The sequence below is a fragment of the Netta rufina genome (genome assembly GCF_964035555.1).
Source record: "Netta rufina genome assembly, chromosome: 3".
NCBI lineage: Eukaryota > Metazoa > Chordata > Aves > Anseriformes > Anatidae > Netta > Netta rufina.
In genome coordinates this window covers 61,145,461-61,681,265 of record NC_140125.1, presented here as the reverse complement: position 1 = coordinate 61,681,265, position 535,805 = coordinate 61,145,461, and the positions used below count along the sequence as shown (strand labels likewise).

The window sequence follows — 535,805 nt, the reverse complement described above, 5'->3', positions numbered from 1 at the left end:
CAGTAAAAATGATAATTAGTATTTGGTGCAATCTGAGAGCAAAATGCCCTACTGCAACAGAGAGGCAGAGTTCCTGAACCACAGCCATTAATAACATCAATACCAATTAGGCTCTCTAGGGGACGGTCTGATATAGGTATCATAAGTAATAGCTGTGGAGAGAAAACAAGACTGGTAATGCAATTACTGCTCAGATACGCAGTAAATGCTTTGCAATTTTCTAAATTCTGTAGGGCTTAAATACACCCTGAAGATCAGAATTAAGTGTTGGGGAGAGAAAAGCTGCAGAGCAGGGGGGGAGCAAAGGCACAGTGTGTCGTTAAACAGCGGTTAGAGTATTAAAAACAGACGAGCTGCTTTCCCTGCAGCTCTCAGAGCTTAGAAAAGCATCTAGTGAATCACATTGTAGCTGATCAGGATGCAGATCAAAAAGCTGCATATCATGTAGGGGATGAAAGGGAATTTGATTTGTAGGATCCTTCACAAGGGGAAGATGAAGATGAAATTGCAGTGAGTATTTGGGTGTGTCAGTAAATGTGGCAGGCACTCACAGGTACGCAGTGCTGTAGACAGCCCCTAACATTGGCACAGTTGTAGGAAGCCTCTGTGTGAAAGCCTTCAGATGAAGATCTCATGTGAGGCTCAGATTTTCTCCATAGACATAGGAGGTTTGAAAGCACAAGCTCTCTGCTCACTCTGTGTACGTAAAAAAAAAAAAAAAAAAAAAGATAGAAGGAAAGAAACAAATAAACAAACAACAGAAATAAGTTTTCAGCTGGCATAAAGTTTTCATTATTGTTTTTTTAAATAAAAGTAAAACGAGAGAATGTAAAATGTTATCTACTAAATTTAAACATTTTCAAGTGTATGAGCCTGGAGATCTCACACCAAAGATCTGGAAAGAAATATACAAGGAGATCTTGTAACCACATTGAAATATATCAATGTATTCACTTGTAATATTAAAACAAGGGGAATATGTATATGTGACAAACAAAGGATTTGTTCTAACGTTTACAAATGGAAGATCCAGTCACTGAAGAAGAAGAAAAAAGTCTATTTCTGTACATTTCCAGTATGCTGGAAGTGAACAAATCCAAGGAGAAGGAAGTGGAAAAGGGAAGCAAGGGGGAGGAGAGAAATCACAGTGCTTGACCACCTCAGCAGCTGCAAACAAGAGAAGTGGTTGTCATGCACCCTGGGGTGGAGGTGTTCTGAGAGTGCAGAAGCAAACCTGCCCCACCAGCACTATATCTGAGAGAGCTCCTGCACTGCACAGCCCTTGAGAAGAGACCCAGAAATCATCCAGAGGTTAGGAAAAATCCTATAGGCAGAGGAAGCTGGGAGGTGGCTTGATAACCTCCCATGGAGAAGCTGTTTAACCACTGGGGTGGTTTCATCCTTGTAAATAAGAGCAAAATGTGGTCTAGGAATTATGAACTGAGCTTAGATAAAATTAATCTTACAGAAAGAGAACAGGATGATTAAACACTTTACCCAGGAAAGTAACAGAGGCTGTTCATGTGCTTTTATGTGAGTTATCTCTATCCCACCTGGGGGTACAGTAGAGAAAACTCAATGTGCATGTGCCTGTGTATGCATGCATGTTTGAAATCAGGAGCACACCCCACACATCCACTGGGGGGCTTCTATACAGAAAAGGAAACTTGCTGTTGTGCTCTTAATGCTTATAAATTATGCAGCTCTGCAACGGGACAATGATTATAATCAAATCTCATGCTTCAAGGCTTCAAGGTCAGGAAAAAAATAACACCCTTCACACCACCAACAGCACATGCTCCAAATCCCTCTAGTACCCCATGGGCAACACTTTTCATTTTCCACATGCTCAGACATTCTGGGGATCTTGGGAACTTCCTACCTGCCTATGCCTGTGGTCATATGAGCCTACCCCCAGTGGTGATAAGTTTTGGAAAACTGGTAACATTCATCTAGTCTAAAAGGCATTAGTTTGATATTTGGTGTCCTGGGATCTGCAGGAAGGCAGAAGAATTTATCTGTTGCTCTGCTTTGGGTTTAACTTCTGTAAAGGTGATGATAGAAAATAAATTCCAAGTGGAAGTTGAAAATGTTCTGCCATGTTTGTATGAAATTAATTCAGAGGGGGTCATTGGTAATGCAGAAAAGCAAACCAAAACTAAACAAACAGAAGACTGAATGGCTAAAACAAATGGAAGGACAGATAAAGTTCAGAAAGAGCTATAAAATAAAATTGCTGTTATATTATGAAACAATCAGAAAGAAGGAATGCAAATGTCTGTTTAATTCCAGGAGATTTGTGGCCAGTCCACTTATCTCAGCTCTCCTTTCTGTTTTCCTGTAGTTAGCTGACAAGCAACATTTCTCTCTGTTGGTCTGTAATGGAGAAATGTACTTTAAGGAAGAAAATATATTACTATGAATTACAGAAATCTTATGAGCATGGAGTACTGCTGGTATTTGGACGTTTTGCAGTAGCCATGTATGACCAGTAGCAAATACACTAGAAGAAGGATACCCAGAACATCTTACTTTGTGCAAAGTGAGAGAAGAAGCTGTGATATCTGACCTTGAATATTAGTTTATCTATCTTAACATACAATTTATAAACCTTCTTAAATGGATACTAGTGTTAGTCAAAAGGCTTGAGACTACATCAGCTTTGCTACCACTGCCTGGTCAAAGGAAACTGATGTCAAGGATAGGACATGTCTAACCAGCAAGAGATATTATTAGCCCTGATTTATTTAACTAGACAAAACTTCTCAAAGGTCTTAAGGATCTGAGTTTCTGTTTGTAAAATAAATTTGCACATCCTGTTCCCATATCCATGTAGTAATTTCCCTTTCTTAGTCCCAGAAACAATAATTCACTCAAGCAATATTCATCAAGTAAAATGAAATGGAAATGTAATGAAAGGAAAGCAGTCCTGTCAGATGAAATACTGCACATCAGAGACAGGGATTATGAAAGCAGAATCACAGAGTCACAAAATGGCCAAGGCGGAAAGGGGCCTCAGAATATCACCTAGTCCAACCCTCCTGCCAAACAGGATCACCTAGAGCACGTTGTGCAGGCGGGGTTTGGATATCTCCAGAGAAGGAGACTCCACAGTCTCTCTGGGCAGCGTGTCCCAGTGCTCTGTCACCCTCACAGTAAAGAAATGCCCTCTCATATATGGCCAATGTGCAAACTTTCCAACCTTTGTTTTTAACTGAGGATATGTGAAACTTCACTTCAATATGTGAATTTAAGTTTGCAAAGAGTTGTAGACCTGAATCAAAACACAGAAAGTATGACTGAGGATAAATTCCTATCTCTAAGAACCAGAAATGAACCTACAGTGTTGGTACAGCAGGTTGCTATTTCATCTTAGTCTCCTTTTCCTGTTTTCAAAATAAATGACCTGTTTCAGAAAGGAGAGAGGCCTGACTGGACTTCTGTAAAGCATTTAATAAGCCCTCCAGAAGGAACAAGTGTTAGCTAAACTGTACAAGACAGGTACGGTGAAGGGAGTTTCAAGGTAGCCATACCTTGAGGGGGAGGAAAGGAAAAAGAGGGATGAGAGAATAACAGAACTGTGCTTGCAGGTGAGCTAAGGATCTGAAGAAGGGTGCCCTGAGAAGTGCTGGACAAGACAACAGGTAATAGTGTGAAATTTGAGGTCATGAAGTGAGAAGGGCCCTGATATCTCAATGCGGGGTCCATGTTGCCTGTTTTTTAGCCTCCCTGTTATGCTGATCACAAACAATGGCAGAAGCCTCCAGAACTACTGCCTACACCACTGCCAGACCCATCGCCCCTTCTCAAGAGATCCCATCCCCTCACTTCTGCCCACTTAACAATTAATTAACAATGATTGATTTGGAGTGAATTAAGAAAAAAATAGTTGTGAATCTCAGAAAGGCTACCTGATTTTTTGGGGGGGGGATATGCAGAATCTTGTCTCAGAAGGGTTTGTGACCTTGCTAGCCCCTCATGATGGACTTGTTTGCTGGAGCTACCCCTGGGCTCAGCAGCAAGCCAGCAGCCTCAGCCGGGCTGCTCCAGCAGCAAGAAGCTCTGCTCGTGGTTGTTTGGTGCCATCTATGGCCAGATACTGAAACTCGTTCACATATCCTGGGATCATTTGAGGAAGGCAAGCATACAGATCTGTTTTAATGAGATCAGCAACTACACTGATATACAATATAGAAGTGGATATAATATGAAAATATATGCAGATAATCATCCATCACTTTTTTGGTAGCTGTTGTACATCACTAACAAGGTCTTAGAGGCTACTAGTATTTTCTGAATTTACTAAATATTTTTCAGATTGGTCTTTGTAGCCAAAGCACAGTATATTCATTTGAGGTATGAAAACAGAACACTTTACTGAAGAAAAGGAAACATTGCGAAGGGTGAAAATACACCATTTGTTTTTCTACATGAATGATGTTTTAATTACAGACATCAGTTGCTATGACATTCCCATTTCTACCTTCCTTGAATCCTCAAGGACTGGCACCAGTCAGTGCCACTGCCAGAAATCATCCTGTTGGTTCAGAGGGATGCGCTCTGCCCATGCCCCTGCCTTCACAAGGCCGTCTTTCAGACTTCAAAACTATCAAGTGGCTAAGCAGAGGCCCTGGCAGTGGTGTTTATCCTCAGCCTTGTCCAGCATGTCTATGTTTCCAAGTGATCTTGGTGCTGCTGCCCGCTGAACCCATCCCAGCAGCAGCTCTGGTGGAGAAGGCAGCTGGTGGCACCAGCAAGGGCAGGCATATGTACCCATTGCTGCCTGTAAGGCTTTCCCATCCCCAGACAGAAGTCTGTGTCTCCTTTCTCCTCCCTTTCAGCTCAGTCCCGCTGTTTGTCTCTGGGTTTATGGGTGGCTTTGAGGCCTCCCGAAATATTGCTGGAGAAACTTAGAGCACAAGGACCAGTTCTGGGTAAGCATAAACGGCCTCTTGAAATGAGTATCTCTGAGACAACCTGTGGGGAAGGATGCAAACACCTGCACTTAGGTGTCTCTATGCCTAGGCCTATACACGGGCCAAGCATCCAAACTCCCACTGCCACTGAGAGAGAGCAGGAGTGGGATGCAGTGCCCACCTGCAGGCCATCCACGATTACCTCTTGTATCTGACTCATCCACCTCAGGACCTGCAGGAGACCCAGCCCCTTCTGCAACAGGAGCTGGTGGCCCACCACGACATCCAAGAAATGTTCAAAAAGCTCTAGAAACCAGCATATGGGCAATGGTAGACACTTAAATTCAGGTGTGCTGACCTGGAATTGAATCCCACTGACTGTACTGTTGTCTTTTCAGAACTACTGACAACATGAGACCATCTGCCGTGGTCTCTGTATAAAACAGACCTCAGAATTTCCTCCAATTACTCATAATATTGCACCAATAATTTCTACTGGCATAACTAGTGGCTGCAGAACCAATTAGTCAGTTTAGGATGTGGGGTTTAAGTTTAAGAGAAGAAAGATAAGTGGATATTTTAATAGCCAAGTGACGATTAAATTGCCCACATATCCATACCTCTAGTTCCAGCCATCTTATGTTTACTCATGCAGTGCATCTCCTGACAACTTCAGGCAGATTTCCTGTGCAATACTTGAGTGATGAAGTTGTGCGTACTTGTGTGTCTCTGTGAGCCAGAAAAAGGGGATGGGAGGTACATTCCCATGCTTTGACTAGGATCAACTGTCTTACATTGATAATAACGTTACTATAGGCTATATAAGAGACATAATTTTATTAATCAGGATTTTGAAGGCACAGAAGTTGAAAGACACTCTCTATTTGTGATGTTTACTTCACCAGTTGGACATAAATTTCTTTCTTATATTATTTTAGAAAATAATAATAACTAGAAAGAGATATGGCTACCAATAATTCAAGAGATATTACCACCAAGAATTCCAGCATCTGTAGGAACCAAATGTAATGGAATAATGCTAATTATCTAAGCTTTTTGAGAGATATATATAACAGAAAGGGATATATGGTGCTGGTGAGAAAAAAAAAAAGGGGGGGGGAGGACAGACGAGTAACCTCGGCATACAAAATTTTAAAGAATATTGAACAGGAAATAAAACCAACTCTGAATATATCAAAAGTGGGAGCAAGAAGATCAGTGGAAGAAAGGGTTTAGTGTGATTAAGCTGTCAAATGACAGAAATATTGTAGCACTTTGACCTTTTCTTCTCAAGGTGAGTAAATGAAACATTACGGCAGTACTTATACAGAGTTTTGATGTCTTTTCTAATATTGAAAGTACAGGAAATAGGCTTGCATATGGCACTGTCAAGAGTGTCTGAATTTTGTCAGTAATAGTAAAACTATCCCCTATTATTCTAATAGTCATAGCAATTTCTGAAGAGAACTTATACTCAAGTATCCTCTTATTTTCCAATTTACGCTGGAGGCAGAAGGCTGGACTGAGATCTTTCTGACATGCTATTATTTTCCTCCTGCCTGACAAAAAGAAAAAAGAAAAAGAAAAAGAAGGAAAAAAAAAAAAAAGGAAAAAAAGAGCAATGAACTTCAGCAGTGCATATGACTGTGTTGGTATGGGGGAACTGGCATTGTCTTTGCCTTAGGAATGGTGTATAAAAATGTTGAAGAAACATCTGGCTTTGGAAAATCAAGCTGATCAGTAGATAGTCAAAGAAATAATGTTTTAAACTTTACAATTGTAATTACTTTAAAGGCAATAAACAGTCAACCTCATCAACTCACACTCTGAAATGATGTTTTTAGTCTTCTCCAGATGACAGGGTTCTAATAGTTAGTGCTGACAAGTACATTTATTTCAACGGGATGGAAAATCTTCTTTGTTTTTGAATAAAGAGATGTAGTGGTTTTACCGTGCTAGGCAGCTAAACACCACAACATCTCTCTCACTCCCCCTTCTTAGATAAGGAGGGGAAGAAGTAAAGCAAAGAACAACTCACAGGTTGAGATAAGGATAATTTAATTAAAGGGAAATAAGAATAATAATTAAAGAAAGATTATTATGAACTAAACAATTTAACTAAAGGGGAAAAAAAAAGGGAAAGGGGAAAAGGGAGGGGGAAAGGAAAAAAAGGGTGGAAAACAAACAAACAAACAAAAGGCTATGTGGAAGTGCAGAGGAAAGAAATTGCTCTCTACTTCCCACAAATGAGCGATGCTTGACCACGTCCTTGAAGCAGGACCTCAACGCACGTAGCCGGTGTTCGGGAGGAGTACCAATGTTTTCACGAGAGCCCACCCCTCCCCTCTTCTTCCTGTTTCCACCTTTTATTGCTGAGTGTGACATCATATGGTATGGAATGGTTGGTTTAGGTCAGCTGCCCTGGTGATGTTTCTCTTCTTACTTTTTGCCCACCCCCTAGGAGGGTTAGAGAGAGTCCCGATGCTGTGCCAGCACTGCTCAGCAGCAGACACAACACTGGTGTGATAACACTGCTGTTCCAGCTACAAGTGCAGAGCATAGCACTATATGGGCTGCTGCAGGGAAAGTTAACATCCCAGCCAGACCCAGTACAGGAGATGAAGAGACATTGAGACCAGGTGAATCCTTCAGATCATAAATTATGGCAGAAACAGTCAAAAAGAGTTTATAATTTGTTTTTGAACAAGGGTATCCAATGTGGGATCTGTAGCTCTAGTGGAGACTCAGTAGGTTGTACAATGATGTAATGTCCTTAGCACTTTCACAGTATTGCTTTTAATGTAGCTTTTAATGTACCCTCATTTTTGCCTTTTTCACACAAGAGAACTATACGAAGAGGAAGGAAGGGTTTTCATGTCTGGCTGTCTAGTCTTCCTAAACTCTTTCTCTGTTTAGCTGAATTAGAGTCCTGCATAGGTCATCCCTGAAGAGAAGACGAACTTAGATGCTGTGGACCATCTTCTAATGGCTCCTGTCTCCCTAGAAAGACCAATGGGACCAAGTTCTGTGTTTAGATGGTTAAGACAGAGGGGCATTCATAAGCTCTGTTCCAGAATCAGGTTGTTAAAAATTCAGTTTGGAATTTAAAGGATTTTCTGAACAAGAATGGCATGTGCCAGGAAGGATTGACTAATCTGGAACCCACTCATTCATGATTTTTTTTTTTCTCTCTCCATGCTCACATAAGGAACTGGTATTTTCAAAGAGCTGAAATATAAAACCGATCATTATTGTTTTGCTCTTCTAATGGCTTTATTGTACTTATTTTCTATCAAAGATATTTTAAATATTTGATGTTAAAATCCCTTTGGAGGATACTTTACTTCATGGACTTTCTAATCAATCGTACATTTGTGGTTTTGCCTGTGGGTGCAGGTTCACTTATGATATTCTATTGCATCATGTTTGTACCTTAGCTGGACTGCTTGCATTTCATGATAAGATGCCTCAAAATGCAAATCTAAATGAAAACAGGAAAATTAAAATTATGCTTTCAATAACTGTAGTCTTATCAGAGGATTTGCTGCACTTGACCTTTAAACCCAGAATGTCAGTTATTATAGCAAACGTTCAAACTCTTCTTAAACATGAAAGAGGTTAAATAGCTGATCAGCCTTTTGTGTACAGGGTATACTGCAGAGATAGAAAGGAAAAACATTTGCAGATTTGTACATTTGAACATGTCTTTATTAAAAGAAACTAGCACATAGCCAGCAGCTTCACTTCTGGCAAGGCATTTAAATGCAGCTTTTCAAATAAGCCAGTTTCTGAAGTTGAAGCAATAGACAACCCCGCTGAAGCAGAAGAATCTATCTTTTCACTTGGCTCATTGACAGAGATACAGTCATCTCCGAAACCCAGAATTATCCACTGCTGTTAGTCCTGCTTCCCTTCACTGAGAACGCAGATGACCTTCAATTTGCCCCATCTCTGACAACTTTTTTTGCCTTCAATTACCAAAATTGCATCCATTCCTTCAGTGAAATCTGGATCACTAGGATCTCCCCTCTCATCTGCTGCTTTGCAAAGCCTGTGATACAGCCCTGGTTCATGCTGTACCCAGGGTTACATCCCAGAAGTGGTCTATTATTAGAACTGACCACACAGATGTGCTTCAGCTGCAATTCACTATGCAGCTGAAATGCAGAAAATACTCATACTAAAAAGAAAAATGTTTTCAGTTTACTTCATTTCTGCTTCCTCTTGGCAGCTTTACTCCACAGTATTGCACATCACTCTGCCTCCGTTCATTTGAGCAGAGGTAATTAATACCTTTTTCATTATTAAAGCCTTGGGAACAGAAGATGGAATCCTGTCTTTATTGAAGTCAATGGCATAACTCCCCTGAACTTCAGTTCCCTGAGTATCAGGCCAAAAGGGATCATTAGATAGTCCTGTATATTGTTGATATTGATGTTGTGTTGGACTACTGCCTATCCTCCAGATGGCATCCAAGCTGTGAATCCAAAGGGACAGAAAATCCACCACTGTCCTTGGTGGTGATATGTTCCCATGATCTGTTATGATCCCCCTAAAAAATCCTACATTTTATCCTATTAAGCTTGCCCAGTTTGAAATTCCAGACACTGATTTTCTGTTATAGCTTTCCTTTTCACATTAAAAAGACTTATCCTACCTATCCTGTTTGTTCAAGAAGATGCTGATTCACTGTAATTAAATCTCTTTTAAAAACTCTTCAACTACTCCAAATAATTATGACAATTTCTGACCCTTTGCTAGAAATTATTCTGTTTCTGTGTCTTTTGCCTGCATTTTATTTTATTTTATTTTAATTCTCCAATATCATGCAAAAGTGTTTACAAAGGACTCTGGGTTGTATTTAAATATTCATCTCACCAGCTACACCTACAGCATTCTCTTCCCACACTTGTTACAACCCCATCCGAGCATACCACATGTGGTGTTGACTTCTCATGTTTAGTTTCTTGTCTGCTTTGGTCTTTTCTTCCATTCCTGAACACATCTCCCTTGTTTAGAGGGAGTTTGAATATTTTGTTCTCAGACGTATATGACTATGGCTGTATTAAAATACATTTTGGTGCAGTTAACCAAATATTTCAGGTCACTGTGTATGACAACCCAATCATTATTTACTATATGGTCAGTCCTTGTCCTCTGCAGACCAGGGGTGGCACAGGTTAGTTGCAGGTGCAAGGGAGTATTGCATATCCTGCAGCCATGCATCCCATGTAGAAACTCGTTAGAAACACTCACATTTGATAGCAATCCCTGAGGACAACAATTCTGAAATGCTCCATTTATCTTGTTCTCATTCTTGTTTAAATATTCTTTATTGGTATTCCATGCTGCTTAAATATACTCAGAAAGCCAGCCAAATGCCCTTACAAAAGCCAGCCAACCAGTCAAATGTCCTTACAAGGGTGGCAATCACATAGCTATATTTATCAACAAGTTACAGTTCCACAGAAAAACTGGATATATGGGGTCATGATCCTGTATGCAAAGCTCCTATGGGACTGATGAAGCTAAGGCTATAGAATGAAATGGAAAAGGTAAAGAATTTGCAAGAAGCAGGATGTTAAATACATAAAAGTATAGCAAAATGTTATTTTGACTCAGAGTCATCCCAGTCAAAAGCAAAAGTTTCTCAGTATTCTGGATAAATACAATTCTGAAGCCAGGAAGTGATGCTGGATGTTAGCCATCAGAGCTTTGATACTTCATTGTCATGGCCAGGTTAAGGAGAAATAATATTAATAAAGATAAGTAGTATAACAGGCAAAGAATTTATAAAGACTTATCTCTTAATAAAATTATACCATAATTTGTATCTCATAACATCACTTTGTTTCACACGTCTACTGCAACATGCTATTGCATAATGCTTCATACTTTCATATCACATTCCACCTGAGAATCTGATGCTCTACCAAGCTTAATGAGTTGAAATTCACAAAAGTGCCCTGAAGCAGACCTTGTACTAGTCCCAAACTTGAGATGATGAAAAGGAACAACAGAAAGGATAGGGAGTGCCCAAGGTCACTAAGAAAGTCTACAGCAGAACTGATTCTGGAACTAAATTTTCTACTTCCTTGCCTTGGGTTTTCACCAGAAGACTGTTCCTATCCAGAGCATAACTCTGAAAGTTAAAAAAAGAAAAAAAAAAAAAAAAAAAAAAAGAAAAAAAAAAGCAAGAAAGGAAGATTACACATTTTAAGAAGAAATAATTTCAATATTGTGCATAGAGGTGCCCCAAGGTTTTAGTGCACTGACATAATAGAGTAGGCTTGGGCAGCATAAAGTAGAAGAGACTGCAAAGCCAGGCTCTCGATTGTTGGGAAATGCTAGAATGAAAGTTTACATGTATTATGCTATTTTTACGAAGATCATACTTTCTGTGCACTGATCAACTGGAAATAACTGTTGAAAAAATCATATGCAGTCATGTAATTAAAGTGTGTTTCAGCGTCATGTAGCCGGGAGAGCTATTGTCAGTGTGACTCCTGCTTTACTCCACAAGTTACACAGTGTGCACTGATTGAGGCAGGGGACTGCCGGCAACTGAATGCTGCCCTGGAGAGACTGAGTCTATCCCTGCCACCGTCATTTTTCATTTTCTTATGGCCCAATGGGAGACATCTGGGTCTCAATTTAGAATAGGACTGAGCATGCACAGCTGCACTTAAAATTACTAGCTGTAATTTGAACATGTGAAAAAGAAAAGCAAACCACACACACATCAGGCTCTAAGCTTCTAAAATTGGGCTCTGATATTTAGGCAATACTTGATAATTCTGGGTTTAACATCTGCTCTTCAGGTTTCCCTGTCTCAGCTCCCCATGCATAAATTGAGGGAATAATAACCTCAAAAAATAACTGTAGGGATAAATTAATCAATGTGGGTAAACAGTGATAATATTGCAAAGAGATCATCATAGTAAATCCCATGAGGAGATTAATAATTCAATAGAGAATTTGAATAATTGTGCTAATAACATGTAAGTAAGGCTTGAGCCCACTGAATTTGGAATATTTGATTAGCTTGCTGCTGAGTGATGACTGCCCATCCTCCAGATGAAGTGAGGCAAGAGTGCACTGGAAAAAAGATGTGACTGTGTCATTAAGTATGGCATTGCTCACTGCAATCACAGCTGAGCTGCATGCATGTCTCTCCTAATTCTGGAACTTTCTAACTTTTAAGAGGTTGAATAGCTCTTTTAAAGCATTGACATTCTTTTACTACTGGTCTCTGCATACTTAGTCCTATGTATACTATTTTTTCAGCTGACTTGTACACCCAATGGCAAATAGCAGTTCTCATGAACTTGTCATTTATATGGAAAAAAAGACCGAATTATGTATATGGGAGGCAAGTCAGCCTGCTGTTACAAACAGATTGAAACATCAGGTATAGATAATAATGAATAATGCCCCTTTGGTTTAAATACGTACTGTTTGTGCTGCGTTCCTCTTCTCAGGCTCATTTACTATGAAAAATCACCTGGCAAAGTGCCACCAGCAGGGTTGGGCTGGCAGAGGTGACCAGGGGTGGTGAGCACGGTGGCAAACACCACTGCTGTGCTGCCTGAAACTTGTCCTCTGTGGGGCTCTGCCACCATTTCCTTCATTTTGCCTCTCCCACAGGCCCTCAATGTCACCAGGGGGAATTCCCCAGTAGTTTAGGGATGCAAAATCCCCATCCCATTGCCAGAGCTGACAGCAGCTGGCAATTCCAAAATGGGCATTGTTTTACTCATAGCCATTACTTATGGCATCTCCCTCAAGCTGGTTCTGGGAAGCCAGGCAGAGCAGAGCTGTGGCCACAGCAGGCCGCGGGGTAATATTTTGAAGTGACAATGTGGCTCAACAGAGTGTCACATTTCCATTTGATCTTCTCTCTGGATGATAAAATAATACAAGCTCCAGTCGATCCTTCTGATGCCACCAGCTGTCTCTCTTAAATTGCTTCCAGGTATCCACAGCGTCGCTTCTAGCTTGGGGCCAGATCTTGCAGACTGACTTCCACATCACTAGGAAATTGTTCCAATACCTTTACTAATTTTACTGACAAGAACAAGATTTTATGCTTTAGAAAATCTGTTTTAACCCTATGAAAAATTATGCAACAACAACTAGAACATTGCTATCTAGTCTAACACCAAAGCAGACACATAATACAGTTTAATTATGATGCCAGCTTGTAGTGAAGTAAGCTGGTTTGTATTATTTCTGATCTAACTTCATACAACAGATTTTAGTAGTTTTTTTGTTTGTTTGTTTTACAGTATGTTTTAATTTGGAGAGGAAGAACTTCTTTTCTTTTCTTTTTTTTTTCCCCCTAGCTTTAGAGAACTTTGAAGGCAGCCAGCCAACACAGAAGGTGTATTTGGAAACTTTCCCTCAGTTCAATTAAGATTGCTGGGAGCCATCCAGATTCGATGCAATGCTTTCTTTAACCAGCTCTCCTCAAATTTATTATTATTATTTTAGTCTAGCTTCAAGTAAAACTGATGAGAATATTAAGCTCTGAAAAAAGGCATTCTGACTTCTTCTCAAACAGCAAGAGAGACAAGGTTAAAACTGTCACTATTAGGAGACTCCTGTAATGATAAAGAAGCACAATTAGAGCAAGCTAAAAACGGTATTTTAGTATTAACTGAAATTTTTGTGTGTGTTTTCAGATTTATTACAGAACCAACTCCTACTTATTTTAGGTGACTAATCTCATTGCAATGTAGTAACTTGCATAAGTAAGGCAAATAGGCCTTTACTGTCTGTTAGCCTGCTGAATTAAATTATAGTTTATTTTAATGACTTTAAATATATATGCCTTTATCTCAACAACTGCACTGATCTATATTTTCGGTATTTGATTCTACCAATGACAGAATGAGTTGGGTTTTAGAAGCAAAAATCAGTAAGAACAACTATGTAAATTATGTTAAACCAGCATTGCTTGGAATGCTCAGAGAATTGCCATCAAAACTGAGCCAGAAAAGAACGTGTAAAATCAATCTCATGTTTAACTTGTTTCTTGTCCTTATGGATTTTTAATTAAAAAAAAAAAAAAAAAAAGAAAAAGATTAGTATCTACCACATGTTCACAAATTGGGCTGAGTTCAGGGCTTGCATTCAGGAATTGCTTCATAATGTTTTTTTGATAATAGAATAAGTGTAAAATAGAAGTGTGACTTTAAAACCTACAGTAAGAATGTTGGCTAGCTGTTGACCAAACACCAGTTTATTTTCTTGCAGAAACAGGACACAGTAATCTGGAATGAAATATGTACTCTGTCAGTCACCTGTCAGTAGGGAAAAAAAAAAAAGATTTTTCAGAAGGTAGAATGATATTTAACAAACTTTTCTTCCCAGAAGTGAAAACATTGCTTTTATAAATTAAAGGAAAAAATATAGCTATATCCGTATCAGTCAAAAATCAAATACATCTTCAAGTCATAGAAGGTATTGAATTGTAGAGAGAAACATTAAATGAAATGAAGACTGTCTTCAGCTCTGAAAGATTATGCTTTAGCTATTTGTTGCAAGAATATCTGTGCAGTGTATATTGTGATGATCTATGTCTTCTACTTTTATGCAAGTTCAAAAACTGGGAAAAGGAAATCTAAGGACATTCAGGGTATTCTGTTAGGTTCAAGTTGTAAAACTTTTATTCACATCAAAGAATAACTTGTTTCCTTTGTAGTCCTGTAATTATCGCGTCTCCCTACACAGTGAGGGACTTCACTGGAGATACACACCACTACCTGCATCTTCTCTGCCGCTTACGTATCAGCCAATTCAATTCTATTCTTCAAAGAAGGATTGTTTCTCCAAGTGTGTATGAGCACAGTAAAAGCACTGAGGGCTGCCATGCAGTACATCTTCATATGCTTCCCATACAGCTCCTATATACTGCCCATGAGATGTGGTGACTAGATTGATGCAAACCTGCGCAACAACCTGCAATGGGGATTTTGTGCACATGCACACACACACAGTCCATCACTAAATTTTCTTCTGCTAGCTAAAAGACACCAGAGCTACCAGGGGGTCTAAGGGTCACTGAACTAGGACAGCAGCTTCATTAAAAAATTTAAAAAATAATAATAAAAAACAAAAACAAACAAACAAACAAAAAAAACACAGACAGCTGCTTCTCCTAGGATAAAATAACTCTTAATAGCATCCTGCTGATTTACACCAGGTGAAGACCTTCATGTTGCATTTCTAGTGAAGTATGTAACTTTGAAGTCTACTTCCTGAGGGAATGGGATGGTATTATTAAGGCAAAATTCTTCTGCCGATCCTATGTAGCTATGTATCCTATGGACAGGGTGGGGTGAGATGCCTGAGCAATGGGAGAGGGGAGTCTCAGAAGCAGGTATGTAGGCAGCTGACTAAATCAGAGCAGCTTTCTCTGCTCTGCTATTACTGGGTCATGTAAATAGCAGGAGATAAAAGGACGTGGCACAAATAGGTCAGAAACCTTCCTGACAGTCTATTCCAGGGAAGTGGCCATTATTGCAGCCTACTGCAGGAACAGATGTCCTGTTTCTCCTCCATCTGCCTCTGCAAAACACAGGGAATTTCCTTCACTTCTCTTTCCTTGTCTCTCCCACTCACTTCCAAGGATGAATATTCAAAGTCCATTTACTCAAAATTTGTGGAGAACTATAATTCCTCCCCCACCCCTAAAATCTATTTTCCTTTTAAAGGGGACTGAAAAGAAGATATTCTGAAGTATTTTCAGCAGCTCAGCAGTTGTCATGTTCCATGACCTCTGACACAGCCTGAAGCCTTTATAACTGCTGAAGACCAGGGGCTCATCTTGCACTTCATAGGCCTCTGAACTTGTGAGCTATGAAGAACTGGGTACACTCTTGAAATCCCTGGTGGAAGCACACAAAGACATTAGAAGTGTTCCCCCTGTGTCATGATCTTTCCAGAGCTAATACTTGTCAAGTGCCCCAAAGTGCTGTACAGGTCCCATCCCATCCTCTCTGCTGCACATCATTCATTCAGGGATAATAATGGTGTTAACAGGGAAGTAAAGTCCACAGGGATTTAATTACACTGGTTAACTGGGACTGAGAGTCATCTTAGGTCACTTTAGATGTCCACACCATGGATATTTGTGTGTGAGCTGGTTACCCAGCTTTCCTTTATTGTCAAGGGGGGGAAATGAGTAGTATTCATCTGATCTTTGTGAAGACATCTACGTTATGGTAAGATGGATTGCACCCCAGAAGTGTCATTTCCTGGCTAAAAAGCATATAAATAGCTCAGATAGATGTCCACATTTCAACAAATGAATCAATTTTATAGAGCTGTAAACTTTGAAGACATTTATAGAATATAGAAACAGACAAAGACAAGGACACCACCCTTTTGATGACTGGAGAGTAATGTTTCTGCAATGATCTTATGTTCCCCATTTACAAGTGTCTCACTTCTTTTCATTTTTTACCCATTTTTCCCAGTTATTATTTTCTAAGAATATTTCATATTCTTTACTCTTTTTAAGACATATCACAAGTTAGGTACTGGAAAAAGCAATATGAAAGTCTTCATGGTTTAGGCAACCTCCTCTCAAGAAACTATCCCCAAAGTATCCTCAACTAATTTCAAGTTGAGTATGACTCAACTTGGCTTTTTTAGATCACTAAATGTTAAGTAGACATTTTTGTTTATTTGTCCCATGAGTGGGTGCTTGAAGGAAGTTCAGTGCAAATTTTATTTTTGTTTAATGAACACCCTGCTTGATTTTCTCTTTTCATAATTTAGTATTGTTCTTTGGGGAGAACAGTAATCTAATGACCTGAGTCACCCAAAAACATTAACTAATTCTTTATTTGCTATGTTTATTATATGGAGAAGAAATGCTTAGCTATCCTTGGTCAAAAAAAAAAAAAAAAAAAAAAAAAAAAAGCATATGCGCTTGAACTGTTATATGCTATCTCAGATATTTATTTTTGCCCTAAAATATTAGAAGAAGTTCCTTGATGCTGTGGATTGAACATGAGCCAAAATCAAGTTTATGAACAAAAAGTGCTTAGCAATGTAAGGAATCCATCTCATCCACTTGCTCCAAATCAGAAAACTTTAATGCAAAACTTAAAGATGGCTCAGGGAGTTTCAGACAGAATTTTTATTGTTCCATGATTTTAAGTGTCAGGTTTGATAGCAAAGGTTGTAACTAATCCTTACTTCCAGATCTGAAAAGAGAGAAATTTCTGAAAGTTTTGTTAAACTCTGCAGCAAAGTGAATGACATAACTGTAATAAAAACATTCTTGTATCTGGGTTCCTTGCATTCCTGCATTTATATGGGGTTTGGCATCATAAAGAGAATATGCTAGATTCTCATGAAGATTTCTGCCTTCCTTAACCCAACCTTGTCTCAGATTAATTTCCTAGAGCTAGAGTTTCATGCTAGGTCTTGCACCTATTGTCATTCAGATTTCTGATTGTAAATCAAGTCCATTGGACCAAGGGTCTTGTTTTAAACTTGCATTGAATACACACAGAAAATCTGCCAAACTTTAACATTTTATGTTCTATATATTTATATATATTTATATGTATTATGTTCTTTATATTTATACACCCTCTTCTTACTTTCCGTGCTTTCATAAAGCATCTCCATGAAATTTTTCTGCACGAATACTGGGCCAAAACATGGCTGAACTATAAAACTATATAATCAGACATTATCCCTCCCGGGTAACTACTGCGGAGAATTTTAAGCATGCAAGAGATGCACAGACGAGGCTCCCTGTATCTGATTTATTTGGATAAATAGCCATTACCTCACAATCTTTTCCTGCCAGTGCACAGTAGAAAAGCAAACTTGAAGAGTTCTGGTTCTGTTTTTCACTTTTTTTTTTTTTTTTTTTTTAAGCAGTTTTATAACATCTCAGGCATGTCTGAATGCAGTAAAGAACAAATACACTAAAGATCAGAGCACACAGTGGCATTCCTGTGTTGTCTTATATCATCATCCAAGCAGTTCAAATGCTATGGTTGTCTCTAATAGTTCGAATTAACTCTACAAACTGTTCTGAAATTTTAAATAAAGGCTTACCACATAATTTAGGCCTAGCTTCATAAATACAGCTGAGCTATGGTCTCTTTGGTGCATTGCAATGACCACTAAATTATCTTTGGTGCCTGATATATATTAGAAAAACCATGATGAGGGGCTGCAGTGCCTCCATCACTGCCATTCATGGTTGACATCAGACATCATTCCCACCCGAGGGCTGGTAAAAGACAGTGTGCCATCCCTGTATTATTTTTATGCCAGTAGAAATACTTGTGGGATGATCTTGTTAGGCTTCCAGATCCTTGATGTGACAGAAGCAGCATGAAAGTGTGGCTGCAGACTGGAAATCCAGCCCCACTATTCTGCTTAGTTCTTTGTTTGCCAACATAGATCGTAAACAGATACTTTTAATCTTCAAATATGGGTGTTCTAAATTAATAATGATGTTGACAAGATGAAATCTAAATGAGTTATTCCACTTCATTACATCTATTCCAAAGTCATTATTGGAGATCAGAATGACTACCAAGCATTCTGGATATCAAACTTTCATGATGGATGCAGTGAGCTCTCCAAGAAAGAAAAAGAACAGTTCATCCCTATCAAAAACTAAAAGCAAACAAACAAACAAACAAAAACCATAATAATAATAAATAAAAATAAATAATAATAAAATCTTGATGATACTACTAGTAATGTACAAAAAATACACATATTCGAGGTATAAGAGAATGATGTATGATTCCTTAATGAGAAGCAGTTTTTTCCTAGTAGAAAAGAAAGTCCAGGAGACTAAGTTAGTCAAGCTTGGCCACATTATCATTAGCGACACCATTAAAACCACCATTAATCAAGAGTATTAAAGTACATTGTTACTGCAGAGGTACAGTATTGGTCTCCCTTCCTAGTGGAAACAAGCTCAATGCACTTACTCCAGATACATATTCCTTTGGTTACTGCAAAAAAACAGGTAGTATATACCATATGCACCCACCAGCATGTTCTGTTGCCTTTCCTTTTGTGTGCTGTGCTCCACAAATTCCTAAATAAATAAATAAATAAAATAAATCAGAGATGTCCTTTACTAACTATGTTGAGACATCAAATAATATTGCCACTTGGAAACAATAAGTACACTTACTACGTTCTGTCTTTTTGATAAGAATTTATCAGATAGTTTTATAATCCCAGTGAAATTAAGTGTAACTAAAAACCAATGTCTAATCCTGCATGTTATACTGAAAAGGCTGTTTATTCCTATGAATGTTTATTAGAAAGACATAAATGCATATCATTAATTATTTAAAAGACATAAAAATATAAGGTTGTTAGCATTATGCAGCCGGTTAGACTCCCTCTATAGCAGTCCTGTTCATCCAGATGAAACACCCACAAATACTGAGTGTTCTGTCCTGATCTGCCAAGCCTGACACTATAAAGCCAAGAAAGATGCAGAAGGATAAACTTCCACATTCTCCACTGTTCAAGTACAGCAGTAAGACTTATTAGTTGCTATTTACACAGCTGAAAGCCACATACAGGTGGCCTTGTGGCTATTAATACTGTTTGCACACAAAAATATAACTGGAGTATAGTATTACATACATATTCTCTCTATGACATCTTTTTTTTTTTTTTTTTTTTTTTTTCTCCCACTGATCTGCATTATCCTGCCTGTTTTTAAACTAACTGCCTAGAGGTTTACTAGCAGAATTATTTCACACTGAATAAAGATAACCCTTTATTACTTTTGCTCCTTGGGTAAGCCAGGCACCATAAACAACTTATTCTGTGAGGTCTCTAACAGTGCCAGCAATGTGGTAAGCGCTTCCTCGACATAAAGAGAAGGCAGTCCCTGGGGCTAATAATACTTACCTTCCACACAGTGCAGTCGGGAGGGTGAATTAGCATTTGTGAAGTACCTGGAGTTCTTTGAATGGAGGACGGCATGGAAATAAAAGAGAAAGCAAAGTACATTGTGAAGCAAAAATGTCAACAATCAATACTATTCAATAATGGCCATGATTTTTCTATTAGTAACATGTGGAAATGAGACATGCTGGATCTGGATCAGTTGTTTTTTCAGTCTTCCATATAGGCACTTAATTATGCACCCAGACATACAGATAATTGGCCAGTTAACATGGTCATTTAGGCATTCTCTGTCTACATCTTGGGTTTGATCTGTATTTGCTTCTAGAGGCTGTTCCTCTCTTTCAAGCATAAGTATTTGTAATAATTTTTAGCCAACTCTTGCTGGCCCTGCTATGATTTCTTTTATGAGACCTCACTCTGGGAGTATCTGATTATTAAGCCACTTCCCTCCTAGAGATCATTTTGCTATTCTACTTATTGGAACCAGCATTTATTGATCAAAACACACATGCTATATATTTAAGTGTTCATTCTTAATAGCATCATATTTTCAATTTCTAGCCCTGAATTCCCTGCTTCACCCCAAATTTTGATCAATATTAGCTCTCACATATGTCATTTCCAATCTGATACAGGGTCAATAACTTTAACTAATACATTTTATAAAACCAATAACAAAACAAAAAACCTGCACTTCCCAGAACTGCAAAATACTTAGAATACTACCACTTTCCAGGAGAGAGTTGGCATTTGGCACTTCTAGAAAATAGTCTGCCTCATCAAATAACTAAACAATGTTTAAAAATCTCAGTAATGTTGGCCTTTTTCTTCTCATAGGCTGAACTCAACATGGCTTCAGGAAATGTTTGGCTCTTTTTCTCAACACAAAGTAATTAACAGGTAATTATTTTCCTCCTAAAGCAGCAGTCTAAACACTGTTTGGCTTAGTTAAGGATGATGTTTAAACACCCTCTATTATATTCTGTATATTTTTGTATATTTTCAGCTGTCGACATTGTGCTTTCCCAAATGGACTAAATTCAGGGAGAAATTAACTTTGATATGTTTTCTTTAAGTAATATTTTAGTTTACTAACTTAATTATTTCCTGCTGTGGAAATTATGCCTTCTCATGATAGCCTAACAGAGTAGCCTGCAAGGAACCACTCCTACTATTGTCTTATGAATAACATAAACTAATCTGTCTACTCAGTGCCAAATCCATGACTGCTTTTGTAGTCTTGATTTTTAAGTAGAGGACTGGTTTTCTGGATTTCTGTTCAAGCACAAGCAGTTTTGATGAAACAAGAAAATCACCCTATATCCAAAGGATACAAGAAGAGAAATGGGAAATGCTCCACAGGCAAGCAAGCATGGCCCCATTATGTGCACTGGATTGAGGTGCTGGATGAAGAGCAGCAGTCAGCTTCGGGGCTCCACTGGGCAATACCCATGCCAAACACTCACCGACATGGTGTGTGTGTAGATAAGACTGGTCTTTTTTTCCTTCTGCACAGGAATATAAAGTTTTTCCAAGTAAGTGGTCATTAAAAGACTGCATGGTGAGGCTGATATTAGTCACTGTGCATTACAGGGCTGGAGACTGCGAACAAGGCTGAGTACAATCCTGCCACTCTGAAAGCTGATGGAAAACCTCTCTTTTGGCTCAGAGGCAGCTTTAACCAGCCATCCTATGTGAAAGGGTGTACTGATGAAGAAAAGTGATAATATCCCTCCTTGGGTCTGAACCATGAGATGCCGCGTGTACTCCGCACACCAGTGCTTCACAGTATGGAAGGGTTGGGAAAACAAAATCTTCCTCTAAAGGCAGAATAGGGTGTGCTTGGCAAAGGAGCAGTCAGTTCATGACAATAAATGAGCTCAAGGGTCCAAGAGCCCGCAAAGAAGAGTCTATAGTATTATCCATAAGTGTATTGATAGTACTGCCACATCTACAGCTGAGCAGAAAAGAACAACAACAAACATTAAATAAAAGCCTACCTTTTTCAGATGCTCCTGACAATAAAATGATTTGTCCTTGTCCTTCTCTGCTTCCTCTTTTAGCAATTGATTTATCAAATTTGGAGGAATATAAAAATTCTTTCCCTTTATGGAAAGCAGCCTGTGGCCCTGGTCCATATGTCTATCATGAGGCATCAGCTGAAGAGGACAGCAAGAGCCTTCTAACTCTTTCATCCCTTTTAAAAAAACTTTTAGAAGAGGATATGGAAATTGGGATTTATGTCTTATTTATGCCTACTATTTTTGTAGTACCAGTGTCATCTATGTCATACAAAGAGATGAAAATTACTCCCCAGTCCTGTTGTTGGTATCTGATTATAAAGATGTAAGTCTGACCAGGTCTATCCACACAGCATCACACTGGAAGTTCAGATATGTTGTTTGCCTGCTATGACCCCTAATCCTTTTTCAGAGTAAAAGCATTCCAGCAAGTAATCTCATAGGATTTGCTTCCAGATATATGCACTTGACTGTATTAAAGTGTTGGTAACGATCCCAGTTTACCATGCAATCCAAAATCAGAAGGGCTTAGTCTTTTGTATGGTTGTGGCAGTCAACATCATGCAAGACCAGTTAAAGTGGAATGTATCAAGTCAAGAAGGTGTTGACTGATCACATTCCACCACCAGAACAGTCCTTAGGTTGCCCCTGGAAGCCAGTATAATCAAAAGTGTCTTCCTGTGGGTGGACTGATAAGGTTAAAGAGCAACCTCAGGTTTAGAAAGTCACGTTAACGGTTCAGAAGCATAGCTGAAGAACTAGGCTGAGCTTTATGCTCAGAGGCCTTAGCAAAATTATAATGTGCATTGAAAACCATATACACCAGAACTATTAAAAGATTAAGTATAGTTAAAAATGTATGAAAAATTTACTATTACATACATATCTGCATATGTAAGTTTTAGCATTCATTCAAGTATCTAATTGCCTAATTTGGCTTTTTATTATTATTATTATTTTTTTGAGTTAACAGGGGTGAGATTTGGTCAAAAAGTATTACAAATTATACAGATTATAATTTCCTTCCTGCTTAAATACATGTGCTTTTTTTTTTTTTTTCTTAAAATTTCCTCTACCCTTTGGGCTGAAAACTGTACTTTTATTTGACATGGGTCTGACATCTATTCAACTTCTACTGAACAAATGTGTCACTGAAATTATAACTTCAGAAATTTCTTAGCAGACTGACAATACTTTGCTGTCGTAGTACTTACAGCTGTGTATGTCTGAACACAGAGCAGCAGCAGATGGGGTGCACATGGTCAAAAGCTTAGTCCAGAGGTTTAAGTGTTATTAAACATCCACTGACTATGAGGAAAATGCGTTATAATGAACCCCATTAATTTCCTACTTGTAGATCAGTTTCTTTCTATCATACATCAAGTTCTTATTTGGTTTAAAGCCCACTTCTACAATGCATAAAAGCTTGATAAGCAGTGTATGTCACCTGCCAGAGCTCATTGTTGCCTCTCCAGCAGTTGGTGTGTTGCTCTTGTCTGAAAGCTCACTTTCTAAATAGTTTTTTTGCCTACTACCCTCTGTAATTCAGCTGCTACACACACTGACAGCACACAAAATAAAAACGTGCTGCAAATACATGCAATTTACAGGAAAACAATTAGGACATTACAGTTATTGTTTAGCAGCATTCCCCCTTTTGCAGACATGGACAGTTTGCCACCTCCATTTGCTGTCAAGAGCCTGACAGTCAGCGAGAGACCAGGCTTAGCTTTCAGGACCTCAGCTATGCTTTACTTATTTAGCACAGCAAAGAAATGAAATTGCCTTCTCTTGACAGGCTCTTCTTTTTTTCTAAGAGTATAGAAAATCTTTCTCCTTTGCAAGTCTTTGCTAATTTGATCCAGAGGAATCATACACTGCAGCTTTGCTCATGTAAATCCCTTGGGGATTTATCTCATTATTTGGGGCAACACTGGCTTTGATGGTGTCTCTGAGAAAGGGTGAAAATAGGAAGAAGAGATAGAGAGAAGGAAAATGGTCAAAGAGAAAAAGGGTCTTGTGTGTCTGGATGCTACCTTTGTTCCTTCTCAGCCATGGTTTCAGCCACTTGTGCCACTTACTCACAGCGCAAGCTACAGCAGCTCAGACCTTGCGCTAGTGGGGCAGGCAGAAGCCAAGGGACAGTCAATCAAACATCCCTAGTGCTATACACGATGGCCCTAGCCAGAATTCATCTGCAGTTGCATTAACGTACAATTGTTACAAATATTAATACAACAGCAATTCCCCACTGGAAGAAAAGTGATGACACTTTGTTAGTGTGAATAACAAAATAATGTACCTTTACCAAAGGAGACGAACTATTTTTGCTTGAACAGGAAAACTTCCTGCTTACAAAGCCAAGGTAGGTAAAAAGTCTGTTCTCTGTTCCAAAGATCACAAATTCTTGTTAAATACGGCGTGTAGACAAATGAAATTTGAATTTGAGTTCAGGTAGCATCCTTCCCTCTTGGAGGAAATGATGCGGCTTTGATCAATTTCTTCAGAGTTACTTTGTGTTCAGAGACAGAGCTGTCAATTAGTCAATGAGTAATAAATTTTAAAAGTCAATTAGTAGGAAATTATCTGTTTCTGTATACTACTGCAAATCCATCTCATGCTAGTATCTGTGAAACCTAGCATGACTTACCTAAATTATCTGACAGATGTTCCCCTTCCCACTATCAGCAGCTTCAATGGAATACTAAATATTTGTATTCAAGCTGACCTGTGGACTTCCTTAAACTAATTCTCACATCTGTCTAATGTCAATGCAAAGCTGCAATTTCTATTGAATATATTAGAATACACACCACCTAATGAAGCAGCAAGCCAGGTAATTTTTGGTACACAGACTTGTTTAAATAAATCTGTAGAATAAGATTAATGTTAGGTATAAGGGAAAAGGCTATATGTGTGTGTGTGTGTGTATTTGTTTAAGCCTGGTTTGAATCTGTTGCATGGAAGTGCAATATGACTCCTTAAATCCAGACTTTTATCTGTCACTTTGGAGTAGTGACAGAGAATATGAAATTAAATGAGGGAAACAATAAATAGTGAGGAGTTTCATAGGCACTGAGTTTCACAATGACTGGACTTCTGTCCCATTTCTGGTCTCTCCTGTTTCTCATCTATTAACCTGTGTTTTATTGCCAGGCCTGATCCAAAAACAACTCCAGCAGCAGAAACTGTCCTTGTGATGTGGGTGGCCATGTCCACTAATGCATCAGTCAATAGTGACCTCTAATATTAGACAGATTTTAAGGTTGTCCTTGTGGGCACCAGCATACTGGATAAGTCTGATATTCATGCATAGGAGAAATAATTCAAATTTAATGAACAGTCTGCTCTGGACATATGAATGTATCCAAGCTGCATACTTCTTGGCCTATCATTCAGACTGGAAAACTGACAACCTGCTTTAATTTCTCATTGGTGCTTACTGCCACAGCTATCAGTTACTACTGTGACAGCTGCCCTAATGAGAGGAAATACAAAGGCTGAGTGAATTGTCATGGACAGAAGCTGCACAAGACCAAGAGATGAGGTTATATTGAGCAGCAGAGCACAGAAACTCCTGGGCATTTCATGGTTTTGGCATCTATTGGTACTGGTGGTTTGCAACTTCTGCTGCAGGTAAGAGGGAGAGCACTGCTATATACCTGGCTCCATTTACCTGGCACAAAGTCAGGAGGATGTACTTCCTTTGAAAAGTCCTTTTCTCCCCCTTACCACAGCTACACAGATCTTTTCAGGTCCGCTACTGTCACTATGGTTACAGTCAGCCTCTCCAGGAGCTCTTGTTTTGTACCACTGGCCATAAAAGCAGCAGCAAAGCAACAGCGCTGGGCATGCCACTGGCATGTGCATTGGTAGGATGGAGCCTGAACCTCTGCCTGGCTGCAAAGGCAAGAGGAAGGGGCAGCAGAGCTACATGGAGAACTGGAAGACCCAAGAGTAAAAAATAGGAAACAGGAGATCAGATGGTAAGCAAAATCTAATGCAGAAATAGAGTCATAGAACTGTCTAGGTTGGAAAAGAACTTCAAGACCATCAACCACCAACCTGACCTACTGATCCCCATCATTTAACCATGTCCTCTACTGCCACATCCACATGTCTCTTATATACCTCTAGGGATGGGGACTCCACCACCACTGCCCCAGGCAGCCCACTACAGCACTTGACCACCCACTTTGTGAAGAAATTCTTCCTGATGCCCAATCTAAATCTCCTGTGGTGCAACTTGAGGATGTTTCCTTGTGTGCCCTATCACTTGTCACCTGAGAAAAGAGACTGAGACCCTTCTCATAGCAGCCTCCTTCCAGGCAGTGGTAGAAAGTAATAAGGTCTCCCCTCAGCCTCCTCTTCTCCAGACTAAACAGCCCCAGTTCCCTCAGCTCCTCCTCATAACTCTTGTTTTCCAGTCCCTTCACCAGCTCTGTTGCTCTTCCCTGCACATGTTCAAGCAGCTCAATATCTTTCTTGTAGTGAGGGGCCCAAAATGAACACAATATTTAAGGAAATAACTCAAAATGCATGAAATAGAGAGTCCTACATGCATCATCAAAGACATTGGCATCTCTGGTTCATAATGCAGCTGCTGGGTGAGATGAATCAGCCTCTAGACATGCCTTCTCTCCATGTAGATGCCTGAAGGTGAGATTAACACAGACCAACTCTCTCTAGTTATTTCCAAATCTGCTAAGAATAATTTTTGAGCATTTGTCTCAAAAAGGATATTCATCTTTGTAGTCATCTGTATATCTTCTCCTTTAGGGTCTTCATTATGAAGTTGAAAGCACAGTTACAAAGAGTCAAGAAATAAAACACAACTCTGGGTTATTCTTAACAGTAAGAAGCCCTCCCAGCTGCCTACATAGCCCTCAGCTAGACCTCCTTGTGCATCCCATCAGCTGGGCCCTGACCTGGGCTTCATAGAACCAGCTCACCAGGGGACTTCTCAGCACCTGAGGTAGAGCTATCTGGTCAAATGGCAACCCCAAACCTAGATCTATGTAGGCCTGGGCAGCTCCCCCCATGGTCTCACCTTATACAAAATGGTTCCTATTTCCTATGCTTTTTATCACAAATGTATTTTTGGCATGTGTGTTGCTTATGTGTGCGTGTTAAAATCCAAAAGCAGTATAGCTCCAGGAGGTCATATAGTAGGTCATACCACTTTACTCTGAATTTTAAAACTATTGATGTGCTCTACTTGTCTCACCCTTTTAAAGCATCTTAGCTTTTTAGAAAAATCATCATGCTCAAGAAGTTCAGGCAAACTGCTAGATGAGGATGAGATTTGTTTGAAATACCTCTCAAACCTCTCAGGGTCAAGTGTTCCCAGCTTTACTCAAGAAAATCTTTGTATGGAGTGGTCACTGGAAGTCCATCTGCTGACTGTAACAAGAGGAACAGAGGAGCCTCATGTAGAACTGTACTGACCAAACATGATGCAGATGTAAATATGACATGCTTTCATAGTTGTTTGTATTCGTGGCACACCTTATTTGTTGCTGAATGTACAAGTAATGGGAGATGAACTAATTTAACATCTTAAAAATGCTTCTGCATTTAACAAATCTTGCAACGTTTTCCTTTTGCATACTCCAGCTCATGACTTAGCAACATGGCAATTTATAACAAGAATTTTGGAGGATCTTTTCAGTCCTTTCTTTTAACCTCAATTTGCAATACATAAATTTTATGGTAATAGTGCAAAATGTCCAACTTATCTTTTACTTAAATATTTTTTTCAATGCAAAAATATAAAATGAGCTGAATATTAACAATCATGGGTTTTGGTGGTACAGCCGAGACTCTCAGTGATTGACAATAAGGACAGATTCAGAAAGTGTCCAGGCTTTCACATTAAGCTTGGTTCAGAATATGTACCTTAATAGAAAGTTACATCACTAACTAAAGTTATACCTATATCACTAACTAAATTATATCACTAACTAAATACTTTCTCTACTGCAAAGCTGAAAACTACTTTACTTGCAGCAAGTGAAGCTATTCTAAATTTCTGCTGAGAGAAATCAGCAAACTCTGAAACATTTTTTTTTCTTCTATAGTTTAATAGTTGAAAAGAAACCTCACATCTTTTTTAAAGTCAAGACATTTACACTCTTGTCAGTGCTACCAAGAAGAGTTCAGAGTCATTCTTAATGCCAGTAGTGGATCATGAAGTATCCGTAGCTCCCAGCTGTTTCTTTCTTCTGGTATCAATTGGCACTACAACATAAATAACTGACTGTGAAGTACACAGGGAAAACTATGTGTATGCCTGCACAAATACATGCTTCTAGCTCCCCCATAGCACTCCACTAATGCTGAATTTCTATGAATGGAAATTAACACTTCTAGGGTAAATGAAACGTTACTAAAATTTGTCTGTATAGTAATAGTATGCTATCATAATGCTAAAGATGATGAATAGAGCTAGCAGACAAACATGGACGTTGTGGTTATAGCCATTCTCCCTGTTGGAATATGAGACTCAAGGCTCAAATTCTCAAATATGAGAATATTCAAATTTTTCAGGCACCTAATGCTTCTGGTCAGCAGTCAGTATCATACACATTACGTGTTTCTCCAAATGAAATCCCTGTCCATATTCAAACACTGCATATGAGAAAGCATTTGAATCTGGAAATCCAAATGTTTGTATCTGCTCTGCAAAAATGAAGGAGATTTAGTAAATATTGAAAGCCTGAGAATACAAACATTTTTCCTCAGTGGATACAGGCACCATTTGAACAGTTATTTAGGAAGAGATTTTCCATAGAAAAAGGAAATTGAACTTTTGAGCATTGCTATAACAGGAATCCCAAGCTTTCAGGCTACCTATGACTTTAAAACCTCTGGGTTGTTATGTTAAAAGAAAAAAAAAAAAAAAGAAAAAAAAAAAAAAGGAGTAGTAAAAAAGCTGCTGTTTCATACTGTCACAGAGCATAGTCCCTAGGCAGTATTGTGTTCCTGGTGCGATAAATGAAAATGGTGCAGTGTGTCTTTGCATGCCACACGACTCGGTTATCACTTCCCATGCACAGATCTTTGCACCGAGTGTACATACCGGGTTTTTCGGCTGATTAATAACACGCACGTCGTCTTCTTGGATTTGTTCTAACAGCAGCTTGAAGTAATTGCTACCAGCACCATTTCACTCAGGCCCCACCCACCTAAATCACTTCACTCCCAAACTAAGTTCAGACGATTTATGTTAATATATGTACGCCACATTTCCGAAGACTCGGCAGATCACTGGCAAGCTTCAATGACACGGCACAAGCCCCGGGCTGCTGCTGCTGGGGGCGATGCGCCCTACGTCCCCTGCCTAGCGTGGCACGGCGTTGTGGCCGGGATCTTTGGGGTATCAAACAGAAAACCCTTCAGGGGGCATCTTTAGGACAGCTTCGATCAAATCATTAACACCCAGTTCGCGTGCAGTTTGGGGAAAACCTCGGCGAATCCTTTCCAGACTTATCCACAGCACCGTACCGCAGACAGAGGCAGCATCAGCGGCTCCGCCGGACTTCCCCATCTGTGCAAGGTGCTTTGCATTCGTCGTTTTTATTTTTTTTTCTTATTTTGTGATTTTTATTTGTTTGTTTGTTTTTTCTTTTTGTTTTTCTTGATGTTTTTCTTTTTTATTATTATTATTATTATTTATTTTTATTTCTATTTCTATTATTATTTGTATTTTTTATTATTTGTATTTTTTATTATTTGTATTTTTTATTATTTTTATTTATTATTATTTTAATTTTCGCGAGGGATGATTCTCACCGGGCCAGCTCTAGAGGACAGCCCGGGTCCCACCGCATCCCCCTCCACCCTCCACCCTCACCCCACCGCCTTTAGGGACCCCCAGACCTCCCTTTACCCCTTCCCCCGTCCCCGGGGCTCCCCTTTAAGATGGGCGGGGGGCACGCCGGGCTGCCACCGGACTGCCACCGGGCTGCCACCGGGCTGTCACCTGACTGCGCCGGGCCACCGCCGGGCTCCGTTCCGCCCCCTGCACCGGGCTCGGGGGCGGCGCTGCTGCGGCAGTACGCGGGGATTAGGCTGCGGGGAGGATTAGGCTGGAAATAGAAGCAGCAGCAGCAGCAGCGGCGGCGGCGGCGGCGGCGGCTGCCGGGCGTGGACGCCCAGCGCATCCCCGGTGGCGGCGGGAGGGGGCAGCGGGCAGCCCGCCCCGCACCGCCCCGCACCGCCCCGCAGCGCTCCGCACCGCGCCGGGGGGGCTCTCGGGGCCGGGCCGGGAGCGGCGGCAGGAGGACGGGAGGGAAGGACGCACGGACACACGGACAGGTCGGTGCTGGAGCCCGCCGGGATGCTGCATGGCGACCCACACCTTTGGCTTTGGAGGGAGGGGGGTAAACGGGGACGGGGGGGCGGAACATGGCGTGCCGAGCCGTGCCGAGCCGTGCCGAGCCCCCGCCCGGGAGGCTGCGGGCAGGTGATGGAGGAGGAGGAGGGGGGGGGGGTCGATTTCCTCCCCCCCCCTCTCCGTCTCATCGCTGTTTGTGCTCCATCTCGGGCTTATCGTTATCCCCCCCCTCCCTCCTCTCCCTGCGGTGTCTAAAATGCCATTTATTTTATTTATTTTTTTTTTGCCCCAGAAAGGCTTACACAACGGGGCGGCAGGGCCGGGGGGGGGCGGGTGGGAGGGATGCCGAGGGAGCTTTGTGCGGCCGCGGGCCCCCCGCCGCCCCCCGGCCCTACAGCCGGCCTAGCCCCTTCCCCTCCCGTGTTTTCCGCCTCTGCAGAGCAGGCAGCAGCGAGAACCGAAGATGTCGGGTCAGACGCTGACGGATCGCATCGCAGCTGCTCAGTACAGCGTTACGGGATCAGCCGTAGCCAGAGCCGTCTGCAAAGCCACCACGCATGAAGTGATGGGGCCCAAGAAGAAGCACCTGGACTGTAAGCATCCCTCTGCCTAGCCGCAGCGGAGGCCCCGGGCTGAGGAGGCTGCCTGCGGGGCTCCGTAACGGGGCTGTGAGCCTTTTGGCTGCCGTGCTTGCTGTAATCCAGCTCGCGGATCGAAAGGGTTACGAGAAATCTCCAGGAGAGGATGAGTTGTTATTGCATTTCTCCTCACATTGCATAATACCGCTCTTTCAGCCATTTTTATTTTTTTTTTCCCTCTTGACCTTTTAGCCAGGAAGGCAGCGCAAAGCGTGCCTCCCAGCACTGAGCCCCTTCAGGGAGCGGAGGGGATCAGAGCCATGGCAAAATGGGCACACGCTTGTCACTGCCTCCCTCAGCCTCCCCAGCGATGGATGGTGCTGGGCAGGGACAGCGACACTGTGCCAGGAGCTGGCCAAGCACTGACAAGAGCGAGGCCATCTCCATTAGGTGGTGGCACATTGAAATGGTCAGGGAGTCTTATAGCACTGCGCTGTGGGTTGGAACAGCCTCTGGAGAGTTTAGGGGCTGTTGTTGAGGTCCCAGATATCTGAGAGCAACTTCATGGTCAGTCTTCATGGTTTCTACCATCTCTTATTGAAGATGGCTGGTGGCTTTGTCTCACAGACTTTTAATTTATTCTGGACTTGCATGAGCTAGTTAATGCATGAGACAAGGTTGAAGTCAAAATGTTTCTTATAAAGCGATGAGCTAGTAATGCTTTGTCTTGACAATTCTCTTTCTTTGCAACCCACTCACTGTCAGCCCCTTCTTGGAGACACCAAGGAGTTAGGATGGTGAAAGTACTTAATTGCATGGTGTTAATTGGTTTTGTTTACCAGTAGTAACTCTCTCTTGCTTTGGACTCAATATAGAAACAGCAGGTTTTAATGTTGCCTAAAACTAAGTGTTTTTTCCTTTTTTTTTTTTTTTTTTTTTTTTTGAAATGCTAGGGACACATGGTAAGAAATGCTTTCAAGTAAAGATAAGCAGGGTTTTTTTTTTACCATGAAGTCTCTTGGCTGCTGTCCATTACAAAGTAATGCTGGTGCAGGTGCATGTAAATACAATTCTGATGATGCTGTGTTTCTTCAAAGGAGGTAGTATTACTTCTAGAAAATAACTCCAGATCTTGGTGTGAATGGCTTCAGAGCTAACCCTTAAGTGACATCCCACATGTCAGCCTTCAGGCTGATGTACTCTTTCTATATGGCGATGAGATGCTGATGTAAGCAGCATTGACTGAGGACTGATTTGAGCATAAACTGTTGTTAAAATAGATCAGCTGTCTTAATATCATATAGTCTCACTTTTTTTTTTGTATATTAAAAAATATCCTTTGACTAGTGTAGATAAGCCACTGAATATAAACTTCTTGGTTATTGATATCTCCTGTGTTGATGTTTGGTAGCTGTCGACACTTCTCAATCTGTAGGCTGTGTATGGACAGTCCTACTGTATCTGTTACTAGAAGCTTTAGTTTTTTTTTAAAGAAGCTTAGTTCTTGTAATTAAAGCAATGCCATGTCTATGTAATATTAATATATACACATATTTTACACACCTAAAAATAAAAGTACTATCTGGAACGGGCAGGATTAAAGTGAGGCAGAAATAGTTTACAAGTGCCATATTAGGGTCTGGAAAGGGATTGTGCTTGGATATTGGTGCTAATATGACTACTTCAGAAAATGAGACTGGGGGAGATTGAAGCCTGTCATATTCTATGCAATTTCATACCCACCTACATGTAAGATGCATGGGAGGAAGAGAAAGGATCATTTCCTGGGAAGATACATCCTTGTCTGTGTTATCGTCTGTTTTCCAAGCTGTATGCAAGAGTTGAGCATTTAACTATCCGGTATCGTTAAAGACAAAATTGTGTCAGTGGGAGATATACACGTTCAAAACTGTGGGCTATAAATGAAGAATCAAGTCCATTTTTAGAAGAGAAAATATTCTCAGGCTCTGAGACCTGAGGCATCTCCTTAGAATTGTGAATTGTTAAACAGTTCCTTGAACTCTGATGTATATCTTGTGAACAAGTGTGAAAATGGGCCTTACATTGTAATGAGAGCATAAATTAAAAGTTCATCCTCTGAAAGAGCAATACCTCAGTGCATGCAGGAGGTACTGCTAGATGGAGGTCGGGCTCCGAGTCACGTGGCTGGCTGCATTTCCAGTTGGTTAAGTAGCGTATGAAAATGTGGAGAAGGGAATGCAAGGTAAGACTTGCCAGTGCCTTAAGATAAGTTTTGAGTTGAGGTGTGAAGGATTGCAGTGACTAAGACTAGATACTAGAGAAGATAGCTGTGCTCCAATCACCTTGTGCTTTATTAAAAGCTACGATTCTACTGTCAGCGTGGCGGTACCATGCCCTTAGGGATCTCTGTAATTTTATTTGGCGTCTTAGGTTGTGTGACATGACACCAGGCCACCATCTTCCAGTGTCCTGCTTAGCAGCTGGGCTTTGTAAATTAAATGGAAAGATCAACAATTTAACATGAATTAGATAATCCTATGAGGGTGGGACACGATGCCTGTCCTCATAACTTTTCTACAGAATGTATTAGTTCAGTAGATTTTTAGAAAGGTGGCAGATGACAAGGTGTTTTTGTGTGTGTGTGAGTAGAACTTAAATAGAGGCAACTTGCTCTGACAAGTAAACAGCACAATTTGAGCGTGAGTGCATGTGTGTTGAGAAGAGAATGAAGTGTCTTCTATGAACAAAAGCTGAGCTGCTGAGCGTTTGCCTTTGTGTGACTTTTTGTACTTGTGCAGCTTACAAGTCCAGGCTTTAATATGGATGCTGCTGTCTTTTGGCATGGACTCTGGATGCTGCACAGACTTGTTATGTAATGCAGAAGTACTAAAGTATGGTTAGGTCACTAATATTCATTACTAAGATTTACCACTTTCTTGAATTCCAACTCTCATAGTAGTTAATTTTCAGCAAGTGCTGGAAGTAGTGCTAGGTAGCATTGAATAAATTCCCAAGTCTCTGTGGGGAGAAGAGGAGCATAAATCTAGGATGCTGTGAAGGATTGGGGCAAGGTGCTGCAATTAGCACAACACAGCTCTGATCCTTGTGGACCTACCAAACTGTTATCACCCCTGCCACAGTTTCTTTATTCCAACAGAGGTCTTAAAGTTAGCACAATGATATTGATTCATCTCCCTCAGCTAATCGTGTTGTGTTTAATAAATTACAATGAGATACAGCAAGCGAGGGAAGTGTTTACATGGTGAAATGGGGATTAGCAACTTGATTTTTCTGGAAGCAGTGAAAAGGGCCATTGTGGAATGGGTGGGTGAGGTATATATGGGCTGTGTTAAGGATATATGAGTTCTGGTGATTCAGCTGGGAGGGCAAGCCTAGAGCCTGACACAGAAGTTTCCTTCTCAGAATTGCTCTGAAATACGTGTTAATGCTTTACTGAGAGTTTGATTGTGTGGGGCAAGCAAAAGCTAGCTTCTGGACTTGGATATAGTGGCTCTGATGCTATCAACAGGGAGAAGCTTTCAGAGAAAGGACGTAACTTAACTTTTAAATGTTAAAACACATGATAGATCAGAAAAAAATAAGTAAATCTGAACAGAGCTCCTTTTATAAAGGTTTTAGCTCAGAAACAGACCAGTGATTTTTCTTTTAGGGAAGTGAAGTGGAAACCAGTGAGGCTGTTGCATGTGTAGTTAGTTGTAACAAGTTCCTGATTCTGAGAAGGATCAAAATGGCTGGGATTTTCCTTGACTATGTTTTTTCAAATGAATTGTTTTGCAGCAGGAGGAAGTTCTGGAGTGTGTAGTCTAAAAAGACCATGTAATGCCTCCTTACTTCCTTAAAGTAATTCTTGTAAGGTAGAAGGCCCTTTCAGAGGCCTGATCAAAAGCCAGAAGACTTTTATGAAATGTGAAAACAAAGCAGATGAAGACCAGGACTGAATTTTCAGTGGCTATGGAGTTGACCTGGGTGTATATTGCAGGAGCAGTAATGTATTGAAGGTTGGGCCAGATGATCTTGGAGGTCTTCTCCAACCTAAATGATTCTATGACTTTATGATTCTATCTATTTCCATCTCAAGTCTGATTTAGCATACTTGTCTGTGGCTGACAAAGGCTCTAAAAAGAGATTTATAGTTTAATTCACACTGGCAACTGAAATGCAGGGCTGCCGTCAGTATTTTCCTGATACAGGTACTTGTCCTTGCAGTGTTTTGCCTTTATCCTTCAAACTGTGTGAATGACCTTAAGGAATTTAAATTATTGTGGTCTACAGCATTGAAACAGAAATGTTGATTGTTCAGAAGCAAAGAGTTAAGCTTTCTTCCTGTGCTCAGTAAATATAAACTCCCACAGGTTAGTCTTAGAAACCTCTGTCTCATTACTGTGTGTGATTACAAAATTACATATTGCTGGCTGGCTTTTGGGAAAGGTGGAAGCCAGCAGAGCTATCTTCAGTCACTCAGCAAAGGTGCCTGTTAACATTTACTTGAGTGTGTCTTTCAGAAGTTGTTTGCTATTGTGGTGATTTGGAGAGCATTCCAGGTCTGTTGGCTCTTGTGGCCCTTTTCTGAAGGGAGTAGCACATTCAAGTACTGCAATGCTCTGCAGTCTGGTTGATGCTTTGTCTTGATCGCTGTGGATTATCTTTAAAAAAAAAAAAAAAAAAAGAACTGAATCTCTATACAAACTGTATTTGATCCTCCACATTTTGCTAATGAAACTACTAAAGTACATAGAGATATACAAAAATAATTTGTCATAGTTTCCATGTATGAGAGAACTGGCTTTGGAAAATTATCATTGAAGATCAGTTGTAGTACAGTGTCTTGTTTTTGTTGTCACAGCTGGGTTGCACTCTGCATTGGGAATTCTTTCTGGACATCCTAGTGAATCTCTCTTTTTTTCACACTGGGAAAGAAAAATTCCAAGCAAGCAGTTATTTACTTAAGTAATCCATTCAGTAATGGGTAATGGATTAGCACTATTAGCACTTTTTATTTTTTTATTTTTTTTTTCCTGAAAGGAGTTGTCATCACTCTCCATGTTGCATACCACTCTGTTTCTGTGGACCTCTCTCATTTCCTTTCTCAAAACAGTATTGAAGACTTCCATCATTTGGAGATGGGTAGATCCCTAAGTAGGAATACAAATATCTGTCATGGGTAAGGAGAGCTAACATGGAGGTTTTTTAGAGTAGTTGTTCTTGAATATTTCTGTGACATTAGCTCTTAGTTCCCATCCTTGTCCCACTTAAATACTGTTTTTAAGGCATCACCATCAGAAGGCTGCCCTTTTAATCAAGCTAAGACTTGGCCAAATAATACTTTTTTAAAAATATGTTTGAAGCTGGGTGGAAGCCCTGATGTCGTGCTGATGACAGATTTTAGGATTCAGGGATTCAGAGGCTGAAACTTGGGTGGGATTCCTTGATCTTGCACATCAAAACTGTACTGTCTTTTCATGGTATAATGCTTAAGGAAAGAGAGGATAGGAAACAGAAGAGTGGGTAAATAGTGTAATATTAAACTTTCTTTTATCTAAACAGTGTAACTTGATAAAGCTAGATTGTTAAGTCCTACTCTCCTTCCCTCAGCTGAAGACATATTCATAGTCTGTTTTCAACAGCCATCAAAATCTTTCAGTTAAAAGTGCTTTGCCAAGGTTGTAAATGACCAGTCTGGGGACAAATAAAGCATTTCTGCTGTAATGACTTCTTTTAGTAGACCTTGATAATGGAGTAACCATGCCTTTTCTGCTTTCTTTGCAGTCCTTTGTTCATGAAACGGTCAGTATGACATGTGGCTACTTTTCTTTTACATAAATGCAGTCTTGCATTTTCTAGTTCTGCACAAATGAAAAAAAGATGTGTGATTTTTTTTTTCTTCTCCTGAAAGACCAGAGTGATAATACAGTGACTAGTCCCTGGTTTTCATCGCTTCTATTTAGTAGTTGAATATGTCTCATCACAGCATAGTAGTATTTACTCCGCTAGATTCTGGGCAGCAGTGATTGAATGTCTTTTTCTTTTTCTTTTTTTTTTTTTTTTTAATAATTTAAAAAAATCTGTACTCTTATTTCCTGTGGTTTGATTTGATCTGTGCATCTGACTTCCTGATCTGGCTATTAAACCTTCTGTCTTCTGTATGCACCTTACCTGGGCCTGTCCAACTAGTGAGGACTTCTGTGTAGACTCCAAGGAAGTACTCTGTTGGACCAGTTGGGACATCCACCTATGTCTCTGTTTCTTGAAAGATCCTCTGAAGTGCTTAAAAGTAGACAGCAGCCAGGATAACGCTGCATTTTGGATGCTATTAATCTTTAGTGCTTTTTGCTGCATGGAGAAAACGGCAGCAGTGGGTGATACTTCCCCCCAGCCCCTTGGAGTCCTCTGCTACCTTGAGGCCCACTTGTGATCCGAGAAGCTGCTCTACTGGGAACAGTCTTTGAATTGAGAGGATATTGTAACCAATAAGAGAATTGTTGCCCCACTGGTCTCCTCTTCTGAAGAAATAGTAATATAGCAGAGGCACACCTGCATCTGTTATTTTTCTGTGTGTTTTCAAAATACTTGAAGCTGCTGACACTCTCCCTACCTTACTTATGTTTCCCCCAGCACTGGGTGCCCATGGCAAAGTGTTGGCAGCAGGGGTCTGCAGGGTGGCTGCTGTCAGAAGAGGCTACTCTTGTCCAGACACAGCCAGCTCCACTTCAGACCTGTGTGGTGGTTTTATTCTGCTGGGCAGCTGAGCTACACCACAACAGCTCTCTCAATCCCCCTCCTCAAAGGGAAAGGGAGAGAAAATACAATAGAAAGGTCTCAAGGACTAAGATAAGGACAAGGAGATCACTTGACAATTGTCATTGGTAAAACAGACTCATAGTAGAAAATTAATATAATTTATTGCCTATCAGTAGTGGACTAGACCAGTGAAACTAAAAACACTTTCCCCCCCATCCACCCTCTTCCACTGCTTCCACCTGAGCAGTGCAGGTGAACGGGGAATGGGGGTGCGGCCAGTCCCCAATGCTTTGTCCCCGCTGCTCCCTCACAGTCACTCTCTGCCCCTGCTCCCCATGGGGTCACTCCCATGGGATGCCATCCTTCCTGAACTGAGCCTGTGGGGCCTGCCCACAGGCAGCAGCTCTTCAAGAACTGCTCCCACACAGCTCCGTACCATGGGGTCCATCCGTCAGGGGCAAACTGTTCCAGCACGGGGCCCCGTGCAGGAGTTTTCTCGCTCCTCTCTCTCAGGTGCTGTCACACAGCAGTTTTTTTTTTTTTTACCCTCCTTCAATCTTCTCTCCAAGAAGCCTACCCAGTATTGCTCCCTGGCTTCGCTCTGGCCAGCAGCAGGTCCCTTTTGGAGCCCCCTGAAGCTGGCTCTGATCTGACCTGGGGCAGCTGCTGGGCTCTGCTCACAGAGACCACACTTGCAGCCCCCATGCTACCAAAACTCTGGCACATCAACCCAATACACTATCTTAGAACACAGCTGAGCTGGTGGCACTTCTGGGGAAACATATTTAAGAAAAGTCAGACACTACTGCCCAGGCAGTAAAGAAGAGGTGAGAAAAAAAGTGAGAAAAAACAGAGGGAACACCAAGGTCAGAGGTGGAACAGGAGGCACTCTGGCATTATAGCAGATATCCCCCGCACATAGCCTGTGAAAGTGACCACTCAGTGCTCACACAGGTTGCCACTACAGCACCCCCACTACCAAAACTGTGCCACGTACACCCCCTATCCCTGAAGGGGAGAAAGTAAAAAAAAAAAAAAAAAAAAAGGAAAGCCCTCCTGCAGTCAGCTGCAGACATATGGTGTTGCTGAACAAGCTGGCTCCAATCTTTTCGGGAATGGAGGGAAGGCATTATATCCTTTCCCTTAGTCTTACTATAGTCTGAAGATGAGTCAATTGTTCCAAACAGTATCATTAACTTCATCTGTGCTGTTCCTTTTTGGAGCTTATTTTCAAGGCACAGATCAGAATGTTGGCTAGGTTGGAAAAGGACAAATTCTGTTATGTGCATAGGGAAAATACCAAAGGCGTAAAATCAGTTGCACCAATGAGTATCCGATGAAACTTGAAGTGCCATACTTCAATATATACAATACAGATTAGGAATAATATTCTGCCTGGTTTGGAGAGATGGGTTTCAAATACCTTGAAAATTGAACGGCAAGGAATAAAGCAATCTGGGAAATTGGGGTTGAAATCTCAGCATGGGACTTCCAGTGTGCTAAAAGAATGGGTAATCTAGCACTAGTTTGAACCCTGAACTGAAACTAAATGATATGATATAAGAAGCCTTGCTATGAGCTTTACAGGCTCTGATCATTAGCACAGGGTTTGCAGCAGTATCTGTGTTCCCTGAGTCAGAAGTACCAGTAGGTTTGCAGTGTGAAGCTTCATTGGTGAGTTGATGCTAGAGTATCCCACTCCATCAGACTCAGCATGGTTGGTTAGCTTCCCTACTGGCCAAAATTTTGCTTGGATAAGAGCTTGATGGCTTGAATAAAACAGATGTTGGCAATTGCTGGAAGGCAATCAGAATACTTGGCAGAGGCTAGCTTGTCACTTTGCAGAGTATGGTTGTCTGCTTTTTCTGGAGCCTTGCAAACCACATGCTAGACCCTTAAAATTGTTTTTAATACTTCTAATTTTGCTATTTTGATCATATTTACTTCTCTCTGGAAAACAATTTGAAGTAAGTTTTGCAAGGTTGGGTTCACAGCTAGTAGTCAGTAAACTCCTTGTGCTCATAAAAAATCATCTCTTCAGGTTGTTGAAATTGAACATTTGAACATTTGTTGAAACAGTTGACAGTTCTAGTGCACTAGAGAGGGAGTATACCAGCAGCCTGGACTAGTGCCACAAATGGTATTGGACATCAGCCTTGGAAGACTTGGCCATATCACCATGAATGTACATGGAATACTAGAACAGTGTTTTCTATGCTGCTGGAAAATTCACGATGCCTCTGAGGTTTGCAATTTATTCCTAGGCATTGTATATAGCAAATGGCATCAATATTACCACTGACTCCCAGACTAACCAAGCCTAAATACCCTCTTGCTTCTCCTCCCTGTCCAGAGTAATGTGATTTCATGCTTTGTTTTAGATTGTATCTGTATCTCAACTTAGTTTAATGAGAGGAATTGGATGCTGAAAAGCCCTGATGTCATACTAATGTTGTATATTTGTGTAATCTGTACTCTGCCCATTTGTGCTGAGACAGTATGTCAGTTGGGTTGCTGGAGTCTCTCTTTTTTTTTTTTTCTTTTTTTTTCTAGCTATTGATAAAAATCAAAGGTCTATGATATTTGCAGAGGGGATAGTGTGAGTACACAGGTGTGGCCATGCTTGAAGGCCACCAGGAAAGTACGCCCTGCCCCTAATGTGTACTGAGAACTGCAAGTTGCTGACAGGATGCGTCTGCAGCTTCAGTCTGATTCGTGACAGTCAACTTTTCTTTGGTCATAAGCCAATATGCAAAATTACCACAGGTAGAAAGCAAGTTGGCAGGAACTCCTGATGCTGTAGCTGGGTCACAGACAGTTGAGCTGTGTACTTTGCCAAGGTGGTTTTACTTTTTCTTTACTTTCTTAAGGAAGGGGTGAAAAAGAAAGCAGTGTTTTTTTGTTTGTTTGTTTGGTTGGTTGGTTTTGTTTTTGGTTTTGGTTTTAGCTTTGTTTTTTCCCTATAGGTGTTTAGGATACTATGTTATGGTTGAGATGTGAAACACGGGTAAGGCTAGATTCAGAGGTTGGTGTCCATTTGAGCTAAGATTGTTCTATCATCTACTTAAAGGACCAAAGAGCATGCCCTTTCAAGAAAGTGCCTTAAACTTTGCTAAAGAGGTGGGATAAGACCACGGCATGACAACTGACAGTGTACTTGATCACTTCAAACTGAATCTTGGCTTGGCACAAGCGTGGATGACACAATGGCAGCGGATGCTTCCATAGCAGATGGTCAGCTGTTAGCCTGCAGAGACTGGCAGGCTCTTGTGGCTCTGGCATAGTTTCTTTACATCACTTAAGTCTATCTGATAGTTTACAGAATGTTCTAAAATGGTACTCCACAGAAACGAGAGGAAGACACGACTGCTCAAAGCATGAATAAAACATACTGACTTGTCGCCCACACCCTTAAAATTTATGCAAGTCAACAAGTTTCTGGGGAGGTCCTCAAAATGAGGCAGTGATCTTGCCATAGTGCAGGACTTCACTAGCTAGAGCATGCATCTTTACACATAATTAAAGAGCTCACATAGATACACTTAAATGGGAGTTCAAACTGTTTTTAAAAGGATTCTTCCTTTCACTTCTCATTTGGAGAGTGTAGGACTTATATGAAAGGGGGAAGCCAGCTGGCCTGTTTCCTGACTCTGAAGGCTGCTGTTTCTCATTATATAGAGGTTGAATATAGACACAAGCTTTAACAAATCATTGCATCGGTTCTTTAGCAACCCTGGAGTTTTAAAACCCAACCTTTTCAAATGGAGGCTTGGGTTTGGAGCTTACTGCATGATTCTGGAATCCAAAGTACAGTAATTGTGCCTATAGCTCTTAATCCAACTTTTATAGCTTCATTTAAACCCATTTATAGGAGAATGTACATTCTGCTAAGGGGCAGCAAGCCAGAGGAAGTCAGCATATCTAGTGTGCCAGTATTTTGAAAACATGTACAATTTATCATGAGTGATGCCTAGTTTCTGGCTCCTAAAACAGAAAACTATTTTCATATGTGAGCCTTGCCTATGACTTTCTGATGTGTTTCTTCATTCTAAGCCACGTTGAGTCTTTCTGGCTTTGCTAAGCTTTATTCAAATGTTGAATTGTTCTGCTATTTGTGAATGGCAAGAGTACTAACAGGCAAAAGTTACAATGTTTACAGTAGGTGATCTTAAAGAACTTCCTCCTGTTTACCCTGAGGCTGGAAAACGTTTAGGCAGTATTATGAAAAGTTACCTTTCAAAACTCACCTCCGTCATGTGCTTAGGAGTATAATTGACACTTCTTGGTATTCCAGTCTAGAGATGTGACTCTGCACGAAGCTTTGCTGACTGGATTTAAGCCTGCCTGACAGGTTCCACCTTCCCCACTCATCAGTAGCTTGATATGAGATTTCCACTGCCAGTCGCAAATGCATCTTCCAGATGCAGTGGTGGCTTTGAGCTGTTAGATAGCAACTTACTATTGTCAGTTTCTTTTGAATGTTAGTAATCCTAACTGCATCTTCCAGATCTCAGGTGGATATTTCATTGAGTTTATTAGCAGATTTTTTTTTTCAACACTGAGATATCTGCAGTATGTGAAAGGCTGCAGGTTCACGTTGAAGTGTACAGTCTGCTGCTAGTTTGTTTCTCAACATTTCTGAGACTTAAACTCCCCTGTCTGTCTGGCAGAAGGTGAGCATTCTTGTTTAACTCGTGTAGTGTAAGAAATTGATCATCAAGGAATTGTGTGTTTAGTTTCATCCTGTAGTATTTGTTCTTTTAGCACAGAGAAGGTGCTCCTTCTAACCCCGAAGGATGTCAGTCAGCTTTGTAAAACCTGTTTTAAGGTGCAGCGTTCACATCTGAGGCAGCCTTCTGCTTTTAGGAACTCTTACTGTCTGTTTATTAGTTGCCTTACAGATAAGGGACAAAATGGATCGAAATGTTTACATCCATGTTATAAAGTATTTGCTAATGCAACTATGCTTCAATACACCTCAAGGAGAATATAAAGTAACACTGTTGCACTGACTACATGGACAAGTTTGCATTACACTTGGTATTCTTTTCGTGTAGGTGTATACATTTTTTTCAGTGGGACTGTCTACATAGCTGTGCACATTTCATTCACAATTAAGAATTTCAGCCCATTCTCAGCATGTGGTGCTTGCCAGCTCAATGGAGCACAGGCACATTGGTCGTTTTGGGTTATTTCTCAGGCTGTCTATACTGAAAGTTATATCATGTGACGTTCACTGACAAAATATCTGGACTCTTAAAAGAATCGTGCTGAAGCAGCTGCAAAAGTGTGGCACCCTATTTGTCTATTGGAAGTTAGATCTGTCAGCCACTGGGGCTGCCTACTCAGCTGACCTGTTTCTATCAGGCAGGCAGTAGCTAATTAACATACCACTGAAGTTGCTTGCACATTCTCATCCCCACCCTCATTTTTTTCTATGTATTCAGTGTGTAACAGCTAAGCAATGGAGCTAAAACATCAGGCTGCTTCCAATATATTTTCAGTCTAATTCAGACTTGCAGTGAATTACAAACTGCTGTTCTGGGCAGGGTTGATAGGCTAGTGAAAATTTTGCTTCTGGACGTTTATTAAAAGGAAATTTTTTCTCAGGAAAGTAGATCTTCTTGGGGGTGGAAAGCACTAAACAGAGTTTATTCTTCTCAGAATAAAAATGATGGCAGCACGGTAACTCAAATAGCTTGTGCACCATGCCTCCATTGATTACCACTTTCCTGCCAGATATGGTTGGAGTATATGATCGGCACAACATGTAAAGGCTAATTAGAAAATGCTCTAGGGCAGAGATTACAGTAAATGACCCCATACCGCTGTGGCAAACACAGAATCCTTCTTTTTCCAGTGTAGCTGTGCTGTTCTGGATAAAAGCTGCAGCTGGTGGTTATTGATAGTTCAGTAAACAGCCAAATAATAAGAGTTACGAATTGATATAGCCAACAGGTAATGTTAGGTGTTGTTCACCCTCATGGAAGGATATTCACAGCTGGAATTCTGGTATTCAGTTACAGCAGTAACTGTACTAGGCCTTATTAGCTTCTATACTTCTAAGAAATAATCTTGCAAAAATATATCCCCATTAAACTTGTGGTTGTGAATGTGTGTTGTGGTTGTGACTGTGGTAAATGAATACGTGTTTTAGTAAAGGCTTCTAGGCCTGAACAGATGAAGGAGCTGGCTTGTAGAATGAGGTATGAGACTTGCCATGATGGACAAAAGTTATTTTTTTTTATGCAAAAAGTTACTTAGCAAAAAATGGTTAACACAAGGCTTTCTACTTCTAAGAGTACTAGTGTTTTTTGTTTGTTTGTTTATTTGTTTGTTTTGGTTCATATTTTTTTTCCTCCTCTGAGATGTTGTATTAAGATAGGATGGGGAATGGCATTTCGCCAAAGCAATTGCTTTTATGAACTAACCTTATCACTTGGTGTCGACCAAATACAAGTGGCATTTTTGTATATCTTAAGCTGTTGAGAGTTGTCCAAGACATGTCCAAGAGATGTCCAAGAAATCCAAAGGCGATATGTTGCTCAGCTGCTATTTGAAGTAAACCAGTAAAACAGAGCAGTGGTACTTTCAGCTCCAGAATAACTTGGTATTTCTTGTTGGCACAAGGAAAATTGCTCATTACTTGTATTTTTCTACTAAAGACACGTATCTCTTGAAATAGTTGTGGACAGGATTTGTGTGAAGGGAAGCACTGAAATGGAAATTCTGGAAGGCAAGAAGGAAACATAAAAGCAGAGATTTCTCCTCTTTCCCGTTCTTTGCTGAATCTGCATTCTTGCCTGAGACAAATTCTTTGGTATTCAAAGTAAGTGAATTCTGTACAAGGGAGGTTCAAGAGTAAACTTCTTACTTCTTTGGACAGGGGAAAAGATTCCATTCTTAATCATTAAGGCTATTCCCACTGTGAAGTCACTTGACAAAGCTGTTGCAGTGTGGTCTGGTCGGAATGTCATCTTTCAGTTGCACTAATTTCAAGGAGGGAATTCAAATATAAACATTAAAGGTGAAACATTCTTCTGCTGTCAGTGCTGCTATAAGTTCGGGAAATTTTTCTTTTAAACAGGAAGTATTTGTAATTCATGGAACATTAGGTTGATTATTGCAAGAATTTTTAACACAGTTTTATCACACCTTTTCCCCATTTTTAGTACGTAAGGTAGCTAAGCAACTTAGGGTTACACCCTTTCAGATCTGGTAGAAAATTACCTGACATTTGGCTTTTAATTTCGCTTTCCAAGAGAATTGCACCTGAACCTCTCAGGAGGAAAAGCCCTATGTATATCATTGAGAATTGAAAGGGACAAAAGTCCAATGTAGCTGATTTAATGCTGTTAATGAGTTAGGGTGGATTTTTCCCAAATAACTTACAGCCTTGTTATGCTGGGGAAGGAAAGGTACAGACTGTATGAAAGTGCCTTGGAATAAGATGCAGCAATGTATACGGGCAGTAGATTTTTCAGCCTTGTTTTCAAAATCAAGTTTTTGTGATATAGAAAGTGGTGCTCTTCTGTATTTGAAAAGGAATAGTAGGATAAGAAGATGATTCTAAGGCTAATTAAACTCTTAATTTGAGAAATAATTGGAGGAAGCTCTGAAGGAAGTTTTCTGGTGCTCTGTCATCTACTCTGTCTCTCTGCAGACTCTTCATATGATAAATAGGGAAGACAAAACTGTTTCTCTAGTGCTAAACTCTTAATACTATGAGTAGTATGAGCATGCCTATGAGGAGGCAGAGAGAAAGAATTTGGATAACAGTTGTCTTGGCAAAGGATGAATTTGGCTGTTAGCATGCTAGGAAAGGAGGTCTGTGAGGTAAGGCTGGAGAGAGGAGGTAGTAGGCTCCTGAGATATTTGTAGTCATATGGACTACAGCTGTATTACAGGGAAAGTCTTTATAATATCTGGAGAACACATTCTTTGTGGAAGATTGAAGTATATAGAGTTGGCATAGGCACGAAAAAGTATAGACAATCTCTGGAAGCTGATGGACTTCAATAATGGGTAGGCGTGCTGGGCTGAAGGTGAGATGCACTTAACTCTTGAGGCATACTTCTGGAGAGGAAGGAGGAAATAGCATGATTTGCAGTTCTTCATAGGGCCATATTATGATGTATGTTTGGAGATAGGGCAAGCTGGGGCTGAAAAGAGTAATAGATGCTAAACTCTATGCCCAGAGATAACTTTCTGACTCTCATTTTTGGGATTGCTTGATAGTTGGAGCTAACAATATTAAAATCATTTCAAGTTCTCATGAGCAGTTTCTGGAGAAACAGAAGCCAATAAATTTGTTCTGCTTTTGGTGCTGTTTTGTGGCCAGCCTTCTGTAGACCTGGAAGTTCAGCTCTTGCATTGGCTGACACAACAGTGTAGTAGCTTCCTGATACAGTTTAATGTCTTGCAAGGGAGTACTTCTACAGTTACTTGGCCACTTAGCTTTTTTGTTGAGGCTTTTAAACTCTTTCTTTAAGCCACTTCTTTCCATTATTTGCTAGCCCCGATTTTGAGCAATCCTTCATTTCCTTTTCTGTATACTCAATGTGTTTAAATTCTTATAAGAAAAAAAAAATCACTTGGGAAAACTATTGTAGTGTTCAATGGAATGGTAAGAAAGGTTGAAGGGGAGAGGGGTAGGGTTACTGTCAGAGAGATTCAACAAAATTTAGGAACTGAATGTGGGACACAGCTCAGATGTAGAGGCAGCTTGCAAGTTCATTCAACCTGGAATTGGTAGCTCTTGCTATGCTGGCACCAACATCCCCCTGAACAGTGTTCTTGTGCTACAGTTCTGTTTCACTATATACTGGAATGTAAATTCTGAATAATTTACTTAGCACTGGAAATCCCAAGTCTGCTATTATTGAAAGTTAAAAAAAAAAAAAAATAAATTAAAATTGAAGATTAAGAATGCAATCTGAAAATGTAAAGGAATGAGGAAGGTTTTTTTAAGGTATTGTAGATTCTTCGTCATTCCAAAAACAATAACAAAACAAAGCAAAGGCATTAAAATCAGGAAGCAGTTTTTAATGAGATTGAAGTCTGAAATTCTGAATACAGTGAGTCTTTTTGTTATTCTCTCTCTCTCTCTCTTTTTTTTTTTTCCCCAGACATTTAACAAACACCAAAATTAGTCACATCTTTCACAGGTCATGAGGAGCTAACTTGTCTTAACTTCCATCTTTGTCAGTGAACTCTCCCTACCTTCCTCAAGTTGGAAGAATAGTCGTGGTATTAATGAAGGTGTTGATCATACTCTAGTCTTGCTTCTCTTCCCTGATTAAATTGCAGATATCTCAAGACAGGGTTAAAAAGTTGGCTAGTCAAGGAGTTTAAAGGCTGGTGTTTAGATTTAAGTTAATGTCAAAGAATTGACATCCTTTTTTTTTTTTTTTATTTTTGTTACACATCAGTTTTTCATCTGAAAGTCTAAATTATACATATAATTTAAACAAGGATCTCTAGACTGAGTATTCAAAATAGCAAGATGTGAAAAGAAGAAGCAGAAGTCATGTGCCACGATTTGGCAATTTGTACCAAAAATTTGGCAAAACATATTCCTGCAGTAAACGAATTAATTCAAGGGAAGGGTGTAGGTCTTTACTTTCCAACAACTACACTTGTTTGAAAGTAGCACTGAAAACACTTGCTGCTATTGCTGTAGAATTCCCAGACTCTTACTCTGTCTGTAACTTGTATCCAAACTCAGTTTCTGGGCTTAGTTATTAGCTGTCAGATATGGATATTTGTGGTATTAGAAAGTTCATGAGGAAGTTTCCTTTAATCCTTGTTCATGCTATTCCTGTGTATCCCAGCCAGAATCAACCTTGTGAGACTGTTTAATAGGGCTGCCAATGGGCTGTTCTTCATCCACTAATTTTTAGTATTACCTCTTTCATATTAACAAGGCCACCTGTGACTTGCTTAGAAGACTCTGAATTCATTTCCGCTTTTGAAAACTAAGATTGTGTGCTGACAGTAAATGTCTGAATAAACATATCTAATGAAAATGTAGTTTCTAGATTTTTTTCTTTTTCCTCATATCTATTCTTCATTGTCACATTGAAAACAAGTAAATTTTGCTGACCCTTATCTTAAAATTCCATTTAGCCACCATACAAACTCTGCTCAGAATTCAGTAAGTTTAGCTATGCTTGTCAGTAGCTCTGGATACTGACAATTGCTAATTAAGAGAAGCTTTGCAGTGTTGTAGAAAGAAAACTCGGAAACTTGAATTCCTTAACTCTGCATGATGACTGAACAGAATTAACTAGCTAACTTACTCATTTATTTATTCCCACACACACACACTTTAGATGATAAGTAAAATCTTCATGTGTGGTTTATTTCTTTTTTCGTTTGCTCACTGAAAGTAGTACACTTAAATTTAATCATACCTCCCTCCTCGGCATACTATAATTACTCATGTCCTAAAACATTTTGAGCTGCAGACTCAGATGCCATACCCTCCAGCGATTCAGAGTGGATCAGAAATGACTGAGTGCTTTTATAAGCAGTGCTGCAGCAGTGTATATGAATCGTGCTTTCCAGCCTGCCATGCCAGCATTACTGTGGGTTGACTGCTCTTAGGTTTCATTATCTAACACCCACAGACAGAATATACAACTTATACCACCTCTTTTCTGTAGTGAGCTATGTACTGCAACTTAAGACTGAGAGCTTGCAAATTTGATGCATTTTTCCCTTACACTAAGAGCAAAAGCTATTTTCTGAAGCAAAACCTCTGAAAGTGGTAAAGAGCTAGCAAGCTGCTTTTGGTTTATATCAAGGCTTTTACTGATGGAAATCTTCTATAATTCATTAATCAGCATTGCAGAATAAAAGATTTTCCTGTTTTTACAGCAAGATCAAGGAGAATTGTTAGAACTCTGTGAGCTTGAATTGCTGTCATTCAATAGTATGACTTTACTACTGCAATACTTAGTCTGCAGAACAGCTTCCTTCAAGGGTAGTATTGCTGAGACTACAGAAGTTAACCACGCATTTCAGAAGGTGTTCCAAACAAACAAAAAACACCAAAAAAAAAAAAAAAAAGGAAACACTTAAAAATTAAACTTGGTTTCTCTGTAGCTCTAAACAGGTCATTCCACTGACAGCAGGAAACTGAAGACAACTTGCAACTTTTATGCCCATTCAAAAAGACGATTTTAAACACAAGTACTATGGTTTTCCTAGGCTTCTGACTGAGCTATAAGTTTCTACTATCTAAAGGAGTCTGTTTAACAGAAGTTAAAAAAAAAAATCATTTGCCAAAGCTTCAAGAAGAATTACTAAACTTCTGAATGTTTCTAGTACTGCAGAGTGGGTATTGGATCACAAAAGGTGGTTCTCAATAGCTGACACAACTCAGTCTGTTTTGGCTGAAGTGTCCTCTGGACTTTTCTTGCCTTGCAGAAGCAGTTTTGTTAGTTTCACAGCAGCCTGAACCTTGGCGTTCTGCTCTTAGCAGCATTAATGTCCTCTGTTATATAAGGTTGTGCTCGGGAGGGAAAGCAAGTGGAAACCCTGCTGACCTGGTGAACTGAACTACTATAGTGTTTGCATCAAGTGCACATAGTTTAGGTGTACAAGGATCAGTCACAGAATAGCACGCCTACCTTTAGGGTATCTGTTGTTACTGAATTACTTGAATAGTGAAATGAACATTTCTAGTCGGGGGCAGGGGAGGGAGAAATATGTGGGAGATTATTAACAGTGGTTACTCAGGAAAATCAAAAGATGACCATTTTCATTAGTAACAGAGATACGGATTAGTCTAGGAGTCAAACTTTTTAATTTTTAACTTCTTTTACTTAGGTCTTCAAAGGTTAAGTTTCAGCTCTACAATTAGGTCTTTGTTTTGTGCCGTTTGTGTTGCATGAAGTCAGGGCTGTGTATGGTATCACAGAGGTTTTAGTCATGCAGTTGTGGTATGCAGTTTCCAACTTCATCACAAAATCTAGGTAATAGTTTGTAGGAAGTCATTGCCAGATACCTATCAAGTATCTGTATGTAATAGGTGTAGTAAATTAAAGGTCCTTTCAGTAGAGGTGGGATAGTGGCTCTACTACTATTGTTAAAGTATTTATCTTAATTTCAGGACTCATGCTTCAGTAGAAGCTAATGTCTATCTTTCCTTCCTTTCCTAAAGTTGAAGAGGTATTAATGCACTCCTGAATGCACTCTTCTGCTCTCTAGTTCTGTAAAGACTCTAGGAGGTGTGCTGTAGCATGTTGATGAAACTCTAACCTCTGAGATGGCTAGAGTTTCAGTTTCTGGTGATACATCTTTTTCCTAATGGGTCTGGGTTTAGTGAGCTTGCTGTACTGTCTGTAAGTGAAGAATTTGATAATACTTATTAATCTAATCCAGAGACAATGAACTGTCACAATTAACTTGAAAATCTGCAAGCAGTAGTCACATGGCATCGCGTACTCTACAGTCACCTGGGCTGAAGATGGAGAAGGGTTAGGGCATAGCTCAGGAAAGAATTGTTGGAAAGCTAGTATTTTTGGGTAGGAGAGATCAGTGTTTTTGTCAGCATGTACTGCTATAACTTCAGAGATGTATATAATATATATTTTAAATGTAGAGCTTAAGTGCTGAACTTGCTATTCATCACAACTATGACCTGTAGCCTTGTAGGCTGAGATGCTGGGCATGCTGCAGACTTTTTTGTCATATTTGTAGCACCTAAAACCTTCCTTTTGTCTCTCCTACAGACTTGATCCAAGCAACTAATGAAACAAATGTGAATATTCCTCAGATGGCTGATACGCTTTTTGAGCGAGCAACAAATAGTAGCTGGGTGGTTGTATTCAAAGCCTTAGTTACCACACATCATCTAATGGTTCATGGCAATGAGGTAAGCATAAAGCTGAAAATGTTTGTAGTGCAAAGGCATCTCTCTGAACCAGTAAGGACCTGAGAGAAAAAAAAAAAAAAAAAAAAAAAAAAAAAAAAAAAAAGAGCAAGAATTATTATTTATGAGAAACAAACTTCCAAACTTACTTTTAGCAGCCGCTGATTATCTGTATCTTTTTTTATATTACATATACTGTTAAGAGCAAGCAGCAGCCTCTTTCAATATGGTCACAGAATTTGTGGACTATCTGAAGAAAGGGTGATGCAGCATTAAAGAGTACTTGAGACTTCTGTCAGTGATGAACAAAATCTAAAGAGAAGCTCTGAGAGTTTTAGCATCCTTGATGGCCCATCTCACTCTGTACATTGAATGTGCATGGTGACTGGTTATGATATTAATGGCGTTTTGTGGCTTTGAAGACATTAAGCTAGAGAGTCAAAATTGTTGTTTGATGATACCACCACAGTGCTCTAGTATGACCGTAAAACATTTCCTCCCTAGCAATATATAAAACATTTGTTGCAATGAACTTCTCTGATGCTGCAGCGTAAGCTTTTTCCCATCCTGTTTTTATGTTCCAACTTTGAGCCAACACTCTGATTTGTGTTCAATGATCATTTCAGTCTGTTAGTCCTGGTATTCAATGTGGGGCCTACTAGTTATTAAAATCAGTTTCTGCCAAGCTGAGGGCCTAAGCCTGGTGGATCAATAAGTCTGGGACTCGCCTGAATATGCTGCTTTGCAAGCAAATAAATCTTATGCTTTCTCAAATCTCTGAGAATTAGCTGGTCTTACTGCTCCTTCATTCTGATCAATATTTTGTACAGAATTTGTTTTTATGTGTGCATTAAGATATTTAGAAGAGATTTAGGCTAAACATAATTAATCTGAATGGATGAAAAAGGTTTTGAGGAAAGTATAGTAGGCTGTGAAAAAAATCTGGGTTTTCATGTGTGTATACTGGAGCTAGACAAGTAGTCTTCTTGCTAGGAGGTACAAAATCTTCAGATATAGCCTGTGATAAGAAATAACTTTGTGTTGCAGAGATTCATTCAGTATCTGGCATCTAGAAACACATTGTTCAACCTCAGCAATTTTCTGGACAAAAGTGGATCTCATGGTAAGCCTACTCATGCCTATTACCTTAGTAAGATCCTAAATAAGATACTATTGTTAATTTGCTTCTCCATTCATAAGAAGTTAATAATATAAAAATGATTCAGTAGCACATTTTTATAACTACTTAATACAGGATCTCAAGTGAAATGGGAACTCCTGGATACTTTCACAACAATGTTTCTCAGTTCCTGCAAAATGAAAGGTGTATTAGTGAAATCTTCTAGTGGGCAAAATAAAGTAATGCCATGTTACTTCATCTCTTGTTGGAGGCATGTGAAACCAAAAAGACTTAAGTGTCTTTTAGAAATAGTTACATAGGGCAGGAAGAAATCCCCCATAATATTAAACCTCTGTTTCTCCAAGCAAAACATGATTTGCATGTTCAAAAATACTGGTATTTGGCAAATGTGAATTCTGTTCCATGCATGCTTTTGTGTACTTTGCTGATCTCTCTAAACTTACATTAGTTTTGTAGATAACAGATCAGTGTCATAGATAATGAATCATCAGAAGATGGTAGTAATAAGCCTGAGTTGGCAGTAATGCTTAGCATAGAGAGATATTAAGGAAAAATACAGTTGATGACTAAGTTGAGGGACGTGGATTTTAAGGAAGGTAGCAAAAAAGGACCCATAACAAAGAGGATAATCAGTTGCATTCTGCATACATTTCAGTAACTTAGAAGAAGCAGCACTGAATGAAAAAAACAGAGTGTAATTCTAACTGTTCAGAAATTTTATAGACTTAAAGACTATTGAAGTTCGAGGCTGCTTGCCTTGAATATCTCTGGTGTAACAACTTCACCAATATTTGTGAATGCTGACATAATTTCTTTCTTCTAGTAAATCTAGTTGGGGGAATTTTGAGGGTCCATGTAAGAACTTGCGGGACTGATGTATGTAGAAAAATGGCAGTTGTAATTTGAAATCAATCATAGAAGCCATATAACAGTTAAGTATATTCTTTCTGTTAAATTGGCATTTTTCATGTTTACAGAGAGGGGTAACTAATTTCACCATCAATCCACGTTACCATGTAACTCTGTAGGAGCCACTAGTAGGTTTCCACAGGAATCCTGCCATTGGTGCATTGGATACAACTGTTGGTAGTAAAGAGCAGTAGTAGATTGATTCAATGCTGCACTGCCGTATTTTTTTCAGAGGCAGAAAGATGTCTTCTGATGCCAGTTCTGTATGTGGAGTTGTATATTGTAGGGTATGCTGACTGTATGTTACTGTTTACTAAAGAACCTCCAAACAAGCATACAAATTAAATGTAAAACACGTACCTGTTTTTTTTTTTTTGTTTTTTGTTTTTTTTCAGGTTATGACATGTCCACCTTTATAAGGCGATATAGCAGATACTTGAATGAAAAAGCATTTTCCTACAGACAAATGGCATTTGATTTTGCAAGAGTGAAGAAAGGGTAAGCAAAGTTTAGAGATGTAGACTGATTGGGTTGCCAGACCCATAAAAAAAACTATTTATGGCATTATTCTTAATTTTATTTTCTTAATGACAATTCTTTTATTAGCCACAATGAAACACCAAAACAGTTGGATTTCTTAGGTATTTATAATTGGTTAAAATTACACAAGATGAAGAGGAAAGACTGTGGGTACTAAGCCAAATATTGAAGACTAATTTAAGGTGCCTTGAAGAACAGGAGCTTTTAGTTCTAGGTATTAAATCTGACTCTTAATGAATTGTGTTGCAAGGAAGCTGTGTTTTAGAATTTGTGGAAGGAAATGCTCTTAATCTATATTTAGGATGTTTCATTACTCCAAACACTTTCCATAACAAAGATGTCAAATTATGAGGGAAAATCAAGTGAACACCTGAAGTTCTTAGGAGGCAACTTAGCAAACAGTTATAAAGTGAACAGAACAAAGCTGTAAACTTGTGTGTTTTTTTTTTTTTTGCCACAAAGGTTGTGTTTAAAAAAAAAAAAAAAAATTAACTGTGCTCATAATAGCATCTTGGTATTTCTCAGAACATTTTTTGGTCTCAACTGGGTCTTCCATAGCACTAGATTATCTCTTGAAGCATTAACTATACTGTAGTATCGACTGTACTATAACGATAGTATAACTATACTGACTTCAACTGATTATCTGTTGAAGCATTAACTATACTGTAAGTGGCTTAACACCCACTGAAGGTATAGTTGCTATATAGTGACTGCATGTTAAAGTTGTCCTTTCTAATGATGAGTTACATATGAGATCGTTCTGGCAGTTTTGGTATATTCTGCAGCTTTGTATTCTGCTTTGGATTCTGCTAACACAGACATCAATTCTAGGTTTTCATCTCTGGCTATCTCAAACTGCTAGACAATGTAGGGCCTACTGTAACAGTTTTGTAGTGTAGCTGGATGCTATTCCAGTAACAGGAATCAGAGTAATCCTTTGATTCCGTCTGGAATATGAATCACTTATAAGTTTTTGACATAAAGTTAGTAGCTAGATGGATTGATATTCCAGGAAGGCTTTGATCCAGCAGAGCGCAGTTGTCCTACATCTTAAGTTCCCTTTGTCACATGGTGCCTTCAAACACTTTAAGTTATATAAATGTAAGTTTGGGTTGCTGGGCTTCCTTCAATTTCTGCCTTGCTATGTGTTGCTGCAAAGCCCTTCTGTACACATTATTTCTGATTCTCAAAATAAAGTGCCTAAGAGTATAGCATAAAATAAGTGTAAACAGTGGTATGCCTACCTGAATAGGAGATACCATACCTGTCAGTGGCCAGAATGGGTCAATATATGATGACTGTTGAGTGGGTTTGTGATATTCAGAGAGAAAAATGGTTATGCATGAAAACTACTGTGGGCTGCAAATAAGAAACGCTACATGTCCATAACTACTAGATGATCCCATTGGAATAAAGGTCAGGACTGTTAAGGCAGTTCAAAGTCAGTGATAGCATTATGAAGAAATAATGGAATTAATTAGTACCCAAGAACAGAGAGGAAAGTGTCCTATGGTAAGAAGCTCTTAGCAAAGGCTGCCCTGATTTAAGGTATTGACATGCATATATTGTGGCACTTTATGGAAAAAAAAGGAAACCACCCACAATCTATAGAGTTGTCTTTTTTTTTTTTTTTTGTCTTCAGTGACCATAGACATGTCATTAAAAAACACTCTCAGCAATGAGTTGTCATTAGTTATTCATAACAAAGTTAATGTACAAAGACTCTAAGCCCTTCTGCAATAGTATTTCTTGTCAAGTTATTCAAACTCTCTGTCTTCTTTCCACAAAAAGATCAATCTCTCGCATTCATCACTGACATAAAAACTCTTCTTCACCTGCTGTCAGGGGTGGTGGCTGGATGAAGTGCTTTCCATGCCAGCTCTTGTGATATTGAGGGAGGCAGGAGAATCAGTCAGTACTCCAACAATTTGAAATGGGTTAAGCTTAAATTTAGATAGTAAATCAGTTTGGGGGGAGAGAGAGAGAGAGAATGCCATGGCTTCTGATCTGTATTCCCTCTTGCAGAGCTGATGGGGTAATGAGGACAATGGCTCCTGAAAAGCTACTGAAGAGTATGCCAATACTACAGGAACAAATTGATGCACTACTTGAATTTGATGTATGTATTGAAGCTGACCCAGCATTAACACTAAGCAGTGATTTAAAATGCTGCACTGTAAATAACATATTTCACCTTATAGGTAATATTTTACAGATCTTCCCATTATTTGGAAAAACGTTCATTTTTTGGTGTCTCACTGAGGTATAGTGCGGTAAAAGATGGCACTTTTCTGTATGTATGAAATGCGCAAATGTGGATTTTCTTGTAGGGTAACAGAATGGGAAATGAGGGCTGTTGAGGAAGGTTGACTCAGAGCATGGAGTGATGCATGTTTTCCATCGATGAGAGGAAAAAGTGGAACAAAATGAGATTAAAGAATCTTTTTTTTTTTTTTTTCTGTCTTTTGGTAACCAGCTTCTTTTTAAGGGGACGCCCTTTAAACTCCTCAAGTATTGTTTTGCTTCCTTAAAACTTTCACCTTGTTTTCAGCTCTATGTGAATTGACTAAACTTTAATCTAGTCTATTCATAGCAACGTGTCTTCAATTTATCTATAATGTTATTAATGTTGGTGGTATTATTTATCTGCTTTAAGGATAAAAATCATTTGGATCAGTTGGAAGTACAGAGTAATATTGCAAAGACATCTTTGAAGAATCAGTCTTGAATTTTTTCTGTTCTTGATGGGTGGAAGGACTCATTCCTAGATGGAAGACAGGGCCCACTACAGCTTTCAGGGGAAAGCCTTTAGTAGCACATGGTTTGACTAATGTGTTTTTGTTACTTAAATGGCTTAGGAATTGTGATAATTGTCTTGGAAGACTTTTTTCCCTCTACTTTTCCTTCTTTTTAACAAAAGAGATCTTTTAATAAACAAGCAATTTTCTGCCCAAGTTAACCTGAGAACTGGAAGAGTCTTCACTTCATTAACCTAACAGTATTACCTACTAGGCCACTGAGGCTTTTTTTAAACAATGCTATGAACTCACTCCTTTTGTCCAGCTTTATTAAAGCTTTGTTAAGTGTCCTTGCTTTCCACCTCTTTGTGAAGAAATCAAGACTAAGACATTTACTGTTGTTGGGGATACTCTTCTGCTGTAGTGGTTTGTTCTGGAGTAGTTGGAAATAAAAAAGCAAACTGTCATCTCCTAACTGAAACAGAAAAAGACTTTGTTTATTGTGTGTTTGTGTGTGTGTGTGTGTGTGCATGTGTGAAAATTTGTATTCAGTACTTGATTCCATCAATAACAGCACCAGGTAGCTGGTATAAAGTAAAGCTGCTGATTGCATTCGATAAATTTGTTGTAACTAATTGGTATTTTATTTGTAGGTTCATCCAAATGAACTGACAAATGGTGTCATAAATGCTGCATTCATGCTTCTGTTTAAAGATCTTATCAAACTTTTTGCTTGCTACAATGATGGGGTTATTAACTTATTAGGTAAGTAAACCAGTGTCTATATTTCACATACCACGAGCAAGTGAAAAAGGAGTTTTAGATCTGCTTCACTTTTTTCCTTTTTTTTTTTTTTTTTTTTCTTCTTTGTGGTGTGTGTATGTGTAACTTTCATATAGACAATACATTGTTTTTGACTATTCTATTCTGAAGTGAGAAGTGAGACAAGACTTTAAGCCTTAACCTCATACATTAGTGTTCATCTGAGGCTGGATTTCCATATGTTCTTAAAATTTTATGGTTTAAAGATACTGATCACTAAGCACTATGCTTAAAGAAACATACAGTGCTGTGTGAACCTGCGTAATATGTCCAACAAGTTTAGCAAAGCAGCTTTTGCTGTTTGATTTCTTTAAAAATGTCCAGATTCATCTTTCTGTTAAATATGTTATGTAAATATGCTATATGCCTTATATGAAGTAATATGTTCCTGAATAAGATTCTGATGGCCAAAGCTGGGTCTTATCCCAGAAACTTCCTTACAGCCAACCTGCAATGTTTGTGCAAGGCTGCAAGCATGTTCTGAAGCTCAGAAAACTAGGCGTGATCAATAACATAACACACCTTAAGCAATCTCCGCAGGTGGCTTTGTTATGAATCCCCAAACCAGGAGCTGCCTTATACTATAGAAAATAGAACTGACCTTGTAGAAAATAAGGTTCAACTACTAAAACCTTTGAGCACTTCAGCTGGTCTATAAAGATAGAAACTCTGCTTACTTGGCCATCATGACTGTCCTAAAAGTCTGGCTGAAACTAGAAAAGGAGGAAAATAAGTTGCAAAGACTGAAAAAGCAAACAGATGAAGCTCAAATGCTGGTCTTGTATCCTTGTTGTAATGTTATTTCATAATGATACATCATAAAAGTAAGTCCCAGGTATTTTGATTGAAACTATAGGCATGGAAAGCTGATGGAGCAGATACAAATGTGTTGGGCATAACGATTGAATTGAGATTTCAGTGTCTACTGCTACTTAAAGTGTGAGTTCAGGTTGAAATATGTGGCAGTTGTGCTTGTTAACAGACACTAACCAACTTAAGGGAATTACTTGAGTAGGAAAATGTACTGTTCTATGGTGGAATGAAGACAGCTTGGGAGAGGAAATATATTAATATATGTTTAAGTATCTTTAAATACTTTTAATTTTAAGGTTGGTAGCTACTTTGTATGTTCATTATTTGTCTTTAAAAACCTGGTTTACATCTCACACAATGTTGTGGCTGCTTGAGGTGCAGTTTTCCAGTCTATATAATTCTTAGGCTTCCCAGCAGGTCCAACTTCTGAGTTCTACTAAGGACTAGGAACGCCACTAGATTGATGTCCAGGTAGAGAAATGTTAATGAAGTGCAATATTCTTGAAATATGGTTTTCCTGAAAACTAGAGTTGCTGATGAATACAGACCTAATGTAAGATACCTTAACTGAAATTTGCCAAATTATTTCTCTAGAGAAATTTTTTGAAATGAAAAAGGGACAATGTAAAGATGCTCTTGAAATCTACAAACGATTTCTTACTCGAATGACCAGAGTATCAGAGTTTCTTAAAGTTGCAGAGGTAAGTGACTTCCAGTCTTCTGGAGTCTGGCACTTTAGTATTTCGTGAATATTTTAGCATCAATATAAAATATTAATTGTACTTGTTAAGCAACTGACTCACTGTACATAAATGTGAGGCAGTATAGAAATGATTGGATCTGCTTATTCAGCTCTTCTTGAACTAGTAAGCCCTGTGTAGGCTTTCCATATGTCTCTACTGTGCAGCCAGCCTCAACTTTCCTGGTAATGTAATGGATGACATGACTGCAACCACAGCAGTATTTCATGGAAGTGCAAAATCTATGTTTCTAGGGCAGGCTTGAACATAAGAATAAGAATAAAAAATTTATAAGTCTCCTTGTTAAGCCTTTGCAGCCAACTATAAGTTACTGCAAAGTGAAAATTTCCTGATTTTCATTCTAGTTATCATTCTCTTCTGTGGATAATACAAATATTACATGGTTAGTTAACTCTTTTGCTGGGTTCTTATTTGTTGTAGTTGGCTCCTTGGCACAAGATGCACACTTTCCTTGTTTCATGCTTCATTATAAAGGGCAGAAGTAATGAGTTGAATAAAATATTTGTTTCTTTGCTAGTTTAACTATTTATGAAGGAGCCTGCTAGACTGCTGAGTGGCATGTAATGTCTGATGTCACTGTGGAGAGAGTGGTGGCACGAAGACTTCAGATCTTTGAGAAGTACTTCAAGCACCTGTAGGTCAGCTTTACACGACAGGGATTACATTGCCTGTACTTCAGGATTAGTAGCTGCAGTGAAGCTTGCTCTTTTGCAAAACCTAAACCAACAGGCACTTTGAAGAGCCATATTTAAACAACAGGATGACTAACAAAAGATTGCAGACTGACACCTCATCTTGCTTTGAAACACTAGGAGAGAAGGGTAGAAAAACAGCATTAACATTTTGTAAGCAGTGTCTTGTAGGACCTTCTCATTGGATGAATTTCAGAAGAAAACTTTGTTAGGATAGTCAAGTATCTTTTGAGTAATACATGTTTGGCAGTTCATTGATGCTGCCCTCTGAGACAAGGATACATGTCTGGAAAGCCCTACCTGATTTGCAGTAGGGGGTATGAACTTTACCAGGGCAGAAGAAAGAGACTGCTGCAAGTTGTTGAAGGTAATGGAATAGCTACTGGAAAAAAGTGGGCATCTGCACATACTAGCTTTGTAGTCTTTTTTTTAAAGACAAAAAACATTGTAGGTTGATGAGTGTGCCACTGTTGTAGTCAAAATGAATGCCTGCTGCCATGGAACAATATGCTTACATTCTACCTCCTTTCTTAAAAATCCACAGCAAGTTGGAATTGACAAAGGTGATATCCCTGATCTTACACAGGTAAGCCTCAAGCCTCTTTTGTAGTCTTTTTGGATCTGTGTAATAAATGTTTAGTAATTAATAAGTATACCAGGAGTCTAAATGTTTGTAGAAATTCACACCACAAAATATTTTAAAGCCCTCCCAATTTGTAAATAAGACAAGAACTGCCAGAAGCTCTTTATGAATACTGATATAACTAGATTAATGTCTTTCATGATGGCTTCCAACCTGCAGCTGGAGGGTGAACTGTGATGCTCTTTCCTTGCTAAAGAACAGACTCTCACTGCCTGTAGAGCAATTTTGTCTTTGACAACAGACAGCATAGATATTGTGTTGTGACTTGCTTCATAATCTCATCCTGACACTATCTTGGACCAGAGATGAAATTCAGAGCAGTGATAGCACTACTGTGTTGGTCTAGGTACATTAAACTCTAAGTTTAAATGCAGAAGTCATGATTTGATTGCTGAATTGTGTCCGTATGTAATAAAACTTGAACATTGAAATTCACCAGTGCTGCTATTGCTTAAAACCTATTGTGCTGGCACTTTTACAATATACTTTGCAAACAGGCTTGAGTGCCTGGCTCTGTGTTTAATGTGAAAAGGATATTTACTTGGAGGAGAGGATTCATACAGAAGACTTTGGACTTGTGGTAGTTTCAATGCCAATAAAATAGGAACAGAAGAGCAACCCAAAGCAGTTTAGCAGTTGTAAATCTTAAGTGATAATAACCTATGACTATGAAGTTTTGTAAAGCCTCTTGAAAACCTGGTATAAATCAGCATCAGAGTGTTGGTTCTCTTGGTTAGAAGAGCCAGATAATAAGTCTGAAACTCAGACATGATATGAATATGGAGACTGTTAATGTTTATAGCCCTGTAGCATCTGAAATCCATAAATTCTGCTCAAAGTTTTCGGCTGAGGAAACAGAATTGTAGTAGTGTATGGAATACCATACTCTGTTCTGAAGTAACTGAAGTAGGACATTCAGCCAACTTGGTGCTTAATGGGTTCTCTTGGAAAAGACCTCTAAGGTCATCTAGTCAAACCTTAACTCAACTGCTACATGTGATATCTGATAGCAAACCTAAATCTCAAATAGTCCAGCATAACTGTTCTTCCACAGGCTGCTGTTTGGGACTTACTTGCTGAAGCTAATCCGCAACATTCTCTAGAGATTGTGAACAAGATCTAGGCAGTGTATTTCAGTGAGAAATAAAAAAAGATGAATTTCAACATCTAATATATAATTATATGTAATAATAATTTCAGGTAACAAAGCTAAAATATCAATGATATACCTAAATTCCTAATACAAGCAATAGTCAGTATTATTCCACAAGAAGCTGTCTGTGTTGACATTTGATGTGTGTGCATCTATTTAAATCCAAGCAAGCAGTCACAGTACTGAAATAGAAGTTGATAGCTGTCGTCTTTGAACTTTCTGGTTTGGCTGCAAGGTTTTGGAAGCTGAGAAAGCATCTTGGCAGCTAGGGAGATTGGCTCATTTACAGTTATTAGCAAATCTTAAAACATGTCAGTCTTCCCCCAGATAGCTAGTGGAGAACCCATATCCCCCATGATGCAGAGCAATAGATTAATCTAACAGAAGCAGTATCTAGAAGAAATTAAGCAATGTTCAGAGTCACAAATTGGATACCAGATGATATTTAATTTCCAAAGTGTTGCATCTGGTTAGAAATTTTCTAAAGCTGCTTCTGTGAATTCTGCTTCCCAGATGAGTTTCATGTTTTCTTGTTGCGTTTTCAGAAACCTGTGAATAATGTATTTGAAGGATAATTAAATTGTGTAGAGCTGCAGTTCATTAGAGGAAATAATTGTGTTTTAATTTAATTTAATTTTATTTTTTTGAAACATAGCTTTCCGTTTACATGCTTGCCTAGACACAACTTGTTTCTTACGCTATAGCCTTTTTGAATACATGGAAGTCTGAATCTGTTCTTCAGTGAAGGAGACACTTGTTGCTAAGTATTCTTCAGCAGCAAGAAAAAGATGAACAAAGTCATTTGTTTTTAGCCAAAATATTTCTTGTGCTTATGCTATTTAAAAACAAATAAACATAGTTCTGTAATAGCAGTAAATGTTAATATGTTTCTGCTTTGTGTATGTACATGAGACATATTTAAATTCAAGCCCTCAGTTAAGAATTTTTTGAGCACTTAACACATGCAGAAAATTTTACCTTACTGCTCAGTTTAATGTTAAAATTAATAGGCAGATGTTATAAGTACACATAGCTGTGTGTTACTACTAGCAGGTACTAAGCATCCTGAAGCCAGAAAACTGTTTTTAGGGTAATGTAAATATGGGCAGTGGAAAGTCTGTTTTCAAGCATGGCAAACTAACTTTTTTTGATTCATTCATATATACTGAAATTAAAGACAATATTTATGAAAAATACCATAGGTATTGCTGTCAGGAATTCTGGTTGATCTGAAAGACACTGATAAAGAGAAATCCCCTTTTAAAGACTGTACCAATGATCAAATGGTAACCCTGATGAAATACCTTACTATTACATGCTACTGTATCTTTCAAGTGTTTCCTCCTTGCTTGTTGATCTTGTAGGATTCTACTTATCTGACATTATTTTTATACTGAAGTAGCTAAGCACACTGTCGTTTGCATTTGACTACTTTTCTTAACTCCCATTGTAACAGCAAATGCATGCCTGGGGGTATTGCCAAAAAATGTTGCTTAAAATTAAACCTGAGATCAGAGAGGCTTGAAAAAGTTTATGTTTGTCAATATCTAAAATGGTAATCTTTCTGAAATTTTCATTACCTGTTGAGCTTGGTAACTTCTGCATAGTTTTGAGAAAACTTAGCTAAAAGGTGGAATTGTGATTTTTGAGAGTCTTGAATCAAAGGTAACTGCTTTCATGGGCATTGGAACAGACTTTTAGTTAGTTCTGATTAGATATACAAATATTATGCAACCCTTTGGTCATAAATTACATGCTGTATATCTGGCTAAAAGTAGAACTAAAAAGAACCTGTTACTATTAAAATTGACTCTGTGGATGCCTGTGCTGTTGTCAATGTCTAAAACTGACTCAAAGCATGATGAGCACATCCTGGATGTAAGTTTCAGGCTCTGTTTAGCAGAGGTAAATGTTTTCTCTTTGTGAATTTGAACACATCTTTCAAAAGCTCTCTTTGCTTGAATACTTCTAGCATGGAAATCCACTATTTTCAGTGTTGCAAATAAGGTAACAGCATGAGTGTGCACATGGTGGACCTAAGGGACTTTTGTGCTAGGTTTTTAGTACTGTTATGTCAATGTAACGTGTTTAGAAGTTTATCTTTCTCTGTTTTCAAGGCTCCTAGCAGTCTTATGGAGACCCTTGAGCAACACCTAAACTCCCTGGAAGGAAAAAAACCTGGCAACAAGTAGGTATATATTTTGAGAAATGTAGCAAGGCAAAACTAAAAATTTGAGACTAGATGATATTTAGGTTTGCCTCCCCCAGTCTCCTTTAGTCACTTAGTTGGAAAAAAAGCTGTGGTGACTATGCTTTTACTTTCCCTTGCAAAATTATCTTAATAGCAACTATTTATCTTACTGGGGTGTGGGAGAGACACTGAATAAGTGGACACTTTCCTAACAAAGTAAAATTAACTATGGAGCAGTCCTGGAAGGAACTATTTTTCCCCACTGCTAAGGCTTTTATTGTCAAAAATGTTTTGTTTTCTAATGGCTTTGCATCTTCTTACTAGATACTTGTCATGGCTAACTCTAGGAAGAATTAAGCTAAAATTATGTTTTCTCTTTTGCTGTTGCTTCCCTTGCAATTTAGTGAAGGGTAAGTATATATGTTTACATATCACTTGCATGCAGATGTGGTTATGGTTCTGTTTGGTATGTTTGTTTGTTTTTTAAGATGTCTTGAACTGTTAGAAACAGATATCTTATTTAAATTGTACCTAAACTGTTGCTTGCTATTGTACATAGCTACTAAGTTACTTGTAGTCATTTCTATCTTAATTCCAGATCTTCTAATCAGTTCTACAGCTCCTAGGACTTATTCAATTGATTCAACCTAATAGGATGGATGCTAGTTCAGTACTAGTTCAAGTTTTAACTTCAACTCCTCTTTTCATTATCAATGTCATTGTAATTTTTCATCTCTTAGATCAAAGCAGCTTTAAAAATAAGTAGCAGTATTTTCATACCCCATAATAATGAAAGTAAACAAACGCACTGACGTGTTCTAACTTACGATTAAGGCTGCATAGATTAACATTGGTGTGATTTGTCTTGCATGTGGGAGAATCTTCAGCTTGGGACTTCACAACTAATTTTTTCCCTACTTTAAAATATTATTTTAAAGTGATCCTGACTTTCTTTAAAAGAACGGTAGACTGGTAGGAAATTGGTTTATATGTTCTCAGAAGACTAGTATTAGATAACTGCTTTTCTATTGGTCTTACTTTGCTACCCTTGTAGGATTTTATAATACGGCTGTGTTTTGCCCCAATAATTATTTCCTGCTGGCTTCTGTATGCCCTAAAGCAAGACATTTGCATGCATCTTTGCCTTTCCTCCATTCCGTAGAGCTTATTTAAAAGGCAGAATAATTCTGTGATACTAATTAGCTAAAAAGATTAATTTATGCTTTGAAGTAACAATTTGCATTACTTCTCTAAAGTGACACATAGAAGTTTGAAAAAGGGGAGGGTGTGCAGTTGTAGAGATCAAGACAGTTGTGATGCTTTATTTTTGGTCTTTTGGCATGTGTTGTGGTGACCAGAAACATAGTTTACAGAAATGTACTTATCTCAAAACTCCCTTTTCTTCTTGTAGATCTGGGGCTCCTTCTCCTCTGAGCAAGGTAAATACTGCCAGGTGCTGTACTAGTTAATTCTTGTTCAGGTGATATGCTTTAGAACATAAAGGCATAAAAAATTAAGTTTCCATCTTCTGATTTGTTTTTTTAGACTGTGCCACCTAGGCCTTACCCGAATGACGAAGTTGCATCTTTAAATGGCCTTGTAAATACAGCTTTATAAAAACACTTTGCTGATCTGAAGTGCCGTACTGCTACCAATGCAGGATGCTAAGCAGCTTTGCTAGGAATTGATGGTCATGCTTTGAGAAAGCATAAGACACTCATATCTTTGTCTCAATATCTTTTTTAATCTTCCTGTCAGTGAGAGAGTTGCTATGTACTCTTTCTTCTCCAGATTCTTCACTCCATTTTCAGCTTTTTATTTGAAAATGCTGACTCTTTTTCTTCCTAAACATGAATATAGTTTTAAACTTTAATCTGATATACCTAGTTTCAGAATTGACCTTCATTAGTGAGACTGCTCACCTTAATCCAAAGCAAGAGTTGCCAGTGAAAACAGCTTGGTTAGAGTGTCAGATAAACTAATGAGCTTTATGATGTTAGTAATACTGGTTCCTGCTGCACCTGAAACATTATCACACCATAGCTGTATGGTCAGTAACAAGTGTTGTACAGGAAGAACTGAATGAAAACTTCTGAATCTGAGGGAGACTGTTTAATACTTCATTCTACAGCAAGCTCTAACATTTCTTCCCCAAAACCCCAAAAGTTGTTTTTAAAAATGCTTTTTTTTTTTTTTTCTTTTTTTTCCTAACACTGTAGCAGTAAGCAAGAACTATATAATGACTCAGGAAGTGTTCTTACAACTTTAGGTGAAGCCCTTCTCGCCCATTTATGTGAAGAATTTGGACCAATCTAGTCTCAGACCTTAGTAAAGTCTTGAGGAGTGTCTAGAATCAGAGAATCACAGAATAGTTTGGGTTGGAAGGGACCTTAGAGCTCATCCTGTTCCAGCCTCCCTACGATTGGCAGGAACATCTCACACTAGACTAGGTTGCTCAAAGCCTCATCCAGCCTGGCCTTGAACACTTCCAGGGATGGGGCAGCATACAATTGCTGAGGAGCACACAATTGTCTTGGAACTTACTGAGAAGCCTTTGATACATATGCACTGTTAGTTGTCCTGGTTGGGATTTGAAAAGGCAGGTAATACAACCCCAGAGCACGAGTCTGAGTAAGTTACATAGACACTGAGCAAGTATGAAACCCAAGAGACTAAAGCTAACGTGAAGCTTGCTGCTGGTGTCTCTGCATGCACTCAGAGCACCTGCAGTAGGCATTTCCTCTCAAGCCAGGCATCTCAAGGAGGAGTCTCCTTGCAGTTCCTCATCTCAGCCACCATTCTGGGGAGGTCTTGCTTTGCTCCCCTTGGAACAAGAAAAGATTTACACTTGGAAGAGATGGGTATCACAAGCACAAGGGACCTGTGTGTGGTTAGGTAGAGAGGAACAGGAAGGGCTGTTTTATGTTTGTTTAGGCATGTATCCCATGACCATACAACATACTCATGACTTCTAGTGAGAAAATAAAATATTCAGGTTTTGTGAATTGCTAGCCCTCTGAAAACATAGCCCAGTCTTCCTTAAATTCTCTTAAAAGGAAGAACAACTCACAATGAAAGGACCTGATGTGTAAATTGGGCTTTTTAAGTATGTGAATCTGTGAATAAGTTGTTTGTAGAAAAATACTGGTATATTGAATGTGTGTTTAAAATATTTCTCCAGTCTTCTCCAGCTACAACTGTTACATCTCCCAATTCTACTCCAGCAAAAAGTATCGATACATCTCCTCCAGTTGATCTTTTTGCAACTTCATCTACAGCTGCTCCAGTCAGGTAAATTGAAAAGGATATTTGAGTTACTGCACTTGATGTAGGTGCCAAAGTCACACTTGTAACAGGAGACTTGCCTGCAAGATTTTGCTTACTTTACAACAATATTGAATGTAGCAGATAATTCTGGCAGTCTAGGTCACAAATGAACTCAAACAAACAAAAGCCAAATAAACAAAAATCATGCCGAGTTTGTGTCTACTCTTATTTGCTTTCAGTATAGTAGTGATGTTGTATAATTCTTAATATAACAACATAAAATCGTAATCAAATAAACTGAAGTAATATACAAATTCAAAGGGGTCTTTGATCTTCAGTACTGTTTCTAAAATTGCTGAATTAAGATTTCTTTTTCTTTCTGTTCAAATTAGTTAATAAAACACATAAAAATGAAATGAATTTTGAGAGGCTGAAATCAGAAATCAACATTCAAGTTTGGTCAAAGATTTGGTCAAAGAAAATTCTGACCTATACTTTCAAGTTTGTTCAAGTCAGAACAAACCACTACTGTTCATTGTAATGAGCACAAAAGAAAGAACTCTAAACATGTAAAAGTTGTAAGCCCGAACCAAAAGTATGAAGATGTGACTAACTTGATTTAAATGTCAAGTTGAAATGCTTCATTGAAGAAAGAGATTCTACAGTTTATTATTTAAATGTTTTAACTAAAAAGACCTTGTTTCCTAAGGAAATATCCAGCTGGCTTAAGCCACTAAAGTCTTACCAAATTCATTCTACCTGATGTTTATTTATTGTCTGGAAATGCAGGTGTCTTGTTTTCTGACATGTCATGGTGAAGTATTGAAGTAGAATAGAGCTATTTTAAATTGCAGCAATTACTTCCCGTGTAGAAGAATAGAATTATAGAATCATTATGGTTGGAAAAGCCCTCTAAGATCATCTATTTCAGCTGTTCACCTACCACCAATGTTGCCCACTAAATCATGTCCCTAAATACTACATCTATCCTTTCCTTAAACACCTCCAGGGATGGTGACTCCACCGCTTCCCTGGGCAACCTATTCCAATATCTAACCACTCTTTCTGAGAAGAATTTTTTCATAATATCCAACTTAAAATGTCCATACTTAGGAAACACCTGGAATTTTGTGAGCATGTCTTTCTGATGATGTGCTTGTTTTCTAGGATTGTCACAGTTTAGTGGTATCTAATAAATCAGAATGTCATTATCAAGTAATGTAAATAACTTACGATCCTATCTGAAGATGTAATGTGTTCTTTGGCAGTTATTGTAGTGCACATGTTCATGACCACTGCTCTGATGCCGTGAAATATATATATATATATATATATATATATGTATCTTAATGGTTCTGTTGGTCATCCAATCTAAGAATGGCTTTAAACAATCTAATTCCTGAATTCTAAGATTCCTAAAATCTAGTCATGATTTTCTTTTTTAAACTTGATTGTAATAGAAAAATTATGCCAGTATTTAATATCTCTTCCTTTCTTGGCAGCTCTTCCAAACCATCCAGTGATCTCCTGGATCTTCAGCCAGATTTTGCCGCTGCTGGGCAAGCGGCTCCAGCAGCCCCTGCTGGAGCAACTTCATGGGGAGGTAGAGAAAACTGGCTATCAGCAACTCTTTTTGCTATCTCCCTTTTCTTGCTTGGCTGGCTGAACTGAAACCTATCCCTTTCTGTACTAGCACAGGATGTTCCCAGCTCACTCTCTGGGTTCTGCTGACCTGACAGGCAGGCATTCCTTTGCGGAACAGGACTACTCCTTTTTCTAGGGATATGCATAATAGTATAAGCTGCTTATGAAGACCTGACTGCAAAGCTGGGGGGAGGGCAGGATTATGTAGCTAAACGTGAGCAGGAAGGGAATGGCTGAAGGTGAACAGGTAGGGTAGACACTTTAAAATAATCGGGGAAGTAGAATTAGAACTGTTCACGTGCCTATTGGCAAAGTGTGGGCAGACATCAGCTCTTCCATTCATAAAGCAAAGCCCACAGACCAGTAAGGGAAGAACCAAAAATATCTTTTAAAGCAAAAATGTGTCTAACAGGCTGTGCATGCCAACAGTGGTAAATGATTCTGCTGCAAGTGCGGTTACCTCTGACATCGCTTAATATAGACATCCCTTCAATTGAACTTCAATTTTCAACAATTGAAAAACTTCATTTTCTGTTTAGAGCTATAAAATGAAAATAGAAGTAGAGGGCTAACTGTCTTCAAATTGGAACCAGTTTTCTGGAATCTAAACTCTGTGGTGCAGCGCACACAGAACTGTGTCTGTTCTAGACAACATTACCAGCTGATGCAGTGAAGAGGACCACAATAAATGTAGGCAATGTTCACTTCTCTCCTATGAGGACAAGGAATCAGGCCAATTAATGATGATTTAAGTAGTATAGTTGTAAACCCATGGTGGTGCAGTCTTAGATCTTCTCTTGTGTGGCAGCTTAATGAACTCATTAGCCTTCTTACGGTAGGAGTGCTACACTGAGTCATGCTGATTCCATTATGAATGCTAATGCTGGGTACTAGTGACTTCTGCATACCCTGTTTCTGTTCTCATCTTTAGCTCATTAAAAATGACATTGTCTCTCAGCAACCTCATTATGAAAGTGTAGTGATGGTTGTCATGTAGACCATGATTTGCATATTCATATTTAATCTGTTGATTTTTTTTTTCTCAGAAGTGTCAGTTTTATTAACTGAAATGTAATCTTATACAGAAAACAAGACCACAGGGTCACCTCTCCTAGGAGGTCTGGGACTAATTATTCCATGATTTTTGGTAGCATCCTACTTATTTTCTCTGTAGTTATGCCTTAGCAGCTGGTAGTTACCACTGTTGTCCTTCTCTGACATCCCCAGGTACAGGAACACAAGCTTTTCTGAGCCATTTCAGAAGAACTCAGGTTTCTTGGCTAACACTTTTTTTTTTTTTTTTTTTTTTTTTTTTTTTTTTTATACTTCCAAGCAGTTGCTCATTCAGAATAAGTATCCATTAACATTTTAAAATATTGATTCACATTACAATTGACAGCTGACAATCTGTTTCATGTTTCTGGACAAAACACCTAGACTTTGGAGAGTAGATATATTTAGAAGAAGTGTTGTATGTGTATTCTTTTGAACTACTGAAAACTTTAAAATTGCTCAGTAATACGTCTAGTTGTCTTATTGCACAACAGAAAAGGGCAGCATTTTTTTTTTCCTTTGGCCAGGATTATTACTAACCTCATCAAGTATACTTCAGACTTATTTTTCAGCATTTTGGTTACTTAGTAAGCTTCAAATCTGTCTGCTTTGCTGATGGCAGGAGTCCAGTTATGGATGACCTGTTACCACACTGGAATCTTGCTTAAAAAAAACAAAAACAAAAACACACACACACAAAAAAAAAACTTTCTAAATAATTGCCAAAGACTGTGTCAGACAAGAATAAATTGAGATTTGGAATTGATTTGTTGTGAAAATACAAAAACTTCCATTCGTATTTTATTTGATAATGAGGAAACCTTTGAGCCTAAGAGGTTTTATTTATTCATTTGTTCAAAATGGTACACTCTCGTAAGTATTACAGAACCTTCTAATTAGTGCAGGTGAAGCCACATCTGGAATACTGTGTCCAGTTTTGAACTCTTGCAGTCAAGGGAGACTTGAAAAACTGTGGAGGGTCTTGGTAGGGGGCTATCCAGAGATGTAAAACAAAGAATTTTTTCTCCTCACAGAGAAGAGAGGCTGAGGGAGCTGGGCCTCTGTGGTCCAGCAAAGAGGAGGTTAAAGAGGATTTATGACAGTGGCCTACAACTACTTGAAGGGAACTTACAAAGTGGAGCCAGAGTTTTCTTAGCAATGATAATTGATTATAATGAGGGGTAACAGCAACACATTGCAGTTTCAGAGTCGGTTGGCTGGTTCTTCCTTCCTCTGAGCAGGAGGCTGGACTAGGCGACCTCATGTTCACTTCCACGCAGGATATTTGTGAGGAAGTGTAACAGTAGGTTCCTTGGTACCTTAGCTTCTTCCTTATCTGCAAAACTGTTCACACACAGAAAGTTAATGTGGGAACTTGTGAGACAGTAGTAGTAAGAGGAGGAAGCTAGAAAAATCGCTGTAGTTCAGAATAGCTAGGAGGATATAAATATCAAATATTTCAAGAGGCAGCATCAAACTGGCACTTTGAATATCACATAAGCCTCAGAAATTCAGGTTGTCCCTAATAAACAATCCTTCTTTCTCAATCTTAGTCTCAGTGTAGGTTCATATTTACTAGTATATACAGTACACTGTATATTCTGTTGTATACCCTGTATATTTCTGAGTACAACACAAGTTGTCTAGCAAATAAGCTGCAACTTGTGAAACCTACACTTCCGTGGTAACAGTAGAAGATCAAGGTAGGGTAATAAGCTGCTTGCAGCATACTGCAAGGTAAGCATTTGGCAGGCAGGTTAGGCTGTGGTATTACAGAATTCAACCTGCTGTACTTTTTGTACCCTTGCAAGATGTCTCTCAGATATAAAAGCAAATTGACTTGAACTACTTTGAACTACCTTGCAGTTTATCTTAGAACATGGATTTGATAGCAGTATTCTTACTTTAATATTAACTACACAATAAAACATAGGTTTTAGTTCTTCCCATATTAAGAGTAACTACACGTTGTTGTGCTGGATAATTGTAATTTCACTTCATTATGATCTATAACATAACTGGGTAACAAAAATATGTTGAAGAGTAAGCTATTGAAAGGTAGAAGTTTGCCAACAGCTGTTTATTTCAAGTCTAGCTGTGAGGCGTCCACCTGGTGTGCAGTAATGAGATACCAGAGTGCTGCTGCATTTTTAATATACTGTTGCACTCTTTTAGAATGGTATTTTGATGTAGCTTACCTTGTGAAGTAAGTCTCAAATATAGCTTTCTCAAAGAACCAATTACTAAAATGCATGCATGTGGTTTCTTGGTCCCTTTTTAACAAGTACTGTAAAATAAAGACAAATTTACGAAGATTAACCTCTTCTTGCTCAAAGCATTTTGCTTCCTACATAAACATCTAGACTGTGCGCTGGCTGTTCAGTATGGATCAGATGAACCCATGACCCTGTTAGATGTACAGTGAGTCTAGGAGCAATTTTGAGCTAGTGGTTAGTAAACAGGGACAAACTGCCAAGTTTTCTCACATTTTTACAGCATGTAGGGTTTTCTTGGTTGTTTTTATGTGTGTGTGTTCTGGTTTTGGTTTTGTTTTATAGGCAAAATTTCCTATGCTTGCCTTTGGGCTCAATAATCTGACTGGTCTTAGAGGACTTTAAATTATAGAAGTCTATTACCAAAGATGCTCATTGGCTTCTGTAAAGTTGATTAAGGAACCAAAGTTGGGACACAGCTAGCCTGATTATGCTGTCAGTAACTCATAGTCCTCATAGCAAGTGTTAACAAGGGTGGTTGTTTGTGCATAATATGCTTCTTCCATCACAAACGTAGGAAAAACCCTCAAAGAGTAGCTGCTCTTCTATACCATGACTTTTTTTTTATTTTTCCCACAAGTCAGTCAAGTACAAGAACCTCAACCAGTCTGCCTTTCAGAATATACTTTTGAGCAGTAGGGATACAATGATTTGTTTCCTGAAGTAACTTGAGACTGTATTTACCAACTGTTACCTGTCCAAATGCAATGATCTTGGTGCCAGGTTTGTGAAGGGTTTGAGTGCTGATATGTGGGTCAAAACAATAAGCCAGATTTTATTTCTAATAACTAACATTAACTTTGACTGCTAACTGATTACTCTGATCTAGCAAATACTTACAACTAAACAGAATTGTCTTGTGATTCTCTGGTATCTAAGTTTATTTTGCTAATAGCATAATAGTTTGTTTGTTTGTTTGTTTGTTTACTGATTTCTATTGAATTCAATTACTTCTGATGGTTTATTATACTTAATATGAGCACTGGGGTTCACTGGGCCTTGCTGTTCCCAAATAAACTTTTATTTGGTGAGAATCTTGAATCTGTGTTTAGTTAGGCCAGTGGGCTTGCATTTAAAATTGTCATTGCTCTTCTGGGATGTTAGCTACTTATAAACTTTAAAGAAGCCTGTCAACTTCTGGTGCTACTCTTGCACCGCTAAGCCAAACACAAGTTTGAGGAGAGGAGAAGGGGAGAACTTGTATAGTGTTGAACTGAGCGCTCTAAAGAATGGGGTTTTTGCTCTGCCCTGGCATAGTGAAAGGTAAGAGACCTTCCTGTCAGCTCTTATAGGTTACTACTTGGTCCACTCTGTTGCAGGGTAAAATACAGAAAATCAGCTGTAATGAAACAGTGAAAAATGCTACTTGTATGTGAATAACTTGGTAATTAGATATGAATTTATCGAATACATGGAATTTATGCACCAGTTCTGATATGGACAGAGATATTAAACAGAAAGAACTTTGTCATGTAACAATAATTTTGAAAAACTTTGAATGTTAGAAAATCAAGTGCATTTGTGAAACTGTTTAAACTAGACATATCACTTAGAGAATAAACTTATGACTAATGAACATCTTCAGTCTGGCAGTTCTACTAATTGGTCTGTTTCTTTATACTGCTGTCATTTTAATGGACAATCGCTAGATCTCTTGGGAGAGGGTGAGTAGTATTTTTTATTTCTAAGACTTCTGAATGTTAAGACTCCTTATTTGGAGCTCTGACTTATTTTTTTGCAGTTGAGTGTTTGTGGTCTCTCTCCCTCTTCCGCTTACTTTTCCTGTTTGATCTTCATTATGTGGTTGCATATAGATAATCTGGCTGCACTTTCCGGTGTTACCTCTGAGCCACAGATTTCAGATCCATTTGCCCCAGAGCCTAGTGCAACTACTGCTGCAACTACTGATACTACAACTACTTCAGCTGCTGCTGCTACAACTACAACTATTACTGCTGCCACTGCTGAAGTGGATCTCTTTGGAGGTTAGTTTGGTTGCTCTAGTACTCTGCACCAACTCATGAGGTAGATGAACCAAGATGAGTTCAGCTATTTGAAACAAGGCCTCTGATTTAACTCTACCAGAGATGCATGCATGTTGGCTACTAGATGGAACTGGAAATGTTAACTACCTTTTGGTTTGCTGTGATATTAGCTAGTAGAGTCCTTTGCATATGCCCAACTGTCTGGAAATGGAAAAATGTATACACTTAAGACTAAGGTATCTTATGGTGAACAGCTAAGAACATTAGCTTGCAGGTCTGTGCAGGGTTAAACAGGTATTTTTTCCACATTATTCAGTAACTATGATTTCTGGAAAAATAGCTATTGCACTGCAGAAGGTGGACGTGGCAGCTTCCTGCATCTTTATTACATACCATGCTTGAGCTCTTATTTCATTAGGATTTTTCCTGTAAATATAATACTGAACCAGATGAAATTACTCTATTTCTGTACTCTTGAATCTGTGTTTTTAGTTTGCACAGCATAACAGTAAATTGAAGTGGTAATGAACTTGTACTAAATACTAACTATAAGACTTATGTATAGGAAACATTTTCCTTTGTTTTTGATATGCTCTTTTAGTCTCTAATGATAGCTGCTAAACTCAAGTAAGAATAAGGATCATCACACTCCCCCATACATTGTCAGCTTTCTTGTCTAATGAAGCAGGAGTTTTCTCAATGGCAAGTCAAAAATTACTGTTTCTTTTCAACATGGTACCAGCCCAGGTTAATGGAAAAATCTTCCAAATTACAAACTACTAACATATTTAAGATCACCCAGTAACCCTGTATTTTTCTACTTGTCTCTTCCTGTGAAGTGTACTTCCCATGGGACAGTGTATGTAAGAATTAGTAATAACTTACTTGGTATCAGAACTTCATTCCAGAAATTTACTGTATGTTCTCTGTGTGGGTGTGTTTACCTATTGTTTCCAGTGACAGGAGTGCTGGAGAGGTCTCATATACAAACTGTCTTACAGCAAAGGTATTTCCTAAAGACTAGTAGTTCGTAGTTAAAAGTTTTGTTTAGGTTTGGCATCAACAGATGCCTTCAGGATACATCCAGTAAAATTGCTGAGAAGCTGTGAGGAAGGAGTAGAACTGTTACTGAATACCTTGTTTTAAAAGGATGGAAAAGAATCCAATGCCACAGAATCAGGCAGTTCAAAAGCAATTTTAACCTAGGCAGCAGTTCAGGACACTGCTAAGAACAAGATTGAATCTGGCATTGGTTACTCACAGAAATCAAGGCTTGTACTCATGAGCACCCACTCAGATGCATAGTGTGTGGTGCATACTTCTGTTCTGTAGACTGTGGGGGGTAAGCCAGTCTTAGATACTACACTTTCAAATTGTATTGTTAATTTAGAATAGATTTATATGACCTTAAAAATAAATAATCTGTAGTTAAATAGCTAGAAATCAGTGTAAACTTGCAACTGGATTAGAATTATGATTAAATGAATACTGACTCTTTCCTGGAACACTACAGGAAAAAGTAAAGTTTTTATTATTCACAATAGCATCAAATTTCTAGATTTGGAAACTTCTAGAAACTTCTAAATCTTTCAAAGGAAGATTTGAGTATGCTCAGCAGTGAAGATTCTTACGCAGTACCTTCGAGACACTCACAGGACTGAACCTTTTAAAATCATGGAGTCCATATTGGGCTTCCATTTCTCTACTCATGTTTTCTGTTTGTTTGTTTTTCATCCCTGAAGGTTCCTGTGCTGTAAGTAATGCCCAATACTAACATTCCTTGTTACTTTAAGACTACTAATCACAAGAAGTGGCACTTCTTGGGCAGACACTTTTGCTGTCTTGGGACATTCATTCTTAACCTTGATAAACAGGTATTTGACCTGCAAGGTCTGACAGAAGCTGGAGATGTAGTCGCCAGGTGATTTTAACTTTTTGTGGCTTGACAGTTTTTAGTTGCTTTACACTCAGTGGTGAGGTGCAGTACAGGAAGGATCAAGAACAGTGATCTCAGGTGAAAAAATGTAGAGTCTGCAAGGAGCGACAAGGGAAGAAAAAGAAACTGAAAGATACAGAAAAAAAAAAAAAAAAGAAAAAAAAAAGCAGCAAATAAGCTGGAAGTATCAAAAGAGAAGACTGCAGGAATTAATGTTGACTGTTTTTCTCTTGCATGTTATCACTGATGCTTTAGCTGGTAGGTAGCCTGTATGCTACCTGTGGCTGGACTTTGACTTTAGGAAGAACAGAAGTTCAACATTACATCTTCACCTAACATAGACTTGTAAAGTAGATGAGAAATGCAGGATTAATTCAGCGTAGCTTTTTGCAAAAGTCAGTCTGAACAATGGGCAAGCTTTCAGTTAACATGTCCAATGTGAAGAATTCCTGGTCTACAGGCAGTTTTCAAAGTGCAAGTGGAATCATTCCTGAGAGGGAGAAGTCTAAAGATAAAAGAAATGTCTTGATATGCCCTGTATTTCAATAGTAGAATTCAGACACAGTATTTTTGGACACTGTTGATGTGCTTCATCCATCTCTGTGATATGTTATATGCATCATGATGTGTTGTATCCATCTCTGCATGTGGTGCCAGACTTTTACAGAAAATATCTGTGCAGGTACAGCAGAATTTTTCAAAAGGCTATAAAGGTCTCAATAAGCATTAACTCTACAGCATATTTTGGGAGGCACATATCTAAAACCTTTTGTTTTAACTGTGCTTTGTAGTGCCACCTATTCAGGTTGTGCTGCCATTCAGAGAGACCTTGACTGGCTGGAGGGATGGGCCAAGAGGAACCTCATTAAGTTCAACAAGAGCAAGTGCAGGGTCCTGCACCTAGGGAGAAATAACCCCAAGCACCAGTACAGGCTGGGGCTGACCTGCTGGAGAACAGCTCTGCAGAGAGGGACCTGGGAGTCTGGGTCCATGAGCCAGCAATGTGCACTTGTGGCCAAGAAGGCCAACGGTATTCTGGGCTGCATTCAGAAGAGTGTTGCCAGCAGGCCAAGAGAGGTGCTCCTGCCCCTCTGCTAAGCCCTGCTGAGGCCACACCTGGAGCATTGTGTCTAGTTCTGGGCTCCCCAGTACCAGAAGGACATGGAGCTACTGGAGCGAGTCCAGAGGAGGGGTATGACATTGATGAGAAGACTAGAGCACCTGTTGTATGAGGACAGGCTGAGAGAGCAGGGCCTGTTTAGCCTGGAAAAGAGAAGACTGAGGGGAGACCTCAGCAATGTGTATAAATATCTGAGGGGAGGGTGTTGAGAGGATGGAGCCAGTCTTTTTTAGTTGTGCTCAGGGACAAAACGAGAGTCAATGGGCCCCAACTGAAGCACAGGAGGTTCCATCTGGATATGTGAAGGCACTTCTTTGGTGTGAGGGTGACAGGGCACTGGGTCAGGTTGCCCAGAGAGGTTGTGGAGTCTCCCTCTCTGGAGATACCCAAACCCTGCCTGGATGCCATCCTGTGCAACATGCTCTAGGAGATCCTGTTCAGCAGGGGCATTGGAGTAGATGATCTTCAGAGGTCCCTTCCCACCTCTGCCATTCTGTGATTGTGTAATTCTGTGATCTGTCTCTACACTCAGAAGTCCCCTGAACTTCTCAGTGTAACTAACATTTGAAGTTCCTAATATGCAGTTTTTCTTTTAAATTCCATTATGAGCTTCTGGTGTTTTCACCACCTGCCATTTAACCCCAGTGCAATGATAAATAAAATAATACTGTAACCCTATTAAGAACTAGCAATAGATAGTAAAGCCTGTATCAGGTTAGCTGTTCCTTTCTGTCTGTGAGCTGGGAGCAATTCATGTGTATCTGAATTGTTGAGGATATTGCACATGGAACTTTAGTCTACATTGTGCCAGGAACAGGTGTTGATCTGAGGCTGAAGTCATCCCACCATCGAAGTTGTTACTACCTCTGTGCATTCTGAAATCCCTCTTCATAGAAAATACTGAGTCTGTTCCCTCATGCTGGGAAATAATTAACTACTGTCTACTGACTTCTGTGTTGTTGGTCTACAGGCATGTGTAGCTAGAATTATGTTCTTTTGAAAGAACCCAGGGTGATGTTCCATGTGAAAGCTACCAGGGTAGAATAAACACACAACTACTATCAAATTCTGAAGTTGTACAATTCAAAACTCTTCAGTCCAATTCTGTGTTGAATTTCTTCTATGGGGTATGTGCTAGTGCCTGGTATGCATACAACAAGGTGACTTTTGGCTAATTATTTTTACTTGGACAACTGCCATCCAGTTTTGTTATTGAACCCTGATACCTGAAAAATAGAATTGTATTTGAAATGGCTTATTAGCAGGCCTCTTTTTTTTTTTTTTTTTGCTACTAACTCATTTCAATTCTATTGTACAAGAATAGTTGGCTTTGATCTCTTCTGTTGAAGTTCCAGTGCATGTTCTTTTGAGCTTTTTAGATTAACTGGCGCAAACTAGTTTTTAAAATGTTTGTTTTCATTTTAAAATTGATACTCCAGTTAAAGCATGTTAAGCTTTTTCCTATGCTAGTTTGATACTGCAATTGCAGTATTCCCCAACATATTTTTTTTAACTTGCTAACTTTGTAGCAGTAGAAAAACGGCCTTTATGAGAGCATCTTAAACCATTTAATCTTAATTGTACCATCTTGTTTGTGAAGAAAGTGCTTGTTTACAAGGATAGTCCAAATGGAAGTGCCCATTAGGACTACTCCATGGAATTAAGAGCTACAGATGGTGGTTTAAACCCAGGAATAATGTTGTAAAAGTTCAGAGCTTGAAGTTTAAGCATTCCGATTAGCAACTGGCATACAAAAAGTAAGTCAAACAAAACTTGAGCAAGTCATTCCAAAACCCCAAAGTAGTTGTTTTCCCTGACTTGACTGGGCTGGTTGGCCTTAGATCCTCAAAGAAGGAGAGACTAAGTATGGCTAGCCAGTAGTGAAGATGAAATTCTGGGTCTGTCAGAAGCAAGCTGAGTAAATATAACCTATGAATCAGTCTTTCTGACTTCAGAAAGATCCTATTGCAATACTGTTAAGAAAAAAGTAAGTTCAATTTTTCAGATGTTGCATGACTGACTTGACTTAAAAGTCAGAAATGTTAGCCACAGATCTCTTCCAATATAATTGGATTGTTATTCATAACAGCGCTGAAGTGTGCAGAGCACTATGCAAGTAAATTTCAGCACAGATTAACCACACATACTGTGGGCTTTGAGCATGAAATTTCAGTGTTGTTATTAACACTAACTTACTGCCATACCTCTGCTCTTTCTTCGTTAGTTAATTTTGTGTAGTCCATGACCATGATGCTCTGAACCCTTATACAATGAGAATAATGTCTTTTACACTTGCTGTACTTCAGGCAACAGAGAAGTTCCTTCTTCAAACCCTGTCTAGAACCTGCTTGTGTGGGGTTAGGGGAGAAAAAGCATATGTGCTGCATGACTTGCCTTGCTGTCAGAGTAACATTCATGTTGTATAAGGGGATCTACCTGTGCAATTTAACTTGGTTCTTTTACTATATTTTTCTTCTCTTTATCCTTTTTTCTTTTAATTTCTGTCCTAAAACTGCACCCAAGATGCCTTTGCAGCTTCTCCTGGGGAAGCCCCTGCAGCAACAGAAGGGGCAGCAGCACCAGCTACCCCAACCCCTGTAGCAGCAGCTCTTGATGCATGTTCAGGAAATGGTGGGTTTTATGTCATTAGATGGTCTCTTGCTTTGCTGTCTTGGTTTTGTTTTGTTTTGTTTTCCTTAAACTACATGGCAGTGTGTTTTTCTGAAATTTTTTTAGTGCTTGCAATTGGTCAAAAAATAAACTTAGACTGAAGAGCATGCTTACCAAAATGGCCTGTTTCTGAGTTCCAATACCTTTGTGCTTGTTCAGTAGTGCTAATAAATTATTCTGGCAGTGCTGACTTTTGTGAGCAGTAACCTGTTAAACTAGATGTACTTTCATCATCTTTCTGTTTTGGCCTTGTCAAACAGCCTTTGAAAGTTCTGCCCTTTAGTAACTAGACTGCTCAGCCTTTCAGATGGTCTTTATTTTGGAAAAACATAAGTAACGCGTTTGGATAAGTAGGCTAGATGTTAGAGCAACCTCATCTGTGTGCGTGAGTGTATTTGCAGTATGTGCGTAGCTGATAGTTGCTTTGATTTTGACTTCCTCCCTCACTAATCCTAAGTATGCATACACATATATTTCCCCTCTCCTTTTTACAAGACCCCTTTGCCCCATCCGAAGGTAGTGCAGAGGCTGCTCCCGAGCTGGACCTCTTTGCTATGAAGCCAACAGAGACTGCTGTTCCTGTAGTTACCCCTACAACTAGTGCAGCCACTCCAGCTCCTGCAACAACTCCTTCTCCAGCTGCTGCTGTTGCTGCTGCCGCTACTGCTACTACAGCTACTGCCACTACCACTACTGCCACCACCTCTGCTACCGCCACCACCTCCGCTCCTCCTGCTCTAGATATCTTTGGTGGTAATATTGTTTTTAACTCTTTGGTGGATTAATCTGTCAGGAGTATTGAACTAACAAATTGTTGCGTGCATGCATGTGCTAGGCTTTCAAACCAGAGAGCCTATTAACTCCAAAGATGCTGTGCAAAATTTGAAAGTTCACTTTCAGTCCTGCCTTTCAAAAATGAGTTAAAGACGTGTTATGTTCTTGGTCTTAGATTTATTTGAGTCTGTCCCTGATGCACCTGCAGCACCTAAACCAGATGCTACTCCTAGCATAGATCTCTTTGGTACAGGTAAAGAGAGAAATCTTCAAATACCCTGCTGCTTTGATGCCTTGTAATAGTGTAAACTGATTGAATGATACTTAACTTCTTCTTGTTTTTTCTTTCATTTCTGGAAGATGCTTTTTCATCTCCACCGCATGGAGCTTCTCCTGTGCCTGAGAGTTCTCTCACTGCTGATCTCTTATCTGGTGAGTGCTTGTTTTCACAGGCTTATGGTTTTGATTTTTTTTTCCCCTCAAGAGTGAAAAATAAGACTTATTGTCAATTTACATCTTTAAGCTAAAAAACTAAGTTGTGGGTTTGTTGACACTTTCGTCACACGATTAGCACTTGTTAAAGATGTGGATCATGAAGTAGCTGACACTTATGTCAAGTAAGTGATGTGGCTGTTGAGAGAGTATATCCTCCTGTAGGAATAAGAAAGTTAGTAATAAACAACTCTTTAAAGTACTCTAGTGTTCAGTTGCTGTGTGAGAAACTTTGCAGTTCTGCAGACCGTTACCTGAATTTATGTATCCCATGATTCTCTCTGATAAAGCCCACGTGGCTTTGAAATATTTAGCTATCATTGTTGCCTTGCTGATACTAAATATTATTTATCCTGTGCTTACTGCAGTGGATGCATTTGCAGCCCCCTCTCCTCTACCCACTGCCTCTCCAGCAAAGGTGGATTCTTCAGGTGTGATTGACCTATTTGGTGGTGGGTATTTTTCTTTCCTCACCACTTCAGAGTTGAATCACTTCATCTCAATTACCTTTGCGCTTTTCTAAAGCTGCAGTTTTCCCTTCTTACAGCTTTTCTGTCTGGCATTACAGCTAAGAATAACATGTCCAGTTCTTCGTATTGCAAAATAATGAACTGCAAATGAGCTGTCATTGTTGCCATTTTGTTGTTCTTAAGTTTGCCAGTTTGTCTGCAGTCAATGCATGTATGACACTTCTCCTCAGAGGTCTGATGAAAGTATGTTATGTGTTTTGTTTTTTCTTCCTTGTTCTTTGGAGCTCTGCACTTTCACATTGTTTTCTGTCAGTTCCGTTTCTCAAAGCAGCTAAAGATTTAAGGGTGACTTGTCTCAAACCAGAGAGCCGAATTACAGGATCTTTTTTAGATTTGACAAGGTGGAAATTAGGATGAGCACAACCAGCTTTAGAAGTGCTGTAGAAAATGAATGTTACTTACAAGTGTTGAATTTCTAAACATTAGTGAAATATCCATCTGAAAAGACTTAATGTTAGTCAGTAAATTCTGTCTGGAATTACTCCAAACTCTGGAGGTGAACGCGTCAGATCAGAGGTTAACCCTCTAGCCTAGAATGCTGTTTTTATGGGTTTTCTGAGAAGATGCCTAAATAAAAGGACTTACAAGCTTCTCTGACCTAATATCTCATCCTCTTTAGTGCTATTCTTCCCTATAGAAAAAACAGCTATTTTTGAAGCACTACTTTGTTGCATCTCCTTTTTTCCACCTGAGCTTTGCTTCCATGATACTGCTCTGCAATAAAGATGGTCAAGCGCTTTCATTTTCTTCTTCTGATGAATGAAATGGTTATCCTATGTCATCTCTTGTTTAAAATAAGTGACGAATTTATGCATTTAATTTTGAACTCTTTGCCTTTTGGAATTTCTTTTAGATGCTTTTGGAAGTAGTACTCCTGAACCCCAGCCTGCAGCCCAGGCCACTTCTAGTTCCTCAGCTTCTGCAGACCTACTGGCTGGTAATAAAGAACTTTTTTTTTTTTTTTTTTTTCATTAAAAACAGAACAAAACACTTTATTGTCATGCAAAATCTAAGAAACTGTCTTTGTGATATCTTCTGTGTTCATTGGGTGTAAATGGGCTTTCGCACTCAAATAAAATAGTTTTTCATAAGATTTCTTAATACTTTAGATTTCTTAAAATTACTTTGATTTGTAATGGCAAATCAAAGGCATTATACCAAAGTACAGATTAGCTTCCTTGATTATGTTCTTTCCCTACTCTTCGTTTTCTGCTTCCTACACAAGCTTTATTTTTCTTTAACATTTACTGAATAGTAGTGGTTCCATAATGTTTCACTGACTGACTGTAGCAGTACTTGAATTAAACAGTGTTGGAGGCTATGCTCTTTATCTATCACTTCTAACCCATCTTTATTTCTTGCTTGGTGTAATTCAGATGGTTTACTGACATAAAGGTTAGAAAATTGAATGATTTAGAAACAGTCATGGATTTAGCCAAAGAGAGTGGGGTGATGGGGGACAGCCTTTTTGAGTGCAAAAGCCTAGAATTGTTGGAGACCGTCTCCTTACAGTGGATAGGATAAGGCTCATGCTAGTGCTGAATGTGGCATCAGACTCTCATGCCTGTTTAGGAGATTGAATAACTGTGAAATTCTTGTCTGCATCCTACAGCTTAAGCCACTTCAGCTGAATTGTTTCTACCATTCTCCAAAATTCCTGCTACACCATGTATTTTAGTTGATATAGTAATTGTGTTAAACAGTCATGACTCTTCCCCATGTTAATTTGAAGTTTACAGAAAGCAAGATCCCAGCATGTTTTTTCTTGGGATTTGAGAAAACATCTGTTTTGAAGGAGGTCTTGAGTCATTTTTCCTCATGTTTCTGAAAGGGGAATTTGTCAGGAGGTTACCCTTAGCAAATGTATATGATTGCTAGCTTCATGTTGTACTTCTGTCTTCATTTCTGAGCCAGAAAGGAAGTTTGCCCTTTATGCAACAGCTAATCATTCTAGGCACGATGGGCCCTGTTGTCATTGCTGTCTGAAGGTTTCCCATGTCGACTTACATGGGGCTTGGTTTCTCATATAGAGTATATTCTTGTGTTTGCATGCTCATGAGAGATTCCCCACTGTGTGAGAAACCTGTAACACAAATGAGATATCTGAGTATGTGATCTGCTGTAAGTGCTCAGAGTTCTTATAAATGGGTGCTTACATTCTGAAGCCACCTTAGAAGGTGGCAAACTGCTAGTACCTGCTGTATGTGTAGGTATCTCCTAGCTAGGCATCAAGAAAGTAGAAGTGTTCTAGAGAATAATGTGTGTGTTCTGAATCTGTTCCAGTGCTGCCAAGCTGGCTACTTGGTGGCTTACACAGTGTAAATTCATGGTACATCTTAGTACCAGCAGTTCCAGGATTTTAAGTTAGAAGACTTCCTTTGGTTTTAATACTGGTTCCATTATTCTCTGTATTAGTTAAACAGCCTGTGGATGGCTTTAAAATGGAGATTATGCTTTAGCCAGTAGGTCCTGAAACATACCGGTAATTTTACAAGGAAAAAAGATTACAAAAAGAAGAGCTGCTGTCCTTAGTTGTGTGCATTATTTGTGATCTGGGTGCAAAGATGTTGTCAGGAAGAAGCTAATCCTGCTTATGCAAATGTTAGAAAATATTTTCTGTCTTTATCTATAACTAAGCTTAAATTATAGTAAGAACTATGCTCCAGATGGTTTAAGCTTCATCGATGTGCTCTCTGAATCTGAGTCACATTAAATCAAAACCTAAATTATAAAATGGATGTCATAAGCCTGAATGCTCAAGCAGACCTGAAGCTGTTTGGGTGAATAGATTTTTTTGTTGTTTACATAAATTCAAAATACTCCAAGTTATATGTGAATCTCTGCTTGGCAGATACAGAGGGTATGTAAACATCACAGCATATTGCTAAGCATTTGTTCACCCTAGATAATGGCAGATGTATAGCCTGCAGTGCAATCCAGTTTTATATTTAAGATTGTCTAGATTTCATGTGGTGGTAGAAGGTTTGTCCTTCATGGTTTATGAATGTTTAGTTGTACTAAGTGTTTATATGCACGGTATTACAAGTATACTTACCATGCATCATTGTCTTAAGTGTTCTGTTGTCAGGTAAGTACCTAGATACTTGGCTTACTTAGAAAAGGTGATAGATTTTTTTTTTTTCTTCATACTCTAAGCTTCTCAGCAAACAAAAATAGAACTGTGCCAATAAATGCAATAGTCTAGCCTTTTTCCCTTCTAGATATTTCTATCCAATTAAGGTGCATGCATATGCATCTCAGTGTGTAGTCTAAAGGCATGCTTTTTTAAGAAATTTTACATGACTGTGTAATTAAAAACAAGTTCAAAATCAGACAGCTGGGGATGTCCAGACAATGTATCTCAGTACAGCTCAGCAACAGCTGCTGGTGTTTCTGCAGACTCACTCTGGGTCTTGTGCAAGTACTAGATGACTAAGATTTTAATCTGTTAAAGCATATCTATGTCTTCTGTGCCCAATATTGCTGTTAGATTGTACAAGTGGCTAAAAGCTATGGAACTAAGACCAATTGTCATGCAAATTTCACCTGAAGCTGGGGAGGACTCAGTTCTGTAGCTGGAGAAACAGGCACTTTGCAGGGCTGTGCAAAAGCTTAGTCATTTATAAAATTCTGCTTAGAAAGTGATGTATGATGTCATTACATTGCTGCCAAATTCCTTGTGGAGGTGGAATGGGTCTAACCGAGCACAGTATCTTTAGGGGGTTCTGGTGCTGTAGGGATTGCTGGAGTCAGATGCCTCAGTCAGCCACATACCTTGTCACCCTGCTTCTGGTCTCATTCTTTAGTGCTAAGTATATTTTTTGCAGATAGTTGAGCGCATAAAGCTTGGCCTTGAGACAGATGATGAACCAGGAGGAGCCTGTAGGTAAGGATCAGAGGACAGGCCAGTGTTGGTGATGTTATAGGAGGTGTCTGCTACTGATCATCTGATCAAGAAGAGGCAGTAGAAAAAGTCTCAGGCAGCCTTAAGGCAACTGTAGAAAGCTTTGCTATTGCAGGTTTTTGCACTCACGAGCAGCTTAAGTCACCATAATATGTGCTGGAAGGGCAACATGGCTGGGCATGAGTAAACCAGGGGACTTCTGGAATGTATTAAAGAGAATCTCTTGAAATAGGTGATCAACACATACCAGGGTGAGTTCATGGAAGGCTGCCAAAATGGTGACTCATGCACATGACATATCAGGAGAGGCTAAGAAATGGCCCATTCAGCCTTAAGGTCCATTCACCCTTAAGAAGAGAAGGCAAATGACAGTTTATAGCTGTCTAGAACTACCTCCTTGGAGGATACAGAAAAGACTAGCCATGTTCCTCTTGGAGGTGCACAGCAACATAAAAAAGGACAATGTGGGAAATTCCAGTTAAGTGTTGGAAACATGCGTGTATTTATTGCCACCAGGATGGTCAAATATTAGAACAGGCTGCCCACAGAGGTGGTAGAATTTAAGAATCCTGTGAAAGTGCTCAAAAAAAACTCCTTGAGCCACCTGATTTGATGAGACCTGCTTTTACCAGGGACTGGGACTGGGTGGTCTCCAGATAGCACTTCCAACCTAAATTACCCAGAGACAAATCTGCTTCATGCACAGACCCTGGAGAGCTGAGCTGAGGGTAGTTCTCTGATCCAGTATGTCTGCCCAGATTCTGATTTAGCAGCTGTGAACATGTGGCTTGCCACAGAGTAGGATTTGGGTAATAAGGTTTTCTTGGTGCCAGAACGCTGAAGTGGGCCTAATAAGCCCAGGGAAGCTCATGGAGGCATGTGAAATGCTCTTTACTTCAGGCTGCAGAAAACAGGCTGCTCTGTGTCTTGCTCTTGCTTCCCTGCCTCCATCCAGTGCAATAGATTAGGGACTACTCTAAAGGGACTAGTTTAAGTCACCTAGTCATCTAGTTTAAATTATGATCAAAGTGTCACTGCCTGCAATCTGGCAAACTTTAGCTGAAGGATGATGTTCTTTGAGGTCTTTCTAATCAGGTTGTGCTCTCCTGGGCCAGCAGTGCACAGTTGGATTTGCTGAACTTTCCCAGGTGTGTCCAGGGCCAGTGTAGTTGTTAGCATAGCTCTACAATTAAAGTCTTTCTTCTGATGGTACAGCAAGCTGCTGGAATATGGCCAGGACCAAGTGATGGCACAGCACTCGTTTCCCTGCTGAGGATTTTGTTTTGAACAGGATTAGCTATTCTAGATATCCTTTCTCTTCTAAAATATGAATCTGCCTGTAAGTAGGGCTGGTTCATCAGGTGCATATATAAACTTTTTTTTCCTGTCCTTTCTACATTTGTTAAATGTTTGGTGTTTAGTTTTCAATCTCTGAGAAACCAGAATTTGGGGGGAGATTATTTAAGGTATCACAGTGACATTTGATATAATTGATATTCACAATTTGAGCATAAATCCTCTACATTGAGTGCTAACCTGTCTTGTAGCTAAATGTCTGTGAGGTGCTTGGTTTCATAGATGGGAAATGTGCTATTGTCACAGCTTGTGAGATGTCTGCATAATATGCTGTAGTTAATAGACCCTGTGATCACGGAAAGAGGTTTTTGATAAAAACTAACAAGGGGTTAGAAACTCTTCAGTGCTTTCTTCCCCACTGAACTGGTGTTTGGTTACCACTAAATGTAAGTTGAAGAAAGATGAGGAAGAAAGGAATTAGCTGACTGCTTAAGTGAGTGATACTAACTATTTAAGTAAAAAGTCAAAGCAGCATTAGAAGATAAATGTAATTAGATAATCCCTTCTAAACTGATGTCTTTATGGTATTTAATTTCAACAATAGGATTGTTGAAATAGCATCCTTAATTTATGAGATTCCACACACATGAAAAAAGCTGTATTTGTCAGATGAGAACTTAAAATGGTCTCTGCATATTAGAGAAAATGATCTGAAGAAGGATTTTCAAATGGGTAAACATGCAAGCTTCTGGTTTGGGGCAATGATGATTAACTGAGGAAATGACAGTAGACTGCAAAGGCAGGAATGTCCCTGAAAAGAAGCTACAGGCAGTGGTAGAGCACTGGCATGTCACCATCTTATGTTCAGCTGTGGGAAAATAATATGCTTCCTACTCTGATATAGGGGGAAAATTACAGCCTGTAGAATGTGCAGTGGTCTGCTTCATGTATTATCATAGTTTCAGTTGGAGTGGTGAGCTCAGAACTGATCCACCTAATGCGAGGGCAGCAGGGCAGCTGGGAAAAAGCAAGGCTGAGAGACTGAAGGAGTATGGAGGTCTCAGGAATCAGTCAATAAAAGATTGAATAAGAAAGAGGACTGGCCGGTAGACTAAAGAGAATTGAGGAGGTGTCATATGTCATATGTCTGTTGTTTTGTTTTTGTTTTTGTTTGATTTTGTTCTTGGTCGTTTTGTTGTTGTTGTTTTTTTTTTTTTTTTTTTTTTTTACAGTCTTTGCATATTTAAACAGTTTCTAGAGTCTGTAGATAATACAAATAAGCTTAAATTGCAAGGGAGATCAAATTTTATAGTGGACAAAGGAGGGAATTTAAGAATAGTAAAGCAAGGGAATAAATTGCTAAAGGCTGGAGAATCTGAATGATTAGGATTTATTTATTTTGTGTATACTCTTGATCCTGCTTTGGGAGGAGGAGGGAGTGGTAGATGGCAGTGTGAAGACATCTTCAGGCAGACCAGTATGTTTTAAGATAGTGAGAGGCTAAACTGGATGATTAAAACACTGCCTTCTGAACTGGGATTCCAAAGTAGTTGTGTCCATTAAACTGTGATCATATGTTCTTCTCAGGCTACTCCTCTGTTTCTCTTTCCTTTCTGAACTAATTCTTTTTTGTTGCTTTCTACCTGAGAGTTTACTTAATTAAAACTGTAGCATATAGTACTAGAAGAACTGTGTACTCTGTCTGCCTCTGCAGATACCTAAACAATGGACATTAAAATTTTTACTGGTAACTCCTGAAAAAAGCATACATTTCTTGGATCATATCTGGCATACAAAGGATGCTTGTGTAGTAGCGAGCTGTTCGCAATGGTCTAGTAAGCACTGCTTTTATAATTCTGCCTTCTACAGGTTGAGCTTTTGTTAAACACAGACCATCAAAACTGATTCTAATGTCCACATCTCTCTTATGTAACTTTTTCAAGGCTTTGGAGGGTCTTTTATTGCTCCTTCTCCATCACCATCCCCGGTCACTCCAGCTCAAACAAGCTTACTACAGCCTAACTTTGACGCAGCTTTTGGAACAACAGCTCCAACGACTGGCAGTTCATTTGATGCATCAGGTGAGCTGAAGGTTTTCTTCCTGTTAATTTCCTAATGTGTTTTGTGTGTTAGATGAGTTAATGACACCATATTTAGGTTCTGAATGCAAACAATAAAAACAATTTCCCTCTTCCTTCTCTGCTGGAAGAACTCAAGGTTGTGTTTAGACAAGTGTGTGCCCAAGAGCTCTCTGTACCCATCTTTTATTCTACCATGACAATACAAACCAAACTAGTGTGAACATCATCCTTGCATGCGCTTCATGGCACAAATCAGGAATTACTCAAGGACAATACTTTTCTGTAAATCAATTATATAGCCAAGTCATCTTGCTGTTGCTGCTGAAACTGTTCTTAAGCTTGCATGGCACCTGAAGTTACACAAAACTGAGACCAAGGTCATGTTCTTTGCCTGACTATAAGCTTAAACTTTCATCACTGCTATCATTTTGTTTGTATCTCTTCCATTCTGTACTTTCCATGCTGGGTCCTTGCTACAAACTTAAAATTGGTGAGTTCTGCAACTTTACAAGAAAAAGGTCAAAGTAGTACTGCTGCGTGGTTGGTTATTTGGTTGCTTGCCAGTGCACATGCTACCCCTTTCTGTTGACTTAACGTTAGCATGTACCTCAAATAGAGATCAGAAGATAATGCTGGCATGAGATGTACCAGGCTGTTTGACTTCAAGAGATCTAAAAAATTAGTTTCAGAGATAGATAGATGGACTAAGGAGACTAGCTCTGTCAGTGTGGATGGTTCTCATTCCTTCTGATCTTATGAGATGTTAGTAGGCTTTCCTAACTCCCCTCTGCTTGCAAGTGAATAGTAATATCCTGAGACTGTTTTAATCCTGTTGCCATAAAATGTCAAGGTATAAGACTGCCTTTGCCATAAATCTGACTGGTGTCTGTGGCAAGATGTTCATTTTAAAAGACTTTAAATGAATATCTCCTGACAAATGTGTGTGCATCTGACATCTCTCTAAGGATGTCTGTAAGAAAAATAGTGTTATGTGGAAGCAGTGCTGTATCTTTGTAGATTCAGCTCTCCAATTAAAGTGCTTTCAGGCATGTCCTGTCATATTAGTTTTCATTGGTATAGCTCTTTCAGGGTTACTGTACATTCAGTGTATAGTAAAATGACATGCATGCCCTTGTTGGCATTACTTTTAATGTCAAACTATGTTTTGGTAAGACTTGTGACATTGTTGTCTGTACTACATTTGTTGGACCAACATCAAAGTGGCTGGTAGTGTTTTTCTTACCAGAGCTGCTATTCTTTAACAACTCTCCTTTCCCTTCCAGTGTTTGATGGCTTAGGTGATCTTCTTATGCCAACTATGGTTCCTTCTGGTCAGTCTATAGCTCCTGCAGCTACAGCAACAGTCACTCCTTCAGCAGCAAGCAAAGGACTCGGAAGTGATCTTGATTCATCTCTTGCAAACTTAGTAGGCAGTAAGTGACACATTTCTGTTTTAAGTGATGTGGCATACAATGATAGTTTTTGTTTGTAGATCCAAACAGCTGTCCATTTTATCTTTCTTCTACCAATGCCCTTTTATTTCCGCAGGGAGATCAGGGCAGCTATAGGCAGAAGTAGGGCCTGATTCAGGTAGCTGGGGTCATAGCTTGTCCCTCATTGTCTCCAGAATCTGAGCCAAATAGCAGGATCTATTTACTAAGTATGATTGGTAACATGTGAGCATCCTGGGACACTAATGGGCACATCAGACTCTTGATGGGTGGGCCCCCAAGTAATAACAGCTGGAATGGTGAAAACTGTCCAAAGCATCTGGTAGCACTATGGAATTTAGTCAGAAAAGTTCATGAAGACAATAGCTGACTTGTTGCTTAGTGAGAACAGAAGTAGCAGTGGGGTGAAGTGAGAACAATAGCCAAGAACAGATGGTCTCTCAGACAGTGAACTTCCCAAAAAATGTTCTTGAAATGCTAAACAACAACAGGTTCTTTCCTATAACAGAGATAACCTTTATAACTATAGATCAGTAGCACCAGCACCTGTACAAACCTAACGTAGACCCACCTAGGCTAAGTTACAATAGTACTGAAGTTGTAGTAGCAATACTGTGTAAAAAGAATATTCTGTTCCTATATGTAAACACAGCAAAGATATAACTGATCTGAAGATGCATACTATTTTTCTTGGTGTGGAGAGAAATAACTGTGTTTAGAAGTCAGCAAGAGTTTTAATCACTTGAAAAATCTTCTGCACATCATTTGGTATATCCTGGTTTGGGGGAGTAAATAATTGCACTTAGCAATTTGACTTTTTGCAGGACTCATACCGATCATGTGAGAAGAGAGTTTTTTTAAAACTTAGCCTAAAACTTCTTTCAGAGAGTAATTAAGGAAACTACTTGGAGTGCACGTGCATGATAAAACAGATAAAACTGTAGAGCTTCCAAATAACACTGAGTTTTATCTGTATGAGTAAAATAATTTAATAGTTCAGCATATAACATGAAGAACAGAAACTAATGCTACCATTCATGGTAAATAGTTTTGGTGCTCTTAAATAACATTTTGTAGACCTAAATACATTGTCACTTTGGTTTGCTTATAGAGCAAAAATGGCTTCTTCAAGTATAAGACACCCATAGGGTTCCTCATAAGATTGTCCTGTAGCTATGTCTTATGCTGTGCTAGTGCTGTCTAAATGGAGACAGCCAGAACGCCATTATTCTGTATAAGCCCATGTACAATGAAACGTGAGCTATTACTTTAATGCACTTTAATTTATTAGACATGTGACTTTCCTTTTTTTCTTATAACTTTCAGATCTTGGAATTTCTGGCACCACTTCAAAAAAGTAAGTTCAACATTTAATTAAATATATATATATGTTTATATATATATATATATAAAAAAAAAAAAAAAAGATGTTCAAGTCTGTTTTGTAGTCTTACATTGATTTCCATGTTTATTAGGATCTATGAATCGGTCACATCCCAGTACCCCCCTCCTAGCCTCCTTAACCGAAACTGAGCACTTCATAAAAATTCTGGGAAGTGTATTCTGTTCTGTACAGATTCAATGAATAATTAATATTAATTGTTCCTGATATAGCTTTTAAACTTGCTGGCTTTAATCTGAGTTTCTAAAAATATATATGTATATATAAATCACTGTCTTCATATTGGGTAGCTGATTTCCAAATGAATTGTCCAGATAATAAATTGAATAGCTCTCCTCATTATTTAGGCTAATATGTAATAGTTTTGTTATCTTTTTACAGACGCTGGATGTGCTTATCGTGTAGGCATTGGAATATTTGTAAAATAGAAAAGAAGTTGATTCCATGCAGTGAAAAGCTTCTTTTTGCAAGAAGAAATATTGAAAACATTACACTGTTTTTGATTGTCTTAAGCTAACCAATTGCTTACTTCTGTGCTGAGTCTTCCTCTGTATCCAAGACTATTTTATGATGTGTGTACTTCAAGATGTCTTGCACCTCTGCAGAGATGATAGGAGGGAAATAAGTAAACACATCATAAAGTTTATTCCCCATACTTAGCTTCCCTCAGTCTACTTCATTCTAAGAGTGTAGCTTATTCCGGATAAAGCAGCCTCTAGCAAAACCCAGTTTTGAAACAGACCTTTTATTCTGTTAATGATTTGTTTTTCTTGTATCTATCAACTTTTTTCAGAACTGAATGCTTTCTTCCTTCTTCTGTCTGAGCAAGATTTCCAGCAATGAAATGACCTTTCAAAGACTTCTATCAGGCAGCTCTACTGCCTGGCCCCAGTAGAATAGGCAGTAGCAGTCCCTCTTCCTACTTCCTACAAGGGTATATGCAATAATATGTTACGTTCAATCAATACTAAGTAAAACAACTCTTTAATTCTCACCACAAAGGCCATAACCATGTAACTGACTTCAGTGTAGAATGTAGTGGTGTTTACCACTAACAATCCTTGAAACTGCGTACTAAAAGTGTATCTTTCTGTTAATAACTTAAACTGCATATACCATAAACTAATGTAGCTGCAGGCTTAAAGTTAACGTACACTGCAATTGATTTTCATTTTCACTGTGAGGGTATGCAAAGAATAGCTCTGTCTCTCTCCCTCTCTACTAGGGGAGATCTTCAGTGGAATGCTGGAGAGAAAAAGCTAACAGGAGGAGCCAACTGGCAACCAAAGGTAGCACCTGCAACATGGTCAACTGGCGGCGTCCCAAGTGGTCCATTGGTAGGTGTTTAATCCATCAATACCACCAGTATGAAACCTCACTATTTTAAGACTATTTTTTTTAAGAATTTTTATGTGTTTGTAGATACTACTCCTGTTTGTTTCAGCTAAAGAGTTTGCTTTGTTATAAATTATATGGTTGTGTCAAGAAACGTTTTTAAGACCAGATTGACTTGAACCCAGTGACAACTGGCTGTAAATAAAGACTGCTTTTTTGTGTGTCTTCCAAAACAAACAAACAAACAAAAAATGACTTTACATATACTCTTAATGTCTGTGGACATTTCTAAGAACAGTGTGTGGTTACCCCTATAGGTCTTGACCAGCACCAGGTCCAGGTAGACTGTCCAAGGCACAATGATATTTATCCAAAGCTGAAGTACTGGAAGGAGAGAAGTTTTTTTCTCAAGCTTGTTCTTGATTCAAGCTTTCCTGAATGAAGTAGATCAAAAGACTACATGGTATTCAGACTAACCAGATGTTTTTTGTTAGAGTAGTAGAAGGGTGTAGCTTCTTTCGCCCAGTAAAAGCAGTCTTTTGGAAAGGTTAAGATTTCCCTGCAGAATATACCCGAAGACACTAACTTGGCTCAAGAGCAACTTATCATGAGTGATCTACAGAGGTAATCTAAAGAAAGGTCATACGTCATCAAAGCTATGCAGGGCATAAAACAGCCTCTGTTGGAAAAAAGTGGGGTGGAGGTGAAAGGAGAGGACTGTCAGGGCGAGCATGACTGGCTCAGTTCCTGCTGACACATTCAAAGGTTAATGTAACTTTAAGCATGTTCCAGTTTGTTCCTTGACCTAACGGAAGGTGCAAGAATTCCCTGAGGTTGATACTTCATTGAATGTATTAGTTGTAATGTTAACTTTTTTTCTTAATAGAGAGGCTGGACAATACTGTACAGTGTAAGTGAAAAATTTTTTTGATCGCTTTTTATACTTGCTAAACATGAAGATACTAACAGCAGCTCACCAGCACTGCAGTTATTACAGCTGGCTTAAAACTATCTAGAAGCTACCTAACACAGCTCTTTTTGGATTGTCCATCCAGCAGACAGTCCTCAAGCAATGTATGGTACTAGTGGGTGCTTAACTGTTCACGCTTAGTAATCTCAAAAACAATGGCTTCAAACTATCTGTGCTATACTTAGATGTGAATGATCAGGTGACTTGTACTATCTGAACTTTCTAACTCCTGTAATATCAGTCTCAGCTGGTAGTAGTTTTACCATCTGATAGGTAACTATCCTTTCTGGAATGCTGGTTTTGATAGTATTTTGAGAAATTTGCGTGTTACATGCATTTCTTCTACATCTGCACCTAGGTGTTTTTGAAAACCACAGGAAAAAGTAAATATTAAGACCAAAATGAATCATTCCTTCACATCATAGTTGAACCTTGAATTTGAGACACTTGAATTTTGGTCACTTCTTCCCTTCCTTATGACCTTTCAGCTTCTGGATTAAAATCAGCAGAATTTCACAAAAGCCCATTCCCTTGAATGACCTGAGCACTTTGATGCAAAAGCATGTTCAGTTTGTGTCTCGGCATGTGATGGACTGAATTCTGAACTAAGATGTGGTTCTTTGGCTGGACTCAGATAGCTTTAGGGTGCTTATCTGATGTCATTAGCCCATGTCTTTCTATTCCTTGCTTCCCATAGCCAAATGTCCAGATCTTTTTCTTAGCTTGAGGACAGCTGAACTGATAGTGCAATAATTGAAGTGCTCACAGTAAAACTGGAAAAAGGTTCATAAGCATTCAACCCTTTCTTGCCAATTACTATTGTTCAATAAATCTGGAATGGGTTATCCTGACTAGTCTAATGTTTCCTAAGAAACTGGTATATTTTAGTCTTGAAGCAAGGATCAGGGAAGGGCACTAAATGCAGCCTTTGTAGAAGTGGATTGTGTAGTGAATAATTCTTGCATATATCCAGAGATGTTTCTGTGCTGTCAACTGTAAGCATGCTGACAGCTCTGCAAGCATGGTGGGACATAACTGACTCAAGATAGGCATTCAGGATTTAAAGGCTCAGTCATGGCATTATGACTTCTGTAATAGCTTGGGAAATTGTGCCAATATACTTAGGCTGCATGGTAGCAGTAATGAGGTTCCTAAAAATCCTACCACCATCTTTAAATCCCTTCTTTGAATGTTTCCTGCCTCTCTTTAAAGTTCTTAGCAAGAGTTTAAGCACTGTTTGTATTGAATATACTTCTGCAAAAAGGAGAGACTTGCCTGCTTTCCAGGCCATAGGGAGACTGTGCATGGGAAATTACAGGCAAGGGAACCAAAAGGGATGATGTATAGGTTCTGCTAGGTAACTGAGGTGGCCAAGTACAAAGGTACTGTTTTAATTGTGCTGTATGTCCACTACTAAACTAACATTTCTCTCCTCCTGAATCCTGGTAAAATATTGCTTTTCTGCGCTTATGTTTTATTTGAAAATCCATTGTATAACAAGTTCAACTTCCCTTTGTAAAGTTTGTAACAGTTGTGATTCTGGTTTAAGTGTGCGAATTTAGTTTTTGACTAAATGAATCTCACTGCATAAAAATACTATTCTTTTTTACTGGAAACTAATAACTATAGCAATTACTTCATTTAACTTTACACTCTGCTTAAGCTAGGCATTGCTAGCTTAAAGTTATATTAAAATCAGTGCTATAGCAAGTGCAATGCTGTGTTGGCTATCAATTACAAAATCGGTATGCTTTTTACCTTGTGTAGAAGAAGGAGAAAAGTATGAATTTTCTTGGGTCTATTTTGAGTTGCATTCAGAAAATGAACTCCATTCATTAAGAGAATTGAGACTGTCACATTGGCTTTCTTATGACGAAGAAAACTGAACATCAGTGTAAGGACTGATTCAATTCTCTCATTCTTCAGAAGCATCATGGTTTTGAGATTAGGTATTATGTGTTACAGACATTCTTACCTTCTTTTTTTTTTAAGCTGTTTTTTTTTTTTTTTTTTTTTTTTGTTTGTTTTTTTTTAATTTTTATTTTTAGACAGGAGCCGTGCCTCCAGCAAGTGGTGTTCCTCCCACAGGAGGTGCTCCACCTGTCGCACAGCCAGGAGCAGCATTTGGGATGGTGAGTCTCTTTCTTTTGTTACATGGCTCTCCCTTCTTAATCCAGAAACCTAATCACACTGCTTTAATTTACAGCCCCCAGCAGGAGCGGGCGTACCCATGATGCCCCAGCAGCCAGTTATGTATGGGCAACCTATGATGAGGCCACCATTTGGAGCTGCCGCTGGCCCTGGTGTACAAGTGAGTGTTAGTGTTAGATGAACTGTTAGCCGTATCGCTAGAAGGGAATTGTGTGTACATTATCTCAGTTCAAATTCTAGCTGTAGGTTTGTAAATGGGATTTCTTGCAGTGTCAGCTGCCTGACTTGCAATTGATCACATGAACTACCTTGATTTTTTTTTTTCTTTTGTTCATTTGCCTTTTACGAGACCAATGGAACAGGTTCAGAAAGTCTCCTGCACCTAACTACACCAAGATGTCTTTGGGTGGGAGGGGGAGTGGGAGGCTGAGTAAACTTGAAAGTGGAGCTGTTTGACAATTGTATTCTGTACAGAGCTTGACAAAGTTTACTAGAGTTGTGCTCTGCATCTTCCCTCCGAGCCCACCAAGAGGATTCTACAGAAAACTGACCTGCTTATGAGCAAGCTGAGGTCTCAAGTTCTTTGACAGCTGTTCCTTAGTAAATGCAAGTTGAACTGCTTTAGGCTAGTAGCATGCTGGGTTTATTTCACTGCAAAATGACTGCATTAAAATATGAATTACCATAGTGTACATAAAATTGGAGAGTTCAGAGCAGGTTTTTCACTGCAGTGTGCAAATTTAAATAATTTGGGGTAGAATTTTTCCTGTAACCTAGACTAATGTGGAAGAATGTGAATGAAAGGTTTTGAACTTCAGTTACTCTTTTTTTTTTTTTTTAAGTGAGAGATACATGGCAATGCTTCATTTTTCATGTACTTAAAGTATGTGCTTTATCTAGTCTGACACTGTGACTATCACATATTTAGATATACAGGGGACATAAACTTGGACGCACACAACCAAAGCAAACCTGTTCTTAGAGAACTAGCATAGTAATTAAACTATGTGTTGGGTCTCTAAATTGCTTGACAGATGGAGAATCTTTAGCATAAATTTCTGTGCATGAGAATTCTCTGGTATTTGATGTGTGCAGGGAGTTCCTTATTCATTTAATGAGACTGTCTTTGCTTAGCAGCAATTCTGCATGAATCACAGAATAGCTGAAGCTTGAAGGACCCTGTGGAAGTCTTCTTGTCCAATTCCTCTGCTCAATCAGGCTTCTCAGGACCATGTGTAGACCACTTTTTGTCTAAGGACAAAGACTCCACAAGCTCTCTGGTCAATCTGTGCCAGTGCTCCATCACCTGCACAGTAAATAAGTGCTTCCTCATGCTTAGGAGGAACCTCCTGTGTTTCAGATTGTTCCCATTGCCTCTTTTTCTGTCACCTATCCTGTTTTACGCTTGATCAATATATGTAGAAGTTACCTCTGGATATTATCCTGCAGATTTGTATGTACTGATACTTTAAAGCAGAACAACATAATCTGAGAAGATGATTATTAATAAGGAGGTAAAAAATAGTGAATGACTGCAGAGTGGTCTCTAGCTCCCAAAACAAGGTAGAGAACTGCTGTAGTACTCTCACATTACATTTGTCACTTAGAAAACCATCTGTTCCAGCCTGTTCCACGTCATGCAGCTGCCTATTTACCATGCTGCCACCAAAGAGTACAATCTTAGCAGGCTTAAAAATGGATCAAAAAAAAAAAATAAATTTATGGTAATCTTTAAGAGCGGATTGTAGTAACTGTGTGATTGCCCTTATCAAAATGCATTAGGCTAGTAACAAGGAAACACAGACTTATCAGCTGCCAGGGTCCTTCATTAATATAACAAAAAAATAATGGAGTAATTAATGATGAAGTAGGTTGAGTGAATGGAGACATGACATCCATCCTGTTGAACCAAGGATTCCCTCTAACTGGAAGCTAATGAGATTGGAAATGTAGCACTCAGTATCCACTCTGACGCAAAGTTTTTAGCTGATGGATGGCCGCTAGGTGATGCAACATAAGCCATGATAGTTGTTCCAGGCTATTTCTCCAAAGTAGAGTTTAGTTTGTTGTAACTCTGAAAAGGAAAGGCCCTTTCCAGAGTGGAGGCAGGGACCAAATTATTTGCAGTACTTTGCTTCTGGGCAAGTCAGAAGTCCATCTTATCTTTGAAATGAGGTAGGAGGTAGAAGTTCATGCTCTGGCTCTAAAATATAATTTTTAACACTTAAAATTACTCAACCTTCTTTTTTTTTTTTTTTTTTTTTTTTTCTTCTTTTTTTTTTTTCCAAACCTTAAATCAAACAATCATCCTGTAGCAAACTACGCTCCTTAAGTAAGGAAACACATTCCTGTTTAAGTATCTCCAGGTTTTCTTTGTAGACGTGGGAAGAACTTGAAACTGCTCTAATTGAGAAGTTGTAGGTATTAAAGCTATGCCTTTCATGTACTTGGTCATTTCCTGCCGCCTTAAACTGTCTGTTCACATAGATATCAAGAATAGTATTATGGAAGACACAATTTTTTCTCAGAGTAGGGTGGTAATCAAGGTGCCTAGTGTCCTGGGTAAGGTGGCGGTGGTGGGGAGTAAGGTCAGGATGAGAGAACTATTTGGCTCACTAGTGAAAAGGATTGCAAGGAACATGAAAAACAGATACTTTCTATGGAATAATTGATTTTATGACCACAAAAGGTGGAATCAAGTATACATATAGTTACATGTGCAGCACTCTTTGAGCTTTTATTCATATTACCAATGTAGAACAAGTTGTATTTAAATGCCAGTTGCTGGGATTTTCAGATGTACTCTGCTGCACACATTCAGCTTATTCTGGGCCTTGGTGTTTAATATCTAACAATTGCTTAACCTCTGTCTGGGTTGATAATCCTAACAGTGTTCTTTCTTACAGGCTGAGAGTGATTTACAGCTGTGCTGACTAGTATATGCAATGTCTTTGGCCTTGTGCATTACATCAGCCAAGCATTGTTAGCTCTGTAGTAAGGACAGAGATTAAACAATGCTTGGGAAAAATGGCAACACGCTGAGTTTAGCAATAACATAGAGCTTCATGTGCTTGCAGTGTGTTTGTGTGAGACCCAGCTATACTTACCTAATGACTGTGTATCCTTGTCTGCTTTGTTTTTTTTCTGCCTTCCCGTCTGGCATCTGTTAGCTTTCTCCAAGCCCAACTCCTGCTACTCAGAGTCCCAAGAAACCTCCAACAAAGGACCCATTAGCGGATCTTAACATCAAGGATTTCTTGTAAACGATAAGGTATTCTGTGACTGCCTGCATGTTACGCTGTAGTACATATCTGGCACACAGATGTTGATTAGTCTGGTAGGTTAAACATGGCTGATAGAATTGTAGCTTCAGAGATGGGCAGGAACACACACTGGTAGTGTGGTGACTTAAGCAGAAAACTGAATTATGTCTGTATTTTTAATTTTAGCCTGAAAGCTTGACTTTTGACTACTTTTTTTTTTTTTTTCTTTTCTGAAAGTTGCTGACCAGAAAAGTTATCTTCAGTCTATGATTTCCATTTTGCCCTGCTTCTACTCAATCTGAGGGTTTGCTTTTTTTCATGAAACTAATGTTGAAAGAAATAGAATCATAATAGCATACAAATACTAGGGGCAAAACCGTGCCAGAGAGGCTTGTTTCCATGGTGTTACAGGAGCTGTAGATTGTTTTTGAGAGCTCTTGGTAAATTGTGATAGATCTTATATCAGGTCTCACGTGTGTGGAAACAAATTTTGTATCATAGGTGTGGAGAGATCAAAAAACAAAAAAATAGGGCTAGAAAGAAACATCAGATCAGATTGAACACTTCTGCATTTTATTTTTCAATTGGCTGAAGTAAGGTAGGCATTTTGTAAGTAAGCCTAGAATAATTTGCCATGTGAGGAGAAGACAATAATTGCATATCTTTGAGGCCTTCTTTATAAGTCCCTTTTCTTTCTACCCATAACTTAATTTTAAGGCTTGTTCTAGGCTTCTTCTATGCTTGAATTAGCAGCAGCAGAAGGGATCAAGCTAATCTTAGCAAATACCACCTGGTTCCACTTTGTCCATGTCACCAAATCCCAAAACTGAAGGTGTACCTGGGGCTTTGTGGAGACTTCCAGAAGTGGAGATGCATTTTTATTGCTGGGATTCACTGCTTTCAGCTTGAATTTATAGTAGATTGATTCATAAATGTCTATGGGACAACAACTGCTTTACTGAAAGCTGGTAACCTCTCTGAGGTGCAATGAAGTGTGTATCTGGTGTTTTCGCCTTAATTTTTCTAGAGCATGCTTTATTTGATTCATTATTTCAGTTTTCATCTAACTCTTTGTTTTCACAGCTGCAGTTTTTCTGACTGGATGACAAAAATGTGAGTCTGGAGTCTGCAAATCGATGTTCAGAGTTTTGAAGTGAGCCACCAGTACCAAACCCAGCGCTTACTCAGACTTTCTCTTACTCCTGAAACGTGTAGCACAGCTGTGAAAGTGAACATTAGGAATGTGTACTACCTTAGCTGTTATCCCTACTCTCTCTAAATTTGTGTACTTGGGTTATTTGTGTTTTACAATTTAAACAATGGATGTATGTTTCTGATGCCTTCTAGTGCTTTTCTGAACCTATCCCACAGGGGCAGATTATGCAGCTGTTGTTTGGTGAGCCATTTGGAGCGATGTCTGTGTTTTTTGAAGGTTTCAATGTATATAACTTTTTGAGGACACCTAAAATTTCCCTAAGATTCAATTTCTCCTTTATCTGTTACAAAATATAGTGTGATAATACCAGATAGTAAGGAAAACACTTATGAAATTGTGTGGAATACATTTTTTTTCCAGTCACAGGAATCTCAATTGTCGTGAAAAAATGTTTTATTTTTGTGGCACTGTATATGTTAAGATAATTTAAAGTAATATAAAGGTAAACTTCCATAACAAATACTTTTTCAATGATTTTCCAAGAATGAAAGATCATATCTGAAAGAAATATCATATTTATTGCCATTTTGGTTTTAAAATATATTTTAATTATTTAAGTTTTTGCATTTTAAATTGGCATATTTATCTTTCAGTTCTTGCTAAATGCACTGAAAATAAGTAAAGGGTCAGTTTCTCTCAATGTAGTTGAAAAAAAAAAAGCAGCCATAGTTGTGTTGGCATTAAGGGATTTCGAATCTGAGAGCACTCTTTGGTATATCTGTAGTCAAAACATTGCAATTGATGTTACTCACCTCTGTTTAGTTCTTATGTACATCTCTTAATTTAGTGCTTACCTGTGTATGCCATAGGCTAGTGTTTTCTCCATTTCCCCAATTGCGCTGTGAGTAGCTTTTGTACTATTGGTGATTAGATTTAATTCTGATCCAGAGATCCATGCCCTTTACTGTACATAATGTGTTTCTTTAATTTTTATTTGTTCTCATACTGTTTCTGCTGATGGCTTGGCTTAAGATCTTGACTCTTAAATGAGGTCACTGTTGATCAGTGTTACAAGTGGCTTGGCAGTTCTCTGTAAAAGCATACTGGGTTGGAAAGATCTTCACCTGAAGTCTTTCAAATTAACTATTTAATCAATGTATGGTACCATTAAAAGTGGTTGTATCTGAATTTACTGTGGGGATAACATACACCGTAATGGGAAAGTTCTATAAAAAGCTAATTTCAAAATGGCTCTTCTTTCTTTGTATTTCAGTTTAAAAAAATAAAAAAATGGAAAAGAAAGAAAAAAAAAAGAAAAAAAAAAAAAAGAAAACCCCAGTGCATGTGTGCCCTCTGAGATGCAATAAACACCTTGATCAAAGTAAATACCTTGTTGCTGTTTTTCTGATTATTCAGACGTTGATCATAATAATATACTTTGAGGGGGATAAAAGTATTGAGAAGGTCCTTGTGAGAGGGAGAGGTGAATTCTCTAGTTTGATCTTTAACACCTAGGAAGGCTTCACTAGATGTTCATCTCCTTAAATCAGAATATTAGTGGAATAGTTGTGGCTGTGAGAGCTTATAATACTGGTCCTGATTTCTTTCCCAGGAGGTATCATTATATGGCTTATTGAGAGCTAGCACAGCTGCGATGGCATAGGAATTGCTTGTGCTAAGGTTCATCTTACAGTAGGATGAAAAGAGGAGAAAATGTTTCATACAATTTAGCTATATTAAGGTCTTTCTGATACTATTCACCTAACAAGCAACTTCTTGCTTTAGTACCACGATGAAGTGATGAAGCAGTACTGAAGGCTGCTTTAAAGCAATTTATAAAGAACAAAATACTGAAACAACCTGATCATCTCTGGTAAGGTCTGAATTTTGAAATTTTGAACTGGGTTTCAAATAAATTTCCAAGTTATGCAACCAGTAAGGGAGTGCCATTGCTTAAGAGTTTTTTTTTTTGTTTGTTTTTTTGTTTGTTTCCCTCTTATTTGCTGCTAACATTGGTATTATGAGTCTGTCAAATTTGTTTATTGAAAAGTTGTTTTTATGCACATACCCTATGGATTCAGACCGGTCTGGATTATGAGCCTGTAAGGCTCTACAGGTCCCTGGTTTTTCTCAGTATTTGAGCAATAGGACCTAAACAAGTTCTGTAAATGTACGTCCAGAAAGGCTGACAGTGCTCTCAGGCTCTAGCCAGTTGGTTTTCTTTGCTCATCCTTCTTATGTGCTCTGCGTTGCCTTAATTCAGGGAGCAATGAATCTCTGACCACCATATTGTGCATCCTTTCTCAAAGCAAGCATACTTTTTTCAGAGGACAGTCATAACCAAGCACTGCATACAAGATGTCTTCAGACCAGTTCATTGGTGTGTTGTTCTAATTAAGGTGATGCCAAACTAGTTGTGTGCACTTTGATGCCAATAAATGTATATCAGGGAGGTCTAAAGCAATAAAAAGGTAACTGGAAGGAAAAACAAATTGCTTTAGTAATATGGAGTATTATTGGTGAATGACAGCATTTGTGGCATGAAATGGCCACTAGCCATAGCTGACTTTGTTTTCTTTTTCTGGTATGGCTATTTGTTCCTGCTCCTCCTTTCCAGTCCCTCAGACTAAAATGAGACCTGACTTGTTAGAGTCTTTTTTTTCCCTGAAGAATAACAGCAGTGCAGACCTACAAACTCTTAATGCTCAGAAAAGCCAACCGAAACTTCCTATGATAGAAACAGTGGCAGCGACACAAAGATGATGCACCAATTTACTGATCCATCTGTTCCAGAACATATAATATATCAGAAACTTTATTAAAAGAAAAACCCTTTTTCCTACATGTTGTGTATTGCTAGTACTGTGAGCAATGTGGGAAGTGGCAGACACTGAGTGGTAATGAAAGAACTAAACAAGAATTTTAGAGAAGAGATTACAGAAGGAGAGTGGGCTATACATATTTTAAAGCAGGTAGCACTGCATTTTTCTCTGTTCTACATCGCTGCTACTAAAGCTTCAACTCCTTTTTGCTTCCCCTTAATTAAACTCTGCAAACCACATGGGAAGGAAAAGCCTGGTGTTTGCTCTTTTGCACAAGGTATCTGTTAATGCAGTTATAGATGTAAGAAGTTACCGAAGGTAGTAGTAAAAAGGAACTGAAAAGAGTGAAGAAATATGTGTGTAGGGGAAGGGGGTGACATCCACATCGAGGACTAAGGAGAGCACACTTCTTCTCTAGGTGTGTAGGGGACCCTAAGAAGGGTATGATGAATATCTACCCTGCTGGAGTGGAGTAAAGCACGTACATCCAAGTGTTCAGGGTTGAACGTGATGAAGTTTGCTCCATATTTCTGAAATACAGCTGTCTCCTAGTTTAGTATGATGTAAGAGACTGTCAATTTACCTCAACGTCATAAATGCCTGAAGTAGCCATCTATTTCAAAGGTCTTGCCAGAGCACCAGCTCACTCTGATGGAAGCAGAAATTTAATACCTCTAAGCAACAGCGGGTGCATGGAAGCTACATGAAGGGCTCCCTCTACTGTAAACTGCCTTTCTAGATGCAAAGATCCAAGGAACCACAAACTCTGATTGGATGGAAAACTGTGTCAGTCTTTCAGGGCTAAATGGAGGCAGGTAAGAAGGAGGAAGCCTTCTCTGCCTTCCTGAGAACTTCACATTGCTCCTCATCGTCCTTGTCTGTACTTTTACCCATGTTCTTGGCATGTTCTCAGGTCTTTGTTTGAGGGAGGGAGCAGGTGATTGAGTGGTGAGAGGATGTAGTGACCCCATCTTGCTGCCGTCAGCTTCATAAGCTGGGGAAGGAGAATTGCTGCAGGTGTGCAGTTTGGGGGCTGGATCTCATCAAACACTTTTGTGCACAAGCACAAGACACAGGTGCAAACAGGCACCAGACTTTAAAAGCAGCAGTAATTCATACCATGTATGTCTGTACATAAATAAAGTGGGTTTTGTGAAACACCATTTAGATCCAAGAGCAGAAAAAATGAATTCTTCGTGTATCTATAACACATCTATAATTGTACCCAATCAATCTGTCCTAGAGAGTTTTTAGATATTTTTCCTTACAGGAACACACTGCTTCCAGCTGACTTAACAGTTTGAAAACCCTGAAGTTTGGCTTTATTTTGAAAAAGCAAGGAGCAGAATCGATCACTTTTGACAGGTGGAAAGACCAAGTTAAATAGATAAGCAAAGCTGTTACATCTGGGTTAAAAATGGGGAGATATTTGTAATATTGAGACCATACTGTATAAATGGAATTGTTACCCTACACAAATACTGATTCAGATATTTGAGTATCTTTGAACCAACTGATGTCTTTTGAACCTTGACACAAACCAGCTTCTGCTGTTCACATGGCTTCAGATGCTTTGAGGTTTTCCTATTTACATTTTTATAGGAGAATTTCATTTTAAGAGCTGTATCTGTTCTATTTCTGTGGGCTCACCATTGGGCTTGTGGACATAGAGCACACCCTTCTTTCCATACTTGGAAGAACAGGTTTTCATGGACATACTAAACTCACTGGTTCCCTGCTTGCCTCCACCCCACCGTTAAAATATCTAGTATCTGTTTGCCTTTGAACCTGCTGCTCATAGATGAACAAACACACCAGGTCCTGCTCAGCCCTGCACTTCACAGGATGTGAGCTGGTCTGATTTTAAACATATATTTTAATATATATATATATCAATATATGTATATATATAAAATTTGCTGGCAGCTTGTGACATGGCCTTGCTGCCTGGATCCCATGCTGCCAGCATCACTGTTCACTTTATGATTCTTCCTGCAGCCCTTCGCAGCAGTGTGACTGAAATGCTGTTCTGTAGCTAGATGCAATGCTCTCATTGCAAAAATGGTATCAATGGATAACAAGTTGCTGTCTTGAAGATCTGGTCATGCAGAATTTTTTTATAGAGTTCTTGGCTCCTGGCAGTGATGCCATGGCTGGAAACTTGAGCTGGCAAGCCCAGTTTTTCAATAGATGTGTCAGAGATAGAGGAGAAATGCGACTAAAATGAAAACATTCTTCCATAGCCAAACTGAAGACCTAATCTGATCCAGTCTCTGCTGTCCTGCAACAGACCATTTCATGAAATACAATAATGTTTACTCTTGGTCAATGCATTTTATTGCAAATATAAGCACTGTGTATAGCTGTGCATGCTGTTTCACTTAAAACTTGGCTCTCTGCTACAGATAAACAAGACTGACAAGACTAATGCAGCTCCTCTGCAAAGGCAATGCATTCAGAGAATGTGAGGTTTCCATTTAAGACTGTTGGGCAGGATTGTAACAGAGAATCTCAGAAAATAAAGGGCTACCTACTCTAGTCCGCTGCCCTAAAGCCCAAACTGTATAATTTCCAGCAGATTTTGTAAAGAACCTCCATCCATCATGATGCCACAGCCTCTCCAAACACCACTCAAGGGCATCACTGCCAGCACCCTGAGCATGCTGCTGCTCCTGCATTACCTGGTGCTTCATTGCTACAGTTTGAGCTATTATTTCCTCCACCTGTGGGGATGCTGCCTTTCCTTTGCCTTTTCAGCAGCAAAGATGATGGTATTTTGAAGACAGTTAGCATGGTCGTTCTTCTCTTTTATGCTTTCTTCCTTAAATATTTCCTTGTTAGTCAGAATTTCTAGAGAGCTGATCAGTCTTTTTATTCTCGGCACTCTCTTCCACTGATCCTCACCTCCTGTGAAGTGCAGCACCCTGAGCAGGACACAGTGCTGAGTGAAAGCTTGTCCCTGCTGCCGGGTTCCTATTTACAGAGCCAGCTGGGGCAGCTGCCTTATCCCCAGTGTGATTGCATTGTTGGGCCATGGTCTGCCTATGTTCCTCTCATCTCTGAAAGCCCTTCCTGAAGATCTGTAGTTTAAGCAATTGTTTTTCAGTGGACATTTATGTATAATGTGTAGCCATTTGGGAATAAAAGATGAAAAAAAAAAAGGGAGGGGGGGAGAAGTTTGACAGTTCAAAGAATTTCATTATTGAGCATTACTCTTTCACTCTTGGTGACATTGCCAAGCCTCAGCACACTGCTAAATCTTTTCAGCAAGGGGAGAAGTTTAGAGAGGATGAAGGAGCCCATGGGCTGACTGTCTCTCCATTCCCTTTTTCAGCTATTTTGACTTCTGTGGTCATGGGGCACTGTCCCAGGAGAATTCATCGTATGGCAAAGATTGGCTCTGTAGGTGATGGGACTGATTCTAAGCCTGAGTGCAGGGTCCTCAGGCTTCACTTCTCCCACATGATGCTTGCTTGGGCACAGACCAGAAGGCACAGCAGGTCCCTGACAGGTGAAGGGTGAGGTGAGAAAGGAGGCAGGGCAGTGCTTGGGCACAAGACTGGCATCTCAGGCACCAAGACAGTGTCTCATCTCCTCTTCAGATACCGAGTACCACATCTGCAATCATGCTACAATGTACGTAGTGTACATATCCCTAATTATAATGTGTTCACTGATGTACTATATATTATAGCATACAAGGGTCTGAACTACCCTGCTCTCATGGAAAGTCTTGTGGGTTTAATGGCCATGTTGGCTGGATGTTGTCTAGATATCTGTGGAAAGACCCTGTCACCAGGAGCAGACAGACTAAGCATCATCTCCGCCACTGCTGATTTTGGTTTCCCCCAGGGCACGCAGCACTGCCAGCTGGTCTCTCAGTCTGTGACTAGGGGCTGCCCAAAAAGCCCTCTGCTGAGAGAGCATCATGATATTTGCATCCCACTGACATAAAGACAACACCCCTAACTGCTTGAAAGTTTTATTTCTGTGGACTTAGTTAAAACACAGTAGGAAAAAAAAAAATCAGGTCATCTTTTTAAGAATGGCTGTATGTTGTGCCCTTATGTTGGCAATTATGTGTTTCAGAGACCACCTTGGCTTCTACCAGGCTGGTGTCTCTAAGCTGTAGCTTTATCATGTTTCTACTTGGATATACTTGGTTCCATGATGGTGTTGCTGGACAGGCCCAAAAATTTACAGTTTGCTTTAAAATTAGGGGGCAGGCTTCTAGATCTAGAAATGTGTCTTTATAGGTATATAAAAATACTCACCTTGAAGTTTGGCATTTACCAAATAAAGCAAGTTTCAATACAGCCTGAAAAAGGGAGGTGTGTGCTTGCAGCCCCCCTGACCCCAAAGTGTGTCATTTCGGTTCTGTGCCCCAGGCTCTGCCTGAGGTGGTTGGGGACAAGCACACGGGGCCACATGGGCTTGCCAAAGGATCTGTGCTTGCAGCCCAAGCATCACCATGCACAATAAAATATGGGATGGTTCGAGGACACGTGTTGGTTTTCCCCCGTGCACTTTAACAAATATGGGATGATTCGAGGAGAAATGTTGTTTTAAGGATACAGCGAAGCAAGGAGGGAGAGCTGTGCCTCTTGAAACTTTTCCCTTCCAGACATATCTCCTCCAGTTTTACAAACTTTACGGCTTCCCCCTGTAGACTTGGATGTGCTCTGCTTGGCTCTGCTGCCTCTGGGCAGCTTTTGGTGCCCCTGGCCGCATCCAGTGCTGCTGCCAGGGATCAGCTGAGTGGAGCTGAGGAACTGGCTGGGAAACTTGGGGGCAATGCATGAAAAGGGACTGGGGAGAATATTTGGGATCAGCTGGGAGAACTCTGGGTGGCTTTCCTAAGTCCTTTTCAGTATTTACAATGTTTTAAATTTACTTTGTGTGAGTATGGAGGGAGTAAAAAAGATTGGCGATCTTCACTGTACTTCCTCCTGGAGCAGGAAAGCTTTATCCCACCTATAGAGATGCAATTGCCTGTTTTGCAAATGATACTTAGAGAAACACAGCAGATAAGGCCCATCTACACCATCTACAGCCTGGCTTTCCAGGCTTAGCGCCTGGATTAGCCCTGTCAGGCTGCAGAGCTGCAAGGGGACACGTCTGGCTGGCTTGTTTATTTCAGCAGCAGGCTTAAATAAGGGCTGAGAGAAACCTCACCACTGCTGGATATCCAGAGAGGTCCGTGTCCATCTGGCAGCGTGCTGGGCAGATGTGTGGGTGCTAGCCAGATGTGGAGCCCAGCACCAGCACCAGGCACCCCACCAGGATCAGCCTGGCCCCACTGTTAGCCCCGTTCATGTCCTGAGGCTGTGCGAGCTGTCTGCAGTCTGGTTAGGGTAATCTGATTAATAGCATCCAATTATCATCATTTTTGCAGTCTGTTAAATCAGGGAAATTAAATAAAGCTTCCCTGGGGACCCTAGGGAAGAGGATGTGTGTAGGAGATTAAGCCCCATGATGGCTGCTAGAGTCTGGCCCTTGCCTTGCTTCGTGAGATGCTTCAGCTCAGGGTGCCCCCACCCCACAAATTGAAACATCTGAGCCCGTACAACCATGATGGGGACACTGGAAGGACGAGGTCCAGGCCTGCCCCAGCTGTACATCCTCCAAGGTCTCCGCAGAAGAGCAGGAGTTGCCTTCCCCAAAACATCCCTCAGCTCTGTGCACACCCAGTGTAAAGCTGGTAGGGAAACAAGGGAAGCAGAGCCCAGCGGTGAACAGGGAATCACTGGAGTTTGCCACCTGCAGGACTGAGGCACATGTTTCACAGCAAACCACCTGGGGAGCAGCAGCACCACAGCCATACATTGCTGGAGCTGGACTTGGCCTGGCTATAAAAATCATTGCCATAGTTAAGGGTGATAAGAGTCGAAGGCACAAAAACCTATTCCAGGGCATAGGATCAAGGTGAAAAAGCACATCGACAAATTCAGGAGTTGACTACGTGTAAGATATACTACTTTTTCAGATGTACACAAGCAGAGAAAAGATGCCTTGTTAGCTGAATGACACATGGGTAGAGAATGGGCTGGGGCAAAGCTGGGGTTGTTAAGTGTGAAGGATGCAAAGGTCCACACAGACACAGGATCGCAGCTGGTCTGGGCTAATGCAGTCCCTGAGGTTCCTTCCAGCTGAGGAGGAGTTTAAAATGGCTTTTTTTAAGCACTAACCTCAAATTGGTTAATGTACTGAGGCCAGGTTTTATTTAACCCCAGCCATTAAGGAAAAAGTCAATAAGCAATAAGTGAAGGACACAAGCCCTTCGGTCATACCAGCCACATTAATTGATCACATATTACTGGTGCACCAGGTAAATTCACAAGCAATGAAGTACCATATCCAAACTGGACACTAACAAAACTACTTTTTCTTTTGAATATTCACTTCTTTTCACTTTTTTTTTCTTCTTCTTTTTTTTTTTTTTTTTTCTTTTTAAGGAATAACCATGTTTACAGAGCATAAATCCTTAGCATGTAGCGCTCTATAAAATGTAAATACATATAATATGCAGCAGGTCAAACTCCTCTGTATGTATGGTATATTTTACCTAAACAAAAATAGGGTTCGTATCTTAGAGATGACTTTTCATATATATATACTTTTCATTCATATTACTTGGAAATCCCCTTTGAAATAACCCTGCATCCTCTTTTTTCCTTTGTTAGGGTGGGGAAGCCCTTGCTGGCATCCTGCACCTCCACCCCAGAGCAGCTTTTTTTGCTCCTGTAGGAGCATCAGCACTGGTTAGCTGATGAGTTAATCATTGAAGAGAAGGCAAAGGAATGGAAAAAAAATGGGGTTTTCCATTTACTGTAAGAAAAATAGAAATCCTGTTTTGTTTTCCATTCCACAAGGCACTGTGGGTTTTTGCTGTTGATCGTGCTCTTGATCTCTTTTATGTTTGGAGCCCACCCGGCTTCAACACGCATCCTGAAAAGGTCCTTCGCTGCTCTGCTGCCTCGCAGCTGCTTTCATCTCTGATTAAGCAAAGCTGAAACCAGAATTTAATCCACAAAACTGGAAATTACATGGGAGGGGAGGAGCAGGAGAGTGCTGCAACTGTAGCCAAAGGGCAGCTGAGTAATTTGTCTGAAAAACCGCCCGACTTGGTTTAATCCAATGTTTTCCAGCTCTTTCACGTGGAAACGTAGAGCCATAGCAACCCCAATAAATATGGTGAGCATATAATTGCCAAGAGGCACAATGTTTATCAAATGCATGTGTAGGTTTTCCAGTATATCTGATCCTCTTTCTTAACAACAGCCATTGTCAAGGCTCAAGGTTGTGTTACTCCAAGTGAGAGGGATGGGCGGCTCATCGGGAGTACTGTTCATAACCCATATAAGACAAAATTTATCTGGTGGGCTTGAGATTGCAGTGGCTGCTAGTATTTGCTCAAGTCCTTTTGAGTATTTGTTAAAGATGCTGGTACTGGAAGCGGGACATAAAAATGCTAGCACAAGGAACTGAGCCATGCTGGAACATTTTCAGAATGAGCTGGTACTGGATAGGCTGCCACGGTGGCATTGTGGAAATGTGTGACCCACAGCGTGTCCCATAGGAGCAACTAACCCCGGTCAGGAACCTGGGAGTGGCCTGCAGAGCTCATGGATTTCAGCTCTGGGTCTGTCCCTGAGGAGGGGCAGAGGAATATTTCTCAGGCACCAAGACGTTCTTCATTGGCAGACTCAGAAACAGGACTGAGACACTGCTCCCAGCCCCAGAAGGACTTTTGGTGCAGGTGAGGAACATCTCAGTCCTGGTTATTCCCACATGGTCCCCATGCAAGGACCACTGGAGCTCGTTTGGGAGCCCTCGCCAGACCCCTGTTAAACATTGCTTGTATTGGACACGCTGGTAATCACTGCGGTAATCATTTCTAAACTTTCCATTTAATATTTCCAGCAGCTCTCATCCTTGCCAAAAATCTCTCACTTTACTGCCAGTGGTCAAACTGCCACCAATTTCAAGGGAACGGAGATAAGAGAATGCTGAGAACCAACACTGTAATATTTTATGCATTTCTGATGTGGCCTGGTTCAACAGCTCTCCAAGGTAGAAAGCACAACAGTTGCTAACAGCAGAAACACAGCTAATTACTTATTTCAGAATTAATAAGTTGTGGCACAGTCTGTGAGTCATTTCCTTGTTGAACCAATTTTCTTACTCATCAAATTTGCTCACAGAATAGCTATCTTGAAGAAAGGATTAGACAGGGAAATTTTCCTGATAATAAATTTAAAGAGTCATCAGCATTTTGTAAGACCATGTCCCATATGATTCAATGACAAGCAGTTAAAGGCATTTGCAGAATTGAGTTTGTGCAATAACAACATACCTAAAAAATTACATCATGAAAGAGGAAAAGAAAAACAATAGAAAATATTTATTGACATAGCATGTGCATTGTATAACATCTTAATATAGTGATGGTTTGCATTTATTTTCCCAAATGAGCTGTAATTTTGTGCAGCTTAAAATATAAAAACACTTTTTTTTTTTTTGAAGTTTGCTGTCACTCTTTAAAAAACTAAGAACATTAAAGAATCATAAAAGCTACCTCTTAAGGTTTTTAACCTAAATACTAACTCACACTTGGAGCAAAAGGCTGGTGCAAATAAAAATGAAAACCAGGGACTCAAATGTGCTTCCAAATCCTTTGAGGTTATTGTGCAATTTTAAGCTTTCAATCTAATAATATATATATATTTTTCTTTTTATTCCTTAGTCCAGTAGATTATAGGTGGAAGTATCTGCAGTATGCTGTGCTTTAAAACTAGAAAGAATTGACTACATTTCTACAAAGCTACCAAACATATTAAAGGTATTTAAAAAAATATTGGCTAGGCTTTGTAGATACATGCAAAATGTAGAACCAATGATTAAACACTTCAAGTTTGGGATTGGGATTCAAACAGGGAACAGCCTTGGCAGAAAACCCACCAAATTGTCAGGTTTGGAAATGTTCACATGGAAGAAATTGGCATCACTTACCACCCTCTCGGTGACGTGGTGTGCCAGGAGGTTTGTGCCACTGACCCTTTTGGCTCTGTTGCTTCCCAAGGACCCTGACGTACCGAGCACAAGCAAAATCCCTGCGACTTTGGGCAAGGACTGTAGGTCAGGGTCCACAACAGCTGCCTGTCAATGGTCTCTGCCAGAACCTGAACCCTCCCTCTCACAGCCCTTTCCTTCGTGCTTTTAGCTGGGAAGAACAGCCCCATGCTTAACAGTGAGAGGAGATGTCCATGTAACTTATGACTTTTACATCTTAACGTATACTGTTGTGCCTTTCCCACCTGCCAACTCTTTCTTACAGTAGGTCCTTCTGCTACCTCACGGCCATTTACTTTTCACTTTCTTTATCCTTCGTACACCACCTCTTTCTTCCTGGTCTTCTGTAACATCAACTTCTTTTGCTGCCTCTTTCTGTAGTAATTGCTGCTTGCAGCAAGCTGATCCCTTATCAGCAGAGTAGGAGGAAGACCCCAGCTGCTTCTTTCCTCCACTTTTAGATGAATTATTTTCCTACTTGGCCATATTCTGGGTTGATTCATACTCTATACAGACTCATAAATCTGTAGAATTTGTATGGGTAAGTTATGAAGTGAGTCAAGGAGAAGCTTTAAGCAATTTTGAAAGCATTGGGTACCGCATACCTCACACAACAGAAATAAATTTTGTTACCTAACATTGTGTCTTTCTTTTGTAAGATAACACAGACTTAATTTTTCACATCCCAGAGAACCTGCTTGGCTTCCATTATACTTCTCAGAGCCCAAAACTAAACACATGCACAAGTGTCTTGCAGAAGCTGGTCTGGGTGTGTTAATGGTTTGTATGTGAGGCATATCCTTGGCCTGGGGAAAGCTTACAAATCGCCAGTAGCTCCTTAGCAGAAAAGGGATTTGTCTGAGCTTTTTTTTTTTTTTTTTTTTTTTTTTTCCCCCTAATGCCAGAAAAGCAGTTAAAGGAAAAGCTCAACTCTTATGGAAAAGCATTAGTACTGAGGAAAACAAACAATGCCTACTCCAGTACTCCTTACTAGGAACACCCCCTCCTCTATTTTCCCATAGATAACAAGATACCAACTACAGTTCTTTGAAGGCAATCTGAGATTTTGACAGCTCAAAAGTTCTTGTCCCACTTGCAGTGGCTGGTACCAATAGCCTAATGCAGGCCTCTGGGGCTGCACGCACCAGTACTTAAATACCTGATTTATGAACTATTTAGGAAGTTCCTGTAGTAAGCAGTAACAACACCTACAGAAAGCATTTCCTTCTTTATTAGGCTAAGCAGCAGATTGAAATGTTGCCTGGCATTAGGATATGACAGGCATGAACATTTTGGCCACTCATGTCTTCCACTTGCCTGAAGGTGCTGGCCCAGACAAAAGAGTGGGTGCTTTCCAAGGCCATGCTTGCATGTGTCTCTGCATGTGCACTCAGACACAGAGGCTTGAATATGTATATATATAGTTGTGATTAATTCTTATGTTGCGCTGCCCAGCCTCTTCAATCTCTTAGTACCTTAAATAAGGCACTGGACATCCTCTGAGGATAAACATTTGTTACCAGCCTAGTATGAGAATTTCAGGTTGTGGCTGAGGTATTTAAAGCAGATGAGTATTAGAACAAGACCATTTGAAAGTTGGTATCAACATTTTTCATTCCTACCTTGTCCCTGATTCCCAAACTAATAAAGAAATCATGGTATTTCCTTTCCTATATGAGCACACCTAAAGAAGACTCCCCAACCAATGGATTTACTAAGCTACTTTATCTTGATCTGTTTTGGACCCGAATTGATGTTGAGGATAAAACTGTAACAAAATCCAAGGAGCTATGCTGACTTATATTGATTAACCATATGGTACCTTATTTGTTTCAGTAACTATGGAAAAAGGCACGTAAGAAACACATTATAGAGCCACCTAAGGAATATTGTAGGCCTGCTGCATAGAGCAAGAACATTAAATATTCGACTGAGGTGATTTAAAATTAGTCAGTGAAGCTGTATGTCTTCATAGAGATGTTAACAACAACAAAAAATATAATTAACTTTAAAACCTTAGACATTAATTTCTAAACTTTAAAAAATATTAGTTTTCTGCAAACAATCATACAAGTTTTTTTTTTTTTAAAAAAAAAAAAAAAAAAGGTAAATGTTGCCTGGAAAGGCTAAAGTTGAAAGAAATAATTTCTTTTAAAGTGAGACTTCTTCCAATCAATGAAATATTGCTAGAGTTATGGTATGGAAACAACTGTTCAATTTTGATCCTTTGGTAATAATATGTGAAAGAAAGTTGCCTGCACATTCAAAGTGTCAGGTTTTATATTTTCAATCATCTACAAAAAAGTGGGTTACTAACAATGATCATATTTCATTGAAAAATGTTACAAGCAAATTTCAAATATACCAAGAAACAAATCATATTTTAAAATCTTGTTGTTTTTTTTGTTGTTGTTTGTTTTGTTTGTTTGTTTGTTTGTTTGTTTGTTTTTCTTCTGCATAGGAAGAAAATTAATTTTGGTCAGTATAAACCTAATCATCAAAAAATTAAGTATTGCAATGGTGAACAATTATAAAAGTAACGAAACCCAATGGATGTGATCTGAAATAGAATGGATGTGATTTGAAATATTATTTTATATTAGATTAACATAGCACCATAACAATCCTGTGCGCTTCAAAATCTTGATACAAAATACAAGATTAAGACTTGCGTGGCAATCAACAGCATCCAATTTTTTAAAAAGGCAATTCACGCGTCAAAGTCAAGCTCTCTTGTTTCATTAACTGTGTGGTTCAGCAATCATATTGAACCAAAGTTTTTGATACCTACTGCTGCTACTGAGCAAGATACCTGTTATCATCTACAGGGTAGTTCTTCCACCATTCAGAAGGTGGTATAATGTGGTTGGGAGAATTTTTTAGTTTAATCCTGTGACTTATGTTGAGGTGGAGCCTGAACATGACATGATTAAAACTTTGTAAAACCATATAGACATGCCAAAATGTTGCTTTCCAACTCCCAGTCTAATACCCAGAGTATCCTATCTATGCAGCTGAATTCTTATAAACTAATTTTAAGAACCTGCAAAAATGGTTAGCACCCAACAAAACTCTCATCTGTGGCTTTGAAGTGAAGCTCCAAATGATTGTCAAACAGCCACTTCTGAAGTCAGTGACCTTGCCTAATGGGAAAGATAAACGTTTGAAAAGAAGCTAAAGCTACAGTTTTCCAAATACTAATTAGAAAACAAATGCATATAATTAAGACTTGTATTGCTTCTCAAAGAAGGTATAAAAAAGCATTAAGTTATGCTCAGATGTTTCTTCTTCTCCCAAACATGGAAACTTCTATGTTCTTTAATTTCTCTTTGTTGTTTCTACTGAGCAATGAAGTGAAAACTTGCCCTTTAGGTCTAGTCATCAGCTACAAAAATTTGGGGTTTCCATGGGAGTGTTCCTCCAGCAACCAGATTAGGAAACTTTCCAAAATAACAAGCACAAACTAGATTGCTGTTTTTCAGCATGAAGCTGTGGTCTTCAGAAAATGCCAGAATAATTTCTTGATCTCATGCAGTACTCTGGATCATTCTGCACAGACGGTAAAGTGATGTACACAAAACTTGAATTTGAAGAATTGGAACTGAACCCTGAGAAAAGAAAATCCATTGAAAAAACATATATTGTTGGATACCAGTTTGAGAAGCTTCAATCCTTCCCTTGGGGAAAAAAAAATGACATACAAGTGTAGTCATTTTTTTTTCTGACATGAACGATTTGAATTTATCACAATTGCGGATATAAATATAGTTTGGGCTTTTAAGTGCAGATCTAGGGTTGATTACAATTAAAAATACTTTGTTTGACAACTCTACCCGCTCCCCAACCATTCAGCATTACTCAAGTCACCGTAACATTACTTGCAAGCTTTGAGTTCAAAAGCATCCTGACGTAGAGTGATGTTCTTTCGGTAACTGCTGGCAGAAGATTTTCACTCTATTATAATTTGGGTGCTAGGCAAGTTAATTTCAGCTCTCTTCAGCCTTGTGTGCAATTCTCGTCATTCCCATGTATCCAGAAACAAATCTGGGCATATTTAAGAGGAGTAATTCTTACTGCTACATTATAATCCTGCTGTTCCCCATTGACATCCACCCACTGATGGCCCGAATAAACAGCAATGATCTTGCGTTTCCACTTCTTTTTGTTTGGCTCCTTAAGACGGAGATAGATGCCAGATCCAGTGGAGCCGGGCTCAGCATCACAATACTGATAAAAGAGATCATTGGACTCATCAGAAATGCTACAAAATCTGTAGACCAGCTGCCCAGATCGGTCGTTGTCAAAACCTGAGAAGTGGATCATGCTCCCAGGCATCATTTTGATGGTTGGGCTGATTCCTAGTTCCATGTATTTCCTTTTGTGGGGACGCTTGAGCTCAAGAACAGCATAATCGTAATCCAGGGCAATATCCCCAGAGACACCCTTAAACCAGCCTTTTGGGATGTGGGTACTCTTCACTCTGGTCCACTGGAAGGAGGGCATGCCATCCGAGGTCTCCTGCTTTCTCCCAGATCTCCTCTGCTTTCTCCCACCACCTTTGGATCGCCGCCTCAGTCCTGTGTCAACTTTAGGATCCTCTTGGGCCTCAGAAGCTTCTCTCCTACTTCTCTTAGCTCCTTTGCGTCTCCTGCCATCACCTCTGGACTTTGTTTTCATCAGGCCCACCCTCAGTCTTTTGCTGCCTTTAACATAATCCTTGCCGTTATGCAGGCAGTGGGCAGCTGTTAGCACGTGCTTGGGGGAAATGAGAATGCCACTACAGCCAGTGGAGACCTTCACAGCTGTGTTGAAGGGAAAGTTGGTCATAAAGCGTTTGTCGTAGATGCTGAACCTACTGTCTGTTCCATATATCTGCCTTTTCTTCCTCAATGACTTATGTGTAGTTGTGTTTCCAGCTGAAACAGGTGTTAGTCCAAGGACATTCACTTCAGTCAGGGTCCGCGTGCCATTCTCGAAAACAGTCTCATAGGATAAGAGGTTCTTCAAGTCAGACAAACTGGGCACTGGCAATTTTCTTTGACACTCAATTCCACATACGCTGTTCAGCTCTAAGTTGGGTTTTGCTTCGAATTTAGGGCTGTCAAGGGAGAAAGTTCTTTCACTCACAATTTGAGGAATCTTCTTTAAGTGCCAAGTAAAATCTTGTTCAGTTTCTGTTCCATTAGCAAGACCCAATGTAGGCAAGAAAAATATGAAGAGCAGTAACATGTGCTCCATTTTGTCTATTTTTTTCTAAAACAAGACAGAGAGATTTGAAAATATGCAGTTGAAATACATGCAGTTATCTCAGTATCTTAAAAACATAATCATGCAATATATACACACAGGAAAGCCCAGCCAAGTAGGAGGGAGAAGTCTGCTGACTCATGGCATGCCTTTTTCCTGCAGGATCCCACAAAGTCTGCAGAAAATCTACTGTCTGTGTCTTATGGTCACATGTGGATAGGCCCACCTAGATAGGGTGACACACCACACAAAGAGCTAACACTTTAAATCAGAAAGACAAAAACAAAACAAAACAAAACAAAACATATTATACTCATCCGTAGCTGGGAAACATGCAGAAAGAATGTGAAATTGCTAGAAGTCTGTGGCAGAGCCAGAAACCGAACTCAGAACTCTTGATTTTGAGCTCAAAACATTACTGAAAATACCATTTTTCTCCTTTGGCTGCAGTGCTATCAGTGGCATTAACCAGCTACTAACCGCTGCCATCAGGAAAGCTGCACTCCATTCTCATATCCTTTATTCCAATTACATGGAAACCTCAGCTGTGTAGAAAGAAAGAGCCTATGATTAAACTTTAAAAGCCAAGCAATTCAAGGGTATGTATGTGGTTAAGCTTTCTGGTTTGCATTGTGATGGGAGTATAAATCAGGGCAAAGACAACCTCTTGCATTTTCTTGAGCTTTGTTTAGAATGAGTAGCCCCACACAGTGAAATAACCTGGTTACAGGCTAGCTAAAGATACAGCATGAAAAAAACAGAGGAGCATGTGTGTAACATGGAAAAAAAAGTGGTAACATCACTTTAAAAGCCAAACAATGGACCAACAACTATAATTTTGAGGCATCTACACCATGTAGACATAGTTCTTGCCTGTGAGAGGTAACAGCTATCACTTTTTAGCTAACTATGCACTATGGCTCAAATGCAGCTTGTTGATTCTAAAGCCAAATTCAGAGGGCAGTTTTGTGTTGGTGTAGCTTTTGATACTTTTCACCTTAACCTGCATGGAACACTGACTTTGGCCTGGAGTTTACTTACTTGGATATACTTGAAACACAGTTTACAATACCATATATATAATTACCCTGGCTTTAAAGTAGCTAACTCAGGTTTTGGAGAAGATGTGTGAACTTTTGTAAGACATCTGGAAATTACAGTGACTCACAGGCCTAAGCTCTGGGGTGCATGTAATCATACTGAAAGATATTTGAGGATTTTGAAAGCAGAGCAGTCATCCCAGTAGCAAGATTTTGCAGGGAGACAGCACTTGGCCATACCAGTCTAGTTTATTGGTATTGCAAAAATGCACATATGTAAGCACTAAGTTTTATATGCAGCATTACTTTCAAAGTATTGTTTTATTATTGCTTAATTAGTACTAAATTTGAAGAGGAATTCTAATTTTACATATTTATAGATAAATAATAAGGTGTCAAAATAAATTCTCTATGATAAGAACGTAGGAATGGTTTTCCTGGCCTGATCATAGGTCCATCTAGCCTAACATCTTGTTTCTGATGCTGGCCAAATGCGGATGCCTACCACAAAGCACATGAATAGAGCAACCAGGTATGGCCCTTCTCCCTCATATTCTCTTCACTTAAAACCACTTGCACCTCATGGAATTTAAGCCAGAGGTAGTTTCTGTAGTGTGAGTAAACCTCAGTGGATTTCTCTTCCATAGGTTACCCAGTCTTCCCTTGAACCCCCACAAAATCTTGTATCCACAATTTTCTCCATCGAAGGTTTCCACTGCTTAACTACTTACATTAGAAAGCATCTCCTTTTTTTCACATTGAGCCTGTCAGAGGCTAACATGACTTGATGGTAAATCATGTGATATTAATGTGGAAATTCTGATTTTAATATGCTTTGTCCTAACATAGCTGTTGAAGAGATACAAGGTATGAAGAAACTCGCTGCTTCCATCAGGCTTGAGAATGCCTTTTCTAGGTTCTCTTCCTAAAATGCTCCTCCCGTTCTTGGCTCTTCTTCAGGCTCTGGGTGTTTGATAGTTTTCTGTAGCTGAATTTTGTGAGCACTAAGGAAAGTTAATTCACTAACTGCTAGTTCATATAGAAAGTCTTAGAAGTGCCTCGGTTGATGTCATTCCACTGAGATGGCTGAAGCCTTCCCAGCTGGATTCATAACGAAATTTGCTTTGCACAGAGACATCCTACAAGCAAATGGGTAAGTACCCTGCCTCCTTTCAGCCACTCTTTAAAAAGAATAAAACAAAACAAAACACACAACCCTGAATAGATGCATCAGAGCCTCCTGTTTGAAACACTATACTCAAGTGCTCAGTACTTATAAAGACAGTCTTGGACACCATGGTTTCCATCATTTATAATGAGCTACTTGTTTTTTGTAATGAACTAAATGGGCAACTATGCTTCAGTAGAACTGGAAGAAGCCCAAGCCAAGGAGCTTGATGAAAATGGTAATTTTCATTACAGGGCAGAGTGGTCCCAGTAGGCAGCATTGTCATTTACAGCCAGGCACTCAAGGTCTGTTTACTAACCAGAACTTTACTGCTTAAGCTAGGACAACATCAAGCACAGGAAAAGACAACAGTTGCTATGGCCAGCACAGGCTGTTGGCACAGGGGGGAACGCAGGGATTTCTCTTGCCAGGTAGCAAGGATGGAATTGTGTAGATGGCTGCAAAGACATGACTGCATGGTGAGAGAAGGGGAGAAGGAATAAGGCTATAAGCTGGGAGGACAAAAAGATCCCCAAAATCTTACTCTCACTTTCTGCCACGCTGTTCTTTGCTCTTCCTCCAAACCCCAGGCTCTGCCCTCTCTTTTTCTTTGCTCTTTTCCCATATAAATTTTGGGTTGGCTTACAGTAATTAGAAGCCTTCAGTCAGCTCTGCCTTTATGACAGGATGAATTGCTTCAGAGAAGACAGAAGAAGATAAAAACCAGAAAATGAAAGAGAGTCTTGGTGTTGTGAAAATTTTGATACTTTCCCCCTGATTACCAAGCCCAGTGGATAAGTGCAAGGACTCTGTCCTCATTCCAGCTGCCATGCATGTAAAGGCATTTTCAGCTCTTCTCACGTCCTGTTTCTATCATTAACTGTTTCTGCACTTATGAAACATACCTGTGTTCTGCCTCTTCAGGATATCATTTAAATATCGTCAGTATGACCTATATAACTCCGGAAGAATGCACTTCAAATGATCAGAAGGTTTGTAGACTAGCAGTCCTGGACTATGCTTCCCTTCAGGCTACCCCAGGCTGAATTTATTTGTCAGTGTAGCTCAAACAGAAGAAAAGTTTTGTCCTACTGCCTCATGGTGTTTTATCTTGGTTTGTTCAGAGCAGCCTGGGCTTGTAGGAAAGTCAGCACAATTCACATTAGACTTGCAAAAATTCAGATGCAGTTCTCAGACCACAAAATATGATAAGCTGAAACACTACCCAGCTCCTTAACTGCTTTTGGCCTTGTTCTTTAAATGGTCTGAAAGCTGGAATTGACAGTTGTGCACTGACAAAGCAAAAGGGAGGACATTTTTGGAAATCTCATACTTCCTGCAAGAAGCCATCACCCTAACCCTATCCACCACTGCTCCCTTCACTCCTCTGGATGTCAGTGCACAGATTTCATCCTGCACTCCCGCTTATGGAGAAAAAATAAAAAATAAAAAAAACACAGCGACTCCTGGCTCTTACAAAATTTAAGCTGCTTCAGTAGGCATAAGAAGAACAAATTTTACAAGGCTTTTTGAAAACTCTTGTGGGTTCCTGAAATTACACCCCAAAAAAAAAAAAAAAAAAAAAAGGAAATTAAAATAATAAAAAAGAAACAAAATAAAAGAAAATAAATGGAAAAAAAAAATAAAGAACGAAAAATGATCTCTGTTTCCCCACGGGGGCAGGGAGAACCCCCGGCCACCCTGTGTCGGCAGCCGCTGGGTGGCGCGCCCGGACAGCGGCACGGCTCAGCACGGCTCGGCACGGCTCGGACCGGCTCAGCACAGCACGACTCGGCTGGGCTCAAACCGGCACGGCACGGCTCGGTACTTCTTGGACGGGCACAGCTCGGTTGGGCTGGGCTCAGACCGGCACGGGACAGCTCGGCTCGGCACGGCTCAGACCGGCACGGCTCCTTTCGGGGCCAAGAGGCAGAGCACGAGCGCTTTGCAACTTTCTTTGCAACCCTGCTCAGCCCTCTCCGGGAGCCTCTCCCAGCCCCGGGGCTCGCCACCAGGCAGCCCCCGCTCCTCTCTGCCCGGGGCTGCGCCCTCCTCCCCTGCCAGGTTTGGGGAGGGGGCCGAAGAGGGAAAATCCCCAACCCCACAGCCCCATCCCGCTGCGGTCCGGGACGAGCTGAGCGGCTGCCGGGTCTGAACTTGCCCTGGGTCCCCGTCCCCGGCGGCTCTGCCCGAGCCTGATGCCCTGGGGGGACATCAGCAGAGAAACAGAGATTGAGGGGGAAAAAAAAATTGGGTCTTTGCTTTTTCATCACCCGCTCCGCTTCTGCTCACCGTTTGTGTGCATCAAGCGCTTGGAAGTCCGGTGTTTTCCTGGGAGAAGCCGAGGATCTGGAGGGGAAGGCTCCCACTCGCTAAAGCTCCTTAGCCATCCTCTGGTCCTGCTTTCAGGCGTGACCGCGGGAGGCTCTGCCTTGCTGTGGCTGATCCAAAGGAGTTCCCTCTCTCCCGAGCCTGAAAGTTAAATACCTTGGCACAGCTCTCTTGCGATTCCGAGATAAATCTGCTCCCAGCGGTGACGAATCTGGATAAAATTAGTGTCAATTCCAAAAAAGAGAGCAGGAATGGTACCACAAATACTGCGGGGGTGAATCAGAATTAAAGGAGAGGTTGTTTTGAAATGCGAAGAGGCTCCCTCCGTGCCTACAGCCGAAGCTGTACAGAGGCAAAACCTCCTGAAAGGGGAATAAGTGTGCCCCTCTCGTCTGTCCTGCTAGTCGCCCGTGTTTAAAAAAGAAAAGAAAAAAAAAAGGGGGGGGGGGGGTGGAGAGGGTCAGAGCAACGTGTCGCTTTTCAGTCCTATCAAAACTGCATCCCTCAGGCTAACGCGGCAGGGGCTTTACACCAAATCCTGCACAAGCCCCAGGCACCGACACCCCTCAGCCCCCCCAAATTTTGCCCGGTGGCAAGGACGCGGCCACCCCCAGCCCTCCTCCTGCCCCGCTCCCCGGCGGCTGCCGCCCCGGCCAGGTGCGGGCAGCCTCCCCCCGGGCCGTACCTGGCTCCGACGGAGCCCAGGGGAGGGGAAGCGGCCACCTCCAGGCTGTGAGAGACCCCCTGCCCTGTCCTGCCCTGTCCTGCCCTGCCCTGCCCCGCCGCCCCCGGTCCCGGCACCCGCCGCCGCCGAGGACCCGCGGCTACTGAGGACGGGGCGGGGGGGAGCTGCCGGGTCTTCCCGGGCGGGGGAGGGGATGGAAAAAGGGAAGAAAAAAAAAAAATTGCAAGGGAGGACGGCAGGGAGAGAAGGGGAGGGCTGAGAGGAGATCCCCTCGGGTGGGATGAAGGCACGGGGCGGGGAGGCGCAGCGCCGTGGAGAGACGGGGTGATACCAGCTGGGGCCGGGCCGGGTCTCCCCGCCCTTCCCTCGGGGTCCCGCAGCGCCTTCCCCGCCCGGGCCATGCTGGGTCCGCTCCTCAGGAGCCTCAGCCCCTCTCGTCAGGGCCCCAGCCCTCCCAGCACCTCCCTCCTCTTCTCCCCTCTCTTCCTCCCACTCTGTCTAATGCCTCTGTCTTCCCCTGCCCAGGCTCCCGGAGCCCGTGTGGTTGTAGACAGGCAGAAAACCCAGCACTGGAGCTGAGCTTTGGTGCCTTTTCTTCACCCTTGCCAAGGCAGAGACCTTTGGTTGGGGGTCCGTGGGTCCTGTACCATTGCAGGCCCCCATGGAGGAACCAGGAGTCCCAGCTGGTGTCCCACAGCCCCCTGCCCTACAACACAGTTCTTCCTGTGCTGTGCAGGTGCACCACATGAAAAAATTCACTCATTAAAGACTTTTGCAAGAGTCAACCAGACTCTTAACCAGAGTCAATTCAGTGAGTTCTTCTACTGAAATCAGCTCGCGCTAGACGATGGCCCTCTTGATTTGCCAAAACCGGCAGGAAATTTGTGGCATTGCTAGAGATCAAGTTGAGATCTCCAGAGTGCTATTTTGTTGCCGTAATCATAAGAATATCCTTCCTTTCGAAGACTTAACTTTTGAAATTTAGTGGAACTAATTATATAAGTAGGTTGGAAACAAGGCATTGGCCAGGAACTGCAGCCTAAAGTTTCATTTAAAATCTTTGAGTTGATTTCTTCAAAATGTTAATTTTCTTGCAGGTCTGCTTTTGTTGCTGCTTGTGTGTACAACTTAAAAGTGTAATACTAATTATTTATGTACCTGAGAAAATGAGCTGAAGGGTTCCCAGTTTAGCTGACAAGGGAGGATAGAAATTAATGTTACCAGGTAGTTATGTTTTACAAGCAATTTCTTGAACATAATCACTTTCACACTGGGTCAGGCCAAAGGCTTTTCTAGACCAAAAGGCTCTGAAAGAGAATTAGTATAGGGCAAGATCAAGCTCTATATCAAGTAGTCCCTTTGAGCACTTTCCCTACCACTAATATTTTAAACTCAGAGATTTCCTGTGGCAGATGTAGTTTCTACTCACCTAATAACCTTTGCTGGGATTCTTTATCAGGCACTTGGCCATCTTTCCTTAAACCTAGGTAGGCCTTTAGCATTCACAGCTGCCTGTGGTGGCAAGTTTCACAGGTCAACCAAGTGTTGTCCACTACAACTGCTCTCTCACTCCCCCTCCTCAAAGGGAAAGGGGGAGAAAATACAATGGAAAGGGCTCAAGGGTTGAGATAAGGACAGGGAGATCACTCAACAGTTATCATCATGGGCAAAACAAACTCAGCATTGGGAAATTCATATAATTTATTGGGGTTCCTTCCATGGGATGCCAACCTTCCCAAACTGAGCCTGCAGTGGCTGCCCACAGGCAGCAGCTCCTCAAGCACTGCTCCCACACGGCTCCGTCCCACGGGGTCCATCCCCCAGGAGCAAACTGCTCCAGCACGGGGCCCCCACGGCTGGGAGGCAGCTCCCCCCAGACCCCCTGCTCCTGCATGGGCTCCTCTCCACGGGCTGCAGCTCTGGCCCGGGGCCTGCTCCTGCGGGGTCTCTCCATGGGCCCCAGCCTCCTCCACGCCACATCCACCTGCTCCCCCGGGGGCTCCTCCACCCATGGGGGGGCTGCAGCGTGGAGATCTGCTCCATGTGGGACCCATGGGCTGCAGGGGGACAGCCTGCTCCATCAGGGGCCTCTCTACAGGCTGCAGGGGAACTGCTGCTCCAGCACCTGGAGTAACTCCTCCAACTCCTTCTGCACTGACTTGGTTGTCTGCAGGGCTGTTTCTCACTGCTCTCTCTCTCCCAGCTACTATTTCAGCATTTTTTTCCTTCCTTTCTTAAATATGCCCTTACGGAGGTGCAAAAAACATTGCTTATTGGCTCAGCTCTGGGCAGCAGTGGGCCCCTGGTCTAACATGGGGCAGCTACTGGCTTCTTCTCACAGAAGCCACCCCTATGGTCCCCCACTACCATGTCACATAAACCCACTGAGATCTCCCTGGAGTCTTCTCCAGGCTCAATATCCCCAGCTCTCTCATCCTTTCTTCATAGGAGAGGTGCTCCAGCCTTCTGATCATCTTTGTAGCCCACCTCTGGACTCACTCTAGCTGATCCATATTCTTGTGCTGGGGGCCCCAGACTTCAATGCAGCACTCAGAGTGGGGCCTCATGAGGGCAGAGCAGAGGGGGACAATCACCTCGTTTGACTTGCTGGTCACATCTCTTGATGCAGGCCAGGAGCAGTTGGCCTTCTGGGCTGCTAGCACATGCTGCTAGCTCATGTTGAGCCTTTCGTCCACCAAAATCCCCAAGTCTCTCTCCACAGGGCTGCTCTCAATGAGATCTTCTCCCAGTCTGTCCTCACGTCTGGGATTGCCCCAACTCAGGTGCAGTACCTTGCACTCAGTCTTGTTGAACTTCATGCAGTTCACATGGTCCCGTTTCTCCAGCCTGTCCAGGTCCCTTTAAATGACCTCTCCCTTCTGTTGTACCAACTGTACCACTCAGATTGGTACATGGTTTCTGTCCATGGCAGTTTCCAACAGTCAGCTAGACAAAGCCACAGCTGACCTGATCTGACTATCTAGGCAATAGCACTGCTTCAGGTGGAAGGCTGGCCTGCGTGGCCTGTAGAGGTCCCTCTCAACCAATAGTTAGTTCTATGATTCTTTACCTCAAGATGCGAGCAAAATACGATTTCTGTGGCAGTACTGTGATGTTCTCTGTTTTGTTCTCTATTGATTTCCTGAACCTTTGTAGCAATTTTTTTATTTATTTATTTTGACAGATGTTGATCGCTAAGCTGGTGCTCCTATGGAACCATTTCCAAAACTCCAGAACTTTCTCTCCTGAGAAGCAGCAATCATATGTGAAGTAAGGATCATTTTTCCCCATGTGGGCCATTTTGCATTTATCTACATTAAAATACATCTGCCTTCTTATTTCTCAGTCATTCCCCTTCACCAACTTTTTCTGCAGTTCTTCAAGATCAGCTCTTTGTCTTTATTAACCTCAACAACTTGGTAACCTCACCAGGCTTTGTGATCCAACTACTCATCCCTTCCAGATCATGTATGATTATGCTGAATAGTGCAGGGCACAGCAGGTTGTTATTGGTACTTCTCACCTCTACAAGAATTGGCCGCTTAGTACTACATTTCCTATTTTTCAGAAGATTTGGCTATCAAATGTTTGTTTCTGTTTAGTGAACTCAGGGTAATGGGACCAGTGTGCTTCTGCTGTATCGCTCCACTCTCTTTTGCTTTCTGAATTTGCTGTAGGTTATTTTGTGCTTTCCAGTAAAAACTGGAAGAAACAGCTAATGATAATTGATTTGACTCTTGCTTTCACACTCCTATCTCATATCAGGACATTCCTATCTCATATCTGACACTCACTGAAAGCTCTCAAGATAAATGAAAAGTCTGTAAAAGTTATTTTGGAAAAAATAGACTATGTTAATGAACATAAGATATATATATATATTTTGTTTGTTTTTTTTTAACCTTGTTCTTGAATCCAGTTTCATTACTAATATTTTCTTTCTTGAAATAATGAGATTTTGGATAATTTTTAGTTCAAATTTAGAGATTTCGGGGGGGGGGGGGTTAATTCTCATATTAAAAATTACCTCAAAATAACTATTTTGAAACAAAGAATATATATTTCAAGTAATGGTTCTTTAGAAGCATACTGTATAATATATATGGTAGGGCTGTAAAAATATAATTGTTGGAAAAGTTCCAACATGCTAATTTTATCCTTCAGAAGTAATTTTATCTCATTAGAAGATTGGTGAGCCCTTATGGTATTTATACATGTTCCAAAAATAAGTTTGACATCATATACCAACTGAGAGACATTCGGCTGGAACTGAGCTTTGGAAGACTGATATCTAAAAAAGAAACAAGAGAAAGTGAAAAGAAAATGAGCATTAACAACAAGATTCTACTGACTTCTATCAAAATTCATCCCTGTATATCTATGAAGAAAATAAAACAAGTTTTTACCACCAGGTTTGTACCTTGCATTTGAGTGCATTTACAGAACTGCAATATTCTTAGCTTAAAGTAGATAATCCTCCAAATGAGCTACAAAGTGTTTCCAAATAAGATTTTCCTGGAATTTTTTGCATGTAGAAATCTGAGATAGGAGCTTCAACTTTCCATTTGGGCAGCATACACAGGGCGTGGATGTACCGGCTGGGCAGCCACTCCTGGAATGCAGTCTGGCCTTATGACACTGGACTAACATTCTGCTCTCATGCGGGTCTTGCACACATGCGAATAATTTTTGATCATAACAAGAAAATGCCTTGTCCACTATCTCAGAATTGTATTCCATGTAGTGCGTTATGCCTCAGCAGAAATACCTACCCACGAAATACTCTTTCACATATGAACAGTGAGAAAAGAAAACAGGCAAGTGCAACTCAGGAGAAAAAAAAAAAAGGTCGGGGGAGGGTGGTTCATGGAGGTCAAAAAGAATGCAAATGCCTATAGCCAAATTGAAAGTTCAATGCATAGTCCCTAGCCATATTCGATGAGTAGGGAATAAGTCAGCTTTACTCTCTGTTCCTTTCTTTTTTTCAGTCCCTCCGGTACTGATGAGTATACATTATTCCAAAGCAAGTGATTACGTGGATAGTGCAGGTAAATCCCTTTTTTTCACACTTCAGTTCTCAAACTTCATCTGGGTACTCTTCCAGTTCAGCTGATAGCATATGTTTCAGTTCCTTACTACTTTTCTTGACCCAAGAAAACAATTTTTTTATGAGCTTTAACACTTTTCCAGTCCCCCAACACTACACTTGGGATAACTCATTGGCTCATGATGAATGGTTGTGAGATAATTCCTACTGCTTTCCGAACAAAGGGATGTGAAATACAATAGATCTTTCTTACACGATCAAGAATGGTCTCCATGGCAGTGTCTCTTCTGTGGGAGCTTGTTGCCACAGAAGCCCTTTTGTTATGTGGACCAGTTGGGGTTGGTTATTGTGCTGCTCAGAGGTTCCTGTGACACAATACTGACCGGTTAGACTAAGACACGGAATGAAACAGACCTCTGTTAGAGACCCTGGCATTGAGGACCTGAAAAATACACAAGAACCACAATAAACTGCATCATTTTTAAAGAGTGTGCACAGAAAGGAGAAAGAAGACGACAACAGTATTGCTAGCTGAGGAGGATTCTGTATAGACCAATGGACTATCACAGTGCAGGCTGGCAAGATAGTTCTTACTTTTAAATTGGTTATAGGTATACAAGGGAGTATGGCGCCAGAAACAAGAATAAGAGCAATGGATGCGATGTCATCAACGCAGGAACTTAAAGATGAAAACGAAAGGTGGGATGTGAAACTCAGGACATCTGTTTGTAACCTGATTCTCACAATGTGAGTCTATGAACTAGATTTATGTTTAAATAATAGACCAGGAGGGGAAAAAAAAAAAAAAAAAAAAAAAAAGTCCTGCCTTTCCTAGTCTTTACTCCCCTTAGGAACAGCAGCTAAAAAGGACGCTGGTCAGGCTCGTTGTGCTGAGATTCATATGTTTAATAGAAGAGCACAGTTGGTTGCTCACTCATCATTGCTAGAAGAGCAGAACCTAAAGGTCTTACCCAATATGTAGCATCATGAAGATTATATACATATATACATATATAAACACTTGTAAATATACATATATACATTTTCCTTATGGAAAAGTTCCACAAGGAGAGGTATTTCTGGAGATGTGTCAGATGGCAAATATTTTTATACTCATAATGTGTTGGCAAGTTGCAGCCAGGTACAGTTGGGCTGGGAGGGGGAGGGGGGAACCACCACCAACAAAAATCCCACAATTTTTGTGAGTTTACTACTTCAAAACAAATGGTTTCCTCTAATTGACATTCCCACTGTATTCAGAACACCAGATTTACTGGAAAGTACAGTGAACTGTAGATTGTATACAGAGTACGACGATATGCATCAATGACGTTTTGATGTGAGGAGAAAAGTACATGACCAGAGACTCGAAGAAGCTTTGGAAAAAGGACTGACTTTGCCTGGATAAAGCCAAATACTCATTCCCTCTGCAAGCCTTTAGATTGCTATAATGGAAACAACATACCACAGAGGAAAATTAATAAAGTGATGTTGACATGTTAGATAAAATAAGATTTTTAGCTACCATCAGTGTGATTGACCCAACAGAGGAGAAAGGGATTCCAGGGAAAGAGGAATTAGCGAGGGACATTGTGCCTAATCTCACTATTCAAATTAGCAGAGGGTCAGCAAGAGTGAAATGCACATCTTAAAAAGTCTGAGAAATCAGAAGAATCAACAGCAACTTGAGAAAAAGTGACATTCAGCATAAAACTGAGTGTCCATGCTACTTGCAAACAGGATATTGAAGCACTCTTCCTCTGGAAGTATGGTCAAAGTAGGAAAAGGAGAACTTACAGAAATTACATCTTCAAGAACTCCAGGAAAAAAAAATAAAAATCTCTCTCTCTATATATATATATAAATAGAGATGTTGGCCTTGATCTATGGGTAGTAAAGAATATTGTCTTTACTTATATGAGGCCAGTGTTAACTGAAGGTGACCATAAACCATTTACTGACATCACAAAGATGCCTTGGAGAGTAAAAGATTAATTTCTCAGCTATCGCTGCATGATTTATAGACTGAATACAAACCTGAGAGAAAAACCATACCCTAAAAGAGCCATTTACTTAACCACATTCCAGAATAGTATTGCATCAAAAGGCAGTTCTGTCTGTTTATTCTTAGTAAACTGCAGTATGAAGTAAGAGTCAAAGATAAGAGTCAAAGAAAACCTGGTGATACTATTTTCAAATTCCATTCACAACCCTAAAATAGCCGCATGTTTCTGCTAAAATTATTAACAGTTTAATAGCTAGTAATGCCGAAATTTATAAGGTTTCATTTTAGACTTTGAGCTTAATATTCCACTGAAATGAACACAGGCATTTTATACCTCTCAGAGCTGTAATTACTATCTGCAGGCTAGGAAAACAACACTGGATTTATTGCCAAAACCCATGGTGAACACAGACTCAGGTTTGCCAAGGATGCCTCATTGCAATCCAGAGCGTGTTAAGCGGACATTATCTTTGGGTCTCTGAAGTTGGCAGGAGAATCTAGGGCCAAACAACAACCAGGACGTATTTTTAACACTTCCATCTTCTGTTTCGCATCCCACATAGTTCTCTCCTGTCCATATATATTGTCACTCACCTCCACTGAGTTGGACAAGACTCAGTCATGCTAGTAACTGAGGGGAAGTACAGCTGCAGCAACGTAATAGGGAATCTTTTCTGTGGGTGATACTATGCAGGAGACTGAAGTAAACACTCATTACTGTCCTTCATGGCTCTAAAATCTCTGCATATTTCTAATAGTTGTAAAGCCATCTGTAGGTTTTCAGCTTGCTGCTGGAATCATTTCCACATGCTAACAACTTAGTGAATGGTTCAACAAGGAAAGGGAAGGCAGAAATGCTTTGCCCTGATCAGAGACCCCTTTGCACTTTCTCTGTGTTGCCTTCTGCAGGACTATTTACAGAGAATCACATCTCCTGTCTGTCATTCTGGCCATGCTATTGCTCTAAGGATTTCCAAAGGTCCAGTGTCATTCCCAAGATGTTACAGGCCGAAGTGTCTTCAAAGGCAATCCATAATAAACATGAATAGATATTGAGGGACAGCTTAGTTTTTTTTTTGTTTTTTTTTTTTTTTTTAAAGTCTGACCTGAATTTGACCTTTTTCTTAGTCAAAACGAGTCTTCCTAAGACTGTCCTGCAAACCATCCTCTTTCACTGTCACTTGTTACACTGCCAGCTTCAGGCAAGGTGCATCCTTATGCAGCCACAAAGAGACTGACCGGTGCCTTTCTCAGAGGAGTGGCAAAGTGACAAAGACAAGACAGAAAGGGGGCAAGCTACAGCATGTATTTTTTCCACATGTGACAGGCAAAGAACTAACAATATATGTTAATTGCCCTGACAAAAAAAAAAAAAAAAAAAAAAAAAAAAAAGTATAAAACTAATTTTGTCTTGTTTAGAAGCTGCTTGTGAAAACTGTAAATCTGGGGTAAGTCTGGAGGCTAGTTGGAAAAACAAGAGCTGAGTTAACCATGGCATGAGCTGAATTTTTTTGAGAGAATGTTCTGCTTTTGTTCATTCCTGTCTCAAAACTCTCTAGCAGGTTGTCAAGCTATAATGCTTGCAACGAAACATGCAATGCAAGCAGGGGAGTGTGGAATGCTAATGACAGCTGGAAGCTGCTTCTATCAGATCAGTGTTTTCAGAGGTGTTATTTGTACCATACCAAATCAATAGTAGTTTATTGGAATCCTTATTATCCCAGAACACCCACACTTTTTGTTTTGAATGACTTTGTGAATTAACTGTACTACAGAATCCATCCTTGGTGGCAACTTCCATAACCCTATGGATTATTTCATACCAATGTAATATTCATCCCCATTGATTTATTTGGTCTACTTGGTGGTGCAACTGATAAGGTATGAGAAACAAACCCAAAGCCCAAGCAAGATAGTGCGAGGGCTTTTTTCATTTCATGGGCCTTTTTATCTGTTCTCAAGAGAGAAATATGAAAATTTTGGTGGAAATTGAATAACCACATAGGTTCTCTTCCTCTACCCATTACACCCATTACAAGTTTTTGCTTCTGATTATCTCTGTAGCTCCTAGTCTACTTGCATACTTTATCCGTATTAAAGCAAAACAGATGCGAGAAGATTGACTTTAGAATGAATTTCATGCAAGTTAAAATAAACGGAAAATTATAGCCCCAACTTGTAATGGAAAACTGATACTCATCTTAAGAATTATCACTCATCCACATACCTCTGCTCGGCCAAGATTTTTAAACTAACAACTGCACATGACTCAGTTACCAAATCCTCATTAACAGTATGTATAGCCAAAACTCCTTGAGACAGGGTTTGTCTGCCTCTTGTGTTTGTACGGATCACACCTCATTTTCAGCAGAGGCCAACACTTATACATGTTCAGATTATTACCAGAAGTTGTGGGACTACTCACTGGATAATCCTTCTCTATCACAGCAAGCGTAAGCTTTTTGTCTTCATCTGTAGCATGTCCCCATTTCACTTTCATGAAGATGCTGATCATTATTATAGTGCTGACTCCTCTCTCTGCTTGTAATATCATCTGGTATCTTTTGCTCATTGTATGTTTGAGCAATGTTCACTTGGTTTTGGTGTTGTCTCTCATCTCTCACTTTGAAAAGAGTTTATCTTTTAATTTATATGCCCCTTCGAATCCTTCCTCAAAGCTCTGCCTTTCAGTGACACCTAGAGAATATTTATCACACTTAGGCTATCAACGGGCTGGAACTAAGCACAGTGACCATTATCACTATATCCATAGTGTCCATTTTGCCCATATCCCATGAAAGATATGTACCAGCAGATGACTGTAGAGTCCTGGTTTAGGAAGGAGATTCTATAAGCAATAATAACACAAATAAATAATTTTTTGCAACAGGTGATGAAATATAGATATGTATATACATTATTTCAGTTGCCACGATATTGGTTTTGGGAAAGATTTAAATATATGTAGCTATTCTGTTTGTGCTGGTACCTCTTCTGTTTTAATCATAATTACTGACACCACACTGCTGCAGAAACAGCTGTGCATTTCTACGTGAAAATCTCAATTTTAGTAATTCAGGAACTGCATGGAAAATACATCTTTTGTTCAAAATTGGCACTCAAGCTACAGTCTAGAAACAGTTCCTGTTTAAACCTATTTTGTTACTTCAGAAATGTTATCTAAGAACACAAAAGATACCATTGCTGTTCCAGAAGGCATACGTTCATTTTTCCATGTTCAGCACTGCCTTTGATGACATTGTTCTGTATTTCAATTATCTATAATATGAACTTTAAAAAATATAATTAACTTACTGTGTATCAGCTTTGTACTTCCTTGCCCTTTGATAGTTACTGCCGAGTAGCAGTAGGAAGCCTGCAGTCACATAGATTAGAGAAAGAACTATAGAATGCCAAAAAGCATATGGAAATGCCTATTTCTTTGATTTACATTGGCAGATACATGTTGATATCTATATGACTAATTTACTGACTCACACCAGAAGAAAATGGCTTTTGCCTTGCAAGTTAAATAATCACCCAGCCAGGAGAAAGGCTTCCCAGTTTCTAACAGAATAAACAAAACAGAGTCTTCCATGAGATTGTAAAACTCCCCCAGAGAGTGAGGTTCCCAAGTCAGTGAGCTCCTCTCTCAGCTCATTTGTAATTCCCCCTTCAAGTCTATTTCCTTTTTTCTCCACCCTGGGAGAGCCTTCCAGTCTGTAGACTTTTACTCTAGCCTGTCTTGGGCTGTACAACCTTCGCAGCAGCTAAGCAAAGCTACAGATCTCTGGGTCTCAATCAGCTCTTCTGCAATTTTTCTGCCAGATCTGTCAAATCACAGGAGTTAAAAAACAAAGGCCCAGGCTGGTTAGCTTGACTTGGATATAGCACATGATCAGAGACTGCCAGATGCCAAATTTTTCCACACTTGGAGACATATGGCTGAGGACTAATGCATGTTCTTCGCTACCTGGAACCTACTGAAAATTTGAGTGGGGATGCAGCAGCTAGCAACATTTAGAAAGGGAGCATATACCTTCTGTAAACATCATAAGCTTAATACCCATTGGAGATCAAGCAGCAAGTTATTCAAAATTCCCAAGCTGTGTGATTACACAGGCCTAGAACATGATAATCATTGTCCACATTCTGGCATAAGTATACACATAAATAGAGCTTTGTACATGATACGTATGTGTACATTTTCAAAGACCAAATAATTCAGGCACGTCTGTAATATTGCTAAATGCTTAATTTAACTAATTCATTTGATGAACTTGAGTGTCCTGTGACACAAAAGTGCACTGCATATTCCACATGAGTGATCTGAAACTAAAGAAGAAAATGTAATGGGTCAAATTTTCAGAGAAAATTCACAACCTTCTAATTATTTTCAAATTATATGTACAAGCAGAGCCTATCACAAATGCAATTATATGTGCAAACTCTTTGAGTGGAGGTCACACCATCTTCTGCATAGGAAAACTCCCCTAGGGCAGTAGACTGCTCATCCAGATTTTTCACAGGGCTACTGAAAGCGAAGCTTTTTAAAGATGACCAGATTCAGAAAGGAGGCAATCAAACCATGAAAGTTAAAGGAACAAATAATTATTCCTTATTAACCTTTATGAGAAGATCAAAGAAAATGATGTTGGTTTAATCTAAACCTTCTCCTTCATCTTTCATTCCCAGCTAAAATATCTTGCACAGTGCAGTGAAATAGCTGCCCACGTTGATTTTAGGTCTAAGTTACAGATACTAACTGAAGTGGTAAAATCAATTTAAATAGTCTTTAAACAGCACAATAATTTTAAAAATTATTCTCATGCACCTTGCAGGGCTGGAACCTCCAATGAAGCATATCAGGCTTTCAGCCTGCATGACCAAAGGCTTCTCTTCGTCCTTCCCAGGTGCTTTACTTGATGGATCTTGTATTGTACATGACAAAAAGTGAGTGTGTTTCAGATGCTGCTGATCAGTAGAGATTCAGCTCTTTATTTAAAGGCAAAATCCTATCTGACAGGCCAGCTACAGATGGTCACTTCTCATGGAGATACACAAGTAGCTACAGGAAGCCCTGTTCAGGATGACTTCTGGGGAAACTTCACTGCTGCAATCATATGGTTAGACACATGAAGAAAAAGGAGAAAGAGTGAACATAGAGCTGCCTTTACAGAAAGAGGCCTCTTATTTTCAACTAATTATTGACAGCCCTATAATCCACGTTGTGCATTTGTCTATTTTGGCCTTCACAAGCTCACAGAAATAGCTGCAAGAATCTATGCAAGTCTTTAATTCCCCCCAAAAAATATTTTATGTTCTCTGAACGTACTGGAAAACAGCTGAACAAATCCACTATCAGTTGCCCCGTTGCAGCACCAGGCATAACAACTAAGGGAAAATGTATGGAGCCTCATGAATTTTTACACAGTATGGTTCATACCCAATGAACAAGAAAGAACTAATAGCAGAGATCTGCTTTTACATTTTATCAACATAAGCTCCATATTATATAAAGTCATCAAAACACGTGCCAAGGAAAAATTCTCATTTGAGCTATTTCTCTCATAGTGTGTTGTTATCGTAGCTGTCAGTTTTCCAGTGCATTCTTTAGAAATGAAATTGCCCATGGATTGAAATCATAGTGGTTTAAGCATCAAAGAATAAGAAGCTATATTATTTATAGAGCTACAGTTCATCATAAACCACAGTTCACATGAAAACATTAAAATAACCAATCCAATGCCATCAAAATGAGGTTCTTAAAATAAATTGCATGCAGTGGCCTTTAAAAACTAATGACAGATATCTCTTCCTATTTTGACGACTGCTTTCTTACAACTTTAATGTGCTTAGTGTATCAAAATCAGTGTAGGCAAATGCACTACCAGCATAAGACTTCTCACTGGTATTTATCATTCCAGTCATTGTTCCCAGTCAACTGTTTCCTTACAAACTAAAACTTAAACCTAATACACATCTTTTTTATCTATGTATTCCAGCTAACACAGGGCCACAGTACAAGCAAGTACAAAGCCTTTTCATCGGTATATTTCCAGGTATTCCATTTAATTAATTAATTAATTTATTTATTCATTTTGAGAGAGAGATAGACATAACCTACGTCAAGATTGTTAACACCTCCAACACAAACTTTCTGTATTTTTCATCAAATTGATCAAATTTCTCTGGATTTTCTTCAGAAAAGGTATTTAGCAATGGAAGGAAAAAAAAAAAAGTGACTCAAATTACAAGCTCACAATATTCTGTAACTTTGTCTACTCTATCTGCTTTATGGTGAGAGGGGTGCCCACCTTTTCTCTCATCAAAGGAACCTTTATTGATGAGGATGGCTAGTGGGACATACGTCACAAAGGAGAGAGGTATTTACTAAGGCTCCTAAGGGTCAATGCAGAGCAATAGGCTTTGGGGCTCTGAATCTGTAAAAGCTGCAAGGGGAGCTTAAAAAGATTAGCTTGAATGGCTAAAGGGACCTTTAAAGTAGAATCTCTCCATGACTTTTATGTGAAGACTGGATCCACATTGATCTATCTTTTACAATCTTTGCTACATATTTTGAATCTTGAGACTAAGTCTGTGTGTATAAATTTACCTAAAACACTTTCATTCTGATTTCCCGTTACATTGGCCTTCCCTTTCTTTTCTTAGTAAAAAGGAGATAATAAAGAGCAGAAAAATCCCAGTACTTAAGAAGTGCTTGTTTACACAAATTCCATTCTCCACTGTATCAATTACAGAGAAAAGTGAAATGTCAGTGTTCTGTGCTGCCATACTCCTTATCAAGCCATGTATCCAAATTTATTGCGAGTGCATTGAATTTTGAACTTTCATATTTGAGAGCTCAAAAAGAAAAAGTATTCGAAAGCTCAAGTAGATCAGCAGAAATGGCAGGATTTATTTCTTTCCACTTTTTTCTCCCAATATTTCCCATGTTAGTTTTGTATTTCTTTTGCTTCCTTCTGTTTCACACTGTTCTGGAATTCCAGTACAAGATAATCCTATGCACAAAAGAAAAACAAAAGAAAGACCGCATATGATATTGTAACTTTTACAGATGTTATACTGTGAACTGTGAAAGCTTTATGTAAACCTCAGAAATGTCCTAACATCCAGCTGCTAACAAAATGAAAATTAAATGGCAATCTTTGTTTTATAGACCTGTCCGGTCCTCTTGTGATTTCGGAGAATGCAAAAAATCCACATGTCATTCATGTTTGACCTGTTCTTACAGAAACAAATAGTAGAAGGACAAAATAAAGAAATCTGCAAAATATTCTACCTTAGCCTGTACCAAGGCAGAATATTCCTTCTTGCCTTTTCACCATTACAAGCTAAGGTTTGACTTGTTCACAAATAACCTGTCAGATCTTCATGTTATAGCAACAGATACTCCATAGATGAAAACAAGACAAAATATGTATGTTCAGGGATTTTCATAAGCTATTTTAACCATCTATGTGCTTTACAAAGTAACTAATCCTTTAGTTGTTTGTGTTATTAAGTACCTACAGTCAAAACTAGAACTGTTAAGTTCAGGTTTCAAATGAAAACAGCATTGGTTTTGATCTGAATTTGGAACATCTTCATATTCTTACTGTATCAAACTCCTTCTCACAATAACATAGGATTTGGAATTATATTAAAATATTTTCATAATTAAGGGCAGAAGTAGAATGCCATTTATAACATTTCAACAATTTTAATTTTAATGGACTAACTAATTGTAATTCTGTTAATAGCTATAGAAATAGCTCTCTGGCAGAGATGTCAATGTTAGGAAAAAAGTACAGTGATTATATAGACAAATTACATCAGCAGATTAAGACCCTTTACAGGTTTGCCAAATAAAACTGTGGCTAGTGAAATGAGATACTGGATCAAGCACTGAATGCTGCAGAGCCTGGTGCAAGGGAGCCAGAGAAAACTGAGTCTGGGAATCTGTGCCTGAGGATATGGACAGGATTAGTAAAGGCTGATGAGGAGAACACATACCTGCTTGAGACGAAGAGGTAGGAAATTCCCTCTTGGCTCCTCTCCCCCAGAAAAAAGAGGCCTGCTGGTAGTGTAAATCTTAGTCATATTGTTTTGGGTTAGAGGTTGCAGGACTCTATGGATAATAGATGAAGAGGTGCGAGGAATTAGCTTCTCTGTATATGGCCAGTATTAAATCTGTGCCACAAGGGAAAGGCCTGGGTGGTTTTTGCAGAGGGTAAGCAGGGAGATAGGCAACCTGAGTGACTGAAGGGAAAGAGCACTCCAGCAGCATGGTGCCTGGTTGTGAGAGGGTGTCATTCAGTAAAAAAATAGCCAAATTCCCACTTAATACACCAAGAACAAGTTTTACTATATTACTTTTGCCTTTAGCTGTCTGCTTATCTACCTTGAATGTTGCATGTTGCATTCTCCAGTCCAGGCATCTGGAAAAATAAATGATTTGTTTTCACAGAGAATTTTTCTGAAGTTAGATCATAAACTTCTCTGGCAATTTAGCTCATGAAGATGATATATGAAGACTGATGTGTTAGGTCTCTCTGACTGGAGAAGAGATCCGATTACCTAGGGAAGAAATGGGAAAGGTTACCCCTGGTACCTAAGCAACCCTCTCTGTCTTCCATTTCTAAAAGTAGTAGAGTCTAGTGTGGAAGAGGAAGAAAGGGGGAGGAAGAGGTTTTTTTTGAACACTGCCAGAACATTTTTATTTCGAACTCTTGCAAAATAAGCTAAGTCCAAGAAGGGTCTTCAGGAACAAATTAGGTACCACAGAATGTTTGCAGGGATACTAAAGGTAGTCACTGAGTAAATTAAAGATGAGGACCACCGTGAAGAGCTGCAAAAGGATATAAAAAGTGTGATGGGTAATAAAATAGATGATAAAATCCAGTAGAGATTACTATAAGGTGATGTGTAGGGGAAGAAACAATTTCAGTGATGGACCCCAAGTTGACTATTACCATTTTTGTTTGAAATCATGCCATAAACACAGTTACTTGTAGGAAAATATCTTCTCAGTGTTGAGCAGCTGTTAAAGCAGACAGAAAGTTAGGAATTGTCATGAAAGAATAAAAAATGAAAAATGGTAACATGCCACAATAAAATCAAGATGTCTGCACATCTTCTGCAATTCTCTTCATCTGTCTCAGAAATGATAGAATAAAAAATGGAAATAGCAACCAAGAGGATGTAAAGTATCAAACAGATTCCATATGAGAAAATGGACAACTTGTATTGGAAGATCTAGAAGAACAAGAGAAGGTTTTATAAAATCTTGAGTGGCTAGGAGATAGGATATAGAGGATAGGGATTGATTTTTCTGTCTTTTCCAACAGGAGAAACTGTAAATGAAATGAGCAGGTGACAGGTTCAAACTAAACAGAAGAAAGTACTTTTACATGCACACATATTTAACCTGTGAACCACCTTTCCGCATAATGTTGTAGATGCTGAAAGTTCACATAAATCAAAAGAGGTTTGGACAAATTCTTGCAAGCAAAATCTGTTCCAGGCTTTTAATGTAAACAGATGACCTCTAACTCAAATGCAACACCCCTAAACTAAATGCATCACCTCTAACTCAGCTGGCTCCTGAGCCAGAATTCACTCAGAAGAGTACTCTGGGAAATGTCAGTACACATTTTGCTAAAAGCCACTGCTTTTTTTTTTTTTTTTTCTTTTTTTAATCTGGATTGACTTTTACTGGCAGCAGAAGAAATAGAGAGCACAGTTTTCCTTACAGTAAATGTGTATCAATGTATTTTATACATGAAAACACCTCACTCAGTGGAGACATGAGAATCAATACAAATGATCTCAGTGAGCTTTGTCATGGTGGAACAAACTGTGTAGCAAGACCAGCTCTGGGCACTATGGAAGGAGAAGCCATATCGTTTTTCTGCAGAGGGCACATTAGGTGATGAGGTCTCATGAATCTTGAAGATGCAGCTCCAACAGAAGCTACCATTTGTCATATTTCTTTAAATGTGAAAACACCCTGTATTTCTTCACCATGAATAAATGAACTCTTGGGGAATTGCCTCCACAGCAGTTAGAGGCAGTTGGCTCTTTGCCATTAGTAATCAGAAACTATGCTTCTCTGAGGGGTACAGGATAAGATTTCAGTTGAACACTAGTGCTTGTTTCTTGTGCTTCCTATTGTTCACCTTCATAAACTGCAGGAAGTCATCTCTGCTCTTCAAATATTTAATGTACTCAATATGCACATTTGAAGAGTATATTTGGAGCTAAGTGGGTCCTTGATCTGACCCTGTTCTGATGATCTAATACTTTCGTTTGTCTAAGTGCTTTCCTGTGTGATAGAGTCCAGAGACAAACTAAAGTCTGCTTTGCTCCTTATGGAGTTCCACTCCAACTTATAAAAACCTTGCAAGCTCATCCAATTTTTGGAGTACATTTGGGTCAAGCTGCAGATAGAAGAATCCTGCTCACTTATTGTCAACTTGAGCCTTCTCCTGAGGTACCTGAACTTGAAAGAACACAAAAGTACTCATTGCCTTCCCCAAGCTCTGTCCCAGCTAGTTAAGTACTCTTTCGAGACATGGAAGATGTGAAAGATGTCACGGAGCCATCCAGCCATACCAGGCTGCAGAGCCCAAGGCTCCCAGTTACTTGGTATCTGCTGTAACCACAAGGATGCTAGTGTTTACTATTCACTTCTGCTTTTGACAATGAGCCTTTGTGTAGCTCAAGCCCTCCATCATTTTATCTTTGTAAATAATAAGAATTATAAAGCAAAGATTAGGGAAATAAATAAATATACATACCTTAGAGGAAGTTGCCTGACCAGCCTCTTGATACATTCTTAGCTGTGTGCTGCTCTTTTAACAAAAGAATTTCTACTCCTCTCTGGAAGCACAGCTCCCAGCAGAGTCAAAGACTGAAAAGGGAAGCGTTACCTTCTTTAGAGTCAGAGCAAGTACCATCATCAAGCCTCAATGTCTGCAAGGAGAAGCAGGGATTCAGACCCTGTGTCTGCAGGGTACCTCGCTCAATGAGACCAAGAGCAGTGAAGGGATTGCCTGTGTGGTTTCTATAAGACGTTTTGTTCATTTTTCAGATGAGCTGGAGTCTTCATATACTGATGCTGCTTGTCTCATAATCTGCATATCTTTCCCATCCATTGAAGAGATACTGGAAGAAATCCCAGATATAGGGGTTACCTATATCAGTCTCTGTGTTGAAGAAGTCAATGATAAAGCTGTATTGCCCTTAATGAAAGCTAGAAATGATCCAATATTTTGGGTGGTAAGGTTTATTATTATTTTTTTTTTGTCTTTGTCTTCCCACTTCATTGTGGCCAGCAGCCAAGCAAAACCTTTTCTTCAAAGTTTGGAAATTTAACTAAAATGCTTAGGGCTGCCAAAATATACAGAACACAAAAAATTAATAACTATCTAAGATGTGTAATAAATATGGAATATCTGAACACTTCATATATAAATCTTACATATCAGAAATAAATCTGAATAATTAAGCTTTTAAAAATAATTTCTTTATATTTGCAATACTGCACATTTTGCTGTTGATCCTGTTGAATGCTGTTGACAAAGCAATATAATTATCAAGTTAAAAACAGTCAGCAAGTGGCTTAAATCACCAACCAGTAGGTGTTTCCTACACAAATGTGAAATGACAAACATTGCCAATATAAACAAATTGAGAAAGTGTAGTATTTTAAAAAACTAGATGTCAAAATTATTGCAGTACTATTGACATTAAAATGGAAAATACAAAAGCTTGGCATTTCCAACACACCAGTTTCGAACCATCAATTAATTCCTTAATTCACTCCTATGTAATGTGGCAAAGCAATAGTCAAGATAGGATTAATGCTTATGGCATCAAACACTTCACTTCCTGATTAACTTCAGAACCTCTTTTTCTATTGCAAAGGCTTTTTGTCAAAAAGCTGTGAGAATTAAAAATGACCTCTTCATCTTTATGACTAATTTTGTTCTAAAAACATTTATTGAGGAAATTTATTGAGGAAGCATTTTGCTGAATGAAGGCTTTTCACTTTAAGCACCTTAAGGTAAGGAATGCATCACGTTTTGCCCTCTCCACCCCCAAAAAAGCATTAAATATTGTCAAGGATTTTGGCCACTATTGTAACACAAATGAATTACAACCCCTTGTGCAAAACCCAGGCTAAAGACCACTAAAGCATGCTCTAACCCATAAGTATGGCATGTGCCTATATCTCCCCTACCTGCTGGTTCCTCAGACCGCTGTCACTACTGGGTCTGTCACATGAAGGATTCAGCGTAACTTCAGAGTAGTATGGAAGTCTGCCCTTGCACCCCTAGTGAGCTAGATCTTAGCTATACCTCCTGCCATTGTTGTTATAATTCTTAAACCACTTTATTTCTTCAGTGCTGCTACAAAATATGTTACAGTTCAGGTGCTGTTATGTTCTGAAGTGGTTTTGTAAGTAGCTTTACAATCATTTGTCAAGTAAATGAACCTGGCACATTCCTTAATGCCTGTATTACTTTTTTTTTTTTTTTTTTTTTTTTCTTTAAACTAACTGTAAATCATTCTTCATCAGTTAAAAGTAATTATTAATGCCCTGTTGGACTTTAATCAAATATTATAACTAGTGATACTGAACCTACAGTAGGATTTCAAATCACTACAGTTTATGGGGACCATATTGCAAAGGCTTTCTTGTCATGGGCACAAAGATTATCCTTACAAAATGTCTACTTACTTGCTCTGTACCTTATCTTCCAACTGGATAACCAAACCCAAACCATATATCTTTGAACTATTGCACTTATACATAAGGATAAAGGAGTCAGTGTGTACAAATATGATTACAAATGTCTCAGAAAGGAAAGAGTTACTCATCAGAACTACCAAAGTCACTTCATGCAGCATCTAGAGTTGCCTCAGAGCTGTTGCTTTTCCAAATACTCAGCAGACCTCACCCTACCCAGGCAGATCTAAAAACAACTGGTAGGTGCAGCATTGCCAGACTTCATTTGTTATCGGATGCAAATAAATTTGGACTTGCTAATAACACGTTGAACCAGGAAAATGCAAGAGGTCACAGGAAAATTGAAAGGAAAGGAGGGATTAGCTGGGTGGGAGGCAAGTACCATCACTTCAGGATAATTAGCAAATAACCTATGCAACCTCTTGCACATCATTTCCTAAGAAACACAGGTACAGCTCCATATTCTGCCTTAAAAATTTCAGTGCTTTTTGAATGTTCCTGATTTCCAATCCAGCTCCTCGTGTGTGTCCAGCTTTCCTCACTCTGGTACTTTGCAGAATTAAGAAATGTGTGTTTGCAACATGCTGTACATCAAGGGCTTTTCAGATAAACAAGTGGGGCAGCAAGGAGCTGAACGACTGCTCATGTCCACAGGCAAGTTTGGTGGTGGAAGTTCAATTCCTTTTCAGGGTGTGAACTGCAAAGCTCTTCTGCCTCAAAATGGTCCTTTTAATATTTAATTTTCCAGTACTACCACTAAATTAAATTATTGCTGGCTTTCCCCCTAGCCTTTCTGCATCACTTACACATGCTGGTATACAAGCAAGCTGTTCAGGTCAGCACTGCTGCACATTGAAACACAGCTTTGGTTCCTGTAAGCTAGCGCACACTGCTTTGTGCCCATCTTTGTTATTTAAGCATATGCTAGTGATATTAGCATGTACTTACAGAAATGGATAACTTCTGGAGATTATCAGCAGGATGTAACATTCACTCCCTCTCTCAGGGCTAGAGAAAGGACAAGCGTGGTTTGTCCTGTAGGAACAAGTTACAAGACAGCACAGCTGTGGAAAATGAATTAATTCTCTTGAGAGCAGCAACAGTAATGCAATGGGTGCTAGAGTGAAAGCCAGGAATTTCTGGTCCTCCGCAGAAAAGAGCTTTGAGATCCTGGCTCCAAAGGAGAGCAGAGGGAAGACGAGAGGCTCGCTCCTCTTTGTCTTTGCATCTTGTCTGAAATGGCTCAGGCTTTCAACCTTTACTTCAGTTGGCTGAAGTAAGGCATGCCTTGTGCATTAGGTAAGGTGGGGGTGGGATTTGGAAATAATATATTAACATTTAAAAAAGAAGGTCACCCTTAAAATTATTTTTCCTTTTTCACAACAAGATGCATTAGAAAAGTGTTTGAGCGTCAGTAATGTTATTAAACCTTTTCCTCGCCTGAAAGGCTGTCCCCCTCCAATGCATAGACATGGCAAAGTTCTTCTTTTCTTTAATGGGACAGGACACAGCTTTAGTTGTTCCAGTAAAACAAAACATAGCTTAGAGAAACACAGCTACTTCAGGCTAACTGCAGCTGCTATGCCACACTGTAAGTGCATGCAACTGCACCGACTCCAGTAGAGTTAATGCAAATTACACGGGAAGGTGGAGCTTTGATTATAAAACTTCTGTAGAGTATTGTTGTGTACAGCCTGTACTGCTGTGCTTTGAAACAAGGTGTAGCCAATTTGCACATTTGAAATTTTTTGTCCCTCTCCTTCTCTCAATTCACTGATAAGGTTACTGTGTGAATCCTTATCTTCCCAGAAAATGTTTGCTTTTTGTTGTTACTGTAGTAACTATGTATGTGAACCAAGTTTCTTATTATCTTTCTGTGTAGCCCATATGCCTCTATGTTCTTAATTCAAAAGTAATTTAGAATTTATTAGCTAGGTTTTTAGCATACTGGACAAATTCCCAGTTCATTATTGCTTGATAAAAAATAATAAAGTTAAAATGTGGTCTATATACGGTTAGATTATTATTAATTTATTTATATTACTAATTTAAATTTTATGCAGATATATGGAGTTTATCATAATCTTAGCATAATTACTGAGCAATGCAGATGGGATATTGTCAATTTGCTAATTTCAGAGTCCCCCAGTTTGGTGTAATCACCTCTGTCTTGACAGATAAATGCACCAGGAAGAACAGATAACTCCTTGATTTGGGATCCATCCTCTGACAGGAGCAAAGGACAAATGATCCTTCTTGGAGCAGATCTTTATCCTGAAAAGTGCTAGACACTGATCTTCATCCAGCAGCAAAGCATCCAAAGACTGTAATGAATGATGTCTGGAGAGCTCAGCACCTAGCAGGAGGGAGCTTATAGTGAGCAGGAGACAAGATCACGGCTGCTAGAAATGAGCAGGCTGTTACACTGCATGGTTCAGTTAAGAGGGGAAAAACAAGGCTGAGAAGAAAGGCAGATTTTAAGCCTTTACTTCATGCAGAGTCTTTTAAATATATCTTGGACTAAATTTACAGTGTCTTGGAAACTGTATTACCAGCACATTTGAGAGAAATTATTTTGAGATGTCAGATATTTTCAGAAAGCACAGGGAAGGCTCGTCATGCTACAAACTGGTACGAATGCCACCTATGGGTGTAAAGGAGAAGATTCAGAAGCTACACCTGTAGACATGCTGTACCTGAACCCCAAATGAAATACTATACCTGTCACAGACTATTGAGGAGTTTGGAGTGCAAAGGGAGAGCATTAGGAGTCCCTGCAAAGCTGGCAAGAGCAGTAGAGCCAGTTTAGGGGTTAAGACAACTGATAATAGCTTTAGGACGTAAATATACTTAACACACTAAAGCTACACCACCACAGTATGATGAGATTTATGAGTCATCAGAAAGAAATAGTACAGAAACGTGAGATTTACAGATGTAGAGTGGAACCATGAGATCAGGTAAAGGATATATAGCTCATTCGTGATGTTTTTCATATATAAAACATGACATAGTTTCTTAAAAAATACATTCCAGTAGTTTCCATGGAAAAAAAATGTGGCCAAAGGAAACAAAGTAGAAACTGAAGTGATAGCTGAGACAGCATTTCCATTTTCATTATTTTGAACTTCAAAAATAAATTCTAGCATTGTCTCATGATTGTTAGATCAGAAAATCATTTACTTTCTTTTGAAAGCCATAACTGAATACAAAAAGTGTTCCTGAATATTAAAGAAAGTGAGTTACTGCTTTCTGTATTCAGATACATTCAAATCATTTGGCTTTCCAAACTCTAAACATGTCTCATTGTATATAACCCTCGGCAAAGAATGTGCGCTTTGGTGCATATGAAAATATTGGTTGAGACACAAAGGCGTTTGATATACTGCACATGCACCATTCATTTATTTTCCCTGACAATTTGCATGCATAGCTTTTGGGTTATCCAAATATAAACTTGCACATACCCTGAGAGTTTGGAAGGTTCACACCCTTTTTTATAATCCAGGCAACCTTTCTTCCCTGCACATTCCCATTAGGCCTCTGTACAGTGCTTGCCAGAAGACTGAAGCTCAGCAGGTGTGGTCTTTCTGTAATTTTTTCCCAGTGGAAGTCTAATGGGAACCTCTTGCACGTATAAAATTATAATACTCACCCAAATGTTGGCTAGACTGGGACCTTGCTTTGAAAACTGTGGGGTGGGGACTATGTCTTTTAGTTTACACCAGCATGTCCTGACTCCAGATCACAGTCCTACATGCCCCAAAACCAAACAAAGACAACAATAACAAACAAACAAAAAAATGAATAGTCATCAAAATATTCCCTGCAAAAGCTGCTAGATCATTTAAAAGCCCAGTTCTAGAAGGGACTGTTTTTTAAAACAGGAGAAATTCTTGGTGCTCAGCACTTTGTATGATGGGCAGTTTTTTATTTGACATATTGTTTTGCAAAGTGACAGTAGAAATGTGCAGCTACAAGTTTCCAGATAGATGACATAAAGGTTGTTCACTTGGTCTTTACAAAGTACTTTGGAGATTAAAAGTTACGCAAAGGCTATCTGTTACTGAAACGTGCTTTCATTGCATCTTTGTCTTGTCAGATTCATTATGACATATAAGTTGCAGTGGTGCTCTCACGATATGGAGATTAAGCTTCTGACAGCTTCTGTTTCTGACCCAGCCGCAAAATATTCTTATGGATGTTACTCAGTATACAAAAACATCTGCTGAGAGCAAACACTTTAAACCATTTGAATTCTTTGTAAGAGAAACTGTTTAAAGAGGAATTAACATCTCATGATGTGGGGAAGATACGCCCCTTCCATATGGATGAACAGCTTTCTCAAAGCCTTAAGTCTAGACTTAGTGCATGGCCAAAAAAATTGTTCTTATAACAAACAATTCCTTTCTGGATCCAGCTCTAAAGCATGCACAGTGTTCTGACTCAGTCAGGACAAATATATTTCTCACAACTCACTTTTGAGGCACACATGATCAGAGAAGTTAAAGCAAGTATGTATGTAGCCTAACTTCATTTATAGTTACACTGTAGGAAAAGTTCATAATCAAATAGAATTGTAAGAATTACAGAGAAAGATGCTGCCTACTCTGTTACCTCTTTTATGAATGCACTGTGAAGACCCTGACTTTCTGCCTTCTGCAGAACTCCTTTCCAGACAACCTAAATTTCACCAGCTAACCTGTCTGCATTGCACAGTGAAAAACAAACAAACAAAATAATGCCTTTAGGAGCCTGTTTTAGGGGGCAAGATTTCTCTTTAACATATGTTAGTGGTACCACCTATATCGCTTTTTGGTGTCCACATGTCCAAATCCACCACCTGGACTTTGCAGTACAAAGGGCAAGTACATACTAAACCTTATATGTCTACATTAATATTTTTCAGCATCTCAGATATCCCATGATTTCTCGGAACATGGCCCACATTTATTTTGCCATATTAACTGGAATTGCTTTAGGACCGGTATGCACTGCAGGAACTCCTCTGGCCTTCCTCATCCATTATGTAGCTGTAATTTAATACATTTGTAAAAACCCTTTGTGTTACACTTTTTTATTTGATTCTTTCCATTTCTGCTAAGGTATAAACCAGCAAACTCTGTTATGAGCTCCTTCTACTTAAGCAGAATACAGCAGGATCACTTTGTTATGCTGACTTGTTGATTTGTAAGGGCCTGAGCAGCATTTATTGCAGAGGTAAATTGCCACTGTGCTCCAAATTATAGCTATGGACATGTAACTTACATACATCTTCTGCAATCCAGTTTAGTGTTGGCCAATCAATCACCAAAACAGTTGTGGCAACAGAGGTTTTGTGGTTTGACCAGAGGTAGTGGGCATCAAAAGTACGATGATTTCTGGATGTCAGAGGATGGGGAGCTCACACTTTGTAGGGAACAACAGTAATGCTCGTACCCATTGTTCAAGTACCACAAATAATGTCACCTGCAGCATTTTTTTTTTTTGCCATCAGGGCAAGTTCACAAGAACTGTTCCAAGAACTACTGAAAAGATGCATGATGTCAGGATTAGGAGAAAAATCTTGTCTTTTCTACTCACAAAGCTATGTCCTTATGGTCAGAGAGCTTGGCAAAAGAGAGTCTATGCTCACAGCTACAGGAGGGGGGTGGAGTGAGATTCAATTTCAAAAGTCTTCGCAATACCAAGTGACTGGGTAATGAAATGGCAGATTAAATAGTTAATCCCAGTATTATACATACAAACAATGCATTATTCTAATTTACTTAAGACCACTTAGGAAAGAGGCCACAGAGTCACCACAGATTGGCACAGACTTTTAGAGCCAGTAAGAAAAGCAAATAGAGTTTCAGAAATTACCTATGCATAAAACCTGGAAAATAAAGAGAGAATATCAATGTGATATTAAGTCATACATAGTACACTTACATTTTGGATACTGTCTGCATTATTGATCATCTCAACCCCAAAGATTTTTAGCATAGGTAACAGGTATTGATTATTTATCATTTCTCATACTACTGAAGTAGGAGTTAAAAAAATAAGCCTGGCGAGAGCTGAGAAGCTACAACGTTTTCAAACAATACATTGTTAATTATGAAATACAGCTCACCAGGATATTGTATAAACCAAAGCACAGGGATTCAAAAAAGAATCAGACAAAATTTTTGGCTGTTAGTTGTAGTAGTGTGCTGGTAAACTCTGGCTCAGGAAGTCCTCAGTCCCCATAATTTATTGACACAAACTTCAGCACTACTTCTGCTGTTCTCTTTCCCCATGCAGTGCCTTCCTTCTGAAAAATGCTGCAGGTCCTCAAGGGTTATATGGAGGTGGAATTTACTGAAGATAAATAGCATTCTGTTTTTAAGGGGGATTTAGAGGTTTTGAGTAGTGACATATGTGAAATCCGTGGTGTGAACATTCCCTAAGAATTATGAGAACTCTACAACAAGTAATAGTAGGATAGGGTAACAAGTAGTGGTATGTAGCTTTATTTAGACATACTGTTCTCTCCTGCTAGGATTAAACCATTGTAGGTTTAATTATAGGGCTGTTTATTTATTTATTATTGATTTTTTAACATGAACAGTCCTAGACACGTAATGTTTTTCCTGGAGAAGTCTCTTCTTGCTTCTTACGAGTACAAATCAATAAACACAAACTTAAGCAAAAAGATATCTGATTATTTTCCAGGCAAGATATCTGGTGCTGCACAGTGAAGTTATTATCAGTCCATTCCATGTACTCTACCTAGAATTTCCCATTGACTCATATTTCTCCCTAGGGCTCGTTTATAGCACAAATTTATTTAATTTTTTCAGTAATGTTTCCTGAAATAAATAAACTGTACCCTTCAACTGTTCCTTGCAGTTAATTATGTTAACTGGGACAGCTATTCTTCAGACATTTTATAAAACACTGAAACTCTCATCTGAACTAGGCCACTAACTAATTGCTATGCACAGGCAACAACACCACATTATTTCTGAAACCCTGTCATCATTGTCCTGTAACTGAAAACCCACAGTAATGGTGAATTATCTCATGCAGGACTAGTTTAAATCACAAAAATTGCTGCTTAAACTAATTCTCTGTTATTTCCTTCCTTTGTCATGTCAGAAAGTAATACTAGATGTTTTACAAATTAAGTTTCAGCAGAAGTAGTCTTAACATTTTAAAAGGACATAATGCTATTTGGAAAATAGTGTCAATACTCAAAATGACCAAGCTAGTAAATCTTCAAAATATTTTCTTAGAAATATTGCATACTTTTGGATTTTTAGTATGGCAAGTTACTGCTTTATGTGGAGTAATATAGATTGGTTTATCCCTGTTAGAAACTTGTTGGCTCCATATTAAGAATTTAGGGTATGTGTAACCATCTAACTTTTAGTTAGAGCATCCATACCTCTGAGGGTCTGCATTGCTCTATGGAATGGCTCTTTGGAGACAAGGTGAGCAGGTCTATCAGTGAAAAAAATCATGAGCCATTGACTGCTACCACCTGAGTAACCATGAGGCAGAGAATGACACCAAAAGTGATTTGATAGAAATGATCCTCTATATCCTTTGGTGAAGTGGAAACTGAAAAAAGTCATCTCAGAAGCCTACTTACGAGACTTTACTCAAATGTTCCCTTCTAGGTGCTAAGCTTGGTAAAATTATAAAAAATATTATTTTTCCCTTCTGCTTTATACTCTTGCTGAAGGTGTCTAGGCCTTTCACGGCTATTAACAAACCAGGCATCATAGACAGAGATGTCCAGGATTCCCTTGAACCTGGTCTAGGGATTCTTTGCACCAGAAGGTAGCAGTTCATTACCTCAAAAACTTTTGCCTCTTTCTTCTTCCCTGCTGATTTAGCAGATTTTAACTTTTAATTGGTCTTGTCTAAAGTATTTGTATATGAAAAACCTAAGCACAGTTGGAATCTCATACACTGAACCTCCAGTGCTTTGGCAAGTGAACTGCATGTAATGGACCCCACACAGCTTTCCTTGCTCAGGGAAGGGTTACTGATGAACCAGGAATTGTGCTTGAGCCTATGCCAACATTTTTGTGAGAAGGTTTGTTTTTAACATTGCTAATGATTTGGAAAACAAAATGGACTTTGTGGGACAATCTCTCAAATACTTATGGTAATTAGGACATATGGAAGAGAAAAAGCCTTTAACAGGCTCACCAAATCATCTGACTTCACACAGGAGATGAAGTAGTTAAAAGAAGAAAATATCTAAGCATGCTTTGTCAGTTGCTAAACCATTAAAATTACTGTGCCAGGCAGTAATGGCAAAAATGGGAGCAAATGGGAGCAAACAACAGAAATGCACTCACTAATAATATTCCAAAATTATCCTAAAGGTGTTAAAGTTATTTGGAATTATGCTTGTAATTGGCAGAGCTGAAAGAATTCACCATATTCTTATAAACAGTGGATGGAGACTCAGAGTTACCACTCTTATTGCTGGAACATACATCTGATACAGTAATTTAAGTAAAAATGCTGTTTGGGGCCTTTTTCTAAATCCTATTATTCCTAGCAAGACAGTGAACTCCCAGTATTAAGATACAAATCATACCATAAAGTCATAGCAATTTCATTTTGGCATTGAATAATCCTCAGCTCCAAATTCATTGTTAGTGCAGCTAAAATGAGGCCAAGAAAAATTTGTTCCAGGCCACTTAACAAAACAGTTGATTTTTATTTTTTAATTCTAGAAATCTGAAATGTTCTTCCATATTATCTCTAAAATATCTGAGATGGAAATATGTGTGCACGCTTAAGTTTCTAAAGCTATGTGAAGTGTAAAATGAAGGCATTTGTGTTAGTGATGAAGATAGTACTAACAAGATCTCACATCTTTTAAATAAGTGGACTTAGTATTCTAGAAATAGTTGACATTCCTCTTCACCAGCCAATTCAGGAAATTAATTTAAAAAGGATATTTCAAGGAAGATTTGCTTCAATCTCTTCTGCACAGTTTGAAAAGAAGGGACTTTATTTTCCACTTTGCGTAGGTCATTTAAGCCACTCCAGAGTGTCTGTACAATCAAAATAGAAGCATTTTACATCAACTTTGAAAATCTAGATTTGTTCACATTAGATCTGCTCATGGGTGACTGAATGACAACTAAAGCAATGAATAGTTAAGTATCTACGGCTTGAATAAAAAATAATAATATTTTTTTTTTAAAAAAAAGAAATGCTATTAAAAAGAATAGATTTTTTTTTTTTTTTTTTTAGGAAATTCTGCACTATTTGTTTAAATACTGAAAAAAGTTTGGATGTTTACTTTGTTTGTACTTTGTTTTACTTTATTTAATCTCCTTGGATTGCAAAGTGGGCCAGAATACCTTCTGAGAATATGCTGCCCTGAAGCACATATATTTTATTTGCTTTGTGCTAGATTTATTATGAGTATAATAAGAAGGATGTGGCCTATAAGTCAGAAGAATAACACAGAATTCAATTCTCATTCTGCCACAAATGCGGCACAAATGAATGGCTATACAGGCATGAAACTACATACACTTGTCTTTCTCCCTGCCTCACAGTGGTCTTGAGAGCTGATGGAACTTGCAATTTGTACTACATCTTAAGTTGGAAAATCTCTCACAGTGCTTCAGCACAACCAACATGTGTTGGACAGGTATGACTTCTTTTCTGCAATGCCTGGACTATGCAATATCAACTAATAAAATGTACAATGGACATTTTTACAGTTTTATTATAATTATATATAATTTAGTTACATATTATAGTGAAATAATTTTAGTATTTACGTGATTCCAGCATCAGCTTCCAAAATTACAGAGTCTTAAGATATTTATCACCAGCTGTTGAAGTTAAACAGTTCGGTTAGATTAAAGACACATCAGATAAAATTCCTACAAGAAAGGAGTAAAGTGATACAAAGACAATTCTTCTGGGTAAAAGTCCTCCTGGCCAAGAAGAGACAGACAGAAATAGAGGAGCAAAATCACAGAAACTTGAATTCATGAGGAGGAGAAGCTTTTAGTGGCCATGATGCAGTTCCTGTAGATATTGCTTTATATTCATAGAATTTGTTGTACTACCCAGAGAATCCCATAAAAGTCCAGGTTGGAAAGGACATCTGAAGGTCATCCAGTCCAACCTCCTGTTGAAAACCAGCCTAACTTCAAAGCATCATGATGTTGCTCAGGGCCTTGTCTCATCAAGTTTTGAAAATCTCCAGGGACAAAATTACTTGGCCTCTCTAGGCAGCCTGCTCCAGCACTCCGCAAACTTCTGGTGGAAAATGTGCTTAAGCTCAATTGGAGGTTCTCCAGGTGCCCCTTGCTTCTCCTCCTTGTTGTCATCACACTCCACATCTCCAAGAAGAGCCTGGCTCTTCCTTCTTGGCAACTGTCCATCGTGTCAGGGTGTAGTGGGGCCAGTGCCCCCCTTGGGACCCCTGGGGTGCTCCCTGTGTGAGCTGGCACAGCAGGGTCTCAACAGTGGGCACCCATTCTATCACTCTCAGTGAGGAAGCAGGGCAGGTTGGGGGCAACCTGTGGCAGTCCCCTGTCCGGGTCCATCCGAGGCTAGTCTGAGGTCATGCTTGGAACACAAGCCAGGGTCAGGCCCGGTGAGGGTAGCCGGGGTCAGATACAACCCCGTGATTGCTGAATGAGACCATGGTGACGAGGCTGGTCTGAGGTCACGCTATGAAGTCAGCAAACAGGGCCGATGGCCAGACACAGGCAGAGCTGTGCCAGGCTGGTGAACCAGGACAGGGACTGATAGCCCTGATGGGCTGATGTGGGGTCCTGGGCTGTGGGGTAGGTGGGGGGAACCACAGGGGAACTGGGCAGGGCCACCAAGACCTATTAGGGTCCTCAGAGTGCTGGCACCTCAGGCATTTCAAAACTACCATTAGAGTCTCCTCTCAACCTCAAGAGTGTGTTACCTAGTTTAAAGTAAAATTAAAAAAAAAAAATCAACTTTGTATTACAAACACTTTCAGTTTATAAAAATATATTAAAATTAAACAATAATGTTGTATTGCTTATGCTGTTTAATTTTTACTTCTCTTTCAGCTTAACTAACTAAAAATATGCTTCCTAGTGATCAAAAAATGAATTTCCTTTTCAAATTACGGAGTATAAGTTTGGCTTGCTAATGCTGCTGTGAAATGTTTACATAATAGAAACTTTACAAATGCTTCAGTCCTATTCTTAAAACATTAAACAATTCCTCTTTTTTAAAGTTAGCCTTGTATTTCTGCCAAATTGGACTTGATACTGCCAACTCATTCAGACTGCATCCCTGCAGGAAAGGACATAGGGTTATATCGGCCCACAAACTGAACATGAGTTGATGGTGTTGTGCTATTGCAAAAAAAAGCAAACATTTTACTGAGAAGTATAAATAGAATTGCCATTGGTAAAACACGTGAAGTAAACCTCACAGTTGATTCAGGACTGGTGAGGTCTCAGCTGGAGTAACGTAACCTGTACTGAGCATTAAACAGCACTTTCAGAGCATGATTAGGATGGGAAGAGGCAGAAAATGTGACTGAGGAGGAACAACTTGAAATAATTTTGGCTTGGGTATGAATATATTATGGAATTCAGGGAGAAAAATCTTCTAAAACATTTCTTTCCTGCAATGAGGAAGAAACTTTTTACATTTATTTCTATGTCAGTTGGTAATAGACTGACTAAAGACCTTGATTTGGGCAAGTTAGACATAAAATACAAGTACAGTCCTAAAAAAACCTCAACTTAGTTAATGTGATGCTTTCATCAGCGTGTAGGACTTCCCTTTTTCTTCTTCCAAACCAGTAGCCCTGGAAGCTAACATTTCCCCAGTGCCATAGCAGCACTGCAGGAGACAGAGATCCAAGACTCTGCCACTGTTCAAACAATGGGCTGACAGGGTCCAAATCCCCCGAGCAGTTACAGCTTGACACAAGGACATTTCCCAAGTTCCAGTCTTAGATGTTTAAACTGAGCCAGCCACCTTAACCACTTCAGAAACAGGGAAATCTTTCCTTTCCTGTACAGTCTCCTCATTGTTGGATTGCCAAAGAGGGTTGTAACTCATACACTGGTGTTTTCTAACAATAGTTTCAGACATGAAGGCAAATGAGATGACATTCAATGCTCCTTCTGGTAGATTTTTCTAGGACTGTTTCAAGTAGAGTTTTTCATATATCCATAATAATGGATAATACATCTAATACATCTAGGGAGATCTGACAGATCCAACAGAAAAAATCATTAAACAATAGCATATAGGGGTGGGAGGAAATCATAAGCACAGCTACTCTTGAAAAATCTTGAGTAGGAGTTTTAAAACTGTGCCATATGAAAACAATCTGGGAAATAGGATTAGGCACCTGTCAGGAGAGAGGGCAAAGCCACTGTATTTTCTGTCAGAAACACCTTGACAATGTAAGACCCTTACTAATTTATTTAAATGGGGGTTAACTCTTGCAAAAATACCTGTATCTCATATGCAACCATAAAAAAAATAATAAAAATAATTAAAAAAAAATCTGTCACATTATTTATACTATTGCAACTATAGATTTATTGTGTAATGCATCCTTCTGGAGTAACCTTTAACTACAGATGTAACTTGAACATTATTCCTTTGACCTATTTTAAACTGTTTTTCTGGTTCAAATACTATGGAGTCCTGGTTATGGTCACTTAAGAATCACTCTAAAACTCTGTACTGACAGAGATAATAATCAAAAGCTTACTAGCAATCAGATCTTTGTTCTTACATGAACAGGATTAGAACCACATCTTCCATACACTCTGAGGTGTTGCACATTAAAGTGCTACTTTTATGTCTTGGTCAAGGATACTCTGCAATGATGCATGACAAAATTAATGCAAATGCATGACAAAATTAACAGACGGTTATAAACTCTAGCAAGCAAATAATTAGCGGCAGACAGGAAAATAAATCCCTTCTAACTTTATCTAATGCCAAAATGCTCCAGGCCTCAAGTTGAAGACTTTTACAGGTGACAGGAGAGAACACTTTTTCCTGTTTCTTTGCATTCCTTTTGAGCTGAAAAGGTCTGTTCCCAATGCAGAGCTGTTCTTGCAACTCAGGGACACATTTATCATAAGAGATTCACAACCAGCTTAGGAACCTGAAGGTGCACAAGTCCATGGGACCTGATGAGATAAAGCTGCAGGTCCTGAAGGAACTGGTGGATGTAGTTGCTAAGCCACTGTCCACCATATCTGAGAAGCCATGGCAGTACCATGAAACTCCTGTTGACTGAAAGAGGGGAAACAACCCCCACTTTCAAAAAGGGTAAAAAGGAAGACCCAGGGAACTGGGACTGGAAGAAAGATAGCTGAGGCAAGTCAGTTTCACCTCTGTGGCTGGCAAAATCATGGAGCAGATCCTCTTGGAGGATCTTCTAAGGCATGTGGAAAATAAGGAGGTGATTGGTGACAGCCAATGTGACTTTGCTAAAGGCAGATTGCACCTGACAAATCTGGTGGCCTTCTGCAATGGGGTTACAGCATTAGTGGGTAGAGGAAGAGCAACTAACATCATCTACCTGGACTTGTGCAAAGCATGTGACACTGCCCCCCATGATATCTTTGTCTCTAAATTGGAGAGATGTGATTAATTGGATTTGATGGATGGGCCACTCGGTGGACAAGGAACTGGCTGGATGGCCACACTCACCAGCTCAATGTCCAGGTGGAAATCAGTAACAAGTGGTCTCCCTCAGGGGTCTGTCTTGGGACTTGTGCTGTTTAACATCTTTGTCGGTGACACAGACAGTGGGATTGGGTGCACCCTCTGCAAGTTTGCCAATGACACCAAGCTGTGTGGTGCTGTCGACACTCAGGAGGGAAGGGATTCTCAAACCCCTGGACAGGTTTGAAAAGTAGGCCCATGTGAACCTCATTAAGTTCAACAAGGCCTAGTGCAAGGTTCTGCATCTCGCCCAGGGCAATCTCAAGCACAAATATAGTTTGGGAAGGAAATGGGTTGAGAGCAGCCTTGAGGAGAGGGACCTGAGGGTCTTGGTTGACAAGAATCGTGACATGAGCTGGCAAGGTGATCTTGCTTCTCAGAAAGCCAAGCGTATCCTGGGCTGCATCAAAAGCAGGTGGCCAGCAGATTGAGGGAGGTTATTCTCCCCCTCTGCTCTACTTTCATAAGACTCTACCTGGAGCACTGTGTTCAGCTCTGGGGCCCCCAGCACACGAAGGACATGGACCTATTAGAACGAGTCCAGAGGAGGGCCACAAAGATGATCAAGGGGCTGGAGCACCTCTCCTACAAAGATAGGCTGAGGGTGTTGGGGTTGTTCAGCCTGGAGAAGAGAAGGCTTCATGGAGACCTTACAGTCTCCAGTACCTTACATGTCTCACAGTATCTAAAGAGGGCCTACAGGAAAGCTGGAGAGGGGCTCTTTGTCAGGGAGTGTAGGGATAGGATGAGGAGTAATGGTTTAAACTAAAATAGAGTAGGCTTACATTAGATATATGGAGGAAATTATTAACTCAGAGGGTGGTGAGGCCCTGACACAGGCTGCCCAGAGAAGCTGTGGATGCCCCGTCCCTGGAGGTGCTCAAGGCCAGGCTGGATGGGGCTTTGGGCAACCTGGTCTGGTGGGAGGTGTCCCTGCCCATGGCAGGGGGGTGGAACTGGATGGTCTTTAAGATCCCTTCCAACCCAAACTGTTCTGTGATATGGTGTGAGTTTGTTTTCAATAGTGTTTGAACATAATGAACAGAAATAAATTCTATTTCAAGGAAAACATAGAGGAATAAATTTGTATGGAAAACACTGTAGAAAACTGTTTCTAAAGTCTGATTACATAAAAGAAAGAACAGCCACACTAACTTCACCTGAATTAGCTGCTTCATTACATGCCTTTAATAGCAGGTGCAAGGTGAGTCAGGACAAGTCCTTAGCAGGGGTCAGACCTCTGAACAGGTACACATAGCTGTTACAGTGACTTTTGGCAGATTTTTTTTTTATAGCTAGTGTTGCAACACTAAGATAAAAATTACATTAGTACACATGGCTCTCTCTTGGACAAAACTATGGCACTTAGGTTACCATTCTATCAGAATAGTTTCAGTGTACCTACAAAGAAAGGAAAGAAGGAAGTTGCCATGTTGATTTTTATTTTTATCATGACTAAGAAAGACCTGAAATGTGAGCTTGGTATGCCTGATATACCTATTTAAGGTAAAATTTGGGACTTGGATAGGTATTCAGCCATCTGGACAAACCTCAGGAAGGGCAGATCATTAGCAACAGAGACTCAGGTTTTAAAGTTTGTTCAAAATGTTTTATTAACATTGCTTTTCATAATACTTTCTGAGATGGTAGAGGCAGGGAGAGGTTTATTTACTGATCTTTCTGCTTACTTGCTAATCAAGTTTCTAGAAACAGAAGTTGGAAGCCTTTCAAATTTTCTTTGTTAATTAACCCTAAACAATTCTTTTGGAGCTAATTAACAGGAAATTCAGGAAAGGACAGATTCTGAGGAAGCCTTTTTTTAATAGAATAGGAAGTAGTAGAATTGATACGTAGCCTACAGCTTAAACGCAAGGAGATAGATTTAACATAGCTACAAAATTTTTATGTTTGTTGCTACTTGACATTTAATTCATCTGCAACACGTGAGTAATAGCAAAAACCTCAGTCCCAGACTTAGGTTTAAAGCTGTGTAATTCCTTTAGCATGGCTACAGTATCTGTATGAAAGTCACTTCTGTTTATATACATGAATTTAGGAGAATGAAGCCAGAGTCTTCCAGCACACAGGTGTTGTATACAAACAATTTTAGGACGTGCTGCCTCGAAATGCTACAGAGTGGCACAGATCAGCCCAACACCTGCTGTGTGTGTGCTCTGCAATGCTCCCCATCCCTCCCAGACATTGCCCCGAATAGCACAGCTTAAACCAGCGCACAACCCCACCCCCAAGAGCTAATCACATCACACCCGGGCTAAGGACTGCGTGCAGCTGATCCCCTTTGGGGAAGCTTAGATTTCACACTCGTTTAATAACATAATGAAAGCGAAACTTCGCTCCCGGTACCAGGGGCACCGGCTCTGTGCCTGGCCGAGGCCGGGGGACTGGTCTCCAGCTCGGGGTCCCACCTGAGCCCTCAGAGGTCCGGACACGTTACACAGCCGTGCTCCGGGGGCAGCTTAACACCAGGCCCTGCGTGAAATAAATAATCAAACAAAAAGCGTGATGACAGAGAAGCGCTGCCCCCGTCTTTCCCGAGCAGCTTGCTGAAGAGTTGCTAGCGGGACCGGGGCGACCCGGAGGGGCCGCCAGGGAGCGAGGGCCAAACGCGGAGGCCGAGGCCTTCCCTGGCTCGGCCCGAGGACCGCGGAGAGCCGCAGCCCGGCTCGGGGCGAAGCGGGCGGGGGTCCGGGGGTGGGCTCCGGGCGGCTCCGACCCCGCCACCGCCGCCCCTCGCCCCTCGGGGCCGGCCGCGGGCGGGGGTGCGCGGGGCCGGCGGTGACTCAGCGGCGGCGCCCCGCTGCCCCCCGCCTGGCGGCGGCGCCTTGCCGCGGCTCTGCCCCCTCCCTCCCTCTCTCCCTCCTTCTCTCCTCCCTCCCTGCCTGCCGCAGGATCATCCCACCCCGCCGGGCCGTCACCTCGGCAGGAGGAGCCGCCGCCGCCGCCACCGTCGCTTCGCCTCCGCTCCCGCTCCCGCCGCGACCTGCCGGCAGCGCTCCCCCGCCATGCACGGAGCAGGGAAGGCAGCCCAGAGCCGCGACGCCGCCCGGCCCCTGCAGCTCACCATGAAGAGGGGCTACGAGGTGCTCCGCGACCCTCACCTCAACAAGGTAGGGGCAGGGGCGCCGGGCTGACAGACCCCTGCCCTGCCCTGCCCTGCCTTGCTCAGCGCTTCCCGCTGCGGCGCCCGGCGGCCTCCCCCCGCCACCTGTCGCCGAACCGGGCTCTTCCTCCTCTTCCTCGGAGGCTGTGGGGGCCCTGCGGCGGCCCCCCCCCGCTTTGTTTTCCCCGAGCAGAGCGGCGGCAGCCCGGGGATGCTGCAGAGGCAAGTTCCCCTGCAGGTGGGCTGCTCATTGCCGCTGCTCTGCCTGGCTTCTCCTGCTGCCCAGCCGCCTCTTCCAGCCCTTATCTCCCCTCCCGGTGTGTGTGGGTGCTGTGTGTTACCCCCGGCAGGTGGAAGAGGCGTTTTGTCACCGTTTTCTTTCCACCTGACGCTGTCAAGTCCAACCCCAGCTCCCCCCTGCCCTGCATCAGTGAGTGCAGTCTGCGCCTGAGGGATGCAGCAGCACAGCAAAACCCCCTTATCGCATCCCTAATTCACTTAGGGCTCGCTCAGTTTGATAAAACTCTGACACAGGAAAACAAAACAGGTGAGTATGGAAGTATTTGCACAGCTCTGACTCAGCTGCTGAGTTCAGATTGTAAAATTCCTTATTGCCTCGACGGGCCCTGGATTTGCTGCCCGGATGAACCATGGGTGAAGTCAAAGGTAGATGATAAACCTCACGTAGCACATGAAACCTCGGTGAAGTCCTTAGTCCCGGCTTTGTTCTTGCACGTTATTTTTACTGGTTGGCTTGTGTTTGTGCCCTGACTGGTACTACTGCGTTCAAATGCACGTATAGCCATTTTACTTATTGCCAAGTTGTATGAATTGACAAAAACTGTGTCTAGTTTTACCGGGTAGGTTGACTCATCCATAAAAACTCCATGTATTAGTTAGATGAATAGCGCTTTTATTAGTGTGGGTGTTTGAATACAAATTTTCCTCAGAGGGTGTCTTGTGTTTGTGTGTGTGCAGGCCCGAGAAGGTCTCTTGAGGTCAGGTGAAATGAAAACTAACCAAAACGTTAAAATCCCAGAAGGAACGAATGAGAGGCTGTTTCACTTGGGATTGCTTCTAAGCAATTGCAACATTCATGGAAAATACTGGTTCAGAATAACCAAGGAAAGCCAACCAAAAAAAAAAAAATTGTTTTAAGACATAAAACAGGGCTTACTCTAAAATGTAGTCTGTAAAGAGCAGAGACCGAGCAGGCTCATTGCTACCTGTATCCCTCAAATATCACACATCTTGCCCTTGAACAGCATAGCTGGAGACTAGATGCTGAAGATGAAGGCTCTTGTTTGATTTCTTGGCTTAGGCTTTATTCTTCCCTCCCCCCTCAGCTGTGCTATGGCACATGTGCACTGTACAGCAGAGAAGCCAGGCAAAGTATTTGTTCGTTACCAGCCACATCTACCCAGCTAATGAGTGGTTTTGAGTGGCGTAGGAAAGGTCAGCTGAAATCCCTGGGCTTGCTGTAAGAAAAGTGGGGCTGGTCAAGAATGAGCAAGCAGTTTTGATTGAGACAGGTGATTCGTGGTGAGTATAGATGCTCTATACCCCCCAAGTTACATAATGGCAATAAAATTAAAAAAAAAAAAAAAAAAGCTGAGAACTGCTAACATGGTTGCCTTTTTAATAGTTTGTGATGTGCCTGCAAGCATGGGAGCTGGTACTCCCAGTTCACTTTCTGTTGCCAAGGCTGTTAAACAAGCATCAGATTGTACAGATCTCAATTTTAAGTCGACAAAATATCTCCTTTAACGATTCTAAAGTACAAGAATTGTTTGCGGTACTGAAGAAGTGCCAGAAATTTCTGCTATCTCACGGCTGTAAGAGCTGCAATTGCTTGGTATCAGCACTTTCTTTTAGATACTGCGCCAGCTCTAATAGTCCTATTTGCATACGCTTGGCAAAAGTAGGCTGTAAGTACCAAATAGTGGTATCTAGCTGCAACCTGTAGAAAAACAAGACAAGTCGTGTTTTAGGTACTACCTGAATCTTGTCTGATACTTGTAACCTTGTTTCTCTTCCATAAGTAAAATTTAGTTTTTGTAACTTACACTGCAAATTTCTTCAGCCAAGACAATTGGTCTGGCAAGCAGGTGAAGCTCAAATGTGCATACAACATGTGGAAGCTCGTGGTTTGTGTCCTCAAATAATAAAATCCTTGTAAAAAATTTTCCATTCAACCTGTCTGAGAAAAGGAATTTATTTGAGGGCTGTGGGAATGTCAGGGTAAACACCTGAATTTCTCCTTTTCCCTTCTCTCTTTCCTTCTACCTTGACAACATTTCTAGGCAAAAAGAAGCACGCTTACCACTGATGTGTGTTGAAGTTCTAGGCAATATAGTTCTAAAATCTTTTATGCTTCACTCTGTATAGTTCACAAATGTATGGACATCACTGAGGAAAAGCTTGATGGAAAAGCTTAATGCCTTTTTTCCCCCCCATTGAGGTATTTTGCCTGCACTTGAAGCCATTGCTTCTTTTACAAGATCACTGAGCAGTTTGCCCTACCTTAGCAGTGGTGTGATGCATCAAAAATCATGTGGGACAGTGGACCTTAACACACTGAGTCTAATTACATGAGGACACACGTTCAAGTCTACAAACAATAATCATGATTTAATTTATCATCTGAGGTCCACAGAGTTTAAAACTGTCATTACAGCCTTCTCAGTAATTTTTTTTCCCCCTCTTGCGCAACTAAACACATTGTGAGTAGGAATTACAAGGAAAACAAACACAGTTTCACTTCTTTTCATTGAAATAGATTGCATTAGGAACTTTTGGCAGTGAGTCGTACGCTCTTTAAGCTGATGAGTTACAGCAGTGTGAAAGCAATTGGCTCTCTCCTACTGTAAATCTTTTCATTTATACTTTACTCAATGTATGAATGCTATTTTTAAGCCCACAAATCATAAGGACACTTTATGCTAAACTTTCTTTTCATCTTTAATTTCTTACCTTTTAATATTATTTAAACAAGTAAGTTTCCCCTAAGCTGCTTATTTTTAGAATCTTGATGTGAAGGTACGCAAACACAAATTTCAATATCAAGCTTTTCAGATAGCATTTCCCCTAGTTGCCAAGTCTAAATGCTTGCCTAATGGAGAAAGTGTGCCACTGGGGGGGGGGGGGGGGGACAGTGCTTGCTTCTAGGCTGCTTTCATACTCTAGCAGAGCGGTTCACAGAGCAGAATATAAGTGATTCAATTAAATCTTAATTCTGGAGGACTCTGTCCCCTCCCCAGATGCTTTATTGTTACCACCATCCTCTGACTGACCACTGTCACCATTGCTAAGTGTTAACATGCTTGTGAATTATTGCTCCACATTCTGTCTTTCCATTTATTCAAATTGCACTAAAACAGTGGAGAATTTCAGAACAGTCCATCTGATGGGGCTGCTGAACACCTGGGAGTCCCAGATCTCAGTCCCACCTGCAAGGGCAGTGGTGTTTTGTCCTTACCACCTCCTGTAAGTAAAGCTTTTAGATCTTAGTGGGTCCTCAGCATATTTTTACTAAGCATTTGTTAATTGTTGGTTCAAGTTGGCTGCAAGTCTGTTGACTTGCTACAGAAATTGATATACAACAGCCATTCTGAAACAGACTGAAGGGCCATTTATCCCAATATTGTATTTCTGACAGTGTCCAAAATGGACCTCTCAGGAAAAGTGAAAGAATAAATAGAAGAGAATAATTAGTTCAGCTGGAAGGGACCTTCAAAATCATCTAGTCCAACTTACGACAGGAGCTTGTAGTGATGTTTTCTCAGAATAATCAATTTCAGGCTGAGAGAATGAGTAGTTTATGATGGGGTTATTAAGATACGAATGCTTTGTTTTTGCTACCAGATTACACAGACTATATGTACTAATTTATTGAAAATATCATAAACTTTTTTTTTAAGTTTAAGTGAAATCATTATCTGAGGTAAACAGAAGCATTTACTTCCTGCTTTTCTTCCACATTTCAGACAGTGGGAGGAGCATGCTTGTGAAATACAGATATATTCTGCTCTGCATTACTTTGCTAAAACCTATTTAGGTTTTGAGAAACTAAAGCACCATGCATCGTGTAATTGGTGCAGGCAACATATGAAAGAGGTCTTGTAACTGACATTTGTTGGTGACACTGTAATAGGACTTAGAAAACTCAGACCTCCCTAAGAAAAATCAAAAACATTCCAGTGAGGTTTATCTGGCTGTTGGGTGAAGGAGATTAAACGTATAAGAAGCTCCTCTAAATAAATCTATGCCTGAATCAAATACCGAACAGTAGAGTTTTTTTCCTTCCACTGGTAATGTTCATATCTTCACTTAAACATGTGAGCGCTTTGCCTGGGTCGTGTACAGTGGTCACTGCTCACTTTTTGCCTTAACTGATATTCTGAGAAGAAAACTGATAAATCTTGAGGTAAAAGAAGAAAACACTCTCTAAAATGGCATGTTAGAAGTGTCTGTATTAACTTGCAAAATAGGTTTTTTGGAGATTACTTAATACTAGGATGATTTCATGTTATGTGCTGGTAGGCATGACCCTGTTTGAGGAATTATTATTATTTTTTTTTCCTCTCTAACTGCTGATCAGTCTCACTGTCCTCTTTTTCTCCAATAATCATTTTTTCCCTTTACACCATTGTAGTTTTTAAAACTAATGTTTCCTGAGCACCTAGCAGAGCAGTTCTGGTCTGTATAGGGATAAGCACATGCTATTTTTCTGTCTTTGACAAGAGTAAATGATACAGTGGCTGTGCTAGCACAGAAAGCTGGATCAATACGATCTTTGTCTGGAACCTTTCAGAGTGAACTTGTATCGATTCTGCCTTTGTGTTATGCAAGTATTGCACTTTTGATCTATGACAAGGGTCTGTAAAACAGAAGTTACTGTTCTGTGGGATGGCAACCTGAAATAGGAGGTTCTCCAGGTGGGTGTTTAGTTCATACCAGAGCCATTTGCTTTTTAACAGGCATGGCTGTAAGTTGTAGGCTGGCAGAACTGCGACTACCTTGTACACTTGGCTTTTGAGTAAGGGTGGGAGCTCAGTGGTAGCCCACCACGAGGTGCCATAGGGTTGGGTGAAGAGGTTAGGACATTACCAATGTATGATTAACACGATTAACCATGATTAACATGCCCTCATTTTTGTTGGTTTTTCACTGCCTTCTCTTGCTGCGGTTAGGAAAAACTAAAAACTGCTGAATTTTGTGGGGTATGAGGGAGCAGTCATGATGCAGGACCACTTTTGTATGAGCCCCTTTATTTACAGTATGTGTGGAAGGAGTTTAAAAATGAATTCTGTGCTTTGTTCTACCTCTCTTGCTCTCTTATTTTAAGACAGGTTTGTCCTGCACAAACAACCTTTTATGCATTCAAATACGGGTAACTTCCCATCGCTGCCATTACACCCTGCAGTACTACACTATAATTTTGGGGCAGGGACAGCTTGTGGTGGCTGCCTTACCCGAGTTACAAGGAGATCCTCCCCATCTGAGCAGAACAACTCGGCGTGCGAGAGACAGCCCCTCTGCTGGGACACAGGGAGGGTGGTCTGGGAGCGAGGGATGGTTGAGACCTAGGGGAATTTTTCTTTCTTAAATTCTGAGGGAAAGAAGAAACATAATTTCCTAGGTCACATATTGGTAGGGTGTGCTGAGGAAGGAAAACTGAAAACATACCCCATCCTTTCATTCTTTAGGCCACTGTTGAAGGAGGATGCTGTGGAGAAGAGCCTTCCATTCTGTTTTGGGCTTTGCAAGGGCGAGCTCTGCATAAGAAGAGTGAGCTGGCTGTGTGATGCCTCCTTCTCTCTCACCCTGTCTTTCCTTCTGCAGCCGAATGGAGCTGCGTGGAGGGCTCTTTGAGCAGCTGTAGCAGCCCTGAGGGAGACCAGGCTTACCTGCCAGAGCAAGCTGCCAACCAGGGCCAGAGGTGCAGTTCTTCAGGATGAACCTAGAGACTAGAAATACTAAGGCAGAAGCCCTGCTAGCATTTGAAGTGCTTTTTCCCACCATAGCTTCTGCTTTAAAGAGTCTGTGCTAGAAGGTGAGATAGCACAGACAGCTGAGCAGGACAGAGCCTGGCCCTTTTTTGCTGGAGATTGCTTTTGGGAGGAGAAAGGTCAATAGATGTTACCAAATGAGAGGTAAGGAGTTGGTGAATGTAAGGGTACAAAGAAGTCTTTGAAAGGTGCGCATGTGTAAGTGTGACATGTGTTACATTAAAAAAAAAAAAAAAAAGGAAAAGAGGGGTAGGGTAGCTTTGGGGTAACTCCAGAAAGCTTCATAAAATCTGTTCAAGTACATATACTTTGTCCTAATAGTCAGTTTAGATAAATAGTCAATTCAGTTGATAGATATTTAATACAGCCAAGGCTTTTCACAATGCCCTTTGTAGTACACTTTGCTGGTTTGCACTAGAGTATTTCATTCAAGGGGAAGTTAGGTGCCTACAGTAGACAGAGAACAATCTGTTAATAAGGAAGAAGTCTTTGGGGAAAAGCAGAAAGTATTTCAGTCAGATTATTTTTCCATCATATTCTATTTTATGTGTACACCCTACAGTATTCATTGCTTCCTAGTGTTTTTGCTCCTGACTAAGTAGGTAAGTTGCTGTGGTTAGTATTGTATCCTCTTCTTTCTGTTGGCCTTGGTTCTTTGCTTGCATTTATGGAAAAGAATGCTGAGGCAGCGTGGTGGGAACAAAGTTCTGTGACTTGAATTAAAAGCAAATAAAATAAATGAGAAGCTTCTATGTAGTAAACTATATAGCAGTAAGCTGCTAGTGACTGAAAGCTGGTATGAGTAGTCACAGAAACACAGAATTGCTTTGCTGTGAAGCTGTTTCAGGCATTAAACATACTTTTTGGTTGTATACTTTTCCTGTAAAGTTTAGTAATTGAAAACAAGCAAACAAATTCAACCTTTTTTCTTTAGACTTCTTGAGTAGAAGCAATCTTGGCATAAAGCACCTTACAAACAGGATTTATATATTTAAAACAGGTTAAATGTGGTTTTCTATACTAGGTTTTGATTTAATTGTTGAATGCTTATAATAAGTAGGATAAGAGCTTGCTGAGAAATTGTACTTTTGTCTAGGTAAAATACCTTGAAAAGATTATTTGTGCTTTCTGGAGAAAGCATGTCTCAGGGTATATAAGTACTTATTTTGCATTTTTCACTCTATGTATTAATTTCTGCTGTGTCAGTCATTCATACTGAGCTGTCTCTGAGAAAGGCAGAATTTACAGCTGTGGTAGGCACAAACTTCTCTCCTCCTGCCCTGCTTCCCTCTCTGAGGGGAGAAGGAAGTGAAACGCGTGTGATGGCGATGCTTTTTGTTAACCTGTGACCCCAAGTTAAAAAGCACTTGGTGGTTCAGTACCCATGCATGTGCATTCTTTGCTGTGTCATACCTTTCCCTTTCCTCCTTTGCCTGCTCAGTGGTTCAGAAGTAAGCTGTGCATTTGGTGCATGACTTGTTCGTGGTGGCTGCAGCCCAGGCCTGTAGCAGTTGATTTAATGCTGAAGGTCTCCTTGCTCCTGGTTCTGATACCTAAGTGGCAGGGGCTGTCTGCTGTAGTGCTATGTTATTGATGACGGTGCAGAACAGAGTATTGATACCCTTCAAATAGGTCTGTTTTGTAGGATTTTCCAGCTCATTTGAGAACTTTATGGTGGAATAGTTCTTTCGAAGAAGTTTCAAAAGAGGTATTTGCTGGAAAACATGATTCTGAGATTGCATCCACAGTAGCACGTGGCTTTATGCTCCCTGCAAACCTGAAGAGCTCTTGTAAGGTGTCCTTTGTGCTTCCCAGTCTGAACCAAATGTACGCTGGTCCCAGAGAGGCCTGTGGCTGGAGGAGTAGCATAAAAAGGAGGAAAAGGGGAGAGAACAGAAAGAAGAGCACTGCTGGTTTTGTGTGCCTGTGTGCACAGGATGGTCTCTGCACTGCAACAAATAAATTGTGTTTTGTATGCGTTCGTGGGAGTTAAACATTTAGCCTGTGCTGAAACCTGTGGGGTTTTCTCTTTTAATTTTGTTAGACTGTAGCGTTGGGCAGGGTTGGGCAGCTTTTAAAGAAAATGAGCAGGCTGGTTGCATTCCCTCTGCTCAGGTGTAGTGTCAGGAAGGAACTGACATCTGGTAAATGTCAGCTGGTGAATAATGGGCATCCATTTGTGTTCATGTATCCGTCCTCGTCACTCAGCACTGAGTTAGATCTGCCCCATTGGGACAAGTACCTGTGAACTTCTGACCCAGAGATGTGCCTACGTGCCTGTCAACAAGGCTTGAGTACATGGAGCCAAATATGAAGTGCTGTGTGTATTTTTCATCCTGTGTTTGCAGTGGTGTCATAGTTGTACTGAGACATCTCAAGCATCAGATATATTGTAAATGGACATAAATTAAGCTGGATCCCTTAACTTCCATAAACACTGGTTTATTTGATTACAGTAGTGTATATATATACCTGATGTTTGTTTAAAAGATGTTGATTTATGAACTTCTTTTAAATAAAAGACTCTTCCAGTCAAGTTACCAAGGCCATCACTGGAAAGCTCAGTCCTACAGCTTCTGAACATAAATACTTGTCAGTCTTTAGCAGAAAGCTTTATGAAATCCAAAGCTATCATATCGGTAAGAAAGACACGGATTTGAGAAGATGCCCTGTGACCACCCACAGAGTTAGCTTACGTAGAAGTGGGCATACAGGCTTCATCTCTGCTGGCATAAACCAGATGCCCTCAGGAGAGGCTCTGAGGCCAAGTGGCAGCACAGGACACCCCCCTCTGCACAGGGCAGGGCGGCTTTGTGCCCTCTGCCTGTGTGAACAGACCTTGTTCTCGCTCCAGATCAGTGCTGGGGCTGTGCAGACACCCTGCTAGTATCAGCAGTTGCAGCCCAGTGCTTAGGGTAATTTTGAGCACTGATGTACTGGAATAAATGTAGGAGGGGATCCGGGGTATAGCGCATTGTCAGCAGCACTGCTTCCTAGCAGGGTTTACAGACATGAGAAACTGACCTTATCCCATCGATGCTTTAAGGCATGGTATTTGTTGTGGGTGTCCTATATCCATTGACTTGTGCTTCTGGAACTGCTACTGCACAAGCTCCATGTGGAACATGCTGTGAATCTTTTCACTTAAAAAAGGAACAACAAACAAACAACAAACTAAGTCATGTATGAAGTCAAGAAAGGTACAAGAAACCATCTGTTACTTCAAAAAAGTGTCAAACTATTGTTGAATCATTTTTGTTATTCATCCTATTTAGCTGTCACAGATTGAACTTTTATGTCAGTCACTCCTTTCTTTGCCTTTCCCTTCCTCTCCCTTAATACCAGTTTTATAACTAGCATTATACCTTTAATTCAGAAGTAAATGGTGGTTGTATCAACCATATTAAAACTTCACGAATTTACGGTTCAAGTTAATAGAAAACCCCTGAACTGTATGCATAACAAAACAAGTTTTGGTCTTATCAAAGTTTAAGCTTTGCTAATGTAATGTGTTGCATAATTCAGGAAGCAAAAATCCTGACTTAGAAGAAGGAGGAGGTCACAGGGCACCCTGAAGACATTTCTTGCAAGCACTGCGTACTTTCTGTTGAAATCAGTATCTGCAGTTTACTTGGATACTGTTAGTGCCTATTCCTGTGTGAAACACAATACTCCTGGAGGTTGTTTACAATGTAGAGGAAGCAGAGGAAGTGCAGAGTAAACACTTTCTATATGCATAAGGAATACATAATGTAGCACTGAAAAATCCATCATAATTGTCTTACGATTTGAATAGTTGTGACTTTTGGAAGTATGTCAGGACATGCTTGTCTGTTATGTAAGTTCAGAAAGCTAACTCATCACTGGTTTGCTCTTAAAATATAAGAGGGATAGAGCAGCAAATGAATTTTATCATTGTATGCTTATGCTTAGGTTTTGCTTACTTTATTGTTCAAGTAGCAGCCAGTACCTGTTTCTAGCTTATAAAAACTGTTTATTCTCTAATAATAAAGTTATTATTAAAGCTGTAGTCACTAATCTGCCTCTTTTCTCTTGTGTAGTCATAAAATAAATGTCCCTAAAAGTGATCTGAAAAATTACAAACACCTTTGGTTCAACTTTGTTTAAATGCACTCAGTCTTCAGTTCTGAATTTGTATTTTAGATCCATTTGTCTTATTCATGGCTACTGCATATCTTTGTAATGGAGTACATGCTGTGATTTTCGCACCTGGTTCAGATGAGATACCACAGATTAGCTTTCTTCCTCTTATCCCCTGTGAGTGATACATTTTCAAGTTTGCTTTTGGTGTGGAGATATGATAGTATAGCATCACTGCTTTCTTCAGGAGAAGAACAATAATTGTTATGAACTATGTCATTCCCCTTTCTACTAAGGCAAAAAAATAATTTTGGCTCTCACTAATGACTTTTTAAAAAGTCTTTGCCTTAAATCCATACTGGTGGTAAGTGCATAGTTGTGATGACGAAGTATATTGTAATATTTTCAGTAATAACCTCTATCTGACTTACTGGATTTCTTTCTGCAGGTATCTGACCTTAGACAGCAGATTTGTGTGTGGAGGTGTATTTACAAAAGAGGCAGTAAAACGTCTTTATCTAAGAAGTACAAATGAGCTCAGTAGTTACAGCTAGAAGTCAAAATGGGAGAATACTGTAGTGCTAAAGTCATACAGACCTGAATCTTCAAGGCACTGAAAGTTGATCTGCCTTGAATCTCTTCAAGTCCTATAAAATGTTTTTTTGGAGAGGTTGGGCAGGAGAGGTGCACCTGATTCAGGGAAAGTCTCTTTATGTTAGTACCTTTGTAAAGGTATTGCATCTTTTTTCCTTACACACACACACACTTCTCCACTCTGTCTCTCCTTAATATCTGGAGAGAATACTATCTAGGTAATAAACGTAGGTTAAAAATATGAGGTGTTAAAATGCAGTATTTTACTGCAAAGGAACCTAATAAGAAAGCTGTTATATAGTTTGTGAGCACCTATAGGCAAGTTATTACTGTCTTCAGTTAGAGACATTAGTAATTTTTTTTGCCACCCTCCCACCAAAATAGTTGCTCTAGGTGATACTTCTTCCATTTGAAGACATGAGAATGATTAGAATAAGCCTCTAGAAAGACGTGGTTAGCTTATTTTCTTGTCCCCGTTCAGCCTTGAATGGAAATGAGAGAGTAGGGGTGTTTTAAAGAAATGCTGCTTTGTCTTCCAAAAAAAAAAAAAAAAAGTTTTTTTTTTTTTTTCTCCTCTCAGGAGTGTATTGTCAGTATATTTCAAGGAAGAATATGTCAGAAGTTTTTGATCATATAGGACGTGATAGCGAACATGATTTTTGATTTTTAATGGGTAAACCCGTTCACAAGCCCAACTGGGAAAGAACTTTAAACTGAAACTCCACTTTTCCAGACTTTGCATTTTCTATGTTTCAGTTTGCAGAAGCACATTACAGCTCTTTATTGTTGCATTTGTGATAGAATTAGACATAAATTTCTTAAGTTCTAAGAAAATAGAGCTAAAATGCGCAAATAACGATACAGTAGTTTCTTAGCACAAGATTTCAGAAGCATGGAAGTAAATAAAAACTGTTGTATGTACCTATAAAATATGCTGTGACAAAGGTCAGGCATTAATTTGTATTTTGGAATGCTTAGCACAGGTTGTGAACATTCACTTTTGCTTTGCCTTTTCTAACTCTATTTTTCTCCTCAGAAAAATCTGAGGGGAAAGTACACCACAATACATGGGGGCTAGTAACAAGTAGATCTGCTTTAGCAGAAGAAATTTAATTTCTTTCAGAGATTTTTCTCATGATGTCTATGAAGAATTGGTATATCTAATGTACTTTTCATGTCTTTTTTTTTTTTTTGAATGCTAAAGAACTGAAGATAATTGCTGATTTAGTGTATGGTTCTTAAATAAAAGTTCCAAGACTTTGCAGTTCTTTTTTGCCATTATTAAAGTTGTTGAAATTACAACTGAGTTTCTTTATATAAAGTAAAAGAGTAATTTATTAGCTGAAAAAAGACGTTTTAAGATTCATTCAAGTACAAAATATGGAATACTAATGCTGGCAAGTCCGTGATAAATCCATGGAATAAAATCCTTGTTGGATTTCATGATGCCGGCTATTGGAATATAAATTTATCTGTTGCTATTTATACACAAACTGAAGTTGTTATGAAAATACATTTCAAACTCATGATTATGTGTTTCAGCAGTAGTTGGAGTAATTCCTTAAAGACACTAGGATTATGTAGCTTTGGTGTTACGCAGGTATAAGGAATTGTTAAAAGTCTCTCACATATCCATGGTCTTAAAGGAGCAAGTGCGCAGGGAGGAACAGCCTTCTGCCAGTCCTGGGATTCAGGTTCTTGGACCCCTTCTTCAGAACTGAGTCTTGCAACTGTGCATTCCTCCTTCCACCCAGGCTTTTCATTCTTTTTGAGATGTTACATTTTAGGTGACTGCTTGAAATCTTCATTCCCAGTCTTTCTTGGAAATTCTTACCTTGTTTTTGTCTTGATTCCAACAGGACATCAGTCTAATTCTAGCACAACTCTGTTCTTGGGATGTTGAGGGTCGCAGCTATCAAAAGAGGACTTCAAAGCTCAGCGGTGCCCCCTTTGCAGCATCTGCTTACCAGAGTCCTTGTTTTTGTGTGGCTGCCAAATGTAGGTGTCATTTTACAGGCTTCCTCTAAAACTTCTGGGCCTGGTGAAGGAGAGCTGGTGTCCTGCTGTTATTTGGCTTTGGCTTCACCTCTGCACAGTGCATTCAAGTTCTTCACATAAACCTACTAGAGTTTGTGTGTAACAAACATCTGTTCATGAAGTCAGTGAACTTGGGTTTATTATTTTTATACATAACTTGCATATAAGAAAAAGCTCAAGGTAGTACAATTTTTAACAGAGTTCTAGACATGAAGACGTCTGCTGTTTTTCTTCTTTAAGGAATACAATTCATATAGACTTAGGACAGAATGAAAGCAATGTGGTTCATCTTTTTTTTTTCGTGTTGCTTTTTGTTAAGACAAGGTTACATATGAAATTCTCTGAGGATGAAGTTTATCAGCTGCATTGCCTTCTCTAAGCAGAAGCCGGATAAAGCCTCTTCTTGCTCATGTGACAGTGGATTTGTAATGGTCGTCTATTTAGTAGGTCATTCAAGGGTCAACTATAGAAATAAGGAATACGCCTTAAAATAGCTTGATAATTCTGAAATATCTTTTACTTTGCTTACAGCACACAAATTCTTTCTTAGATTTAAAACTTTGCAGTGGAAGAGCTAAATACATCGATTGGAGATGAGAATAAATATATTCATTGCCTCTGTATATACAGGTATTAGAAAGGGTAACTTACCTGCTGTACTGCTTTTTTTCTGCTTTGAAGGCAGCTTTCACCACACACCCTCAGCAGCTGCTTGAAAGCAACACTTTATCTAAGCTCAAGAAAAGTAGAACATCTCATTTTGCATCTCACCTGGGGAAACAACCAGCCCTACTTTGCCTCGTGGCCACTAGCATTGGGCTTGCCAGCAGAACAAAAGTGTTCCAGGTCAGGAGTCTGCATGAAACTGGAGCCTCGGCTCTTCTGCCAGGCTGCAGACGAACACTGAAGTACCAAGCTCTAGGGCTTCTTAGAATAAATGGGTAAACTCAAAATAGAAAGTGAAAAGTGAGTGTGTCCTTCTAAGGTGTAATTCTTACCAAAAAAAATTATCTGTAGGGTAAAGATATATACCCTTTGAACTAAGGCTATTTCCTAAACTACTTCCTCCCATGTAGTTTGTCTCCGAGTCCTCTATTATTCTGCAGTGAAGATGTAGCAGATAAACATGTAAGAATAGATGAATATGAGAAAGTAAGTTTGTCATAATGTTGCTTCCACCAGCAGTTCAAACAGAGTGTGTGACTAACAGTGTGGTTTGCTTTGAGGTGTGTTTCACGAATCTTTCAGCGTATGATTGAAGATTTCTTTGTCATACTTCACAAAGTTCAGGGCTATTTAATGAGTATGGGCATGTACATTTCTTCCTCTTTAATTAGTGAGATCTGCTTCTGCAAGAGAGACAAAATATTGTAGTAGGTTGGGCACTGAACTGGAAACTAGGTCAGTAATTCAGTTTTCTCATCTGAAAAGGCAAGCAGCATTTGAGAAATTTTGAGAATGAATAGCAGTATGAAGTACTTGGTATTGTGAGGTAAAGCTTGTATTGAAATCATCATCTTCCTGGGAGTTCCACTGTTCTCATACCTTCTCGTGCTATTGTAGGAAAAACCTTTTTCTTATCCCAGCCTCAAAAAGTACATGAAAACACCATGCTTCATTCTCCTGTTTGTTAATGTCTTATAACTAAGCATGTTGTATGTTTTTATAATCTTTTTGTTCTCTGCTGCACAAATGATTTTATTTATATTTTAACAAATGCAAAGAATCCCAAAATATGCTAAAATAACTTTTGGTTTAAAGAAGAGAAAGTCCAAACTGTTTATAATCAGTCTTCTTAGATAATGCTTAGTCACGTGGTCTTGTGTAATATTATACTCTAGCTTCTATTTACAACGTTATTTTTCTTTTATAGAATAAATTGTCTTATAATTTCAGCCAGAAGGCTGCTTTTTTTTTTTTTTTTTTTTAAAGTCATATCTAAGTAGATCCATGTCTAATCTGTATAGTTCAGATATATTTTGTCTGTGTCCTTCTACCTACTGCCGTGTTGCAGTTACACAGAGGATGTATTAGTGGATGTGCAGTCTGCTGCAAATACAGTTTGCTAGATCCATGGAAATTTATTAAATAGGACTGCAAATCATGGCCAATCCTGAATGCTCAAAGGAAACAGGAAGATCTGAATAGGCAAGAAAAAAATCATCCGTCTGTGTAGCTAAACCTGCTCCTGGCTTCAGGCCAGGCTGTGCCACATACAGATTAGTTCCAATTAAATGAAGTGCTAGCTGACCCTTGGCTGCCTTCTCTGAGCCTTCTGGTCCTGGGCAATGCTGGTAAGGGTTGCATCCATTCCAGTTGAGTTGGGGGACGATGTGAGAAACTATTCAGTATTTATGAGCTGAATGCACGAGTAAGCACAGATCAATATAGACAGCTAACGACTACTTGGTAGTTTCTAACTCAGGGGAAATTAATTTCTTCAAGAAGCTAGAATTCATGTTTCTAGGACTTAAATTCATGTGATTATGAAATATATTTTTTTACTTTCTTTCCTTTTTTCAAATGTGCTGAAACAATGCAATATGTGTGTGTCATCTGAACAGAAGGAGCTACACTTTCTTTTTATATGTTTGTGATGACATTCTCAGAAATTATGGTTCTGGAGAGTAAATATTTGACAAAATAAGATTTTCTTTAAAAGATAACTTGATCAGGGTCTTAATCCTTGCATATTTTGTAATAACCTGTTATTTTAAAACAGATTCCTTTTTTCTGTTCCAGGATTTCATCAGTGACCAGAGAGTGCACTTGATCAATTATCTGTGAACCTAATACTAAAAATACTTAGTTACATAAGTATCTACAGAAAGGTGCTTGTCTTGCTGTGCTCCAAATTGCCAGCAATGAAACTCTCAAAGTATACAATTATAGCATTTTTTGACACTGGAAATACATACTTGCATCTTTTTACTTAAATACAAAGAAATGACCCCTCAGATACTATGAGGAAATGTGACACATACATTAAAAACAAAAGAAAAAACAACAACAAAACACACTACCACCACCAAAAAAAAACCACACCTGCATTTATTTTGTACTTGCATTTTTACTTACACTTTATTACTTCATAAATGTGAAGCTGCTATGTGGAGAACAGCAATAATGCAGTAGTCACCCATATGGCTGTAGAAAACTGAAGCTGGATCTCCTATGCTGATTCTGATCTGCATTCTGTGAATGTGTTATCCACAGTAAATCTTGTAACTAAAAGATAAATCTTGTTAATCTCATTTTGGTCCCATGGGTGTTGGAGTCTAAGTACTAGCACTGTGAGAAATTCAATTTGGGTTGGAGGTTGTGTGACTAACACTAGTTTCCCTACCTGCCTTGACCTTTTTTCTGTTGACGATACACATTATAGGCAAATGAATTTTGGTTTGCAACACCAAATATGTGTTTGCATGAGCAGAATCTGTACTGGCTACAAACTTCTTTTGAATCATGGTGTGAAGAGAGCCTCAGCCTTTCTATATCATGTACGCTGCTTTTCCATTCTATGCGTGGAAATGAATAGTTAAAGGAAAGGCAAGTTAACAATTGAGAGGTTTTGTCAGATGCAGCATATGGGACAGAAGTACTCTAATCACAAGAGCATGTCATGGGTTTTAAAAGAATGCCTTCTAAACAAAATTACTCCTTCTGCTTTAGTTTTCCACGCTAAGGGACTTGCAAAGAGTCATGCATTTTATAAGCTTTTGCCATGACTGAAACTACCCATTTTAGTCTGCGTTCTGACATTTTATCTGTCTAGTAAGTTTTGTCAAAGCATGTTAGTTTGATTTTGTGGAAGAATTGTTTGTGTATGTTTATTGCACTGCAATTGGCCTATGTCAATAAGCTTTTCCAATGCTTTGGCCCGGATTCAGCTGGCTTACACAGATGTGTGAAACCAACTTCAGTGTGTATTCATTTTTTTCCCTTGCCTGACTCAAAGAGTAATATTAGCAACAATAATAACACAAACCATTTGAAATGAAAGTAACTGCTACTCCAAAGCATTAGTTATTTATTTACGATGGCTGTGGTGCTAAATACTATAATGCTTCTTGAAGTTATGCGTTTTTTTTTTTTTTCTAAAGCTATGAAGAGGGCTATCTGAATGGCTGTCTGAGGGCTACTTAGAAGATGGAGCTTGTAATAGCATCACTGGGAATGTGAGTGGAATATTATTTTAAAACCATAGGGTAAGAGCTGTCAGAAGGGACCTCAGAAGGTCTGTAGTCTGATCCAGGCGAGTCAGCTGTGGAGTCAGAACAGATTGCTCAGGGTCATGTTGTGTCCTGTCTTGAAAACCTGTAAGGATGGAGACTGCGAAACTGCTCTGGGAAACCTGTGTGTTTGTGCTCGTGGGGAACTTTTTTCCTTACATCCAGTCTGAGCCTCTCTTGTTTCATCTTATGCCTGTTGTCTCTTGTTCCACTGCTGTGGACAGCCAAGCTCTGTGTTCTTGATAGCCTCCTCAGTGTTACTGGAAGGTTGCTGTTAGGTCCCCCTTCTCCAGGCTGAACAAGCCCAGTTCCTTTACAGGGGAAGTGCTGCAGTCTCTTATCGTCTTGGTGGTCCTTTACTGAAGACCCTCCAGTTTATTGATGCCTTTTTTTGCATTGGGGACCAAAAGCTGGATTCTATGGATGCAATTGTATTGGGTTTATGTGGCAAGGTTTTGGTAGCAGTGGACTGCAGGGATGGCCTCTGTGAGACGAATTCAGAAGCTGCCCCATGTTAGATAAGGGCCAGTTTCAGCCAGCCCAAAGGGACCTGCTGCTGACCAGAGGTGGGTCAGCAGTGATGTTGTTTGTGCCTCTGTGAGAGCACATTTAAGAAAGGGAAAAAAAACAAAAACAAACAAAAAAACCCACACTGCTGCAGAACAGCATCTGGGAGAGTGAGGAGTGAGAAGCAGCCCTGCAGCCCCCAAGGTCAGTGCAGCAGGAGGGCAGGAAGTGCTCCAGGCAGGCAGCAGCAATTCCCCTGCATGGAGAGGCCCCTGGTGGAGCAGGCTGTCCCCCTGCAGCCCATGGGTCCCACACGGAGCAGATCTCCACGCTGCAGCCCCCCCATGGGTGGAGGAGCCCCCGGTGGAGCAGGTGGATGTGGCCTGGAGGAGGTTTGCTCCTGGGGGATGGACCCCGTGGTACAGAGCCGTGGCATCCCATGGGAGGGACACCAAGGGGAGCAGGGGCAGAGAGTGACCATGAGGGAGTGGTGGAGACAAAGCGTCAGGGACTAACCGCAGCCCCCATTACCCTGCACTGCTTGAGGGGAGGAGGTAGAAGAGGGTGGATGGGGGGGAGGAGGGTGTAGTTTTTTTTAGTTTCTTTCCTTTGTTTCTCACTTCTCTAGCTTGTTAGTAGTAGGTAATGATTTCTCTAATCTCCCTATGCTATCTGTTTTGCCTGTGACAATAATTGCTGAGTGATCCCTTTGTCCTTATCTCAACCCTTGAGCCCTTCTTACTGTATTTCCTCCCCCTTTCCCTTTGAGGAGGGGGATTGAGAGAGAAGTTGTGGAGCTCAGCTGCCTACCTGAGTAAAACCATCACAGCAGTCTAATGAGTGTCAGGTAAAGTAGGATGATCACTCCCTTCCATCTGTGCTCCTATTAGTACGGTATGCTCCTGTTAATATAGCACAGTTGGCCTTCCTTGCTGCCTGAGCACACTAGTGGCTTGTTTTCAGCTTCATGTCTACTAAGGCCACCAGGTCCTTTTCAACAGAGCTGCTCCTTGACCAGCCAGCCAGTCACCAGCTTGTGCCATTGCAGCCTGTACTTTTTTTTTTTTTTTTTTTTTTTTTCCAGGTTGCAGCACTTCACATTTATCCTTGTTGAATTTCATAATGTTCCTGTCAGCCCATTCCTCCAGGCTAAGATCCTTTGGATGGCAGCCTTGCTCTTGACTGTATCCATGGTTCCCACTATTTTGCATCATCTGCAAACTTGATGAGAGTGCCTGCCATTGCCTTCTCCAGGTCACTAACAAAGATGTTAAACAAGACAGGTCTCATTGCAGACTCCTGCAGTGCTCCATTTGTTAATGGCCTCCAGGAGGAGTATAACCCTTACCTGCTTCCCTCAGAGCTCCACCATGCAACAGCAAATTTTAATCTACCCAGTTGTCCACTTACCTAGACTGTAATACAAGAATTTTGGGACTTGAATAAAAGGGTTTTTTGGGTGCCAGTTTTGAAAACCTTGCTTAAGATGAGGGAAATGAGCCAGCTCTGCATCACCCCTGGCTGGCTCACCCAGTATCTATGTATTATCACTGACACTCTCCAGGAATCTCCTGGCTTGTTCACGTCATGCCATGTTGCCCTTTGAGTAGAAGCCAAGGAGGTTAAAGTCTACCATAAGAATATGGGCCTGTGATCTGGGGACTTACGTTGTAGATACTCAAAGAACAAGGATGATTATCAGCCTGATAACTTGGTTACTATCATTGGTATCTACTGCAATAAAAATTTTCTGTCTGTTATTCAGCTAACCATTTATATTCTCCATATGCAAATAACAGGAGGAAGAAGAAATATCTGCATAGAAAAAGCACGTGCACAACCTCACAAGCTATCGAATACTAGTCTTTTGGCAATATTGTACAAGTTTTGAAGTACTGTTTAAAACAAAACTTTTATCTCTTATTTCTCTATGGCTATCTGGAATTTTCAAAGAGCTATCAATCCGTCTGTAAAGAAAATACAGTACAACCAGAGCAGCTCTTTGAGAAACTGGGAAATATTTTGGCAGGTTAACCAAAAGCAATTGGTTTAAAAAGTTAGAAACCTCCTAGTTGGGTCTACCGGGCAAATTACTGTGCCAATTTTTTTCCATACCCCTGTTGTTTTCCCTTTTCTTGTGGTGGTTCAGGTCTCCCAGATGTTTCGGCTCATGGAAACTAAACTGGAAACCACAAGCAAGTGTGCTGTAGAGGAGACATGTAGGTGAAAGGTTTGAAAAGCCTCCACACCAACTGATCGAAGATGTCAACTGTTCCAGGTGAATGAATTGGTAATGTTAGGTCCCACATCTGTTACTAAATAAACCAGTATGAAAGCTAACAAAAGATACTTAAAACATGATTAGTTAGCTGCCTGCAGATAGGTTGCTGCAGGTGGGATTTCCAGCCAGGTAAAAGGGTAGGTCTGCCTTGCTGTCATAACTGATTTCTCTCACTTGGAAAAGGGAACTTAGTTTGTGTTCATCTTGCTAGATTTCTGTGTCTGGTTTCTGGAATCATTTGTTCTCCTATTTTCCCATCTGTTTTTAGCTTCTTTTAAAGATACTCTGCAGCTTTAATGCCCTCATAGAAGCCTGGAAACTAAGGCACATTTTCACAGCATAATTTAGGTTGGAAGAGACCCTTGGTACTTTTCTGATCCAGCTTTCTGCTCAAAGCAGGGACAACTTCAAAATACTGCAATTTGTATGAATGGAATGAAACCAGATAAAATGAAGTTTGGATGTCTAGCTGGCATGACATGGATGCCTATGTGCTTTTACTTCTGGATTCCTGAGGAAAGCATGTCCTACTGCACTGAAACTTTGCCAAATGTGCCATCGACTTCAAAGAAGGTTTAAAGCAATCTCCATGGCATTGACTCACTTTCCCTGCTGTGCTCTTGGCCTGCTCAAGTTGTCTGGAGCTCTACAGTCTCAGACACCTCAGTGAATGAAGAAGAAACTCGTATTCTCTAGCTAACTAGCTATGGAGTTTGCAAGAGATAGGAATGAATATGGAAGCCTTAAAGTTTGGCTAATGATAAAGAAAGTATATTGGGGATGCACTTGACCTAACCAAATATAATAGAGTAGAAATAGCACAAGGCATCTTGGTAATTCAGAATCTCCACTGACCAGGAACCTTTTTTTAGGGAGAAAACCAGAATCTGCTGCTGTTTCTGCCCTGGGAATTATAGGCTGTTTTTTCAATTTGCAGTTGTTCTGAGTCATGTGTAATTCTTTATGACTGCACAATTCAGAATAATTTAATCATATTATTCTTGCTGATGTTAATGTGTCAGTAGAAATATAACAAGTATAACATAAAAAAGAATGACATTTTTCTCTGCTGTATTCTTTTGAAGAGAAAAGCAGAGCACTTGCAGTACCCCATGCTCATGTTGGAATAGTTTCGAATCCAATCTCTTATATCTTTAGTGTGCTTACATAAATAGATTTGCAAATTTTAAGCAAGTAATAAACACTTTGCCCTCTATGACCTGTATTTTCAATAGCAAACAGTGCTAATCTGTCAACCAGATGACCACAGTATACAACTTAAAGTGGTTTTTAGAAGAGTTGAGCTTGGAGTTCTTTTAAGCTGTATTATATTTTGTGTGTGTTTGCTGTTTTTTATTTTTTTATTTTTATTTTTTTTGAGGTTTTTGGTCTCGCTTGTCTATGTTTGTTTCTTTCTTTGATGGGAATGGAGAGATTTGGATATTTTTGTTTGCTTGTTTTCCTAATTTTTGACTAACTGTAGCTTGATCTTTTGGTCTAAATGCCTGCTAACAGCTGGGGCATATTAGGTGAACTCCTGGAACGTATCTTCTAATTACTTTTTATCCAAAAAGAATTCAGTTCAAATGCTCTGAGACTGTTCCATAATATGAGCCAAATACAGAAAGTGGGGACAATAAAGAAACTTGATTCAAAAGCATGCATCCCATTACAAACAAAAATCCTAAAGTGCATGCAACTTAAATATATAATTAAAGAAACAAGGGCCCATAGTTATCTGTGCTGAAGCACTTCTATACATCCCATCAGCCTTGATTGCAGTAAAAATGTTTCATAGGATGTTTTAAGTGCATATAGATAAACGCTGTGCTTTAAATCCATGCAAGAGATTTTGGTGTAGAAACGTTACTTATAGAATCTAATAGTGAAAGAGTTAAAAAATGGCATGTAGACCAGCCTATGTACAGCCTATGTTATTCTGTCTTCTCCACTTATGCACAGAAGTATTTCAGGGATCTTGGATGGTTGGGAGCAGTGCTTACTGGATGTGTGTGGACATGAAGGCAGGGTCCAGTTCTTCATAGCCAGGAAAATGTTTTGTCCTCTGATTTTGACTGATGAAAATGTTTCTTCTGCACTCGGTTTACCTAATTTTCTGAAAATCAAGTGTGGTTCAATGCATAGTTGCTTTGAATCCTGAGACTTCAGGACAGGCTTAGAGTTTGGTGCTGCCAGCAATCACTCATTTGTTTCTTTTCAGCTTCAAGAAAAGCAGAGTTGGCTGTTCTGTTTCCTTCCTGAGACTTCTTGTGTTGTGTGAGTGTGTGTGTGTACAGTATGTATTAAACCCTTAGCAAGCATATTTTCAGCTTCATTTCCTTGTCTCTTATCTAATCACTTTGGATAGATAATCTTTGGGTCAATGCATTTCTGCGTGTTTACTCCAAACTCTGAAAGAAAAAAAAAAAGAAGAGCTTTTATGGAGCAGGTAACATACAGTCACAAGGTCTAATGCTGAAATTCCCATGGCTGTTCATACTGTCGGATGCCTACTGCTATATTCTTATGTAGTCTTACTAAGGTACTATTTTATATCCAAAATTAAAAGGAATAATTTAACTAACTGCCTTTATGCTGTTAGCTACTAGTAGCACCTTATAAAGTCTCTCTCAGTACTGTTTAATGTGGAATAAGATGCAAGCAGTGGAATCTGAGCTAATGCTCATATGGGGCAGAATGGGCCTTCCCCATTGCTGAACTGCTGGAAGGATGTGATTCATGCTGCAGCTCCTCATGCTGACAGGCACATGCATCACTGACATTCCCTGATTTCACTATCTTTGAAAGATGTTCTCAGCTCTTATAAATTTATGCCTGTTTCTGTATATGTGTTCAAGGCACAAAACCCATAAAACAAACAAACAAGTCATTAAAGCTTCTTTCAGCACAATGTAGCAATGGAAAGAAAAGAACCAGCTTTTTAGGTAAAGCATCTTCTGTTAACCCATGAGACCATCCATAGGACAGCTTTTCTGTGAATTGTCCTAGAAAGTATTGGAAAAGAACACAGGATACTATTTTTATTTATTTACATCCGTGACATTTCCCCCAATTGTTGTTACAGTTCACTGATGTGTGTGTACCTTGGAAGAAACTCCTTATACGGTTAAACTTTTGTTTGGGTGTCACCTGGAAAAATGTCTTTGGACAGTTACGTAAATCTTTCTGATGGCTTGACAGAATTAAAAAGGTTAATTTGTAGGATACAGAGCAGGTCTTGTTAGGGATTTTGAGGCAGATTTTGAAAGCAAGGCAGAACAAGAACAGTATGCTTTAGCATTCCTAGTATGTCAGAGCCTGGGAGGATTCCAGAAAGCTTTCTTATTGAAAAAGTAGTTATGTTTTCTCTTGAATTTCTACATTCTACAGTTGATGAAGTGCATGTGAGAATCACCTCATTCAAGGAACTGGAACGGTTCAGTTTTTGTAAATATGTTCTACTTGGAAAGTAGCCGGACTGATTACTCTTTTCCCTTTCCCCGCTTCAGAAATGACCCGTGTGCCCTTGCTATCTGCTCTTGCTCAGGAAGGGGAATAACATTCCACTTTTAATTTCAGCCCTGGTGCTATATTAACCAGAGTTATGTCTTAGTTTCCATTTTATTGGGTACAAAACTTGTCACAAATGAACGACCAGACTGAAACAGTTTTCAGTGTGTGCATGTTTTTAAAGAACTGCTTGCATGCGCTGTTCAACATAAACAAGATAGATTTACTGAAATTATTTAACCAGGCATACTTTTTTATGGCAATGATGTGCAGAATTGCTGTTGCACGTTTTCTCAGGGAGAGCTGGCTGGTGATTACACGTAGGGCTGCAGCAGAGCCTCTGCTGTTGCAGCTGTGCCTGCAGAGCCCTCGCATGGAGCTGGGACGCATGCCTGCAGGAGGAATTTGTTGGTCAGCAGAGCTTTGCTACTGTCTTATACAACGTGAACTAATCTACCAAAAGCATCTTTCTGCTGCACGTACATCGGTGTGGTTGCTCACGTAACTATCTGGCCAGGGTTTGTGTCTTCCTCTGCTTGAGCCGGGCTGACACAACTTTCTCTGTTGCTTTACTGAGACTGGTCCTGTGTTGGACAAGGCTCTGTTTTGTTGGGTCAGGTGCTAGTGATCACTTTTTAGAGCATGTATAGACATCTTCCAGATCTTGGTGTGTGAAGAGCTCAAGCTGAAATACAACATGAGAGAGAAGGTTCTCTCCTTCCCCACCATTGCTGTAACTTTTTAACATCTGCAGTGTTTAAAAAATAAATAAATTTGATTCTGAATAACTTTTTTGTGTGCCAGTGAAAATGATCCCTTATGGAATTAATCTTTTTGGTGTACATTAGAAACCTATTAATCAATTGACAAACACTCTGGGGAGAATTGCTGAACTGCAAAAAATCCATCTGTTTAACAACAGAATATTTGCATTTTGATGAGCCTCATAGAATCAGTACACATAGAAGTTGCTGCAATGTCCACTGGCTTTTTTTTTTTTTTTAATTAAGAAACGTCCAAGGTGAAAAATGAACCCTCTAGCAATGTCTTTCTTGAAAAGGCTGGAGTTTAAACTATTTCTAAATGGCCAAATAGTGTAGGATGAGTAAACACACTAGAAATAATAAAGAAAAATATTTGTCTGTCTCTAATTATCTGTGCAATGCTGAAAGAAAAAAAAAATCTTATTGGTACTATAAATATTTCTATGATCTAAGTTAGAAACAATATTAACTGTATTTAGGACAGTTCAAAGAAAAAGAGATGATCTTTCAGACATTGGTCATTTATATTAAGCCATGAATTAAATGAGGTTGTTAATTAGAGAAAGTGAGGTTAGATTAATCTTTCTACTTTTCATAAACTTGTCTGAAAGGTTCCCATAGAACACCAGTGGATGCTGCTATAAAAAATGGTCTTAAAATGAAAAAGTTCAGTTCAAGTAAAAACAGAAAAGCTGCCAGTACCACATTAGCAGATATTTGTTATATTTCCTTTTGTTGCAAAGCATATTCACCCCTTGAGCAGAGAAACAAATGAGCTGTTAGATTCTGTCCAGAAAATGATGTGGTTAGAAGAGGAAGCATTTGTTAGAGCCTCTTGCTCGTTTTCCAAGATGAAAATGTGAAAATAAATGCTTCCAACTGTCTTTGGAGAAATGTTTCTACATCTTTTGTGTTTGTGTGTCTTTTTGAAGAATTATTGCAGACTGATCCTTTCACTTTCTAAAAACCTGTATTTAGAAAAAAAAAAAAGTCCAAATTCAGCAGTTTCTGTTAAGGACCACAGGGTAGCAGAGGTAAGAAGTGCAGACTAAGTCCAGGGGAGATAAGAGAAAACCAATCTCAAGAAAGTGGGAAAAGCCTACAAAGAGAGAAGGGAAATTGTTCCTTTTCTCATTTGTGACTAGAGGAAAATATGCAGCAAAGAAAAACAAACACAACAACAGTTTGGGTGACTAGCAGATTTTGAGAAACTGAAAGAACACTCAAAATCCAAATTAAAAAGGAGGATGGTTTCTAACTGATAAAATTATACTAGGCTGTGATCCTGCAACCCTGCATATTGCAGGGGAGCAATTTACCTCTGGCTTGTTTTGACTTCTGCTTGTGTGAGAACAGTGTTGAGAGGTATTTGGTTCAGACCAATACTTTTATGCTCTACTTAAATTGATGTTTCTTGTTCCACTGGGAAGGAGAACAAAGCTAAAAAGTAGAACAAAGCTAAATTAATATTATGGTTAAAACATGGTGAGTTGAACAATTTAGCATCTTTATGAATAAGCTGTGTGATTAAGCAAGCATATTGCTTAATAAGCTATCTTGATTAATAAGCTGCACCATCAGCAAGCTGGAGGACTATATACATTAGAGGGCAGGCTGCTATTCAAACTGATGTAGAAAGGCTGGAAAAATGGGCTGCCAGGAACTTCATGAAGCTCAGCAAAGGCAAGTGAACAGCCCTGCAATTAGGGTGGAATAACTGATGCAGTGTACAGGCTGGGAAGCACTTGGAGAGAAAGCTCTGCAGAACGGCACGGTGAAGTTAAATGCGAGTTACCAGTGTGTTCTTGCAGCAAAGAAGGTCAACTGCAAAGGGGGCTGGCTAGTTGGAGTGTAGCTAGGTCAAGGGATGTGATTCTTCCCCTCCACATGGCACCTGTGAAGCTACACCTGGAGTACAGCATCCATCTTGGGACTCCCCACCACAAGATGTGGGTTTGCTGGAGCTAGTCCAGTGGAGGGCCACCAGGATGGCTGGGGGCTGGAGCACAAGGTGTGTTAGGAGGGGCTGATGAAAAAGGGTTTGTTCAGACAAGAGAGGACCTCGCTGCTATCCACAAGTACGTGATGGGATGGTGTAGCTGTAGGTTCATGGTGGCATGGTCAGAAGCAAGGCAGACAAGTTGGAATGTGGGAAATCCCAAACAGATATGAAGAAAAAAAATTTACCATGAAGATGGTCAGAGTGGTAGGTTGCCTGTAGAGAAGTGGAATCTCCATACTTGGAGAGCTGGATGGAGATGGCCCTGCTCAGTTAGGGGTTAGGCCGGGAAACCTCCCAAAGTCCTTTCCCTCCTGCATAATTCCATTTTATTTGTGGTTATCATGAACTATATGCATATAGTAGAGGCTTGGATTTAATGCTAACTAAATTATATATATATTTTTTTCATCTCTTAAAACAATATCTAAATCTTTTTCCTGTAGTTTTTAAAAAAGTTTTGCTCAAATTGGCTTATACTTAAAAATAGTGACACTTGACTTCTAGGAAGCTATGAAAACTGACTTAATAAGCTAAGAATCATTTGGACTGTTGGATATGCACTTGCTGGTTTTATGCATGAGAACACAGTATGACAGATGATCTGATTAAAAGCAACCGCTCTGTTTTTGCTTCAATACAGCCAAAGTGCTGTGTATATGCAGGGGTACAGGGGTAGATGCTATGAGGGAAAATGAACCCCAGCAATTCAATCCCTTTTTTCTCATAGCTACCCTGCCTTTCATCATCTGACATGATAGCGTATTTCTGCCTGTTTTTACAAGTGCTGTCTAAAGACTAGTTTAAAGTTTTGTCATCCATGGTTTTATGTCTCTCATGCACCTTTTATCAGCTTGAGGACAAAAGGATTTTCTAGATCAAACAGTTCAGAAATGAAGCTTATAATTACTTTCCCGTGGACTTAAACTGCCAAGAAAAAAATTAATGACAGTTCACTACAAATACAAAATTGTAAATGAAAGGGTTTTCTGAGTGCTCTTGTCAGAGGGGAGAAGAACATTTAAATATTTTTCAGTTAACATATATGACTGTAAGAACGGGTGTATATAAGGCAAAAGGACTGTTGGTCCTTGAAAGTGTCTTTTGTTAACGTGGGCTTTTTGGCACCCAGTTCTGAAAAAACAACTACAATAAATAAATAAATAAAATAGAAACCAGTCTAGACCTGCTCCATCTCCAGTGGTAATTACCTAGCAAATACTGTCAGCCTAAGTAGATATTACCAATGGCTGGTCTGACATTTTAGAGCCCAGTATGTGGTTGGGATTGTGGGGGTGGTAGGGAGGAGAGGAGTTTAATAATCGTGTTTTCTGTTACTTGGATACTGTTTTACCCAAGCTGACTGCAGTATTATTTATGGAATTGACAAATCCATTTTTTGAAAAATTCCTAATCTTAAATCATACATCTGAAATCAGTACAAATTGTTGTGAAGTTTGAGAGCAGAAGGAAATAAGCATTATTTTTTTAACCAAATATGCAAATGGTGATTTGTGTAAAACTGTTGTGGATTTACTAGAAGGGAAGTGTATGTGAAGATACCTAATTCTTTAGGTATATGTTTTACTTGAATGGGTTAGAAAGTATGATGAAATCTTTGGGGTGTTGTTATCTGAAACAATCAAACAAAAGCTTTATTTTTGAAAGAAGGATTGTGAATTTCGTCTGAAAGAGAATTCCTCGTAGAAGGAGATAAGTTGATTTGCTTTTGATTTTTAGTGGGCAGACTTCCTTAAGAGTGTAATTAAAGCAAAGAGTGAAAGGGCATTCAGATTTAACATTTATAAACACAAGATCCACCGGGAAAAGAAATGGGAAGAGAAGTGGTAGCACTATGTGAATCCAGCCAGAAGGTTCTGGTGACCCACTTTTGGGTAACAGATCTTGAATACAGCTGTCACTGACAGCAGAAATGACAGATAGTAGACACCATAGTATCGTCATAGGTAATAACCCTATAGGTATTACGCATAGGTAATAACAAAAGCTGTGGAACCTAGTTACTTTGCAGTCTAAATAACTGCAATTTGCTTTTGGTGTTTGCAGTAGATTTTTTTTCTTTGATAAATCTTGTAAGTATGTGTGGTGGTTTTACTCGGGTGGGTAGCCAGTCTCCACCACAGCCACTCACTCAAAGGGAAAGGGGGAGAAAATATGAAGCAAAGGCCTCAAGGGTTGAGACAAAGACAGTGAGATTACTCAGCAGTTATCGTCACAGGCAAAACAGACTCAGAGCAGGGAGACCAGTAAAATATATTGTCTATCACTAGCAGACTAGAGCAGTGAGAAACTAAAAGCAAACGAAAGCCACCGTCCCCCCATTCACCACCCTCTTCCACTTCCTCCCCTCAAGCAGCGCAGGGGAACAAGGATTGGGGCTGCGGTCAGTCCCTAACTCTTTGTCCTCGCCGCTCCCTCACGGTCCCTCTCTGCCCCTGCTCCCCATGGGGTCCCTCCCACGGGATGCCATCCTTTCCAAACTGAGCCTGCGGGGGCTGCCCACAGGCAGCAGATCCTCAAGCACTGCTCCCACACAGCTCCGTCCCACGGGGTCCATCCCCCAGGAGCAAACTGCTCCAGCACGGGGCCCCCACGGCTGGGCGGCAGCTCCCCCCAGATCCCATGCTCCTGCGTGGGCTCCTCTCCACGGGCTGCAGCTCCGGCCCGGGGCCTGCTCCTGTGGGGGCTCTCCATGGGCTGCAGCCTCCTCCAGGCCACATCCACCTGCTCCACCGGGGGCTTCTTCACCCATGGGGGGGCTGCAGCGTGGAGATCTGCTCCATGTGGGACCCATGGGCTGCAGGGGGACAGCCTGCTCCACCAGGGGCCTCTCCCTGCACAGGCTGCAGGGGAACTGCTGCTGCCTGCCTGGAGCACCTCCTGCCCTCCTGCTACACTCACCTGGGGGTCTTCAGGGCTGGTTCTCACTCTCTCTCCCAGATGCTGTTGTGCAGTTTTTTCCCCATCCTTCAATCTGCTCTCCCAGAGGTGCAAAAAGCATCACTTACTGGCTCAGCTCTGGCCAGCAGCGGGGCCCTTATCATGGGGGAGCTTCTATATTCTTCTCACAGAAGCCACCCCGTGGCCCCTCGCTACCAAAACCTCGCCATGTAAACCCACTGCAGTCTGTGGAAGAAGTTGTCTAGTTCATCAAGAATACGTTTATATGTGCAACACGGTAAATGTTGTGGATTCTGTGCATGAAAATCAAGACTTCTGTAATTTAGCCATGAGTATTGGAGTTTTGTATGTACCTTTTGTAACTTGTGTTCCTACTTTAAAATATGAAGGGTTATGAATCTTTAAATGTTGCTCATCTCATTCTCCCACATGTGGGAAATGTTAGAGTATCTAGAAGGTTTATTTATTTATTTATTTTTATAACTACTACTAATAATAGACTTGCTTAAGCCTTTAAACAAAAGCATTCATTTTGTAGAGGGCTGTTAAATAGTTATGGTTCAACGCAGTAATTTAAGGATTCCAGCTTTAAAAACTTGCCAAGCTGGGAGATTTTTTCCAGTGGATGATGTGTTTCAAGTACCTGCTTTGTTCAAGGCACCCTCATATTCCCCCAAGTTTGTGATTTGTAATTCCTTCTGAAGGCAGACTGGGACTTGGGGTTCACCCTTGTGAACTTTCACTGGGATAGTGAAACACATAAGAATAGTTTCTAAGGTGCCTTTTGCAGAAAGTAATTGCTTTTGCCAAGTTGAATATCAGAGGTGCTGCCTTTGGGCCTGGAGCCGATAGAGCTCTTGAGATCATGATTAGTTTGGTAAGCATCACAGAATCACAGTCATAACTTGGCCAAGGCCGTTAGTTCCAGCATTAGTGAATGTCTGTAGCAAGGTGTAATCAATACCAGCCCCTCATTCACCAGGCTGCAGTTTTTCAGCATTGCTGGAGAGCCCGGCCTCATTTGCCAGTACAGTCCCCATCTCTTCCACTATTGAGGCTGCCCTTTGCTGCCTGGCAAAGATGTTACCTTTAGCGGTGCAATTTAAGCTTTTTATTTTATTTATTTTTTTTTAGGAGCAAACAGCAAAGTAAAGTGCCTTGTATGTGTGTCTGCTGTGCATGAAATAGGTTACAGCAGCCCAAAGCCTTTTTGGCACAATTACTCACAGCACCCGTTTTTCATTCTTGTATTCTTTTGAGCTCATTTTCTTCAGCCTTCACATTTGCATTCATGCCTGTTCGCTTGATTTTGGTGTTTCCGTGCACGGGATGCACTTCCTCGACATTGTGCATGACTCCTACCTTTGAGCTCTCAGTTATCCATAGAAAATAAATCCTGTCACTGTTTCACTTCCTTAGTTTGCTTTTCATTCTTCATCTGCTTGGGCCTTCTGCTGAACTATTCCACTTCCATTGCTTTTAATCACATCATTTCTCTTTCCTTCTGCACTCTTTCTCTACTTTGCTTTCTGTGGTGCCCTTACAGCAGCTCCTTATTGTGCCTTTCCTGTTTTTACTTCTTTCTAGAAAAGTCAGCTACTTCTTTTGGTTCCTGTGAGAAGCAGAAGGCCATAGCTACACTGGGGCAGTGTCCCCAAGAAGGCTAGTGACTTTGCAGTATTCAGGTTTGTTTCCTGCGAGCATTGAGAAGAGTTTTTTTTTCCTATAAGGAAAACAGTTTTTCTCATGAATCTTGTAAATGGATCCTGAAGTTCTATCTATGTAAATCACATTTCCTCCTAGAAAAATAAACTGCCATTGGAAAGTTTTGCATATTATAGCTTAGACATATGGTCTTATTTTGAGTGCCAGTACTGATGAAAGAAATCTGTTCTTTCTAAGGATTGCATTGCTGTGCTGGAAGACTTAAAGTTGACACTGATGTGCGGTACCAGAAACTGCTTTGAGACCAATAGTTTTGCAGCAAAAGAGCCAGAGTAGCCCCTCTAGAAAAGAGCCATGCTGATTTAGAAGATTTCCGTCTCTGCTTCTCGCAGCAATAGTGGTGGGTTTGGCAAAACAGTCAGGGACAATGGGGAACTAACAAAGGTTTTAGTTTCCCATCAGGCTCCAGAAACCAAGTCATCAAGAGTAACTGTGAATGTTTGAATGTTCCTATACATTTATGTGAAGAGGTCTGAATAGTATCTGCAATATTATTACAGTATAGGTAGTCAAGATACAGACAACCGCTGTGAATTTGGTCCACTGTTCCATTTAAAATTTCTGTTATAAGCTGTTTAAAATCCCCCAAAGATAGCTTGCCTGACAAGCTAAGTAGCAGTCTGATGAGCTTGTTAAAACACTTTTGGCTCAATTTGTTCTGCTGTTTGAGTTAAGGAAGTATATGTATTTTGCTGTTTAATTTTTAGAGACATTTTGTGGGGAATCTCTCATCCTTTAGAGAAAAAGCTTAACACTTAGAAAAAGTGTTCAAATCTGGGTAAAAATAGTGCAAGTAATAAACCAAAGTATTTATTTGTGGCTTCAATTACACAGCTTACAGTAGATGAGCTACAAGTGCAATGCGTGTTTATACTCTGCTTTCCTTTTCCTCCTCAGCTAGGCTTCTAGCCATCCAGCAGCCTGTGAGCATCAAACTTCATTTAATAACAGCAAAGAAAGAGCTATACTATCACATAACCCCCAAAATGTAGTGTTGCATAACAACGTCCAAAAATGTAATACGCAGTAAAGGAAGCTTTTCTTTGGGTTTTCAGGAAGGGTAAGGCTAGAAATGATGGTTGCTCAACACCCACTCTGTCAAGATCCACTCCAGTCAAGACACACTGCGTCACGGGTTTCAGCGAGGACTTGGAATATAACAGAACAGAACACAATAGTTCAGTCAGAAGGACCTACACAGACCATCAAGTCCAACCGTGTGACCGCTTCAGGGCTAACCAAGAGTTACAGCGTGTTAATGAGGGCATTGTCCAAGTGCCTCTTGAGCACTGACAGGCCTGGGGCATCAACCATCCGTCTGAGAAGTCTGTTCCAGTGTTTGACCGCCCTCATGGTAACAAAATGTTTCCTAATGTCTGGTCCAAACCTCCCCTAGCACAGCTTTGTGCTGTTCCCTCATGTCCTGCCTCAGTCCCTAGGGAGTAGAGACCGGCACCTCCCTCTTCTTCCCCTGCTCAGGAGGTTGCAGAGAGCTGCGAGGTTGCCTCTCAGCCGCCTTTTCTCCAGTCTGGACAACCCAAGTGTCCTCAGCATGTGCCTTCCAGCCCTTGTACTAGTTTTGAGCCCTCCACTGGGTGCTTTCAAGAACCTTAACATCCGTTTTTTATCTGGGAATCCAAAACTGCACACAATATTCAAGGTTAGGCCGCACCAACACTAAATATGGCAGAAGAATCATCTCTTTTGACTGGGTGGCTGCACTGTGGTTAATGCACCCCATGATACAGTTTGTCCCGTGGCTGCCAGGGCACACTGCTGGCTCACACCAAGCCTGCTGCCGACCAGCTCCCCCAGGCCCCTTTCTGCAGGACTGCTCCAGCCACGCGGCTCCCAGTCTGCGCTGTGTCTGGCATTGCTCTGTCCCATGTGCAGTGCCTGGCATTTTCCTTTGCTGCTCTTCGTGCTGTTACTAATTGCCCAGTGCTCCACTCTATGTAAGATGCCTCTCATGCCTCTAGGGAGACTTTGGTGGAGACTCTTTTTTTTTATGTGGCTTCTTTATTTGAGGGCCTCTTTGTATGTTTCCATCTTCAGGCAAATGAGTAATGAGAATATGCCATTTGAGACTTAGGAAATAATAAAGTAAGTTCAGCGCTGATTTGTGTTATGGAGATTAATAAACAACTAGAACACAACCGTCCTGGGTTGGTTTCTCCACGGTATTTTTTTTTTTTTAATTTTGATTGCAATTGACTTGATTTTGGTGTTAGTGGTCTGACTCAAGTTACTGTGGACTGTTGAAATATTTCAAGAGTTGGACAGACGTTTTCATACTTAACTGGTTATGAAACTGATGAAAACTGATGATCTTTCATCATTCGTAGTCTGAGTAGATCTCATACTGTTGCCTAAAATATGTCTCAAATATGTCTTTTAAGCCTAAGGACCCAACAGCCTGTTAGGAAAATTTCTTTAGATTTGTCACAGTCTTCGTTGCATATTTTTTTTCTTTTTTGGAAACATTTTAGCTGTTAGCCCCTGAATGTTGTAGGTAGTTTATCTCAAACCCATTTCCATTTCTCTGTTACTGAGGGTGCTGCTCGATGCTGTGTAGATGTGGTGTTTACAGGTCTGCCAGCTTGCTGAGTTCACAGCAGTCTTGCACCAAGGGCAGTGCTGAATGCCAGCTCCAGATTAATCGGGTTTAAACAAGATATTTGTTCTCATTTTGTATGAGTGATGGATACGGCACAATAGTTCCCTCTGTGGCAGTTACATAGCTAGAAAAAGCTTTTAATGGGGCTGGATAATTAGACACAAGAAAATGTGAAAGGTGGGAACAGAGTGGCAACATTTCCTTCAAGTTCAATCAAGTACACTCGTGTTTAATGTTTAATGCTGGGATGTGTTTTTCAGAGTCAGTGCAGGAGAAGTTTTGCCTAAGACCATTTGTGTTTTGTTTTGCTCTTTTGTTTTCATGATTTTTGGACAAGGATTTCTGTGAGTGGCACAGATAGACAAAAGGGCGAGTAAATCCATGGTTTGCTTTGAAAACGGTAGCAACTTGGAAAGAATCAGGCCTACTGGGAGGGGATTCTTGGCATTTTTTCACCTTCACAGATTTTCTATCAGGTAGAAGTCTTGTGTGTCTGATAGCAAATTCAGATGTTTTTATATTGGCTGGTTTCCTTAACTACCATTCAGATTTTATTTCCATAATGTTCACTTTTTCTTTAATCTTGTATTTGCTTTTGATGAGTCTAGCTTTTCTGGAGTCCAGTCAAATGTAAATAAAAGTTATATACCACATTTTGTCAAAGTTTTTCCATGACATTTTTCAATCTGATCTTTTCTCTGTATCTATCCTGCACTAAGCAGATACAGCTGATATGCAGGTTGTATTCTGGCAAAAGCAGAGCTGTATGTATCCACTGGGTATATCTGTTTTAAATTGAATTATTCTATCATCTGTAAAATCTTCCTTTGATCAGTTAAATTTTTCCATATTCTGTTGCATAACTTTGCTTTATCTGTATAGTGAATTAAATGATACTGTGAGTTCTGATTTTGTTATCTAAAGCTAAGATCCTGGACTCAGTGCATCCTATTTGTCCCATTGACTTTGCATTTTAAGAGTTTGCCTTCTTAGTCAATCTAGTCCTTGATATTTTTTTCCTCCTGTGTTAAGTGATAGAAACAAATACAATCAGTATTTGGGCTCTGTAGCAAAGTTCAGATAAGCTTATCATATTTTATATAAATATTGACTTTACGACAAAGTTATATGCACTCTTATCCCTGAACTGCTGTTGCCTGATGCTGACATAATCTTTGCCTGCGGTGCTAGTAATGACAATGGCTACTGGTGGCTACACTGAGCATTTAAGAACTCAAAATGAGAAAACAGACCCTGTCATGGAACAGGTGCTTCACAGCTACGTACTTAACAAAACTGAAAGACAATATACGTGAGGAAAAGAAAACTATTGACTATGTGTATGTTTGTTCACTAATTTTTGGTATTACTGAGAATGAAGTATGGAAATGTGCTCCCAACTGCTTCAAGAAATTATTAAAATAGAGAGGTTTTGAATACATTTATATTGGCTATATGTATATAATAAGAAGAAAGGCTTGCTTCCAAACAAGACTGTTTCATTAGTGAATGCTTTGATATATGCATGCTAAGAATCCTGTGGGGCCCATTATGTTACACCCTTTCAGAGGTATTAGGGGTGGGTCCATTACCTGAATTTTTTTTCTTAATATTTGAATTCTTGACTACAATGGCCATGTGCTTTTATACTTATACTATATTCTACTTAGTAAAGGAAAAAGAGTGGTACGATAGTACTCAAAATTTAATGAAACTTCCAAGGATTCAGTATTTGGCAAAGGCTTACAGCAAAGTTTAGGTTTCTTTTTGCATTAAGCTTGATAAAAACATTCACAATTAATATCTGCATAGATTTCTTTTCTACATTCTTGAACAACCATCTGACATAGCCTGGAAAATAGGAGTCGAGGCCATGGAAATGAAACGATAATTCAGGTAATATAAGTCTGTCTAGCGTAGTTTATCAGATAATAAAGTATAATGACAGAGCAATATAATATTTCACTGTATTTTTTATTAATTCTGTATAAGCCAATTAAGATGTCTAAAATTTCTACTTACTAATGAAGAAAGCAGTGCAATTTACTGTTAGGAGTTATTGGTTATGTGATACTACATTTAAGAAGAGAGAAACTAATGACTTCTAGTGCTGATCCAAAAATAACTGGGTAGGTTCTGCAGGTTGCAGGGCCTGGCTGCTTGCTTGGACTTGGGATGTCAGTGTGGTAGAAGGCAGCTGTTAGCAGAGTGATTTACTACTGCTGTTGCATACTATATAATCTCTTGCAGTTTTTTTCCAAGATTATTCAGTGTATCATGATATGCTTGTCTTTCATTTCTGTATGCATATAATTAGAAGTTTTGTTTCTGTCTTCACAGTTACAATACAGACCTTATTCATCTTGGGGAGGCCTGAGAATGAGGGCAAAAATGTTGCTTTTCAGTGCAACAAATTCTGTCAACACTGAACAGGAAAACAAAATACTGGTGATTATCGTTTCAAGGCAAGATCTGCAATCCTGCATATGCAGTTTTCTACTTTCTTTGAGTAGAAACTGAAATGTCCTTGATAGATAGCCCTGTCAACTTTCCAGTACTGATAAATACACAGTGTCAGTAAGGGCAGTGCTGATGTCCATAGCTGGTTCCTTTGAAGATGAGGATACTTTGGTTACTTAAGAGCTATTCCCTCTTGCTCCTAGTCTACAAGGCTGCACTGCTCACTTTTACTTTGCTTGCATTTTTATGGTAACTGATCTTCTGCTGAAATTTACGCAACAAATCAGTTGTACATAAACTTTATTAGTTTATGGTATTTGATGTTAACTGTCCATATGTATGGCACCGGTGCCACCTATTTCTGATAATAAGTTGCACAGCCTGGATGTGTCTTGGAAACATCTTTCAAATGAGGGAAGTTTCAACAGGAAAAAGTCTTCATTGTACCCTGTTTGGTCCAATTCAATACTGACAGTAGTAAAACAATTTATCTGGGCTATATAGAAAACAAATCTTCCTTTAAGAGGCTAGATAACAGTTTGAAAGACATGCTAGCTTCTTTTAAACTTAGCTCATTAGGAAACAGGTACAGAGTCAAAATGGGCAGTATCCCACAAAAGGGGTGTATTAGTTGTTAATCTGGTACTGATCATATATCTTAACATTGGTGTTGTCCTGCCTGATCAGCCTTATTCTAGATAACCTGTGTTCCCCAGTTCATTCCAATCCCATTGAGGAGCTGCAAGGGGAAGGAGTGCTACTTGCCTCACCTCTCTGCTCAGGCACTGGGAAGCAGGAAGGTCTGGAGAGCTGTTGCCAGACAGAAGTCTTCCCTTTTAAGCTAATGCTGAAGAAATTAATTACACATTAGTCCTAGTCACAGGAGAAAATACCAAGTTCAACTGTACAGCTTTTTTGTAGTAGTTACGACAGTTTTGTTGAAGCCAGCTCATTTAACTGCATTACTTTGACACAAATTGAAACACTGAGAAATCAAGTAAGGAAAATAAATATATAGACATTATCATCTCATTAAAAAGACCTTTCTGTCAATGGTTTATAGTGGCTACTTCTGAGTAATTCTTCTATTTCAACATGGAAGTCTAAATTCAGGTTTGGCCAAGAGGTATAAAGCAGATGCAGAGGGGATATTTGCATGTGCCATATGCCACCATGCTCTTGCAAAATGTCAAGGCACATTAAAGAAAGATATTAACTTGGCTTAAAGGCTGGCACACTTTCTTCAAAATAAAATGAGTTTTCAGTAAGGAGGGAATGATTTTTACTTAAAAGCAAATATTACAAGTAGAATAGTGATTTTTTTGGCAAAAAAAAGGACAAATTAACTACCTGCTGGATTAAGGCTGTGCTTGTAAAGCAGGTGTCCTCAAATAGTAAGTTTGGTTTCAATGTACTGCTGGATTCTGAGAACAAGTGCCAAGATTGGATGAAGCAAGCTCCCCAGACAAAGGGCCCGGGTAGTATTTGCTATTTTCATTAATTTATCTATTTCCAGCTCTTAGACTGGGCAGATAAAATGAAAAATAAGTTGTGATCTGCAGAATGGAAAAATGACTGATATGCATGCAATGTACACTTTGACTGCATCTGACCAAAAAGACTTACAGGTGATAGACCGTGGTAATAGAAATCCTAGGTTACCTATGGCGCTGGAAAGTATTTAGTCTGAAACAGTTATTTATATTTCTTTTAGTCCAAAAAAGAGAGACGGGTACCTCCTAGAGGTCAATTCAGTCTTTCTCCATGGTCTATTTATGGTGCCCAAAGGATTAGAGTAGAGACAGTGTGCTGCACATTAGTCATCTAAGAATCTACACTGGTTAGGTTCAGCACATTTGGTTCCCTCAGTTTTGGGTCAAATCTCTTTAGGTCTTCAGGCTGTCGGGTCTTTGGTCTTCCTCACTTCTTGCTTCTTTTTGAGTTGCCATAATGAGGAAGATGCTTACAAAGCGTAATTTTGAATTGCCAGCTAACCCAACATCAGGTTTGTGCCTCCTCTGCATTTGTTTCTTCCTGCTTTCTTCCTTTTGCATCACATTATTTTAGACTGTTCCTCTAGATTTCAATTTTACTGTTGTGGTAACTCTGTACTATAATTAAAATATTTATTCGCATTAATTGTTGTTTATGCTGCTAAAGAGAACCTTGTTACTTAGCCCTGTGAGAAGCACAGAATACAGTAGTTGGTAATCTGTTTAGTCTCTGAAAGGCAACAATAAAGTCTGCTAAGCATATCAGTTTTATCAAATCCCCTCAGGATTTCAGGGCTTACTAACCTGTATTTGGATAAGTGGATATTTTAAACAGATGGAATTGTTGGCAGTCACTGAAATTCCTCATCTACCTACCTGGAAATCTGACTGCCTCTCAAATAATATCTGATTTTGCACTTGTAAATATTCCATACTGGGGACTGCACACTTGGAGATTGTCCTTTATTAGTAAAAATTAGTACATTTAAAGACCTTTATTTGGCATTGCGTTTGAAGTCATTCTGGTTAGTAATACATGTCACATGTCTGCTGATGTTATCTAAAGTCCCTTCATAAATAAAGATACCTTGTTAGTTATTCCACTGATAACATTGCAGGCATCCTTGATTACAATTATACTGGTACTGGCTTACAGCATCTACTGTACAAGGGAATTAATTTTTAAGTAGAATGAGAATTTCAGATAAGGTCTGGTAAAAATTAGTATCATCTTTATTTAGAAAACACTATCGTGCATTAAATTTTAATTCTATAGCTATAAATTATCTAAATTTACAACTATACAGTGATGCATCTGTAGAATATAGACAATATTGACAAAAGTAGTAATTAAGAAGATTCATTTATACCAAGGGGATCAGAGCTCTGAAGTTGCCTACAACCAGTGTTTATAATCTATAGTGTAGGCAAACTGTGTTGAAAATTATCATCTGTGGTAAGAACACGCTCAACAAGTTTTCAGGTGGTATTACAAGGCCTTGCTTTCTTTTTTTCCAGAATGGTTCCAATATGCAGAGCTTTTTTTAACAAGGCATTGATCCATCTTTGAGGGTAGATATATCTGAGTGAGTTTTAAACTAACAAAAGTGGCTCAGAAATAGACAAGGACAAAAAAAAATAAAAAAAGTTGTTTGTGCTGAAATGTAATTACTCTGTAGCAATGTGCTAAACTGCAGCATTCGCATTCTGACATTAAAAGTAGGAGGGTAGGTATATCTGCAGGTCTTACTCTAACACAACTGTCCCTTAACATTTAATTATCTCAGCTGCAGGTGCTGGAGGAATGCTGTGCAGGTCTGTGGGTTTGGGAGGTGGGGAGCTGGGGGTTTCTGTTCCCTTGTCTGGTACCTTTTGTAAGTGAGCTTTTGGCTTTAAAATTATGTGAAATCTGCTTTTAGGGCACCCAGCTCTGATTGAAAGCATACAAATCCAGCCCTAGCAAATTTTGTGTTTCTTTGAGTTTAAAAGTTCCTATAATAAAACGAAGGATTTAGAGTAAGGTGATTTTAGTGCAACACATGGACCGAGGAGTCAACAGGGTATTTGGGGCTTGGTGTAGTGGCCCACATGCAGGCAACTAGTTCCACTTGAGATATGCAGGAGTGTTATTCCTGGTGTTGTGTCTGGCTTTTTCCTGTTGCTGTACAAGTCTCCCAGTCTCCTATGCAGTTGATTTATAGCTGATATCATTGCCATAATGAGTTATCCTGTGTTGATTTCTCCAATATGTCATAGCCTCTCAGATTCTAGGGTGAGCTGGATCATTCTTTAACCAGTACTATATATCCTATTCACATAATAATTCAACTGCATGAAGTTCAACAAGGCCAAGTGCCGGGTCCTGCACCTGGGGCGCAATAACCCCAAGCAAAGCTACAGGCTGGGAGATGAGTGGTTGGAGAGCTGCCAGGCAGAGAAGGACCTGGGAGTGATGGTGGATAGTCGGCTGAATATGAGCCAGCAGTGTGCTCAGGTGGCCAAGAAGGCCAACGACATCCTGGCTTGTATCAGGAACAGTGTGACCAGCAGGGCTAGGGAGGTGATAGTCCCCCTGTACTCAGCTCTGGTGAGGCCGCACCTCGAGTACTGTGTTCAGTTTTGGGCCCCTCGCTACAAGAAGGACATCGAGGTGCTTGAGCGGGTGCAGAGAAGGGCGACGAAGCTGGTGAGGGGCCTGGAGAACAAGTCCTACGAGGAGCGGCTGAGGGAGCTGGGCTTGTTCAGCCTGGAGAAGAGGAGGCTCAGGGGCGACCTTATCGCTCTCTATAGGTACCTCAAGGGAGGCTGTAGCGAGGTGGGGGTTGGTCTGTTCTTCCACGTGCCTGGTGACAGGACGAGGGGGAATGGGCTTAAGTTGAGCCAGGGGAGTTTTAGGTTAGGTGTTAGGAAGAACTTCTTTACTGAAAGGGTTGTGAGGCATTGGAACAGGCTGCCCAGGGAAGTGGTAGAGTCACCATCCCTGGAAGTCTTCAAAAGACGTTTAGATGTAGAGCTTAGGGATATGGTTTAGTGGGGACTGTTAGCGTTAGGTCAGAGGTTGGACTCGATGATCTTGAGGTGTCTTCCAACCTAGAAATTCTGTGATTCTGTGATTCTGTGATAATGAGGGGATAGGTACCTAGCTTGCATATGAACATCTAAATTTGGTGTCTAACTCAGTCCCATCCTGTATTATACCACAGCAGGCTACGTATGTTTTTATACCGTATTAACCTGATGACTTGTTTTGCTGTTCAGCTTATTATTGTCTGCCGTTTGTGTAATGCAGCCATCGCAAACTTAAGGTGAGGAGAGATTATGCAATGCAAAAAGATGTTACTGCGTATGTATGTGTGTAATAAAACAAGTACACACAAACTTTCTTAAAATAGTTCTGCTTCCTTACTTTCAGATAATTGTTTACAACAGACTGAAGGAAGATTGCCAGAGTAAGAATGCCATGATGTGTCATTTCTAATGTGTTGGGCTGAATCATGCTCGGATGCAATCACCATTATCAGCTCCCTGCCAAGCTGCCCACACATTCCCATGATGAGTTTGCCAAGAGTCTGATCTTCTTCTGGCCATCTGCACTTGTTTTGAGTCATAAGTCCCTGGGTGTGTTTATTAGCTACTGTATTTTTTGCATGCTTTGAAAGCTGTTGGAAGCTGTTTGTGACTTTTGTTTCAGTTTCCCGTGGTGACTTGATTTTTTAAATTTGCTTTTGAAAATCCTGGGGACATAGAATTGGAATGTGAATGTACTTCAGGTTTCCCAGCTTTCCTTAAATCCTTAACAATTAAGAAACTGACAATGCCCTGGTGGGGATCTGTGCATAGTTTTGGGAGAAGATAGCTGCATTTTTCTGAAAGATAGCAGTTGTATCTTGTTAGCGTCTTTCCTACCTGCAGTTTAATACTAGCTTAGATATTGGTGCATTACAAATGCTTACAGACCTTTTTTTCTGAAAATTTATCAAGCTTTTTTCTGTCTGGGTTATCTGAGGGCCATGACCCAGAGTTTCTATTTTCATGGTCAGCATTCATGTCTGAGCTCCATGCTGCACATCTTCAAGCTATGGTAAGTTTCTGCTGGTGAGCAGATCCTTTCCTCTTAGCAGCTTGCCTTCATTAGAACCATCTCAAAGGATTATTTTTATTCACTAAGAATTTAGTAATTCTGAATTTCCTTTATCAAAATTGGATACTGCTATTGAAGCCCTTCTTTTGCATGTATTTTTAACAACAATTCCAAAAAGAAATGTAGATCTCAAAGTGAATATAAATGGATATTTAGCAAGGGCATTTTTTTTTTTTTTTTCCTGGAGGTCTAAAAGAAGATCCCAGATGACAGAAAACATGCTTGAATTTGCAGCATTAGAAAGACTTTTCCCTTTCTTTAGCTACAAGGACACTTCACAACCAGTTTGGCCTCAACCTCTGTTTGGAGGAGTTGACTCAGGTATCTGCAGTAGTTGCCTGTGCTTGTAACGTTTTCTGGCAATCATGATAAGAATGGTGATTGAAGCTAGCAGGAACATCTTCAGCCATACGTGATGATCAGACCCAACTGCCTTGCCACGAACCACATTTGTTTTTAGCAGAATGAGTTTATTACTCTGCATACCCAGAGTAATTATTCTGCTTCTTGGAGTGTTGTGCCTTTAAATAGGTGTTAGACACGAAGGATTTAGAGTATTTATCTTTTTTTCTCTAAGTGCAAAGTAGAGGGGGAAAGCATGTAAAATTGCATTTTTATCTGCTCGTAGGGTATTTTTTTTAATGCAAATAATATGAAATATCTCAAAGGGATTTGCAGATCGTTATACTCTTAAATGTAGCTTTAAACGCTTGAAAATTCACGTGCGCCATATTTTTATGAATATTTTAATAATCCTTTCTTTGAACATATACAATTTTTCAGAATGTTTTTTTTTTTTTTTTTTTTTTTAATGCTCTCATTTTAAAGTGGCTTATAATATTTTATGTGCCCATGAAAGTTCTCATGTAGCCCATACCTAGCAGGACTATACGTACGTTTTGCTGCTTTCTCAGCCTAAGAAGTCTTCCTTAAAATAGAGCAAAATAAAATTGCTTTATTTGCTTTGACTTGGATTCCTCCCTAACAGCACTAGAGTAGTACAAGGAGCCAAAGTTATGAAAGGCAAAAGCCTGAAGAGCAAAAAGGTTTCCTTGCAAGCAGTTATACGTACCAAAGATCACATTTTCCTAAGGACTGCATCGCATTCTGTTGAACTTCTCCTGGAGGCAAGCTTGTGTATAAAATGGTGTGAGCAGTGTGGGATGGTGGGGGACTGGCAACCAATAGAGCATACCTGGGAAATCTTGACGCAAAAACACTCTTCTCAAAAACGTTCTCTCTCTCTTTTTTTTTTTTTTTTTCTAGAGAATATGGAATTACAGGGTTCTGTAAGCCTATTTGTTCAAAGAAGTGATTCAGATCTTTTCGCAGACTTGTATTTCACGCAGCTGTGGGCTTTCTCTGTGCTTTCTCTGCCAGAGCGCTTGTGCTCTGCTCAGTTACCAGCTCTCCAGCGGGAGGCTGCAAGAGGTGGCTTGGAGCCAGCTCTTGTCCTCAAGCCACAGCCACACAGCTACAGATGTTGTGCATATCCGTGTCCCTCAGATTTGGGTGGTTCTTTCCAGATATTGTTGAAATCAGTTCACTCTTATGGTTTAGATGTACAGAATAAGCTTTTAATGGAGTGGTTTTTTACTTTTTGGTGAGCTCTGAGACAATGATGAACCTCATTGTCTGGTGTCAGCAAAATATTTTAGACACTGATATTTCTCTGGTAGTATTTTAGATCAGCAATCTAGGCTTTTTTCTTCTAGAACAGATGGTACTTCCAGATACACTTTCTTCCCATACCTTCTTGCCTTCTTCATTTCTTCTTCCCCTCCTGCACAGATCCATTCTGCTCAAATATCCATGCTGGCACTTGAGTTTGGATGCTGGTGTTGCAGGTTGTTTTCTGAGGCCCAGGGATGACTTGAAGTCTTACTGGGCTTGGTCTTCTCCTACCAGAAGCTGAGGAGAGTCACTGAATATGGAAATCTTGGATGTGAACATGGTTTTGTCTTCTAAGACAGCGTTCCCCTGTGTACTCGCATGCCAGGAACTGTGTGGCAACGTGCTGTGTGGCCTACAAAAGGAGAAAAGCTTTTTTTCTGAATGAGTACCGTTTCCTAAACGTGGACATTTTGGCCTATTAAAACAAAAGTGGGATAGGTCTTAAAAGAAATTGAATTAGGATCCCCACAGCGAACGTTGTGTGGAGATGGTTCTGGCTACCCTTTAGTGAAGCTGAATCTCATTAGCTCATAGACGGCATGCACACATAGCTTTGGTGCACTGTCTTTTTCTTAAGAGGTTTATATAATCTTTGCAATATAATTTGTATGGAGAGAGAATTTGTCTCGTTGCTGGCAATGAACTGGGACTGAGCTAGCTCTTGAAATATTCTGAATGTGCTCTCTGTCTTCTCAAGAATGTCTTGAGAGTTCAGTTGAAAGCCAGTGCAAAACGCTATCCAATATAAAATGGTGTTTTGCTGTTTGCCCCATTTTATGGCTTTCCAGAAGTGCAGTTGAACAAGAGGATTGACGTGTGTGTAATTGCACTAAAATAACCTTGTAATGGGGGGTTTCAGAGGGAAAGGAGAGAGGCTGGGCAGAGGACATCGTGTTCAAGAGATAGGTTAATAAACTAATAAAGATTAAATAACAAAAGAATACCGAACAATGTGTAGTAACATAAATCACTGCTGCAAGTACATAGCTTCACAACATTGCAAATGGAGAGATGAATTCAGAATTAAATGTATTTGCAGTGAGTGGAACTTCTTGAAAATGAGAGAAAGACTCAGAAAGCTTTCTCTACAGTTGAGAACAGGAGTAGGAAGTTGTGTTTAAGGAGCAGTAAGTTTTTTTAAAAAGCCCAGTTTTACCAAATGGTTAGTGAGAAAGGCAGATAATTAGGTGGTTGAAGAACAACTTATGGTGTTACCAAAACCAGTACATATAAAGATGTGTATGAAACAAAACCCTTTATAAGACTTGAAAACTCTTACTTGGGAGACTTAAACTGCTTTTGATCACTATGTTATCTTTTGAAGGCATGAAGCAATTAATGCAAGCAGCACAGTTTTGTAAAGGTTAATGGTTAGAGATGGAATTTCTCGATCTTGTGTTGCTTTTAGATTGTCAAGCTGTCATTCTTCTTGGACAAATTATTTTGTAATACAGAGTGCAAAATAAAAATGTCCCTATCTTTAATTATAGTTGAGCTTTAGAAGATGGAAGTCTGCCCTATCCAGGTGTGTGGAAGATAGCTTGCTGGAAGCCGATGAAACACGTAAACCAAGCTGAACTTAGAGCACTCTCTGCTGGATGGCTGGAAAACAACACTTTAATCATTAAAAAACAATTCTGAGATAGAAAAGTGAATGAGAAAAGCTAGTGCAAGAAATCTAGTCATAAACCACAAAATTTGTGTAGTCTAGTTCTTCCTATTATAGGCAGATGAAATACTGCACATTTGTTGCATGAAATGGTTTTCTCATTAAATCATCATGCAGTGTGTTTCAATCAAAATTATTTTCATATGAGCATATATAGTATCTGAGAAAAAAGGAACTAATATTCCATCTTATGAATTTGAAAATTTTATAATGTCTGTGCCAGAGAAGGGTATGTAAATAAAGAGTTTTAAAACGATGTATAGCAGAGTAGGTGTAGATGGGTGTTGTGTTTTTGCAGTACTGCCCAAAATAAATTAACACTTACTGTAGAAGCTGTAGCAACATGTGGAAAATATGATATTTCAGGACAAAATATGTTTTTAAAAAGTGCACTTGGCAAGATGCAGTAACTTTTCTTGTGTCTGTATTAAAATAAGATACAGCAGGACCACAAATCCTATTGTAGTAATTAAAGTCCATATCAGATTCCTAACAGTGAAGGCAAACACAAGCTTTCTGAAATTTTCTTTCAGAAAACTTCTCTTTCAGAAATAGGGGAGAGGAGGGATGCAGAGAATAATTGGCTTGCTGCTTTTTTGTCAACAGTAATCTACTGAAACCATGCAGCTCTTTAAAGTCCAACCATTTGGAACTGACGCTGAAGTGTGTGTGTGCATGAGCACACATGCACAGCTTTTATGTCTTTATGGGGTTAAAGAAGTCTACTGGGGATAGAAGGATCAGCTTTGAAACTTTGAAACTCTTGAAGAGTGTTGACTCACTTCTTTGTTGGTCTTTAAAAATGCAGTAGCAGCTGAAGACACATACAGGACCATGGAAAATTCATGTAGGGTCAAGAAAAAACAAGGCTTGTGCACACTTTTGAAGCCTTTGAAATCCTGCATGCATGGAAAACCATATGAAAACTATCATTGGCCTTTATTAAACTTGGTTTCATTCCATTTCTGTGTGTGGAAGGAGCATGTTTAATACATCCAGAATTGTTTGGTGTTTATCATTAATTTTTTCTTTCCTTTTTTTGAGGCCATTTCACTTAGGGGTAACAACTTGGTTAATGGCATTTTAGTGCAGACAGTATGGTAAGATTGTTCTAGTTTTTTCTTTTTCTTTTTCTTTTTTTTTTTTTTTCAAGCACCAATGACAATTGCTTAATCATAGAATCACTGAATATCCCGAGTTGGAAGGTACGTACAGGGATCCTCGAGTCCAACTCCTGCTTGTCAATGAAAATTAGTGTAAGAAGAGTAGGGTAGTAGGTCTGTAAGTACTTCTGAAAATTATAGCGTCTGTCTAACCAAACTATCCAGTATCAACATATTGCGATGTATCACAAGCTGTTGTGCAACAGGTGGTGATGGCATTGTGTAAAGGGCTGTGAATTTGTTGTCTTGAAACAACATGGTGCAAAGGTACACTGAAAGACGCCTTTCGTATTTGTGCTCATCTTACCTGTTTTTTTTCATCATTTGTTGACCTGGTTAATTCTAAGAATGAAATGAACAAGTAAATTTTAAAAGTATATTTATATAGGTAGATATGAAGGTATCATAGTATCGTTTATTTTCCACAGGAGAGTGAATGCAGTAACATTACATTGCCATTTTCCCCTCTTTTGTCCAATGAACGAACCTAAGGTGTTTTCTCAAATATTTTTTTTCATAAGAAACTAAGTATGTATTGTGTAGAAGACGTGTAGAAGATTAGGCAACTGTCTAATGGCTTGTTTACTTTTATATGCATATACATGTATATCCTCTTGGCAGAGTAATAAATGCTGTCCAACTTCTTGTACATTAACTTTTGAATGCATTTAAGTTGCGTAAGAATATTACAGAGACTACATTATAGGTATTTTTGGTGCTAACCTAGAAGGGACTCAAAGTCACCTGCAGAACTGCTAGTCCTGGTTCAGTTATGCCAGCAGTGCAGGCACAACATTAAGGGAATTGGGCAACATGTTGGTGCAGACACACATAGTGTGAAACAATTGCATAGATTTGATAGGTCATGTATGGAAGAAAGTCCTCTCACATTCCTTTTTATCCCCTAAAACTATCAAAAACTTGATTTCATCCAACAGTCCTGACTGGCTGCGGTTACCATAGCAAAGTAAAACCTCAGCAGTTAGGATGCTTGGTACTGGTGTACTGCACTCATTATCATGTTTCTGCTATAAAGACATTCTGTTTCTTTCAGTAGCTTGAGTAATTTCTGAAGATGTTTTAGAAAAACAGACCTCATTAAAAAGCAGATTTTTGGCAGCTCTTTGGCAGTATACCAATCTGCAATCTGGATATAAGTGTTTAAGTGTTTTTATGACTGTCCTCTTAGTGTGCTGAGTACTTGTAAATGTCTTTTCTGGTTGCTACGAAGAAATGCACTGAGTCTGTACCAAGATATTTCTTGCTGTAACTGAATGTGAATCTGAAAAACAAAACAGAATTGATTCAGAATTTACATTGAACTCACTATGGCCATGTTTCTGTTGACTGACTTCACTAGGTGCTGGATCAGCCTCTGACTAAAAACTGGTAGTGATGACTTTTACTGTACTACAACATTCTGTTATAAAAAAAATCACACGAGCATCTGACATAACCCAGATCTTGAAAAAATTTCAGATATTAAGAGCTTAATGCTTATACTGAAATGAACATTATCCATGTTCTGTATTTAGAAGACAACCAAACAAAAGAGTGTTTGAGAACATTTATTCACCTTTCAAAGCCCATGGTCTGCAACCTCGCTACTTCAACCGTATCTTAATTACTTTGCAGGGAATACTGTTGCGGTGTTGGGAGATCTTAACTAATTCTGTGCTGGGATGGAGATATTGCACCTTACAGGACTGTTCTCTTGTCCTGAATTAAAACTTCCCCCAATATCATTTCATGATGTTTAATTATGTTTAGTATTAAACAGTTCATTTTTTTCTGATGCTGACTTCACCTGTGTTACATTTTGCTGAGGAATTGAATAGTATATTATATAGATATATATCTTTCCTTATATATATATATATGTATTTATTGCAGGGAATGGCTTTTACCTTGGAGGAGAGGCAACAACTGAATATTCATGGACTATTGCCACCTTGCTTTCTCGGTCAAGATGTCCAGGTTTTTAGTATTCTTAAGAATTTTGAAAGACTGACATCCGACCTAGACAGGTAAAATCAAACCATGACTCCCTTTTTTAATTTCTTTGATGATAGATCAGTTAAATTTTTTTTTTAGAGCTGTAATTGGTGACAATTGAGAATCATTAAGTTAAATACATAATGCATAATACATACAGCTTGGTTCTTAGCTTTTTTAGAATGCTTTCTTCAAAAAATCAACTCCTCATTTTAAGTTTAATATTCTGGTGTTGTTTACATTAATTTATTATTTCTATAAACAAATGTCAGCCAAGGTCAACAGAAGGAAATGAATTGACATAAAACTAAGAACTCAGTAATGTACTTACACGAATATAGATAGATAAACATTAAAATATATAAAATACATGAAACGTTACAGAATTATTGTGTAATACAGATTTTTAAAGTAAAAGGCTGGGGGAGACTTAATATTTATGAATACTTACATGGTTTTATTTCTAAATACTATATAGGCTATAGAAGAAAGCAGTATTCTTATTTTTTTTTAAATTTTTTTTTTCTTTTTCCCCTGTGCCTTGGTTTTTCTCTGCTGTGGCTTGTCTTGCTATCTATACGTAACAAATGGCTTTTAGATACCTGTCTGTTGGTGCCAAGGCTTTCTTATCATTTCAAGTTCCAACAACCTTTGTTTTTCACAGTCGGGATATTAGCACAGCCCTCTTTATAAGTGAAGAGTTCCTGGTTTTGGAAGCTCTCCCTTCTGTCCCCATCTCCTCTGTAACTCTGCCATGAAGAAGTCTCTTAATTCCAGGACAATACATTTAAGACTTTATGACTGTTTCAGCTGTTTGTTTCTGCTAGAATTGCTGTATTTTCTATTCACCTGTAACTTAAAAGGAGGGAGAAAAGCCTTTTGTGCCATTTCTGCATGTGTTTCTTAAGCTGCAAGGAACTTTCGCTCGTAGTTCAGGTCACAGGAAAAAATTGCTTGTCCTCAAATCATCACAGACTGAATGTCACAAATCTAACAATGTGGAATTCAAGAGGAGATTAGCAGTATATGCAAATCTTAATTCTGTTTTCCAGCCCAAAATTTTGTGTATTTAAATGGCTCTTTGCCAAAATGCAAAAATTCTGTGGGAAAAAGAAAAAAAAAAACAAATCACTTTTAAATGCTAGATAAATGGACATTTAAATACTGTGCCATTTGAAGCACAGTAAAACACAATATACTAAACTTTTGATTGCAGTGGGATTCATCAGAAAAAAAAAAAAAAGGCATCTCCCATGATTGTAGGAATACTTTGCTGAAAGCTTGCTTTATAACGCTAAAACAGGAAAGAAAAATCTGTTTGACTTGGGGTAGGAGAGGGAAGATGTATTTTCTAAAAACTACACTTAATCCACGTACATTGTACACCAACAATACACAAGTTTATTTAAATACAAGTATATTTAGAAATAAATAAAAGTATTTAAGTCCTTACAGTATTTATTAAGTATTTAAGTCTTTAGAGAAGCCATTTGCTTCAAAGATTTTTTCCAAATTTATCTTTATAAGCTTAATGCCTGTATATAATTAATTAAACAATAATTCAATATCATTATTTCCCACCTTTGAGTCTTTTGCAGTTTCTCTTTCTGAAGTAAGTACTTGGGTAAGGAAGATGCTTCTTTCCTGGCCCTGTCACCAGAGAAGCACAAACCTTACAAGGTTACATCCATGTGAACTGAGGATTACATTGTAGCTTGCCTTTTTTTTTTTTTTTTTTTTTTTTTCATTATGAAGCCATTTTTTAGTGTAAAACCTCTTTTTTTTTGGTATAAAGGGTATATTGTACTCTGTGACTTTGAAATACAAATTTATTGTCTTTAATAGGATTTTAGCAAAATGCTTCAGCTGAGAAAACTAATAAGTCTTACTGTTCATAAAAAATAACGTCAGAGTATTAAATACCAGGCTTTTTTTTCCCTCATTAATGTGATTACTAGTCAAAATACTTTAATAAAGACTTCAGTAATTAACATTAAAAAAAAAAAAAAAAAGTTGTCTTATTCTATAGCACATGTTAGTGGCATTTTCTCAACCGTGATTTTTGATCGAGGTATTTGTGTCTTCCCACTATAGCCTGAAGAAGCACTGTGGCCACATTTATACTGGTAGATAAACAGGGTTGGGGGCTGCTTGATGCCACATAAATACTTGAAATTCCATTTAAACACAAGAAGAATCACCGTTTTTTCACTGTAAGGGTGGCCAAATGTGCGAACCGTGAGATTGTGGAGTCTCTATCCTTGGAGACCATCAGAACCCAAGTGGACGCAGCCCAGGGCAAGCTGCTCTCACTGGCACTGCTTGGACCACTGTTTGGCAGTCTCCAGAGGTGCTTTGTTGCCTCAGCCATTCATTTTATAACACAGATCCGTAGCACTTAAGTAATAAGCATTTGAGGGTGATTTTGGATCAATATATATTTGTGTAAATTTAATCAAGTTGGCCCTAAAGCACTTCAAATTCTCAATCCAGAAGTCACCCCAAAATGAAATTGTTTCTTTAAGACATATTTGTATTGTTTGTGAAAGAAATATTTTATTATTTATATTGTTTTGTTGTTTTCTCCATTTTTTAAGCAAAATAAAATCAGTTGTGTGTTACATGTGTAGGTGTACATTTAAGACAACTGATTGACAGACGTGGTAACATCTGCATGCAGGAGACACTTCCTTTAAAGATTATTAACTGTGACATCTTGGGCTCCTTTTCAGAGCTAGAATGCTTGTGTGAATTGAGTGTGAAAAACTTGTGCATGCAAAATGTGATTTGCAGCTGTGTTTATAAGTCAAGTGTCTGAAAAAATTTATGGGAGTGTGTCAGTAGACACCCTGCTCTACTAACATGTGCACTACATGTGTATGAGCTCAGAGTCATTTTTCGAATTAAAAAAAATACCGTCCTTCAAGGCTGTATGTGAACTCTGGTCTCCTGTACTCACACTCGTGTTGAAATATTTTAAAGGGGGAAAGGAATGTGATCCTGCTCCTGTTACTGCTTGAATCCTCTCACTGATGGAGACTGTCAGGGGACGTTGACTATTTTAACTGGAAATTGAAAGAAAATCTCAGCGTTCCCTAGGCAGGAAGGTGCTCAAGGACAATCTTGTGTAAGAGCATGCACCTGCTGCCTTCTAGAAAGAAATATTCTCATTCTAGAAAGAAATATTCCTTTCAACAAGCATCTAGTCTTCCTTCCCATAAGAGCAGTGACTGAAAAGAAAGAAGGGGAAGCTGTTGTTCTCCTGCTAGAACTGGGATTTGGTAGTGGGTGTGTATCAGTGTGTTATATGTCCCAAAGATTAAGTATGAGCATTTGGAAACAGCATAGATGAGGCTACCAAGTACCTTAGAAGGGTATCTATCATCTGATGAGATATTGGTGCTGGGTAGGACAGCACTGTACACCAGCAGGATTGTAGCTTGCCCTGGCATTGATTGGAAAGGGGATGTGTGCAAGTTCGTAAAGCAGAGCTTATAGTACCATGGCATTGCATATACTGGCATGGCTGAAACTTCTTTACTGACTTGCAGTGTGGAACTGCTATGCTCTGAAATACCACAAGTTCATACACAAAATGAATGTGAAACAGCAGCAAATATATTGCCTGGTATGCTTGGCAAAAAGGACGCCAATAACAGAAAATAATTCTGTTCCTCTAACTTAATTTGGAAAAGCTGCAACGAATTCTGCAAGTAATTTGATTTTTTTCCCCCCGTATGTTCCTAATTGTCTTTAGTTTTTCTCTGTATTGACTCTGAAGTCTTTGCCCCTCAAACAGATGCCTCTTCTATCGGAGTTTTTCTTTCTCCAAACAGTTACATTGGTAAAATGTTTTACTGACAGGTGAACGTCTGAGAGGTGCCATGAGATCATTTTTTCCTGAGAATACTCTGTTACTTTCTTTTTTTTTCTTTAAAAAAGAAAGTTACTTTCTTTTTTTTTTTTTTTGTTGCTCTTTCAAATCTTTCTCTATAGACACTGAATATTCAAAGTAACGGATGTGCCTTATACAAGCTATACAAGTTTTACAAGCTGTTATTAAAAATAATAGCATTTCTTTCATTTCCTCTCATGTCTTGCAAGACAAGAGCAAACAAATGCTGGTTGTTTTTGTTTTTACCATTCCATTTTCCCATGTAAAATGCAGGTCAGGAGGGCAAGTGTAGGGAGAATTACCCTAAGAAATTATTTGTAATTTTCCAGTAGTTATATTGGTTTTCTTTTTGGATAATATTTGTTTTTTATCCTGCTGTTGCTACTGTAATTAATCTAATAGCAGTCTAACATTAAAAGTTCTTAGGTGAAGGAAAGGCAAGGGGGCAAAGTGACATACTGAGATTTGAATGCCTGGCAGTCCCTACTGTCTTACTCACCAATTCTTGGTTTTCCTCTTCTGAACATTTTCTCTGAAATCTTCATTCAAGACTCCTAGTCTGAGAACAGATAATATTTTTCTCCCTTTTTATAGCACAAATTATTGTTCTCAGTGTTTTATTGCTTGTTTTCACTGCTTTCAATTAAATGTGGGCTTTAGTAGAAGATTCCACAAAATGCTGCATTTTAAATGTATCTTTTTAAAAACACAATGCTGAAAACTACTTCATGGTTTTAATTCTGTAGATTACTTGGCTGCTGCTACAGGATGCATAGTTGTTGTCTAATGCCTTATAACCAACACCACATTGGGGTCAAGGGATCTTTCTTCTCAAGAAGGAATTTTTCAGAAAGCTGATAGTCCTAAGAAAGGCTTGAATGAGTTGGAGAAGTATTTTATACCTGCCATTAAAAATTAGCCTTTTGATCAGAATTACTATTCTCTATAAATATTTGTCATCTTATATTAATATGTCTTATGCTGATTTGGAAATGGCCAAATATTTAATATTTTAAAATATGTTGACAGTTATTATACCATTGTTATCTTCACAAATCTTTTACTATATCCTGAGTCTAAACATGCCATGACAAATATCAATATGAAAATAAAAATCCAATTTAATGCTTAAAGACAGTAAAACCAAAATGGAGAGTTTTAGCAAATAGGTTTTCGAGTTGAAGCCCTCGAAGAAGCTTTTTTTAACTTTTAATTTCTTCTCTCAAAGATTTCTGTACAATTTAAAGTTGCACTTGCAAATCAGGATTGCTCTGAGTAATAAGAAAGGATAATGAAAAGGTATTTTAAAGTTTTAAATAGCTGCTTCTCATTTTAAGTAGAAGTAGTAAAAAGGAGAGAAAATATATTGGCAACTGCTTCAAAACCTAATCACCTGGTTTGCCTGAGTGCTTGCAGTCTCTGGTATAGAGCGGTCCTGAATATGCTTGATAGTGTCTAAAACCACTTTTGAGATCCTCTAGAAACAAAATGAATGCCCTCAAATGTATTTACAATTATATGTGAAGAAGCTTGTGTTTCAAGGAAAATGCTGGGATAATCATTCTCAGTTGAAAGGTTTTAATAAAGAAAAATGCTCCAGGATAACAAGGGTATTGAAAGACACGCTGTATCACGACAAAGCGCTAGGAAAATTAAAGGCTGTATGGAAATGTAATAATTCAAGGGAAAATTGCTCTATATGTATTTGCAGCTGAGAACTGCAAGTGCAGGGTACAATTTAACCTTGGAGAGCATTCAAAACTTACATGTGTAAGGGAAGGTGGCTCAGGATGTCTCACGATGCTGATATTTAGAGTATATGATCAACTCTTTGGTTTCAAAATCTTTATCTGTGTAGGGGCTAAGGTACCCTTAAAGGCACCCTGAGTAATCCAGGGGAGGGACACTGGTTTGCCTCACTCCTGCCACCTCGTTGCAGTCTCTGGTTGCCGAAGGGGCTGTGCAGCCATTTCATATGGGACTGGTTAAAGGCTTCTCTAGCTAAGCATGAACTTTTTTCACTCTCATTTTTCTGATGATTTTTTGCATTTATTTTTTTTGAAAATAAATACAAAATTTCTTCAAATGCAATCCAGAATTGATTTCTGCTAGGTCATAAAACAATGCAAATTTCATTACAAGCATAAACATCAGCATTAAAAGACATATGTGTCTGCTTTGTTTTTGAAAGCTTTGTCTTGCAGCATTCTGGTAAAATATTTATTTGAAGTATTCAGCTGGGTTTGGAAGAAATTTCTCTTAAAGCCAGTGTAGAAAAAGCTAAAATTTCTAGTTTGAATTTTTTGGGCAAGAGAGTAAGTTTGTTTAATTTTTATTTTAATGCCTATTTCATTTCAGGTGGAACTATTTACGTGTGGTTTAGGTTCTGGCAGACCAAGTATTCTCTTGCAGCATAATCTTTTATACCTATATCAGCTCAGGATCAGCTTCCTGAGTGTGTAGAGTATGTCGGCTTTGTGATGGATTCATCTTTTCTCTGTCTCAACCAGTTTATTATCCTTTATGTCTAAAACAGTTGTGCTATTAAGATAAGAAGGGATTTAAATACAGGAGGCTAAGAAAGAGGCTGTTGTAGAACAAGCATAGCTTTAATTTATTTTCTAAACACAATTTCTAAATTTACTTTATATATTCACTTGATGCCTATCTAATTATATTTAATTCTCCACAGATACATTCTACTAATGAGTCTTCAGGATCGAAATGAAAAGCTCTTCTATAAAGTGCTGACTTCTGACATAGAAAGGTTCATGCCTATTGTTTATACTCCCACTGTGGGACTGGCTTGCCAGCAATATGGTTTAGCATTTCGGAGGCCAAGGTATGTAAGTTTATACTTCAAATAAAAGTAATTGTATCTTATTTTCTTCTTGGCGGATTTCTGCAGGGAGGTCCTAACATAGCTGAATGTAAGCCAAAACTGTAATAATTGAGATAAATCAAACTACACTGTCAGTCTACGTTAAACAATAATTTGTGTTACATTAAGAAGGTAAATGCTTGTTTTAATTATGTTAGAACAAGGGTATGTTTTTAATCTCATTCACTGAATTTGGCTTTCTTGGAATCCTAGCTGCATGTTACTACACCATAAAATAATGGGTCCTGAATCTTAAATTTGTTTTAGCATTATTAAAAGCATTGGCTTTTACATATATATTTGTATTATAGATGTTTTATGCACATATATGAATAGTATGATACAATAGGATGCATTATGTGTGTACCTAAAGACATCTTAGGAAAAATCAATAATAATTAAGGCACTTGTCTCACTGCTTAATAAGTTGTGCTTTCCTAGGCTATGGGAGAGCTTTTATTCTGTACACAGTATCTGTATTTGTAGAGTGACATGGAAGTAGTGTGAAAGAGGGGCAGATGTAACTTCTGTCTGCTTCTGTTTCATGCCTCTTGAACATCAGCCCACAGAGTTTGAGATTTATAGTGGTTGCTATTTGAGAATCTTGTGTATATGGGACAAAGCACTCAGACTTTAGGGCTCATAGAAGCTGGTAATCTCTGTAGTGAAGGCAATATTTTTGCTTCAATATGAAACAGTTCCTGAGGCTTGTGTGAACGATGCTGTGTCTTTGCTCCAAATGCAAAATGTAACAACACTTTGGAGTATTCTGTGCTATTTTCTGACAAAGGAAGAGATATATGAGCTGTATGTGCATAGCTCTGTTAACAGAAATAGGCTTCTTTACATTCAAAGCTTTGATCAAAATTAAGAGATTTGCAGTATTAAAGGGAACAAACGGCTGCTAACAATGTCTTCAGGAGGAGATATTTGAGGAACAAGACTTATGGCTTCAAGGTTTTCTTGTTGTTAATGTAAAAATCATTTTGGCCTTGTGATTGAGTGAGTCAGGACCATCTGGCCAATTACAGAAAACAAAAAATCCTACTTCTGTAGACATAAAGAAGTTCAAAAAGACCTCAGGAATGCTTGCTTAAACCTGTTTAACAATCTGTGGCTTTTAGGTGCCTCCCCTAGCAAGAGAAGTCATCTTCCTTTTTTCCCCTCAGTATTATCACCATGGTGATTTTATTGTCCTTCCAGGGAGTCCTAAACTTGTCTGTAAATTAAACTTTGCCTAAGCTGGTCTCATTGTTCCTTGTTTTGATATCTATTGCCATATAGGATATTGCACAAGAAGTACCTCTGCTCATGCTGGATCACAGAGACAAACATTGTACTCTGCACTTTCTTCCCAGATGCATGGAGCATCTTTGTAGAAAAAGTGAACAAGAAAAAACACAAAACAATTAGACAGTAGTTCTGCTGGGTGGCAGTCAGAACTGGTGAGGAACAGATTGCTACAGCAATTAAAACAGCCCATCAGCTCTTTAACTCCATTCTCTGGTAGGATACTAAGTACACTCAAGACACAGGAAAGAGTGATATGAGGGGTAGAGGTGGGGAGAGGAAATATTTCAACTTTTTTTGTTGTTGTTGTTATTTTTCCTTTGGTGGAATTTTTGTGTGCAGAGGACTTAGAGAGATGGTCTAAGTCTTTTAATACATTATGTATTAAAACTAAACTCCTAGACCATAGAATCATAGAATAACTAATGTTGAAATATCATCTGGTCCAACCATCACCCTACCACCAATGTCCCCTAAGCCATGTCCCTATGCACCAGGTCCTTGAACACCCCCAGGGACAGTGACCACTTCCCTGGGCAACCCCTTCCAATGCCTGACTGCTCTATCATGTCACTCTATCACTAATACATTTATGGATTTGAACAGTTGGAAACAAGTTATACTACAGACGTGCAGTTTGCACAAATATACTGGGAAACAAGAACTTCAGAGTTCTCCACTACGCAACTAAGCCATTCACTAGCCTACCGTGTAATGAAAATTGAGTAGGACTGTAAAACCTCATGTTTTTTTTTTTACGTATATATATACATAGATAATGTATGTCACAACAAGCTTTTTTTTTCCATTTAGTTTCAAACAGAATATAGAAGGCTTTCAAAAATGCTTCCAAAAGCATGGCATAATAGCAGTTGTACATTTATTGTGCAATCTTGGGAACAGCAAGCTAAATTCTCTCAACCCAGCAAATAAATGCAGTATAAAACTACCAGTGCATATAACATTGTGTTAAGTTTCTATATTCCCCATGGATTTTCCTGTGTTCTGCTTAAAAAAATGCATTAAACTGTTGTAAGGGTAGTGAACTTCCATTCTGATACTGTATTTAGGCATTCTAAACAGTAACAATGACAATCTGATGAAAGAGAAAGGTACAAGTGCTATTTGAGCATCCTGATTGTATGTTCTTAAAAGTATGACTTTCTTTACCAACACTGGAATGAAGTCTGATATTTTTCTTTAAAAAAAGGGCTTATTTCCTTAGTGAAAATAAACAAATTCAGGACATACTAGACTACTTACATAACATTTCCTTTATCTTTTAGCCTTAAAAATGTATGGGTTTATAGGACATTCCATTATTTGGTATTTGACACTTTTTTCACTTCAGTTCAGCTGCTAATGAATGCATTATGTTTAAAATAATATTAAGTAATGTTTTAAGTGACGTATCTTTTGGTATTCAGTTTTATTCTTGAGCTACTGAAATCAGTCTTGGCTGTATTCTGCTGTCTGCAGCTTCCTCAACTACATGTCAGCTTTATATTCATGACTGACTGGCTTTGGAGACGTGTAAGATATTTATAAAAGTCTTGTTTTATTTCTAGTCCTGCTAGATTGCCTCATCACTTTCAAATAAGTTTTTTAATGACTCACTTAAGTAAAGATGTCTGAAAAAACATCTAGTCTTCTTCTGCCGCATAAGAATCTCTTTTTTTTTTTTAATTTTTATTTTTTTAAGAAGAAAGATCATCAGCCAAGTTGTTTGTTTACTGTACTGAAAATTTCCAATAGCTGGTGTCTTGGTGTCATGGTGTCTTATGCTTGGTCTCTCATTTTCCCCAACCACTTAGCTTATTCCAGTGTTCATGAGAGGTCTCAGAAGGAAGGTCTATAAAGAGTGTCCCCTTTGACAGATTCTTCACTACTTAGGAAATACCTGTACTTTGTCATCTTCCACTGCATTCTGCTACAGAAATCATTTTTTTTCCTAAGGAAAACCTTTTGTAAATTATTCTAAAACCAACTGTGCAAAGCAGTCAACTTCATTTGTTTTGAAACTATATTCTAGATTGACTCATATAGTATTAAGCAGTATATACTGGCATCCCTCGTAAACAGCACCCTCTGTGAGCTGAACTTGCAAAGAAGAAAAAAAAAACATTTCAGCATGCAAAATTAAGAGTACAAAAACACAGTTCAGTCCATTTTAGACATTCTTATAACAACGAAAGTTGAAATGCAATGTCTCATTATGCAGTTTACATCTGAAAGGTTTTTTAATATTCAGTCAGATCTGTGTATGTTGTGAAGCGAATTTAAACTCTCTGGTTTATAGTTATATATTCAGACAAGGACTTAATGAAAATTAATGTGAAGTTAAAAGATACGTGTCTAGTGAGGTCATTAAATGAGATCATCATCTGCACCTCCTGTTCATGTTTTTAGAAGACTATAACGGCTCATATGATGTACTTAGAGTTATAGAAGGACACTGTGGCTAACAAGAGATGTTTTTCATCCTGAATCAGTATTTTGCAATTATAGAACGAACATTCTTGGCCGATCAGCTGATATGTGATTAAGCAACATTTCTCAAGAGAACCAGCTGCAAAATAACTTGACTCTCTGGTTTAAAACTCATCTGGGTAATTGACATTTGTTTGTAACATTAAAACTCAACTCAGGATTGCATTACTCACTGTGAATATTCAGCTTAAAATCCATCAGTTTTAATGAATAAGAGTCTTACATTCTAGAAATAGATAATACAGGTCTGATAGCAGATGTGGTAGCTGATCTGTAACAACTAATTGAGGAGGATGAGGGAACAAAGAGGCTCCTCTAGAGGTAGATCAGAGAAGGAATTCAGACTTCTGTAAGGATTCCTCTCACTCTACTTCTGGACTGTCTGTAGGCATATCCAGGGATTTAAAAAATGTACAGATAAAAGTTTTAGAGGCTTATGATGGGAATGTAGTGGAGTTCTGGCTTTATTGCAGCAATCACGCTACCATTAAGAACATTATCTCAGAATCCCTAGGAGATATCTTCCTGGTGAAGAGTTTCTACATATCACTTTATTAAAAAAAAAAAAAAAATGTTAAAAAAAAAATCTTTAATTGCAGAAAGCTTGCACATACACATGAAAACTTTTGATGACTTAACAAGAAACAATCTATTCCTATAAATGGATTTCTAAAATATAACAGTTCTTTCAGTTGCTTTATTCATCCAAAAAGTATAAATATGGGAAAGTTCAATGGGAATTTTCTCTAAGAATCCAAAATCAACTTTTTACGTCATATAGAGAACACCCAGAAGTTTCAGGTTCTTGTGTAAATTCAGCTTTCAGAGAGGGGAGGAAAAATTGACAAGTATAGCTATGCTGAAAACTTTGGATGTCGGTAAAATGTTAGGTGTCTGTTTATGTATTTCCATTCCTAGAAGGAAAACCCATTTCAAAGAGAATATGGAAAGAGCAAGCCCTAGTAACTATTGCAGCCACACAGGCATGTCAGAGCTCCTCTGAAATAACTTACTGATGCAGTCACTTGCTGTCAGTCTGACTGGGAACCATCTTAAAAGTAGCTAAGTTGAAATTGATGCTCAATATTGAAGATTCAGATGAAGTCACATAAGAGGCAAAGCATGTCAGCCTTAGTTTTACATTTTTTAAAAAATGTTTTTCCCTTATTTTTTTCTTACATATAGAATTGGATCTTCCCCAGCTTCTAGATACTTGTCAGTAAAGTCTTCTCACAGAAGTTTTCTTCTCTAATAAATCATTTGACTTTGTCGTTTTTTCTCATTTTCCTTCATCACAAATGACTATAAAATGCAAATCTAGAGTTCTCTTTTCTCCTGAAGTCCAAGCAGGATTGCATTTTGAATTGACTTTTAATAAATGTTGTAAAGTTTTAGCTCTTTCAGTAATTTTTAAGAACTCTTAAAATGTTATTGGTGGTTGTTAGTGCCCATGTTTCAGAGGGCAATTTATCGTGCCAAATACTCAGTTTGTAAGTGCTGATATTGTACCAGATTGCCACCGTACTGAAGTGTGTGACTGCGTCATCACATACAAACTTGAGAGGGGTTCCTCTCCTCATATTTCTCAAAGGGATCACATCTATTTACATTTATTGCATGAGTTTACAGATGCAATGTATTGAATGCAAGGGCTGCAAGTGTGAGTTCTTTTATTGTTGACATGCTGTTTACCACGCATACCAAGACTGTCAGCTGCAAGATAGTGTAACTTTTTAATAAGGAAATGGAATTAGAGGAGAGAAATATTTGTCTCCTGTGACAGAACTTACAGAATTGCAGAACTTGGCGGCAGGAGCTGCGGTCTGTTTGCCAGCACAAGGTTGATTCCTGCAGCGCATTTAATAATTTTTATCGTGGGTTTTAATGAGGTTTTCAGTGGAGACTGGATTTTTCTTTTTGTTAATTCCACTGGATGCCTTTGACATCCAAGTCTCTTCAGAAAACAGATTGAGCTTCCAGGAGGCCAGAGACTTGTCAAGTCCTTGTGGATCACGACAGCCAGTAAAGTTCAGTTCCTGGTGCTGCTTCTTTGTGAATGCCTGTTTAATGCACAGATCTGTGGTATTTTCCTGATTGATACCAGAAGATCTGGATTCATTTAACCTAACATCTTCACCAGTGTAACTGTCATATAGATTTATTTTTTTTAGAGAATCTAGTTTTTTCTCCAGGCAAAGCAGTTTTATTTTTTAGAGCCATTATTAATCTGATTATTACTGTGAATAGTTGTCTTAGTAGTATCCTCATTTAGTTAACTGATAATTTTATAGCATAAAATCATGTTAAACAGCCTATCCAGTGATTTCAAGTTCTATGACATTTAATGATACCCTGTGGTTCTACTCTTTGGCAGGGTTCTGGTGTGCTCCTTACCTTCCTCAAACTAAAATTTAGCGTAGCGTGCTGTTGCTTTCTCAGCTTAAAAGTAAGGCTATTAGGTTTTCCTTGTGTGATATTTTGCCATACTCTGAAAAGCTGGAAAAAGAGAATTGGCACACCGTGAGAATTTTGAATTCCTCTCTTCTCCTAGACAGTCTTCTAGAAACCAGTAATGCTGCAGTGAAAGATGTGAGAATCTTGCACAGATGTCAGTTGGCCTCATTTTGGTCTTAGAGTGCTCTGTAAATATTAAGTAAATTTCTAAGTCGAAGAAGCAGATGAATGAAAAAAGTCATACCTTGATTTTGAAAACATTAGGATATTCTTTAGGTTATATGTATGTAGTCATCCGGTCTCTCTTCAGTTATGTTAAATTCATGGCTTTTGGTAATATGTTGACAGTAGGTTATGCCATTTGGTTACATTGTGATTTTTTTTTTCTTTTTATTAAACTTGCACCTTAAAATAGAAACATGAATTAGCTTATGATAAATTGAAAATATATAGTCCTGATCTAACATAATGAAATATAATGTCCTCCACGTGGTGCTGTCTTTTGTACGTGCTTTGTGCTTGCACGCAGGTTTTACCTACAGCAATAACGGAAGGATAGGATTTACTAAGTCATTCTGGAAGTCATACATTGAGGTAGTCTTTCATTTAATCTTTTAGAGTTGGAACATTACTTGTGTTAGCTTCTTCCTACTCTCACAAGCTGCATAGATGATTTCTTATGCAGGTAATCTAGGAATCCAGGTCGTAAAAGCTTTGTCCTAAAACACATCATGAGCATGGAATTTCTGGCTTTCAGTCCCAAGTTTGTACCTCTCAATGGTGTCTTGCTCTGTTTTTTCTGGAGGGAGTATATCTGTACAGTGTGGGGGAGGAAATGAGGCCATCCACACTCAAAACATGACTCTCCGAATATTTGGCAGCAATCACTGTTTGGTCATTTTCCTTCTCTTTGCACAGACTTCTGAGAAAACCTCAAGGCCCTTCTACAACATCCTTGGTGGTTTCTGTGCAAGAGTGCCAGAACTAACGTCCTGGCCATGCCCATGTTTCCCTGTCTCCTTCTTTCACACCATCCTGGATATTTCCAGGGGATCCCTGTTCTCATTTGATTTGTGCTGTTATTTTTTAATTTTCCACCATCTCCTGTGTGAAATTAGAGTAGAACGTTCCTTCTCCTCCGTAAATTTGGAGGACTCGAATCTATCTTTTCTAGGGTATCTGAACTCCGAGACAGTGTAAATTAAAACTTCTCCGGATTTTGGCATATGACAATTATCTTCCTTCCTATATGTCCTATTAGAAGATTCCTCTGAAACAAAGAATTTTCGTACTGATTTTCTTACTGACAGTTATTAATGCAGTGGTTGTTAGACCCTTCTCATCTGGGTTGTTAAAGCAGTCATTTTGTAAGTCTGCGTGCAGGAGAGTGGACAGAAAGTACATGATTGCAAGTTAAATGTCTTTACTCTGACTAGTCTTTTCTCTCTAGTGCCAATACCATATGAAAAGGCAGGCTATATTGTTTTCAACAAATGAGCCATAGACATATCAGTACCTTTTTTAAATAGTGATACTCTTTTGGCAGATTATAGTTTCCTATTAATAATTAGGACTTGAACCAATATATTACCATGTTACTCTTCAATGTCTTCCTTTTTTCCTGAATTTTTAGAGAGATATTGACTTTGTGCCAGCCTTCTGGTTACAAGCTTCCAGATTTCCCAGAGTAGTATGTTCCTTAATAAAATGTGCTTTAAGGGCAGTAATTTTATTTAATTTTCACACCTCGACTTGGCCAAAGTCTTGTGAGCAACACTAAAGAATCAGGTAATACTGTAAGGGAGAAGTCTACTTACTGGCTGTGTCCTACTCTGTTCAAAAATATTTATCTACCACATTTTTTCTCCTTGTAAAACAGCTTCTGTCAACCTGCCAGATTTATACAGCCCCCTAACTGTCAACATCACTTGGCCCTAAAGCAAACCTTTCAAGAGCCACTTGCTTCAATAAGAGAGACATAACTTTCCTTAGTTCAACACCTTTTCAAAGACAGACTATCAAACATTACCAAACACGTCAGTCGGACATCTCATGTAGGTTTTTGACATTGTTCTTTGGGACTGTGTAATTTATTTTTATTTTTTTAATTATTTTTATTCAGAATTGCCACCTCCCACGGTTCCTTTTCTGTCCCTTCTTAGGGACCCTTTTTATAGATTTTTTCAGGAAGAAGTACAAAAGTAGTTGGAAGTTTAGTAATAATTGGTCATTAGATCATATGGTTATAAATATTTTCATAGTTATATTTATTTTTTGATTTTATAGTTATCATTTTAGTTATAAAAAAAAGTTAACCTAAGTATAGACTTTGACATTTAAGTGGTCTTAATCTATTCAAAAATACAGATTCAGTTCTAGTGCTGTTGATTTGTTTAGTTCACAAGGAAGACAGATGCATGATTCTGGGTCTGCTCTTTTTTGCTAAGTGTTCCTATAGTAGACACCTGTGCTAATGACTATTTAACATTTTTGTTGAACTTGCTGTTGCTGGGGAGTTACAGAGTTGTTTGAATTTTGGATGGCAGACCGCTGTTTTTATAAAAGTGCGTACTCTGAAACCCTCTTGAACACATTGCAAGGAACTGCTTATCAGGGTACATTTATGTTTGGAAAATCGCTTAAAGGACAACAATGTACTAATTTTCTTTGGCTGTTTTTGGAGATCTGAAGTGCGTTTTCTCACCTGTCCATATGTGTTGTGTCTAAACTTGCAATTCATTGCTTGAGAAGTACTGAGAAAAAGGTATGTGCTTCTTTCTTCCTTTCTAGGACTACGTTGTAGAAGAGAAAGGGCATACTTCTAGCTATCAGTGGGATAAAAAAGAAATGGTGTTAGCTGCATATGTTTACAAATAGGTATCATCACCAGTAGTGAAGTATGTGTAAGCAACATGAGCATGTAGCAAAGAATTATTAGAGGTGGTTGATAAGCATTTAATATGTTATTTTATATTGAGAGCTTTGCAGAGGTAGAGGAATCCCACTCTCCGCCTCAATGCAGATAGCTTTATCCAAGTCCCCAGTAATTCCCATTGCTGTCTTGTTGCAGACTGAGGTGCCAGTAGTATTTCAGATGAGACAACACCAGTGACTCAGAAACATTACAATGCTTTTATTAGCTCATTCTGAATATATCCCATCCCTTGTCCAGAGGATGTTTTCCTTCAGGATATGCTTACACTGGATTTTCTCCAGCTCTAGTTTTCTGTACATTTGCTGCACGTCCTTCAGCACCACCCAAATCCCCTGCTTACCTACTCAGCAGCTTCTCTGTTCAAAATGCTCTCATTACTCAGCAGTCCAGCATCGTCCCATTGTTGCATTTCTAATACAAGATACAGTAGGTTTAAAAAAGAAGTCCTGTATTTGATGAAGTGAAAAATAGAAAGTTAAAAACCCCAACGAAATCTCTCTAACTTTGCCATAGCTTAGATATTCTAAAATCATAGTTTTCTGTCTCTGTCCAGAAGCTTTCTAAATAGTCAGGTCTTTAAATGGACTCTTTAAAGTGAAGAGAAGTCATGAAGATTGTGAGCCTTCATGAGCTCAACAATGGAATTACTGTGTGTTTTAATGTATCTTGTCTTTCTCTATATTTATGGTTATCAGTTCTGAGGATTTTTGCACACAGTTTTTGAGACAGCCATATGCCTGTGCTGTTAAGGAGCTTCTGGAAAAGGCAAGAGATGAAAGTTTTGAGGTAGAATTAAATCCTGTAATTTCTTGCATGGCATTTCCATTCTTTTTGGCAAAGTTCTACAGCTTTATACAACTGTTTTCTTATGTGTGCTGTTTGGTAAAAAAGTGCCCCCGGTGTGCATTTTACGTAAGCTTAAAATAAACATTAAAAGTCCAGGTAATAATAACTTAACAAAATGTATAGCAGAAGTGGCATTAATGTACTGCGATCTGCAGTTGAGTGGAAGAAGCTGGGTGAGGCTTCTGGCATCCCAACCACTGGACTCACACTTCAGTGATGGCATTGCAAGTGAGTTCTGCTTCATATTCTTTTGCTAGTGAGTATTAAGAGATAAATCATACGCAGGAAAATAATATATATATATATATATATATTTAGAGAGAAGCTGTAGGTGTATGAGAGACTGTTAGGAGCAAATAAACAAAACTGTAAGAATGCACATAAACCAAACAAATCAAGTAGCTCTTGTAAGAAAAGCAAGTGGTGGCTGAAATTGATCTGAAATAAGTATTTCTGACATAATGATGTTCAAAAGCCATTTCTTATTTTTGCCTCTTTATTCCCAAAATAGCTATGTTTGACTTTAATTTCTGTTTAGTGTCTCAAGGAAAAAAAAAAAAAAAAAAAAAAAAAAAGGAGTTCTGGAGATGTCATAACTTTATGTAGGTGTACTCTAGAGTAAGACGGTTAACAATTATGTTGGGCTTTCTGGTGACGGAGTGTCACCAGAAAGTCAGGTCTAGGGGACTGGCTTCCTATTGGCAAGATGAAGCTGCAGTGTGGCTTGCAGAGCCATAGCACCATGTTTCCACTTACAGAAGTTCACCATTTTCTGTCAGCATTCTTATGTGAGAGGGCATTACTTGTTTAGTTGGAGTTGTTTTTTAGATTTAACTTAAGCACATATGAGTGATTGGATTTGTTGCCGTGTATGTCAAGTGGCAAGTTCGTGCTGCCAGTCCAGGAAAGAGTATGTCTTTGACTGTTTTCCTCAGCCATCTGGAACGAGTTCCTTCAACGTGACATGGAGATATTTGCTTCTGAAAATGATAACACAGAACACTGCTTTCTCTTTATTTGATCAATAGTTTATTCACAGATAACTAGAATATGGGCATGTGGGATTTGTTTTTCCCAGGTAGATAGAATACATAAGAAAATTCAATTCTTCCCTATTTCTATTTGCTCCTGGCAATGTACCTATCCCTGTTTTCAGTTTGACACTTCACACAGAATGTGGAAATACGACAGTGCACACTGTGCTGGACTTGAAATGAAATTCTTCTTGAGGATGGTTGTAACCTCGGTTATGTGATGTATGGTTTACATTGCATTCAGGGTTTACAAAAGTCTGTCTTTGAAAGATATTTGAGTGTAAGGCATGTAGACTTTCAATGATTTTTTCCCATGTTAAAAGCTGTTGGACACAGTCATAAAATTTTTGTCTGGCTCATATATTCATGCATGTTGTAAATTTAATAGGAAATAAGACCAGAACCAGTTCTGGTCAGGTTGTTTGCATTTTACTGTTTTTAAAGTTTATGTTTTTGATAGTGGAAAATACAGACATAAAATGACAGAAATTATTGTAGCTAGGCTATCAGTGCAATGATTTCAACAAATCACCTAAAATTGAGAGACTAAAAGAAAACAATAAAAACTGGATGCAAAACTGCTTGATGGATGCACAACTGAATCTTTTGTATGCCAAGGGCGTGCTTACTAGAGCACTTTTTTGGATTTAAACTAAAATTATCTTTATTTTGACCTGTTGTTGTAACATTCCATTCAATTCTAAAACATTTTAGATTAAGATCTGTGTTTAAAAATTATTCAGATTTTAACTAAGAGTCAAACCTAGGAGACTTCAGTTGCTATACCCTTTTTAAAGATGAGTGTTTAAATAAAAGTCAAACACTCTTGTTTGTTTTGGAGTGTAGACAGCCACAGTTGTGATTTTTAGACAGTTATTTTTGGTATGTATAGGCAGTCAGTAGCCTAAATAAAACATCGTTAAAGCTACTTCAGTTTGTAAGTTTCATAAGAAAAATTTTAAAATGATGTTATCTGGTTGTTGAGTGATCCCAAACACTCAATAAAATAACAACAGAGAGGAAATCAACCAAATACCAACAAAAATGCATAATGACTAACTTTTTATGGTGAGAATATATTGGAATTTAACTTTCATACAAAACTAGTGACACTGTCACCAGACAATAATCTATATATTCCCTGTGTCAATTTATAAGCATCAATCATTCATTTTCATGTGGGAAAACAAATGACTCATCTGAGAAGTCAGTTCTGTGATAGGATCAATGGTCAGGAGAGAAACGCTGTGTTACTGTAAAGCACTGACTCGGTGCCCTGAAATTCCTCGTCCTCTATGAAGGCTTCTTGTGTTTCCCAGTGGCTGTCAAAGCCTGGCTCCGTGGTCGTGAGGGCAGAACAAAGTCTGTTTTCATGCAGAAGTGGAATGGAGCAGTGTTCCGGGATTTCAAACTATGCTTTCGCCTCTGCAGAAACCAAATATTTTACAGTCTCTCAAAGTAAGAGGTAAAAATCTAGACTGCTGACTGAAAGGCCTTGCCACTGAGGAATTTGTGGTTTCTGTTTGTGCAGTATGTGAAACGTGGAGCAACAGTTGCAAAAGCATTGTCTTTATATCGACTGTATTTTGGAAGCAAGGATGTCTTCATGTGGTTTTTGTAGTTAAATCCTTATTTTCTTGAGGACAAGATATGGACAATGTCCAAGTAGGTCTGATGAAAATGTAAGCAGGGAGCAGGTGTGAGGATGCATATGGCCTCCTACCACTCAAAATGGATGCACATGTGTTTGTGTGCGTGCTTGCACTTTCTGGAAGTGGTGAGCTGAGAGAACTAACATCCAGAACTCCCTTCTCTCCTGAAAACTCCATTTTTCAGTATTTCATAGGTTTCCAGGCTATTCAGCAGTGGTCCTGTCCAGGAAAGCTGAGGCCACGATCTTATATGAGGATGTGGTGGAGGCCCCAAACTCAATAGGGGCAGAAGAGGTTAGCATGTAATGACTTTGCTGTGACCTTTCCACTGTGTTCCTGGCACCTGATCCTGCAAGCAGGGCTGCACTTCAGGCAGCTTGGTTGGCTCGGTGAATTAATTTGTTGAAAATAATTGATTTCAGCATGAGTTGGTTGTTGAACATCAGGTCAGGAATGCTTTGGTGCCTCCTGCTGCTGCTCTCTCTGGGGAGTCTCTCTGGGGAGACCCACCTCTCCTGTGGGTCTCTTTGGGCAGTGCTTGTCCTTACCTGGTGTATCGGTGACCTGAGGCCTGTGTCGGTAAGCCCTACTAACCACTGCAACAAACAACTTTGAGGAATGTTGAAAACAGTGTGCATGTTAGCAAGATTTAAGCTTCTTTCTCTGATGATGCTCTAATAAATTACTGATTCACTGTGAAAGCCCAAGGAAGAAATTTTATGCTCTAACAGGCAATAAATGCAAGTCCATCCTTTTTTTTTTTTTCAGTTTGAATCAGAAGTCTGTAACTGATATTAGTCAAATATTAAAACTAAAATTTAAGCAGAAAAATATTTGAATGTAATTTCTGTGAATTATAGGAAAATAGTCTCATAAATAACCGAGGGTAATTGTTTACTTTTCAATTCAAGTTGCATTATTTAAAATGTGCAAGTAGTAAATTGAAATCTTTACTTTCCTAGTGTCTGATGTCCATCTTTGTGCTAAAACGCAGGAGACCTATTCTCTGTAGCTATCTTCTGATGCAATTTCCACTGAAGGCAGGAATAGATTTCTGTATATGTTGCAGTGGAGCACAGCCCAAGAAGTCTTAGGAGCAGCAAACTCTACTAGAATGGGTATTTTCTTTCTCCTGCTAACAGTTGCTAAAAACTGGGGAAAATTCATGGCCTATACCAAATTTTTACCTTAGAGGAAGCCAAGGCAAAATAGCTGCTCTAGCTGACCATGCTTGGGAAAGAGGGTTTGGACCCTTCCAACCTCAGTGATGCTGCAATTCTGTGATCTCTGTGCCCTACGGATGTGGGTCTTGGAGATGTCACCAAACGTGATATGCAGGCAGCTCAATCATGGATAAACCAGCTCTATTCTGTGCCTGGCAGCTCACTGTCAGTCTCGTACAAGTTTAACCCATGTGCTTTCTACATTAGCCTGCCTTCCTTTCTGACTTTTGCTTCTTAGCACTACAGCGCCTTTCATGGAGAGCTGTTGTATCACTGGTACATGAACATAGCAGTGCTCTTGGTTCCTTTTTAGCTGCTGAGGTCAGCTTTACAAATGGGAGATGGTGTCTGTTTTCAGAGGTGACTTCTTCATTAAAGTGGAAGTTGAGTAGGATATGTCATAATAGAAGCCTTTTTAACAAGTCTTCACTTTCGTCCTTTTTAATGGTTATTGAGAGCAAATGATGGTGATTTAAAGGTCAATGAAAACTGGCTTAAAGGATGCTATTGTCTAAAGACTGGAAATTCTCCATGTTCCAATGAGCTGGGACAGTAGAAATTGTTGAAGCACATAGAAGGACAGTGATCTTACTTGTTTGAGTACTTCACAGTTTAAATAACATTTTAAAGTTTTTTTGAAAACATCATTAACTTTGCAAGATTCCTAGTAAATACATGGCTGATGCTGTGTTGAGGGTTCTTTACACAGTTAATATCAGCATAAAATAAAATAAACAAGATAGCTATTGAAGCAGAACAGTGGGTTATTTTTTTTTGTCTTAAAAATGAATGTGTCTGGCTCTGGTAAACCATTCTCATTCACAATCTTCAAATAGTTCTATTTGTGTCTATTAGGGTGTAAGTAATTAAGTTATTTATTGAGCAACTGTCAGAAGAATTTAAGTAGCTTCTGGAGCATAACAGCTCTGGCTCTTAAAACACAATATTTTTCAAAGTCTGCCTTCTCCTTTTCAAACAGACACATCCCATTTAATTGCCATTATGCTGCTGTGGTTCAGCAAGAGTATGTCTAAACTTGTTTTCTTGACACATGAGATTTTTGGAATAGATCTAAATCAGCAAAATTGTATTTTAAGAAATGAATATTAAGGAGATATAATTTTATCTACTCTGTTGTTATATGGAAAGGAAGCATCATTACAGTCATTCCATTCCTTCCATTTATACATCATTACATTCCATTTAATGGAATACTTAGATCATGAAGTGTTGTGCTGTTGATTTTGTAAATAAAGGAGGTGAGACAGTAATTAAAAAAAGCTTTATCTAGATAAGCAATAATGTTTATTTTATATGATTGAAAAATTAAAAATATATATATGATTAAAAAACCTGCAGTGACAAAGTCTATGAAGCTATTGCTTTTACTGTGACAAAATCTTAATTTTCATTGGAAATAGCCAGAGGTACACATTATGGTTTTGTGTACTTGCTCTGGGTGTACTACATAAGAGTCTTGCTTTAAATTTTTTGCCGTGTAAAGCTTGTAATGCTTTATTCTGATTGTATTAATAATCTTCTTTTTTTTTTTTTTTTTTTTTGCGTTAAGAGCAGTTGAGGAATTAATTCATCATGTTGCTTTTCATTCCACTAAGGTCTGACTTTGCACAGTTACGGAGCCAGAGTTTACTCCAATGGCATTCTGAAAAAGTGAAAGCAGTATGTTTCAAGCAAAATGTGCTTGAAGCCTTTTTCAGATGCTCAAGGGTGGTTGAGGCAATGCTTGTGTCATTGATCTCCTCCCTACATGTGGATGGCTTGCTGTGTTGCAAGTTCTTGAAGAGTAGCCTGTGGTTCCCCTCTTCCCTAGTCCCACATGGGCTGGAAAAGGGGGTGAGCTGTGACCTGAAGTCAGCTCTCTTGGCAGCATTGACTGTATTTGAAAATGCATTCACAAATTTCAGTCCAGCTGGGTTGTGACATTTTTTCCACCAAGTAGCTACTTAACCCACTTGACTTTATTATTATTACCATCATAATTATTTATATTTAAATATTGTTTTAATCTCTATATTGAAAAATCCCACGGCATCTGTGTCTCTACAGTTTTGTGCCTTTTCTTCCTCCAAACTTTTCTGAAACCTCGTTCCCCTGAGGTCATATTTTCAGCTGACAGACTTAGAGCTACTGTCTTATGGGTGTTTTTTTACGCTTTTATACTTTTCAGGCTTTATTTGTATTGCAGACTGTCATGTTCTTTAAATGCCTTGAACTTTCATCTCTGCTACGTAGATGTTATTTTTAACTGAAGTAACTGTCTAAAGCAGTCCACATACTAACAGGGATTGATAAATAGCTTTGATGGATCTGGGCCCTTGAAAGAGTGCTACACAGGCTGCCAGCAGCACTATTAAATAGAGCCATGAGGCAGTGTTGTCGAAAGGGAGTCTTGAAATGAGACTGAATTCTGATCTGCTCCTGTAGCTAAAGAGTGAACAGTCAGATCCCTTGACATAAGCACTTACACTGATATATTTTTCTTTAGTTATCTCCCTACACTCCTACACAAATAAGGTTTTTGAATCTCTATAAAGTTTATAATGACGCTTCTGTTTTTCTTCTAAGTTTAGCTAATTGGAGTTGGCAGATGTTATCTTCTGTCTTCCAGAATACTTGAAGCCAGCTTCTTCACAAAATAACGATTTATAAACAATCATTTAGGATTGTTTATCCATATGCCAAACATTAAAACACATGTATTATTTACAAGCTGTTATGTCTTTCCCAGGTTAATATCTTATTCTCCATCGTCTTTCACATACTGTTACTATTTAACCTGCTTTCTGAACTACTATACAAGTCCACGTTTTCAGGGTTGTTAAGAGTATGTGCTGTTCTCTTAATGCTGCTATTCCCATTTTTTATGTCGTTTTGGATGTAGTCTTTGTTTTGCTCCCTACAAGTGTTTATGTTTAAATATGGTTTGCATATGCAGTGTCTAGACAATCTAAAGCCTGGGTTTCTTTATACTGATGAATTCAGGATGAAGCTCAGTAGCAGCTGAAATTTCAGTGGCAACCACTTTATTTATTGGAAGAAATACTCATGCATTGTAAAGTAATGAAGTTCACTCCTCTACGGAGGGAAAGGTTGAAAAAAATAAAAATATGTGAACGGCTTCATTTCTTTAATCAGCCCAAATAGTACTTACTAGGCCACAGAGGTCTTGGGAGGAGCATTGCTACGAAAAGGACCCTAGAACACTAAGATGTAATTAAAAGTTTGGGAACATTTTGTCTGATGACAGGAGACCATACTGAACAGTTACAATGGGAAATATTATTATCTCAGGGTGAAAAAAAGTGTAAACTATTCTTTTGTGGGGATTTAGGTAGTCTTAGTTTCCAGTACAACGTTTATGTAAAGGAATTTTAACAGAGGAACCAGGGAAGTAGCTTGCCTCTTTCTTGCAAAGTGCAGGAGTTTGGGAAAGTGCAGGCTCAGAAAGAAACTGAAGCTGCTCCCTGAGACTTTATTATTTTTATTATTATTATTATGATTAAGCTTGTTGATTTAGGCAGCATGGGAAAGTGAAGCCACCTCTATAATAATTCTATATACAGTTCATAATTCAAATAACAGTTATGAACATGAAGGGTTGTGAGAAAAGTTTGAACTTTTTTCATTAAAAAATGTTTGGCATTTTCTGAGACGTGTTAGAATACCTCCTGTTATTATAAGCAGAGGGAAGAAAGGATTGTTTTGTTACTCTGACACATTTCCCTGAACTATGCTTTAATAGAAAATAGACAAATACATTGCTGGTGGAACATTATTTCCTTGAAGCATAACAAAAGATAGCCTGTTTAATTCTGTTTACTTTGTTCTAATAGCTCAGAGTTCTAGTAAAATAAAACAAAGCCAAATTAGATGATGCCGAATGACCTCCGCATAATATACTACAGTATGGTGAACTCAGTGAGTGTCCCCAAACCCTTTTGTGAGTGGATCCCAATATCCTGGCATCACTTTTTTGGGCTGTGGGCTTACTGGTGTTGTGACAAATAAGGGAGCACAGTTACTTCTTTGCATAACTTTTCCTGGACTTTAGCTTCATGTATTTTCTGTGTATTCGAAATGGGCACGAGTAGAGGTGATCCCTTTGGCTGGAGTGGCAGGAACCAGTGCTGAACTGCAGTCTAACTGGGGCCAGAAGAAGTAAAGGTGGGTCTTGGTGCCTGTGTGCAACTTGTTGAATGTGTAGCATGTTTGAACATGTTTTCCAAAACATGTGTGTAGATCTACGTTGTGCCTCTTTATTTGTTCATCTGCAGAAGCAGCCCATCCTGAAGTACCGAGTCAAACCCATGGACAAAACTTATGGTTATTAATGCCATACACATAGGGACAATACTGTATTATTTCCGCACTGAAATACATAGAGCTTATCAATAAATTAATCCCACTTAAACTGTGTAGCTTCCAGCCTACAGTGTTTTGTGGGAAGAAATTGCTGCCACTCTCTTTTCCCGATTCCTCACATGGCTGTGCTGTGACAGCCAAAACATAACTATCGTGTCTGCTGGCTGGCTGCCTCAACACTTCGTGTCACCCTTATAGTAACTGTCTGCAGCTGGTGCTGTTTCTGGCTATAGCAAGGTCTCATGGAAAAGAAAAAATACGTGGCACTGCCTTTCAGTGGTTGCAGGTAGCGTTGCCAGCAAGTTCAGTGGCTGAATGCTCTCATGGTGGGCAGCGCTGCAACCTGGCAGCATAGCTTCTTGCAGAGGAAACCTTAAAGGAAAAAAGTACTTTAACTGAAGAAATGAAGGATGAGGGCAACAGATCCAGATAGAAGAAGAAGAGATTCCTATCGCTTTCCATATTCTTGCAGAATAAGGGCACTGTGTCCTTAAAATCAGCAGCATCCTCTCTGTCAGGACAATGTGTCCAGAAACGTGTTACTAACATAGAGAAGAATGGAGAGAAAGGGGGAAGGAGGGGAACAAAATGCTTTTGACACGACTCTGTTTACACTTCACCCCTATTTTGCATTGTTGTTTGAATGTGATCCTGCCTGGACAGATTTCTGAAACAGGCTCTGAATACTTATTCAAAGATCCTTACAAATATCCTGACAAAGTTCCTCCTGGAGCTGCCGTCCAGCATTTGTTTTCCTCCACTGTGGAATTTACTCCGTGGAGACCTTTCTCCCTGCTTTGCAAGAAAGAGGTCACTTAACCACACTGGGCTGGACTCGGGTGCTTTAGAAAATCCATCCAAAATCTCGCTTCATTTAACACTGGGCTATGAGGTCCATGTAAAGCGGAGGGCGGGGAGAAGCAAAAGGGTGATGTCTCGGGTAGCTTTCCTCCCGTGCTCTTCATTTTCTTTATCATGCTCATTGTCTCCACATTGGCTCTTTCTGAGGCTAGCAATTTTGAAAAATTCTGTTTGATGCTTCATATAACCAGTTTACACAACATTTTATAAAACTTCTTATTATACAGCACATCAGGGAGGAAACATCAGCATTTATTTTGCATTGCTTCTTTACAGCATTTCAGTTAGTGCTCTCTGTTTCAGGTACCTGAGTTGCAAATAGAAATGCTTGCGTACTGTAAACTCTATAGCTTCTTAAAAGTGCTTTAAATATTAACTCTTGGACCCCTGCAGACTCTAGCTTCCTCTGAGCTGGGGCAATTGATCTGTTGGCTGGCATTACTGCTAAGAAATGGGGACAGACATCGGCCAGCTTGCTGCATTCGGGCTGAGCCTGGGGCAGGGGGAAGGAAACAGGAGTGCCAGGGACAGATAATTCCCAATTCTAGGGGAAAATACATAAAATGAAAGTTAAACAGTTAAAATTATGATCCTCGTGGGTCCCTTCCAACTTGGGATATTCTATGATGCTATGAAATGTTTAACCACAAATGGTTGTTTATACAGTGCATACTCCTTTATGCAATGCGTATGTATTTTTCTTGAAGAACATCACAATTTTTATCCTGCTTAGTTAGCTGTGTGAGGTTGTTGTTTCTGTTTCAGTATAATTAAGATTAGGAAGGTTAATTGCAATGTATCTTACACTGTCTTTTGTTCCAAAGAATAGAGTTTGACTGTATATTTTTTACATTGTATATCAGGGAGGTGAAGACAGTTAAATATGAAATTAAATATAAAAATATAAATATATATTACACAATAGTATTTCAATATTATATAAATAACCCAGTATGTATTTATTATATAAACACATAACTGTAGGTATATTAATTAATTAATATATTTTTTAAGTTCCGACCTTTGGTTTCTTGACTATACTTTTAAACACTGCAGGAAATTTTTTTGCTTGACTTGCAATACTCACAGTCCTATCTGACCAGCGTTTCCCTCAATTACTAGTTTTATTTAGACCCACATGTACCCAATATTACAAATATGCCAAGATGAATGGAGATATTGTACTAGACTTAGATTTAAATTCTTTTTTGTACTTTTCTCTTAATTTTTACTTTATAATTTTCATCTTGAAATAGGTGGATGAAATGCTTTAGAAGAATGTTAGAAGACAACTCCTTATGCTTATTATTGCAAAGTTTATTTAAAAGAAGGCATCCTTGGCATTTACTTGTTCATTTTTGCTTTCTCCATGGTTTTTGAAGAGATTGACTTCAGTGGGGAATTTTTTCTGCCATCTCACATGAGAAATGTAGATAAGAAGGGAAATTAAATTAAGTCTAAGTGGATTTGGCTATATATCTGCATGTCAAGTGAAATAGATGAAGACTAAGGGGCTGAAGAGTAGGATAAGACACTATGTTGATTTTTTTTCTATAATAGAAAATGAAATTAGAATTAAATTATTTTTTTTTCCTGACAGTTTGCTTTAAACTCTTAGGTATTAATGGAACTAAAGGGCAATTTAGAAACAGTCTTCTAAGTAAAAATTCGGTATGGTCAGCACTATAGGGAGTACTTTGTACTTTCCAAACAAAGAGATTTTCATTAGATTATTTCCCACTTGTATTTATGTCAATGAGGAGAATCTAATGAAATAGGCAGACTGTTCTCAAAGTACATCACTGAATGCTCCTGAGGTATTCTATATAATAATAATATATGACATTTCAGTTTTCATTCATGGATTACAACTTTGACCTATTTGTACCTATAAATGTTAGGACTGCGTAAGCATTAGTGATCACTGTTATAAAATGGATGTGTTTTGTGGTCTGGGATAATTCATGAATACATTTGAACATATCTAGTACTTGGGGAGCTTTAAAATCAAACTTACTAATTTGCAGAAATAATTCCTGCAGGTTATGAATATTTGAGCAGTTACGTTTTCTCTCAGTTACATTTTCTCTGACTCTACTAAATGCAGATATTTAATTCACTCGTTCCTACAAAACTGAGCACTTACTGAACTGAATCCATGTATGCTGGAAATGTGTTTGCATAGAGTTATTTTATTATTTAATTTATTTACACTGAAATATTTAATTGCTTGTTTATATGAAAAGTATTACTTTCTTTACAGAGGACTTTTTATTACTATCCATGACCGGGGACACATCGCTACAATGCTCAAGTCCTGGCCAGAAAATGTCATCAAGGTAACTTCAGTTTAGTTTGTTTGACAAAGCTGACACCATTTTGCACCTGAGTTGACTTGGTTAAGATATTTTGATGATCTTTTTCTAGTGAAATATATTATTCAGATTAGATGGCATATTATCAGTTAGATTTCAATTGTTTCTCAGCTTTTTTTTTTTTTAATAAATAGAAACAATGATGTTACAGCTATAGTTTGAAGCTTTTCCATCCTTACTTGTTTACCTATTCGTATCCTTTATTGTATTATTGATTAATTGGCCAATTACACTGAAAGTTATACGTTTTAAAAAAAAAAAAAATCTGAATTCTTTTTCTGCATTTCACAGAATCACCAAATGGTTGAGGTTAGTAGGGACCTTTTGAGATCATCTGCTCCAACTTCCCTGCTCAAGAAGGGACACCTGGAGATGGTTTCTCAGGGCTATGTCCAGTTTGGTTTTGAAGATCTCCAGTGGTGGAGACTCCACAGCCTCTCTGGGCAATCAGTTCCCATGTCTGGGTTAATCCAGCATAACTACTAAATTTTCAGCTAAAGTTGTTTGTCACAGAATGTGACAAGGGAATTACTACATTGTCAGATGTTTCCCGTACTGAGCTTGAAGCTGAATGTCTGGTTGCTGACTCATGTAAACCAGACGAGCACTCATAACATTCAGGGCTAAGAAATAATCATTGCTGTAAATAATGATTGTCATTATCAGTTCTATACATTTAGCTTCTTGTTTGCATAGTGTGAGTCTGGGCAGTCCTGAGTTTTTTATTTTGATGAGATTACAATCCCTTTCCTCTTTTGGTATCAAGAAGTCACTGGCGGTGTTGAAATTTTGGACAAGAGGGTTATGGACGTGGCGCTCTCCCTCCCAGCTCCCTGGCTGATCTGATCTTGGAGGGGTGGCACCACTGTCTTCATAAAAGCGGCTTGAAATTTGTGGGTCATGCTCAGAAAGAGATCCTTTACTGCATTCTTTTATTTCTTCCAGAGTGTAATTTATATTTTAGCCAACTTCATTTATTCAAGATTTGGAAGTTGTACATAGGGATATTCACAATTCTTTCTTTAAAAAAAATAATTCAATTGTAACCAGAAAATGTATGGAATTTTGATATATATATATATATATATAATTTTGTAATATCCAAAACTCCACCAAATTAGAAAAGAAAAATCATGCATTGTATTTACGATAGATGTCATTGTTGGCAGTAGGCATTGTAAAATTTTTTAACAGCTTCTGCTAGGCCTCAAGGTCTTTGCTGTAGTAGTTGTACTTCATTGCTCTTGCTACAACAACATTTTTGTAGTGCTACCTGCTTCATTGTGATTGAAATGCTAACACAAGGGTTTGACAATTTGTCTGCAGCTACAGCTGTGGCTTTTTATGCATTTTTAAAATTTTATCTTGTATAAAGCTGTTTAAGGTTATGGTTAGGTTGTCTCTAACTGTAGACTCGTGCTCATTATGAATACACAGGTTATGATGTTTCTGTTCTTTATTGTGAAAAGTCTTCCTTGTTAGTGCAGGCAATTTTGTGGGTTTCACTGAGTTCCTGTATTTCTATCAATGGAAAAACATGCTGCCTCATATGTATAAATACCACAGAGTGTATTATTTGCTTAAAGGAAAAAAAGAAACACTTTCAAAGGTTAAGAACCCTGTAGACAGCCCAGTGAAAGACCAGCAGGAGAAGCTGCTGGCCCTGTTTCTCCTGCAAACAGTTACAGCAGAACCCAGGAGTCCAGGGTTCATCTTTTTGTGGATAACTACCTTTCCTTTCCTATTGTGTTTTGATACTGTTGACAGAAAAAATGTAAGAGTCAATGCCAGTTCCCTTGTAATGTAATACTAAATACCTCTCTTGCGTATTCCTAAAAACTTTATAGTAAAGTTCTCCATTTACATTGAAGCAAGAGTCTAAAAAAGTGTAACAATCACACAGTGAAATACAAAAAAGCAATTCATGGCCTTTGTTGTACTATTGATTTATTTGTACCTGTTGCAATTTTAAAGTGAAAATTAAAAGACCATTGTAAGATGATAACAGAATACTTAGTATGCTCAGTACCGTATGAGAAAGAAGTGATGATTACAGTGCTTTTATTTTTTCCTCCAGGCTATTGTGGTGACAGATGGAGAACGTATTCTTGGTCTTGGAGACCTCGGCTGCTATGGCATGGGCATCCCAGTTGGTAAACTGGCACTTTATACTGCATGCGGAGGAGTGAAACCTCACGAGTGCCTACCAGTGATGTTGGATGTGGGAACAGAAAATGAGGTAAGTCCTTCCCTGAGGTGTAATACTAACAGTTTCAAGGGAACTGTATAAAAATTGAATTGTGAAAAGTTGGTTTTCCTTGTTATGATACAGTTTTCGATTATGTGGAACCTAAGAAGTCTTATGGAAAAAGTTTCATCCTAATGCACTGTGTAGATGTTTTGTAAGGCTCGAGTAGGTAAGGAAGATGTTGTCTGTAAAATCATACTGGGTACATTACAGAATCACAGAATCACAGAATTTTCTAGGTTGGAAGAGACCTCAAGGTCATCGAGTCCAACCTCCAACCTAACGCTAACAGCCCTCCACTAAACCATATCCCTAAGCTCTACATCTAAACGTCTTTTGAAGACTTCCAGGGATAGTGACTCCACCACTTCCCTGGGCAGCCTGTTCCAGTGCCTCACAACCCTTTCAGTGAAGAAGTTCTTCCTAACATCTAACCTAAAACTCCCCTGGCTCAACTTAAGCCCATTCCCCCTCGCTCTGGTGAGGCCGCACCTCGAGTACTGTGTTCAGTTTTGGGCCCCTCGCTACAAGAAGGACATGGAGGTGCTTGAGCGGGTGCAGAGAAGGGCGACGAAGCTGGTGAGGGGCCTGGAGAACAAGTCCTACGAGGAGCGGCTGAGGGAGCTGGGCTTGTTCAGCCTGGAGAAGAGGAGGCTCAGGGGTGACCTTATCGCTCTCTATAGGTACCTCAAGGGAGGCTGTAGCGAGGTGGGGGTTGGCCTGTTCTCCCACGTGCCTGTTGTAAATGTTAGAAAGTGGCATGGGAAATTAGATCTCGAGGGGGACGACAGAGTTAAAATTATGATGCAAGGCAGCATTCTGTCTCTACTTCTGCTGCAGAATTCTTCTGCAGTGATTTCCGATGTGAATTCATTTTGGGGGAACAGCTTGAAAGAATAGCCTGGTATATGTTAGGAGTGCACATCTATGTACTTCAGCTGTACGTTGACTTCAACTATAGAAAGCTCTATAATCCAGTGAATTTTCCTCAAATGAAGTCCCAGTGCTTCAAGTAAGTGGACTTTACCCTCTTTTACTTGGCTTCCAGTTTGTATGAAGTGGAGAGATTTAAAGGCAGCTAGTTGCTGAAAACTGGCTTTGTTATTTCCAGGCCTCCCAGGATTACTAGTTAATTACTTGGCCCCTGTTGTTTCTCTTTTTTGCTGAAAGAACATTTGAATTATTGACTCTGAATGATGTCAAATATCATCAGCTATATCATTATGCTTTAGCAGAAATTACAGTACAAATGATGCAAGCATTAAACTTTGTGCATGATAAATGCATCAGAGATTTATGAGTATTAAAGCTAAATAAAGCATCTCCATACCAGTGAATTCAGCTGGGATTTCTAGATTGTTGGGCTGGGTGTGTGCAACTTCAGCTTTATGCACACACCTCCACTCCTTCCCCACTGGGATAGTTTAGACAATGCATCATGAAAGCATTACTGAACTGGGGAATAGTCTGCTACTCTCTCTCTATCCCCCAAGAACCTTCTCCTGAAAGTGGACGGATTTATTTGTAAAATGCATCTGAACGCTGTAGCACATAGCTATACCAAATCACATACAAGTCTCATTAGCTATATTTTTTGTTTGAGCAGCTGGGCCAGTTATTTATTATTGAATGTTTCTAGGCAGTAAATTACATCAGCTACTTATGATACTGCATTTTGCTTTAATGCCTGAATTTCACCATCATTTTCAGTTTTTCATGGGGTATTATTTTCTTGAAATATATCAAACATACATGTATAATGTATACCTACAAATAGCAAAAAAAAAAAAAAAAAAAAAAAAAAAGTATACACATACCAGTACCTCCACTTTTATGTCACTCTTCTTGTGACCAAACAATGAGTTCAATCAAGGTGTCCAGAAGGGTGGCCAACCTGAAGCATTACAAGATGCATACAAATGGTGTGAGCTGGGGTTTGTTGGTGCTCTGGCATACTCACATTCTTATCAGGAGGATGTTTTTTGTTGTTGCTTTTGTTTTTTTCACTTGGATAGTTACTTTAGGGCCATATTGTGGACTGCTTCAATTTAGTTGTACAGTCTACTTAATCGTAGCAGCTTGGCATGTTTCAGTCCCCAGCCAGCACTGTGGTTAGCAGTGCAGGAAAGAACTGATTCTGCTGGCATGCTTTTCATTCCTGCCCAAGCATACATGAAGCTCAGATGTGCACCCACTGCTCAACAGTCTAAAAGCCCCAACAGAATTCTAAATTTACTGCTGCAAGAGACCTTAAACTTAACTTGAATGAAAGGGAGGCTGGGTAAAGAGTTGGTTTTTTGTTTGTTTGTTTTTTTCCTTACTGCAGTAGTAGTTACAAGAAATTATTATATTAGCTTACGACTCAGTACTATTTGTATTCATCTGGGTTTTTGCAGGGGTGAGGAGAAGCCAACAGCATGTGAGAAATGAAGGCTCTGAATCACAGCTGGGTTAGGGTCTGCTCTGGAGGCAGCACTACTGCTCTTTTGGGGTTGTGTTATATTGCACTTCAAAGAGTAGATCATTGTTTTTTTCCAGCTGGGATTGGGTGCTCAGATGTTTAAGCATTTATCTTAAAGGTTTAACTGGGAGTGAGACTCCTGAATTCTGCTGGAGGACTATGAGCAAGCTGGGCTCTGCTGTCATGCCTCCTGACTGAAGAGCCCTCATGGGCCTGCTCCTACTCCTCATTCAGTTGGCTCTTGGCTCTAGTTCCCTGGCTACTTCAGTCACAGTCAGTGATGCTGGGGCACCAGCACCCTTAATCTCTTCCCTCTCATACCCTGCCTCTGCCCCGGCAGCTCCTGTTCCCTCCCCACTGTCAGTGTTTGTGTCACCACTTCAGGGAACCAAAGTGACCAAAAAGTGATCACGTTTTGCTGGCTAACCTGGTTATATTAGTTCAAACTGCTGCCAATTCTTTATTTTAAAATCTAAATCTTTTGGAAAAATAACTGTATCTTTATGCTATATTCTCTTGCCCAAGCCAGAATTTTCTATAATGAGACACAATAGAAATCACTCTCATAACTTGAGCATATATAAATAATAATTATGCTGAACATGTTTTTTGAAACGTGCAGATGTTTTCCATTTAGATTAGCTCCTTCTCCCTTTCTGTGGGGGCCTCAGTGCTTTAAAATAAGTTTCAAAATATGTTTTTTTGGCAACTATAACCCTGTTTTGCACAACCTGCAAATTCTCCAGAAAGATTAAATCTTACTTTAAAGCAGATTGCAAGAAAAAATTCACAAATTCTTATCCTGTGTTGTTTTGTTGTGCATAGGACAAAAAACGGGAACTCTATGCAGCAACTCACTTAATTTCTGATAATTATTAAGTGCTTTACTACAGTTAGTTTTAGCAGAGGTATTTTAGCTATGGTATTACCATGCTACTCACAAAGGTAGGGATTAAGAAGATAAGCAAATTTGTATACAATTGCCCAAATAATAAGCGAGAGAAATGGAAACTACTTGCTTAATAGTAAAAATTGACCTAGTAGAAAGACTTGCTTGACTGAAGTAGTAAATTACTCTGTGTAATCAATGCAGGACTGAGCATCTAAAAGGAGTGGTGTTGACCACTGCCCCAAACAGTATGCCTGTTTTGTAAGTCATTGACAAATTGGAGGCAAACAGTTGCTGTTGGGACATTTTAATCCAAAACATTTTAAAACAGTATATGTAGTACTATTAGTTATTTACAAGAGACCATGAAAGTCTCCCTGAAAGTTGTGTCTTATGCAGTAGTCATTTGTTTGTAGGGTGTGAAGATGGTACTTCTCAGGTGGGATTGCAATCCAAATAAAACATACTCATGCTCAGTACTCAGTACTGAAAGCATTGCTGGGAGAGCTGAGGTGATGTGATTTCTGCATTCTGGGCATTCATCAAACATATTACAGAAGTATATGTTAATTGCCTTGCAATGGTTACAGAAACAGCTTGCAAAGAAAAACAAATGGATATCAAGGCACCAGCAAGTGCAACTCATTGGAGACCTATCTGAAATGTGTGTACTCACCTCTATAAGTGGGACGATTTCAGGGTGATGGAAATAATCAATTTGAATCAAGGGAAAACATCTCAACATTAAAATATGAATGATTGTTTGCTACTTGAAACTGTTATTAAACTCACAAAATAAACGGCATTGAGGCAAACCTGTTGGTTAAAAACAGAACACAAAGAAACTATCAAAGACTGAGTTAACAGACAATTGAAAAGCAAAATACACTAAAAAAAAGTAACTTTATCCATACTAATTATGAAGAGCAAGAATGAGTTTTTCTGTTGTTCCTGAAACTTCACCTTGGTGGTACTTGTAGAAGTGTTCATTGTCAATATAAATGTGGTAGATGGTTTTTAAATGACAGTTTTATCTCTCAGTGAGAAGTCTTAGTTTGCATTGTGTTAACAGGGAATTAATATGTTAAAAATCCTTAACAATATGTCAAAGTCCTTAAATCAGGATGTCCAAATAATGCCAGTTATGATATAAAACAAACAAAAAACCCTGTGGTACAAACACTCTGGAACTTGCTTGCTGGAAAGCAAGCTGAGCTGAGTGGGGAGGAAGTATTGTCTGGTTTAATTGTATCTGGGAAAAATTGAGAAGTTCAGGAAGATGGAATTACAGCTAAGGCTTTTATTTAAAATAAAATGGTTCTGGTTGTGGTCCTGGTTATATAGCCTGACACAGAGCTTTAGTAAAATTAGAAAGATTGACTAATCAAGCAATAAGAGTAAAATAACTATTCCCGATTAGCATGTTATTAAAACCAGATTTAATTTAGCGTTAAAATGAATTTACGGGTTTTTGGTCGGCTCTTATTTTTACCTTCAGTAACACATTTGAATTCATACTGTTCTATTTAAGAAACAGGACCAATGAAAAAACAATCCAGACCTGCATTACTACATAAAACACTATTTAAAACATATTTCTGTGAGGAACAATAAAATAGTTTTGGTTTTGTGGTATTTCAGAGTTTATTTTCGGTTCTGAAAGGTTTAATATCTTTATCGATGGCTTGGAGGTAGTATTTTAGTATCCAAGGGTCATAGATAAGCCGTGGTTTGGTAGTGTTATCCAGCCAGAGCAGGAATAAAATCTAGGCAGGCTGTCAGCTTGTGTTACACAGAAGTCAAATCAACGGTGAAAAGGTTTCTTCTGACTGTAAAAATCTTAACCTAATAATGCATACTTAATAGAGAAATCAGCAATCTGTTTATCAGGTATTTTAGAAGAAAAGCTATAGCAATTTCTGGGCTGGCAGAGCAGTCCCGTCCTCAGGGGGCAGATTGCCAGTGTGAATTCGGTACTGGGAATGGCCAGTGGTGGGAGCTTTGGAAGGATGAGTTGTGTATTAGCATTTACCATAAATTTCTTTGTAGGTAGAAAACATTCAATTCTTTTAAATGGTACTTTCCCACAGTGCAGAAAAGTCAAGTGGCGTTGTAGGAACTTGTTAGGTGGGGAGTTTCTAGCAGCAAGCCTCTGGGTCCTGGAGCCAGCTATCAAGATTGCTCTGTGGACTCAGTAGATCATGTTGGTGGTTGGGCTTGGTGATTGTGAAGGTCTTTCCCAACCCAGATGATTCAATGATTCAAGCTGCATCCAGGATGGCTTCAAGAAAGCTGGGCATGCAAACCTTTTATTGCACTGGGTAGACACAGTTAAATAGCTGGCTGGTCCTATACACCATCATGCAGATGAATCATGACTGTCAGTTCACTTTGTGCAAATGCCTATCTGAAGTTGTTCCTTTACTCATAAAACTATCAAATATATAGATGTAAGTACCAAACAGCACACATGAGAGAGAAATGTGCAGCTGCTCGAGCAGCTACTGCTCGCTTGTCTGCCACACTGTGGGACTGTAAGGAACCATGGGCTGTTGTCTCAAGCTATTTCCTGCATGCTTGCTTTGGAATATTTTTCCCTTAACTTGCTGCAAATATTTAAATGCAGGAATGTGGCAGCTCGCACAGTTGTCCTAAATAGGTCAATGAGCATTACTGGGCTGGCAGTTCAGACGCTTCTGGAGGAATGACAGGCATCCATCGTAGAAGACTGAATCCAGAAAAGCAGAGGTGCAAATGCAAGCTCAGTTCTTCAACATGGTGCTGCAGTTAGCTTTCTGCATTTCCCCAATTTGCTTCCAAGTGTCAGAAGTACTGGTACCAGCCTTTCAGGTTTCATATTCCTCCAAAATCTCTCTCTATGAATGTGAAAAAGGAAGCTGCTGATAAAACACAGAGACAAACCTGCTTCTATTATTTGTATTCCAACCAAAATAGAAACTTGGACAGAGGAAAGCTGACTGTAGCAGAAAACTGTAATTTCTAATCTTATCAAACTAAAGATATAAACATATCAAACAAATCATGTACATTGTGTACAGCTGTAAGAATTTCTAAATAAGTTAGTCACAATTGGCATTCATTGTGGTTTTGCACTGTATTTTGTGTAGTTAATGTATTATAAAGTGGTTGTGGTCTCTGAATTTAAAGAGCTCATATTCCTCTTGCCTTGCCCTTGAATTATGGCTGTTAGAAGTAGAGCCAGCACTTCAGTGATAGTGTTACTGCAAAATAATAATGGCACTTCCTGAGCTTCACGAATAGAGGTTGCTCCTGTCTGTATAGAAGGGAGCTACTTTTGTAGCCGGGGCTATGGGGGTCTCATTTCTAGGTTATTTTCTGCACTGTGTTTGCTAGTAGTTTTGAGCATTTCTGACATGCAAATGACGCTGCGTGTGATGCAGCTGGAGGTTTCTGGATACACAGCTTCTCGTGTAGCTGTGTTGAATCTGATATCCTGGCTGGCTGAGGTAGACAGATTCATTTCCCTGTCCACAGAGCAGCAAGGGCAGACCAGGTGCTCAAAGGTAATGCTGTGGCACAATTGTGCTTTACTCCAGACATTAAGGTTTGTAAAACTATTGCTGGAGTAAATAAATATATATATAGGCCTTTTCAGGAGTTTTTCTTGCTGGCTGTGCTCTCTTTCACAAATTCAGTGCTATTTTTACAAGTGGAATATTTCCCCTTAGATCTTACTGTAAGATCCTTCCCTGATAGCACACTGCCAGCACTTCAACAAATGAGAAAATACATAAATATTCCTCTTTCCTCCCCTTTCTCCCTGCCACTTGGCAAGAAAATATTGTGGTGGGGTATAACTTTCCCTAGAGTCAATCAGGAGTCATTTTTTCTTTTCACTGCTCAGAAGTACTGAAAAGTCAAGTCAGTTCTGAATTACGGTTCTGTCCGGCCCATTGTGCAGAAGAAAAAAAATATTTTGCAGACATTGGTAGTCTCCTTTTAAATCTATTCAGTTATTTGGAGTGGACATAGTCTGCGTTAGAGAAGGGAGAGGACAAGTACAAGCTGTTTTTATTGATGGTTCTTCTAAAATTAAGGGGCTTGGGTACAGTGGAAAAGATAAAGAATTTAATTAATGTGTCTAACTGTCTAAAGGCTGAAGAGAGAGTTAAAAAAAGGATTAAGGGTTTTTCGAGTCTGGATTTTATGGGCTGTAGTGGGAAGAAAATGGAAAGTCTGAATCTGAGTATATCTGGCATCTCCCAAAAATGCAGAAAGGGATATGGATGCTGCTGGTTGATCTGAAATTGTCCTTCAAACCATGATTTCAATGAAAGAGAGATTTAGGTAGGATAAGGATTTTTGCATTGATGGTGATATGAAGCTTAAATGGGACAGAACAGTAACATACAGAGTGTGTTTACTTCAGTATAGAATATTTTTTCTCCATTGTGTTCCAGAAGATTTCACTTCTAAAATAAATATGACATTGCCCATCACCCCTAAACATGCTTTATTAAAACAACAGGAATACCCAAAACTGTGCCAACATCCATAGTATATTTGCAGACCTAAAGGGTGAGTTGGGGAAAGGATACAACTTACAACAGCCACCACTTGCCCCTTATTGCAAGGTCCTTTGAACAACTTTCTTGATTTTATTACCAGTATCTGGTAGATATTTTTCATCACTTTTTGAAGAGCTTTCCTTTTCTTACTCTTTAGTGTGCTCTTATGGAACAGTTCTGGTAATACATTTAGGAACATTCACAACTTGAAAATTTTGAAAGTTATTTTGACTTTAACTCTGAAGTGTCAAAAATTCATAAGTGTAATAATAAATCTAGATTTACCATTTGAATATGTTTCTGACATATGCTGCTGATCTGTTATTGACACATGTAGAACTGAAATAGTCTTTTGACTAACCTGCAGCTATTTCTGTAAAATATTATTTTCCAACAGCCAGTTCTGTGAATTCATAGCTTTATATTTCTCAGATTTTGAGACTTGTGACCAAGTGAGGTTGGATTGTCAGGATAGCACATGGAAAATAATGAAACAGAAGAGGAAGAACAAATGATATCACAGCTTTAGGCAACAGACAAGAAATTACGTTAAGTAAGCTCAGTTTAAATGAAACTTGAAGTGAATGGAAAATTAAAGGTTTATATCTGTTGTCTTGTGAACAGTATATCCAAATCAATAGCCTGACAAGGCGAGTCTGCTCTCAGAAGGAAATATTGACCTAAATTGTTAAATGCATCAGAGCTAGAGGATAACTTGTAGCAGTTTTTACACACGTAATTTTAAAACAAATGTAATATAGTGACAAAAAATATTTACTATTTATCATGAAGTATCCACTTTTTAACCTAAAAGTTCAATTGCTGCCAAAAATGCTCTGCATTCCGGGTTATAGTTTTTAGGTGACATACTCAGCAAAGGACATAGTCAATCATGTAGTCATACATGATTTTCACATACTGGAAAAGTAATTCTTGATATTGAATTGAAGGACTACATCTATATTGTTATTAAATATTCAAGTAGAGTGGCATTTTTAGTTAAATCACAGAGCAGTTTCAGCTAGATATTTCTGTTCTTCTGTTTGCTTGTTAGAAGCATATCAGTGGCAAATGCCAATGTCTCTCAGGCCTTCTTTGGGCTTTTATACACATCATCTTCCCTGTGTTTTCTTCAGGTTTATTAACATTTTCATGTTATTCTTAGTGAGTCATATCTTATCACTGCTATTTCTTTCTCATTAATATTTTCGTAGCAGCTTTCTGTTTGTTACAGACATGAAATGAGTCCTTCAAATGATGCAATAAACTCTATTTTTTCATTAAAGAAAGATATCAAGTACATTTCCGTTGTTACAATCCACTTCAAACTTGAATATAAACCTCCTTTACTCCAAGGAGTCACATGTACATGAAGTTCTTAAAACACTGATAAATTGTGATAGACTAGTTTGGGGGGTTACTTTAAATTTTTGGTGGAGGGGGAGCATCATTTAAATTCCAAAGCTAATTCCAAAACTTCATTTGGATTTCCCATGCCTCATTATTTTTTCTCTGTAGATCAGGCGTTTCAGCCTGATGCAGTTTCCTGAGAAGCTTCTTGGCTCCCATGTGCCTGAGCTAGTGAGATACTCCCTGGAATATGTCCACTGGCACAGAGCTTTACATACAGATCAGAGAAGTGAGTGAGCTGGGGATATTTAACATATAGGGCTGATTACGATTTTTCCACAGAATTTATTTGGAAAATTAGTATTTCAAAGTACATGACTTTCTGTTAACTAAAGTAAGAAACAAACCACCATGCAAATGTCCATCAAAAATTCAGAATGTTGCCTCATTTTCTGTGAATAAGTAGGGCTGTGTGGGGACAGTTTGGTAACTATTACTGACATTGGAATTACTTGATATTGAAATTCTTATAATGATGGTAGCAATGGGTTTGGTTAAGTTAGGACTTATCAAAAGTCATCTTCTGTAGCTTAGAATTCTTGCTTTGTGCTTTCTTGTATCTACTGACTTTCCTGGACTTTATTCAGAGAATAGGGAAGGAACTGTAATTCTTTATGTGCTCTTCTGAATCTTGTGGAAAAAAAAATAAACATAAATTTTGATATATGTGACTTTTATTCTAATACAGACATTTCCATTATTATAAATAATGAGTCAAATAAGAGTCTCCAAATGTCTCTCTAATCAGACATCAGCCCAAATTGTTAGTAATATTTGGTTTCAATATATTTCATCACACAAAGTTAGGTACTATTTCTTGATAACTTTGTGTTTTTCACATGATATTCGGAAGTAATATAGAGTTCTGCTATTTTTTAAATTCCAGTAATCATAGTATACACTAGTTTTTTCTATCTCAATCTAACTATAGGTGCATGTTCAGACTTCACATTCATTTATGTGGAAGTGTTTTGTGCTCATGCAGACGTGTCCATTAAATCATACACAGAGTTAATATGTGTGGGATGTTAGAAAATTCCATATTTTCACATGGCCCTGTCATCAACAGAAATGGTAAATTGTTACTTAACACGGAGGTCTCTGTTGCACAGAATATTCTGCATTTTGGAATACTATGTTTTATTTGGAAACCACATTTCCTCTTTTAATCTCGTTAAATATGTCAGACTGCATGGTAGTTTGCATCTGACTTTTGTCCATTTCTTTTATTTTTTTTTCCATATGTTTCTATGTTCCAGATTTACTCTGAGAACTATAATCAATTTTCATAGACTCTTTTCTTGCAAACATATCCAGTGTGATGTGTGCAGGCAGGCTTACTGATGAGATGCATCAGGCAACTGTCAAAAAGTTGCTGTCTTTATCCTTAGGAATGGAAAATGGCTCATTCTTCAGTCCAGGCTTTTTTCAGTGACCCAATTCTTTTAATTACTATTATTTCTATGTGCTTAGGTGTTTTCTTGTTTGCATTAAACCTTCTAATTCTTCAGTTGGTAGAAGACTGTGTACAAATGGCTTGTGCTTCCTAAGGGATTCACTAAGTGTGCATTAGGAGAGCTGAACAAGAAAACATTGCTTAGCCCTGTTATGAACTAATTGTGTACAAAGGGGAAGAGCATTTCCTCACCATATTTAGAGCTGTTAATTGTTTTGACTCATTTGCAAATGGAGAATATCATGTGCTATTCTTTACCACTGCATTCCCAGAGGAATATGTTACATCACCTCCCTTGTTTTCATTTAGATGCTTTTCTCAAATTTTGTTAGGCACTGCTTAGTAGATATGAGTATTGGCAGATTTATCAATAAAACTCAAATTTAAACAGGCTTGGTTTTTAAGCATTTATTCTGTTTAAGTATTTTTCTAACTTAATTTCATAATAGGTATACTAACAACATTTTGATTACCTGTGTATTCACTTGTAATGGGCTTCTTTCTTAACAGTGGAAAGACATTCTGTGTTAAAATTTTCTGTTATAATGCTTGTCACTTTTTGTCCTAATATAAGTATAAAACCTATCCTGATCTACATTTTGTAGCAAAAATGCTTACAGTCCTTTTTAAATAATAACAAAACAACATCAACAACAACAAAACAAACAACAACAACAACAACAACAACAAACAAATGTAAAGGCTTAATTTTCTTCACCTGGGGTTTACTGTTGTCATTTTACAACAAAAAGGTTACTACAGTCTCTAAAACACATACAAATGTTCTAGTACAATTAAATTAAAGGCAACTTTCAAGTAAACCTTCTATTTTTAGTATTCATATTGTGCAAAATAATATATTATTATATATTTCAAAACCAGAGTTAACTTCACCCTTGTCCTGTATTTCCTGTGCTTAAAGACTTACACTGCCATAAAATACTGAAGATCAGTATTCACAGTCTCCTTGTAACCATTCAGACTTCTTACATTGTATGGGTACTAGACCCAAATCTAGACTTTTCTAGTATACCCACATAGCCAGCCACATTTTTGCCTCTTCTCTTTTATCTTTCCCATACTTACGATTCAACAGAATGAGCAATTATAATCTCATATTTGAATGATTCATCTTAATAACCTGGGCCCCCACTGCTGAACTCAATAAACCTCAAATGGCTGGGCAAGAGATGAGTAGCTTGAAAGTCATCGAAAACTGAACTAATTATCAGAGGCTAATTTTATGAAGAAAAGTGAACACTTTTTGTAGCTGTCTCAAATTGGTTTAATGAATTGTATCTTAAAACTACATATTTTTGTTGAATGGCTTAGACAAGAGCTTAGACAACCTTAGATGTTGAAATATCCAATACGGGTTCTTAATTTAGATAACGTGAATTCATACCTGATTTGCACTTCACTTTCCTCTCTACTCATACATGTGGTTGCTGCATTTCACAGAAGGCTTCTAAAAAGGTTAAAACTTTTTTTTTTTTTTCTTCAACATATTTCAACCTCTTATTAAACAAAAAATTTGTATCATTAAGAAATGCTATTCTACTGCTTAGTGTGTGAGAAGACCTCACCAGTTGTCTCTCACTGTTGTTCCATTGTCATCCTTTGAACTTTGCCATTTTGGCTAGGAGAGTGTGGTATTCTTTTTCTGAGACTGTTAATTTATTTTTATGAAATATGCTATTTATGAATATTTCTTTTGTGAAATATTTTACTTCATTAGACCATGGAAAATGTGATGAAGCCAGATGGTGTTTTGGATTGTCATATTTACCAAACAGCATATCTGCAGGGATTTTTAGGACACGAGAAGAAGCTGAGGAGGAAAGGGCATTAGCAAGAAATAACATAAATGCTGGCACAGGATTTAAGTCTCGGTTTCAGCTCATATTAAAAAAGCATGAGCTGTATACTGATGTTAACAGCAATTCTGTCAGTCCATTTCATTTCTTTTCACTCTACTTTTCAGCAAAGGGGATCTATAAAAGAGGGCAGAAATGAATATCTGGAAATGCTTATTTTGGATAGTATGCATGAATATCCATAGACCAAACTGATGGCAAACTTTATTTCAAGATATATCAAACATATCCAACTCTTCAAACTCAGAAGACAGCAACAGATAGTGTTTGTTTTTGTTGGCTTGTATTCTTTCTGAAACAGTAAATGCTAGATATCTGCTTCTTCAGCAATTTGACAAGCAATGGAGAAGACGAGAGGGAAGGTGCCATAAATACAGCTATTAGTACAAAATGTGAGATAAGATGCATAATTTGTGCTTTCGTGGAAATAGGCCTAGTGTCTGGGACAAAACGTCACCAGCTAACGGGAAGGGTGCTCCTACAACTGTTGAGCCTTGCAGGAGGAGTTCTACTTTGTGCACAGAACTGCTTCTGCCTTTTTTGTTCCTGTTAGGATAGACAAAGTCAACAGCTGAAAAGTCAGTGTCGAAAGAATGTCACCAGACTTGATTAATAATTTCCCATCAGTCAAAGGGACATTGTTAATGTGACTTGTTTATATGTAGGAAGAGACCCAGCCCATTTAGTTCCAGTGAAGATCATGGCTGAGCGTCAGCACAGGACAGAGAGATGTCAGGGTCAAAGATATTTTGGTGAATATGACCACATTTTTTTTGGTGAATGGCCACCATAGGTTTAGTAGAACTGAGAAGACAAGAATACAACAAATGATGGAGACTAATAGTTACACGTGAAAGAAGCTCAAAACGAAATATCAGAACTGTTGATACAGAAACAAGATGTGCTGATAACATGGAATAAGATTTTCAATTTTATAAGCAATACATTTGCGGATATGTTAAAATTCTGTTCAGTTAACTATGTGGTGGACTTGAGTCAGAATTTGTGTGCTGTCAAACTGTGAGTTGAAAAAAAAATAAAATGCCGCCAATTTCTAGAAAAAAATTCACTGAGGCTAGACTTGTTGTTCAGGGTACTATGTAGGTTACTCTGAATACTATTCTAACCTTTCTTAAACCTTCTTAAATATTGTTGTTTGAATGCCTTCTGTAATTTATTATCAGCATTTACTGTGGCACCCACAAGTCCATAATATTCTTTCAGCATTTTTGGGTGGGGGTTCATATCTTCCTTCACGTTTTTAAGAACAATAAACTTTTAAAGTTTGGTGGTGCTAATCTATCTCTGTAGCTTGTTCCCATTCTCCATCAGATATATTTCAAATTATGAAGGATATTGTTAAATGTTTTGGGGTGTGTGACAGCACATACAGATTGAGATATTAGCTGTTTAGTTGATGAGGTTCATGAAGAAGAAATGATGGTCATTGGCTGTATGGGGGCTGCTGACAACCAGTTGTGTAGAGAGCTTGTTAGTCTGAGCTTTTTTGGGAATTCACTAAAAGCTTTTATATAAAATAGATGTCAGTGGTTGTAGGAGATGTCTTGCTAGGTGGTCTGATAATTACATGTATTAAATGCAAGAGATTTATCAGATTTCTTTGCTTTCTGATTATTATCTCTATTTTAAAAGATTTATTATATGCAGCATAATCTACTGAAGTCCTAAACAATGTAAAATTCTTCAGGACTATTGTTTTCTCAGTAGTAAAGAGATTAAGATTTTCAAGAAATGCCACTGGCATGCAGACAACCATTTGTTTTCAGTTTTACTGTATAAAAGAGTTATGCATCCTGAAATTGCGTCTGATGAAATCTTGCTCCAAAACCGTGGTTCTGAGCGTCTTCCAAATTCCAACTCAAATTACAGGCATTTGTGGAGTTGGCATCATCCCTATCCCTGCAGACAGATGTTAACATTAGGAGATTTCTCCGAAATTGTTAAACATAATGCAGTGTCTTTATCTTGCTGTATATTTTTTTGTGTATCCTAAAATACACAATGAATTAGGCCTCTCTGATCTCATTACCAACTCTGCTAGACGCAGTTCTGGCAGCATATGATATGGAGCATGCTAGCCTGAAGTAGTGCAGCAGTACTAGATATCTTAGTACCTTAGATATTGGGGTGATGCTGTTCTGTTACCAAAATCATTTGCGACCTCTTAAGAGGAAGAGACAGAAAGAAATATTAAATGGGGACTAATATGTTGTATCTAAGGAAGAGAGAAAAATTCACAGGGAGAGGAGCAGGCTGTTGTCTGAGCTCCATTACCAGAAAGCTGAACTTCCCATGGCCTTATAGGAATTGTCCAGTATTGAGTTTTAAAATACATAGTTGGGAAATTCTTCCTTTTAAGGATCCTACCTTAACCCTAACCCTAACCCTGGGGCTTCCTTCAGCCACTCTTGACTTTTCCCTGTTACATGAAAGATGAGTTTAGTTTTTTCTTTTGTTTCTATTTCATTTACAAAACTCTTTAGAAAGGTGATCGTCAAGATGAGGAACTGGAAGAGGTTTTTTTTAGAATAGTAACACAACCAAGAGATATGTATCGAAGTAATACCTGCAGTTTATTTGCCTGTTTATGTGCCATCGTATTTCTGTCTATGGAGAAAAAGACAGCATATGGTCAGATGAGGAGGAGGGAGAAGAGTTAGAAAACCTCTGCTAAAATTTACTTTAATTTATCTAGGATCCTTAAAACAATAAATACGGATAAAGTAAAAAAAAAAAAAAAATGGGAGGTTTTTTCCTACTCCTGCCAAATTTTAGGGCATCTGTTGGGAGATATAAATTCAGCATTTTACAAGAGTTTTCCAGTAAAGAGCAAATGAAATGATCACTGAAGTGTGTTACTGCAGATACGTTTCTTGTCTCCTCATAGTGTTCATCCCAGGAATACAGCTGCCTCTGTGTTCTACCCACATGTGCCCTTTGTACAAAGCTTGCCTTTATTTTTGGATTGGCACAAGGCACACAGCAAATAGATCATTCTAGATTTTATGTTGCATAAATTAAGGAAATTCTAAAATTAGAAATTGCCCATCCTCCTAACAATGTGATGTCTTAGTAATGAGCACCTTGGCATAGTTGCCGTTTAGTGGAGAAGTTAAATGTAGATCTGAAAAATGGACTCAATGCATCTGGATGGTGGAGGCACAAAAACACATATCAGGAAAAAGAATTCTACAGCTAATCAAGTGAATGTGGTATAAGGATCAAAAGTGAGATCTATAAAGGATTTAATGAGTTTTAGAGTTTCAAAGCTAACTTTCAGTTAACAGAAGATGTTGGAGCAACTGTATTTGCATTTCCTTGGAGATCACTCATAGTTTTTTATTTTTCTAATACGCAGATTTGACAAACTAACTTGATAGCTTTGAAGGAGTTTTTTTTTTTTTTTTCTCTCCTCTAGTTACAGTACTTTCATAAATAACATCTAATCCAGCCCAGAAGACAACATCTGCTTTTCTCCTTAGGAACAATGCACAGCTTGTACTGCAAAGTCAGTGATGGCAGTTCTATGATATTTGCTTCTTATTGTTTTGAGACGATAGATTCTGTGTTTGAAAAGAGGCAATGTAAGCTGTTTCACCAGAAGAACTTCCAGTGGCATTTAAATTTCCAGGAAAAAAGCTTTTTTTTTTTACTTCATCTGTTGTATGACAATTATGTACTCTGGAGTATTCTTCAGTCATCTCTTATAGCTCATCTTCAGTCATCTCATATAGCTCATCTCTTGAGCTATACTTGCAGCTCTTCTCTAACTGGAAGCTGCTGTAGTGTACAGAGTGGTTTAAACTGGATTCTGCAATTAATTTTACTTCAAGAAATTTTTAGTAGTAATGGAAGTTTACTGGAATAGCTGTATCTTTTTTTGTTAGTGAATCTCTTTCACAGTATATTGGAAATGTGAGCAGGTAGAGCAAAAACCTAACTGTTCCAAAAAAATGTATCATTCTCTTGATGTATTATTGCCTTTTAAAAAAATTCATTTTTAGTATTCAGTATAAAGGATGGCAACATATACAGTTAGTGTAGCTGCAGTGTGTTGCTTGTAATGTTAGAGGCAATCCAGAAAGAAGTTCAAGGGTCCATGTGAATTCCATGTTTTTGGGAATGGGAAAGTCAGTCTTGGAAGGAACTTCCTAAGGCAAATGCATCACTGATTGGCACCTGGCTGCAACCAGCACTGTGAGATTCAAGGTGCTCAGATATCTTGAATTACACCTGAAAATGGTGAGGTGAGCTTTTTCTTTCTGAAGCGTATCTTCTCCTTCCCAGTATTTTAGAAGTAAGCTCAGAGTGACTCAGCCTTGCAGGCTCAAACCAGAGAGCAACACCACAGCCCCCGGCACCCCAACAACCCTCTGAGCTTTTCACAGCTCGCCTGATTCCCCCAGCTGACTCTCAAACAAAACCACCACGTATTGCCTGACAAAGAGCTGACAGCACAACAAAAACAGTTTTACCTCATGGCTGCAGCACCTTTTCTCTTTGCATTTCGTGCTTCATGGGCCACTCACATAGGTTGTGACATTTTTTTGGCATGGTAAATTTTAGCCTTGTGGGCTTTGGCTTCACAGGAGAGCTTTTTGGGAGCTACACATTGCATGACCAGGAGAGGAGGGTGGTGGGCAGGCTGTGGATGGAGCCACCCATTAGACATCACGGCTGCAGGCCTCGCACACTGGGCCCTTTATCCCGTGCCACACGCATGCGCCGGAAGCCGGCCACAGAATGTCCTTGGCACGGTCTGGTCTTGTACAGCCTCTTGCTCTGGGACAGGCTGTGGTAATTTCATAGCGTGTTACAAGATTCCTCCATGAAGCATTTTTTCCAGTCATTATAGTCTTGCTTTTTTTTTTTTTTTTTTAATTAAAGTTCACTGGAACTGACAATTTTTCAGCTGGGCAAAGCTGTCTGCGTGTGTGGGAGCTAGCTCTACAGTACAAGCAATGGGCTTAAGTGCTTGTGCGAGTCAAAGCTTTGACTGCTAATTCCTCTTCAGGTTAAGAAATTAATAACCTTTGTGAGCAGAAGGCAAGCAAAGGATGCAGAGGTCAAGCTGTAGATAAACAGCCTTGTTAAAAGAAAGAGCAAGTTGGGCTGGCTGAATCAAGACTCTCTTCATGGAAAAATAACTGAAAAAGCCTAGTTTAGCTGTGCAAAATGATAGTATCATTATGCACATATGGAAGAGGACATACTCTCCATACCTTTTAACACAACCTTAAAATATTTTAAACAAAATTTGAAGTACTGTAACTTCTTTTCTGTTACGTTAGTATATTGCTCCATCATAATATTAATAAATATTTCTATTTCAAACTCTCAAATGTGCATAATATCCTTGCTATAAATGTTTTTCCACAGAAATTCTTCCCCTGAAAAATTGTGTTATGGATTGATGTCAAAGGAACATTATGAATGTATCATCTTTTAAATTCTGGACTGCCATAGGTCTGCCAATGGGCAGTTTTCATTGCTACGGGTGGGGGTTTATTATTTATTTATTATTTTAGTTCGACTGTACTATAGGTAGTATCTGTCTGTTGGACATGTCCACCAGCATGCAGCTGATGTTAACTCGTCTCAAATATGACATCTCCTTCTTTTGGGAAGAAACAGAGGATAAGGACCCTTTTTCGTTCTGCAAGAGTTCCCTTGTGGTTTGCAACTGTGTTGATAAAGGTCTTGTGTTTAGATAAGAAGGGCCGTGGTGTCTTCTTAGTAAATATGTAAGGAGGAAAGTGTAGTTCAAAGAAAAAAAAAGTAGTTACCTGATTATGAAACTTCTTTTTACAAAGCATTCTACACCCTCAAACCCAATTAATGTCCATGTTAGTTGCAGGATTTGGTGCATCCGAAATTCAGTCAGCATTTGGAAACGCATAATCTGTTTGTTTTAAGGGCATAATCCTGTATTTCAGACTTCAAAAAAAAGCTCGTTTAAAGAGAAAAAGCTTCCTAGTCTAATAGGAAACGAAATCTTATATGTTCTTCCTAATGCCATAAAAAACACTTTGCAGCTGTAAGCAGTTCTTGCAGGGCAGAAAATCATGATTCAGCATGTTAGTGCTTGCAAACCCCATGTTTAAATGAATGCAGATTGATTACTACACAATTAATTTTGATAGAAGTGAGTGGTAAGTCCAAAACTTAGACATTATTTTTTACTGATGAACTCTTTTATTGGAAGACGTTTCACATAGAGTGAAATTTCAGTCTAGTGGAAACAAAAAAGAAGTCTGAAGCGTCCAACTTTTCTGGAGAACAGAAATTCCACTGTGCTCATCAGCCCTTCCCCAATCTGTGAAAACTGAGACAAAAAGAACTTTACAGGAAGAATCTGGGGTGTTTTAATGTAAGAAAATATGAAAAGTTGAAAAGGCATCGGCATTCCTCCATTTTTCTAGGTTATTATGTGTCTCACTGGACCAAATGAAATGCTTTTCATTTCTGGGAAGAGGCATGTCTTTGTCACAGAGTTTCTGATGTTCCCTACAACTGTCATTCCCCTTCAGTTTTATAATTGTGGCTCCATGCACATCATTTCCCATTTGTAGAAATGGAGAGGTTGGACATTTTTAATGTCATGGGAAAAATTTCTGCTCTGAAGCATTACTGTACACCAAATACTTTCTAGGTGGCATTGAGAGGTCTGGCTGCTCTTTGCTGACATCTTTGTGAGTGGGAAGGCTCAGTGTCTTGCTGCTCTGGGTTCTTCACCTCCAATTTTCCATGAAGCTACACACTAAAATATGTATCTGTTCCAAAGAACTTCTTGGTGCCAAGTTTGAGAATAGATGACATTTCCGCATGTTTGTTCTCTCCTGATGAAATATGTGTGTGCAATTTTCTGTTTCTCGCTGCTTTGGCTTTTGTAGATAAATTAAAGCCAGGTGCACAGCTCAAGCCTTGCTTGAACTTTGATGGTTTGCTGATCTCTTTACTGTAAGTGTGCACAAGTAAGATGGTATAAACGACCTGCCTTTTTCTTAAAGCCCCAAAGGTCATTATGGTTTTAATATGCTCAGGTGGTGCTTCAAAGGACTCTGTTATTTTAAACACCTAAAGATCTAAATAGATCTATATGATCTTTCTAGTACCAGAGCGTCAATTAAGCCCTTTCTTCTTGTAAACTCCTATTTCTATTAAAGCTTCAATGTGCTACACTGCTAAACCTTAATGTTTTAGGACTTTTTTCTTAGCCTTAGAATAAGCGTGCCTAAAAATAAGCTTGTGCCAGTTTTTCCAGTGTCACTTAATATGCATAACAAACCCACTAACCAGCAAAAGCAGAGTTATGTTTGGATGGAGATTAGGTTTCCAAAAGAACAAAACAAAGTTTAAGCTTTGACAACAAGTTGGGGAACAAAAGAAACCCAAGTCATTGAGGAAAAGTACCTAATCATCATGTCAGCTTGACACACTTGATTGTGGTATAGAACTTTCTCTCCAGTGATCTGTTTTGAAAGCCATGAAATAGTCAATAGTAAATGTTAATCTCTCAAGATGTGTGAACACTCTAAAAAAAAAAAAAACAAACAACAAAAAACCACACCAAACAACCAGGGACCCAGTTTGCATGGTGTTGACCTGAATAACAGGATAATGTGCTTAAGCAGCTTATTCATTCTTCAGCGCCTTTTAGAAATAGAGAAGCTCCACAATGGTTTGCCACTCGGAGCTCAGAAATGACCACTGTTCTTTTCACTTGTCAAATGTTTAATTCTTTTGTCTGCGCCCTGGGTTTCTTCATAGGTTGTTCCAAACAGGACTATAAAGGAACTTTTGGGCTATTTCTTGTCAAACTGTAACGTTTGTGAAGTAGAAGGCACTGAGCTGTAAAGGAATTTCAGGCTCTTGGTATATAGCTGGCCAACCTTTTCATCAGCGATGTGTTGCTGAATTAATTGTTTGCACTTGTGAGACTTCCCAGGCTGGAAGTTTAAACATACCCCAGAAACACTGAGTTAAATGTTTTGTTTTGTTTTGTTTTGTTTTCAGTATTCTACATGAAAAGATAGGTTAATACATTTATATAGTGGTCTTTATAAATGGAGCTGTTTTGGAGTTCTGTGTTTTAGTATTAGCTATAGATTTAAATGCCTACATATATTTAAGATGAAAAAAGAGGTATAAGAGAGATAAGAGCCTATGTTTCAAGGCAGATCTGTGGCTTATTTAGCACCTTTTAAAGACAGCATAAATGTGAACACATATTTCTCTTGAACTTTTACAGAATTACTGCCCAGCATAAGCTGCCTTCATGATGCAATCAGTATGACTCAGTCTGGCTGTGAAGTTTCTGAAACATCTTGAGAATTTTAAAAATAAAGGGGGCAAAGATATATGTTTTGTTTCTTTTTTCTTCCCTCCTTCCCTCCTTCCTTCCCTTTCCTCCTTTCCTCCTCTTTGGGTATTGTTTTGCAAATGAGAACACAGACTGATTGTTTGATAAAAGTGTTGCAGCAGTGTGTTAAAGAAAATAAATAAAAATCAATTTGCCTCTTAGGAAAAAACAATTTGCCTTAATCTAGATTGGATCAGGGAGCATGCGATGTGCTTGCAAAGGACACAGAGCAGCAGACACCTAGTAGCTAGGAAAGCTGTAGCAGTGGGATTTTGCTTGTTGTCTCTCAGCTCCCCTGTGATGCTCTTGACAGAGATGCCCAGCAGGGAGGCTCCTGCTGCTTGGCAGTTCTGCTTTCCAGCCTTGCTTGCTCCGTCTGGTGGGAAGCACGATGCAGCTCGCACAGGGTTTCCAAACTCATCTTAAGGTCTCACAATGATTAAAAAAAAAAAAAAAAAAAGTTAATTTGCATTTCCTATGAATTTATCTCCCAGAGAAATAAAATTATCCCTGATATGTCAGATTTTCCAGAGGTTATTTGAAATAGCTAGGGAAACTCAAAATGGGAATGAAAAACTCATTCCAGAAATAGTTCTTAACTGCAAAATTGGAAACGATTGTATAAAAACAGAAGAGCATGCAACAGAGAAAATTACTTTAGAAGGTACCCAGCATCCAGCTCTTGACGGATTTTCCTGCAGTATCTGGGATAGATACGTAATTGTGATTTTGGTTTTACTGCTAGAACGCCTAGAATAGTGTAAAAAAAGAGGTAAAATTATTTTAGCCAAAGAATATGCTCTTCAAACATGAATGCTACATAGAATTGGTGAAGGAAAGAATGAAAATAATTATGAATATATAGTGATATTACCTTCACTTACAAATTCATTTTAGTTCTAACCTTTATGTGTTCTTCAGTTTAATCAGTTGAGCTAATGATGTATATCTTCTGAAAGTCTATAAGTAATGCATTAGAAATTGTTTTGAAATGGTGATGTGTTCAGCAACTTTTTTTAAAAAAAAAAACATATTTTAATCTTTTTTTTTTAACATTGTAAGTGATATCTTTTATGTTTTTTATTGAAGTGGAAAGAAAAGTGAGGTAGAAACAAATATCACTATCTGTAGACCAGCACAGTAGTTTGTTACTTATCAGTCTTCAGCTGAGGTTTGTGAACCAAGGGTTTTTCAGATCTACTACATAAAAGAACTGTAAAAAGAATTTAGGCGCTTCTCTAAAATATTCTGTGGTGGTTTTGCCCTGCTGAACAGCTAAATTCCATAGTAGCCACTCTTTTACTCCCCCTCCTCAAAGGAAAAGGGGGAGAAAGTATGATGAAAAGACCCCATGGGTTGAGATAAGGACAGGCAGATCACTCACTGATTATCATCACAGGCAAAAGAGACTCAACATAGGGAGACAAACACAATTTATTGACTGGCACTAGCAGGCTAGGACAGTGAGAAACTAAAAGCAAACTAAAACCACCTTCCCCCCCATCCACCCTCTTCCACCTCCTCCCTTGAGCAGTACAGGGGAACAGGGAAAGGGGGCTACGGTCAGTCCCTGATGCTTCATCCTCTCCACAGGATGCCGTCCTTCCCCAGCTGAGCCTGCGTGGGCTGCCCACAGGCAGCCGCTCCTCAAGCACTGCTCCCACACGGCTCCGTCCCACAGGGTCCATCCCCCAGGAGCAAACTGCTCCAGCACGGGGCCCCCACGGCTGGGCGGCAGCTCCCCCCAGACCCCCTGCTCCTGCGGGGGCTCCTCTCCACGGGCTGCAGCTCCGGCCCGGGGCCTGCTTCTGCAGGGGCTCTCCATGGGCCGCAGCCTCCTCCAGGCCACCTCCACCTGCTCCACCGGGGGCTCCTCCACCCATGGGGGGGCTGCAGCGTGGAGATCTGCTCCATGCGGGACCCATGGGCTGCAGGGGGACAGCCTGCTCCACCAGGGGCCTCTCCACAGACCACAGGGGAACTGCTGCTCCAGGGCCTGGAGAACCTCCTGCCCCTAATTCTTCACCGACCTTGGTGTCTGCCAGGCTGTTTCTCACTCCCCTCTCTCCCAGCTGCTGTTGCCCAGCTGTTTTTTTCTCCCTTCCTTCAATCTGCTCTCCCAGAGGCCCACCCAGCGTCTCTCCCTGGCCCAGCTCTGGCCAGCAGCGGGTCCCTTTTGGAGCTGGCTCTGCTCTGACATGGAGCAGCCGCTGGGTGCTTCTCGCAGAGGCCACCCCTGCACCCCCCCCCACTACCAAAACCTCACCATGTTAACCCAATACAACTTTGTGTTGCTCACTGAAGGCTGTCCTGCAATGAGAGGCGGTCTGTATTTTTCTTTATGATGTCTTCTTAATTGAAGTTGGTGTACAGGTTTCTGCAGCAGTGTTGGGTTTGGAAATTGTTTTCAGATGACAAGTGCTTAGTCAAGCTACTGGCTGATTCTGCAAGCTGTTTGGCCACATGTGGAAGGATTATATACTAGATACAACAGATAAATTATCTTATTCATTTTTAGAGGTCTGTAAAATGTAATAGCAGAGAGTGTCTTTGGGTGTGTGATCCTGGGAGAGCCACTGAATGTGTTGAGCCGGGGAACTGCTGGAGTAAATTGTCAGAAGGAATTGCAGAACACTTTGAATGCATTTAGTAAGTTTCTAAATTTTTACATGGAAACAAATCAAGCCAAGATAAAACTGTCCAGTAGTGAAGACATGGAGTAAAATGGGCTTGGTGTTTTTGTGGTCCTGGAGCAAAGTTTGGATCAGAGTCCTCAAAGAAGAAAAACTGCAAGTTTTAAGCATAGAAAAATTCAGAACCGTATGCAAATGATGGACATGGATAACTGAAATGAAGAATGCTATAGTCTAAACTGATACTTTAGAAAGCTGTAAGGATAAGATCAATGACTTGTTTATGTTTTCGCATATTGAATTTTAGAAAGCAGCACATTATCTGAATATCAGCTTGTCAACACAGCTGAAATGATGGACAAAGTGTTCTTTGGAAGGCATTTGTGAAACATGAAGATAAAAGTAAAGAATACAGCTTTTTTAATGTCAGAGTGCTGTCAGGATGTAATGGAAAAAGAGAAAAGAACTAACTAAAGCTTTTTAAAAGATACTTTTGAAACCTGACTTCCTAGATTAAACTTTTACTTTTTCACTTGGAAACAATACCCTTCCTTTGATACTAGAGTATCCATTTTCCTTGATACAAAAGGCTGTTTCTTTAATCTCTTTGTTGCAGTTCTTCAGTCTTTATATAGAGGTGGATAAATGGATATGTACTTCATATGCTTGGGTTAATCTTCAAACACTGTATTGTTGTCCCCCTTCTTATTAATGTAGAATGTACTAGTGTAACTTGTTCATCTAGTAGTTCAAACATTTTTTTAACAGGCACTGCTGAAAGATCCTTTGTATATTGGGCTGAGACACAAGAGAATCAGAGGTCAAGCCTATGATGATCTCCTTGATGAATTCATGGAAGCTGTGACTTCAAGGTATGTGATATATTTGTGTTATTCCTTGGAGAATTCCACTGTGAACTTCATCTTGGGAGAAATAAATGTCCTTAACTATGAAAGGAAGAAAGAACGATGACAACAGAGTTGCTAGGTTCCTGATCTTTTTATTTTGAGCATTGTATTTTATAAGCTGTCTCTAACTTGCCTTAAATATTGCATTTTTATGAATTCTCTGCATGGGTGGTAAAATTCATCTTGAGATGAGTGAACTAGTTTTTCAAACTATTTTATGAGATTTGGACTGTATTTACCTAATAATTTTCTATGCCCAGTGCAGTGCCTGCATGTTTTTCTCTGTATCCCCAACTTTGTGTGTGAGATGCCAGCAGTCTGAAAGAAGCAATCGTACCTGGCAAAGGCTGTTTCTGCTGCCTGCTTGCAGTTGTGATTAAGTCTTCATGTTCTTTTCCCCTAGGTTTTAGGGTTACATTCGCTCTGTACTGACTATCCCTCTCCCTAATTAAAAATAAATAAATAAATAAATAAGATGACCAACCCCTGCTTGTGCCCTGATCCAAACTGAAACAGGACTAAGCTTCTAGTATTTTGGTTTTAAATGCCGTGGTAAAAACCTATGCTAAATCATCTCTTTTTCTTGCCTCTTTTTCTCCTGTACAGAAAGTAGTTAAATTTATTATTAGAACATGATGCATAAAATATTACATTTCATGTCAAATAACATATTTGCTCACATTTTCCTTGTTCATTAAGGTATTTGGAGTTCTAGACCTGCATACCTAAAATAGCCTAAATAGCAGGATCCTTAACAAAACATGATCTCTATCTGTGTCTGAAGTGAACTCTAAAGCCAGGACTGAGGTGTGGGACCTGGAAATACCTTCCGGGTCCTTGATTTCAACTTATGCCCCTTCAATGTTTTGACTCCATGCTGGGACCTTCTCTGGATATGCACAACCTCTGTTCTTCTTGCCCTAGTTCCTGTGTAAAAGAAACTTGGGCAAGTGGGGAGTATTAATTCCCATGCTTGAAGCACAGATTCCTCCACATATTACTGTACTCTTCCCCATCACCCTCAGTTGGCTAAGAATCCCTTGCTCTTGATCTATGGTTTGCTGGTTTGGCTCTGCCCTGTAATGCATCTGCTCCTCTTTTGAGTATTCTCTTTCAGATAAAAATGGTGTATTTCCACCTCCTTCATGGAAGGTTTGGACCATTACAAATTTCTCTGTGGACCGAGTTTTGAGAATTTCTATCTTAAAGCATTTCCTAACTCACCCTTTGTTTTTAAAATCAAACATAGTTCATTTTAAATCATCTAAATCATACACTGAAGGAAATCATCAGGGTCAAGCATAGTATTATCTCAGTAATGTCTGAAGGTCTGGTTGACTTGTTCTTTTTACTTAAACATCTTTGAAACTATTATTTTGAGTAATTTTTAGCAATTTATGTTAGCTTGACCTTCTGAAAGATCACTTTGTTCTCAACTAAATCTGTCGTGGTCTACAGTGGTGTCCTTTATTTTATGTTTGAAGTGGAGCATTTATAATTCAAACTTTGTATGTTTTACTTGTAAGTTGTTTTGGCTGTAGTACAACATCCAAATTGATTATGATACTCTTTTGATAAGATGAAGGGAAAAGTGATGCAGCTAAGACAAAATCAAGTCCATTTGTTCAAATTTCCTATGAAATTTGTTCGATTTCATATGCTCCTACATGAAAATTTCTACTTGGTTTGTCACTAGGAAACTCAGTGTTTCCAGTTAGTTCTGGTATGATGGGTCTGACTGTTAAAGGTGCAGGCTGTGATTTGATTTATTGTGCATTATTTTCTCTTGCCAGCTATTGCAGTGATTTAGGTAATTGTATACTTTGCCTGAATGCTGCTTATCTTTTCCTTGTGAAAGTTTCTCTGAGGTTTTTCCTCTTTTCACTTTCCCTAGCCTTTTGGTGGCTCTTTCACAGAGGAGTATTTTCTTTACAAGTCATGTTTGGTCAGTTACAATTTAGGTTAGCTTTATTCCTTGGCAGTTATTGCCATGGTACTCCAGAACAAGCTTTCTTATTTTATATTGCCTAATCAATTCAGAGGATGGGAGAAGTTCTGGGGCAACCAGCATGTTTTCAGAACCATGGAGTATTCACCTCTAAGACATACATAACCATGAACATTACAAAGCACAAAGTTGTCACATCTTTGTAATAAGACAGATTTAAAGACAAACTTTAAAGGTGAGGACAAATATATTAAAGAGAAAAGACTGCAAGTTGGAATACTATAATAAATACCTATTTTGGATCTTTCTTATGCACATAATTCTCCAGAGAAGCCAAATGCTATTACAACCAGGAGTAAGGTTTCAGCCACTTTGCTGGGAACGTGTGGAAGTAGCCAGCTGTACAGGGTAGTGCACTTTATACAGGCTTCTTACTGGCTTCCAGGGGAATTTTCCTAGATGTGTATCACCTTGATTGGTTGTTAAACCTTGAAAATCTACATTTTTATAAGATGGTGCAACGTCATTTATGGTGTATCATGGTGAAACACCACCTTTATAGAGAACATGTTATGGTACATAATAAAGTACTTTATCAAAAAGCACGTCATATGAAGGTATAATTTCATGAACTATAATACTTTCCCCTTCTTGCCTTCACTGCTATTCACCTCCAAAAAACTCTTCTTATAAATCAAAATTATTTATGAAAGAGTTAGCATTAAAAATCAAACAAGACTTAAAACATCCATTGCTAAAAGATTTTGGTACAGTATCCAGTGTATTATCTTGGCAGAATGAAACTAGTACAATGTGTTTTTTCCCAGATGTGAGAAGGCAGAAACATATGGAAAGTATCTGGATTTCTGCTGGCTTAAAGCCAGTGAACAGCTTTTATTTATTTACCTATATCTGTATCTGTCTGCTTATTTATTACTAGTGCCAGCAGCTGCCCTTTCTGTGGGCAGGTGCTAGAATGTCTGAGGATGTTACCAGGTGTTTCTTGCTTTTGTGTTGGTGCAGTAATTTAGGGGAATAACAATATTCTAAATGGAAGGAATAGGTTTTATAACATGAGAAAAAACAGACAGATATTTTCATCACTGAATAACGTAAATCAAACTGTAAAACCTATTCAGAAATGTTTGTTATGTTCTACCCTATGGAGAAATGTGTGATAAAACATTTTATACAGAAGTGAATTTTTCCAAATGAGAAGTTGTTCTTAAATATTTGTGTTTACAAAAAAAAAAATAAATAAATGAGAGGAAGGTTTTCTAAACAGTACTTTGGTAGCTGGGGTTGATGCACCAAGACTTCCTGTATAACCAGAAGAAATAACTCAATCTTTTTATTCCACTTTCTATTTCTTCCCTACTTGCCTGCAATGATGCAAAGAGAAATATATCAATGGCTAAGAGGTATTCATATGCAACAGTGAAGGGATTATGGAAACACTTGAGAGGAAAATATGTAGACTAGAGATGGAACAAGAAATGAGGGGAGAGGACAAAAGCACCTTTTTAATAACAGGGACTTTCCTCATCTGATGCAAAAAGTGGATTTAAAGGCTCTGGAAAATTTTTCCCTTTTTCTGAAGGAGACTTCCTTTTCACACATCTGGTAAAGATAACTCTATCTTGAACTCCTCTGAAAAAAAGCCAGAGTAGGGAAGAATAGTGTTCTAGCAGCTTGCTTTCTGCTACAGATCATGCCCAATGGAAGCCACTGTGCAATGGGGAGGGAAATGTCCACTACTGGGAGGGACAATACTGACTTGTACCTCTGGCCTGTGAACAGACAAGAAACTTTAAGGAAATAGAAAGTACTATCATGTAATCCTGGTAGGTTGTTTCCTTTCAGAGCTACCACAACCCCAAAGAGTTGCATAGAACTCTTTATTCTATTATAAGCTAAAACCTGTGGATTTGTGATGCATACTGAAATATCGCTGAAATTATCTTTTTGTATGCATGTGATGGTGACGGTTTTCAGTTTCACTTCAAGGTGCAATAATAGTGGATCCTTGAAAACTAATATTGTGGGTCATATCTGTTCCATTGCGTAGTTGGATTTTAATTAAACCCTTCTCCATGCCTTTTATATGCTGTGCTTTTATTAAGCTTGTGATCTATAAATCAAGCTGATGACAATTGTAATTCAGTATGTTCTGTCCTAAATTACCATGATGTAGTCATTATTCCTCATTTGCCTGATTACATTATTCACAGATGGTAGCGGTGTTTCATTTCACATCATGTGTTACTTTAAAACAGTCTTTTATGGTAAGTAAGGTTTATCTAACTTTGAAAACAACTGTAAGAGTTATAAATCAACAAGAGAAAAATACACAAATATTTTAATGTTTTCATTTGGTAGATTACATTGGAATATAATTCAATTTGTAAATAATTAATTCTAAACAGACCTTACTTCTGGCAAGAGAATGTACTGGCAAGACATCAACATAAAAGGTAATTAGAACTGTGCATCATGAAGGAGGTGGTTGGACCACACAGTGCTTCTGACAATATATTCAGGCACAGATTGTGAGTACAAGGACATCGGTGCCTCTGTCCTCTTGTGAATTGTGGTGGTGCAAGACCAAGACTTGCATTGTGCCTCTATGTTCCCATATAGTTCAAGTGAAAGTGACGTTCAGAGAGCACAGAAGGAAATACTGCTGCAACAACTCCCTCCTATGGCAGACTTGGTGAAGATCTGTCTTTTCTTTTTTTTTTTCTGAGATTTTGTTCTTCCGTGGGACTCAGGCTCATTGAGTCAATGTTTCAAGTTCATGGCTACCTTTTCTTTCCACAATTCTGTAAACATTACTGTCCTTGTGAAGATCACCGTGGACAGCAGGATAGGAGAAAGGTAGATGCTTAAGCAGAACCCTATCACTGCCTTGACCGCAGTTAAAATTGCTCTTTGAACATATCTTCCATTTCATTTCCAGTCATTGATGTGTTTGTGTTCTTCCTGAAATTGCCTATGCTCTAGATACTTCACCATCTTTGTAGCCCTCCTAGTTGTAGCACCTGCACTGGTTTGCCTGAGGAAAATCTTATTTTTTTTTGTGATTAATCATGATTTGTAGTTGTTACCACTTGCAACATTTAAATTCTCAATAGATGATGCCACTGCTAGGAAGTTTGTTAAGGAGCCCTGAACCCTTCCCCAAGCAGTGGTGCTTGCTGAGGTCCACTGTTTGGAGACAACTGGGTTTGCCTATGTCAGAGAAAAAGAGAAACAACTTGCCTCCGCTTTGTTGTTTTTTGTTTGTTTGTTTGTTTTTTATTTTGAGATGAGATGTTCATTTACTGTTTCTTCTATTGTCAAATCCAGGGGACTCTGGGATTGGAAAAGAAGGCCGGGTAGGAGGCCTCTACTTCTGCATATCCCATTGAGCAATGGGGAACAGATTAATTAGTGCTTCCCCCCCCCCCCCCCCCCCCCAGTATGAATATCCTTACAAACAATCCAACACAAAAAGAATGTAGACAGTCAATTCTTTTTGTTGTTTGCTGCCTTGTAGCCATCTTCCCTTTCTTTCCTGCTAGTTCTTTTGGTGGGACAGTTTCCCAGGCTGGATTGCTGGGTGATAGTTGGCTGACACTCAGGGACAGGACCAACCCGCTCTGACCTTTCACAGCAGAACATCTGAATTCTGCTTCCTCCTTCTAAAATCCCACTTTAAACCCATTCTCTCTTACACTGTAATCTACATCACAAGGTTTTGTCCCGCCTTCTCTAATGCCAAAACCAACCATGAAATCTTGTCCTTTTTCTTCTTTCTGGACTTAGAAATGTGAAAATATTTGATTTGTGATACTTACTAGGTTATCCAGCTTCTCATTTTTCTTTAAAAATCATTTGTGCTTTCATGAACTGGAACCTGAAAGCAGATCGCAGGTGTTGCTGGATTGATTACTGCCTCAGCTAACTAGGAAAATGTGTATATGTTACTTCCAAAATGATGTTTTCTATCCATCCTTCTCAGTAGCTTTTGTTTCTGTTGTATCTCCGGGCCTGTCACTTTTATAGCTTAACATAATGGAGCTGAGCTCAATTAAGACTTTTGTTTGGCTCTGTTCTATAAATAGCCAATAACAATGTGTCTCTGCTAAAAATAAGATCCTCTCTCTCTCTTGTCACTAGAGAAACAGTCGTCATTTCCCAAACACCAGTGTTTTGTGCAGAAGTTGAGTCCTCTTCCATCAATGTCCTTGGCAAGGGAAGGGCCTCGGCCTTGTCACCAAAAACCACAATCAGCTTTCACAGCGATATAAACTGTTCTGACTCATCATTTCCTTTCTCCTGCATGCTCTTAAAAAATGTTGACGGCTTGCCAGAGCAGTAAAAAGTAAATATAAATATTCCATAATCAGGGTTTAGGTGACAGTCAAAACAGCAGTGAGAAGCAGGATGCGCTGCCTTACTGTGGAGCTGCAAAGGCCTTGATAGCCATTTTGTTTCCTTAAGGGTCACCCCATGGCAAAATGAAGGCTAAATCAGACTAGGTTTTTCATTTCATGTGTAGAGTTAATCTGAATCTCCTCTAACACAATTATAAAGTCTTTCTAGATCTCCTGCAATGCGTTTTGCTGCCAAATAATCTGGTTAGTTGCTCACAAGAGATAAGTCTGTACAGTACTGCCTAATGCCCAAGCTTCAAGCCCTTGGCAATGGAAGCTCAGGGAGATTTGCACGTGCAAGTATTACTTTCTTTTTTTTTCCAGGTTTTTTTTTTGGCCTTTAAATAAATTGAAATTAAAGTAGTACTATGCTAATGAATCCTATTCCAGTTCTAAAATCCAGCTTGGAAAAGATAGGAAATCTAAATCATAAACCAGTGCTATTCCTTGTGTATGTACTATTCCTTCTTTTGAGGCATGACCTTTTACTAAGCTTTTCCTAGAACCTTGCTTTACTCAGTTTGCAGAACAGGCAAGAGCCAAGGAGCAGAGATTGCATTGACAACTGTGCCTCTGGCATACAATCTCTTGGGGATTTTGTCATTGGTAACTTTTGACAGCTGTAAAGACTTCTACATATTCATTTTGTGATTTTTTACTGCAAACTAAATTGTATCTGATTGCTGGAAATGACACAAATATATGCTTTACAACCTTTTCAAACCCAGTAAGTGGCATAAGGAAAAATGAATCTGTCAGTGTAGTGAAATCATAGCAGGATAGACAGACTCTACTCACATCAAGTTTATTTGTAGAAAGAGTGTTATTATTTATTGTTTATAATGCTAGACCACAGAGAAATTCTTAGCAAAGATCAGCAGAGGAGTCTTGAAGAAATAAAACCTCATTCATTGCTCATCCCTTAAAAAAAAATAAAATAGTAAGATTGTCAGACTGTTCAGGGGGGAAGGATATTGTTTTTTCTTTATTGTTTTTTCTTTTTTTTTTTTTTTGTGGGACAAGATAGAGCAGGGGAGTATTTTTAGTATATTTAATATGCCTCTTGTACCCAAACTGATTTTTGAGCTCACAATGGGATATATCCATGTTCTAATAATGCTCAGCTATGTCCCAGACTCACTGCAGTCAAAAAAAAAACAACAAGAGAAGAACACACTGTTCTCAGGCTTTTCTTCTCCAAACTATTTTAAGAAGAGATTTTTAAAGTGGAAAAGGCCTGGGTAATCTCAATTACGTTCCTTCCCCTTTTATAGCTGTAGAAAATGGTGTCCAGGATTCTCAAGTAGAAGTTAGCTGGTGCAACTGTATGGTAAATGGGGTGAATGTTGATTTATTTGAATGATTTGTGCAAATGTAATATTTTAACACAGTTTATATTGTTGTTACAGAAGTATAGGAGTTTTCCAGGCTGTCAAAAGCAGCAGTTTCCTTTTTCAGTTTTTCCCCCTTTGGAAACTCTACTGAAGTTAAATATCAAGTTTTTGACTTAAATTCACATCAGAATGTAATGAGATATCTGTCCCTCTTATCCCATCACTGTCTCTCTCCTACTAAATGCTAAGAATTATTTCTATCTAGATTTCAACTCTTAAGAGAACCTTCTTTCACTGTCAGTCTAGCTAATGGGATTAGGTACTTCAGGACTTCATCCCTCCCCGGCCCTATAGCGCTGCTAGACCATGAAACTGCATGATTTATTCAGCATATTCCATTTCAACTGCCCTTGCTTCCACCTAAATTTCCTGATGTACTGCAGTGAATTGTCTCTGCAGCTCACCAGCGTGGCCTGCAGGATGCAAACAGCAGCAGGACTTCGGTAGTGTGAGGTTTGCTGGTAAAATAATGCCCTGCTGTGGGAGGGCAGGAGGCAGAAGATGCTGCTGAGGTCAAAGTTTCATCTTGGACTGAATTGGATGTTCTACGCTGACCAACCCAGTGCTGCCGTTCATGAGAGGACCTGGACCCACAGAGGGCCATGGTTAACATAGGACTTGTTAACTACCTTGGGTCAATGACGTAGATCAGGTAGTACTAGTACTTGTAGTTTGCCCAAGTACAACTTTCAGAGTTACTCATTGACAGTAACAGGCAGATTTATATATCACAGGGATAAGAAGAAAGCTTGGAAATTGCAAATTGGAAATACCTGCCCTTTCTCCTGAAACTGCAGGTATTTTTCTCCATTGTGCTTCATGATAGAAAAATGATTAAGGCAGTGCAGTTTCTGCAAAGTGAGGTTAATGTCAGTGTGTTGACCAGTTCTCCATTTAAAGTAAACTGCATTTCTCAGATGAAATGTGGAATACAAAACATTTACGAACATATAGAGGGTACAGAAGAGATGCTGTTTCAGGCCTGGTGGGACCATGGCTTTTTAGTTAATCATAACTAAATCATAATCAGTCACCATCCGTGGAGGTCTTTAAAAGATGTTTAGATGTAGAACTTAGTGATATGGTTTAGTGGAGGACTTGTTAGTGTTAGGTCAGAGGTTGGACTCGATGATCTTGAGGTCTCTTCCAACCTTGAAATTCTGTGATTCTGTGATTCTGTGATAATTAATCCATTTCTCAGGAGGGCACATGGCTTAACCAGATCCACAACATCTAAGAACTTCCCTATGACTTCGGTGGTATTTAACACCTAAGTGTCAGTCATTGTCTGGAGCAATGCCATTGTGGCTTATATTTGAAGAATAATTCCTTCTTTTTATGTCTACCAAGGTCTGTAAACATTGCTGCTGCCCAATTGCCTGTAAATAATACTCCAATAATAAATATCACTGGCATAATCACATTCATCATTTGGATGTTACTAACTTGTTTTGCCACTGGCAGAAATTGCAGTGCAAACTTCAGTGCATCCTAGAACCTGCAGCAGTAACTTCCATAGCAACATAACTGACTGAAGCTTGCAAATGATATGGCACTTGTAAAATAGAAGTATTTAACCTTCCTGAGATTATGGCCATATCAGTCTTTCAGCTGTGCAAATCCTATGATAAGAACTGTCTGCCAGGGATTTGGGACTAGGATCAGAAAGCATGTCAGAAATGAATCGTTGAGTTGAATACATTGTCAGTATCCGTATGTATGATCCTTTTAAAAATAATGTAGAGTACCTTAAATTAAGTCTTTTCTATATTAAGAACATCCTGCTTACAGACTTTTTTTCAATCTTATAAATATCTCCAGTATGGCCGCCATCAAATCTGCCTAACCACTTTGCGGTCTGGCCTTCTTATAGTCACACTGCCTTTAAAACTGTTGCAGAGTAATACTTTTTCCCTTTTATAGGTGGGAACTGGAGCATTAAATGACAAAATTGGAATTAGATGTCGTCTTGGGCACAATCCAGTTGCCTAAACATAAGTGTCCAGTGTTGTACCCTTTCAGGCATCCAGCTACTGGTCCAGGTACTTTAGTTGTCCCACACGCTCTCAGTCACATCTGCGAACTCTGTGCAGGTGCTGTGGATACCCAAGCATGTCTCAGACTGCACTGTCTTTAGACATCTATATCAAGCCCTGACATCTATTCTATCTCTAGGTGCCTGAAGGCTTTCAAACACTGGCTCTGAGTAACCTTCCTACTGTTGCATGACAGGACTGTTGGCAAATAGAGGAGAACCCTAACTATCCTTTGGGGTAGCCTTCCACCTATACAACTATACCTAACAAACATTTGGTTATAGTTTTGCTAAAGTTAGGGGTTGCGTGCAGATTTTGCACGTGGCTTGTTTTGAATGCTTAGAGCTACCTCTCTCCTAATTCCGCAGTCTCTCTACACTGCTTTCCTGACAACAAGGCATACTGAGAGCTTGCTAAAAAGAAGGCAAATAAAGATTGCTGCTTTGAGCTGCAAGATAGTGCAATTTATTTATTTTTCTGTTTCATTGTCTTTTTATTTAACGTAGAGGTAATGAGACAGTATTTAGTGTCTGCTGTATTTTTGACACTTTTTGGAAATTCCAGATGCACATCTTATTTCTGCATTAGCAATCACTAGTGTTTATACTCCACTGTAAAAAATATTAGCCTGGAAATGGCTAAAAAATGAAATAGGACACTTCAGACCCACTACCATATGTAAGTGCAGTTAACTGACACTTCATTGACGCCCACGGTGGTGCCAGTGCTAACAAAGCCTGAATAAATGATGGAATATGTTTAGCTCATGCGTTTAATTACCTAATTACAAAAGTTCTTTGTAATTTTAGAGGAATGTGTATGAATAACTGGATTACTGGAATTGCAGAGTTGCTGATTGTGTCCCAGGAAGCAGATAAGAGTTAACTGGTAGGTTATCTTTATATAACTGGGGGTGTACATTAGAGAAAAAAAGGAAAATGTTTTGAAAAACGTACTAGGGTTTCTATAATTCAGATTTTTTTTTTTCCTTCTAGTCCCTTACTCATTTAGATTTTTCTAAGGTTTGAATAATTAGGGGTGAGAATTTCTACTGCTGTCCCTGCATTGGCTCATGCAGGAGGAAATTCTTTACAATTTTATCTCCGGCACAGCGTTACTTTGATACTTCTCCTTCTAAAAATGGGATTTAGCTTAGTACAAAACCAGAAAGTTATCTGTTTCAAACATTACACTTTGGAAACTGCAAGAGAAGTATCACTTAATTGGCTAACTTTATTTCAGAATTTGGTGGATTTTAACATCAAAGTTAATTCATCTAGTTGCTGCTTTATATCAAGCCTAAATGGCTACTGGAAGGAGAGTGCTGGCAGGGTTAGATGAAAATGAACTATGCAGATTTTTAATAAAAAATGGAGTTAAACCTAAATACACTACTAGAACTAGCTAAGCCTTTTTTCCAGAAGATACTCTTTTTAAAAATATTTACTTAAATGATAGTATAAATTTTATTATAACTGCTTTGTAATTAATTTGTACTATTAAAAGTCAATTACTTCTTTTTGTTTCTCTTTATTTTAAAGACCTTAATGTCATAGACACTTGGCATCACTGCTCCTGCTCAGGATAGACCTCTGGTCCAGAAAACACGCCCAGGAGTTATTTTGCCTTTTAAAAACATACGGATAGGAGCCTGCTTATTAGTGCCTGTTAGTTAAACTGAAAGGTTGTAATGACAGTTGTTGATATCAGGAGAGTCTACAAATCTGAAAGCATATTAAGAAAAAATCAGGAAAAATACTCTTTTAATAAGTGATCAACTGCTACATATAATCAAATTTCTGTTAACTTCAGGTTCTGTACAAGTTTTGAGTGTGTTTAGCCAGCATATTTTTTCCTACTTGTCATCTGGGTTTATTGTTCTGTACTTAAGGACAGACAACATTTGTGGTGCAAGTCTGTGAAATCCTACAATTCTCACAGTAATCTCATATCTCACACATTTTACCAAACTATGAAACTATCCTAGTTTAGCGATATTTTTAAGTCCAGTTGTTTACATATATTTTTGTCATGCAACATTATAATTGTTTTTTGTTGTTGTTGTTTGTTTGTTTGTTTTTTAGCTTATTTTAGTAGAAAGCCCATCTTGTTAGAGGTTTTGCATTTGTCTGCCATGGAGTCAACTAAAGACCTATGGAGTCCATTTTTGTGGCTGGAAATAATAGTCCAGACATTTAGAGATATTTTTACAGTATTGAATTTTTATTAAAAAGGCTTTGATTAATCTTCTCTTCTGAAAAATTGATTATGATCTGAGCATATGTGTGACTTCTGGAAAACTACATATCTTCAGCTGTCTGACTGCAGTCACTCCACAGGATTATACTAAAAAAAAAAAAAAAAAAAAAAAAAAAAAAAAAAAGCTAATTAAATCATTGATCCTTCACATTTATACCAGCCGATTTAAGAATGTCACAGCAGCTACAAAGAAGTGTTCTATTAAATTGGTTAATGATTCTAAAATTGTTTAAACAAAAACGATTTTTCAACGTAAGCCAGACTACACAGTGTTAGGGTTTGTTTTCTTTTCTTTGCCAGAAAAGTACAGAAGCTGTAAATTATATATGGAAAATATTTTTAAAGAACAGCATTTTCAGGATAAGAGAACTGAGTGCAGCTGGTTTGGTATATTTTCCAAATCAGATTTCAAAATGGGAACCAGCTGCTCACATGTTGCTCTTAGCTAAAATGCCAGCATAGGCTGATTGTCATAAGATGGCCATTTAAAAAATGATATACTTGGGGAATAATGGATGTGATCCCGATGTCGGATTCAGCTGCCAAGTACTATCACAGTAATTGCACCACCTTCAGATGCTGTCAGCCTCTATCCTAAAGACATCTGAGTGACTTGTTTGCAAAAAATCCAAAATAAAATTAAAGGGGGAATCATAGAGTAGACCATTCACTGTGCATTTTCAACAAGCTTCCACCTGAATTAATCAACCTGCAGCTGTGCTGTTTGATCACACCTGCGATTACCACCGTGTGAGCAGACAGCTCCTGTTTGCTCATCTCTGAAAACAAGAACTTGCATCACTTTGATTTTGTCCTAGATGCCTTCAAAAGAAGCAGCTTCAAAAGAAGCTATAGACAGGTACGCTTTGGTGCAGGAATGAAAACTGAGGTGGAATGTGGTAAGAGGTGGGAGATGTGATTTTGTCGTTATTTTTAATTCATCGTGAGTGTAGGGTATGTGTTAAATAAGGCTTGACTTTATAGCTAGTGTGATGATAAATTAGGAAATCTAGACAGGACTGTTCAAAGAAGCTAAACATACAGATACAGGGAGCAGTTATACTTCTGATTTAAACAATTGAGGCTAAGCTTGCTATGTCAGAATGCCATTTGCATGCTTAGTAAGTATTGCAAATAGTGCTTGATAGTTTTTTCTGTAGTTTTAAACACAAACTTCAATAAATTAAGAAATTTTAAAAGGTAAATTTAATCAACAACAAGTTCTATTGTGGCATTGTTTACTTGTTTTATTTGCAAAAGATCTGTTGAATGTTATGGAGACAGATGAAATTTTGTACATGAACAAGAGCAATATTGCACCAGATAAAAAAGTGATTTGCTTAAAATCACTTTGACTTTACCCTCACTTCATAACAAAAAAATTTGTCATGCTTTCTTTCAAGTCATTCCCTGTACGCTCTCATTGAATTCAAGGCATCTAATGCAAATATTCAGTACTGCTGGAAAGTGTGGTCTCCCAAAGGTAGTGGTGTAGCGCCCATTCTAATTCTCTGAGCTTTTATTGTATTACAAAATATCAGAAGAGCAGAGTTTGCAATAGCAGCTATTGGTGTAAGAGCGTGTTACAGAGAAAACATGAGAGTTGCAGACAAGAAAATGGCTGTTCCGTAGGACTCAAGTTTTTGCACAATATGCTTTTGTTTCATAATTTGGTGTTAAACATTTTTTTCTAGACTATATTTGGAAGAAGGGGATCAGATTGTTGAGAATGAGGAGTTAATATGCACTGAAGAAGTAGGAAAGGTTTCTGGGACTGTAGTGTTTTCTCATTTGAGGCTTGTTGGCAGCAGGTTTAGCTTAAAGAGCAGAGGCAATGTCAAATAACCACTTCACAGAACACAGGACAACATGAATTCTTGACAAAGAACAGTCTTGGCTCCAAAGGAAACCACTGTGCTGGTTTCAGCTTCAGTAACTACTGTGACACTGTACAGTATAAAAGTTTTTGAATGTCATCATTTTTTTGTCATCTTGCCTTCTTTCTCAATTAGAAATCTTGCTGCGATTGGTAAAGAAGAGAAAGTCGAACTAAGGGACTCTTTTTGGCTGATACACATAGTGATACATTTCTTGGGTGTTGGGATTTCAAGAAACGTGCTATGCCTTAGCATTTCTACCATTGGAGCTGTTGCTTGCATGTAGGTGTTTTAATGGGATTTCAGGTACATAATTGAACTGAGCTGATCTACACCAAGATGATAAATTCATAGAATTTAGAATGATGGCCCGGTTCTATAGAGTTAAACTTAAAAACAAGCAATAATTAAACTAGATAGGCTTGAGGTGTTTTTTTAACTTTATCCGGCAGTATGGTAAGCCTTTGGGCTTTATTAGTATAAACTTCCATTTAATTTCTTCTCTTGAGTTACAGAAGTGACTTTGTAGCTACTTAATCTAATCTTAATTCTAAGAGAAATACCCAAGGCTGACTTCTGATTATTCCCAAAGAAACAAGTGCTTATTGTAGGAGACTTCAAACTGTACTCTTGTGTCCAATTTTAGAAGTCAAATGTGAATGTATAGTTGTTTTTAACATAGACACAAAGAAGGTGAATCATCAGTGTTTTTACAAAAATTTGAAAATACCTCTGTTGCAGAAGAATGTCTGAAGAATGGAAAGCAATTCCATTTTTTTTTGTAATATTTTCATCCAAAATTGTCATTCTCTTGATTTTAGTGTTTCACGTAGTACATTGTTGCAAAAATAATAGGAACTTTGTTTTCATTAAAAAGTTGGGAGACCTAGGAGGCAGAACAGGTTCTAGCATGCTACTCGCTTGTCAGATACGTGGCAAACAGTAAATAGCTGTACACTAACTTTGCAATTCTGAACAGTGCTGACACCAGAATAGAGCTGGCACAGATTGCTTTTGTCATAGTGAAAAGTCACAGATCACAGCAGCCATAAGCTTAACCACCATCCATGCTAGGGACACTCTTCATTTACAGTGGCTGGCTCTTGGATTCAGACTGTGCCTGTGGTTGGAGGCTGTGTTTAAGGATCATCGCATTTTCAGCAACCTGTGTTCCTTCATTTACAATAAACTTGGTTTCTTTTTTTGCTCATCATCGAGCTATTAGGTAGCTAAGTTAGTCCAGTACTTTTCTGCTGAGAAGTGTCACTTCAAGGCCTTAATGCAGCACGACGTATATCCTCAAAACAAGGATGTAACAGTGAAGGAGCTGGTCCCCTGTTGGGCAAACCCCCATGTTTCCTTTTTCTATGCTTTGCTCTGCTACATGCTGTGTGAGAGGACAACCAGTGGGTTGTATTTCTGTCGGCTATTAAACAATAGCTGAGTTTCCTGACTGTAAGGAACACTGTGAATGACTGAACTGTGGCCCTACTAAGTGACTGCAACTTCTATCACAGCAGTGCTTGGGATTAAAAATAATGAAGGCCTCCAAAAAAAAAAAAAAAAAAAAAAAAAAAAAAAAAAAAAAAAGTTAAATTGCCAGATTTGGTGGATTTGTGCATGCCTGATCCAGCAACTGATGTCAGAATGACCAATTGCAAATTTTTTTCCCTTTAACGAGGTATAGGCCTTAGCTAAGTTTTAAATGTCATGGCGCAATTATTTGTGGTCTGCTGAAGTTTTTCCTTCCTGGAGGGGTAAAAGCTATTAAAGACAATAACCTTGTCTGCTCTGATGTGGCTTGGCCATTCATTGCTTAACACAGCAGCATCCCACCTCAGCAGCCCATGAGCACGGGAACCATCACGCTGTCTATGCCGCAGACCAGCTACAGCAGCTCGCTAGCATGAGGCTACGTGCTAGCAGTCTGAGCAGTGCCCAAGTTTTATGTCATCGTGGAAATGAGACCTAAATGTTCTGAAACACTCGTTTCCTTGCACTAACTCATTGACTCACTCATTCCACAGTTTTCTCCGTTATATTTCTGGTTTTGCTTACCTCCTGTAGCTGCTGCCTTCTTGTGGTATCTCATCCTGTTGCCTTTTCTTGCCCCTGGACTTTTGTAAGTTCCATCTCTGCCTCTTCCTTTGCTGTCCACTTTTCTCTGGAGAGATGTGTTTAGTCCTACTCCTACCAGTGCTCCTACCCGTTATTGTATCTACCTAAAATTATCTCTAATTCTTTTGTGTCATAACTGTTCCCTCTTCTATATGCTTCTGGTTTGTTGATTCATGATTCTGTTTTTCCAGAAGCATTGGTTTTGCTATTTAATCACTTCACTTCACGATCTCCATGACTTCTGCTGCCTCTGTCATGCTCTTGCTGGCTGAAACCATAGCACCAAAGTGCTTCCTGGCATGTCCCACAGCCAGGGCTCCCTGGCTGGCTCTGTTGGAGCAGAGCACAGGTCCCACCATCACCAGGCCTAGGTTTCTAGCAGAAATTAAGGCTAAGGGAGCAGAAACCACACATTAAGATCACATCCTACCATGGCCTACAGGCAATGAAATCACAGTAAGTATATTTAGGGACAAGAACTGTGGTGTACATTGCAGCACAGGTTTGCCTTGTGGCATTAAGGAGTAGTAAAATCTCTAATGATCTTTCTTTAGAAGAATTTTAAGGCTTTTGTTTGAACTGTTATCTTCTTTTTTGTTTTTATTAGTTATAATTAATTGACTTTTTTACACCTGTGGTGATCTTCCTCTATTACGGTTCTGTCATTTGACATCTCTTGCTCTTTCAGTGTCTGCCTTAGGGGTACAACTGTCTCCTATCTCTACAAACATCTTCAAAACTTTGTTTTCACTGCCTGTAGCTTTCCTTTGTATACAGAGGCTTCCCTCCAATGCTAACTTTCAAGCTTCTTGCAATTTAATTTTCACAAACTGAGTAGAGACCAAAATGTTGTCATCCCTGTTTCACAGGTGGAGAAGTAAATGCCCTAAGAGCCGTCAGGTTTCCTGTGGTACTAAGGAAGTTATGAAATTCAATTTCAGAGCCTAAGGCTGTAGGCTGCAGCTCTGTCAGTAGACCAAAGAGGGTTCATGATGACAGCCTCCCTTTTCAGTCATGAGCTATTACTCTTTGTCCAATCTAGTATCTCTGTGGGTATCCAGGATGTATTGACCAGGATGCAACATAGCTACCTTTTAATTTCTTCCACTAGTCCTGCTACTTCTAGAAAGCTATTTTGATTGGCATTTCTGACCGTGTCCCCTTCTCTTTCCGTGTAAACATAACCTGTCATCCTGTATTTCTCAGGTACCTGACCCCTTAGGCCCTCTCTATTTACCTGACCTAGTAACTTTGTTGTAGTGCAGACACCTGTGCCTCCAGCTGATGGCACGATGTGTCACCTTTACAGCTAAAGACATTTACACTTCTTTTACTTGCATTTTTCATGTGCAGAAATTCAACAGCTGTCTTATTGCCATTTGAATTTTTTTGAAACCTCTCCTCTAATATAAAGCCTAAAAAAAAACCCCATCTCTTCATAAGGGATAATCATAGAATCAGAAAATGGCTTGGGTTGGAAAGGACCTCAAAGATTATCTAGTTCCAACCCCCCTGCCACAGGCAGGGACATCTCCCACTAGATCAGGTTGCCCAGGGCCTCATCTAACCTGGCCTTGAACACCTCCAGGGGTAAGGCATCTACAACCTCTCTGGACAACCTGTTCCCATGCCAAAAACAGATAAGCAGTTTTTTATTTATCATCTGTTTATTATCATAAACAGATAATAAACAATAACTGCTGCTTTTTAACTTCTTTACTACTTACTTGCTATCACTGTTCACACTAAAAATAAGAAAGGAATGTCACACGTATGTGAATTGTGTTCATTCTTACTCAAACTAATTGTGTTTATTCCAGTCTCAGGAAGGGCACCAGGTAGTTTCATTTCTGTAGACCCTTAGCCCGTGAAAGCAGAGATTTTCTTCTGCCACCATCCAGCCTGATGGGGCATCAGTCCTTTGGTAAGCCCATGGAGTATAAATATCTAAATAGTTTTTATAATTGTTTTTATAGGTTGCTGATCATCTCAAATTTTTCTTCCTAAGCTTTGTCCCAAAAGGGATGTAAGTGAAGAGTTTGGTAACCTTGCTAAGTAATAAGGACTCAGCAAGATATTATCTTTATAGTCTTATTTTAGAGTGATTAATATGTTGCATGTAAGAAAGAGGAGACAGAGTTTCTTCCCTCAAACATCTGTTTATGATTTAAACTCTACAAAATATCCAGAAAAAGATTGTGTGGTGAACACTGACTTAGGACTTTCGCCACGTATCCTACTGTCCCAAGGACTGCTCCTACACTACTATTAATTTTGCTGGTACAATTCCAAATCTGTCATACTTACTTTAAAATTGTAGTTGCATATTCTATTACTAAACAAAAAAATAAAAAGTGAAAACCTGGTGAGCGTTTGTGTAGTTGATTTATAATATTACTTGAAATTATGGCCGAAAGCACATGCTCATTATCAGCAAGGTATGCTGTAAATAGACGTGAATGTATTTGATAAAGTGCCTTTTTTGTGTTTTTGTATGTGTAGCTGTTCCTGTCCAGGGGTAGATCTCACTTGTTCCATGTATCAAACATTTTGTCTTTATACCTGGGTTGTAGCCACCTTTTTCACAGCTTGCTACGTCTCTCCCAGTGAAGTTTGCTCTGGTCAAGTAATGGCATCCAAAGCTGGTGTTGAATTTAAAGTGATCCAGCTGAACATTACATTTGTGGAGGTTTATTCCAGCTCTAACATGCTTCATGCTCTTTCCTAGCCGTTGCCTTGGCCCAGATAGGAACACATTAGGTGATCTTTCTCTTTGATGAGAGAAATACATACTTCCCAATTTGTATGGTGTGATATGGTGTTGTTCTCAATGTTCATGTAAATGTAAATTATATAGTTTTTTAATGTTGCAGTTTGAAAAATTGTACTTTATTGTATGCAGGTTTTTCAGACATCAGGTATGATCCAGATAGTGCTGGTTAGGGTATAGCCTGTATCTTTATGACAGCAAGTTGTCAATACTTTATTGATGTTCAAATCTGAGCAAACACAGCAAGAATCTCAGGAAAAATATGACTCCAGCATCTAAAAAATATTTTAAGCTATTGAGAAAATCTTTGAAGTACTTTGAAACTACAAAAAGGTCAGCAGAGATTTTCTTGGACTAGAGACAAAAGCTGAGAGCTAGTGAGGTGACTTTGGTACTACAGTGAAAGCCACCACAGTGTCCCTTTTCCTCTTGCAAAGGAGTTTCCTTGGAGCTCAGGTCGTGACATTCATGTCTGATTTAAGAATTCTTCTAGGATTTTTGCTGGAAACTCAAGCCAGACTTTGAAAATGTTTAGCTGCCAAGTGCTGCACTTAAGAGCCCAACTCTGGGCACGTTGAGGTAGTGCATGTTAGTTTTCACAGTGCTTCTCTGCTGATGCTTGAAGGATGAGAAACAACATCTGGACGTCAACAAATGGACTTCCAGAGCTGTTATTTGTAGGGTTTCTCTGTGTGGAGATCATTAGTCTTTATGTTCTGCAGTAGCTCCTATCTGCTAGCCATTGTCCACTGGCTTGGAGTACACAAGCTGGGTTCTCTTCCCTGTGTTTGAACGGGGTAACCATTTGCACAACACTGCCCACATGCTTAAGCTTCTCTTCCCAGAACCTCATGGGCCCCTGAGATAGTCCTTTCTCAATCTTCTGAATTCTGAATCAATCCCAGAACTGATATAATATTTATGAATTTACAAAATCTTAATGCTTTTTTTTTTTTTTTTCTTTTTTAATAGCTTGAACAAAGGGAGAGAAGCTGAAAGTATTTTGGATGCATCTATACTCTAAGCCTTTGGAAATGGGTGGAGATGATTATTTAGCTGAATCTTGTCAAGATTTGAAGCACTAGCTGTCTACATTGAATGCCAGGAAAAGTAGACATTTTAAAAGATACATGTGTGTATATTATATATGTATACATTTATAAAACAATAATAGTTCCAGAAGTATAAAATTGGCTGTTGTCCTAGTTTTTTAGTTAAAAATAATAGTACTGGAGATGTTGAATGGAATCTCATGCCATTAAAACTGTTTTACCAGATCATTGCTAGATGCTTTTCTTATTTAGTAGACTTCAAGCATTTCCAAGAGCTCATTATTCCCATCTCTAGGGAAGAGACTTTGCAGACAGCTACAGTTATTGTACATCTTTCCTGGCCTTCTTTGGGGAAGCTGGGGGAGAGCAGCAGTGTAATGGGTATATGTTTCCTGACCAAAAATCCATCCTAGTGTCAGTGTCTTTTGAGCATTTGGATGAGAAACTGAATGAATTCATCAAAAAACCTGATTACAGTAGCTAATGGCTTAGTCCATATGACCTAGCTTCCTAAATCCTATAGGAGAGAGACGTAGGATGAGGGGAGACTTGCTTGTGCTAGTGGTGTCAAACTGTGAGAAGTTTACAGAGCTAATCTCAGTTCACCATCTGATCCTAATTTTCAGTGAAGTTAAGTTTATTGTTGCCTGACAGAGCTCTGAGACAAATTAAAACAAAAACGAATTGGCCGTGTTTCTGGTAAGAGGAAATTTTCCTAAATTCTGGAGGATTTTCCTTCATAACTTTGAAGGAAGGAGGATATTCAATAGCAATGTAAGCTACTACTGAGAGCAGTGATTGTGCCCTCACTAATAGGCTAGGGGCACATGGCAGCTTTTCCAAAGCTGTTGAAAACTACTTCTTGCAATTTGACCTTTTCATTAAATAAACTGCATAAATCATATCTTTTGCCAATTGTTAAAGCTCACAAAAACAAATAGTGAGAGTGCATGATACCCTAATAGCAGAGAAGATGGACAGTCTGGTATTCCCATTTGCTCCTTTATGAGCTTCCCTTTTCATCTGTTGAAATGAATGTTGTCATTGTAAGCAAATATTCAGTTTCAAAGCATAATGCGTGTTCTCTCTTGTGCCATTCTTATTCTTTATTTAGCCTCTCCTTTTGTAGCTTTTTGGAAGCAACAGTCTCTTCATTATTTTCTCTTTGCTTGAGCATGAATGAATACGATACATGGTTTTGAAACAGTTGTTTATTGGCAATTAGAAGAGGCATTTGCTATTTAATTTTTTTTTTATTTTAATATACAGAGGATCTTGTCAGTATGTGTAAATCTCATGGTATAATCACTCTGACCCTTTTTTATGTTTTTAGCTACTAAAGCCTACCAAGTAATAAAAATGCTAATCAAGCCAACTTTTAGATCAGACTTTAACTCAGAAAGATAAGGAATTTGGAGACATAGTGGCCATGGAGAAATATAGATGTCAGTCTTGTGAAACGAAAGAATAAATCAGTAAGTGAGCTTCTTGGATAGTACATGCTGGTCTGTGTGAAAGGAGCAGAATTTGATAGCATAATTCTGATGATACTTAGTATGTTACAGATCATATGCATCCATGGAACTGCAACCAGAGAGTGAGGGCAGGATTTTGGGGCCACCTCAGAAGACACAGTGAATGTTTAAAGGGAGCCTTTAGATATCTGCCTGATACTCTGTAAGCTGGAGACGTTATTAATTTTGTTATAACTCACATTTCTACATGAAATTTCTTTCCATGTAAACATTTCTTCCCAGAATGGTAACACGCATACATATATTTGCTTCTTAATGACTAGAAGAAAAATTACTGTAGCATCTTCCATCTACTTCCTCCTTGAATTTACGCAAAAATATGTATTTTGAGAGCTATCAAAGATGGAGGAGGGTGTGCAGGTTCACTGGCTTACAGGCTCTCATTAGGCTCACAGTGCTTATGTGGGGTGTTCTGAGCTCAGGGTTATCCAAACATGCAGTAGGTTGATAGCCTTGGAAAAAAAAATGTGCATGTATATTCTTCAAAGCCTTTATGCTACAGTCATATCCAAGGATTCTGGTATATATGTATCACTGGTTTCTGAATAGCTCAGGGAAAAAAAATCAGAGAAAAAAATGCATCTTGTTGATGTGAGGCCTCTAAAATCTAAATTAACATGTTTAATATAAGTACTTGCTTACTTCACTCTATACCAGAAACTGGGAGACCACTTAGTACATGTCTGAGGTTCCCTGATGAAGACTGAAAAACACTGTGGAAAGGATAGCGTTAGGCTTAGCAGAGGGTTATAAACAGATCTGAGGAGTGTGTGCAACCACTTCCTTTTCTCACCTAGTCCCCAGTTATAAGAGCTGTAATTTCATGCATTACTCTTTTGAGATCCTTGGTATAATCCCCAGGATCTTGATCCAGGAGGAACCATCTAAAACACCTAACCACCTGTTTAATATGTTAAAATGGAGTAGGAGCTCTTCTGGGACCTTAATTTAGTCTCCAATTAACCTTTTTTTCCAGTCATTGTTAATAAATATTCAAATAGAAGTTTACCAGTGAGACAGTTTGGACTGAAAAGTTTGAGCTTGCTTCAAAGGCTATTTTTCAAAAACCTAAATTCATGATGATAAAAGACAACCATAGCCACTAGCCCAGGCTGCAGTAATATGTCCGGTGTAGGTCAGCTGAAAGTGTTGCCAGTTTTTCAATGTAAAATGCAATGTACATACTTTCACTTTCTCTCTAGGGATTTCAGAGAGCTCCTGTTTCTGCAATGAAAGCAAGAGAGGCCATTATTTCTTTATGATGACTTCTGGAAAAAACATTATTCTTATAAATATACCATTTTATTGAGCTTGAGTATTCCACTTTTATGGCAAAGTTTATAAACATTCCTCTAACTTTTCCCAAGTATAAATCCAATTAGGGATGATTTTTAACTTAATATATGAAGACTTGACTTCATTTAAATATTAATAGTGGTTGCAACTTTTGTAGTATCAAAGAGCCACAAAAAGGGTTTTTGCTAGTTTTTGAAGGTTACTTTGTGTGAAATTTTGAATATTGTGATGCATATAAATAGTTGTATTAAAGTTGTAGAAAAATAAGTTGAGCTGGTAGTAATAAGATGGGAGTTTAGGTTAAACTCTGACGAATATTTTCAAAACAGTGAATTACTTAAGCACTTCAGAAAAGTATTCTCTCTGTGTTGTTTTCCCTTACTTTTGCATGTGCAATACTGAATCTCTTCAGTAAAAAGTTTTATTTAGTTAATAGACCTATCACAAATCTTTAATTTTCCATGGCTATTGGTGTAACAGTATTTTTTTCATGAATCTCTCTTTCCTGGTCCGGAAGAACTGGAGACTTGTCTGTCATAGGTAAAATCGGACAGCAGCCAAGCAGTTGCAACCCAGTTTTATAATGATGGTGTGATTGCTCAGAATGCCATGTATGCCAGTGGAGCTGCAAAACACTTCATATATAGTGTGAAGTGCTCAGGTTTTAGCCCAGCTGTTACAAGTCAAGGAGAATTTTTCTTAGAGGCAACTACACAGAGACCATGGAACCCTTCTGAACTGTTAATTTCTGTCATCTTCCACAAGATACTGACACTTTAGCTTCCTGGTGCCAACTGCTGCAGTTTAAATGTAAATTTATTAACTTGCATTGCTATTTCACTTAAAAAGCTTATTGGAAAAGCTTTTTATTAATACAGAATGGTAATCTTCTGACCCAAAAGTAAGTGGCACATTTATTTTTCTTGAGAATCTCTGATCCCCTTACATTAAGGCATGGTTTGGAAGCTGTTACCTATGTTATTACTGCTCTGTGTAACTGCCCAAGGAACGGCAGGTCATCATGCCCAGGAGCCAAAGAATTGGGCTGAATACACACATACACGTGTTTATATAATATTTTCTCATTTGGGGTAGCTTCTGTGTGATGTGTACTGGTCATTACCTAATTCTGTTGTTTAATTTCTGCTGACCCATCAGTTGTTTTCCTAGCATAGTTTTGGAAAAATAAATTGCACAAACCATGCAAACAAAACCCATTCAACTTCTGTAAGGGAAGTAATTGTGCTTTCCATCTCACCAGGATGTGTGAGGTGACTAATGTCTTTCCCTGGACATGACTCTTCTCTATGCTTATCCTTTATTAGGAAAGATTTCAACGCATTTCAGTCTTGCATAATATCCTCCTTGGATTACAGTAATTTCTGGCCTTCTTGGTGCACACCTGGTTTCCTTCCAGGTCATCCAAATGCTGCTGCCAATCTTGTCTTCCTCTCCTTCACTTCATTCACACTTATTCTTTATTCAAGTCTCCTCACTGGCTGTGCATTGCTTTACTACACCAAAATAGTTTTTGTTCTTTCACGGTTCTGCTCAGCTTTATGTCCACCTCTATCTAATCTCTGCTTTAGTTACTCAGCTCTGCTACTCACCATGTCGTTTTTTTTTTTTTTTCTTCTCAAGAGAATGTTTTTAATCTTCAGTGAGGAGTGCCTTCCCATCTTCTGAAACACATTTTTTCACTTTTTTTTCAATTTTCAGATGTCTATTCAAAATCTACCTTGTGTACGTCCTTTCTACCATTCCACAGTGCACTGAGTGTGTACATATAATTAAATTGTATTTTTTTGGAAATGAGTGTGAGATTTGTAGCATATTATTTAAGCATTGTGCTGACCATTTGTACTGCAAGTTTATAAAGGCAGAAAATGTTTTTGTAAGCTAGTCTGACCTCTTGCATAAAATTGGTGCTTTTGGTTACAGTCAATTGGTTCTGATGTTAAATTCTTTAATTATAGACATCGGATATGGTCAAAGAATTATAGCATTGGTTGTACTATACCAAATTCAAAGGTAAGATTAGTCCATCCATATTTGATATTCCCTCTATCTGTGGTCACTTTGGCTGTGACATTTGTGGAACAACGCTATATGCTGTTGCCTATAGCTTTCTTTAAAATATAACTTTCCACAGTCAAGTTCTTCACTTTTGGAACTTGCTTTATAAATTTACATTTGGCCACGTTGAATTAAGTATATTTACATCTTTACCCAGGCTCAGCAACCTATTTCTTAATTCATGACAAACCCATTTTTGTCATGTATAAACTTTCATAATAATTGTTTATTTTTTCCCAACTCACTACTGTTCTTAAAATACTTAATAACTTTGTGTCTAAGCATGAATTCTTGTAGGCCACACCAGAGGGATAAATGGTGCATGCTTTTTTCTTCTTCCATCCCATTTCCTTTCCATTAGTTGCCTTTGTACCCATCTTCCTGTGATATTTATATTGTATGTAATGGAGAGTAGACAGTCATATAGCTTAGTTATCTGAATGACTTACAAAGATAAATAGAGTGGAATGGAAAAAATAAATGCTTAGGGTATATTGAAGAAAAACATCCTAGGGCCCGTGTAGATGGTGTTCTTGCAAGGGAGTCAAAAGAGCAACTGGAAGTTTGATGACCTTTGTTTCTATACCTGACACAATATTTAGATAACCGAAGAGCTGTGGAACAGTGGTCTGGTGGTTTTCAGCGTAACTCCATCCCTTAAGACAGTGAGGTTGACTTCAGGCAGTTGGAGATATCAAGGTTATTTCTTCATATGTAAAAAAAATCTCAGACCAGAGTGATGGCAGAAACTGTATCATCACAGCATGATTATAAAGAATCTGTCACAGATAATAAGTTCAGATTTTGTCTGGGAAAATTTATTTTCCTAATGCAGTGCTAGGCATAAAACCCACAAGTGATCTCGATTCCAACTTAGTGGACGTGCTGTGCTTCTTCTTCTCCTTTGAGTCAGTAGAACTGAAGAGAGTTGCTTGCAATTGGTCATCTTCTCTCCATCTCTAGAATAAGAAAATGTCTAAGGTTCAGTGCTCTCGAGGACACAGAACATACTGACTTTCTCAGAAGAAAAGTCAGAAAGCCTTGAATCCCATGGTTCCTGGCTGTAGTCTTTGAGACTGCATCTGGCCTGCCTACTGGGGAAACTGGTAAACCACAGACGCAGAGATTTTGCCAGTTTCCTGAGATGTGGCCCTTCAGTGTCAGCTCTAAGCCCAGGTGACTTTAAGCTGAGATTCCTCTTCCTTGTAAGCCCCTGAGAGGGTAGTTTACTGACCAGGCTTCCTATAGATTGACTGTGGAAGGAAGCTGTGTCACAAGAGAGCATAGATATTTCTGTCCAAAATGCAGAACTCCATATAACCACTATTAACATTTAATTGCTGTATTTCTCTCTTTGTGGATAGTACCCTGGCTTGCAGAGGCATTCAATCCACAGTGCCTAAGACTGTGGTGTACACCCAAAGCATAAGATGCAATTCTGTCCCTCTCTTCAAGAGAAGAGATTTCTTTACAGCTCCTATCTTCTACTGAAATGCCACTTAGATCTCAACGCATGCATTTACCTATCTAGCGAAATTATTTCATATGACAGAGCCTCTTTTCATGAGTCTGCAGTATTGGCTTTGACTGATGGGATTCCAAATTAAATTTGAGCTGTTCTACTTCCCTGATTTTGAAATGGATGCATGCTAAAACAGTTTCTTGGTTAAACTATCATTGCTATAATATATTGGCTACCAGTGGCTGGTGGGATGTAATACAGAATTCATCAGTTGCTGTAGCACTCAAAAATCCCATCTCTTTTTCCTAGATGCTTGGAATAAATTTATGTTATACGCCTCCCTCCCCTTCAAAAATATGCTTGAGGAAAATAGGGTTTGACTTAAGAAATATACCATTTTATTCAGCTAGGGACATGGAATACTTTTCACATTGGTAGATGATGATCAGTTGATCTTATTATGAGATATTTTGGAAAGAATCTCTGATGTGTCCAAGGTGGACTGCAAGTTCTCATGTTTTTAGTTATAGAAACCTGAAGTTAAAATCAGTAATTGTAAAACCTACAAAAACATTCTGTTGCAACCTACTTTCCCCATCTCAGGGGAGTTAGAGGAGAGAATTAAAGAACTGGTTTCTTTACCATCAAGTACCACGAGAGTATGCAGTCCCAAACAACTTCTTAAATATCCTTCCTAAAGTCCCAGGATTTTGTCTGATCCTGGCAATTCTCCATTGAAGCTGATCTTGGAATAAAGGTAATAAAGTCGAATCTTTTCTACACCATAGAATAATAGCTCCATTATGAAGTTCTGGGGTTTCCTGTTTGAGGTATTGAGATTACAGTGGAAAGGCAGCACAGCTTGCAGAGTTCATTATAAAACAACTGGAGGACAACGGTGGAAGAATGAAGTCTGTTCTTAAGGTCCAACCCTGTGACACGTCAGGTACCTCTGACTTGAGGCATCTTTGAGATTTAAAAGTGCTCAACAGCTCAGTGTGGCAGTGAGGTCCTAATTCAAACAGGATGAAAGCTGAAGCCGTGTAATCATTCTGCATTTTGTGTATGCAGAAGAAACCCTTTCTCCCATTAAATTAGAAATGTCAAGTGAAATCTAGGCTTAATGGACTTACTGATATTGTGTATGGTATTTTCTTCATAACTGTAGTTTGGATTACCTAAATTTAGTTCTAAAGATGTTAGAGTAAATGCAAATGCTTAGGACAGTGAAAAAAAGTCAAATTCTATCCTATCTTCATTTTTACTAGGTTTCAATACATAATTTGTCACACTGCAAATATTTGCATTGCCTAATAGAAGAAATTGGTCTTTGTATTTTGTCAAATAATTAATGCCCTACTCATTACAGAGTTAGTTAGATTTTATCATCCATTTTCTGAGACCACACCTGGAGTACTGTGTCCAGTTTTGGGCTCCCTAGTTCAAGAGAGACATGGACAGAGTGGATAGAGTCCAGCAAAGATGATGAAGGGACTGGAGCTTCTCTGCTGTCAGGAGAGGCTGAGGGAGCTGGGGCTGCTCAGCCTGGAGCAGAGGAGGCTTGGAGGAATCTTACCAATGTCTGTAAATACCTGGAGGGAGGGTGTGACTTTTTTTCAAGTGTAATTTGTGTTGCAGGTAGATAGGACACTTTGCTTTAAAAACACTATCAAGGATTTGGGGAGTGTGTGGTTTGTTTCATAAATGATCAGACAGTACACAGATTGTGGAGTGTATTTAATCTTCTGGAAACACATTAAGAATTCCTATCATCAACCTTTCAGACATATCTGAAAGGCCATTGCTTTTTGCATTTTAACATTCAAGGTGAAAGCTGCCAGTAATGGAAGTGATTTCCGTCTGATCATTATACCTTAAGTAGCAGCTGAAAAGAACAGATGTACTGCCCCAGGCTTTGTACTAATTTTGCTATGCGGTTGCATCTTTTATGTTAGAGAAAATAATTATAAACTCATACAAATATAATCAAATATGTAAATAAATGCAGACATCTTGTTTTAACCTCCTAAAGCTACTTAGCAATCTTTAGGATCTGACAGAAGATATGATGTCATTTCCAAAAGGCATTGCATTTGCTCTAAATCACTCAGGTCTGATTCGGTAAGGCATCAAAGCATTAAGTTAAAGCAAAGGAATGATCCAAGCTGGAATCCTTAGGTGTTTAAGAATCTTAATAAACTAATCTTTATTGAAAAAGTACTTTTAAATACTACTAGATACAGACACATAAATACAGTTTAAAAAAAAAAAAAAAAAAAAAAAAAAAAGAAGAAACATTCTGATGTAAAATTATCAGCCAAGAATCCCTTTTTATTTTTGTTGTTTATAGTCCAAACTCTCTCCCCTTTTTTTGGAAAGTGGAGAAAATGAGGATCTGGGCAGTGAACATTTGAAGGTTTATTCTCAAGAGAAGAGAATGAAAAACTTTTATAAGCAAATCTAGTTTTTATGCACTACGTTGCAAAATTCCATCTTAAAACACACACAGTGAATGCAAATTTAATTTGTGCAAATGAATGGGAACCTCTGCCTTTTCCAAGTGCAGCTCTCAATTTAATACAGCAATCTGAGGACTTGCCCAGAGAAACATTTCGTGTCCAGATTTAGGAATCTGGACTTCTCAGAATATATGGTTCTCCTAATCACAGTAATTGTTAATTGTTATATATATATAATACCACATTTTTCATCCTGGGAGATCTATGTAGGGCTTCCCTGTGACATTCCTATGTTATTGCTGACCACCATTCAAGAGCTGCTGTACTTTTTTTTTTTAATATTTTTGGCCAAAATTTAGAACATTAAAAATTTTTTATTTGCAAAGTGTGTTGGCTTGCATTTGTGCAGGGAAAAGCCTAGAACTGAGACTTTCTGGTTCCTTTCTTGGAAAACTAAAATTTCTTGATAATCTGAGCAAGTCAGTAGTTATCACTGAATTTTTAAGAATTGTTTAAAGATTGCAGTCATGAAGTGAGCAGCAAACACACCCATTTGAAATCAGATGCAAATGGTTGAAGCCGGACAGGGTGCCTTATTGTACAGCGTAATGGATTTCATATGCTCTTTTTTGATAACAGATCCTTCTTGGTTTAGTGTAAAGCCATTTAATTAAGACTACTCATTATATTTTGAAAGCTTGAAGGGCTTAGTGAGGACCACTCTGTATTTTGAGACGGCAAGTTGTGACTTGCACCTTTAGCTACAGCTGAGGATTCAGGAGGGATAAAGCTACTCACTCTTTCCAGATGAGGTGGATTTTTCTCTTGGTTCTCTGTTTTTCTGATTTAGTCTGCCCAGAAACTTGACCAATCCAGTTGTTCAGTACCCTTCCCTCTCTCTGCCAAGGTGGGACAGTGCCAAGTCTCTAAAGAAGAGCTGAAGAGACTGAAGAAAAAATAAAACAAAATCTCAGATCATCTGTCTCAAATCTACACTCATCTCTTTTAAGTAAATATAAAACTGAAGGTAATTTGAGCTTGATGGTTGGTGTAAGTCACAGTTAAAGCAGCTAGAGCAGTATCACTGGAAGAAGAATAGCTAGGAGACGTAGAATTACATTTTCAGGTTCAAAGAGTTTTACTTTTGACTTAGGTGGGCTCAGTATCAGGTAACAAGTGAACCAATGCAAAATCTTGAGAAAACATCGCTGTAGTTGACTGATTCATTCAAGTCCATAAGGAATGTTGGTATTTTTTTATTATTTGTTTAAGGAGAAAAACTGTCAACATTTATAATGCAGTTTTTGTTTGTTTGTTTTCCCTCTGATTTAACACAAGCGTTAGCCATGCCTGCAGACTTCTGCATTTGTGGAAGTTTCTCTGTGGTATGTTTTTTCATGGTAATGATCTAGTCTGTTAGTGCTGGTTTATGTATGTCAAGAATAGAGTGTAAGAGTTTGGCTCATGTAATGAAATTTCAGAAGTGTAAATTACTTGTATAACAAGCGTCAGACTGTCTCATTACTGTATCGTGCAGACACCCTCCTCCTGCTGAAGGGACCTGAATAATTTTCACAGCAGAGAGGAGGCAGATTGATGAAGTCTGCCCATATGAAATGACTTCGACAACACTTAGTACATGGTTATGTGGAAGACGGAGCTATTTTCACATTACAAAATCTCTAAACAAGTTGGTAGCACTCACTCAGTCTCATACCTGCTTACTCACAAGCCTCGGGATGTATACGTGCAGATAGTCTTGCCAGGATTGCTCCTGTGCATTACTAGAGGCAAAAGGGCCTTGGCTGTCAAATCTGCAGTGGGTTCCATGTGGCTGAATATGACAGACTTGATTTAGTACAGGTCATCTATACCTTTAGGATCCAACAGCTATATGAGCGTCGTTCTGTTTGCCACAGGGTTTTGCTTATTTCAGTCTCCAGAATTATTAGACGAATTTGCTGCCCTCGCTTTATGTCTCACACTGTCTTTGTGTCCTCACTTTGAACTTTGAAATATTAATATTTTTGTTACAAGAAGAAATAAAACATATTTACAACAATCTTATTTATTTAATAGACTTTATATTTTACAGCCCTGAAACATCTGATAGCTAATTCAATGAGCTATTGAAGTAGAGGAAACCTACCTCAGGTTCTCTATTGACCATTAATATTATTCCTTTAATAACACTTAATACACACACACACAAATAGGATATCTTTATAAGTGTTTTCAATGTAATATTTCAGTAGGATGGACTCCTAAGTCTTCAATTTAAAGAGCAATTAGTAGACTCTTCAAAAATTAGTTAAATTCGGAGAAGTGCTAGCATGGATGCAGGATGAAATGAAGTTAAAAATCCAGGAAGAGAAGGTACCCAGGTTGGAAGAGCTGTTGGGCAGGAAAGTGGGAAGGCATCCCTTCCTGAAAGCCTTGGGACAAGAAGGAGACCGTAGCAGTGTCGTGCTTTAAATCTGTTTTGAGCAGTGGGATATATGGAAACTAACAAGCTTAAAGCACTTGGAGGAATGAGTTGGTTTCCACATTGTCCTGGTGCACTATAAATGGTTCTGGCTGGCAGAGGGGCTGAGTGACGCACAAGGAAAGGGAGAGAATGCCAACATTGCTATCATTTTGGTTTTGCTCCTTAGGAGTGGGTGTCAGCAACCACTTCTGATGGATTTTAAGGCTTTTCCAGTTCCAGACCCACATGAACAAAGAAAATAGTTAAATAGGATTCCGAAAGCTCTAAAAGCCTGAAAAGCAACCACTTGTTCCTTTAGGAAGCTTTCCAAAACAATGGCTGGCAGTAAGAACAAATGATCCAAATATATTTCCAGAGAAATTTCTTCACTGTAGAAGTTAGCATGGATTTTACTGATCATATGGTTTGAATTCAAAATGATGCCCGAACTTTTATAGCTCCCTTTGGATTCTTGAGGGTTTTCCTTGTTTGAGGCTCTTAAGAACGTAGGGTTGCCAAAATGCTAGCATGATGTGTTTAGTGGAGTTAAGGAGCTGGGGACATTATTCTCCAGACTGTTACATAAAAATATAATCCATAGAAATATTTTGAAAAGTTAACATCATTATCACAGACAATTCAATAAAAAATTATAAACAAAATTGCACAAACTAAGGTAAGGCTGTTACCCAACATAGGTTTTTAATAGGGAGTGGTATTAGTGTTTTCCATCAGCCACACATTATTCTAGTGGGTTGGTTGTTTTTCACCCATTGTCCAGTGTTTGCCTCCAGTGCTCAATGACAAACCTAAAGTTGCATGTCACTGCTCTTGACTGTGTTTTCTGTCCTGAAAAAGGAAAGATGGCTTTGAATTTCTGCCCAGCTGCATTGGGATTCAGACTGCCTGTGTGACTTCAAGCAGGAGACTAAGATCTGAGTACACAAAAAGATGTGGGTGACAAAACAGGATTTACAAGGGAGAATACCGGTCTGGATTATCGCCTTCTAGGGATGATTTATGTGTGTTTAATCAGCTACTGCAGTGACACATCCCAAGCAGGCGGAAGAGAGGAATTCACAGCTACAAACCACTTGCGGCAGGAATCCAGCAGTCCTAGCCAGACTGCTGAAGCCAGGCTATTGCTATCAGAGAAGTGTGTTCTTGGAGAGCAAGAAAATAGTTAAGAATTTTGTAAGACAATTATTCTGGTTGCACTGAGGAAGAATATCTTCCTGATATTTATTTATTTCCTGGGCGTTGGTAGCCAGGGCCTAGGCCTGTCATTTCTTCAAGTGTTCTGTTAAGGTGGTTGATGACCACTGGGTAGGTTCTCTCTGGTTTATTTGTATCACCTTTCAGTATGAAACTGCATGGCAGTTATGTGGCTCTCCATTTCCCCAATACCTGCTATCTGTTCCTGGGTCAGGTGTAGTGGTAGCTGCAGAAACATTGTCTTTGTTTTGGGCAAGTGATGAGGTGAGATATGTTAAATGTGACTCATGCTTGTAGCATTATAACCACATACTATGTCTGCTTGCTTCCATGGCTGGTTTTGGGGACACGTTCAAAATAAAAGGGTATTAGGTTACGTTTTAAATTGTGTCTTAAAATAGCAAATAGGAAGATGAAATCCTCCTAAGGAATGTGATGATCAAGTTTAGCTATTTAGATAGGCAGTACACGGGTTAACACCTTTAGTTCACACTATGGCACTACGGAGTCCACTACTTTTAAAATACAGAGAAGTATCTCAGAGTTTTTTCTATCATGACAGTTTCTTATTTGAAGGTCTTTGCCTCCTAAGCTTCTTGTCCTGTTTAGAGCTGCGCGCACTCAGCTCCAGGCCTTTTCTCTTTAACATATCCCATGTAAGGTCAACAACAACCATTTAATGGTGAGGGGTTTTTGTTTGTTTGTTTATTTTTTTGTTGTTTTAAATCTGATTATTTTGTTTGTAGCAGACCTCAGTTACTTCCTTCTGGACCTACCTGAGTCGTCATCTGAGTGAGGTCAATCTGTGCCATATCTGTATAAAGCATCAATGAACAGATGTTAAGATTGCCATGTCTTAGGAAGTTGCACGCTTTGTTTTTTCTTTTCATAATGTTTGAAAGATGATATGAATTACGGCGCTGTAGTGGCCCACAGTTTCTGGAATGTCTGTGGTTTGGAAGGCACAACAGGATTTGATGACTTAACATGGGCAAGCCATAAAGCGTTTGGTTCCCTTCTCATCCAGCAGTCATTTATCTACCATACCCACCTATGAAGAGGTACATCTCCAGACTGAAAATCTGTGATGAAAGTATAGCATCATGTAGGAAGAAAAAAAAAAAAAGAAAGAGAGAGAGAAAAGAAAAAAAAAAAAAAAAGAATTGTTCTGTTTTTGTGAGGGTTGATTCAAACAGTTTGCATTTATAGTGGAGAAATCACAAGCTAACACCATCCATCCTTCAGAATGCTATGGAAGCTGCAGAGGGACACGGAAAGGGAAGTGGAACTGAGCTGTTGCTCGCAAACATCATTTTAGATTTTGGCTCAAGCTTCTGCTGTAAGTGATTGTGATAGTAACGTGGAAGTCACAGAAGAACTGATCTAGAAATTGGTGGTAGTTTTGGTGTGGTCACTGCTTCCAGAACAAAGTGTGGCGCCTTTATGGCCAATTCATTGTTGCAAGGGGATTTTCTGGAACGCTGGGGATTTACTGTTCCATATTACATGGTAGCGTGCCCAGTATAGAGTGAGAGCTTTCTACAGGGACTCTAATTTAATATAATTCACGGGGAGTTATGATATGTGTCTAGAAAATAGAGAAAAATCAAATGCAGATGAGAAAATGGAATGTTATATATGGTAAAATAAAGAAACAGACGTTGGCTTAATGACATCAGCAAAAAGGCTTTCAACCGAGTTCCAGGGCTTGAGAGTGTTAATCTCATTAGTTTCAAATTATTACCCAACTGTCAGTTCCTGGACCCTTATGGAATCACAGAAATTCATGTCAGATACTGAATAGGGCTAGAAACTTTAATTAGTTATTGAAAAGTAGCTGCAGTTTCTTTTCTTATATGAACTCAGTTGGTGAGATCTACTATACTCAAATACTGACTAGCCAAATTCCCTTTCAAATGGTTGCCTGTCATTTTGCTGCTGAAGAAGTCCAGCTTTTTCCGTAAAACCTGAAGATGTATTTATCTTCAGCAGGGATTGCAGTTCCTGCCAGTGGAATCCCAGTAGTTCTGGCTAATTGTAATGTGGCTGCAAATATGTGATTTCCATGGAAATTAAATTAGTCACAGGATTTTATTTTATTTTTTGCTTTTTCTATATTGATGGCTTTGCTTAACATGGTTGCCAAACATATGTATAGTTTTTCTTTAAACTCGGTTACCATTGGAGTAGAGTATTTATAGTGAACTGCTCATATACGGATGTATTGCTTTTCTGGATGAAGCAGGAAATGCTTGAGATCTTGCCTGGTTAGTCTCTAATAACAATTTCATAACAAAATTATGAACCATACATAACTCATGACAATTGTTCTAGTAATAATTTCATAGCAAAACCTTGCTTCGATACTTTTTAAAAGTTTTAATCAAATGGTCCCTTAGTCTGTGCAAATTGCCATTAGGTTTACCAATGTTTAAAACACTTTTTAAGAACTTTTGTGTAATATTATTCCAGGGTGGGATACAGTTTTTATGATATTTCCAGAGCCAAACTTGTACAGGCAGTTCTAGTTCTGACCCTAAATCTTAAAATATTCAAGTTGTACTTTTTTTTTTTTTTTTTTTTTTTTTTCACATGTGACATTCAGTATTTGAGGGCATTTGTTTTGGTTCGTTTGTTTGTTTTCCTGTTGCTAATATACTGTGAGCTTGAATTTACTCAAGTCTAAGGACTGAAGGATGCATAATAATAATACTAAATTAATGTAACTTCCATTTTACAAGTAATCTTACTGGCAAACCAGGGCAGTCTTTCATTTATTAGACACTGGCATATGAGTATAGGAGGTATTAAGAGTCTAATACCCAGAATTAAAACAATAAAACTGCTGTATTCCTAGATGATTTTAGGTATATCCAAGGTGCCTAATGCCTGCTGAAGTCAAAGTAGGCACCTAAGTATACTAGAAATATCCTGCTGATGGCTGGTGATACAGCTTTGGTATGCAGTAGGTGCAAGGCAGCAAGGTGTCACAGTCTTGAAAATACTCATCTGCAGTTGCTGTGTACCGTACTTTGGGAGAATGTACGTTAAGCTGTGGAGGCTAGGGAGTCAAGTAATCTCTTTAAAAACTCTTTGTTTGACTCTGCGGTCAGTAGTGGTGCCTGTAAAGAAGTAAATTGTTTCCAAGAAATGTAATAATTGGCGTTAACTTTGAGACTGTTACCACAAGGTTCATCAAAAAGCACTTATACATGCAGTTGAACTGTCTTAAATAATTTAGCTAATATGACTAAGTAGTTCATCTGATGCAATCGCATACTGTATTTTCAAAATACAGTTATATGCACATAGCATACATGTATACTGAAGGTTTCAAATTGCTATGGGAAATGCCAGTTTGAATTCTTTCATTGGCTAAAAGCATGAAGAAACATTGAAATGCACGATCACTTTGATCAGAGCATACTATTTAAGAACATTTAGTATTCATGTCAGACAATCAGTTCTGACAACCCAGTCAAACAGTAGATGCACCATTTAGATAACCTCATTTCTGTGTATACACAAAGTTTTAGTGTATATTAACCAAGTGTAACTCATTTGAAACTTACAGCTATTGCTTTCTTTCCTTAACATGTTCTCACATGTTTATCATTTGTCTGGATTAACTGTGTTTCTGCTAAATGTTTCTTTTATTATAAGAATAGTCAAGCATGGTCTTGTGAGTGATGTGCTGCTGACCTGCATAACATTAAAATATAATCCATGTTCTTTGGATTTATTCTTACTTTTATTATCTTCCCTATGGGGCCTTTTTTTTTTTCTCATTAGCTGATCACTCAATGAAGGGTTTTGCTGAGATATTCATAAATGTCGAACATTTTCCCCTAATCTTTTAATCTTAATTTAGAAGTGAGTAAAGTATATTAGTACTCTAATTATGCCTTCTAGATGATTTATGAGTATAAAGATACATAATATCACAGAAGAGTATCAGTAGATATCATATTATGTCATTATCCTATTATACTTGCATTTAAAATCTGATTGCAAATGTTAATAGCTTTATAATATACAATTATGTATTGTTCTTAACTTAAAGGACTTTTTTTTTGGTCTTTCTAGGTATGGCATGAACTGCCTCATTCAGTTTGAGGATTTTGCTAATGCCAATGCATTCCGCCTCCTACATAAGTACCGTAACAAGTATTGCACTTTCAATGATGACATTCAAGGTAATAAACTCTCTTCTGTTTTGATGTTTTTAAGTCAAAAAAGTAGATTTTCCTGAGGATTTTACTTCAGGATGTCCATTATGGTGTCATGTTTTGCCTTTGGTTTCCTTGAGCATGGTTTTATGATGAGCTGTCTTTGCTCTTAACCTCTCCCCTTATTTACTTCCCCTCTCATGCTTTATTTAGATGTTCACTCTTTTTTTTTTTTTTTTTTTTTTAATAGTTCAGTGTGTGAATAGATTTCTCGTATAAACTATTAACTTCAGATCTTTGGGAAAATGTCAAAGTTCAAGCCTGGACTGTACATCCCTCAGTGTTTTTTTTATCACTCCAGTGACAACTGATCCACTGTCTCTCTCTGTGACAGAGCTTTCTTGGTAAATGTCAAACTTTATTTCAGTTCTGAAACTGACAACTCAGTTAAATACCTTTCTGAGTTGCATTGCACTCCCAAGGCTGCATTCAATTTTAGAGGGAAAATGACTGCTTTCCCATCTGAGTCATTTGTAGCAGAGGACAAAAAAAAAGATGTAGGATGAGAACAAAAACCTAGAGTGAGGAAAGTCAACAGCAGAAGGTAGAGCTTGTGTGACTGGGCTCTGATGTGACTTTTGGGGTTTTGCCTAGGTTTGTAAGTGAGGGGGATTGCCTCCATGCTCAGCCTAGACAGGCCTCATATGTACCTTCGCTCACAAGAAGTGAGATGAGCTACTGCTTTGGTGTCTAATTTCTTGTTAGAAAAAGAGCTCTAGAAAATAACTGTCTCTAGGAACTTCAGCCCGCTCACTTCCATCCCTGCCAGCAGACTTGAGTTCAGAACTGGAGAGAGGCACCACAGGTAGGCCCTGTGCCTTTTACTGCCTCTTGCCCCCTCACGATTTCATGGGTGAAGGGAGGTCCTCTGTATTGGTGAGATCAAAAATGGGAATTTAACCCTCTTCATTTCTAGCAGTTTGCAGTGACACTTCAAGTCAAGCATTAGGTGCTTGAGTTTTTTGGAAGTCATTCCTGAGTCATTCTATTTCAGGGACTCATGCATTCCTTAGAAGTGCAGCCACATGGAGTCTTTACATTTATTCAGTTTCTGTGATCTAATTTGTGGTTGTGGGTCTCCTTGCATTTTCATGAATGATATTTGGGACTTTCTGGTTATCTCCAGCCTTGATCCTTGTTTAGCTTCCAGCAGGTGAAAGCAGATGCATTTAGCCTGCTCTAGCTCTGACATTTGTCCTTGTATCTCCATAAATACCTTCAGCATCTTTTTTGTAGGAAGTCATCTTTTCCCCTAATGTGGCAGTAGAATGACCAAATATAGTTATCTTTTCTCCCTTCTCCCTCTTTCTGTTCCAAGTTTATAAAGCCTAAGGTTCTCTCACCTTGACAACCTTAGTGGTTGGTACTAGCTTCTTTAGCAATCCTTCTTAGAGGTTCTCCATTTCTAAACGGTGTGATTTTTTTTTTTTTCCAGGCTAATTCAAAGACTGTCTTTCTCTGTTTCCAAATTAAGTTTTCTAGCCCTAGAGCAGTAAACCTGAGATGTAGCATCAGGACAATGAAAGCAAGCAAGGAGAATTTTTTATGTTGTTCGCCATCTTCTTATAAAGATAGTGATTGTGCAACATATTAAACAGAGTTTCTCTTAGTCCAAATATTTGACAAGCCAAAGCTACTTCAAGGATAGAAATAAATTAGTTTTTCTGATGTTTTGTAGAAAGTCTTGCAGCTTTTTTCACGATCACAGGATACCCAGATGACAGATTCCTATATATCTTAGTGATACCTTAACATATCTCAAATCTTTAAAAAGTTGATATATGATCCTGACTTTTTCCAGGCACCATAAAAAAAAAAAAAAAAAAAAAAAAAAAAAAGAAGAAGAAGAAGAAAATATGGCAAGCTGAATACCTATTAGCAAGTAGTAGCTTGGACAATTGCAGTTGTTTTCCGTTAGCTCGGAGCTATTTGTAGGGCCATGCCCCTAACTGATGCCACTGCAGAGCATTTGCCATAGTATCTGCCAAAACACTGATTGTATAAAATCACTAAATACTGGCCATTAATCTCCTTACGATTGGTGCCTGTAGGCACATTCAAGAATTTCTGGAAACAGTTTTGTCTCCACCACATCCTTTTCTTTGGAAAAAGCTTTGTGACTTTTTCTATATCCCAATTCTGTACTCAAGGAAAAAGGATTGAGACCAACTTCAATAGCTCTGTATTAGAAAGAATAATGAAATTACTCCTGTTTTATCATTCTAGAGAGCATCTTGGTTTTTGGATGGGTGGTGAATTTTTCCCTCTGTTATTATGATGATTTTTTTTAATTTATATTTTTGGAATATTTTTATGATCACAGTAAGTGATGTTGCTTTATAAAAAAATACTTCTTATTTTCTTGGATTCTTGCTTACTTTTATTCTGACCATAGGTCAGCTTGTTTCATCTTTTTTTCTCTGAAACGCGGAGGATACGATTTTTGGAAATGAGAATCAGGGAAAACCTTGTGTTTAAAATAAATCCCTTTATCTATCTGGCTCTCTAATTATTAGAGAGCATTCTCCAACGTTGGCGTGTTTTTGATAGTAATTTCATGTATGGGAGAAATATTTTATGTTTGGAAGTATTTAGAAATATTTTATGTCAAGCTTTACAAAAATTTTAGATGTCTCATTTAAATTAGGTTGATAACTTTAGTTGTCTCCCAATATATTTAGGAAGGAAGGACCATAAGGACAGTTTTCTTTAAGATATGAGATTTTTTTTTCCCCTCTCTCCAAGTTCTGCCTTGGAATGGACCAATGCCAGAAATGACTCAGGGCTTGTATCTCAAAACAAAGCTGTTTTTTTTAAGGTTGAAGATGTTCTCTGCTTGGTGAGCCTCCCTGGAAGGAGGCAGGATGAAATCGATAGCTTAGGAGGCTGAAAATCCCCTTGGAGAAACTAACCTTTACCATTCCCTGCTGCATGGATGATGGACAAATCTCCTTAATATTGGTTTAAGAAGAAGTCACAGGTGCAAGTCCAGAATTGCAGTGTCGAAAATCCTTAATCCATTTGCTTAGCGCCTAAGCAGGTGACAGGTGGTGTGTGGGCTCGGGAGCAAGCTGGGTGCCTGCAGTTGTGTTTCTGCAGCTGTGGCAGGATGGGTGGCTTCACACCTTACTCCTGAGTGCCTCTGCAACGCAGAGCAATGCTTCATAGCCATTATAAAACCTAGCTGCGGGCAGAACAGGATGCTGTAGCTCTCCCTTTCCACTCCCATCTGAGTTTTGGTGTGCCTGTTGAAAGCGTTTTTGCTGCTCAAGCACAGTCGGTGGCTTAAGGCAAGTTTCCACGTCTTAGGAGCTGTGCATTTATTTTACATGGGTCTCTCAACACTCATCGCACGGTAGTTGTTTTTAGTCACTGCAGATGTGGACAAATTTGAAATGGTGGCATAAATTTCTCTAGCCTTTCTGCCTCTATACAGGCCAATTATTTCAGCTAATTGTTTGGATTTTCCCCACCCCTGTACTTTAAAATCGCCTCAATGGAAAACAACAAACTTTTGCAGTACAAGTCAATCTATATAAAATGTTTCTGTGTGCAGTATAATTCTGTAAGTTTTTATTTTGGCATTATAGCCCGATTTCACTGTGCAGTGCTTCCCTCCATTATGGGCACAGAACCTGTGTTTTATGCCAAGAAAAATAATTTCAATACAGTGTAATTTCTCCATGCAAATAACTTCAGCGGCCATCATGACTTTAGGTGTCATTTGTTTTTAACAGCTGTACTGTTTAATTGCACCAACGTTTTATTAAAAACAACAGACCTTAAATAAAAATGTAGAACACATGCAATTTAAGATTTTTATTTTATCTCTCTTCTGTGTTTTGATCTAAAATACACACTAAGTTTTTAGCAGGCTGACATTTGAATAATTAGGAAAATTATACCTGAAAGTTATGTTATGACCAACTTAACATTAAGTCAGTGCAGTTCTCACAAATCTGAATTTCTCTGTCAAGTGTTCTCCTTTTTAACAATTATTTTTAATGTTAATATTGTAAATGATTCACTTAGTATCTTGAAATTCCAGTTCTTGAAATCAAATTGAAAAAAGGTTTGGGGTTTGTTGTTGTGATGGGCATGGGGGTCAAACATGTTCTCTGACCAAAAATTTGGGAAAAGCTGGTTATACAATATCTAATAGCTCAAACATTGATATCATGTCTGAAATTCTGATGCTAAGTGAAAAGAGTACAAAAATTCTTTCCTAATATGAGGTGAAACAGACCTTGGGATTTTTTAAATTTTAAAAATAGAAATCCTAGCAAGACAGATACTATAGGGTTCTGTGAAATGCATTTTTCTTCCAGTAAATTTGTCATATCAACTGTCCATTACTTGATAGTAAATCTACATTGAAATCAACGTGCTTTCAAGTAAATTCCCTGCTTTAGTTTTTGTATGCTTTTCCTTGCACACATACAAGGACATGAACATACGAGGATTCCCCTCTTTCATTTTTTCCTCATTATGGGTGAAGAAAAATCCTGTCTCATCTTGGTCCTGGGCAGCCTGCTCTGGGTGTTCCTGCTTGAGCTGGGACTTGGACCCGATGACTGCAGAGGGCCCTGCCAACCTCAGCCCATCTGTGACTTTGTTCTGTATCCCTTTTCAAAGATGCCAAACGTTTGCTCTTTTAAAAAGGCTCCATTTCTCCTTTCCTGGAAACCTCCCTTCTTTGCACTCTGTGCTGCAGTGTAGGGCAGAGCATCAGGCCCTGTGTGTGTTAAGCTTTGAAAAGTCAGCTTAATCCAGGGAGAGAGCTTCCAGCTTTTAAACGAGTGCCCTTTTGCTTCTCAGCAATGCTAGGTTGCTTCAGCCCTTGCTTACCTCCACACTGAGAGCAGGGACATGGGCAGTGCTGCACCGTGCTCAGGGGAGGGAAGCAAAGTGAGTGGAGAGGAGTCAAAGCCATCGCACGGGAGTGCAGCTGAACGGGCTGCATGTTGGGGATGAGTCTGGAAAGGGCCTTATAAAACAGCAGAGATTGGATTTGCATGGGATGTGAGCTACCCACAGCCTTCACCCCACGAGTAAACGAGATCACACCCTTTAGGTAGGATATTTGCTCTCATCTTTTCTCCCAGAAGGAGTAGAAGAGGGGAATGCATTTTCTTTTTCTGGCACTGTGTTATTTGGAAGAATGGCACTGTTGACATATGATTTCCATTATGTTGTGTATTGAGAAATAGGAGTCTTAGTTTTACTACTTTCTTATATTTTAGTCAAGAATGAATAATTCAGATTTTAGGATGTGCTGCAAAGCTTCCTCTCCTTCTGTTTGCTGGCTTTTAAAGATGATGTAGAGAAAATGACATGAAGGAAATTCTCGTATTTGATTACATTTTTAAAAAACTTTAAATAATGTACAAATGCTTCAGTGCTATAAACCATTTAATTCTTATTCAAGTTAAACTGCAGACAATAAAAATAACTTCTCCATCCTTGTGTTTTGGGGCTTTTTCCCTCCTTTTTTCCTTAATTGTTACATCTGCTGAAAGAAGACTGCTCCAAAGTGTTTACACTGTGCCAACCCCAAAAAGGCTGCGGTCTCTAGGATTTCCTGTGACATATTCATGCTCGATGACACTGCTTACAGTACCAAGGAAGGCTAGAGCATCTTGGACAGCATACAAAGGCTTGATTGAAAAAAATAGTGCACTTTGAAATTTCTCATCTAAATGTACACCTCTTTAGAAAAATACCATCCTTTGATAAACCTGCTCTGGTTATTCTTCTAGAAATGCTGTGAGAACACCTTTAACAGTGTTCATTTTATTCTGCACACAGTGGGTTTAACCTGTGCTCTGTGGGAGAGGGAAGGAAAGAAGCTTCTCTCCTTCGTACAGCGATGACAGTAGGAAAAGCAGCGAGATTCTGTTTCTGAGCCGTAACATTCACCAGAACCGGTGGGGCTTTGGCAGTTGGATGGGAATTGCATTTTGATTCTTCTCAAAGACTCGACTCGGTATTCACGGTGAAATTTAAGGTCATGCCATTAGTCAGAGCAGTTCCGGTTAAACAGATCTGCCTTTCACGTGGCCAGCTTTCCCCTCTTTCATGAGGAATGAATAAGGGAAGCTGCTGATGAGGAGTGATGACAGCTGCTGCCAGCAGCAAGCGGTGATAGAGAATTCAGTGCGCTAATAAACGGGGCCATTATGCTTTCTAGAGTCAAATGGCTGAATAAAACCAACGTAGAGTAGTTTTAAAATACCATTTTTAGGGCAGTTCAGTGCAAATGGTGATTCATGAGAAACAAAAACCTTTATATATTAATAGCTCTCCTAAACTTCGTTCTGAATTGTGCTGATAATGAACATGTGGGTAACAGTAACTCACATACCTTGCAAATAATTGGTGCAAAATTTGGTTGACTTTCAACATAGTTATATATTCATTTTTTTTTCATTTCTCTTTTTCCTTAAAACACAAAATGGTATTGTAGTAAAGTGTGTAAAAGTCCTCTGACTGCTCATACATAATCGCAGTTCATTTTTCAGCTAACAAACCTAGCAGGACATCAGCCATGAAGATAAGCATGATCCCAGCATTCCCATTCACTATAAATTTACAGGGTTTCATTTTTTCCTCCATTGCCAGAAAGTGACTTGAAGAGCCACTTCCCCAACTCTCCAAGAGTGCTTCTGGTGAGGTGACCATGACTTGTGGCCACCTCCTGCCTGACAGAAGGGATGTCAGGGCTGGAAGCAGACTTCTTTTTCAGGAGGCCAGATCGATGGTTTTAAGGATAAGCCATGTTATGTCAGCTTCTTCCTTCTCTCCTGCAAACACAGCTGTGTAACATAAAATAGAAGCAAGCACTTGGCATCCAAAGAGAGGATGGGGTTTTATTGAAGGTTATGAGGATTGTTTGGTAGAGTACCAAGGGAAACTGAGAAGGCGGTCGGACTTCTCTGGTTTGCCATTGTTGGCCTTTGCCAATTTGGCACTTTCCAGAGGAAGACTTAATTTTGTCTGGGAAAGAACCAAGCAAACTCTTGGACACTGTGGTGGGGAAGTGTCTCAGCCTGACAGTTGGTGTTCCTGAAGCCGTGCCTCAGAGGAACCGTTTTTTATTTTATTTTTTATTTTATACTTTTTTTAAGAAATGTAGGAGAAGAGAGTAAATGATCTCAGCTCCAAGCAAGTAATAAAAATGACTAAAAATGACAAATTTGTATGGTCTAAACATTAAGTGGGCTAAGAACAAGGTGTCCTGTATTCCTGATGATCGAAGGGAAAAGTCATAATCACAAAGCACATAACAAACCATTTCAAAGCTCTACAGACACACTTTTTTGAACTGTTCAGGTGGGCAAAGTGACTCTACAACAAACTTCCTAACTTTAAAACATTTTCTTAAATTTTACTATTATTTTTTTAAGTAGCCATTTATGAAACTTAGATAATCCAACCTATAAGCCACTGATTCAAAGCCAGCTTTCAACACACAAATGTTGTCTTTTTAGGAGAGGTTTACCTAGGACTGGGTTCCTTCCTACTGCTGTTCTTTCAGATCCTTAGCTACCCGTGTTTGACACTTAGCAGCTTGTGTGCCCACAATATAAAGACCTGTTTTGAGCATCTTCTGGAGTTCAGCATAGAGGTTGCTGCCAGCTGAGTTTTAAACTTGGCTTTGCTTGTGAGAAAGACTTGTGAATAGCAAAAGCACATCATGCAGGGGAGCTGCATGTTGAAGGCAAATGTCCAATGTGCAGATTCTGGGCCAGGTGCTTTTGGAAGGTTAGTCATACCTTTTTCACACTTCAGAAGGAAAAAATCTGTAGCAACGTGAGCTGTCCCCCCAAAAGCAATGAGGTGGCTTGTAGGTTATTTCAGTTAGTGCCATGGTGATCAGAAACAGACTTTCAGGATCCAGCAGATCTCCTCGCATGTTACCTCAGGTTTCTCAAAATCAGTTTATAGCCTTGGGTCAGTCAATGACAGCCACTGCCTGAAGAAGACTTCGCTTCTTATTCCCAAAACTCAATAAGGGGAAGTTCGTAGGGCTCTCGTTCATATTCCTGTGGTTTGGCTCTCTCTCAATCAGATGGGCATCGTAAGTCTTCAAGGAGTGTTGAGACCCATTTTTTCCACTTTGAACCCTTAATTGTTAGTGGCTGATACGGCTTTTTAAGTCCTGATGAAATCAGTGCTGTCTTCTATTGGTTCTTCAGAATCACCTCTAAAAAAAAACAAAACACTTTTAGCAAAACTTCTATGCTGGAATCATCTACCTCACCACCCTATCCCTGTCCATAGGATGTCTTTAAATGTGAACTTGCTGATAACTGATCTGCTTTCTTGGGTGTATTTTCAGTATTTACTGGATCCAAGTTCCTTGCAGGAATACGGACCAGTTCTTCTGGTCCATTTTGTGCCTCTCCTTTAGTGACAATGACAAAATGACAATGTGTGAAACATGTAAGATGGGTACCTGAAGTTGGTATCCAGGAAAGAAGGCCTTCCTCCTCCCAGTGGGCTTGGCAGGGCAGAAGGTGTAAGTGGTCTGTGGACTGGAATAGCCAGATATCAGGCGCTGGCGACTACAGCTGTCTTCAGCATGACAGAAGCTGACAGCTAGACTCAACAGTGCCAACAATTCATCCAAAGTAATGAGTGTAGATTTGGGTGCTGCAATTCAAGAAGGATACAAAACAAATGGATAAAGTCCAGAGGAGAGAAACGAGTGATGAGCGTTTCAGAAAGCAAAACTTTCTGAAAGAGTGGAGGAATTGGGATTGTTCCCCCTAAGAAAAGCAGGTTGTGACACCGTTAGTCTTCAACTACTGGTGTCAGGTTTTCCAATGATAGGTAAGACAAGAGGCTGAGATAGAAGAGGAAAAAATTTGGATTTGATATTTTCAACAAAAAGCATATTGAAGCACTGAAACAGATTGCTGAGGACATTGCAGAGGTTCTCAGAAGGAGACAGAAACAAGGTAGAAAAAGATCTGTCAGAAATAACGGAGGTATTGTCCTGTCATTGTGAACAAGTTTGGGTTAGATGCCTGCTTGAGGTCCCTTTATTGCCCTACTTTTTATTATTAGGTGTTTCTCACAATGAGGACCAAAATCTTTCTATTCAAAGACAGACAATTCTTGTTCTCTGTAGTTTTGATTTAAAGAAAGGCCTCTACAGGCTAACTCATAAAACTAAATTTTAACCTTTTTTCCTGTGGTGTAACTCAAATATAGATTTAAAAGGTGCTTCTAATGTTTTAGAGGCTGATGAATTGAAACCTCTTTCACAGTGGACTGGAACATTGATGGTTTTCAGGTGCAGTAGGAGAGTCAGTGTCTTAAATAAGCTGGTCCTATACTTTTGGTTCCCTTGGCTTCTCTGTAAATGTTCACAATTTGCTTGTCTACTCTGACAACCTCTACGTGAGAAGTGAAGGTTTTTTACGGTCTTATAGCCATCACAGGATTTCCATTTCTCAAGAAAGCTGAAGAATTGTTGCCTTCTGTAGGATCAGTGCAGATATCTGTTTCAATAATGAGACCATTCTTAACTTCCACTATCTGGAGTCCTTCAAAATGCTTCCTTCTGTGCTGTCCCATCCTTTCCTTCTGAAAAAGAGAGTAACTAGAATATTTTGTAACAGTTTGATTGCACCAGTCATGACATCTGTTCAGTAGAATTAATCAATCGCATTTTAATGTTAACTTTGAAGACCTGCATTTTATTTTCACAAAAACAAAGAACAGAAAATTCCGGTTCCACTGAATATTTTCATATTAGCCTATGTATTTATATCTTTTAGCTGAAAGATGCTGTGAAAATATTTAAAATATATGACTAATTAATGCAATTAATTAATTATTTCCAGACTGATCAAAGATAAACTTTTTTTTTTCCTTTTCAGGAACTGCATCTGTGGCTGTTGCAGGTCTTCTTGCTGCTCTGCGTATCACTAAGAACAGGCTATCAGATCACACAGTGCTTTTCCAGGGGGCTGGAGAAGTATGTGCTTTTACACAGCAGAAATTCTAGTCTGAAAATTTTTCACAGAATCACAGAATTTCACAGAATTTTCTAGGTTGGAAGAGACCTCAAGGTCATCGAGTCCAACCTCCAACCTAACGCTAATTGACAAGAAGATTAAATGGGTGGAATGATCACTAAGGCCTGCTGAAAGTTGTTTTTTAATTTGAACATAAACTTTAAAAAGTCCTCTCTGACCATCCAGTGAGGCCTCATATTTTTTATATGAAATTTTGTGGAGATCTATTCTTAATTACTTCAGGTTTTAGCTCTTCAGCTGTAAGTTACTGAACTGCTCTCAATATAAATAAACAAAAAATGTTGGAAAGATGAATAAACAGGCAGCCAAATGAATATCAGGCAGCCAAAGAGAATTTAAGTGAAATACATTTACCAGTGTCAGTGTTACTTAGTAAGAAGCAGTGCCCCTTTGATTTTTCAAGTCATTAAATACAGCTCTTTAGTATTCTGTATGTCAAGATCATGTATTTCTGAAAATTTTAATGCACATTTATTTTTTGATACTAGTTTTTCAATATAAATTTCTAAGCTACTGGCACACAAGTGAAGGCTGTATTTATATACCAGATGACAGACACATTGTAGATGAGGAAAGTCTGCTTTTGAAAAACATTATTCATAATCACAAAACCCCTTGATAGGTGCAGTAGAGTAACTCAGCTTTGTGTAGTCCAAGTATTTTTAATTAGATTCAAAATTTGCAGCTACTGAGATCAGGTCTGTAATTTTCAGAATTATTTACATCCATGTCTGTTGTATGTCAACACATTTTTACATCAAGATTGTCAGTCTCTGGAGTTTCTTCCCATTTTTGTTCTGTGTTCAACAGACATGAATCTATGGTCTAATGTTTTATTATTATTTTTATTTTGTATTATTTTATTAATAGTAACAGTAATGTCAGTGTGCCTGTTGCTGCAAAGAGATAATGGTAGATATCATTCCAGCCTGGGAAGCTCATTCCTAAACAAACTATGTATTTCCTAAATAAAACTACCTATTTTTTAACTGTTAGGTAGAAATAGGGGAATCACACTCACTTGATTCTCAGTGAAACTGAATAGTAAAGAACAAGAATGAGAATTGACCCCATTAAAATGTATGAGTTAGTAATCCAAAATGCTGAGTGGTCTGTTGGTTCATTTTGTTGCCTGCTTTTCAGTCAATACCTGTCTTTGGTGTGTTGGATAAAACATAAAATCCAGTAAGAATGATACGTTTCAGCAAAATATTGATAAGTGATTTTTTTCTTGCCCCTGCTTTCACTGGGAGCACAGCCAAGTCTAGAGTTACAAAACACATGAACAGTAGGTAAAAGGAGACTTACCTTCTTGATGGACATGTTAAAGAAAGATAAGGAGCAAAAATCCTTTTAGGACTGTATTGTACTTTCTGGCATGCAGTGTGGTTTTCCTTGGTTTAAATTGTGAAATAAAAATCTAATGAACAAAAAAAATATTCAAAGCGGAAAGAATATTTAATTATTTTGGTATTGTTATATGGAATAATATTAGTTGTAACATTACAGTTTGTTTATGCTATCCACACTGCAAAGGCTGTTAAGATTTATCTATACCTTCCAGTATGATTTCTAACTACCAAATATTAGTATTTACTTCATGAAAAAATAATTCAATTTTATTGTTAAATAAAATTAAATAATTTATTTAAAATAATGGTTAGAGGAAAGAAGTCAGCAAGGGATTTCTTTCATTTCTGGTTTCATATGCTTCTTTTCTTTTTCCTTCAGGCTGCGCTGGGGATAGCAAACCTCATTGTCATGGCTATGGAAAAAGAAGGAGTATCTAAAGAGGCAGCTGTCAAAAGGATATGGATGGTTGACTCAAAGGGCTTGATAGTGAAGGTAATACAATTTTCTTAGAAACTTAATGATAGTTATTTGCAGTCTGTAGATAAAGGCAAGAGCATATTCTTTGTAAAAACAACTACAGCAGTTTCTCCCTCTTGACATAGCAAGCAGTTTTTCTTTTCTAAAGCGTATTAAATGACTGACAGACTTCACTGTTACTTCAAGGGGAGTATGATTGTGCCTGGAGTTCCTGCACCATTTCTGTTAGGGATGATCACACAATAAAGAGAATTTTTCAGCAGTTCATTAAAATGATATGTAAGGAAAGAAATGTTCAACTCGTGGGGTTTAATATTTCCCATGTTAACACAATTATTATTTGTAAGCATAGTCTTGTATGAAGATGCTCATATATATGCTATTAGGATAGCATTCAAGATTCTTTTAAAAGGAGCAAAAATATTTTTGAAGGGAATATTTTCCTGGTGTTGCAAACATGTCATCCTTCTGTGAGAACTGAGATGTATTGCATCAAATAGCTTCTATGCACAGCGATATAGCTCATGTTGCAGATGTTGCGGTCTGCAGTGCTATCAACACTGCTCAGAATTTGAAGTTGCTGAGAGACTTCATCAGTCACCCTTACCTCATTCCTTCTGTGTGCCAAAATAAAGAAACATATGTATTCCATGTGCCAGAATAAAGAAACTGGTATGTTTTAAAAGGTGGTTATGTATTTAATAGTTTGGGAGCTACTTAAAAGAAATATATGAAAGGCTCGTTGGCTTTGCTTTTTCACCTTATATATTGGTTAGCTTTGTTTATGGTGATCTTTGTTCATGCTGCAGTCGTGCTGTGTTCTTTAGCTCTCTGATATTTAGGGTATTTTGTAATTCACATGACTTTGCATCAGGAGCATGCATTCTGCAGTCAATATCTGTGCTGATTTATTAAACAGCATCACAACACCTTTCACTCATCCTGATACAGGGAAAAAAGTAGGATCATAGCCACTGAGATGGGAAAATACTGTAAAGGTCATCTTGGACACCTCTTGCATAAAAGTAATCTGATCAGAAGAAAACTGGAACTTGCTACTGTGTAAGATACAGATGGTCTTCTGTTTGCTTGTTTGTTTTTTTAATGAGTGTTTTTAATGCTTTTGGTGTTCATCTAATAGTTGTAATGTACTTTGACACCAAACACAGATGAATGTATCTTGTATCTATGTATCTTTGGCTGTTGAAACTTAGAGGTTGCCCAACAAGAACGATACGTTGCCCAATTTCCTCCTCTGTAGGGACAGGGAATGTGATTACAAAAATAATACAACTGGGCTAAAATCACCTCCTGGTGGGTGTTACAAAAATTGACAGACACGAGCAGAAATAGAAGAGCTTCACAGACCTAAAGCAGTAAACCTGGTCTCAGTAGTGTGGCTGTCCTGCTGGGGTGGTTAGAAAACCCTTCTTCCCTCTCTCTTGTTCCCTCCTGCTGCTGCTAATTTGCTAGTCAGCCGAGAAGCCTTGCTTGTTGCTCTTGGTACCCAGCACCTTGCTCCCTTCACAGTTTCCAAATTTTCAGTACTTTGGTGACGGTATACTTTCCTCACCACCTTCTAGCTTCAGTGCTCTCAAGCAGGGCCAAAACCAATCAGTTACTGACACGGTCTGTACCTTCCTTTCTTCTGCTTATTCTTTCTGGTGGGCCTTTACTTGGGTTTTGTCCAAAAAGCAGTCCACTGAATTTCATGTCCTGCCTGGAGAATATTTGTGAACTGTTTGCGATAGCCAGACATAACAGTTGTCTGAGATAGATTAGGGCTGACCACTACTTGGCTTGCTCTGGAATTTGGGACCAGATGTTGATGCAAGCAGTGGGAGCCGACGGTGCACATTTTGAGTCATTGCTGGTTGTCCTGGAAGACCTGGAAGTGTCGGCCTCCAAGTCTGGCAGAGCTGGGGGGGCTAGAGAAGGGGTGGCCACTTCCAGCTGTGGTGTACGTGATGGCAGAGCCAGCTGGAGCTAAACGTTTGGGAGACTTCAGTGCCAAGCCTGAGCTCGGCAGGAGGAAACTCACCTTTGGCTGAGGGCTCCGCAAGTCTCATCTTGGCTTTCCTCTGTAGCTAGATGTCCCCCCCACAAAAAAAAAAAAAAAAAAAAAAAAAAAAAAAAAAAGTACACACGAAAAAAGTCCTCCCAAATAAAAAGGAAATATAACTTAAGCCTCTTAAAGCTTGTGATTTAGCTGCCAGGATGTCATGCTTATAGCAAGTAAATAACTAAGCTCTTCTTGATTCCTTTTCTGGCCTGAGAGGGAATGCCTTGATTTAGGTACACGTAGGAAATTATTCTGGCTTTAGGTGCTGCAAGACTTGAGGAACTTTCCAAACACTTAGAAATGAGATAAAAGAATGAGGAACGTTTTTGAGAAAACTGAACAATGGGAAGGGTTCTATTATCAGAAACCTTTTCAGTATTGCCAAGAGGAGATGTGTCAAACCACAGAATAGCTCACCTGTTAACAGCTTCTGGGTAAACTGAACTGACTGTTATTTCTTCCTGCTATCAAAGGTTTATCAAGGAAACCTGTACAGTGAGAGTCCCTTAAGATTTGTCCTATCAGAAACTGTCTGATTCAAAGAAGTGTACTGCAAACAGGGAGATCTTTCCAGTCCTACAAATATTCTGGGCTGTTGCTTTAGCAGCATGTGAAATAACAGAGCATCCAAAGATTCAGCAATTACTTTGTCCAAATAAATTATTTTTACATCGTTCTTATTCTGTTCTGTCCTTTGATCATTAATTTTGCAATGTATGATTATAATCATTGTTTCTCCTTTGATCTGCTTTGCATAGCATTTCAACTAGTACAAACCAAAGAAAAATAACCTTGAAACTTTTGTTGGCCTGAGTATGAACAGCTTCCACCTTTTCTCCCTCCCCCAGGCCCAAAAGCTGCCACGAAGTCACTTAGTTGGCTTTTGAAGCTGATTTTTCCTTTGTGGGTTTTTAATTGTTCATGTACAGCTGTGTTTTCATTTTCCTGTGTTGTTTTTTTTTTTTTTTTTCTTTTCCCCTGGGAACCATCTTTCTTCATTAAACTGAGTTTGATGACCAACTTTTCTGCTATGTTGTGGTTAAAGAGTTGGTGGTGAAGGTTACATTTATTATACTGTCTATAGTTTTGTTCTATTATAGACCTTATAATGCTCATATTCAGGAGAGCACTTTTTGTTTGTTCATTTGTGTGTAAAATATGCTTTATACACCTTTTGAAGCTATCGTTCTCCAGAAGTGGATGAGGAAGGCTTGCAGATCATATTATGATCGAAATTTTGTCACTTGAACAGTAGGAATTTGCTCTTTGAAACAGACATCACTCCTCTTGAAATGGCTGTCCTACCTGTCCCATTCAGACAGAAATTTAATATTTGACTGAAAGATATTCTTAAAGTTGCTTTTGCACTCTTGTTTATTTGGAGATCATGTAGAAGTAGTTGGGATATCTTCAGTTATGACTTCTATCATAGGGACTGACTGATGAATGTATATTTACCTCTGTGAACACACTGATGGGTATTGTTTCCCACATTCCTTTTCTTTCCCACACGCTATTCCTATTTTTATTCTGTTAATCACACTATGCATAAATGTGTGATGTGTTGTGAATGCATTTTGTGTCTACTTTAAAGCTGCCATAGCGCTAGGCTCAGCTATGTTAATGGCCAAATCTTCACCCACAAACATCAAAGACAGTGAATTTATTTGTGTCAAGTGGCTGAGAAGAGGCAGAAAGCAAGGGACAGTATTGAGATGTTCCTTTGGGTGAGTTAATCCAGTCAAAAAAAAAAAAAAGATGAGGCTAACCACTGGCTGAGGATTTTAGTTAGGTACTGCAAAACCTTCCTGCGAGATAGTTGTTGAACTGCCTGGAGGGATCATGCAAATGTAAGGCACTTTTAACATTTAAAGGGACTCAACAGAATTCCTCCCTCTGCCAGGGATGGATGACAAGCTGGTGGGAGTGTTCCCATGCTGCAAAATGTAATCTACTTCTCCTGTGAAGTTCACCTGTAATTTGCAAGAAAGCCTACATGTTTTTGTAATGACACAATCCCTAGTGCAAAAGTGAAGTTCATCATATAGGGATGATGCCACCCTTTGTTTTGAAGAGGATGTTAACATGGAGCAATGTTGCTTTTAACAGTTTTGTACTCCATGTTTTCTACTTCAGCACATCAATACTTTTGTCTAATTGAGTGCCTTTTATTTTAAATGTCCATCAGATGTGTGATTTCACTCCCTGTAAGACTGCGGATCAGTCTGGGAGAAGCCCAAACTGAATGTCAAGCACCATTTAGCATCAGCCAAGGTTGGGTAGTTGAATGCTCCAGAACATCAAACTGTGTAACAGGAGGGCAGCAATAGCGACCAAAACCTAATTTCTGTGATTCTAATTAATTAGGTTGAAGATACCCAAGTATCTGTAGATAATCCCCTAAAATGTTTTCAGAGGAATGTAAACGCCCCTCCTTTCCCCCTTCCTTCTCCCATTTGAATATCCCTGGCAAGCCATTGCTCATACAGTACAGGATTAACATTTAGAGCTCACAGAGTCGGGTATTTTCTTCCACTCTGACTATGATTGTTACTGAATTTTTCATGTGTTCCCAGTCAATTTTAGAAGTAATCACTTAAAAAAAAATAATGGGTTTGATAACCCATTTGATAACGGGTTTAATGTTAATTTTTATATACCACTTATTGTTATATCTGTCTCTTGGGCAATTTTTTAAATTATTTCTGCCTTGCATGTTAGCAAAGATGCAGTGTCTGGGTTATCTCCAAGGCACCATCATCACTTAAAGCAGTTTCTGCCTTGTTTTACTCCTGTACTATCCCAGCAAAGTACTCTGTTTGCTTTTTCAGTTACTCTTATGTCTGGGGAATTAGCCTGTGCAATTTCACCTTGAATTTATCTTGATCTATATGAAGTATAACTGTTGCAGAAAGGAAATACATGAATTTGTCCTTGAACACTTGTGGCAACGTCCACTCATACTTGAACAGTAATCTATGAAAACTGAAGACAAGGCAAAAGGATGATTGGTGCGATGTGTTCAATTAATACCCATGTTATTTTCTCTAAAAGTGAAACCACAAAAAATTGGGGTGTTAAATTTATTAGCATACAGCTATTTCTTATTTGACACCACGTTCCTTAGATGTTCTGATGAGATGATGCCTGATCCGGGTGGTTTATGGTTTCTTACACCCACGCTCTGGTATTGCAATGAATGAATTGTTTTGCTCCATTTTGTTTCGGTTGTTCTGTGGGCTCCTAACTTGCTCTGCTTCTCAGATCTTATCTTCTTAAAATAATTGTCTTTGTAACCTTTGTCCTGTCTCTTACCCTTGTGTGCTTATTTATATGGGAAGTGTATTTTGTATGCTTGACAGGATGAAATCTTCTAACAATGTGTTTTTAAGTCGACACCAGAATTATATTTCTCACCTAAATCTTACGTTTTACTGCCAACAATTATGGCAGTATCTGGTCAGAACGTTGTGTGTTTTTTTTTGGTTTGATGTTGTTTGTTTGATTGCTTGCCTGCTTGTGTTTCCTTTTTTTTAAAAAAGAATTGGTAGCAAACTGTATTAATTCTGCCTCCAAGATTTTTAGTTCCTAAATGAGCTAACACAGGAACGCCTGTCACCTGCAAGCCCTTGAGCTTCATTGGCATGTGACCAATGAGTTTTATCCATACCTTCATGGTTTTTTCTTCCATTTTGCTCATTGCTGTAACTGATATATATTCACCTTGAAGTCTGGCTATGGAGGGCATCTCATAGGTGCTGCCTACAGTCCTCCGTATAGTGTACCAGCAACCTACAGAAAGAGTTGAAGCCGTGTAGAGATTATCTCCCAACAGAGAGATATTACACCATCTTCTCCCGTGACTCTTAAATAAATCTTTTTCTCCCTTCTTCCTTGATGCTTTAATTTTTTCTTCTGCTTTAAATTCTACAATAAGGAACTCACAGGAAACATGCAAGTTAAAAACAAACCCAGAAACTTTTCCAGTTGGAAATGCTCTGCTTGCTAATAAACCACTTTGCTTTTTGGTCTTACAGTTCTCATGTTCTTTTGTGGTTCTCATGTCTTCAGTATTTGAGAACCTCAGATGAATTTATTAATTCATCCGTGTACTGATCTCTGTTCTCTTGTTTAAATAAGCTGCAGTTGACACAGTCAAATAGAGGCAAGTGTTTATATAAATAGATTTGTGCCTCCCTGGTTGAGAGACGGGACGAGTGCCAGCGCTGCCTCTAATGTGGGACAGTGCAGTCGTCAGGGTGCTCTGGCTTATTCTCAGCTGCCTCCAAGCTGATGGAAATAGCAAGTCTTGGAGAGCTTCCAGCCATGCCTCTATGCCTCTTGCCTCGCTGCTCTGCTCTTCAGCCTTGGTACGTGGGGCAACCCCTGGGAGACCAGTGCAAACGGGCCATGGCATTAGACTTCAAATTGGTAGCATTTGTGAGATTTGCCTCTTCATTTTTTTCACTACCTCGTATATATAATCTGCTGTGCAGCCTGGGCTCTTGTTTGTACAGCTGTTTTCGATGAGTTTTCTCAGGGTTTTTTGATGGGTCAGTCTTGTTTATTAGCTCACCCTCCGTTTGGTTCTATAGCATGATATGAGTAAGTTTCTGTGGAAACTGTGATGATGTGCGCTTGCTTGAGGCCTGATCCCAGCATCTCCTCTGCGTGTTGTGCTGCTTATCAACCACTGTAACTAACAACTGAAATAAAAACAACAAACAAACAAACACCAAAAAAAAAATCTAAAAACTTCTATCAGCTCAAATCAAAAATACAAGCAGTTTTTCATAAAGCTCTTAACTACCAATTTCTCTTACCTCATTTTGCTCATGGATTCAAAATCCTGGTGTCCAAGTCTTGCTACTAATAACAACAATACTAATATATAATAGCAATGGCCCTCTCTTACCCATTAGGGAGTAGAGATGTTTTAGGATTGCCAAGATCTTTCGTATGTAATGTCACAGAGAATCAGAGAATGCTGCTATTGTTTCTTTATCTCTGTACTTCATCTGCTGACTTAACACAGTCCACATTGTAACTCATTTGCTAATAAAGAATTTAGCTCATATTACTTTCCATCTGAGATACCACGGCTAGTATAGCAGCCTATCTGTTTTCAGGTTGCTTTGTTCTCTTTTGTTCAAACCCAAAATATCCCGTAGGTTTCTTGGTACAAAATGAGACTGTGATAGAGGCAATATTTTTCCCAAAAAAAGTCATTTCTGATATTTTCATTGAGTCTTTGCACTTAGGTTTTATTAATATTTTTGAGCATGTTTAACTCTTCACCTTTGGCAGTCTAGTGAAGGTGTATTGCGTTGTTTCTCTGGGCAGGCTGTGTACACATTAAAGATGCTCTGGTTGTCTTCCTAGTGTTTCAGTATTTAGTTTGAGGCTTTTTATTCAAATTTCTTGTGATGCACCTAGCAAATTACCTCTTCTATAAAAGTTAAGGAAATAATATGGGAATATATAGCATTGAGAGATTTATGTAATGAAATGTTGGCTTTATTTTCTTCTTTTTCTGTGTATTTATTTTTCATTTCAATTCTTGGGATGCAGAATACATTTAGGAAGCTGAAGCAAGAAGGATATAAAGCTTGATGCAGGAAAGGTTCTTGTTATACATCATAGAAAACATATTAATACCATTTAAGATTACTGCTGTCTGAAGTAGATGAGTCTTCATACCTCTCTTTGAACAACAGTGCTCCTGGAAATGCTCCTGGAAAAATTCCTCTACTGCGTGGCAAGCGTGGAGTCCCACAGTAAAACAGTGCAAATGTATTGAGGCTTGGCGTACTGAAAGGGATGCAACTTTAGATTTTTATTTTTATTTATATTTTTTGGTGGTCCTTTAGGGACCCAGGAGTTGGACTCGATGGTCCTTGTTGGGTCCCTTCCAACTTGGATATTCTGTGATTTAGATCACTGATTTTCTGTGCCCTTTCCATTAAGTGAATGATTTTTAATAATGCCAAATGGGTAAGGTAGTGGACTCGGAAGACAAACAGAAACATGACCAAAGATGTTTTCACACAGAAGTCTCAGAGCACCATACAGAAGCCCAGAGCTCATTGAAATTCTTTCTTAGTGTTAGAGTATTTTGAATTTTACCTTCCCCTGTTGGAAGAAGAAGGGAAGTACCAGTGAGCTGCGTGCCGTGTTAATGTGCTAGGATTATGGAGACACATGCAGACCAGAGCAGTTTCTGATTTATGCTGTCATGCAATGATCCTCTCCAGCTCATTTCCCAGCAGCAGATAGCCAGAGTTCAAAAGCTGGCTAAGCCAGAGCTGGAAAGGGAAATGTCAGAAGATGGGCTTGGGGTTTCTGAGAGGATTTTGAGCCAGTGCTGCTCCACGCTGACAGGTCCATCCGCAGGGCTTCTCTCCTGAGTCAGGAGCAGAGAGTGCAGAAAGTGGCAGGAAGCCAGAATCGAGACTTCTGCCTATTGGCTCCATCCTTTCCTCTCTGCTGTCTGACAAAAGCTCGGTGAATTCCCTTTTTGTCCATAGGTGTTGAGGGGAGACATGCCTGGAGACCTCTAATAAATGGACTGGCAGCCTCCTCGTTTGAGGCCAAACATGCAGAACCAAATTGCTTCTTCCTTCTTACAAGCCACAGATTGCCCTGTTGGCAGCGCACTGAAGGATGCTCGCAGTGCTCTTGCCACACCTAGTATTTTTGCTGAACTTCTCATTCCCCAAATTGGCAAATTCATATCTAAAACACTGTCCCCTGAATTAGCAGAGTTTTGTAACCAAATCCCGTAGTTTTTAGGGAAGCATTATGTAGCTTCCCTTAGGATCACTGAATTTACAAATAAAATACAGTTCTTAGAAGCTATTCATATATACGTGTGTGTGTGTGTGTATATATATGTGTGTGTAACCCTAACCCTAGAATTTCTTTTACAGGCATTTTCCAAGCAAAAATCTCTATGTACATAGCTGTTGTTATTTTTGCTAAGCCACAGAATTTAGTATTTCATTCTTAGTTAATAGGCTAGAAAAATATTTACTTGGAGACATGATTCATTCTGAGTAATGGGATCAAGCTAATTGAGACCAAAGCCAAATAAAGAAGTTTATTTTTTTTAATTTTTTTTTTTTTTTTTTTTAATTAGAATGGTAGAAATTAAAGGTGTGAAATTAAGATAGGGCAGAAGGGAATCTGAGTGTAAGCTGCCCCACCTCGCTAGCAATAGACTTGGTAGCCAATGGCCCATGAAGGGTTGCAGTGGACCACATTCTGCTTACTTTTTAAGTACTTCTTGCAGCTAATTTAATGAGAGACAATTGTCATGGTCACTAGGAAATGGGGCTTTGAGTCCTTGGTGTTACCCATGAGTGTGTGAACTGCTCTTCCACCATCTTAATTTTAAAATGTTGAAGTATCTTCTTCAAAAGCCAACCAAATGTAAGACAGTACAAAGAGGTAACTGTTTCATGCAGGGTTACGGTTATTTTCATTTTTGTTTTAGTGAAAATTGAAAATAAAAGAATGCCAACATGCTTCTTCACAAAGATGTCCCAAAAATCTGCCTGTTCCCTTGTCCAGAGCTGAAGATCCTGGAGACCCTGAGCACCTGAGACAGGCTGAGGAGCGAGCTGGCCCCATGTTGCAGCTCCTAGAGGGGATTTCTTTTTTTCTTGGGCAGCCTGTTGGAGGCTGGATTCTAACACCAAATTGAAAATTGACCTCCCCAGTATCTTCCTGTTAAGCAATTAAGAAGCCAGTTGAAAAAGTAACAGAAGATGGGACAGTTTGCCAAGGCACCTATTCCCAGATGGTCAGGGTAAGCCTTCCTCAAAGTCAGACTCCGTGGAGCACTTCAAATTCCCAAAACCAGCCCATTTTAATGGAAAAAAATATATAGCTTTTATTATAGCATTCTAAGTTATTTCTAGCAACAAGGTTTTGGCCTGGATTTTACAAATTCATTTGTTCTTTGGTGGCTAAAAAGAAAACTTCATGTTTTTTTTTCCCCTAAAGATATTAAGGGGAATTCCTGTTTTAAAGCGAGGCATCTAAAATGTGTGTGCATAGACTGTGGTGACATCTGCTGGAGTAGTGGGAAATGGCAGACTTCAAAATTTGTATTGACAGAGCGATTCAAGCAATGCGGTGCCAAAAATTGTTAATGTTGTGGCATTATCTTGAGCCTGAGCAGTTTACATTTACCCACAAAGGAAACCAGGTGCCTGTATAGCAGGATTTCTGTGGTAATATTTCCAAGAGGACACTTAAGACCTGTATAAATACATGCAGACATAACCCTCTTAATTTGAAAACTATGTATTTTGGTCATGAAAAAAAAGAAAAAAATCTGTAGAGGAGGATAAATCTATGGAAATTCCTTGTAATCAGGGCTGAGTCAAGAAAAGCTGGTATCCTGTGAGGCAGAACAGCTCAGCTGGTCCTGACCACATAACAGACGTACCCAGCTTCCTGTGGTACCCTCTGGAAACTTTTCTTGCAGTTGAAAATGAAAAATTGCCTCCCATTCAGTATACCAGCTGGTGTGGTTTCTGCCTGAGGAGCAGCAGAGGAGCTTCAGTGATGCGATTTGCACGGTGACACATTGCAGGATCTTTTTCTGAAGTGCAATAACAGGTCATTTGTTCTCATTAAAATTAAGCAAAAAATGCTATTAAAAGAAGTAAATCCTGGCTTGAATCCAACAGTATGCAGGGTCCTAAGCTGAGTCAAAGTTGCCAGATTGACAGGCTTCAGAGGAATCATGGAAATAATTCTGTTCCAGTACTTCAGCGTAGTTTTAGTGAACTTGCTGGGATTAGGGAAATTTTTGTCTTGTCAGTTGGTTACGATGGAGCTGGAGATGCAAGGGATATGTATGTTGTGGATGTGGATGAGTTGTTCTTATCCCGTTGTACTGAGTCTGTTAAAACCACCACACCCATCCCCGGAGGTGTTCAAGGCCAGGCTGGATGGGGCTTTGAGCAACCTGGGTCTGCTGGTAGGTGCCCCTGCCCATGACAGGGGAGTTGAAATTGGATGGGCTTTAAGGGCCCTTCCAACCCAAACCTTTCTGTGATTCTATGTTTCTGTGTATCTGTTCTTAGCTACTTGGTTAAAATTATGTTTAACATCCTATCTTCCTCATGTACTTCCCTATGTATCTACATCCTCTACTACTTGCTGAAATTGTGAGATGTTTGAGGGTCTGGCACTGCCTTTTAGATTTATGTTTGAAAAGTGCCCTCGCAGTGATGTTTTCTGAGGCATAAGAACAAAATGAGTGGTGGAAGCATGCACATTGTAAACTGTTCTGCTGATATTTTTAAGTGTGTGTGTATAGACATAGGTCCACATGTTTAGAAAATGTAATTTTCATAAGATCTGGCCCCTTCTTGCCCCCCACTCCCTGTTACCTTGAGGTTGAAGCCTGTTTGCAGCCCAGTCAATGTCAGTGCTGTTCTGTAGCCCTTTTTCCTGCATCTATCATACTCCATTTGGAAACTCTGGTGGGCATCAGTGGAAATTGCCAGTATAGGTCAAGTTAAAAGTTGTTTCACAGCTAAGTCAATTTTGTTAATACAACAACAGTGTGCCAGACAGCTGATTATAATTATGGCTAGAATGAATGAATGACTGAAATATAAAAAATGCGGAGCAAAATATGGTCTCCCCGATGCTTCCCCACCCCATATAGTCTGTATCCTTTTAGGGTAGAGCAAACCTGAAAAAGCTCAGAAACTAAGGTAGGATAAGTTATGAATCTCTCTGTTCCAGCACTTCTGTGCTGTTTGTTATATAAATATATTTGTGCTTCATCATTAATAACGTTAAGAGTTTGACCAAATGTTAACAGTTGTGAAAACTTTAAGAATTCTTCAAAGAAGAAACTTGTGATGATTTTGTTTAATTGTTAATACAGTTGGGTTCTAGAGCTTTTATGAATATAAAATAAAATTAATTTAACTTACCTACTTCTCAGATAAATAGATTTGTCCTAAGCGTGTTAGCTGTATACACAGTAACTTTTTCTAATATGTTTTTTTTTAGGTAGACACCAAAGCAGCAATGAAAATAGGACATGTTAAACCAGATACTTTAGAAGCTGATTATCCCAGGATATCAGGTTCCAGTAAGCTTATAATAAATGTCTTTTTCCTTCTTCTCTCACTCAGGGGCGTGCCTCATTGACAGCTGAGAAAACTCGATTTGCACATGAACATGCTGAAATGAAAAATCTAGAAGATATTGTTAAAGATATAAAACCGTCTGTGTTAATAGGTAATTTCTTTTACTTTAAAGCAATGACCTTATTCTTCCTTTGAAAAAAAACTGGGGACGTGATTTTGTCTGAAGACAAGATCAAGTTCCTCTGAACAGAGTTTACCTTTGTGTTATTTTAGAAAACACTGCGTGCATAATGGACTTCTATTAAGCACTTACACAAATAGTAGCTATCCAAGCATGTAACACTGTTTTCACTCCAAACCATCCATTTTACAGGGGGGATAATCCAAGTTGTTTTAAACATCTAATGCAGAACCTTATCACCTTCCTAAATTACTTGTGATCTGATGTGGACAGTGTAATACAAATGACCTCAAACTTAGACTGAGAAAACAGAGCTAAGCACATGCAAATCTATGTAGCTATGAGCCAGTTGCATCTGAATCTTCTTTTTCTTCATATTGGGGTCCCTTACCATCAGTTCTTTGTAAAAACGAAAACACAGATTTTACAAAGACTTTTATTTTGCAGGATTTTGATCTCAGTAAAGGATTGTTCATCTCGTTGCATTTTGTTTATTATATCTCAGTGACAGTTTCAGGAATAAACAGCAAATACACTTGAATCATTTCTTTATAAAACTTGAAAATTTATCTATCTGCCTAGTAAAATCATTCATGAGATGCTAGAAAATCTGAAATGCCACAGTGAAAATTATGCTACATGTTAAGAGCTACTTTTTTGAGTATGCCTTGACCGTATGGCCCTTGCTTAGTAAAATCAGCTTTTGACAATGGTGATAAATGAAACTTGGCTTAATGTTTTCTCTGCCGCATAAATATAAAAGAAAGATGCTGCATAAATACGTAAGACTACAAGATGGAGACTAAGTAGTCTAGAGAATTTATTTAGGAGCATACAAGTCTGAAGAAACTAGTGGAACTGAAGAACTGAATTTAAAATCAGTGATAGTTATATAGATAAACTTTTATCCACTTAAGTGTACATACTGAAGGAATATTTGCTGTAATGAAACAAGGATGTTTACTGTATGTAATATTTTCATATTTATACCTATGTAGCACTTTCCCTCATGGCTGTATAAGGAAGGATCTTCCAACAGAAACAGCAATGAAAATTAATTCTTTCTTTTTTTCTTTCTTTCTTTTTTTTTTTTTTTTTTTCAGTTTGGGTGACTAGTTATTCAGTATCTTCCCTAGGCAGCAGGAGTCATGGGGAAATATGTTGATACTCCTTTTCTCAATATTTGACTTAACTCTGTCTCAGTAAATCCACCTATATTTCATTGCCTGCAATTGCTTGGGGAAAAGCCTTACCCTAGCTGGATCAAACACAAAGAAATTACTATTTTAATAACAAGGACAGAAAAATATAATTTTTTATGGGCATTTTGTTTTAACTTGAATGTTGTCATTCTTACAAATAGCTGTCCAGAAGCAGTTCTGGAAGACATTAAACATTTGGCAACTGCAGACTTAACCAGAAACAAAGGTGTATAACAGGTCCTTGTATAAGTGAGTCAAAATCATGACTGTTCATTAAACATACAGTGGCCCAGCTGATCTAGCAGAGCTTTTGCTTCTATGCATCCTTGTCTATTCATAGCAAAAAGAAAAAGGAAGTATGGAACAGAAATGTTTGAGCAAGAAATGATTAAACTTTGGGAGAAGTCATAGATTTGCACCAATTGCAAAGTTGCCTTTTTTTTTTTTTTTAATTTCATTTTTTATTTTTAGCCAGGGAATAAGAACAAAGGAGATTTATTTGGATTCAAACCAAATGGGCCTTAGGCATCACTGTGCCCAAGTTAATACCTAAACCAATCCTCGGATTCCCAACTGATGTAGATGAGACAGAAATACAAGGTTACTTGGCATCTCAGAAACACAACACTCCCCCAGCTTTTGGCTGGTGAAACATCCGAGGTTCCAAATGCGATGCACTGGCTGCACTTCTGCCCTGTAGCAGAATCTGACTTAAATGATGTGCTTTCATACCAAAAGACTGTCATTTAGTCCCTGTAAAAAACATTTATAAGTGCAGACAGTATTGGAGAATAGAAAAAGCATTATTTTTAATCTCTTGTGAGATGGCAAGGGCTGCATTTTAAAAGATTGTTGCTATCAGGGAAGCCTTAGACTTGGAACTGGAGTGATTCATCAGTTGAGGCCGGAGATGACAGCATGACCTGCTTGTAGGAAGACTTTTATTTTGTTCTCTTCTTGTCATCAAAAAAAGTTGCAAACCAACACACTGCATTTGAGAGAAAACATTCAGTCTATTGCGTGAGACTAGGAGACAGATGCACCTATCTGCTTGGTTTGGGACTTATCTGCAATTAGGTGATACATTTCTATCATACGTAAAGGGCCTGACAAAACCGAAGTGAGAAATTTGCCCAACAGTACAGGGGTGGATAGGTCCTGTCATATGTTTGGGATAACACTTAAAGTTCACTGTTGCAAAGTACTTTATAGAAAACTTTTTTTCTAACCATAAATGTTAAGAAAGAGGTTGAACTGCATTTTAAACAGGGAGGTGTGCAGTAAAAGAAACTGTTCTTCGGAGTGTGACGTGCATAACTTACCTTGAACTAATTACCTTTGTCTGCTTGTTGTGTGTGTTTTTCTTGTTTAGGAGTTGCTGCAATTGGTGGTGCTTTTACTAAAGAGATTCTTCAGGATATGGCTGCTTTCAACAAACGTCCTATTATTTTTGCTCTCAGCAATCCTACCAGCAAAGCAGAGTGCACTGCTGAGCAGTGCTACAAATACACAGAGGTAACCAAAGATGAATATGTCTGGTACATGTAATAAAAATTAAATCTTAAATTTTAAATGAGAGAAAGATAAAGGGTAAAATAACAAATATTAATAGTGTCTCTGTAGATAAAAAAAAATAGTTAAGTAGCATTTTTTTCAAATCTTACTGAGACAGTTTCACTTAAAAAAAAAAGAATAGGTTTTATCGGTGTAAAGCAAGACTCATTGTATTTATTATAACTGAAGTACCAGTAACTGTCCATCATTAAAGCCTTATGCCTGTTTTTGAACTGTACCATTTAATTAACACATACACAGCAGCATGCTTTTCATTTGAGATTTTATAAATACTCTTTAGGGTAAGAAAATACGTCAGTAAAGGAAATGGAATCTTTAAAACAAATATTAAGAATTGGGGTAATGATTGACTTCTTACAAGGATTTTTTATTACGGAGGCACAGGTGAAAGAGAACTGTGTTTGCTTATTTATTATTGTCATACCTAAGTGCTAGGAAACGCATTATCCTGTAGTTCAGTCTAGAATTTGCCATGTATGATTAGTTGACTATATATATGTTTTATAATGGCTTATGTTAGGATTTCTTGTCCAATATAGGGCAGTTTGAATGACAGTTTCAGTGTTTAAAAGACAAATTTAGCATGCCCATTCCCCACTGAAAAGAACACAATTACAGTGCAGTGGGCTGCATGAAGGGTTGGCTATAACGGGTAACAACATCTGGTAGGCAGAGCAAAGGATACACTGGACCATTTGATCTGTCACCAAAGCATATAATAAGCAGGTCAGGAAAATACTGCAGGACTCCAAACTAAACAGAATATTCTTCTGAAGAGCTGAATAGCAACGGTGATGTATTTTAAAATGCACGTTTTCAGTCCTCTAAAATAGGCATAGATACTTCTGATACAAAGGGCCTCCAGTATTTAACAGTGACATTTATCACTTCAGCAGTGCTAGCATAAATAAAGGCTGGCTTTTCTTCCCCACCTAAATTTACTGCTTAAATTCTAGGGTCCTCCCTAGGTCCTTTGGGCTGGCAGTGCAGAGCCTCTGGGCTGTTATTTCTTCCCTTGATGCTCTGAAGCTGCTGTGCCTGCTTTCAAAATGACTCCTCTCTCCCTGTGTATCAGAAAAGACCTGGGAGAGTCTCCGAATGCGGTGCTGCAGATGAGCCACTTGTGTGGTTCCTCTCCTGTCACCCCTGAACGGCACCAGGTTGTGCTGGCCCCGGCTCGGGTCAGGGTCTTTCTCAACCCAGGTGCAAAGTGAGACTGGAGGCTCGCTGACAGCCCATCTCTCAGTGCTCTGATAGCATCACAGCTCTGACTGAGCGATACCTGGCCTAATGCTCCGGTGAACTAGTTAGAGCAATTAGCAACCTGAGCCTTGTCCTCATTCCCGGGCCACCCCATACTCCTCTGTCCCTGCCTGGCGCCTGTGCAGAGCTGGCCCCGTGCAGCTCCCTCCTGCTCAGCGAGGAGAGGAAAGGAGCCTGGGAACACACCACATTCGTGTTCAGAGGTCCCATGTCAGCTGCAGGTTATGGTATAATATGTATCCATAGAGCTAAGCCCTCTAAATCCCCCAAACAAGCAGGCTTTTCCCTACTGCCCACTGGGCCAGCCTGCGCGTGGTGCCTGGGACCTATGTGGGACAGCAGCACTGCCTGGAACACTTGGCAGTACCCAAAAACCTGCTAGGAAACATGCACAGGTTATCATTATTGGGTGATCACACACCAGTTCCTGAGCTGGTGCCCAAGCGCCATCCAGAGGTGCAGCACTTAGCAGCATTGGTGTTATTTTTGTGTAAGATTTGCTGTTTTGGGGGGAAAAAATTATCCAGTAGCATCAGCCAGCATTACCATGACAATATCATTCCGTTCCATTTTACAGCTCTAGGTGTGTACTTTCTTTCAATGTACACTTCCTTTGACGTGGACACACACAAGGAATAATTGGTGCTGGCCTTCACTTCTTCACTCTCTAAATTGTAGATATAAGCTGTCTTACCTGAATAAGGCAATGTGTACTCTGTGACATCAGGTAGCCACAGAGCATCACCAGTAATCACTAGGATCAGCATCCTGATGCTCTTGAACCATACTCAATCACATAGCTCTAACACTCTCTTAGAAGAGAGATTAAGTAGACGTAAGCCAGCCTCCGTGGTGGCAGATATTTAAAAGGATTAGCAAAATATTTTAACAACATACTCTGAAATAACATTATTTCTTTGGCTTTCTTGTTACAACACAGGGACGTGGTATTTTTGCCAGTGGAAGTCCTTTTGATCCTGTCACTCTTCCAAACGGAAAAACTCTGTATCCTGGACAGGGTAACAATTCCTATGTGTTCCCTGGAGTTGCCCTTGGTGTTATTGCATGCGGACTGAAACATATTGGTGAGGATGTGTTCCTCACAACTGCTGAGGTACCGTAGTAAAAATCATTTACGTTTCTTCATTTAGTAACTTGGTAATAATGATCAAAGAAACAGAAATACCTAAACATTCTCTTTAAAATTGGAAAAACTGTGGGTTTTTTGTTTGTTTGTTTGTTTTTGGGTAAGATCTTTATTTGCAAGGTATATTGTTTCTTTTTAGAGTCTATAAATGTTCCAAAGGTCACCTGATAGAAACTTCACCTTCTGTTGGAAAGGAAGTGAGAGCAGGACTTCAGTGTACAGTTTGCATACACGCGCACATGAGTTTAATTTTAGACTGAAAGGACTCTATTCTGATGTTTGTAGCTTTGGGGTGACTTTTGTCAACTTTGCTTACAGAAGTTATTTTAATTCTTTAAGCTTCTTGCTGGTTTTGAGCAGAGCTGTTGGCATAATTTTCTGTGGAGCTCCTTTACCAACAGCTGGTGAAAGTGCTCCATTGCCTTCTGGTTCTTTGCACCTCAGTTTGACAAAATCATGATGTTATTCTTCCAATTTTCTTTCATATCATTTTCTGCATTGGTTATTCTCTTTCCTCAGGCATTTTTAACTATCTTTTTTTTTTTTTCTTTTTTTTTTTTCTTTTTTTTTTTTTCTGATGTCGTCCTCCTATTGGTCTGTCTTCCTTTATCTCCACTCAGTGGACAAGAGATAAACAGTCAGCAAGCACATTTGGTTCCAGTGATTGTTCAAAATCTGACATCTGCTTTCTTACAGTATTGATAAATTCACGATTGTATCTTCAACACATATGGGAGAAGAATCTAGCATTTTTCATTTAGAATCCCTTCATCAAACAAAATAAATTGCCTGCAGAGTTTGAAATCAAATTCTCTTACACTTTTTCTTTTTTCCCCAAAAAAATCCCCCAAAGCTATAAGTCAATCTTTCTGTAGCTGCTTCACACTTAAGGTTACAGCTTTCTATGCTTCGCTGTGTCCATCACCTTTGCTGGTCATCCAGACTGAACCTTTACCTCTTCTTACTCTGACCTTTTCCTTGTCCCTGACTTCCTGCACTGTCCTGATGTTCCTGTCTCCCTCACTGCCTGTTCTGCTCTTGGATGGCATCAGAGAATGGAGAATACATCAGTAGTGTAGGTACTATACAGAGGAAGCCTATAAGAATGCAATTAGATTAGATAAGAGGTTATTATGGAACAATCAAAAAAAGAGAGAGAAAAGGTTACACCACATTGCAAAAGTGGGAATGTCTGACGCAACTCTTCAAAATCTCTACGGGATATTGCATTCCAGGATTCCTATTCCTTGTGTTCCCCTTCATGGATTTAACGGAAGAAAGTGGTCCTTTACTATCTTCCTGAGGCAATTCGTAGGCAACATGATCCTGTGACTGAGCTTTGGATGTGATATGAAGCTTTCTTAAAAGGCGGGCACTTGCACGCTGCCATAGCTGGATTGCTGAAGTTTTTTGAAAAAACTATGGCATACTATGGCATCCTTTAAAAGTTTGCCAGCAGCTTGCCCTCTATGAGAAAGACATTCACAATTTCCATCTTTAAAATTAGCAAAAGGTCCAGACTGTCTCCACTGGCTTTAACCATCCTAGGAGGGCAGTGATCCATTTTGTAAGTCTTGGGATAATTATATCCTCCCTGTAAGTCCTCCCCTGTAATTTCAGTTGGATATGGTGATCTTCATTTGCTGGTCTAAGCTGCTGTGTTAAACAGCTGTCTTACTTCATTCTAGAAGTTGCTTCATTTAGGTTTGGGTGAAATGGCCTCTATATATAGAAAGCTGATGGACGAAAGGTGACATGACACATCTGTAGGTCAAACTGCAGTTAGGCAGTCTGTGAAGTCACCTAAAATCCATTGTGAAACGTAACTGTCAGAGAAGTAGAATGGTATCAGAAATTTTGAGGACAATTTTAAATTCTCTCTTGAAATGAGTGGCGTCCTCTGGGAAAATCCCTAGTAAAGCTTGACACATAAAAAAATTTTTTCTTGCATAGAAAATATCTGTTGGCACCAAGTTCAGTGGGTGGCTATTTGCAATATGCCTGGAATTAAGGCTGTTCACATCTGTTCTCCCTCATTGTGAGAGGCAGTATGTGACTGGGGCTTGGGTGAGCTCGAGGCAGTTACTGACCTAACAGATTTCAAAGGTTTCTTCCAGAAGAGGTAGCAGAGGCCCTTACCTGAAATTATCACACAAAGCAAAGGCTTTTTTTTTTTTTTTTCCTGGACTTTTTCAGGGAAAAATCAAAACAGTTTCATGTTTTTTTAGGATATTTATTAGTGTTCTCCATTAGAAATGGAATTGCCCAAGAGGTTGAAGAAGTTAAAACACCAAAAAAATGCTATTTAAATGAAGGGACCTTCTCAGTTTGTGGTGGTAGCTTACCTGAAAAACTGAAAAACAAGTGGCCCAGGCTGCGTGCCTGCAACTGCTGTCTTCTTGCTTTGCCATCTCTCCAGTTAGATCTGATAAAAGTCTTGAACAGCTTGTTACAACTACCACAAATTCTACTTTCAGTGTTCTTTCCTTCATGCCAGGTAACACAGAATTTAACTTGGGTTTTGATTGACAAATCTAAGGTACTGTGAGCTGTAATACCTCTTAATTGCAGGTGATTTCTCTGTGATGACAAGGGACATTACCTGTTCTTCTAAGTCCTACCAAACATGACAAGAAGGACAGGGGATAATGAACTAATGAAATATTCTTGGCACATGTGCCCTACAGTTAAATTACTCCAGAAATACTGCTATTTAATCCTTTCATTATAGAAAACATGTCCTCCAAAAGCCAAGATGCCCCACTTGCTTTATACCATTTGTTCAACCTTGGCTGCCTTTCACTGAGATTCTGGAATAAGGCTTAGCTAAATTTCTCTGTTAAAAACTTAAATTTGTTAAACTTTAAATGGTGAACGTGGCCACACTGTGTCAGACCTAAGATCCATACAGCCCAGTAGCAGAAGCTGAGGAAAAGAGCACAAATAAGGGGAAAGGACAGAGTGAGCCTTCTGCTGAAAATGGCTTCTCAACACTGTGTTAAACAGACTTCTGGAGCTGGAAGTTTTATCCCTGCATGGCTTTCTCTCATAAATTAGCCTGATGGCTTTTTGAACATGTTTGTGCATTAGAACATCTTTTGGCAATTAGTAGCACAATTTATTTATGAGTTCTGTGGAAAAAAAAAAAACTTCTCCTTTCATGATTTCCTTCTGTCTGGGGATTTGGCTTTCCTATACTAGTATGAGAATTAATCACCTTCAGTTGTCTTTTATATGTTCTTTCAGTCTTCTCGTGTCTTCCTCCACAAGTCTATAGTACTCCTCCATGTACAAAAACTAACCTTTTGATCATCCTTGTCACTCTTTACACCATTCAGGATTCTACCCTATTCTTGCTTGAAGTAGGTGAAGAGAAAATGCAGACAATTCAAAGTGATGTTACATTGAGAATTTATATGTAGGTTTAATTGCATTTTCTTTTTTTGCCTCTCTTAATTCCAAATGTCGATTCATCCTGTGCACACCTTGTTTTGTCAAAGGGCTGTGCATCGCTTTTAGATAACCTAGTTGCTGTTACAGAAAGCAAAGCCTAGATCTTATGTTATTGTAGCTCCACCTAGTGGATTTTTTTTTCTTTTTTTTCTGTATTTCTCAATATCAGATGTATGTTTGCTCTATTTCTCAACATCAGATTAAAGTGTAAACAAGTAGTTTACCTTCACTAGTTATACTGAATGGGAGTATCTAGTCTCTTGCTGCCCTTGTTACCATTTCCCCTCCAAATGCAAAAACCTTACTGCACCCGCCAGGGTATTGGGTAGGGTACAGAGGGGAGCAGTTCCTCTGTGAACCTGGAGTTACCGCAGTGTTAGCTGCTTAATTCAGACTTTTTACCTGCTTCTGCCAGGAGGACAAGTTGATAATAGCCAGGCACCTCTCATAACTCCCTACATTTCTGGCTCTCAGGTAGTTGTACCTAATGATCAGGCTGGCTGTTAAAAACACTACCCAGGTGGATTAAGCAGTACCTGTATGATTTGCCAAAGCAGAATCATTTCTTTGTGTAAGACTAGATCACCATCTAATAAAGCTACAGCAGTATCTCATTTGAAGTTCAACACATCTGCTTTATTTTCAGGTAATAGCTGAGCAAGTTTCAGAGGAGAATTTACAGGAAGGTCGCCTGTACCCTCCTTTAGTCACAATTCAGCACGTGTCACTGAAAATTGCTGTGAGGGTAAGTTACTTCAGTCTTTTCTGGCTTCTTTTGTTCCCACTCTCTCTATGTAATTGACCATTTAATTAGATCAGCTAACGCATCTCTACACAAGCTCAAGTTGATTTACATCAATCTGGGTCTAGAGTAGCTTCTAAATTAAATTTAAATTCATGCAGGTAACCCCAGGTTTAATCCCAATACACGGAGGAAAGAGATGGAACTATGGCAAGGGTTTGTTTATTGATGTGAAAGTGGAGTGCTGTCTGTAGAGCCCAAACTACTGTCCTCCAGGTGGGCACTGGTCCCCAGGTTGTCCGTCATGAGAGCTGCACAGCTGAAGGCTTTTGGCCCTTCCTAATTATCAGTTGCCTGTTGAGAGAGTAAATCACACCCTTCATCCAGACACCATTTCCATTTGTTCCAGCCCCTGTTCTGGCCTATCAGAAAAACTAACTACAGGGGATGCGTTCTGTTTATAGCTCAGGTTTTCCAGAGGGAAGGAGGATTAATTTGGTTTTTACTGGCAAATGCAGAGAGGATGTGAATAGACTTTCAGTAACTGACCTAAACCTGCAGTTTACCAAGAAATTTGGCTGCCCCAGGGTGAGGAAGCTTTCAAATAACGTACCTATCCCAGTTTATCCCTTCGTCAACCAGCATGTCAACCTTCTTTTCTTTCACAGATGAATGTCCAGATAAAAGACATCTTTCTATTCCTACTAATTCCTACTTTTAAATCCTGTTAAATGTACTCAAATAGTTTATGAGCACTAACTAGGATTTTAATATATCATTTCAGATTGCAGAGGAAGCCTACAGGAATAACACTGCCTCCACCTATCCTCAGCCCAAGGACCTAGAAGCCTTCATCCAGTCTCAGATTTACAGCACTGATTATAACAGCTTCGTGGCTGACTCATATACCTGGCCTGAAGAAGCGATGAAAGTGAAACTGTAAATATTTAATGAAGAACAAACAGATTAGCAGGAGAGAAAAAGCATTAAAATATTCAGAACATTTCTACCTAGTGAGCCTAAGAGTAGTTAATTTTTTAAGATGGAAAAAACTTTTTCTAAATTGTAATATTTGGTTAGAAACTCAGATTAAGAAGTCATATTAATTATACATGAGAAAATAAAAATTAATCTGAGAAATGTATTTGTGTTGTTGTTTTTTTATTGTTATTGCACTTGAAATATCCTACACTATGGTTTTCACAGATCCTTTTGTTATCAAAGTAAGTGGTTGTACCTTCAGTTCAGAGTTGTGTCACAAGTGTCAATAAGAACTTAAGCAGACAAATGGTACAATGGAAAATTAGGAAATACATACAGTGACTGTTTAATCCATTACAGGTCACAATGTAATTTGCACAAATTGTCAAGCAAATTAAAAAAAAAAAAAAAAAAAAAAAAGCATTTAAAGAACAGTAATTTTAGAACATTTTCCACCAAAGAGAAACCTTAGTGGCCACTCCTGTGTGGAGTAATTACAATTTTCTAATGAGACCTGAACAAGCAGAAGTTCACATATGATTAGAATACTTCAATGTTACTTAACAGCAAAACTAAAATCCTATAGATTATCAGATTTCATTCTTCCCCAGCAAGATAACTGCCATTTCAATACATTGCAATGGTTTGGCTTAAAGTTTGTGGAGTTACTTGCACTCCATTTTCTAGACAAAGAGAGAATATCAGCACGTTACAAATAGGCTGCTGTTTGACAAAGTATTTTTCTTACAAATATCACTCAGCTGGCTAGTAGGCTTCCTGTGTATTAAACCTAATGAATTGCTGTTTTATACATACCATATAGACCTCTGAATATTTCAGGCCAATATGTTTTTTAAATACACATATGGGATAAAGTATTATTCTTTGTAACAAACTTCCAAATCATCGAGCTGACGTCTACTAAATGAATAATTATTATGAGTTAAAGCTCCATCATTATGGGGGAAGCAAATGCGTTAATTTTACATTTCTCTCACTAAGTAATGTCTAGCTCAGTTTCTTTGTAAGTTTTTAGAAGTTCATTGATAATTCAGCATATTGACTATATTATCTACCCACTAATTTCAACTGAAGGTATTTTCTTACTGTTCTGTTTTTTTTTTTTTTTTTTTAACACTTTCTAATCTGTCAACCAGTTTTCAAATGATACCCAACCTTTATTTTTCTACAAAGTGATTCCCTCCACAAACCTCAACGGAACTATTCGTGAGCACTCTCATGACCTGCATTATCTGGATTTAAAATTAGCATATCCAGAAATAAAAGTCATGAGTCTTTGGATTTCCTTACAAGGAATCATGACTGGAGTGTACTATCAGCAGTTTCTTCCTTTAGAAAAAAATGAAGAATGCTCATGCTTACAGTAAAGCTTTAGACAGCACTAACTGAATTGTCTGATCATTCTCCTGCACAGACTTTCTGGTCTATGTCAATGTTGCCTTTCAAATTTCCCTCTGATTGAAATCTCATGGATAAGTCCTATTTCTAAATCAGTTTGGTTTGCTGCTTTAAAGGAATTTTTTTTTTTAAGCAGAAACAGGACTGAATGCAAATTCTTTCATTGTTTTTAAGTCCTGACCATGTGGAAACTGCACTGACATGCTGACACATCAGTGTTTTAAACAAACAAACAAAATCACAATGAATTATTAGCTGTTATAGAATTACCACTCCATGAAAAATGTAATGTACTTTCTGGACAGTTCTGGAAACAAAGTGTACTTGAACATTTTGATTTATTTATTTTTGTCTGCTCTCATGCTTTAGAGGTATTTCTACAAAAATGAACTTTATTTGTCCAGACCTTCAGCTCTGCCACGGCTGCATTCAAAAAGAGGAGAGAGAGAGAAACTTCCTGCTTCATTGCATAATAGGAAACCATACACATTTTTTACCTTATGGAAAAAATAAATAAATAAAATTTCCTTGGTTTATTTGGAAAAAAAAAAAACATTAGTATTAATTTTGTAGTCATCAGCAGTGTACTGAAACACAGTCATTATACAGCTGCTGTCAGAGTGGTTTGATTTTTAGATTTGAGCAGCCAAGCCTCAACAGCTCAACAGTAAGTGTGGTTTCATTGCTCTGTACCAGTTTTCAAGTTATGGTGCTTCGTGACAAAGCAGAAGGCATCTGCTGGTGGTTCTTTACGGCACAGCTGCTTCAGACTTTTCATTCACATTCTTCATCTACATATTATATTGATAACATCTAAATATGATAATCCATTGTATTATACATATAATATAGGGGAAAAAAAGAGGAAACACTAAACTTTATTCATCTCATCTTAGGTGTTTTCCTTTCCAACATGCTTGGTCTAACAGCATACGCATAAAATACAATGAATTGAACAACTCCTACTATTAAGAATTACTATTAATGTAACAAGACCATGAGATGACAGCAAAAGGGTATTGGAAATAATGCCAACAGCACTAAAAGATTGTAAAGATAGTGCCCAAAGCTTACACGTGATGGAGTGAGGTGGGCTTTCTTCCCCCTCTCTGCTTTGCTTAAAGGCAAAATTCAATAGTGTGGCACAAAAGGCTGCATTTCATGGTTTTGTGGAATGAAGTGAGAGTAGATGATTCACAAAGCAGTAAAAGATGCTGCACGCACTGCACCTTGACGGTATCAGTAAAACTCCCTCCAGCAGGATGCGCTTTTGTGTCGGAAACCGCATTAATGTGTCAAAATAAAGGGGAAAGTGGCTTTGGAGAATCTCGCCCCTTACCAAATGGGTATCTGATCAATGAATTCAGACGAGTTGCTGGATCTATTAAAAAAGCCAAACATTTTATGAAGTGTTTATGATTGTACGCACTGTATATAGAGGTATTGTCATTCTTTTAAGCACGTATTGACTCTAGGAGATGACGCATCTTCAGGATTATAGAGGATAAAATGCATACGTGCATTTTAGACCAGGAGAAAATTGAGGTTATCGTGCCTGATCTCCTTTTTCGTTTCTCTTTATTTCCCTCTCAGAGGAGCCGCCATGAGGCGGGCGGGGGCGCGCACGCGCGCCGGGCTCCCGGCCACCGGCGGCCGTTGGGGTTAGTGGCGGGGGCAGCACCAACGGTCGCCGCCGTTTGAAGCTCAACGGTCGCAGCGCGCGGGCTGCCTCAGGGAGAGCCTCGCTGAGGCGAGGCGGGGCGGGGGCATCCTCCATCGCTCCTTCACCCCCTGTGCCTGCGGGCTGGGGGCTCGCAGCCGCCGCCGGGCGTCCCGTCAGCGCCGGCTGCCGAGCGGGCGGAGCTCGGCTGCTACGTGGCTGCGCTGAGCCCGGAAGAGGAGGGCGGTGGCGGCTGAGGGCGGTGAATCCGGGAGCACCCCCCCGCAAGCGACGCGGCTGAGCCCCGGGGGGCTGCTCCTGGAGGGGTGCTCAGAGCCCGTCCAGCGTTACGGGTCCTGGGAGCGGCCCGAGGGCTGTCGTGTTCTGTCCGCGTTCACGCACCTGGCTGAGCCGCAGCCCGAAGAAGATACCCGCTGACACTGCCCGGAGCTTCCCTGCAATTACCCCTGAGGGTAAGAAGAGGGGCGGCGGGCTGCATCAGGGCTCAAGGGTTGGTGCGTGGAGCCGTGGCCAGGCGCAATGAGTGGCTAGTGATGAAGTGGGAAGCGGTCGGCCCTTTGCCAGAGCTTTGCTGGGAGCCCTGCCAGTGGACAACTGAGAATTTCAGAGCTCCTCGGCTAAATTGCTTCATTGTCTTGTGATCTGGTGAAATCTGGCCCTGCTCTGGTTATCTAGTGTTGCACTGGGAAAGCAGAGGCTTCTTCATGGGTTGCTCCCGTAGTGGTCCTCCCCACAGTCCCTCCAATGGGTTTATGGGCTATTGATGGTATTGTCTTGCCCTCAGTTTCAGATATCCGTGGCCTTCAAAATTAAATGAAGTGCAAACTGTGAAACTAACTTTAATGACTGGCTTCTCTCACAGGCATCTCTGCTGCTTCCTTCTCTAGAAATGGATTTTGAAGCACTGAAAAAATACTCAGCGCTGCATCCTAAGCCTGCTGGACTCACCCTTCAGTATGGCACTGCTGGGTTCCGCAGCAAGGCAGAGCAGCTCGACCATGTCATGTTCCGCATGGGCTTGCTGGCAGCTCTCAGGTCGCGAGCCACAGGATCTACCATTGGTGTCATGGTTACAGCATCTCACAATCCTGAAGTAAGAACAACCTTTTATTTTAAAAGACATCAGATGGGATCACTGGTGGAATCAAAGCTCTTCACAATAATGGGAACAAAAAGCACCCAGAGGTCACGTCCTGCAGGTACCTGCACATCCTTAAGGGGTGTGTTCAGCCTGCTTCCTTGAAATATGATCTGTGGCATGTTTAACATTGCTTTTCCTTGAAAATATGGGAGGGTTCATTTGCTGTCATGTGGAGAAGTAAATGCTGCAATGTAGGAAATTTGTAACATGGGCAAGGCCAGGAGTACCCTTGAAAAGATGAACATTTGAGCAAAATCTGGTAGTTAAAAAAAAAAAAAAAAAAAAAGTGAAATGCAGCAGTTACAAACCAAACACTGAGACTCTTAGACTGCTGTTGCTGTGGAGTATTCCTTAAGACATTTTAATGTCAAATGAACTTGATGCCAAACTTATAAGGGAGTGGGAATTTGTGACTTCATAGGCTGCTTATATTACTTTGGGGGATTGTTGGAGCTTGGAATAAATAGCTAAGCTATGGCTTTCCAGAAACATTCCATATTTAAAGAAGCAATGTGATTAAGCCTTGTGTCAGTTGTCTTCAAAGAGCTTTTAAGTATCCCACTTTTAGGCTTAGAGTGTTCTGTTCTGTTTCCTTCTAAGGAAGATAACGGTGTGAAGCTGGTTGATCCTCTCGGTGAAATGCTGCACCCCTCCTGGGAAGAATATGCCACCCAGCTAGCAAATGCAGAGGAGCAAGAGTTACAGAAAACACTAACTGAGATCTGCCAAAAAGCAGCAGTGAACCAGCAAAAAGATGCTTCAGTGTTTCTTGGTAGAGACACCAGGTAATCACAAAATAGGTGTATGCTGCTTTTACAGAGGTGTCAGCAGCTTGTTCCTGAGGGCTGCAGAGAGCTAAGCACACAGCAGCCACGTTGGGCCTTTGGCACTGATTTGTGATGATAGCAATCAACAGAGGCATTCCAACATTGTTGCTGTATTAGCTTCTCTGATAATTACGAGAACTTCCTAGCACTGCTTCTGAATTGAACACTTCAGTGTTCTGTTTTGTGGGCGCCATGTCACATCCAGGTGTGTTTTGAAGTTTACTCATCTCCACAGTTCTTTGGCCTAGTGACTGTAAATTTTTTTTATTGTTGACCCCTTCAGTAGAGAAAGGTATGGATTTCTTCATGTTGAATCTAAGTCCACTGGCAGGAAACCTGCTTTTCATAGTCATCTTCCACATGCGTTTCCTTTCCAAACCACACAAGTGTTTCCTGTAAAGGTTATCAGCTGTGTTTCTTTTTTTCCAGACCAAGCAGCAAGAAGCTTTCACAGGCGGTAATAGATGGTGTCTCTGTTCTGGGCGGCCAGTACCACGGTATGTTGAGCTTTTGTGGTTCTAGTCTGATGTCAGGTTTCCGTGTAAATGTGACCCTGCTGTGTAGACCTAATGCAGCAGCCCTGATGCCATTTCCACTTTTGCTTGTCACACTCTTCTTTCAGAAGAGTTGGATTGCTTTAATGCAAGGGGGTTCATCTTCTCTTAGCAGAACTTGAAAAATTTCTTGTGTGTTTCCTGTGTTGTGTTTGGTTACTGTAGAATAGGAAATAGCGTACTGCTTTTAAGGAGGAATTAATTCAGTGTTGTATTTTTGAATATTGTGCCCTTTGTTTTATGTTAGATTATGGTCTGGTGACCACACCACAGCTACATTATGTGGTCTGCTGTCAGAACACCCGGGGGCAGTACGGGAAACCAACACTGGAAGGTTATTACCAAAAACTCTCCAAAGCTTTTATGGAACTGATAAAAAAGGTGAATACTGGTTCTTGTCTTCTTGCAAGTGTATGAAATGGGTATCTCCTGATTGTTAGCCTGTTTGGGTCTGAAATTTGGAATTCAGCATGTTTCCGGGTGTGGTGAGGGTGCCTATGGTGTCACTCGGGTATGAGTTCCCTTTGCCTTTCTTCCTTTGCCAAGTCTCCCGGCTCTGGAGAGGGTCAGCGGCATCTGAAGATTGACTGTGCCAATGGTATCGGAGCCCTGAAGCTGTCGGAGATGCAGCCCTACCTCCCAAAGGAGGTGCTAGTTCACATCTATAACGACGGAACCAAGGAGAAACTCAATCACTTGTGCGGTGCAGATTTTGTAAAAGTTCACCAGAAGCCACCTAAAGGTACATAGTCAGTAATTTTATATCTATCTATCTTCTCTCCAGATCTGAAAGTGCAGGGTGTAGCAGCTGCAGGTGAGCTGAGCTCCCTGCTTTCTTACTTAGTGAAGGTATGAATGGTTCTGCTTGCATGATGGAAAGAGGGAGTCCTCTGGCAGTTTTGGGCACAATCCTAGGTCAAAATTGTTTGGAGATCTGTGATGGGCTGATAAGTGACCTGAATGTTAAGCTGGTGGAGCCCAAGGATCAGCGAGGACACGAGCTTAGTTTTATCTCCCAGTGTGTTATCAGGAAACGTTGATATTGTGGGCTGGGCTCGCAGAGGCTTTCCCAGGTTCCTGAGAAAGAGCCGGTGTAATTAACACCTTGGTGCCAGCACATTGACGGATTGACCTCACCCAGGGGAAGATGACTTGAACCAGCTGCCTGCAGAGAGCAGCAAGGAAAATCCCTGAAGTGGGAGAACAGAGGCTGCTTTGAATATTAGATTATCTGAGGCTAAACCGGGCTCTCCAGTCAACAGCTGCACCCTCGCCTCAGCTGTTCACCATGTCTGGACACGGCGGTACAGCAGCATTGCCCCCTTGCGTGCTGCTTGCAGGCACGTTTGGGGTTCCTGCGCTTCGCAGGACAAAAGGTGTCAGCAGCGTGGGCGGGTTTTCTGGTCTGCTTGTGTGCTAAGTCTATTCCCCCAAGAAGGGGTTGCAGGGTGCGGAGCATCCTTTGGAGCTCCGAGCTACGCTCCTAATGGGCTCTGAAATCAGCCTAGGGATGGCCAGATGCAGTGTTCCTGAGAAGTGAACTCAGATTAACACAAGGAAGGGTCTTGGTCAGCATCTTGGAGAAGAAAAACCAGGTGTACCTTAATAAAAGAGCATTTCATTTTCATGTGCCATTGCTTTGTCATATGGTGACTGCTTCCTAGCCACTTCTGTATTGGCACTAAGCCTAGAGAGGTTTTGAGGCTGGCACTCAGCGTGTGTTAGACACACTGCTGAATAAATCGAATAGCGAGCCAGCGAAGCATGAGGTGTTCTCAGGCCACCACATCTACTTACGGGTTTTATTCAGCTCTGAGGGTTGCTGGTGGTTGCTTTGGAGTGGGGTTGTTTTACCAGTGTTGGGGTTTGCGGGCTCTCTTGCCGCAACTACTGCGGTGACGGTGTTGCTGATGGGCGTCTGTTTGCCTTCTGCTGGGACAGTGCCTCGGGTGCCAACGGGAGCGAGGTGGCGGTACGGGTTTGTCAGGTGGGAACAGAATACAATTAAGAAGTCTAAGCTATAGTAGTTTAGTAAACTATAGCCATTTAGTACAGCGTCACTGTTGCAAGCTTCTTGGTAAAAGCAGTATCAGTTTTTGACCATTGATTTTGTGTGTGTCTGCACAGAGCCAATTTCTGGACGAGATCTGCACTGGGGCTAATTTAAACGTGTTGTAACCTTTTATCCCATCTCTAACTCGCATTTCTAACTCTGTGCACTAGGGCTAGACATGAAGCCTAATGAGAGATGCTGCTCGTTCGATGGCGACGCAGATAGAATTGTGTATTACTACACGGACACAGCTGGCCATTTTCACCTCATAGATGGAGATAAAATAGCAACTTTAATTAGTATCTTCCTTAAAGAACTTCTTGCCAAGGTAACTTTAATGTATGAATTGAATGCTCATGCTTTGAATAGAGAAAAGTGTAAAATACTTGAAAAGAGCTATGTTAGTTTGTACCCATGTGTTTTTTTTACGTATACCTAAAGTAAACCTGCTTTGAAGAGATGTTTTGTACCTCGTTGGCATGACAAAAATGTTACTTTTTATAAGGCTGTGACTCCCAGGCTCCAGATTTTTATTTGAGCACTGAAATTTGAACCTTGAAGCTTTTCTTAGTGAGAGAACTTTTCCACTTTGTGTTGAATGTAGTGATTTTCCATTCTCTTATTTTAATATCTTTCATTATTTTTTGGGTTCAGTACTCAGTGCTTCTATGAAAGTGGATAAATGTTGAGCATTCTACTTGCATGAGAACTTATGACAGCCATGGGGTTTGTATGACATCATTCTAAAACTAGTATCCGTAGCACAGCATCCATCCTCCCCAGGGAATAGAGGGAAAAAAACAAAGAAACAAACAAACAAAAAATAAATCATGCTTTTTCAGAAATTCTCCTAGTCTTGGTGTTAATGATGGATGCTCAGTTTGCAGAGCCCAAGGTCCTTGAGTGGAGCGCTGCTTCAAGCCAGCCACAGAAACTGTCAAACACAAAGACTTGAATAAGATTCCTGTTGTCTTAAACGTGTGGATGCTCTCTGATGTGTGAGCTAATGCCCTGATACCCAGGAGTTTTAAGGCTCTGTAGGAGAACGTAGATCCAGACCTGCACAAGTATTCTGATTCTCCTTCCACTTGCCCTGCCCCTCTGACTGTGTTCCTGGGGACAGTAAAGTGCTTTGCTTCTTGGTTTGCTCAGGTGGGACAGACGTTGAAGATGGCAGTAATACAAACAGCCTACGCCAATGGGAGTTCAACACGGTACCTTGAGGAAACACTGCAGGTATTCTCTAATTTGTCCCTGGTAGTGTTCTGCTGATGTTGGTTACTTTTCATGTAAGTGTAACATGATCATTAGGAAAGCTTAACCTCGGCTAAAACAAATGACTCTTTAAAACCTGCAGCAGTTAATAAATTAGTGGCAAAGGAGATTTGGAAGAACAAAGCTGAAAAGTGCTAGTCAGCTTTCACTACTTTAACTTTTGCCAAACCTTTTTTTTTTTTTTTTTTTTTTTAAAAAAAAACAAAATTAGGATTTCCTTGGTTGTGGTTTTTGTTTTTGAATCAACCTTTATTTCCATTTGAAGAAATGAAATCCTCTTTTTTTCATGCAGTTTGCTGAAGTAACGGATAATTTAAGCTCTTGGAAGCTCAGTAGCTGTGAAACGCAGTGTGGTTAGTTAGTTTGTCACTTCATTTGTGACATTTGTTTGTCACTTCAGCTGCAGTTACCATCTGCTGACCAGAGTGAGTCTGTAACACTGTTTATATTCTCTGTATATCCCTGGGTTGTAGGTGCCTGTTCACTGTGTCAAAACTGGAGTGAAACACCTGCATCACAAGGCTCAGGAGTTTGATGTTGGTGTTTATTTTGAGGCAAATGGACACGGGACAGTAAGTACGAGCATGCAATGCATCATATCTGCAGCCAAGACATACAAAAAGTGTCAAATTAGCCTGAGAATTAGGTCTTTTCACTGTCTTCTTACAGTTATCAATGAGATTTTTCTCTCCTTGCTTGAGAGCAGGCTCGTTTTCTGCCTTCGTTCTTTTCTTTATCATAGCAGTGCCACTGCCTTTTCTGTTCTGTGGAGGGGAAGTGAATTAATAGAAGCAAACCTTAATGACAATTATTTGGGTTGGCGTAAGTGGGAGAAGGCTTTCTTCTTTTCCCCCCTTGCTATGTCGGCTTTCTTCCTTGATGTGGGCTGGTCTTGACAAGCTTTTTTTTTTTTCTTTTTTTAATTCTAGGTGCTCTTCAGCAAAGCTGCTGAAAATACAATAAGACAACTGGCAAAAGATGAGAAAGATGATGCAAAAAGAGAAGCAGCGAAGGTGCTTGAAAACCTGATTGACCTCATTAATCAGGTAAAAGCTGAGAGAAATAAATCACTATAGGGACAGTCATGGGGCTAATGCTGTTCAGGGACAGTTGGAGCAGGAAGTACCGTGCCATGATGGAAAGCGAGAGGAAAGGGGCAGTAGCAGTCTTCAGAAAGATGTAAAACTTTCTTGGGAATGGATGCAGAATGCTTTAGTCTGGTGTAGGCTTCTGGGTTCAGAATCAAAGGAGGGAATAGGGTGGCAGGAGAACCTAGTGATAATATGGGACTTGTTCACGATTCAATAGCAAGTAATCTTTCAGTTGATGTTTTCCACTGATGTTTTCAGTAGAGAAGGGTGGAGACATTCCCTTGTCTGTGCAGCCATGGGAATCCCCATGTGTCCTAGCACAGCCAGTGTTTTTCTGGGAGTAGTGCCCAGTCACACTTCAGGGGCCAGCTTTAAGCATTCTAACCCCAGAACAGAAGTGAGGTGCCGGTTCTCACTAGGAAAGTTGCACAAGTGTGCTGCAGTTCTCCTTACCACAAAGTGTGTAGAAAAACAGGAGAAAAATAAAATCTTACCCAAACCAAGACAAGTGGGCTGCCTGCGCCTTCGCTTTCTTCAGGTGGAAACTAACTGATCAAATCATGCCTTCATTTCTGCACTGCTGAGTTCTCCAGTTCTTCCCTTTCCTCCCTGCTCACAGACGGTGGGTGACGCCATCTCAGACATGCTGGTGATCGAAGCCATCCTGTCCCTGAAAGGTCTGACTGTGCACCAGTGGGATGCCTTCTACACCGACTTCCCAAACCGGCTGCTCAAAGTTCAGGTAAGTTATGTGCGTTTCTTGGAAATATGCTTACGCGAAAATAGAATCCCACCTTGTAAATCAGTACTTCTGTTCCACTTTGCCTGTGGCTGACAAGATCTGAGCATTCTGGGTGAGAGAGACAGGCTCAAGTGTTGCTCTGCTATAGGTCAAAATTTAACTGTCCCATTTTTCTGAGGCCCCTGCCTGCTCAGCAGCTGGACTCTTCTTCCTGTGCCACTTAGAGGAACTGTCCTTAAGTTAGCCACAGGCAAGGGGACAAACTGTGCTCTGGTTCCGACAGTGCCACACACCAAAGCCTAAAGCCCTCTTAGCAGTGGCCTGCTTCATTCTGCCCGCAGGGCAATCCATTCGCTTGCTGTAGCAGGAAGTCTGTTTCTGTTGCAGGTTGCCGACAGACAAGTTATTGACACAACAGATGCAGAAAGACGGGCAGTTACACCTCCAGGGCTACAAGAGAAAATCGATGCCTTGGTGAAGAAGTACAAGTTCTCGCGAGCATTTGTCCGTCCATCGGGAACAGAAGATGTTGTTAGGATATACGCTGAGGCAGACACACAGGTCAGAACTTAAACAACTTCTGTGTAAGCACTGGGGGGGTGGTAAATTACATCAAATGCAACAGGTACCAGACTTAGCAAACAACTTAGTGATCAAAAGAAGATCTCTTCAGATTTTCTTAGATTTATAAAAGCGATGTTTAATGTTCTTAACATCTAACTCTTAAAGTCAGATATTTCCAAAGGCAGATTTGATGCTAAATTTTGAAAAGAAAGTCAACCTTCTGAGAACTGAGGATTGAGACAAAAGTTACCTAGGCAGCCATTAACTGCATGATTTCTTAAGAGGCAAAAAAAAATCAAAGCAAACTTTGGATGCTCTTAAGAATTAATCCATATGTGAACTTAAAAGTTGCAAAAGTTGCCACCCAAAGCTCTTCAGTCATAGCTCACACCCCCATCTTCATGACCACAGTTGCATAAGGCACCTCAACATGACACAGAAATAGGGGAAAAACAGTTAGTTCATGCAAGTACTGTTCAAGGCTCTGGCTGTAGCATTGCATATTCATTCTAAATTTATTCTAAACTTCCACTCCTGACACTGGTGTAACTAACTTCACAATACTCCACAGGAGAATGCTGATGCCCTTGCCCATGAAGTAAGCCTGGCCGTTTACCACCTCGCCGGTGGAAGAGGAGCACCACCCCAGCCGCTATAACAATACGACTGCACCTGAAGTTCATAAAACTACTTTTTTTTTAAATAATCACTTCCCTACCATTGGCTAATGTGGATGTACTGACCTCTTCTTGGTTGTCACAAGGATTAATCAGAACTGAGCAGAACGTTATTCCGGTTATTTCTTACCTCTGATACACCTTACCTCTTACTGCTGGAGGATGGGAGAGGAGGGTGTTCGATGCCTGACACTGACCTGTTGACAGCACCAGCTGTACTCCGGGTGTGTCACTGCTCAGCATCTGGGGCTGGTTTATGTCCAGAGCAGAGCTGCAGCTCCAGCCTCAGACTGATGAACCACCTGCTCCACTGGCAGCAGTGCAGCTCCCAGCAGCTCCAGTGGAGGCTCCCTTCAGCCTTACAGCAGCGAGGCACTGGCTGCATTCTGACATGAGGCAGTAACAGGTACATAATGACACTGCAGCATTCAGCAGCTGATACTCAGATTAATTAAAAGGGATTAATTAAAAGGGACCAACTTTCACTGATTATCAGGACTCTCATAGGCTAACTGCTGCATTCATATTTTAGTGTTACTGTGACGAATTCCCTGCCCCCTCCCCGAGTCACAGGCTGTCAGGCTGTGCCTGAAGGCCGGCTCCCCCACCCTGAGGGCCCTGGGATGGCTGCACAAACAGCTCCTCTGCTGCCCAAACACCCAAAGGCTGCGCTGGGCTGGAGCCTGAGTTCATTTCAGGGGCAACACCATAATGAGAGAGTGTTTCCAAATAATCGGTCTTATTGCAATAATAGTTTTTTTTTTTTTTATGAAATTAACATATGGCTTAAAAAAACAGTTGCTGTAATATAGTGTTTATGATCATTTTTAAGTCTGATTTCTGTTACCTTTCCTACTCCCCCTCAGTGTGAAGGGGCTGAGCTAATGGGATGGCACACTTTGAATACACAGGCATTGCTCGTCCGCGTCTTTCAGTTATCTACCTCCGACAAAGATACTAACTGCATTAACTCTCAGCATGGCCTTCTGGAGATTATGAAATAAGCACAAGTTCCAACGGATCAAAAACAAAAAAAAAAAGACAAAAACTAGAAACAAATTGAAAAAAATGTGCACCTTGTATTTTTTAGGATTTTTTTTTTTAAGACAGAACTCAAGACAACAAAATGTGTACTGTAAATAGTAGGCACCGTAATCAATATGAGCCACCAATAATTACACTTGATTCAGGCCACATCCAGAACTCTTATTTACAAATATTTAACTTAAATACAACATTAAGTATTTCATTACATACAAAGTAAGAAAAGAATACTATACACCCGGGAAAGATACAGTATTTCTTTTAAATAGGTACATTACATGTAGGCTGAACAGTACCGGTTTGGTTCACGTTTTTATGACCCCTTCAAGGAAATCCTTCTCCACCATTTCTTCTATCTTCTGCCTCGCTTTGCTGGAGAACTGCTTGAGGTTCTCCATCTTTATGTCCTTGTTCGGGAAGCAGTTGGGGTAAAGGACAGGGCTCCCTGAGTGTCCAACGCACCTGCTTGTGACTTTGCTGTTAAAAACTTGGCTGAGTACGTTAAAGAAAGGCAAAAGCTGCTCAATGCTGCGAACAGTGTAGATGGTTAAAAGCAAGTGGCCTGGCTCCCAGCTTAGTGTTTTCCCTGAGCTGTCCTCTTCTGGGTTTTTCTGTAAATAGAGAGAAACAGGAAATAATGCAGGACAAAACAGAAGAAATACAGGCACAAATAAGAGGCTAATGCCTGATAAAGTATTTTTCCTTATTCTAGAACTATTTATCCCAGCAACAAAGTATACAGAGGCTGCCGCGCAGCTTTCGGAGCAGATCTGCTCCCTGTTACTGCTTGGCTGGAGCCCTTCGGAGGCGACACCAGGCGAACGCTTGCCTCCGCTGCCCCTCTAGCTGCTCTGTAAAGCAGGCTGCATTTCTGAGACAGCCCTCAGGCTGCATCCTACAGCCCATGGCAGGGACAATAAACCCCTCAGGGTGTTAGAATGGAAGTGAAGCATTTTCATTTTGTAGCTTGAGTTCCAAATTTTCCGAAGAGCAAAGGCAGTGCTGTTTCAAATATCATAACTAGCACATCTGGAGGCTCTGCGCAGACACCTCACAAGCACCTCAGGAAGTTCTCGCAATGCTACCCAGTTCAGCTGCTCATCGTGTGTTCCCACTAGCCTCTGACTACACACCTTGCACTTCATGGGGAGAATGTCAAGGGGGAGAACTTCAGGAGCACCACCACTGAAGGCAGCAGTCACACACTCAATGCTTGCAGTCAGTGTCCTGGTATAACTGTTCAGGGTCACCTTAACTGTCTGCATGCTAAAATATCTGAGCACTAACATCCAGCTGCTCATATAGGAATCTTTACTCTTTTTTTGTTGTTTGACTCACAAAAAACAACATTCAAATCTAGACAGCAAGGCACTACCAATACCGTAAATGCCCCATTTGGAGAATTACTGACAAACCAGCATGGGGGAGCTACCACCATGAAGCAGGGTTCCAGCAGGACAGTTTCTGACTCCCTAAGGCAGGAGAAGAGCAGCACAAAGGCCAAGTCCCGACCTGCCTCTGGGCTGCTCCTCCCTGCCTCTGCATCCAAGAACCCCACGGGCTGTGCAGGCGCCGCGGGTGTGGGCCCTGCTGCCAAGGAGCAGACTCAGTACCGAAGGGAGAACAAAGGGGAGTGGAACATAAGGTAAGGACTAGTGATGGCGCAGCCTTTGAGCAGATTTCTTCAAGAAATGGTATTTAACAAACACAATTTTTGTCCTTCAAATAAAAGCAACTGTCTGTTCCAATTCAGGAGCCTGTGACATCTGTTTCACAAAGCAATTAGATTAAATATGAACACATTCAGTATTTCAGTCTGGTTGTTTGGCTCCCTGTCACAGGAAACAATTATTGCAGCTATACTGCTTATCCTCTAAAGTATTTCTAGAAAAGAAAGCCTGCAAAATAAGCTAGAACAAAAGGAAGACTACATTCCAACACAGAGTTGACAATGCCTCCTACACAAACTGCTAATTTTTGTAATTTAAAAGTTTCCCATCGGATTCATGGAAGAGAGGCTTTTCGGTACCGGTCTCTGCCGTGCTCTGTACGACCCCGCGAGGAGCACGGAGCGGCTCCAGCACGCGGCCGGCAGCAGCGCACCCAGCAGTCAGCCACATGGGTGCACGTGCAAACACCGCCGGTGCCTCTGAGCAATGAAATACAATCTGTCCAAGCCATTTCCTCACAGCAGCATCTTTGCCAACACAGCTACCTCCTTAGATACTAAAAGCAACAGTTAATTTGACAGACTGCGTTAGGGATTGTTTCATGCCTGCTTTCTGTTTGGCATAATTAATTTCACAAGGATTTGCGAAGATGATTCCTTTTAGAACAAAAAACTAACTTTTTGCAATCTAACTTAAAAGTAAATTTATGAGCTATCTATAAAGATGAGGGCCCTTAGGATTACTTCACTTCAAAAATAGCTCGCTTTGTCCTCTAAAAAGACTCCTCTCTTTCAGTTCAGAAAGTCAAATGCTACCCAGGGCCTCAAGGTGATGGTGTTATGGTGAGCTTATTTCACAACTCAAGCATCAAAGGCCACCCTCACCTGATGCTTGGCCATCTCCAATCCCTCCAAAACCACCGTCTTAAAGTCCTCCTGTTTGTCCTGTGGAAGGAAAGAGGAGAACTTTCAGACTGCATTTCATATATGGAAATCATACGCTGCCATGAAGGCTGTGCAGTTGGTTGGGTGCCGTGTTTCAGCAGGAAGTTGCCGGCCCCAAAGAGCGCGTTGGCCAGGAACGGCAGAGAGGGGCTCATGGGGCCAAGACACTCCTAGACAATGACAGCACTGTCAGGTTGTTCTGTTTATGGCCAGCAGTGCCAAAGGAGGTTTTTAAGCACACTCCCCTCGGACAACAGAGCCTAAGAAACACCCCGCTGCATGAATCAGAACATTAGTCAGAGCGCCCTGAGGCAGAATTAAAGCCAACTGAAACACTTTGCTCAGAAACAGTATTTTCTAAGGAAAACACACAGCTACACGCGACAGTGTCCTCCTCTGCTCCAAGAAGAAATGGCCTGGAAATCCGTATTCATTACCTCGTGGTCATCTCACCGCGTATTGAGTGAACAGAAAAAATTATTCAAAGTCGCTGACCTTTTTTTTTGTTTGTTTGTTTGTTTTGTTTTTAAATAAACCTACCTATGTCTTTGTCTGATGCTGGCCTGAGATTACACCAGCAGGAATCTCCCATGCTGGATAAGCTCCTTTCCATTCTCCATTGAAATAAACACTCAGACGTACAGTAACTTCCAGCACTAAGGCCTCACTGAAAAGCAGAGCTGGATAGAAGTGGCGTACCTTTGCTTTTTTTCGCAACAGCTTTGCCAGACGCACCACGTAAGGTTTGAATTCCCTCTGATGTGTACCCTGTCTTCGTACCTCCAAGCCTGAATCATCTGATGCTTCTGGAATAAAAGCCCAGCGATACCTGTCATGAGATAGCACAAGCAGACGTTATCCTTACTGAACATGCAGCCTTTTCTGCTGGATCTAAGAACAGGAGAGGATGAGGAAATCTAGTTAAATATCAAAGAAAAAGGAACAAAAAACAAAAGCCAATATTTGACAGGAATAGTGAAGTCACATTCTGAAAAGGGGAAGGTAACATGGCTGAGAAAGGTAGCATTGTCTTTCTCCTTTAGCATTTCTTGAAGTATTTAGGGATGTCAACTTTTTTTTAAGTTACTTAAAACACTTGCATGTTTGTGATACTTCGAATAACATGCCAAATATTCTCTATATACTGGGTTGATAGGAAGAATTCATTTATTTTATCTATTCACAGGCCAAAAGGATAAAATGAACCATTCCCTCCCCTTCTGCTCACTGCACTGCCAAGACTGGCTACCTGCATTATAAACTATAAAGGAAATTGAAGTTTCCGTCCTCAGGGCTCCTGTCCAAGTCTCTGTGAGAACTCTAAGAGACAGCATGATTCAGCATGACTGCTGTCTTTCCAGAAAGGCGTGCTAATGACCTTAATAAAACTGGTTTGACTAATAGCGGAGATTAGGACAGCACACAGAGCTTGGCAAGAATTATGAGCGAAACCCCCAGAAAATAAATCAAATCAAGGAACCTTTGAGATTAGCTTTAGATTTATGAATAGTTCAGGTCACAAAGTGACAGCGTGCAAGTCCTTCCACCTTCTAGCACACGCGAGGATCTTTAGAATGCCAGGTCAATTAGAGCTGACCAAATATCTCCACCGTGCAGCATCAAGGAAGAGAAGAAATACTTGGTTTTGTCCTGTGCTGCTTCTCACTTCTGCAGTCTTCAGCATTGTTCTACGTTCATTTTTCTCCAATGGAATAGGATCGCAGAGGCACTGCGCAAGCAGTTTGCATGCATGAACGCTGCTGCTCTAAACCAACCTAGAGAGCCCCCTCCACAAGCAGGTTTGTTGCTGCGTATTCCAGTCAGCTCACACAGGAGTAGTTTAAGTGAAATCATACTGGGATCATACAGTCATCTGATCTGATGACTTAGTCACTGAGACACGTGGGTGTACTTTGGGTTCTCAGACATTACTGCAACTAAATACTTGAAAAACAAAATATTTCATATAAGTTGCTATTACTCATTAGGTCGCAGGTGTGGAGAATCTCAAGCCACAGGCTAAATCAAAACAGTTTGAAATCATCTGCTGGGCAGTGTCATTTGCTCTGGGGGCCACTCTGCCATTGGCAGGGGTTGGACTGTGGGCTACTCTGGATGAAAACCAGAAAGGGAGAAGAAATTGGAAAATGCAGATTTTAAACATGAGAATTTTACCAAGAGGCACAGATAAACATCCAGAAACCTAGACGATAGCATCTTTTACTCACATCTGAAATTGAGGAAGGTTTTCAGATGGCAAAGCTAGGGCCAAATCCAGGAATTTGCAAGCAGACAAGTACAGGTTCAGCCATCTCTGGCTATTGTAGGACGTGGAGAAACCATTTCCTCCCGTGTATGTTGTCTCCAGACCAGCAACGGATGGGCCAGAAGTCCTAAAATAAGGTACCGCAGACAGGTAAGTCATCATGAGAAGATCCTCCTTCTGTGCTTGCCTTTATGAACGCACAACTCTTTATTTACGAAAACAATTCGACATCCATAAATCAAAACAGAATGTTGCAAGTCTGTGCTATGGCTGGAGTTTAGTACGTGTGTGTATAAATAAAACGTTTATATAGATATAAAAATAAAAATATATTACACTGTATCTGATTCCTGTCAGTCATCCAGATTAAGAGGGAGTTTTAACTCACTCGTTATGTGGATATTACTTTGTTTTAGAGAAAATTCTTCAAAAGAATACAAAGCTAGGAAAAAAGTGAAGAACAAGACTTGGGCAAATAACTCCTCTTGTTCTTTTGAGATGTCTGAGTCTATTGCTAACACTGACTGAAACTAGACCACACTACACAGAGGGTAGGTGCGATAGAAATAGGCAATACAACAAAATTAAAAGCTCTGCCTAATCTCTGTGTCTTTCTAACACTAAAAGAAACCACTTTTTTAATAGAATTTTAAAAGGCGCAATCTTAATCTAAATATATGCATAATACAGAAAAACTATAAAGTCACGTGATCTGTATTTTAATTGCAAATCAGGGTCGTTTTAGCCAGGAAGACGCTAAGAACTAACATACTTGTAACGCATAATTTACCCTAGATGTTTATGAGCAATCTAACAGTTGTTTTTTGTTGTTGTTGTTGTTTTGCCCTGAACAATGTGTTCCTGGTACTGCAGTCAGACTGGAACACTCTTCACTTGTCCGTTTCATTTGAGCTTGACAATTGTTTCTAAGACAAACTACTCTGAAGAATGGCTCATCTGTCCATCAATGTGCCAAGAGACCGGTATTAAGCTAAAAAAGCAGGAAGTTCGTAAATTACCTGGAAATGTCTTCATCTGCAGTGAGCTCCTGTTCCATCAGTAAAAATACTTGTACCTGAAGATCAAATGCTGTATTTTAATACCATTTTTTACAGACTGCGACCCAGGAAAATGCTGTAGGGAAGTGTGAGTAATAAGCCTTAGAGGAACTATTGTTTAGAGCTTTATTTCCATTCCTGGATGATGCCCACTGAACTATGAGTGGAAAATGGCACTCTGAAATTCATCCCTCATGTACAGCTCAAGTAGCACAAGGACCTGGCTCTCTTATGGCCAGGGAAGCTCTCAGAGGCTAATTCCCCCCACTTCTTAGAAAGGGAGCCCAGCAGAGAGCAAGGCCTGAAGGAAATGAGAATAAAGAATCACAAAGAAGCAGTTAAGCTCAGGTGTGAGTTCCTGGAGACAACACAGTGCTGCCCACTGGAAGCAGTTCCTTGACTGCTGCACCTTGCATAAACACCAGGGGACAGCACAAGGATAGGAGAGCCATGCTGCTCCCAGCTCTTAGCAGATCTCACAGGGTAAATGGGATTTCCAATACTTACGCTATTAACAGGCTTAAAATTCAATACAGATACTGCTAAAAAATGCACTTGATTTTTAAAATATTATATACAGCTTTTCTCATCTATTGCTTAAATCTGTGGTTAGTTGTCTACAGTAGGCACCAACAGATATCAAACAAATAACAGCAATTATTCTGATTTGTAATTTGTGTTAGCCAGCCCCTTACGAAGTACTTCATTAACGGGCTAAATGGACCACAGGATGCACCAAGCACTCCACCATTCCTCTTCCCAAAACCCAGAAGAGCATGTCAAATGGTCAACATTTGAGGCTAGCAGCTCTGAAAACAGGTGTTTCTCCTGTCTTAGGCAGAGTAAAATGAGAAGTAGAAAAGCTGAGAACAGAGCCTTGTATAAAGCTAGTTACAATATTTCAGTCACAATGTGATCTGAATGAGCACTAACTGCCAACACAGCATGGATTCTGACTCCTTTAAGGAGCTTCTCAGCCTCGTTGTTGGAGGAAGAAGGCTGAATGAGCAAGGAAGCAGCCACAGGGACTGGCAATGTTGGATTGGGTATGCATACATGGGCAGAATTTGAAGGAGTCAATATGGAACAATAAAAGTAAAGGCAAATTTAACTCAGGGGACATTTGAACTTCAGTAGTATAAGCTAATGTGTTCTATTTGGCTGGGAAAAAAATAGACACACGGACTATGAAAATAAGTCAGCTTTCAGTTACATGCATGCTATCAAGAAGAAATTTTCTTAAACATTGTGGAATTGGGTTGTGTCTCAAAGTTGCACCACTTTTCCAAATCACGTATGCTAACTGCAACTCACCAGTTCAGTGATCATGGTAGGCCAAAGCGAAGTAAGGTGCTGCGGGGACATTCTTAAGAGCAATACTCTGAAAAACAGGAACACTTGGGAATGAAGGGTGGGCACCTGTGGCAAACGGAGACTTTCTACCAGCCTTTCTGAAACAAAAAGCCAAGAAGGTTTTCTCAGTTCAGAATAATTCCAACTTGCATTTTCTTCCCTCTTAATTTAAAAAAAAAAAAAAAAAAAAAAAAAAAAAGTATCTGCCATGTCATTGCTTCAGTATGTTCTTTTACATTGACAGAATAAAGCTGTAGCAAATAACCACTGAGAAAGGAACCTTCACTAAGCAAGGAACAAAAGCAAGAAACTTCATAGCAGTTGTGTATTTTCAGTCAAGTTCTCCACATTACTGCAATACTGCATCTGGGAGTTTTGCAGTTTTACTCCTTCCAAAAAGAGGAGTTAACAGATTCCAAATAAAACAAAAAGGGCTCAAACAGCTAGAGTATATATTATTAAAAGGCTGCATCATCACAGTAAATTAATCTTACACAGGGATAAGACACTGACATTTAACTATAAGCATTCAACACTGAGGCAAACAAAGCAATTTATCAGTCAAGCCAACACATGCACTTTGCAGTTCAGACCACTGAAAAGCATCTTGTATCTTGAACATAGTAAATGCAGCTACTGACTGACTGGGGAAAGAAATTTCAAAGAATAAGTCCTGGAACAAATGAAATGAGAAAGATGATGCATCTGACTTTCTATACGGAGGAAGAGACCAAGGTATTCATCTTGGCAGCAGTAGCAGACAATATACCTCAGAAGCTGCTGTAACTATTTGCATCATCTTAGAAAATCAAACAGATCTCATTCCCAATCTCTTCATTTAAAAAGGTCAGTGGAATAGATATTCTTCAGTGATAAATAGGACATACAATCAGAAAAGCAGAAAAAAAGCACTACAGAAGTCAACAATTCAAAAGCTCTTCAAGGTCAGCCTTCGTATTTATCCCTAGTTGAACATTCAAGGTATAAGCAGATGTCATGCCAAAAAGCACCTTTCAGGTGCCCAGGGACATCAACCAAGGTATAAAATTACAAATCAGTGAAATAATCTAGGTAAGTGAACTGCTAATCAAAGTTCACGTGCTTTGTAACCATTTCAGACTGAATGAGTTCTGAACAAAATCTGCAGAAGTTTTGTCTTCAACCACAGAAACAGTACTGCACACAGATATTCTGGGGGACAAATTTACCTGCTGTTACCCTGTGATACAAATATTCCTCAGTCAAAAATCAGATTCCAAAACTCCATGAACTGCTACATTTTTACTGACCTTGTATATCGGGAAGGTATTTCTGGTATTGGTCTATCTCACTACTAAAAATTGCAAAAGCCAATCTCTTGAGGAGCATAGCGCGCTGTTCCAGCTCTACGTCTCTGTTAGCAAACAGATTGAGCGAACTGCTCTGAGCCACAGCCACTCGTGCTGAAACACAAAATGAAGAGCACAGAGACTAACATCAAATTTCCCTTCCACTCCACTTAAAGTAGCAAATAACTCTTACTTCCATTGCATTAACATAGCTTAAAAGCAGTCATTATGAAGATACTTATTTTGCAGTTTGTGCTTTTAACAATAGTGATTTAAAATATACATTGAAAGAAAACTCATAGCTATACACAGCATAGCTGTGGGTCTTTGGGTGTTTTTTGGGGTCTTTGGGTGGCAGACCAGACACCTTTTTTAAAAAGACAGTTTTCAGGTACAGATGCTCATAAGCTTTGAATGAGCAGAATCATTTTTTTTCCTTAAGCAGAGTTCAGTGTCACATGTAAAAAAAAAAAAAAAAAAAAATCTGCTCTGTTTAGTGAACTGTGTCATAAAGGCAAAATTCACTGTGCTCCAGGATGGTCTCAAATTCTCTCACTTCAAGAGATCTTATTTACAGATCACTAGAAACAAATAGTTGAAGAAAAAAGAAAAACATTAAATAATTTGAACAAACTCAAATCAACACTGAACAAATGTTTTCTTCAAGATGCTTATTCTTCCCCTCTTTTTTTTTTTTTTTGTTTCCCTTGGAGAGAAGTCACTACTACATCAATAAATACTTACTCATCAAATCTCGGAATGTGGTTTTGTCATGTGTCATCAAATTATCCATAATAGCTCTCCAACTAAAAGAGAAAGATTATATACAAATCAGAAAAGCAAGAAATAATTACAGGAAGCTTTTTCTGCTCTTTTAACTAATACAGGTCCATTTCTGCTACAATTTGCAATCCGAGCTCTCTGCAATATAGGTACTATTTACCTGGTGCAGTTTGATCTGAAACTATAAAATGTCTACCTCTTTTTCTCAGAGAAAATACTTCAGAAAAATACTGAAATGGAAAAAACAGACTTCTGCACAAGAAATACAGCTTAGGTAGGTAAGTTTCATAATTTAAATGGTAATCTAAAACACACTACAATTTCTCTCAACAGAGACCTGTTGAGAAGTTTTGGACCACATCATACACTGTCGCGTTCAAAGGTTTATGTAAAATTTGAAACAAACACTGATATAAGCAGAAAAAGGAAGGTCTTACTGGTTAACACAAGAAGCATCCATCTGGAAGAAGCTAGAATCCATGAAGAGGTCAAATGCTTCCTTTTTCCATGCTCTCCTTGTATACTGATACCCACTGAGGCTGCTTAATAACTGAACACAGGCTCGATAACTGGAAGCGTTGTGAGCACTAAACAAAAGAAATCAACAGGAAACAACTTAAAATTGTTGCTTTACATAAAGTTTTAATAGATATCTAATCCTTATCATGCCTATTTCAACTGAAGTATCAAACACAACAAATTTTAATTGGTAGTAGAGATCTATACAAATTGAATAAATTGTAAAGATACCTGTGATTACGGAGGTAGGGAACAACATAGTGCATAATATTTACAAGCAAAGGAATAACCCTCTCCTTTTCATCACTGTAGAAAACCATATCCAAGAGATGAGCCAAAACCTACAAAAGGTGAGGAAGTTACGTTATCATGAATTCCCAAACTGCTTGTTATTTACTATACAGCATTTTATTTATTTATTTATTTATTTATTTTTGTATTTTGTCCTTCACTGAATGTTCAAGTTTATGATAGAGGTGATCAAATTTCAGGTACCACACAAAAGCCAAAGTAAAAATATCCCTTAATTGTTAACACAAAATGAGGTTAAAAACACAGAAGCATTAACTCTCGGACAAATCATTCTAAAAAGCAATCTAGAAAAGAAAAAAAAAATCCACAGATTGACTGTGATTATCAGTAGTAAATAACACGTACAACTAAAACACATGAAGTGGGCCACCACAACAGTTCCCTGTACTACACATCTGAAACGGCACACTTTTCTTCTCATCCATCTCACTGAATATTTATAATTAGCTTAACAACAAAGTTTTATTGTTATATGACAGGAACCAGTATGCACTCATACCACTGTTTCCCAGCAAAGCTCATTCCCCAAGCTTTCCACGATATAAAAGATTATTATAAGACAGCATTTATTACACTTGAGGAGGTATTTACCTCAGAAAGCAGGGTCAATGCATGGACACTATAAACAGAAGGAGTTATGCTTGAAGTTTCCATTGCTGGAGACAACATGTCTAAATGAAGATAATAATAGTAAAAAGTTCAAAGTTAATTTTCTTAAGCCATTATTCACCTTGCAGGCATACTTTAATAGTGTGTATTTTGAATGTGCACAGACTTTGCCACACATACCACATAAAGCACTAATGCCTCAACAATACCAAAGCATTTTGAATGTATTCAAATACAAATATTCAATTAACAAAGTTACCTTCTTGGTTCATTTTGGTGTGATAATTAATGTTTATTTAAAAGTTTTATTTCCAATAAAAGATGAAAATGAAGTCACCTTCAATATCCGATTCTACATTGTTTCCATCAACCATAATCTTGGGGGAAGGCTTGACCTCTAAGTTTCGTCTTAGCCAAGTAGTCTGCTCCAAGGAAGAACCAGCAATTGCTCCTATGGCGTCCACTATCTTGTGTGTTACATCCTGATAGAAAAAAAAAAAACAACTTTTAAGAACTTTGTCTAGAAGTGCTATATTTGTTGCCCTTACACACGTTTTTGTTGAAAATCTCTAAGTAATCTCTAAGTGATGTATAGAACTGCTTTAAATCACTTCTGTTCAATATTACCAATGATCTCATTTTCTCTGGAGTTCTTCATCATGTTCAACAGATTAAAAACAGTACTATGTAGAAGATATTACAGATCTTTTCCAGAGGACAGAACTGATATATAAGATAATTCTAGTACATTCAAGAAAAGGTTTGAAGTCAACAGAACAAAAATCTGTAAGTGTTTATCACATCCTGAAGGACTGAAGCGGTTTTATAAAATCCTTCCTACCACATATGCTGACCACAGTTCTGAACACACATCTGGTTGTGGTCGCAACCTTCTCACAAATAAATGTCAAAATAGCTAAGAAGGGTATCTAAGAAGATATCTAAGCATTACTCCACAGACACAATTAGTATCTGGAAAATGCTAAGGAAGTTATATTCTATGAACAATCGCTTAACTCGCGGTTGGCTCTGCATGCTTTCCAACAAGATATTACATCATCTTGAAACTGAACCACGTACACATCTAACTACACATATCTGCTCGTTAAACAGGAATAACGTTCATTAGTAATCAAGCATTTGGGAACAAGCCAATCTGAATATGAGCTTGTAATACAGTGCTGCTACATACATATCAAAATAAATTCTAAGATTTTAACACCAACAGGACCCCTATTTTATTTGCTATAAATTAGCAAGAAAACTACTCTGGGTGGCCCCACATTAGAATTTTTCAAACCATTGTTCTCAGGAGAAAAGAATTCAGAAAACACAGTAACATTAAGAAGAGTTTAGGAATGAAAAATACTGACAGAAAATTAAAAGAACAGGCAAGGCCCTGCTTACAGAAAGCACTCCAGACTAAAAATGTAAAATAAGAAAAATATATGCACTTAATTGAGGAAAATAAGTATCAAATGAAGCAGTCAAGACTCCATTATTTCACAACCAGAAAATTCAATATAGGCAGTATTATTACCAACCTGTTTGACATTTGTCTCTTCCTCAGTCTGCCTTCCAGTCCCACTACCGTCTTACTTGTGACCACCTTTCTAACATCTCCCTCTCTCTCTTCCTCCACCTCATGACCTCCCTCTAAACCTCCCTCCCGCTTTGCTGGAAAACTGGCAGCACTTGGCTGTTGTCCAGCTGCTGTTTCTCTCTCAAGGAGGGCATTAATTATCCTTCTTTTATGTAACAGTCAATTAAAGTAATATCTTTAGGACACCTTCCATCAGACTTGGCTCAAAATTGAGCACCAGTCCTTGGGCTGAATGGAGAAGGACAGCACATAGGTCCAATTTCCTTCAGAAACTACACTAAATTAAACAATCAACATGCCAACAATAAACATTTAAAATTTGTTTAGCACTTACTAATTGCTTAAAAACACTTTTACAAGGAACATAATTTGGGTACTGCCTTGTCATTCATATGATTCTCTCAAACGAGGCATTTATTGTTCAATAGTTTTAAAGCAACAAAGCCTACAAAAAAATCTTACCTGAAGATCTCTTTGGTCCTTCTTATTCTCCAGGCTCGGATTTTTCATAATAAATTCATTCAGAACACTGAAAAAAAAATAAAGCAAATAGGGATTTTGTAAATTTTGTAACCAGTAATTTTGAAAGCCATGACAAATCTGAAGAAATTTATACGCCCAGTATTTATTTACTAAACCTTAATGTCACTACTACTTATCAATATTCTAGGAAATACCTTTGCAAGTTAGTTTTGATTATACCATGAAGTTTATGACATATTTTACTGGAATATACTCAAGTATCTTCAGAAACAATTTTCTAGTGAAGTTAAATCCCAGAAATTCAAGAAAACGGTGCTTGATGCTTTATACAGAAAAACATATCCAACATGTTATTTCTAATACTCCACAAACAGCTTCTGTGCTAGAAATGAATCCTTTCTAGTGGGCTGCAAATCTACATATACCAAAATTAGGCATTATTAGTTATTAAATAAGTAAAATCAGAAATCTAAATCTAATGTTTAAAGAGCCTGAATGGTTCCAATAACCAGTAAGGTAAAGATCTTGTCTTATGTAATATTCTAATAAAAAAGTTCATCTCTCTCTATAACCATTCCTCAGAGAAGACGCTAATAGAAACAGAACACAGGTAACAGGGATTCATCTCCAGATCTTTTTCACTTTGAGTCAACACACTAACACTTCAGTATGATTTCACACTTTAGAAATTGCAGATATCAAGAACCCTTACCCAAGTATGAGGAATTGTCCTGGAGCTGGAAGACCAACCTGGATGGAATCCTTTAAGAGAAGCAGCAGTGCTGCCCAGCTATCTACTAAGCTGGTCACTGGAATCCTAAAGTAGATAGCAATGACAGCAATGAAAATAGGATCATCTCGCTCAGCATTCTTCACTTTTTTACCTCATAGTTCACCTGTCAGATATTGTTAATCAATACTGCTACAGATTTTTAATTTTTTTCTGTTTAATATTAGGTGGTTACATTAAGCCATTAAGAAAAGAAAGAAGGCAGAAGAACAATATACTCAAAAGATGTGCTTTTCAGTCAAATGCTGGAGTGGTAGCAGTGAGTTACAGTACAATTAAGATCAGCTTTCTTCACACAGTAGGGAGACTTCCTGCAAAATTTTCAGACAGGGAAGAAGGGTGATGCAGAATTAGGGAATTCCTTTTCCCTGTTTACTTTATAAAAATCTCCTTCTTCTTTATAACACCTACAGTTCAAAACCGATCTTTCTTCATGATTTATAGTACACAAGCCATTTCTCTTTCTAAGGGTTATAAAATATAAAAAAAAAAAATCCAGTTTGTTCATCTGCTTCTTGGTGACAGGAATAAAGTTTAACTTCTTGACTTACCTTTGAGTATAAGCATAGAAAAACTGCAACATGCAGACTTCCAGTGAAAGATGTTTCTGGGGAAAAAAAATGAAAACTGTTACAGGGAAGAAAAAAAAAGACTTTCCCCTCTTGCTAGAGCAAAAATGAAAACACTATTTTACTGCATTGCCTGAATATGTAAATTAATTCATTAACAAGGTATTATGAACCCTCAATAAGGCATCTCTTTATGAAGTTATTCTTCTTTTGTTTCTTCCTCTTTTCCTCATTTCCCTTTCCCACCCAAAAGAAAATTCAATCTTATACTAGGGTTTCTCTCTTGTAAGGAAGCCATCCCCACAAAACACTTTTGTTCAGAAGCAGTAAACAAGATTCTGCAGTCGTTCCAAAACCAGTAATGACTTACATGACTTCCCTCCAAAAGCTCACTGATCTACTAGATATTCAAAATTTTCACACTAAGTACAGTATGCAATTATTTCATGCACAAAGCCAACCAAGTATGCACATCAGTGTTCTAAGCTTTAGTAAGAAGACACTCAATAAATCAGTAGCACTTCTACAGTTTTCATACCTTGTCCTTTGCTATGGCTGGAGGCTGCTTCAAAACTTCCTTCACTGTTTGTATAACAGTCTCAGTTCTCATAACACTGATTGAGCGAACTAGCTCAACCAGCAGAAGCTGTTCTTCACCTGCTGCAGGAATAACCTAGAAGAATAAACATATGTCACATTACCATCACAGACAATACCTATACCAAAAATTACAATGACTGGCCTTATAGGCTTTTTTCTTAAGTAAATGGAAAGAGACCTACTACTATGGAGGATAAAGAGGATCTAGACCCAAAATGCCTCTTAGAGCCATGTGTCTTTACAGAATATAAAAGCAATCTTAGGAAGTTGCCTATATTGGTAGTGATGCTTTTAAGAAAGCTCTTAATGAGCAGATTTCTATCAAGTGAAGAAGAGTATCCTGACAAATTTTTGAGTGAGAGTAAAAATAATTCTTAAAGCTTCCTTTAAGAATAGATGTTGCCTTCAACTACTTTTGTGGTAGTCTTCAGGTTAGCTCAAGATATTTCAATAAAATAGTCAAAGAACCTTAAGCAATCAAGCAGGTAAGCATACAAAAATCTGAAAATCTGAAACTCGAGGTTGGAAGCATCAGTTTAGCTTTGTCATCTACAATTTGAACTTTGACCACATGGCTTCCAACTTGGAAACACACTCCTTCACAAAACACTACACATTTTTCTGTGAAATGTTTACCTTATCTTCAAATACAACATGCTATATGTGAGATGTTACACAAGAGTTTATGTAAGTTGTTTCTATCCAGGGCATGATGCAAGTTGAAAGCTCCTACAAAGTCATCACTGAACTTACAGTATAATCTTAAAGAGATACATTATAGAGGTTGGGGAGGGTGCTGAGGCAAAGAATACACAATCTGCTGCAACGTGTGAGATAATTACATAAATAAGGCCTGAAGTATAATTCATATGCAGAGAGGTCAAATTTATAATTGTGGCTTCAGAAGCAAAAAGGCAGCAAATACTCTATTTCTGCAAAAACTAGATGAGTAAAAAGCATAGTAATTAAACTAACATCTGAATATGAACACTGCGAACTAAATTATTCAACAAAATCATGCTTTTAACCAGCTGTGGCAAATAATATATATGTACAAAAATCTTGACTATTTATGAAGATACTTAGCATGCATTCATGTCCCTAAGCTTCTGCACAAATCATCATTATTCTATTACTCTGCTACAGAGCAACTTTGGTGGCACACACTGTCCTAGATTCTAGAAAGGTACAGGGAAGTAATAACAGGTTTTAAATAAAATCAGTTTTAAATTGGTAACTCCCCAACAGTCCAGTTGCTAATTAAAAATACAACATAAATATTTTCCATTTCATAATATGCATTAGTCACTGGAATGCCAAAATCTTATCCTTAATGCTTCCATATCACTTAAAGCTATTACTGCAATTTAAAGTGACCATGGCAGTATAAGCATACCTTTGTTCTAGATGTATTTTTATTTTGTCTTCTTTCATTCCATACAAATGCAATAGCAGCCATAAAGTGAACACCATGATTCATTGAAATTGGACCCAACAGTTCAAGAATCTGCTGCCTCAAATTCTGAAATATGGAGGAACACATACACTTTTAGTTAAGTATCCCTGCATTACGTTCAGAACAGCTAAGAAAATGTACTTTACGAATTTGCAAGTGATAATGAAGTAGAAAGCAACATATAGAAAAGTACAGAACTCAAGGTGATCTAACAAAATGGGTAAATGTCCTGAAAAAGATAAGCAGCAATAACAGCTTAAGCTTTGCATGTAAAGGTAGGGAATAAACAACTAGCTATTCAGGATGAGAAACTATTTAACATAGCAGTGCTGCATAAAAAAAGAAAAAATAGAATTGTTGGATTATTGTGGATCACAAACTCACTGTGTTGACTTTGCAAGGAAGTGGAAAAAGGCATTCATAAATACCAGCACATCACGACAGACATAAAATATTTTTCTTGAAAGAAGATACCATGTACCATGTCCAGTTTTGGACACCTTACTTCAAGATATGTACACAAGCTGAGAAAACTCAAACTATAAAAAATAAGACAGATCAGTGATACAGAAAATGACCTATGAGAAGAAGCAAAACTGGGTATGTATAGGCAGGAGGAAAGAGGGTAAGTGTAGATATAACAATTATCAAGTGCTTATTATTATGAAGAAAGAAAGATGTGTACGCTACAGATAGGGATGGGAAATGAGAGAAATATAGGGATAGGAAGTGAGAGAAAAAAATAAGTAGTAGGGAAAAAAAAAACACAGAAGAAAGAACAAGCTACTCTGTATGACTAAAATATTCATTGTTGAAACTCTTAACATCATGTTTTTTTAAACACATCAGATTTCTTTAGGCATTTATTTCATAAGCCACCTTCTCATCCTGTTCTTCATCCTGTTTCCTATGACAGGAAGATTTCAGAGAAAAGTGCACTTTTATCTGTTTCCTGAAAGCCATTTCTATGTTAGTCTGATATATTTGAGTAGGAATTGTCTAATCTTTCAGAAGACTGTTACATAGGATACTAGATCTTGACTATGCACTTCATACAATTGCCAACAGTGTGGTTGCTGTCATTAGAAAGGATGTTAAAAAGGACGTTTTCATGGACAGCATATGTTGAATGCTCTTTTGAATATTATGGATTTCGGCAAACTAAAGAAAACCTAGGATTTACAGAAAAGTTAATATTGAACCAGAGTGAAAAAGCCTATCTTATTTTCACTGAAGAAGCATAACATCATATGCCATCCATGAGTACAGACCCCCTACTTCCTACTTCATTGAGTAGGAAGCCCTACTGGCAGCACAAATATGACCATGGATAATGTCTGTGGAAAGACATGGAGTCTTAAAAAAAAAAAAAGTGATCACTCCTCCAAACTGAATGACAAATGTTGAAAATGACGTAAAATGGCATAATCTGAAAAAGTACCTGGTAATATCCAAAATAACTGTTAGGAAATAATATTTTAAAACATCTCAGATTTAACTGACAATTTTGTATTTTAAAATGTGGAATATTAGAAGTTTGAAATGCTTCTAATAAGAGGGCTAGGCAACAGTCTCAATATTTGACCCCCTCTCGGATTCTCATCTTTGTGATTGCAGGGCTATTTCCCCATGTGTAAGGATATCACAGTATGGGCACTGAATGAGTAAAGGAACTAGTTCAAAACTGTCTGAATACAAGGCGTTTTAAGAGGACAGCTCTCTTTTGTTATGATTCTACATGAGCATTTTACATATTTTGAGGCATAAAAGTGTGGCATAAAATGGTTCAAGTATTTTGAGGCATAAAATGGTTCAAGTATTTTTCAGGATGGGTTTAATTTTCTTTGTAGAAAGCAAATGGGAGACTTGCTGTTAGCTGATACATTTACGTTTAAAAGCAGAGTCAATACCCATTTTCTTGGGTCTTGTTTCTCAGGTGGGTGGGTAAATTAGGACAAATGTATTAGAAGTCAATTTACATTTAAGGGAATGTAATTGGATTTAGTTTGATGAAGGTATTTATGTACCATGTAAACAATATTATCCCTGACATCCTGACCTTTGTTGACCCAAGATTAATAGTGGTAATGGATGCAGCAGCGGCAGCAGTAGTTTTCTCTGAAGAGTCTGCAAGGTGAAGGATGCTCCACAGCAAAGTCACAGAAGACATTATCATGTGCAGGATAGAGAGGATCCCATTGCGTGCTTCAATCAAGTGCTTCTGATCTACATTAACCAAAAGCTGGAACATTTCAAGGGAAGAGGGGAAGAACAGCATTAAATATCTACACAAATAACATCAGTAAAATAGTGTAAATTGAGACAATGTACATGGAAGCTTTAAACCAGGACTCTTTTCCAAAACAGCTTTTCGGTAATTTTTACAGTACTTACAGGCTTTGAGTTTATCAAATAGTAATTGATTAAAGAATCTTTTGACTCTCAGTCATTCAGAATGGAACGTGTTCTGAACATGTGGTACTTCATCTGAACATGTGGTACCTCATGGCTACAGCAATCAATTTTGTATCATCTGCCTACACCTTTGCAAAATATAATTATTTCAGAATTTGAGGTTTAACAAATACATTCAGCAAAATTATTTACTTGCACAGACAATAAACACTTCTCGGTTATTTTCAAATGAATGGAAGGCAAAGGGGAATAAGAACAAAAATGACAAAACCAAGATAGACAGCAGAACAAAAGTTTTCATGTAAAATCTGGGCCAAATTCTTAAAAGATACTATGCTCTTAATATCAGATCTGAAAATACTGCTTGACTGAAGACAAATTGTGAATATACCAAAAAAGCAGAAAGAAAATGTGGAGGAATGGTTAAGTGAAATAGGACACGTGGATGTTGGGCAGTTAAGAGGCAATGGGCTAGTGAAGTACCGTACTCAACTCACATGAGTCTGGCACGTACACAGCTGGCTGAGAGCCAATCAGGCTCAAGGACACGATGCCCTTGAGCGATGGGGACAGTCCCTAAGGCGGGACGGTGGCTAAAAGAAGGAGGAACTACCTGAAAAGAGCGGGAAATGTTAGCCAATCCTGAGCTTAGTTTTTGCAATATGTATGAGTTGATTATGTTCAAACTAGATAAAAGGCGACTGAGCTATCCATTAAAGTTGAAGTTCATTGTTCACTCATATTGAGCGTCTGTGTCTTCCTTCCGTCGACAACAAGAAAATATTTTGACATATTGAGTGATGAACATAATCCAGCCAGAAAGTGCCAGATATGCATCAGTCTGCAAAGTTCCACAATGAAGTCGTAATGAAGTTCTAAAAAGTTGCATTTTAGAGGTCCGAAAGTTAAGGAATTCCTACTTTGTTGTTTCAAGGGAATAATGATAACAACAGAAAAGTCTAAGAATACTCTCTTAGAAGTATAATTAGTAGAAAATTATTGTTCCGTTTAATTGAGATGTATACACTATCCATGAAAAACACATTTACAACCAAGATTACTACATGGCTATTATTTTCCTCACTCAGACCTTCAGTTTTGTGCAAGTACCTAATAGAAGCACGTTTATACAATTACAGTCCTTAATTTGACATACACTGCACAGGAACTTCTCAGATACCCAAGTAAATTTACCTGATGATATTGTGTAGATGGATCTAGCAGGCAGTAATGAATTATTGTTGTAATCCCTTCTAATAGAGTAAGAACCATATCTGGGGGAGTGACTGACGCCATCCAGAGAGGCCTAAAATAAAATATATTTTTCAATGAACTCATCCAGCAGCAAAGTAATTCAACACAATTAAATTTGCTTAAAAAGATTATACACCTCTAGATATACTTACCTATTATCAGATAATCCTGTTTCATATTTATATTGCTGAATTAAATTATCCAAGTTCCTGCAGAGCTGAAGAGTCACAGAAACAACCACCCTCTGAAGAACCTTTCCCATGTAAGGCAAAGTGGAAGTGATAAGGCCAATCCACTGAGGATGCATTTTACAGGCACAGTGTTGATGTAAAGCTCTTATCACTGCGCAGAGAAACATGCCTTGGCAGGTTATTGGCTGGGAGTGTAAATACTGAAGAGAAGTCATCGGCTGCTGGGGACCAATGTGCTCCAAGTCTGTTATGACAAAGTCGAAGCCTGTTTCGTTTTCCTCAGGCACAGTCATTACTCTGTGTTCCAACACAATCAGCCGCTGAAGCACTTTTAAAAGCTGTGACTGTAGAGTACTGCCATTGTCAAATTCATCTTCAGAAAAATTTATAAGGCTGTCTTCAGAGAAACCTTCTTCTACGGCCACTATGTTTTTTCCAGCCATCTTTTCACTGTGCCATTTCTGTGCGCTAAAGATAGAAGACAGCAGACAATGCAGGATCACTTTCTGAACCTTGCACTTGGATAACATGTCCGAAATAAAACTAGGAAAGCCTTTTGCAGAACTTTCTATAACTTTGGCCAATTCAGCAAAGAGAAGTGTCAGAATTTCTATACTCATCATTTGCATATTACGGTTTCCTATCAGATCTTGTGAGGTTACTTTAACGTGAGTAGGATAGTGGCTCCGCATGTAATATAAACACAAGGAGATAAGAATTTCTATGTACATAGAACTCCGAAAGTTATGGTTAGAATCAACTGGGATGTGACTATAGAAATCCTTGCCCATAACAGATATCCGATGCCTGGCTAGGAGATTCTGGAGCAGTGAGAGCTGAGGAGTGTATGCATTGTTGACACTGGTAGTGGAGATAGCACTTACGAAAGCTGAGGGATTTGTCTTCAGAATTGCTTTAATTGCAGAAAAAGCATACAATGTCCTTGAGGAGTCATACAGCTGGAGATAAAGCAGTACATGTTGATACAAGGGATGGATATTAAAGTTGGGAGATTTCCGCATTCCTGGGGACCCCACATCACTCTCTATTTCTGATATTTCCCCTTCTCCACAGCTGTACCAGTTTTCTAAATCAAGGCCATCACTAAAGAAGACATTTGTTTGTTTAAGCTTTTCTGTTTGCGCTTTCTTCTTCTCTTCATCTTTCTTTTTGGCTATTTTCACCTTAGGTTTTGCACCTGGTTGCTTACCAGCCTCTTTAACAATTGTTTCTTTTTCTGACGTTTTTTCCGGCAGTTTTCCTTTGAAGTTGAACTGAATGCTGCTGTGGCTCCGCTTTCTGGACTTGGACTCTGTGGAAGCAAGAGTGAGATCTGACAGGGATTGCTGGCTTGCTGCAATACAGGGTGAGGAGTTATTTCTTGAAATTTCGTCTCTTAAGCTCTCAAGTCCAGTCTCAGTTGAGGCTGACAATAACTGGGAACTGTCATTACTAAGCAAACTACTTTGGCTACTTTGAATATTTTGATCTTCACTTTTAGTCATCTCCTCAGGGTTATCCAAAGGACTGAAATTACATGAAGTATCCTCGGAGTGCAGACTGTGTTTAACTGGGTCATTCTCTTCTCCAAGACTGCTTACAACTCTGCAGATAAGGTCAGTAATGACTTGTTGCACAATTTCATCAGGCGAGTCTTCTCTCAGAGTCTGAGAGCTATCTTGAGCACTCAGGCTTTCTGTTTCCACCTCGTAGCTGATGTTGTCTCCAGTAGATGACTGAGAACAGCCAGAATCAGAACTCTGCAGTATTTCAACCTGATTGTCAGGAAGATCAAAATCAGACACAACCATTGGAATGGTCTCACTGCTGGTACTTAACAAGGAAAGCCGGTCACTCAGAGGGTTGACGGTCAGGCTGAAGTTCTCCATTTCATCCATAACAAGCTGCTTTTCATTGCCTTCTTTAGGTATAATAAGTTGTCCTTGGCTTACAGGCACGTGGGAAAATGCTTAAAGAAAAACATGAAAAAATTATTTATATGGTATCTTGTTTTTCAGAACAGAATTTAGAATTTATATTTAGAATTTAAACTATTATCAAGACTTTTAATTAAATAACAGTATGGTAAATAGTTCCTTTTCACTTTAACGAAAAAAAAAAAACAGTAAGTAACAAGTTACACATTCACATAAGCAAGCCAAAAATACTTTAGTGGTAGACCTTAACAAAACATAATTTCCTTGTGAAGCCTTATGTAGTCTTATCTACTTGTGTTTTGACAAAAAAAGAATTATTAATATGTTACTAACAATATAGAATACATGCAAACACCTTCAAACTTAATCAGTATGTTTTCAGTCAGCCCCACATCAGTGTTCCTAATTCACAAAAAAAAAAAAAAAAAAAAATCTAATTTCTTGGTTAAACTTCAGGTCATAAAGTTCTACTGAAGTCTGTAAGACATAATAATATGCTCTGCATTGAAATACTTGTATACTGTCTTAATCTGAGGGCAGTTAAACTTCAAAGATACTTCAAGGCTGTGACACCTAGCCTTGAAAAAAAGTGCACAAAAGCACATAGAAGCAGTGGCCATTCTAGCACTTTATTTTGCTAGTTATGCTAAACAAAAGTCTGTATTTTTAATATTGCATATAAATAGCAAATTAATAAACTCGTTAATGAACTTCCTAGAGTATTCTTGTGTACACACCATCAGCACAGCTGAACTTCTGCATAAAGTGCTTTTCATTTTCTTCTTCAGGGTGATAGGGAGACTTAGTCCAGTAACATTCAGCCTGTACTCGTTGAACAGAAACTCGCTGAGTTTTTGGATGAAGAAGCAGTAGGAGCAAAGGTTCAAGAACCCTTGCAATATCATGTCTTTGAAGTACTTGATTTAACCAGGCTTGTCCCACTGACCATGTAGAACCATCCAAGCTGTTAAGGCTGTCCAGCATGATGAACAAAGATCTAGAACAGAAAGAACGAACCTCACATATTCTACAGGACTCAGTTTAATCCCATTTCATTCTGATATATGACAAATTTCTACATATCAGAATGTAGATATGTACAACGTGCAACGTGTCCAGTGTGCAACGTGAAGTTCTATATTTTAGTACAGCCTGATGAAGAAATTGCCAGGAAAAACTAGCAATAAAGTCAGTAACACAGCTGCTGTAGTAATAGTAGTACAGAGTGTTACAGTATTTGTACAGCTACCAGCATAGCAAAGTTTGATTGCCTATAAGTACTAATGCATCATAAAATGATAAACCTTAAAATGCCAGTTCACATAGCTGCACGGACAAGAAGATAATTTATTCAAAGATCTTTTCTTCAAGAACTGGAAGGATAAATGTATTTGACAACTCAAAGCCTTTCAACCAACAAATCCTTTCCAGACTTCTTTTCCAGACTTGGGGAAAAACAATATGTGTATATGACTGAATTTACTGTTTTATAACCTGTAATAATAAACTGTTTATACTGTTTTATATTCATAAGCTCCTTAACTCTAACCACAAAATTTATTACCACTTCTGCAATGAGTGACAGTGTCAAGCCAAAAAAATAACCTCTTTACTCTGCTTCCTACAGCTAAGTATGTACTGGAAAAATTAAACATGCATTTCCCCACAGTGTTTGTGCTAGCTTAGGAAGCTGAGACTAGCTCAGAGTCCAGATCATTCAGCTTTTTCTAACAAGGTGGTCTGATACCAGAATGTAAAATGTATTTCTCTAAGTTCTGGACACTATATGCTGCCACTATGACATAGTTAAATAATTTTGCCTCAATCTTTCACTGGATCATGCTTGCCATCACCAACCTGTCAAAGGTACGGCCAAAGGAAGAAGACTTGTTAATATGAAGGTCCCGGGTGAGATGCCATAGCACTGCAAACTTTGCATGAGCTTCCATTCTGACTTTCTGTGAACAAAATTATAAGTTGGTTCTGTTAAGATGCATCAGCCTCTGATAAGAACTGAAAAACAGAGCTATACAGCAGCCTACAAGATGTCAATAAATTATTAAAAATACCTTTAGCTGCATGTTCATATCCTTTTTTCAAATAGTAAGAACAATAGACAACAACAAATATTTGAACAGTTTTAAAAACATTAAAGATTTTTCCCTCTCTCTCCCTGTATATCTTGGCTGCTTTAGTTTCCATGTACTTAAAACCTTTTCAAGCCACACTTAATGTTGTAACTTGAGCAATACTAATCTTACTCTCCTGAGTTGCATGGCTCTGTTCTCATGGAGTTTATCTATACCAAGGCACTAGAAGAGATCATAAGGAGAGAGAAGGAAGAAACATGCAGGACTTTTTGAATAGTCAAGGATACAGACACAGAGAAAAGTGGCAGACAGAGAAAAAATTATTTATAGATAGTTAACCAGCTGGTAGTGTCTGGAATCATGGGATTAAATACAGTAACCAAGGAAACAAGGGAAAGAAAATAGGTTGACTAGAAAGAGAGACGTAAGAATTCTCCAGCTACATAGAGAACAGTTTATCAATAAAAATGCCAGTTTTTGCTTTGGAACTCATAGCTTTGTTGTGACAAAAAGGACATGGTTACTGCAGCAGTTGACTTCTTATGACTGCTAATAACATGGAGAATGTTTAATGGTGAAATTGGTATTTAACAATTTTTATGCCTTCATCTCTTTACTGTGGCTGATCAAAGGAAAGAGTTATTGAGCAAAACTGTAAACAATAGTAAATGCTGCACTATAATACATGGGTACATCTGTTAAAGACAGCTTTATCCATGCGACAAGGAAGCTACTAAGCACTAGGATTGAACAAAGCACGAAAATCAGAATGGTTACACTGAGGAAAGCATCAAGCAAAATTAAAGTACATTCAGGGTTTAAACTAAGCTACTGAATGATAAAGAGAGACAAGATGATGAAGATTTTCACTTGTTTGTTTTTAAAATATGTGCTTATAAAGAATGGGTAAGTATATTTACCTCTAATCAAAATGAGACCAAACCAAACAATTAATGCTACTGTGATAATCTGGTGTAATTCCAGACTTAAACTACAACATGCAGCCGAAGAGGCTTTGCAACAGCTAACACAACTGATATCTGCCACAGTAACACAAGTTTTAAGTAAAAGCTAAAAAAATCTGAAAGTTACAGAACGGATAGAAGATACATCACATCAGAGGTATACTTAAAGAAAGAAAGAAAGAAAAGAAACAAAGTAATTTTGGAAGGAAAAGAAAGCATGACCTGTATTTAGAAAAAAACCTTCTAAAACAAAACAAAAAAAACAACACTGCAAACAGTTGTCCAAAAACAATTCCCTCATGTCTGCTGAATAGAGAGTGGAAATTCCAGTTCTTAAACACATGCAGATGATTCCATGTAAGTCCTTGCAATCCATACTGGTAAGATGCAAGAAGTTACTGTCTTCACAGTAAGTTTGACAGAAATGAGTGAATGCCACATCGGCAGTCACAGCAGCCCACAGACCAGCACAATATAAATCATTAGCAGCTTTATAAACATGCCAACCTGTGAACTGAAGTGATTGACAAACTGGCTCATAATTGCTTTTGTTGATCTGGTTACTCTCTGGTAGAAAGGCAAAAAGGCAATTACTTCTAAATGACATGGCCATGAATTGTCAGAGCATGTAAGGAAGTAATTTCCTACCATTCATTCTGCTGGGGCTGTGAACACAGTTCATATGTTTAAAATTTAGAGTGGTACAAAGACCTCAACTCAAATGTTGACAGCCACCATCTAAAACTAGTTTCTAGGGGGAAAAAAGTACCCACCATGACAAACAGGACATCTATTAACCATAGTAAAAGCTAACCATGTGCTTTATATAGTGGGCAGCAGAACATAACTTTTGATAAGGGACAAGATCTCCTGCATAAAGTCTATGTGTCTCTTAACACTGAGAAGCCCTATTTTCTATCATGGGACCACAGACATAGACATATCATAGACATTAAAGAAATAGTCAGTGATATAAGCACCGTCCAGCTTCAAAAGCTTTTGAAAAGAGTACTTGATTTGCACTAGCTAAACCGACAGCAAAAAAGAAGTTGTCAATACAACAGCCAAGCTAGTTTCTAAAAAACAGTCAGCAGTGAGCCAATAGACTTCTGAAGAGCAATGAGGAACAGGAGAAATCTACCAAGTTGGGTCATGAGCAAACACAATAACCTGTGGCAGCAGAACAGGAGACAGCATAAGTTACAAAGTAATAACCAGAAACCAAATATTTATTACAGAGGCAGAGAAGCAGCTCTCTGATCACTCAAGAGGTTTTACTCAAAGTATAAGGCCATGGCTGTTGACAGGAGACAGAGATGGAAAGTAGCTTTAGCAGCATACTGAAAAGAAATGCACAGGCAACTCACAACCCAGCTGCCATGTCAGTTAGTGTAGATTAGGCAAGCACCATATTTTCCAGACATTGATGCAAAGAAAGCTAGCAATTACTGCTACAGCAGTTTATTAGTAGCCCTCTGGAACTGAAAAACAAGTGAACACTCAGAATTCAAATCTTTTAACGACAAATTACTATAGAAGAGAGAGGCCACATGAGATCAAAGAATAAAATAGTGCAGAAGACTCTCCATTGAAATTATCTATTTATTGCAAGTCCTCTACTTCCCAGTAGAGGAAACGAATCCCACAGGAACACTTTAGCTGGAAATAATTAACCAAGAGAAGTGTCAGAAGATGGAGCTCAGAAATATATAGCACAGCTCTTGGAATCTGCACTTACAAGCTACTCTTTTGTCTATTATTTACATTTATTCTTAGAAAAGAACCAGAATCAGATAACGTATGAATAGTCAGAAGGACAAAAGAAAACAAATTCACTGCTGCCTAAAAGAGAAAGGACATCAAGGCAGAAGCAGCAAAGTAACAATATCAAATGCAGCAGACTCACAAGGATGTTTCTCACAGAAAGGGAAAGGAACTGAAAGCAAATCTCATACTGTATAAGGAAGGTGGTGACAAGAAGAAAGGCAGTTAAGGAGGGCACCTCTCACCAAAGAGAGAGAACCACACATCACTGTCTTGAGAGACAAAAATCCAACCTCACTATCAAGAAAAGTGGCAGAAGCAGAGCAACAATAAAAACTTCTCCAAGTTTTATGGAGGAAGGGAAGTAGAAAGGCACAGAGGGCATTAGAACAAGGCACAAGAATCAGATGAAATAGAGGGCACACCAGAGGGCTGAACTACAGTTGGTAAGGGCACAGCAAAATAAAGTGCTTAGATATAAAGAAGCTGTGCAGGGAGAGAAGAGTGGTCAGGAGAACTGGCATGGAACACAGAAAATCTAAATTCAGTTACTAGCACTGCAAACACTTTTTATAGGTTTGTGAAACTGCAGGATATCATGAAAACAGGGATCAAATACAGAGATAAGATTTCTTGTGAGAGGGAATACAGGAAAGGGTGTCAGTGTCAGGGTGGATAAATCTGATGTTCTGCGTGCAAGTAAAAGATTACACTTTTCACAATTGAAAGAATATTACCAATACAATGCAACATTTTTAAAATACAGAAGTTATTTACAACACCCACTGAGGCACTGAATCCTTTTTCCAAATATAGTTCTCTATGAATAACCATACACTTTAGTCATCTTTCAACGACACGAACAACTTACTTTGTCTCTATGAGTCAGCTGCTGACTAATAACATCTTCACAAATGCTAGAAGAGGGAACAAGGTTGTGCAGCTGGTAGAAGAGCTCCACACTCTTCTGGTGATGCTGGGGAGTTCCGTCACCCAACTGGTCCCAAAGAGTTAAAGCTATATGCTTTGGACATGAAAACAGAAGTTGCAAGAGAGACAAGTGAATGAGTATCATGCCTTGTTTTGTTCTAAACTACGTTGAGCTCTTTGCAATGATGGGAGACATTACATCTGATGACAGCATATGACAGCCATATAGGCAATCTATAAACCTGTTCTTTTTTGTTTGTATGAACTTATGCATCTGTTTGAAACGCTGCAATGACTAACTACACAAAAAAAAATCCTGCTAAGAGATGGAACTCAGATATCTCCAGAAATAAACTTCCATTAGCTATAGCTTACTACGTAATATATTATATATATATTATCTTTTATAAATTATTTCTTACATAGCTTCAATGCAGAGTGTGGCTTATCAGAATCCTACGTTATGTATACCTTCATTTCATGCCCCTAATAGTTTATGATGCTATATGATCAGTTTTCATTTAAATTTTCAAAATACAGTTTCAAACAAGTGTTTTCACCCAAGCAGTCAGCAAAACAATCAGAGTGGGAAAATCCACTGTGTATTTCCATTTAGAGTCCAACACGGATTACAGCTATTACCAAAACACTCCACAAGGAAGTCTTGTTTACCAGACCAAGAACAGTAAAGTAGCCAAGACTGTCAATCACCAGCCAAGAAAAAAAAATCTACAAAAAACATTAGTGAGATGCTGCATTGTACCTTGAAGAAATCCGTCTTTTCAGCCATGTATCTCAGATTGCCTTGAGTAAGAGGAGGTCTGATAACCACGGCCACTCTTCCCTGGTTAGGACTAAGAGGCTGAGCGGTGTCCACACTGTTGAGATTTTCTCCAGTGACAAGAGCAACAGATTGAGTCAATCCAACCAAGTCCATCACAAGGGAAATAGTAACGCCTTGGACACTGAAATCACTTGCTTGCTTGCAAGCATTCATTAAAGTCTGAAGCCACAGAGGGGGCTGTACTTGTTCACAGTCTGAAATAGAAATCAGAGATGGTGTTTGCATTTAACAAAAATTCTAAATGCTATGAATTTTTCATCTTACATTCAGAGCCATATGTACATTTGTCCTTTATCTTTCATATTTCAAACTGCTCACTGTACATGTTTAGGGAAGTACACACAGGACAGAAATACTTCAACGTATTTTTGACTTAAAAATTAGCTAATCAAGAATGCAAGACTGTATCACTTCCACCAAAACTTTCGTAGCTAAAAATAAATAGGAAAAATCAAACAATGAAGAGAAAAATACATTGTATGGAATTGCATCCACACAATTTCATGCTTTAGACAAGACCGGGCTTTTAGTACATTGCATAACCCTTCATTCACTTTGCTCCTTCAGGAAATTTATAACCAGCAATCGTAAAATAATAATATAAATATTATAAATTATATATGTAAATATCATATACTTAACACATAAAGTATTGTATATAATACATATTAACTATATATAATACAATGTATTATTATTATATATAAACTAAGTCTAAACTGGAAAAAAAAAAAAAACAGAGAGCCTGCTGGAAAAGTGTAAAACTTAAGTAAAAGCATCTGCAAAAATTGATGCTTTGGGTTACAGAAGATAGACCCTACTAGACCATACTCTGCTTTCACTGTAGGCTGTTGTTTTCCCTGTTATAACTGTCCCCTCACTTAATACCCTGAATAGCCTGATAATCTAAGTGTCTTTCTCTGAAGTTGGATTCTTTACTCAGTTTACAGTCAACTCTACAAGTGAGCAATGCACCCTTTTATTTCAGAGGTAACAAACTATTTTTTCTTAAAACGGAAAGACTCTACTGATTACATTCCTAAGTTAGGCAAATGCTTCTACACATATTTGTATCTGAAACAAAACCCTTCCAGCTGATTCCAACCACCTACAATTCATTCTTATTCCTCAAACTGTTTAATAGACTGCAAATGGGAAAATTCAGATGCCGAATAAGCAAAGCAAATAAGACATTTAGCAAAGTGAAACCAATTCCTAGAATCACTGCCTTCACGAGAACACATTATTACTCAAGCTTTACCAGCTTTTTGCTTTAGAGCTTAGAAGGCAGTGACGATCCAAAGTGTTAAATCCACAGAAAAGTAATTAGCAGACAGCTGATATTTTTAAGCTTTCTCAGTCATCTGACATAGCACTCATTTGTAGGCTGCTAGTGTTGGAAAAAGTCATAAATTATGTATTTCAAGGTCATATTATAAATGATAACCTGTGTTAGATCTTTTACAAAAGGTAGAACCCCTTGAGCATTGCAATGCCCCTAGTTAATAAACAACTGTAACCAAATTCCCTTCAACTGACAGATATTTGATATTTTTGGGTCTCACAAAGTTATAAGCTACAATCTGCTCCTGGCTAAGGCATATATAATTCATCTTAAAGACTACGGGAACAGAAGAAATCACGTTAAATCAATGTGCCTGTTTCAAAAACAAAAACAAACAAACAAAAAAAACAAACCACAAAACACAAAACAGAAACACCAAGCCACAAAAACTATCATCCCCCAAGAGGTGCCAACTGCTTTTAAAAGTTATCGATAAGAACAAAAAGCTGCCAATATGAAGATTCCAAGAAAAAACGCAAATGAAGCCAAAATTCTTGTAATTCGCATTTTATGCACACTTCAAGCTTATTCACCATGATATCACTTTAATACAACAGCTGTCAAGCTACAGACCAGAAGAAGTTCTAATTCAACAGAATTAGAACTGTAAATGGAAGAATTTACAAACTGCCAAAAGGATTATCCGTCAAAAAGTCACACTTCTACAGTAATCCCAAACTGTCAACAGTTAAATCATGTTCCTGTATCTGCAGAGAGAGACACCTACTTGTGAACACATTCGCAAAACCCACCACTTCTATTTTCCTTTTTATTTGCACATAATGCAATTGCGGTTAGAAGAATGGTTAGCAAAACCATCCCTCAAGGAAACAACTACTTAACCTTTAATAGAAGTGAAGTAATATTAATGAATTTCTTATCTGGTATGACTTCTAGTGGTCAGAATCTTATATTTCCATATACTCCACAAAGCAATCAAAATGCACATCAGTCCAAAACTACTAAAGTGAAGCTAGAAACGTGTTTTCTAATAGCAACACTTGATATCACGTATGACAAAGCTGTATTATTAACAGAACATTCCACATTGTAAAGAGGAACATCTTAAGGTCTGAATTCTACTCTCAGGCTTCAGTCGGTATAATTAGTATTGGTGTGACAGATATAAATGTCGAACCCCATGTCAGCATTGTCCTTGAGGAAATCTATGAAGAAATAGTTGAGTTTTCAAAAAGCAAACTAATTGATGAAGACGAAAACGTATATTTCTAAGAGGAATGGCAAGCTGCAACACAAACACAACATTAATACTATTACTTTAAAAGTGTTTTGAAAATAAGTACTTTATAAGAGAAGAACAAAGAGTTCAGCTTACCAACTTCAGGCTTCCCAGGATGTAATTCTGAAGTACGGTTTCCCTCAGCAATGTAAACGGGAAAGCTCGAACATTCAAGATACAGCTGACAAGCAGCAATAAAGGCAGGAAGGTATTCTTTTGGTGTTTTTTTCTTGTTTATTTTCTTTGCCTTAGCATCTCCGTGCAATTCTCTATCCCATTTTGTGGTCTGTCCTTGCTCTCTACTGGGATCTACTGGAAGCTCTGGCCCTAAGGGCTGAGACAAGGAGCTATTCTGAATGATATACAGGTTGATAAATCTGGTTAAAAACTGTTGGACGTACTCCAAACAGCACTGCATTGCAGTCTTTTGTATCGTTTTCCCGCTTCGAGTTGCTGTCCCCTGCGTTACTACGGAAGGAGGCTGTACAATGGTTTCCTCAGACCCCACAGTTGACGCCGTCTCAGTCTCTGAGGACGTGCTACCTATAATCGGAATGCCAGGTGCACCGTGACCTTCGTTCAGTGCCCTGTCAATGTCATCGGTTGTATCTGCCTGGTATTGCACAAACTCAGTGAATCCGCTTTCTGATGACCGGCTGCTCGGAGGATTTTCACCATCTTCAAACACATCATTAGGATTGTCAAGTGAAGCTGATGGCACCTAATTGAGATAAAAGTTTGACCATTTTAAATGGGTTATTTACCAGTAAGAAATCATTTACCTATTTCTCCATTTGAAAGCAACAATTTTATCCCATGGTTTTATATCTACTCATATAAATACATTTTATGCAAAAATAACGTTTGCATTTTTCTTTTCCAAGTTCTTTCAGTAAGTTTGATAGACCAAACGATGAAAACAATTAAAAAACATTGTCCAGCAAACAGAATACCTTAATTAAAAATAGACACAATCATGATAGGAAGAAAATGTTAACAGCAATAATATTTAAAGAATTCTGAAACGCATATGAAAAGGTATTTAATACAGCATCATAAACCAAGATATTCATACACCAACAGAACACCCTCACTTCCAGCAGGAAGCAGAACACTAATTGATGTTACTTATAGTCATTTTGGTCAGCAAGGTTGTTTTAACAGTACATTTTAGCATGCACTTCTACAAAAGGAAAAGATAGTTATCTGTTAATCAGAAAACTGCTGCAATCATAACAGAGTAAAAAATGTCTGCAGGCAAACAAGGTAAAAGTAGATGTCAGGAAAGAAGAACAGGAAAACTTACGCGTAGAAAAGTATACACTTCTTTGTTGACACTTTTGAAAATCCCACTGCACAAGTAAATAATTACATTAGATATTACTTCATCAAAATCTAAAAAGTGCCTATACCTATCAATTCTGAAAACACACATAACTGATGAATGATTCCTACTCAAAAGGAATTCACAGCAGCTTTCTGTGCTGCCCTAATCTCCCATAGCCTGCTGGTAATCGTTGTCACAGCCTCTGCTTGCTGGAGGTGAATGAGGTGAATGCAGCTCAAACAGCAGTGCATGGATCAGGGGGAGTAAGTGCAGGTAAAGTACACGCCTACAGACTTCTCACCAAGCTATTTTAACAGTGACAACAGATGTTACCTGAGATCCAGCAGGCCCAAAAGTTCCATCTTGCTGTCTAATGTCTTAATCAGTACAAGCCTCAAATGTGTGCTCTTATTCAAGCATAATCTAAAGATCTGAGCAAAATTTTTTTTTGTAAATAAATAAAAACAAACATCATTATGTATATAATGCATTGCATCTTGCTTTACCAGAGACAGTAAGAATAAAAACTAAAGTTTGCTTGGGATAGCTTTCACTATGTTAATACAAAGTAAAAAGTATGCAAAGAGATAATAGGTGATGCTATTTTTTGAATTACACCGCACAAGAGACTAGAAACAAGGGAATTAATTTTGTTCTCTTTTAGTAAAAGCTATGGTCACGGATCAGTCAGTTGTAATTGAAAGAAAAAGGCCTGTGAAGGTTCAAGGGGCAAAAATACTCCATTAAAATAGGTTTTATAAAAAAAAAGAAAGCCACCGCAGGCTGGGTGTCAGCTGGCTAAAAAGGATCCTGGATAAAGGATGCGATAGGATCCTGCATAAAGGATGTGTGAGTCCTAATGAACAAGCTGAACGTGAGCCAGCAGAGGACCCTTCTGGAGATTAATACAAACCATATACTTGACTGTATTAGCAGACGTATAGCCAGTATGTCAAGGGAAGAGATTACTCCCCTCTGTTCATCAGTTTTAAGGTTGCATCTAGAATATTGTGCCCAAGCTTGTGATAATTAGTACAAAACAGACACTGATGTACTAAAACTGAAGTGGCTCAGTAGAGGGCCGCCAGAGAAGCACTTGACACATAAGGAAAGCTGAGAGAGTTGGATTTACTCAGTCTTAAGGAAAATAAAAATGCTAAGGGTTGCGTCTTTATTGCTAAGACTTCCCGTTAGTTAGCTGAAAAAATGGAGGCATGCTGAGAAATTCACAGTGAAAGAACAAGAGGCAACAAACACAAGCTGCAACAATGGGAATTCTAACCAAGTATTTGGAAATCCCTCACCCTATTAATGTAGTCAAACAGAGCAAATGAACAGGCTGTACAGAAAAGTTGTGGGAACTTGGTCCTTGGAGATACTCAAGACTGAGCTGGATATGATCCTGAGCAACCTGACCTAGCTTTAAAGTAGAATCTAACTTTGAAATAGTCCCTGCAACTCCAAAGCAGTGACCTCCAACTGTCACTTCCAACCTAAACCTCTATGATGTTCCTCTAGTTTCTTCAGCTGGATCCATCAGAGATCAAAGATTTCAGGGCATGTCACTTAAAATAATTTCCACTGCCATGGTTGCCCGGAACACGTTAGACAAATCGTTAAAAGAAATACCTGCTGGCTTGTTTGTAACTTCTATTTCTTTAATAAATAATTCCAAGAACCTGACAGTAAAACAATTGATAGATATTCATCTGATGTATGTAAACTTGGTGATAGACGAATTAACACATTCCTCACACATAACCAAGGTGAAGAATTCTTCTGAGTTCAGTTATTCTACAAGATCAGACTTCTGAAGTGCATTAAAATATCAAACAGGAGTTTTAGTTTTCTAATTTTCTGATTCTGAGATGATTTCTATACATATACTATTAAGTATAGATAAAAACCCTTAAGAATCAACACCTTTTGCTGTATGTTAAGCTAAATCCAATGAAGGGCTGTAAGTAGTCCAACACTGACTTAGAAAGCCCACTTTTCATTAAAGGAAAGTGACACACACACACAAAAGTATCATTTTTCCAAGACACTGCACAATCCAATCAGTTACCTTTTTATTTTCCCATTCTTTGATGGAGCTACTGTGTCCACTAGGAAGCTGCAAGGTACCATCTGCACCTGCAGACAGCAGCGGAGGTTGGACCTTACTAAGAATCTTTGAGCAGAGTCTCAGAGAATCAGTAAGCTCAGACAAGTGCAAAGTCTGAAGGTGGCTTGTCAATGCAGAAATCATTCTGAGCAACAGCTGAGGCAAGTGTTCTGTCTGTATTTCAATGTAAGTCTCCTAGAAGAGAAATACAACAGCTCATGAGTTGTAACAAATCCCACCCTAATAGTTATTTGCTATAACACTGGTACCTGTAATTTGCTTAACTGTGTTCTACACATATGGAAAATGAATATCTTAAAACTGAGACTAAGAACTATATCCTTCCCAAAATTTACAAAATGAACTTTACATTTGGGTAACCAACAAATATAAATATTTAACTTCTTTCAGAAATTTACATCTTGCTCACTACGTACAAGTTACAAAATACAGTAATAAGGCTAAAAATAATATTATTATTTTAATATTCTTAACATATAAATTAAAGAATGGAAAATAATGACAAAAAAAATCATTAGTAAGTATAAGTAAATGGAAAACGGGCTGATTGCCATACCTGACACAGCACTCTCATACTTCTAGTAGGCTTTGAAATAAGAAAGCAGAGAATTGAGGAAAGACAGGTAGAAAAAACAGTTCCAACAGTCTTTGCTACATTAAGCAATGCCAACAGAAAGATGCATCTTATCACAACATTTAAAAGAGCTTTAAAAGAAAGTTGCACATTTAAACTAGCATATGAAACTACAAAAGACTATGCTCATAATTAATACAGTGCAGTTTTAGAGAAAAGAAATAGAGGACAAACAAAGAAGTTTCAGATGTAAGCATCATTAGAAGTTTGCAAATATCCAACCAGCCCAGCAAAAATCATACACTGAAACCAAAATTCTTTTGAAGTTACCCATCAATTTATGACAATATCTTTTTGGTAAGAAAATTTAATAAAGTAAGATATTTCTGTAGACTATAAAGAGACAGTATGCCAGGATTAGCAAGAAGTAAAACAGTTCTTACCAAAGACACTATATCCAACAAAAAGTCTACTAACAAGCAGAAATTTGTCAGGGGTAACTCAGATTGCTCATTACCACCTCCAGGCCCAGTTTGAAGTCTGGCATGTAATGTCCTCCTGCAAAATTCAAATAGGGTTTCATGACATCTTTTCCCCACCCCACTACATTGACCACATTCCTTTATATTAATAAAAAGCTGTACACACAAGGGAGAATTCCTACAAACAAATAAGGAGTCTCTCCTATTTCTGTTAAGTACCACACTTGCCCCACTGTGGCTTCTTCTGAAAACATGCAACCAGCCTTTCTCTGTAAAAAAGTCTTTGTTCATAAAATAACAAAATTCAGGCTAAAGAAAATCGCATTTGTGACTCCACCATGTACTGCAGTATTTTCTGGTATGAGCACAGGCACCAATGATAGAATTAAAGGAACAGGGCTACTGGAAGCAGTCATTTTGAAGAGATCTATACCCGAGGCATTAAATATTTAAGATAACCAAAAACAAAATAAAAAGCCCACGAAGCTTTAAAGCTGTGCAAGATAAAAACAAGATAGGCTCTTCTAGACTTCAGCTTCAACTGCCAGCACTGTTTTATTATCAACAAGAATTCAAAATCTGATGAGCGCTATTGCTGAATAAAGTTAGACAGAACACAAACACACTGAAACATGTTGCAATCTGAAGATATTATAAACAAAGGAATTTGTTTCTCCAACTCATTCATGGGGGTGGTGGTAAGGGCAGAGTCACATTCTCAGTTAATTATGCTCATCTTTTCTCTTGGTTTTGGAAGAGCACCTGAACATATATCCTCAGGACTGAAAAAGTGATTTATTTGAAATAGGAGCATCACAGAAAACAAGTCTAAAACATTAAGTAATTATCAAAAAATTAAATAGCAACAACGCAAACAGCTTTATGTCAGTGACATATGTTTAAATCAAGTACTCAACCCACACCTCTATCAGGTAACCATCTCTCCTTAAAACATACAATTTTCTTCTTAAACTAGTAGCCTGGGCACACTGCTGGCTCACGTTCAGCTGGCTGTTGACCAGCACCCCCTGGTCTTTTCCTGCTGAGCAGCTTTGCAGCCACTCTTCCCCAGGCCTGTACCCTGCATGGGGTTGTTACAAGCCAAGTGTAGGACCCAGCACTCGGCCTTGCTGAATGTCGTGCGATTGGGCTTGGCGCATCTACCCAGCCTATCCAGATCCCTCTGCAGAGCCCTTCTAACCTCAAGGCAGATCAAAGTACAGCCAAACTCAGTACCGTCTGCAAAGTTACTGAGAGTGCACTTAACCCCCTCATCCCAGTCACCGATAAAAACGTTAAACTAGCCCGAAGACTGAGCCCTGTGGAGTGCCAATGATGATCTGCCACCAACTGGACTGAACTCAATTTACTGTGACTCTGAGCGTGACCATCCAGCCAGCTCTTCACCCAGCAAACTGCACGCCTGTCCAAGCCACGGGCAGCCAGCTTCTCCAGGAGAATACTGTGGGAAACTGTGTCAAATGCTTTACTAAAACCCAGGTAAACAACATCCACAGCCTATTGCTCAGCTATTAAGCAGGTCATCTTATGGGAGAAAAGAAAGGAAAGGAATTTCCAGAAGGAAATCAGGTTAGTCAGACTTACCCTAATAAGATCATCTAAGTTGTAACTTCTTTTGCCTTTTTTAAAGGCAAAGAAAAAAAAACAACAAACAGAACACACACACAAACAGAAAAATACAGAGCATTACAACCTACCTACAACATTCTTCAAACCAACGAGCAATATAATCCCACATGTAGTAAGGCTCAAAGGAGTTAAATAGGAGATTGGCAGTTTTAATCAATTCTGCTGTTTTCTTGTTTTCTCTCAGTTTGCTAAAGGAAAAAACAAACATTTTAAATTTTTAGACTTCATTTCTAAGTTATGTACTACACCAAGTTTACCCGTTGCCAGTCACCACTGACAAAACACCTTCCCCCCATCCCTATGGTTGTTGCTCTAGGGCTAGGTATAGGGCAGTGTAGGGCAGGCTCTATGGACTAGTGTCTCTATATGGCTCACAGGTTTCCTGTCTGTTTTCTCATGATCATTCCTACAGTTGTTTGGTTGTTTCCTCCCTACTTTGAACTTTTCTCCTCTGTATTTTAAGGTATTCAGCACAAATCTTAACATACTTTTAACACTTATATCTTCAGTTTTTTCTGCAAGAAATCTCATCAGCCCACACTTTTTTTTTTGGGGGGGGAAGGGCATGGAAGTGGGAAAAACACAGATGTAAAGAATGGCACAACTAATCTACACCATCAAAACACTGAACTTCAGCTGTATCAAACAAGCAATTGTGTCATGGACAAAAAATAACAACTGCATTCTAAATGTTAAAAAAAAAAAAAAAACAAAAAAACAAAAAAAAAAAAAACTAGAGCCCTGCAGACCTTTGCAGTGAACACAGAAGTTGCAATTAATATCAACAGAACCTACATCAGGAAGAAAACAAGGTCACAGCCTCAAAGGCTTCACAGCTATGGCCTAGATACAGCATGCTTTCAGCAGCAGGAAGATGCATTTCTTTTCAAATGTAAAATACATTATACACACTGTCTACCTGCTTAGCTGTGTGTGATCTTTGTTGAAAGAAGGCTCTGCCTGAAGCTCCAGTTCTGCTTTGCACTGTGTATATAATGTTCTGAACACTTCAATCAATACATCCTCCAGGATGGCAGGGCCTAAAGAGAAATACCAGCAATGACAGCATTATATGTTACAACAGCACAACAGTCCACCCTTGAAATTAAACAAATCATTAGCTAGCTTTGGTCACTGAAGCCATAAGTCATTTTGTTCAATTTTGTAAATTACCTCAATTTCGGATTTTTTTTTCATTCCAGAAACATACAGGCAATTACAGTCACTAAGAGTATTCTAAAGCACAAGGGGAATTCTTGGTCCATACACGTACAATGGTGGCTTGATACAAATATGTCTAAGTTGAAAAGCTAGGCAAGCACATTAGCCTGGACCATGCTCAAGCATCTTTACCCTATCTTTAAGGTATTATTAAATGTGACTATGTGGATTCTCAATCAAAGGTAGTTTTTAAACAACCATTTTGGAATACCTACCCAGAAACTAGTTTATACTATTATCGTACAGAAAATATACTCAAATATTTAAATGCGAGTAATAAGAGATAAAATATTTTGAGTATCTTCCTTTTAAATGTAGGTAGGTTTTCTTTATTTTCAGATGTAAGCTACAGGATATTTTTTGAAATAGTGCCTCCTTCAGATTTGAGCTAAATCCTGATTTTTAAGATGGAAAAATAAAATAAACAACCAACTTTGAGATTAGTTCCCAAAGTGATCCTGCTGGAAATACCCCTTGTTTTCTCATGCCGTCTCCTAGTCTTACTGAATTACCTTCATTATGGTCATTACCTACATTATGGTCACCAAGCCGAAATCCTATTAGCTTCTTCTGTCTCACTTTGCTGAAAGAATCCTCATAGCTTTGCTTATTTTGAGAAAACTTCATGTGCATACATTGCCTCTGAAAACATTACTGACCCCCCAAAAATTACTAATTACCAGGAAGACAGCAAATTCTTATCAGATATTTTGTTGTTTGAAGTCTGTCTTAACCACTTCCTTTTCAAGTTATATTCTTACAATTGCTGCATTGTTATGCTTTTATTATTCTGCCCCCAAACATTTGGACAGAAGTTTCCATAACTATCAGTGACCTCCCAAACTCTTACTAGAGAAAAAAGGCTCAATTGTTGTCAATGCTTTGCCTTATCCACTTTTGTCTCAGTCCCCTGCACTTAAACTGATGAAAAACTGCATCTTAACACTCCAAACAGCGGAAAGGAAAATGAAAACAAAATAATAAAAAATAAAAAAACCTTGCTTCCTAATTGATAATTCTTCTGAAATAAAATAATTGTTTTGTTGCTAACACCTCTGAACTCTATGAGCATATTAGCAGAATGAGATTATTCCCAAAAGCAACACCTGAGAATTTGAAACTGTAAATTCACTGTTCAATTAAAGAAATGAGAAAGATCCTATTAGCATTTCTTTCAACGTGCAGTCATTTCTGCCTATGACTTCAATTTCTTATTTCATGTGGTGAAAATAGAAGAAATTGCATTTGGATGAAGGTAAATCTAACAACGACATAAAATTATTAGCTTGGAAAAATCTAGAAATCCAGTAACCTGACAGTACTAGCACTGTCATTAAAAAAGAAAGCTTTTTTCGATTTGACCAACAAAAGAAAAAAAAAACAGCTAAGCAAACCATGTGAGACAAAATAAAGACTAGAAGTAGTAATATGACAATTACCTAGTTCAGGCTTATCCAGCAAACTGATAAGAATTCGAAAAGGCTTTAAGTCTTGCATTAATGTGCTTTCTTCTCCATGTCCATTAACTTGTAATATTCCAACCATGGCCTACAAAGAACAAGAGCATAACAGGAAAAAGAAAAAGAACACCAGAAAACAGCTTTTGAAAGAAAGATACAATAAAGGCTGCATATAAAGAGAAAACTCTCAGTGGTGGAAACCATTATCTCAATGCAGCTCATTTTCTCCAAGCTTAACTATTCTTCCAGCTTTGCCTGTAAGATCAAATTCTGATCCACAGAAATATTAATAGGTATATACTAAAATTCAAAAAGAAATAGAGAATGCCCAGTAACATACTGTAAGTAGATACCAATCTTGAGAATAAAAAAGACGACATAAAAAGTAATGAAGAAATTGTTCGAGAAGGCAAGGCATGTAGAATTTAAGGACTGAATAAATAATAATCAGTCCATCTAGCATATACTAGGCCCATCTACATGACAGACCACTTTTACATCTGCTACAAATCAGGAGGTATCAGCCAGTATCCTGAAAGGAAAGTCTTTGGTACTTTAACATATTTTTAGAAGGTCAGAACTCTCAATAACTTGTCTCAGTGAGTACAATTCATTGAGAGACTACAAGAGAAGAAGGCAGACAGAACAATATATATATTTACATCTTCTAGACCAAACCACTGCTTTTAATGCCCTGTAAGTATTCTATGACAAAAACCAAATGGATCATCCCCATTGTCAAAAATAGCCACTCTCCATTCTAGTGTTACAGTAGTTGTATGCTTAAAAATAAATAAATTAGAAATAAACGGACTGCTTCAACTTTACACTGCCATTAGTTTTTTCAGACAGAAAAACTTTAGTGACCTTAAGACACACAGATGGGCAGATTTAAAAGGCCAACTAGAACAAGTGCCTGAAGGGTGGTAAAAGATCACTACATTTTGTATAGATGGTATGGGTGAAACTGCATCTCATCCAAACCTCTCCTCAAGGTTTAGATATTCATCATCTGCCCTGGGAAGCAGAAGAGGCAAGAAAAGGGTAAAGAGGACCAGCAAGTTCCTTGTTTTACGGGAATTCAGTTCTCTTCCTCATCACTAAATCAGCAGTTCTCATTAACTTCAGATAAAACTGAGAAGTGCTAGCTCTCTGCTGGATATCAGCTTCAAGTAGCAGTAAGCTAAATATTCTTGTCAGCTACTTATGTTGGAAACCCCACTCTAATTCCCACACACAGTACTGCAATTTTACTGAATATCAGAAAAATCCTGACCTTATCAATTTGCCTTAATGAGAAAATATCTTCCTGATTTCAAGATCAGACACAGCATTTTGAAAGACATCTGTATACTTTAATTACTAGGAGAGAAGGAGCACAGTTCTTGAGACAAGGTGATCCCAGCACACTTAGCTAGGCTTGAAGGGTCAAACAGTATGACAGCCAACTTGCTTGACTATTCCTGACTGCCAGTGGACAGTGGAAAAGATGTTCCCCTTGCCTAGGGGGGATGAAGATCCTTCTTACACAGGCCTTCTGAGTAATGACTTTCTGCTCACAATTTTCCAATTCCCAAACTAAAGGAATCTTCTGTAACTACATTAGTAGAAAAGAACTCCCCAATTCTATTCTGTTATAGAAAAGGCTTCAGTGTGCTGGGCTTCTAATCAAGTGTCTTCCATGTATGCTGCATTCATGGAATAATAGGACAAGCAGAAATCTAACATATGTCCTGATCATATTGTTATTGTGAAGAAACACATTGTCTCTCATCTTCACTACATTTTTCATTGAGAGGGTTTTAGAAGAGTAGGACATAATACCACAGTAAGACAGAAATTACATGGTCACATTGAAATGTCAAGTCTCAAGACAGAGACAGCAACTTCTGTCAGTATCTATTTATGAAGATACATGCCACAATAAAATACTGTATTAGTTACCTGGACTAACATCTCCTTAGAGAAGGTATTGAAATAGTAAGTGGCATGCTCCTCAGGATTGCTGTGCCTTGTACTTCGGGGTCCTATAAGGGCACCATTGTTATCAAAACCTTCAAGCAAACAAAAGAGAAGGCAAATAAATATTTGTCTCTTTATAGAATATTTTATCAACTTCTTTAAATTACAAATTAACACATTAGCACTGGTAACTTACCAAGATGATGTCCAAGTAATGTTGGCAAGAGAAAGATGATTTTAAAGAGAGTTTAATACAAGAAACTAAGTGATACTTCCATGCAAGCAGTTTGCACACAAATCACAAAGTTTAACTTTATTCAACACTCCTAATCAAATTCCTTCTCACAAAAAAGAAACAAGTGTTCAATACCACAGCATAAACTTTATCGTTCTGAGAAGACACTCTAGGACTATGTCCCATAAGAATACGTCAATATTAATACTACGAAGACACACAATTGATTTGACAAAAGAAGAAAAGAAAGAAGGAAAGTCTGAGAATTCTTCTCAGCAGCAACCTAAAACAACCACTGTTATCTCAATGGTTAAGCTAACCAGAATTCAAAGAGATGGAATGTCATTTTTATGCCTAGAAAATGTTAGTAAGACCACTCCCAGCTATAAAACAATAGGAAGGAATAGGTAACACCAGAATCAAATAATCCGTGCAGAACATCAGACTTCAGGGAGTCTTCAAACATAACTGACTCCCCTACACATACAGTACGTGCTAGTTTATATTACAGAGTAATATAAAAGCAGCATAGGGTAAAAAGAAAAAGCCAAAATGCCAATAAGTCTCTCTGAAAATATATTTAATGGAGGCAGTAACTATTCACAGAACAGCACCAAGAATAGGCATTATGAAACTATTTTCTGAGGTTCCAGTATCTTTCAGTGGGAACCTCACTCGTGCAATGGCTATAGGAGCTTCCACAACCAAGAAAAAAGTGATTTTAGAAGCATGAAATATCTTTTTCAATGACAGCAGAAGACATATCTAATCCCCCCAAACTTAGTTAAATTGGAAAATGTAGGCACGCAGCGTGACAGTGCATTTCACTGTCTTTCTTTAAGAGATGAATAATTTGCAAGTCAAGATCCTGCAAAATGATTAAAGCATGAAAAGATTTTTGCTGAAGTTGATATATTTAATCATCTAATGGATGACATCCATCTGGCAAGAAGTTGTGTGAATTTAATATGCAGTACTAAAAACAAAGAATCCATGTAGTTTTGCAGGAAAAAAAAAAACAAAAAAAAAAAACAGCAAAACTAAAGAAGCCCTCATTTTTTCATGTTAATCCTTTAAATCCCTGCAGCTTCTACAACAACAAAACCAATTCCCTCATGAAAAAGTGTTGCTTACTCCATCCATCCCTTAGTACCTTCAGTTCTCTCCCCAGTGTCCCCTGGCTACTTATTTTCCTCATTCACCCATGAGCTACCTGGCTCTGACATCTTATCTATCTGCTGGGAAAGATACTACAGCTGCTGGGAAGAGTTCTGGTTAGCCTGAGTAGTACATTTGTATTTGCTGGTGAGACAGGAAGCTTAACAAAAAAGGTAAGAGCAGAGCATAAGTGTCTTCCCTCCAGAAAAGGAAAACATTTCCTTCCATTCAGTCTCTGGTTTCTATGACACACTTAGGAACTCCCACGTCTAAGATCCTGAATTCTCTCTCAAAGTGGGCTGAAAGTGGTTTTCAGGAGTAACAGACCAGCTACATGTGACCACAGATTTCATTTTCTCAAAAGAAAAAGGCTGAATAAGAGTATTTTTAATTTATTTAGAAAATGTTTTAATTTTCTAAATATTCTCTAAGTAGTTACTAAAGTCTTCTAAATAGCTGCTCTTCTCTCTCATCCTTTTCTGATTACAAACTGATTTCATACGGAAGAGCAAGCCTGTATTAATAAATGATAATCTATCATTTGGTAGTAGTAAGTGTCTGTCTTCTCAGTAATCCATTTTTACCCCCAAATGGGATTGAAATAATGTTTTATGCCTGTGGAAGACATGAAAAATAATTGGTGATTTGTTAATTCAAGCATGCAAATATTTAATGAAGCTTAAAGTTAAGGTTTGCATGCTCAAGCCTCTACCAATATAGTTTCAACACATTTTAACATTCCATTTTATTTTCATCCCTTCTGTCCTATTATCCTTCAACTGTCACAGTCTACAATGCCTGTTCTCTGGATTTCCTTTGTAAGGTTTTAGGGAGATAAAACTTGCCTTTCAGTGTCTATGCATGCCTGAATGCAGCCCATAACTGCTGCTATAGCAAAACATACAGATAATTCATGTAACAATTAGGAGTTTCAGCATGACATTTTTCATTTATGCCCAGAGAGACAGATTGCTTTTCTTCCTCGTGACACAAATTATGCATTTCATTTTTCCAAGCAACTTTCTCTGAAGTATAGCAAAACACTGCCAATGGATGTACGATCTTTATTGCATTATCAGTCAAAAATCAAAGTGCAAACCTACCCAGAAGCCATGCATAAAGCCTTCGATTAAGCGACATATCCCTGCGCAGCACTACATGAAGGGCTGCTGACAAAATTCTGATCATGTCTGGACGCGTTGCCTGAAGTTAGAAACAAGACAATTTAACTATAAAAAGTAACATTCCTTCTATGGTAGCAGCTTAGTGCACATTAAAACATCGTTAATTTCATGTTTATATATGAATTCAGAGTAGTACAACATAATCTTACTTTTAGGAAACCAAAAAAAATTATTAGACAAACACTCTGTAGTATATATAAATATGTATACACTTCATAAATAGCAAAAATACTTCATTAGCAACTCATTTTTCTTACACGGTACTTTAATTTTCCTTATTAGACAAAACCCTTGAAAGAAAACTCAACCAAAACCCAGTTAAAAAAAAAATCAGAGGAAAGAATTTTAAATAAATTCCATCTGTTACTGTTTTGAAGTCTTAAAATTAAAAAAAATGTGTATTGATAATTTCATCAGCCTACCACCTAAAAAGGGACACACAAAATATTCTTATGCTAACTGATAAGCGTGAAAAAAAAAACACTCGCACATGACAAAACACAGTTCTTTATACAGGAAAGTACAGATTTTCTATAATTTCTAACAGACTGAGAATTTTGTGTATATACATTAAAAAAAAAAAAAAAAAACTGAAGAAATAAAAAAAATAGACCTTACAGTTTCTAGGCCTTATCTCCCATTACTCCAGCTCCACTGGGCTGACCCAAAACCAATAATTATTTTTTAATTCTTTCATGTTCTGAAGCACTTATGCTAAAAGATTAGCTTTCACTGCTTTTGAATGCTAAGAATTGGACACTTGCACATAAACAGATGATTTGCTTTCAAATCAAATTAGAGCAAATTAAAAGCTTCTGCAGAGACTAGACACAATATTATATACTGGGGTTTGGGTATGCATAAGTGGAATTTAACACATCAAGTTAGAAAGAACAAAGGTAGAGATCATGGCATGAGAATAGCCAAACTTACAAGACGAACTCTTATAGATGACTCTTCAAACTCGGAGAAAAATCACTAATAAACACTGCATAAATACTGCTACTGATAAGAAACAGTACCTTTAGGAGTTTTCCCATTAGTATCTTTTATATTAATACCTACCTGGCTCATATGGAATGGAAAACAAAAAAGGATAAGGTCCAATGTGCTCCTTTGTACTAAGACACTGGTATCTTGCACTGATGTGCTTACTGCTTCCACCTGAAGTAACAGCAGGACCAAAAAAATAAGTTATTTGCTCTCTTTTTTTAAATAGGTAGATATAACTGAACTCTCAAAAAGTAAGAGCAGTTGCTTATAAATATGGTGAAATGTATGAAATAAAGTTACTTTAGAATTTTGAATAATTAAACAGAACAGGAAGACAGTTATTTTACCACTGAAGAAACATAACCAACAGGTTCCCTGAACTACATAAGTATAAGTATCAAGCTTTTGCTTTCTTTAAATAACAATACATTAAATGTAAGAACATTAAAAAAAAAATTACAAATAACCATTTCTAACTGAAGTAATTGAATGGAGATAAAGTTCTATACCAAACCTAAGCAGGTCTGAAACACTAACTCAGCTTTGCAACACTTTCATCATACTCAAAAAAAATAGGTTTAACTGGAGGTGTAACAAATTAATGTCCATTTTGTATTTTCAAAGGCTACATTCAAAGATACAGAAGATATCTATACCCCCCTGGAAGCAGCTTATATAATAAGTCTAACACCAGTTTTACTGCTGTCAGTAAAACATTACCATTAATTCAATGTCACTGCCAATTATATAGAGTTGATCTTCCATTGAAAGCTTCCTGTTGAGGTGGGAGAGGACGTAAGTGATTCCAGGCAGGCGAACTGCAGGGCTTGTGAGCAGACTACCCCAGAGAGCACTATAGAACGCTGACTGGTCCACAGCTGAGGCAACCTTCTCCAACAGCGTGTTTGTTCTGCAGAATAAAACCAAGTCAGCTGAATTAGGTCATGCAGCACAGTCCTTGCCCTCACCACTAATTCTAATAAATTAATAATCAAGCCTTACGGGAAGATCAACATTTTATTTTGAGTGGCTAAGAGAAGCCCTGGTCCTGAACCTCTTAATGCAGCCTGAACAGAGTGATCCAGCTAGCAAGCCTCGGCCAGCCTGGCTTACAGAGCACTTCTGCGTGCCCACAGCTTCACCTTACATACTTTGTATGTTCAATGGGCTAAATAACTTTTTCATCTGCTACTTGAAGCCAACTGTTGGCTGAGACACAGAGAGAGCAGGAAAGCATAGCTACTGAAGAAAAGAATGAAGAAAACAGCTTTTGCCCACTGATGCTTTGCACCAGGCACTTCTGGCAATAACAAGGCATAACAATTGTTTGAGCAAGAGCTATCGCTTTCACTGCCCTCACTTCTCCCCAGTCATGGGCATCACCTCCACACAGTATGGCAGGCCCTGAAAGGCAAACTGAGCAGCCCTTGGAGAGCGATGGAAACTGCACAGTGAAGAAATAGCCCTTGCCCACTGTAGTTGGTGTGCCAACTATGCTGTATCTGCCTACGCAGAAATGGAAAGAGGTATGGTTAAATTGCTCTTCATGTACAAGTTGTGAAATTCTAGCTTCTGAAGTTCTAAGCCACATTCTACAGAAATATCAAGAATATGAAAACACATGATCAATTCCAAAACCTCAAAGCTGTGGAGTATAACTTCATCCATTATTATATTAAGATTCTACACCAATGCCCCAGCTCCTGTGATCAAGATAACCAGCAAGCCTAAGCCCCAGTCAGTGTAAGAAGAGCTATTACCTCCCAGACCACTCTGCTAGAAACATAGTAATCCATACAGACTGGTGGATCATTGCTGCCTGTCTCTCACGCAGGTGATTTAATTGTAACTTAGATATAGTAACAAACAAATCTTAATGATGGAAGCTTGGTCTGTGCATCTTAAATCTAGTTCAAATATGTCTTTTAGCCTGACTAATATGGCAAAAGTAACTTCAGTGACAACCCATGAAAAGAAACAAGCAGTATGTTCACAGAACCCCAGAACGACTGAGGCTGGAAGGGCTCTCTGAGGGTCATCTGGCTCAGCCCCCCTGCTCAAGCAGGCTGCCCAAGACCACATGCAGGTGGCTTTTGAAGGTGTCCAAGGAGGGAGACTCCACCACATCTCTGGGCAACCTGTACCAGTACTCCACAACCTGCACAATGAAGAAGTGCTTCCTGATTGAAGTGGTTCCTGATGTTTCTGGTTCCTAACATGCCATAACTGAATTATAATTCTAAGTTTACTTCATGTCAATTCCCTTTCAATATCAGGAACAATTAACAGTTAATTTACCATAATTACTGTTTGTCATCTTCCATCATAATGTTGTTCAGTTACAACTAATATGACTGAATTAAATGAGTACCATGTATCTTTAAAAAAAAAAAATCCAAAAATAAGTATGTAATAAAAGGTTGCAGGAAAAAATAATTCATCATATTGCTTTATTAGCATATGTATCCTTACCTTTCATAGTATTCTGACCCCTCCTCTAAACCAGGCAGAATCCCAGTTAACAGTCCTTGCAGACCTGGTTTCAACGTTTTCCCCAACGGGAGGTAATAAATCTCATACAGACTCAATAATGTTGGCTTGACAGACATAGCGGCATTGGCAAGGAGTGGAAATAGCCCAGAACTGTGGAAAAATAAAATTTACCTCTTTTAGGAAGCTTCTCACGTGAGACAGTTTCATTTATATCATAAAACTTTTGCAGATATGCCCAATGTAGTTCTAAACGTCAGGCTTGTAATCTCAGAATTTAGCACTGATGCAGACCACCGTGCTGCACAACTGCCTCCCAGATTGACAGATTAATATCATGAGCTTTAACAGTAAAGCACCAAAGGCCCAGAAATGAACGTGCCTTTCACTAATGACACAAATATCAAACTAGAAGCAAGTATGCAAGATAAAATGCTAATTTTGTCAAGCTACATCACAATGGAAAAAACATTTTAAAATACATTGTCTTTCCATTTCTTTCCACTTATTAAGAACAAACAAAAATAGATGGGAACCATTGAGGTAGTTTATAAAAACACTTTTTATAATAAAAGAAAAACAATGACCTTTTACATCACCAAATAATCTGAAGATACATTTTAAGGCTTTTGTACTGCTAGGTAGCAACAAAGTCTACGTCAAAATTCAGCCTGAAATAGATTCTCAACCTAAAAGTAAACTCACTGTTTACACTGAAATATTTAAAGGATTGAAATAAAAACATATTTTTGAGTTTACCATGAAAATGTAGGTTCATGAAAGTTAAAAATGTGATCAGCTAAATAAAGGAGATTATCCTACATATTAAGATCATTTCTGCTGTTGCTATTAAATGTATGTAACAAATTATGACAAGTAACAGCAATAATCAGTGGTGTGTGAACACAACCATAGTTTTCAAAATCAGCGAGGACTCAAGATAGAATGCTCCTAACAAGTGGAGGAAAATAATGAACAGGAAAAAAAAAGTTTGAGACTTAAAAGTTTGGGTCTTAAAAAAACCTACAGATCCATTATTAAAAATCATTCTGAATATAAAGTTTACAGATGTTACAGAGTTTACAAATAACAGAATTGTTTGTAAAAGTTATTTTTGCCTTTATCTACAAGAATCACTGTCTTGCCTTTGTCAATGGGTTTGTTTTTCTGCAGAAAATGCCTTTTGTTCTACAACTAGCACACTACCCACAGTCTTTCTTTGTAAGGCTACTAATCGTTCTTCAAGATTTGATGCTCGGACACATTCTGCTTACATGAAAAATACTGGAATCTTTGATAATGCCATAATCAGAATGTCTTCATCTCCTCCCAAGCATCAGCAACAATGGCTCTTAGTTACATTACACAAGGTAGCATTTTTCACTATCCTCGAACTTATTGTTAGCAAGATGCTGCAGCTACTGAATTACCACGCAGCCAAAAAATTGTGAGCTATGAGTTCACTAAATCTTTAAAAAAAACATAAAACCAGAAAACAGATCTCTCCATACACAAAAGTAACTATATATAGATGTATTGCCAATGCAAGACAGAATAACTGAAGTTAAGGTACACAATTTGTTTCCAAGCGTTAATATACATTTTTGCTATGTAATCAGAATTCAATTTTAAATCTGTGATTTCTCAACTTGACGGAATTTTAATCTCTAGGGATAGCTAAAGATTAAAAACTGTGTGTATACACATATGCACACAACCTTCTATTCCTTGCATAATAAACAGCTCAACGTCTTGCCCTCCCTCACCCACCCAAGAACCTGTTGGAGGTTTAGGAATCAGTATATTTTCACTATACTTCATTTTCAAGGTTATCCTTTGCTTTCATTACAGTCAATTCTATAGATTGACAGCAAGATATGTTTTGCGCCTCCCCATCATTCTAAAAAAAAAAAAAAAAAAAAACCACACAATCACAATCTTTCTGTTCTGTTGCCCTGACTGCTTGGAAGAGACAGTTTCTTTAAGACAAGCTACAAATCACAGAGAACTGTAAATACATTGAAATAAACGTTAACATTTCAATTACTTCAATCTATGTACATGCATGCACAAAACTTTGTTTCCATAAAGAAATAATGAATTCCAGATTTCCTAGCACTAGCAAGTTTGTTCCTAAGCAAAAAATTAGGTAACCTGCGTATCTTTTGGTATACATGTACAGTACTCAGAAGAACAGTATTACACAAGCATCAGTAACATGAGCAAAAGAAGCTGGGTGATTCTTGCCATGTAACAAAGCAGTACTATTAATATAAGCTGCAGGAAGCCAAAAGCATCTCAACCGTGCATTCAGAATACAGTTGTTTAAACTATTGTACCTGTATAGGAAAAGATCTTTGGCCAAGCGCTTGGGCCCAATGATTTTGAAGATGATCTCATACGTTTCAAGTGCCTTCCGATGAACCCCGCCCGGCAGAGCTGGATGAAGGCATTGTGCTAAGCGCTTCCCTATAGTCAGCTTTTTTGGAACTACCTGGTACTTTGCATTGTTCTGTAGCACCTGACAAACAAATCAACACATTAAGAAAAACAGAACAAAGCAAGTAAGTTAAACATCATACACACATTTTACAACTGAGTTCCCAAACACAGTCAGTCAAGACACACACCTGGTTTTACAACACAACTAACAAACCTTTTAACATGTACTTTGGAACTTTTTATTTGCAATGCCTTTCCACTTGTACACCTGCTACAGCTGGAAATGCCAAGGCAGAACTTCACTTGCTGCAGGTTCCTCACTCACAGTTTGTTCACTTTGTTTTACTAGTCCTTTTATGCTACAATCACGCTTCAGTAGTTCAGGACAAAAATTACTGTCTCCACTTGTTGAAATGCATTGCCAGTAGCTCAAAGATGACTAGTAAAGTTCTCCCACACAACTCACCACCCAAAGTTTAAAAAACTGCCATGAGTGGGGCAACACACTGAAGTTTACCACTGTCTGAAACTGTATAAACACTTCAAGACTAGAACACTTATTTCTATTTGTCTTTATGTTTTTCTTCCACTATATCATAGCTCTCACATGCTGTAAGAACTGCTATGATTTTTTAGAAAAGTTCACACAAAGAAACTATCCCACTGGCATTGCCAACACTACTATCCCTTCTTGATTTTCCACAAGGTTTAAAGGACAAAATGTAAATGCCTTCTGTGCGAAATTCTGCAGAGCTTCACACTGGTAAAATGTGTGTGTGTAAAGGGAACTTTATGACCCTGACTGGAGATCCCAAACTCAGAGTAATCAGAACAAGATCTTACATGACCTGTAAACATTTGTGAACTGCTATTAAAGATCACTGATATTACACATTTAATGTATTAACTGTTAGCATGAATCAGAATACCTTTCTCTGGCCGACGAATTATTTGATCCCCATTCTATAACTCATACTTTACATAAAAATACTTATATTTATGCTGGCTTCTACTTCTCACACTACTTTAATAAAATTAAGTGAGATTAAAAGTAAATGTCATCAATAAAAAAACGTGTTTATTTCTACTACGTGGACAACTTTCCTTCTTACTTAAAATTAGATAGCATTCTACTGTAAGCCTTAGAAAGGCAGTTGTTTGATTTTATTGCTCCCTGCACATACTCAACATATGGTTCAAGCTTTAATTATTTCCAAGCATATTAGACTGATGGAACCTTACCCTTTTACATCATCATACTAACACTCTTTGTCAGTTCCCGAATCTTTTCCAAAGGCACCTGACAGGCATACCTTGTTCAGCTTTCCCAGCGCAGATATTAAATCTGCCCATTCACTGGAATATTCGAAGTTCTTCAGCGCTTTGTCAACTGCTGCTACATAGTTTCTGTACTTGGAATCAGTCAGTAGTTCCAGCTCCTCCGTGTTCATCCTCCCACGGTGTCCCCACTAGAGACTAGCTTGTAATTCATGTACAACCATTACCTGTTCAAAATACATAAACAGAAACAGACGCTATTGCTTCCAGAGACATATTACTAAAATGATTTCATTGAAAAAGCAAGACATTTTCCTTATGAGAGGCATTTCAGAAATACCAAACTAAAATCTGAGTATTTACAGCAAATCCTACACAAAGGCTAACATATTGCACACAGATATTTGACACATAACCAAGAGAGTGCATTTATAATCAAGACCTCTTAAAAAAAAAAACACAAAACAAAACAAAAAACCACCAAGCACTTGGAAAATTAATGCCTTGCCCCTGCCCAAAAAGCTGTTTATTGTCCTTCTGAAAACAAGAGATGCCAGTCTTTCAGAATCACTTCCAGATAGAGGATGAGAACGAAGGACACACACAATAGTCACACATTATTGAGAAGTACTTTAATTCCTCAACACTTGCTTTTACAAGACCTGGTATTTAACTCAGCAATACAACTATTTTGTGTTTGTTTTGTTTAAATCATTATCAGCCACACATACAGAAAGTATAACATCAGTGGTGTTCTGTAATCAGAGGCTTTCACAATTTGCTCTCTATATTCTCATCCCACAGGAGTTTACACCAAGTAATGAAAATACTCTAGTCTGAGAAACAACACCTCATACGTATAGGGCATAAACTATTTATTTCATGAAATTCAACCCCTTTTTAATTTTTTTTTCCACCCACAAATATACATATTTATTATGTATACCCCCCACTACCACCCTTTCAATGCTACTCCGGCCCCAAGCACCTTCAACCCTTAATGGGAAATTCTATTGTAGCATGTCTGTGGGAAGAGGCTTTTATGTCCCTTTTAATTGGAGCCTTCTGGGAATTCTCTCTGATACTCAGCTTTTGAAAAGATTTCACTCTCAACAAATGCAGCTCTCCTGTCTTTATTAAAGGAAAGTGGGAAGAAAATGGTGTGTAATCACAGGCTGAAGCATGGTAGACAAAAAAGAAAAAGAGAAAACTCTAACAACAAACTGTGAAACAGGTATAACAATAAAGAAACTGCACTCGCTAGGCTGCCTACCAGGCACGATAAATAGAAATCATGCTGAAAACAGCAGCTTCAGTGAGACCTTCCACCACGACTGGAAAACATGCCTCATTGGCCCCTATTCCCAGTGAGCAGCAATATGACAAAATAGTGGAATGCCTGAAATGAAAGGCGTCTATGAAAGGTTACAGCAGAAACACTAACAGAAATAAAAAGTGACATTCTGATTTCTGGTGTACTACTGTTGATGGAGATAATAAAACATTTATAATTAAATTCTAAGGAAAAAATGTATGGTTTGGGACAAGTCAAAAAGACTAGAAATTCAATGTGTATTGTTTCACGTCATAAACACACTTCCAAGTTCTTAGAACTACCCCAGACCATATCAGCTACATTGGTACTGTTTTACCTCTTCAGCACTCCAACAGGTAACACAAAGACAGCCAGACTCCAACATCTCCAAACTGAGACAGCAGTAAGTCTCGCTTGAAATTTCATGACCTTAATCTGGCTGAGTTTATCAAAGTGCCCTGGCAGATTTTTGCTTCTTCCTTTTTGCTCCTCTAGTTAGCAGGAGCTTCTGATGATTAATTGATATGAACACATCTTTAACCCTCCTGAGGTGTTTTGTTTTGTTTTTTTAATGTTTTTCTCATATGTAGAAGAAGTGTTCCTTCAGTCAGAGGCAGTACACCGCTGGTGTGGTGGAGAGGGAGCTTTGAGAAGCCTCTCAGCCCGCAGCCTTCCACCCAAGTCGTGTGCAAGGTACCAGACAAGTCTCTCTCTTCTGCCCTCATCACATTGATTTTTTCTCTTCCAGAACAACCGAAGTTCCATATTATTTCTTTATCCTTATTGCAATCTTACTCCTCGTACTGCTCATGTCTCAGCATGACAAGGGAAATTGCAAAAAGAACAAGAAAATAATTATAGACTTACAGACAAAAGGAAGAAGACCTCGTATAGCAGGAGTGAATAAAAAGGTCTATAGCTACTGACCTTTTGCACTTCTGATTCTGATGGCAGGCTAATAATGACAGATTGTCTCCAAGGTAGAACAGAAATGGAAAGTATTACTTAGAAATATATTCTGAGTGCCAAATCAATAGTTGTCATGATACCTCACCGGCATAAAGGACTTAGGCCCTGTTTTTCACTTAGAAGCTTATACTATATGGCTTCATTTTATAATAGCTGTATTTTCTTTGGATTAAGGCCAGAGAGATGGCTTTTGCTTTGAAAAGGCTACAGAATACCAGCAGACATCTCAAAGAGGCTGTTGCACAACTGCCAGTGTCTGATCTCCAAACATAAGATAAAATATTAACACTAAAGAAGAAAAAAGGATCAACACACAAAAGCAACACAATTCTCATTTTTTCAGGTGCAAAGAATGGAGGAAGTATTTGACACATCAAATAATGCTTTTTGAGTCAAGAAAGCATCAGCATCCTTTCCTACTCAGTGAAAGCATAAATGCAGCCACTTGAGGCTGTGTGGGAAACTGGGCTCTGTATTCCCGAAGTATCTGAAAAATCTGAGAGCCAAGAGTTTGGACTGATTAGAGATTATCAAAGGTTAGACAGAAACAGCAGGAACACAGGCTTAAAAAGGACAGTCTTCTTGCACCTATTAACTGATCAGGATATTCTCTTCCTATTTTAAAACAAACAAAAACAGCTACCTGAACAACCTAGATTTATTTTTAGACACCAGCCTTTTGCCAACCATGAAGTTATTCTAGTCTTTTAATTGATATTTGCATTTATCCACATGTTGTCAGTGAATTTAACCATTATGAAGTTTTATGGAGAGGAGAAAAAAATACATTTTCTTAATACTCTATGGTTATACCCTCATTTTTCTTTCTAAAAAAAATAAAAATGTTTTATGAAGTTTGAAGTTTTAGTAAAGAATTAATTTCTTGCATATTTTTTGCATAATGAAGAGCCTCTATTTCAAACTATCTAAACCATATCAGTGGCTATAATAAGTCAGGGAGCAGAGGAGATAATATTTATTTAATACTACAAAATATAAGTAAATATGTATTGTTATGATAAGCCTGGCACCATTTTTATTCTAAGATCATTAAAACTACAGGAACGCCTATCTTTATTAGCCCTAATACATAAAAATATGGTTGTCCTACCAGGTTTCCTTTTTGTTTAGTCCGAAGATATTCCAAAATGTAGTTGTTGATCTTTTCTTGTTTCTATCATGTATTCTTGCTGTTACTTTTCTCTTCATTTACAGTGAAAAAGCAGATTTAACAACTTTTAATTATATGGCATTGATATCTCAAAACAAAGTCAAGTTTAGTAACGTTTATCTCCTTGTAAATATCACACTCAGTCTTATTCTTTCAGGGTGTGCTATTTTGAAAAGTCAGATAAATAATAAAATTTGGTAGATTAAAATCATTTAAAAAAATTAGGAGCTTCTGCCACATCATGAACAACCCGAAAGTTAAATCATTTATTTTGCCATTTAACAATCACTATTTAGCACGAGGGTCAACTTTATTTGGAAAGTTTTATTAATATTTATTTCTAATTTTAAAACAAAAGGATGAAAGTAAGCATTCTCTGCTTTTGTTGTCTTTTCCTGTTTTGGTATACCCAAAGAGAAGGAAGAGGCAAGCTGCACAGATTGAAAGCTCACCCAGTCTCCTGGAGAGCCAGTCATGGCACGGATAACCCTCAACCTGTTGTATGACCATGCCTCTCTTTAAATGGGTGACAAAGAAGGAATGAGGGTATCAGAGCAGAAGGTTCATTATCGATGAAGAATATTTGTGTTATTTAAGAAATGTCATGCACTTTCAATCTGATAAGACCGTATTTAAATCACAAGTGACTGCAGAAGTAGGTCTTGACACTTACTACCTTCAAATTCTCAAGAGGATTGAAAAGCCTAACAAAAACAACCAGACAGACCACACAATTCTGGACACATTTGGATGCCCAGTCTTATGGCATGCCTTTGACAAGGAAAGCAGTTACCTGGGCCTGGGGATCTCCTTTTCCTTGGGTTGTGTATGATGTGTTCACAGAACAGCCCTGCAAACAATTCCCTTCATCACTAAGGCAGTATTGGCTTTCCCCCGTCATGTTAAGATGCTACTTCTACAGCTGTATTTTCCACAGCAAATGCTCTTCCTTCCCAAACTCACATGCTTAAGAGCCTTCTGTCTCACATTGACACAAGCTATTAATCTGTTTAAGATGGTCTAAATGCTTTTGGCTGAAGCTAAAGAAACTACATTGAAGCTGCGGGTCTCATCAACACATTCAGGATTAGTAGCTTTCATCTAGGTCCCATCTCAACTTTATCACAGGATTATAAAACTTCCCAGCTACTCATAAATTCTCCAGCACCTGCTGTACCCCACAGCTCCTCTACAGGTTTGACTTGCTGCTGTTCCATTCTTACATTTTCCAAGCCTCACAGAACTGATATAATTGTCTGCCTCATACCAACCTGCAATACAGGCCAAGGTGCTGACCACTGTGCTGTGGAGCACAAATGTGCTTACATTATTTCACTTGAAGAATTCCCAAGATTTGTCCCAAGTACCTTCAGGAATTCACTTTGCAAACTTGTTCCCTTTGAACTCTGCAGAGTTTTAACTCCTTAACATATCAAGGTTTATTTCAAAAATTATTTAGTGATTCAAGGTACCTCAAGGGAGGCTGTAGCGAGGTGGGGGTTGGTCTGTTCTCCCATGTGCCTGGTGACAGGACGAGGGGGAATGGGCTTAAGTTGAGCCAGGGGAGTTTTAGGTTGGATGTTAGGAAGAACTTCTTCACTGAAAGGGTTGTGAGGCACTGGAACAGGCTGCCCAGGGAAGTGGTGGAGTCACCATCCCTGGAGGTCTTTAAAAGACGTTTAGATGTAGAGCTTAGGGATATGGTTTAGTGGGGACTGCTAGCGTTAGGTCAGAGGTTGGACTCGATGATCTTGAGGTCTCTTCCAACCTAGAAATTCTGTGATTCTGTGAAGTATGACCATGGGGCACAGAATAAAAAATAAAACTAGATAATTAAAAAGCAGATGAGAAAAATTTCAGATTTCACAGTACTGAGTTGTTTGTTTTCAAGCTGTGTACAGTGCCCACATACCAAGCTGCCAACTGCAGAAGCACATTTTTATTTAAATAGACTTAATACAAACACAGATTTGAACACCCAGAGAACAGAAGTCTTGTTATGTGGTAACTCATTATACTTTGTTTCTCCTCAGAAACATTTAAAAGCATGAAGAGCAAAATACTGTGAATTCCAGGCTAGTGTCTTAATACAAAAATCATGTGTTGGAAATACATAGTCTCTTCTACCAACAAATATAAAGACTTTCCAATTACAACCACTTAACATGTTTCTAAAATGACTTTCTACGTTCAGAATCTGTCAAAGGGGCATCACTAGTGTCTTCTGAAGAACAGTTTGGGCTTGTTGTTTTGCCCTATAGCTATTCAGTACAGTAAAGATGCAAAGAAGACATATTACCCAAATAAGCAAACACACACGATATATGTACACAAAGTAGCCCTGATCTCATCATTATCCTGCAAGACTGCAGAGCACTCAGTAAAATTTAATATTGCCATTAATAACTTGGCCATACACTTTTCTATCAAGTCAAAATTCAAAAGTGGGAACAACTATGCCACCAAGTCAGGTGTTCCTATTCCTTTTCATGTCATGATTCATTTCAGGCAGCATACCAATCTGTGCATTATCCATACTGGCAACTTCTAAACCAACACAAGATGTTTTTTCCGAGAAAGACTGATTCTCACTCAGACAAGAATTAAATGAGAAAATGTGTATGGCCTGTACTACAAAGGTGTGATTAGATACCTAAATGGATGTGTTCCTGGCTTCAGAATCTACAAGACACTCTTATTACTACCTCAAGAAAAAAACTGTGTATAGAAATACACTAAGTATACCTTTTATTTTTGGATAAATAGGAAGTCACAGAAGACAGACAACTAGACTGAAGACTCTCAATTTACCAGGGAGCATAGTCTGATGGAAATACCTAAGATATGCAAAATAATCTTCCTGATATTGCTCTTTACGGTATTGCAGAGTCTGAGTTACACCAGATATGAGCTCATAAAGAGTAATAAGTAACAAGCTCAAAAATTGTTAAGGAACATACAGCAAGTCTTCTTAGTAACCAACTTCTCTATTCATTATTTAAGGAAATCTAGAACTGGACAGTATTTCCTTCTTAGTCAACTCCACATTTGAAGGAAAGAAGAACAAAACACTCAGAATTTAACCTGTACTGTTTTAACATTTTTACAGAGCATTTTCCTCCCTTCATTTCATTTCATCTCACCTCACAGAGCTACCTTCTTTATAATCAGTTGGAATTGTAACAGCAAAACATCTGTAAAAGAAGCGTAAGCAATATAGGTAAAGGCACTTTGACAGTCTTCTGTAACAGAGTAAATCCCCAGGCTGACATCCCAACAATCCTGAAGACAGAAGACAACATTTAAGATTTATTGATAGATTTAAATGAGATGCAACCTCCTGGAGTCAACCAAACACTGTGACAATGCCAAAGCAAATGACAACGTGAAACCCTTACTGAGAAGCGAAGCGTGACATCGCCTGTAGCGCATCACCTGCTGTTCCCCGCACCAGAACAAGGCGCTGCCAGGCTGGCACGGCTGGGCCTACCCGCTGCAGCAGCAGGGCCTCTCTCAGCTATCCACAAACCAACCGACAGCGCTGCACAGCGGGCAACTTCCCCACCTTCATAAAAAGATCATGAGGTGGCGTATTAGAAAGTAGTCCCACCACCTCTCCCTGCAGCACCTTTGTGCTCTCCCTGCTGCGCAGTGTTTGAGAGAGTTACCTTCTCTCCAGGTGTCTAACATGGGAAAAAGAAAAGCTTCCTAAAAGCATAAAACAATTTATTTTACGTTTCAGCTTCATTCTTTCAAATGGTCACTATGCCCTCTTTGGACAGAATTACTTTTTAGCTAGCTAGCTCTCCTCTTCTGATCTCTTCCAAGCATTTACTGACCAGAGACTTATCTTGAGGCATTCTTTTCCTATCTTCTATATTTTTTTACTTTCAACAAACTAATAAAACCAAATAATAATGAAGTTTAAAAAAGCCAAAAATCACATAGCAACCTTAACAATAACAAGCAACTCAAACCAGTATGACTATGTTTAAACCTAGAACTGCAGCACACTTTGCTTTAAAGAACTTTGCCAACTTCCGGATACTTTCTGGCCTGGAAAACAAAAAAGGACTACATAAGCCTCATTGTCTTACATTGTGTACCTGTACTCTCCACCTCAGAAAGATAAGCATTGCTTAAAAAAAAAAAAAAAAAAAAAAAAAGCCTGATAATTCATTCATTCTTTGCTCACAATAATGTTAAAATTGAAGATTTAAACAAACCTTTTATACAACCACACCTGTTGTTCTAATACATACCCTCCCCTGAATTTAACGTCCTGTCTCCAAACAACCCTGAGATTTGTTTTCAACGTTCACAGAAATGTTTGTCAGAAGTTCTCCATACACAATCTTATCAAAGCTTTATTTGGGTAACACTTTGTCCAACCTCCCTTTTTTATAAAACCTGAGGTCTTTAGATATTACTCATTCACTCATTTCAACTGGGTTTTATCATTTTATACTAATTTAAATTCTGAATTAGTGTCATATGCCATATTTATGCCTGTACATTATCTAGATTGTGGTCATATTTCGCAATGTGCCTGATTTCTCATGTTCTGCAGATGGATTACAGACGGATTTGTAAGGCAGAATCCTCTTCTGACTCTTCTGGAAACAGAATTCTGTGGGACAGAAACTTGCTCACCCTCCTTATCAGCAGAAAGGGCCTTTCTTATGCCAGAAGGGACATAAATACTAAGTTCACATTCTCTTTGAATTCTAAAAACAATAGAAACCAAATCAGACAAAACACCATTCCTTGGCTTTAATTATTTTTTTAATGGTTATACGCAAGTACAAATTTCTGATCTGTTTCCTTTGTTTACAGAAAATGTTACTAAGGGAAAAACCTATCAATGCCTCCAGTTATGCACTGTCAACTATGTGGATATTCTGAAATCTCTGTAATGATGAAGCACTTACCAGAGAAAAAGAATTAACATTGCATATATAAATAATTTAAAACAAAAACTACAAAAATAACATTGCATTGACTAGCAAAATCATCTCCTTAGTAGCTTTGGTGCTGTCTTTTCTCTTCTTGTTTCGGTCGTTGGGGAAAAAATGCTCGATCCTGCACTGTTTCTCCCTGAGAGCTTGGGGAGAATGAGATGCAACATATTTCATTTTGTTTTTATCACTTAACTGATTATCAGCTACAAGTTCAGGCAACATGATTATTCATCTCAAAGACAACTTAAGTGCATACAAATAAGTTGTACTGCATAAAGTTATATTTTTCCATTCCATGATTTAGCAGATGCAGTCTCTTTTTATCATCTCTTAGTTCTCTTTTCTGTCTCTATTTTTCCTCAGCCATTTCCAAAACATGTTATTCCCCCCGTTTTTTAAAACAACACTTCATAATCCTTCTTGGTCATCATCTGCACTGGCTATCAACACCGCTCCAAAGACAAAACAAACCAAACCAAGCGAGAACAGTAATAATTATTTTTAGTCAGTCCTGCCCAAGCAATCATTCCCAGCTAGAGCACGAAGACACTAAAAATAAAGGTGGACAGGCAGTAACACTGGTCAGGACAACAAAGCCAGTGATGAACACACAGAAGTGTCTTCCCCTTATTCAGATGGAGAATGATGGTAGAACACAATCCAAGCCCACTTGCACCAGACAGACTGCATTCTTACCAGCTTAGCTTGCTGTGCATGTGATGAGTGTTTCCAGTGGTCAGTGTAGCATTCCAGTATTTTCACACAAGAGATGTGCTACCGAAATAAACACGGCCTCCCCTGTAAACATAACCATGCACTGGAATGCCCAGCCACAGCCCTATTGGAAGATGCAGGACAACTTGTTTTTGCCAGATGCTGTTTAAGTACCTACTGTCACAGGCGCCAGCAACAAGCTGGGAACAGGAGACATTCAGTAAGTCAGAAATGCAGTTCTCCTTCCCCATCTCTCCCTTCCAGGCTACTTAAATTTCCAAAAGTGCCTATTCTAATTTCAATTAAAACCAACCTGGGAATTATGTGGTTGACATCCTGCTTTTTTCCAAACCAGTGTTCATCCTTGTGACGTTCATCTGTTACGTTATAAGTTACTGTACATTTTGGATAATCACAGCACTCAGCCATCAAATCATTATCAGACGTGTGAAAAGACATTACTGTGTTGCATTCAGTCTATTTGGTGGAAAGTTACCAAATGTTTCAACCAAAAAAAATAAGCACTTCTGACAGCCAGGCCAATGCAAGTATTTAAAAGAGATACAGCCAGACTGAGGCTTGGCAACAAAATTAAAAGATACCATATGCAACCTTATACTAAGCCCGGATTGCCTGCAAACATCTAGCACATCGCTACTTCAAGAGATCCCCCCGCCAGCTCGCAGCCCTGCAGGATTCAGGCAGCATCACCCGGTTAATCCGAGGGCAGTAACGCGCTGCTACTGCACCTGACACGCAGGCACGCTTATTATTTATGATATATTAGTTATCCAGCATGGAAATCCAAGGGCCACAAGTGGTGCCAGCCCCGGGATAACCTCAGCACACCCGCAGCGTGTTTTAGGGCATTCAGAGCCGAGCCCTTCAGGCCTTGCTGGTTACCCCCAACGCCCAGACACCCCCGTACCCCTCAGCGGCCACCCGGGCCCCGCCGCCCTCACACCTCAAGGTCACGGCGGGCCGGCTGCGGGCCCTCCCCCTCACGGGACACCGCCCCCTCGACAAACCCACCGCCGGAGGGGCCCACCCGGCGCTGTCACCGGGCTCCTCCGCACCTGCCGCCAGCCCCCAGGCCTGGCTGGACCCCGGGGGGTGCCCCCGCTGCGCCCAGGAGGGGGGCGAGAAAATGGCGGCGGCGGCGGCGCCTCAGGGACGGGACGGGGGCGTCGGGGGTGGGGGAGGGGGAGGGGGAGGGGGGGGGTGGCGTTACCTGAGCGCCCCGCGCCGGAAGGGCCCCGCCGCCGCCGGCCGCCCCGCGCCGCCCTGACAGCTCCCGGCCTGCACCGCGCCCCGCCCCGCCCCGCCCCGCCCCGCCCAGCACCGCCCCGCGTCAGGCCGGCGCGCGCCTGCGGGGTCGGTTTAACGGTCGCTCCCCCCCCCCCCCCCAACCCCTCACGAAGCGCCTCGGCCGTCCGCAGGCTGTCCCCAAAATAAGGAGGGTAGCTGACAAAAAGGATACGAACAGTGCGGCGAAATCAGTCGAAATAAAAAAATCACGGGTCCTCCAGTCACGAGGGAAAGGGGAAAAAATGAAAAATCAACAGTTGGTTAAATAAAATTGTATATATGTGGTATAGTGTTGAGTAATTTTTGAACCTGTAGTACTCAGTGAGGAATTAAAATGTCAGGTAATAGAGAATATAAGCTTATCATAGACTTTTGCTGGGTGCTCCAGCTTGCAGGACACCCACCATTACAATCACAAATATGAATGCTGCTTCACTGAGATCCTCGCCTGAGCCTGTGTTGCTGGCTGCAGGTTGTTTCTCACAAATTGTATTACATGAGCGGCTTAATCAATCTTTCAGGCTTTGTCTGAAAACAAGTAAATGTTTCTAAAATACAGCCTGGGGAAAATCTCGTACCATAGATCACCAGGTAGCAGGTTACAAATCCTATCAACACGACAGTCTAACAAGGCAGGTTTTGTTCTCCAAGCTTGGGGTAATAAACAGGAGACAAGATTCCTTTTCTCATTAAACTGTTAATCTAGGATTCCAAAATTACTAAATCCTACACTATTAAGGATTCAATATTTCATAACTTCACGTTTGGAAAGCTGGCAGTTCCCACTGGTTTTGGTGAGACATTGAGTACCACTACAGGTGTTGTATTTCCAACTAAAACAGTGTGTATTGACATGTTTTTCATTAAAATACCATACAAATGCATCTGAGACCTAATTCCTAACTAGGGCTCAGTGGTGCCTCTGGAGCTGTTCGGAAGTGGTGGTCTTGCCAGAAGTGTCAGGACTTCCAGGAGGTAACGCCATACCTTCACACACCACCCTGAGGAGCAGTGAGGAGATCTCTGAGCTTACCTTTTGCTGAACTTTTACCAGTGCCAGTTACAACCTGGAGCTATCTTAAAAGTCCTGTGAAGCTGTTGCATCAGCTTTCCATGCAGTAGCAATCCAAACAAAGCCCAACAGAACATTGCACGTCATCGGGAAGGATATGGAGAACAAGAAACAGGGAGGTGTTTGGTATATAGCCACTGCTCAGATTGATTCCTGTGTCAGTTCTTCTCTTCACAGGTTGAGAAGCTGTATGGTAGTTAGGGACAGCACAGGAGGGAGGGAGCCACTGCCTTACAGGGGCAATGACAAAGTCTGGAACAGCTCAGGAAAGAAGGCTGGGGAAAGATTTCATCAAGATTTACAAAGTCGTCATTATTCATATCGATGGCAAGAAGGAAATAGGCAGGAATGTGCCTTCCAGCACCCTTAATACAATAGCTACACTGAGGAACTCTTCCTAAATAGCATCTCCTTATTGCTGACACTGGAATCAAAATACTGGGCTAGGTGCACCCATGGTTTTGGACATTAATGTTAATTTCTGTATAATTATTTCACTGCAGAAACAGTGAGAAGCCTATGGCAGACAATGTTCGACATATGAAGCTCACACCCTGCAGGAAATACCTGAGATTATTTATAGCTTTGTAGTCTTGTGTAAGCCTCTATCAGAGCCGAAGTCTCTTTTAACAGGAATCCCTTTTACTAGGAGTTGATTCTTGTGTCACGAGGTGAATTTTAGTGGTGTCTGACATGCGACCTGCTTGCTTAGAACAATTTAACTGGCAATATGGGCATTGGTTTGTGATGCAGTAGGAAATGAAAGCTGCCATATGGAATAAAATGTTTTCTTTAAAAACAAACAAACAAACCACAAAACAAAACAAAACAAAACAAAAAGAGAAACACCACACCCAGAACAACCAGTAGGTATAATAAGAACACAAAGAGAGTATAGCCTGCATCTTATAATACTTGATGAAATTTGTGTATTATTAAAAATGTTTGGCTGAGACAGTTTAGCTGACGGTTGCCTGCCCTATTTTCCCCACAAAATCTAAACTCACACCATCTACTTCCTTGAGGCTCTCCTAAGAAATCTGCTTGGTTTTGCCAACTCCAAGGGTCTGCATTACTTCAAAGCAATCATGTCTTAGATAACAAATCGCTACGAAATTAACCAAAGGCAAACCTGCCTTTCTGCATGAGGTGTTTCCAAACACGTGCAACCACAAAAACCTTTAGGGCTTCCCAGAAGAAGCTAACAACGTTGTAAAGGACCCTTTGACCCCAGCCAAGGACCAAGCAACCCAGAACCCCTCCCAGCTTCTGGCGGGGCCAGAGGGCAGCCGGGGAGAGCCCCTGTGTGGGGAGAAGCCCTGGGAGCGGCTCGGGCTGCGGGCTGCGGGCTGCAGGCGGCGCTGTGTGTGGCGGCCGCTCGCTGCAGGCTGCGGGCCGGGCTGGGCATGGCGGGGCCGTTCGTGCTGGAGATCCGGCGGGGGACGGGGAGCGCCTCGCTGCTCGTCCGGTACCTGCGGGGCAGGAGCCGGGGGTGGCGATGGAGGAGGGCTGGGCTGGGGCGGTGGGGCAAGGCTGAGCCGCCGCGCAAATAAAGGCTTCCTGAGCACCGTGCGTTATCGATTTCTCCTCGTTCTTTACGCTCCTTCCACGGGGAAGCCCCTTTCCAGCCCTCCCCCGCAGCGCCGTAACTCCCGTGCTTTCCCCCCGCAGCGAGCCCAGCCTGCGGAGCCTGCCGGCCGACATCAGCCTGGCGCCGGCCCGCCTGGAGCTGCGGAGCGCCGGGGCCTGCGGGGCGCTGGAGCTGCCGCCGGGGCTCAGCCTGGCCCCGGCCTCCTGCCGCGGCCTGCGGAGCCTCCCCGGCGGGGCCCTGCACCTCCGCCTGCGCCTGCGGGAGGCGCCGGGCGGCGCGGGTAAGGCTGCGGGTGGGGACGGGGTGGGGGCTGCCTGGGGGGGCTGGGGGGTAGCAGCCAGTCGGGGAGGTCTGGGGTGCTGCTGTCCTTCGGGCTGGGGGAGGATAAGGCGCTAGCCGGAGTTTGAAGCATGCTCTAAGTGTGTGTGCAGCTGCTTTTTCTGTAAGGTTCCCTTTGGGGCTCAGTTTCCAACTTAAACAACAGCTCTTGGTCCAGCATCTGATAGCGTGCAGCATCTGTCGGTTTTAAAAAGCGAAGCCACAAAAAGTGGCTTGATGAAAGGGAAGCTGTTGCCGTAACTCCTTATAAGTTTGAGAGCATCGTTCAGTTCCCTCCCCAGTGCTTTCCTGCATCACTTCAAACTTTTTTTTTCCCCACTACTTCAAACATCACCCCCCCACTACAAAATTTTTCCCCTTTCCTATTTCACGTTTAAGCTAAAAATGCAATAATGCAATTCATCCAAGCTATAACGCAACATTTGTCACTGGCCACTTAATTATAAAGATTAACCTTGGTTAGCCTTTAAAATTTTAAATTAGTATGCAAAACTGGCTGTCTCTTATGAACTTCTGGGATGTTTTTAACTACCTTTCCCTTGTGGTTGCAATCTGTTTCTTAAATACTGAGCACCTGTGCTGGAAACGTACTTTAACTCTTTGATTTCAGAAAGTGGGCAATGCAAAGCCTGTTTATACATGGAGCTAGGCTTATAGTTTGTTTTTTCTTCCACCTAATATTTGATTTTCTCTGAAGGCTTTTATATGTATATATTAATTTGGAAAAGCTGTCTGAGCTGTCTTCTGTGAAACTGTTTTCTGTCTGCTGGCCTGCAGAGGGTGTTGCTCGCTCACTGTTCATTGGGTAGCACAGCAGTGGCTGTGTATCTTACCTGGCTGAAAATCTAAGACTACTGCTTTTTTTTTTTTTTTTTTTCTTTAACCCCCCAACTATTTTTTGTTGTGTACTGGGATGTACCGTCGTGTTACAGAGATGCTTGCTAGCAGAACTCTGATTACAAAAGAGTAGGATTGAGTTTTAATTTACACAATTATACAAATTCTCTGCGATGATACCTGTATCTCAGCTCCTCCAGCTGAGAGGATATGGGCCATTAAAATAATTATTTACATATTGCTGCCCCTATTTAACAATATGGGGCATGAGGTAGAGGTGGCAAGTTTTTCCTAAATCTCATTGCTTCTACAGGTTAAAAGAATAAGGTTGTGTTTAGAATGTCAACACTTTGCTTATTTAGATTCTTCTCTTGTTTAAGTTTGAGGTATTTGGAAGGATTTTTATGTATGAGTGAAAATTTTACGCAGCCTTGAAGATTAATGCATCCTCTCCTATTTATAGAACTTGTTTATAATTTGAGGGAAAGCCTGAAACCCCAGAAGAATTGCATCTTTTACTGCCAGTCCTGTGGTGATGTCATAGTAAAAGAACGGTGAGTACTGCAGTGTCTTGTATTTATAGCAACAGATGCTGTATGGATTGGTATTCGTGTTATTTGGTGTACTTAGAGAGTTAAAAGACAGTTATTTTGAAATTGATAGATGAGAACACTTTTGAAGCACTGTTACAGATGACTAAAATCAAAATTACCTGAAACAGTTTTTCACCATTTATTCATTTACTTCTTGCTTCATTCTGGCTGGAAGGTAGAAATAGCTTACTTAGAGCATCGGCCCTGACAGGTGGGAAGTCTGGATTCTTTTCTTAGTTGTCTGCTGTGCCTTAAGTGAGACATTTTCTTTTGTGGCTGGACTTCCCTGTGCATAAGAGGAAAAAAAAAAAAGTATAACATTTTGAGCTGAAAACATTGCAGTTAAAATGTTGAACACATATTAGTTTTCATTGATTTAACAATATTCATAGTCTTAATAGCTGGCATCTCTGCAGTGTTGAAGGGAGTAAAACTGAAAATTTTAACCTCAGCTTCTGTATTCCTCTGCACTTCCAGGGCTCCTTTTCAGTTCTGTTCATTCTCTTACAGATTCTCTTCAGTCAGTGTGCTGTAGTTATAAAGTGGCTGCTCAGAATGGGGTTGTTGTCAGCAGCTCCCTCCTCTCTGTTAAGTTCAGGGATGCTGAATTTGGGGAGCACAGGACCTGTTTCTTAGCTGTATGATTTGGCCTTATCTCTGTTCCTTACAAAGTCTGCAGAGTGAATGAGAATTTTAATATAAAGCTGCTGCGTTTTCTGGCTCTTGTGATGAACAATTTTGACAGCTGCAGCTGGGTATGTACAAATTGTTGGAGACGCACTTGCAGCCTTTTATGATCCGTGTCACTCCTAATACTCAGAACGGTGATACAAATGTAAATCTGTAAACTTCTGTTACTTTCCTGTCGTACATATGGATTTATGGTTGGCGTGAACACAAATGAATGAGGATTTCCTGGCTTTCTCTTACGGAATGTCTCATCGGAAAGTCTAGCAGTAACTCTCCTTGATACATTTATACGGTAAAGAAACTTCTTATTTATACTCAGTAACATTTGCTTTCAAAAGATCTTGCACCTTGTATATTTCCATCTCTGAGTGGGCGATTTCCTGACTATCAACACACCAAATGCATATGCATGGCATTTACATACTGTAAATGTGGTTCTGTATCCTACAGTGTGACACAGCAGGAATTTTTTGAGAACGGAAAAATCAAGGCATGTTAGTGCATTGCTTGTAAACTGTTTCTCCTTGCAGAGGACCTCTGAACCCCCCTTGAATGTTACCACTAAAAAATATTGACTGTGATAAGGGTAGAAGGTTGGAGCTGTCAGTTTGTCCAGCACCTTCCATTCCAGCTCTCCCATGCTTCCAGAAGACAGTACATTAAGAAGCAAAGTTCATGTGTTGGTCTCTGCGTGGTCCAAAGACTATGCTAATGGCAGCATGGTCATTTGTCCTGTGAGGGGGAACTTACTGAAGTGCAAAAGGAAATTAGGTGTAAATGAAAAAACATACTCTAAAGCTTATTTCTTACTGTTAGAAACTGCATAGGAAGCCAGTGGATTTTCTGTCATTTTAAAGACTAGATTAAAGGTATACGTTTGGAATAGTTTAAATGTCAATCCTTCCTTGAGGCAAGAAAATGGACTAGGTGAGTTCTTTCAGCTCAGTTTTCTGTGATTCTCTCTACATTTTCTGAGATGCACTGGATTCATCTGTTTGCTTCTGTTAATCAGAGGTCAGGATTATGGTCTCTCTTTTTCTTCCACATTATCCTCATATTAGAGGATGTGTTTTTTTTTTTTTTTTCATGATTTAAGAGCTGCAAAGAATTTTTGATTTTTTTTTTTCTTTCTCCCCTGCTGTGTAGCTCATATATAAAATAATTCTTCAAGGCTTTCTGTCATAGAATCATAGAATGGTTTGGGTTGGAAGGGACCTTACAGACCATCTAATTCCACCCCCCTGCCATGGGCAGGGACACCTCCCACCAGACCAAGTTTCCCAAAGCTCCATCCAGCCTGGTCTTGAACACCTCCAGGGATGGGGCATCCACAGATTTTCTAGGCAACCTGTGCCAGTGCCTCACAGCATGTCTGAGTGAAGAACTTCCTCCTAACCTCTAATGTAAATCTCCCCCATTTAGTTTAAAACCATTCTCCTTGTCCTGTCATTACCTGGCTGAACAAAAAGTTGTTCTCCGTGTAAAAGTTCTTAGAGGCTGAATGCTGTGAAAAATATTTCTCGTAAGTTAACAACGAAGAAGTAACTGTTTTCATTAGTTCCATCTCTAAGAATCTTTGTTCATAAGTATTCTGTTGAAAAACTGATTGCAGGGGAATTCATTTAATTACATTCTAATTAATGAATGAAGATGTCTGCTCTTAAAGAAATTCAGTTGGATCTTTTTTCTTTCTCTTCATCTCTGATTGATCAAAAGGATTATGTGTTTAATTTTGCTTCAATTTTACTTTCAGCTTCTGAATTTTTAATAGACAGGATGATATTACTGACTGCTTGGATATCAGTTAATAACGATGCTAGAGAGTATTTTTTCTAATCTAGTCTTAGAAGGATCTCTTTGGCCAAATCCAAGCCCAACTAAGAATGACATCTGTATGGCAGTTGTCTTAGACTAGTACCTAACTTATAGTTTTTTTAAATTAAGTTCATTACCTTGGCTTCCTCTGTTTGGAGGCAGAGCTATCTCCAGAGGGAGGTTCGGCTTGACTTTATTAGATCCTTCCAGAAGAAGAAAGTGTCTCTTGGTTTCCCTCTGACTATATGGCTATCTTAGAGTAGAAACATAGCTGTTATTAAGGGTTAGTTTGGGGAGATGACTTCCTAAGTTAGCCAGGTTTTATCATTATACTTACCAGCCCTAAGAGGGTCAGTACCTAGTAAACTTTAGGCTTCTTTTTTTTGTTGTTGTTTTTGTTTTTTCCTGGAAAGCTAATTTCACGCAAGAGTTACATTTTTCCAATGTGGGGACCCAGGTGGTGACCCAGAATATGGCTTCCCACCTAGGAATGGTGAAAGACTAAAATAAACTGGAAATGCTGTGTTTTCTGTGTAACTTAGAGGTAGGAAGAACCTGGTTAGGAACTTCTGGTGGTTGGAGTACCTGCTTTTGTTTGGCAAGAACTCAGGTCTTCACGAAGTTTCAAAGGGATGTACTCTAGCTTTTGAGAGTAAAGAAAGGGTAATGGAAAGAAACTAGACAGTATTGGTTTGCAGCTTAAAGTAATCTTTTTTTTTTTTTTTTTTTTTTTTTCTGTAACACTTGAAAAAGTATTGCAGATTAATATCAGCTCTTTTTTTTTCTTTTTTTTTTTTTTTTCCCCCGTGGTAATGTAAAGAACAGTACATGGGAATGAAGACCTTTTTCAGTTTGAGTCCAGGCATTGGCACTAACTGCACAGAGCTGGGAAGAATAATCAGTCTATAGACCTAGAGCAGAATAAAGGCTGTACCAGAGCAGAATCATGATATCTCAAACAATAGGTAAGACTACAGAGAGTGAAGGTGGTGATTAGTGCCAGGAGCTGACCTTACTAGTAATGCTAAAGCTGGGCCAGAGGACCAGTTATTCCAACTTTCATCTGCAGATGGGGCAAGCACAGTTTAAAATGAATTGAGTATCTATGAAGAAGGAAGTTTTTTATGAAAGGTTTTGCTTTCACCCACGCAAGAATACAAAAGGTGCAATAAACTATGATGGGAAGAACTGGCATCTTTAGAAAAGGATTGTCTGTGAGCTGCAAGAAAGAGAGGGTGTTTAGCTAGCTATGGTTTTGTGATTATTTGTAAAATAGCAACATGAATGAAGTGGTGTCTGCAAGTTTTTAATTAAGTGTGGAATCAAAAAACTATATGTAATTATATATATATTTTTTGGGCAATAGCAAATGAAATATGGGAACAAAAGGCAAATGTCTGAAGAAACTAACATCAGAGATCACAGCAAAGAAACTAACAGCAGAGAGCGCAGCGCTGCAGCTAACAGTGCATCTACAAAATTGTTGGAGGAGTGCACAGAGTTAAAAATGTTGTATTTTGGCAAAGAGGCAGGTTTTTATCCTAGTGCAATAGTTCTCTATAAAATGTAAACTAAAGCAAATGTGTAAATATGTGGACAGTATCCATCAGTGCTTCTGCACTCTTAATAAAATCTCATGTGGAGGGACCGGAGAATGTTTATGAGAACTATAGGCAGGAAAGTACTGACCACTGACTCATAATGACCAAGACTGTATTTATATAGTATATACAAATATATTTATATGTATGTATTTAAATGTATACATTATATATTAGTAGTATATACATTTATATGTATGTATTTATATATGTATTTACATGCATATATTCTAGCTTTCAGAGTGTGTTTTACAGCTTAAAACAGTCGTTCCAAATCTTGGCTTTTAAAATTCTGTGACAATGTGGGTAACCAAAGAAAGTATGTGGAGAAAAACACTGGTAAAGAAAGCAAAGCATGGTATCACCTGTAGCAGACTCCTTGGTCCATATCTCTAACAAGGAGAAGTTTTGTTTTGTTTTCTGCTGTGTGACTTTTGGAATTTGAATCTGAATCTAAATTAAGATTGCATTATTTTATTCTTTTTTCTTTCTTTTTTTTTTTTTTTTAAATGAATATGCTCTGTGATTTTTTTGTCAGGATTTAGCTTTGTTTTGAAGTCTGGTATCTGACTTTAAAGGGCTTCAAAGTACATGCTCCCTTGCTATGACAGCAATTTTTTTATATGAACATTTGGTACAAGCAAACTTCATAAGTAGTAATAATAAAAATAATCACAATCTCCATTGTTAACATTTTTTCATGAGCAAGTAGATCTGTTTGATTTCTACCATCTGGGGGGTTATGCGAAGCTCTACTATATAATCTTTGGAGATTCACCTTTGGGAAATGCTTCATCACAAACTTGGCAGGGAACACTCAGCCATTGCTTTCTCAGAATTCATCCAAAGAAAGTACCTTTGACTGAAAGGAGAGTCACACACTACCTTTTGGGGAAAATGCCATGCTTTTTTCTTTCCTTCTTGTAAAGAGCTCGCGTGTTAGCGTCTTATAAAAGAATGCAATATATTGAAATATCTTTTCTTCTTCCCTCTCAGGAAATTTCTCAGAGTTCTTCCTCTACCAAGTGAAAACTGGAGTGCTTTAGTTGAAGAGTGGTGTTGTCACCCTAACCCCTTTGCCAAAAGCACTTTGCACCCTCAGCGTGATGACTGTTTTCTTGGAGACACTTTTTTTCTGTTGAATTCAGAAAATGAATCGCATGTCCCTGAACCTCCCATATGCTGCTCGGAGACCGGCCATCACGCTTCTCAGAATGGCTCTACCTTGGTAAAGTAGTTTGTTCTAATAATTCTTAAAGGAATGTATTTGGACTTTTTCCTTGTAAAATGCCTTTTTGTCACTGGCTCATTTAGCTTACACGTATTATGGGGATGTTTTGAAGGTCATAAAGAGTTGTTGACATTCGTCTGCATAGAAGCCAGAAAATATTCTAAGCTGTTTTCTAAAGCATGCACCATGTCTTGATGTTGACCTAGATATGCAAGAAAATCTTTTCCTTATAAACTGAATTAAAAAATGTTTAATGATATAGTTCTGAAACCAAGTGTTTCCCCCTCAAAATATCCTGAGTATAGTAAATCAGCATTTATTATGATTGTAACTGTAATAGGTTAGGCATTTGTCAAGGGGCAGTGGAACAAATAACAAGGGGGAAACTGGAGAAACACCGCTTTTTTCTCTCAAAATATTACTGGATACATAACCATAATTACAATCAAAAGACTCTTTTTATTTTATTTTTTTAAACTTCAGAAAGACTTGGAAAATCAGAATGTGTTTTGGGTTCAGATGTGGCTTTCATATTCTAAGAATAGAATAAGGAGATTGAGTTTGACTGCTCTGCCTAGTGAAAGAGACCTGCCACCCCAGGCTATAACTGTTGATGATGACTTTTCTAAAGTGTTCTAAAGGAGAAGATTATATCCATCTGAGTCTCTAGGATTAGGGCTAACATTTGGCTTAGAAACATCAAAATGTGTTGGGGGAAAAAAATAATAGGAACGCTGATGTTTCAATAGTGGGATGAGGAAATAAAATGCGGTGCTTTCCTCGTCTTGGAAATCTAGCACTTGTATAAAACAGCATCCATGAGCTTATTTCATCAAAGCTGGCATTTTCATAAAATCTTTTCTGCTAATGTACAGCTTGTCTGTAATTATGCTGACAAAGATTGGTCCTGCAGATATCATCTTTGTTTTCACCATACCACGTATTAAACCTGGTTGTTGAAATCCTTCAGCAGTTACGGGAACCATTGCTGACTTGACAATGTCTGTGTCTAACAGCTGATGACTTGCTGTGTAGAGATTCCCAACATCAAACTTTTAATCTGCTGAGAGTAACACCGGAGGCCCTAATTCTAGTTCGCTGCTGCTGTTTACCATCATCAGGGATTTGTATTATCCCCAGTTAAATCACCAGGATTCTAGCAGTTCAATTGTTGCTGGTGTGATGCGTCCAAGCGAGCCATCTGTTTGGGGAACAGTTCTGTCCTGCTGTCCGTGTCTGCAAGTCTTGCAGCTGTGGTCTCTTTGGTTTTGTGTTCCATTGTTCTTTGAAAAGCAGAGGCTGGGGAGGGGAATGTAAGAACTGATATCCTGAAGGGATACCAGCACGGGAAAAGGAGATTAATCTGGATTAACTCTTGGAGTTATTTGACAATTGAAGTTATTTCTTCTAAGTATTCTTAAGAAGGCAGCTGAGTAGAAGATTCTGAATTTCCAAGAGGACAATGCCTTCTGCCGCAGGTCCCCAAAATTAATTATCTCACATTTTAATAGTGTCAAAAGAGACCAGAGAACAATGGGAACAAAGATGGGAAGAGGCAGGGTGCATGCAATTCATATTGCAGCCCAAGGAAAGTGCAGTGGTCTGCCCAACACGCTTTTTAAATTTGAGAGAATTGATTTAAAGGGAAGGGCCAAGGAAGGGTTGTTTCTGAGGCAGAAACATGATGAAAAGGATGTGGGACAAAAATGTTTTTGGGATATGGGACAAAAATGTTTTTGAGATATGGGTCAAACCAGGATAATAGCGGAACATTGGAACGTGGGAGGAGGCCATTTTCTGTCAGAGACACACAATGCTAGTTTAATATGATGGATTTTCACATTTGCTTTCTTAAATTTGTCCTGAAGTTGAGAATTCTTTCCTTGTTTGTGTCAGATCCTTCTTTCTACATCTTTCACACTTGTGCTGAATTCTAATTTCTGTGTTTGCTTATTTCTAGCATCATTCGATTGCCAAGCAAATGAGCAGAACTGTAAGATCAAGCAGAAGCTGGACTAATAAGGAAAAAAAACACTCATACTGAAACAGAAAATTCTTCCATTATATGAGAGTAATAGAAAGTTACAGGCAAGATAGATTGCTATTGGCATAAATGTTCTCATTTTCGAGAATATTGTTGCAGTCTACCCCAGTACGAAAGTTCTTTTTTAATTGCATTGCAGTTCTTTGGAAAGTGTTTGCAACTGACCAAAATAGCAGGAATATACCAGAGAAGCTTAAACTCTTGCAGCCTCCTGTGGGACCAAGACAGCATCCTTCCATTGCAAACATATTTCTCACATCTATTAGTCTTCCAATGTAACATAGTTTTTAAATGTCACATGGTTCTGCAGCATCCTAATAGTATCTCTTGGGGAAAATATTTTCCCTGATGCCATAGGGATCCTTAGGAACAGAAACAGAATATACTAGGCTGGTGATCCACCTCCATCTGCAGATTGCCAGCAGCTGTAAGTTGTCAAATAGATGTATTGACTTAATTAGTCTGGCTAAAACTGTCACGTTTTCTGTTGAAGCATGATACAATGAGTTAGTGGTGTTCTATAGGTACAGTACTGCCCAGTTCCCAGCTAGCACCTGTAACTGTAGTCAGAAAAAAACATTGAAGTTGTAGCTTTCAAAGAAGTACTGTATATACACACTGTGCAGTATTTGTATCATCCTCAAATACTGGTTTTTACAAAAAAAGTTTCTTTATCCTTGCTCTTCCCATTAAGCAAGTAATTTTACTGCATATGTTTGAGGGCAGGAAATGGGATAACTGTATATATATGAACCAGATGTTTTTTCTGATCTCTGTAACAAGGGAAGATGTAGCTCTCTGAAGCTTTCACAGAGGCTGTAGGGCTCTCCCTTGAGCTTTTACTTTGATTCCTGTTTTGTGGGGATGGGAAATTTGCCATCACAATGTACTTAGTTTGAGAGAGAGAGAGCAGAGAATCAGGACTTTCTGATCACAAGTTCAGATTCTGTGAGCCACTTCTTATTTTTTATGGAGCTCCAGCAGTTCTTCCTGTTCATTTTGGCATTTGCATAGTACAAGTTAGAGAACTCTTGATAGGCATTACTAGCATCAAATCCTTCATTTCTGATTGACCTATAGCATGACTCTGAGAAAGATGTCCAGTACTGATTAGTACTTCAAATGATGGAAACTTTATCATTTTCCTTGATAAGCTGTTTCAGTGATTAATCATTGTGACTCTTTGCTGCCTTCTTATTAAATTAAACATACTAAGAATTGCAATTCTGTATCTCTTTTCCTTTCTAATATATATTTATTTTCCAGAAATATTTTTGTAAGAGTTTTCCAAACTGTTTTCCAACTTTTTAACACTCAGATACATTATGGAAATAATCACATTACTAATTCTGGGTAGTTATATTCTATTATTACCCTTATCAGCAATTCAGTTGCTCATGCATTCAGAAATTATATTTGCCCTTTGTTCTGTACCATCTCATTAATAACCCATGTTTGGTTAGCTACCATTGTCTGGTTTATTTTGTTTTTTTTGCTGTCTTTTGCTATTTTAATGTGTACTGTTAGACTAAGCATAACTTAATGAGCCAGATTGGTGAGTATAAGTCATCTGTCTCCTTTGTATACCTCTCCACTCTCACTAAGGCAGGAAGTACTGACACCTCTCCACAGAGCATCGCTGCTCTAATCACAGACCATGTGTCCCCCAAGGCCCCTGAATTGGAATTGATTAAATAATGATGCATTATTCAGTGTTGACATGGGTAATTGAACTTGGAAGCCTGTATAGTCTGAAAGTCCCTGATCCAGGTTCTGAAGACAACCTGTAGTGGACACACCTCAAAACTTGCCTTTGTACGATGAAAAGTCCCTAGGACTATTGCATATATTTTATGTAGCTCTTTATTATTATTATTATTATTATTATTATTATTTTGTGATGTGATAGGTCACAGGGCACCACTTTGTGTTCTGGATGTTAGTCCAACAGAGCTATCTGGCATCACATTTTAAAAATTGAATATTGAAGAGTATGATGGTGGTGGTGAGTAAAATCTGTACTCCCCAGGAAGTGCACATGTATTCACTCAAATCAGCAGGCAGGTCCCTTCGATAGCTCAGCTGGTAGAGCGGAGGACTGTAGAGGTGCTGCCTGCAGGAATCCTTAGGTCGCTGGTTCGATTCCGGCTCGAAGGAGACAGCTCAAATTTTGAGCCAACAGTGTGCTCAGGTTGCCAAGAAGGCCCAACGGCCTCCTGGCTTGTATAAGAAACAGTGTGGCCAAAGGGCTAGGGAAATGATCGTCCCCCTGTACTCAGCTCTGGTGAGGCCGCAGCTCGAGTACTGTGTTCAGTTTTGGGCCCCTCGCTACAAGAAGGACATGGAGGTGCTTGAGCGGGTGCAGAGAAGGGCGACGAAGCTGGTGAGGGGCCTGGAGAACAAGTCCTACGAGGAGCGGCTGAGGGAGCTGGGCTTGTTCAGCCTGGAGAAGAGGAGGCTCAGGGGCGACCTTATCGCTCTCTATAGGTACCTCAAGGGAGGCTGTAGCGAGGTGGGGGTTGGCCTGTTCCCCCACGTGCCTGGTGACAGGACGAGGGGGAATGGGCTTAAGTTGCGCAAGGGGAGTTTTAGGTTGGATGTTAGTAAGAACTTCTTTACCGAAAGGGTTGTTAGACACTGGAACGGGCTGCCCAGGGAAGTGGTGGAGTCACCATCCCTGGAAGTCTTTAAAAGACATTTAGATGTAGAGCTTAGGGATATGGTTTAGTGGAGGACTTGTTAGTGTTAGGTCAGAGGTTGGACTCAGTAATCTTGGAGGTCTCTTCCAACCTAGATGATTTTGTGAATCTATGAGAACTGTGGCTCTCTTTTGCACAGGTCACAGAAAAAGGCAAATTCAGAGTTCTTCCCCTAAACTAGTTTAATTTATGCTAAATTTAGATATTTTTGTAGACTTACATTGCTGTATGATTTCTTAAGTTGATAGTGATTTGTCTGAACTTTATCAAGCCTATAAGATTAATAGTTAACTACATATGGGTATGTTTATGCACTATCAAGTTGTTTATACAAAGACCACAAGTTAAAATCTGGTTTGTCTTCTTATTATGTTCCTGGGATTTTAAGTTTCAGAAGGGTTTATTAAGTCAGGAACATCATTGTGTTTGCTTGAATGTGTTGCTTCCAGACCACAGCCATACCGAAGTACAGCCAGGTTAATAACCCAACACAGAACCAGTTCTGGAGTTCCTGCTTTGTGTTAAAGCAGGAATTGTGCTTGTATCTTTCTCCTGATACTGAATTTAAGTATGAACACTGGAATTAATAGGAGTGTTACTAGGTCAGGTCACAGGTTGATCCAGAAATGAAATCTTTTTCAATGGGCAGTAATAGATGTGTAACAGTACAGCATGTATTGAGGGTTGTTTCTGCAGGTGTAGAGAATTGTCTAATGAGGTGTTATTATCCATGATTTTTGTATTTTTGTATTCTTGATGAATATTGTTCTCAGAGTTTTTGAAGACTTTTTTTGAACATATGTATACTTGTAGCATAAAAAATATTTTCCTGTGGTGAGGACTGAGCTATGTTGTGCCTTATTGTGCCTTGTCCCTTCTTATTGTTTGATTCAAACCAGATTATAACTTCACAACATGAGTTAATGACTATTAGATAACTTTCCACTGTTCAGCTTTTCCTCAATGTTTGTGGCTTTATACATCTCAGTGATGACACTCAGTTTTCTGCCTTTCATGCTTTCTCCTATTATGTGCATTCAGCCCACATATGGGAACTGTTCTGTACTTCTTACAATTAATTGTTTTCAGTACATTTTTGACTTGAATTGAAGGAGAGGGATTGTTTGAGAAGTGAATCCATCACACCTTTCTGGAATATTGTATGTTATGTTCTTTAATTCTTTCCTAGTAACTCTGCATACTCTGGGGACCTTTTCTGCTTTTTGCTGAAGTGGGATTCCTATAAACCTGTCCACAGTGACTAGAACTTTTTCCTGAGTGGTGTTAGTCACATTACAGCATAATATTTTGTGTATATATTTAGCAATATTTCTTGTATGCATTATTTTGCCCTTATCAAAGTTGAATTTACTTCATCACTTTGTCACTTGGTATTATGAGATTCTCCTGTTATCTATTAAAGGCTGTGCTGTGTGATCAGTAATATTGCCAGATTTTAAGATTAATGTGAAACTTGCAAGCATGTAGAAGGCTGTAATAGTCAATGCACATCTTTGTATACATAAATTTAAAGATAGCAAACTAAAGTACAATGTAAACTATATACTCTGGAGAGTATGTTAAAGTTTCTTTTTCGTTCCTTTTTCAGAATAACTGAGCAACATTTAAATGACATTTCTTTATCCTACAGAAATCAAAAGAAAATACCAGAATATTTTGTAAGCGCTGCAAGACCATGCTGGGAGAAACAATATCATCAGGTATGGCATGTACAGACTAAACTGGACTTGACTGCTTCAGCCAATGAGCACTGAAGGTTAAAAGCACTGGAGAAAAACAGTTTAACAGAAAAATGCAGGGCTGATTCCTGTGTGTTTGTGTTATTCTCTTCTGGAATAGATGAGATTGCTTTCACTGTTAGACCTTGAAAATGATTTACCATGGAGATTTTCCTCATCCTAGTTTCTCTGGCATATTAGTTGCAAAGCTTTGGAAGACAGGAAGAAAGATTCCAGTTTATTAGGAAACCCAGTAATAAAGGAGACCTCAAAAGTTACAGGTTGTTTATTTTGCTATCGTTCCCACTGAATAATGGGAAGGTTAATTCAGAACTTGGTCAGCAAAGAACTAGAAGCTAAAGATACCATTACTAACAGCCAGTCTGGTTTCATGGAAAGGAAATCTTATCAAAGAAACATGTAATATTTCTCATCAACTAATGATGAAATTATGAGATTATTGGTTTAAAAGCTGTCATTATATTGAGTTATTAGGGCTTACCTGAAGTAGTCTAAAGATAAGTCTCTGATGGTCTTTAAAATGCAGTTATTAACAGGAGAGAAGCAATGATAAGGCTGTTACTAGCAGGGTTCTTTCTTTCATTCTCCGTCTGCTCTACTGCAACAGTGTGAGTCCAGCTCAGTTCAGAGAATATAAAAACTAAAGAAAATGCAAAGCCTGTTTCAGAAATAAGTCAGGAGGGCGACAAGACAGTTACAGAAGGTTCCGATTATCCTGTACAGAGATCTAAAAACTACAGGCTTTAAGAAAACCACTTTTAAGGTAATGTGTTGGAAACCCCACAAAGCAAACTGTAATACTGCAAAAACAGGGGCTGGAAAAGAGCTTTACGGATTGTCGTGAATAAATGCCTTCACCTAAGCCTTTAGCAACCAGTAGTTGATGTGATTGCAGGAAATGGGAAAAGGGAAATAGCGTGTAGACATGCAAAGGAATTGTCCTGGACTTTGTGCATTGCTGAAGTTAGATATCTTGTCGGTTGTTTCGAGCATGTTTCATTGGTAGTTTAGGAAATTTACAGAGAGTTCAAAGAACAGGCACAAATTAATCAGAGATGTATAGCGAAATCTAGACAGAAGCATTTCTATGAGAAGAGACTAGAGAGCAGGTTTGACTGTCATGCTTTGGTGCTTTCTTATAAGCAAAGATATCAGTGCCTTGCAGATGAAACTGGATTGAGATGGTGTAGCTGTGGAAGCCAGCCCTGGCTTTGCCCAGATCACCCAACTATTGCTACATGCTCGTAGGCTTTTTTTTTTTTTTTTTTTTTGGGAATTCCTACCTTCTACCTCTCTGCAAGCAAACATCCCCTCAATTTCCAAAGCCCATTCAGCAATGGAACCGATTCCTTGCTCAAGATAATAGCTGGAGAGCTAGTATGACCGGCCTGGCTTCTTTTTCTCCTGTCTCTTAGATCTAGGCACAGCATGGAGCAGACTAGTATTAAGCTTTGAGGTAACATATAATTTCCTAACAGTGAGGATAATTAAAAAAGTATAATACTTATCTGGACAAGGGGTGGGACTGCCAAGCCTTTGGAATCTGTGTAATAGGATTAAGTGTCTTTCTGAAAAGCTTGCTTTCATCCGGTTTTAATGGTGTGTGCAGACAGAGGTCAAATAGGTCAATCCCCTTTACCCTTAAAATTTATGGAATTGATGAATCCTTTTTTGATGTTCACATGTTAAGGCTTAGTGTAATGAATTTATTATTCTGCATACTTGACCTGTTCTGCTTGCTCTCTGGTTAGGCGGTGTTTTAGCCTGGACCCAGAGCTTCAGTGTGATAATCTTTGACCCGACTTTATCGATGAAGATTAAATTCTGAACTAAATTCTGAACCTCTTCCATTTAGTACTAAAAGGATGTCTTAGTGGAGCTTTTGGGGAACACTTGCATTGAAATTTGGAATGTATGGTTTGTATATTACTGTTAAGTTAGTGCAATTTTGGGGAAGAGGTTCTATTCTACTCTTTGAGCAAAGAAGAAAATTATTCCCTTGTGTGTGCTGTGTGTTATTAAAACTGTCTCTTGTGATTCACTGCAGCATTACTGAGCAGCAGAGGGTACTAAAATACTTACGTAAGCTATGCTGATCTCAGTACTTTAGGAAAGTTCTTTCAATTCATCTTTCAGGTTTGGCTTCGTAGCAGTGCATGCTGGGCAAGAGTTAATTGGCACCAGCAAGCATTAATACATAAAACATTTCAGTCCAAGTGGTTTGGCTGTTGCTTACTTTGTTTCAAGTTGATTGTTCCTAGTGTTAAACAGGGATCAATATGAATGACGAATTGCTGATCATGTAATTAGCTCAGAGCAGTTTTCTTTTGGTGTAATGTATGTTTTCTGTTCATGGTTGCTTCTCCTCCCACATACCAAAGCAGGAATTTGATCACCTGCTGAACCTCTTAATTGAATGCTGAACGAAAAATTATAGTATAGTGATACAGTGATTTACAGCTTAATTTTAAAAAGTTTGTTTTTCTGTTGTACTTAAACGTGTTTGTCGTTTCAGATACTATTAAATACTATGTCACAGAGGTGATTGTACAACCATCGGAGGAAAGTTTCAGCACAATACCAAGGTAAAAAAAAAATCAGATAACTTGCTTAGCTTTACATTTTGCAAAGGATGCTAGAAATGTAGGAAAATTCAGTTAATTCACTAATTAAGTATAATAAAGAAGTGCTATCAAGTTTTACATATTCGCAGACTTAAGCATTTGAAAGATACTGCAGCCTGTATTCACTCATATAATTGTTTTTCTGTTTGAATGTTTATAACATCAAGAGAGATTGTACACAGTTTGTTGCAGTGTCCCTCTATTCTGACAATAATCCAAAATAAATAGTTTTAAAAAAAAAAAGACAAGCATTTTAAGTTTTCATGGCATGTGGTGCCAAATTATGGAAATGGAAGGCTACATGACATAAAGTTAAGTAAAACTTGCAGTGTTTAATTGTGGGGTTTTTGAATTTTCAAGTAATTCAATTTGAAGTTAAGACTAAGATGGTACAGAATTTGATCTAGCTGTCTTCTATTATGCATTAGTCACGGGTCTTTTGTGAATTATATTCAAAATATGTGCATTGTTCTGAACTTTGCTGTGTTTGCATGTGTAAGATATAATAGGGAAAAGCTTTTACTCAGCATTTGACATTTGTTGTCAGTCAAAGTAAAGGATTTGGAGCAATTTAGTCTGCTGATCTGTTTAAAAAAATCTATTAAAAGATTGTGTTGCAGGAAATAAGTGCTCTGGCTGGGGGAGAGACAAAGATAAAGAAGCTACATTTCTCTATAAAAAGTGATTACGGGATGTGGTGGAATTTACAATATGGAGTTTCTCATATACTTGCACTGCATTGGTATGAATGACTTCGACAATGTAGTTGTTATTAAAACAAATAATATGTGCTTAATTCTTAAACAGGTCTCAGTTTGTACAGAGCATGGTTGCTCAGTGTCTTATGGAATTGTCATCTGCTAAAAGCACATTTAGATTCACCATAAAAGGGGATGATGGAAAGATCTATATTCTGGTAAGTTTTTTATCTTAAAAAAAAATTAACGTATGAATTTCATCTCATAAAACACGTTATTTATGCTGTTCATGATTGTATGTGTGAAGAAGAATTAATTCAATTTCTTGTGTTGAAGTAGTTCTGGACAGTTCAGTTCATATAAGAAGCTTTCCTTTTTTTTTTTTTTTTTTTTTTTAAATGTAAGCAAATGTACATGCAGAAACTTTCTGATGTGTAGAGTAGTGAAAATACTGCAGATGTACCACAAACAGCACAGTGTTGTGGTTTAACTCTGGCAGGCAGCTATGCTCTATCCAGCAGCTTGCTCACTCTCCCCTAGTGGCTTGGGGAAGAGAAATCAGAAAGCTACAGGTGAGAAAGCTCGCTGGTTGAGATAAAGGCAGTTTGGAGGTAAAGCAAAAGCTGTGTTCACAAGCAAGGCAAAATAGGGAATCTGTTTAATACTTCCCAGTGGCCAGCACATGTTCAGCCACTTCCAGGAAAGCAGGGTTCATCACGGGTAATGGTTTCTTGGGAAAACAAATGCCATCACTCCAACACAAGTGCTCCACCACTCCTTCTTTCCCCCAGCTTTTGCTGCTGAGCAGGACACCACCAGGTGTGGGCCATCCTTTTGGCCAGCCTGGGCCCCCTGCCCTGGCCGTGTCCCCTCACAGCTCCTGGTGCACCCTCAGCCTCCTTGCTGGTGGGGCAGCACAAGGAGCAGGAAAATTCTTGGCTCTGTGCAAGCACTGCTCTGCAGCAATTAAAACATTGGTGTGTTATCAGCATTATTTTCATCCTAAATCCAAAACACAGCAGCAAAACAGGTACTCTGTCCCAGCCAAAAATCAGGACACACAGAAATAACAATGTTTTCTACTCAGAAAAATATAAAAAGCTTTAATTTTGACTTTGTAGTATATATCTCATTTTTCTTGTTCCAGTGTTTCTTATCTGTAATCACTACAAGTTCATCAAATTTTCTGGCATCTTTCACAAATACTTTCTTAGGTCAGCAAGAACTACTAATGTAGTCATTAAATTACATTGCAAAGTGAAGAGCAAAAAATAATAGCCAATTATACATGATGTTCTAATGCTGTTGAACTTGGTTAAGGTTTATATTTAGCTAATAACAGATAATTCCTCAAACTTCTAAGATGGATGGGAATTTGAGTCTGGAATTACTTTAGTACTTGGTATATCCAGAGATATTTTCTTTTAACCACGTATAGGCACAAAATGTAAAATGTTGTGGTGAAGTTTGGAGTAGCTAAATACTAACTCCTGTCTTTCAGTAATGAATCAAAGTTGTTTTTTGGAGTCAAATTCAGCAGTGAGAGGGAAAGGAGTGGGAAGATAATCCAAGAAAATAAATATGACAAAATTGAAAGACCTGTCTGTCAGACACAGATTCATGGACCATTTCTTAGAAGGCCTGAGCAGAACAAGTTTGTATTTGCCAAGTCTGGAGAAGAGGTCATTGAAGCAATCACGATGTGAGATAACAAGTACCTAAATTACTAATAAAGGTCTGTTAGACTGCAGTTCAGACAAGGACATACTCCGAACAAGCGTTAGAATGCTACTGTCAAAAGTTACATATCAACACTTGTGATATGGGAAGTACTTTCAGGATGACTTCATACATACAAAATCGGATGGCTTGAATACAATTAAATGGATTAATTGCTTTCTCTAAAGCAAGGTACAGAAAAATTTTGACAGCTGTAACTACATTGTTCCCTAGACTCGTTTTAAGGACAGTCACCTTCTGAAAAGCATCCCAGGAGGCTCCTTCAAAGGAAGCTGTTAACAATTTCAAAATTAAGGAACTTGGTTTAATTAAAGCTAAGTGAGGTGGTGGTACTGACCCATGTGTATAGGACATGTCTGTTTCATCAACATTTTTTCCAACACATCTTCAACACTCAGCTTAAAGCACCGTGTGTAATGGCCCTAGCTAGTGAGGTACATTTTGCAGTTCAGGCTGTGAATGTGTTCTGTGAATTACTGGAACAAAATCAAAACAGCCACTCGCTAAGCTAAGTGCAGTTGCTTGTCATCGTTCGGGTGCATATGCTCAAGTGGTTATCCCCTCCAAAACATCTTTATCTCTACATCTCTTTCCTTGTTCACAGAGCTTTCACTGTGCTGTGCTGAGCCTTGGGCTCTGATAAACTGTGACATGTATGACATGTACTGTGTGTCCTGTTAAACGGTGGCTTTTTCCCTTCATGGGGAATGTCATATGTCTGTTACCTGGCATCAGGCAACTTGTTTTACTTGAAGTTGATTAGGTCACGAGAAACAAAAGATTATGGTCTAGTGAGCAGCACTGCGTAAAATCTGTTTTCTGTGATAAATATTTCATACACAAGCATTTTATATTGGCTCAGGACTTGTAAAAATTAATTTCCATTGGTAACTCAGATCACTTCGCTACTCTGGGCTATGAATAAAGGAGAAGCCTGACTTTTTTTTTGTGCAGTGCTTAGCATCAAAGCCCTGAATCCAGCTTGGAACACTAATACACAATCACACAAATGTTAGATGAAATCAATAAAGTGATGCAAATAGTTCAGATTTCTCAAAATTCTCCCCAGTAAATTTCCCATGAACTGCTGTGAGCAACTACTGGTGAAGAACACCACTCCCCTGATCATATTTCATTAAATTTTATTTTCCAGTTGAGGCTCTGTTACAGCCTTCTGTACATTCCAGCTTTACTTTTAGACCACATTAATTGCTATCTTTTTCTTTGCATGTCTTAGCTCTACCTGGTCATAACTATATGTTTTCTAAAAATCCTTACTTGTTGGCACTTCCAGTGGGCAGCCTTTCAATTTCCTGTCTTAAGCACTCAGTCATTCAACACCATATGCTCTACTAATTCCTTAAAATAAATAAATAAATCTTATTAGTGACTGTGATGTATCAGGCGTCGGTTTTATTAACTCCTGTTTTTCTTCTCCAGAGGCTGAGCAGGCTGTGATAAGTAATAGTGAAAGTAAAATGTCAGCATGTTTGTTAACGCTTTCTTAGGAACTGTCAGAATGTGGCTTTCATATCAGCTGTTCATGGCACATCAGAGTTAGGATGACATCAATTTCAATTTCTTCCTTTACTCTGATCCTAAGTAAAATAAATTATTTCTTCATTTACAGATATGGCTTTTAAATTCTGACACATTGCTGGTGGAGTCTTTAGGAAGTTCTTCCTCCCACAGTGTTTTTACGCTGTTTGGAGATACTTTCCTGCCTAACTCTGGAGCAGTGGGGACCTGGAATGCTGTCAAAGTTCTTTACCAGCCATGCATTAAGAGCAGGAATAAAGAGTAAGTATAGCCTTTTCTGGCCTCAGGTCCTAATCTTTGTTTCGTTTTGCTTTTTAGGTGAGCAATATTTCTTTGAAGTTCTTTGGACAATCTATTAATCACACAGGTGTACATACCTTTTGAACGCATACATATATTTATTTTTTGAAACAAAATGCCAGAGAAATAACAGATTTAGCCAAAGAGAATCTGGTGGTTAAATTTTGGTACAAAAATTTTAACACACAGGCAAAAGAGTTATGTTGTACTTGCAGGCATATTGATAATTTGGAAGATGACACAAATAGAAGTTGTTTCCCTTACACAGAGGAGTAATGTGCTTTTTTATTTATTCATTTTTCCCCATATTAACTCATGGTGTACTTAGAGCTTGGTCTATTGACAAAATATTTGCAAACCTGCTCCATTCTTAATATTTCTCCTGATTAAACTCTTCAATTCATGTTAACTTTTTTTCTTGTTTTTTTAAAAGTAAGCATAAGAACATCAGGTTCCCTGTTCATAATGTCATCTTTTTGTGGTAACTGCTCTTGTTAAGTGTTTTAAAAGGCAGAAGAAATCTGCAGATGTCCATACAAGTTTATGTACAAGTTGTTATGAACTATGTGAATTCATCCTTTTACCTAAGATCATGTGCTGGAGCAGGAACCCTCTTGTTTAGTGCTGTAGCCCATTTTGCACTGCGAGTGGTAGCCCACAGTGCTTTATGAAGGACAAAATTTGGGCAGTTTTCAGTTGTATAACCAGTGCGTGAAGGTTTAAAATAAATAAATAAATACAAAGGATTTATTTTGTTGGATTCGGTCTACTTCAGTGTTGCAATTGCCTGTAGCTTTTAGATCACAGAATAATAGGATGGTTGAGGTCAGCAGGGACCTCTGGAGGTCATCTGGTCCAGCCCTGTGCTCAAGCAGAAACCACAGAGCATGTTGCCTAGAGCAGATGACTAGGTAACTACTTCAAGTTTCCTCTGTGGAAAACGGTTCTTCTTTCCAAGATAGTTTTCTCAGCTTACACTGACTGTCTAGGGAAGTTGAACTTTACTTTTAGTGTAACTGTCTAAGGTTAAAAGTTACTGGGAATGAAGAAAATATGGGTTTTGAATCTGAACACAGTAAAAAAGTGTATCTAAATTAAATAGTGTGATTAAAACTGCTGTTTTATTTCCTGTAATGTTAAATCAAAAGGATGTATTTAACTGTCACGTTAGATGTGGGTATGCAGCTGAACGGCACTGGTTCATATGAGTTAGCAGCAATGTATTTTCATTTGCACAGTATTGATTTTAATGTCTGCAGGCTTAATTAAATATTTTTTGTCTGATATGTTGCTGTTGTGGTACTGCTATGTTGTGTAGAAGTAAACTGAAGCATAAAACTAAGTAAATATTTAAAATACGTGGTGGATGTGGATTTTTATGTGACTCAAATATATTAGAGTGTTAGGTGGACCAATTATTTAAAAAAAAAAAAAAAAAAAGAAAAAAAGACTTGGACCTGCGCACAGTTGAAAATGAGGGAAGGTTTAGTTTTATTTATTTCTTTTTATTTTTTTCTGTGAGGTGATCACAGCTCCCAAATCTGCTCTTACAGAAATAAAGGATTTGGGCAAAAGAGCAAAAATATTCAAACCCTCTTTTATTTTTTTGTTTTTTGTTTGTTTGTTTTAAAACTGATATGATGTGCATCTCTAGTTTCCTCTAATTCTCTAGAAAAACTCTTTCATATGTATGTTGTGGGGAGAGGAGAGCTGGTGGTTCTGGTTTGATATTGGTTGGTATATGGCTTTGTATTTTTTCCTTCTGAGGTGCAGAAACCAAAGTTACTGTTGCTTTAGTATTGTTTTCCCAGTCTTATTTTTCTAGTAGAGCACAATGAAAAGGACATAAGTGCTTGAATCTGATTCCACTAACTCATTTATCAGTTGACTTGGAGTGGTGCCTGTATGTGCAATGAGGGTGAGGTCTTTCTGTATCGAACAGCAGTGTAAACACATCAGAGGAAAAAAATGCCAAGAAACAGTGCAACCTACTTAATGCAGTGTGTTTATGTTTAGTTCTCAATTATTTATTTCAAGAATTCTGAACAAAACATCTGATTTCTTGAATAGTGCAAGTTTCGTAGGTGTTTTAGACACCACATTCCAATAATAATACTTCATTTGCTAGTTTCTGCATACACACATGCCTTTGAAATACTGCCAAGGTTTTGGAGCCTATAGTCTGCTCCAAGGGACTACAACATCATTCTGAGCTTTGTGTTGTCTGTGAATGAAAGAAGCATCTCTAGGATAGTGTCTGAGATATAAAATCAAACAGGACCAGGGACACCTGTGGAGCCTTGGGAGTTAATTATTAACAGTTTTGCTCCAGGTACTTTTTTCCAACCAGCTCGGTATGTTAGATTGTGTCACTTAAGGACATTCAGCAGCTCATAAGGCACTGTGAAGTTAAGACATGGTTAGGTATATCCAGACACGCTATTTATAGTGTGGCTCTTGGCGTTTCTCCTCGCAGAGCCCTATTCCACTGATCTTTGAGGGTTGCCTTTGAAGTGCTGTATTGATGCAGCCTTTGCATCTTACTTCAGCTATTAAACAGCGCTAGAAACATGTGTGTCCTGCGCATGATAGCATGAGTCCGGGGTAGATCTGCCTGCAGCTAGGTTCACGGCAGTTACGGGATCTTTATGAGCAGTCCTGCAGCAAATTAGTTGGAACTATATGCAGAGGACTAGTGTGCTGTCATTCCTTGGTGAAGGATGCCCCATGCATTTTCAGCTCTGTTCTTACTGCAATATTTATTGGCGCCTGCCACTCTCTCTCAGCAAGGCTCCTTTTCTCCACCTACATATCTGCTGTGCAGACAGGAGAGGTCTTCCTTTCAAGTAACAGGTTCTCGGCAAATAACATGTTATACAAACAACCTTGACTGCTGGGAGTGATAATGTTAAATACTGCTGAAGCGTGAGCGTTGTAAAAATGCATGAAGAAAATTGAAAATAAGGTCACACAGCAATTTGACTGGGAGTTCATCTCAGAAAATATTTGGGAAGGTACAGGTAGAGGAAATCATACTTATCCCTAGCGTGCTAGGCAAAGCTTTGTTTGTCAAAAAATATTGATAGCTTTTATTTCGCACATGTATATAGAGTCTCTCTCAACAGTTTACAGCTTTTGCAGAAGCCTCCTCCTAGGTAAGAATTTGCTGCTTATCATTTGAGATAATGAAAGCTGAAAAGCAACTTCCAGAAATTGTTCATGTGTTTTTTATTATTTGTAAAGGGATAGATTAAGGTAGAAAAAAAAAAGAGTTTGTGGCTCAAAACATTTTTTTTTTTGGAGTGTCAGTGCTTTTATTAGAGTTCTATGATTACATCAGTGTCCATGTACAGTGAGAGGTTTATGAAGCTCGGTTACTGATGGATTGCAGAACGTCAAGTTGTCCCAAGAACGGCTCATTCTGTATACGATTCTACAGTAATTCACCTCTCATAAAAGTATCAAGCTGTCCTAAAATTGTCTGAAATTTCTTTAATGCTATAGTATATCACTGATTCTTGTATGTCTGCAATAGAATGCCTTTTCCTAGTATTTCAGTATCTCTTGCTTGTAGAAAATACGCAGTGAGCACACAGACCGAGACTTGACTAACTGAGGAGTGACCAATTTTCCACTGTTCTGTGGTTTCCTTACAGTGAGTTTTGTAGTTTAAGAAGCTTGTTGTGCTATCTCTGGAATGATTAAATGAGTGGGTGTGACTGTAAATGGACTGTAAAGGATCTGTTTTATTTCAGATAATCTTTTCTTTTTTTTCCTGTCCCTTCATGGATTCTTTAGTGGTATCAAGAGAACTGACACCACAGATGGGCTGGCTGAAAGAGCTGACCAGAGCAGACAGGCAAAGCTTTTTGAAAGACACAGTCTGATGCCAGTCAAGGGATTTGGGGCAGGCAGGAAAGAAAAATACTCCTCTGAGTTTGGGAGAGACATGGGGGAGCTATATAGCCCACTGAACTTGAAATGCTATTTATTTATTTATTTATTTTTTTAGCTAGAGATTACTCTTGAAAAGAACTGTTCTTCAATACTGGTAACATCCTTTCCAACCTCTAGAAAAAGATGCATGCAACTTTGTAAGTATAGTTTTCAGCAGGAACATCCAGACTCTTGCTTGTTGAAACTAGACCTGCCATGTACAACATCCTTTTATGGTTGTTACTGAAAAACTTTATTCTTGTTCCTAAACACGCATATATCTTCCCAGCTCTCTGGAGCTGTCATATTTTTGGTATCTAATCTTTCCAATTATAAATAGTCTTAGAAGTACTAACCGAATTAGAGAAAAAAATGTTGGAATGAGAACTTTGCCTAGCAAAGGAGGTCTCTATTTTGGCTCAGATTTTGCTCATGTTATCATTCCAGTTGGGCTTGTTGCTTATGGTGCCTTTTTGCTCAGTTTTTGAAATTTAGCACTGAAGTCAAAGGAGATGGGGCTCTGACTTTTTTAAATAATAAAAATGCAGTCCTAATCCAGATATTTTTTTTTTGCCTTGTGTAGCATAAAAAATGCTTCTCTGTCTACGCGTCTTGAAAGGTACTGCTGTTGTACGGTGCATTAGAAGTGTTACATACCATACACACAGTAACTGGTAATGTGCAACTAAGAAATTGAATGCAAGTACAACTGCTGATTTATTTCTTGGCTTCTAATTTTTTAGAGAAAAAGATAAATATGCTGTCAAGATTTCCTATCACATTTAATATGCTTTTGAAATCAGGATTTGTCATTCAGCAATATGATAAAGCAAAAATGCAATTCAGTCTTATGTATCATCTTCCTTATTCTTCATATTTATTAGTGAAACACTGATTAGTAAAGCACAACTTTGGTGGTTCCCATGTCTCTGTCGTTCGCGTTACAGTTGCTCAGATCTTCTGGTAATATCAGAATTTGCGTGAGAGAAATGATGAATTGGATTGGGAAAAAGTGAGAATTAAAAGCAGCAAGACTGTCTAAAACTAATTTAAAATTTATAGGCTGAAACAGTCAGGTAGTTAATTCAGCTTTTATAGGAACATAAGAATATAATAAATTCCGTGCTGGGCCAAATCAGTGTTCCAACTAGCCCACTATCCTCTCACTGAGATCATGACGTGTTACTTACAGGAGCACATGAGTTGCCTTTTACTACTCAGTTTATGTAGTTATCTCATTAAGGATGTTAAGAGGATACAGTCCTGCCTATTTCCTCTAGTACTATCCCAAGCATCTTTTGACCATCTTCTGTGTAAACACTTCTTGACCTTACTGGTGCTGTCTGCCTCCACAGTCCTTTAGAACAGCAAGTTCCTGAAGCTCAGTACAGCTGTAAAAATATTCTTTCAGTCTGTTTTAAACTGATCTACTACCGTTTTAATTAAGTTTCCTCTAGATCTAGTATTGGGGGATTTGGTGAACAAAATTCTGTATTCATACTGGCAAAAGAGACATGGAGAACCTAGACTTTATCCTGGTACTACATCATGCAGCATTCTTGATAATTATATTTAGATTTACTGACCAGTTTGCTGGAGGGTCAGCAATGTCATATCTATGCAAGTCCTACTACAAGGCATGTATCTCTCTGTTATATTCATTTTGCTTTAACACTGCTTTTTTGAAAGCTGGATAGCCGAAATGTCATAGTCATGATACACTGAGGATATTGTTGTAATTGTAGGTTGAACTATAGCAGCTTTTCACTTAGGTGCATAGAATTTGCTTCTGATAGACTTCTAAAGACTGTTGGGTTTACTTGAAAACTGTAAATACTCAACTCCTATGATTCCTTTTAAATGACAGGATCTATTTGAGCATGAAGGAATCCTATAATTAGCAAAGGGGGGGGGGGAAAGCAACTTACAAAAGTCTTTTAGGCAGATTGCTGACAAGAACTGCTTAAACCTCAAAACTTGGTTTTCTGAATTCTAGAGCCTTGAGCTGTTTTAAATTAATTAGCATTTGTTGTCTCTATTGTATTTCTCCATGACAGGCTGTGTAAACTAACAATACTTAGATTAATGAAATGATTTAGGCTGCTAATTTTACTTGCAATACTTTATATATCAGTAAGGCACAAGCAAATTGGGAGCATATGACTCGAGACCATGGAAGGCTAATTTGTGAAGTTGTTGAGGATATTTCCGTTTGTTTGCTGAATGTCTGTGTGCTAACAATAGGATATTGCTGCTGGATGCTTATTTTGAATGCTGTAGCATCGAGGATAAACAGAGCAAGCAGTTCTCTTGCTGGGTCCTCTGAATACTGGCCTTAAGCTATAAATGAAATAACTTGTATGACTAATAGGCATAATAACTGATGCCTTTGTGGATATGACTGTGCAAGGCAGAAGGGGAGGAGATCTGGCTGGAAAGGTGGAAGGTATTGTTCCAGGGAATAAAATTGTTGCAGAATTTTAGATTTTCAGACAAGTACATTGCTGAATTTCAGTCAAATAATTGCTGAAGGCAGGACCGTTAGATCTACCCAGAAGTCAGCTGTAGGATAGATTGTGCCCATTTCCCCTCTGTGTGTGGTTAAAAGAGTGTTGCGTTTGGTCTACATTCTTCCCAGCATGTATGCACTACCAGAATACTTGCTAAGCCTTCAAACTTCTTCTTTACCTCACAGTGATATGAATAGATTTTATGGAGTCACCTGTACTCCTGGAGACAGCAGTACAGCAATCACTGGAGTGCTCCTGTGGATCCTGATCTTGCTGGTTTTCCTGGGGACAGCAAAATTGTGCAGTGTCTTGTTGAAGACAGCTCTGCTGGGAATGACTGTGGGCATTTGTTTGACCCACATGCCCCTACCTCCAATGCTCCAGCTTGGGCTTTTAAGCTCCTACTGGTCAGTTCAGTTGATATTGATCGAGGCTACAACAGCAGTGTTGGTAGAAGCTGTTTTCTAACCTAAGCACGTTTTTTCTTTTCCTGGTGGAAGTTGATTTTTCTGACACTTCCCCGACCCCCAATTGTTTTATGTCAATACGGAGATGTTGATGAGGTGTCATGCGTTGTAGTTGCACTTTCGTATGCACTTTTTTTTTCCCTTTCTTGCTAGCTTCCCAACGGTCCTGTGTTCCTTATAAAGCAGTAAGGCTCAGCAATATATTGTATTTCCTTCTCTTGGTCCACAGTTGATATTTTGTGATGGGAACAAATACATAGAAAACTGCTGAAATGTTTCTATGTATTTTTACATTATTTTTTTCCAGATGTTGAACTTCCTACAGAAGTTGGGGAATATTTTTTTAATTGGAAAGAAAGAAAAAGAATCCACAGTTGTTTTGACCAGCTGGAATTAGTACTGGTAATGTAAAGAATCATCTTCTGAAAACGAGACTGAAACATTGTTCTAAGAAGATCCATCAGATGTTTAATGATTCAGTGCATTTTGCATTTAATACCATTAACAAGTGAGCTTTACTGGTTGTAGCCATACCTAAAAAGTCGTCCTTTGAGACTTCCTGTTTCCAACATATTATTTCTGTTGTATTTCAAACAGCAGAGGCTGCATGTCATTAATATTATTAAGGCCCCTAAGTTTTGAAGCATTTCATGATGATTAAGAAATGCAAACTCTTGTTTGAGTTGAGAGGCTGTTTTACTGGAGGTGGTATTTGTTCTTACTGAAAGTGCTGAAGCTCTCACTGGCTTCTGTAAAGGGAAATCAGTTGCTGAGAAGCTGTTTTTGCCCCCCAACATAGAAATTTTGCAGACCCTTCTAGCACCTCTGCAGCTTTTCTTTATGCATAGGGCCATTCTGTATAACACAATTATCCTGGTGACTTCCTGGTATCGCCAATTATGTATGATGCAAGTCTTTACTCAGCAAATTGCTGAAAATAATGTAGCAATGGGTACCAGATAACTCTAAATGTTCATTGATTGCCTTCAGAAGAAATTGAAGAGATCATACTGTTGTGGTTGATTATGAAGATGTTAAACTGGAGATTGGAAAATTTCTAATATCTGAGCAGTGAGGTTCCTGCAAAACCTTTCAGTAGGAATAACGTTGCCAAGAAGCATAAATGCTTTTAAGATGCAGCATGATAAGAAGATGGGGAGAAGCTCTTTGATGGGGAAGAAAACTCTTCACCAGGGTGTGTGGTGATAGGACAAGGGATATTGGTTTTAAACTAAAAGGGGGGAGATTTAGATTAGATTTTAGGAAGAAATTCTTCACTCAGGGTGGTGAGGCACTGGCACAAGCTGCCCAGAGAAGCTGTGGATGTCCCATCCCTGGAGGTGTTCAAGGCCAGGCTGGATGGGGCTTTGGGCAACCTGGTCTGGTGGGAGGTGTCCCTGCCCATGCAAGGAGGCTAGAACTGTATGATCTTAAAGGTCCCTTCCAACCCAAACCATAATTCTATGACAAAATTGCAAAAAGGAATGCTTTGACAGTTTCTCTTTCTTGCAGGGAAATAAATGAGCTTTCTGTATTGGAGATGTTTCCTGGTTTAGTGCACTGGCTGTGTCACAGACCTACTAAAAGACCCAGTTCACCTTCCCTGTATGTTGTTCGCTCTCTCTTCAGGGTGTGAAGTTAGCATGTGTGTTGAGACCCACACTGGTACCACAGTCTCAATTTGGCTCTTGGTCAACAAGATTGTTAATTATCAAGTGTGGTGGTTTTTTTTTTTGTTTTAACACCTTAATGTGTTTTCCTATGTCTGAAGTCCATTCTAATTAACTTTATTTGCAAAGGATTTGTAGTAGTTTATCTGCAGCTGCCTTCCTTTCTGCTGTTGCATCTCCTCTTTGAATGAACTAGTCTACTCAAAGGCTTCTATTTTCACTGTTCTGGTGGCTGTGAATCAGTCTTTGCATGCCTTCTTTACTTCCTTTCATCAAATCTGCATTTTCTCTGTCTGTAACATCAACTCCTATTTCAGCACTGACTTTATCATGAAATCACAGAATGATTTGGGTTGGAAGGGACATTAAAGCCCATCCAGTTCAACCCCCAACCGTGGGCAGGGACACCTCCCACCAGCCCAGGTTGTCCAAAGCCCCATCCAGCCTGGCCTTGGATGGGGCATCCTCCAGGGATGGGGCATCCACAGCTTCTTTGGGCAGCCTGTGCCAGGGCCTCACCACCCTCTGAGTGAAGGATTTCTTCTAAAATGTTGACTTGATTAATTAAAATACAACCTTAAATTAAATTTTGACTTAACCTAGATTTAATCTTCCATTTAAATCCTCTCTTTTTTTTTTTCTTTTTTTTTTTTTTTTATACTTCCAGTGCTACTCTTGCTCATGTCTAGAACCCAGCTACTGTGCTGTATGCCTTCCTTTTCTTTTCCTCATTCTTCTAAGCTGAGACTAGATTTATTTGCTCTTGATCCATAAAATTTTAAGAAAGCTCACAAAAAATAAAGAGCCAAAATCATCTGTTTTCACTTATTTGGCTATGTTTAGGTATGTGTGTGTGCTCTCTGTAGCTCCCATGGTGGTATCTCAGAAGGGCAGCTGATGGCTTGTGTGATTCCTTCAGCTCTGCTCCGTGCCTGCAGCAGGACTCCATGGACAACCACGTAAGCGCTGCAGAGGGCTCCATGAACTTAACTGTGCGTTATACAGACACTGATAAATCTCTGCCGTAATGAAGGGTGAAAGCTTCTGACTAGTTGAAAGGGAAAACCTGGGAATTAGCTCAGAGGGGAGGAGGTTTAAAAATTAGGGACAGTTTTGTGAAGCATTGGAGGTTATTTATGGAGGAGTACTTCCAGAGGAAAGTTGGCTATTGTGTGAAGACACATTGGCTGAGGACAGGGAAAAGGGGTAGTGGAAAGTCATGCGCTCTAGATTTGAAGTTAGTTTTAAAGCTCATTTTTAGGAAAGGAAGTTGTGTGCTTTACTGCTGGTTTAATTTATTTGTTTAGTATTTAATTGCTATTTACATTTGACCCATAGCTACACCTGATATTTTAATGCCAGTGTTGTGTCCTACCCTGCGTAGAGCAGACATCCATACAAATTTTGCTACAATCACATAATGAATAAGGAAAATGATAAAAGTAAACTGTTCCAGGGAAATTATAGTTTCAGTCGTAAAGGGGAAGTATGGCATATGTGAAATATTGACTTTAGTAATTAAGCTTTTGTTTGGCAATGGTGTGGATTGAATGAGTGGAACCAATACATTGTGCTGTTTGTGAATTCTTGGGATCAACTGATTCTGTGATTTGTGATGTTCCTTACTTGGCTGCAGGTTACTGTAATTATGTTGTGAAATAGTGAATTTGCTTCTCTTATGAAGTCAGTACAGCAGAAAAAAAAAATTGAATAACTTTAAAGCAGCAAGCTGAGAGCTTTTTGTGAACAGTGATTACAACTTTTATTTGTACAGCAAGATAACTTCTCTCTTTGGATTCAGGCATAATGTTCTGGAGTGTCTGGTATTTGTATATACTTCAATATGGAATATAAGCAGCACTGTGGAAATGATTTAGTTTTACCCAAAGGTTTAAAAATCAGGGGCCAGAAAACATTTTTATCTTTATATTATTCTGAAAATCCATTTCAGCTTCAGAAATGGCCTCCTGCTTGGTATAATAGGTCTTAAAAAGGGTATTAAGGTTTATGGAGCATATGCAAATCTTCATGTGGCACAGTTAGTATGAATAACCTGCATGAGAACATTAAGCAAAGAGCTTTAATGCCATGCCTGTGCAAGCCAGGGTTTTAGGTACAGGGCAAGAACAATGCTGTGCAATCACTGATTATACAGAGCATTGTGCATTCAGTTTGATTTTATTTCTCCTCTTTTTTTTTTTTTTTTTTCTTAATATCTTCTTTGCCACTTGCCTGGTTGATAATTCTCAGTAAGTGTTACTCTTTGTTGCTAGTCTCCAGCCCTCATCACATGCCTCAAATCAGTGCCGGTGGGGTAGGACATTGGAGACTCCATCTGTGTGCTGCTAGGGGCTGGTGTTTGCTCACGGGGGTTGCTGCCTGCCCAGGGTTCACACCACATCGCTGCTCCTCTCCCTGCACTGACTCGATGAGGAACTTCGACTGTCCCACTTAAGCCAAGCCTGCTTTTCAGTCACGGTCTTGGGTTGGCTGCTGAGGTTACCGTACCAGCTGCTCGCCCGGCCTTTGCAGCATGGATGTCTGAGCCACCTGACAGTCAAGTCCTCAACTGCTGCAGTTCAGAGCATATGGCTGAAAGTAAATTGTTGCCAATTTTGGGTTGCTTAAAGATGCTGCACCGTGAACCATGTCAATTTAGGAAATGAGTGATGAGCGGTTCAGACAACCAGGTAGGGTGACCAGCTGGGGACCGTCTCCATCAGCTCTCCTATCCCTGCTCATCAGTCAGGTCACTGGTTACCTAAATCTGAGTGACACAAATACCTCCCGGTGCACGCAATGCACAGAACCAACAAGTTACCAGCTTTACAGCATTTAAACTTTAGTTCTGCACATCTTGGTTCTGCATGGTTTCTAAAATCAGTTTTTAACCAATTGATCATTACTTAATAAACCTGTGCTGATTTATCATAATTGCATCTATAAATCCATTTCTGATGGCAATATGCATGCATTTCAACAGTCCCTTCCCTAAGGCCACATTAGTCAGCATGAGCTCAGACTGATACATAGACTTTTTTTTTCCCCAAACTCATAAGGAAGTGTAAAAATTTTATGATGTTGCCTTAACAAGGCCCACTGGGATTTGGGATTATTTATCTAAGCCCTTATTAAAGACAAAAACTTTTCTGTGGTTAGCCATGCAAAGCAAAGGTTCTTTTCAGACAGTCCAGTGCACTTTAAAAATGATGAGAATTTTATAAAGGTAGAGCTGAAATCATGGACAGAAGTATGAACTTACTTTCCTCTGTGTCCTTTTACCCCAAAGCCAAATTTACTATTAACCATCAGTATATTCATAAAAATATAGTGACAGCACTTGAATTGTAAGGTCATTTCACAATACTGGGAACCAGCAGTGGAAAACTTTTATCCTTGTTAGAAGGAATCTATTTGTGACACCGAAGAAACCAGAAGGTGAAAAAGATCTGCCTTATGCCATAACAAGAGGGTTAATTCTCTTTACAATTAATGTGATTTCTTAACCTTACTCATCAGCACTCAAATCCCTACTCTGTGTCTGTGAGTTAATTTTTGCTCATGTATACCTCTGGGACCTCAGTTTCACGTCCCTACTGCCTTCTCCTAGGAAGCTATAGAAGAACTAAATGGAATATATTTCATGAGATACTTTATGTTCAACTCCCTCTTGTTTTTTTGCAGTAATTAGAAAATGATAGAATTTCTAAGGGCTTGGAAATGACAAATCTGATGTAAAATTAGATTTGAATTAAATTTAAAAAAATGAACCTAGTATTTTTATGAAAAAGATTTTACAAGAGACAATAGTGTGGTGTAAAAAAAAGTTACATTACACACTTCTGAATCAGCAGGGTTGCTTTATTTTTTCATTTCTTTTGTGAAATTTGAGAAACCTGTGTGTTGAGAAACTTTGTGCTCCAAACATAAACGTTATGTCAAGAAATTAGTCATTCCTCCTTTCTTCAGAGTTACACACTGACAAAGTGCCTACACTATTTCATTCAGTCTTCCCTTGGTTAAATTTCTGCCATTTTCATTGTGTTTGCTCTTCTGCATTAAGCTTTAATTCTGACTTCCTATTACCAAAGCTGTAAGACTGCTCCTCTGAGTTGGGAGTTAACATGCACATTCCATTCATACAGAGGCACTACTGAAGCGTCTGACATGATGTTGTTGTAATGTCATAAAACTGAGTTCACCACTTCTGCAGGCGTGTCCAGATCCTTTTCATGAATCTTTCAAGGGTGAGCTGTCTGGAATTACATTGTATTTACTGTGGGGTAATCAAGCTCATGTCAGCAGTCGCTGTGCAGTAGCTGTTACAGCAGCCTTTGTTTTTCTACGGCACTGCTGCGTACTTGTACCCTTCAGGATGTCAGTTTCTCGAGGAGGCTTACCTCTGTTTGTCCAGCTTAGGGACATGGCCCTTATTTAAAAAAATAAATAATAATAATAAAAAATAAAATAAAAAAGTATCCTCGGGGATGGAGTATTCTGTTTGATGCATGCTGGCTTTTTATGTCAGTGGTGCTGCTGCCTGCACTAAGAAGCAGAGTGGCGCAGCGGAAGCGTGCTGGGCCCATAACCCAGAGGTCGATGGATCGAAACCATCCTCTGCTAGCAGCATTTTCTTCCCCTCTGCTCAGCCCTGCTCAGGCCACACCTGGAGCATTGTGTCCAGTGCTGGGCTCCCCAGTACCAGAGGGACACGGAGCTACTGGAGCGAGTCTAGAGGAGGGCTACTACAAGGATGACGAGAGGCCTGAAGGGAGCACCTGTTGTATGAGGACAGGCTGAGAGAGCTGGGCCTGTTTAGCCTGGAAAAGAGAAGGCTGAGGGGAGACCGACTCCTCATCCATGTGTATAAATATCTGAGGGGAGGGTGTTGAGAGGATGGAGCCGGTCTCTTTTCTGTTGTGCACAGGGAGAGGCAGCACAAACTGAAGCCCAGGAGGTTCTGGCTGAATGTGAGGGGGCTGTGAGGGTGACAGAGCACTGGAACAGGTTGCCTAGAGAAATTGCGAAGTCTCCTTCTCTGGAGATACCCAAACCTCGCCTGGATGCCATCCTGCACAATGTGCTCTAGGTGATCCTGCTCAGCGGGGGGCTGGACTAGTCTGGCTTTGAGCAGTAGGTCAATAGCACGCTGCTCTGTGTCATCTGCATCCATCCCCAGCGCAGTAGACTAGTTACACAAAACATTAGGTAAATAACAAGCCATCTGTCCTAATTTAGAGTGAAGTGTATCCTAGGAAGGTATCAAGAAGTGCTAAAGATAAATAAAAGTATTTCAAGGGATAGGCAAAGCTAGTCCTTCATGCTGTGCTGTAGGCATATCTTTGACTTCAACCAAGAAAAAAACTGCAGTCTACAGTCATGATAGAACTGTTGCTAATTTGAGATGGTGATGGCCATCAGCAGTGCCTCCAGTATGATGCATTGTTCATCAGCAGTGATGTGGCTAAAGCAATCTGTATTTTTATTGTTTCCAGCAAAATTATTTTAATTCTCTCCACCTGGGGTGCAGTAAGACATTCTAAAACTGCAGCTTAAAGTCTTAACAGCCATTAAACTGAAGCAGCACTTTCTAAAGCATTGGCCATGCAGTTTTTACGAGAGTAATTTATTTTTTCTTTTGGTGGGACTGCATTGCTTTGCTGCAGTTACATTGTACGTTGGAGCTATGCCAACTATTCTTCATGGTATGGATCTTCAAGAGCAGTCACAACAGACTTCAGCCAACACCCAGCAAGAGCTAAGCTCCTGTGCTTTCTTGGTTTTGTACAAGAACTCCTTAATTAAGCAAAGCTGCTGCTTTGAAGAGCAGTGAGTTCTGCTTTTGCACCCAGCTAAGCAAAAATGACGTAAAGAATGTTAAAAAGCAGTTTAAGGAAAATATATTGTGAATGCATTGAATTGCCTTCCATGTTTTCTTACTATTGGTATTGTATTTATAGGATACAAATCTGTTAGAGAGCCTCCAAAGGAGGGCTACAAGATGGTGAAGGGTCTGGAGGGCAAGACGTATGAGGAACAACTGAGGTCCCTGGGTTTGTTCAGCCCCGAGCAGAGCTGGCTGAGGGGAGGCCTCATGGCGGCCTGCAGCTCCCTCACGAGGGGAGCGGAGGGGCAGGCGCTGAGCTCTGCTCTCTGGGGACAGCGACAGGACCCGAGGGGACGGCATGGAGCTGGGACAGGGGAGGGTTGGGCTGGGGGTTAGGGAAAGGGTCTGCACCCAGAGGGTGGTTGGGCACTGGGACAGGCTCCCCAGGGCAATGGTCATGGCAACAAGCCTGCTTTAGTTTCAAGAAACATTTGGACAACACTTCCAGACATATGGTCTGATTTTTGGGTGGTCCTGTGTGGGGTGAAGGGTTGGACTTTTGATGGTCCTTTGGGTCCCTTCCAGCTTGAAATTTTAGTCTATGTACATTTGAGCATCACAAGCTCAGCAGGAGCTTTGTTTTCTCTGTGAGCTTGTATTCCTTAGTCAGATGCTCTGATGAAAATTATAACTAAGTGATGATTATTTTTTTTGCAGCTTGCTGCTTTTGCAGCTTTAACTTCTGCCGCAAAGTCTTGATCTTGCAGATAAATGAAGAAAGAATTTCCCTCCCCATATGCAGTTACTGTTATGGGGTGGCTTTATGGACCTAGATGCTGCTATTCCTTTTTTAGACTGTGGTTTTGCTGGTAGGACATGTCATGGGAAGTACCTGGCTGGCTTGGGATTTTATCTCCAAGGTCAGTTCCCTCAAATTAAATTTTCTCTTCATTCTACGATCAGCCTATTTTTGCTTACCTGGTGCTGAAACTAAATAAAGATGATAATGTCATAGATGTACTCACTGACCATCTGTGCATGGTATGAGTACTGTCATGAATTTTAGATTTAGTATATTTGCAAATGTTCATGGTCCCACTCATCTAGGTGAATGCAAGTCTGCCGTATCCATTGGTGCTTGATTTAGCTTTTCAGACATTTGTTTTAGATACTGTGAATCTTCAGTGTAAAGGTTGCAGGATAGGTGAACACCTGCTAATCCTTCCCTGTGATGCTTAAGTTTTATTTCAGTGTTTCTTGCAGCTGAAGCTCTGTTTTGTGTTCTGCAGATACTGTACAATTAGTGCTGTTTTGCAGTGGAATGAAAGTACTTTATGGCTGATAGGTTTTACAACTGAAAAGTAATGCTTTGGAAATTACATAGCAGCCAGCTGGAGGAGGCAAGGCAATGTAAAAAAGCAGTTGGTGCACACCCAAAAACCTTTAGTCTGGGGAAGTATGTTGAGCATTCCTTGGAAATTACATGCTCCAAGGCAAAGTTACTCCTGGACAGGATTAAAATCTCAAGATTTATTGCCATGAAAATAGTTGTATTTTGTGGAGATAGGTTTCTGTGCTTTGAAGGAATAATCTACTTGTAAACAACCATATCTGTGTTGGCACAATGTGCTAATGCTGTTTTTCTGTTTTCATCCTTTTCTACTTTGAGGGAAAAAAAAATCTGTGGGCTAAACACAGGACTAATTTTTACTAATAACATTTTTGAATAACTGCACCGAAACCATTGTAGTTACATTTAAGTAAAGAAAGGACAGCTGAGTCTAATAAAAATGTTGGTTGATGTAAACAAAAAGATAATTTGACCTGTACATTGCAAATTGAGGTAGGCAGCTTTTTCTTTTCTCTCTGACTTTCTGTAATTAATTTAAAATAATCAAAGCATGTTGAGAAGTAGTGAAATAATTTGAACTATATAAATAAATTGAATGTGGTTAAGATTCATATGGAGTTGTCTAATACAAACAAAACCATTTAATCCCTGTCTTTCAATGTACTTTTTAGCATGGGATCCTTAATCTATGCTACATATTGGAGTTATAAATGGGAAAACTGCAAGTGTAATATGTTTTAAATCACAGAAGCATTCATTCAATCAAATAGCATAATTTTACTTAAAAGACCCTTTGAAATATTACAAGAACATTTGATACTTCTTATGTCAGCCGTTTTGAAAGATATTATGGCAACGGGCAGATGGTACTCTGGTGAGGTTAAATTTGAATTTGCATTACAAGCCTTTCTTATTAGTATTAAATAACTTGTATCTGTCAAATGGTAACACACATAAAGTTGAAAGAGGACTTAATGTTATGTAGGATAAGAAGATTAAAACCAGTTTTTGTAGTGGATATCTAGCTAACTTCTTTTGAAGCACATGCCAGAAGTACATAGTTGCTCAATTTAAAGTATGCATTGCACAGAAAAAAGAATTGTAATAATGGTTGTATGTGTATACATATATAATATATACTTTATATTACTTAATATTCATTTATGTACAGTTATATAATCATATAACAATATACGACTAATTTATGTGTAGTTACATAATATGTGATATAAATATCAGTAATTTTATGGTAAGACTACTTTACAGGAGATTAGAAATACTGTTTCAAAGTTAAATAAACCTTCATCCTGTCTGTATAGTGATGCATTGGAAAAAAGGTTCACAACTTAGAGATGCAGCTAGAATACTTCTGTTGTAGGCCTCTGTAGTCCACTACACTAAAAATAAAAAAGCAACCCCTCATATTGTGGGTGCCTGGATTACTGCTGTATGTCCTCTTACTCCCTTTGATAAGTTCTACTACTCTTGCTCATCTCCTTGTAAGGACACCAGTGGGTTAAATTTTCATTCTTGCCTTCATTGTCTCTTCAGAGAGATTTGATACCTGTTAATTTGGAATACCATGCAACTGGTTATCCTAGGGAAGGGATAAACTCAAAAAGGGTAAGCTCAAAAAATCACTTGAACACTCCCAGCTATTGAACATGAATAATAAACCAAGTTAGAACAAGACTGCAGATGTTTGTTTTAGGAGGAAAACAGTGTCTTAATTCTGTAAAGAATTTTTTTTCCAAAGGATTTTGGTGTAGGCTGCTGTAGGCAGCGTGAAAGCACTGCACTTCTTACTGTTCCATATTATTTAAATTTTGGCAAGAATTTAGAAGCTAATGAGCATGCATTGATTTTTATGTCATTTTTAGATCATTGCAAGGATAATTATAAGTATAAATAACTTAGCCTCCTGGTATATTAAGTATATAGACACATCATCAACTGTAATTTAGAATTGTTTTTAGATTAAATCATTTTTACAAATAGTTATTTAGTTTTGCAAGTTTGTCCTTTGGTTCAATAAAGTCATCTGTCATTTATATCAGTGCTGCAGCTTGTGGAAAGGGCAACTTTAACAAAATTCAGTGAACCCTGAGAGTTAGTGCTGAGCCTTTGTCAGCTTTTATATTAGATTCTGGCATGGCTTTGATTCAGCAAAACATTGAAGCCATGACTAACTTATAATAATCTCCTTCAAGTGTTTCACAGCATTTGGAGCCCTTAAATGCAAAGCACATTTACTTAGATTGTAAATAAACAAGTGAAATTAACCCGGTGCCTTGGCAATAACATTGAATAGTTCTCTGAGTATGGGCTTTTTTATTTTCCAGTTTTGATCTCTAGACTCCTCCAAGTTAATGGAAGTAGCTTGGTAAATCAAAGATGGTGATGGGGAAGCTCTGGAAAGGAAAAAAGGGCTCGCCTGTTCCTCTTCAAAAGCAGAATGTTTTGTCTGTTGCTGAGACAGTTGCATTTTAAAGTTAATGTCATGCGTCGTAGAGGATGATTACCGCTGATAAATGGCTTTGCCATTAATGGAAGAAGCAGAAACTCAATTTCTTTTGGAGAAAAAAAAAAAAAAAAAGCAGTCTAGTAAGAGTTCTTGTCCAGTTTTTCAAAATCTGATAAGACTCCCAATATTTTTTTTCATGATTTCTCTTCACTGATATACTGTGAATGTGTTTTTTTTTTAATTTTATTTTTTTTATTTTTTTTTGTGAAGACATAGGACATTATGGGTGGATTCCATGACCTGCTGAGTAATTGGGTTTGTTTGCTAGTACTTAGAGTCAATGAATTATAAAAGCTAGTACTTAAAGTCAAGGAATTAGGAATATAAAATGTAATTTTTTTGGTGTCTTAAACCTTGCTTTTAAGGACACTATTTTCCCATCTTACTCTGTCTTACATAAACATGGTAGCAATTCATTGGGATCAATTCCTTAATGACCATTGGAGAAATCCCCGATGAATTAAACGTATGTATCTGAAAACATTGTGATCAATCACTTCTGCTGGAGAAGTAATTGTTTTACCTTTAGTCTTATCTGTAGTCTTATCTGAATACTCGTTTTCAATTTTTGCTCATCTCATGCTTTCAGAATTAGTTGAATTAAGTGATCACAACCAGTCACTATGGGCTTAAAAAAGGCAGATTCTGCCTGACTAGCCTGATCTCCTTTTATGACAGGGTGATGTGCTTAGTAGATGAGGGAAAGGCTGTGGATGTTGTCTATCTAGACTTCAGTAAAGCTTTTGACACCATTTCACACCATATTCTCTGAAGAAACTGGATGTTCATGGCTTGGATGGGTGTACGCTTCGGTGGGTAAAAAAATGGCTGGGTGGCCAGGCCTGAAGAATTGTGGTGAATTGAGTTAAATTCAGTTGGAGGCTGGTCATACGTTGTGTCTCCCAGGGCTCAGAACTGGGGACAGTTCTCTTTAACATCTTTATCAGTGATCTGGATGTGGGGATCGAGTGCACCTTCAGTAAGTTCACAGATGACACCAAGTTGGGCATGAGTGTTGATCTGCTCAATGGTAGGAGGGCTCTGCAGAGGAATCTGGATAGGCGGAACTGATGGGCCAAGGCCAGCTTATGAGGTTCAACAAGGCTAAATGCTGGGCCCTGCACTTGGTGCACAACAACCCCATGCAACACTACAGGCTGAGGGAAAGCTGCCTGGCAGAAAGAGACCTGGGGGTGCTGTTTGACAGCTGGCTGAAAAGGAGCCACCAGCATGCTCAGGTGACCAAAAAGGCCAACAGCATCCTGGCTTGTATCAGAAACAGTGTGGCCAGCAGGACCAGGGAGGTGATCGTCCCTCTGTATCCTGCTGTGGTGAGGCCACACATCAAGTACTGTGTTCAGTTTTGGGCCCCTCACTACAAGAAGGACATCGAGGCCTTGGAACATGTCCAGAGAAGGGCAACAAAGTTGGTGAAGTTTCTAGAGAACAAGTTGTATGAGGAGCAGCTGAGGGAGCACAGCAACCTCAAGGAAGGTCGTAGTGGACTGCGGTCAGCCTCTTCTCCCAAGCAAGAAGTGAAACAAGAAGGACAAGAGGAAATGGCCTCAAGTTGCACCAGGGGAGGTTTAGGTTGGATATTAGGAAAAAATTCTTCACTGAAATGGTTGTGAAGTATTGGAACAGGCTGCCCAGTGTAGTGGTTGAGTCACCATCCCCGGAGGTATTCAACAGATGTGTAGATGTGGTGCTTAGGGGACGTGGTTTAGGGGTAGACTTGGCAGTGCTAGGTTAACAGTTGGACTTGATGATCTCAGAGGCCTTTTCCAACCTGAATGATTCTATGAATTTCAGAAAAGGTTTTCTAATATTTTTTAAAGAAAAGCAAATTTCCTTGGATTTCCCATTATTATTACCTAAGCAGCTTTGAAAACAGCACTTCACTTTTTTAAAAATGTCTTGCTCATATTGCTGTAGGAATTTTACTTTCCTGGCTGTATTTCTTTGGTTACGGGAACGTGACAATATCATGCTCTGCGTTTTTCCTTCACACATCCAGTTCTTTAGAGAAAGTATTGAAAAAACCAAGGAGGGGGGGAATAGTCTCAGCTTTTTTTTTTTTTTTCTTGCCTTCTTTTTTCAACCTTCCAGTTTGAAAGTTTAGCACATTGCACATAGTTATGTCGTATCAGCATCTAGCATAGTAGCCAAATATGTTGCCTCTTTCTTGAGTAGAATTTTACTCTGTTCACTTTCTGTACTGCTTTCAGTTCTGACACTTATGCTTGAAGCATATTAAACAGCTTGATTAGCATTCATCATGTGGTTCTTTCTCAAAAGGAAAGTTATATGAAGGTCTTGTTTTATGTTTTAATCTTATGTCTATTTGTTGTGTTTCCATGGCCAAGAGTAAGGTATATTTTGTAGTTGAAACAGAAAGGGTGAGTTTGGGGTGTCATTTTCATTTGTAGGGGGTTGCATCTTAAGTTTGGATTAACACCAGGAAGAGCTCTGATTTTTGCCCTTATGGGGCAGTATCATTACCACCAACCCTTCTTCCCACCTCCAAACAAGATTTTCCTTTCCAGTTGCCCTGTACCCACAAAATTGAGTGGGTAAGTAAAGCTGAGGTAAAAGTACTAAGTCTCTCAATTTGGCTCACTCATTAGGGAGTACAGTAGTCTGAGAAGAATGTGTTTACTTGTAGCAGTTGGTTTTGCTAGATGGAAATGTCATATTGAGTTTCTGCTAATGTTGTCCCAAATAAATGTCACTTGTTTGTATGGTATATATGCTGATGAGCTCCATCAGTAGCTTTTCTCTATGAGGTAACTAATATGGATTTCTCTCCACTATTCAGACACCGATTTTCAGAAGAACTTGAAACATGCTAAAACCTAATATATTTGAGATCTTTCTTAAGAAAAATTGGTTGAAATATGCTAAGGGGCTTAAAAGTTCTCAGAAAGGGGGTGATAAAGAAATAAATGGGAAAGATGGAGCGACAGACATGATGCTTAGAATAGTTAGGGTTAGTGAGATCACTGGCAGGAAAACTGAATGATGATGAAGTAGAGAGGTGGATTTAATGTCCTGTGGAAAAAAAAAAATCAGTCTGACATGTTCTTTTCTGAGCTCAGAGCAGGCTCCTAGTTTGAACCATTTTATCAAGTATGTTTCACTACATCTTTTTGTTTTAAAACCTGATTTCTGAACCTGACTCACATCTCCTCCAAACACTGCGAAGGTCTATAGTGGTGAGGTTTTATCTGTCACAAACTCAGTCTGAGGTACGTAGTCTTGTGTGCTGTGATGATTTAGGGAATCTGAAGAGTTTATTAATTTTTATTCGATACTGAGAGTCATAATTTTTATTGTCAAACTGAAAAGCCCAGAATCTCAAGGCTTTTTTTTTTCAATGTAGAAAAAGCAAATTTTTGCAGAAAGATGAATTGTACAAAACACGAGTCACTGTGCATAAGTTATTTTTCTTCTTAACCTCACCTTCTTCCAGCTAATCTGTTGTTTTACCTCCTCTTTATTTCTGCCAGACAGCATAATGAGCTATGTTCTCAGGGGCTTGTTCTGGCTCTTTGTTCCTGAAAGGTGCAGGCTGGGCCCAACCTACTTTCCCTCAAGAGCAGATTAGAAGCAAGAATTCATTGCTGAGTGAAGGTATTAGGAATCAAGGGAGGAGAGCACATGCATGCAAAGTCCCTCGTGTATCCAAAGTTACCATGTGCACTTCTGAATCCTGCCGATTTCTTTTTTTTTTTTTTTTGTCTTTTCTTAGCCCTCCCCAAAACTCCCTCTGGCAATTTGCCCTATCTTAATGTCAAATTGAATTACTCTTTCTTTAAAAATTAGGATAATGAAACACAGTTTCGTTTACATGGCTAAGGAACTCTCAACCAGACCAAACTGTTGGCATTTGGGCTTGGTCTGCGTGGAAGCACTGAGTTGTCCTCTATTGGTACTTGCTCTCCTGAGGGTCACTATCAACTGATCTAGCTAATTCAGTAAATAGAAAATAATCAGCTTGCTTTTCTGTACTGGAAAAGACACAGTCCTCTTTAGACAGGTTCTATGAGACTAAGATTAAGAAATAAGGCTTGTTTTCTTTTTGTTGCAAGCAGACATTTTTCTCCTTCCTCTACAGTGAAGATTATAGCAAAATATTCCCGAGTCTCAGGGGTAAAGAAGAACAAAGAGGCATGGTCTAACAAAGCACAAACTTCCCACAAGCACTTGTGTTAGATGCTGCAAAAGGACAAGTCATAAAGACTAATTCCTAACATGAGTGTTCCTGGAGCTGTAAGTGCTAGGACACACATGGTTTGTTTGTAATAAGGGAACACACTGGAATCATTTCAGGAAATGCTCATAACTGAGCTATTAATAAACAAGAATTATAATATAATTGGGCTAGATGTTTTTATGGAAACAGTCCTTCCCCCATGTAAACCAACAGCCAAAAAAAATGCCCTAATGCAATGTCAGTACTGTAAGAGTTGGGCTTTAATATGAAGAGGCAGCTCCAAAAAAATCTTCAAGTCATGAAGTAAAAATAGAATGGGGATACTGAATTAAGTTGTAATGCTTTGAGTAGTGCCTGGAGTTACAAAAGGTTTCTTTGTGGAGGGGCACTGCTATGTGGAAATGCCTTCCCAAGCCCCAGGACCTTACAGTATCACCTCCAGTCTCCAAACTCTTTTACTGTGTGTTTGAAGATGCCTTTTGACTTACTGATTTGTGAAAAATTGAAAGCCCCAATTTTGCTAGCTTTACCTCAATTTACCTGTATCACCAGTCAAAAATGTAGAACAGAGACACGGTAAGGAACATAACAAAGGTTAGTTTCTAATTATGTGTGGAAATGAAGTTACAAAAATATGGTGAAATACGAAACTCAATTCTAGATTACAATTATGATGACTCCTTGGTTGCTGGCAGCTCAGTGCCTGTGATCTAGAGCTGGATGTTCTCCCCTGGCACATCCCCACAATCTCTGGACCAGTCAGGGCTTCGCCTCTTGCAGGCTATTTTTAAAGAGTCCTGCTTCCTTTTAATATAGATAAAGTATCCAGAGGCTTAGCTGAAGGTTTGTACCTTTCAATTGTGAAAATACTCCAGGGTGTCTTCTGAGCTGCTCACCTAGCAGGCAGGTTTTGTGCGGTAGCTTTAAACAGCTTTTCCAGCTCTGTCTGGCACAGTTACAGCGCCTGAAGCAATCTCCAGCCCCATGCTACGTATTATGAAGGCTGTTGCTGTGCAGCAGGTTTTGGCCTCGGTTCTTTGGTGTGGTGTCAGCCATGTGGGGAAACCTTTATGCAAGGTACTGCCATTTGAAATGCCAGAGGGTGCCATGCCAGACACCCTTCTTTCTTTTCTTTCCCTGTATGGTTTGTATCTCCTCATGTCAAAGTGACCTGTTCGCTCTGGCTTTGGGCTGAGAAAGACATGGTACATCTGGTAATTTAGAAGTGATATAATTCTCTTTTATTGTGAATTAAAAGCAAACAAACAAAAGAGTGCAAGAACACAACCCTTTATTTTTATTTTTTGTAAGGAGATGAAGGCCCCTCTGACCTTGTGTGCACTGTGGGTTTTGCTTCTGTGTCTTGAAGCAGAAGTGGATTATTACATACCCATAGATAAGCAAAGGAAGATGAGAAAATTGAAAGGTTAGAAAAGGAAAAAAACAGTTAACTCAAGAGGCCAGTTTCTGACCTCCTTAAAATGCAGCTAAGAAAATAAAAATATACTGACTCTTTGAAGAAAGATGTGTAACTTAAGCTAAGTAGAACATGTAGAAGAGCTAAAGTTGGCACTGGGAAGAATTAATAGTGGAAGCATATGCAAAAAAAGTGCATATGTAAGTCTATATCTAAGAAGCAGGACTTTACAGACAAGGTTTGTTAGACTTGAGGGAATGAGTATCATCCAGAAGGACACAGACGGTGCGAATACTTGCTTAGTTTTCACTTGCGGTGAATCTTGCAGTAATGCCTACTCTTTTATATGCTTATAAAAAATCAGCTGTTTCTAGATAAGACATTAAAACAAGCAGATGAGTTCAAGAGCAAAAGATTAGTCAATTTGAACAATTTGTCTGCAGAAGAGCTGGAGGAATTTAGAAATGAAAGCTGATGCCAAAGTTGCGTATTGAAATCTTGAAGTCTTGGACATGGAAAGGTAGCAAACATTGTCTTCCAAAATGTAATACTTCCAAATCTGCTGAGAATAATCGGCGTCTGCCTTGGTCTGGAGTATATGGTACTAGCTGGTCAGATAAAATTAGTAAATAACTGGATCACTAATCAATCTGACAGTGTGTGCAGGCTTGTTTCTTTAATGCATAATAGGATGTAGAGCGTTCTCATGTTTTGATTTAATCTTGTTGAACTGATCTTGTTCTTCAGCACATGGTAGCAGGAACAGTTTATAGAAACATGCTTTCATAATGTTTTACAGGGTGTGATTCTCTCTAAAAATCTTAATTCTTTTAATACATCTAAAGCAGAAAGCTGCATAAAAGGAACTGGGAGTGCTTAGTGTTAGTAGGGTTACAATGAGAGCATCATAAATATCAATTTTTGAAATCATGTCTGTCCCTCCTGTGTTTTCAGAAGTGAAAGGACAAAAAGTGGAGGCATTATTTTCCAGTTTGAACGCTCTACGTGTAAAAACACCACATGATGGGAATTCGCTAGTGGCAGTTAACATTTGGTTCAGAAATATTTAACTTGGAGTAAGAAATGTGAGTGAATTGTTCTAGTGTATGCTAAGTTTTCCTTTCGAGTTATGTATCTTTCTGTAATATTGGCAGTAGGTATAAAGTGCTCTAAATGCACCTGGTATTTCTGGCAGAAACACCTGTGACTTACAAGGAGAGGAGTGACAAGTGAGGAGAATTTTTATCACAATACTATGGCACATTCTAGTATTCATTTGAAATACTTGGTTTTCAGGTGTATTTTATATATATAAGTATACTTATTTTAATTTACAGACTTGCTGATGCATGGGAAGATGATTTTGGAGTTCATCCCTTAAAGTTTTCATCAGAAACTTGTCTGGAATTATTGCTGATACTGGGATTGAGTACCACCTCTCTGCCCCCTTCACTTCAGTGCATGAACTCTTTTCAGGTAAGGAGCAGCTGCTATTTCAGTATAATGGTGTTATTTCTAGGAAATAGAGACATCCCTGGGGCCCATAAGCCCTTTTAAACTAAATGTTTATCTTCTGGTGTTGCATAACTCTTCATTAAATTATATATAGCAAAGGAGAATTTCTTTTCATCCTCAGTTTTTCCAGTAGTATTGAACGTAGACCAGGGCAAGCAATGCCATTGGGTTTTTAAACAGTGAATAACTGTTTACATTTAGTGTTTGAAGTAAGAACATAAAATTTTCAAACTTAGTCTGGAGTAGCTAGAATATTTAATAATTTCAATAATTCTGTTGAAATACATCATTATATAACGTCTTATTGTCTTAAAAAAAAAAAAAAAAAAAAAGCAATATATACACATAAGTCCTCTGATAAAAATAAAGATTGACAGTGGTGAAAGCTGGTTGGAGCAATAGGACAAAATATGCAACCCAGTGTATAAAATTAGTAGTGAAGCATTCACGGTTTTGTCCCATGTGAATGTCACTCTATGTTACTGATGAAGGTCTCACTATTCATGGAAATTTTCCTCAGAAAGTCATTGTTGCAGGTGTTAAATAGTGATTTGCATGATCTTAGCATGTTTCTGAGCACATACAACTTTAAAAAGCAATATATACAGGCATCTCAATTTGTCACCATACAGTAGATCAACTCATCCTTTTTTCTTTTTTGATACTTGTCTTCCCTTGTAGTTATGTAGTCTATTAGCTGTGTGTTGATGCAAATCTAAAGCAATCAGATGTCGAGCAGTAAAAGTATCTGAAGCTGTGTTTGACAGCTACAGAATAATGGTCATCTTAGTGGAAATGAGTGTCCTAAAGAGTCCGCAGCAGAAAATCTTGTACCTCCTATTTGTCTGCATTCTCAGTTCTCAGTTAAGGCAAGAGAATATGTAATTTGTGCTCCTGAAATATGTTCAGGGAAAGGTAATCTTAATTGCAGAATTTTGGAGCCAGAAGGAACCTGGGAAGAAGATGTCCATAAAACAAAATCAAGTAATTGACTTATAATACAGTTACAGTGATGGACAACTGCTGAAAACACATCTAAAAGTTAGGAAATAAATATGTACCTGCATTGTGTCCTTCCTTTGTATCCTGTGAGCTTGGAAACAGGGAATCTGTGTATGGAGCTCTCTCAACTGAACAGCAGCCATTTATCATTTCAAAATGATGTTTTAGTACCAAAGGTCAGGATTGTTACTGGATTGTACATTTGGAAGCCATAAAATTGAAGAATATCCTGTTTCAAAGATTGGTAAATAATGACTATTCATACAGTTGAATAATCTATGTTTCCTATTAAGAAGTGAATGTTTTGGTTGTCTAATCTAGGAGAACAGATTCATTGTCCAATACATTGTCAATAATATGTGATAAAAGTCTAAGGTCATGTACTTAGGATTTCTTTCCATTTTTTTTTTAATCTGTGTAGAGATAGCAAATGAAAACAGACTGCGTATGTGTGTGCACAGATATGAATCAGTAAATCGAGGAAGGTTTTTACCTCCAAGAACACAAAATACCTTAGACTTTTCTTTTTCCTTGTCAGAATCTGCATGGTTGTACTTGATTGTTCCAGGGGCATTTTGGATTTGTCAGACTGTCTCAAACCCTTAAATCCTTGCAGTGCTTGGCCTAGAGACAAGTCAGTGGTGATGTTCCCCAGCCACAGGATGAGGATGCCTCAGGAGTCATTGTGGTGCCTCGTTGGTCACCAGGAGAGGTGATCGCTGAGGAACGATGTGGTGTGTTGTTTTTCCTGTGACTCCTGTAAAAGTATTTTGCTTGGAGACTTTGTTTTCCGAGGACATCCATCTGTGAGGGCAAAAACTCAAAAATGCCAATTGGAGTTTAGGAACCCGTGTTTTAAGGATTTGTATTTGCTCCTTTTGGCCTGTTACTGAACAGATCATTCAAACTTGAAGTTCAGTGGGACCACAGAGGGTTTAATTTGGAGCAAATATCACAATGCTTTGCTGAGTTGTGGGGGATATGTCTTCTAGGATTGACCTGTTCAGACCTTAGTTTGCCAATCTGTGGCAAAGTGCTTGATGTGACAATGTCGGATTGTTGTAATTTTGGTTAAGAAAATGATTTCAGGCTGAAGATACTGCTTTATCATTTTAAGCTGATTCCCAGTGTCTGTGCTCTCACAGCAACAAGAAAAGAACAGATTTGTAGTTTTCAAAAAAAGCAAAGTTCTGAAACCTACTCTAATAAAATAATGTGGAGTTTTGCTAAGTGTGAGGGAAGAAAAATGGCTGTTATGACAAGGTCCTGGATCTAACTTTCACTCTCCGTGTAGCATCACAAAACGTTTGACCTGGAGGGCAAACACCGTCCAGGAAAATATTGTTTTATTTATTTTTATCCATGGGAACCTCGTTTAGGCCCCCATTTGTGAATCCATGGAGCAGAAACAAAATTTGCCTCGGCTTTCTTCTCTGAAGCTTTACAATAAGCTACCAGCCTTATCACTTTTTTGCCTTGGTTCCTTGCACTGATATTCACCTTCTGTAAAGCAAATATTAGAATTATATGTCCTAGTTTTTCTGTATTTTTCCTGGAAAAGTTGGCAAGATCCACAGAGAGGTGGAATAATGATATTAAGTTGTGCTGTTACCTGAGCATAAGATCCTTGTGCAATCAAAATACAGAAGATTTTGAGTGAAACGATAAATAACAAAAGGGCACTAGTAGAAAACTCTATTTCCTGTGGCTTAATGGAGCAATAGCAAAATGACAAAAACTAGTTTTGCTTTCTTAAGTGTATCTGTGGTGGCCTAGAAAAAGCAATCATACATACATATAGATAGATAATATTAAAACAATACTTATATTTGAACTGAAAACTATTGTAAAGTTGTTTTCTTTCTTTATCCACAAGTGGCAGCCTTGTTCAACAGCAGGCCAGGTTCTAGGCCACTGAGCAATGGATACTGAATGCTCAGGGGGTTTGCAGGGAAATGACCCAGGGGCATGCCAGAGCTTTCTGCTTTCCTAAATGTTCCCACTGTTGGACACGTGGTATGGAGCTAAATGGATCACTGGGGCATTTTTTATGTTCTGATACAGTATTTTAAAATGAATCTAACAGGCAGATGTATATGTTGTGAAATAAAAGTTACAGTTTAGCTTATATGAGTAAAGCTTTATAACATACCATCAGCTACCTGTAATTAAGTAGGCAGAAATGATCTTATCCATAACCCTGTGTTGTTTGAGACTGTCTTTACTTCATCTCTTGATTGTATTTCAGTGTTGCAGTGTTGACAAGTCAAAATCTTTAGTTGGTGTACATATGCAGTGGGTGATGTTTACGTTGTAAAAACCACATTAAGTAAATGTGCTTAGTTGCTAATCATCTCTGTAATAAACTCTGTTCTGCTTTGTGCTCTAGAAATGCTCTCTGGGACTAGCTTAACAGACTACATATCTGTGCTGAGACATAAATTACATTTTATTTTCCAACAGCGTGCTACTGCTTAGTAACATAATATTTGAAATCCCTTTTCATTCTGTTTTGACCCTGTGAAGATTTTCACTGTGGTTTACATCACTGGAGCAGCCTGGAAGAAAGGAGCAGCAGTAGACTACGGTACACAGCCCTCAGTTTAAAGGGGTAGGTGGTCACTGCAGCCAGCTTTTAAGCTTCCCTTTTTTTGTTAGAATTGGCTGTTGATTCTAGGTCCCAGGCTGCCTTTGGCTCACCTCATTATACCTGTGCAGTGACACTGATGTTTTCTGGTGGACTGGAAAGAGTCAAATATTAGCAAGCTTGAGCCTGGAAGCTCTGGAAGGACCAAAATGGGTAGACTAGCTCTTGATGGTTGCTGGCTGCTCCCAGGTTTACCAGAGAACATGGATTTGCTGTCCTGAAATGCGCTTTGCCAGGTTTACAATCCCTCACCCAAACCAGGATGCCTAGAACTATGGGAATAGGATGACTGAAGTACTTCATATTTATCTTGGAGCTGTGCAGAAAGCAGTAAGAAAAGGGAAAGAAGATGTAGCTGCTAGAAAAAAATCAGAAATTTCTTAGCTTGCTTTTGCTCTGAGCAGTTTTACCCCTCTGTGTTTGGCTCCATTACATTACACAGAAGGCTGTGTTACCTTACTGCACTCTTGATCTATCTGGCTCTCCACCCGAGCTGACCATTCCTTTGCTTCAGGAATGGTTGGACTTTACTTTGTACTTTATAAATAATACTTGTGAGCACTTGTAGCTATCACCCACTTGAGATGCTGTGTACTTCATCACCAAACTGCTCAGCTGCTACTTCTCAGCGCAGTCTGGGAAAGTGTGTTGGTACTTCAGAGCTTACAACACAAAACAGTTAACGCGGGGAGATGCTTTAAAGTGACAAGTAATCTCTGCTGTGTTTTGCTAACCTTATCTTGTCTTTCTCCAAATTCAAGCACAGCGAACAAAAAATGTCATGGATATTGAATTCTTATGATGATATATGGGGCTGTTCAGCACATTCTCTCTCACTGGTATTATTGTGGGAAACCAGGCATTTTACTTCCCATATCAAGGCTCTATTCATAAGGCCAGAGAGTGTAGCAAGAGTTCTTGTAGTTAAATAGATCACAGTTTTATTTTTACTGTTGCAGTTGTATGATATTGAAAGAAGATTGTGCTTGCTTTAAAGAGCTGAGCAGTCTTTATGTTCTTGATATTCTTCAGCGCTGAACCCAGTGTCACTGGAAGTTTATCAGCACACTGTCCATTTCAGTTAGTTAAGAGAAGTAGAGCCTTTTAAAAAAATAAAAATTATTATAAAAAAGTGAATTCAGTTCATGAGTTCATGAATCGAGTTTTTTTATCACTTGAAATCTTTTAATCAGCTGCAGAAACATTCTAAAATAGACAGTGGTAGAGATGTGAAGTAGACTGTTGCTCAGAAAATAGAAAAATGAATAAAACCAGTATCCATTGGAGTTTAATGGCTCTACTATGTGAGTGTCAAAAGTATACAAGACTCATGGAAGGCAAAATTCAAAATTACTGCCGGCTCTTTGGTCTGCACATGGTCTGAACTAAAGCATGCCTTCACATGCAGTGCTTTTTTAAGTGTTGAGACTTGTATATATCTATATGCCTAAAATAGCATTCTCAAACTTGTTTGTGGTAAAGTAAGTTAGCTTAAGGTATGCTTCAGGAATTGAGGATGATTGCAGATATACCTGTGTTTTCTGACAATCCTTTTTGAAGCAAACTGCCGAGTAAAATTTAGAAAAATATGCTCAGCTCAGCTCCTCCTTTTGTTCCCTTCTGAGCATTTGGAGCTGCAGATGTCACACAGAATCTTTTAAGCTGGACTCCACTCCTCTGGAGTACTGTCAAACAGGAGATACTATGGTTCAAAGTTATTTGGGAAATAGCAATATAAAAGATGAAAATATCAAGAGAGAAGAAATAGGCTTTCAATATTTTTGAATTCACCTGTCCCAGAAAAGAAAAATAAGTCCATTTATGCATTGAAATATTATCTTTTTAAATGTTTTTTTTTTTTTTTTTTTTTTAAATTAAGCTTTGTATTACTTGCTTATTCATCTCCCACAAAAATGAATTACAGATTTGAATATGTGTATGTATATTCTGTAATATTTTGCAGACAATGAATGGGATCCTAAATCCCTTAGGATTTCTTTAGACAAACTATTTTTTTTTTTTTAATTTTTGTCTGAAGCTCACAGACTGGAGCTCACAGTAATACAGAGAAACCAGTGCAAATGGTATTCTGTTGAAATACAGCAATTTTTGTTCCCCTTTACTGACCAATTTTACAAATTGTAAACTGCAATTAGTGTCAGCCTTTTGGCTACAAACTAATGTTCTTTTTTTCTTTATATATATATATATATTCAGATTTGGATAAAAGTGCTTTCTCCATTTTTTACTAACTCCAGTCAGTTGCTAGGATGACATAGGATGGCTTCATTTGGCTTGGGATGCTTTTATAGTTTCTTCAAAAAAAACACAACACAACTGTTTCCTGTGGAAAGGATCCAAAACACCTACTCTCTCCTAAATGTTTGGATTCAATTTTGCATTGCATGTGCTAATAAGTGTTTTATTGTGATAATTATGTGGAATTTTAAAGTTTGATTTGAAACAATTTATTGTAAATAGGAAACAAGTGACTAAGCCTTAGAGCCTGTGGAAAGCAGATGCAGTCTTTTCTAAATAAGCATACAGATATTTAATTGACTTGAAAATAAAAAGTTATAACATATGTATATTTTTTGTTTGTTTATTTGCATTTAGCAAAAGCCATAATAAATCTGTTCAAACACTGCAGAATAATTAGAAAGAGTTATGAAGTGATTTTGAGAAAATGCTGACAAGAACAAGCAGTATTAAAAGAATTAGTGCTTCAAAGATGAATTTAAATGTTTGGCAGAATGATAAAAATTTCTAGGTTCAGTTTAGAGATTGCCTTGTTTTTCTTGTCTGCTATTTAATTGTCCTTTAATGAGGTGATTTTTATCCTACCACCCAGGTTATCTAACTCAGTGATCACTGTAAGCCACCTTTTCAAAAGTATCTCTAGAGCAGTCTGTGGTATTTCTTCAACACTGAGACTCTCTGCTTTTTTTAATGTTCACTCTCAGGGCCTCAAGCTGAAACAGAACAATTTTTTTCTTGAACTGTAATTACTATTTTGAAGTCTATGTTAAACCGCAGCTAAAAACCATTCCCACTACTGATTCTGCATAAACTAGTAAAACAAAGCCTCTTATCTGAAAACTGGATATTCTCCATTTGCAGGGGCGTGTTGAGCAATGTCTCATATCTCCCCTCTGTGTCCTTGATGTGACTAATCTGTATCTGCAGGACAGGCATGCATTTCTGCAGTGTGGCATTATGACATCTGGTGCTGCTGTGGAGATGCTGATGGGAAGGTATTATCCCACTTATCTAACGCGTGGTATGGCTGCACTTCCTTTAATGGCAAGGAGTTGCCTGTTTCTATCAGCCAGAAACTAAACAAACTCAATCACATCTAAATCTAAGCTGAAACACTGAATGGGAAAAATGCAGGCTGAGCTTACTGCCGGAAGCACAAAGTTTTGTGATTGCTTCAGTGCTCTGTGGTGGAGAGTCAGGACCTAAATCTCCTAAACTGAGGTTCAGAATTTGTCATCTGTTTCTTCCACGCCTGTTCACCACTACAGAAGAAATCAGAGAGGGCGAATCTGGGCATACCATAAGCAGAAGTGGGTTTAATTACAAAAATCATGAGCTCCCGGTGAGAGGCAGCGTACGTGTTGTACACAGGCAATTGCCTCTTCTGGAACTACAGTTCCCTGCTGCTTGAGAGGGAAGATCTGCCTGAGGAATCAGCTTATTTGCATGCAATTCTCTCCATCTAGACTCCAGCAACAAACACCTGGGTGGGCTTCTTAAAAACTGCGTGTTCACTTGCATACGGAGAAAAAAGACCTAAGGGATGAAGTGTAATATCAGCATCTGGTGATACATTTCATTGTCGTTTTCTTAGAAAATGTGCTCAGATATGTTATTAGCCATTTAGACGTGAATGCACAATTGATTACAGAAATCTAATTTAGATAGCCTGGTACAGCCCATCTTATCAACTGCTCAAACGGGGTGAAGATGGAACTAATCAGGATTGAAAGTGTCTTGATTAATACCACTCATTTTATTTCCCCTTTGCATCTATTGTGTAAGGTCTGATTTTTCCCAATTCATTTTGAATTCTAAAAGTGTAGCTGTTTGCTTAGGTCTTAATTATCCACTACTTGTGTCCATAAAGTCCTATTAGACTCAAACCGAGGGTTGATGTTCTTTATGAACAGGCACCAAACTCCCAGAGTGTTTATCAGGAATGTGTTATGAAATGAGATCAGCCAAATACCTCTGTTTAGGTACCTGAATATATACCTAAAGAGGAGTCTTTATATGGGAGGCCTGATACATTTCGAGAACATCTGTTTTTCTGTATTAACTGAGAGTGTCACCTTCCTGACTGAGAAACAGGCTCTGCTCAAAAGAAGTATTTAGACCCATGTAAGACCAAATAATGCTGTATGTGTTTGGTGTGGCTTATAGGTAATTCTTCCGAGCTGCTTCCCCCCAGAACTTTGATTTATCCAAGTTAGTCTTAGCTCTGTGCAGTTCATAATTAACATAATTGACTTGAGTAAAGAATAAGTTCCAATCTCCCAGCAAACAAGGTACAGAAATCTAGTTATCAGCTGCACAGAGCTAGGCAGTCAGCTGTTGTCTTGAAAATAATACTGAGTCACTGGACACCAGTGAATCTCTAATGGAAATTTTTTTCCCCATAAGGTTTCATATTATTATGCTTTGTGCTTTGTGAATGGGTATTGTTATGGAAAGCTGTGATGCTGTTCATTTCCTTTAAGAGTCTGGATGGAAGTTTTGAAACTACTTAAGAAGCCCAGAAAAAAATCTGAGATGCATTTATAAGGTTGCTTCTTAGTGGGTTTACAGATGCTTTAAAAATAGATGGATTCAGTCTTACCAGATTGGAGCTGTAGGCTGGGGTAGGTGTGTATTATCACAGATTACAAAAGTCAGAGGGATCCTAAAAGAGGATGTCACCGAGTCCTAGCGTTGTATTAGCAGGCAGGGCATCTTGCCAAGGCACTCAGAGCAGCTGAGCAGCGTTATGTGTTGAAGAGCTGGAAATGGTAATGATGTCTTCAAGGAGACAAATGGGCAAATATACAGAAGTCTGCAAAGCCAGAGTGTAATAATTGAATCGATGACTTGACTATGATAAAGTACGTGGTGGACGAAAAGGAAAAGGATTGTTAAGCTCTCCTTTTTTATTGTCAGTTGAAAATGAGTCTGGAATGGATCTTTTGGTTAAGAAGGCAGTAATGCCCCCAGTGAGAAACATACGGTTTGCCTTCTCTCGGAAATACAAGTCCATCATTCTGTTGTGATGTCAGTGGGGAGTGCTGGGCTCTGAGTCCGTGTGCTTAAATCATAGGTCTGTGATCCGTGCTTGATGGCCAGTGACAAATGGTAGTGCTTGAAAGCTCTTGCTTGTTAGGGAGGAAAACTTTTTAGGTGTAGAGATTAGGAAAGCTAGAATAGGAAGATATGTGGTTGTGGGGGGAGGTCAAATAGCTGTCTGTCCCGAGGCAGGGAAAAACATGAAGGAAAATGGAAGAGAAAGGCAATAGGCTGCTGCTGTTCCCACTGACATAAACCAGCCAAATTCTGACAGACCTCAAAGAGAGCAGGACTATTTCCATTGTTTCTACATTGCTTGCTGTTTTGACCAGTAAGATAGGTCAGTTGTGCAAATATTCGTTTGTACTGTGGCTCCACTACTTCTGAATTAAAGGAAGCTGCTCTGCACGTGGGCGTGCAAGGAAGTATCCCAGCATATACATTTCATAGAGCTCCCAAAATAAGACCTGGAATACTCTACAGGAAGAAGGAAGAGGAGGGCACAAGAGTATGTAGGTATTAACACAGCCTACTGAGATGCAGCAATCATTTAGCCTTCAACGGCAAGCTGTTATTGCCTTGAGGTGAAACCTGGCAACCATTTCACAGCATGTAGGAAAACTTGCAGGAATCCAACGAAGCAATAGCCAAGTGAGATCACGGGGAGCGTTGGGTGGGCAGGATGGGAGTGCTGCTTGGGCTTCTGCCAGGTTTTCTGGTGAATGTTTCTCTATCTGTCTCCCAGCAGCTTGACAAGAGAAATAGGAAATGATTCTGCCTGGTGGAAAATAAATATAAAAATATTATTTTTCCGCATCATTAACATAAATTATAAAAGCATAGGCTATAGAGGAAGAGACTGTCTTAACAGGTCAGTTCCCAGTCTTCATTATTTTTATGAGTTTTGGCATTGTGAATTGATAAAACAAGCTGGAGAGCTGAATTCTTTCTGTTGCTTCTAGTAAGCTTGAATTTTACAAGGAAAATAGAATAAAAATTAATATTTATCACCCTGGCTACATGAAAAAGAGTCTTTCCTGCAAACTTGTACAAGTGAAAATGTTGTAATCTCACGGGCTGTGTTGGCTGCTTGGTCCACTTACAAGTTGTTTCAGAATGCTTGCTATTCCTAAATGCGACCCTGAAAAAGACAGGACATTGTTCTGTTCAGATGTTTTCACTTTCTGTAATTGCTATCACTGACTCGAGTTCTGGTTATTATCAGTAACCGTTTGCCTGCATAATTCAGTTTCAGATAGAAATTCTGCTTGCTGTTGGTGCCCCAGTCTTTGATGCATTTCTTCTTGTGTTTATATTTAAATGTCCTACTGTATCAAAAAAGATGGCTATCATTGTGTAATGGGGGATGTCTAGCTAACAGATTTCTGTTTTAACTCATCAAAGAGCCTGCTGCTTATTCTTTGTGATGTTTTCATACAAAGTCTATTCCAGTCATCCAGCAGGTTTTCTGAATTCATCACATTCTAGGACTGCTTGGTTTTCCTCTTCGTTGACTACTTAGGTTTTCTGCAGTGGTGTTTCCATGTCAATATTTCATTTCTATTACGTATCATTTTACTTTGTTTCTGTACTACTTAGGAGCAGACAACCCTGCAATTCACGTATGCCTTTTTACTGGTTAGAAACTGACTTCTAGTACTCACTGTTGTCTAATTTACCTTCTTTTCAGGGAAGGTAGAAAAACTGAGGCTGGGAGGTGCACAATTGAGCTTTATATCCTTCTGTGAAACAATGTAGAATCAACTTTCTGCTGAACACACAGGTTCTTAATTCAGGTTGTGTTCTCTGCTTCCATAGAAAGGAAATACTGTTCTATACAAATATAGCTGAAAAGTAGGTAGTGACTAGTTAAATTAATCAAAAGTGTCTATTCCACATGGTCAGCCTGGGGATATATTCCATTAAGGACTGTTCTTTCTATTTTAAGGTGATATCTGAATGCAACCAAATATTATCTGTAGAACTTATTGTGTTTTATTCTTTAATTTTTTTTACTTTCCTCCTCTACTCTTATTTACTACCCCTTCCCCATAGTGGTCTTTCTAAAATCTGGACTTAATCCTGGTAACAGTGAACAAGGTGGGAACTTTTTCAGTTTGAAGGGTTTGATGTAGACTTTTAAGAAGAAATTCAACAGCAAATAAAATTAAATCCACGTTGCATACCACATAGCTAACTGTCAGGGGTTGCAATTTATCCATGTAAGTAAATAAGAATTTCTTTGTGTGTGTGTGTGTGTGCTCAAGTGCTGATGCTGTTGTAGAGCTGGAGTTGGAGAAGTGGTCCAGCCATGTACTGCTCCTTTGACCTCTTCAAGGAGAAACCAGGATACTGGTGAGGCCAAAATTTGACAAGGAGGAGTCCATTCTCTAGGTTGCCTGCTTTTTGGACCATTGTCTGTGAGGACTTTAGCACTCACCAATGTTATATCCACAACACCAGATCTAGATGAAGCATAGCTCCAATTCCACCTGGAAATTACTGTACTCCTGTGATTTAGTTAAAATGAACTGTCAGAAGTGAGGTGCTGCTTATGCAGTTTTAAATGTAGCTCAGAAACTAGAGAAAACCCCAGTGAAACTCAGCTACTGAACCTATCAAAATTAATGTCAAAACTTTTTGGTTTCAGTGGTGCAGAACTGGACTGCAAATGAACAAACCAGCCACCTGGATTTATTGTAGGGAAATAATTGTTGTGGGCTCTCTGAAAGTTAGTCATTAACACTATCGGATGTGAACTTTGTAAGAAAATGCTTGGAGCTAGTCTCTGATAGCTATTCATTAGACAAATGAATTAATAACTGTGGTTTCTGGTTCATGCAGAGGTTTCTCTGGTGTTTTTCTGTTTGGTTGGGTTGTTGTTGTTGTGTCCTCATCATTTCTTTGAACACTTCAAACAGTATCAATGATTTAAAGGCTTCACTTCACTAGATGGGAAAAAAACATGCTTTTAGTGCAGTAGTGCTTACGCTCTTCAGCTATTGATATGATATAATATTTTTATGCTTGGGTAAATATAGATTTTGAATAAAAGAATTTAATTAACATTGAATAAATGTTCCTCATAAGGAGAAAATTCTCCAGTGCTATTTCATTAACGCTTCATGCTTCTAGCAGTTAACTAATTTAATTTCACTCCTGGTGTTCAAGGTCTGTGCTTTTCTCTCATGTCTTTCGATCTGTCTGTCTTTTAAACAAGCTTTGTTTGTATTTAATGGCTGGGGAAAGAAGTTCAGTCAGGGAAATGGGACACAGGGAAAAGAGCAGAGCCTTTTTTTATTACCTCGACTTTGTGTTATACACAGTGATTGTGATGACTATATGTAAAGTATATGTAATGTGAAAAAAGATATTTGGAATGATTTCTGAGGTTTGAAAGACTAGAAAGCCTGTTTTAAAAAAGTTGTTTATAGGAAAATGAATGATTTTAAATAATTAAAGGTAGGTAGGATCAGTTGCATTGCACACTGAATTTGGCTTACTAAGGAATATAAGGGTCTGGGGGTTCAGTATACAGTTAGTATTTTTTTAGTTTATTTGTTTATGCAGTGTAGTAAAATTTGTGTAAAGTGTTTAAATTCGGGGTACAAGTGAGTGAAATGTGGCAAATGATCAAAGTAAATAAAAGTATTTGTTCAAATTATCTGTAAAGTGATAAGGTTTTTAGTGTGAGAAGTCCAGGAGAGTGTCTAAGGCAAACCTTTATTCTGTTCCCAACCTCAGTGCAATACAATTGAAGTTATCCCCGTAGAAACGTGAGGTTTCATTCTTTGCTACTTCTTGGTGTTTACCTTATGAAACGGAATGAATAGAATCGTTCAGGTTGGAAAAGACCTCTAAGATCATCTAGTCCAACCTTTAATTTTGAGCAGTTGCAGGTTATTTTATTCAGGTTTTAAGATCATGCTATGATCGTCAGCTTTGTATCCTGTCCATTTTGGGATCCTTCCCATTTCTAGCTATATTCTTAATTATCATCTGGCTACATTTCTACTAACTTATGCTGGTTTTCATTCACTGAGTTTTGTGAAGTGCTAAATACGTTCATTTTTTACAATGCAGATGAATTAGGTTTTAATGGCATTTTTTAGTGGCTTTGCTGTAAGGAAGGAGTTTTAAACAGTATTTTAGAAGTCCTAGAGCAGACCAATGTGTTATAATAATTGTACTTCAATAATCCAGAATGATACCTCAAGGGAGCTATGACTCCAATGTATAATTTGTTCATGTATACTTGTCCTTGATAGTAAAATTGGATTAAAAAATAAGAATAAGAATAGAAAGAATGAAAGTGGAAAACTTATTATCCTTGAAGGTCATTAGTGTTTTCTAAAAAGAACGTGAAAATCTCACTGTTAAAGAAATCATGCTAGCATTGTTTTGAATAATAAGATTTTTATCAGTACAGGAAAAGGTCTCATAATAATAGTCTAATTGTTATTTTCATCTGAAACTGGAAAGAATTCGGTGGCTGAAAAAAAAGCCAAAGAAAAAGAGGGGAAGCTTGAAGAGAATAATATGGGTTGCATGGAACTGTGAGCTGAAGGACAGACTGTGCTGTAATATAAAGAAAAGAGGGTATGAAGGGGGTCAGGGGGAGGAGTCAACCAAAGCTATATGATGACGTATAACTCAAAAGTGTTCCCTATCTGTTTGACTGAAGTATCTTTCAAGTGATTGAAAGAAGCTGATGTATAAAGGGAATCCTAGGGAGAATGGCTGAAGAGGGAAAGTAGAATTTGCAGTTCATCTAAATCACCCCTGAATGTGCATGGACTGAGAGTAGAAAAAAATCTGTTTTAGAGGTTTTACAAAACCATTGGAAAGCTCTGTCTTGAAGGATTCCTTAGTGACCGATCTTTTTAAATGAGCTTGTTCACTTTAAAAATGTATGCAACAAAAATGTATTTAAAGAGTCACGGAAAGTGACTAAAGTAGGGTCAGCTATGGCAGGTTCCCCAGGACAGTCAGGTTTTAAATATCTGTGAGGATGGAGACTATAACTTTACTTGGCAACTTGTGCAACAGCCATCCTCGCAGTAAAAAAAGTGTTTTATGGTATTTGAAAGGAATTTTGTTTGTTTAAATTAGTGCTCATTGCCTCTTGTCCTGCCAGTGGATGCTACTGGGAAGAGCCTGGCTCTCTCTTCTTTGTTCCCCCCATCAGGTATTTATAGACATTGATGGGATCACTGGAACCCAAAGACAACATTTCCATTCCCACAATGTAGAGTTGGCTGTACCTGTTGGATGTTGCTCTAGATCTCTTCATTATGGGTTAGTTTGGAAGTGCATGAATGCAAGACTTCTTGATGTTGCTATAAATACAGATAGTAGTAAAATGCATGAGTTTTGAGTTACCTGTATACTTAGGCAGTAGTCTCTCTGTAATCTTGTCATCTCATCCCAGCAAGAAAAGCAGCCTTTAAATATCCCATACATGCACGTTTGCAGTTACATCTCTTACTGGCACAACTGTTTTAACATCTTTTTTATTTTGAAATCGGTCTCATTTCAGCCAGTTAGCCAGAGGGCTGCCAAAGCCCCCATGTGAGCTGTGCTTTGCTATGATAAATGAGTACAACTTGTCTCAAAATCCATTTGTTTTTTGCTTGGATTCTTTTTCAGAACGTGATAGGTGACCTACTTTTGTGGGGATGAAAAATGACCTTCCTGTTCCTTTGTGATGTTACGGGTTTTGTGAACTGTTGCACAGCCTTTTGGAGTAGGTGGCATTATCAGGATGGGTATTAATTATTTGCAGGCTGCTGATGCATCACCTCTGCACGATCTGTATTTGTCTCTTGAATGTTCCTCATCCCTTACTAATTATAGGTGGTCTTCAGCTTCCTTCATTAAATAGACTAGTGTAACACACAGAATGGTTTTGAGTTGTGTTCAAGTGAGTTGTGAAACTGTTGACTCATGTCAACCACTTGTATGTTCATGGACCCCATATTTTTTCCACCATTTTGGGATGGGCACATGCTATTGTTGGTACCCACTTTGTATTTACGTAAAAAACAAACCAACCAAACAAACAAACCCTCTCTCCATCTCTTTTCCTGGCTTTCTCTTCTCTTCCCCCCCACCTGCTGTCCCCCTAAAATTAGTAATGTGAGAGAGCTACTCTGTGGTAGGATTAAGAGGCAGGAAATCCTGACTCTTCCCATGGCTCGTGCTATGTGTCCTTGGGCAATCTGTTACTATTACAGACAAAAGCTGTGCATAGCACTTGGCTGAAAAATTAAAAGCACGGTGCATGATCTGAGGAGATGATTTTCAGATTTTAATCAAAGCATTGCGCAAGTGGAAAGGGAAGAGAGGCTGTAAAAGATGACTACATGAGGAGTGGTTTGTTTGTGAGCAGCGTAAATTATCTGTGAAGGGAAGTGGCTATTAGTGACTGTAATTTCATTCTTGTTGAGGTCTTTGGTTCCATCACAATGCAAATATCTGTTGTGGTACATGATGGACGCACAGCCCTATGTTTAAGGGCTGCTGCATTTCTTTTTGAAATGAAGTAGATCAGTAAGAGTAATAAAGGAAGAGAGGGTACAGATGAACTTATGCTTAACTTCAGAAATCCAACTCTGAGGGTTTTCTTGGGGAATGGATTTGGTGCCTTTGATTACATATATGTAAATACCTGATTTTGTTTGTTTGCTGCTTTTCTTTTTTGCATTGCACCTCCTAAAGATTGTGAACTTATTACCTTTTAGAAGAAATAGCAGAGAGATTTGGAGAGAGCAAAGGCTTCAGTTTTCTAGTCAGCATCTCTTGGAGATCAGGGAAGAAAAACAGGGTCATTTACCTATATTTTCCATAATGAATCAGATATGAAAATAACTTTGACAAGTAGCAGAATGTGATATACTAGAGAAAGCTGCCTTCTGAATTGCTTATTGGACTTAGTTGGGTAAGGCTGAATGACGATAAAAGCTGTCTACAGTACATGCTGCTTCAGGATGTATTTCCAGGTATTTTAGTACTGTGTCCACTCAGTGTTCATTCACATGACATTGCCTACAGCTTTATTTTGAGTATTTTAATGATGTGCATTAGCTCCGGTTGCTGTTATCTATGGAAGTAGTTTTATATTCAGCAGCAAACTATTTGATCTGGTTTAAGGCAGCCCTTCCATCTCTCTTGGCCTCTCTTTCATGTCATCTTGTCTCTTCCCTCTGCTCCTTCTGCATTATCCAGTGACTACACAGCTGTCCAAACAGCTGGGTTAATGCAGTAGCGGAGAGGAAGTTTACAAGAGCATTTGCTCATTGCATAAATTGCAATTGTATGGCAATAAATTAGTGAGACCCCAGGGTTTTTGTATAATGTTTGGCACTTCTTTTGGTGAGGAAAAAGCCTATGCTTGGAATGAAAGGTTTGTTTTTGAATTCCTGTGTGTTATTTTTTTTTGTGTGTGTTTTTGATAATGGTGGTATACTGAGAAGGACATCAGGGTTTTGAGGCTCAGTCTTCTGACTTAATGGTAGGGTACGTCAAAGATCGTTGTACCAGAAGGTCACTCCTACCCCTACAGTGGAAGTTATTGTCCCTGTGCAAGACAGCAAGGTTCGTCTGAAGTCTGCTTGGAGAACGTTAGCTTGCATTTCCCACTGTTAGTGCTGTGTTAACAGGATGATGTGGGAATCTGATTAAAAGACCATCTTTGTCCTTGCTTTTGTGAAGATTTTTTACTTCAGAGGCTTGAAGGTAGTTGGTGTGGTTTGTGTCAAGGACTGTGTGGAACTCTTGTGTGTTATCGAGTGTAGTCCCCTGCTATTGCAGATAACTTGTCGTGTATCATCAGTTAGTCAAGCCCTGTCTTAAAATCTCTTAGGTTTCTTGCACAACTCTTCATTTTGGAAGACCAATTCATTTTCATCCAGTGGTTTCAGAAGTAATCATTAGCTGATCATTCATCAAAACTCTCCAATTCTGTCTCATTGGAGAGTAAGTATTCACAGTTACGTGTTGCCTATCAGGGGCAGGGATCCATAAGCCTTTTATGAATCTAATTTTGAGCTCTATAAGCACTTCACCACATGACAAATCACTTCCCCTGGACAATTGAGTTAAGTGGAGCTGTTCAGAGTTCTTCAAACGTATATGCAGAATCAATGACACAGGGCCAAGTGCATCTTCTTAATGGTGCCATTATTGTTGATAAGGTCGTTAGAATCCAAAGGAGGTGTGATTTTGTGCTGGGTCAGAACTGTATTCTTCAGTATTCTTTTTGAACAGAATCCTTTGTCGTCTGTCTTTTAAAAACTGTCCTTAATGTCTTGCTAATTTGATGGGCTAGTTCTCTCATGGGTGCCTACTGACAAGAAATACTTAGAAGGGATGCGCCTTAAACCTACTGAAGTCATAGGTAATTGTATTAAACCTTATTAAAATGCAAACATCATTTAACACCAGAAACATAAAAACATAGCATCCACAAATTAGGTTGCTACATTTTGCAGTCACTAGTTCCACAGGCCACAGGAAACCTTTTTAATGTTGAAAGACATAAGGGACTAATACAGTCTCGAAAACCATTTTAAATTCTTATGAAAATCCCGTTCTAAGCTCTGACTTGAAGAGTCAACAGTACTGTGAGTTCCTGTAGTTGAGAACCCTTGCTGCAGACAGACAGCCGTGCCTCTATCTCCTTAGTTAAAATGTATTTATTTTCTACATAATATCCTAGGCTTATAAGAAACAGGCACGGGGAATAGCAATAAACAAAGTACTACTAAACTCCATACATTTTGCAACACCTTGCCCCGTAAATCTTTTGCTTTTCAAAATCATTGCTTTATCTGCTTTTATGGTTGTATGAAGTTATTAGTACCTCTTAATTCCAGCAAGAGTAACTTGCAGGTTTTGGGCTTGACCATAGTCTGCTTTAAAGCAAAACAAAACAAAGAAATACTTGAAAGCTTTTATCTTTAATTATCTTGCTCATTGTTGAGGAAAAGATACTCTAAAGATGGTAAATATTGTATTTTATTATGAAACTTCAAGGGAGGTCAGTAACTTTTTTTTTTTTCCCTGCAAAAACATCTGTTTTCATGAGTTTGATTGTCAAAATAGTTAGTTTCAGCTTTTCTTCTGACTGCAGCTGGCAAAAGAATTTGCTCGATCCCTGGAAAGAGCAATCATTTTGACCTAGTAATGGCTGTAGGGATATTTGGGGCCAGAGATCCTGTAAAAATGCCTGATATAATTTAGGAGCTCAGATCTCACTGATAGTGGTCTTAAACTCCTAAATCATTCTGAGGCTTTGAAAATGTTTTATTACCCGACCAGCATTAAACAATGAAATTGTTGTTTATTGATTGTCTAGTCTTTTAACAGGTGTCATGACATTCTGCAGGAAAAGGATGACCAGAGAGACCAAAAGCAGCATAAGAAAGAATCTAGTACAGATGTTTTTGTAGATATCCCATAGTTATTTTGCCTTTGTGGTTGTGATCGGGTCTCTCTGTATTTCACAGGATACCAATGAATACCACATTTAAATTATTCTTCCCTTCATTGTTAGTGTTTTTATTGCTGCCATATCATCTTCCAAACACCTGTTCCCATTTTAACTCAATCCTAATCTCTTGCCAAAATCTGAACTCAGGGGTAAGAATGCAGTAGTCCCAATAAGGTGTTAAAAATAAAATAGTAGTTGATTCTTATATATACCTTTATATGCACAAACTAATTAATCCTCATACCTCATGCAGGGAAGTATTTATTCTCATTCCAGCTTTAACTGCCAGGAAGCAAAGAGAGAATTTAAGCAGCTAATTTTTGAAAATTACTTTTTTTTTTTTTTTTTTCCTGGAAGGTTTTCAAAAAATAACTCAATGAAGACACCTGTTCAAACAATCCAGGTTCAAAGTTTTACTCAAGAGCATCACGTTCTCCTTTAATCTCCTCTACCTCGTTTTTGTGGGTTGTGGTAGGTTTATTGTTTGGACCACATTCATTCCGTGTAAATGTGAGCACATAACCAAACATCTCTCATTAAAAGCATCTGTAACGCATCCATTCTGAATCATTACTCCTCTGCCCCCTCCCTGCACCTTCTTGGTGTTTCAAGTGGTATTTCAAGTAGCATCTGGGTTTGGTGTGTTAAAAAAAAAAATGGATGCACACACAGGTGATGGCAATGTCATGCACTGTGGCAGTGCTGTACATGTGATACGGTTTCACCATTGCATCACAGCACACTCTGCTCATGTAGCCTTTGCTAAGGGAGACTCTTAAAAACTCTGTTTATATCTGTGTGCTGGTTTTGTTGGCATCGCGAAGTCTACAACTTTGCAGGAGATGAAGATAATAGACCGTTACTTAGCTTTCAGGCCTTGGCACATTTTTGGGGGGATATAAATGAAACTGTTTAGAGACTAAAGCAGAAATAAACTGGAACTTCTCTCACCAGGCTATCAGCAGGTGGAATATTAAGCAGAAGTAGTTGGCTTTGTTTCTTTGTTGCCTCTTTACTTTTAAAGCACTTTGCCATGATAGTTTTCAATAGACCTTTTCCTGACAGTTTGAGGATGGAACAGGTAACCTCCTGTGCTACTCCATAGATTATCATGAGTTTTACCTGTCTGTTGGGATTTCTGTTGCGTATTGGTGTAAGGCATGGGAAGGTTGTTTTCTTAGGAAATAGCTGAGTTGGGATAAAGAGAGAAGGGAAGATTTTCATTAAATTAAAATTCAAAAATACATGGACATACAGCACTAATGCCTCTGGTGTCTTACTTATGCAAGCTGACTGTATTGCTATTACACTGAGACCTGTAGGAAGGAGGAAACCAAAATCATTAAGTTGAAACCTGTATGATATTCTTGATTATGCACCACACCGTCTACATATGTTTTATTTAGTGTAAATACTTGTCTACATTTTGATATTTAGCAAGATATCCAGCTCTCTCCTCATTTGTTGCTATGCTTTCAGTTAAGCTCCTTATTCTCTTTAGCTTTTCACCGTGTTACCTCTAGAATCCAAATAATCTTAGCCAGCTATTTTTGATCTGTTCAGGGAAAAAGGCAAGAACAGAGACAGGACACACAAGCAAGAAACAGACATCTCCAGCCAGGCCCTGAAGGGGATTCTGGCTTGTGAATGTCACCTGCTGCTGGTACTGAGATGCAAATAATTGTGGGTTTTCTTGTAATCTCCCTTTTCCTAGGGAAACAATATGATCAAGACTGCATGGACACTTGTCTCCTAGCATAGTATTTGAGCCATAGCACAGGTTGGAGGTAAATCCTGATAAGAAGAGTATTTTGTGGGTTTCAGGGAGAAGAATTGGTTGGTGTGAGGACAAAAATGTTGGGGGTAGTGGTTAGAAATAGGAAGATTGTGAGGAGAGAGAATATCTGAGTTCATGTGTTGAACATTTCAATATAAGAAACTAATAGAGGAAATGTTAGTTTATGGTGAAGGGAGAATGTGAGCTGGAAAAAGAAGACTCTTTTTTCTCTGATTTTGAAGATGCAGAACGCCTAAGTCACTGCCCTGCTCTAGTGTGTTCCACAGTACTTCGTGGCTAAAGGGGATAGGACAAGGAGAGGAGGAAAGGAGATAAAAGCCAGCTGAGAGTCCAACCACACTAATTATTATGCAGTAAAGAACTAAAACCAATGCTTCTTTTTCACAGTTGTGAGCACTTTCCTCCCTTAAAGGCATTATAGGATTGAAATACAATAAACAGGGTATTTGGTTGAGATAAGACACTTTATAAATTATGTGCAGAAGATACCACAAATGGCATCTAGTTTAGAGCAACAGCCATGCGAATGGCCAGAACATCACACACCTGCGTAAACCAGCATCTCATCAAAGGAATGAGTGCACAGCATGCTGATCTCTGGTCTCACACCTGACATGCTTCATACCCTGTCAGCTCACTTTGGAGAGAGAGGATCTGATCGTACCGTGATTCAGATGTAAGGTTTCTGTGGCTGTTGTGTAGACCATTAAGGTATTCACCGTGTTTTTTAGAGGAGTAAGTCACAATACCATGTTTCTAACCATTGTGACTAAGGACGCTTAGACCTTTTTACAGCTTGCAGATCACTGGTACAGGGTTATATTTTATAAGTTGTACTTCAAATGAAGCCTTCCAAGGAAAAATAGTATTTATAGATTTAAAACATATTAACATAATTCCCTGGTTAATATTGCCCAGGGAAGTGGTGGAGTCACCATCCCTGGAAGTATTTAAGAGATTCTTGGATATGGCACTTAGGGACATGGCTTAGCTGTTGATTTGATAGTGTTAGGTTGATGGTTGGACATGATGATTTTAAGGGTCTTTTCCAACCTAAAAAATTCTGTTATTATAATGTTAACATATTAACCAAGAAAACAGCAGAATATCTACCATGAATAATACTATCTTATTGTTGGTAACATAGTGATTGTGTTGCCACTTAGGTGGCCCTGTGTAGTCCACTTGGAAATAGGTACAACATAGTTGGTTCTAGGTCATGAAAATAAATCCACATATCTCTCTGTCTGGTCCTTTCTTTCAAAAGATTGAAAATACTATTCCCTAGTGCCTTGTTCGGGGCTTTTTAATTTTTTTCTTCATTGCTTAAATACTGTAAGAGCTGCAGTTGCTGACTACTGCAGTAGAAATAGTGTGCCTCTCCCTTCCCTTTCTGGGGAAGATAAAGCCGTGCTTTGGTATGGGTGATACTGGTCAGTTGAAACAGATTCTCAAGAGTGCAAAGAAATCTTTGTGTTTGGCAGAGAAGTACAAAAGCACAGCAGAGCCTTAGACTGAAATGACTTTCAGGAAATCGACCTGAAGCAAATTGTGCTGTGGCAGCAGGCTGTGTGTTTGAAAGTGTGAAATGACAGGCTGTGCATTAGAGCGCAGGTCTTGGAAAGGGTGGCAGACACGACCTCCTCTTAGGCCACCTTCTTCAACACCATTTTACAAAGCTGGAAAGTTTTTAGGAGCTGCAGCATATGTTCCAGTTTGGTTTGCCAAGGATTAATCTCCTCATGTGTCTCTAGCTTTAGGATGTAACTAGCATGCTGTAAATTTACACAGCAGCTTGCAGTGCCTTGTTTGTTTTAGGTTATCCTGTGTCTCCCAACTGCCCATACATGCACGTACTTAAACAAATGTCTTCTCTACAGCAGTTATAACCACTTGATGCAGAAAAATATGCTGCTTGGTTTGCCTACTTAGCTGGGGTTTGATGTTCTGCATGGTAATTGCTATAGTAAAAACTAAACATCATCTGGTGTTGACTAAGAGAATCTTAAATTCCGTGGGTTTTGTATCACAGTTAGATTTGGATCAGTAATTGCAGTGCAATATTAGTACTAAGTTCCATCCCCTACTGTGGTTTGCATGCAGTAGAGAAACTGTATTTAAGGCTAACAAAGGTAAATAATACTGTTGTTTCTGCAGCTGTATTAATGCTGGGTACCACAAATAGTAACATCCACAGCAGAAATGAAAGCAATGTAGGCTAATAAAGAAGGCTTAGCAATAGACAAAGCCATGAATTTTCAGGGCTTCTCATATCTAAACGTAAATTAAAAATTAAATAACATACTCCACTTAGAACATATAAATGCATATATATTTTTTTTTCCACACAAATATCTACATGATCTAAAAAAAAGATTGGTTGTCTTCATATAAACTAAAACATCCAGAGATTTATTTTCTACTGTTTTTGCAGCTGCTTATAGATTTCCCCCTAAAGCTTGGGCGAGCTTCAGCATGCAACTGTTCTGTTAGCAGAAAGATAGCCTGCAGTGCACATGCACAGCCTAGGACTTCACAGGAATCTCTTACTTTTTCTCATTTATCTCTGTCACATTTCAAATCTAGCTTCATTTCTATAAGAAATTAATACTTTTAGGAGGGATTATGAGAAAGAATGTGTGCTGATTTATAGAGGATTTATTTTGTAAAAACCTGAAGGGACATTGCCAGATTGAGAAATCATATTTAAAAAAATAAATCCTTAATTTGGTTACAATTAATTCTATGAGCAGTTGAATGAAATGAATGTATTTCCCTTTCTGCTTGGTTGTTTTGGTTATATTTTATCTTTTCCCAGCATGGACAGAAGAAGAAAGTGATTTCTCAGGGTGACATTCTCCTAATAAGTTTCTTCCTTCAATGAAGACTTGAAAACACATAGATCTGCAGTGCCTTTCACACTGTATGGGAGAAGAATTGCCCTTCCCCAGCTTTCTCCTTGAAGCACTGGGGAATTTGGCTGTTTAGATGATAGGTCTACTGAAGTCTGTTTTCGCCAGCTTTCATAGAATCACAGGCTTTCATTGCCACCTGTGTTTCTTTGTGCTTCTGTGGTAGTGTACCGCAGACCACAAATATGTTTCTTGTAAGACAGCTGCTTGAAACTGCTTCCTTTTACAATGAGAAATCCTTTGCATATATATGTGAAAGGATGACCTTGAACTCCTGGGAAGTTGAATAGATAAGAGTCCTTCACAAAATGTCCTCTTCTCCATACCCAAATCTGAGCCCCATGGGGGTTAGCAGGTCAGATTGCAAAAATTGCCTTTCCGTGATCCTTTACACCACAACCCAAAGGTTTTAACTTGTCAGGGTAACGCAGTCCTACAACTTCTGCTTCCATTGACTTTATTGTTGCCATCACCACATAGTTCTGTGCAGCACAGTGCTGCCTGTGAGGGTGTATTGGGTTTATGTGTCAGGGTGTTGGTAGTGGGGGGGCTACAGAGGTGGCCTCTGTGAGAAGCACCCAGCAGCTGCCCCATGTCAGATCAGAGCCGGCTCCAAAAGGGACCTGCTGCTGGCCAGAGCCCAGCCAGGGAGCAATGCTGGGTGGGCCTCTGGGAGAGCAAATTTAAGGAAGGGAAAAATCTGCTGTGCTACAGCAGCTGGGAGAAAGGAGTGAGCAAATGGGCAAGAAGCAGCCCTGCAGCCCCCCAGGTGAGTGCAGCAGGAGGGCAGGAGGTGCTCCAGGCAGGCAGCAGCAGTTCCCCTACGGGCTGTGCAGGGAGAGGCCCCTGGTGGAGCAGGCTGTCCCCCTGCAGCCCATGGGTCCCACATGGAGCAGATCTCCATGCTGCAGCCCCTCCATGGGTGGAGGAGCCCCCGGGGGAGCAGAGGGATGTGGCCTGGAGGAGGCTGCGGCCCATGGAGAGCCCCCACAGGAGCAGGCCCTGGGCCGGAGCTGCAGCCCGTGGAGAGGAGCCCACGCAGGAGCAGGGGTCTGGGGGGAGCTGCCACCCATGGGGGCCCCGTGCTGGAGCAGTTTGCTCCTGGGGGATGGACCCCGTGGGACGGAGCCATGTGGGAGCAGTGCTTGAGGAGCTGCTGCCTGTGGGCATCCCCCACAGGCTCAGCTGGGGAAGGACGGCATCCCGTGGGAGGGACCCCATGGGGAGCAGGGGCAGAGAGGGACCGTGAGGGAGTGGAGGAGATGAAGTGCTATAGACTGACCACAGCCCCCCATCCCCATTCCCCTGTGCCACTCAGGAGGAGGATGTAGAAAAGGGTGGGTGGAGGGAAGGTGTTTTTGTTTTCTTTCCTTTGTTTCTCACTTCTCTAGCTTGTTAGTAATAGGCAATAAATTTTACTAATCTCCCTGTGCTGAGACTGTTTTGCCCGTGACAATAATTGCTGAGTGATCTCTCTGTCCTTATCTCAACCCTTGAGCCCTTCTCATTGTATTTTCTCCCCCTTTCTCTTTGAGGAGGTGGAGTGAGAGAACGGTTGTGGTGGAGCTCAGCTGCGCACCTGAGTAAAACCACCACAGAGGGTAATCTGGAATTCAAGCATGAGGCATGAATTGAGGCATGAAGGCTTTTATACTGACCCTGGATTCTGTATCTTTGTATGTGATGAAATATTTGAAACTCACTTTGTCCAACTATATCTGTTCAGTCAACCTATAATACTGTTTTAGTGAGCTTTGCAGAAAGTCACATCCCTCAGTTGATCTTTTTGTTTGAAATTGTTTGTTTTTGTAGTAAAGTATTTAAGGCTTACCAGTTCAGGAGTGTGAAGTTCAGCTGCTGTGAGGACAGGCTGGTGGTTCTTCAGTTTCCTGAGTCCAGAAATGTCAAGGAAGGGTAAATGTATAAAACACTACGAGAAAGGACCTGAAACAATTATTTATGAGAGGTTCTGGGAAGTGGCTGCCATTGATTAGTGGTGAATCGGATATTAGAGTGGCCAAGTCTAACATGACCTGTGTGGCATAAGGGAAACAGTCACACAGTGATGTGGTGTTCAGCTCTCATCTCCAGAGCTTGCAATATAAGAAAAAGAGAATAAAACATCATTGCAATGGAGGGCAATTTTGCAGATGGAGTACAGCCAGGGAGCTTGCAGGCTACCAGGAGGCAGCCTTGAGGCAAATACAACCCTTCAGGGGTTCAGGCAGGGGCATCTCTGTCTCCTGTGTTGTTTTCTCCTTCTTCTACATATTCCTTATGAATCTGAGTCTAAAAATGCCTTTGCCCTTCCCAGAAGCAGCCTCAGAGATGTAGGGATAATATGCAACAGCCTGGTAGCATTCAGTCTGGAAAAGACAGCTGCTTTTTTATGGGTCTGTGGATTCAGTGGGGGCGAGTGCAAATATAAATATAGCAGTTAATGTTCTTTCAAGTCTCTGCTTATCTGGTGCCATCTGCTTTGTGTCCAGTCATTCACACTGGTGCCAAAACATATTTCTGGAACAGGTATTTGTGCATCAGCAGTCCCTGACATTTAGGTGGGCACCAATATGTAAACTGCGTGGTATGGACAGGCAGGCAAATTCTTGAGTTTCAATGTGATTATTAAAATCAGACATTGCTGATAGCTGCTAATTCACAAGGTGATGATAACAACTACTGGATGTAGCAGCTCCTGGTGGTGGTGCAGAAATCAGAAAAACACTATCGTGCCTTACAGAAGGCAATATTCTTGTGTCTTCCATCTCTTGTTAGCAGGTATGGGAACGCCAAACTTCGAGCTGAGTTTATCAGACACCAGATGTTTAGAGAGCCGTGACCTGGACGTGGTGCAGATGCTTTAATCCTCCCACTCTTTGATCTGTCTTTGTTTGACAGCAATGAGAAGTGTATCTGGCAGAATTATGGCCTTCTCTACATGTTCATGCATGCTATTGTTGTAGTAGTACCAGCATGCTGTTAACTGCATGTTTTTTATAATACATGTAGGCTCAGTTGTACTCACAGATGTGTTTATTTCACTCTCTCTGATTCTTGTTTCAAGGTAGGAGTGTATTCTACATACAGGACATCTTGATTGCACTGTAACTGCAACCACCCAAACAGCTGTATTAGCTGTAATTATTCAGGCTTAAGCCATAACACCTAGTGCTAGCTCTTGTGGCAGTACAAATCTGTCTGAATTAGTCTTTGGTCTGAGGCTTTGACCAAGTGCTATCTTCAAAATCCAGTAGCACGTGTGGAAGAAAATGCTATTCTTAGCTTTTCTCTGTTGTTCCCACCAGAGCTTAGCTTCTTCCATCTAGTCTGCCAGCAGAATTGTTTGCAGGGGCCCTCTCGTTCTTGTTTCTAGGATAAATCAATCAGGTTAGCATGGACCAGAGTTTAGCTTATTAGTCTGATTTCACCAGACACCAAGTAGAAAGCTTGAAATGGCCTTTTGCAGGGAGAGAGGAACAGTAACCTGTGGCAGAGGGATAGCACTGAACTTGTGAAGTTAATTTCTTCCACCAGCACAGCTGGATCTAGGAGCAGGGATCTGCCTGCAGCTGCCCACTGCTTCTCAGGAAGGATTTTTCAGTTCCTGTGCATGTATATGGCATGGCATTACCTGATTACCTGTCAGTTCAGAGAGGTAATGAATACAGCATTTGATGTTAATTGTAGGCTGTAGCTTCGCTGGCATGTAATCAAAGTTTCGTCTGCAGTCATTCAATCATGCTTGATTTCATGGTAGCACATGTGCAGGGCTAAAGCATGGGAATTTGTTTATGTACAGATTATCTACTTGCTATAGATAACATTTAAGATTGCCATGTAAATTGCCTTCCTCTAAAACATAATGTAGCGTTATGAACTACATGTGGTAGTGTATAAAATTGGTCTAATGATCAAAGAAAATGATGAACATAAAGTGTCTTTTACACATTTAACCCTCAGACTTGAGCCTTATGGTAGGGTTTAATTCTTCAGTGTGCAGTGGAAAAGCAACACCAGAGCAATCATATTTCTGGAAGCATTTATAGCTGTAGCAGGTTCATTATCTGCTGCTGAAACTGAAGTACATGAAGCTACATTCAACTCACTATTTTCTTTTATCATTATGTAGGAGCAGACAGTACAATTCCCTCTCTGATACTAGAGAGAAATTCTGTTGTATATCTTCTGCCTACTTTTGTTTAACTATTGGGAGAAACATGGATATTAGAAATAATACTCTCTCCAGCTTTTAGAGACATACACAGGGATCTTTCTTTATGTACAGTTCACTTGGTCTCCTTTAAAGGGAATACAAACATAAGAACAGTTTTGAACTTGAGAGAAAGCATACAAATGCATCTTGTGAGATATGGGTTGTTGTTTTCCTGTTTTGATGAAATAAGGATCTGGCTTCTATTTCTTGCAGCTGACTGAAAGATTGAACTGCTTTTCCTTTTCTTCGCTGAGAAAATAATTTTCTCCTATTGCTGCATTTCCTCCATCTATTGTCAGCTCCACAAAACAGATTGTATGCAGTGGATTTGCAGATTGCATTTCTTTAAAATTTATTGTTTAGCTGCCTTTAGTAATGCTTCTGCTTCTCTTACACCAGTCATCCACTTTGCTGGTTTGCCCAGTGTTACCATTTTGGGGAGAGCAGATTTCTTTCCAGCAGCTTCTGCCATCTGGAACCATCTTCTTTTATCTCCCTAGTTCATCGGGTCTTTGCAGCTTTTCAAATATTTTCGGAAATTGCAACTTTTTACTTTCACCTGTTACTCCTCAGTGTTTGACTCCATGACTGGATGCCTAATTCAGCATCGAGTGCGTTCACCCCACTGTTTCTTGTGAGATTTTTATCAAGTGATGTCAGTTAGTACATCTTGATTAAAAAACCAAAACAAAACAAAAACGTCTCTAAGATAAAGTGTTTTTAGAAAGATACAGAATGACTGAAACCTATAACCCCAGAACTACCTTCTCCCTACTGAGGAAAGAATGTTGCCAGCCTCTGCTTTGGTAGCTTATAGCCTCTTGCAATGTTTGACCAGACTGCACTTTGTCAAGTTGCTTTTCCCAAATTCAGTATCATGACATCTAGAGTATGCTTAAGTTTGACATTTTGCATTTTTACATTTTCTTGGGAAAGCTAAGAGAGCACAGCTAGAAATGAACATCACAGCTTGGATTTCTTAACTTGCCCTGGTTCCCAAAGCTTTGAACAAAGTTGTTGTGTTTTATTGTTTACAGGAAAAGTGAGTTTGAAAGAGAGATCGTTTATATGTCTGTGGTGCTGTACTGCTCCCTCTTTATAGATGGTTCTTTAAAATGTTGAAAACATGGACTTTATCATTAACGTGCAGTTTATTCATTTTCCAAAGTTCTTAGCAGTTTCTGGCACTGTGGGAGCTAACAAGGTGGAGCGCTGAGATGCATTGATACCTTGAGATAGAATAAGGTTATCATCTTAAGATGTAATAGAGAGAAAATGAAAGCATAATGTTGCTGGTCATGTCAGGAAGGATACTAGCATACAAAAATCAGCTCTTAACAATGGCTTAATATTAGCTATCTTGAGCACTTTAACAAGGGAACGATGTGCTGAGTTAGGAGCAGTGTAAAAATCCTTGAACAAACTGATTAGTGAACTGACTTTTATTCTGTGTTTGCTGATACACCTCAGTTGGTAGATCACATAGCTGTTTGGCACATTATTTTTCTTCTGGAGAGCAGCAGTAGCAATGAAGTACTAGATTTGTGGACTTCACCGAGAGAGTTGTTACTAGAGCTTGAAGAGGCCAGTAGTTGTCCATCCTGCAGAGAAACTGACCTACTTAGCTGGAAAACTGGGGGAGAACCACTCACTCCACTTGCCCAACCAGATTTGTAATTGTGAAGCTAGTGGACAGCACCAGAACAGGTTATCTAGGACATACAGTTTCCTGCTGGTTACCAATCCAAGTGCATCTGGAATAACAGTTGTGATAAAGAAGTATTTTACATGCTTCATATTGAGCTTTGGTTGAGGTGGAACCTTGTAAGCTGTTTAGTTTAAGTTGGTTTTGTTCTCAAACATCTTTGTGTTTCTTCTGTATTTAAACAGGTTCTGATTTCCATGTGTTACCCATTTTTTGCTGGTTTTGTCAATTTTAGCGATGATCTAATGTGTTGCTTTTTGTTGTTTTTTTTTTTTTTTTTTTTCCACTCACATTGATAGTAAATATAAATGCAAACTGACAAATTATTCCTTTTGATATTTTTCATTTTATTGGGCAGTAGGGGAGCCTTAGAGGTTCAGAAAAACATTTTGTTGCAAATCAGTCCTCTCAAAGGAGTGAAAAAGCCTATTTCATGCATTAAAAAAATATATCAAGTAGTCAAATTCAATAAATACATCCATTCTAGTGATGCACCAAAAATGTGTACAAAAGGAGCTGGCAGTCTTGGGCTAAAAAAAAGCTGCTTCAAATTTTGTTTCTGATGTATTGTAATGGTTATTGATTTTCTTGATTATTTTATTTTAATTTTTTTGTTTGTTCTGTTTTTCTTCCTTGCAATGCAAGGACAAATTTACGGCCCCTTTAAAGTCAATGTGAGTTTTTCCTCTGACTTAATTGGGGCCAGGATTTCATTCATTGCCCTGCAGTACTTATGACTCTTCTGCATAGGTAAGATTTTACATTTCCTGTTAATTATTGTCTGTCTCTATTCATTGGAGTGACTAAATCTCAAGAAAGATGACAGGCGTATTGATTTTCCTTGCATTTTATGTCTTTGAGTATGGGAGTCTTTGGCTTAGTAGATAAATTTCCCTACATGATGAGCAGTTTCTAGCCTTTACAACACACCTTGGCTGAGCCGATGGAAATGTTTCTGATGAAGTGACTTACTGTTGGAAAATGCTGATTAAACTGAACAAAATGGCTCAGTGGGAATATGTCAATGCAAGGAGATTTTCTGGGGGGAAACAGGCTGACTTACACCTTGGTCAAGCTTCACCTGGACATTTCTGAAAAATTAAGTTCTACATGAAAATTTGTGTCTCTGAATTTTAGTTCCAGTTTGGAAGAAATGAGTGATTTGGAAACAAGGGCACTTTTGTGGATCTTGATTATTTTATCTGTGTAAACCTTTCTGTGAAGTAACATTGCAGCTTTATTACTGCTGTTATTGCTGGGGCTGAGAAAGAGATGTTCAGGAAGTGACTTGATTTTTTCCATTCTAACTGACAACTAATGTTGTCACTTCCCATTCACATCTTCTAGTCACGTTATTTTAGATGTGAATCCTGTGTGTGAATAATTTTCTGACAAACCTCTTAGATATATTAAAACTTGCTCAATTTTTTGCATCCTCTATAACAGATATACAGTACTCTCTTCAACATCCTTTGGCCATAGAATCCAAAATAAATGTGCTTTTTACTTTGTTTTGCCTTCTGTTCTAATCAAGCAATGCTATTATATGCTTTAATTCAAGTCTGGAATTTGCGTTTACTGTGGGGTAATCAAGCTCATGTCAGCAGTCGCTGTGCAGTAGCTGTTACAGCAGCCTTTGTTTTTCTACGGCACTGCTGCGTACTTGTACCCTTCAGGATGTCAGTTTCTCGAGGAGGCTTACCTCTGTTTGTCCAGCTTAGGGACATGGCCCTTATTTAAAAAAATAAATAATAATAATAAAAAATAAAATAAAAAAGTATCCTCGGGGATGGAGTATTCTGTTTGATGCATGCTGGCTTTTTATGTCAGTGGTGCTGCTGCCTGCACTAAGAAGCAGAGTGGCGCAGCGGAAGCGTGCTGGGCCCATAACCCAGAGGTCGATGGATCGAAACCATCCTCTGCTAGCAGCATTTTCTTCCCCTCTGCTCAGCCCTGCTCAGGCCACACCTGGAGCATTGTGTCCAGTGCTGGGCTCCCCAGTACCAGAGGGACACGGAGCTACTGGAGCGAGTCTAGAGGAGGGCTACTACAAGGATGACGAGAGGCCTGAAGGGAGCACCTGTTGTATGAGGACAGGCTGAGAGAGCTGGGCCTGTTTAGCCTGGAAAAGAGAAGGCTGAGGGGAGACCGACTCCTCATCCATGTCTATAAATATCTGAGGGAAGGATGGAGCCAGTCTCTTTTCAGTTGTGCCCAGCACCAGGACGAGAGGCAGTGGGCACAAACTGAAGCCCAGGAGGTTCTGGCCGAATATGAGAGGACACTTCTGTACTGTGAGGGCGACAGAGCACTGGGACAGGCTGCCCAGAGAGAGTTGTGGGGTCTCCTTCTCTGGAGATAACCAAACCCCACCTGGATGCCTTCCTGCGCAATGTGCTGTAGGTGATCCTGCTCGTCAGGGGGGTTGGACCAGATGATCTTCAGAGGTCCCTTCCCACGTCGGCCATTCTCTGATTCTGTCAGTTCTTCATGGTTGATCATGCTTCATATGTTCTTCAGATACAGTATCAAGTGGACTGGTAACTGTGGGTCAACTTTGAAAAATCCAAACTGCAAGTAATTTGAATCTTCGCTAAAGTGACTGCAGTTGAAAAGCTCTTGGAGAGAAAAAAGGGGAATTATATGTCTCAACTTTTTTCTTCTGTGTTTTTTTGTGGAGCAGAAGAAACAGGTTATATTTTCAGGAGGCTGTTGTGTAACACAGTAGTCTTTTTTCTTCCTTTTTTTTTTTTTTTTTTTTTTTTTTTTTTTTTTTTTTTGGCCTTCCATGGTGGCATCTGCCCATCTTGTTTTCGGTCCTTGTGTTCAGCAACGTGTAATGCTTGTTCCCAATTCAATATCTGAAGCAATCTTGGCAGATAAAAATCTTGACATGTGATTGTGTTTCCTGTCAGTTAGCTTCACTTTCTGAGTCAGTATCCTGACACTTCAGAAGAAACCTAAACATAAATAAATCCATGCAGGAGAAACTGCTGCATGCTTGTGACCAAGAACAAATGAATTAGGAAACCAGAAGTCTTAGGCATTTTGGATTTGGTAGGTCACCTTCCTTCTAAATAGCTGGATGTGAGCCTACTTAGTGTGCTAAAAAGAGGAGGTCCCTCATTTGCTGTCTTCTTAATCAAGTAAAAGTGTTTGTCTTCTCAGTGCTTCCTGGGATTTATTTATTTTTTTTTCTATATAAAGATAAAAACTTTGGGTTGATTCCTGATCACTTTAAGGCATTTTCTCGTTGACTTTGGAATCGGGATTTTACTTACAGTGACTGGCTGACAACGTTGTTCAAACAAGATAATATTTGTGGCAAATCAGGGAATGTATCAGAGATTTAATCTAAGCTAGTTTCAGGATGCTATCAAATGGCCTTTTAAGTTAGACAAGATAAAAGCCTTGTGCTTTGCTATTCTGGGATAAAAAAGAAAGAAGTTTTTGACATGTAAGTGGAAAAATATGTGTATTTGGGTTTCCTTTAGAAGAGTACAGACCAGAAAGCCTTTGTCATTCTCATTTAAACTATGAAAACTTACATGGTTGATTTAGTTCAGCAACCAGTGCAGTGCATGAGCAAAAAAAAAAAAAAAAAAAAAAAAGTGAATTTGGGAACTTTGGGGAGATGATAGGCAAAAAAGTGGTGGGAAAGGAACACTGCTTTCTAATCACAGAATATCCCAGTTTGGAAAGGACCCCCAAGGATCATCAAGTACATGTACAACTCCTGGGTCCTGGGTCCCCAAAGGCCCACCCAAAAAATCAGACCCTATGTCTGAGTGCATGGTCCAAATGCTTCTTGAACTCCAGCAGGCTTGGTGTCATGACCACTCCCCTGAGGAGCCTGTCCCAGTGCCCGACCACCCTCACCATCATCTTGGTGAAGAACCTCTTCCTGTTATCCAACCTTAACCACCCGTCGCAAGCCATTTCCTTGGGTCCTATATATAGGAGCTTCACATAAATCATATAAAGCTTCACATAAATTAATAAACAGATAAATAAAAGATAGTCCGAAAAACCTATAAGGGCCTCTAATCACATCATTCTCTGCTCGTTCTCCTCTTTCTTCATTTCCAGGACCTCCCTCCTTAGTACTGCCACACAGTCATCAGCAGATCACCCTCTAGGTAATGACAGCTTGAGACAGAACCCTCTGTATATTGCACTTTTTTTTTAGTTTCTCAAACTCTGCAACTTACATCAACTTAAGGATAAATATGTAACTTCCAAGAAGGCATGTACCTCAAACTGGATGTCATCCAGTGTATAACAATCTTCTTTCATGCAAACAACCCTTAGACCTACAAACAGTCCACACAGTAATGTTTCCAACATGCTATTACAAGGCAGAGGAGAACACACACCAAGAACTGATGAAAGAGGTCCCTATCCCATTTCCTATCTGTGATGTATCCAACCCCCAGCTGCATTGATGGCTGATCACTTGTGTGCACAGTTGCACCCTAAACAAAAGGCAGGAGAATGGAGAAGTATGAATGATTAATTTAACTATTAGTGTTTCCAAGGCAAATTTAAGTAACTATTCTTGATCATTATTCATTTATTTTTAGCATAAAAAATCACTGAGTCTTTAAAAGAAGGAGTCAAGAGACCAAAATAAAAATATACTTCAGGAGTCAAGGTTTTCTACTAAGGAGTTAGGAATGCCAAGTCTTACATGATCTGAAAGATATGCAACAGCAGCATGAATATAGCATCTTCTGTCTTACTGCATTAGTGTGTGCTTATGTGAAAAGATGGTTATAACATATAATTTCAATTAATACAATGAAACATCTTTGTTTTACCTGCATTGCTGAGACTAAACACAGTTTTGTTTTTGCTTCTTTTACAGGTGGCCTTTTTGAAGATGTGAAGAGCTCAGACACCTACGTTGAAAACTGTTCTTAAATCCGCTTCCAGCAGAAATGTGCAGATAACATCCAATGGTGTGACTTCTAGGAAAAAAAAACAACACTGGAAATACAAAGCTAAATGGAGAGTGGGGCATTACTCTTCATACCTGGACGCATTTCAAATCCAAACACAGAGTTAACTTTTACATCCAGTGCATTCTTAGATGGCATTCTAAGAGTGACTTACGTGTTACATCCAGCTGGGATCACTGTTACGATCTATTCATAGCCAAAAGGGAATTGTCTAAGTACTTAATACTAACTTTACTGGACAGTGTAGTGACCTCTATGTCCTAAGGAAACTGGTATCAAAGAGAGATCCTAAAATATTTAATGTTTTGGATGCTAAAGTAAACTCTTTCCTTTCTTTGTTCTGATAAAGTTAGAGGTCCATAAATACAAAATATAAAATCAGATTTTTTTTTGTCAAATTTGTATGTTTATCATGTATATTGTTTCCACGTTAATGTTTGCCTTTCTTTGTGAGAGAGAAGTTTTCATATTTTTTTTTTTTTTTTTAATTCTACACCTCATAAGAATTTATTGAAATTGATATTTTGGAGAGTCAAGGTTTTATGTTTCTTTGGAATAATTATTCCTTCAACTTCAAACAAGATTATATACCTGAGGGCTGGCTTTGCAGAAACTGCTGGAAATGAAAGATACTTGTAGCAAGTCAGTACAACTTCCCTAAATTGTCTTTCTCTGCTGTGAATACTTACCTGCCTTTCACAGGAGTGACAGTGTGTTGGCACAGAACACAGAATGTGTTACCATTTGAGGGTTTAGCATGGATTGTTCACTTGTTAGTTGACAGCAATAATTTTCCCCTTCCCACGTCCAGCAGTACTAGTGCATGGACTGAGGAGAGGAAAAGATGCCTCCTGGCATTTTTGCCTGGATTTCTGCTTTTTGAGACGGAATGTTTTTAAGCTAGGAGGAAGTGCTCCTTTAATATCAACCAGTTTTCTTGTTTGGCAAATCAGAATCAAGTACTGGAATAGTGCATCTGACCTAGTGTGACAATTCCTGTGTTTTCAACATGTATATTAAAAGGTATCCAAAAAGAAAAAAATATAACCCATTTGTGTGGGCTGGCTTTTTCAAAACCAATCTTTAAACCCTCAAAATAAAAAGATGTTACCTTGTTGGAAAACAGTCATATTTCAGGAGGACCAGTTCTGGAGGTAGTATTCTTGAAGGAGATCTTTGAAAATTCCTGAATTTTGAAGAAAATGGACACACCTTTTACACATTTCATGATGGGTATCATCATGTATCATCATAATGTAGGAGGTGACTCCTCAAAGTACTGGACACCTTCTCTGTGCTTTACATATCCAAGGCAAATAGCTGAGGCCTCTCAGCACCTAGTCTGGATATCATCCAATTTTTCAGTTATTATTTTAGTTTTCAATATTCAAGTAAGAACAAAAATATTTTGTATTCAGGGACTCAATTATCCAGCTCCAAGATAAGTTTGTCTATGCACCAATGTTTACTCATTTTATAAATAAAATATTTTTTCTAAATCAGTTTACTCTTTGCTCTACTCAATTTCTGTGACAGCTTCAGCTTCCCAGAATATGGAAGAGATATTTGCAGACTGAAGACATTCATATCACACTGAAATACTCCAACTTTAAAATCTTTTCCAACCTACTTAAATGACCCCTGTTGTGGTTTTGCACATTTGTAGCAATCTTAGGTCGGAGACCATTTATGCTTTTGTGGTTAAGTCTGTAGCATCATGCACAGCAGTAAAAAATGAGGGTAGAGGGAGAAGGGGGGAGAGGTGGAGGTGTGCCTTCCTAGGTGGTGGTTGCTAAGAGAAGAGATGGGCATCAGCCTGCTTGTGAGAGGTGGTGAGTTATTGCCTTTGCATCACTTGCTTTTTCTTTTTCTTTTTTTTTTTTTTTTTTTCCTCTCCTTTTCATTTATTAAACTGTCTATCACAGCTCTTGCCTCCCTTTCTCTGTTGAGTAGCATCACGATGACGGTTGGTTGTTGACATCATCTTGAAAAGCTGTGCTAGTACAAAGTACAGGCAGTTACTGCGATATTTTGTTATTATCTAGAATTAGTGGTACATTTTACTGTAGTTTACATACCATGTTTGGATCCACCTACGACAGAAAGCTTTGTTTAGTTTTGAAGCATGTAGACAAGCTCAGCATCTCCATGCAGGTGAGGAAGTATGCACCAAACAGGAGGAAGCCTTGCAGCTGTTTTTTTAGAAAACATTTGACCCTACTTATTGCTTACCCTGCCTCCCCCTTGTTTTGTATGTTTCACTGCATTTTTCATGGCAGAAAGTATCTCAATTTTTGCTTTCTGTAGTGTCAAGCACAGTGTTAGTCTTAAAGTAATAACAATAAATCAGCAATGACGTTAAGTCCCCAGCTCATATTAGCTGAGACAGATGTGCAGCCTTTCCTAATGTGCAGTTTCTAAACAGTGTAAGGCAACAAGAAGCTATTAAAAATGTCAGCTTTAATTCTAATACGCTATCAAGTTATGAAGGTGGCTGTTGGTGTATTACACAAAACATGCCTATCTGTCAGAGCAGGACCATTCTCTCCATTAGCAACAATGGACAGCAATATTGTTGCTGTCATTAATGGGTCATAGGATGATTATAACAGCATAGGGCTTGTTGCCATTTTAAAACAAGTTTGACCATTGTAATGAACTGGGATAGCTAACCTGGCATGCCAAACAGGTCCCAACGTTTTTATTTTAATTCCAAAATTAGGATGGCTAAAGAGTTTAGTTTAAATTGCCTCCTGTGCAGGTTAGGATGAACTGGATTGGTTTTATACAGGGAGCTATGCTGGTGCTGCCCTGTTAGCTGATGGGCAATTTCTACCTTACCTCTGTTTCACTGCTCTATGTAGGGAACCTTGTAGATATAAGGAGCAGCTTTAATTAAAATTTACAGTAGCTGGTTTTGCACAGAACTCTCTGGGTTTAAATGCAAATGCATTTCAGTAATTTTCTTTCTGTTTTGATGTCTGTATTGTTGTTCCTCCAGAACATCACTTTATGGGTTCAATTTTAGACTTTGCATTCTTTCCTTTGTCTCCTAGCAAACTGTGTTCCATTATAAATGGCAGGTTACTTGTCTGAGGTACTGTCCTAGCTCATCTGCATCATTCCTCTTGGTCCCCCCTCTGTCTTTCTTGCTACCATTGTATCACTTTTGTTAAAGCACTGCACAATCTGCAGATGGACAAATTACAGAAATATTGAGCAACCCTGTCTTTACTAGGCTTCCTCACTTTATTCTTTCAAAGCGGGCTGTATCGCCTTATGGCAGGCACCAGGGAGCATTAGGCAATTTTCACAGAACATCAGGAATTTTACAGGTCCATGTGCTGATTGCTCACGTAGCAACGTTTGTGTCTTCCCATATCTGACTGCGACGGATAAGTGTGATACTGTTCTTACTGCAGACAGCAGTTACCGTGTTCAGACCCTGTGATGCTGTGGTTTGGGATGGTCAGATGGTGTTCTTTTAAAAATGACCATGACTGTATTGTCTCATTGCCAAATTATGTCTAGCAGCACTTGCTTTGTTCCCATCCAGTGGTTTTACACATGGATTGCACAGGTCACTATACTGCATCCTTATTGATAGGTGCTTCTACTATCTACCAGTATTCAACGATGACATAAATGCATGTCAATTTCCCATTGTAAACAATAGAAAAGTGCTAATGTTAAAATTTAAAATAACATTTTAATATACATACTTTATTCACTTCTTCAAGGTTGTGAAGCATTTTACTATCTGTCTTTTGCTGTGATAACACCGAAGGCTGCAGATAGATTCTGTGTTGCAGCAGCAGCAGCTCCACCAGCTAGGGGGCTGTGAAACCAACTTTATACCTTTATTATTTACACTAGCTAATTACACCCTAATTGGCTGGCTATCTTGTCTTTTACCAACATGGGTTTCCTCACTTGTAAAAGTATGTTTGTGTTGTAAGGGTCATGATTCTCCTGCCAGTGACACTGTGTGGGCATAAGCTGGGTTATACCTGATGGGGGCAGATGGGTGAGTACAATGCAGCTGCCACTCCCCTCATGTCATGACTCAGGTGGAACTATTGCCAATTTACATCGTGATATGTAGCATGGACAAGGAGGGAGATGGCACCTCTTCTGCTTTCCCTGTCACTCCCTCTCTGGAAGAGAGTTGAGTTGGCATGCCTCTAGAAATGGGGCTAGACATGTCTGAGAAAGGCCTGAGACCATGTCTGGACAGGTGTGGAGTTAGTTATCATCATGCTATCGTAACAGGAAGGCTCAGCACAGATCCCACATGGAAACAGTGCAAGGACACTGGCTGTAAAAGAAGAGGGGAGAAAGAAATTCAGGCAGTGCTCTCTACCAGCTCTGCGAGACAGACCAGTAGGCTTATTGAGTATATTCATGATGCAATGCCTCTTCTCTCCTTTCTAAACTTTGTCAAAAGTTTCTCTCTGTGACTAATAAGAAGCATGACATGTAATGATCCAATTCTATAGTTAGTGTAGGCTGTTTTCTCAGATTACCAGACTTGCCCTTTACCAGGCTTTGATTTATGTGGACCTAATAAGAGAAGGGCAAGAACAGTCCTTTGTTTGAGGTTTGAAAGAAAATGGAGGTAGGGGACAATTTACATGTACAGCTTGTGCTTTGTTGCCGAAAAGGAAAAAAGGGTTTTGTAAGATTGCTGGAACAAATATTCTCAAAACATGTGACTGAAAATGCACTAAATCAAGAGCACCTTTTAAATTGATGGCCATTGAGAAGAACATACGAGCTGTAGTTTTAGTTGTTTCACAGTAATTATTAAAATATTTTGCTGTTGAGATGCACAAAAATGGCTTGACTGCTGCAACTTCTTATCCTGAGTTTTAAAGAGCACTGCTGGTTCCCATCCACAAGCACAGTGGGGCAGGTCTGGAAGGTCGGTGCTCAGGTAAGCAAACAAGGCATGAGGAAGACAGGGAGCACAGCTTGACAGAGGGCTCTGAAAGATGCTTAGGGGGATAATAGATTAACAACCTGTCCTGAAAAGGGCTGTTTAGATCGCTGCAAGCAGATGAAGAAACATGTTGGTGGGTTGGGGATTTTGGAATTGGTATCATAATTTGTAAATGGAAATATATTTCTTAGCCTCTTGGGTTTTTTAAATGGTCACATGAACTCAAAAGAACATATCTTCCTTCAATAATGTGGATATGTTTTACATTTTTTCTAATTACCTGTGATTTGCTAGGGTATGAATTCCCATCTGTACCTTTATCATCTTCTAGATTTTGACACTTGCTCAGCAAGAATCACCATTTGCACTAGGGCATATTAGCTTTTATGAAATTTAGAAAAAAAAATGTTTAAAGCAGAAACCAGTGGTAATTTGTTGTTATAGTTACCAGAATACTACTAAATAAGAAAGACCTCACATGGGCTATTTGTTTTGTTATGTATCATTCCACATTTTAAAGCAGATTTTTTTCTCTTGCTGGTACTAGACAAATGTTCCATTATTAGTATTAATCATTTTTATTTGGGCCATAGAACATAATTTTAAAGCATTTTTTGAAAGAGATGGATTTCAGAACCCATAAGACTTTTCTATCTCTTGAATTCAATCTTCTGTTAGTGCTGGCACGCTTCCATATGGTTCTGTCTCATATGACTCCTTTCATATCCTGATCCCTCATAAATTGAATCAGTTATTTTTTTTTTTGGTTCTGCTGCTCTTACTGGAAACCTGATCTGGAGCTTCACTTTTCTGATAGAAATCTGATTTCTGGTATAAGTGTATCCCTAGCTAATTTGTGCCAACAGCGTTATGTGAGTATAGTTTTCTACCTGGGTTCTTAAACTTTATTCTGTGTTTGGGAAACAATCCTGTCTCCCCTCAGTGTTTGTTTTATTAATGGTTTCTTTCGCCCCCAAAAATTTGTGTTCTACCAGATTCTGTCTGTTCTGGTTTGAATTAATCTTTCTTGTGAAGGAGTGAACAAATTGTGCACAAGGTGTGGGTCTTAGCAAAGTGACATTAATACTTCTATATTTCCTTTGGGAATACCTCATTTTATGTGTCAGAGTATACTTTTCTCTCTCTCTCTCTTTTTTTTTTTTTTTTCTCCACATCTGCATCACACTGATGGCTCATTGTGAGCACCCCTGCTCTTCTCCATTTCTGTTTCCAGCTGTGAAGACCCAAAGAATGCCATTATTTTGTGGTGGAAAATCCAATTGTTAAAGTGCATGACTCTGCGCTTTGGACATTTAATCCTTTCCCTCACTTTCCTGATCCTCATCTTTATTAATGATGCTTCTGACTGTTGCATCAGCAAATGTTCTTAATACATTTCTAGTGGACCATGACACTGTGTGGTGGTCACTAGTGAAAATGTTTAATAAGATTGGTTCATGGGAAAGCCATGGGTTCATTGGTTCTCTGCCCTGTTACTTCTCTTTTTGGTTTCTACCAAGAGATTTACCTTTGGACTTCAATTCAGACCTGACAGAAAGCATCACTGTTCTGAGCTTAGATGCTTGATGGTCTTGATAGCTTTGTGGTTACAGACAGGACCTGGGTCATTCCTACTTTTCCTTACTGGATGTATAAAACTTCAAAGAGATATTTGACATGCCACTGACTGATCGGTGTTTTAGTTTTTCCATATGTAATATTATTTACATCCCAGGCCAATAATAGCTCACAGTATCCTAGATAAGCATTTTTAACTGCAACCTCATCAGATCCACTACTCTGTGTGTTGTAGGCTCTCCGTCACTACATTGTTTGAGCAGCTTTGCACATTGTGATATGTGGGTGACACCTCTCAGGTGTGGTTCTCCCTTGCTTTCTGCACAGGTCAAGCACAGTACACCTTTCTTGATTTGGTGGGGCTGAACAAGGAGCAGTTTCTTGTTTATTTTAAATGTTTGACCTGCTTGGTGTACGTGTTAGAAGTGACAGAAACATGCACTGGAGAAGGTTGGATTTGTCATGCCTCAGAGTTTCTGCATGAAATCCCTTTGTAACAAGAGAGACCACCATGAAACCTTTTTTATTGTGTGCATAAGCCTTAGGCACAGCTCATAACCTTCCACTGTGCCTGGGCAGTAAAGTGGTTTCACATAGTCTTTATCCTGGAATCCTGTAATATCCTGAGTTGGAAGGGACATACAAGGACCATCAAGTCCAGCACCTGGATCCACACAGGACCACCCAAAAATCAGACCAAGTGTCTGAGAGCATTGTCCAAGCGCTGCTTCAACTCTGGCAGGCTCAGTGCTGTGCCCACCGCCCTGGGGAGCCTGTCCCAGTGCCCAACCCCCCTCTGGGTGCAGACCCTTTCCCTAACCCCCAGCCTGACCCTCCCCTGTCCCAGCTCCATGCCATCCCCTCGGGTCCTGTCGCTGTCCCCAGAGAGCAGAGCTCAGCGCCTGCCCCTCCGCTCCCCTCGTGAGGGAGCTGCAGGCCGCCATGAGGCCTCCCCTCAGCCTGCTCTGCTCTGGGCTGAGCAAACGAAGGGACTTCAGCCACTCCTCGTATGTTGTGCTCTCCAGACCCTTCACCATCACTGTAGCCCTCCTTTGGACACTCTTTAATAGTTTTATGTCCTTAACATCCAAAACTGCACACAGTGCTGGAGGTGAGGCTGCACCAGCACAGAGTAGGATGGAGCAATTCCTTTCCTCAGCCAGCTAGCAATGCTGTGCTTGATGAACCCAGGGCATGGCTGGCCCTTTTGGCTGCCAGGGCTCACTGCTGACTCATATTCAACTTGCCATTGACCAAAACCCCCACATCCCTTTTCTGTGGGGCTGCTCTCCAGCATCTCATCCCCCAGTCTGTGTATACCAAGGGTTGCCCCTTCCCAGGTACAGAATGTGTCACTTGCTCTTGGCTCCTAGAGTTTTGGAAAGCCTGATAGCTATGCTGGGCCCAGTTTTTTAGGTATCTTGAAGAGAGCATTTTGAGATTTAGGGCCTGATTTAAAGCCTTATGAGACAGCAACACAGAGAGGCCTGGGCATTTTCAGGCATATTTTATTGCAACTTGGTTGGAACAAACTTCCTCATTAACAAGCAATGTTAAAACCATCATCCTTTGAGTATAAATTGAGTGATTTGATTGTCATCCTACCACCTGTAGTATTTCTAAAATGAAGACTATGTTGACTAGCCAATGTCACTGCATTCCTCTGCTTACCACCAAACACTGCAAACACTTGTCTTGCTTAAGCTCAGTTTTCACTAACAATTCCTGTTAAGCTAGCATTTTTCCAACACAAAGACACTAATCGTAGTGGTATGGCTTTATGAGGTGGAGGATGGATGAATTAATAGAATTTATACAGATATTTTTGTCTGATTAGCTGTGTGTTTTGTATATTAAGATGTACCATGGACTTTATTACCCTAATGCATGCACAAATGCTCAGGAATGCCACGCATATCATCCACAGCTGCAGATGATAAGCCAGGCTAGCATTATTTATTAATTTAATATGATCCTTTAATTAAAGATTATACAGTAATGCACAAAATGGAAATTTACTTCTGGTATTTTCTGCCTTGAAGCATTTTGTCACATAATCCAAGTATGGTTTTAAGTTTTTGATGATGTATATGAAAATGGTTTTGGTTATTTGAAAGAAAGCATTAAGCAATTATGAGCTCATCGCATGTTTAGACACAGCCTATTATATAGCTTCAGGGAGTGGACTCTCTCCTTCAAATATTACCTTGTACATCTAATTTCATGAAGAATTCAAGATTAAAGGTCACATGTGAGCAGTCTTCACACTGAGTCTGTTGATAACAAAGCACAATTTTGTCTTTTTTATCCTTCTAATGAAACAGTGTTGCACACGTTGCAAAATTCTAGTAATTTCATTTTACTGTAATTCATAAAGAGAATAACAGGCATGAAACAATGCACTGGGGTGTTTTATTAGAAAATTGAGGGCCAATCTTCACTAGTTTTTCCAGACAGTTTTTCTCCTTCCCTCTGTGTTGTTTTTCAGAATTGCATTGCTTTGGTACTATCTCACTTCTGCAAAAGGCAATTTTGTTAAATGTATTCCCGAATGCACTGATGAAGTTATAACTGTTTGGCAAAGGCTTGGAAACAAAGATGTAGCAGTGAAAAATGAGTCTTGTCAACTGAAAACTGATTTGTGATCATGAAATGTCGACGATGTGGTCAACATTGTATTATCTGTTTGCCACCCACTTTCAGGCATCCCAAGGGAGGTGTTGCATGTCAGAAACATGTATGAGCTCTGTCAACGCTTCTTTGCTGTCAAATCGTATCAGATCAGAGACTTTATCCACCCCTCAGGATTGCAGCTTTTTCTCAGCACTAATGGATATTCATGGGTTTTGTGGCTGGCACTTGTGGATTTGGGCACTCAGTTCTTTCTGTTCATTCATAGCTGTTTCTGATCTGCCCTTAAAAATGAGAGAAAAACACAGTCCCGTCATGAAAGAGATGTTTTAAGAAGTACGTTAAAGTTTTGGTTTGTTTGTTTGTTTGTTTTCAGTCAAGGATTTCATAGACAAAAATAATTTTTCTCTAGATAGTTTGTAAATAAGGTTCATTTTATTCCATGCTAATAGTTGCGTGGCATTTTGGCACGTATGTGCTGATGCTCCCAGTCTGCTAGGAGACGATATTTCCTTCTCTTAACGTGTAATGTGCTTACCCTGCCTGTAATTTATGTAGCAAGGAACAAGAACTGAAGCACTCACACAGGGGAGAGTATGGCTTCCTTGCACGACAGAACTGTTAAAAGGTTAACCTTCACATCTCCATTTCGCTGCAGAGTGACTTTTTACATGGACACATAATGATAGGACAAGGGGTGATGGTTTTAAATTAAAAGAGGAGAGATTTAGTTTAGTTGTTATGAAATTCTTCACTCAGAGGGTGGTGAGACACTGGCACAAGTTATCCAGAGAAGCTGTGGATGCCCCATCCCTGGAGCTGTTCAAGGCCAGGCTGGATGGGGCTTTGGACAACCTGATCTACTGGAAGGGGGCAGGGACCCCCATGGCAGGGGATTGGAACCAGATGGTCTGTAGGGTACCTTCCAACCCAAACCATTCTGTGATTCTGTGACCTTTAACCCATAGGATTATGTTTCTAAAGGCAATGTCCTAAACCCGTTTGTATTTATTTATTAGTTTCACTACAGCATGTTTTTACACTGTTTAATGGCAGCTGATAATTTCCCATATTTTGCAAGGTGGGGTGTTTGTTATAGTCTCAGTTGTTCTCTTGTGCAGATCAACAGAGTAGCTGGGTTTCTACGACATGTGGGGACTGCAGATCAGTCTAGGGCAGATCAGATCTAGGAAATTCTGCTTTCTGTTAAATTGCAGCAGTTTATCTATAGATAGAGTTGACATTAATATAATGTCATTAATATATGTACATATCAAAACACATTATTATATAAAATATAATACATTATAATAACATATTATAAAAATACTAATTTAATATATAATTATTAATTATTAATATAATTACTATCAGTTAATACATATTAATATATTATATAATATAACATGTTAGTATGATATTATATTATTAATATAATTAATATAATTACATTAAGATAATATCCAGTCTTTTTGAAATGAGCATTGCTTGTTTTGATCTAAACCATCTGTTAGAAAAAAAAAAGTAAAATGTGTTATGCATTATGTGTGTTGCTTTAAGGACAGATTTGGGATTTCTTGCCTTGGACAAAGGGGAAGAATTAGTACTGAAGATGGACTTATATCTCTGACACCTAAATCTAATGCTCTGCTTGCAAAGGGGAGATCAACCCTGCTTTTGCAAGGGATTCTAGGAGATCTCTTCCCCGAGGTGGATATGTTATTACCACCTTGGTATCAGACAAAATTTCACATTTAAATCAAATGTTATTAACAAAACCTGAAGAGTAATGCAGGGTCCTACAATTACATTAAACATGATATAATGTGAGAGGTTGAACTCCATGGTGAGAACTGATGTCTGCCTGCATTCTCCCTAAAAACTTACTAGCCTACTAACTAGGCTTTTTCCTTTCACACTATTATTGTACCATGAAAATACTGTTTTTTGTGCAACCTGGGTCTCTTACATCAGTAGAAACACAGCCTGCAACCTCTCTTCAACCTCTGAAAGTAACACCAGCTTCCCTGAGTGATCGCTTTGGCCTCTATGTGCTAGAAATGGCCTTTTAGTACTGCACTAACTTCAAAAAAATAATAATAATAATAAAATTACCCCAAAGGAAACTTTAAAAGGTAACAAGCACATGTGAAGGGGACAAAGAGAGAAGAAAAAGAAGAACTATATTAAGGCTTCATCTCTTTGTGTTCCGCATGTAATGGAGCCAAAACAACTTAAAAATCCTTGTCTGTAGCAGAAAATATTCTTCAGAGTGAATCTGCTGTGCAACTATTGAAAAGAAAGCTTAAATACAGTTTAAATAGACTTACTGAAAAAGTTGTGAGCGGGATCTGATTCCCAACATCATTGTTCAACTCCAAGGCATCCAGCATACACACAAGCAGAAGACACAGCAGCCAAGTCCCAAACCTGATTGACTGTTACTCGTGTAGGTGTTAGCACTGAATTCTTTCCAGCTTCCTTCAAGGCAGTGAGGATTTAGGAGATGCAAATCCATGCTTTGAGTTGTTCCGGGCTATATGAGTTTTCCATGGATGAAGCTTCACTTGAGAGGGGACTAAGCTTTGCTTCCAACATGTTGAGGGTGTGGAAGTGGTGTGCTCTGGGGAGTGCTTTTCTAACTCTTCCTAGAGGGAGGGTGAATGAGGAAATTAATCAAACTGGATCCTATTATACCTTTTTTTTTTTTTTTTTTTTTTTTTTTTAATAGGAGTTTCAATTAAAACAGTATATGCTTAGGAAAGTATAACAGCTCCCCATCCACAGCTTAAAACCTGAAACCACTATAAACACTTGCAAAGCACTTTTTACAACCTCTTTATAAATCAGGAAATGAAAAAGGAAATTGTATCAAAAGCTTTTTTTTTTTTAATGAATAATTTCACACTAAAAGTAAGGAAATTCCAATTACGGGCAAAAAATACTCTATGTGAGAGGGGCAGCACTGAATGCTGGAGGATATCTGAGCCACCAGCTGACAAAGAGCTTCTAATTTAGAGCCAAATTAGGCTGGCATGTATTCCCAGAACTCCTGTCACTTCATCAAGCTACTCGAGTCTTACCCCAATGTAGCTGAGCCCATAAATGAGCCCTCAGTTTCTGCTACTGAGAATTCCTTCAGAGCCTATCATTATTTAAGTTCTTTCCTGAATAATGAACGGGCAGAGACAGTGGGGAAAAAGACTGTCAGGCATGGACCCACTGTTACAAAACAACCAAATTACCTGAAACTTAAGGGCTCCAACTTTGCTAGAGATAACGCTATTTGAGCAAGTCTTTATTGTTGACCTCTGACATTTAATTCCACTAAACACTGGAAATCCAGAAAGTCTGGATTATTAATAGGCTGAATCGATTCAATTACAAGGTATGACACTACGTTATTCGTGTGGAGGCTTTTCATAATTGTCAGAGGCTTTTTGTAATTGTGTTTCAGTAGCTTCTTTCCAAGTGTAGTTAAAACAGTTCTCTGTGGCTGGACACTTGGGTGGCATACTAGGTATGTTACATATGAGGGTGACCTTCAAACACTGGCTTGTATGGGCATATCTCTTGTGGTTAGCATGATAAATGATGTTACACTGGCTAATTAAATCAATCTGTCTCATTAATGTCTTGCGGTTTCTGAATGTCTTTCATTCTTTAGTCCTACAGATCACAGCTCATATCCACTTTCCTCGGATCAACATGCAGTATTTTCCTTTTTTCTTCCTCAGCAGAGATACAATAATTCCAGTGCTCTCCACCTGAAAGTAAATTTGAGAAGTATGTTTAATACATCTAATAAGAAAAATGTTGAAGGCTGACCAGTAGCACCTCCTGTTTCCCCATTAAATTTATTTTCACCATTTCATAAATGAAGGCCCTTCTGCTTTTTTTTTTTTTTTTTCTTTTCAGACTTAAGTTATAAACTAAACAACATAAGTAATACTTTTGTTGAGTGTGTTATGAATTTTGTTAACACAGGGAGTGAACAGGAGCTGAGAGATTTTTTTCAGCACATTATATGAAAGAATGTAAAGGATCCTGCAAGAATTTTCACTCTCTTGCAGCACCCACAAGGATCTGAGTTAGGAATATGCCAAACAATATTGTCCCTTTGCCTATTGTGTGTGTCTGTCTCTGCTTCCTCATAATAGAAAGCGTTTTTTTGTTCCCTCCTTGACTTTTGCCATATATCAAATATCTAATAATAGAGGTTTAAATCCTTTCCATGAAAAACACAAAGAAAATGACCTAAATGTATCTTGGAAAATTATAATTCTCTTGGATATTTTATTTTATTTTATTTTATTTTATTTTATTTTATTTTATTTTATTTTATTTTATTTTATTTTATTTTATTTTATTTTATTTTTAGCAAATCACACTTTCAATACCATTGCAGAATAGAAACAAAAAAAAAATATTTTTTTCTTTCATTTTTCCTTTCCCTTGTTTTAAACCCTCCTCGTTCACAAGTTTGTTTTTTGTTTTTTGTGTTTTTTTTTTTTTTTTTTTCACATGTAAAGCATGAGGAAAGAAAGGGAGGATGAGGGAGCAAATCTCTCTACTGTTAAGCATTTTTTTTTTCTGGTAAAGCTTGGAAGTAGCAGGTCTCTACAACAGCTAACCAAGCAAAATGAGACAAAAAAGAACTGCCAAAGTCTGGAAATCTCATAGCAGCAGCCCATGCCTGGAGAGCTTGCTGTGATTCAGACGTGTGTTTTAACAGAAGGAAAGCAAAGCTGGTTTGAACGCATTGGATATGAGTAATTACCAGAGAGCTTCCTGGGTCTAGGCAAGCACCACATCTGACTTGGATTCTTTGATGCAAATGAAATTTATCATCATGTCCTAATGTCTTCACACATGGATCTGTCCCCATCCTTGCAGCCAAGACTTCGTAACACAGCCTGGCTCCTCCTCAGGGCCCCTGTCCCACTGGATGTGGTTTGTAATGAGGGGGCAGAAAGATCCTGGAGTAGAAACCAAGATAACTGCCCTCTCTGTGTGCCTTTTTAATACGCACAGCCTACAGCCACTGACACCAGGTAGATGACTACATTCAAAGTATCTTGCTCAGCATCTTATCTGGGATGCCTTGTGCAGGTAACTGCTTTCGTGAGGCTAAGCCCTGAGCTCTTTTTCTGCCTTCTTTGCACTATATATAGTAGGTATACTAGTAAAAGCCCTTGATATAAGAAGTCCTCAGGACGTGTTGCTTCATCTACCACTAACCTGTCACATTGTGGCTTGTCCTGCAGGAATCTGGGTTGCATTCAGAAACCCAGCTCATTATCCAGAGGTGGTGCGATGCGGTGTTCGCCCGTCCTCTTTCTGCAGCTAACAGAGCTGTCGGCGCTGCTGTCACTCACTTGTCATCCCATCCAGAAACACAGCGAAAGCCCTAAAGGAAACAGATCATCCCAAGAAAAGAGTATTGAAATAAAATTGACCCTTATTCAAATGTACACACAAAAGGGCTTGAACTTTTCCCTTTCATTCTTGTTTGCACTGGGCTTGCCTTTCATTCTAGAGACAGTTAATGTGGGTTGAAAATCTGTCATTTTTCAGGAAAATATCCATTATAGGTGCCAAAGGCTGTTCTGTTGTCACTGTTTTGTGATATTTTTATGGCATATTTGCAAGAAAGATTTTCACCTCCGTCTTTTTCAGTTGTCTTACTCCCAGTGCTGCCATCTCGTTCAGGGGACAATAATGACTGACTTCACTTGTTGCATTAGATGTTTGTGCCAAGTATGTGTATGAATGTTCTCGCTGATTTTAAATATAAACTTCAATATTGGGAGACACCTTCACTTTGAAAGCAATTGAGTCAGCCAAGGAGGGAAAGGGAGGTTAAGCAGGTGAAGTGGCACTCAGTCAAGAAGGTGCTGGTTGGCGAGTAAAGTACAGGGGATGACAGCTGGGCTGACAAAGTGACATTTGCATCTCCAGAGAAGTGAGACTTTCTTAATTTAACTGGAGAAGTGTCAAGATTATCTTCTGAGTAAGTTCGAAGCAAGCAAGTTTCAGTGGAAAGAAAGTTTCAAGAGGAAAAATTAAATATGCTCAGAGCCCCTGAAAAAGTGGTAAGTTTTAGAAGCTGGGATGCTCTGGGGAGGAAAGGTTTTTCTCTAACAAGTGCAGCCTGAGACACGTGACACACAAGGGGACAGAATCCCTGACGTGTCAGGAGATCATCTGCAGCAAGAGCGGGTTACAGAATAAAAAGGATAACTTCTCTTAAGCAGGATGAATATGGTCTTCTTTCTTAAGCCTTAAAAGCCCTTACTCTGTTCTCTATTTTGGCTGCTGACAGTATACACTTGGATTTTGCTTTAACCCAACTTGAGCTGAAGGAGTTGGGCAAAACCACGATGTTCCTTGCCTAATAGCTTGGGAGGTGGTGTCCTAGGGATGAAAAGGGGAGGACACCTCTTCCCAACCAAAGGATCACTGCATAGGCTCCTCAGGAGGATGCTGGGGAGCATACCTGCAGCTCAGTCGTCCTGAGTGCGTCTTATCGATGCCCTTAAGTCATGCTGTGTTTTTATTCCTCTCTGAAAGAGTGAACCTCCATGTTAGGGGTGAGGTTGTCCTTCTCTATCTCTTCCTTTGCTCTTGAGCAGTTCTTGGTTTGCTGGGGATGCAAGCTATTTACCAGCAATCACATCAGAATATTTCTTAGCATCATCCTCCCACTTTCATTCAGAAAGGAGCAAAGAAAATTATTGCTGCCATCTCCTAAGCAAAGCAACAAAGGCCCAGATGTAATAATGCACATCCCTAAGTATTTACCCAGTTCTTTTCACATTCCTCTCTTTGTTTTCCCAAGCAAAAAGAAGTGCTCCCTGGCAACCATTTTATGGCTAATGTCACGCTAAAAGTGAGCTTGACAAATGCAAGTGAGATGCTGTGGCATGTGGGACCGGTGGAGCAGCGTGGTGGAAATACCAAGCCTACACTGTGCACAGCCACCATGGGATGCCTCTGGAGGGGTCAATGGTCACAGGCAATCGCTTGATCTAGGCAGAGGGAGATGCTTAGAAGTCAGGCTTCTGCCCCTTAACAGCTATGAACCCTTTCTATAGGGAGATTAATATTAGGTTTCCTTTATAACAAGAGTGGAGAAGCAAAAGTCCTGGTTTTAAATGCTGACCAAGTGCACAGAGCACTTAGCTGGGCTGTAGATGGCACAGATTCAGATCCCGCCTATGCCTATCAGGAGATCTGACTATCAGCGTGTGACAAATGGACAGTTCACAAGGACAGAGTGTATCTAAGCTGGAGCTCTTTCCAGATATCTGTTTGGGTCAGTGACAGGTGGGGCTCTGCTGAGTAGTTCTTCCCTCTTCTCTGTGCCAGCCCTGATGGCTTTCTGGCCACGCAGCACACTGCTATGGTTCACTAGGCAGAAGCCACTTGCCTTGTTTTTTTTTGGTGTAGTTTCTTCTGAAGGGGGAGAACAGAAGATGAAGGTGCTGAAGAGCCGGACCTCCTTCCTTGAGCATCAGCGAACGACTGGACTGTCCCAGATGTACCACACGCAATCCTGCCTGTTAAACAACTAAAATGTCTCTGTTATCTGCACTATTTTCATCACGAATCCAAAACACAGCACCATAACAGCTACTATGAAGAAAATCAGCTCTTTCCCAGCAAAAAAAACAGGACACTTGTCTAGGAAAAATGAGTCATAAGCCTTCTTCTGTTGCTACATATTTCCTACTGCAAACTTTTCTTTTTCACTGAAAACCATACTTACATCTTATCATATATATACCTCTTGCACACAATAAGACTGGGGCTGTGCAGTTTAAGAGAAGTGGGAGGCTGTTAAAGTTTCTCAAGCAGGTCCTGAGACAGAGAAGCTATTGTGTCTTGTTTCATTTTGAAAGTAACCTAAAAGTTGAGTGTTCCCTTCCAAATTCAATAATATGTACAATTTTCATGGATGTCAGCAAGCATCCTTGTTAGCTACCTCTGGCATGGCTGCCTATATCACTTCTGAGTACTGAGTCGGGTAACTGAAAGTCTTCATATTCTGTTCTGTGACTTTGTGCTCCAACAGGTTCTGCTTGCAACAAATGCTGCTGAAATGAATCAGTCCCTGGAGGAGATGCACAGGAAAATAACAAGGCAAGGTAGGTGTCAAGTGTCTGGCTGAGAAGATTTTACTACCAATCACCACTAAATAAAGTGTCAAACCTGTCAGTGTGACCATCACGCAGAGAAGTTAAAAGGTAACAAAGCAATCAGGGTTGCAGGCTTTTAAGTATATGTTCCAGTTCTTATCAAAAATGGTTGTCATCATTCCTGGGTTTCTTTTCAGAAAAAAAAAAAATAAAGAGGCTATATAAATGCTGGAGATTTATCTCCAGAGATTTTTCAGTGCCATTGAAAATTCACTGTTGCTCAGATCCATTACTGTGAGTAGAGGCTGAGCACTTGTGAACCCTGTGCTGGCCATCCCTACAGGCACTGGTTAGAAACCTAATGAGTGGTTTATATATAATAAATACAGTGGTTTAGAGCACCCAGTCTTTGGGGTCCCCACCCAGGCATGCCTTATTAGACAGGCAATGACTAATAAGATTACAGAGTCCATGTCAGGCATCCATAGTAGGAGGTTTGAACTGAACCCTAAAGCCCTTTGGTAGCTTTGAAATCCTTACAGGACAGCCAATCTATTTGACACTTTTTTTTTTTTTTTTTTTTTTGTTAATTTATACAAATATGACAAAACTACAAAGCAACATATTTTTGTTGTATAACCACAAAGTCCAAAATATTAATATGAAGATCACTATTGAGAGTTTAGTCCTCTTCTTTCCAGTCACCTTGTTTCTTATAGCTACTAGACTTATTTCTACCAAGTTTGTCCAAGATGACATGTTAGCACCTGGATATTTCACTTATTTTCTTGACCGCAGCTGCCTTTTCTCCATCAAGGCACAGTCCTGTGTTGTTATTAAATCAATGTTTATTCTATTTCCTCATTGTTTGTTCTGTTTCTTCTAGGTTTCTGCAGTCAGAACAATTATACTTCATTAGTGTTTGCATTAAAGGGAAATTGCCAGATCTAAAATGATCAGTTATAGAAGCAGTATAAACTCTCCTGCTCCAGGACATTTATCTTGGGTTTAAGCAATTAAGTTGCTCTGTAACAACCAGATTTAGGTTTTGGGGAACTTGCTTCTGAAGCAGCTTGCTCTGGCTACTGTTGGAAACTAGACAGATGGCACCTCCCATGCAACATAGCAAAGCTTGTGTTCCTTAGCAAAAAGAGCTCACCTTCCAAAATAAACCTTGGCCAAGGAAACTTAGGGGTTCTATGCATTTCTACACTTGTTTCACTACAATTTGGCATGTATAAAACTATGCAAGAATTATATAGTAAGTTTCATTCATAGTAGATGGTAAGACACCAGCTGATATTGTCTGTATATTTAGGCTTAGTGTCTGTGTAAGAAATACAGACCGTCTGGAGCATAACAGAGTCAAGTTCTGTTTATTTTTGGTAAGGTGACTCCAAATCATATTAGGAGCTGGGGAAACATCATCAGTTCCTGAGGCAGTCGCAATAGTGATAGCTTTATCAGCACTCATTCACCATATTAAAGAACAAAGGTTAATAAACAGGAGATAGAATATTTATTCTAATACGGATCCCTGGAGTACTAAGTCATCGTTAATGAGAAGCAAGGTAATTACCAGTTCTGTCACCTTTCGTCTCTCAAATACACTTGAAACTGTCTAATGTGAACACTGTGTTGTTTGATGAAATAGGAAGGCTTGGAAAGTATTGTAATTCACAGCAATATCACTATATTAATGTAACAACGGTGAAGCTTGAATATCAAAATATATATTTAAAGGCAATTTGAATGTTTTGTTCTTAAATCAGAATTGCATGAGATATCAGGATTAAAAATGCATCAGTTGTCCTGGTGTGTTGTTACCCTTATAATTACAGACTATTCAGCTCCTCAAATGAGAGATATTTTTAGTTTGAAATGGTAAACACAGGGAAAGGATTTGACTGTGACAAATTTAGGAATGACCAATTTCCAAATTTGCATCACCTCCCTTACAGAAAGCTGATGGAGAGTGATATGAGATCAGTTAGGATGAAAACAAATCAAAAAGGTAACGCTGATGAAAACAGAGCAAGGAATGGCTGCCACATTTTAAGAAAAAACATGTGGTGAAAACTCTGTAAGACCATGAGCCCCATTTTCCTTTGCTTTGCTGTATTTGCTGGATCACAGATTCTTGAAGTGGATTTAGCTGCTTGTGCCTTTCTGCAATGTCAGAGCAGTGTAAAAGAACTCCAATGCAGACAAGAACAACGTTCTGCAGAATCAGGTTACAGAAGGATAATTGCACAGACAGCTTTCACCCACATGCTGTACAGTGCAGGCATGATTTAAAATGGTTTCAGGTATACAGGGTGAAACAAATAGTCTCTATCATCATGATAGTGGTTGGCCAGAGACATGACCCTCTGGAGGACCATTTCCAGCCCTTTCTGCCCCAAATGTCTAGAGAGAGCCCATGTAACAGTGAGGGGCAGGTTTGCCAGTGCCTGGGTGCTTCTCATTGCAGAGCTACCAGCATAAAATTTCAGCAAAGAAGGCTAATAGGATATTGGACTGCATGAGGCAAAGCACTAGTCAGGTGGAGGGAGGTGATCCTCCCCCTCTGCTCAGCACTGAACCTAGAGTGCTGGATCTGCTTCTGGGCTCCTGAGCGCTAGAGAGACATGGGAGAGTCCCATGATGGGCCATGAAGATGATGAAGGCAGCTCTCCTATGAGGAAAGGCATTTGGAAATGTTTTGGGTTCTGGTTGCTCCACTGTCACTTCTTGTGCCTGCCCCCTTAGCAAAGGTGTTGTGGGCATCAGGGACTTTTCAGCCCCTCCTGGCTAGTCCTGGTCCCGGGGAAAGGAGCCATGGGGACAGAGATCACTTTTTGAAAATTCAGCTGAATATTCACAAAGAAGCTGTGTGCATGCCCACCCTCCCTGGCTTTTCTCTACGTAAACATTTTTTCAGCTTTAAAAAATCACCGATAAGTGGCTGATGGTGTTGTTCTCAGGTTATAGTTGCTAAACCAGCTCCAGGCTGGGTTCATTACAGAGTAATGATGGCTTTGCATCTTCTTGTTTGCTATTCAATAATTGTCCTCTTGAATGAAAGTGCCTATTGACCTGAACAAAATATAATTGTGTCTCCCTTCAGCTTTCAATTTTTTAAAAGCATTGCTTTGTTGAACTGGCTTTCTCCGATAATGATTGTATTTGTTATAGATTTTCTTGGTAACACAACAGTATGGAAATAAGGGTTTATACTAATCCTTTCCGCTTCAGTTCCAATACGCAATAGCCATTTTTACATCAAGAGCCACATCTCGCCTTCCCTTCAGCGTAAAGGTGAAAGAGCTCCTCAGCATTGCTAGTGCAAATGATGTTTCTCTCAGCTTGTCTGTGTCACGGCTTCTCAGTAGTTCCCTGTTCCCACTTAGGGAACAGGGATGAATTGCAGCTCCCATCCCTGCAGGTGCCATGGCATCTGCAGCGGGTTGGCACCTCCTTGCAGCCTAATCTGTGAAGGCAGTTCTCAGAACCGCTAGCACTGGCAAAGCTGCTTAAAGACAGCGATAATCTGCAGGCTCCGATAGATCAACCCACTATTTCCCAATTCCCCCATAATTGGGGAATTCACTTCCAGGTGGCCAGGGAAGCACCCCAGCTAACTTCTCGGTTTGGTACTTTCTCCATATCGAAAGATCAGCAGTTTTATTTAAAAGTGTGTGGTATAATTCTGCACAGCTAACTACTGTTATCAGGGGCTTTGATCCCTTCTGAAAACTGCATATAGCCCTTCTGAGTGTAATTCGATGGCGTAGGTTTATTACCTTAATAGACTGAAGAAAATGTTCAAGACCACTCCATGCAGGAATTAGCCATTTTGTTACATTTAATTAATTCAGGTTGGTGTGATTTTAGTGCAGCACAATTAGATGTTGAGGAATGGAGACCATAAAAATAAAATTAAAAAACACTTATTTCTCCAGTCCTGGTGGTTTCAGTTTTGTTTAAAAGACCAGAAGTCAGTTCTGCGAACAATGAGTTACTAACTAAATTAACAACACATCGCAGGGTCAAAATATCTTTTAAAAATTTCAGCATGGTTATTTGGTGCAGGAATTTAAATATTTAGTTTAAATTTCCAGCATATGCTTGTTCCACATGAAAGCCCACTGTAAACAGTCCCAATTACTGCTAATTGATTTAAAACTCAGAACTCAGTAGGAAATCACAGATGTTAACTGCTTGGCGATGCACTAAACTTCCTAAGTTCCTCACAAAAGAGTCAGAGTAATTGCAAGATATCTTTCTGAGGCCCGGAGATTATATAAAGTTGTTCCAGTGAGAGCTGTTCCAGGGAAAGCATTGATGTTAAGCTTGTAAGTCTGTGAAGAAAATAACTTGGTATTTGTTTTGGTACCTTCACCCTGAAGAAGACTGAAGAAAATGTATAATGTTCTTTGTTCTTGAGAAACTCCCTCTTGTTTGGACCCCTGTGAAGGATTTCAGAACCCTGTAAGCAGAAAGTTGGCCCGTTTCTTGAAAAGCTGTGAAAAGCTATAGCAGAAAGACTTGGAGAAATCCTGTCAGCAGAAAATAGGTCATCTGAATTGATATGTAACACTGAAGCTTAAGGTATAGGACAAAGAGTATAGGGAAAATGTTCCAGAAGTCTTTGATTATAAAAGCAGAAGGATCATCTGTGGACTGCGTGGGAGTCTGGAGTTAAACAATGGACATAAGTGCATAAAGAGGATGCAGTAACCACTTAAATGTAAATGCAGACAAGCTTCAGCAACCAAATTGCCTCTAGAATTAAAATGAGTTTCCCTCCTTGTCTATAGAAACTACCTGCAAAAGGTATCTGCTGGCAAATCCTCATCTTCATTTCTCTTGCTGTGGCTGTTATGATGGTGTTCTCTCTAGCAGAAAGGATTTGTCTGAAAGTTAAAGAAATGCTTTTTTTTTTTTTTTTTTTTTTTTTTTAAATACAGAGCTAGTAATGTAAATTATTTAGTATCATTGTGAATTCAGTAATATTCCAGGCAAACGGTGAATCTCCCAGCAAGATGAAGTGCTGCAAGTCAGGCGCTGGCATGTTTCCCTGCAGGTGAGTTGGGAGCTCAACTTGTGTGGTTTAAGGCTCAAGGACATCACTGGGCTGCAGTTTACTTTTTTCTGGGGATCCAGGATTTCAAGTGTCAGTGGCTCTAGCACAGTGCTGATTTAGAGCAACAGCTTGCAGAAGTGTGGTATTTGGATAAAACTTTGAACTAGAGGTCAGGAGAATTGAGGTCTGCTTGTGACCACCTGCTTGTGAGGTGACTGCCTGTTTCCCATGCTTCTGCATGCCTTTTGTTAAGTAAAAGCATTAAATGCGAAGCTTTCTGAAATCCACTTGGAGGGGTACATGTCAGGAACATGGTGTATGCAGTGCATCCAGGGGGTCCTGGGCACAGCTCGCAGCCCAGAAGATGAGAGATGTGGAGTCTCTTTCCTAGAGAGGGCTCTTTGAGATGTTAGTAGCATCACAAAGGGAATTAGAAAGGCTGTCCTCCTGCAGCTAATGTTATTTTTTATGGCAGTGCAAGCCAGTACATCTGAGAGAGGTACCTGTCCCAGAGCGCCCTGACCAGAAACATAGGGCAGAACAACCATATGAAAAATGCACCCTGGCCTCAGGTGAAAAGGGGACTGCCCAGTGCTGCAGGATTAGGGAACCCTCTCTGCCTACACCTATCTGCCAACCCATCCCAGGGCACAAAGCCTACCCTGTCCTCTCCAAAATCTGATGAGACAGAAACAAAACATCAGCTAGTGATGATAATCCTAGATTTAGAGAGTTGTGTAGGTTGGAGATCACCTTGGAGGTCCCGCAGCTCTGAGCTCCCACTCAAGGCTGGCCCAAATCCTACCAGTCCCTCAGGCTCGCTTTGTACAGTGGGAACATAGGAGGGGGCCATTAGCAATTTCAGTGTCCTCCTCTGGATTGCTCCTCACCATTTGCTCCTTCTCAGCAAGCCTGCTGGTCTTTGGGCAAGGTCCCTGCTTTACTCTGCAGCCCTTTCCAAAAGCGTTGCCTGGAATGGAAAACTCCCTCAGCCTCCATCTGTACTGTGCTCCGGTACCTCTTTTGTGTTGTGTCCTTCTCATATTATTTTTTTAGGTACACAAACAGAAAGAAATCCATTGCATCTGTTGCCATCCATCTCTCCATCTCTCTCTTAAAAACTCAGAGGAGAGACAAGAGATGGACAATATTTACCCTGGGAAGAGCAGCCCGAGAATCTGGAGTAACATATTTCCCCACATTGTTATGTGTACATTTTGGAAATGTTATCCTGCTGTTCATTTAATGAGATTGCACTGGGGAAAAAAAAAAAGGAGAAGGATGCAGGCGTGGGAAATGTGTCTAGCAAATCTTTAAATGCCTGAGTGGTGATGATAATGTGAGCATAGGTTTATTGCTCTGCATTTTAGAACCACTTTTTAAAAAATACCGATTTTGCTAGGCATTTATTTGCATACATACAGTTCTGCCTCTCTTCCCCGTAGTTTTACCGCAGATATAACAGAGATTTTGGAAATCAAAGGCATTCCACTATATTTCAAGGCTCTGCCTATGCTAGAGTGGGCGGTATCTGATTTATGAGAAGATGGCACTATTTGCTCCACCCTCTGTGTGTCTGACAGAAAAGCCCAATAAATTGAGATGAATATACCCATTATGCATGGATGTGGGTGGTTATAAGGGAGATGCAGTTTTCAGTTGTATAAAGGTTTCTCCGCTCACCTTATATCAGCTTTAAGCGTACTGGTATTTTTTCATCTTTACTCCACCAGTCTCACGCTACATGCTGCTAACAGGACAGTAGGTTTATTGGCCATCGGGTCTTCCCTGAGATTGCTCCAGTCTTAGTCCTCTGAACTCGTCTATCGTTCCTGCCTTCTTCCAATTAAACAGGGGCTGGGAAGGGAGGATTTCAGCTCTCCTTCTCCACTGAATTGACTACTGCCATTACATTGCTTTCTTTCAGACTCCCCACCAATCCTGGCATCTGTTTTGTAGAAAACTGTTTCTCAGGCAGTATCCTTTCAATAAATGGAGGTGTTACTCTTAGGAACAGCTCAGATTCAATTATTTTTGTAAGAGATCAGACAATTTTAATTTGAAAGTGGTTCCTTAGGTCAGAGTGCGTTCCCCTCCCAAGCTCCCATGTCCATATTGGAGGTCCTGAGATAGTCTCAATGGAAAATCTGTGACATTATGGATTAAACATGTTGTGTGAGGAGGGAAGGTGTCTGTTCTCCATCCATGCCAGTCTCTTCTGGAAGTAGCGATGCTTGGTGCTGACCAGGACCCTAACAGATGATTCTCTTCTCAGTCCGTTTTTGGTTATCAAACTGTACTTAATATAAATTTATTATCCATTTTGCCCTAAGTCAAACCTCTGATTACCTGATTTGAAATGTGATTTGAAATGTTATTGTGTGGTTTCTGAAACTTTTTTTTTTTTTTAATCAACTTGTATTTAAGCACTGGAAATAGAGCTGAATAAGCGACAAACTGAATTTTACGTTGCTAAGAAGTTAAGAAGGGTGTTGATGGAAGATAACATCTCAAAGAAAAATGGAGAGACAAAAAAATAACCTTGCTACATCTGGATACTGGTTTTGTCATGGCATTACATAACTATTATGGAACTGTATGCTATCTTTCCTGCTGTGAAACAAGAGGTGAGAGAAACAGCTTTTAGCCATTTTTACTTTTCATTAACAAATGGTCTTGCTTGAAAATGTGATTCTCAAGATCTCAGCAGTAGTGGGATGCCTGTAGGCAGGAGTGTAAGTCTTCCCCTCAGTGATTTGTAGGGTCAGATAATAAACCTGTAAATTGCCAAGTGTACCTGGCCATGTATCATAAGAAGAGCTTGTTACTGGTCCAGATACCATCAGTGAGACCCATGCAACTCCACGATTGTGTAGCAGACTGCAGCCTCCTGTCTTCAGACTTATGTACTGTCTTCCATGCTCAAGAAAAAGTAATATATATATATATATATTTTTTTTTTTTTCCAAGTTCCAATAGCTCCTTAATCCTTGCAACAATAAAGGTATATACTTCTTGACCCTGAGAATAATTTTAATCTACCCATAAGATACGAATGACTGATAGTAATCATGTGAATGCTACTACACACGGTTCCCTCTTCCAAACTGCTCACAAAGCATACAGTTATCATACACTTGCATCACCCAGTGCGCAACTTGGGGTGCACCAGCGCTGAGCCCTGGGTGCTGCTGCCTGCTGCTGGGGGACACGGCATGCAAGGAACATGCCCATGGCACTGCTGGAGATGTTCTTGTTATTAGGTTTCTATTATTGATCCCTGCAGAGCCAGGGAGAAAGCCTACTGAAAAAAAAAAAAAAAAAAAAAAAAAGGACAATATGGGAAGTAAGATGAAATGTAAAGGACTGACGTGTTCGCTGTTAAAGTGTTGTGAAGTACATGCTGTGAAGCTTAGATCATCCATGGAGAGTGATGAAAATCACACTGGCATGGGCTTTATGCATCGTTTATGTCTCTGTTTTGCTCCTAAAATGAAAAAAATGGGGTTATAAAAAAACAGCATGTGATTCTGAGGCATCTTGCGAACTGAATCTCTCCCCAAAGGCACGCAAGTATAACGGGATATTTCCCTCAGGCAAACTTGCAGCATGTAGTGATGAAAAGGCCAAGGAAAGTTCAAATACATGTTACCAATCCAAAAGCAGAAGTCCATGAAAGGCCACCGAAAGCAGGAATGCCTTTTACTGAAAACTTTGTAATTAAATGCTGTTACAGTTTAGGCTCAGGTAACTGCGCTTGCTACCTCCGGCCCCGCATCAGCATGCTGGCACCCAGAACAGTGTGCTCAAGCAAGTGGGCAATGAAACCATGATGAAAACTTGCAAGCCTCAACCTAAAATAGTAGCTCAGTGCTTCCAGCCTTGAGCCACGGTGTGAGGATGCAGAGAACGTCATGGCTCACATTTCTGTCCTAGCCATTAATTCTCTGCTGTTTTGTTGGTGGTTACACACAGACAAGCTGCATGCAATGCTGATAGTACCACAGAACTGTTTGGGTTGGCAGGGCCCTCTGGAGTTCATCTGCTCCAACCCCTGCCCAAGCAGGGCCACCCAGGGCAGGCTGCCCAGGACCACATCCAGGTGGCTTCTGAAGATCTCCAAGGAGGGAGACTGCACCACCTCTCTGGGCAACCTGTTCCAGTGCTCCATCAACTGTACAACAAAGAAGTGCTTCCTGGTGTTCAGAGGGAACCTCCTATGTTCCAGTTTATGCCCATTGCCTCTTGTCCTGTCATTGGGCACCACTGAAAAGAACCTGGCTCTGTCCTCTTTGCACCCTCCCTTCAGGTATTTACAGACATCGATGAGATTCCCTGCTGAGCCTCCCCTTCTGCAGGCTGAGCTTCAGTGATAGTATATCAGAAAACTCTTTAACCTTTGGTTAAGCCTTAGCTGGTGTTGATATGAACAGGCTGGAGTCAATGGACAGCACTCTCTAAAAAGTTTCAGGCGGGGAAATAGCGTTCCTGGGATTGTGAAGGGACTTGCTTGGACCTTGGGCCCAAGACTGTGGTTACATGGCACAGTTAGCATGGCTGCGGGGCTCCTGAAACTGGGACCCAAAAGGACACAGTGAGCTGAAATCGTATGAACTCACCCTCAGGTGTGAGATCTGTTCCAGAAAACTTGTCTGGGACAACGTTGTGCTGAGAAGCTTTACACAAGACCAGGTTTCAGCTGTCCTCTGCAGCCGGTCTAAAGGACTCATGATTGCAAAAAGCTAGATGAAATGCCACGCTGGCCATGGAGGTTATTCAACAGAAGTACAACCATCTGCCCCTACCTGCTCTGTGTGGTGCCTGTGCCTCAGACTAACCTGGTAGCACTTCGATAAGCACTAGGGACCGTAGGGACATAGTCTCAGAGATGTGAGCCCAAGGTTGAAAACAGCCTCAAAATGGTTATTTTCTTTTTGCTTAGTGGTAGCTTTGCTAGCTAATCTTTTATATATCTTGCAAAAGTGCACAAAAACACATAGATACACTTGCAGAAGTGCGCAGGTTTGAGGGAACATTAAAAATTAAAGGAGAAGGAGTCAAGCAAGCTTTCTGCTGCATGATTCTCTTTTGTGACAACAGCAGGATTTGTGAGAAAATTATGTCTTGTACTTTCTTCTTTAATACAGAGCTGGATCACTAAGACTCTGCTAATGAAGTTCACTTGGGTTGTCTGGGCCATTTCCTATGTATTTAACAAAGGAATAAATTCAATCAAGTGTCCAGTGATTAGCTGACCAACGTCAACTGGAAGCAAAAGGAAGCAACAGTATTCTGCTCAAAAGCGATGATGGATTTTGATCCATTGTTTAAAGCACGGTATTCCACAGTGCTTTTATCTGTCCTCTACCAGAGGTGTCTTTAACAAGAGCAGTACAGACCCTTGTCACAGTCCTGATACCCATTACCTACCTCTAATTCTTACAAAGCACTGAAATTTATAACACTACATTAAGCTTGATTCATTACCACTGTCCTTATTTTGCTCACAATGTTCCTGTTTGTGTCAACAAAGCTTCATGAAAAGCATTGCCTTTTAGCCCAAGGGAACTGATAGCTGTGTTCCTTGTACCACAGCCCTGTTTTTCTAAGTAAGAGTTTATCTATGGTTATTTCAGCTTTCTGCTCCGTTATGCTGACTTAAGTTTAAAATTGTAATAAGAACTTTTTGCTAGCTTTTTCTGTTAGGATTCTTATTAGGGTAAAAATAAAATATTCATGGGTCTTCTCCTAATGAATATTCCAAATTTGCACAGCTTTGTGTCGTGCTTTAACTAATAGCAAGGGGAGGAAGAGGAACACCAGGCAAAGTGATGCTGCAAAGCTCAGGTTAATTTAGCAGGCCAAAGAATGGACTGTCTCTGCCAGAAAAAGCTTTCACACACTTGCATGCCCTTGTCAGCTGAGACCTGTTAAGTTACTGATGCTTGCTCCAGCTGGTCTCAGAGCTGGGCTCTTGGAAGTGTCTTAGTTCTAATGTGCAGTGGTGCCACTTTGGATGCCACACAGCTTTGGATATTGCTGCCACCAGCATGGTCATCTATGATGCCATGTCATGTGTTGGCAGTGGCCACCAGTCCCTCCAGCCACAAGGGCATCCCTCTATGCTTCTCTGGTAGCTTCAGACATGTTCTTCTATCAGTCATTTCTGCACCTTTCCAATCTTTTGGGTGTGCTCTCCCTTCAGTCACTGGCCCATGTGAGGCTCACATTGCTCCTGGCAATGCCCCGTTGGCTGTATCTCACCATACTCAGCCCCCTTGTGCCATGCCCAGCTCTTGGCCCAGGTGAGACTTCAGTGCTCTTGTGACACCTTAAATTGGGGAAAGCAAATTCTTGTGGTTAAGCTTCACAGCTTTTGGGGATCTGCTCCTAAATCATTCCATTTTTATTAAATAAAAAACTGATGAAAAAAATGTGTTAGTACTGTCTGGTTTATCAGAACAGAGCAGACCAGAAAACTCACTGATAAAAAAGCCAAACACGTAAGTCCTTTTTTGTTCTCTCTGACACAGTCATTTCGTTTAACTTCTGTTAACTTCTGTTAACATTTCCCTTGTCTTAGCTGCAAGTCCTCCTTCTGTTCAACTGAATGAGCACAAGGGTCTCACCGTTCCTGGAGCAGGGACCCTGGTATACCTGCCATCTTGGACAGGCCTTGGCTCAGCGGTCTGGGTGTAGGCCAAGGCATGGGTTTGGTCCTCACAGGTGCTGCTTCCCTCAGCCTTCTTGAGCGTGCAGAGTGCTTGAGGCATACCTGCACCTCTGGCAGTGAGAGATGACCCCCAGTCTGTGTCCCTGCCTGTCCCCTCTCCCGTGGTGGCATCAGGTGTCTGGGGCAAGAACAATAACACTGCTGGTTTCTTCTTGTGTGAACCCCATCAGATAACTGTGGGAGCAATCCTACACTGGCTTTATTTGCTCTTCTCAATCAAATAGTGATAAAAGTCTGCTAAACCTTTTCCAGTAATCCCTCTGGAGCTGCCAAGATAGACTTGAATAATCTAATTTCTCCTTTTTGTGAAATTCTCTGAAGTGAGCTGTGTGAGAACAGCCTGCTGCCAGTCCTGGTGGATGGCATCTTGCAATGTCTGGGTACTTCTCTGGAGGAAGAAAGGTGGGAAAAAATGTCCCTGAAAGGTGGGAAAAAATGTCCCTGGCATCCATTGAATGAATGTCCTTCCAAACCTGTGAAGGCCAGTCTTGGGACCAATGGAGTCTGTAAGACTGGTCTGTCCGTTGGACTAAAAAGGAAAGCACATGGATCTTGTTTATGTAAAAAATAAAAATAAAAGGAGAAACAACTGAGAACAAGCTTCAGAAACAAACCCCTTTCCTCTAGTGTGTTTCAGGAGCAGCTGGCTGTGAATGATAATTGTCCTCTATTTAGGAACAATAAATTAAAGCAGAGTGAAACAAAGGGAGTGATATTCCCAAAGACCTGCTGATAATTTATAAGGGCTTGTAATCTCTGTAATTAAATGTATATTAGAAATCTATAACTGTAATATGAAGATGATTTAAAATGACAGTTACTCTCCTGCATCACTCACCTCTTCCTAGTGATGACTTGTATTTGACAATGTCTGAATTAAAATGTTCGTAGTATAGGCTTGCTGCACTAACTAGTCAGATTTGGTAATGTTGGTCTTTTCAAGAGCATCTCCAAACCTGAAGACTCTAGGACTTTGCAGTTAGGAAAGGACTGAACAAATTCCTATCTTATGTTGTTAAAACCTGCAGGTGCAGGATTGTCCACAGGAGAAGCAGACAAGGAAATACAAATTTTAGCTATCCCTGTGTGTCTGCAAGGTTGAAGAGCAACTTTCTGAGTTTCAGAGCAAATGTGATAACGTTCCCATTAAGAAGTCCCTGCCTGTCACTTGGTTTGCTCCCTGCAAAATGTTGTTGCATAGCAAAGCCTTGTTTGCCATAGTGAGATTCCTAATTAATTGCAGAGTACTGGATTGAATTAAAGCCAACAACATTTTAGAACTAAAGACCCCCAAACTGGAGATCTGGGAGTCCAGATCCTCAAGAGCATCAGCAGTCACTGAGAACTCAGGAGTAAAATTGTAGCTTGTGAAAACAAGCCTTAAATCTTCCAATTAATGGTTCCCATTAGCAGCTGTTCAATGGTTAATTACATCTCACTGTGGGCTTCTGCTGTTTCTTGGTGTGTGTCTGAGTGCCTGCTTTCCACCTCACTTCAGAGGCATGTTGAGAAGATCTGGGTTCTCCCCTTGCCCCTGACACATCCTGAGAGACAAATTAGCCATGGTGCCTCAGGTATCTCAAAATGCAAAGCCAAATTCCTTTCTGTCATAACAGCTGACTGCAGCTGCTGAGGATCCTAGCCCACCCCTTACTGTCTCTTTCATGATGTTCTCTGAATTGTCTTTTTTTTTTTTTACCTGAAAATAGAAGACATATTTCAAATGCAGATTTGCAATGTGGGTATGTTTTGGGCTTTCAACTTATAATTGATCAAGACATGGTACTATGTGGTATGATGAGAGAAAAAGCAAACAAACAAACAAAACAACAGGCTCTACCTTATGTAAGTCTGAATTTTTTGCACTGCTTGGATGAGATAGGGTGTGCTATGTGCTAGCTGAAAATATGTATGGATTTAAGGCTCTGAGGAAAAAAATTAAGTAAGAGTAATGTGGCACACTTCTGGAGGCCTTCCAGCAATTGGCAGAAAGAAAATTGAATCAGTACTTCACCTGGGAAAATGAAGAAGGTGTCTAATCACTAACGCTCAAGCCCTGCTCAAGCGCTTTTCTTAACAACTGTGTTAGAACTTAAACCACACCTAGATGGTTGGCTGCAGTGCTTGACTGACCTGGAATAAAAGGAGAGGGGAGGTCAGGCAGGGCTCGAGGCTCATTTCTGGAGTGTTGGGCTTGATGGAAAATCTCTTAGTTCTGGGAGGTGTAAAATACAATTACTCAAGTACAGTCTTTTTTCAGCTTCTCACTCACCTCCCCACTCCCCAGTGGGATGTGGGGGGAAACAGAAAAAGTCCATGAACTTGAGATAGAGCTCTCCAATGACTGCTGTGGGTGAAACAGACTTGGCCCCTGGGCTCTCCACACAAGGGTTGCCACTGCAGACACCTTGCCACCTACCAGCATAGCTAGTTTGAAGTTAAAGGACAAACTTTTTTGTGCTTTATTGGACCAAGACCCCAAGTCATCCCTGGTTTCAGTCTCTCACCATGTGCTGCTGGTCACCCTGAAAGGGAATGGAAATGCTTTCAAAATGAAAGACTCACTGCAAAGGAGTACATGGTTAGCTCTGACCAGAAATAATGGCAAATTTCTGATGTCTTGAATCCTGACAAAGGAAAACAATTAGCATTGAAACACAAAGATGCCAGTAAATATGAAAGAAGTGAAAATATAAGTAAGTATAAGCAAGCTAGTGAGGGTGAAGCTGCAGTGCAGTTAGGAAGTGGGAATTTCATGAGTGAAATGGGACAAAGAAGAACTTTGGTGACTGTCTTATTTCAGGTAGCCTCTGTATGCCACCATGATATGCCGACATTCCTGAATATCATGTTGCCAGATAGTTACATGTTGCTAAGTACTAAGTATATGTACCCCAATTACATAATTACATACAATTATACAAGTTAGATAACTGCGTTAGAATTGACAAAATTCTATATATGTGCTATCTCTTTCCAAAGTAGTGCTGTCAGAGTATAATACACACCCACTGAGATATAGAAATAGGCACATATGGGAATATTTTCCTTCATGTGTCCATATGCTTTATTATTTAAATCACTGCTAATTATATATATACATGTGTAATTTCTTTATTGCTGCAAATAAACAGGAAGACTCCTGTTCATTTTTCAGGAAAAAAATAAAAAAGCCATCAAGAGAAGTCCTTGTAGTAGTTTCACACAGAGGAATAAAGAAAACATTAGTAGGCATCTATCAAGATTTATATTTGATGTATTCCCAATTAAACTTGCAAATTGAAACTATGGAGATTGCTGGAGGTGCAACTGTACAAGTATTACCTAATGATCTTTTTACTCCTGCCACCATTTCTGTGCAAATAATGAGGGTACTATGGGCAACTCTTATGGCACAGATCCCTCCTTCCTCTCTCTTTGGGGAGAGGTGTTAGTAAAATTTGGGTAAGTCTGGGGATGGATGAAGACTGGGGACAGGGAGAACTGCTCTCCTGACCTTTTCTATGACTTATTTTGGAAATAAACCTGTACTCTAGCTCCTTGGGTGTAGGAGCAAGGCAGACGGGGCTGGTTCCTGTAGGTCTGAGGGAATCTCACCCGTGTGTGGCCAGATGGGAAGCAGTATGCTGCTCCGCTTCTGCCAGGGAGGTCAAAGGGATGGCACCCAAGCAGGCACCCAGTGCAATGGGAAATGCTGCATGTAAGCACCAGGAAAGCTGTTAAGGTCATGGTGATCCCAGACAGGTGCCAGCTCTGTACCACCGAGGCCACAGGTGTCCTACCTGCATGAGGAATTTGGGGTTCTACCCAAGCAGATGAGCCTGAAACCAAGCCAGCCCACGAAACATTTGAACAGCTTTCATTGGAATCACTCCAAAGGGGGTTAACAATGAAAACATGCTTGGAAAATGTGAAACAGGAGAATAAGGACTGTGCCTCCTGCCCTTGTGGGGTTTGATCACAAACAGCTGCGAGCTGCTGTGAGCGGTCACCAAGGAGGAAGAAGCGAAGCACAGCAAGTGTTCCCCACAGACATCAGCATTAAAGAGCAGGGACCACTGGTAACACAGGCTTGTAGCTAACAAGACGTACCTTTTACCCCAATGGTTGCTTAAAGACTGAGCTTCTAAAAATATACATCTCCATGTCTGCAAAACTCAATCCGTAATCAATTTAGATATCACTTCACTGAGGGTGATCCAGGAAATTATTAATGTGGACATGAATATTTTTTGAAGTTTTAGCAGTCATAGCATAAATTAAAGTGTCTTCAATTTCCTCTGAAACAGCTTGCATGCAGCAGCATATACTAACTATATTCTCTGTGTGGAGGGTGATTTTTCTTTTTTTAAACATCCTGGTGTGGTAGCAAAACCTGAAACTCTTAAGAGCTGCACCGACTTTTTGCTATAGTCTGTTCTACTTACCTAAGTGAACATTTTCGTTTGTTTGTTTGTTTGTTTTCTTTCTTTCTGAAAATCAGAAATAGAAATCAAAGAAAAATGAGGTGAGCTGGAGAGTCTGAGAGTGACCTGACAACAGAGGGCATGTGACCACAGTGCAGGAGCTACGCAATTTGTTTAACCTCCATTTTCACCAAAGGATGCTGGAAAGAGGCTTCCCCAGCCTTTTTACTTATGGAAGGAAGAACTGGCTCACCATCAGAGGCTGAAGATATGTTTGCTAAATTGTTTAATTTGACATACAGAAAAGTCACCAATTTTCAGGGCTGTGCTAATCTATGCTTTAAGAGTGTTCCCAGTGAATTGATAGCCTTTAATATTACACCCCAGGGGACTGGCAAATGCCAAATGCTTATTAATTTATGAAGGAAGCCAAAACAAACAAACGAAAACATAGCAGGAACTTTGGCAATAATGGACCAATAATTCTTCCTTTTGGAAATTATAAAGCAATGGACTATTGCTTTGAAGCACTGTCTTATTTCATGGACTGTTCATATGTCACTCTTTAAACTAAAGTCTCCCTACATAAAATAGGAGAATGCTGGCCAATTTACCCGTTAAACATAGAGTCAGCAGAATGAGCTGGTGGAGAGCTCAGGATAAGGAGGACAATGCTGCCCCACCATCCTTCCTTTTTGTACAAGGCCATGCCCTAGGATCAGCACTTTTCATCCTTTACACATTGCTCCCAGAGAGGGGTAAGGACAGACACTGGCAGTGCAAATTCATCAGCGTTTCTGTGTGTGGGAAGATGAAGGCATCTCTGAGGAGTCATTCAGAGAGTTCAAACAAGTGCTGAGCCAGCACCTTGGTCCTGATACCTTACTCTCTCCTTGATGCTAACTGCAGAAAGAAGCTGTCTGAGTTACCTCTAATAAATGGGTCTTAAAACTTTTTATATGGGAGAAAAAATTTAATAGATGATATCTTGACTGATTCAAGAGAATACAATGGACCTACCTTTTTTAAAATGTTGTGTGTCCTGAATTTAATTTCACATATATGATCAAAGTACGGTAAATAAAGATACTTCTAATAGTGGATCAAAGGATAAACAGAGTAACTCTGCTTCACAACCATTCTTTATCTGCATAATTAAATCAAGACTGTGGATATACATTTGTTGAAAAAGATATCAGTTTGGGATGTGTAATTAGAAAGGAATGTAAAGTAACCTGAAACCTAAGTACAGGCCTGTCTCTTGTTTGGGAAATGGCTGATTAAATCTTGTTCTAAAACTCTTGCTCACTCCTAGGTCAGTCTGATGACTTTGGCTAAGTATATTTCAAACTTTTCAAGGTCATTGTGAAAGAAATGAACGGAAAATTAAAACTTCAGCTCTATTTGCCAACATCTACATCATGAGCCACTCTTTTTGCCACCATCTGCTCTATACTCCTACCTGTATATATATTTACTATTGCAATGATGCCAGAGACAAGAAACCAGTTTTAATAAATCCAACTCTATAACAGGACATATAGGTCTTCCCATTCTCTCCCCCCCCCCCCCCCCCAAATAAAAACAAAAAAACATACCCCCCTCCTCAAGTAATTGAAAAATCTTTAAAAAATTCCACATTTAAAAATATTGTGCTTAGAGATTTGCATTATAACAGGCAAATTTCCCTTATCAGACAGTGTTTATTCACTTGGTGTTTTGAAGAGTAGTTCGTGTTGATGCATGCTAGCAAATCATTGCCCTGCTTTAATCCTATTAATGTATCTGAGCTCTTCTGGCCTACAGACACTTACTTTAGATGCTGCACCATCTAGACATGCCTGGTAAGGGAGAGTGACTTGCCTAATCTTTGTGAAGAGATGGACGGAGCTGGTGGGATGGAGCATGAGAGAAGGACAAGGGAGCCATTGCTGGTGGAGCAGCTCCTAGAAATGTTTCTGCTAGTGGCAAAATTCTCATTCTCTGCCTGAAGAAGATCCAGGCAATTCAGAGCAGACTAGGAAAGAAATCTTTGCAGTTTTACTAAATAGGAACATACTTAAATTAAAAAATAAATAAATAAAAAAAAAATCTTAAAACAAAGCTAATATTGCTTGGGATTTATGAGATCAGTCTCAAAACTTTTCATTTTTAAGAGCTAATACTTAAGCTTTGAGGAAAAAAAAATGTTCTAAAAAGCAAAATATTAAAGTTGTGTTTGCTGGCCTTTTGGTGCTATGGAAACTTTTTCCTTGCAGTGGCGTATTTCACCAGTGGCTCAGTCCATGTTTCAGCAGGACTGCAGACACATCTTCCCGTGTGTCTTGTTGAAGTCACAATTCAGAGCAGCTTTTTGAATCCATGTTTAAATTAATATGGCAGCCAAGAAAATGGAAGGAGCTAAATAAAACCTGCCTTGCATTCGGTCCTCCACAGCTGCCACACAGAACCCCTCTCCAGGAAGCTGACATGAAGAAGGGCTGAAGGAGAACCCCCCAGCCTTCATGCAGGGCGTGGGACCTTCCTAGCACATCCTAATTCCTAGCTAGTGTATGTTGAGCTTTCCTCTGTAGTGCTGACAGCATAGAAGAGCTCATCATTCAGTATTTTCAGCTTGAAGAAAGCTTCCTTTTTAGCACAAACATAATGGGAGATAAAGGATGGGTTTACATGAATGTATGAGCTATGTGTTCAGACAGCAGCAGCTGTTTTCTCATTTACCTAAAGCATCAGAATGATGCTTGGATGCTGCATCCTAGATCTACTTACCAGGTTACTTACATCTTCAGTTTTTACAGAAACTTGTCACTTTCTTGATCTAATAAGAACTTAATATTTTTACAAAAGCTCAGTGCAGAATATTGGATTTACAAGTGTGGGTAGATGGCATTTGAAGTAGAAACATTTATAAAAGCAGAAAATATGGGAAACCACAAGTAACAGCTTTTGCACTCAGTGCAGTTTGCTTATTTTTACAACGCTTCCTAGTCCAGTCTCTTTCCCATGTAATCCCAAGGTCAGCACCTCACAAATTTGAGCAGCAGGTCACTTAACCTGCTTACTGCTATCAGAGATGAAAAGTGATTTTTTAATGCTTACTTTAAATTTATTTTTCTTTAACTTCCATTTGTGTGCTCCTTATCCAATCTTCTGCACTGAAGCTAAAAAAGAAGCTGCTGTTATCTCAGTTATTTATGATTTTGGTCACTTCTATTAAATCCCTACTTACGAACATAGTTTTCTAACTTGTTCTCATAACTCATTTCTTTTAATCTTAGGATTAGTGCTGCCCTTCTTGGTCCCTCCTGACTTGTTTCCAAGAGCTACACAGCAGTGGTTTCTTGTGGGAAATTTCTAATTCATTTTTTTTCCCCATAAAAATTCTTGCAAGTAAAAAAAGGAAATCACAGGAAGTGGTTTGACCAGTAGCAAACGTAAATCCATTTATATTTTGCTTTCTATTAACTAGATAGAAAGATCATGGGGGAGGGAACTTCTTTAGAGCAAGCAGTTTAAATATTCCTTTTTTATTTTTTATTTTTTCCCCAAATCAAGTACTACTTATGTTATACTTGTCTTTTTATAGGAAAACCAGTGCTAACCCTATATTTAGGTTGAGTATTATGTGCTATTGTAAAATTGATTGGAACCTTTATATAAGAAAGCCTAAAACCCCCCATTGTTTGTGTCAGGCTTTTTGAGATTTTCTGCAGAAGAAAAGTGCTTGGGGTAGATATGCTTTTTCCTCTCCACTTCTGCCCATGAAAATTCACTTACATTTAGCTCAGGTAAAGGCTGTTAAACTGTGGCTCCTTTCTTTCACTGGTGCTCTTCTGGAAAGCCTTGGCATCGTACCAAACTAATATCAGGTGGTCCTTGAGCAGCAGGAGGACCGCAGCTGGTTTGCTATGGGAAGTTTCCCAGTCAAAGGGCCAAATGCTGCTGGCTCCAGTAGCTGGATTTACAGGGGCATAAATTGCTGTCTTTCAACACATCTTCCTTGCGTGTTTGGGTCTCTCTCTTCAACATCCCTCATCCTCCAGCCTTCAAACCCTTAGCATTTTCCTGCCTGCTGCTTGTAGGAAAGCCTGCCTTACAATAAGCCCCACTGGGCTGCAAAGCCATGAAAAATAGCCAAGATTTAGAAAATCAGCAAATAGCTTCTTTTATTTATTTATTTTTTTTATTATTTTTTTTCTTCTCTTCTCACATGTGCAGAGTTAAATTGTGTATGAAGAATATTTGAATTCATGTTCTGTGGTAACAGATGGGTTTTGATTTTTAAGGGCTTGTTGTTTTAAATACATTTATTCTTAAATGCACACTTGATCTCATCTACTTTTAAAAAGCTGCCAGGAAGACTTCTCAACTATTCCCACTGGAGACAGGAAGGAGAGGGAAGGGGGCTGTTTGCAATGTCTCTGGCAGTTTGGATGGGCTGGATACTCTAGGAGAGTAACGTGGGGCTGGCAGCTTACAGCTCTTTACCCCCTACCTACAGTGCTTAAACCACATCCTGCACAGGCACAGCGGTGCTGACACAGCCCTTGTAGTCTCACTAGAAGACTTGTCTTGAATGCAGGGTTTCTGTGTGTTAACAGAGCTGCTGCACAGCATTAACCTCATGTCTGGGTTAGACTTTGAGCCCCCTTTGCTAATGTTGGTTTGAACACAAAGCAGTGTTTTACAGTGCATAAATCACAGCGTAAGATACGGGGACACTCATTTCTTCACTTGTCTCATTGAACCCAGAGATAAGAAGTCTAAAAGCAAAGTTTTTCCAGCCCTGCGTGGTTTGGCAGACTTATCTGTTTTCCAGCTCTTTCCAAGGGGATGGATAAAGGGATGACGGGCAAAAGGCATCAAACAGGAAAATTGTAAAGACTCTTCACGTCCCTCATCAGACTTCAATCCCTTTACCCTTATCCTGCGTCATGGTTGTAGGAGAGCCTAGCCTGCCTTACAACTGGTGCTGAGGCAAAAATGTGATCTGGGTTGATCAGAAGGACTTTTTATTATGTATGAGCTTGGTTGCTTGGGACCTTGGTACTTTAGTCAGGAACAGAACAATCTGAATTTGTTGTGAAATAACTGAAATAATATGAAATAACTTTTTCAGCCTATGAAAACATTTCTTGGTTTCTGAACTTTACTTACCTTCCTTACTTCAAGTGGAACCTTTTTGTACAATTTAGGATACCTCCTCTTCTTCACCATTTTGTACATCCATGCTGCAACTTTTCCTTTAGTAATGTTTTCCTAACATCTTTTAGCTTTCTAAAGGAAGCTTTATAAAAGCAGCTTCACCAAGGATCTTGCCAAAGAAAAACATTTTATAAATCCCCTGTAACAATCCTTATTCCCTCTCTTCTAACACATCAGTAGGGCTAGAGCCGGCACACTCTGGTGACTAGTGCTCTATAAATACTTTGAATGATAGATAAATTATAAACTACTACACACTAGAGCAGGTTTTACTTGCGCTGTGCAGTCAAGGGCAAGGGAACTAGCCAAAATAAGCACACGCTTGCTGGCGGAGTGGAATATATCATACAGACTTGGTTTGCCAACTATTGTCTCAGCTGTTTTCTTTCCCTAAGCAGGGGATAGAAATATAGTAATTCTCATTGGGTAAATGCCACTTCATATTGCTGACTGCTGTACTTTCCAAGGACTCTCACTGCTATATAACCATTGCCAGCTTTGACAAATAGCATTTGATTAACGAAAACTGTTATTTCTAAAGCAGCCATGTGTACTGGGAAGCCACCTCACCAGTTAGGGGAGGAGAAGTCTGGAGGGGGATTCAACAGAGTTTTTGCAGATCCATGAAGGTGCCAAGTGTGCCAAATGCAGTACTGGTAGTCACCAAATATCCTCGGGAGGGGCACTGTCTGAAGCAAGCAGAACAGTTGAAAACAGCTGTCAGAAAGGCTGCTTGGAAGGCAAGTGGTGAGCTTCAGGGACAGGTCACCACTGGATGTGCCTGGGGCAGTGTCTGCAGGCTGGAAAAGGAATTAGACATGTTTATGGCCAGCGAGTTTATAAACAGATGTTAGCAGGAATAGACAGGGATCTGAAAAAACAGGGTATGAGAAAGAGTTGAGTCTCATGTGCTCCCATAAAGAGTCTTGTCTATGGCCACCACTGAGAATGAATAATGGGTGGGACCATTGGTTGAACACAGCAGTTCATTATGTCCTTAAATATGGGAAATACGAAGGTGCTGCTCCTGCCATAGATGCCTGCACAGAAAGCTTTGGTATGTCTTTACAGTGTGAAAGGTGGAAGGTGCTGGACAATCAGCACGAGGGCTGAGTCTGAGAGCACACATGGAAGAAAAGAATGTTTCCAACAATGTAGGGGCTTCCTCTGAATTTTGGCTGTTCACTTGTATTAATTATTTTATATGGGTATGCTTTTATTGCTGTGAACTACAACACAGAGTTCTCATTTTCTTATTTATTTATTTATTTATTTTTCTCTCATGTGTCTTCACACAGTTAGTGAGAATGTCTGGTTAAGAAACCAGTGAGGCAGTCTGAATTTAGGTGCCCAAATGTGCCTGAATTGTCTTTAAACTGCCTTCATCTATATTGGGATCTGTTTCTTTCTCTTCTCTGTCTTAGAAGTCTTTGGAGATTCAACAATAGCCAGCAGATACAAATATAATTGCAAGAATCCACTTTGTTTACAGCTCCCTTTCCTCTGCTTAGAGCTGTTCTCAGCGGGGGGTTTAATTTAGTTGTCACTTTTTGCTGAGGAAAGCACATTTTTAGGTTTTGCTTTAATTTTAAAGTAAGTTTACATCCTCTCCTTGCTGAATCTAAAACATGGTCTCTGTTCCTTCCATGTCAGTCATCACAACCTTAAAAGGTAGAAACCAAAACCAAGTTCCTCTGGGAGACATTTGTGCAAACATCACTGCTGCATTTTTATCCATCAGGTTTTAATCTGGACCCCTGCTTTTTCCATTTTTCCTTCAGCCTTATGCTTCTCAGAGCCTGTGCAGCAAGCTCTGATTTCTTTATTTATACACATCATAAACTGCCCAGAAGCCACCGTCGTTGACAAAGACCCCATTAAGTGAGAGGCAAGAGACAGCTGAGGTCTCCAAAGTTATATTTGGGGGATGGATTTAAATGCACTTGTACCTTCAAGACCCTAAGAAAAGAAATCAATGTACTGTGCACAGCTGTCCAATTCATAAAAAGCATTCCAGGGTATGTTAGGGCTTGTCCCTTAAAGTAGCTACTGAGGTGAAAATGGAGAAATCTCTTCTCTCATTACGGGAAAAGGGGTTGATTGATTATGCTCTATTTATAAAGCCCAATGTTTTCAGTATTTTATTTAGTATCTAACTTAATTTAATATTGATAATACAATAGTGTTTAGAAGAAGAAGAAGTGAGGGGTAGGGCTTCCTGTGTTAGTCATACATGAGAAGAGAAGAGAAGAGAAGAGAAGAGAAGAGAAGAGAAGAGAAGAGAAGAGAAGAGAAGAGAAGAGAAGAGAAGAGAAGAGAAGAGAAGAGAAGAGAAGAGAAGAGAAGAGAAGAGAAGAGAAGAGAAGAGAAGAGAAGAGAAGAGAAGAGAAGAGAAGAGAAGAGAAGAGAAGAGAAGAGAAGAGAAGAGAAGAGAAGAGAAGAGAAGAGAACATCCCCTGCCCCCCAAAAACACAGCCTATGAACACATAGCCAGAGATGTCTTTCCTCAGAAGTACACAGGCACTTAGGTGGAACTGTGTGGTGATGTCTAAATGCTGAATGCTGGGGAACCAAGACTGAAAGCTCTATTCCCAAATGACTGGATTATGAGAAACGCTGATGCCCCCAATTTTCATTAGCTTCACAAGGAATTTCAACATCAAACCAAAAACAACTAGTTAGATGTCTAACTTGTCTTCCAAATTCACAGACCAAATTCTCAACAAACTCCTGAAACGAATTTCGCAGCGTGCAGCTCCAGCCAGTTTCTATTGAGAACTTTTTCTCTCCTCCTGCTGACAGTGGCTTTATGATTCTGATTTATTCTGAGCTTTATTCTCTGTACTTTTTAGTCTTTAATAGAGTCTTATATTGTAATCACAGCTGAAATCTGCAGATTATGCTGCCACAATAAATTATTCAGATGTGCTACTTAGACTTCATTTTACTGAAATGATTCCATCTCTATCAGTGATTGACAGTTATTTCTGAGTATTATTTAGCCTTTCACATTACAAATCAGGACTCCTGCCTATTGCCAACTCCAGCTCCTAGTGCCAGATTCCCATCTGGCATTGCAACAGAGAGTATTTGAGTAGGACACACTGCCTTTTTTTAGTATCAAATCCATAAGGCTCACAAAGAAAAAAACAGCTTCTTTTATCTACTGAACTCAAACTTATGTATTCTGTAAATCATCTTAACTTCTAAAATGTCGAGATGACTTTAATAGCCCTAATTGAACAGAAAACTGAACTGAACTGAAACTCTGATGTGGAGTTGGAACTTTCAATGAGGTACAAAACATCTTTTTTAATAGCCCCTCTATTAAAAAAGGAAGTTAAACGCTATGTTATGCAGACATTTCTGTCATATTCTTCCCAGAGCAGCAATTAGCTCTGTTCTTGCCTCGCCTTCCAGCTGGAGCTCTGGGGAACTGCAGAGGTTTTCAGCAAGGTGTGAGGAAACCATGCCAGCCACAGGCATCCGTGATGCCCTACCAAGCCCTCCTGACAGTCACAGACTCTCCTGACCCATCAAATCTTTCAGGAGGAGCAGGACTCCTGGGACTCCCTTCTCTTGGCCTCCCATGCAAAAAGCTGTCTCCTGTGCTGGTCAGCAGCATGGCCAGGGCTTTTGTAACCCAAATGTCCCAAGTGAGCAGATCTTCATTGAGCCCTTGTCAGCATGTGCCTCATGCAAAGCCATCAGCTGGAACCAGGCAGGGAAGCTGGAGAGCTCTGTGGGATGGGATTGTGAGTGCCTGGGAAGGATGCATCTGGGCTGGGATTCTTGCATCTCAAGCCTAAGCTTAGTGCCTTAACTTCCAAATCCCCCAGCCTTTATTGCTCTCATACATACAGCAATAAACTGCAAGAGAAGGCATTCTTGAGAAATGTTAGAGGACCAGACACTTCTATGCTAATTTAAAAGTTATTGCCTAACAAAAAAACAACCAACCAAAACTCTAAGACAGTTCCCCTGTGCCCATTTTTTTTACTAACCTAGATTTTATTTTTATGAAGAAGTCTCTTTGCTTAGTCAATGTCATTTTCTGGCTTGGTATTACTTTTTTTTTGTTGTTTTGTTTTTTTCCCAGAAAATTTCCCTCTTTTTTGACACTGAGATGTTTGACCACACTTTTCTCCCCTTGAGGGAGTTGTGTAGTTTTATTTTTTGTATTTTTTTTTTTTTTAGTTGTTTTCCTTAGGAAGTACATGACTGCCTATTTCTACTGCTGTCAGAAATTCATCTGTAATATTTCAAGAATAAATGCAACATTTTATGGGGTTTTTAAAATGCATTGTTTTAATTTATCTCCTCTTATTCTACTTTCTTCTAAAATTAAGTGTCATAAATTAATCTTTCAGAAATCAAAGGAAGTAATTCCACTGTTTCTGCCAAGTCTTGTTTTTTCTCCTCATACTTTAACTAGGCACCAGCAAAAATATTTTAGTATCGGTTGATTGTCAAGCAAGGATTATGCCACGTATCACAAAACTCTAGCTGTCTTCCATTCATGTCCTGTTCTTGCTCCTACAGAAGTTAGAGAACTCATCTTTTTCACAGCTAACACTTTTCTCTCCTTTATTCTGTCTTCCTGGAGAATTTCTCCTGTCTCACATAGATGGGTGGGGAAATCTGACTTTCCACAGCCTCAGCTACAATATTAAGTGTATTCACTAGTGTCCTATAGCACAGGCAGTCCCTGTTACATGCAGGTCATGGCTGCTTCCAGCCTCGATACTTTATGTGACACATGACATGGTCTCTGTCAACAAATGACTGATTTTATAAATGTGTATGGTTACATTTCTACATTTAATGCATGGTCATTTTTTTTATGTAAAAAAAAAAATGGACTAGAATGAACTTGCATGGGTCACTTTCTGAACTGGTGAAGGTCAAGCTAGCTCCATGACTTTACTAACCAGGGTGCTAGTAGACTTCACTGACTGGTTTCCAGTGGTCATTGCAATAGTTTGTGCAAGCTTCAGTTTATGTCCAAGATCAGAAGTTCAGAAGTTTTAAGAAGGGATAATGGGTGTCTGTCAAGGTAATTACATGTATGTCTTGGGTTAAAGCAAGACATAGAGGAAGGTGACAGAAGAATGGAAGTTTGAGGTAACAGAATTTACCTCTGCTTTGACAACTAGTGTAGACACATCGTCTACTTGTGGCTTCAAACAAGTCATTACAAAACTTAAGAAATAGAGGTATTGGGGACTCCAAATGACTAAGGCAAGATGTGGGCTCTGTAGTCAGCTTCAAGTGGAAAGGAGAATATAAACAGACCGTGTGAAATCCAGCGGTGTGAGATGGATGAGTTTTCCAGTTTAAATGGGATGAAAGTGTGCACAGGTTGCTGTTAACTTTAGAGATGGCTGTGGTCATGACTGAGAGGTCTAATAAACTGTGACTGGAGTAGAGAATTGAATAAGAGGCTATTACTCACTGTTTCTTGCGATGTGGACTAGCAGGGAGCAAAAGGGACAGAGCAATTGCACGGAGGATAAAGCTGTCAGTAACGACTGAACGCAACAACCTACATGCAACCTCCCATCCTGGCTGCCTGTTAGTGACTGCTGGAGTGAGGAAGGATGTGTAAGTTCAAGTTTTACACATTGTTCCTGCCCACAGCCATTGCTGGAGAGAGGATATTGGGCTAGGCAGTCTTTGATCTGATTTACTGAGGTCTTTTTGTGCTCCTGAATAAAGAGCATGTCTTTCTACAGACAAGTTTTGGTACTGGCTCCTTCATATCCTACATTTGACCTACTAAGGTAAGGTCAGTGCTGGCAGAGGTGAGAGACCCACCATATTCTGTGTCCTGCCAGACCAGCACTGGGATATAGCCTTCTGCATTGCACACCTTGTGCACTAACACTCTACTGAAAGGGGCTGCTAATGGTAGAGTCATCTCTTCATATTTACCAAAAGGGTTCACTCTTCCAGAAAGGAGTCACATTCATTATAACACGATCTTTATTTTCATTTACCAAATATTACAATTTGTCTGGTAGAAGCCAGGTGAGCGGCAAATTCACTTGTCTGTATGTACAGTATAAATTTCTGTTTCCTAATCAGAAGGAAAATAAGTTGTGACATGATGAATGATGATTTTTTTCTTTTAAATCTTTGACTCAGATAAAAGTGTCATATTCATTTTTTTCAACCCTCTCCCCATTCTTTTTTTCCCCAAAATTGGATGAGATTTGATTCTATTACATTTAATTATATATATTTGAATGGAGA

General features: G+C 39.2%; 6 protein-coding genes across 36 annotated transcripts; 4 read left to right on the top strand and 2 right to left on the bottom strand.

The window, feature by feature from the left end:
• Positions 1-30,660: 30,660 nt before the first annotated feature.
• SNAP91 (synaptosome associated protein 91) lies at positions 30,661-98,399 on the top strand (the record flags this gene model as incomplete). Of its 24 annotated transcripts, XM_084283941.1 has the most annotated exons (28): positions 30,661-30,790; positions 50,257-50,399; positions 51,444-51,519; positions 52,842-52,944; positions 55,015-55,108; positions 56,381-56,492; positions 57,957-58,063; positions 59,360-59,401; positions 62,729-62,799; positions 64,214-64,241; positions 65,984-66,093; positions 67,572-67,672; positions 72,689-72,703; positions 72,854-73,024; positions 78,604-78,711; positions 79,246-79,503; positions 79,700-79,777; positions 79,885-79,956; positions 80,385-80,468; positions 81,400-81,483; positions 87,690-87,827; positions 89,111-89,260; positions 90,605-90,635; positions 91,906-92,017; positions 92,902-92,925; positions 95,034-95,117; positions 95,192-95,296; positions 98,307-98,399. In XM_084283941.1, 28 exons carry the CDS (start codon positions 30,661-30,663, stop codon positions 98,397-98,399), a joined length of 2,724 nt encoding a protein of 907 aa, XP_084140067.1. The 24 variants fall into 24 exon arrangements, with proteins under 24 accessions (XP_084140067.1, XP_084140084.1, XP_084140088.1 ...); XM_084283958.1 differs by lacking the exon at positions 92,902-92,925 and having other exon boundaries at positions 79,246-79,500; XM_084283962.1 differs by lacking the exon at positions 92,902-92,925 and having other exon boundaries at positions 79,700-79,771; positions 79,903-79,956.
• Positions 98,400-115,331: 16,932 nt separating this feature from the next.
• PRSS35 (serine protease 35) lies at positions 115,332-121,333 on the bottom strand. The gene is made up of 2 exons (XM_084283275.1): positions 121,197-121,333; positions 115,332-116,702 (listed from the first exon to the last, which is right to left on the bottom strand). The coding sequence occupies exon 2, from the start codon at positions 116,685-116,687 to the stop codon at positions 115,446-115,448; it is 1,242 nt and encodes a 413-aa protein (XP_084139401.1). The 5' UTR covers positions 116,688-116,702; positions 121,197-121,333; the 3' UTR covers positions 115,332-115,445.
• Positions 121,334-158,283: 36,950 nt separating this feature from the next.
• ME1 (malic enzyme 1) lies at positions 158,284-332,963 on the top strand. The gene is made up of 14 exons (XM_084285261.1): positions 158,284-158,561; positions 206,348-206,481; positions 213,037-213,186; positions 234,657-234,732; positions 236,846-237,007; positions 261,444-261,547; positions 298,052-298,161; positions 308,085-308,182; positions 309,975-310,088; positions 322,302-322,407; positions 325,012-325,154; positions 327,418-327,591; positions 331,724-331,822; positions 332,604-332,963. Exons 1-14 carry the CDS (start codon positions 158,457-158,459, stop codon positions 332,760-332,762), a joined length of 1,734 nt encoding a protein of 577 aa, XP_084141387.1. The 5' UTR covers positions 158,284-158,456; the 3' UTR covers positions 332,763-332,963.
• A 3,169-nt stretch (positions 332,964-336,132) lies between these two features.
• On the top strand, positions 336,133-345,731 carry PGM3 (phosphoglucomutase 3). Of its 2 annotated transcripts, none has more exons than XM_084283900.1 (13): positions 336,133-336,352; positions 336,788-336,993; positions 337,642-337,826; positions 338,298-338,365; positions 338,670-338,803; positions 338,969-339,164; positions 340,646-340,803; positions 341,628-341,711; positions 342,224-342,322; positions 342,680-342,796; positions 343,461-343,583; positions 343,971-344,144; positions 344,719-345,731. In XM_084283900.1, exons 2-13 carry the CDS (start codon positions 336,790-336,792, stop codon positions 344,803-344,805), a joined length of 1,629 nt encoding a protein of 542 aa, XP_084140026.1. In that variant the 5' UTR covers positions 336,133-336,352; positions 336,788-336,789; the 3' UTR covers positions 344,806-345,731. The 2 variants fall into 2 exon arrangements, with proteins under 2 accessions (XP_084140026.1, XP_084140027.1); XM_084283901.1 differs by having other exon boundaries at positions 336,763-336,993.
• A 152-nt stretch (positions 345,732-345,883) lies between these two features.
• On the bottom strand, positions 345,884-408,209 carry DOP1A (DOP1 leucine zipper like protein A). 7 transcript variants are annotated; one of them, XM_084284236.1, is made up of 39 exons: positions 408,132-408,209; positions 397,806-397,997; positions 396,390-396,571; positions 394,033-394,203; positions 392,281-392,470; positions 391,633-391,731; positions 390,487-390,586; positions 387,973-388,082; positions 386,008-386,116; positions 384,267-384,387; positions 383,416-383,535; positions 381,659-381,773; positions 381,198-381,227; positions 380,582-380,815; positions 377,283-377,907; positions 374,521-374,795; positions 373,699-373,851; positions 369,866-369,966; positions 368,746-369,005; positions 366,033-368,040; positions 365,821-365,932; positions 364,271-364,453; positions 362,152-362,277; positions 360,694-360,828; positions 360,138-360,193; positions 359,509-359,613; positions 358,776-358,842; positions 357,048-357,192; positions 356,693-356,772; positions 356,021-356,130; positions 355,708-355,857; positions 355,232-355,293; positions 354,449-354,601; positions 353,121-353,257; positions 351,768-351,823; positions 350,711-350,875; positions 349,182-349,311; positions 348,423-348,482; positions 345,884-346,479 (listed from the first exon to the last, which is right to left on the bottom strand). In XM_084284236.1, exons 2-39 carry the CDS (start codon positions 397,941-397,943, stop codon positions 346,174-346,176), a joined length of 7,479 nt encoding a protein of 2,492 aa, XP_084140362.1. In that variant the 5' UTR covers positions 397,944-397,997; positions 408,132-408,209; the 3' UTR covers positions 345,884-346,173. The 7 variants fall into 7 exon arrangements, with proteins under 7 accessions (XP_084140362.1, XP_084140364.1, XP_084140366.1 ...); XM_084284238.1 differs by lacking the exon at positions 348,423-348,482; XM_084284240.1 differs by lacking the exon at positions 354,449-354,601.
• A 2,477-nt stretch (positions 408,210-410,686) lies between these two features.
• On the top strand, positions 410,687-490,870 carry UBE3D (ubiquitin protein ligase E3D; the record flags this gene model as incomplete). The annotated part of the gene is made up of 10 exons (XM_084284149.1): positions 410,687-410,748; positions 410,952-411,151; positions 412,511-412,601; positions 417,743-417,974; positions 424,372-424,441; positions 426,996-427,065; positions 427,912-428,020; positions 431,173-431,342; positions 456,637-456,775; positions 490,753-490,870. 10 exons carry the CDS (start codon positions 410,687-410,689, stop codon positions 490,771-490,773), a joined length of 1,164 nt encoding a protein of 387 aa, XP_084140275.1. The 3' UTR covers positions 490,774-490,870.
• Between the last annotated feature and the right edge of the window lie 44,935 nt (positions 490,871-535,805).

What these genes read in the sequence shown, in the direction of transcription:
- PRSS35 (XM_084283275.1), bottom strand. Translation starts at nt 116,687, where the DNA reads ATGGAGCACATGTTACTGCTCTTCATATTTTTCTTGCCTACATTGGGT.
- ME1 (XM_084285261.1), top strand. Translation starts at nt 158,457, where the DNA reads ATGCACGGAGCAGGGAAGGCAGCCCAGAGCCGCGACGCCGCCCGGCCC. An exon ending in CAAAGGGCTTGATAGTGAAG is followed by an intron (nt 310,089 to 322,301) that starts GTAATACAATTT and finishes TCTCTCACTCAG; the next exon opens with GGGCGTGCCTCATTGACAGC. An exon ending in TGTTCCTCACAACTGCTGAG is followed by an intron (nt 327,592 to 331,723) that starts GTACCGTAGTAA and finishes CTTTATTTTCAG; the next exon opens with GTAATAGCTGAGCAAGTTTC.
- PGM3 (XM_084283900.1), top strand. Translation starts at nt 336,790, where the DNA reads ATGGATTTTGAAGCACTGAAAAAATACTCAGCGCTGCATCCTAAGCCT. An exon ending in TTATGGAACTGATAAAAAAG is followed by an intron (nt 338,804 to 338,968) that starts GTGAATACTGGT and finishes TCCTTTGCCAAG; the next exon opens with TCTCCCGGCTCTGGAGAGGG. An exon ending in ACCTTGAGGAAACACTGCAG is followed by an intron (nt 341,712 to 342,223) that starts GTATTCTCTAAT and finishes CCTGGGTTGTAG; the next exon opens with GTGCCTGTTCACTGTGTCAA.
- DOP1A (XM_084284236.1), bottom strand. Translation starts at nt 397,943, where the DNA reads ATGAACACGGAGGAGCTGGAACTACTGACTGATTCCAAGTACAGAAAC. An exon ending in TCCTGGGAAGCCTGAAGTTG is followed by an intron (nt 374,796 to 377,282) that starts GTAAGCTGAACT and finishes TTTCTATTTCAG; the next exon opens with ACTGTGAACAAGTACAGCCC. An exon ending in TGTTGCGAAAAAAAGCAAAG is followed by an intron (nt 348,483 to 349,181) that starts GTACGCCACTTC and finishes TTCCTTCCACAG; the next exon opens with GACAAACAGGAGGACTTTAA.